The sequence below is a fragment of the Chiloscyllium plagiosum genome, unplaced genomic scaffold (genome assembly GCF_037043375.1).
Source record: "Chiloscyllium plagiosum isolate Xiang-an unplaced genomic scaffold, Cpla_swu_hap1 HiC_scaffold_20, whole genome shotgun sequence".
NCBI lineage: Eukaryota > Metazoa > Chordata > Chondrichthyes > Orectolobiformes > Hemiscylliidae > Chiloscyllium > Chiloscyllium plagiosum.
This window is the reverse complement of record NW_028270158.1, coordinates 12,586,335-13,163,050: the sequence shown is the minus strand read 5'-3', so window position 1 is coordinate 13,163,050 and position 576,716 is coordinate 12,586,335. Positions and strand designations below refer to the sequence as shown.

General features: G+C 42.0%; 1 protein-coding gene across 6 annotated transcripts; it reads right to left on the bottom strand.

Moving 5' to 3' along the window:
* Nucleotides 1-239,685: 239,685 nt before the first annotated feature.
* grin2aa (glutamate receptor, ionotropic, N-methyl D-aspartate 2A, a) lies at nt 239,686-543,636 on the bottom strand. Of its 6 annotated transcripts, none has more exons than XM_087997678.1 (14): nt 542,075-542,205; nt 540,485-540,901; nt 415,998-416,590; nt 385,722-385,836; nt 336,106-336,311; nt 321,429-321,597; nt 321,089-321,242; nt 313,448-313,573; nt 307,026-307,255; nt 302,604-302,764; nt 284,727-284,914; nt 261,793-262,031; nt 244,091-245,763; nt 239,686-243,796 (listed from the first exon to the last, which is right to left on the bottom strand). In XM_087997678.1, the coding sequence occupies exons 2-14, from the start codon at nt 540,881-540,883 to the stop codon at nt 243,793-243,795; spliced, it is 4,257 nt and encodes a 1,418-aa protein (XP_087853804.1). In that variant the 5' UTR covers nt 540,884-540,901; nt 542,075-542,205; the 3' UTR covers nt 239,686-243,792. The 6 variants fall into 6 exon arrangements, with proteins under 6 accessions (XP_087853804.1, XP_087853805.1, XP_087853806.1 ...); XM_087997679.1 differs by having other exon boundaries at nt 244,174-245,763; XM_087997680.1 differs by having other exon boundaries at nt 244,423-245,763.
* Nucleotides 543,637-576,716: the final 33,080 nt, after the last annotated feature.

Below are 576,716 nucleotides of genomic sequence, written 5' to 3'. Positions count from 1 at the left end.
GTGAAGGAGACTATAATGTTAGGTCCACGTGACATCACCATACTGGGAGATGCTTAATGCAGTCCTCAGCATTAAACCTTTCAAAGGAGGGGAGGTGATGGCCAAATGTTTTTGTTGCTAGACTGGGACTCAGGTTCGAATCCTACTACAGCAGATGGTGGACTTTGACATCAACAATAAAAATCTGGAATTAAGAATCTAATCATGACCGTGCATCCATTGTCAGAAGACTTTTTTTATTCAGTCACAGGATGAGGTTGTCACTGGCCAAGCCAGCATTTATTGCCCATTTCTAATTGCCCAGAGGGCAGTTAAAAGTCCCTGTGGGTCTGCAGTCAGATATAGGTCAGACCAGGTAAGGACAGCAGATTCCTTCCCTAAAGGACATTTGCAAAATTGTTGGGTGTTTTCACAACAATCGATGCACAGTCATTTTACCAAGTTCACATAACACCATCTGCTGTGGCAGGATTCAAACCTTGGTCCCTAGAACATTACCTGGTCACTAGATTAACAATCTACTGATAATACCACCAGGCCATTGCCTCCCTATAACCCATCTGGTTCACTGATACCCTTTAAGGAAAGTAACTGCTGTCCTTACCCGAAACATTAACTCTGATTTCTCCTCACAGATGCTTCTAGACTTGCTTAGCTTTTCCAGCACCTTCTGTTTCTGTTACTGTCCTTACTTGGTCTGGTCTACATATGACTCCAGAGCCACAGTGATGAGGTTGACTCTTAACCTAAGGTTAACCCAAGGAATTAAGGGCGACTGGGAGAGTGCAGGTAAATGGCGTGGAAATGGCCATCAGCCATGATTGAATGGTGGAGTGGACTCAATGGACCCCGAATGGCCTTACTTCCATTCCTATGTCTTATGGTCTTATGGTCTTAACCACCTTCTGGGCAATTAGGGATGGGCAATAAATGCTGGTCAAATCAGCAATGCCCACAATCCTGTGAAAAGAATAAAACAGGTGCTTGAACCATTTTACAACAGAAGATCAGCGTATCAAACATGTTTCCTGCCTGGTTTCAAAACCTCTGCACTCATAATCTGTTTGACAATCCTGGACCTCACCATCAAATTTATGTTCCAATCTGTCTAGATGTGAGTACATTTTTAAAGTAGACAATATGTGAAATCTGAGGATTTACTAAGCAAATTTACTAAGATCCTATAGTTTTGAACAAATAGCACCAAACATTACTCTGTAAAGATAGAATAGTAATCCCATCTTTAATACAGGAGCAACCCAACACCCAGAATAAACATATGGTTAATAAGCTTAATAGACAGAGATAAAGCATACCTCCGCACATACCAATAGTAAATGCAATCATTGCGTTTCTCAGCAACACCCACAGATGTTAATGACATAACAGATCAAACAATTTTATTAAACCTCACAAGGATTTACAATCCTTTATTTTTGTTAATCTGACTGTCTCTAGAACCACTTCATCACCGAGGATCTCAACAACTGCTCCCATTGGGGTCGATCACACTCCTACTCTGGGAGAACAGTTTCCTGAACTCCAAGACTGCACCCCACTGTAGTCATTCACAAACACATTGCCAGCTCCTTACTGACAGCTAGCCATATCCAACTCTGAGCTTTTCCCCAAGCTCCAATCTTGCTCCGTTGCATCAAGGAAAAGCCACTTGTGAAGTTTTCAAACCCCCTTCTTTTGGTGGTACAGGGGTATTGTGCTAACAATCCGGAGGAGAAAGTGAGGACTGCAGATGCTTGAGACCAGAGTTGAAAAATGTGATGCTGGAAAAACACAGCAGGCCTGGCAGCATCCAAGGGGCAGGAGAATCGACGTTTCGGGCATAAGCCCTTCTTCAGGAATTCCTGAAGAAGGGCTTATGCCCAAAACGTCGATGCTCCTCGGATGCTGCCTGGCCTGCTGTGTTTTTCCAACATTACATTTTTCAACTCAGCTAACAATACCAGGCAAGGCATTCAAAACGTAAAGCACTCAGAGCTGCAACTGTGTAAAGAGTTTCATGACCGTAGGATCCACTCAGAAATATTTTAACTATCTGAAACAGTCTAATGTTATATGCCCCATGGCCACCACACTTAGACATTAAGTAAAATCCAACAGAACTGTATATGTTGTAAATCAGAAACAAAGACAGAGGTTGCTTGAAAAGCTCAGCAGGTCTAGCAACAACTATGAAGAGAAATCACCGCTAATGTTTCGGGGTTCAGGTCAAGTTCTGAGGGAGGGTCACTCGACCTGAAATGTTACCTCAGATTTCTCTTCATAGATGTTGCCAGACCTGCTGAGCTTTTCCAGCAACTTCTGTTATTGTTTATGACAATTAAACATTGTTTGTCTCAATTAAATTATCCTTCATTTTGAAACCTTGATAATTGTCACTCATCATTTTAGTGACCACAGCATGGATCTTGATAGGAACAATATTATCAACAGACATTTTCCTAAAGGTCTATTACAAATTATTTCATCTTGAGATCATAAGAACCAGGAGCCAAGAGTCCCTCAAGCATGTTCCATTTAATGTGATCATTTCCATAGAATCCCTACTGTGTGGAAACAGGCCATTTGGCCCAACAAGTCCACACCGACCCTCCAAAGAGTATCCTACCCAGAACCATTCCCCTTCCATTCTACATTTACCCCTGACTAATGCACCTAACTTACACATCTCTGAACACTATGGGCAATTTAGCATGGCAATTCACCTAACTTACACATTTTTGGATTATGGGAGGAAACCAGAGCACCCGGAGGAAACCCATACAAACACAGGAAGAATGTGCAAACTTCACACAGACAGTCACCCGAGGCTGGAATTGAACCCAGGTCCCTGATGCTGTGGGGCTGCAGTGCTAACCACTGAGCCACTGTGCCACCATCTGCTGTTTTTACCTCAGCCTCAAGTCTGCCTTTCTGTTTAAGAGCATTGTTAATGCACCCATTCTACGAACTTCTCTACAAATGTCTATGGCCTAATGGCCTACTGCTGATAAGATGGACAACTGCTGTGTCACCGGCATATTTCAAGATATTTTTGTTGATTGATGACTTGTTTTTTTTCATGGAGAAGATAGCACCAGTCAAAAGTTGTGTTCTCTAAAAATATTGAAGTCTTCTAGCCTTGCAATGGGAAAACCGTATTGAAAAATTTAAATTCATTCTCATTGGGAAACAATCCTTTTACTTTCTATTATAATACGCAGTAGTTAAAACTGTCAATGCAAGTTTCATGCCTTAGCCAATCAGAGAAAGACAACTTTTGAACATTTACAGTTCAATTCCAGCTTCTTATCAAAATGGCTCTCGCTCTTGTGTTAAGCATCAGTTATTGTACAATTAGTTGCATCGTCAACCAATTTCAATCCATGAAGCACAAGTAAAACATTGCTAATGCCGGAAATCTGAAATATAAATGGAATATGTTAGGAAACTTTTGCAAGCAGAAACAAAAACAGAAATTGCTGGAGAAACTCAACAGGTCTGACAGCACTTGTGGGAAGAATGCAGAGTTAACATTTCGAGTCCAGTGAAGAGTCACAGATGCTGCCAGACCTGCTGAGTTTCTCCAGTAATTTCTGTTTTTGTTTCAGATCTCCAGTATCCACAGTCCTTTGTTTTCTTTCTGTCAGGCAGAATCTGAAGTGAGGGAAGTCAGGTTAATCTTTCAGGTTGATAACTCAGAATTCTTGGTGATATGGAGTGTCAACCTGCAGATAAAGGATTCCTTTGATGCAAAATAGTGACAAACAACATCTTCTGGAATCACTTCAAGAAAGGAATCTCTGCTGGGGTTTAGATGACAGCTATAAACAGCCTAAGCTTTGTTCCTGGGGCACAATCTAAACTCCTTAGATTACTACCATTAGATCTCTTCCAACCATCAATTACCATCTATGCCAGGGTTTCCCAAAGTGGAAATGACTGAATATTCCACATAAACACGGCAAATAACTGACTGTGTCACTTCATCTGTACTCTAGCTGTACCTCAATTTAATTTGGAATTAAAAATCTTAAAAGTGTGGATGTTGCTGCAAAAAATGCATCCAGTAGATGCAAAGATTATAATCTAAAAATCATACATTTTTTAAGTCTCAGAATAATTTAAAAGAGTAGAAATTGAATGACCAAAGAGAAGCAGAGATTTAGGATTTGTAGATCTTCTCCTTTATAAATCCCATTTGATTGTTTCGTTCTCAGGGTTATTGGGTATGTGGATAATTGGTGACTGAGCCACAACTGTCTCTTTTCCTCTCCTGCCAAAAAAAATGAATAATATCTAATCTCTTCCAGTTCACTGTGGAAACTATAAAAGCATGCATTGGACTTGCCATCTTGAAAAGTTGGTTCATTCGGTTACTAACAACATCCAAACACACTGTCCATCAATGTGAAGATCACTGTGCATTCCCAAAGTACTTCCCAAATACTTTCCTCTGTGACCCCATAGCTCAGCTTTAAAATTGTTACAACCCTTCAGTAAGAACTGAGAGACCGGTGAGAGTGGACAGTCATATTAAAGCTCAGTCAGAATTCCAGGATGGTCAATGCAGATGCAGATTTCATTCTGTAAAGGAGATTTACCGGAATTTTATCTGGGCTGGAATAAAGACTAGGGCTGTTTGACTCAGAGCAAAGATAGTTGTACAAAGCTATGAGTGGCATAGATAGAGAAGGTAGAAATAAATATTTCCCTTTAGTAAAGGAGTCAATAACCAGGAGCCATGGATTTAAATTAAGGGTCAAAAGGATTGGAGGGGGTTTAATGAAAAACTTTTTTCACTCAATACCCGATGGGAATCTGGAATTCAGTGTCTGAAAGGGGAGTAGAGGCAGAAACCATTACAACTTTTAAGAAGTATCTAGATGAGCACATGAAATACCATAGGATACAAGTGCTGGGAAATAGAACTAAGTGGATAGGTCTTGATGACTATCATGAACACAATGGGTTGAAGGGCCACTTTCCGTGCCGTATAATTGTATTACCAAAAATTTCAATTCCCAACCCCACTTGGGTTCTTGATCATCAATTTAGGAAGCTCTGACGTAGATTGTAATCAATAGCTAGAAGTGATAATGGGGTTGTAATCTAACCAAGGATTTTGGATTGTGCTCCATGGTGTTCAGGTTGGGTAATTTGTTACATGAATGCCTTCTATTCATCTTCCCCTGTTTTCTAATAAAGGATTAGTCCTCCACATATCGGCAAGTGATGGCTGGGGAGAATTGTCTGTAGTTGCCTGTCAAATAGCAATTCCGTTGGTAAGGGAATGATTGCACTGACTATTATTATTCTCCAATGCAGTAAGGGTCTGTGTGGATCATACTTTAGAGTGGCAAAGCCATAGAGGTTTACTGCACAGAAGACACATTCTGCAAATGCAAGTCAAAAGCAATTACCTGACTATATTAATCCCATTTTCTAGCTCTTGGTCCTTAGCCCTTTATGCCTGGACATCAATAGTACACATCTAAATACGTTTTCAATGCAATGAGGGTTTCTGTCTCCACCATACTCATGGGCTATAAGTTCCAGATTCCCACCACCCTTTGGGTGAAAATGATTTTCCTCACACCTCTCTAAATCTCCTGCTCCTTACCTGAAATCCATGCCACTTTGTCGTTGATCCTTCTACCAAACGAAAAAGCTTCTTCCTGTCTACACCATCTATGCCACTCGTAATTTTACCCATCTCAATCATTCCCCTCTCAATCTCTCCTGTTCTCAGGAAAACAACCCCCAGTCTGTCCAGTCTCTCACTTTGTTTGTCAGCAGTTCCTGACTAAATATTTTACAGTTCAACCATGTTTCTACTATTCAATAGAATCTGGAGTGATAAAGTCAACTGACAGAGTGAACTCCCAACTTCACACACATTGTTTTAAAGGACTTGTGTATTTGGGTCTGTTGTTAGAAAACAAATACCAACAATGCTCTAAATAGATAAAAGATTACTCTTTGTGTCCATAATGATTACATCAGATGTATCATACATTTACAAAAAATAGGTAATTTGATAAAGTGATCTGTTACAACCACAGAATCATCTCTGTGGATGCTAAAGGAGCTTCTAGTCTGGTCCATGGCTGTATAGGTATACGGAAAAAAGCAGTGGGCACTTCCTGGCTGCTGGGCATGAAACTTTGGTAGGCCTCATCTTCCCTCATAGGCAGAAGTGAGGACTGCAGATGCTGGAAATCAGAGTTTAGATTAGAGTGGTGCTGGAAAAGCACAGCAGGTCAGGCAGCATCCAGGGAGCAGGAAAATCTTGGATGCTGCCTGACCTGCTGTACTTTTCCAGCACTACTCTAATCTAAACTCTAATCTAAACTTATCTTCCCTCATAGCATTTTTGATATCTTGCCAAATCCCTAGCCAGAATACCATCTCTCTTGGCCAACTTGCTGCTTCAATCAATCCCAATGTGTGAATAGAATATCACATCACTTGAATCCTGGGACACTGCCTTGCCTTCCCCTAAAGATGACTCCTTGAGCTATCACAAGTTTAACTTAGCGAATGGCACTCTGGAACACCCTTCCATCTTCCATCTATCGTTCATTGCAGCTATAGTCCAAATTTCTTTGGATATTTCCTTCTTCAATGTTTGCCACATTGAACTTATGCATTTTGGGGTGCTATGAGCAGAATGCCTTCCATTTCAGTATCCAAAAGAACTACCCATAAATTGAGAGATGTCTGCAGTTCTTGACAGGCTAGTTAGTCAGCTTAGAGTATCAGATGTGACCATGTAAGTGCTTAGCTTATAGCCTACGTCACAATCACAGCATTGCAATTTGAACAGCAATCACTGTGAACCTAGACATACACAAGGACCCTGTGACAGATCAATCTCACAAATAGGTTGGCAAGATGTAACTGTGATGTGGAAGTGCTGGTGTTGGACCAGGGTGGACTAAGTCAGAAGTCACACGACACCAGGTTATAGACCAATAGATTTATTTGAAATCACAAGCTTGCAGAGCACTGTTCCTTCGTCAAGTGAAGTCACTCCACCTGTCAAAAGGAGCAACACTCTGAAAGTTTGTGATTTCAAATAAACCAGTTGGGTTATAACCTGGTGTCTTGTGACTTCTGAAGATGTAACAAATGGGATGCCACAGGGTTCGCTCCACAGAGTCCAACTATTTATAATCTCCATGAATGATTTGCTATAGGAAGGATGTTAACTTGAAAGGGTTCAGAACGGGTTTTCAAGGATGTTGCCAGAGTTGGAGGGTCTGAGCTATAAGAACAGGCTGAATAGGCTAGGACTGTATTCCCTGGAGTGTTGGAGGCTGAGGGGTGACCTTATAGAGGTTTATAAAATAGTGAGGGGCATGGATAGGATAAATAGACAAGGTTTTTTTTTTCCCTGGGGTAGAGGAGTCCAGAACTAGAGGGCAAAGGTTTAGGGTGAGAGAGGAAAAGTTTAAAAGAGACGTAAGGGGCAGCTTTTTCATGCAGAAGTTGGTGTGTCTTTAAAATGAACTGCCAGAGGAAGTGTTGGAGATTGGTACAAATACAAAGGCATCAGGATGGTACATGAATATGAAAGGTTTAGACAGATATTCTGGTAAATGGAAGTTTATTTATTGAGGATATCCGGTCTGCCGAAACAAGTTGGATGGAATGGGCTGTTTCCATGCTGCACATCTCTATGATTCTGTAATTCTATTTCAATGTGTGATTAGAAATTACTTTAGCTAAATTTGCAAATGTCTCTAAAATGGATGGGAAAGTAATTTGCAGTGACGAAATAACAATTTATGAATGGATATGAATTGGTTAGGTGAATTGGTCAAAATGTGGCAGATAAAGTTGAATTTGGTTAAGTGTGAGGTATCCATGTTGGTCAGAGGAATAGAAAGGCAACTTATTATTGAAACAGTAAGAAATGTCAATGCAGAGGGATCTGAGTGTTCTTGTGAATAAATTGCAGAAAACTAGGATGCAGTTAGTCAGGTAATAAGGAAGGCAAATGAATTTTGGCTAAAGGAATGGAGTACACAATTAGAGAGGTGATGCTGAGACTGTTCCTGGAAAATTGTGAACAATTTTGGCCCCCTTACTTGAAGAGAGATGTAATTGTATTAGAACATACCATAGAACAATACAGTGTAGAACAGGCTCTTCAGCCCTCAATGTTGTGCCAACCTGTGAACTAATTGAAGCCCATCCCCCTACACTATCCCATCATCATCCATGTGCTTATCCAAAGATTGTTTAAATCTCCCTAATGTGGCTGAGTTGGCTACATTGGCAGGTAGGGCATTCCACGTCCTTACCACTCTGAGTAAAGAACCTGCCTTGACATCTGTCTTAAATCTATCACCCCTCAATTTGTAACTATGCCCCCTTGTACAAGCTGACATCGTCATCCTCGGAAAAAGGCTTCCACAGCAGACCCTATCTAATCCTCTGATCATCTTGAATGTCTCTATCAAATCCCCTCTTTGCCTTCTTCTTTCCAATGGAAACAGATCCAAGTCTCTCAGCCTTTCCTCTTAAGACCTTCCCTCCAGATCAGGCAACATCCTGGTAAATCTCCTTTGTACCTTTTCCAATGCTTCCACATCCTTCCTGAAATAGGGCAACCAGAACTGTACACAATATTCCAAGTGCGGCCACACTAGTGTTTTGTATAGTTGCAGCATGACATTACGGCTCCAGAATTATTTAGTAAACCACGGTTCCCTTACCTTATCACTTCCTCTCTGCTTGACAGGGACATACCTATCAAGGACACACACAGTATTTGTTCCTTAAACTAGTTCCACATTTTGATTGTCCCCATCCTCTGCATTTTGCTATCCCATTCTATGCCTAATCACATTATAATTGCTCTTCCCCCATCAATAACTCTTGCCTTGTGGCATTTACCTATCCCGTTCTATCGCTAAACTAAACGTAACTGAATTATGGTCGCTCTCTCCAAAGTGCTCACCTACAACTAAGTCAAACACCTGGCCTGGTTCATTACCAAGTACCAGATCCAATGTGGCCTCCCCTCTTGTCGGCCCTTCAACGTACTGTGTCACGAAACCCTCCTGTACACATTGGACAAAAACTGATCCATCCAACGTACTCGAGTTATACCATTTCCAGCGAATGTTGGAGAAGTTAAAGTCCCCCATACTGACCACTTTGTTCCTTTCACTCCTACCCAGAATTGTTTTGCCAATCCCATCCTCCACATCCCTGGAACTCTGCGGAGGCCTGTAAAAACTCCAAGCAGTCTGACCTCTCTTTGCCTGTTTCTAACCGCAGCCCATACCACCTCAGTAGACAAGTCCTCATCAAAAGTTCTTTCAGCCACCGTTATACTATCCTTGACTAACAAGGCCACACCTCCCCCTCTTTTACCACCTTCCCTGTTCTGAATGAAAGATCTAAACCCTGGAATCTGCAACATCCATTCCTGACCCTGCTCTATCCATGTCTCTGAAATGGCCACAACATCAAAGTCCCAGGAACTTATCCAAGCTACAAGTTCACCTATCTTATTTCAGATACTCCTGGCATTGAAGTAGACACACTTCAAACCATTTGCTGTCTGCCAGCACATTCCTGTGACCCTGAAATCCTGTCCCTGTCCTCCCTACTCAAATCCTCCTGTGCACTGCAACTACACCTCCGGTTCCCATCCCCCTGCTGAGCTAGTTTAAACCCACCCGAATAGCACCAGCAAATTTCCCACCCAGGATATTAGCACCCCTCTGGTTCAAGTGAAGGCCATCCTGTTTGTACAAGTCCCACCTTCCCCAGAATGAGCCCCAAATATCCATGTACCTGAAACCTCCCTCCTGCACCATCCCTGCAGCCACATGTTTAGCTGATATCTCTCCCCAGTCCTTGCCTCACTATCACGTGGCACAAGTAACAATCCAGAGATAACAACTCTATTTGTTCTAGCTCTCAGCTTCCACCCTAGCTCCCTGAAATCCTGCCTTCTATCCCCTATCCCTCTTTCTACCTATGTCGTTAGTATCTATGTGGACTACAACTTGGGGCTGGTCACCCTCACCCTTCAGGACCCCAAAGATACGATCCAAGACATCATGGACCCTGGCACCTGGGAGGCAACACACCAACCGTGAGCCTCGTTTCTTTTTTCGCAAACTTTCTGTGTGACCTTCTAACCATTGAGTCCCCAGTGACTAACACTCTCCTCCTCTTCTGTGTAACAGGGACAGATTCTGTGCCAGAGACCTGCACCCACCTGCATGCCCCAGAATGAAAGGACAGTATTTAGTATCACTACAGTGTTATATGATTACTTATGATGGTCAGTTCTTTGTAGTTATTTCATTTCCACAGTAGTTCATCTGCTGAAATTGGAAGGATTGAGGCTTGTATACTTGGTAGCCAATCTTCAAAACCACGCTACACCTAATCCTCTCTTCAATATAAATGTTATCAATCATATGACAACGATTTGTAAAACAGTAATGTGGGTTCATTTGAATATAAAATTAAATATAAATAATATTAATAAGGAAGTAAAGTGTACATCCTGTGACTTCAAACACCTTCTGCTACAGATCTGTAGACTGATCACAACTCATGTGATTGTTACATTGCATCCTCTGTTGATGTGACAGTAGTTAAAGTTACACTCCTTAAAAAGGCTGCATTGCAACAAGATAGGAGTGCATCATTTCCCACAGAAGTTGGTAAAAATCTGGAATTCTGTCCCGCAATAAGCTGTGGGTGCTGGGAAATTTGGAGCTTCTAAGAGTAAGGTCAACAGACTTTATTAGTTAAGGATAATCAACAAAATTAAGAAAAAGATCAGTAAATAGATTGAAGGATTTTCTTAAATGGTACAGCAAGCTTGAGAGGCTGAATGATTTATTCAGATCCCTAAATTTCTATCTCATTTGATACCAAAATGGATTTGATGGGTCAAATGGCTGATTCTTCTTCCTATGGTCCTGTGCAATATGCTACATGTATGAACATTTGGTAGCAATGGAATAAATTCAATTCCTGAACAGTTGTAGAGTCATAGAGAATCATAGAGATGGACAACACAGAAACAGACCCTTCGGTCCAACAGAACCATACCGACCAGATTTCCTAAATTAATCTAACCTCTTTTGTCAGCATTTGGCCCACACTCCCCAACTATTCTATCCTATTGCAGTCATAAGAGCTTTATTCATAGAATCCCTACAGTGTAGAAACAGGGCATTTGGCCCATCAAGTTCCACATTGACCCTCCGAAGAGTAGCCCACCCAGACTCATTACCCTACATTTACCCCTGACTAATGCACCTAACCTACACATCCCTGAACACTATGGGCAATTTAGCATGGCCAATTCACCTAACTTGCACATCTTTAGATTGTGGGAGGAAACCCACACAGACACAATGTGCAAACTCCTCACAGACAGTCGCCCGAATCTGGAATCGAACGCAGGTCCCTAGCGCTGTGAGGCAGCTGTGCTAACCACTGATCCCCTGTTCATGGAAAGCAACACTAGCTTCTTGGTTCTAAAATTGTCTCAGCAGTATGACAATTAATGGGACAGTAGCAAGGAATACAGAAAGAGAAAGCCTACATTATTCCAGCTTTAATAGACAGGAAGTGTCTACCAATTAACATCAACATAGCTCAAGGAAACAGGAGCCCCTTAGCAATGATAACTTTACATGCTTCACTCTGTGGAATCGAAATCTGCTTAATTAATCCTAATTAATCAAGATGACTGTCCATTTTATCTGCTGCCTGATTTTACAATCTACAGATTAAAACTGTCCTCCGAGTTTAGATTACAGGTTTTAAACATACTGAACATTTGCAGAAAAGGCAACTGGGCAATATCATAACTGCTTCTACAATATTTTCTCAATATTCCATACTGAGAAGGAAACTCTTCATAGAAGTAAATATTGGTCCAGAAAGCAGGGGGAATGCTGTTGGATGTTCTTTGAAATAATATCATAAAATCTTTAATTTTGAAATGTTGGAGACAGATATTTAAGGTCACATCTGTAAAAAATCTTGACCTTCTCGAACAGTGACTGAATCTAACATTTGTTCAAGATGATGACTGCAGAACCTGTAAACTTATTGGAATGATATTTATTCTGATGGTACTACAAAAAATAAGGCAAACATGGAAAACCACCAGCTTTGTTTTCAATTCACAGCAATCTAGAATGAGCATTTTGTTTAACACAGGTCAGAATACACCAGGGTTGAGCACATGAGTAAGTTTAGTTTCTCTTCAAAAAGTAGCCTAGGACATTTAGGTCATAGAACATAGAACATAGCAAAGTACAGCACAAAACAGGCCCTTTGCCCCATGATGTTGTGCCGTGGATTATTCCTAATCTAAAATAAAATAACCCAACCTACGCACCCCTCAATTCACTGCTGTCCGATCCCAGCAGTCGCTTAAATGTCCCTAATGACTCTGCTTCCACCACCACCAGCAATGCATTCCATGCATTCACAACTCCCTGCGTAAAGAACGTACCTCTGTCGTCTCCTCTATACCTTCATCCTAATATCTTAAAATGATGACCTCTTGTGCCAGTCAATCCTGCCCTGGGGAAAGTCTCTGGATATTGACTCTATCCAAGCCTCTCATTACCTTGTATACCTTGATCAGATCACCTCTCTTCCTCCTTCTCTCCAGATAGAGAAGTCTGAGCTTAGTCAACCTCACTTCGTAAGACAAGCCCTCCAGTCCAGGCAGCATCCTGGTAAACCTTCTTTGCACCCTCTCCAAAGCCTCTGTATCTTTCCTATAATAGGGTGACCAGAACTGGACACCAGGGACTTGTAGAGCTGTAGCAAAACCTCGTGGCTCGTAAACTCGATCCCCCTGTTAATGAAGGCCAAAACACCATATGCTTTCTTTTGTGCAACTTACTTCTGATGTTAAAGAAACTTTGTAACCTTGTGTGGAAACACTTCAATGATGATCCACTGTTTTAACTAACTAAATAAAAAAGAAAACATGATCCATCAAACTAGATTTTATTATGGGATCTGACTTATTCAGTAGCACCATCAGCTGGGCCACAATACCTTGCTGGGAATAGACTATCTGTTACATTTTACACATTGTAGCTGTAATTAGACTCAAAAGGATTTTGTTGATTTCAAAGTTGTTGGGACACCCTGAAGTCACGGCTGTATATGTAAATGCAAATATTTATTTTTGTTTCTATCGCACAAGAGAAAATGTCAACATTTCCCAGTCAAAGCAAGGATCTTCCATGCAATTAACATTTCATTAGAATGACAGATCAACTCTGCTTAAAATTAATGCTACATACATGCTTTTCAACACATCAAGGAAAAATCTGAAATCTGAAAAATATCCCATTTTAAAATATGATATCCTATGGGGCTTCACAATGAATCATTTGCTCTTGAAGTGCTGTGATCATTATTATATAACCATCTGAACTTCCTGTTCATAAATAAGAAGTAAACTCAATGGAGAGTAAATCCTTTAATCACAACATTAGTTAAGGGATTAAAATTCACCTCGCCATCATAGAACTCCCAGATTTTCTTTAGTTGAATATAATAATTCTGTGGGATGCCTTAAATCATATTTCAACAATGGAATTAGTTCAAACAACACACCGCTGCAATGAATTGGCATTCTACACTACAACTCAAGAGTGGGACTTGAACCCACAACTCTCTGACTCAGAGCTCACTAACACCTCCCACTTCTGAATCAAGCAGAGGAGAATGGCAGGCAGTTAATGAATATGATGACACACCAGGAAGAGAGACAATCTGATAAGACTAACAGAGCCAATCCCATACCTGCCACATGCAGATTTACAAATGTCTGTTATCATCAATGCATGCAAGTAGGATGGATGAGGAGAATCTACTGAGATATGTAACATTGTATTACCGAGGTTTAATGAAAGTGCTATACTGAGGGATTCTGTAAATAAAACAAATGTCCTCTGAGCAATCTGTGCAATTACATTATCTCTCTCTTTGCCTATGTTGCTTCCCAATGCTGTCCACCCCCTTGTTCATTTTCATCCTACAGATAAGATAATGGAGTATTCTTCAGAGTCTGCTTGGTTTCAGGTGTGGATGAATCATCTGTATATCTCAACATGGATGTTTAATGTATGAGCACAAAACTTTAGCATCTGAAGCACTTATCATGACCAATGCAGTGTAGGATTTGTTTGCTGACAGATATCCTCTGAAGTATCAATACATTTGTAATAGAGGAATTATAAGGAAGGAAGGAGGATGGTGGAATTATTTTGTGGCAGCCATGGGGTAGCTCAGATCTCTGTACTAAAGCTCCACGGACTTTTTCGATCACTATAGTTTCCTCAGAGTGATGATTTAAATGAGAAGCGAACAGTATCATTTGGGAATTACAGATTCCACCTCCATTTTACATCCCTTTTTATTACTGCCAGTCAAAATCAAATTTGACTGATGAAAATTCTGTTGAAGCTGTGATAACCAAAATATTTTCAACTAAATTCTCCAGAACCTCTTGAGTACATCATTAAGCTACATTGAAGAGATTTGAAAGCTTCATTACATGAGTAAGCAAAATATGACATTGTCTAAGGATCTTCTATACTTTAATGAGGCACCTCACCATCACTGTGACTAGATAACTGTAGGTCACACTCACAATCCTATTTATTAACAAGGTTGTTACTGGGACTGGAGGCTTTGAGTTATAAGGGGAGGCTGGATAGGCTGGGACCTTTGTCACTGGAGCGTCGGAGGTTGAAAGGTGACCTTACAGAGGTTAGTAAAATCATGAGGGACATGGATAAGGTGAATAGCAACGCTGTTTTCACCTGGGTTGGCGAGTTCAAAGTGAAAGGGCATAGGTTTAAGATGAGAGGGGAAAGATTTAAAAGAAGCCTGAGGGTCAACGTTTTCACGCAGAGGGTGGTGCCTGTATGGAACGAGCTGCCAGAAGAAATGAAAGATGCAGGTACAGTCACAATATTTAAAAGGCATCTGGATGGGTTTGTGAATAGGAAAGTTTTAGAGGGATATGGGCCAAATGTAAAAGGGAACTATTTAGTTTGGGGAAACGTGTAAGCATGGATGGGTTAGACTGAAGGTTCTGTTTCTGTGCTGGATGACTTTATGACTCTGTAATGAAACCATCAAACAGATGTGTGTCAGATCACTGTGATAAAAATATCACAGAAGTTTAATGTCAAATATCCCCAACAGTATGAGCATGGTGTATGCTAATCAACACCAGTCAAATTAATGATGTCATTGCTTCTGAGTAATATGCAGTGGTAGTCATTTTAAGCTTAGGACTATGGTAAAAAATGAATTGGTCACCCATTTTATATGCCTCCCCATTTTCCCTCCTAGCAGAACAACGGTGATTGGCAGCTACAGTGGTTTACTGAGCAATACAGAAGAACATTGACTCGAGCCTTGAGGGAGTTATGATCAAATGTAGACTGAGGTACCAATGGAGTGCTGAGGGAGTGTGGTATTGATGGAAATGTTCAAGCAAAACCCCTCTCAGGTGAACACAGAAAATCCAGTGACAAGATTTTTGAAGGCCAGAAGAATGCTGCTTGGTATTTTTTCGCCAATACCTCCCTAGACAACTTCACATTGCTGACTGTGGAACTAAACGGTAAGACTGGAGGAGCTTTGATGGGAGCAGTGTTTACTGGGGATTAAGAAAATCTAATGAACAGAAGTTTATATGCCCCAAAGTCGCCCTCCTACAAATCACTAACATGTTACTCTCACATAATCGCGACAAAATAACAGGTTACTGTCTCTTTGTGCAAACTGATCTTTAGTCACATTTTTAAACAAAAACAATCTCCAATTCCATTGTGCCTTTCAAACTTTTGCATGCAAATCAAGATGATTTGAAAAGTATGCTACGATGATTGCAGTTTCACTCTGAGATTACAATGTTAACCAAACTCAGTGCAATGAGAGGGAAGTTTCAATCCTGTCTAACATATGGAATGTATTTGGATTGTTCCACTACGTTTTACTGGGTAGGAGTTCACAGATTATCAGTTTTACATACATCGTTCTGTTTACCATAAACTTTTATATAGAAAGGATAGGTTAGGTTTAAATTTCTACTAGTTGTTTGTATAAGGCTCATTGCATTTGGCTTCAAATAATTTTAATGGTCAGCTCTGTGTTATGGCTTCAGTTATGGTCTTGTCATTATTGTCAGTCAACAGCAGCATCCTCTTCCCAACTAACTCGAAGTGCAAATCAAAACCTAGTTCCACTGGCGGCACATGTTGCTCGTGTCAGACAGTAGACTCCCAAAGCAATGGCTCTGTACAGAAGCCGGTCACAGTAGGGGACTCCCAGGAGGCTAACAGGAGTGTTTTGGGATGTCCTCAAAGCAGTATGGAGATATCGAATATCCCCTGCTGACTGACAGGAGTTTCAGTTGGTCGCCAACCGAACTGAGAAAGCCAGTCTGAGAAGACACCAAACACGTTGGCAGACTTCATTGGGAAAGTACAAAGGTGATATTGAAGCACCTAACTATCAAACAACACATCTACTTCAATCCTTGCGATATGCCAGGGTTTGCAGCGCACAAGTTAAACTTTATCATTATTCTGTGGCCATTATTCTGTTTCAATTCTCTCCATGTCTGTGTGGGTTTCCTCCGGGTGCTCCGGTTTCATCCCACAATCCAAAAATGTGCAGGTCAGGTGAATTGGCCATGTTAAATTGTCCATAGTGTTAGGTGCATTAGTCATAGGGAGTTGGGTCCGAGTGGGTTACTCTTTGGTGGGTTGGTGTGGACTTGTTGGGCCGAAGGGCCTGGTTCCACACTATAGGAATCTAATCTAATCAGTCAGCTCAGAAACCCACCGGGCCATAGTGGAAAAAAATTGTCCTCAACTTGAAGGACAGCCCAAGTAGATGATTATTAAATGACTGCAATATATTTTCATCCATTAGAATATATATGAAAGGTCACCTCTGTAGACTTGTGAGTAGCATCTGTCTATCAAAATGACAGGGACCTTTGGATAGTTCATAAATTTAATAATCTCATCCAATGCTGATCAAATAAAATCATACACATATTTAAACCAATATTCATTTTCATCTTCTGAAGTAGTTAACCAGTTACTGCATCACCAGTAATCCAAAGAAGAACACAAATGTAGCTGAACAAGGAAGCAGTCGGGGTCCGTGGAACATGCTCGTTTGCGATGTCAGCAAGGTTGGGATTCCTGACAGAGAACCTGCTTTCCTTCTCATGACAAACATCATGACCTTTATGAACCAAAAAGGTGGTCTATTGCCAAGGTTCAATTCAAGATTGCAAACAGAGCAGGCTATGAAAAGGTGAGACAGAAACACACATTTTCAAAGTTCAACCGGTGATGCATTACACGCCCTTCCCCCATCACCAGTACCAGGTACAGGTCATGGCAGGTTCGTATTATGTCCAATTTTCCAAGGGCCAATTTTTGGGTCAGAAAGATCAGTCATGTTGCATTTACTTACAGGTCTCATTTCAATTGAATCATTCCTTAACTTGGGCTTCATGCCATTTTTTTTAGTTTAGACAATGGTGCATTCCCAATGTATGTCTCACCCTATATGGCATTTTGGGGAGTCCAGTCTCTTTGCTCAGATTGATCTCTCAGGAGAGCAGTAGACATTGCTTATTTGGACTGCAAACAGCACAATGGCTCAGTGCTTGGCACTGTTACCTCACAGTGCCAGGGACCCAGGATTGATTCCAGCCTTAGGTGAGTGGAGTGTGTGCATTCTCCCTGTGTCTGAGTGAGTATCTGCTGGGTGTTCCAGTTTCCTCCCAGTCCAAAGATATACAGGCTAGGTGGATTGGTCATGGTAACTGTAGGTGTACAGAGGGTTAAAGTGGGATGCTCTTTGGAGGACCGGTGCAGGCTTGATGGGCCAAATGGCCTCTATCTACACTGTTGGGATTCTATAACAAAACAAGTTTCAAAGCAAATGTCAACCATTGTTTAATGTCAAACATTACAGACATTTATGAGGGGTTGAGATAGGGGCAATGATGGGTGTCTTTTCCCTTGGATGGGGAATTTTATGACTAGGGGGCTTAGTTTTCAGGTGGGAGGACAGCGATTTTAAAAAGATGCAAGGCAAATTTGTTTTTAAACAGAGAGCAATTCACATGTGGAATAAACTTCCCGAGGAAGTACTGAATGTGGGCACAGTTACAATGTTTAAAAGACACTTACATAAGTATGCAAATAGAAAGGTTTGTCAGGATATGGGCCAGGAGCAGGCAGGTGGGACCAGTTTAGTTTGGGATTATGTTCAGCATGGATGGGTTGGACCAAAGTATCTGTTTCTGTGCTGTGTGACTCTATGACTCTTTGACTCTATGTGACCCAGAATTAAAAGTATGACCCCCCCTAATCCCTCAGACACTGACACAACACAAAATAGAAAGTCTCTGTAGGACAGGTGGATGGACCTCCTATCCTCTCAAAGTTATATTTTCCTAATAATCAAGTCAATAAACCCCATCTCTTAGCTCCTTGAAAGCTTTGCTTAGCTGCTTCTTTAAAGTCAGTTGATTTTCAGTAAAAACGTCAGTGAATGCCTCACAGTTTAATTTTTCAATCTTTTCAATCTGGTGTATGTCCAAACATTCGAAAATCTTTCATTTTTCTCCAGATAATCTTTAAATATAGATAAACATTCCTAAAATTGCTCCAAATCTCACGTGAGGTCTTTCTTCCAACCATTAACATTTAACCATGAACATTCAATTCTTTCCTCCCATTTCGCCCCCTGTTTGTGCAAGTGATTGTCTTTTTGCCCAATCTCCAACAGCATTTGCAATTTTCTCGGAGGTTAAGTGGGATGGCTGTTCTTTTATGCTGACCAGGAAGTTGAGTACAGGGATGGAGTGAGATGACAACTTTCCTGAAGATTAGAAGATTTCTCAAACTCCATCATAAAAGTACAAGTGCGTCGTTATGGAAACCGACTTCTGGGACTGGATTTGGAGGATGTTGCTACATAGCACAAAGGAATGCAAATCAACTTACTTTCCTGTGAATTTGTATCCTCAATTGTCAGGAAATCCTGCTGAACAAAGAGACCTTGGAGTGCAGGTTCATAGCTCCTTGAAAGTGGAGTCGCAGGTAAATAGGATAGTGAAGAAGGCGTTTGGTATGCTTTCCTTTATTGGTCAGAGTATTGAGTATAGGAGTTGGGAGGTCATGTCGCGGCTGTACAGGACATTGGTCAGGCCACTGTTGGAATATTGCGTGCAATTCTGGTCTCCTTCCTATTGGAAAGATGTTGTGAAACCTGAAAGGGTTCAGAAAAGATTTACAAGGATCTTGCCAGGGTTGGACGATCTGAGCTATAGGGAGAGGCTGAACAGGTTGGGGCTGGGGCGGAAACTGAGGGGTGACTTTATAGAAGCTTACAAAATTATGAGGGGCATGGATAGTATAAATAGACAAAGTCTTTTCCCTGGGGTCGGAGAGTCCAGAACTAGAGGGCATAGGTTTAGGGTGAGAGGGGAAAGATATAAAAGAGACCTAAGGGACAACTTTTTCATGCAGAGGGTGGTACGTGTATGGAATGAGCTGCCAGAGGATGTGGTGGAGGCTGGTACAATTGCAACATTTAAGAGGCATTTGGAAGGGTATATGAATAGGAAGGGTTTGGACGAATATGGGCCAGGTGCTGGCAGGTGGAACTAGATTGGGTTGGGATATCTGGTTGGCATGGACGGCTTGGACCAAAGGGTCTGTTTCCATGCTGTACATCTCTATGACTCTATCTCCTCTCTTGTGAAGTCCTCTTTCTGTTTCAGATCTACTGGAGTAATCCACACCCTGTGGTTAATTAATTTCTTTCCCAGTGCTTGTTGCTTATTTCATTAGGGGCATCATGTTGGGCAGCATGGTGGCTCCGTGGTTAGCATTGCTGTCTCATAGTGCCAGGGATCTGGGTTCAATTCCAACCTTGGGCGATTGTCTATGTGGTGTTTGCACATTCTCCTTGTGTCTGTGTGGCTTTCCTCCCACAATCCAAAGATATGCAGGTCAGGGTGGATTGACCATGTTAAATTACCTATAGCTTTAGATGCATTGGTCTGGGTGGGTTACTCTTCAGAGGGTTGGTGTGAACTTGTTGGGCCGAAGGGTCTGTTTCCACACTGTGGGGAATCTAATCTAATCGTCCTGTACATTGGGGAACTCTTCTTTACATCCCCGCAGTTTGATGCCAAAGTGGGGCTTAACATCTATTGCTCATTTTATCCGGTCATCACTGAGCGTCTCTCCAGATATTTGCCCCATTTCTGTGTTCAAATTGCTGGGCTTAGCACAGCCTTAGCACAGCACTGTTTCTGGGCTTCGCTTCAGGAGCTCCTTCAGTTTCACGACCTGGTCACTACCATAAAATAACTTGGACTGCCCTCTTGCAAGTAAACATTGCCAGGCTTTAATTAAAAGATAACTAAGTGCAAAGGATATTAAATAATACATTGTACTTGGGCTGTAGAGACTCAAGCTCCATAGAATCTCCTTACTGTCAAAACAGGCCATTTGATCCATCGAATTCACACTAACCCCCCCCCCCCCCCCCAAAGAGCATCCCACCAAGACCCACCCCATACTCCCCACAGCTAATGTGTCTAGCTTGCACATTCAGCATGGCCCATCTATGTAAGCTACACATATTTAGGTTGAAGGAGGAAAGCAGAAAACCCCATACAGAGATGGGGAGAACATCCAAGGCTGGAATCGAACCCAAGTCCCTAACATTTCGAGGGAGCAGGGCTAACCACTAAGCCACATACCACCAAGTGCAATTAGTTGTCACCATGATAGGCTCTTCATGCACATACTCAATAGCTATTCCTGACATAAATTAACTTGTTAACACTAGAAACAGGCTGCAATTAACGTCATATCTGCAAGAGAGAACCCCTGACAGAGCAGCCCTCCTGAAGTAGTGCATTAGGAATGTTGGTCTAGATTGTGTAATCAAAGTTCCTGATTGAAAAAAAAGCACCTGAAATGACAGTGAGCTGTTGCTGTACTGAATTTTAAAGTGTATTCATAATGTCATGTTCATAACGAACGGTTAGCAGAAAAAGGCCAAGATTTATCGCTTATCCCGATTGTGTTTCGATAAACTGGTCACTTCAGGGGAAAGGCAAGGACCAACCACTGACTGATGGATTGATGCAGCAAATCGGTCTAGAGACTGGTTCGAAACCGTTGCCTGAACAGCTCAGATAGGGCAATATCCAGCAAGAGTTTGCTCAAGCCATTTTCATATCTGCTCGCATATGAAACACTCTGTCAAATCAGTGAATTGGAAACAGCTGTGGCTGCAGCTGAATGTGACTCACTTCACAAAGATTTCCTCTTGCTTTGAAGTGAATGGTCCTGACAGGCATGGAGCCTGGAGTTGCAAACTGATTCTACAGACATCAGATTAGAAAGCTAAGTGCAAAAGGTTCCTTTTAGTTACACCAGCCCACATCCTATGGGTCAGCAATATTCAGTGTCACCTCATATTTTAATAGCTTGAATCACCAAGGCAAATCTCACCCCTGTACAGGCAAAGGACTGTTTTTACTTTCTGCTTGCAACAGATATAAAGCAGCCATTAGTTCAATTTGAATGAAATTATTGTCCATCACAATAAGTTAGTGGAAGAATCAGTCAAATTACTTTGATAGTTGTGTGTAAATGACATTGGTAATGTCGATAAATTCTGGAGTGAGTGTAAATCCATTTTGGTGGTGCTGTGTTACCATTTGCCCTAGGGTCCATGTTGCTATGGCAATATTAACTTTTACATGCATGTTGCAGTTTGGAGCTATGGAGCGTGGGTGAGGAGATGTGAAAAGACTCCTCTCATTTTTCTGGTCCGTGTTTGGATGTAGCAGAGCTTTGAATTTAAGAAGGACAGTGCATCGTCAATTCGATGCATGCACTTAATCACTGACAGCCAGATTGAATCACAGAATCCCCACAGTGAGGAAGCAGGCTATTCAGCCCATTGTGTCCACACCAACCCTCCAAAAAGAGAGTCCAACCCAGACTTATCCCAACCCTGTAACCCTGCATTTCCCATGGCAAATCCACCTAGCCTGCACATTTTTTTTTATTAGATTACTTTACAGTATGGAAACAGGCCCTTCGGCCCAACAAGTCCACACCGACCCGCCGAAGTGCAAACCACCCATACCCCTACATTTACCCCTTACCTAACACTACGGACAATTTAGCACGGACAATTCACCTGACCTGCACATCTTTGAACTGTGGGAGGAAACCGGAGCACCCGGAGGAAACCCATGCAAACACGGGGAGAATGTGCAAACTCCACACAGTCAGTCGCCTGAGGCGGGAATTGAACCCAGGTCTCTGGCACTGTGAGGCAGCAGTGCTAACCACTGTGCCACCATGCCGCCCACATCTTTGGACTGTGAGAGGAAACTGGAGCACCCAGAGAAAACCCACGCAGACACGGGGAGAATGTGCAAACTCCACACAGTCACCTGAGAGTGGAATCGAACTCAGGTCCCTGGTGTTGTGAGGCAGCAGTGCCACCCCTGTGAAAGAACTGAGTCAGACAGGGGCTTTATTGAGTTAAATGCGTTAGGTATTAGTTTTATTGTGCTTATTACTACTGGAGAAATATACCTTTTTAAAAGAATTAAATTAAAAATACATCTTGATGTCTGCAAAATACACCACACACACACACACACATACACACACAAACCAAGCAAGCAAGTTTCAGAGTAAAGAAGATGAACTTTGGCCAAGTTACGATTCAATTAAACTTAAAAACCAATAACAGGCCACTGGTGTCAATCCAAAGGCTTTGGTTCTTAGCCGAGTGTATTGTTGTGGTTGGGCTGAACTCTTTCTTCCAGAAATGCTCTTGTAGATATTGAACTCTCTCGATATACTCCTCTGTTTCCTTTCATGATGGAGGCTCAAACAAAATCAGCAAACAAGGTGCTATCTCAGATGCACAGAGAGAGCGTGAGTAGACTTTCCTTACTCCTGTTGGCACATTTTTCCAGTCCACATCTAAGTAGACCCAGAAAACTTGGATGGAGAGCTATGAATGGCAGAGCAGGCTTTTGTGCTGAATGGGTGAAAGTGAGGACTGCAGATGCTGGAGATTAGAGTCAAGATTAGAGTTGTGTTGGAAAAGCACAACAGGTCAGGCAGCATCCGAGGAGCAGGAAAATCGACGTTTTGGGCAGGAGCACTTCATCAGGAATGAGGCCTCATTCGTGATGATGGGCTTTTGCCCGAAACATCGATTTTCCTGCTCCTCAGATGCTGCCTGACCTGCTGTGTATTTCTAGCACCACTCTAATCTTGATTCGTGGGCTGAATGGCCTACTTCTGTTCAAAGGGTTGAATGGCCTACTCCTAGTTGCGATGCTGGCTTTTTCATGGTCCTATGACAGCCATCAGATGTTCAAAAATCTATTAAGTCATCCAAAAACCCTTGCTGTGATCTGCTCACATCTACACATAATACCTTTGCTTTATTTTCCTGCTCTCAGGTGTTTAGAACTGGTTCCAACTGTTGAATCTCAGCTTGTTTGGCTTCAATGTTTTGTAAATAGCACAGGATATAAAGTCTTCAACATTTCTCAAAGGTTTATTGTCTCTGTTAATGTTTCCACAAATACTTTGACTCTCTCCTAGTGAAATGGCACATAGCTATGTAGTAATGCAAATTGACAGTCTTTTATTTAGGTTTTAATCAAGATTTTTGTTTCAGTTAAAACTATGGATTAAGACGGGCCAAGGCACAAGTCAGGTATGGTATGAAAACTCCTTGGGCTGCCTGGATGAGTGTGGCTCCAACAATATCCCAAAGGTTTGACACCAGTGGTGTACCCCCATCAACATTTGCTGTCTCTACCACTGATGTACAGAGACAGCAGTGTGTACAGTCTACAAGATGGACTTTATCTTGTACCTGTACAGTGACAGCAATGTGTACTGTCTACAAGATGTATTGTATCTTAAAATTGATAAATCTGTATCTTAAAATGTACTGTGTCTTAAAATTGATAAATCTCCTGGCCCCGATGGGCTACATCCTAGAGTTCTGAGGGAGGTGGCTGAGGAAATAGCGGAGGCGTTGGTCGAGATCTTTCAAAAGTCACTGGAGTCAGGGAAAGTCACGGATGATTGGAAGACTGCTGTTGTAACCCCCTTGTTCAAGAGAGGATCAAGACAAAAGATGGAAAATTATAGGCCAATTAGCCTAACCTCGGTTGTTGGTAAAATTCTAGAATCCATCATTAAGGATGAGGTTTTTAAATTCTTGGAAAGAGCAGGGTCGGATTAGAACAAGTCAACATGGATTTAGTAAGGTGAGGTCGTGCCTGACAAACCTGTTGGAATTCTTGGAGAGGTGATAAGTAGGTTAGACCAGGGAAACCCAGTGGATGTGGTCTATCTAGACTTCCAAAAGGCCTTTGATAAGCTGCCACACGGGAAGGTGCTGAGCAAGGTGAGCGCCCGAGGTGAGCCACTGGTATGGATTGAGGATTGGCTGTCTGACAGAAGGTAGAGAGTTGGGATAAAAGGTTCTTTTTCAGAATGGCAGCCGGTGACAAGCGGTGTCCCGCAGGGTTCAGTGTTGGGGCCGCAGCTGTTCACATTATATATTAATGATCTGGATGAGGGACTGGGGGCATTCTAGCGAAGTTTGTCGATGATACAAAGTTAGGTGGACAGGCAGGTAGTACTGAGGAAGTGGTGAGGCTACAGAAGGATCTAGACAGTTTGGGAGAGTGGTCCAGGAAATGGCTGATGGAATTCAATGTGAGCAAATGCGAGGTCTTGCACTTTGGAAAAAGAATAGAAGCATGGATTACTTTCTAAACGGTGAGAAAATTCATAAAGCCAAAGTACAAAGGGATCTGGGAGTGCTAGTCGAGGATTCTCTAAAGATAAACATGCAAGTTGAGTCCGTGATTAAGAAAGCGAATGCAATGTTGTCATTTATCTCAAGAGGATTGGAATATAAAAGCACCATTGTGCTACTGAGACTTTATAAAGCTCTGGTTAGGCCCCATTTGGAGTACTGTGTCCAGTTTTGGTCCCCACACCTCAGGAGGGACATACTGGCACTGGAGCATGTCCTGCGGAGATTCACATGGATGATTCCTGGAATGGTAGGTCTAACATACGAGGAACGGCTGAGGATCCTGGGATTGTATTCATTGGAGTTTAGAAGATTAAGGGGAGATCTAATAGGAACTTACAAGATAATACATGGCTTGGAAAAGGTGGACGCTGGGAAATTGTTTCCATTAGGAGAGGAGACTAGGACCCGTGGACACAGCCTTAGAATTAGAGGGGGTAAATTCAGAACAGAAATGTGGAGACATTTCTTCAGCCAGAGAGTGGTGGGCCTGTGGAATTCATTGCCGCAGAGCGCAGTGGAAGCTGGGACGCTAAATGTCTTCAAGGCACAGATTGATAAATTCTTGATGTCACAAGGAATTAAGGGCTACGGGGAGAATGTGGGTAAGTGGAGTTGAAATGCGCATCAGCCATGATTGAATGGCGGAGTGGACTCGATGGGCCGAATGGCCTTACTTCTACTCCTATGTCTTATGGTCTTATGTTCTTATCTTGTACCTATACAGTGACAGCAGTGTGTACTGTCTACGAGATGTACTGTACCTTGTACCTGTACAGTGACAGCAATGTGTACTCGCGACAAGATGCACTGTATCTTGTATCGGTACAGTGATAGCAGTGTGGACTGTCTACAAGATGGACTTTATCTTGTACCTGTACAGTGACAGCAATATGTACTGTCTACCTCATGGACTGTAACTTGTACCTGTACAGTGACAGCAGTATGTACTGTCTACTACATGGATTGTATCTTGTATCTGTATATTGACAGCAATGTGTACTGTTTACAAGATGGACTGGCATCTCTGACACCTCCCTCTCCTTCCTTGACCTCTTCATCTCCATTAATGACGACCGACTTGACGCTGACATTTTTTACAAACCCACCGACTCCCACAGCTACCTGGATTACACCTCCTCCCACCCTACCTCCTGCAAAAATGCCATCCCGTATTCCCAATTCCTCCGCCTCCACCGTATCTGCTCCCACGAGGACCAGTTCCACCACAGAACACACCAGATGGCCTTTTTCTTTCGAGATCGCAATTTCCCTTCTCACGTGCTTGAAGATGCCTTCCAACGCATCTCATCCATATCCCACACATCCGCCCTCAAACCCCACCACTCCAACCGTAACAAGGACAGAACCCCTTTTGTCCTCACCTTCCACCCTACCAATCTTCGCATAAACCACATCATCCGCCGACATTTCCGCCACCTCCAAACAGACTCCACCACCAGGGATATATTTCCCTCCCCACCCCTTTCTGCCTTCCACAAAGACCGTTCCCTCCGTGACTACCTGGTCAGGTCCACACCCTCCCCAACAACCCACCCTCCCCTCCTGGCACCTTCCCCTGCCTCCAAAGGAATTGCAAACCCTGCGTCCACACCTCCTCCCTCACCTCCATCCAAGACCCTAAAGGAGCCTTCCACATCCATCAAGGTTTTACCTGCACATCCACCAATATAATTTATTGTATCCGTCGCCCCCGATGCGGTCTCCTCTACACTGGGGAGACTGGACGTCTCCAAGCAGAACGTTTTAGGGAACATCTTCGGGACACTCGAACCAATCAACCCCACCGCCCTGTGGCCTAACATTTCAACACCCCTTCCACTCTGTTGAGGACATGCAGGTCCTGGGCCTTCTCCACCACCGCTCCCTCACCACCCGACGCCTGGAGGAAGAACGCCACATCTTCCACCTCGGAACACTTCAACCCCAGTGCATCAATGTAGACTTCACCAGTTTCCTCATTTCACCTTCCCCCACCTCACCCCAACTCCAACCTTCCAGCTCAGCACCGTCCCCATGACCTGTCCTACCTGCCTATCTTCCTTTCCACCTATCCACTCCACTCTCCTTTCTGACCTATCACCTTCACCCCCTCCCCCATTCACCCATTGTACTCCCTGCTACCTTCCAGCCACTCTCCCCTCTGACCTATCACCTCCAACCCCACCTATTGTACTCTATGCTATTTTCTCCCCACCCCCAGTCCCCTCTCATTTATCTCTCCACTCTGCAGGCACCCTGCCTCTATTCCTGATGAAGGGCTTTTGCCCGAAACATCGATTTTCCTGCTCCTTGGATGCTGCCCGACCTGCTGTGCTTTTCCAACACCACTCTAATCTGGACTCTGGTTTCCAGCATCTGCAGTCCTTGTTTTTACCTTGTATCTTGTACCTGACAGCAGTGCGTACTGCCTAAAAGATGGACTTTATCTTGTACCTGTACAGTGACAGCAGTGTGTACTGTCTACAAGATTGTACAGGTACAAGACACTATCTTTTAGACAGTACATATTGCTGTCACTGTACAGGTACAAGATAAAGTCCATCTTGTAGACAGTACACACTGCTGTCACTGTACAGATAAAAAATACAGTCCATCTTGTAGACAGTACAGACTACTGTTACTGTACAGGTACAAGATAAAGTCCATGTTGTAGACAGTATTCACTGCTGTCACTGTACAGGTACAAGACACAGTCTATCCTGTAGACAGTACACATTGCTGTCACTGTACAGGTACAAGATACAGTGCATCTTGTATTCAGTACAGACTGCTGTCACTGTACAGGTACAAGATACACTGCATCTTGCAGACCGTACACACTACTGTCACTGTACAGGTACAAGATACAGTCCATCTTGTAGACAATATACACTACTGTCACTGTACAGGTACAAGATACAGTCCATCTTGTAGACAATATACACTGCTGTCACTGCACAGGTACAAGATACAGTCCATCTAGTAGACACTACAGACTACTGTTACTGTACAGGTACAAGATAAAGTTCATGTAGCAGACAGTATTCACTGCTGTCACTGTACAGGTACAAGACACAGTCTATCTTGTAGACAGTACACACTGCTGTCACAGACTGTATCTTGTACCTGTACAGTGACAGCAGTGTGGTTTGTGCGAAGGTTGGTAGGGTGGAAGGTGAGGACAAAAGGGGTTCTGTCCTAGTTACAGTTGGAGGGTGGTGTTTGAGGGCAGAGGGGCGGGATATGGATGAAATGCATTGGAGGGCACGTTCAACCACGTGAGAGGGGAAATCTCTGAGGACCTTTAGTTGAACTGGAGTATTGGTTCTGAAATTCCCTTCTTTGTGATAGCGGTAAACTACCCTCACCCCAGGTTTAAGGTTGCTGGTGTGATTCATTTATTAATCCGACCCATGTTACTCAAAAGTTGTGAGAATGATTCATGCGTGCTAAATCTTTTCCAATATTAATTCTTGTCAATGGTAATAGAGATTGTTGCAGTAGATTGGAAGAAATTTCACTCTGCGTTATTTAAAGATTCTTTCATGGGATGAAGCATTACTAGCCCAAATGTCCTTACCCTTGAAGGGTTGGCTGTGCCTTTTCACAAGGCAGTCTACCACTTTTCTGTGCGTCTGAAGTCACATAGAGACCAGGCCAGGACATTTTTAAACCAGATGGACTTTTATAACAATCATTGAGTCATATAGTCATAGAGATGTACAGCACTGAAACAAAACCTTTGGTCCAACACATCCATGCCAACCAGCTATCCAAAATTAATCTAATCCCATTTGCCAGCACTTTGCCCATACCCTCTAACTCTTCCTACTCATGTACCCATCCAGATGCCTTTTAAATGCCGTAATTGTACCAGCCTCCACCACTTCATCTGGCAGCTTATTCTACACACGCACCATCCTCTGCACCACCCTCTGCATGAAAAAGTTACCCCTTTTAAATCTTTCCTCTCTCACCCTAAACCTATGCCCTCTAGTTCTAGATTCCCCCAACCCAGGGAAGAGACTTTGTCTATTTACCCTATCCATGCCCCTCATGATTTTATAAACCTGTATAAGGTCGCCCCTCAGCCTCCGACACTCCAGCTTATCCAGCCTCTCCCTATAGCTCAAACCCTCCAACCCTGGCAACATCCTTGTAAATCTTTTCTGAACCCTTTCAAGTTTCACAACGATCTTCCTTAAGTAGGGAGACCAGAACAGCACACTGGGATTAATTGTCAATTCTAGATATTTAATTAATTTAAACACGACCACATCCCTGAAAAATTAATGTGAGGCACTGAATTATAAACCCAATAAAACTACTGCCATGCCAGCACCACTTTGCCCAGTACCTGACTGTGGATTCTCTGAGATTGAGACTTGAGGTGGTATTTTAAGAAGTCCTTCACCATTGGCTGTGCACCCTCAATTTTCCAACCGCTGACCTACCATCTTAATGTGAGCAAAAGACCTTGAGAAAGAATCATCCTCAGACTCCAATGTAAAACACTTCGGTTTTGCAACATCAGCATCGTCATCATAAAAACATTGTGCCGCTCAATTTGTTCTTGGAGAGCAATGAAGGACATATTATATTGAATCATAAAATGTATAGGCCTACAAAATTATTTTGCATCTTCATATGGTGTACTGGCCTCTATGTAATTAATGGGCTCTTCACACTGCTGAGTTGTTATTGAGTGAATTGATTTAGGTTGCATATATTAGCAGATAAATGAGGATCATGAATATGCTTATAACACAAATTTAAGACATTTTATCTCTTAAGCAACTGCAGGAGGATAAATCTTCCTGTGGAAATCACATCTTCACTGTTGAAAATGTGAACTATTGCACAAATGTGGGATAGCTGAATGTTCCTGGTCCAACAGGGATGGTTGAACCTACCTGTATGCAAATGATCCTACCTCTTTGCACTCCTGGGTTTGACATGGCACTGAGTGCCAACCTGCGAGACGTGTGGGTATCCAACTAAACCTATTAAGGATGTGTCAAAAGGTGTTTCTTTGAAACTCATTGGTGAGCTGTGAAGTGTGTGCGTGTGCATGCTGTTGAGATAATCAAGCATCAAGAAATGCTGAGCAGTGGAAATCTTCAGCATTTGTGAATATTGTTGAGAAGGCCGGTTTTCTTAATGCCATCAGCAAGAGACTAGGGAGCTTGCTTCAGGGATTCCTAAAGTCCATGTGGCATGGACACCTCCAAGATGCAGTTTAGGCAGGAATTTTGAAGATTTTGAATAAATAAAAATGAAAAAACAGTGATATATCCTTTTAGGTAGTAGAGGATGTGAGTGCAGGAGGTATTATTGTAGAGTCTTGGCGCATTGTTACAGTGCATCGAGTTGACAGTACCTTGTACCTGTACAGTGACAGCAATGTGTACTGTCTACAATATGCACTGTATCTTGTACCTGTACAGTGACAGCAGTCTATACTGAATACAAGATGCACTGTATCTTGTACCTGTACAGTGACAGCAATGTGTACTGTCTACAGGATAGACTACTTGGAGATGCTGGTAAGAAAGGATATCTTACCCAGTGTTGTACAGACTCAGATCCACCCACAATGTGTACAATCTACAAGTAGCAACCAAACAAAGCTCCTCTGACAGCAACTTCCAAGCCCATGGCCTCCACCACTTAGAAAGACAAGGGCGGCAAATACATGGAACACCACCACCTGCATGCTCCCCTCTAAGACACAGACCATCCTTCATTGGAAATATATTGCTGTTCCTTCGTTGCCACTGAATTAAGGATCTGGAATTTCCTGTCTAATAGATGTACCTACAACAGATAGACAGCAGCAGTTTAAGGGGGTGACTCCCAAAACCCTTCTTGAAATCTCCAGTTCCATGTGAGCAAATGTTACAATGCACTTTCTCCCTGGTTATCATAAAGGTATAATTCTCTTTACTCTACAATTATAAGGTCCAATAACGATAACCACTGAAACTGGGCTCTGGGTATGGTTACCAAAGTGATGCAGACAGCATCCAAACAGTACTCTACTTTCTCATCTTCATGACTGCAGCAGGCAGACAACTGCTGACTGCCTGAAACACTTCACCCATTTCACAAGAAACCCATGTTTATACAAAATGAGTATCATTACTTAAAGTCAGACTCCACCTTTAAAAAACAAAGGTGTATTCTGGTAGCATCAAAGTCTGTAACCAATCAACAGAATTTTGAGATTTCAAGGAAGAAACATAACTTTCATTAACAACTTCAAAGTCCCTTTTCCAAAGGAAGCTGGTACATTATGGTACATCCTGTGCTGTCACCTGACACCCTGAGTTAAACCCAGACTGGTTTGGATGAATTACATCAGCATAAAACAATGAAAAGTTAATGGGATTTTTCTAACATGCTTTGATGTGTACTTTATTGATGAGAAGATGAGCCAAATGAAGTGATATAGTTCTCGGTTTGTTGTACCACCCTTACACAAAGGGTGAGTACCCAATGGTCATCAACACTGAGCTGAAAATATCCAAAGTTGAAAGGTTTGCGGAGGCCATTTTTATAGTCTGTTTCGGTTCAAAATTCTAATGTATTGACTGAAAATTCACAATATGCCAAGACATGTCACATGATCTGCATGGGAAAAGGCATGAGCCATGAGTCAGTAGCAGTCAGGTCAGGGACATTCAGAGAATGTGATCACTCAATGCTTTAACATCAGAGATATTGATTGTTATGCTATTTGTCTCATTGCTGGACCCCAGAATAAACTATCATGTCCTTGCATCAAACAATGTGCTTTTGTCTCCTCTGACAGATTTAATATTCGTTGTGTTTAGGGACAATGTACTTCATACTGAAAGGGTGAGTTTTAACCTTTTACTTCCTCCTGGACTAGACGAAACTCAGGCTTCTTTACGGAATGTTTCTTCATGCACGATGGGAGGTGCACATATCCAAAAATGGCCAGTTTGGACTCCTTCTCCGTCACAAATCTGAATTGCTGAATCAATTTCCCACATTTGAAAAATTAACATATCCTTAAATGGTTATTTTAAACAGAAATCCAAAAATGATGCACTGCTCCAATTTTTCCTGCCAGAACAAAGGATTTATACTAATCTTACGGATAACAAACATCCAACCAACTATTCTTACAGATAATAATTTCCAATCAAAGGATTACACATTCACTCTTCCTATCTCCACCTAATCATATTCTAGTAGTTCATCTTCTAAGTTAATACACATGACTTTTTTTATTCAGCCATGAGATGTGGCTAGAGCTAGCATTTATTGTCCATCCCAGAGGGCAGTTAAGAGTCAGCCGCATTTCTGTGGGTCTGGAGTCACATGTAGGCCAGACCAGGTAAGGATGGCAGATTTCCTTCCCTGAAGGACATTAAGGAACCAGATGAGCTTTTTCTGACAATCAACAGCAGTTCCATGGTCATCATTTGACTCTTAATTTCAAATTCTTTGGATTCAAATTCACCAAAGAGGAGGAAAACACAACAAACTCCCAATCCTAGATGTCACAGTAGAGCGAACAGCCAATGGGGATATTCAAACCGGGGTCGACAGGAAAACAGCACATACAGGCCAAATACTGAACTACAGAAGCAATCATCCCAACACCCACAAAGGGAGCTGCATTAGAACGCTATTTTAATGAGTCACCACACACTGCAGCACAGAGGAACTACACAGAGCAGAGGAAACTCACCTATACAGTGTATTCAAGGAGAACAGGTACCCAATGAACGCAGTCCACTGATTTCTCAGCAACAAACCCAAACAAGCAGACAAAATGAGCCCAGAAACCCTCGCCACTCTCCCCTACATCAAAGACATCTCGGAAATGACTGCCAGAATACTCAGACCTCTTGGCATCATACTAGGCTACAAACCCACTAATACACTAAAACAGCAGCTAATGAACTTGAAAGAACCTATACAGACAGCAAGCAAAATTAATGTCATTTACAAAATACCATGCAAGAACTGTAATAAATACTACATTGGACAAACAGGCAAAAAACTAGCCACAAAAAAACATAACCCACTCTCACTTGTATCCTTACATACAGATGAGGAAGGACACCACTTCAAATGGGACAACATAACCATCCTAGGACAAGCCAAACTGAGACATGCATGAGAATTCCTAGAAACATGGCACTCTAACTGGAACTCTACCATTAAACACATTGACTGGAGCCCATTTACCACCCTAACAGGAAAATAACAGGAAATGACATTGCCACAGGAAATGACATCAACAACCCAAGGCAACCTAAACACATAAATAAAATGTGGGCCATACCACCAATGCTTCACTGGAGGCTCACTGATGATATTAACCAGTATGGTGACAAAACATCTGAAAATGAACCTTCCAGCTCAGCGAGCAAAATTACATCCAGAACCTCAACCTGAGCTACAAATCTTCTGAAAATCCAGATTCTTTATTCAATTCAAATTCCTCCATCTATCATGGCAGAATTGAATCCTAAGTCCCCAGAACATTAGCTGAGTTTCTGGATTAATAGTCCGGTGATAATACCATGAGACCATTGTCTCCCCAGTGACTATATCATCTGATCATATTCAAACTAATACATAAGATTACATTATTCCACCATTTCATTTCATGGCCACATCTCAAACTGTTAGTATGTATTTTGTGATTACAGAAAACCTATACTGTTTGTTTTCCCCCCCATCTGACCCTCCTATTGCCAATACTGTCTCATTTCCCTTTCAGCACATTTGTAACTCAATGTACATTATACATATAAAGCCTTTGATCTTCGCACTCCATCTATGTAATGTTGCAAGTAGGACAGTGAACATTCCATTCACCTGCATTTCTGGCAAAGTTAGGACACTAGAGTAGATAAGCTCTGACCGAATTCCAGGTTATAGGTTAATTGAATTAGAATGAAGACCCTTTCCTTGTTTGGGACAAAGAATGTCTCAGCTTCTGCCTTTCCAAGTTCAGTTCACAATTTCAAATATTTCCATTTTAATTTAATTGCCTGATGAGGAAATCTGAGTTGTTTGCACTTCATTGCTTTGGCCATTCATCCAGATCATCAGTACTGGAGAATACGTACGACCGTGAAACCTAAATCTGCAGCTACATTAAGCTTATTGTAAAATCCTAGTGTGTAACTTTAGTTTTAATGCCTTGACATACTACAATGCTTAAATTAATAATATTGTTTTCTCACATTCGCTTTGTTCCCATGCCCCATGAAACCTGTTGAAATACTGAATTGAAATAGCAAAAGAAGCATCTTATGGTAACAATTAAAAGCAGGAATATATGTCCCCAATATATCAAAGCAAGCGCATTTTTCTTTATTCAGATTACAAACAGAACCAAGTTGTTCGAATTTTAACAAGTCAACCTGAAATGACCTGTCACATTGGAAAAGAGAATCTGATTCCCAAATACTAGTGGGAATCTCTAATTTCTGTTACCAGCTTTTAAGAAATTTGCAATTAATTCTAATACTGAAACTGTTATGCATGCGTTGTAGAGACAGGTTTAAATTGAAAGCTTCCATTACAACATGAATATGAGAACTTATAATGTGATAAAATGACAGAGCCATGCATTCTGATCTAAGACTTTCAATGTAGCGTAATGATTGGAACAATGTCAGAATATGAGTTCCCTGATTGGGCCAGGTTAATAGCCCCAATCAGGGAGACCTGGCTGACAGATTATGAACAGGAGTGTCTTGGAAATTTGAATAAAGATTCATACACCTTGTGTCTCTCACTGTGTCTCACACCTGCACACACACAACATGGGTGCTGGGGAAAAAGTAAGCACTACCGCAGTTAGGCGGTAGTGTGGGGGTAAAAAGAAAATAAAATGAACAGGGGTGTCAGGGATTCTGCTCATTCTGGGAGCTGGCTCTGAGCTCGATGGGTTAGTGTCATGTACTACGCATGTATAAATAAAGGGTGACTGGGTGATGGGATACCAGCCTTCGTGGAGTCATTTCATGTAGCATATCTTAAAGTTCTAGAGGTGGTACAATTCTGAATTCCTCAGCTTTCACACAAAACTGCTGTGTGATTAATTCTCAGATCCAGAAACAGGCATATAATCTCAATTTTGTTTCATAAAGATCTTGCTTGTTCATAACACACCTGCATCAAAATATTAAAAATTCAGCAGTAAATATTCAATTACATTGCTCTGGGTCTGGAGTCACACATAAACTAGCAGATTCTCTTCCCTACATGATATTAGGGAACCAGGTGGATCTTTACAACAGTTGACCGGAAGTACATGTTAACCATTCATCTTCTAGCCTTTATTGGATTTGAATTTCATCATCTGCTGTGGTGCTGGCAAAGCGCAGCAGGTCAGGCAGCATCCAAGGAGCAGGAGAGTCAAACCCATGCCCTCAGAGCATTAGCTTAGGATATTGGATTACTGGTCCTGTGGCATTGCTAGCTCACCATTGTCTCCCATATTGCCAGATTTTACATGGAAAAACAGGCTCTCTCAGCAGTCAATTCCCTCAAAATTTCTCTCAAATTAGGAATGAACAATAAATGCTGGCCCAGCTAGCAATGCCCACCTCCCACGAAAGAGAAAGAAACCTGCAGACATATTTGAGCTTGCATGGCACCAAACTAGGCTTACGTGACAACCCATCAACAAAGGTTTCATGAGCTCTCTCTGAGCTTCCACTAACACACTCAGCATGATTAGGCCCACACAAGTACGACCCTTATCAACCTTTAAAACTTGACTGAAGCTTTCTGTCTTTCCACAACGAAATGAGTTAAGTTCACTCTGTACAAAAAAGCTAAATTAGCTTAATCCTGTGCTTATCTGAAGGCTCTTAATCTTTAAAACATTATTGGTCATTGAGCCTTTTGGCTTAATCGGGCTTTGGTTCAAGTTCATAAAGGTTCAGATACCTATAGCTGAAGCTCTGGAAAAAAAGAAGCAATGTATTCCTTTCTCTGAAGTATTAATAAATAGCCATCATCTTTGAACAATCATCTGCTGAATCTTTGCCCAGCTTTCATTCCGTTCTGCAAATTCTAATCGTGTTTACTAGAACCGTTTAATGTAATGCCTTGCAAATAAGGTGAGTGTTTGTATCTGCACCACATAATGAAAGCCACAAGCCAACATTTCAAATGATGAGTGCTAATTTGATTTAATGGAATGTCTGCTTCATGTCACTACCACTACCATCTACAAGCATCTCAATCATGTGAAAAATCCAATTGCAGAAAGCATGTGTCTCGGTGAGAACTTACTTTTCCCAATCGTACTGAATCAGAATTAACCACTGTGACTGATGTACAGCTGCAACTAAAGCTTTAATGCCTCACCAAAGCTTAACAGATAAAGTGTGGGTTCTCAACATTTTGTGCCTTAATGGACAAAGTACTTGGCTTTGATTTCACATGAGGTTTCTTGATTGCCTTAAATAATTTTCATATGTTGGGACGTAAAACTGAAATAAATGTAATCACATTTTGACTTATTATTGTTGCTGTAAAGGCAGTAATGTTGTTCGGTGTTAAATTGGACTTCTATAAGCATCTGTAAACAGATTTCATTGATAAATATGGTCAAGGCAAAAGGTAGAAGGAGAACAACTTCCAAAGTCAGGAAAAAAACTCACACTGATCTGGAAATTGATCCAGTTTACAATCTGAAATTGAGCTGACTACAGTTATAGGCTATGGAATAGGGTTAGAGTGAGGGTAGGGGTATTCTTTTTACTGTCCCTGTCAATCACAAACCAGCTTACAATGGGCAAGTTTATGGAAGCAATTTGCACTTTTATTGGTTGTCGCTGGCGAAGAAAATTGAGCAGTTTCTTATTATCGGTTTATTGCCTGGCAATGAAAAAAATATAGTTACTCTACAAAACATTAATAATGACTGAGGTGCATTGATAAATGTGCCCACAAAACCCCTTGTAAAGTCAGCAGAAAGCACACTTGCACAGCACTCAGTGGTTAAAGAGACAATATTTGCAACAAATCTGAAGAGAGAAATGACTTGGGAGAAACAATTGCTGGGATGGGGGCAGTGGTGCAGGTAGAGATTTAATTGATTTAATTTGGAGTGCTGTAGTCTTGCAGTCAGCTGTAAATGCTTCTGGTCACCTTGGTTTTGTGATGTCTGTTATAATGTAGAAAACATAGCAGTCAACTTCCACACAGCAAGAGGCCATAAACAGCAAGTTGACAATCTTTTTTTTTGCAGAGATTATTATTGAATAAATTCCAGACCACTGATACAATGTACCTTCAAATGAGAGATATGCACCATTTCACCATAAAGGTAACGGCCGGGCCCCATCACAAGGCTGTATGCTTTGTCCAATGCTGTCCATCCTGATGACACACAAACTGTGCTGTGATGCACATGTCGAATCACATCATCAAGTTCGCTGATGATACGACTGTCATGGGTCTCATCAGCACAAGCTATCAGTCAGCATACAGAGAGGAGGTGCAGTGGCTAATGGACTGGTGCAGAGCCAACAATTTGTTTCTGAACATGGACAAGACGAAAAAAATGGTTGTTGACATCAGGAGGGCATGGAGTGACCACTCTCCACTGGACATCGACAGCTCCCCCAAGGAGATCGTGAAGAGCACCAAATTTCTTGGCGTACACGTGGTGGAAAATCTCACCTGGACCTTCAACACCACCTCCATAGCCAAGAAAGCCCAGCAGTGTAACTACTTTCTGCCCAGGCTGAGGAAAACCCAGCTCCCACCCCCCATCCTCACCACGTTCTACAAGGGGTTCATTGAGAGTACCCTGAGCTGCTGCATCCCTGCTTGGTTCGAGAATTGCACCATCTCAGATCGTAAGACCCCTACAACAGATAGTGAGGACAGCTGAGAAGATCACCGGGGTCTCTCTTCCCTCCATTACAGACATTAACACCACACACTGCATCTGAAAGACTAAGAGCATTGTGGAAGACCCTACACACCCCTCTCTCAAACCCTTCTCCCTCCTGTCATCTGGCAGAAAATACCAGAGTATTTGGTCTCTCACAGCCAGACTATGCAACGGTTTCTTCCCCCAAGCCATCAGACTCCTTAACACAGTACAATCAGACTCTTTCCCATCTAAAATTTTTTGCATGACTTTGAATTGCTGCTAGGAAAATGTCTATTATTTTCCATTCTTCCATGACACAGTAACTTGCATGTTTTGCACTTATGTGTTTTTTACTGTGTACCTGTACGAGTGCATAGTTCGTGTTGTCCATGTAGCACCTTCGGTCCTGGAGGAACGCTGTCTCGTTTTTACCGTATCAGTTGTATTTGGTAGAAACAAGAAATAAAAAGCTACTCTGCCCTACTCTCCTCTTCATCTTTCATCTTTTAAAGTCATTGTAGTCAGTTCATTCAATCAGGCGTGTGTAATGTATTTTAAACATCAATAAATACAAAATCCAGTAACGCATAAGCCTGTGATATACAGCAATGTAAACATTAGTGTTGTTCATAATCTTCAAGTCATCCATCTCAACAAGAAGTCAGTCAGTTTGCTATGTGTTACATGAGCTAATATATTGGGGAACATATATACCGTACCCAAAAAGCCATGTCAGAGATATTTGGATGAAGGGTAACCATTGTCCACGGTATATTTTGAACAGTGATGTCTGATCTTTTATATTCAACTGACTGAGCAGGTATTAGAATGATACCAGGCATGAGAGATTTCAGTCATGTGGGGAGCGTAAAAATGCTGCAATTTTTCTCCTTCATCAGAGAAGGGGTTAATTGGCAACTTATAGAGGTGTTCAAAGTTAAAATATGTTTGATGGAGCGAAAAAAAGAAAAAAAATTGTTTGCTTTGACATCTTAGGCTAGGACCTGGAATTAATATTGTCGGCATAAAATACTTTTAAAGCTCTTTGAAAAAACTAAGGCAGGCATGCTGGGCCAAACAGTCTCCTTCTATTCCATAGGATTTGATTATTCTGCGATTCCCCGATTTGGAAGGACAGATCTTAGCACTTTACGATTGAGTGCACATTCTTATATCCAACTGCGATGTTAATCATAATGATATTTTGGAACCCCAGTGGGAAAACAGAGAGTTTGAATAAAAGCAGTGGGGTATCGTGTTATTGGATCTAGTCAACAAGCGTATCATAAATATTTATCATACTGCAGCAATAAATACACTTCCTACTTCTCCCTGTGTTCATTGTGGTAGGATCATATTATTCATTTCAGATCAGAGCAAGGCAGACTTCAATAGAAAAGCATAAACAGCTGAACTGACAAAGCTGAATATTCTTATTGAACTAGTATCAAAGTGGATTAAGGAACATTTATTTGGAACACTATACTCTTGCAAAGGCATAACCTGATTCCAAATAAAAACAGCGCTCTCGATTTTGTTTGTTTTCAGCATTACATAACCAGAAGTGCCTGTTGATTAAGGAAAGAAACAAAACTGCTTCATTGTTTAATAGGTTGTCACATGGATTTTGGCAGACAAAGGCAGACATCACAATCTCTCAGTATTGAGGAGATGAGGGCAGTTATTACAATGAACGTCTAGATCATTCACTTTCTGTAAGGCAGTACGTGCATCAATATCAAATGCAGTAAAATTCTTATCAACCTCATTGAATGTATGCCATGGATGGATAAGGATGAGTGGGTGCATGCAGACTTTGTCCATGTGTGCAGTCTTCGTGTGAGGTGATACATTTTGGAAGGACTATCAAGGCGAAGGGGGAATGTATCGAATGGTTGCTCGGAAGTGCTGAGGATCTGAGGGACCTTGGTGTGCATGTCCATAGATTGTTGAAGGTGACAGGACAGGTAGATAAGAATTTCTTAAAAATTCACTCCTGAGACATGGGCAATGTTGGTTGGGCCAGCATTTATTTCCTGTCCTTAGCTGCACTTGAGAAGGTGGGGTTGAGCTGCCTACTTGAACCGCTGCAGCCCACGTGCTGCTGGTGGACCCACAATTCCCTTCAGGAAGGAATTCCAGGATTTTGACTCAGTGACAGTGAAGTAACTGTTAAGAAGGTGTATATAATACAACCTACTTTTATGAGTTAAGGCATTGAATACAACAGCAAGGAGGTTATGATGGAAATGTGTAAAATGTTAGGTCAGCCCACAGCTAGATTACTGTGTGCAGTTTTGGTCAGCACACAATGTGATTGTACTGTACCAGAGAGGGTGCAGAGGAGGTTCACCAGGACTTTGGCTGGAATGAAGCAGTTTAGATACGAAGAGAGACTAGATAGGCTGGGAGCATTTTCCAGAGATGAGGTTCAAGAGTGTGGTTCTGAAAAAACACAGCAGGTCAGGCAGCATCCGAGGAGCAGGAAAATCGACGTTTTGGGCAAGAGCTCTTCATCAGGGATGAGGCTTGTGAGCCACGAGGGTGGAGAGATAAATGGGAGGGCGGTGGGGCTGCGGGGAATATGCAATAAGTAGATGGAGGTGGGGCTAGTGGTGACAGGTCGGAGAGGAGGGTGGAGCAGATAGATGGGAAGGAAGATGGACAGGTAGGACAGGTCATGAGAGCAGTGTCGAGTTGGGAGGTTGGAACTGGGATAAGGTGGGGGCAAGGAGAAATGGAGAAACTGGTGAAATCCACATTGATGCCGTGTGGTTGGAGGGTCTCAAGGTGGAAGATGAGGCATCGGGTGGTTAGGGTTTAGCGATGGAGGAGACCCAAGACCTGCATGTCCTTGGCGAAGTGAGAGGGGGAGTTGAAGTGTTTGGCCACAGGGCAGTGGGGGTTGGTTCCCTCAAGCAGAAAAGGGAAGGTGTAAAATGTTCTGAGGGGCATAGATAGAAAAGATAGGGACAAACTTTTCCACTCAATAGAGGGGATAATAATCAGCGGACAGAGTTTTAAAGTTGGGAGCAGGATGTTTACATAGAATTTGAGGAATTGGTTTTCACCCATAGAGTTGTGGGTTTCTGGAACTCACTAATTGAAGGATGGTAGGTGAGTACTTGAAAGGTCAAAGCACACAAGGCTACTGGCCAAATGCTCGAACATGGGATTAGAATAGACAGATGATTGAACATTGACACAATGGGCCAAAGGGCTTTTTTCCACGTTGTAAAAACTCTAAGATTCCATGATTATGAATGTGTACACTTTGATAGTAAAGGTTTAAGGGACTTCCTTGTGCTTGTGTTTGGCTGGTCAGACCAAGCAAGTTATGAAGGAACGTTCCAGCAGTAACATGAAATCAGGGTGTTTTTCTCATTTTAGAGATCGAAATAGTAACGGAGGAGGTTTCTTCTCATAACTGATCATCTCATTCAATAACTTTGTTTTGGTTCTTCCAATCCTCTCCGACATCTAAATTTTCCAATCAATCGGTCTTTTAATGTTATGAAAGTAGCTATGTAATAACATTTCACTGTTGATCAGGAGTGAACCCCCGTTTCTGCTAAAGGCAGATGTGGACACCTTTCTCCGATTGATATCTCTAACTTACAGCAAGAAGAAGGATTGGTGGCAATGAATCGACTGAAGGCATCTCAGATGGTTCTGGTGAATATGCACACAACATATGCCATGCTGACTGAGGGGTGTGTTTCACCATATGTCTCCATGTACCAGTCAGTTAGCCTAAGCAACCAGAAGTAAGATTCCACCTCTATTCCCATCCTCCACTAATGTTATAACTAGCTCTTCCACCTGTTCCAGTCATGCTTCTACACAATGGCCTGAATCCATTACCTCTATGGCCTATCAGTTCTTCACAAGCATTGACCTTCTTTGCAGATTTTGTTGTTGTTTGAGGACTGGTTCTGAAGGGGTTAATGCTACTGTTTCATCGCCTCCACCTATTCTACTGATGTCACGCACAGTCAGTAAATGGAGACAGGCAGCTTGCCTCTAACATTTCGAGGGAGCAGATGGATCTGTAACAGCTCCCTAAGGTCCTGATCATTTGTTGCACTTAGTACTATTTTTGAACAAACTTTCTTGATAGCTAAGAACAATGAGTCTTCTTGTAGACATTTTACGGCAGACATATACACTCTATAACTGCATCGACCTAAAACAAAGACAAGCAGAAGATTAGTTGCAACAAACCATCTCAACCAGCAATTTCCCCTACTCTATATAATTGTGCTGTGGAGGTGCATGTGTTGGACAGAGGTGGACAAGGTCAGAAGTCACACAACACCAGGTTATAGTCCAACAGGTTGATTTGAAACCGCAAGCTTTCAGAGCACTGCTCTTCGTCAGATGAAGACTTCACCTGATGAAGGGGCAGCGCTCCGAAAGCTTGTGATTTCAAATAAAACTATTGGACTCTAACCTGCTGTCTGTGACTTCTGACCTGTAAAATTGTGGAAGTGGTAAATACCAAAAGGTTCCAGGAGTCATCACCTGGGAAAATGTCATGGATATATCTATTAAAAACATTGTGTTATTAAATGCCAAATGCTGTTTGGTTGTGGGATGGGCTCAAAATATGACTGGAAGACCCACACCTCCTGGAAGCAGTGTTGCCCAGCTTAAGGGCCTGTACTTGGCATTGCTGCCATATGCAGTTAATAGAAAGGAGTGTTAATAGAAAGGAGTTCTCTCAAATCACTTGAGTCTGATGAGAATAAGTGTGTAGATAACATTAAAAAAAACTGCATTATTGTATCAAACAAAACAAAAATTAGCAAAAAGGTCAGTGAGAGGTGAGTTAGACATGTCATAATCAGCCTGCATTAAAGATAAGGCCACTCTTGATTTTACCTGAATCCCTCATATTGTCAGTTACAGTGACTCATCGTTTCCCCAGTCTCATCGTCTCTTTCTGCTGACATGTGGACGTATTGGTTCAAACATTACTGTCATAACTTCAGTTACTGATATTCTCTTTAAATTGAGTTCATGAATGTGAAATGCCTTCCTAAGACAAGCACCTTTTAATTATCCTCTGTAAATAGTGGTGAATCTTTCATCATCCTTGCAAACATTAAATGGCATGTCGGCACTACAAGCTGAGCCAGGGATATTCAGCACAGTGCAGGATTAAACTCTTCATCAATTTGGGTTGAAATCGGAAATGCTTCCAGTTGACTTTGCAATGTAATTGCTCATTCTGGTCATGGGCAATTTGAAATCTGGCCTTGTGCCATGAGGTGCTCATGAACTTTAAGATAAAGCTCTTAATAAACACCTGCAAAATGTCTGATTCGGTTAATCTAACCCCCGAGAATATTAATGGCCTCAGTAGTGGAGCAACCAAACTCAGCCTTGCCAGTTCTGAGGATCTTAGATGATACTCTGCCTTTGTGGAGCAGTGAAGGAATTAATTTGAAGTTTGCTGTCATTTGAAATTTGATGCTGTCTTTCACTCAAGAATGCGGTACGACAACTTTTCCACGTCATTAAATGAAAAGGATACAGTCAGGTTCAGCACTGCATTATTTCTTTAATCTGTTCTGTCTGTTAACAGAAATCTTTGCAGCATCCTTGAACATGGGTGAGGTCCCAGAAGACTGGAGAATGGTTAATGTTGCCTTCTTGTTTAAGAAGGATAGCAGGGATGGTCCAGCTAATTATAGACTGGTGAGCTTGATATCAGTGGAAGGGAAGCTGCTGGAGAGGTTACTGAGGCAAAGGATCTATTTACATTTCGAAGAAAATGGGCTTATCAGTGATAGGCAACATGGTTTTCTGCAGGAAGGTCATGCCTTACCAACTTAGCAACAACTACTTGTCTTCACAAACAGTTTTGAGACTGATTTGGAGATTTGTTCCTTTTTAACTCAAACGTTTTTGGACTCATGTCTTCTTGCTAAACAGCATGTATGTTGATTTGACATTTCTTCTTGATGTACTATCTACAAGATGCACTGGAGCAACTCAGCATAGATCCTTAGGTAGCTCTCTCCAAACCCAGGACCGCTCCAATCGAGAAGGACAAGGGCAGCAGGTACATGGAAACACCACCCCGTGCAAGTTCCCCTCCAAGCCACTCACCATCCTGAGTTGGAAATATATCGCCGTTCCTTCACTGTCGCTGGGTCAAAATCCTGGAACTCCCTCCTTTTGGCTAATGTAGCATTTTCATCACATGGACTACAGCAGTTCAAGAAGGCATCTCACAACCACCTTCTGAAGGGCAACTACAGTTGAGCTATGAATGCTGGCCCAGCCAATGAGTCCCATGTCCCACAAGTGACAAACAACATTAAAACTCAGACTTTTCTCTAATTTAATTAGCTCCGTTTTAAAACATAAGCATATTGGGGCTGGGTGAAAGGTGTCCACAACCAATGGGAACCCTTCCAAAAGTAACCATGATGCAGCCAACCAAAGATTGTAGGTGAAAAATGAAGGGGGGCCTTCTCTCCTCACCTGGGAGCTTAACAGTTCGGGGAAAACCCAACAAGTAAATAGCTGTTGATGAATCCAAAATGGAATTCCTGAAGGAAGCGCTTGGACTAAAGGATGGTTACAACATGGAGCTTCTCCCTATGGGTGACATGCTGGCTCAGTGGTAATTATTGCTGCCTCATGGCACTGGGTTCATTCTTGAGCTGTCTGGGTTTTGCTCATTTTTCCTGTGTCTGCGGGGGGTTCCGCTGGGTTCTTGGTTCCCCCCCCCCCCGCAGCTTAGGTGAATTGACTGTGTTAAATTGCCCACAGTGTCCAGGCATGTGTAGGCTGGGTGGAGTAGCCATGATAAAATGAAGGATTCTGGGGGATGGTGGGTATGGGTGAGATGATTTTTCAGAGGGTCATTGTAGACTTGATGGCCTCTATCTGCACTGTAGGGATTCTATGATTCGACTATACAGGAGTGTTGAGCAAAATGGTATTGATTAATTCAAGGCAAAGCAATGGAGGAGTTTATTGGTGAGATAAAGACGGTTTTGAGGAGATTTTTCGTGTGCACAAGCAGAGACACCCAGACTGTTGGGCCAAATGCTGTATTTCTGTTCTATAAAGTTCTCCCTATTTAGTTGATGCCTTACCTCCCACTGGGAGAAAGAGAGGACCGCAGATGCTGGAGATCAGAGCTGAAAATGTGTTGCTGGAAAAACGCAGCAGGTCAGGCAACATCCAAGGAGCAGGAGAATCGATATTTCGGGCATGAGCCCTTCTTCAGGAATGAGGAAAGTGTACCAAGCAGGCTAAGATAAAAGGTAGGGAGGAGGGACTTGGGGGAGGGGTGTGTCCCAACCCTCAAACTCAGCACCACCTTCCTAACCTGCAATCTTCTTCCTAACCTCTCCGCCCCCACCCCCACTCCGGCCTATCACCCTCACCTTAACCTTCTTCCACCTATCGCATTTCCAACGCCCTTCCCCCAAGTCCCTCCTCCCTACCTTTTATCTTAGCCTGCTTGGCACACTTTCCTCATTCCTGAAGAAGGGCTCATGCCCGAAACGTTGATTCTCCTGCTCCTTGGATGCTGCCTGATCTGCTGCGCCTTTCCAGCAACGCGTTTTCAGTCTTACCTCCCACTGAAGAAGCAGGTGAGATTTCCTCACATTGGCAATAACAGTCCAATAGATACAGTCTGGCTCCATGCTTGAAATCCTCCACCTTTTGAAACCCAAGAGGTTGCGAAACAATAGCCGTGCTACACTAAGTGTGATGTCAGATGTTAATCCAGGCTCAAGATAGACTCACAAAGAGAGTCACTGAATATGGAACCAGAATTTCTTCTCAAAAAGCTTGGACTGGAAAAAGATACTGGGTTTAGAGGTTTGTGCATCCGTCCGTTTGGATGTAAACCGGGTACTAAACTGCAGATGTAGCCGCAGAATGCATACATTCGGTATCTAGAGACCTCTCCTACAAATTGTCCACCTCAGCGATGAAGGCATTGGGCCTAGACTGCAGACTGTTCTTCCCACTCAAATAAAAATATGATTTTGGAGCTGGTTTTGTATTGGAACCAGTAGTACCACAACCGCTTCCCAAAAATCTACAATCGCCTCCCATCCCTGAGGACTGAACCCCAAGGATCACTGCTTTTAGAGCGCAATGCATTTCTAGTCTGGTGACTCTTCAAAAGAACTAATTAAAGAGGGAAAGCCTCAAGGGGATTGAAGGCTGTGCACTCAGGCAATGAAAGGCAAATAGTTGAGTGAAAAGCTCTCTGGAAAATAACACCTAAAATCCACATTTAAGCTCCAGCCAAGTATAAAAGTGCCCAGAGTATATTGTGGTCAGGCCTACAGATCAGTATTGAAGCAGAGAGCATTTCCAATAATGCTTCGCTTAAAGCAATAAATAAAATTCCTATTAGTGAAGCATTCTTTTGTAGTTTTTTTTATATAACTGGGTCACAAGGATTGATTAAAACAGAATCAGATGGCCAATAAAGTTTTTATTAGCTGAGGAATATGATAGTATGAAATCTTTATGAGGCCAGATGGAATCAATGTATTGCGGCACCTACTGTAGAAATGTCACTGAAATGGAGAAGCACACATTAGGTTGAGGTGAGTGAGGATGTGGTTGCTGGGAACTAATAGAGAAGCAGTAGATTAGATTACTTACAGTGTGGAAACAGGCCCTTCGGCCCAACAAGTCCACACCGCCCCGCCGAAGCGCAACCCACCCATACCCTTACCTAACACTACAGGCAATTTAGTATGGCCAATTCACCTGACCTGCACATCTTTGCACTTTGGGAGGAAACCGGAGCACCCAGAGGAAACCCACGCAGACACTGGGAGAACGTGCAAACTCCACACAGTCAGTCGCCTGAGGCGGGAACTGAACCCGGGTCTCTAGCGCTGTGAGGCAGCAGTGCTAACCACTGTGCCACCGTGCCGCAGTATTTTGGAGGAGGAAATAAACATTGCATTAATCCAATCACAGAGAGGGAAACAGTCTTCCATGTAAAATCAAATAAGCGCCTTGTTCGTTCAATTCTTTTTATGGGTAAATTTTGGATTTTATTTATACCTAAAGGATCATTAAATTTACAGTATCTTAGAATCACAGAATCCTTCCAGTTTGGAAGCAGGCCAGTAAACCACTCCAGTGCACACCACCCCTCTGAAGAACATCCCACCCACACACACACCCCCGCTCCAACCCCACTCACCCCCCACCCTATCCCTGTAACCCTGCATTTCCCCTGGCTAAGCCACCCAACCTCGGGTATATGGTACTGGAAAAGCACAGCAGGTCACACAGCATCCAAGGAGTAGGAGAACCGACGTTTCAGGCATTCCTGATGCTGCCTGAACTGCTGTGCTTTTCCAGCACCACACTATCAACTCTAATCTCCAGCATCTTTAGTCCTCACTTTCTCCTAGCTGATTTTAACCCACCTAACCTGCACATACCATGGGTGATTCAGCATGGCCAATTCACCTAATCTGCACATCTTTGGATTTTATTAACATCAATTCAGTCCAAAGTCCATGCACAATGATCAAAGCAATGCCTTCTTTTCTACCTATGTAATAAGCCAATATTTTATTTGCCTCCCATCCCCTCCTCCACCCCTTTCCATTCATCTGCCTCCCTGTCCCAAGAACACACTGTGTGTGTGTGTGTGTGTGTGTGTGTGTGTGTGTGTGTGTGTGTGTGTGTGTGTGTGGGGGGGGGGGGGGGGGGGCGGTGGGGGGGTGGAGGGGGATTAAACTTCCAAGATTTTGGGTCCAGTCTGCCCCACTCCCAGCTGCTGTGCTTTTAGTGATAGTGAATGAACCCGTCAACAAGGCTCCTGCTAAATGCAGGTGGGACACAGAATTACAATCAACATTACAATCAACACAATATTAACACCAAGCTAATGGACACCTGTGCCATCTAGCAGAGGTCAAAAGAAGTCTAAAGTACGTGCTTGCATCAAAACTATTTTGTGAGTCAGGAGGAACTGGAATGTGTCCCAGACCCTGCCTTCACAGGGAATCTTTAGGCTTCCCTAAGATCAGATTCTGTGCGATTCCTCAATCTTTCCTGAGCTCCAATCATCTCCCGATCCTTCTGTCCAAGAGTTTTCAGCTGAGGCTTCCCATCATCACACTTCAGTCCAAACCTAATTGTTGTAACATGCCATTTCTGCGTGGGTTAATGCAGAATTCTGCATTGAGCTTTACTCAGTTTGGTGATGTTGTAAGGAGTTGGAAAGACAGAATATCTTATGATCTCGAAGGGGATAGACCCGCTATCTTGGTTCTCCCAACAGATTTTATACCAATGTCTATCTCGCTAATGCAACTAGTACTCAATTGCTGATTGTGAAATGTCTTGTGCAGAACTTAGATGTCGGAGGCGATCTTGGAAACAAACCAAGTGTGACAAAAATCACATCTGCTGCAATAAAACCAAATCAAATGATCTATGCATCAATAGCATTTCCTGTACGCTTTTCAAATATCATTGGTCTCGGGCACCACCATTGGCTTTGAACATCAGTATCAGCTTTTAAGTCAGCTCCTCTTAACCTGTTCATTAACAGAGAGATGTCAACGTCGTCCACTTAGCTGTTAGTTTGGCAAACAGTGTCTAGTTAGAGCTTTCCGTTTCTGTGCTGATCAATTCTTATCGTGTTTGTATCAGGTGGTTGAGGAGCAGCACTCCGAAAGCTAGTGCTTCCAATTAAACCTGTTGAACTATAACCTGGTTTGTGACTTTTGACTTTGTCCACCCCAATCCAACACCAGCATCTCCAAATCATTCCTTTGTCTATCCAATTGCAGATCTCTCTCTCAGTGCTCTATCTTCACCCATCATTTACTCTTCCCTCTCCACCCCACCTTCAGCATATAAACCAACCTTTTCCACATTATAATCAGTTCTGAAGAAGGGTCGCTGGACCCAAAACATTAACTCTGCTTTCTCTCCACAGATGCTGAGCTTTTCCAGCAATTTCTGATTCAGTTTCTGATATGCAGCATCCACAGTCCTTTGGTCTTTTTTTAAGAGGGGGATTGATCAATCCTGCAGGTATTGTAATCACACAAGGTAAAAACACTAAAACATTACAGTGTGTTGACAAGTCTTTTGATACAGATTAAATCGATTTGGAAAGCATCATGAATGTATGAATAATTCTGATGCATGTAAAAGAAAAAGATTTGAACTAAAAGTTGATTATTTTTTTAAAATGACTCATTGCTTTATGCTGCTGTTTCTGGAGTACTGTTCATTGATTGCAAATTATGCTGAGCTAACAGTTCAAGTGCCAAGAATACAGAGGTCCTTTAAGTTTAAATGATTGAAGTTGTAAATGAAAAATATAAATATAAAAATAGTTTAGATACAAGAGAGAGTGAAAAAGCCTATTCTGCTGCCCAGTTCAAATTTCAAAAGGTTTTTGAGTCTAGTATTTTTTTCCCTGTCAATCTCCTGTCCAGTTCTGTTTCTGTCATGTGCTGTTAGAACCAATCGGAGAACTCTTTCATAATGAAACAAAGGACTGTGAATGTTGGTGATCAGAAACCAGCAAAAACAGACATTGCTGGAGAAACTCAACATATCTGACTGCGTCTGTGCAAAGGAAAGCAAAATTATTATGGTACATGTATGGAATGAGCTGCCAGAGGAATTGGTGGAGACTGGTATAATTGCAACATTTGAAAGGCATCTGGATGAATATATGAATAGCAAGGGTTTGGAGGAATATGGGCCAGGTGCTGGCAGGTGGGACTAGATTGGGTTGGGATATCTGGTTGGCATGGACAAATTGGACAGAAGGGTCTGTTTCCATGCTGTACATCTCTATGACTCTATGACCCTTTTTCAGAACTGATAGTGTCTCGGAAAAGGTGGTATTTATGATGGAGGTGGGGAGGGAGAAAAGGATTGAGCAGAAGGAGGGAGATAGAGTCCAGAGAGAACGAGAAAAGAAGGAAAAGTAGGCAGACAAGGGGGACTGATGATAGCAAGCTCGAGAAGAATAGAAGCAAGGTCTGGAAAAGGGCCATTGGACATGAACCATTACCTCTGTTTGCTTTGCACAGACACTGCCAGACCTGCTGGGTATCTGTTCCTGTTTAAGTGGAGTAGCTAGATAGGCGATACTGTGGGCTATGAGTGGGTGAAAATGGGTTGCCTGTGCTAAAAGCAGCCCACCCTGGCAATGTCCTTCTATAACGTCGATCATTGGGGAGAAGGTACAGAAGCCTGAACACATGCACCAGCCGGTTTTGTAACAGTTTCTACCCTACTGTTAGAATACTGAATGGACTCACAAACTCTTAACATTCGCCTGTACCTGTGTTTTTGTTTTCGCTGCTGTTTACCTATTATTTACTTATCTATGCTACTTAACTATGTGATCTGCCTGTATTGCTCGCAAGACAAAGCTTTTCACTGAGCCTTGGTACATGTGACATCCAATCCAATCCGATCCCATGACAGAATCGAAGCGTGTGGCGCTGGAAAGGCACAGTAGGTCAGGCAGCATCCAAGGAGCAGAATTGACATTTGGGGCATAAGGGCTTATGACCGAAACGTCGATTTCCTTGCTCCTTGGATACTGCGTGACCTGCTGTGCTTTTCTAGCACCACACTTTTTGACTCTGATCTCCACATCTGCAGTCTTCACTTTCTCCCATCTGATGTGAGGAGATGGGATAAGGGACTTGGAAGGAAGTGTTCAGTTTCTAAAATGATTAAACTCAATGTTGAGTCATGAAAGCTGTAAGGTCCCCACTGAGAAAATGAGATATTGTTCCTTTTTTTTTTAATTTGAAAGTTGTAGGTTCAACTCCCACACCAGCACTGTGCGCATAATCTGGATGAGAACTTTAAAACATGCATTGTGTATTGCATCATTGTTAGACCCACTTTTCAAAAATCAGGAAGTTCTCCAGGTATTCTTTCAACCATTTATTTCTTAATCAACTGAATGACAAGAACCTTTAACCTTCTCTGTAACACTATGGGTTAGCTTGCTTTCTTGTTGTTGGCACTCACAATCAAGATTAGCAATACTTAAAAATCAATCAGTTTAGACATGTTATGATAGGCCTTTGGAATGAATAGTACTTGAACTGTCTTCTAACCCAGAGCTCAGAACACTACCACTGTGCCAGAAGGGGCTAGATGGGAGAAACTAGTGTGTGATAATAGATACTTCTTAATCAACCTGTTCAGATGTGTTCTGACAGATGTCTGAGACAGGAGGGACGTAAAAATGGGCCTTCTGGTCGAGAGATAGGGACGTTAATATTGCACCGCAAGAGCCCAATCGCAAAGTTGTATAAATGAGAAATCACAACTCAATTTTAATGTGCCGTATCAATTTGTAATATGTTCAAATATCCAGGTAGTCCCTGGGTTGTGAATGGACTGTGTCTTGAGTCCATTGGCAAGTCAGAACACAATGCAGGACAATATAAAATTGGTAAGTACAGGAAAAATTCATACAGGAACAGGAATAGGCCATTCAGCCCTTCAAGCCTGTTCCACCATTCAATGAGATCATAGCTGGTCTGTGTCCTTACTCCATACACCGGTCTTTGGCCAATAGCCCTTCATATCTTTGCTTAACAGAAATCTATCTCAAATTTAAAATTAACATCATAATCCAACAGTTGACGAACATCTCAGACTCCATAGAAAATATAAGTTTAAAACTGCATTAATTGTACATTCCACACTAATGGGAATATACAGGGAGCTTAACTGATTGCGAGTGTGCAGGTCCAGTGACCCTCAGGGGTCAAATTTACACAAGGGTCCATTGTGAGGCATTAGGTCCTTCTGTGATACACTGACAGGCACCTAAGCAAATGATCCTCACAACTTTAGAAATGGTACTTACCCTTGTGCAGATAGGTCAGGCAGCACCCGAGGAACAGGAGAATCGATAAGCGGGAAGGGGTTATGCCTAAAACATCGACTCTCCTGCTCCTCAGATGCTATTTGATCTACTGTGCTTTTCCAGTGCCACACTCTCAACTCTGATATCCAGCATCTGCAGTCCTCACTTTCTCCTTGTGCAGATAGGGTGCGCCAAGTCTTACTATCAAATTGGCATCCATTGATTTATGCCCCAAAAACATGGGAGCAATGCATACCACCTTCTACCAGCTATTGCATAGACACAGACAGAATCTTGTGAAGGTAGCAGGGGATTATAGGTCACCTTCATGTCACCCCTTTGTGAAACCCCATTTCTTCTGATATCACTGAGGCCCAGCCTTAGGCCTTCCCCTAGGCTCAAGGACCTTCCTTTGATGCAGATGACCCAACAGCCAAGAGCTGCTAGCTTGCTGGAGAACTGACAACTCGCTGCACTCAACAGTAATTAGAAACAGCTGGATCTTGTTGACTATGAAGTCATTGATTGGGGTTATTAACCCGGGCCAATCAGGAAAGAGACATCATTCGAGGAGCACAAGAGTCGTTGTTCCTAATGAAAAACTTATGGTCAAGACATCAACTCCCCTGCTCCTCGGATGCTGCCTGACCGGCTGCGCTTTTCCAGCGCTATGCGTTTTGACTCTGATTTCAAGCATCTGCAGTCCTCATCTTCAGGCAGGAAAGCCCTGGCTGACCAACATAACCAGGAGACCTCAGTTCAGAAAAGAAATAACCAGAAGATTAGAACCTCTTCAGTTGAGGGTTGATTCTGAGCTGACTGGTCATAACCAGTGTAACTGTGCCCTGGTAAATAATGGATGACCTAAGACCATAAGACATAGGAGTGGAAATAAGGCCATTCAGCCCATCAAGTCTACTTCGCTATTTAATCATGGCTGATGGGCATTTCAACTCCGTTTACCCGCACTCTCCCCATTGCCCTTAACTCCTAGCGAGATCAAATTTATCAATCTCTACCCTGAAGACATTTAACGTCCGGCCTCCACTGCACTCTGTGGTGGGACTTGGTCGTGGGACTGCAGTTAATATAGTAGTGACAGGGGAAAACAGGATGGGCCTGAGAAACATTTGCTTGCAACTGTCATCTTGGAATTAGGTTAAGCATTCTGGCGGTGTGCCTCTATTTGGGAAGCTTGACAGAAAAAAAAGCATAACTAGGAGATTACAATTTCTTCAATTCAGGGGACTGACTCTGAGCAGTCTGGCCAGTGTACTGCAGGGAAAGGTCCTCTCAACTAGGAGACATTGCCTTCCATTTTTGTTAGAGAAGGCAAGCATAACCAGGAGGTTTTCATTGTATATGGCACCTGCTCGCGCGCACACAAACATGGATGCTGAGGAAAATGAGCACTACTGCTTTGATAATTCCTCATTTCTATTTATACGTTTTGGTTTCTTTGAGTTGGTGATGTCATTTCCTGTGGTGATATCATTTCCTGTGGTGAAGTCACTTCCTGTTTTTTTCACAGGGGGTGGTAGATGGCAATAGTATGGGGAAGGGAAAAAAACAAGAAAAAAAAGAAAAAGAAAAAATATAAAGCCAGTAGGTATCCTGAGCTGTTTTTTATTTGGGTTTCTGTCCCCCTCCATCCAATACTGACTGCTCTCATCACCAAGCTGTTCAAGGTGATGATTTTTTTAAGCAAATATTGCTCGGGCATCACAAATAAAACAAAAAGCCTTGGGACATGTCAGAAAAAAAAGCTATTGTTTCAAGGAATTGGAACTTGGATTTTTCTGTGTGCTGACTTTACTATTGTTTTGGTCTGGAAGAAGAAAGGTTATCCTTTTAAAGAGGCTGAAGGTATATTTTATTTTTGATACATCTCCCAAGTGGATACTGAGGTTGATCAATGTCTCAGTTTTACAAAAAAAATTGGATAAGAAACAAAAATAGTGAAGCTGGCAAGATGTGCGTTTGTTTACAGGATTCTGGACTGAATTGTAAGCTGTGTAAACCTATTTTCACAAAGAAAATGTATTAAATATAATCGGACTGCGAAAAGAAGAAATAAGCAAGATGTTTGGTATCTCCTCAGTTCAGGGAATTGACTCTGAGCTGGCAGGCCACAGCCCATAAAGGGTGACTTGGTGACAGGATACTGGACTCCGGGAAGTTATTTCATACACATAAAACAGGGTTCTACGTAAATTTTTAGACCCCTTCTTGTCGATTCCAGAAAGGACAAAACACAAACAAATTGTCAAGAGATGGCTTTCTTCTCAGAGGTGGAAGATATTCAGCTTCATGAGTTTTGAGAAGATTTGTAGCTAAGGTTGAGGATCTGGATGTAGGTTTGCTCGTTGAGCTGGAAGATTCATTTCCAGATGTTTCATCACCCTACTAGATAACATCTTCAGTAGGCCTCCAGGCGAAGCACTGTTGATAATTCCTCATTTCTATTTATATGTTTGGGTTTCTTTGGGTTGGTGATGTCATTTCCTGTAGTGATATCATTTCCTGTGGTGAAGTCACTTCCTGTTTTTTTCTCAGGGGGTGGTAGATGGGGTCTAACTCGATTTGTTTGTTGATAGAGTTCTGGTTAGAATGCCATGCTTCTAGGAATTCTCATGCGTGTCTTTGTTTGGCTTGTCCTAGGATGGATGTGTTGTCCCAGTCAAAATGGTGTCCGTCCTCATCCGTATGTGAGGATACTAGTGAGAGCGGATCATGTCTTTTTGTGGCCAGTTGGTGTTCATGTATCCTGGTGGCTAGTTTTCTGGCTGTTTATCCAATGTAGTGTTTGTTACAGTCCTCGGAGATTCAGCTCCCTTATTATCTCTTTCTGCAAGATCTTTCTCTCACTGTTTGAGGTTTCATGACACTCTACATTTAGAACATTCCAAAGTCTGCACTTTTCCAGCTAGAAATAAGAAAAAAATAACTAGGAGGTTTAGAATCTCTTCAGTTCAGGGGATTGACTCTGAGCTGGTTGGTCACAGACAGTGTGCTGTGCACAAGTCGATAAAGGGTGATATGATGACTGGCTTCTGTTCAGTTTATTCAGTAGCCAGGGATGCAGTGCTTTCTCATTTATACTTGATAATTGGCAGCTTTTAAAAAGGGCCTCAGTTGGCAGTGAGAAAGCTGGTGAACAGCCTTCCAGACCTACCCTGGACTCAAATCGAGGCAGAGGCATCAATTTAGCAGGATTGTCAACCAGATACCCTCATGCCAGGTGAAATACCCGTGTACCGCCCACCCACCCATGTTACCAAACCCACCATAGGAGAGGGCACAAGACTTCCCTCACTGGTGTCACTGTGATGGCAACAAATATACTGTTGCAATGCTGGGTGGAGCTCTGTATTTAGTAAATGTTTTGAAGCACCATTTCCAAATCAGGGCAAAATAAACCCTTCTGCAGTGATTAACCCTCCTTTTAGAGTGAATCAAGGGCACTGAAGTAATTATATTTTGGTAGATCTTCCAATTTACTCTATTCCATCCAGCCACCACTGTAAAACAGCAAAGAATAACCACCAAGTGCATTAAATATTTATAACTGAGCAATTGAAGAAAGAGAAAAAAAATGTTGCTTTCCAACAAATCGTCTCAGCCCATATTAACTAATAGTCTCTCGCTGTACTTCCGCACTGCTCCCCGGAGAACACAGTTGGCTTCGAGCACAGGAAAAAAAGTGTTCAAATTGGACATGGTGACATGATTAAGTTCATGATGAAGTCAGAGCAATGTGCAAGCTCGACATAAAACTCGAAAGTCTTGCTAGAAACAGAAATTAGAATGCAGCACGTCAGATCAGCCTGACTTGTTTTAAGACCCTGGTGGTGTGGTTCAGAGATGAGAAGGATCCAATTGCTGTTATAACTCAATGATACCCGAACAACTGCACCCACCTATGTTCCTTAAACTGATGAATCAATGCCAGGGGTTACCTTCTACTGCCATCAGACTTAGTAAACATTGCTCAGAGCCAATAAAATGCTTTATTAATGCCTTAATTTGCCTTAATTTGCCTTAATTTGCACAGAGATGGGAACTCTGAACAGAATTGTCTATCTCAAGTGCAAAGGGATTCAGGACAGCAGGGGCTTTCTTTACTCTGCCCTTGTCCTTTTCCTCAGGAGTGTGTTTCTCTGGTTCCTCTGCATTCAGCACAGCACCTCATTGCTGTTCTATTGTATAGAGCACAGCACATCAGGATGAAGCAGTACACTCCATCTACTCTATACTGGAGGGTCATCTAGACCAGCCCTAGCAGTGGAACCACATCTTCAACAGCTCCAGTCTGGTCCAGCCTGGTCCTGACTGAGGCACAGGCAGTACTGTATCTGTGCTGTGCATCACTCGGGGAGGAGGGGGGTGGGAGGGGGTGGGGAGCTGTGCAATGATGTTGGGTGCCATGGTCACAGTGAGAGGCTCTTGTTCCCTCAGTAACCAATACAGCGACTCTCAATCACACCAGGTACAAGTGCTCCCAGATCTAGGAATGGTGCCAACTGCCAGGGTAATGGGCACACACCTAAAGGAAGTGGTAACTGTGGTCATGGATTACCTCAACGTTATTGGAATGGAACCCTTTCCTGTTGATGAAGTCTGCACTGTTGTGATAGGGTCCTCTCAGGACAGTCTTTGGTGGCGTAGATAAGGGGCTGAGCCACACTGCACCATCTGGTGGGATATACTGCAGCCTGAGAATGAGAGGCATGTCTCCACCATCCACCCACATTCAAGCTCAGCACGTGTTGCAACATGGTGAATGAGTCATGCTGGGCTGAGTGAACACCCAACATCATCAAGAGGGTCTGCAAGTACTCTGACACCCTTCCTATTCCAGACCCACATCAAATGCTCAAAGGTTTACTACATTTAGAGCAGAGCATCGTTACACTGACATGACAGGTGATAAAGGAATGTTGTGTGGAAGTTCAACAAATACTGACTTCTCTTCATTCCACATTGACCATCTGTAATGTCACTGCTGCTAACTTCAACGTTGTGATGCCCGTGTTAGATTAACAATTAACCGATGGCATGTTACATATTGCCTTGGACAAATTTCTGACCCCCTCACTCTCCCTCTCTGCCTGCAAGCACAGCGTATGGGTGTATCAGTAAGCTTTACTCAGTCGGGAAGGAGAGATCACATCCAGACTGAGACACAGCCTGAATGAGAATACAGTTTGGGAAATTTGAAGCAGTGTGGGAATTCGGCGCAGAGGGGATGAGGTGCTTTTTGCTTGGTTTTTTTGGATCATAGTTTGCAAGTTTTTTATAACAGGATAACTTAAACTCCAGGATCAAGGGTGTAGTATAAAAGAAAGAGCGACATCATAAACAGTAATCTCATTGGTGCTAGCTACTAATTTGACCATTTATTATAGGTTACTTTCAGATTGAAGGCATATAGGAGAAATATTTACAGGATAGAAACTAAACAACAATATGAAAGTGTTAGAAATCAAATTAAGAACTAAGTAACTAAAATAGAGCTGAAGGGCCAGGTGATGTGGGAGCTGGTAGATCCCATTATGGTTCATCATTACTATATCTGTAACAAGTGTCGGTTGTTTAAGGATCTTTCGCTCAGAGTTGACGAGCTGGAGTCTGAACTTCGAACACTGTGACACGTCAGGGAGGAGGAGAGGTCCCTGAAGGCAGTCACACCCTGAGATTAACTTCGGGCAGCGGTCAGTGACAGGAACTTGTAATAACACAAACACAACTTCGCATTGCTCTGTTCATTTGGCACACCTTCCAAAGAAGTGAAATTGGCCATCAATCCACACTAGCTACTCTACCTCTGATAGAATATAATTTCAAAATGCAAATTGCTTCACTCTATAAACATTTTGTCCCTTTGAAATTTGAACATGTTTTACTTGTTCATGCAGTTTTTGACTTTAATTCAAAAATATGGTGAACGTCTGACAAAATGAGAATACAATAGTCGAATGTAGTTCATTCGCAAGGCTCATGCATTATTCAGTTCAGGTCCTCATCAGATTCTTAATACTTGCCCTCAATTATTCTTCCAACTTAACTCAAGATAAGTTCGCTTCAATCAGAGTACAACTGCTATTTTCCAATTAACCTTTCTTACATAATCAAGAAATGTAATTAGCATTGCAGTCAACTGTTGCAATAGGAATAACATTGGCCAGGTTTTAGAAGGAATGATGCTGACCTAAAGTAAGAGGCACAAGTAACTGTTGAAGCTGCCATTTTCTTCCTTTCCCTTCTATGGCTAAACATCAATCTCAAACATACCTGTGACCTCCTGTCACATGCCAGTTAATTGATCGACACTAGGTTCAGAGGAAAGGAAGAGTTCAAATGCACAATGTCTGAATGTCAGAAAGCCAGGCTGATCTTACCCTGTAGTCCCTACACCCACCCCCATTAAAATTAGAGTTGTGACTGTTCCATTTTAATTGATGACAATTCTTTATAACCAAGTGTAATATAATGATATCAGCAAACCTCTTGAGAATAAACTGTGACATATCAGAATAACTCTCCATGTTTTAGTAAATAATTCATAAACAGTAAAACACATTTATAACTACCTGTCACTGCTGGTGGATAGATGACTGTTCAATATTAGCAAGAGCTATCAGGTTGAGTAAGATGAACAAGGATATAGTTTGTTGCTGCTTGGCCTTAGTAATGTTATCACTCACATTTATAGCGTTAACGTAATTGCCCAATTATCACTTATTTTTCCTGCTTTTGGGTCATTGTACTGATGATAATTGTCTCCCCTCAATCTAATCTGAAGCAAAGGGTTGTCAAAGGTATTCTGAAATACAAACCATCACACAGTCACAGCATTCTCTTGAGCACCAAACTTCATCACAGAGTAGCTATCCGCTGCACAATCATAAATTATCTATTCAATATAAATCTATATTACTTATAATGAGACAACACGGTTAATTTTTCAAAGAAAGTTGTTGAATAAATTTCTACAGGATAAGACAAGAACTCCTTCCTTCAAGGTTATATAATAAACTGAATAATAGTATTTCAGGCTGCAAATTAAGCAACTAATAATAGTATCTTTGACCAATTCCTCTAGTCATTTGTCACCAGCTAGGCAGCTAGAATTTATGGTTAAAAATAACGTACAGACCGAAGAAAGGTGGACAGAACTTACGTTATTATCATTAAATAGGAGTTCTTGGTTCATAGCACACAAAATTAGTCATACCTCATTTTTCCTAAAGCATTGTTACTCACTGTGGTAGGAATTCCTAGCAAGCAGGCAAATTCTTCTTTCAGATAAGCACAAACACAGAGTCTAAAGGGAAACTCAGGAATGTGAAGGCTGTAAGTGCTCTAAATGAGGCTGAATTGCACCCTTTTATAAACCAAAACCTTAAATTCCCTCATAACAGTGTGTCCACTTCAACATGGCAGCTCTGGAAATAATCGTTACTAAGTCTGTGTCATAGCCAATTACTCTAAAGGAAATAAAGTAAGAGGCCTGTAGGAAACAATGGTGTACTCTAACTATCAATTTGTGACTGTGCCTGTTCTTTGTTCAATCAATCCCAAACCAATTACACTGCCCTACTCCTGCCCCCTAGCCAAGCATCCTTCTCTTTTTAAACGGACATCTGACTTTTCCTTAAAACATTGCAATGTTCTCCAACTCCACTATGGAACAATATTCCATGTTTCAATAAACGTCTTCCTGGGGGGAATTTCTTTTCTCTCTTAGTAATAATTTTAATTCACTTCCACTCATCACTGAGTCCGCAAGAAGAGGAAACAATAGTTTTCTTTAACCATTCAATGAAAATTTTCATTATTACATCTAAAAACTTAATTAAACCATTTCTCAAAACTGGAAATGGGAGAAGTCCCAAAGGTAGAAATTGCTCATTGTTACAACAGTTAATTTTTTGACTGGGTATCCAAGGATTAAATGAACAGTATCATGTAAATGGAAACTGATACCAAGATGCTCTGTATTACATCAGGCAGTGCATTTACTCAATAACGTTTTTGCTTTAAAATGTATTCTTCATGGCATGTGGTAATTAAGGCCAGCATTTATTGCCCATCTTTAATTGTAGAGATCTGAGGAAGGAGCACTGGATCTGAAATGTTTACTCTGATTCCTTTCCACAGACCTGCTGAGATTTTCTGGCAATTTCTGTTCTTGTTTCTAAATGTAGCCTTTGAACTGAGTGGCTTACTGGAGCATTTTAGTGACTAACATATTGCCAGTAGTCACGTGGATTTCCTTCTATTGTGAGCATCTATGAACCAGACAGGCTTTTGTGACAATCAGTGCCACTCTCGTGGTGTGGAATACATTGTTGATGTGGAGTAGCGTGGAAAATGCTGAGAAACATGGGAGAATGCAGCAAGAATGAATAAATCAGTTCCCTGATACCAAGAACGGGCCCTTTGGCCCATGATATTGCGCCGAACATGATGCCAAGTTAAACTAATCCCTTCTGCCTGCCTTTGGTCCATATCCCTCCATTCATGTGCTCATCTAAAAGTCTCTTAACCACCTCTATTGTATCTGCCTCCACCAACACCCCTGCCAGTGCATTCCACACTCTTACCACTCTGAGTAAGTAACTCGCCCCTCACACTTCCTTTGTACTTTCCCCCTCTCACCTTAAATGCATGGCCCCTGGTGTTAGACATCTCAACTCTGGGAAAAAGAGTCAACCCTATCTGTGCTTATCATAATTTTATAGATTTCTATCAAGTTTCCCCTCAGCCCCTCAGTTTCCCCTGCTCCAGAGTTTTTCTAGTTTCTCCTTATAGCTCATTCCCTCTAATCTAGACAACATCCTGATAAACGACTTCTGCACCCTCTCCAAAGACTGCACATCCTTCTTATAATGTGGTGACCAGAATTGAATGCAATATTATAAATATGGCCTACCAATATCTTATAAAGCTGCAACATGTCGTCCTGACTCTTGTACTCAATTCCCTGACCAACAAAGGCAAGTATGCCTTCCTTACCACCATTTGATCACTACTTTCAGGGAGCTATGGATTTGAACCTCAAGATCCCACTGTACATCAATGTTGTTCAAGGTTCTGCCATTAACTATGTACTTTTCCTTAACACTTGATTCCCCCAAAGTGCAAAATCTCACACTTACCCGGATTAAACTCTATCTGTCATTTCTCCGTCTATATCTGCAACTGATCTATATCCTGTTGTACTCTTTGGCAACCTCCTACACTATCCACAACTCCATCAATCTTTGTATCTGCAGACTTACCAACCTACCCACCTACATTTACATCGAAGTCATTTATATATATATTGCAAACAATACCGATCCCTGCAGAGCACCACCAGTCACAGACGTCCATTCTGAAAAGCACCCTTCCACCACTACCCTCTGTCTTCTACGGGCAAGCCAATTCTGAATTCACATGGCCAAGTCACCATGGATTTAATGCAGCTTAATCTTCTGGATGAGCCTACCATGAGGGACCTTGTTGAAAGCCTTATTTAAATTATGCACCTATTTTCTGTGGAGCTTGATTAAATGATTTGGTAGCATTACCACTATGTCCATCTCAACCAAAACAAATGGAGGATTTAAGGCATGAACTGTCTCTTTACTGAAAACAATCTTTTCAACGATTGTTGCCCCATCATCATTTGATAGAAATGGCTGTGTTCTTTCCATCTGTTCTTTCCATCTGTTCTTTCTACAATCTTCAATTTGACTGCAGGATTTTAACATTCATTGTCCAATATGCATAAGGTATGCCCCATTCATCAGAATCCCAAACATGGAGTAGCCTCAATAATACAAAAAACATGGCAAAAGATTGCATTGAAACTGGACCGCATTTACCTTTACATTTTTATTTTAAATGGGACCATGACTTACAGTATTTCTTCCCTTAGCTCCACAAGATTCTTCATGCACACACACACTGCTGGTTCGCATGCATTTTCCACTCAAGCACTCCATTGGCACAAGATCAAGCTTGGGGTGTGAATAGGTACTGATAGGTTTAAAAGCAGCCTGGGAGTTTTGAAATGGCCTGAGTTACACAAGTTCAATGTGGTGCTTTAAAATTGCAGCCACTTTGCATCAGATTATAGAATTTGCACACACATTTACAGGCGTGGAGCCACAGGTCGTAATCCAATTAAAACCATCTTCAGAAATGCTGCTTTTGAAAGATTCTGTGAGCAGAATACTCAATGATCTAAAACTCCATTATTCATGGCCAAGGTGGCTGACTCAGCAGCATTTGCTGAGAGAGTTCAGAGAGACAGGGCTAAAAGATTAATTGAGCATTTCAACCTCAGGCTGTTTTAGAAGTCAGAGTACTGAAAGCACAATAAAGGCAGATACTAAAAAGTGCCCAATGTCAGTACCATTAAGTTCAACTTGCTTTAACCATTATTGGGCAGTCAATTGGATACAGGCCATGTTTTCAGTGTTATTGAAATGCAATGCAGCTACTTACATTCCACATACAATGGTTCAGAAAGGCATGGATCAGCAGTTGGATAGTATAACAATGGAGAAATGTGGGACTGTAATGACATAGCATTGAAGAATCACTTAAAATATCATTTAGTTGCTCTCCAGTAGGTTACAATCCTAGTTCTGATCACTCAGCTATTCTGTTCCTCTTCTCGGAGATGCTGAGCAGTGAATTGAAACTGAAGGCACCTTACATAATAACTTGAGTTGTCCTGTACAGTTCAAAACGGAAGCCAGTTTATTCCTTTCACAAGTATCAGTGTCTACCGTATTTTACTTGCCCCTCTGGGTCTCCAATTTCAGTCCCATTAGAGAATACATTCACCTAAACGAAACGAGGGTTCAACAGGTTAAATTATGAGGGCAGGTCAGACAAGTGCAGCTTGCATTCAATTATATGCCTGACCTTTACAAAACACTGCAAAGCCTGAGAGAGGTGAAGGAAATATTTATAAATGTGGTTCCAGGGGTCAGTCATGTGAGCAGAGTGGAGAAATTGTTGTTCTCCTTTGAGCAGAGAAGACAAGGGAAGATATGTTCGAGCTGTTCAAAACCTCTAATGATCGGGTCAAAAAGAGAGAGGGGCATCTAGAATCAGAGGGCAGACGGTTACAACAAACTAATCAAAGGTGACTTGAGGGGAAAATGTTTTTGTTTTGTGCAGCAAATGGTTATGATTCAGAATGCACCAGTTGACAAGGTGCTGGAGATAGATTCAATCATGGCGTTCAAAAAGGTATTGAAGGGAAAATATTTGCAGTGGGATTTGCTGGATTACACCTGCAGAGAATTCATGGGCCAAATGCCCTCCCACCTACATTATGTATTGATTCCATGAACAGAATTTAAAATTCTCCAACCTGCTGAGTTTTCCAAGTCAGCGCTACCTCCTGAGAAGAAAGAGCTCATCAACATCAACTCGATGGTAGAAGTAAGTATTTTTTTAAACAATGCCACAATACCTCTCAAAGTGGATTCTCATTTTTTAAATGGTCTGTAAGGATCATGTTTAAATGTAGCCACAGTGCTCCAAAGGTGGTGTTTTTTTCTAGCTCATATGGTTTATTTTATAGCTCACTCAGGCATGCTCATTCTTTTCCCATCAGGAACCATTGGGCTGACCAAATAAACCCTTTTAAATACCATTCCTCTGCAGAAAGGTATCCACAAGGGAAGGAGTCCTTTGTTAAGTAACCTGATTGTGACTAACCGAGGGAAGGTGAGTGAACAATGAAGGGGTGCAAGTTCAAGGGTAAAACCTCAATTCTACCCCATTTCCTCTGAGATACAATTTCCAAGAAATGGTGAGGAACTTGAGGGCTGATCTTCTACCTTCTCCCCATTCCCAACTCAAGGGCTCATTAGATTCCCTACAGTGTGGAAACAGGCCCTTCAGCCCAACAAGTCCACACCGACCCTCCGAAGAGTAACCCACCCAGACCCATTTCCCTCTGACTAATGCACCTAACACTATGGGCAATTTAGCCTGGCCAATTCACCTAACCTGCACATCTTTGGAGTGTGGGAGGAAATCGGAGCACCTGGAGGAAACCAAGGCAGACACAGGGAGAATGTGCAACCTCCACACAGACAGTAGCCCGAGGCTGGAATCGAACCTGGGACCCTAGTGCTGTGAGGCAGCAGTGCTAACCACTGAGCCACTGTACTGCCCCAAAGATCCTCTTGCAAGATCCTGTCACAAGATCCTTCTGCAATTCCAAGTCTACCAGGCCTGAGAGGAAACCTTACCTACTCAGAGCAGAGAATAAAATCTTTCAAAGCCAGTCAAGTAAGAAAGGGAAGAGAGCAGATGGAAGGTGAGATATAGATCAGCCACATTCTAATTGAATGGCAAATAGGTTTGAGGAGCTGATTGGCTAATCTTGGGTCCTAGGCTATGGTTCTGATTTTCAAATTCTCAAGATACATCTGAATAAGAAAAACTAATTCCTTCAATTGTCCAGCTGAACTCCAATAACGTCTTTCTCATTGTGTTCAATCACTCACATTTCCGAGTTCTTCCTTCAACAGTCGAAAATAGAACATAGAGTATAGAACAGTACAGCACAGGAATAGACCCTTCAGTCCGCGATGTCTGTGCTGACCATGATGCCATTCTACACTAATCCCATCTGCCTGCACATGGTCTGTATCCTCTATTCCCTGCCTGTTGTACCTGCAGATCAATTCTGTATTTCATCAGGCCTGTTGGAATGAATTGGGACATTTATCTCTGTGGGTATTTCCTAATGGAGTCTCTGGGGACATTTTATCCACAAAAAAGGTTCTATATTCTTGTGTATTTAGTGGATTTTCCTGCATTCTGAAATTCACTATGTTTCAACATTGAAAGCTGATCTTTTGTTCTGGAAAGTGCATTCACTGCTTAAGGAATCATTTTCGTTGCGGTTGACGTATAAATTTTGCATCAAGTGAAGATGTTATTTAAGCTTCCTCAAACTGAAAGCTTTAGAGCTGTTCAGGCACAATAAAGCTGGACTGATACTGCAGGGTTAGTGCTAAGGGAGTGCTGCACTGGCTGAGGTGCAATCTTTTAGTTAAACATTAAACTAAGGCCATGTTTGACCTATTGTTGGATGTAAAATTTCAAGAGCATTACTTTGAGGAAGAACATAGTCATAGAATCCCCATGGTGTGGAAACAGGCCATTCAGCCCAACAAGCCCACACCAAACGACATCCACCCAGACCTATCCATGTAACTCTGCATTTCCCATGGCTAAAGTCCCCAGCCTGAACACTACGGGCAATTTGGCATGACCAATCCACCTAATGTGCACACCTGGGAGAAAACCAGAGCAACTGGCAGAAACCCACACAGACACGGGTTGAAGGTGCAAACTCCACACAGCCAATTGCCTGAGGGTGGAAATTGAACCTGGGTCCCTGGCACCATAAGGCAGCAGCTAGCCACTGAGCCACCACTGTCAACAGCACTGAAACAGATTATATTGGTATAGTGAGATTTACAGAACTTATTTTGAAGGAACTGGGGATATATCTCTGGCAAAAAGAGAATGAGCTTGTGAAGAGAAAGGTTTGTAAAATCATGTGAGGTATGGATAGGGTGAATAGTCAAGATATTTTCCCATGATAGGGGAGTCCAAAACTAGAAGGCATAAGTTTTAGGAGAGAGGAAAAAAGATATAAAAAGGACCTAAAGGGCAACATTTTCACACAGAGAGTGGTGCATGTATGGAATGAGCTGCTAGAGGAATGTGGTGGAGGATGCTACAATTGCAACATTTAAAAGGCATCTAAATGGGTATATGAACAGGAAAGGTTTCAAGGGATATGGGCCAAGGGCTGGAAAATGTGACTGGATTAGGTTAGGATATCTAGTTGGCGTGGACGAGTTGGACCAAAGGGTCTGTTTCCATGCTGTACATCTCTATGACTCTATGTCCCTGGCAGGTATTATAGAGAAACAAGAAAATCCCCCTAATTTCAGAATTCCAGCAATCCATTTTATCCCCTTCCCTCTGTTATGAGCTCAGTCAACATAAGTACAATAACGAAACCTATCATTCCAATTATTACAAAATAAGTAAGCTGAAGATTCTATGGATTAAAAAGAAAGAATTTTCATTAAATTACAGTTAGACAAAGCAAACTTAAGCTATTGTACTATCTTGGTTAATCACGGATACTCTAAAACCCATTATCACATCAACTAACTCTTCAATTAACAGGCAAATGGTGGTTGATTAGAAACTGCATGTTGTACATTAAGTGGTAGGTACAACTACAACAATTGTGAATAGACTGAGAATTCCCCCATCATATATGTCTTAAATATCAGTCTCAAAATCCTTCAAGACGGTCTTGCCCACAAAGAATGCCAGCTTCTCTTGTTCTATGACTTAGCCCTTTGCTCAGCCAAAGCTGGGTACAATGGACCTCACTCCCACCCACCCCGTGGTCTGCACCAAAAATGGCACACATCAGCGGAACCTTCTGAACTCTGTACAACAGTCTGAATAGCATCATCCCACCACTGTCATCATCAGATAATGGAAACAGATGCAGCAACTGTACATTTGCCTATTCTCAGCTTCTGGGTATGACCTCTGCCTGTCTGGATCATCACCTGCGCTCTACATCATTTCATGAGCTTCAGTCTCTCCAGAATTTTTTTCTCCAATCTTGGTTTCACTCTCAGTTTCCTTCGAAATTTGGAAGGTCGGTTTCCTTTCTCTCTTTCCCTTTGCAAGAAATGCAAACTTTGAAGCTATGGGGTCCGTCAATGGAGCTAAAGTGACTGATAACGCCCACAACTGTCTATCTGATATCAGGGTGGAAAGCCCAGTTCTCTTACACTGAGAAGAATAAACTGATCACCTGGAAAAAGGGTTCATCTGAGAATCTGGGAGCTTTCAACATGTATTCAAATCTCACAATGGCAGATGTTGAAACTTGAATTCAAAAAAGTCTTTTAAAACTGCTGTTTAATGGCGAATATAGTTATGATTATGGTTTAAAACCCATCTCCTTCCCTTTAAGGAAGGGAATTGTCCATCCTTAACCGGTCTCAGCTACATCTTACTCCACAACAATGTGGTTAAATCTTTGCTGCTGACTGAGCTGGGACAGCAAGTCTGGTCTAGCCAGCAAATCCTGCATCCCATGAATGAATAAATAAAAACCTCCTGCAATCTGCAAAGCAAATTCTAAACATAAATATGTCCAAAGTGGAACAACATGGGAAAAATTATTATTTCAGAAAATTAAAAATGAGAACATCCAAAATAACCAATATCAAAGAATGTGGCACTTTGGTGAGAATAACTTGCTGAATATTACAACATAGCATTAAGACTATTTGGGACGGGTGCTGCACTCTGGGTTAACAAGGCAGACTTTGAAAAGGGCTCAAAATCAGATCATTCAAATAGGAAAATGTAAGAATATCTCTGATCTCTTCAGGTCATGCACATTCCTGTAGCAGCCATTCTTTGTGTTACAGCCCCTACACTGCAGAAAGAGACCATTCACCCCAAACTCAGGCAACTACCCCATCATATTTATCATGGCAAATCCATCTAACACATCCCTGAACAGTATGGAAAATCTCAGCATGGTCAACCTACCAAGCCTGCTCAACTTTGATCTCTGGGAGGAAACCCACACAGACGGAGGAAGAACACACAAACTCTAAGCAGACAGTTAGCTGAGGCTAGTATCGAACCCGGGTCCCTGGTGCTATGAAGCAGCAGTGCTAGCCATTGAGCCATTGTGCCACCCAGTCTGCATTCCTCAATCTAAATTAAGTCTATCCAGCTCATGGTGTTTACAGAGGCAACGTTTGGAAAACAACCTTCTCACTTTTTCCATTGAATCAATAGTTTTTGCAAAAACATCAACAGAATGTCATTTCACAAGGCAAGAGTGAGGGCGTGCTCTATAATAAAAGCATGTTAGTCAATAACTTTGTAAAGAAAGATCATAGATCGTTCTTGTTCTGATAATATGGCTGCACAAAATGTCATCCAGCCCAACCTGACATTCTGTTTGAAACATATATTTAAAATCAATACTCCTTCATTAATGAATGGCACCCAACCACATCCTATTAAAAACCAAGACACACTGGAAACCTTAAGCTACAAAGCACAAATACAAGTTTTAAGAGGGCAGGCAAGTTTTAAACTGAGAAAAAAGTGGTCTTTTTTCTAATACAGCAAAAGAAAATCCAGCCAAAAGAACAATGGATGCTGGTAATCTGAAATGAAAACAGAAATTACTGGAAAATCTCAGCAGGTCTGACAGCATTTGTGGTGAGAAATCAGTGTTAACATTTCAGATCCAGTGACCCTTCTACTGATGGTGGCTAGGAAAAGGATGGTTTTTATATGGCAATTGGGGTAGGGGGAGTGTGAGTGTAAACAATAGGTGGAAATAGAGCCCAAAGAGAGAGACAGGCATAGTTGGACAGACAAAGGAGTGGACAGGGTCAGTATGGGGAATGAATAGCTGTTAATGGGGAGTATTAGTGGCTGACAATGGTGGGGGGGTGTGGTGGGAGGCGGTTTCCATGATGTATGACTGTGTGGGTCATTTGTTCCAACTACCCATGGAGCCAACCTTCCCACTCTCTAATCTACCCTCAGCTCTCACCTCCTTGTATAGCCCTTTATCCTCTCACCATCCTGCCAGTTGAACATCCTGCCCACTTGTCACACCAACCTCTTACCCATGCGGTAATAAAAAATGGGAATAGCACTGATCTATGAACCGAGATTGGACTTCTCTTAGGTGATTGGGTATCAGTAGAGATCAGAAGAACGAGGGGGGGAATCTCACAGAAACTTATAACATTTTAACAAGAGTCAACATTGTAAACACAGAAGGACTTTCCCAATGACCAGATAGTTGGGGAAACAGGGTAGGCATTTAGGACTGAGATGAGGATAAATTTCATCACCCAAAGAGTGGTGAATCTGTGCAATTCTCTGCCACAGACAGGCCAACATTTTGAATATTTTCAAGAAGAATATAGATATAGTTTTTAGAGCTAAAAGGATCCAAGGGAATGGGAGAAAGTGGAACAGGGTTGAGAGGTGGACAATCAGCCTGATCATATGGAATGGTGTGGCAGGCTTGAAAGGCCAAATCGCCTACTCTTGCTCTTATTTTTGAAAATAAATCCTTGTTTCATCACTTCTGTGCATGTATGTTTAAATCACTTGTTACATGAGAGCTTGCAAGTTTTCGTCATTCGTGCACTGACTGCAGGTAAGCAGCAAGGCAAATTTATTGCAAATCTAAATTTACCCAAAGTGAAACACAGCAGGACAAATTCAAATTTGACCCAATTTTGAAACCATGTATCCTATTTTAGAAAAGGAACATTGTACAGGATCATTTTGACTTCTGGCAATAGTGTAAAATAGGCAAAGGATCATCTGCTTATGATATGTTCCTCTGTATTTTCATTTCCAATGTCAAAAAGACATTGTGAAGAGCAGAAAAAGCTCAGTACAGATCCTTCCTCTGGGGGTGTGTTGAAGTTGTAGTAAACCATGTGACCTAGTTTGATTAGGGAGCAGAAATGTGATGTCAATCACATAAAGACCCAGGCAAATGTATCCTTTTATGTGTCTACATTAGCATGACTTCACCACCTTAGCGGGAGTCTGACATATGGGGCAAACTCATTAATATTACAGTTTAGTGTGTTTCTAAACTGCAGTATTAATATTCTGTCAAAGAAAGACTTAAAAATCACAAGGGATATCTTGTCGATAAACCGTGTACTTCAAAACATCACTAATTTTATTTAATATCCATCTATAATGCTTTCCTACTCATCCCCATTCAGAGCACATCACAAGATATGCTTTGTTTAGTGGAGATAGCAAATGGAAACAAGTGGAAAATATTGCGAGGAGAATCCTCATCTGCCCTCGTTTCAAGGAAGAGAGTGGCACAGTGGCTCAGTGGTTAGCACTGCTGCTTCACAGCACCAGGGACCCAGGTTTGACTCCAGCCTCGGGCAATTGTCTGTGTGGAGTTTATACATTCTCCCCATGTCTGTGCAGGTTTCCTCTGGGTGCTCCGGTTTCCTTCCGCTGTCTAAACATGTGCAGGTTTGGTGGATTGGCTGTGCTAAATTGCCCTTAATGTTTGGGTATGTGTAGGTTAGGTACATTGGTCAGGGAAAATGCAGACTGATAGGGTAGGGGAATGGGTCTGTGTGGGATACTCTTTGGAGGGTCAGTGTGGACTTGTTGGGCCAAATGGCCTGTTTCCACACTGTAGGGATTCTATGATTCTATAAACAAGCCTCCTCTCACAGGCACAATATTGTGGACAGGACATTCAAATACACAACCTGTCAGATGGGCTTCACACAGATGGGAAAGGAGAGAACGCTAACTAGACAAGTGCATGGTGGCTCAGTAGTTTGCACTGCTGCCTCAGCATCAGGATTTGATTCCAGCCTGGGGTGACTGTCTGTGTGGAGTTTGCACATTCTCCCTGTGCCTGTGTGGGTCTCATCTGGGTGCTCCGGTTTCCTCCCACAGTCCAAATATATTTAGGTTAGATGGATTGGCCATGCTAAATTGCTTCATAGTGTCCAGGGATATACAGGCTAGGTGGATTAGCCATGGGAAATGCAGGGTTATAGGGGAGGGGGATTGGCTTGAGTGGAATGCTCATTGATGGGCAGAATGGCCTGCTTCCACACTGTAAGGATTCTATGATGCCTGAGGGATCTATCCCTTGGTAATTAGTTGTTGTACCTTTCCAAATATGGGACCAAACATGCATTTTGCAGTGTTTCTATTGACACTGCCACATCAATGAACGAATTGGAAAAACTGTTCACAGTGAACAGTTTATTTTACAGTAAAGCACATTTAGTGAACAAACAGAAAAACCAACAAAGTCTATTTACAGAGTCTATTTAAACAAAACGGTTTCCACAAGCCACAACAAACAGAATTTACAAGGGAAACTGCAGCTTAAATATCCCAAATAAAGCAGAGTGACTTCTTCAACAGTACCTACAGGGGAAGATAATTACACGCAACATTTTACAATCAGGAGACCAGAAAACCATTCATTTATTTCAAAAGCAAAACTATAAGCATCAGATGTTATTCACCCATTAAATATTTCTTGCCTAAATCCCTGCTCTTACTTTGAAGCCCTTCCAAGTTTAGTAAAAATAGCCTTTGGACAAATATCTTTTGGTCACCTACTTTTTATTAATGACTTCTGAGAGTCAGATTTAACACAAATTCGAATGTTAATCAAAGATTTGTGGAAAGAAAACAGACCATTATTATTTTACTGTTTATACAGAGGCTACAGATGATCAGGAGACATTTAGCAAATCCCAAGTCAGCAATAACAGCAATGAACAGCCAAGACACTCAATAAAAACACTGGAGGAAATAAGTGTGCCCCTTGCAGTTAATTTATTTTAATAAAATTAAGGGAATTATAAATACATGGAAGCTGATGAGGTAACAATAAAAGTTGTTCTGGATTTTCACAGCATGCTTTCACAGCTGCATTGTTAAAGTCCTGTTTTGTACTACATGTACAAATGGTATTGAATAAACAACCTGCACCTTTCTCAACTTAGTGTACAATGTACTAAAAATCTCATTGGCTCACTTTTGTAGCCATTGGGAATGAATAGTATTCACAGTTCATGATGAATGCAATTTACCACAGATTTTTCACAGAAGTTAGAGTTGAGATTTGCCCTATCCTGACATGTTTGAGTGAGGGATTATGTCACACATCACTTCCATTAATCAGAACAAAGGATCCTACTGAAGCATTCCTCACCCTACAGAGTGGAATCAAGCCATTCAGCCCATCAAGTCCACACCAATTATCTGAAGAGCATCCCACCCCCCCACCCTATCACCCTGCATTTCCCATGGCTATTTGACCTCTTCTGCACATCTCTGGACACTATGGGCAATCCCATGGATGTGGGAGGAAACCGGAGCACCCAGAGGACACACACAGATGCAGGGAGTGCGCGCAAACTCCACGCAGACCGTTGCCCGAAAATAGTATTGAACCCGGATCCCCAGCATTGTGAGGCAGCAGTGCTAACCATTGAGCCACCGTGCCAACCTGGCGATGTGCAAAGTTTTAATGAGAAAGTATAAATCAGGAAATATAAATGGTATGAAGAAAGCAAAATAAAAATTGAGAAAGGCAGAAAATGATTTTTTATTCAATTAAACATTCCCATACTTTTTTATTTCTGAGGAAATGAGACTTCATATTTCAAAAATGTAGCATTCAGGCCAATGAGGCTGTTTAGTAGCAGTTACCTCTTACCACAATGCTTGACTCAGTTGCTCATCAATGCACCAGCTCTAAACTTCTCTTTCTTTGTAACTATAGAACTAGATAGCAACTTATCCAGTCACGTTTCTGTACCAAATCTATTTGCAAGGACTACAAAAGGACATCACATGAATTAAGAGGGAATCTCTAACAACAATACCTGGACTTGCACAAGTACATACATCAGAAATTTCTGTCCTCCTCCCACCCTGGTTATACTCTCTTCCACACTCTAGCATCAGGCAGAAGGTATAAGAGTTTGCATACATGTACAAACAGATTCAATTCAGCTTTTTTTCCTGCTGTTATCAGAATTTTGAATGGACCTCTTTAATGTTAATGTTGAATAGTCTCTGTACCTTCTTAGCAGCTGTAACATTGCACTCTGTTCCGCTACTCTGATGCACTTGTTTATACGTTCTGCCTGTCAAGACCACAGTTTTCACTGTACCTCGGTACATGTGACAATAATAAATCAAATCAAGTTAAAGGTTTAACCTGTTAAGACAGGAAACACTCCAAAAGGTATTGTTGTTCTGAAGTTTGAATTTTTGTGAAGACCCATTTATCTGATGTGATTTAAGAATTCAAGTTAAAAAAAGACTTCTGGAAATGTTTGAACAATAAAGGAAATGGTCACATCTAATTGCATAATTTCATCTGCCTTCCTTCATGATTGCTGTAGGATTTTATTTCACAATCATCTACAGAAAGAGGTATGGTCATGAAGTTTGCAGATGACACCAAAGTTGGTGGTTTGGTGGACACCCAAGAAGGCTACCTCAATGTTCAATGGGACGTTGATCAGATGGGCCAATGGGCCGAGGAGTGGCAGATATAGTTTAGTTTAGATAAATTTGAGATGCTGCATTTTGGCAAGGCAAATCAGGGCAGGAACACTTATACACTTAATGGTAAGGTCCTGGGGAGTGTTAAGCAGAGAGACTTTGGAGTGCAGGTTCACTGTTCTTTGAAAGTGGAGTCGTAAGTCAATAGGTTAATCAAGAAGGCATTTGGTATGCTTGCCTTTATTGGTCAGTGTATTAAGTACAGGAGTTGAGAGGTCATGTTGCAGCTGTACAGGACATTGGTTAGGCCATTTTTGGAATACTGTGTTCAATTCTGGTCTTTCTACTATAGGAAAAATGTTGTCAAACTTGTAAGGGTGCAGAAAAGATTTATAAGGATGTTGCCAGGGTTGGAGGGTTTGAGCTATGAGGAGAGGCTGAAAAGGCTGAGTCTATTTTCCCTGAAGTGTTGGAGGCTGAGGGGTGAAGTTTATAAAGTTATGAGCATCATGGATAGGGTAAAATTGGCAAGGTCTTTTCCTCAGGTTAGGAGAGTCCAAAACTAGACAGCATAGGTTGAGAGTGAGACGAGAAAGATGTAAAAGGGACCTCAAGGACAACTTTTTCATGCAGAAGGTGTGCTTGTGTGGAATGAGCTACCAGTGAAGTGGTGGACGCTGGTACAAATACAGCATCTATAAGGCATCTGGATTGGTATATGAATAAGAAGGTTTAGAGGGATATGAGCCAAGTGCTGGTAAATGGGACTATACTGGGTTGGGATAGCTGGTCAGCATGGATGGGTTGAACCAAAGAGTCTATTTCCATGCTGTGCACCTCTATGACTCTATGATCTTTCAGTATGAAGAAATAGTCAGACTGTCTAAAATCCTAATATGGAAAGAATCCAGAATGGAATCCATGTTATTGAGACATATAGACCACTGAAATAACAAATCAGTGCAACATTTTTGATCTCAAGGGGTGTTTCAAAGGCTGGACCTCTTTATCATAGAACATAGAACATAAAACAGTACAGGACAGTACAAGCCCTTCAGTCCTTGATGGTGTGTCAGCATTTTATCATATTCTAAGATCAAACTAATTTGCAGACCCTTCAGTTTACTATCATCCAAGTGCCTATCAAAGAGTTGCTCAAATGTCCCTAATGAATCTGACTCCAGTGCCACTGCTGGCAGTTCCGCACCCACCACTCTCGGTAGAAAGAACCTACCTCTGACATCTCCCCTGAACCTTCCTCCAATCATCTTAAAGTTGCCTTAAGTATCATTGTGTGGTTCAGCAGATTGCCCAACTCCATAACTCAGTGGAGAACAGTCTCTAGGGAGCCAGGCCAGATTAGTGAGTACAACTCTTCATTCCCCCTGTCAAATGATGATTCCCCATCAGAGTTCCTTTCTACTCAAGAATATAGGAGAGGCTGAATAGGCTGGGGCTATTTTCCCTGGAGCATCGGAGGCTGAGGAGTGACCTTATAGAAGTTTATAAAATCGTGAGGTACTTGGATCAGGTGAATAGCCAAAGTCTTTTTCTAAGATAAGGGAGTCAAAACTGGAGTGCACAGGTTTAAGATGAGAAGGGAAATACATAAAAAGGACCTAAGGGACAATGTTTTTATACAGAGGGTGGTCCATGTATGGAATGAGTTGCCAGAGGAGGTGGTGGAGGTGGGTACAATAAAAACATTTAAAAGGCATCTGAATGGATTCTTAAAAAGAAAGGGTTTAGAGGGATGTGGACCAAATACTGGCAAATGAGACTAAATTAATTCAGGATATCTGGTTGGCATGGACGAGTTGGACCAAATGATCTGTTTCCGTATTGTACAACTCAATGATTCTATGATATAAATGGCCCATTGAAACGCCTTCTGTGATCATAATAGCTATCATGAAAAGCAGATGCTAGATAATGCAAATCTCATTAAAAATATAAGTTGCATTCCAATAGTGGAAGTAGAATATAATTATTAAACAGAGCAAAGAATGAATTCAACTCACAAACTAAAGTCAGTCTCACTTCTGAATCCTTTTAATGTTGTGACGTTCAATATTAATTTGTGTCACACAATATTAAGTTAAGAAAATTGACATTGAATAATTACATAATATATATTTTTATTGACGAGCTGTCAAACAGTTCAAATTTCTTTCTTCTATTACAAATGGAATTAGTTGACAAAATCTAGACACTCCTGTTATATCAAATTACCTTCAGAAGCTACACAAAGACTATACATGAACTATTATATGACCAATTCCTAAATAACTATTTTTGTAATGAAGCCATTGTATTCTGCACTATAGGTTTAAGGTTCTGTATGAATTCAGGAAAGCGTCTTGCTTGGTTGCAGTTTTCTGCCCATCAGGGACAGAGAGAATATTAGAAAGTCATATTGAACAATTTGAGCAAGACACTTAGATAGGCTCAAAGTAATCAGGCAGAGTCAACATAGTTTGGTGAAAGGGAAATCACATTTCACCAAATTATGAAATTTGTGTAAGTTCTTTGTGTAAGTGCTGTGGATAAATACAGTGGAGGCAGGTTCAACTCAGGCACTCAAGAGGGCACTTGCTGGTGACTTAGATAGAAACAGTGTGCAAGTGAATGCAGAAAAGAGTGGAGGATTAGCACCAGGCATTGATGTTGAATTAAAGAGCTAGGGCAGACACAATAGGCTGAATGGCCTGCTTCTAACCCTTAACAGTTCTGTGATTCTATATGAGAGATGTATCAGTATATTGTACTTAAATTTACGGAAAGCATTTGATAAAGTGTCACATCAGAAATCATCATGGAGAGCAAAAGCTCATACTGGGAGGAGTTAATATATTAGCATAGATTAAACACTTTCCTGAAGAAGGGCTTATGCCTGAAACGTCAATTCTCCTGTTCCTTTGATGCTGCCTGACCTGCTGCGCTTTTCCAACAACACATTTTTAAGCACGGATTAAACACAGGCTAGCTAACAGACAACAGTCAGTGCACATAAATGAATCATTTTCAGTTTGGCAGGATCGAACAGGTTTGTCACTGGGATCAATGCTGACACCTCAACTGTTCACAATTTATACCAATTACCCAGATTAACAGGGAGAAGGTCCCATTGTTTACCAAATGTGCTGATGACCAAAATATGGTGCAAAATAAGTTGTGAACAGAACATGAGGAAGCTACAAAAATACATAGATAGGTTGTGACAGACAAATCTGAATTGCAAGTATGCAGCTGTTCAAATCATCAGGAAAGCTACTAAAATGTTATCTTTTATTGGGAAGGGAGTTGAATACAAAAGTAGGGAGGTTTTTTTTCTGTTATACAGGGCACTGGTGAGTCCATATCTGGAGAACTGTGTACAGTATTCATTGGCTAATTAAAGGAATGGTCATTGGAAGCAGTTCAGAGATGTTTACCAGATGAATACATTGATTAGACAGGTTATCTTAACAAGAAAGGTTGAACAAGCCAGGATTATATCTACTGGTGTTTAGAAGATTAAGACGTAACTTGATTGAACCATATAAAATCCTGAAGGGTCTCATGGGTGACTTCAACTTCCCTAATATTGATTGGAACCTCCTTAGTTCAACTATTCTAACAGATGAAAGGCTTAACAATCAATTTTTCAATGTATAATTTCAGTTACATCACACTGTAAATTTTTGCTATAAATTCTGTGTTACAATCGAGACCTCCACTACCACCTGATGAAGGAGCGTCACTCCGAAAGCTAGTGTGCTTCCAATTAAACCTGTTGGACTATAACCTGGTGTTGTGTGATTTTTAACTTTGTACACCCCAGTCCAACACCAACATCTCCAAATCATAATTGGGATGGAGTGGATTTTGTCAGGTGTCTCCAGGAAGGATTCCTGACTCAGCATGTAGATAGGCCGACTAGAGGGGATTTGAGGCATCATATTGGATTTGATGCTAGGCAGCGATCCAGGCTAGGTGTCAGATCTCTCGGTGGGAGAGCATTTCAATGATAGTGATCACAACTTCCTGACCTTTACTGTAGTCATGCAGAGGGATAGGAGCAGACAGTATGGGAAAGTATTTAATTGGGGATGGGGAATTACAATGCTATTAGACAGGAACTATGGAACATAAATTGGGAACAGATGTTCTCAGGGAAATGCATGACAGAAATTTAGAGGCTGTTTAGGGAGCACTTGCTACAAGTATTGGATAGGTTTGTCCCACTGAGGCAAGAGAGCGATGGTAGGGTGAAGGAACCTTGAGTGACAAGACATGTGGAACATCTAATCAGGAGGAAGTAGGAAGCTTACTTAAGATTGAGGAGGCAAGGATCAGATAGGGCTGGAGAGGGTTACAAGGTAGCCAGGAAGGAGCTGAAGAATGAATTCAGGAGACCAAAAAGGGGACATGAAAAAGCCTTCATAGGGAGGATTAAGAAACACCCAAAGGTGTTTTACACTTATGTGAGGAATAAGAGGATGGCCACAGTGAGGATAGAGCTGATCAGGGACAGTGGAGGGAATTTGTGCCTGGAGTCGGAGGAGACAGGGCAGGTCCTTAATGAATACGTTGCTTTAGTATTCACTACTGAGAGGAACCTTGTCGTTTGTGAGGACAGCGTGAAACAGACTGATATGCTCAAAAGTTGATGTTAAGAAGGAAGATGTGCTGAAAGTTTTGAAAAACATAAGCATAGATAAGTCCCCTGGGCTAGATGGGATATACCCTAGGTAACTACAGAAAGTGAGGGAAGAGATTGCTGTGCGTTTGGCCCTCACTGTCCACTGTACCAGATGATTACAGGGTGGCAAGTGGTATTCTCTTGTTCAAGAAAAGGAATAGGGATAAACCTGGGAATTACAGACCAGTCAGTCTTACGTCTGTGATGGGCAAATTATTGGACAGGATTCTGAGAGACAGGATTTATGATTATTTGGAAAACCATAGTTTGATTAAAGACGGCCAGCATGGCTTTGTGAGGAGTAGGTCATGCATCACAAGCCTTATTGAATTCTTTGAAGATGTGACAAAATACATTGATGAAGGTAGAGCAGTGAATGTGGTGTATATGGATTTTAGCAAGGTGTTTGATAAGATTCCTTATGGCAGGCTCATTCAGAAAGTAAGGAGGCATGGGATATAGGGAAATTTGGCAGTCTGGATACAGAATTGGCTAGCCCATGGAAGACAGAGGGTGGTAATAGATAGAAAGTATTCAGCCTGGAGCTCAGTGACCAATGATGTTCCACAGGGATCTGTTCTGGACCTCTACTTGTTGTGATTTTTATAAATGACTTGGATGAATAAATGAAAGAGTGAGTTAGTAATAATAACACATAGTTGGTAGAGTTGTGGATAATGTGAAGGGCTGTTGTAGGTTGCAATGGGACATTGACAGGATGCAGAGCTGGGCTGAGAAGTGGCAGATGGAGTTCAACCTGGAAAAGTGTGGAGTGATTCATTTTGGAAGGTTGAATTTGAATGCATACTATAGGGCTACAGGCCGGATTCCTGGCAGTGTGGAGGAACAGAGGGATCTTGGGGTCCACAGTGATAGATCCCTCAAAGTTGCCACTCAAGTTGATAGGGTTGTTAGGAAGGCATATGGCATTTTGGCTTTAATTACAGGGGGATTGAGTTTAAGAGCCGTGAGATTTTGCTGCAGCCCTATAAAACTCTGGTGAGACAACACTTGGACTGTTATGTTCAGTTCTGGTCACCTCATTATAGGAAGAATGTGGAAACTCTAGAGAGGGTGCAGAGGAGATTTACTAGGATGCTGCCTGGACTGGAGGAAGTGAGGGAGCTAGAGGTTTTCTCATCAGAGAGTGAGAGGTGACTTGATAGAGGTGTACAAGGTGATGGGGAGCATAGATAGAGTGTATAGCAGAGACTTTTTCCCAGGGCAGAAATGACTATCACGAGAGGACATACTTTTAAGGTGATTGAAGGAACGTTTAGGGGAGATATCAGAGGTTCTTTACACAGAGAGTGGTGGGTGTGTAGTATGCACTGCTAGCGGTGGTAGTAGAGTCAAATACATTAGGGGCATTTAAGAGACACTTGGATAGGCACATGGATGATAGTAAAATGAAGGGTATGTAGGTTAGTCTGATCTCAGAGGAGGATGAAATGTCAACACAACATCGAGGGCTGAAGGGCCTGTATTCTGCTGTACTGTTCTATGTTCTATGTCTCAACAGTGTAGATGTGTACAGGCTGTTTCCTCTTGCGGGAGAATCTAAAACTGAGGATTACTGTTTAAAAATTGAAGTTGTCCATTTAAAACAGAGATGAAGAAATTTTGTTTTCTCCCAAGGATTATGAGTGTTTGGGACTCTCTTCCACAAAAGATGGTAGAAGCAAACTCATTGATTAGTTTTAGTGCAGATTGGATGATTTCTTAGTAAGCATGGTGTAAAGTAGATGATGTACTTGGTATATTTTTAATATAATTTGAGGATTTTGATTTTTGAGTCAGTAAAATATGGGTCAAGTTAATAATTAAACAAATAACTGCAGATAGAATCCCTAAAGTGTGGAAACAGATCCTTCAACCCAGCAAGCCCACATTGACCCTCTGAAGAGTAATCTACCCAGACCCATTCCCCCACCCCGTTACTGTACATTTGCCTCTGACTAATGCACCTAACCTACACAGCTTTGGACCGTGGGAGGAAATTCAAACACCCGGAGAAAACCCACGCAGACACAGAGAGATTGTGCAAGCTCCACACAGACAGTCGCCTGAGGGTGGAATTGAACCTGGGTCCCTGCCGCTGTGAGGCAGCAGTACTAGCCACTGTGCTGCCTGATGGCAAAGATCTAAAACCAAAACAGAAATTATTGGAGAAACTCAACAAAGCTAGTAGCATCAGTGCAAAGAAAGCAGTTAACATTTCAAATCTGGTTCTGTTGAAGAGTCACCAAACTTAACATTCATAATTCATTTTAAGCATTTCCGTAGCCATGGTGCTTTCTTTTAAAACAGTTTTTTGATTCTTAGCTCTAATTTCCTTTTTGTGCAACACTAATAGATTTTTGTTCACTTTGGATTGTTTTGGCCAGGGAATAATGAGTTTCAAAGGTTGTTGGGGATTTCTTAAACTTTTTAAGATAATTTATATTCCACATGTTCCCATGCGCCAAGGAATTTATGACTACAGCTGTTGTTTAATCTTGCATATAATCATTCTCATCATTCCAACGGTCCCACACAAACTCCTCATCGCCATCAACCCCCAGCCCCACCCCTCCCAGTCATTTACAGGGTCTTAATCCATGGTTTCCTTAGCAAATAAGCTGATTCTTCAAAATTAACCTTCGATTTCTCTGTAAGTATCCCAAAGACCATGGTTTTATAAGTTGTTGCTGGTAACATCACTTCGAGTGGATCACATATTCCCACCACCAAAAAGACTTTGAACAGGCTGGATTCCACTTGGCATCACTGAATCAGCGAGTTTTGAGACAATTTGTAGCTCAGGTTGAGGTACTGGATGTAGGGTTGCTCGCTGAGCTGGAAGATCCATTTTCAGATGTTTCGTCACTATTTACCACCTCCTGAGAAAAAGAACAGGAAATGGCATCACCACAGGAAATGGCATCACCACAGGAAATGACATCACCAACCCAAAGTAACCCAAACACATAAATAGAATCGCAGGAATCATCGGCAGTGCTTCATCCGGAGGCTCACTGAAGATGTTACCTAGTCTGAACATGAATCTTCCAGCTCAGCGAGCAAACCTACATCCATCACTGAATCAGATTTACCCCTGTAAAATGCGGTGCAAACAATTGATTTTCTTCTCAGCCATATTGTTCCTGAGAGCACATACACCTTTGAATAATCTCCTTCCATTTAGGCCATACCTACAATTTGTTAATAGACATGAATTTTACTTATATTAGAACTATAGAAATGTACAGCATGGGGGGTGTGGGAGGGGGGGACACATTTAGCCCATCTTGTCCATGCCAACTAAGGTGGACTTTCTAATTCCATCTTCCTGCACACGACCCACAGCCCTGCAGCTTATAGTACCTTTTGAAGTACCTCTGACACTGCCTTCCCCACCAATCCATGCAGTGACTTTTATACGTCCTGTGTAAAAAATGTTTATTCCTCACATTCCTTCTGATCCTTCTACAACTTGGCTTGAATCTATGACACTTGGTTTTTGATCTTTCTGCCAATAGCTACAAGTTCCTCTGTCTAACTCTCTTTACCTCTCACAATTTTGTATACCTCAATCACGTCACTCCTCAGCCTTTTCTGTTCCAAGCAAATCAACCCTAACCTCTCCAATGTCTCCTCATAGCTACAGTTCTTTAGTTCTGGCAATATTCTGGTAAATCTTCTCCACTCTGTCTCCAGTGTGATTATGTCCTTTCTGTAATGTGCTGACCAGAACCACACACAACACTCCAGTTGTGGCCTCACCAGTGCCTTAGACTTTATATCTTTATTTTTGTACTTTATCTGCCTGCTAATGAAGGAAAGCATTCCAGATGCTTTCTTTACAACCTTATCTATTAGTACTGCTACCTTTAGGAACCTGGGCACTTGCACACCAAGATCTCTCACGTCATCATCCCCTCTCAGTATATTCCCATTTATTGTGTATTCTTTTTTACCGTTTAACATTCCTAAATGTATTACCTCACACTTATCAGAAATGAACTCCACTTGCCTCTTTCCTGCCCACTCTACTGACCTACCTACATAATCTACAGCTATCCTTTACACCATCCACTACACAGTTATCTTTTTCTGTCATCTACAAATGTCCTAAATGTGCCCCCTCCTGTGTAGAATTCCAAGTTTTTAATAAAACAAATAGCAGGGGTCTCCAAGCCCTATGGAGCACCCTTGAATCACCTTTCCATTTGCAAAGGCAGCCAATAACTATTCCCTTTTGTTCCCTGTTACCAAGCCAACCTTGGATCCAATTCGACACTTATCTTGTATTGGTGGCTTTTACTTTTTTGACCGTTCTGCCATGTGCAATCTTGTCAAATGCCTTACTCAAATCCAAGTAGGGAACAACCACTGGCACTACCCTCATGAATCCTCTTGCCTCTTCCCCAAAACATTAGATCAATCTTTTAAGGATCGACCTTCACTTAACAAAGCCATGCTGACTATCCCTGACTAGCCATGCCTTTCTAAGTGACAGCATTTCAGGTCTCTTTGGATTGATTCTAACAATTTGCTCAACACTGAAGTTAGGCTAATTGGCCTACAATTTGTATGGCATTTCCAGTGTACCATCTTTAAGCAACAGGACCACATTTGCATTCCTCTAGTCCTCCATCACCTCACCTGTGCTTAGTGCAGTTTGGAAAATAATCCTAATTTGCTATTTCCTCTTTGACCTCCTTCACCATTCAAGGGAGCAATCCATTTGGCCTATTCTCTTTCAAGGATTCTAAATCCTCTCGCACTTCATCTGTCATTATGATTATTTTGTCCTATACTTCCCACTGCTCCTCATCGATTTACTATATCCACATCATTCCTTTCCTTTGTGAATATAGAGGCCAAACAACATTGACAATTCTTCACATATCCTCTGCATCATCACAAACGTTCCCTTCTTCATCTGATGTTGTTCGTACCAATTTAAAAGGCACACTTAATTTGTATTGCTACCTTAAACCAAATTGTGAAAGCAGTAAAGCTAGAGGGCACAGTTTCAACTAACAATAGATAACTTTAGCACTGACCTCAGTTGGGTCTTCACTTATGATAGACTCAGAGGCCAAGGTGTAGTGTCAGAATATATGTATCAATGAACTGTTGCTATAGGGAAGCAGAGGGGAGACAATACACCATCGAGAGCATTCTATTCTGATGCGTCATGGTTTGCTATGGTAATTGCTCTGCCCAGGACCCGAACAGGACAAACAGTACAGACGACAGATTCAAAAACACCAGCAATAGTTCTCCTTCAAGATCCTCTGCTCCACACTTGCAACAATGCGCCGGCACCTAACCTCTCTACAGTCAGCCCAGCCTCAGCTGAGGGCCACACTCTCTCAGAATTGCAAAGGGCCCACTCTGTACTACATCCTCAGGAGAATTCATACTCTCAACAAACAGTATTTCAACTCCATCTCAAACATCAAAAACTGTAAGAACAACAAACTTTTATCTACCCACCTCCATAACCAGCGCTCCTCAAACATTCCAGAAGATTCCCCCGGCCTCTGGAACTGCTTGGACGCCATTAGCCATGCGGCTGGTGCAGCTGCCACCCCCATGCTGATTGATGATGTCAATTCTGCCCCCATCATGACCACTCCCACAGCCACTTCCATCCCTCACAATTCCTCATGCATCACACGTAACATCACTTCCGCCCATCACATCATTGCTGATGTCACACGCTCAGTGACTTCTGCCACCCCTACTGCCGTGTCTGCCACCACTTCTGCCCCCACCAACGTCACTCACCTGCATTCTGCTGACACGCCCCCCACAGATCCCACTGTCACTATCCCCACCCCCCAGAACCCTGAGGGGAACACCACCCCTGCTCATGACTCCACCCCCATTCCCCATCGCACCCATTCCAGTTACTGGCTCCGCCCCCACTCCCAGCGACACACCCACACCAGATCTCAGCTCCCAGCCCTGCCGAGTTTTCTCCATCCCTCCAGACCTTCCCCCCACTGAGTACAAATGATCAGTCCTCAGCAAAGGACTCACCTTCATCCCCCTCCGTCCACGCATCAATGAATTTAATACCCGCCGTGATGTCGAACACTTCTTCCGCCGCCTCCGCCTCTGAGCTTACTTTCACAATCAGGATTCCCACCCACCTACCGAGGACCCCTTCGCCCACCTCCAACACACTGCATCCACCTGGACACCCCGCGCTGGCCTATTACCTGCCCTCGACCTCTTAATTTCCAACTGCCGCTGGGACATTAACCGCCTCAACCTGTCGACCCCCCTCCCCCACTCCAACCTCTCACCCACACAACGCGCAGCCCTCCTATCCCTCTGCTCCAATCCCAACCTCACCATCAAGCCAGCGGATAAAGGGGGTGTGGTGGTAGTCTGGCGCACTGACTTCTACACCGCTGAAGCCAAACGCCAACTCGAGGACACCTCTTCCTACCGCCCCCTCAACCATGACCCCACCCCCCCATCACCAAACCATCATCTCCCAGACCATACAGAATCTCATCACCTCAGGAGATCTCCCACCCACAGCTTCCAACCTCATAGTCCGGGAACCCCGCACTGCCCGGTTCTACCTCCTTCCCAAGATCCACAAGCCTGACCACCCTGGCCGACCCATTGTCTCAGCATGCTCCTGCCCCACTGAACTCACCTCTACCTACCTCGACACTGTCCTATCCCCCCTAGTCCAGGAACTCCCCACATACGTTCGAGACACCACCCATACCCTCTACCTCCTCCAAGACTTCTGTTTCCCCGGCCCCAACGCCTCATCTTCACCATGGATATCCAATCCCTCTACACCTCCATCCGCCATTACCAGGGCCTCCAAGCCCTCCATTTTTTTCCTCTCCTGACGTCCCCAACAGTACCCTTCCACTGACACTCTCAGTCGTTTGGCTGAACTGGTCCTCACCCTTAACAATTTCTCCTTCGAATCCTCCTACTTCCTCCAGACCAAAGGGGTAGCCATGGGCACACGTATGGGCCCCAGCTATGCCTGTCTCTTTGTTGGCTACCTAGAACAGTCGATCTTCCGTAATTACACCGGCACCACTCCCCACCTCTTCCTCCGCTACATTGATGACTGCATTGGCGCCACCTCATGCTCCCGCGAGGAGGTTGAGCAATTCATCAACTTCACCAACATTCCACCCTGACCTTAAATTTACCTGGACCATCTCTGACACCTCCCTCCCCTTCCTGGACCTCTCCATCTCCATTAATGACGACTGACTTGACACTGACATTCTTTACAAACCCACAGCTACCTGGATTACACCTCTTCCCACCCTACCTCTTGCAAAAATGCCATCCCGTATTCCCAACTCCTCCGCCTCCGCTGTATCTGCTCCCAGGCGGACCAGTTCCACGACAGAACACACCAGATGGCCTCTTTCTTTAGAGACCGCAATTTCCCTTCTCACATGGCTAAAGATGCCCTCCAACGCATCTCGTCCACATCCCGCACCTCTGCCCTCAGACCCCATCCCTCCAACCGTAACAAGGACAGAATGCCCCTGGTGCTCACCTTCCACCCTACAAACCTCCGCATAAACCAAATCATCCGCCGATATTTCTGCCACCTCCAAAAAGACCCCACCACCAGGGTTATATTTCCCTCCCCACCCCTTTCTGCCTTCCACAAAGACCGTTTCCTCCGTGACTACCTGGTCAGGTCCACGACCCCCCCAACAACTCACCCTCCCATCCTGGCACTTTCCCCTGCCACCGCAGGAATTGCAAAACCTACACCCACACCTCCTCCCTCACCTCCATCCAAGGCCCTAAAGGAGCCTTCCACATCCATCATAGTTTTACCTGTACATCCACTAATATCATTTATTGTATCCGTTGCTCCCGATACGGTCTTCTCTACATTGGGGAGACTGGACGCCTCCTAGCAGAGCGCTTTAGGGAACATCTCCGGGACACCCGCACCAATCAACCACACCACACTGTGGCCCAATATTTCAACTCCCCCTCCCACTCTGCCGAGGACATGAAGGTCCTGGGCCTCCTTCACCGCCACTCCCTCACCACCAGACGCCTGGAGGAAGAACGCCTCATCTTCCACCTCGGAACACTTCAACCCCAGGGCATCAATGTGGACTTCAACAGTTTCCTCATTTACCTTTCCCCCACCTCACCCTAGTTCCAAACCTCCAGCTCAGCACTGTTCCCATGACTTGTCCTACCTGCCTATCTTCTTTTCCACTTATCCACTCCACCCTCCCCCCCCCACCCCGATCTATCACCTTCATCCCCTCCCCCACTCACCTATTGTACTCTATGCTACTTTCTCCCCACCCCCACCCTCTTCTAACTTATCTCTCCACGCTTCAGGCTCTCTGCCTTTATTCCTGATGAAGGGCTTTTGCCCAAAACGTCGATTTTACTGCTCCTCGGATGCTGCCTTAACTGCTGTCCTCTTCCAGCCCCACTAATCCAGACTCTGGATTCCAGCATCTGCAGTTATTGTTTTTACCTATAAGAAACTACAGAGAGTTGTGAACACAGCCCAGTACATCACACAAGCCAACCTTCCATCCACTGACTCCATCTACACTGTCCGCTGCCTCAGGAAGGCAGCCAACATCATCAAAGACCCCTCCCACCCCAGTTATCATCTCTTCCAACCTCTTCTGTTGGGCAGGAGATACAAAAGTTTAAGCACACAGACCAACAGATTCAAGAACAGCTTCTTCCCTGCTGTTATTAGACAGCTGAAAGGACCTCTCAAGTTTTAAATTTAATGTTGATCATGCTCTAACTTTGTATTCCTTGCCCTGTTCTATCTCCCTAATACACTTTGTATGGTATGAAATGTCTACACTGTATGCAAAACAGAACTTTTCACTGTACATTAGTACATGTGGCAATGATAAATCAAATCAAATCAAAAAATGGTGTTGTGGTATTATTGCTGGATTATTAACCGAAAGACTGAGAGAAAGTGAAGACTGCAGATGTGGAGTATCAGAGTCAAAAAGTCTGGCATTGGAAAAGCACAGCAAATCAGGCAGCATCCAAGGAGCAGGAAAGTCAAGGTTTCGGGCATAAACTTTTCATCAGTAATGTGCCCTTCATCGCATTCTTGATGAGGGGCTTATGCTCGAAACGTTGACTCTCCTGCTCCTCAGATGCTGCTATGCTTTTCCAGCCCCACACTTTTTGACTCTGTCAATCCAGAGACATAGGTAACATTCTAGGGACCTGTGCTTGAATACTGTAAAGGCAGATGGTGGGATTTCAATCCAATAAAAATCTACAATCAAGAGTCTAATGATGACCATGAAATGATTCTTGTGGAGAAATCCCATCTAGTTCACTAATGTCCTTTAGGGAAGGAAACTCCCATCTTACCTGGTCTGGACTGCATGTGACTCCAGATCCAGAGCAATGTAATTGACTCTTAACTGACCCCAAGGCATTTAGGGATGGGCAATAAACACTGACCTAACCAGTAATACCCACATCCTGTAAATGAATGAATAATTTTTTTAAAAAATTGAATGGGTTAAAAGGCCCTTCTGATCCACAGGAATTCTGTGATTTAAATGTTTTATCTTCCAGTAGCAGTAACATAAAACCCATTTTGAAAGTAAAATACAGCAGGTGGTGAAAATCTGAAATAAACACAGGGAATGCTAGAAAGATTCAGCAGGTCTAGCAGCACCTCTAGAGAGAGAAACAGAGCTTTCATGTACAATGTGACTCTTCTTCAAGATCATTTTTATTTGTTTAACTTACAGCTTGCATATGCATGTAAAATTTCTCAAGGTATTAACCTTCTGCAGCAAAGCCTTTGATTTTGCCTTTTCCAGTGATTTGTTTCATCTTGCAGCTACACCACATCCAAGTACAATATCTGGATCTATGCTGTTTCACACTGTTTGCTTGTAATTGTTCTCTTTCTCTCATTTAACTTCAGTTGAGAGAATGCCAGCCTGCATTTGTCTGTTCAGATTCAATACCTCAGCTACTGCCTTAGTGCTTCAATTTTTACTCACTGAATAATTTTACTGCCTGTTCTTTTCTTGCCATTTATTTCCCTGTGTTTTCAGAGTTCAAGTCTCATTCCCTTGGCAGTTCTTACACTGAGAATTAGCTTGTTTTCATTCAAATGATGATCTCCAATGTTAGAGATTCTGTGAGTTATGAATTCAATTATATTTTAACCTATACCTACTATCCACATCTGAAAATTGCCCGTCAAAAAAAAAGTCAGATCCCATTGCGGTATCTTTCTGAGGTACTCATGATTACGTCCTATTCTTGTTCAAAATTGAAAAGAAAGTATTTATTGTTCATTTGACTCCAAACATCTAGAATTTATATTTTCTTTAATTTGTCATCTCTGCTTACAACTCTGAAATAAATTCCAAATTTCCAGAAAGGGTGACTAGGTTAGGCCTGTACCTAGGAGAAAGTGAGCACTGCCTATGTCTATCAGAGTTTAAAAGAATGAAAGGTGATCATATGGGAGCACATAAGGTCCTGAGGGAATTTCACAAGGTGAATGCTCAAAGGATGTTTCTCTTTGTGGGAGAGACTGGAATTCAGGAAGACTTCGAAAATGAATGCTCTATCTTTGAAGACAGAGATCAGAGTGTTGTCTCTCAAGTGGTTGTGAGTTTGATAATTTCTCTTCCTGGAGGTCTTTGAATGCTTTGAAGATTGGCATAGACAGCTTCTTGACTAACAAGGGAGCAAAAGGGGGTTTGGAATATGGAGTTGACTCCACAACCAGAGCAGCCATAATTTTACTGAATCATGGAGTAGTTCAAGGGGCTGATTGGCCTACTCCTGCTCCTATTCTGCATGTTCATATGAACCATACCATTTCCAATCTTCTGAAATTTAGTCATTTTATTTTGTTTCATTTTTTTCTCATAGGGTTTCTAGCTGAGACTCTCCTCTTCCACCTCTCCTTCTTATTGGCATATTTCGCTGGAGTTGCTGCAATTGTTCCCCTAATCATCCATTGTATTTTATGCAGTGGATAGGCATAAATACTGGAGCCATGATGGAAAAGTTGTCTCTCTGTGGTTTCCACTGAAGCTAAGCTGGGGTGGGAGATTGGGAGAATGACAATAAAAGTTTTACATTCCCACTGAATGTCTGTGTTTTATTTTCATATTGTGGCTAGGATTCCCTATAATTTAGTGTACAATGTGTACATTGCAGGGTATGAGGATATTTGAATGAATAATTTTATTGTCGCATGTATTTTACCGTAAGCAACACATGGTAAAATACAGTGAAAAGCTTTTCCAATGTCACCATGATTGGCACCATCTTGAAAAGTTTAAGAATAAGGAAAAAAATATAGAAAAATAAAGCTTAAAGAGAGTCCATCAGTCTTGAAGGAGAAAGTGAGGACTACAAATGCTGGAGATTCAGAGTCAGAAAGCATGGTGCTTTAAGAAATGCAGCAGGTCAGGCAGCATCCGAGGAGCAGGAGAGTCGACGTTTCAGGCATTCATGATAAAGGGCTTATGCTTGAAATGTTGATTCTCCTGCTCCTCGGATGCCGCCTGACCTGCTGCGCTTTTCCAGCACCCACGTTTTTCGACTCCGTCAGACTTGACCCAACTCACCACCAACAACACCTGCATGGCCGTCACTTCTCACCACCGTTTGCACTGGACTCAACTAATGTTGAAGTTGTCCCTTTCAGGTGCCATCTTTCAACTGCTGGGCTGATTCTCCTCCCCCACCGCCTCACACCACCAGTGCCAGACCAAACCAATGTCATAGTCGGCGATCCTCAGGCACCATCTTTCGCTGCGGGGGCCCAGCTCTTCAACACCACCTCCGCCGACGTAGCAGCTACCAGTTCCAATGTCATGCTAACCCTGGTAAAGTAGGCAAGGGCTCACTCGCACATGTCTGTGTTGGGATCCCTTGCCACCGGCAATGCCATCTGAGCTCAGGACAAGATGTTAGAGAAGAAAAATGACAAGAAAAGAGGAAAGAAAGGGAAAATTGGTCAATGTAGGTAAACTAGGTTCAGGAGCCCTAACCCACCACCATCTTGATGACGTCATGTGTGGAACATAAACACTGACATGGATCAGTTGTGCCTAAAGCCTGTTCATGCACAGTAATGGCAATATAATTCTACTTTTTGGCAAAGGGATAAACCTAATGTATCTCCATGCAACTTTAAGTGAAACGAAGCAACATCCAGTCAACCCCTGCTTAGCTTCATCATATATACATAGCTGCTGATTCATCTCTGATCTAATTAGATGCTTCCAAACACAACCTCAGCCTTTGAGGTATATTCCCTAATGTCCACAGCTGGCCCAACCTGGGTATTTATCATTGTTACCACTATGTGGTACTGGGTGAGAGTCCCTTGTTACTTCCTCTTTGCCTTTGCTTTCTCTGAGCCTACCTTGTGATTAGTGGTAGAGAATATACCATCATAGAATACCTACAGAAGAGACACTTGCATGTTAGTAACAAGTACAAATATATTTGGTCCGACTGAATTACTAGGACCTTAGTGATATGCCACAGATATGTCTGCTTCCTCTGAAAGCCAGCATAGAACTCCAGTCATGGCTAGCGTGTGACATCAGTAGAGTGGATGGAGTCAATAAATTATGAACATTAACCCCTTCAGAACCAGTATGTTGTACAAGTGAATGCTCACATTCAAGGTATTTCACTGTTTTAGGTCAGAAGGCAAAAAAATAAATGCTGCTAGATATCACTCAGCTGGAAGGCAATTGATGTGGAGAGAAACCGAATTAAGAGTTTGAATTACTTCGGCCTTTTGGAAACGAGCTGAAAGGCAGGAGAGCTGTCAATATTGGAGGGTGGTGGAACTGGCATTGGGGTGGGAATCTGATATCTTCCTGTCACAATGTGCTTGCTTTGCCCTGTGCTTTAAGCCTTCCTCGAATAATCACCTCACATCACTGGAGAGTCAACCTACAGTGACACCTTCCAAGTGTGTGTAGTTTCAAATTTATCCACAAAGGCAACTAGAAACTCAGCCAATGTAAAATAAAAGTCTTGACTTGGGCAAAAAGTTGAGTAGATCTTTTGTTGCCTTTTATAAAGTCAGTGGATGATCTGGCTTGAAAGAACTGTTGTTTTGTTTCTGCCGATGTAAAGAATATGCACCTGGACAAGATATTTATACTTCAAATGGTATCCCTGAACTTTGTTAATAGAATCAATGCACACTCAATATTGATCTATGTTCTGATCCTTTGTAGAGCAGTACTCATTCAAAAACCCCTTACTGGCTAATACTGAGAACTCAAAACTGTCATTCAATCCAGACAAGAGAACTCAGAGTTGATTGGTTGAATGGAAACAGGTTTTTCAAAATTTTCCTCAGCTCAGATAAAATTTGGTTCTGATCTCATGCAATGTTGCAGTGTGATGGCTAAGGACCTGCGACTAATATACTGTGATATTTACATTAGCTCCCACAACACATGGATGAGATGTGGGTCACCTAATACTGAGGAATTCAATGGACTTTATTACAGCTGCTGATATTTATAACTGGACCCGATAGCCACAGGCACTTGCATGTCTGGACTGAAGCTCAGCAATTCAGATGTACTGCAGCATATTTCCCTCAGCATGTCATGCTGCAAGAAAACTCAGTAAGATGGAATCTAAGATCTTTATACTATTAGGACACTTGCCTTGATATAGTGTTGACAGTATGTCCCTTAAAGGTGTATTACATATCTGCTTCAAGACAGAACACAGCATTCAAAAAGCAGAAATGGTACAATGTTAACAGCTTGTTTCAATGTTGCACTCCAAGTGTCACAAAGGCAAAGTGGAACATGAATTATACATGCAGTCTTTACAGCAGAGAGAAAAAAAATCACTATTGTAACCAGGTCCAAACTGCTCTGCGTCAAAACATCTGATTTGTTTCCTACTGAAAGTAAGATCTCGTGTAATATTTACTTTATCCATTGGAGGCAGGTGGTGGACCTTATTGAGTTCAAATGGACCTACAGCACATGGACTGCAGCAGATCAAGAAGGCAGCTCATCACCATCTTCTCAAGGGCAACGAGGGACAGGCAATAAATGCTGGACATCCAGTGATGCCCATATCCCAAGAGTGAATAAAGAAAAGATCCGTTTGTTTTTTAAGGAACAGCGATATAGTTCCAAGTCAAGACAGTGTACGGTTTGAAATGGAATTTTTGGGTTAAGATATTCAGAGGTAGATTGCTTCATGCAGATATGATTGACAAGTGACATCTTCCTGTGCCGTGATTGTTTTATGTGCGGTTGCAAGAATAGATTTTTTTCTCAAGGTGTATTACGTGACTGATTCACATATAATTCTACTTTGGAACTGCAATCCAGTTCCCTGGGGTCATATTCTCAGTGGTAACATCAGGTCAGCCCACTAATCACCGCTCAATGCTGCAAGAGCTCTGTCTTCTCTCCTTCCACTGTGGGGTAGGATAGCTGCTGTGAGCCTCATGTGCTTGTATCCAGGGAGTCAGACAGTATTGCAATTCATGGCCTATGCATCCAACTTGTAGACTGTTGCTCATTGCAAACCATGAATCACTTGCTTATTGTGGAATGACTGTAGTGCTGTGTCAGCGAGATAATCCCTGCACACAGCAACCTCTTCCAGACTCAATCCCAGCCAATACTGTGTTCAGTAGGAAGCTTCTTCCCTGCATGCTTCTGTGTAAAGATTTTAATTAGCTCTAATGTGACTGTCGCTTTGATTAAAACGTCTGTAGTTAGACATTTAATCATCTTTGTAAAATGTTTAACTTCAGCTTGTTTCGTTTTAAATTTAGCTCGCTGATCAATGAACAGGGCAGAACATCAATAATGGGCACAAGGGCAGTGGGTGGGACGGTAGGGGGAATGCGCAGGCTGACAGAATAACAATCTACATCTGTATAGTACTTTTAATATTATAATATGATCACCTTTCACTGAAATGCCATCAAATAAAATGTGACACTGTGGCATGTTAAGAGATACTCCGAGGCCAAAATCTTGGCCAGACAGATAGATTTTAAGGAGTGTCATAGAATCATAGAGATGAACAGCTTGGATACAGGTCCTCAGTCCAGATATCCTTAGCTAATCTAGCGAAAGGAGAGAGAAAGGATTCGGTAGCATATTTCAGAATTCAGGCCCTGGATAGCTAAAGGCATGGAATTGTCAAGTAAAGAAAATTGGAGATCCACAACAGGCGAGAATTAGAAAAATGCCGAGATCTTGGATAAGGGCTTCAGGACCCAGAAGCAACCTTTTGATGATGTCATGAACTACACACCACTAAGCATAAATGGCACAGACGAGGTGGTGTTAGAACAGACTACACTAAACTATGCAAAACTAAACTCCACTCTATACTAGAAATCTTGAACGTGGGAAGATTGAGACAGTATGAGGACATGAACAGATGAAGAAGATCAGTTGTCTCTACTCAATGTAACTGGATGAGGTTGTAGAGCTAGCAAGATTGGAGATCCTAGAGGATGTGCAAACAAGAATGAGGAGAATTTAAAGGTCACGTTTTAGTGCTCAAGACCACAGATCACAACTATAAATGTTGCCTGGAAAATCTAAAGCTAATCTGTTTAATCTTCTTATGGAAGTCATTGATTACAAGATCCATATCAGTGTTTCAATTGTTTTGGCATCAGTCTGTTCTACCTTGTCCAACCGGTTTTGCCACCTTTCTAACACTGTCTTACTCTTCTTCGTGCATCCTCTTCAATGCACTACAGCACCATCCAAGCTCGCGACTTCGACCATCTGTATGAACAAGGCCAGCAGATGGAGGGGAATGTACAAACAAGAAACAACAGCAATCATTGGGCCCGTTGAGCCCGATCCAGAGTATAGAAAAGATACGGCCACTCAACTCGGTCAAATGCCTTCTCTGCATCGAGAGAAATCACCAATCCCTGTACTGACTGTTGTTGACATGCTCTGGATCAGTGGTGCTGGAAGAGCACAGCAATTCAGGCAGCATCCGAGGACAGGCAAAATCGATGTTTCGGGCAAAAGCCCTTCATCAGGAATAAAGGCAGAGAGCCTGAAGCGTGGAAAGATAAGCTAGAGGAGGGTGGGGGTGGGGAGAGAGTGGCATAGAGTACAATAGGTCAGTGGGGAAGGAGATGAAGGTGATAGGTCAGGGAGGAGAGGGTGGAGTGGATAGGTGGAAAAGGAGCTGGGCAGGTCGGACAAGTCCGGACAGGTCAGGGGATCGAGTTTCTGGAGGTTAGAAGCTAGGATGAGGTGGGGGAAGGGGAAATGAGGAAACTGTTGAAATCCACATTGATGCCCTGGGGTTGAAGTGTTCCGAGGCAGAAGATGAGGCGTTCTTCCTCCAGGCGTCTGGTGGTGAGGGAGCGGCGGTGGAGGAGGCCCAGCACCTCCATATCCTCGGCAGAGTGGGAGGGGGAGTTGAAATGTTGAGCCACTGGGCGATGTGGTTGATTGGTGCGGGTGTCTCGGAGATGTTCCCTAAAGCGCTCTGCTAGGAGGCGTCCAGTCTCCCCAATGTAGAGGAGACCGCATCGGGAGCAACGGATACAATAGATGATATTAGTGGATGTGCAGGTAAAACTTTGATGGATGTGGAAAGCTCCTTTGGGGCCTTGGATAGAGGTGAGGGAGGAGGTGTGGGCGCAGGTTTTACAGTTCCTGCGGTGGCAGGGGAAAGTGCCAGGATGGGAGGGTGGGTCGTAGGGGGGCGTGGACCTGACCAGGTAGTCACGGAGGGAACGGTCTTTGCGGAAGGTGGAGAGGGGTGGGGAGGGAAATATATCCCTGGTGGTGGGGTCTGTTTGGAGGTGGCGGAAATGTCGGCGGATGATTTGGTTTATGCGAAGGTTGGTAGGGTGGAAGGTGAGCACCAGGGGCGTTCTGTCCTTGTTGCGGTTGGGGGGGTTGGGTCTGAGGGCGGAGGTGCGGGATGTGGATGAGATGCGTTGGAGGGCATCTTTAACCACGTGGGAAGAGAAATTGCGGTCTCTAAAGAAGGAGGCCATCTGGTGTGTTCTATGGTGGAACCGCTCCTCCTGGGAGCAGATACGGCGGAGGCGGAGGAATTGGGAATACGGGATGGCATTTTTGCAAGAGGTAGGGTGGGAAGAGGTGTAATCCAGGTAGCTGTGGGAGTCGGTGGGTTTGTAGAAGATGTCAGTGTCAAGTCGGTCGTCACTGATGGAGATGGAGAGGTCCAGAAAGGGGAGGGAGGTGTCAGAGATGGTCCAGGTAAATTTAAGGTCAGGGTGGAATGTGTTGGTGAAGTTGATGAATTGCTCAACCTCCTCGCGGGAGCACGAGGTGGCGCCAATGCAGTCATCAATGTAGCGGAGGAAGAGGTGGGGAGTGGTGCCGGTGTAATTACGGAAGATCAACTGCTCTACGTAGCCAACAAAGAGACAGGCATAGCTGGGGCCCATACGTGTGCCCATGGCTACCCCTTTGGTCTGGAGGAAGTGGGAGGATTCAAAGGAGAAATTGTTAAGGGTGAGGACCAGTTCGGTCAAACGAATGAGAGTGTCGGTGGAGGGGTACTGTTGGGAACGTCTGGAGAGGAAAAAACGGAGGGCTTGGAGGCCCTGGTCATGGCGGATGGAGGTGTAGAGGGATTGGATATCCATGGTGAAGATGAGGTGTTGGGGGCCGGGGAAACTGAAGTCTTGGAGGAGGTGGAGGGCGTGGGTGGTGTCTCGAACATATGTGGGGAGTTCCTGGACTAGGGGGGATAGGACAGTGTCGAGGTAGGTAGAAATGAGTTCAGTGGGGCAGGAGCATGCTGAGACAATGGGTCGGCCAGGGTGGTCAGGCTTGTGGATCTTGGGAAGGAGGTAGAACCGGGCAGTGCGGGGTTCCCGGACTATGAGGTTGGAAGCTGTGGGTGGGAGATCTCCTGAGGTGATGAGGTTCTGTATGGTCTGGGAGATGATGGTTTGGTGATGGGGGGTGGGGTCATGGTCAAGGGGGCGGTAGGAAGAGGTGTCCTCGAGTTGGCGTTTGGCTTCAGCGATGTAGAGGTCAGTGCGCCAATGACCTCCTGACCTCACCATCAAGCCCCCTTTTTCCGCTGGCTTGATGGTGAGGTCAGGATTGGAGCAGAGGGATTGGAGGGCTGCGCGTTGTGAGGGTGAGAGGTTGGAGTGGGGGAGGGGGGTCGACAGGTTGAGGCGGTTAATTTCCCGGCGGCAGTTGGAAATGAATTGGTCGAGGGCAGGTAATAGGCCAGCGCGGGGTGTCCAGGTGGATGCAGTGTGTTGGAGGTGGGCGAAGGGGTCCTCGGAAGGTGGGCGGGAGTCCTGATTGTGAAAGTAAGCTCGGAGGCGGAGGCGACGGAAGAATTGTTCGATGTCACGGCGTGTATTAAATTCATTGATGCGTGGACGTACGGGGACGAAGGTGAGTCCTTTGCTGAGGACTGATCGTTCGTCCTCAGTGAGGGGGAGGTCTGGGGGGATGGTGAAAACTCGGCAGGGCTGGGAGCTGGGAGCTGGAGTGGGTGTAGAGCTGGGAATGGGGTCGGAGCCAGTACCTGGAGTGGGTGTGATGGTGGGGGGAATGGGGGTAGAGTCATGAGCAGGGGTAGTGTTCCCCTCGGGGTTCTGGGTGGTGGGGATAGTGACAGTGGGGTCTGTGGGGGGCGTGTCAGCAGAATGCAGGTGAGTGGCGCTGGTGGGGTCGGAAGTGGTGGCAGACATGGCAGTAGGGGTGGCGGAAGTCACTGTGCGTGTGGCATCGGCAATGATGTGAGGGCCGGAAGTGGCTGTGGGAGTGGCCATGATGGGGGCAGAAGTGACATCATCAATCAGCGTGGGGGTGGTAGCTGCATCAGCCACATGGCTAATGGCGTTTCCGAGGCCAGGGGAATCTTCTGGAATGTTCGAGGAGCGCTGGTTATGGAGGTGGGTAGATAAAAGTTTGTTGTACTTACAGTTTTTGATGTTTGAGATGGAATTGAAATACTGTTTGTTGAGAGTATGAATTCTCCTGAGGATGTAGTACAGAGTGGGTCCTTTGCAATTCTGAGAGAGTGTGGCCCTCAGCTGAGGCAGGGCAGACTGTAGAGAGGTTAGGTGCCGGCGCATTGCTGCAAGTGTGGAGCGGAGGATCTTGATGGAGAACCGTTGCTGGTGTTTTTGAATCTGTAGTCTGTACTGTTTGTCCTGTTCGGGTCCAAACTCTGCTGGTTTAAAGGTGGTCCGGAGTCCGTGTGGGGTGAGTTGGTTACGGAGACAGGCACTGAGGGGAGGTTGAGCAATTCATCAACTTCACCAACACATTCCACCCTGACCTTAAATTTACCTGGACCATCTCTGACACCTCCCTCCCCTTCCTGGACCTCTCCATCTCCATCAGTGACGACCGACTTGACACTGACATCTTCTACAAACCCACCGACTCCCACAGCTACCTGGATTACACCTCTTCCCACCCTACCTCTTGCAAAAATGCCATCCCGTATTCCTAATTCCTCCGCCTCCGCCGTATCTGCTCCCAGGAGGAGCGGTTCCATCATAGAACACACCAGATGGCCTCCTTCTTTAGAGACCACAATTTCCCTTCCCACGTGGTTGAAGATGCCCTCCAACGCATCTCATCCACATCCCGCACCTCCGCCCTCAGACCCAACCCCCCCAACCGCAACAAGGACAGAACGCCCTTGGTGCTCACCTTCCACCCTACCAACCTTCGCATAAACCAAATCATCCGCCGACATTTCCACCACCTCCAAACATACCCCACCACCAGGGATATATTTCCCTCCCCACCCCTCTCCGCCTTCCGCAAAGACCGTTCCCTCCGTGACTACCTGGTCAGGTCCACGCCCCCCTACGACCCACCCTCCCATCCTGGCACTTTCCCCTGCCACCGCAGGAACTGTAAAACCTGTGCCCACACCTCCTCCCTCACCTCTATCCAAGGCCCCAAAGGAGCTTTCCACATCCATCAAAGTTTTACCTGCACATCCACTAATATCATCTATTGTATCCGTTGCTCCCGATGCGGTCTCCTCTACATTGGGGATACTGGACGCCTCCTAGCAGAGCGCTTTAGGGAACATCTCCGAGACACCCGCACCAATCAACCACATCGCCCAGTGGCTCAACATTTCAACTCCCCCTCCCACTCTGCCGAGGATATGGAGGTGCTGGGCCTCCTCCACCGCCGCTCCCTCACCACCAGACGCCTGGAGGAAGAACGCCTCATCTTCCGCCTCGGAACACTTCAACCCCAGGGCATCAATGTGGATTTCAACAGTTTCCTCATTTCCCCTTCCCCCACCTCATCCTAGCTTCTAACCTCCAGAAACTCGATCCCCTGACCTGTCCGGACTTGTCCGACCTGCCCAGCTCCTTTTCCACCTATCCACTCCACCCTCTCCTCCCTGACCTATCACCTTCATCTCCTTCCCCACTGACCTATTGTACTCTATGCCACTCTCTCCCCACCCCCACCCTCCTCTAGCTTATCTCTCCACGCTTCAGGCTCTCTGCCTTTATTCCTGAGGGCTTTTGCCCGAAACGTCGATTTTGCCTGTCCTTGGATGCTGCCTGAATTGCTGTGCTCTTCCAGCACCACTGATCCAGAATCTGGTTTCCAGCATCTGCAGTCATTGTTTTTACCTTGTTGTTGACATGCTTCAATTACATTAAGCTGCCTCCTAAATGGAGGATCTGCGACCCTTTATAAAGCCCGTCTGGTCCTCTTTAACAATAGAAGGTAACACAGTCTCCAGCCTTAACTCGAGAGTTAGAGAGGATTTTAAAGTTCACATTTAAGACTGAGATGGGCCTGTATGAAGCACAGTCTTCTGGGTCCTTCACTTTTTTAAGAATAAGTGCAATATTGGCCTCTCTTAGAGATGGCGGGAGACAATCATGACTGTATGAGTCGTTGAACATATTGAGCATTGGGCCTGACAGTATGTTTATAAATTTCTTACAGAATTTGCTGGGAGGTCTATCAGGACCAGGCACCATTCCACACTGAAGCTGCTTCACAGCCTCCTGTGCCTTTTGCTCTGATAAGAGGGCACTGAGATAAGATTCTTGTTCAGGGGTCACACCCGCGAGCTCCAGATCCTTGAAAAAGGACTCCATCTTGGTCCACCCATCCTCACAACCCTCAGATTGGTACAGTTCAGAGTAAAATCTCTGGAATGCCATGTTAATCTTTTTGGAATCACATGTTAGGTTCCCAGACCCTTCCCTAATTGGCATAATGTCTTGAGGGGCGCCCCTTTTCCTGATGAGATATGCTAGATATTTGCCTGGCCTGTCACCATGCTCATATAATGTTTGTTTTGCAAATGCAAGCTCCTTCTTTACCGTCTTCATTAGCACAAATTCAATACAGACCACGGTGCCGTAATCCTCTGGAGCTTGACCAATGAGGGCCTGTCAAAGTAAGCCTTCTTGGCTGCCTTCAACTGTGCTTCAAGGAGACGTTGCTGCTCGCCCTTCTGCCACTTCTCACTGACAGAGTAGGCGATAACTAAACCCCGGCATAGGCTTTGGCAGTTTCCCAAAGGACGTAAGGGCTACTAAGGCGCTGGAAGACTGGAGGTTGGCAAGGTGGTGCCACTGTTTAAGAAAGGTGGTAAGGACAAGCCAGGGAACTATAGACCAGTGAGCCTGACCTCAGTTGTGAGCAAGTTGTTGGAGGGATTCCTGAGGGACAGGATGTACATCTATTTGGAAAGGCAAGGACTGATTAGGGATTGTCAACATGGCTTTGTGTGTGGGAAATCATGTTTCACAAACTTGATTGAGTTTTTGAAGAAGTAACAAAGAGCATTGATGAGGGCAGAGCAGTAGATGTGATCTAGATGGACTTCAGTAAGGCGTTCGACAAGGTTTCCCATGGGAGACTGATTAGCAAGGTTAGATCTCATGGAATACAGGGAGAACTAGCCATTTGGATGCAGAACTAGCTCAAAGGTAGAAAACGGGGTGGTGTGGAGGGTTGTTTTTCAGACTGGAAGCCTGTGACCAGTGGAGTGTCACAAGAATTGGTGCTGGGTCCACTACGTTTCATCATTTATATAAATGATTTTGATGTGAGCTTAAGATGTATAGTTAGTAAGTTTGCAGATGACACCAAAATTGGAGGTGTAGTGGACTGTGAAGAAGGGTACCTCAGATTACAATGGAATCTTGATCAGATGGGCTAATGGGCTGAGAAGTGGCAGATAGGGTTTAATTTAGATAAATGTGAGGTGCTGCATTTTGGAAAAGCAAATCTTAGCAGGACTTATACACTTAATGGTTCTGGATTAGTGATGCTGGAAGAGCACAGCAGTTCAGGCAGCGTCCGAGGAGCAGTAAAATCGATGTTTCGGGCAAAAGCTTAATAGTAAGTGCCTAGGGAGTGTTGCTGAATGAAGAGACCTTGGAGTGCAGGTTCATAGCTCCTTAAAAGTGGAGTCGCAGGTAGATAGGATAGTGAAGAAGGCTTTTGGTATGCTTTCCTTTATTGGTCAGAGTATTGAGTACAGGAGTTGGGAGGTCATGTTGCACTGTACAGGACATTGGTTAGGCCACTGTTGGAATATTGCATACAATTCTGATCTCCTACCTATCAGAAAGATGTTGTGAAACTTAAAAGGGTTCAGAAAAGATTTACGAGGATATTGTTAGGATTGGTAGATTTGAGCTACAAGGAGAGGTTGAATCGGCTAGGGCTGTTTTCCCTGCAGTGTCGAAGCCTGATGGGTGACCTAATAGAGGTTTCTAAAATCATGAGGGGTGTGGATAGGATAAATAGAGAAGGTTTTTTCCCTGGGGTGGAGAAGTCCAGAATGAGAGGGGAATAGATTTAGGGTGAGAGGGGAAAGATATAAAAGTGACCTAAGGGGCAACCTTTTCACACAGAGGTGGTACGTGTATGGAATGAGCTGCCAAAGGAAGTGGTGGAGGCTGGTACAATTGCAACATTTAAAAGGCATTTGGATGGGTATATGAATAGGAAGGGTTTGGAGGGATATGGGCCAGGTGCTGGGTGGCGGGACAAGATTGGTTTGGATATTTGGTCAGTCTGGACGAGTTGGACCAAAGGGTCTGTTTCCGTGCCATACATCCACACTGTTAAAGTCTAGTAACATCTGAAATTCCTTTGAGAAGTACTCCACAAACCTATTATCCTTAAGGATAAAGAGATCCATTCGCCAGTGCCTTGGGCCCTCAATAGCGTCCTTAATCTTAACCAACAGGTACAGTGGAGCATGATCAGAGACAGTAATATTAGCAATTGTACAAAATGCCACCAAGTCCGGGTTGCCACGGGGTCAGAAAAAAATCAGTCTTGATGTGACATCTGTGTGGATTGGAAAAAAACGTAAAATCCCTGTCTGTAGGGTGGAGATGTCTCCCGATACCCACCAACCCTAACTCCACATACAGATCCACTAATTGTTTAGTTTGTATAGAGGTTTTTGGGGGGGCCTTTGGGTAACCTGTCTACTGTGGGATCCATAAGGACATTAAAATCTCCCCCTATAATGATGTGCTGGGATTCAAGACTGTTCAGTTTAGAGAATCCATCTACCAGAAGTTTGAAGGGATAGGCCGGAGGGCAATGAACATTTAAAACACCATATTCTCCCCCGTTTATCAGGGCTTTGAGGATTACAAACCTCTCATGTGTGTCTTTAACACACTCTAGTTACTAAAATGAGAGATTCCCCCAAACCAATATAGCCACTCGCCTACTTCTGGTATTATAAGATGAAAAATAAACCCGATCATAACTCTTCTGCTGTAGTTTCAAATGCTCCTTATCATCCAAGTGTATCTCCTGTAACAAAGCAATATCCACTTTTTCCTTTCTTAGACATGAAAGTGCCTTCTTCCTCTTAATTGGAGAATGACTCCCCTTGATGTTCCAGATAGACCATTTAATCAAGTCATTAGCAATAACCTTCTGCAGTAACATTTAGATTCCAGAGAAGAGGAATTTGAATTACAAATCGCCAAGCCTTAGTGTCGCAAGATCCATCGAACATAAAAACTACATAAACTAAACCCAATATAGTTAACAAACATACAAAGCTATCGAAGATTATATACAACAAAAAACAAAAAGACAAACTCCACGACCGTTCCAGAGTCCTAGGATATTGCGGTGGTCTGGGTAGAGTAGGCTCAGACTTCGTCCCGCTGGCAATGTGGTGTGGAGCTCTGCAACGCGATCTTCCTGGATCGCTGCCATCTTGGATCCCCTGAAGTTAGAATAACTTAACCTCTCTGGAAACCCAATCGACTCTTTCGCAACTTAATGATGTTTTCCCAAATGTTTGTAATATCCCCATTAAACACCCCCTTTGCAAAAAAGGTCAAAACAAATATAGGTTCTTACAGGAGACATGTCAAAGAGAGGGATAGAGACAGGATCAGCATGGAGGAGTTTCTTTGGCTCCTGCAGTTTCTCTGTGTTTCCAGCTAAAACCAAACCAAATTTTGAGTTGTGAGGACTGGTCACTCCCTTTCATTGTATAAGTGTTTTCAAAAAATAAATCACTTAAAAAGCTTGTCAAGTAAGTACGTCCAGACATACTGGAATCTCTGCCTTTACAATCCCTCTCAAAACAAAAACCAAGGATAGAATAATCTTGTAAAAGGAGCAGCATCATCACAAGTTGTCTTCATTGCTCAGACCATTGATGCCATGTTGAGTTTGTACAAGACATTGGTGAGGCCATTTCTGGATTACTGTGTACAATAAATTGTAGAGCGTACCGAAAAGATTTTCCAGGATATTGCCAGGAATGGATGGTTTCAGTTATACAGAGGGGCTGGGACTTTTTTTTTCAATGAAGCACAGGATGTGGAGGGGTAACCTGATAAAAGCTTATAAAATCATATGGGGAATAGATAAGATGAATAAGGTCTTTTCTCTAAGGTGGGCAAGTTCAAAGCAAGCGGGCATATTTTTAAGATGAGGGGAAAATGATTTATTTGGACCTGAGGGGCAACCTTTTCGCAGAGAGGGTAGTTCATATATAGAATGAACTGCCAGAGGAAGTAGCAGATGCAGGTATAGTTACAACATTTAAAAGAAATATGGACAGTTAAATAAATAGGAAAGGTTTAGAAGGATATAGGCCAAATGCAGGCAATTGGGACTAGATTATTTTGGGATACTTGGACAAGTTGGACCAAAAGGTCTGTTCCTGTGCTGCATAATTGTTGCGTGTAGGGGCCTTGACTTAACTGTGGTGCTGTTGAGCGTGTGGTGCTGGAAAAACACAACAGGTCAGGCAACATCCGAGGAGCAGGAGACTCAATGTTTCAGGCATAAGCCGTTCAACAGGAATTCCTGCTGTGCTTTTCCAGCACCACACTCTCGACTCTGATCGCCAGCATCTGCAGTCCTCACTTTCTCCTTAACTGTGCTTGTTATAACAGTGACTGCACTTTAAAAACATTGTGTTGGTTTGAAAACAGTTTAGAATGTCCTGAGGTCACGAATGTTGCTCCAAGTGTAAAGGTGAGAGAGGCATGATATTCTTCAGAGAACCAATAAATGCCTGACTCACTGAATGGCCTCCTTTGGGCTGTGCCCATTCTGTAATATAAATACAAATTTTCCTCCCTTTCCACTTCTTGATGTTCAGCATTATCTTTCCTCTCCATGAGCTCTGAGACAATTCCTTGATGTGAACAGTGGTATAGAAATGGTTTTTGCTGATGTTGAAGGCTTATTACCAAAAGAGTGTTTTTAAATCAGTTCCTCATTCAACTCTGCTTCATTCCATTTATTTCAAAATGGAGAGTGAGTGCTGAAGCCCACCCTTGGACTGCTGGACAAAGTATGCCATGGATTTTTCCCTCTGTATTTCATTCTATCCTTAATATGTACATGGAACAAGTGGTTTATTGTGTGATAGGTAATTTATTAAAACAGTTGGATAAAATGCAGTCTTCTTGTCCTCTTGCATAGGTTTCTGGTATAACCGCAAAACACAGTATAGTGTGTGGTAAAGCTCCACACACTTCTTGTAATTGGGGTTGCAATTAATTCAGATGTACTTTAATAGCACTTGTTTGGTAGCCAGAACAGCAGTGGGAAATTTGTGGTTGCTTTTCTTGGTCTGACTTGCACTTTGAAAATTGTTTCTTGTGTGTGAATATATTAACTGCATAATTAATTAACTCTATTTTGATGTGTGATTTGATGCTATTAAATTCAAAATATGTTATAGCACGCTAACTATTCTTCTTTCATTTATTCATTAGATACAACCATCACAGGCAGGCTCGGTTTAATTGTCTATGGACCAGGCAAACCTTCTCAAAATATATTAAGGAGATAACCTAGACCCTAACATTTCCTAATATTAAAGTGCCAGGTATTGCATTCTGGATGTAATTCAATTGGTCAAACTGCCAGTCTTGAAGCAAAAATGCACTTTGTTAACAATAGTTAAAACACAGTTGAAACTTTATTGCTGGAACAGCACAGCAGGTCAGGCAGCATCCAGGGAACAGGAGATTCGACGTTTCGGGCACAGGCCCTTCTTCAGGAATGAGCAGAGAGTGTTCAGCAGGAGAAGATAAAAGGTAGGGAGGAGGGACTTGGAGGAGGGGAGTTGGAAATGTGATAGGTGGAAAGAGGTCAAGGTGAGGGTGATAGGTCGGAGTAGGATGGAGGCGGAGAGGTCAAGAAGAAGACTCCCCTCTTCCATTTCCAACTCCCCTCCTTCAAGTCCCTCCTCCCTACCTTTTATCTTCTCCTGCTGAACACTCTCTGCTCATTCCTGAAGAAGGGCCTGTGCCCGAAACGTCGAATCTCCTGTTCCCTGGATGCTGCCTGACCTGCTGTGCTGTTCCAGCAATAAAGTTTCAACTTTGATCTCCAGCATCTGCAGACCTCACTTTCTCCTCGAATAGTTAAAACACAACAAAACAAAGAAGGAATTGGGATAACTTAACTCTTTTGGATAACTTAACAGAATAACAGATTATTAACAACCTAACAGTAGCTCCAAGATAGTAACATCACATAAACACACCCTTGGCAATGGCAAATTCAGCAAAGCAAATTGCCTCACTTGCCAATCTCCAGGAGGAAACATGAAGAGAAAACTCAGAGAGAGAGACAGTAATGGGGAGAGATGTACTGCAACTTCCAAACCCAACTTCAAGGCCCCAACAAATGCTACTGAAAAACCTAAAACTAAAAATTCTGTTTCTATGGGAGCTTAACCCCACCCATTCAGGCTGCTTCTATTGGTCCAACTTTTTTTTTAAAACCCAAAGTCTCAAAAGCTGTTTACATTTTTGGATTGAAATAGACAGCTCACAACCTCTATCTTAAAACCTCTCTTCAAAATGAAACCAGCACAACATACACCTATTAAAGCCTTGCTATCGTCGCAATTGTTCACGCCCAGTTATGTTGTATGTTGCAGTACCAACCTCTGGTGTCTTGTGTTTTGGATAGAGTGCTACCATTAATAATCTCTTCCATGCTGTTTTAATGGTGGAGGGTATATCAGTATTGAGTCTTAATGAGAAAAAACACTTGTTGAAACAGCACAATATATTGCATGGGCACAATAGATAAAAGTTTTATTGAGTTGTGAGGCATAATTACAAAGACTGTCATGAGTCAGAGATGACATAACTGGCTCCATTGATGCCTCCAACTTGATTATTCAATTCTACACCCTAAGATAGTGCTGTTAACTGATTACATGGAGCTGAATGTGATTTCAATGTTAACTCCTTCACAACCATTATATTACACAATATCATCCCAACCCTTAAGCATTTATCCATATTATTAACAGTTATACATTCAGATATGTAAATACTTCTACATTTTCCATGATATCATCCCTGCCCGACTCTATAAATTCACAAATTCAGACAGTCTAGTGGTTTTTGCGTTTTCTTTCAAAGTGCATTCACTTTGGACTTGAAATATTGGGAGATTTTTAGCCTGAGGATTACTGACCTTGATTCTGAATCTCTGTAAATCATTTCTCTGCTGGAGGAACTTTTAACTTGTGGCTCTGAGATGGTGTCCGATTTCCCCATATCTTTTGGAAACATTCAACCGTTTGACAGATGTAGTGTTTCTGTCATAGCTGGACTTTGCCTGAGCTTGTGAAACTTTGTTGCTCCATTGCTGTTACTTGTATCTGCAGTTTGGCATCCTCTTTATGTTAGCTTGTCACGTACATTTTAAGCTATGAGTCCAATTATATCTTTCAAAAGGGGGATTGGATAATTATCTGATGATAGAATAAAATTGCAAGGGTATTAAGAAAGGGCAGGGCAGTGGAACTAGCAGAGTCACCCTTGCAATGAGTTAGCACAGACGCACAAAGCTGGAAGGCTCTTGTAGTGCAGTGGTAGTGTCCCCATCTTTAAGCTGGGAGGCCTGGATTCAAGTCCCTCTTACTTCAGCAGTGCATAATAACATTCTTGAACAGGTTAATTAGAAAATATTGGAAACAATAGGCTGAATGACTTTCTTTTTTGTTGTTGTCATTTTTTTTTAAATGATTCAATGATTCAGTAATTTTACTACATGCTTTGTTTTCACGGGTCAATACATGGGAAGGCTATGAAAATAATGGGTTCAATTTCTTTTGTTCTTTTTGATACCTCTTGCATTTACAAAGTACAATAGAGCTGCATCTGTAACATTAGACCGGTATCAAATAAATGCCTTGCAAATTCCAGGACCGCAAAATGCTGACTTTTCATTATTTGAGGAAGAAAATGCTCCGTAGCATTGGAACTGAACAAATAAAATAATATATTTCACTTTGATATAGGTTATTTGTTACACCAATTTTTCTTTACATCCTGTAGCTACCCAATTTTAAGGTGCTACATGTTGGGGGTACATTGTGTTTGGGGAAAGTATAGGCCCAGCAGTTTGGAAATACAGACTTTAAAGTGAGATGAGTATTAAACCAGCACGCTTCAAAGATCTCTGTCATTTCAATTGTGAGTCGCAATTTATCAATCTTTGCATTGTGGAGCTCAGTGATACTTCCCAGTAAGTTTTCCTGAAGAGACCATAAATGCCTATTGTATAGACAAAAATATTTGATTTTAAATGAGCTACAGAAATTTACCTTGAAACCCACTACCTGCAAGAAATGAGTTTGATCCATCTCACCTCAATCACACTTCTTAGATTATTACCCAACCCTATCCCTTATCGCCCATCATCTAATGAGGGAGATCATCCAATAAATTGATAAATGGACCAAAAGCCAAATGGAGAAGTGTGAAACTATTTGAAGTTATATTTCATTCATTAAACAAAATTACAGAATGCAGCATTAAATATATCTGCTTCTTACCTCCTGACCCAATGTCCCAGCAGTCTTTCGTTATAAATGCTCTGGGTGCTTAATTGAACAATACCATCGCCTGCATATTTTAACAACATAATTAGTCTGCGTTAATTACAGTGATTGAATATTTAACCGAACTAGTACCATAGCAATGGCCCAGCACTACCTGTCTTATGAATTGAAAGACAATGTTGACTGGTTTGTGCAATTGTTCCTCGTAAATTAACGCTCGGAGTGCATATACTTCTGGTTAAGCTCTGTTGCACTCCTTTGTAAAGTGTGGTTAGAGACCTTAAGGTCTTAAGAAATAGGAACTGGAGTTGACTGTTCAGCTCCTCATGATTGCCTGGAGATTCAATAAGATCACGACCCGATCCAGCACATTCCTCCCATCCACTTTCCTGTCCTTTCCTCATTACCCTTGATTCTCCAACTGATCAAGAATCAGTCTTGATTTCTCAGCCTTGAAGATACAAGGACTATGTCCTCACAGCTCTCTGTGGCAAGAAGTTCCAAAGACTTACAAACCCTCCTCGAGAAGGAATTCTTCCTTTCCTCAGTCTTAAATTGGCACCCCTTTCTTCTGAGACTATGTCCCCGGTTCTAGACTCTCCCAAGAGGGGAAACATCATCTCAGCATTTAAAGTTGCTTACAGTACTCTGAATATGGTTGAAACAGGGCTTTGACTAGCTGTCGCTAATTGTCACCAAGAATTAGTGACCCTCAAAGCTTTCTAATTCTTTATTGTATTCATGCCTGTGCATATTAATGACTTCTTCATGCAGATGTAGCTAAACAATCTCTTAGCCGTGTAAGACTTGCTGTGGTTGTTACTACGGCTCCATCTACTTTGTCAATTGCATTGTCATGTAGTGGAATGCTCCGCAAAACAGATCATGCAGCTAAGACAATGTGTACACATCAGTAAGAAAAAAAATCACTTGCATTTATATTGTGCTTTTCAGCACCTGAACACATCATTAGCCACTTTACTGCTAATGAAGTTCTTTAGAAGTCTAGTCACTGTTACAATGCCTGAAACACAGTAGCTAACCAACACACAAGCTTCAGCAAAGTGTAATGTGATAATAACTGGATAATCTTGTGATGTTGATTGTGGGATAAACATTGGCCAGGAGACGAGAGAGAGAGATGTCATTGTTTATTCTATTGCCATTGAATTTTTTGCATTCACATAATAGAGCAGATGGGACTTTGTTTTACTACTGGCTCTCTGTCATCTCTGAGAGAGCATTGTCAGCCTAGAGTTTAGGCTAAAGTTTCTGGAATGGGTTTCCTACAATGTGGAAACAGACCCTTTGGGCCAACAGCTCCGCACCGACCCTCTCAAGAGAAACCCACCCAGACCCATTCCCCTCTCCTACATTTACCCCTAACTAATGCACCTAACCTACATCTCTGAACACTCTGGGCAATTCATCTAATCTGCACGTCTTTGATTGTGGGAGGAAACTAGAGTACCCGGAGGAAACCTGCGCAGACACGGGAGAATGTGCAATCTCCGCACAGACAGTCACCCGAGTCCCTGATGCTGTGAGGCAGCAGTGCTAACCACTGAGCCATTTTGAATTCACAGCCTTCTGACTACCAACAAAGCCATTGTTGACACATTAGACACCTTGTACTAATTAAAACCATGATTTGGAGATGCCGGTGTTGGACTGGGGTGTACAAAGTTAAAAATCACACAACACCAGGTTATAGTCCAACAGGTTTAATTGAAAGCTAGTGTTTTTCCAATTAAACCTGTTGGACTATAACCTGGTGTTGTGTGATTTTTACTTAAAACCAAGAGTTGTTACTCTGCAACAGCTTCTAATGATACCATCATACATGCATAAAATAGTGCAGTGTGTTACTGTAAAGCCAAAATAACTAGGACAGGCGTGATACTGACATGCTGGGAGTGTACAATGTAATTGATGATGACACAAAGAGTGTGCTGATCTCCTCTGAGATCAGACACTCACACTTGCAAACTGACTTGTGTGTGCAGATTTTAATAGAATCAGTCCCCACAGTACACAAGCCATGGCTGAGAGAACAATTGATCCTTCGGGGAAAGGTGAGGGATGGAATGTATAATTTCCTTTACTGACATGGAATCAGAATTTAAACAAACATCTATAAAGATTCAAAGCATCAAGACTTGTTAACAGATCAGATCAAAAGCTATGAAAGTGGATCACCAATGTATACATTTTCCCATTAAGAGCTTGCTTTAATTGAATCCAATGCTAGTAATGTTATGGCTATATCTATAGCATATGCTGCTCCCACAGTCTTAACTCACCATTATTCCTTTATACATATTATCCTCCTTGATTTTCTTGGACATTGATTGTTTGTACTGTTTTCTCTAAGCTGGATATATCCAATTTGACTATTCTTTCTCTAAATCTACTGCACCTTATCTAACGGGTAACCCCTCTCTTATTCATTAGTTATTGCTGTTAAATCAACTTGCTTAGACATCTAATATGACCATAAGAAATAGGAGTGGAAATAGGCCATTCAGCCTATTGAGTCTGCTTCACCATTCAACCATACCTGATATGTTTTTCAACCCCATTGTCCAGCCTTTTCCTTGTAACCTTTGATCTCCTTACTTTCTGTGGCAATGATTTCCACAGATTTCCCATCCTCTGGCTGAAGAAATTCCTTCTCATCTCAGGTATAAAGAGTCTCTTTACTCTGAATCTGTGCCCTCGAGTCTTGTGGGTCTCCTATTGGCAGAAACATCTTCTTAATGTCCACTCTATCCAGGCCTTCCTGTGTGTTTCAATCAGATTCCCCCAACCCTTCTAAACTTGAACAAGTACAGACGTGGAGTCCTCAATCCCTCCTCACATGACCAGCCTTTCACCCCTGATATAATTCTTGTAAACCTCCTCTGGACCCCCACCAATTCCAGCACATCCTTCATGAGATGCAGAGTCCAAAATGCACACAATATTTCAAATGCAGTCCTCTCTTGTTCCTAGCTCTCTTGAACTGAATGTTAACATTACATTTACCTTCTTAACTGCCAAGTGAACCTGCATGTTAACATTAAGAAGCTTCCTTGACTAGGACGCCCAAAACCATTTATGCTTCAGGTTTCTGAAGCCTTTCCTCATTTAGAGAATAGTCTATGCTTCTATTCTTCTTATCAAAGTGCCTAACCTCACACTTTCCCATATTATATTCCATCTGCCATTCTTCTTTGCCCACTTTACTAGCCTGCCCAAGTCCTTCTACAGCCTCCTCAACACTGTCCCTTCACCTATCCTACAAACTTCACAACAGTGCCCTCAAATTCCTGTTTGTCCAGATCATTAATGTATAACATGAATAGTTCTGGTCCTAACACACCCCCCTGTGGAACTCCAGTAGTTACCAGCTGCCAGCCTGAAAAAGACCACTGTCTTACCAATGGTTGAGGTCTGGCCTGCAGTTTCCAGTCTTCTGCCTCCTTCTTCTCTTAAACAGCAATAAGTAAAAAGCAATTTTCCAGTCCTCTGGGACCTTTTTCTGACTCCAGTGATTCCTGAAATATCACCACCAAAACCTCCACAATGTCATCAGCTGCCTAGTTCAGACCTCTGGGGTGTAGTCTATCCGGTGTGGGTGATTTATCAACCTGTAGACTTTCCAGCTTCCTCAGCACCTTCTCCTTAGTGAAGGCGCCTTCACCCACCTCTGTTCCTTGACTCTCGTGAAGATCTAGCATGCCTCTGGTATCTTCCACTGTGAAAACTGATGCAAAGTACCTATTCAGTTCCTTCGCCAATTCTTTGTTCCTCATTACTACTTCTCCAGCATTGTTTTCCAATGGTCAAATATCTACTCTTGTCTCTCTCTTACTTATTGGATATCTTAAAACAAACCCTTGCAATGTTTCTTTATTCTATCTAGCTTACCTTCATATTTCATCTTCTCCCCCCTTATTACTTCTGTCATTATCCTTTGCTGGTTTTTAAAGTCTTCCCAATCCTCTGCCTTCCCACCAATCTTCACCACATTGCATGGTTTCTCTTTTGCTTTTATGCTGTCCCTGACTTCCTTCATCAGCCATGGTTGCCTCATCCTCCCCTTAGTATGTTGGCTTTTCCTTGGGATGAATTTCTGCTGAGCCTTCCGAATTACCCCCAGATACTCCTGCCATACTGCTGTCTTCACTGCTAGGCTCCCTTTCCAATCAACTCTGGCCAGCTCCTCCCTCAGGTCTTTGTAGTTTCCTTTACTTAGTTGTAATTCTATAGGGTGAATGCTATTTTATTGTGCTCACTGGCCCCTAGGGGTTCCTTTACTTCAAGCTCCTTAATCAAGTCTGCCTCATTACACATCACCAAATCTAGAATTGCCTGTTCCTGAGTGGGCTCTACCACAAGATGCTCCAAAGAAAATCTCTTAGACATTCCACGACCTCCTTTTTTTCCCAACATCTGCCACTAACCTGATGTTCCCAGTCCACTTGCACATTGAAGTCACCCATGCTTATTGTGATAATGCCGTTCTTACATGCCTTTTCTGTCTCCTGATTTATTTCCTTCCCCACATCTTGATGACTGAAGTGAGGCCTCTTCAAAATTCCCATTGGGGTCTCTTCCCCTTTTCAATTTCACCCACACGGATTGTCTACTTTCTGACTCAATATCACTCTTACCATTGATTTAATTTCATTTCTCACGAACAAGGTAACCCTGTTCCCCTGTCCATCTGCCTGTCCTTTCAATCGGATGCATATCTTTGGATATTTAGTTCCTACCCTGATCCCCTTGCAGCCACCTCTCTGTGATACCCGCAACATCACACCTGCCGATTTGAATCTTGTTTCGCATTCGGCGTGCATTTAAGTACAACACCCACTGTCTTGTGTTGATGACACCCCTTTTCATTGTTCTCCCTCATCTGCTGTGCCTGAGTTAGATTCCTAACTCTGTCTTAATAATTGTTCTGGAAACTTTAATCACCTCTGCTGAGCCCTATCTCCTTTAACATTGTTCATAATTTTCCATGCAACTGAACCCACTCCCTGCCCCACTAATACTATTTAGGTTAAAACATCAGGAACAGGTGGGACATGAACTCAGGCCTCCTGGTTCAGAGGTAGGGACATTACTACCACACCATGGAGACCAATGCGCCCTAAGACATAGCAACTCATATAAATGCTATGTCATATTCTAATATACATTAAACTGATGACAGCTCTCTGGTATGGTGAGTTCATTCTTTTCTCCTATGAGTCTCAATCATTCTCTGCTAATTCCAAAGTGACATCATCATTAACACATTCAGTTACCACTAGACAAGATTAATAATTTTACTGGTTACTAATGTCCGTTAGAGAAATCTATTAGCTCCAATCATCACTGCACCAACTGTTCCTCCAGCTTTCCTCCTTGACCTCATTTTTGGAAATTCAGTGGGGGGATCAGAATCAAATTTTTAAACTTTACGATTGTTCTGGGGCAACACTCATACTCTGCGTGCACCGGACAGATTTCAAATATCATCATCATCATCATACCCTTTTAGGTAAACCTCTATTTCCTCACTCTTCATGTCTCAACACAATATTTTGGCTGGAACAAATTGCTTGGGGGAAGATGGCTGGTGAGGTGGTAATTTCAGTGGACTAGAAATTCAGGAGCCTCGGCTCAAACTTTGGGAGCTAGTAGAAATAAAGTTCAATTAATCAGGAAGCCAAAGCTCATTGAAGGAAAATAGCAACTGCCTGTGCTCGCTCTCAATTTGTCTAATGTCTCCCTGAGTGGGACCTGGTGTTGAAAAGCCAAAGGCTCCTACAGTCACAGAGTCAGAGTCATACAGCACAGAAATAGACCCTTCGGTCCAACCAATCATTGCCAAACATAATCCCAAACTATACTAGTCCCACCTTCCTATGCTTAGCCCATACCACTCCAAACCTTTCATATTTGCGAACTTATCCAAATGTCATTTAAGCATTGTAACTGTACCTGCTTCTGTCACTTTCTCTGGCAGTTCATTCCACACACCAACTAGATTAGATTACCTACAGTGTGGAAACAGGCCCTTCAGCCCAATCAGTCCACACCGACCCTCTGAAGAGTAACCCACCCAGACCCATTTCCCTCTGACTAATTGACCTCACACTCTGGGGCAATTTAGCATGGCCAATTCACCTAATGTGCACATCTTTGTGACTGTGGAAGGAAACCGGAGCACCCGGAGGAAACCCACGCAGACACGGGGAGAATGTGCAAACTCCACACAGACAGTTGCCCGAGGCTGGAATCGAATCTGGGACCCTGGTGCTGTGATGCAGCAGTGCTAACCACTGAGTCACTGGGCCACCCCTACTCTTTGTGTAAAAAAGTTACCCCCATCATGTCCTTTTAAAAATATTTTCTTTTCACCTTAACAATATGTCCCCTGGTTTCAAACTCCCCCACCCTAGGGAAAAGACCCTTGTCATTCACCTTTTCTATGCCCCTCATGACTTTATAAACCTCTATAAAATCACCCTATCTATGAATCTATGGAATTCATTGCCACAGAAGGCGGTGGAGGCCAGATCACTGAGTTTATCTAAGGCAGAGATGCATAAGTTCTTGAGTGTCAAAGGGATCAAGGGTTACGGGGAGAAAGTGGAAGAATGGGATTGAGAAACTTATCAGTCCTAATTGAATGGAGGAGCAGAGTCAATGGGCCGAATGGCCTGATTTCTGCTCCTTTGTCTTATGGTCTTCTGGTCCTACCCCTCAACCTCCTGCACTCCATGGGAAAAAATCCCAGCCTATCCAGTGGAGACCCCTTAACTACATAAATCAGGAACCCATGGCCTAAAGATTGGCACAGCAGCTCAGTGGTTACCACTGCTGCCTCACAGCGCCAGGGACATGGTTTGATTCCTGCCTCAGGTGACCGTCTGTGTGGAGTTTGCACATTCTCCCTGTGTCTGTGTGGGTTTCCTCTGGGTGCTCTGGTTTCCTCCCAGAATCGAAAAGATGTGCAGGCTGGGTGATTTGGTCATTCTAAATTGCCCCTAGTGTGAGGGGGAAATGAGTCTGGGTGGGTTACTCTTGGGAGGGTCGGTGTGGACTTGTAGGACTGAAGGGCCTGTGTCCATTCTGTAGGAAATCTAATCTATATGGACTGAGCTTCTAATGGGCACGAGCAGCTGAGTCTGAATCTATCCTATGTAGTACTTGAGGAAGTATTTAAAGCTCATGAGCAGATGGGGTGAAGCGCACATTGAACCAAGCGTCACAGATTCAACCTTTCAATTAGTCTCACACAATCTTTTTGTGTAGTGCTGTTAATGTATGTAAGCACTCGGAAAGATTAATTAAACTTTTAAATTTGACTGTTGAGTTGAGTTCAAAGGCAATTGCAGCCAAGGTCATGGAGGCAAATGCTTTCACAGGAAAGAATATTGTGGATATCTGGATCAGCGAACTGACTCTCTGTTCCATTTAACAAAGGAAATGTCAAATTAATTGATGTGCTCCTAAATTCTGCTGAAGATGCTTCGAGTACATTTCCTCTCATGTTTTATTCATTAAACATTTACATGGGCAGTGAATAAAGGCCAGCTATATATCCACGCATTAATTAATTTTGCACGGTTTGCATAACAGTGTGAAATATGTATCCAACCCAAACACCAGGAAGCCCTACGGATATTGTGTTTCCTCTAAATACAAAAGATGGGTCATTTCTTAAAGTATTCATGTTCCAGTGAGTCCAACAAAAAATTCCTGTCACCCTCTCCATTTTTATGGATATTATGCATTCATGACTGCCGCTTTGTTATGCAGGTATGACAACTGTGACAGAGCTGAGTGCCTCCAGTAAGTCCTAAGGGAATATAAACCATTAATAAGACTGCTGTCCATCTGAGGCATTATTGCAACCTTGTGCACTAGATTAGAAGGTGGTAGAAATGATATACAGGAATCCAATGCCCGTTGTCAATCATGGGTCAGTCGATAGCACAATCATCACAGAGGTAATGGGTTCGAGGCCCACCCTAGACTGTTAAGCATGATATCATAGCTGGAAGATATGTGTAATACTGAGGTAGCGGCAGAATCCTGTCTTTCAATTGAAATATTCAAGCAGAAGTCCTGATGATAAAAGCTCCACATTCCGTTCTCCCTGGTATCCAAGCCAGTTTAATCCTGCAACCGACCATGAAAGTAGTTGATCAGGCCATTATTGCTTGTAATCTGCAGGGCCTTGTGATGCCCAAACTGCTGTGATGTCATCGCAGTCCAATCAATCAATCACTCACTCATCAGGTACTGCTCAACTTCCGGGGTTAGTTTAACCACATTGTGGGGAAAGTATACATGAAGAAATATTGTGTGCTTATGATCAGGGGACAGCAATAATCATTGGTGATTAAATTTATACATAAGATAAAAAAATCCAATTGGATATATTAACCTGGATGGGATATTCACAGATTGCTTTCAAGATAGCTATTTTGAGCAGCTCTTTCTGGAACAACCAGACAGCTGGTCATATTAGGCTTGGTACAGTATAACAGAGTCATAGAGTAATAGAGATATACAGCATGGAAACAGATCCTTTGGTCCCACTCGCCCATGCCAACCAGATAGCCTAACCTAATCTTGTCCCATTTGCCAGCACTTGCCCCATATCCCTCTAAACCCTTCCTATTCATATACCCATCTAGATGCCTTTTAAATGCTGTAACTGTACTAGCTTCCACCACTTCTTATGGCAGCTCATTGTGACAGGATTAATTCAAGTTGTTGAAATAAAGGTGTCAGATCCAGGGATATTGGTTTGGGGGAGGTGATGCCCCAGTGGTATTATTGTTGGACTGTTAATCCAGAGATCCAGGTAATGTTCTGGGACCCGGGCTCGAATCTGCAATGGCAGATTGTAGAATTTCAATTCAATAAAAAGTTTAGAATTAAGAGTCTAATGAGGACTATGAAACTGTTGCCGATTGTCAGAAAAAACCCATCTGGTTCATTATAATCCTTTAGGGAAGAAAATCTGCCATCCTTATCTGGGCTGGCCTATGTGTGACTCCAGACTCAGAGCAATGTGGTTGATTCTGAACTACCCTCTCTGCAGTTAGGAATGGACAATAAAATGTTGGCCTAGCCAGTGACACCCTCATCCCATAAATGAATAAAAAACATTATGGGGCTGCCCTTTTTGGACAGGCATGAGAAGAACTTTTTTTCTCCCCATGCATCGTGTAACTTTGGATCTGTCTGGCTCAGATCTCAGTGGTTAAAGGGTTGCTGAATATTGTTAGAGCAGAAGTGTGTAGATTCTTTTTAGGTAGGGGAGCCAAAGGTTACCAGGAAATGATGGGAGTGTTCTGCTGCTATTTTGTTTAGGCAGCCAGCTTTCACTTTGTGGGATATCATTGAGTGGGAGAAGGGAGCACTTTTTACTGGGTGGGCTCCCAATGCCCAAAAGAGCCCCTGGAAGATCATACCTGCCTCCATTCTATTCCTCCTTATGCCCCACAAAAGCCTGTCAAAGCAGCCCCCCTCACGGTCCACCTCACTACCTCTCACCACCTTACCAGGGACTCTCAGGTAGTCTCATCAAAATCTCAAATTTACCTTGAAGTCCAGGCTTCCTCAGGGGCTGCCTGTAGTCCCAGCAGTGGCCACTGTTGGGACCTAGCGCTGCTGAGTCTACAGGGCTGCTGCTCAATCTGATGAGATAACAGTTCCCTTTGGCAGGATCTCCTTCCAGATGGGTTTAGAGGTTTCACTCTGAAACAATTAAAGCTGCTCCCAGTGTCATCTCATCGCAGGGTGGTCAGGTTTTGGATGGAAAGGCTGACAATTGACATCAGAGCATAAGAACACAAGAACTAGAAGTAGGAGTAGGCCATCTGACCCTTCTAGCCTGCTCTACCATTCAATAAGCTCATGGATTTGGAGCAGCACGGTGGCTCAGTGGTTAGCACTGCTCCCTCACAGCACCAGGGACCTGGGTTTGATTCCAGCCTCGGCAGACTGTCTGTTTGGAGCTTGCATATTCTCTGCTTGGGTTCCCTTCAGGTGCTCTGGTTTCCTCCCACAGTCCGAAGATGTGCAGGTTAAGGTGAATTGGCCATGCTAAATTGCCCATAGTGCTCAGGGATGTGTAGGTTAGGTGCACTAGTCAGGGGAACTGTAGAGCAATAGGGTAGGGGATCGGGTCTGTGTGGGATACTCTTCGGAGGGTCGGCGTGGATGTGTTGGGCTGAAGAGCCTGTTCCCACACTGTGTGTTTTCTATGATTCTTTCATGGACTCAGTTCCACTTACCTGTGCTCTCACCGTATTCCTTAATTCCTTCACTGTTCAAAAAAAATCTATCTTAGCTTTAAAAATATTTAATGACGTAGCGAAAAACTACTTCAGTAAATGTTTTGATTGAAACAAGTGGGTCTATGACACCTTGCACAATCCAACCCACAGAGTGTTCCATTTTTAGTTTACTTAAAACAGATTCTGAAAATCTAAATTGAATTATCAGCATAAAGGATTATATTTAGGATTAGCAAACACAAGTTAATGTTGGAAGGTATAAAGTTGTTCATGCCTTTGTCAAAAGTCAGCCAATATCTGCTCTGAGCTTGTTGTCTTACATATCCGACAGTGACATTAACATATCCTCAGCCTTGTTTTCCACTGCGTCATCTGTTGTAAGAAATTGCATATAATTTAGCTTCAGTTCAAAAGTTACATGTGCGATTAACATACTCAAAGAACAAGCACAATGAATGTTTTATGCTGTGAGTTCTTAGCAAACCCAATTTATTTCCTTGCAATTTGTTTTTAATTTCTGAAGGTATGTTTGCAGTTGGAAAATCAAAGCCAGTTGCGATTAGATTGCGAGTGATTAAGTTAAATGTACTGTTAAAAGGGAATTGAATCCTTTGACATGAAGCTCTCTTCAGAAAGTCTGTCTTTACAAAGAAATAAAGGGAGAGGTGATGGGAAGTGGTGATGGCCCAGTGGTATCATTGCTCAAACATTAATCTGGAGGCCTAGGTAATGTTTGCTTGAATCCCGCCACGGCAGATGATGGAATTTGAATTCAATAAAAATCTGGAGTTAAAAATCCAATGATGGCCATCCTCAATTAATTGATTGATTGATTCTTACATGTACAGAAGATCCTTGTAAGCAAGCATATACCAAACAAAAGTTCAGGAAAAAAGACATCTGGTTCACTAATGTCCTTTAGGCAAGGAAACTACATATGATTCCTTAGGAATGGGCAATGAACGCTGACCTAGTCAGTGACACCCTCATCCTGTGAATGAATCAAAGAGTAATAAAAGCAAAATGCTGAGGATGCTTAGAATCTGAAACATAAGTGAAGATTTCTGGAGAATCTCAACAGATCTGGCAGTGTCTGCAGAGAGAGAAACACAGTTAACATTTCAAACCTGAGATGAGTTATTAAAAAGAGATATTGTAGGACAGACTCTTTGGTGATTGGCAATTGGACCTTGCTTTGTCTCTTTTGATATTTCTATTCCCTGTCTCTCCTATCCTGACAAATATTGAGTGTCACCTGTGTGAAGTATCACTTCTTCTTGAGATTTGGCAGAGTAAAAGTGACCCAGGGATATACAACTTCTACCAGAGGGTGTTTAAAAAGAATCTCAATGCATTTTGATAATCCCAGTGTAAGAATTTAGCTTCATTGAGTTAATAGATATTGGTGTATCACAGGTGATTGCGTGTCTAAGTAAGGAGTACATCATATAGAATATTTCCACAGTGTAGGCATTAACAAACAAATGGGAGATAAATCTACCTTTGTAGGAAACAAACTTTCACCATTGCATCGGATCGTCTTTAAAGTTCAAAAATTCCTTTCTGATACAATACTGTCAACTGTTTGTCTGGAAAATATTACAATTCAATGTGTACCTTAATGCAGACCTCATGTCACTGAGATAATTACAGCAGCTAATAGGGTAACAATAGAGATCTCATCTAATGGAGGAGTTGGGAACAAGGGGCATAACCTTACTGTTAGAGTTAGACATCACAGATTAACTTCCACCCATTGTCTCTGGTACTACTGTATCATAGAATCCCTACAGTGTGGAAGCAAACTATTCAGCCCACTGGGACCACACCAACCTTCCAAAGAGCATCCCACACAGATCCACTCTGTATACCCCATCTTAGCATCTCCCATGGCTAATCCACCTAGCCTAGACATCCCTGGACAATATGGGGCAATTTAGCCAGCCTGCACGTTTTTGTGCTGTTGGAGGAAACTGGGACACCTGCAGGAAACCCACACAGATTATGTGCAAACTCCACGCAGACAGTCGCGTGAGGCTGGTATCGAATGGCGCTATGAGGTGTCATCCTTCCTGATGAAGGGCTTTTGCCCAAAATATCAATTCTCCTGCTCCTTGGATGCTGCCTGACCTGCTGTGCTTTTCCAGCACCACAATCTCGACTCTAATCTCCAGCATACGCAGTCCTCACTTACACCTGTGAGGTGTCGGTGTTAACCACTGTCCCACCATGCACCCCACATGTCAGTTAACAATCAAGAGAGGAAAGCTTAAAATGGAATACTTAACACAGTGAATGCTGGAGAAGCTCAGCTGTCCTGGCAACATCTGCAGAGAGAGAAACAAGTGTTAACATTTCGAGTCCAGTATGACACTTCTCCAGAATTCCTAGCTGGGTTCGAATCACAAAGCATGGAACTTCAGTTGGAAATCGTGCAGAGTAAGGCAGAGCCAGAGATAGTCATCAAGGAAAGAAATGCCACTGCGAAACTTCTTCAAGGTGGACAAAGTTAACAATCACCCAAATCAGGTTATAGTCCAACAAGTGTATTTGGAAGCACTAGCTTTTGAAGTGCTGCTCCTTCATCAGGTAGCTGTTGTGTGATTTTTAACTTTTAACACCCCAGTCCAACACCAGCACTTCCACATCATGGCTACCTTCTTCAAGGTGGGTATACCTGGAAAAGAAGTGGCTGTGAATTAAACACTGAAATAACTACAGAGACTGATAATCTGAAACAAATGCTGAAAACGCTGAAGAAACTCTGACAGAATTTGTAAGAGAGAAAAACAGAGTTAATGCTTCAAGTCCAGTATGACTTTTCTTCAGATAAATAGAAAGTTCTGCTTCCAAGGCTCCAGAAGGTGTGAGGAGAAAGTGAGGTCTGCAGATGCTGGCGATCAGAGCTGAAAATGTGTTGCTGGAAAAGCGCAGCAGGTCAGGCAGCATCCAGGGAACAGGAGAATCGACATTTCGGGCATAAGCCCTTCTTCAGGAATGAGGAAAGTTTGTCCAGCAGGCTAAGATAAAAGGTAGGGAGGAGGGACTTGGGGGAGGGGCATCGGATATGTGATAGGTGGAAGGAGGTCAAGGTGAGGGTGATAGGTCAGACTGGGGTGGGGGCGGAGAGGTCAGGAAGAAGATTGCAGGTTAGGAAGGCGGTGCTGAATTCGATGGATTTGACTGAGACAAGGTGGGGGGAGGGGAAATGAGGAAACTGGTGAAATCCGAGTTCATCCCTTGTGGTTGGAGGGTTCCTAGGCGGAAGATGAGGCGCTCTTCCTCCAACCATCGTGTTGTTCTGGTCTGGCGATGGAGGAGTCCAAAGACCTGCATATCCTTGGTGGAGTGGGAGGGGGAGTTGAAGTGTTGAGCCACAGGGTGGTTGGGTTGGTTGGTCTGGGTGTCCCAGAGGTGTTCTCTGAAACGCTCCGCAAGTAGCCGGCCTGTCTCCCCACATCGGGTGCAGAGGATGCAATAGATGATGTGTGTGGAGGTGCAGGTGAATCTGTGGCGGATATGGAAGTTTCCTTTGGGGCCTTGGAGGGAGGTGAGGGAGGAGGTGTGGGCGCAAGTCTTGCACCTCCTGCGGTTGCAGGGGAAGGTGCCGGGAGTGGAGGTTGGGTTGGTGGAGGGTGTGGACCTGACGAGGGAGTCACGGAGGGAGTGGTCTTTAAGGAATGCTGATAGGGGAGGGAGGGAAATATATCCTTGGTGGTGGGGTCCGTTTGGAGGTGGCGGAAATGACGGCGGATGATGCGCTGTACATGGAGATTGGTGGGGTGGTAGGTGAGGACCAGTGGGGTTCTGTCCTGGTGGCGGTTGGAGGGGCGGGGCTCAAGGGCGGAGGAGTGGGAAGTGGAAGAGATGCGGTGGAGGGCATCTGGACTACACCTCCTCCCACCCTGCCCCCTGTAAAAACGCCATCCCATTCTCCCAATTCCTTTGACTCCGCCGCATCTGCTCCCAGGAGGACCAGTTCCAAAAACGTACAACCCAGATGTCCTCCTTCTTCAAGGACCGCAATTTCCCCCCCGACGTGGTCGACGATGCCCTCCACCGCATCTCTTCCACTTCCCACTCCTCCGCCCTTGAGCCCCGCCCCTCCAACCGCCACCAGGACAGAACCCCACTGGTCCTCACCTACCACCCCACCAATCTCCATGTTCAGCGCATCATCCACCATCATTTCCGCCACCTCCAAACGGACCCCACCACCAAGGATATATTTCCCTCCCTCCCCTATCAGCATTCCGTAAAGACCACTTCCTCCGTGACTCCCTCGTCAGGTCCACACCCCCCACCAACCCAACCTCCACTCCCGGCACCTTCCCCTGCAACCGCAGGAGGTGCAAGACTTGCGCCCACACCTCCCCCCTCACCTCCCTCCAAGGCCCCAAAGGAAACTTCCATATCCGCCACAGATTCACCTGCACCTCCACACACATCATCTATTGCATCCTCTGCACCCGATGTGGCCTCCTCTATATTGGGGAGCCAGGCCGGCTACTTGCAGAGCGTTTCAGAGAACACCTCTGGGACACCCGGACCAACCAACCCAACCACCCTGTGGCTCAACACTTCAACTCCCCCTCCCACTCCACCAAGGATATGCAGGTCTTTGGACTCCTCCATCGCCAGACCACAACAAAACGACGGTTGGAGGAAGAGCGCCTGATCTTCCGCCTAGGAACCCTCCAACCACAAGGGATGAACTCGGATTTCACCAGTTTCCTCATTTCCCCTCCCCCCACCTTGTCTCAGTCAAATCCACCGAATTCAGCACCACCTTCCTAACCTGCAATCTTCTTCCTGACCTCTCCGCCCCCACCCCAGTCTGACCTATCACCCTCACCTTGACCTCTTTCCACCTATCACATTTCCGATGCCCCTCCCCCAAGTCCCTCCTCCCTACCTTTTATCTTAGCCTGCTGGACAGACTCTCCTCATTCCTGAAGAAGGGCTTATGCCCGAAACGTCGATTCTCCTGTTCCCTGGATGCTGCCTGACCTGCTGAGCTTTTCCAGCAACACATTTTCAGCTCCAGAAGGTGTGTACAATGTGTTGTGTAAAAGGCCAGAAGGTGTTTTTACATGTATCATACCTTACTTTTACTCTTGTAGCTCCTGATACTTTCTCACCCCCTTGTGTTGTTGCCTCATAAAGAACTCTCCAGGATACCAGACTAACCTTTAGCAAACATCCGCAGTGTTGAAAATCTCCTTCTCCATACAATGAAATATCACTCGCGCTCATCCACAGGAGGCTGCAGTTTGGCTCATTGTTATTTGAGCTTAAAATACTCTGAAAAAATGAAATGGCAAATAGTTCAGGCAAAAAGAGACCTGATCAAAGATGCAGCTCATCTCAAGGTTTATTTCATTATTTGCCATGTGAAAATAAAGAGCAAAGATTCAGGAAGGAAGCTCAACACCACCTTCTGAAGGAAATAAATATTGACTTCGTCTGCAGAGCCTTCTGAAACAATAAGAACAACTAGAAAAGGAATTTTCTGAATGGTAGGATCCTGCCAAACAAAGAGACCTTGGGGTGCAGGTTCACAATTCACAACTGAAGGTGAAAAAGCAGGTAGACGGGGTGGTGAAGAAGGTGTTTGATACACTTGTCTTCATTAGTCACTGGATTGCGTGTAGGAGTTGGGAATCATGGTGCGGCTGTACAGGACATTGGTGAGGCTACTGATGGAAAACTGCCATTAATTCTGATCTCCCTGCTATAGCAAGGATGTTGGTTAAACTTGAAAGGGTTCAGAAAAGATTTTCAAGGATGTTGCCAGGGTTGGAGGGTTTGAGCTATAGGGAGAGGCTGGATAGGCTGGGGCTGTTTTCCCTGGAATGTCGAAGGCTGAGGGGTGACCTTATAGAGGGGTGTGGATGGGGTGAATAGGAAATGTATTTTTCCTGGGTAGGGGAGCCCAGAACTAGAGGGCATGGGTTTAGGATGAGAGAGGAAAGATAGATATAAAAGGGACCTAAGAGGCAACTTTTTCACGCAGAGGGTGGTGCATGTATGGAATGAGCTGCCAGAGGAAGTGGTAGAGGCTGGTACAATTACAGCATTTAAACTAACTCTGCAGGGGCATGGGAACCCAGATTGTAGCTTCAGGGTGCAGGGCCTGGAGTGTAGGGAGGTTAGGAACATGGCATCAATTTCCAAGGAGGGTGTCTGTAAACAGGAAAGTGGCTTGAAGTGTGTATACTTCAATGCAAGAAGTATACGAAATAAGGTAGGTGAACTTGCAGCGTGGGTTGGTACCTGGGACTTCGATGTTGTGGCTATTACGGAGACATGGCTAGAACAGGGACAGTATTGGCTGTTGCAGGTTCCTGGATTTAAATGTTTTAGTAGGATCAGAGGTGGGGGTAAAAGAGGGGGAGGTGTGGCATTGCTTGTCAAAGATAATATTACAGTGGTGGAAAGGACGATGGATGAGGACTTGCCATCTGAGGTAGTTTGGGCTGAGGTTAGGAATAGGAAAGGTGAGGTCACCCTATTAGGAGTCTTTTACAGGCCTCCTAATAGTCCTAGAATCATTGAAGAAAGGATAGGGAAGGTGATTCAGGAGATGAGTGACAGTAATAGGGTGGTTGTTATGGGGGACTTAAACTTTCCTGATATTGATTAGGAAAGCTATAGCTCGAGTTCGTTAGATGGGTCAGTGTTTGTTCAATGTGTGCAGGAGAGTTTCCTGACACAATATGTAGACAGGCCAACAAGAGGTGAGGCCATACTGGATTTGGTTCTGGGTAACGAACCAGGCCAGGTGTTAGAATTAGAGGTAGGTGAGCACTTTGGGGATAGTGACCATAATTCGGTGATTTTTACTCTCGTGATGGAGAGGGATAAGTGTGTACTACAGGGCAAGAGTTATAGCTGGGGTCAGGGAAATTATGATGCGGTGAGGCATGACTTAGGATGTGTGGCTTGGAAAAGTAGACTCCAAGGCAAGAGTGAAATGATATGTGGAGCTTGTTCAAGGAGCAACTATTGAGTGTCCTTGATAATTATGTACCTGTCAGGCAGGGAGGAAAGGGTCGTGCGAGGGAGCCGTGGTTTAATAAGGAATTGGAATCCCTTGTTAAATGGAAGAGGGCGGCCTATCTCAAGATGAGACGTGAAGGTTCAATTGGGGCGATTGAGAGTTATAGGGTAGCCAGGAAGGACCTGAAGAGAGAGCTAAGAGCAGCAAGGAGGGGACATGAAAGGTCCTTAGTCGGTAGGATTAGGGAAAACCCTAAGGCTTTCTATAGGTATGTTAGGAATAAAAGAATGACTAGAGTAGGAATAGGTCCAGTCAAGGATAGTAGTGGGAAGTTGCGTGTGGAGGCGGAAGAGATTGGGGAGACACTGAATGAATACTTTTCTTCAGTATTTACTCAGGAACAGGGCATTGTCGTCGATGTGAATACTGAGACACAAATAAGTAGAATGGATGGCTTTGAGGTATGTAGAGAAGAGGTGTTGGAAATCCTGGAAAAGGTGAAAATAGATAAGTCCCCTGGGCCTGATGGCATTTATCCTAGGATTCTCTGGGAAGCAAGGGAGGAGATTGCAGAGCCATTGGCCTTGATTTTTATGTCCTCTTTGTCTACAGGAGTAGTGCCAGAAGACTGGAGGATAGCAAATGTGGTTCCCTTGTTCAAGAAGGGGAGTAGGGATAACCCTAGTAACTATAGGCCGGTGAGTCTCACTTCTGTTGTGGGCAAAGTCTTAGAGAGAATTGTAAGGGATAGGATTTATGCACATCTGGATAGGAATAATGTGATCAAGGATAGTCAGCATGGTTTTGTGAAGGGCAGGTCGTGCCTCACAAACCTTATTGAATTCTTTGAAAAGGTGACGAAGGAGGTTGATGAGGGGAAAGCGGTAGATGTGGTATATATGGATTTTAGTAAGGCGTTTGATAAGGTTCCCCATGGTAGGCTACTGCAGAAAATACGGAGATATGACATTGAGGGTGAGTTGGAGGTTTGGATTAGGAATTGGCTGGATGGAAGAAGACAGAGGGTAGTAGTTGATGGCAAAGTTTCTTCATGGAGTGCCGTCACTAGCGGTGTTCCGCAAGGATCTGTTTTGGGACCATTGCTGTTTGTCATTTTTATAAATGACCTGGAAGAGGGGTTAGAAGGTTGGGTGAGCAAGTTTGCGGATGATACGAAAGTCGGAGGAGTTGTTGACAGTGAGGAAGGATGTGGCAGGTTACAGCAGGATATAGAGAAGCTGCAGAGCTGGGCAGAAAGGTGGCAAATGGAATTCAATGTAGCTAAGTGTGAGGTGATTCACTTTGGGAAGAATAACAAAAAGATGGGGTACTGGGCTAATGGTCGGATACTTGGTAGTGTGGATGAGCAGAGGGATCTTGGTGTCCATGTACACAGATCTCTGAAAGTTGCCACCCAGGTAAATAGTGCGGTGAGGAAGGCATATGGCGTACTGGCTTTTATTGGTAGAGGAATTGAGTTCCGGAGTCCTGAGGTCATGATGCAGTTGTATAAGACTCTGGTGCGGCCGCATCTGGAATATTGTGTGCAGTTTTGGTCGCCATACTATAGGAAGGATGTGGAGGCACTGGAACGGGTGCAGAGGAGGTTTACCAGGATGTTGCCTGGTATGGAAGGAAGATCGTATGAGGAAAGACTGAGACACTTGGGGCTGTTTTCATTAGAGAAAAGAAGGTTTAGGGGTGACTTGATTGAGGTGTACAAGATGATTAGGGGGTTAGATAGGGTTGACAGTGTGAACCTTTTCCCGCGTATGGAGTCGGGTATTACAAGGGGGCATAGCTTTAAATTAAGGGGGGGTAGATATAGGACTGAAATTAGGGGTAGGTTCTTCACTCAGCGAGTCGTAAGTTCATGGAATGCCCTGCCAGTAGCAGTGGTGGACTCTCCCTCTTTATGGGCATTTAAGCGGGCATTGGATAGGTATATGGAGGATAGTGGGTTAGTATAGGTTAGGTGGGCTTGGATCGGCGCAACATCGAGGGCCAAAGGGGCTGTACTGCGCTGTATTCTTCTATGTTCTATGTTCTATGTTCTAAAAGGCATCTGGATGGGTAAATGAATAGGAAAGGTTGAGGGAGATGGGCCAAGTGCTGGCAAAGGGGACTAGATTAATTTAGGATATCAGGTCAGTATAGATGGGTTGGACCGAAGGGTCTGTTTCCGTGCTGTACATTTCTATGGCTCTATGCACAGGAATACAGGACACAATCGAGATTGTCGCAGCTTTTAATTGTCACTACAGGAGAATAGAATTGCAAAAAACCAATTTATCCAATCCAAAAAAGTGCAATTTAACAAATGAAAAGCAATCTATGTATTACAGAGCATGCTGAATAAAATGTTTTATGTGGTGATGTGTTTTGCGGGCACTGTGATTCTGCCACTCTCTGTCTGTCATAAAGACAACCCTTTCATTTTAAAAATGCATAAATCATTGCCAACATTTAGAGTCTGCCAACTTTATTGAGTCACAGAACTAATTTGTTCATTTTGCATTTAAGGTAATGGCGCTAGGATAAATGGATTTGGATGTGCAACCTCCGACTGCCGTGGAATAGTTTAGACCAGTAATTATATCACTATTGATCTGTAACAGAAAGCTCAGAACAGTTTTTGATTTTTCTTGCTGTACATAACGTGTTCAACCTCACTTTGTGTAAATAGCAAAGCATTTCCAATAATCAACAATGAATACACTTCTGAAGTGCTTCAATGGATGTAAAATGCCCTGTAAATATCTGAGGTCATGAAAGGCACCATGTAAATGCAAGTCTTTCTTTCCTTCTGAATGATGATTGGGTGAGTCACTGAGTCATGCCATCCAGAAAAGTTAAAATTTCTGTTTCTGGCAGCAAGTCATCAACATTAACACCTACGCGATAATCACCTCTGAAGCTGATGGAGTAGAACTCATCTTTTTTTGTTTCAGTCAATGGGCTGGGAATTAGTTAGGGCCCCGAAACAGCAGACGAGCTGATTTGTCACAATGTAGGATGCTGCAACACTCCAGCGAATTACAGCGCAAACTGGAGGATCAGCATCTCTTCAGACTGGGCAATTTCCAGCCTTAGAACATAGAACACCGAACATAGAAAAGTACAGCACAGAACAGGCCCTTCGGCCCATGATGGTGTGCCGAGGATTATTCCTAATCTAAAATAAAATAACCTAACCTATTCACCCCTCAACTCACTGCTATCCATGTATATGTCCAGCAGTCGCTTAAATGTCCCCAATGACTCTGCTTCCACCATCACAGCTGGCAACGCATTCCATGCATTCACAACTCTGCATAAAGAACCTACCTCTGACCTCTCCTCTATACCTCAGACCTCCCCTAACACCTTAAAACTATGACCCCTTGTGCCAGTCAATCCTGCCCTAGGGAAAATTCTCTTGCTATCGACTTTATCCATGCCTCTCATTACCTTATATACTTCAATCAGGTCACGTCTCTCCCTCCTTTTCTCCAAAGAGAAAAGTCTGAGCTCAGTCGACCTCTCTTCATAAGGCAAGCCCTCCAGTCCAGGCAGTATCCTGGTAAACCTCCTTTCCACCCTCTCCCAAGCCTTTGTATCTTTCCTATAGTTGGGCGATCAGAACTGGACACAATATTCCAAGTGTGGTCTCACTAGGGTTTTGTAGGGCTGCAGCAAAACCTTGTGGCTCTTAAACTCTATCCCCCTGTTAACGAAAGTCAAAACACCATATGCTTTCTTAACAACTCTATCCACTTGGGTGGCAACTTTGAGGGATCTATGTACTTGCACACCCAGATCCCTCTGTTCCTCCACACTGCCAAGAATCCTGTCTTTAATCCTATATTCAGCATTCAAGTTCGACCTTCCAAAATGCATCACTTTGCATTTATCCAGGTTGAACTCCATCTGCCATTTCTCAGCCCAGCTCTTCATCCTGTCTATGTCGTGCTGCAGCCTGCAGTAGCCCTCGATACTATCGACAACACCTCCAACCTTTGTATCACCAGCAAATTTACTAACCCACCCCTCAACCTCCTCATCCAAGTCATTTAGAAAAACGACAAAGAGCAGAGGCCCAAGAACAGAGCCCTGCAGGACCCCACTCAACACTGTCCTCCAGGCAGAATACTTTCCATCTACAACCACTCTCTGCCTTCTGTCAGACAACCAATACTGAATCCAGACACCCAAATCTCCCTGTATCCCATAGCTCCTGATTTTTTGAATGAGCCTACCATGGGGAACCTTATCAAATGCTTTGCTGATGTCCATGTACACCATATCCACTGCTCGACCTTTATCAAACTGTCTCGTCACCTCCTCAAAGACTTGCGAGGCATGAGCTACCCCTCACAAAGCCAGGCTGGCTGCCGTTAATTACACTATGCTTTTCCAAATAGTCATAAATCCTAACCCTCAGAATTCTTTCCAAAACTTTGCTGATCACAGACAGAAGAATGACTGGTCTGTAATTGCCAGGGATTTCCCTATTCTCCTCCTTGAAAAGAGGAACAACATTCGCCTCCTTCCAATCCTCCGGCAGAACTCACATTGAGAGTGAGGAAGCAAAGATCTTCGCCAGCAGCTTAGCAACCTCTTTTCATGCTTCCCGGAGCAGCCCAGGATAAATCTGGTCTGGCCCTGGGAACATATCAATTATGTTTGCCAAAATTTCCAGCACATCAGCTTCACCAATCTTGATCTGTTCAAGCTCCTCAAAGTTCTCATTCACAAACAAGGTCAATTTCTTTAGTGAACACCGAAACAAAAAACTCATTTCGGGCTTCCTCTATCTGCTCAGACTCCATGCATAAGTTTCTATGCTATCCCTGACCGGCTCTACCTTCTTCCTGATCATTCTCTTATTCCTCACGTATGAGTAAAATGCCTTCAGGTTCTCCCTAACCCTTCCTGCTAAGCCTTTTCGTGACCCCTCCTAGCTCTCCTCAGTCCATTTCTGAGCTCCTTTCTAGTAAGTCTGTAATCCTCTAAAGCTGTGCTAGATCCTTGCTTCCTCCACCTTACGTAAGCTGCCTTCTTCCTTTTGATGAGAAGCTCCTCTGTTCTCATCATCCAAGGCTCGTTAATCTTAACCCCTCTTGCTTGTCTCAGAGGAACAAGTTTGTGCATCACTCGTAACAACGACTCCTTAAACAGTCTCCGCGTGTCTGTTGTGCCCTTTCTGTGGAACAATTGCTCCCAATCTGTACTTCCCAACTCCTGTCTGATAGCGTCATAATTTCCTTTTCTCCAATTAAATATCTTCCCTTGGTAACTGCTCCTTTCCCTCTCCATAGCTATGGTAAATGTGAGCCAATTGTGGTCACTGTCACCAAAGTGTTCTCCCACCGTGAGACCTGTCCTGGCTCATTGCCGAGCACCAAATCCAAAATGGCCTCTCTCCTCGTCGGTCTGTCTACACACTGAGTAAGGAAACCCTCCTGAATACACCTGACAAAAACAGCGCCATCCAAACCATCTGCACTCAGGAGGTTCCAGTCAATATTGGGAAAGTTGAAGTCACCCATGACAACAACCCTGTTACATTTGTATTTTTCCAAAATCTGCCAGCCTATGAGTTCTTCAATTTCCCTACTGCTAATAGGGGGTCTGTAGAAAACCCTCAATGAGGTGGCTGCTCCCTTTCTGTTCCTAACTTCCACCCATACTGACTCAGTCGACAAACCTTCCTCGACAACCTTCGTTTCTGTAGCTGTGATGCACTCACTGATTAGCAATGCTATACACCCTCCTCTTTTAGCTCTTTCCCTGTTATTTTTTAAATGTTTTAATCCCTGGAACATCTAGCAACGATTCTTGCCCCTGTGAAACCCATGTCTCTGTTATGGCCACTACGTCATAGTCCCAACTACTGATCCATGCTCTAAGTTCATCACTCTTATTTCTGACACTCCTTGCGTTAAAGCAGACACACTTTAACCGATCCCTTTATTCCAAACCATGAAAAACCTTCCCAGTAGATTCATTACATCCTGTCACTGCCTCATCTACAACTACCCCCTCCCCTGCCCTCAGATGCGCAGCTCTGGTTCCCACCCCCCACCAAACTAGTTCAAACCCTCCTGAACCACTCAAGCAAATCTCCCACCCAGGACATTTGTGCCCCTCTAGGTTCAGGTGCAACCGGTCCTTCATGTACAGGTCCCACCATCCCCAGAAGATATCTCAATGGTCAAGGTATCTGAAACCCTCCCCCCTACATCAGCCTCGCAGCAACGTGTTAAGTTGCATTCATTGACTGTTCCTCACCTCACCATCTCGTGGCACTGGTAGCAAACCCGAGATCACTACTCTACTCATCCTGCTCTTCAGCTTCCATCCTAACTCTCTGTCGTCACTTTTCAGATCCTCAATCCCTTTCCTGGCTATATCATTGGTGCCAATATGTACCACGATTTCTGGCTGCTCACCTCTCCCTCCCCCCCCGCCCCCTTCAAAATCTTGTAAACCCGACTGGCAACATCCTGGACCTTGGCACCTGGGAGGCACCATACCCTCTGGGAGTTCTGTTCCTGACCGCAAAATCTCCTGTCAATCCAGGCTCAGTGCCAGAGACCTGACAACTATGGCTTTCCCCACCAGCAGTATCCAAACCAATAAGCCCCTTGTGGACTTAATAGTGAGTTCAACACCTTCAGATTGTGAACCCACAGGCATTCCTTTGCTTTCTTTTCGCTTTACTTGTTACATTCTCTGTCAGCATGTCCACTCTCCTCCCCCCTCAACCCTGTAGGACTGTCTGTTCTTTCCTATCTGATAGTCAGACACACCATTGCTCTGCCATTCCCTACATTCCGATCACTTAACCTGAACTATCAATATCCTTTCTCCCCCAGCACTCCACACCCCCCTACCTCCCACTACCGCATAACTGCTGCCCCCTCCACATTTCACTTTAGTTCAGATGAAGAATCAGCTAGACTCGAAACGTTAGCTTGTTCTCTCTCCATGGATACTGTCTGACCCACTGAGATCTCCAGCATTTTTCATTGTCTTTGTCATAATGTTGTCCAGGCAGCAAAGACAACAATTTGTCTTTTGTTTAAAAGCTGGTGAATCAGCTTGAAGCCAGGGAGTGGAGGCTGGGAAGAGTGGTGCAATAAAGCTGCTGTTTGTGTCTGTAAAGAAAATCAGCTTGGAGTACGATCAAATATGTGTGTGCATCTGTGTGTCTGAGTGTGCATGAAGGACTGTATATTTTTTTTATTTCAAAAATATACTTTATTCATAAATGCTTTGATCTATACAACTGGTCATGCCATACATCTGTAAACATTCCATTTCTTTGCGTATCGTAACAGAGTAATCATTCCTATTTACAGGTCTGTGCGATTACATTTTTAGCTGAGGCGTCAGCAGAGCCCAAATGACTGTGCGGGCCCCCTGTTCTTCTTTAGGCAGGCAGATGTTACACGGTGGTCTTTCCCCACCGCGCCTTGGCAGCAGCTGCCCCAAGCTTCAGCGCGTCCCTCAACACGTAGTCCTGGACCTTGGAATGTGCCAATCTGCAACACTCAGTCGGGGTCAACTCCTTCAGCTGGAAGATCAATAGGTTTCGGACCACCCAGAGAGAGCGTCCTTCACCGAGTTGATGATCCTCCAGGCGCAGTTGATGTTCGTCTCGGTGTGCATCCTGGGGAACAGGTTGTAGAGCACGGAGTCCCGCGTCATGGCGCTGCTCGGGACGAACCTCGACAAACACCACTGCATTCCTCTCCAGACTTCTTCTGCGTAGGCGTAGGAGGTGTGTGACTGTCTCGTCCCCCCCCCCCCCCCCGCAACCGCTTCGAGGGCAGCGTGCGGTGCGGCAGAGAGTCCGGGCATACATAAAGGATCTCACAGGCAGAGCCCTTCTCACCACCAGCCAAGCCATGTCTTGGTGCTTGTTGGAAAGTTCTGGCGATGAGGCATTCTGCCAAATGGCTTTGACAGTCTGCTCAGGGAAACGCTCGACAGGATCCGCCCTCTCCTTTTCCCGAAGGGTCTCAAGGACACTATGTGCTGACCACTTCCTGATGGACTTGTGGTCAAAGGTGTTTTTCTTCATAAATTTCTCCACGAAGGACAGGTGATACGGAACGGTCCAACTACTCGGAGCGTTCCGCGGCAGCGAGGCCAGGCCCATCCTTCGCAACACCAGGGACAGGTAGAGCCTCAGCACATAGTGACACTTGGTGTTTGCGTACCGGGCAGCCACACACAAAGGTGGCCATCAGGGTGAGGGTGGCATTGGGTGTGTTTTTCCCCCATTGCACCGGTCTTTGTACATTACATCTCTTCGGACCCGGTCCATCTTTGACCTCCACATGAAGTGGAAGATGGCCCGGGTGACTGCGGCAGCACAGGTTCTGGGGATAGGCCAGACCTGTGCCATGTATAACAATACTGAGAGTACCTCACACCTGATGACCAGGTTTTTACCCGCGATGGAGAGCGACCGTTGCTCCCATCTGCCCAGTTTCTGTCTCACCTTCCTGATCCGCTCCTCCCAGGTCTTGGCGCACGCCCCAGCCCCCCCGAACCAAATACCCAGCACCTTCAGGTGGTCAGTCCTGACGGTGAAGGGGATCGAGGATTGGTCGGCCCAGTTCCTGAAGAGCATGGCCTCGCTCTTGCCTTGGTTTACCTTGGCCCCCGAGGCCCGTTCGAACTGGTCACATATGCACATGAGTCTGCACACGGACAGCGGATCTGAGCAGAAAACGGCGACGTCATCCATGTACAGGGAGGCCTTAACCTGCAGGCCCCTGCTGCCAGGAATAGTCACTCCTCTCAGGCTCGCATCCTTCCTGATGGACTCGGCAAATGGCTCTATGAAGCACACAAACAAGGCAGGAGAGAGAGGGCAGCCCTGCCTGACTCCAGATCTGACTGGGAAGCTATCTGATTCCCACCCATTGATTGAGACTGCACTGACAATGTTGGTGTAGAGCAGTCTGATCCAATTGCAGATTCCCTCCCCAAAGCCCATTTTGGAGAGAACATCTCTCATATATGTATGTGATATCCTGTCAAAGGCTTTCTCCTGGTCCAGGCTGATCAGGCAGGTGTCCACCCCCCCCCGTCCTGCACGTAGGCGATCGTATCCCTGAGGAGTGCGAGACTCTCAGCGATCTTCCTGCCCGGTACAGCACAGGTTTGGTCAGGGTGAATCACCGATCCCAGAGCAGACCTGACCCGGTTGGCAATGACCTTTGACAAGATGAAGGACTGTATATGCCTTTGGATGTGTATGTTTGTTTCTGTGTATGGATGCATGTGTGTCTATCTATAGGAGTGTGTCTGCCTCTGTGTGTCTGTCAGTGTGTTTGTATGTCAGTGTGATACAAAACTCAAGAGTCATAGAGTTGTACAGCATGGAAACAGACCCTACAGTACAACTCATCTGAATTAATCTAGTCCCATTTGTCAGCACTTGCCCCATATCCCTCGAAACCCTTCCTATTCATATACCCATTCAGACACCTTTTAAATGCTGTAATTGTACCAGCCTGCACCACTTCCTCTGGCAGCTCATTCCATACATGCACCACCCTTTGTGAGAAAAAGTTGCCCCTTAGGACCCTTTTATATCTTTCCCCTCTCACCCTAAACATCTAGTTCTGGCCTCTCTCAATCCCAGGGAAAAGACTTCTACTCCCAGCTCTGATGCAGCAGGTGAGCCCTCGGTGGACAGAGGAAGCCCATCAGGGATACCCTCAAGGCCTCACTGGCCAACAGTGGCATTCCCACAGACACCTGGGAATCACTGACCCAAAGCAATCCAAAGTTGAGGAGGAGCTTTTGGGAAGGCATTTAGCACCTCGAGACTTGCCATCAGGAAAAAACGGAAACCAGGAGAAAACAGCGTAAGGAGTGTGATGCCACACCAACATCCCAATCACCCCTTCCCATGACCACTTTCTGCTCCAAGTGTGACAGAGCCTGTGATAGCCCTATCGGTCTGTACAGACTCACCCTGAGAGTGGGAGAGAGTCATCTTCATCTGCAATGGATCACCAATGATGAACGCTTTGTGTCTATAGATGGGTGTGTATCTGTGCTTGCACGTGATTCTGTGTGCATGCATCCATGCATGTATTCCTATCTGTGCATGTGTGCTCATGTAACTTTAAATCTCTGTGCATTTGTGTGCATATACCTCAGTGTTTGACATTGGATAAGGCCATGATTGGATTGGGTGTAACTATCAATGGCAGATTCTCTTTCAAGACTCACTGCTAAGACTGCCAAAACAAGACTAGCCCCTTTGGGAAGGAACCCAAAGATTGTGGGGCCATTAGAATGCAAGGCAAATAGAGGCAATGATTAAAGGAGAAAAATACAAACGATCATTCAACTTCAATTACAAAAATACCCATTGACTGAAGTTGAACTAAATTGCAGAAACACTCGCTTCAATCATGCAATAGCTTCTTCAGTTAAAATGGTTAAATTTAAGGGTCATTTTGCTGCATATTCATGTCTATTGGACACTGTTTGAAAAGTGTCATCAGTGCAAACACTTAGAAAACAACCTACTTGAACTGGGGACAAGTGACTATTAAATGCAACGTGATGTTCTGTTCCATTTTTGTAGTGAATGCTGCAAAAAGACACGTTCAGAAGTAAATTCATTTACAAGAATATGAAATGTAAAAAGAAAATGAAGAAAGTGGATTATTGTTTTGATGTTATTAAAACAGAATGAAGATTGATTTTTTTTTGCTCCGTAAGCATTACTCTTCCCTAAGGTCCCTGTAATAGAGTAAGAATTCACCAGGAATTGGAATTGTAGTTTTTCTTGCCTGCTTGCCTCGGTAGATTTGAAATATGAGGAAAATAGAAATAATCATTTAAGTGCAATATTATTGGAGAGTAAATGGGACTATGCATGTTTACCATTAACAATGGTAAACATGCATAGTGGGCGGCACGGTGGCACAGTGGTTAGCACTGCTGCCTCATAGCGCCAGAGACTCGGGTTCAATTCCCGCCTCAGGCGACTCTCTGTGTGGAGTTTGCACATTCTCCCCGTGTCTGCGTGGGTTTCCTCCGGGTGCTCCGGTTTCCTCCCACAATCCAAAAAAAAATGTGCAGGTTAGGTGAATTGAACATGCTAAATTGTCCGTAGTTTTAGGTGAAGCGGTAAGTGTAGGAGTATGGGTCTGGGTGGTATACGCTTCGGCGGGTTGGTGTGGACTTGTTGGGCCGAAGGGCCTGTTTCCACACTGTAAGTAATCTAATCTAATCAATGCGTAGCTTTTGGTCCTCAGGGAGGTTAAGAGCTGAGAGTTAAAGGGTTGGCTCATGAAATGTGCAGAGATAGAGGGTCCCAGAATGTTAGAATTAGAATGAGCTTTATTGTCACATGTTCTCGCATGAGTGCAGTGAAAAGTTTACAAGTCGCCAATTATGGTACCATCTTAGGTACATAGGTACTGAGGAGCAAATTCTAAAGTACAAATACTTAGGGGAAAAAATAAGAAAAGAAAATATATATAAAGTCCAGCATTACAGTTCATTGGAATAAATTAAAGAAATACAAATTTCAGAATACAGTCCTTTCAACCCAGTCTAGACCAGCATCTAGCCTCCAGTCCGTGTCGGGCCTTGACTCCAGACCATGCCAGGCTTCACCTCAAGGCCAGGAGAGTCTTGCTCTGGAGTCATCTCGAGGCTGGAAGTTCTATGGCATCCAGGCACAATACCTTCAGACTACACGCATAGTCAGGACACTGCTCAGTAAAGTCAGCATAATCCTGGAGGGCTGCTCGCTCTTGAGAGAGGTGGTGAGTTTAACCTGAGGGTCGCCACCTCTAAGAAGTTGGGCAAGGTTGAGAAGGCAGGACCTTCATGATGACCTCAGCCAGTATGTGGGAATTGAAACTAGATTGTTGGCAATGCATTCTGCATTGCAACCAGCTGCCCAGGCAACTGAGCTAACCAACTCCCATGGACATGCTAAATGACACCCCACTAAATCCATCGCTTTTCAATAATGTTTTTCAACCCCGTACAAATGTTGGCAGAAACAGACAAGCAAGTTAGACTGACAGAGGTAAAGCACAGACTTTGCCATATTTCCTGCTATTTGACCCAATTGTGGGTTGGTTTTGGTCAGCTGTACGAAGGGAGGTCTTGGAGTTTCTGCTGGTGAAGGTGTATCCAAGTGTTATCAGAGTATGACCACGCAGACCTGAGCAAGGGCAAGTAAAATCCTTTGTCATCTATGCATCTCTGTGTACCTTACCGGCAGGCTCCCAAAGTATGTTCCCCATCGGTCTCTGTACCCAGCATGGATTGACATCTGTCCCAATTTCAAAAATCCTCACCTCTGCATTTCGATGATCCTAAAGTCAGAAATACAGACCGGGCAAAGACATTCCATCCTCAGTGTGTGCAAGTTCCATTGTCTCTGAGATATGAAGCCATCAAAGTAACCTATACTATTTCAATGGATTTGACCACATATTCACACTGTCCATCAGGTACCTGTTCTACACCAAAGTTCACTCCAGTGACACAGGGTTGAAGGAATGTGTTATGTCAATGTAGTGTAGTTCTGCTTAAGGATCAGCTAATAGAACTTTCAAGTTCACAACCATACAGTGTATGGATATCACTAACTCATAATCTGTCAGTCATGTCTATCCATCTCTCAATGCCCATAACGCCAAATTCTTCTGACCATCAATATTTTCTTCACTTAAGATGATTAGAAATAGCTTGAAACATTTTTGGAAAAAAGTCAACTTCAGTTAATGAAAGTTTTAATGATGAAGTTGATTCCTTGTACTCATTATAAGGGTGAAGTTAGGACATTGCATTCTACAAAAGTTGCAGATGGCATTTCAATTGTCAACTTGTGGAATACATGACTGAAGCTGTTAATTAAAGCCGACAGTTGAAGGTGGTACATGAGATAAGCTCATGTACATAAGAAAGGACTGTAGTGAGTAAACAAATCTCTGGGCTTTTGATTTGGAACTTGGAGCACTTTTATTTTCACTGCAATTTATTTCTTGTGATGCCCATCCAAATGGCCACACCAATCTTGTTTTATTCATATAGGGGATGTGTGCATTCCTGGCTTGGCCAGCATTTATTGCTCAGCTTCAATTGCCCTTGAGAAGGTGGTGAACAGTGAACTTCCTGAGGTGCCGCAGGCTATGAGGTGTAGGTAAGCCCACAGGTAAACTGCAGGCTGTGAGGTGTAGGTAAGCCCACAGGTAAACTGCATGCTGTGAGGTGTAGGTAAGCCCACAGGTAACCTGCAGGCTGTGAGGTGTAGGTGAGCCCACAGGTAAACTGCAGGCTGTGAGGTGTAGGTAAGCCCACAGGTAAACTGCAGCTGTGAGGTGTAGGTAAGCCCACAGGTAAACTGCAGGCTGTGAGGTGTAGGTAAGCCCACAGGTAACCTGCAGGCTGTGAGGTGTAAGTAAACTGCAGGCTGTGAGGTGTAGGTGAGCCCACAGGTAAACTGCAGGCTGTGAGGTGTAGGTAAGCCCACAGGTAAACTGCAGGCTGTGAGGTGTAAGTAAACTGCAGGCTGTGAGGTGTAGGTGAACCCACAGGTAACTGCAGGCTGTGAGGTGTAGGTTAGCCCACAGGTAAACTGCAGGCTGGAGGTGTAGGCAAGCCCACAGGTAAACTGCAGGCTGTGAGGTGTAGATTAGCCCACAGGTAACCTGCAGGCTGTGAGGCGTAGGTTAGCCCACAGGTAACCCACAGGCTGTGAGGTGTAGGTAAGCCGCAGGCTGTGAGGTGTAGGTGAGCCCACAAGTAACCTGCAGGCTGTGAGGTGTAGGTAAGCCACAGGCTGTGAGGTGTAGGTAAGCCCACAGGTAAGCCGCAGGCTGTGAGGTTAGGTGAGCCCACAGGTAACCCACAGCCTGTGAGGTGTAGGTAAGCCCACAGTTAACCGCAGGCTGTGAGGAGTCGGTAAACTGCAGGCTGTGAGGTGTAGGTGAGCCCACAGGTAACCCACAGGCTGTGAGGTGTAGGTAAGCCCACAGTTAACCGCAGGCTGTGAGGAGTGGGTAAACTGCAGGCTGTGAGGTTAGGTGAGCCCACAGGTAACCCACAGGCTGTGAGGTGTAGGTAAGCCCACAGGTAACTCGCAGCCTGTGAGGTGTAGGTGAGCCCACAGGTAAGCCACAGGCTGTGAGGTGTAGGTAAGACCACAGGTAAGCCACAGGCTGTGAGGAGTGGGTAAACTGCAGGCTGTGAGGTTAGGTGAGCCCACAGGTAACTCGCAGCCTGTGAGGTGTAGGTAAGCCCACAGGTAACCGCAGGCTGTGAGGTGTGGGTAAACTGCAGGCTGTGAGGTGCAGGTGAGCCCACAGGTAACCTGCAGGCTGTGAGGTGTAGGTAAGCCACAGGCTGTGAGGTGTAGGTAAGCCCACAGTAAGCCGCAGGCTGTGAGGTTAGGTGAGCCCATAGGTAACCCACAGGCTGTGAGGTCTAGGTTAGCCCACAGGTAACCGCAGGCTGTGAGGTGTGGGTAAACTGCAGGCTGTGAGGTGTAGGTGAGCCCACAGGTTACCCACAGGCTGTGAGATGTAGGTAAGCCCACAGGTAACTTGCAGCCTGTGAGGTGTAGGTAAGCCCACAGGTAACCGCAGGCTGTGAGGTGTGGGTAAACTGCAGGCTGTGAGGTGTAGGTGAGCCCACAGGTAACCGCAGGTGTGAGGTGTAGGTAAGCCCATAGGTAACCGCAGGCTGTGAGGTGTAGGTAAACTGCAGGCTATGAGGTATAGGTAAGCCCACAGGTAACCGCAGGCTGTGAGGTGTAGGTAAACTGCAGGCTGTGAGGTGTAGGTAAGCCACAGGCTGTGAGGTGTAGGTGAGCCCACAGGTAAGCTGCAGGCTTTGAGGTGTAGGTAAGCCCACAGGTAACTGCAGGCTGTGAGGTGTAGGTTAGCCCACAGGTAAGCCGCAGGCTGTGAGATGTAGGTGAGCCCACAGGTAACCTGCAGGCTGTGAGGTGTAGCTAAGCTGCAGGGTGTGAGGTGTAGCTAAGCCCACAGTGCTATGAGGGCAAGAAGGAGGGAGTTCCAGGAATTTGAGGTAGTGACACCATTGGAACGGTAACGGCTGGACGGTGAGCTGCTTTGGGAGGTTGGGGTGAGGATTTAGCAGCTGGTGGTGTTTCCCGAATACCTTACTGCCCTTGGCTTTCTCGGGGAGAGAGGTTATGGATTTGGAAGTGCTATTAGAGGAGACTTGTTGAGTTGTCGTAGTACATACTGCTCCAATGTGCATGAGTAATGGAAGGAATTTTTCAGTTTATTCTTTTTTTAAATAAGAGCAGGAGTAGGCCATTCAGCCCTTCGTACCTGCCCTGCTATTCAATATGATCATGGCTGATCATCCAACTTAGTATGCTGTCCCCATTTTCTCCCCATACTCTTTGATCCCTTTAATTAATTGCTTATTGAATGAACATTCAAGGCATTACCTGTGGTCTCAATCAAGTGGACTGCTTTGTCTTGGATGGTGTCGAGCTCCTTGAGTGTTACAGGAGCTGCACTAGACCAGGCAAGTGCACACCACACTCCTGACCTCTGCCTTGTTGATGGTGGACTGGATTTGGGGAGTCAGGAAGAGAGTTACTCACCACAGAATTGCCAGCCCTCTACCTGCTTTGTAGCTCCAATAGCTACAAGGCTAGTCCAGTTCAATTTCTTGTCAATGGTAACCCACAGGATGTGATAATGGAACATTCAGTGATGGGAGTGTTATTGAATGTCAAGAGGTAGTGGTTGGATTCTCGCTTGTTGGAGATGGTCATTGCCTGGCATTTGTATGACACAAATGTTACTTGTCGAGAGTGTGGTGCTGGAAAAGCACAGCAGGTCAGGCAGCATCCGAGGAGCAGGAGGATTGACGTTTCGGGCATAAGCCTCTCAGATGCTGCCTGACCTGCTGTACTTTTCCAGCACCACACTCTTGACTCTGATCTCCAGCATGTGCAGTTCTCATTTTTTTCACAAATGTTACCCGTCACTTTTTAGCCCAAGCCTGGACATCATCCATACAAGATAATCAGAGGGTTAGATAGGGTGGACAGGGAGAGCCTTTTTCCGAATATGGGGACGGCAAACACGAGGGGACACAACTTTAAAGTGAGGGGAGATAGGTATAAGACAGATATCAGAGGTAGTTTCTTTACTCAGAGAGTAGTAAGGTATGGAATGCTTTGCCTGCAATGGTAGTAGATTCACTAAGTTTAAGTGCATTTAAGTCGTCATTGGACAGGCATATGGACGTACATGGAATAGTGTAGGTGGGATGGGCTTCAGATTAGTATGACAGGGCAGTGCAACATCGAGGGCCGAAGAGCCTGTACTGAGCTGTAATGTTCTATGTTCTGTGTTCTATGTTCTTGCTGTATTCAGACACTAACTGCTTCAGTATCTAAGGAGTTGTGAATGGTGTTGAACATTGTGCAATCATTAGCAAACATCTCTATCTTTTACTGTATCATGAAGGGAAGGTCATTGGTGAGTGGATGATGTTGGTAAGGCCTAGCACACTACCCTGAGGAAATCCTGCAGAGATCTCTTGGAGCTGAGTTGATTGCTCTCCAGTAACCACAACCAGGAATTTTCCTGCTCCTCAGATGCTGCCTGACCTGCTGTGCTTTTCCAGCACCACTCTAATCACCTTCCTATGTGCCAAGCATGACTTCAACCGGTGGAGAATTTTCTCCTGATTTCCACTGATTCAGGTTTTTCTAGGACTCCTTGATATCACACTAAATGTCAAATACAGCCTCGATGTCAAGTACAGTGATCATCACTGTCCCCCACAAGGTCAGCTCTTTTGTCTACATTTAGAGCAAAGCTGTCATAAAGTCAGGAAAGTAGCAGACCACATAGTTTCAGTCAGTAGATTATTTCTATGCAAATGATGCTTAAAGGGACTATCAATGATACCATCCAGATGGGCAGTCATTTTGTGGTTTGCATCTGTCCTACTTTTTTTGTCAGATAATACCTGGGCAATTCTCTACCTTGCTAAGTGGATGCCACTGTGTAGTGGTACTGGAACAGCTCAGCTAGGGGAGCAGCACGTTCTTGAGCATAAGTCTTCAGTACTATTGCTGGAGTCTTGTCAGGGAGCATTGCTTTTCCAGTTTTCGGTGGCTTCAGCTGTTTCTTGACATCACACGGTCTAAACTGAATTGGCCAACGATATTGATATTGTGGACCTCATGAGGAGGCTGATGAGATCAGCCACGCGGCACCTCCAGCTGAAGATTTTTGCGAATGCTAATCTTTTGCGTTGATGTGCTGCCCCCCCCCCCAATCATTGAAAATGGAGACATTTGTGGAGCTTCCTCCTCTGGTGAGTTGTTCTGTTGTTCACCCATTATTCACAACCAGTTGTGGCAATTGCTGAGCCCCATCTACCATTTGCTGCTTCTGCTGTCTGGCATTAGATCAAATGTGTTGTTGACTCATCGTGTTGAGACTCCATTTCTCAGATTTAGCCGGAGCTGTCCCTGGCAAGCTTTTCCTGCATCCTTCATTGAACTAAGGTTGATCCTCTAGTTTGATAATCATGGTAGAGTGGAGCGTACGCTGAGCTGGAATGAAACTGAAGATAAAATCAATTTCAGCAAGCTAGAGCCTTCACAATTAAATGATTCCAGCATGGATCACCAAGTGGTATTTAATATGATGGTTCAGTTCTTGTTGAAACAGTGACACTATCAGCTGGGCAACACAACTGGCAAACTCAATTCAGTTTGATTTTAATGTCAAGAGATTTGCAGAACATCGGCTCACTAACATTTTATGTGTGGTTCAGGGTCAGTCACCTTGTGTGTTTAGTGTCAGTAATGATGCAAAGTGCACCTTGGGTCAAACAGAGTCTTTAAGAGTCTAATTAGGTAAATTGTGTTTCAGCTGAATTCCTCAGAGATAATTAAGCACTCTCTCAGTATTAATCAATACTACCAACCAAAACACTGGAGTGGGGTTTGAACCTATGAACATCTGGCTCACAGACATGAGGGCTGATCTCATGATGAGAACACAAAAACCATGTTTCCTCGTTACCTTTAAATTGCACATGACCAGGCATCTCATACTGAAAATCAAACATTGGAAACAATCTAAAGACAAGTAACAGACTGAACTTACCTGATGTGACATTTCCAAATCCTTCCTCTTCCTGTGTTGGGGTTATTGATCTTTCTCCTCCAAGTATTGCTTTACTCATTAAGTATTTTTCTTAAGAGAGAGCTCTCCCTTGGGGCAATATATTTACTTATGGCTGTACTTTATTCAAAGTGAAACTTCCATTAGTTTTATCTGAGTACAAACAGTTCTGTGTCTGGGGATGGAAGCTGATGGACCAAACAAAAGAGGAGCATCTATATATACATCACTTCTATATTTATATGGTCTAGTAATTGTACGGTCAACCTTTCAAGTAGGGCATCAGAGAAGATATTGCATCTGTGCAGTTCCTTAAAATAAATTCAGTCAATAGTGGCTACAAAATCTGGTATGAACTTGAATTTTTCTGGAAAGAGAGTCCTAGAGTTATACAGCACAGAAACAGACCCTTTGATCCAATTCATTCATGCTGGCAGATATCTTAAACTGATCTTGTCCCATTTTCCAGCATTTGGCTCATATCCCTCCAAACCCTTTCTATTCATATATCCATCCAGATACCTTTTAAATGTTTTATTTGTACCCACCTCCACCACTTCCTCTGGCAGCTCATTCCATACACTCACCACCCTCTAGGTGAAATTTTCCCCTCAGGTCCATGTTAAATCTTTCTGCTCCCATCTTAAACCTATGCCTTCTTGCTCTCGACTGCCCTACTCTGGGAAAAAGACCTTGGCTATTCACTCTATCCATGCCCCCCATGATTTTATAAACCTCTATAAGGTCACCCCTCAGCCTGCAACACTCCAGAGAAAAAAGCTCTAGTCTTTTCAGTCTCTCCCTATAGTTCAAATCCTCCAACTCTGGTGACATCCTTGTAAGCTGAAAATGTGTTGCTGGAAAAGCGCAGCAGGTCAGGCAGCATCTAAGGAGCAGGAGAATCGACGTTTCGGGCATAAGCCCTTCTTCAGGAAGGGCATCCTTGTAAATCTATATTAAATGCTTTCAAGTTTCACAACATCTTTCATATAGCAGGGAGACCAGAATTGAAATCAGAATTCTAAAAGTGGCCTCACCAAAGTCCTGTAGAGCTGTAACATGACCTTCCAGCTTCTATACTCAATGCACTGATCAATGAAGGCAGGCGTGCCAAATGCCTTCTTCACCACCCTGTCTACCTGAGATTTCACTTTCAATGAACTATGAACCTGCACTCTGAAGTCTTTATGTTCAGCAACACTCCCCAGGATCTTATCAGTAAGTGTGATTTGGAGGTGCCAGTGTTGGACTGGGGTGTACAAAGTTAAAAGTCAACACCAGGTTATAGTCCAACAGGTTTATTTGGCACAAGAGCTTTCAGAGTGCTGCTCCTTCATCAGGTGGTTGTGGAGTATAAGAGTGTAAGACAGAATTTATAGCAAAAGTTTACAGTGTGATGCAACTGAAATTATATATTGAAAATGACCTGGATTGTTTGTTAAGTCTCTCATCTTTTAGAATGTGGGTGTGTGTCTGTGAGGGTGTGTGTGAGTGTATACATGAGCATATGAGAGAAAAATTGTGTGTGAGAGAGGGTCTGCATGAGTGTATGGGTTTGTAGGAGCGTGTCTGTCTGCGTGTGCCACTCTGCATTGTTGCCAGTCCCAAAGCCCGCCTTGGAGGATGGTCACCCGAAGGTCCGAAGCAATAAACAGTCAAGGCGACAAAACTACACCATGTATAAGCACACCAAGAACAAGAAACTGGAGAGACTTGGCATCACCACCAGAAGTAGCCAAGTCCGCCCTGGCACCACATTATGACCACGGGGAAGTCGATCGTCAACTTATCGGAACACACCCTTCAACCGGAAAAGGTTGAAGTTCTTAGCAGGGTCTCAATTTCTGCCCCACCACCAAAATGGACCCCATTGGTCTTGCAGCAGACACGATGGAATTCTCTCTCTCCCTCTCTCTCCCCCCTCCCTCTCTCTCTCCCCCCGCCTCTGTGTGTGTTTCTCTCTCTCTCACATACATACACACACACAGCACCTTCTCACAGATGTATACCCCTTTACACTCACACACTCTCTGTGAGACACTCACACCCCGTCCCCTCTACACACACACACACACATAACTTTGTTGGGTGAATTTGTACTTTCAGAATTACATTTTATTTTGCTCAAAAACTGCATGAATCCCTTTTTAAGAAATAGAACCAGTCTGACATTGGGGCACAGACAGACAGACAGACTTTAACCTCATACCTTCAATGCATTATCTGAGCTGACATGGCACCTATTGTTAAAGTTCACTTGAGAATATAACCTTAAAAAAAGTTATTCCATTTACATATGAAAGAACTGAAACTAACATGGTCATTCTAAAAGGTGAGACACTTAACAAACAATCCAGGTCTTATTCAATATATCATTTCAGTTACATCACACTGTAAACATTTGCTAAAAATTCGGTGTCTTAAGGTCTTATTCGGTGTCTTAAGACCACCTGATGAAGGAGCAGTGTTCTGAAAGCTAGTGCTTCCAAGTAAACCTATTGGACTATAACCTGGTCTTGCCTGACTTTTAGCCATTAAGTGCATAAATGTTCCTGTCCTGATTTGCCTTTCCAAAATGCAGTACCTCATATTTATCTAAATTCAACTCCATCTGCCCATTCTTCCTCCATTAGCCCATTTGATCTATGTTCCATTTTATTTTGAGGTAACTTTCTTCACTGTCCACCAAACCACCAATTTTGTTGTCAGCTGCAAACCTACCAACTATACCTCTTATGTTCACATCCAAATCATTTAGATAAACGACGAAAAGCAGTAGACCCAGTACCAATTCTTGGCACACCACTCGTCACACCCTTTCAGTCTGAAAACCAACCCTCCACTACCTCCTACCTTCAAGCCTATTTTGTATCCAATTAGCTAGCTCCTCCAGATTCCATGCGATCTAACCTCACTAACCAGTCTACCATGCAGAACTTTGTCGAACGCCTTACTGAAGCCCATGTAGGCAACGTCCACCACTCTGTCTTCATTAATCCTCTTTGTCATTTCTTCAAAAAACTCAGTTAAATTAGTGAGACATGATTTCCCATGCACAAAGCTATGTCTATTACACCTAATCATACCTTGTCTTTCCAAATGCATATAAATGCATTTGGGATCAGTGATCATAATTCTATTAGGCTTTCAATTGGTGATAGAAAAGGATAATCCACGTTTCGGGAAGAAGGGCTTATGCCCGAAACGTCGATTCTCCTGTTCCCTGGATGCTGCCTGACCAGCTGCACTTTTCCAGCAACACATTTTCAGCTCTGATCTCCAGCATTCTGCAGACCTCACTTTCTCCTGATAGAAAAGGATAGACCTGGTTTAAAAGTTAAAGTTCTAAATTGGAGTAAGGCCAATTTTGATGGTATTAAGCAGGAATTTTCAAAAGTTGATTGGGAGAGGCTATTTGCAGGTAAAGGGATGGTTGGAAAGTAGGACGCCTTCAAAAATGAAAGAATGAGGGCTCAGAGACCATATGTTCCTAGTAGTGTGAAGAGCAAGGCTGGTAGGTGTAGAGAATGTTGTATGACTCAAGAAATTGAGGCTCTGGTCATGAAAAAGAGGGAAGCATATGTCAGATATAGACAGCTAGGATCGAGTGAATCCCTAGAGAAGGATAAGGACACTAGGAGTACACTTAAGAGGAAAATCAGGATGTCAAAAGAGGGATATGAGATAGCTTTGGCAAATAAAGTTAAAGAGAATATAAAGAGTTTACAAATACATTAAGGGTAAAAGAGTAACTAGGGAGAGGATAGGGTCCCATAAAGATCAACAAGGCTGTGTATGTATGGAGCCACAAGATATGTGGAGATGGGCAGAGAAGTTTAGATTAGATTAGCTCATCTCCACAGTAAACACTCGTTTAGTATCTCACCCATATCCTGTGGCTCCACACATACACAGCCTTGTTGATCTTTATGGGACCCTGTTCTCTCCCTAGTTACTCTTTTACCCTTAATGTATTTGTAAACTCTTTATATTTTCTTTAACTTTATTTGCCAAACAAGTTCACACCGACCTGCCAAAGCGCAACCCACCCAGACCCCTACATTTACCCCTTCACCTAACACTACGGGCAATTTAGCATGGCCAATTCACCTAACCTGCACATCTTTGGACTGTGGGAGGAAACTGGAGCACCTGGAGGAAACCCACGCAGACAAGGGGAGAATGTGCAAACTCCACACAGCCTGAGGCGGGAAGTGAGAAGTGAGAGAACTTAGGAAAGAAACAGTAATAAATAAATAATATTTCAAAAGTGTCCATTTACGAAAGAAGAAGTGCTGGATGTCCTAACACGCATAAAACTGGCTAAATCCCTGGGACCTAATCAGAACTTTTTGGGAAGCGAGGGAAGGGATTGCTGGGACCCTTGCTGAAATATTTGTACCATTGATAGCCATGGGTGAGGTGCTGGAAGACTGGAGGGTGGCCGATGTGGTGCCGTTACCTAAGAAAGGTGGTAACGAAAAGCCAGGGAACTATAGACCGAAAGCCTGACGTCAATGGTGGGTAAGCTGTTGGGGGGGATTCTGGGGAATGAAGCTTGTGGGCTCGGGAGCTGAGAGATAAATGGGAGGGGTTGGGGACCCACATAGGCCCCAGCTATGCCTGCCTCTTCATTGGGTACATGGACAGTCCATCTTCCGCAGTTATACTGGCACCATCCTCCACCTGTTCCTCCGCTACATCAATGACTGTATCGGCGCCATCTCATGCTCCTACAAGGAGTTTGAACAGTTCATCAACTTCACCAACACTTTTTACCCCGACCTCAATTTCACCTGGAGAATCTCTGGCACCGCTCTCCCCTTCCTGGACCTTTCCATCTTCATCTCTGGTGAGCGCCTCAATACTGACATTTTCTACAAACCCACCAACTCCTACAGCTACCTGGATTACACCTCCTCCCACCCTACCTCCTCTAAAAATACAATCCCATATTCCCAATTCCTCTGCCTCTACCGCATCTGCTCCCAGGATGACCAATTCCACCAAAGAACATCACACATGGCCTCCTTCTACAAAGACGACAATTGCCCCTCTCACGAGGTCGATGATCCCTCCAAAGCATCTCCTCCACTTCCTGCACCTTCACCCTCAAACCCCACCCCTCCAACTGCAACAAGAACAGACCACCCCCGGTCCTCACCTTCCACCCCAACCTCTGAAAACAACGCATCATCCTCTACCACTTCCGCCACCTACAACCAGACCCCACTACCAGAGATATGTTTCATTCCCCACCCCTATCAGCGTTCCAGAGAGACCATTCGCTCCATGAATCCCTCGTCAGATCCACACCCCCTACCAGCCCACACCCCACTCCCGGAACCTTTCCCTGCCACTGCAGGAATTGCAAAAGCTGCGTCCACACTTCTCCCTTCACCAAGGCCCCAAAGGAGCCTTCCACATCCATCAGAGATTTACCTGCACTTCCACATATGTCATCTATTGTATCCATTGCACCCAATGTGGAAGCCAACTTGCTGATCATTTCAGAGAACATCTCTGGGACACATGTACCAACCTCCGTGGTTGAACACTTCAACTCTCCCTCCCACTCTGCCAAGGACATGCAGGTCCTGGGCCTCCTCCATCACCAAACCCTTACCACTCAACACCTTGAGGGAGAATGCTTCATATTCCACTTTGGGACCCTGCAACCACATGGGATCAATGTGGATTTCACCAGTTTCCTCACTTCCCCTTCCTCCCACATTATCCCAGTCCCAAGCCTCCAACTCAGCAGCACCCTCTTGACCTGTCCATCATTCTACCTGCTCCAACCCCTCTCTGACCTATCACCTTCTTCCCCACCTTCATCGACCTATCACATTCTCAGCTACCTTCCCTCCTTCCCCACCCTCTCCCATTTATCTCTCAGTCCCCACGTCCACAAGCCTCAATCCTGGTGAAGAGCTTATACCCGAAACGTTGACTCTCCTGCTCCTCGGATGCTGCCTGACCTGCTGTGCTTTTCCAGCGCCACCCTTTTTGACTCTGACTCTCCAGCATCTGCAGTCCTCACTTTCTCCATAGAGCAACTGGTTCACAAATTACAATGTAGTTTAGTTCCTAATTAAAAGCTGACGCTTACAGCAACTGGGGAGGGAAAATAAGCTAGCTTTCTTTGGGCGTTAAGTATTTCTTTTACTGCATGGAGAGGTCAGAAGGCTTCTGGCCATATCATTGACACCCACAAGTTATTCAGGTACCTGAAAGCCAATCACGTCATTGTTGGCAGAAAAAAGGCCTTGATATTGACAACAATCCACAGGTTAAGCAGCTACATGCTGCCAGCCAAAACTCACTTTGTACATACACCTGCCCAACTGCAGTAACCTTCCCTCATTGCTTGAAAAGGCAACAGTGTAAGCACCACTTACAATGAGCATCAATCATTCGCCTTTATAAAGTGTAGCAAGTCCATCCACAATCCTTGGTTTTTAAAACCATTCATTTCCCATTTCAGTACACAATCAAAAATACAGAAAAATTACCAAACTTGACAAGATGCGGGCACACAAAGAGGATCCTCTTTGTGTCCTCTCATCAAGCAAATAATGTACAGCGAACCCAATGTCGAGTATTTCACCTTCAGTGAAAATAGTTACAATCAATCTGGTTAAACATAAATGATCCAACTAAAGCGCTTCTCCCTGCTTCCTCTTAGTGGAATCATCTGGCCACAACTAGACTGTTCTGTTTTTAGTAACGAAGAGATAATTTTACCTTATTCCTTGTTGAAATACAGGTGCACAGTCTGTTATCCGAAATGCTCAGGACCAGCTGATTTTCGAATTTCAGAATAAGTAGCAGTTTGATGATGACATTTTAAAAAATCTTTCCAAAGAACAGATTTACTGTGAGTAAAATGGGCCCTGAAACAAAATTGAGGCCTGCTGGTGCTGGGCCACACCCCCACACGTCGCATCGCATCTGAGTGACACGCATCGAGGGGTGTCAACTTGGGTTAACTGTTTGCATGCCAAACAACCTTGTTAATGAGAAAAAATCTTCACAAAAAACCCCTTTGGACTTTGGAGCTTTCCAGATTTCAGGTAAAGGGTTGTCTACCTGTACCTCAATTCCAGACACAAGATTCCTTACAATCATCTGTTCCACCATAGACCTCTGCAAATATCTATTTTGTTCCTTTGCAGTGATTGCCAAAATGATACTGAGAAAGGCGCCTGTACAGACACCTAGATATTTATCTCAAGTCTCACTGAGGCACTAATCTAAAAGCCTTCTCAGTTGAATTAAAAAAAACTGTGGCATTATTTCAGAGAAGTGCTAGGAACCTATCTCCAGTATCTGGGCCAACTTTTACCCTTCAACCAACAGATTAGCTTGGCATTCTCAGAATGCTGGGAGCTTGTTGTGCACATCTTGACTGCTGCACATTCCTGGAACATATTTGAGAAGAGTTTCATCGCTCGGGATGTCCTGAGATCTACAAAAATGCTCATCTTTCTTTTCGGTAATTTGTTGGATTTATCCCAGTCTGACTTAAGTGTGTCAAAACTAAGTTTGACAAGTCAAGTGCTTTGAAAGCACTGCTAAAATTAAAGTTTTCTCTTAAGTGTTTAGCATAATTCAGTTTAATAAATGCTTCCCCTGATACATGCACTCGATCTTTCTAGTTGCAGCAGAAGGCAAAGCCAGTGAAGTGGCTCATGCTGTGTTGTTCTCCCTGGGACACTGGGGAGCCTTCATTTATAATTTGGACTTTGTGCATTTCTTGCCAAACTGAGGTGCTCAAAGGCACATTTGTGACTCGCTACAAGTATCAATTTTGGAAAAAAAAGAACAATGGCTCATGTACAACAGTCTGGACACACTACTGCAACAAAAGTCCTGTTCCGTTCAGCCTTTTATACTCTGATTAATAGAGGAGCCTCCAAGAGAATTCACTGCATTCCACAACCTTGATTGACCATGCTGCTCAGCTTTCAGGGAACCCATGTGTTGTGGAGGTGCCAGTGTTGACTGGACTGAGTTAAAAATCACACAACACCAGGTTCTAGACCAACAGGTTCATTTTAAAATACAAGCTTTCAAAGTACTGCTCCTTAGTCAGGTAGCTAGTGGGGCAGGATACAGAGGACACAGAATTTTTAAGTAAAAAAATCAGGGAGAAAGTGCAACTTCCTTCTTCTGACAGTCGATTAGATGGAAACAGGCCCTTCAGCCCAACCCTCCAAAGAGTAACCCATTTCCTGCACCTTATATTTACCCCTAACTTACACAATGGGCAATTTAGCATGGCTAATTCACCTGACCTGCACATCTTTTGGATTGTAGGCGGAAACCCAGGCAGACACAGGGAGAATGTGCAAACCCAACACAGACAGTCACCCGAGGCTGGATTTGAACGCGGGTCCCTGGTGCTGTGAGGCTGCAGTGCTAACCACTGAGCCCCCATGCTGCCCCAGAGTATGTTGTACATTGACAATAGTGGCCAGCCCCACTATTGAGGCTGAGTCATGGTTGAATTGATCCTCCATTTGGCCCCTTCATTACTCTTGTCTGGAAGAGGTCAAATATGCCATGAAGAAAGTTAGATAGTCAGTAGTTTCAAACAGAGGAAAACCGCTGTCAAGAAAGTCATTTATATTGGCAAACCCATTACAGATCCATTCATTGTTTCATGTGTAACACACTGTCACTGAAGTTTTATTTTGTTAACACATTCAGTGGATGAATGTGTCAATTGTATGTCAAGTGTTTAATGCCTGTGTCAAACTACCCTTATGAAATTGAGAATTTATTGCACTCAGATCTCCCCAGTCTTGTTCTGAAGCTGTCCTTTGAAAGTGTAGAAGAAGGACAATGACTTATTTCCCATCAGATCCCTGTTCATCAAAGTGGCAATGAATTGAGCAGTAACAAGCAAGTAAAATAACATGGATGCAGAGAATCTGCTATGAGAAAGGAAAATGCTGGAGAAATTCAGCAGGTCTGGCAACTGCTGTGGAAAGAGAAAAAGCTCAACATTTTGAGGGTGAATTGAAGAAGTGCCATTGAGTCATAGAGTTGTGCAGCACAGAAACAGACCCTTCGGTCCAACCAGTCCATGCCAAACGTAATCCCAAACTAAACTAGGCCCACCTGCCTGCTCCTGGCCCACATCCCGACAAACCTTTCCTATTCACGAACTTATACAAATGTCTTTTAAATGTTGTAATTGTGTGCCACTAGACATGGAACATATTCTATGCTATTCTGACTTTTTCCAGTACTTTCTGTTTTTATTTCAGATTGCCAGCATCCACAATATTCTGTTTTGATTTTACTTGAACCAGGTTCTCCTGGTTGAGAGGGAGGGACACTACCTCTGTGCTTCAAGAGCCCCATCCTCTCCCAGATATTTTTAAGCAACTTGTTCAGAGATGTTATGAACACACCCCTAGAGCAGGTGAGACTTGATCCCAGGCCTTCTGGTTTAGAGGTAGGGACAATACCACTTTCCCCTCTACTTTCTACTCCTTTAAGCAAACACAATTCTGATAAACAGCACCTAATGGGGCACTGTAAGAAAAATGCAAATTAAGGGTTAACGAAAACTAACATAACAAAATGGAACCTGACTAAATTAGAATAATGTCATCCAGGGTAATGCAGCAGCCCAAAATCTGTGGTGTCCGCCAGTCTCCTCCCCTTCCAGTGCTTGGTCTAAGGGCCTGTTTTCTTAACAGTAGTGAGATGTGAAGCAGTGTAATGTTAATGTTACTTTAACAAGACGTGGTTGATTGCAATGATAGCGATGGGTGTAAGTCACATTGTCTTTGTTACTGTGTCTGAAGGTAAAACAGGAGACAGTGGTGACATATCTGTCTCCATCGAGATCTCAAGCTGGATTGCTCTTTTCCCCATCCCAGACTGGGCATCATCATCAGCACATTGGGTGGATTTTAGTGCAGGCTCCCACATTAACCCTTTCAGAACCAATACTCATTAACCCCATAAGTAGCAAGTTCTTTGCCCATTCTCCTCTGATTTCTCTCCCTGAACCAACTACCTGCTTTCCCTCACTGAGCTTACAGCCATAGTCAGGAAGACTTCAATGGATAAGCTACAGATAGTAATGAGTAATAGAAAGGGGTCTGGTGACTTAATGTTTGACACCTCAACATTGAAGGAATTGTGGCCTTCAGCACTTCATATCCACAGAAAAAGAAATTTTCTACATGCAATGACCAAGCAAGAAACAAAAATTTCAAACCAAATTTATTTAACAAGAGTAACAGAAAAATTCATATTCATCAACTATGTGCATTTACAACATGCAGTATTGATCCCAGCAATATTGAATTAATGCTAAGTCAAATATATTTGTTTTTTATTGATAGCTCTAGCCCAGCATGTTTTACAACCAGTCAATAGGGCAGTTCAATGTTTTAGGTTGTTTATTTGCATCCGTTGGTTAAAAGAATATTGCTCCATTGTGAGATGATATGTGCACCGATCTCTGATAGGAACGCTGTTTTCGTCGAGTTAATAGGCTGGAAACAAATGTCAAGGATTTTTGAGCAAGATTGTCAATCAGCCTAAACAAAAAAATCTTTTGGGGGAATGGAAGAGAGCAAATGGCATTAGATTTCATAAATATAATACTTATAAACATAGACAAACCACCAGGCATTCATTTAACACTATCGATGCGTCTACACATCTTGGACAGTAGCAGTCAACAGTCTCCAGAGTCAATAAAGTGAGGAGCTGGAAAAAGCACAGCGGGTCAAGCAGCATCAGAGGAGCAGGAGAATCAACGTTCATCAATCTCCAGGACAACTAGGGGTGAACAATAAGTGCTTACCCTGCTTGTGACGCTCAGATCCTATGGAAACGAACTGAACTAAAAATGCCATTGTTTTCATTCATTCATTATATGATGTGCGCATCACTGCATGAACCAATATTTATTGCCTGTTCCTAGTTGCGCTGGAGAAGGTGGTGGTGAGCTGCTTTCTTGAACCACTGCAGTCCATTTTAGTGCAGGTCCATTCAAAATGCCATTAAGGAAGGAGATCCAGGATTTGACCCAGTGACAGTGAGGGAATGGTCATACATTTCCAAGTCAGGATGGTGAGTGGCTCGGAGGGAAATTGCAGGTGGTAGTGTTCCCATGTGATGTTGCCTGTGCCCGTCGTGGGTTTAGAAGGTGCTGTCTGAGGATCTTTGGTGAATTTCTGCAGTTTGTCTTGTAAATGGCATAATATTGTTGAGATTATCCTAGCACGGGGAGTAGTTGAATAGTGAATAGTAGAAATGTATTTAAACTGAATTTGGAAAAGCACTTGAGAGAGAAAGGATGCTCTGAGCAGGTTAGGAAAAGGAGGGTGAGAATTGACTCTTGTGGAACATTAATAAGGACAAGTTCTGTAGGGCTCAAAAGGCTTGTTTCTGTGCTGTAATTGCTCTGCAGTAACATTTACAGAAACAACCAGAAGAGAATGACAGATATGCCTCAAGAGCTGACTTTTGCATCTTAATGTTTTCCATCTATTCTTCCAACAGGGAAATTAACTGGCAATGTTTCTTTTAAATGAAGATGTGTTTTTGATGAAAGCTTCATGATGTTGAATACTTGATTTTGAGAGGATTGTGGAGAAATTGTTCTAGTTCATTCAAATTCTGTGGAACCTGGATTTATTTTCTTTCAAAAAAAAATCACTTTGGGCATTATAACATTTATTGGGTGATATACAGTGTGTGATTTTTATATATTATAAAATCATTTATGTTAGGGTTTGGAGTTTGAATGCATAGGTTTGATTTGTGTCAATGAAGTGGTTTGATGTTTAACTTGTATGTATTCTGGAGGTATGGTGATTGATTAAAACACAACTGGAGAGGCAGAAATTTCCTGGAGAGTCATGTGGAATTTCCTATATTGGGTGAGTTTTACAAGGCAGCAAAGTAAACAGTTGTGCTTTCAGCTTCAGGTAGAAAAATATTTTTTTTTAGCTTTGGTAAAACAGCCAGAGCTCAGGAAACCTTTTTTTCCATTTTTTTTCTGTTCACAGAAGTCTTGGCTGAAGCTGGATGTGTCAGACATTTGCTGCTGAAAAAAGGGGTTGTTTTAGAACTGTGAAGATTTGGGTTACCTCAATATAAGGAATTTAGTTTAAAAGCAAACCTAAAGTGGTTGGTTAAAACCCTGAAGGGGTTATTCAAAGCTGAGAAAGTCTAACCTCAGTTGTATGAATACTTAAGGAAGAAATTATCAGATTCTAAAGGTGGAATATTGAAGCCACAAGTAAATTAAGCTGTATAGATATGATAGAGAGCAGAATGTCCAGTGTGAATACTATAAAGGACTAATGTTGGGCTTACTAGGATTGTATTTTACCATGTGTTTTGAAATCTTTAAACTTGTAACATATTTGGTTAGTTTTGTTAGTGTTTTTTTTCCCTTTGTTTTGCATAATAAATTTCTGTTTTATTGTTAAAACCAAATTTATGGCACTGCATGTTTATATTTCAGTAAAAGATTATATGGTTAAAATGATATAATTTATTGAAATTGGAAAAAAAAGACCTATCAAGCCAGATTTTGGCCTGGGATATGACTTGTCCTGTAATAATGTCAGCTGAAATCATCATACTTAGAAATCATGCCGTTTCAGCTAATTGCTGAACTGTTTTGGCAGGAGATTACCTGCCTGGGTTTTACAACTGTCAGAGAGCTAGTTTCTATTTGAGTCGGGTTTCAAATGCTGTTGGGAGATTTGATGTCTAGGCTGGTGAAAGGAAGAAGCTACCCAGGTGGGTGCTATTATTTTCTGTAACAGCCGTCTTTGTGCATCCAGTGTGCTAACTGGAACACTGATTGAGCTGTTCTTGCAAGACATCTCTGAGGGAAATTTTTTAATACTTCCTGAATGACTGTATTTGCAAAGATGCCAGGGATAACTTTGCATGTCTACTGTTCACATGCCAGAGCACCAGTCCATTAATCATTGAAATATTCTACACTCCATCCTTTTTCCTTCAAGAAGTAACAATTATTGGCCAAAATGTGTGTTTTTTTCTAAGTGAATTTCTGCAGAGAAATCATAAACTTTTTTTTGTTTTCATTACCTGCTATGTGTGTGTGTGTTTGGATATTTATGAGGATAGATATATGTATTTTAATGTTTCAAATATCATGTTAATTAGCTTCACATCTTTGTCAACTACTTCTCATTTTCACTATAAATCAATATTTCTGTTGTTTATTAAAGAAACCTGCTCAATAGATTTTTTTTTATTTCAAGCCCAATATAAAGTATGTATCAGTAGCTGGGTAAAGGATTTGATTTTATGTTGTATCTTGTGGAGTAATGGGATTAGAGAGAGAGATCCAGTTCTTTTCTCCAACATCACTCTGAACAGTTATTATTTGCAAAAAATGTGAAGAAAGAAAGTTGTCTTGTGTGATCAAACATAACTTGTTGAAATGGAAATAAAACAGTTTGTTTTTGACAAAACATGTGATGACAATGTTTGTGGTTTGTTCATCACTAGCGTTATAAATGGTTTAATGTAGGAAACTCCTAGCGGTGACTTTCTTGGGTAAATTGCTGCTGGCTTTGACAGCTGTAGTTGAACCCAATTTTGGAACCCATTCTTCCTTGATTAGACCTGATTTCACAGTGCTTACATTACAGTAAACACATGGGTCATCTAAACTGAGCAGTTTAATATGTTGCATTTCTACACATATTGGAGAGCATTCTTTCAGATATTCTCTCTCAAATGCAAAGCATCGCTTCCACTAATTTTCCATGAAATAAATCTATTGGACTATAACCTGGTGTTGTACTATTTTTCACTTCATCCACTCTGGCCAAACACTGGCTCCTCCTAATCATGGCTTCCACTAACGGCAGAGCGCCACCTCTCTGAGTTATAATAAAGCAGTTCATTTCAGTGTTAAACGAAGAGAGTAATAAATCTCACAGGCAATTTTACATGAGAAGCATTGTATGCATTTCAACATTCAAAAAACAGGAACTGTAACCCTTAACAATATGTGTTTGTAGGTGTGAATGTGAGACAGAGAAAGAGACAGGGAAAGGCACAAGGGGAGCATTGTATCTATAACCCTTTTAAAAACATACTATGCCTTTTGAAGAGGAAATGCACAAATACGCTTTGGTTGCAAGCAGATATTACAAAACGTTTTTCAAAAGTCCAGGTAAAAGGACTGTTGCAACAAACGCTTTGTAACCTTCCACCAACCATAGTCAATTATCAGAAGAAATTCATTTTACAGTCTTTACCAACTGTTTACATTGATCACCCCATCAGGTCTATGGCTATCTTAATATTTCTCCTCCCATCTATCCTTTCTCAAACCCACCAACCCATCCTTCTCTTCCTTTCTTTCATTTATGTTTTTTTCTTCTTGTGTTAGCAGTTTCTACATTCCTTAAGCCTTTTAGAATAAGATTCTCCTGAACTCCCAATTAGTTTTATAAGTGTCTGATATTGATGATAACATTTCTGACCTTGGCAAAGGAAATGGTCAAAGGGTAAGGCAAAATCTTCACAAAAGGTGACAGGAAGTTATAATTTAACCTGTTGGGCAGTAATAGCAGTACTGGCATAATGGATCAGCTCCACAATCATCATGGCAATAACCTGGTTGCAATGTAGGAAGAAGTTGACCTAACCAGTCTTGCTAAGGTAAGATTCCTAACTCCAATTTCCTACTACCGTCTGCATAACCCTGCACAAGCTGTAATCCCAGTGTTTTAACACTCTCTTGATCATTTCAATAACTGTAACATACATCATTCGAACGGATGATATTTGTGAAGATTTATAGCTCAGGCTGTGGATCAGGTGATAAGTTTGCTCACTGAGCTGGAAGGTTTGTTTTCAGACATTTTGTCACCATGTTAGGCAACATCATCAGTGAGCCTCTGGTGCAGTCCTGCTTTCTATTTATGTGTCTTGGTTTCTTAAGATTAGATTAGATTAGATTAGATTACTTACAGTGTGGAAACAGGCCCTTCGGCCCAACAAGTCCACACCGCCCCGCCGAAGCACAACCCACCCATACCCCTACATTTACCCCTTATCTAACACTACGGGCAATTTAGCATGGCCAATTCACCTGACCTGCACATCTTTTGGACTGTGGGAGGAAACCGGAGCACCCGGAGGAAACCCACGCAGACACGGGGAGAATGTGCAAACTCCACACAGTCAGTCGCCTGAGTCGGGAATTGAACCCGGATCTCTGGCGCTGTGAGGCAGCAGTGCTAACCACTGTGCCACCGTGCCGTTGGTTGATATCATTTCCAGTTCTTTTTCTCAGAGGGTGGTAGATGTGGTCCATATTGAAGTGTTTGTTGATGGAGTTCCGGTTAGAATGCCAGGTCTCTAGGAATTCCCGTGCATGTCATGTTTAGCCTGTCCCAGGATGGAGGTGTTGTCCCAGTCAAAGTGATCTCCTTCGTCGTCTGTATGTAAGCATACTAGTGACAGTGGATCATGTCTTTTGGTGGCTAATTGGTGTTCATGTATCCTGGTGGCTAGTTTTCTCCCTGGTTGTCCGATGTAGTGTTTGTTACAGTCCTTTCATGGTATTTTGTAAATGACATTAGTTTTACTGGTTGTTTGTATAGGGTCTTTTAGGTTCATTAGCCACTGTTTAAGCGTGTTGGTAGGTTTGTGGGCTACCATGATGCCAAGAGGTCTGAGTAGTCTGGACGCCATTTCAGAGATGTCTTTGATGTTATACTTTGGGTCTGCTATGTGGATGATACCTTCATCATCACAAAACGGAACAAATTAGAGGAAATCTACAACATCATCAACAATATCCTTACTGGGATAAAATTCACCAAAGAAGAGGAGAACGATAACAGGCTCCCATTCCTAGATGTCACAGTAGAATGATGGAGAACTTCAAACCAGCGTTTACAGCAAAACAACTCACATAGACAAAATACTTAACTACAGAAGCAATCATCCCAACACCCACAAACGGAGCTGCATCAGGATATTATTTCAATGAGCTACAGCACACTGCAGCACCCAGGAAATATGAACAGCAGAAGAAAATACCTCTGCAGCATATTCAGGGAGAGCAGGTATCCAATAAACACAGTCTGATGATTTCTCAACAACAAACCCAAACAAACAGACACAATGCACCCAGAAACCCCCACCACATTACCTTACATCAAAAAAATCTCTGAAATGACTTCCAGACTACTCAGATCCCTTGGCATCATGTTACCCACAAACCTACCAACAGACATAAACAGCAGCTAATGAACCTGAACAACCCTATAAGCATGAATATCATTTCCAAGATACCATGCAAGGACTGTAATCAACACTACATCAAAAAGCAAGCAGAAAACTAGCCACTGGAGTGCATGAACACCAACTAGCCAGCAAAAGACATGGCCCACTATCACTAGTATCCTTACATATAGACAAAGAAGGACACCACTTTGACTGGGACAACACATCCATCCTGGGACATGCTAAACAGAGACTCACATGGGAATTCCTCAAGGCCTGGCATTCTAATCAGAACTCCATCAACAAACACATTGATTTGGACCCCGTTTACCATCCTCTGAGAAAATGACATCACCCACCTTAAGAAACCAAGATATATAAATAGAAAGCAGGACATATCACCAGTGCTTCACCGGAAGCTCACTGATGATGTTACCTAGCATGTGACAAAGCTTCTGAAAACAAACCTTCCAGCTCAGCGAGCAAACTTACAACCAAAGTCATTCTACCTCCTTTTACCTTTAATCCAAGATGGTATGTCTACTATTATCTTCAATATTATCTCCTTCCCTTCCTCATTCCTTCACCACCCTCCACAAACCAATTTCACAATTTCACTTTAAATTGCACATTTGCAAGCATTAATGAAGACTATCTCCTTCCTTCCTTGCTGGAGAACAGTCAATTACAAGAAGGATACAAATACAGGAGCATGGTCATAATCTTCATTCCCATCTTTACAAACAATGAGCCACACCAGGAGCTAAGTGCTAGTGAGGCTGGAGAATATTTCCTGCAGGGACTCCTGGGTTGACGTATATTTTGTCCTTTTCAACTTAAACTTCCACTCACATATGGTTCCTGAGAAAGTGTATCGTTTACGGCAGGCTGTCAGTTGTTTCTGTTTTCCCTTAACATTGGAGGTTTTTCCTTGTTCTTCTTTGGAGTGATTTTAGTTTGTCATTGAGAGAATGAAAATTTGTTAAATCCACAAGGAAAAGGGGAGGTTTATTGTTGCGTTAAATGGGTCTCCTTGTTCCTGTGTACAATGTCATTTAGAGTCAAGAGTGCGGTGCTGGAAAAGCACAGCAGGTCAAGCAGAATCCAAGGAGTAAGAGAATCAACGTTTCAGGCATAAGCCTTTTATAGAGTCATAGAGATGTACAGACCCTTCGGTCAAACCCGTCCATGCCGACCAGATATCCCAACCCAATCTAGTCCCATCTGCCAGCACCTGGCCCATATCCCTCCGAACCCTTTCTATTCATATACCCATCCAAATGCCTCTTAAATGTTGCAATTGTAGCAGCCTCCACCACTTCCTCTGGCAGCTCATTCCATACATGTACCACCCTCTGTGTGAAAAAGTTGCCCCTTAGGTCTCTTTTATATCTTCCCCCTCTCACCCTAAACCTATGCCCCCTAGTTCTGGACTCCCCGACGCCAGGGAAAAGGCTTTGCCTATTTATCCGATCTATGCCCCTCATAATTTTGTAAACCTCTATAAGGTCACCCCTCAGCCTCCGACGCTCCAGAGAAAACAGCCCCAGTCTGTTCAGCCTCTCCCAATAGCTCAAATCCTCCAACCCTGGCAACATCCTTGTAAATCTTTTCTGAACTTTGCTAATCAGTCTCCCATGGGGAACCTTGTCGAATGCCTTATTGATGTCCATAAAGATCACATCAACCGCTCTGCCCTCATCAATCCTCTTTGTTACTTTTTCAAAAACCTCAAACAAGTTTGTGAGCCATGATTTCCCACACACAAAGCCATGTTGACTATCCCTAATCAGTCCTTGCCTTTCCAAATACATGTACATCCTGTCCCTCAGGCTTCCCTCCAACAACTTGCCCACCACCGAGGTCAGGCTCACTGGTCTATAGTTCCCTGGCTTGTCTTTACCACCCTTCTTAAACTGTGGCATCATGTTTGCCAACCTCTGGTCTTCCGGCACCTCACCCATGACTATCAATGATACAAATATCCCAGCAAGAGGCCCAGCAATCACTTCTCTAGCTTCCCACAGAGTTCTAGGGTACACCTGATCAGGTCCTGGGGATTTATCACTTCCTCCTCTGTAATATGGACATTTTGCAAGGTGTCAACATCTATTTCCCTGCAGTCTATATCTTCCATATCCTTTTCCACAGTAAATACTGATGCAAAATACTCAGTTAGTATCTCCCCCATTTTCTGTGGCTCCATACAATGGCTGCCTTGCTGATCTTTGAGGGGCCCTATTCTCTCCCTAGTTACCCTTTTGTCCTTAATATATTTCTAAAAACCCTTTGGATTCTCCTTAATTCTATTTGCCAAAGCTATCTCATGTCCCCTTTTTGCCCTCCTGATTTCCCTCTTAAGTATACTCTTACCTTCTTTATACTCTTCTAAGGATTCACACAAACTATCCAGTCTATACCTTGCACATCCTTCCTTCTTTTTCTTAACCAAACCCTCAATTTCTTTAAGGATTCCTGAAGAAGGGCTTATGCCCGAAACGTCGATTCTCCTGTTCCCTGGATGCTGCCTGACCTGCTGCGCTTTTCCAGCAACACATTTTCACCTCAATTTCTTTAGTCACCCAGCATTCCCTACACCTACCAGCCTTTCCTTTCACCCTAACAGGAATATAATTTTTCTGGATTCTCGTTAGTGAAGCCCTTCAGTCATTCCTGATGAAGGGCTTTTGCCCGAAACATCAATTTTCCTGCACCTCGGATGCTGCCTGACTTGCTGTGCTTTTCCAGCATCACACTCTCGACTCTGATCTCTAGCATCTGCAGGCCTCGCTTTCTCCTAGCAAATGCTATCTGGCCAGCAATGTCCTCATCGTGTGAATTAATATTTTAAAAAAATTCTGGCTTTTCAATTATATTTACAGTCAATGTTTCTCTGCACCTGGGAAAATCTGGGGGTGCTGGCAAACTGAAATGTTCTCTCTTCCTTGACAGGAAAGATGATGAATGGTGCTTCCTTCCAGGGAAAGCACCAGTCAGCTGCCAGAGATTCCCAAGGACAGCTCTTAGTAATAGAGCTGCAACAACCCACAGGTGATGTGTGCCACATTAACACATTCAAAGTTTGTGCGAAGATTTGTAGCTCGGGTGCTCGTTGTTGTGGTTCTGTTCGCCGAGCTGGAAGTTTTTGTTGCAAACGTTTCGTCCCCTGGCTAGGCGACATCATCAGTGCTTGGGAGCCTCCTGCGAAGCGCTTCTTTAATGTTTCCTCCGGTGTTTATAGTGGTCTGTCCCTGCCGTTTCCGGTTGTCAGTTTCAGCTGTCCGCTGTAGTGGTTGGTATATTGGGTCCAGGTCGATGTGTTTGTTGATGGAGTTTGTGGATGAATGCCATGCCTCTAGGAATTCCCTGGCTGTTCTCTGTCTGGCTTGCCCTATGATAATAGTGTTGTCCCAGTCGAATTCATGTTGCTTGTTGTCTGCGTGTGTCCACATAAATTCGACTGGGACAACACTACTATCATAGGGCAAGCCAGACAGAGAACAGCCAGGGAATTCCTAGAGGCATGGCATTCATCCACAAACTCCATCAACAAACACATCGACCTGGACCCAATATACCAACCACTACAGCGGACAGCTGAAACTGACAACCGGAAGCGGCAGGGACAGACCACTATAAACACCGGAGGAAACATCAAAGAAGCGCTTCGCAGGAGGCTCCCAAGCACTGATGATGTCGCCTAGCCAGGGGACGAAACGTTTGCAACAAAAACTTCCAGCTCGGCGAACAGAACCACAACAACATTAACACATTACATACGTTAATATTCTACAACTGGGGGGGATACTGTTTCAAAATTAAGGTTTGCCCATTCAAAACAAAAATAATAAGGAGTGTCCAGAAACTCCCTTCCTCAAAAGGCAGTGGAAGCAGAATCCTTAAACATTTTTAGGCAGCGATAGATTATTCTTGATGAGGCAAATGATGAAAGATGAACAGGAATATGGTGTGATCAAACCAGCAGTGATGTTATTAAATAGTAGAATTTTTGATGGGGCCTAGTGGTCTAATCGTGCTCCTAATGCACTATCTCAGCTTTGATTTATTTGCTGCTTATAGAATGACTGCCACAACTGTCCAGTTCACAAAGAAACTGTTGGTTGGAATGCTCCTAGAAATACCACAAGGGCACAGACAGATGCTCTACAAACATAAATTCTTTCTTGGCTCCGGTTTAATTCCGACCATCAAACATCAGAAAGGACAGAGTCCCTGGACAGAGTGAGGTCCACATTCATCAGAAGGATATTGGCTAAACCAGGTGAAATAGTAGTGGCAGATTGGACCGTACAAGCTTGTATTCTCTTGAATTTACAAGATTAAGCAGTGATATTTCAGAGGTATTCAAGATGGTTGAATGAGTTGAGGAATTTAAAAATCCCTTTCTCTTTAATTCAAGAAGAAAGAGTAGGGTTTGCATCAGATGTCTGCTCCATCAGCTCTCCTCACATCCCATGGAAGAATTTTTAAAAAGCGATCATGTAATTTCATGCAGATTTTTAAATGGATGCTAGCTTTACGTGAAGTGTTCTGCCATTTTGAATAATTTGAAAAAGTGAGGTTTTTGTACTGAGTGGTTAGATTGAGTAGCCCACCTTACCCTTGACCCTGTATGTGAGAGAGATGATGGCTGCTATCTCATTCTTTGTCTCCGTAAGACTTTTCTCACTTTAAAACAGCTCCTGTAAAACATCAATAGAAACACACTGGAATGATGCAAGCTCCACAGTAACGAAATTATATGCTTGATATAACGAAAAATGACAAAAAGCACAGTTAATCCACCCTCATCAACAAAAAAGGCTGATGTAAAAAAGGCAAGTGTTTAAGATTCCATGAGTCCTCTACAATGGAAACCATGCCAACTCCATTGTTCTCAGCTCCCTTTGCATGTCACATTTCAGCTGTATAAATTATCTGACAAATCGGTACACTTTATTACTGTTCAAACATTAAATTATGTGATAAATTCTGATGGCGCACTGGAGGAAAACAAAGAACCTGCATTACATAGCATTCTTAACATTCGCAGCATTTCACACAGTGCTTTTGGGAAGGTAATGGTGTGGTGGTAATGTCTCACAATGCAGAGGTTAAGGTCACTGCTCTGGGGTCAACAGTTTAAATCCCACTATGGCAGATGGTGGAATTTGAATTTAATAAAAGCTAGTCTCATGGCACCATGATCGTTGTAAAAACCCTTTTGGTTTACTAATAGCCTTTACGGGATGAAATGTGCCATCCCCACCTGGCCTGACTTGCAGGTGTCTCCAGGCCAACAGGTTAGCCTATAATTGGCCTCTACAGTAAATGCAAGGTTCGACAAACTGCAATGAGATACTAACCACTGATAAACACATTTCCCTTTTTCCCTGAAAACAGCAACTTGTAGCGATCTCTGTAAGATGGTTTTCCTCCATCCTCAGTCATAGTTTAACTTGGGTGCTATATTAATGCATGTCTCCATATGCAGCAACAGTAATGACAGCAAACAAGATAAGGAACAAATCACATTGAAGTAATCACAGCAAGTCAGGAAGGTTAAAATTCTGAATATCCTTCATTATTAATATATATTTTAAACAGAGCACTGTGTCAAATTCTGGTCATCAGTTATAGGAAAGATATTATCAAGGGTACAGAAAATACTTCTCAGGTTGCTGCCAGAAATGGAAGGCTTGAGTTATAGGGAGAGGCTGGGTAATGTGGGACATTTTCACTAGAGTGTAGGACATTGAGGGTTGAGCTTTATAAAATCATAAGGGGATAGATATGGTGAATAGCAAGTATATTTTCCCCAGCGTGGGGGAGTTTAAAACTAGGGGGCATACTTTTAAGGTGAGAGGAGAAAGATTTTAAAAAGGACACGAGGAGGTACATTTTTGGTCAGAGCTCCTGTGTGAAATGAACTGTTGGGGAAGCGGTGGGTGTGGGTACAGTTACACCATTTAAAACTGTTTGGATAAGTACATGAATAAGAAATGTTTGGAAAGATATGGGCCAAGCACAGGTAAGTGGGACGTGTTTAGTTTAGGAGTTTGGTCAGAATGGATGAGTTTGACTGTAGGCTCTGCTTCTATGCTGTACAGCTCTATGATTCTACATAATGATTATATAAAGACGCATAATGATTTAAGCAGCATTTTTCTGCTTTCTTTAAAATATCTGGAACCTCTACCATTAGAGAGAAAAGTGGCATCCCATAAACGCAAAATTAGCTTTTCAGAACAAGTGATGGTATTCAAAAGTAATGTTGAAGTCAGTGCATTACTGAAAACTCAGTTACACTGCATTCATTAAGAATGATGGCAAAGATTTTCAGAAAATCAACAATATAAGACTGTCTGAATTGATTTGCACTGAGTGCAGTATAGAATGAGGTTGGAAAATGGCCTCAGCAACGTTAACTCTCGAGAAATGTAGAATCATTGACAGAAACTTTTGGATTTCCATTTTATTCCATTGGGTCTCCAAATTGTATTCATTTTCAGGAAGTGGATGTCACTGGCTGGGGACCAGCTTTTCTTGCCTATCCCTAATTGCCCAGAGAGAATTTAAGAGTCAGCTTTGGAGTCTGGAGTTATGTGTAGCTCTGACTGATAAAGGTGGAAGTTACCTACCCAAAGGGAAATTAGTGGACCAGATGGGTTGTTTCTAAAGATCAACAATGACTCCATTTTCATCAGTGGAGTTTTAATGTCAGATTTCTTTTTAAATTGAATTCACATCCCACCACCCATGAGTTCAGGGCTTGAGCCCAAGTATCTAGAGTATTAGCTTGGTCTCTGGATTAGTAATCCTATGGTAGTATCTCTAGGCCAACACGTACCCTGCCATTGGTATCACCTTCAGTTGATTAATAGTAATGAATGCTTTAAGTTTTGCTGTCTTTACCATTATAAAATCCTAGTCAGCACTATTTTTATCCAATTGGTATTGATTGTTGGATAAATATTGCCCAGGGCAATAGTATCCTGGGTAATTTTACATCCCCCTGAGCCAGCACTTTGAGTTAGCATCTCATAAAGAGGACAGCACCTGTAACAATACAACACTTCCTGGCAACAGTCAAAGGGTCAATGTGGATAATGTGCTGAAAATTCTGATGTGGAGTTTGAACCTACAACGTTTGGCTTTTAACGTGAGAGTACCACCAGCACCACTCCAGAATTACCTCTCATAAACATCACTTGTGCACATCTCAAACTTTATGCATGGACTCAGTATGGCTCTGTATAATGATAATCTAGTCGCAAATATAAAACAATGGCTAGTATTTATAATGTGTGAGCCATTTTAACAATGCTGTCTCACGGAATTATATAACCATAAAACTAAATTGCAAGTTAGGCTAATATTTCTCTTTTAATGCAATTGAGAGCTTTCTCCATTACTACTTATCGTGTATTTTGCGGTTTCAAACAGAATTTCTAGTCTGGATTAAAAATATATTTGAATTACAGAAAAAATTGACACTAACGTATCAAATTCCTTGCTGTCAATTTCATGAGACTGCAATTGCTCCATCATTTTTGTATTGATGCAAAGAGGTTTCTGGTGTGGCTTACCATGGGCCTACTGGGGGATTTAGGATAAGTTTAGGTCCAGCACCCTAAATACAGTATTAAAGCGACAGCTGACCTTTTATTCCCTGAAGTTTAAGTGTCTAAGTACTGTTCAGTATTCTATAAGTAGTGAGCAGTTGGTTAGATCTTTAGGGAGTTTTGTAAACTTGCCCTTTTCAATATTTCAAAGGTTAGGAGAGAGCAACTATTTTTGTCTGACTCTCTTGGTGTTAACAAATAGCTGCTTGCGAAGCAGAAATCTACCCTTACGAGTAGCCCTGAATATATAAACCCATGTAGATTTGCAAGCCAATGGAGAATGTGACCAGTCGTAATAACTGCAAGCTAACCAATTAAATTCATACATCTAACTGTGTATTAAGCTTCAGATCAAGTTTCTTGTTGATTGATTTTTGAACAATGTTTAACAAAATGTCAGTCCAATGATTAACTTTATCTTCAAATATCTCGTGGTGTGTTTTTCAATAACATGAACAATTAAGGCTGTAAAAAGATAAGTAATGTCACTTTTCCTTGTGATAGCTTAGACATTAGAAAGAAAAAGCATCTTCCACACTACATGAGGACCTCAAAAGAGACTACACGGATTGGAGAACAGTGAAGCCCCTCTTTGAGTCTCCAGTAGACTGGTGGGCAACAGTCAAAGAGAGCATCAAGAGGTTCTTTATCCACAAGGGTGTTCAGAAGGTGAGAGAGGTGGGGGACACTGTCCAAATGTCATAAAAGGTGCAGAACCTCCTCCTGCTGCTGACAATGAGTGTTGATGTCATGGAGGATCTCCAGGAGGTGAAGAAACAGCAAGCCAGGGTCCAGGGTTCAAAGCATGGAACGGGATGAGATGTACTCATGTTTCTCCTTCAGAAGGTGCACAGAGCTCTACTCTCAGCAGCCTGAAGGACGAAGATGGCTGGGGAATGTCACTTCAGTCCAACATCCTGAGGATCAGCAAATCCTTTTATGCCAGACTGTGTGACATGAAGTCCACTGTAAGTACAGCCTCGCAGCTGTCCCTCTCCTCTATCATGGAGGTCTTCAACAACAACGTGGGGGAGAGACTGGACCAACCATTATCTCTGGATAAGCTGACCAAAGCCCTTGAGTCCTGAGAAAAGAACAAAACTCCCGGAAGCTTACTGGCTGAAGTGTACTCGGCTCTGTGGAACTTGATGATCAGGACCTGCTGGAATTGTACAACAATATGCTTCTGGTAGGTAGAATGTCCAAATCTATGAGGAAAGGTATCATCTCCCTCACCTACAAGCGAAAGGGGCAGAGGGAGGAAATAGGAAATTGGCAACCAGTTTCACAGCTGAATGCAGATTACAAACTCCTGTCTGAGGCCATTGCCAATTAGGCCAGGTCTGCTCTGGGATCAGTGATTCACCCTGACCAAACCTGTGCTGTACTGAGCAGGATGATGTCTGAGAGCCTTGGGCTCCTCAGAGTTATGACTGCTACGTGTAGGAGAGGGGAGTGGACATCTGTCTCCTTGGACAAGGAGAAGGCCTTTGACAGGATATCACACACCTACATGTGGGACATGCTCTCCAAAATGGGCCGTGGGGAGGGAATCCACAATTGGGTCAGGCTGCTGTACACAAACATTAGTGCAGTCTCAATCAATGGGTAGGAATCAGAAAGCTTCCTGATCAGATCTGGAGTCAGGTACGGCTGCGCAATCTCTCCTGCCTTGTTTGTGTGTTGGGTAGAGCCCTTTACTGAGTCCATCAGGAGGGATGCAAGCCTGAGAGGAGTGACTATTCCATGCAGTGGAGGCCTGCAGGTCAAAGTCTCCCTGTACATGGATGACATCCCCGTTTTCTGCTTGGACCTGCTCTCAGTGTGAAGACTCATGAGCATCTGAAACCAGTTCAAACTGGCCTCGGGAGCCAGGGTAAATCGAGGCAAGAGGGAGGCCATGTTCTTTGGGAACAGGGCTGACTGATCTTTTATGCCCTTCACTATCAGGACAGATTACGTGAATGTTTTGGAATATGATTCAGAGGGGCCAGGCCGTGCAAAAAAATTGGGAGGAGCACATCACCAATGTGAGGTAGAAAATAGGCTTTTGGCAGCAGCACACACTCTCCACTGTGGGTAAAAGTCTGGTCATCAGGTATAAGGCATGCTGTTTGAGATAAATCCAGAGCTGGCCTGTGGATATCCTTCAAAACGTTAGTTGATCAAATTTCAAGACCAGTGTGGTTCTGTGGAAGTGAAGGATAAGATGATGAGATTCGGGACATTGGGTGGCAAGACAAACTGAGAGCTTAGTCAAAAAGAGAAAGGAGGCATTTGTAAGGTTTCAGAAATTGAAGAGAGACAGAGCCCTTGAAGAATACAAGGATAGCAGGAAAGAATGCAAACAAAAAATTAAGAGGGCTAAAAGAGGCCATGAAATGTCCTTAGCTAACAGGATTAAGGAAAATCCAAAGGCATTTTATGCATGTATATGGAGCAAGAAGATAGATGTGGAAAGGTTAGGTCCACTCATGGATGAAGGAGCGTGGAGCCAGAGGAGGTGGGTGAGTTCCTTAATGAAATGCTTTACATTAGTATTCAGGAAAAGGACAGAGCAGATGGTGAGTCTTGGGAGGGATATTCTGGGTTTAGGAATGTGTTGCTGGAAAAGCGCAGCAAGTCAGGCAGCATCAAAGGAGAAGGAGAATCGACGTTTCGGAAATTTCCTGAAGAAGGGCTTATGCCCGAAACGTCGATTCTCCTTCTCCTTTGATGCTGCCTGACCTGCTGTGCTTTTCCAGCAACACATTTTTAAGCTCTGATCTCCAGCATCTGCAGTCCTCACTTTCTCCTAGGGATATTCTGGGGTATGTCAATGTTAGAAAAAGGGATGTTGAGTGTGTCGAGAAGCATTAAGTTAGACAAGTCTCCAGGCTCTGATGGAATCAATTAGTTTAGGTCTCACAGTAAATGGTCAGCAATGCAACAGAGAGAAGACAGCATACACGCACACATGCACACGCACACTCTCACATACACATGCATACACACACTCTCACATGCACACACTCTCACATTCACGCATACACATACACACACACACACACTCTCACACGCACATGCACACACATTCTCTCTCTCACACACACATACTCACACACGCACACGTCCGCGCGCGCGCACACACACGCACATGCACATCACTCCCCAAACACAGTCACACACGCACAGCCCACATAGACACACACGCCAGTTCCAAAAGGCTTTCAAGATTTGTGACAGCAAAAGTTGCTCAAACCATCATATTCCAAACCAGTTTTTCACGAGAGACATCATTTAATGTCATTGTAGGCTGGTCTCTTGTAAAATGTAGCCAGGCAAATGGAATACTTAGCTCAATGTTCAAGTACAAGGCATTTGTTGTGTGAATGTTGACAATCGGAATTGATACAGTGCAGGGTTTTTCTGCAATCTTTCAAATGTGCAACATCTAATCGACCAATTCTTTGGAATGAGTCCCATGTGAGAGCCGAGTGGCTGCTAGCTATGGAACCGCACTGACAGTCTATTGGGTTTGACTAATTTTCCCTGTTATGATTCAGTGCTATGGGTGATATCTGCTACTGCCTGCTTTGAGCTAATTTCTCCCATGCACTCTGGGGTAGGCATGGGATCCCTCAGCCCCTCAGCTATCTTCCTCAACCAATGCAGAGGAATGTGGTTCTCCTTCTTAATATTATTTCCAGTGCTCAATCTGGTTGTGGTTTATAATTGATTAATAACATTGACATATTTATTTTTGTTATCAACCTGTTCGGAGATGTTATTACACATCTCTAGGTCAGGTGGGAGTTGCAGTGGTGTCACCTAGTCCAGATGTAGGGACACTACCACTGTGCCTTATTAATAACATTTAGTGCTGTCCCATTCTGACCAGCTGGCTGCTCTTAATAGGGGATGGGTAGAAATCTGCAGACTGAACTTTCATGTCTAACTAGATTTTCAAACTTTTGAGGAGCCCCAAAGTTAATTTAATTTGTGTGTTTACAATAATTTCCAACACCATTAGGATAGAGAATTATTTCACCTGGAAATTTACTGTTGAAGGTTAGTCATTGGCAATAATTTAAGAAGGAATTAACGAAACACTTGCCGAGAATTATTAAAAGGCTGTGAGGAAAGACAAGTGGATTGGGATTCAAACAGATGAGAAGGTGGATATTCTTCTTGTACTAACATTTTTTATGTGCTTTATCCAGTCATTTTATGATTTGAATAAAAAAAGTATCATATCTTGTAAAAGTCTAATTAGTGTAAAATAAAGCAGAAACATAATCCTCTGGGTGTCACGGTGGCTCAGTGGTCAGCGCTGCTGCCTCACAGCAACAGGGACTTGGGCTCAATCCCACCCTCTGGTGACCGTCTGTGTGGAGTTTGTACATTCTCCCTGTGTCTGCGTGGGATTTCTTCGGGTGCTCCGGTTTCCTCCTGCAGTCCAAAGTTGTGCAGGTCAGGTGGATTAGTCGTGGGAAATGGAGAGATTGGGTGAGATGCTTTTCAGGTGGTGGGTGTGTTCTTAAAAGGCTGAATAGCTTGCCCCCACACTGTAGGGAGTCTATTCTATAAGCCTGAACTTCATAGTAAGAGGTTGAAGTTTAGGTACCATCCATTTGGCTTCCTGCACACTCATAATAAAATCTTTATATTTGTCACAAGACATGAGGACCAAAACTGGATACAGCAATGTCTCAGATAATGTCAAAATATCTCTGACTCTGATGCCAATTGTTACAATAATGCTTACAGAAAAATGGATGATTGTGTCACATGGAATTTTGTAAAGGCATGCACAAAGTGAGCAAATAAATGTATTAGCATTGGGCCAAGCCTGCCAATTGAGCAGGGTATTGTAATTAATCTATGACAAACTATAATTACTGTAGACATAAACAGCATGTAATGTGTCTTTGTAGCAGAGTGTGGAAGTTATCAAAGTGTTGATTAAGCATCTGGTTTAAGGCATGCACAACAAAACCAATTGGAAGTGCCAACCTCAGCCCGTGACAGTGCAAACTTTATATAAGAGGTAATTCATGACATCGGAGATACCCTTCATGCAGAATGATCAAAGGAAGAGCCTGTCACTGAGTAAAAGCAGAACAAACATGGCTGCCTTATTTGAAGCACACTTCTGTGAAGTGAATGTGTGTAAAATTAAGAACAGATAGACCACAGCAAGAAACTTTTAAAATCAATGATCCTAGTAGTATTATCTCTTTACTATTAATCCAGAAACCCAGGGAATGTTCTGGGGACTTGGGTTCAAATCCTGTCACAGCGGATGATAGGATTTGAATTCAAAAGAAATATGAAATTAAGAGTCCAATGATGATGAGGAATCCATTGGCAATTGTCGGGAAAATACCATTTGGTTCACAAATGTCCTTCAGGGTAGGAAATCTGCTGTCCTTACCTGGTCTGGCTTAAATGTGACTCCAGACCCACAGCAATGTGGGTGACTCTTAACTCCCCTCTTGGCAATTGGGAATGGGCAATAAATGCCCATCCAGCCAGCGAGGCCCACATCCCATGAATGAATAAAAAAGAATTTTATAAAGATCTGGGCTGTGATGAGATTTGTGAATGAATTGAGCAAGAAGTTCTATCGCTAGAACATTTTGCACCATCTTTTCTGCTTCTTATGAGAAATGTGGTGAGTTTTTTCTGAGTTCTAGTGAGTTGCCAATTAAAGGGGATTGGTGCCTGTTAAACACTTTATCAATGTGTTGCGACGGCATGGTGGCTCAGTGGCAGCCTCACAGCACTAGGCAATTCCCGCCTTGGGCAACTGCCTGTGTGGGTGTTCTCTGGTTTCCTCCCACAATCCAAAGATGTGCAGGCCAGGTGAACTGGCCATGTTAAATTGTCCCATAGCATTAGGTGCCTGGGTCTGGGTGGGTTGCTCTTTGGAAGGTCAGTGTGGGTATGTTGGGCTGAAGGGCCTGTTTCCACAGTGTAGGTAATCTAATCTAATGGCAAGCTCACTTGTCAATATTCAGCTTCCTATTTGACCAAACTGGCCAAATGAGCTTGATGTCACATGGGAACCAGAGTGGGTAAAATTGTGGACTCAGCTCGCCTCATGCTCCAAAGGACCTCCATTAAGCAAGGGAAATCAGCCATCAAACCCCCTCATCCAGCGATACTGGCAAACAGCGTCTGCCAATCCAGCACGGCCACCGATACACAAGCACAGACACACACTGCAGGGTGCTTCACTGACTAGCTTTGAAGATTTGCAGCAAGGACACTTTGCCCACTGAGATAGAGAGCTAGGTGAAGGGTTGGACCAGGCTGCAATTCAGGGCTTAAAAATGTGTTGCTGGAAAAGCGCATCAGGTCAGGCAGCATCCTTCGACGGGCTTATGCCTGAAACGTCGATTCTCCTTCTCCTTGGATGCTGCCTGACCTGCTGCACTTTTCCAGCAACACATTTTTAAGCTCTGATCTCCAGCATCTGCAGTCGTCACTTTCTCCTCTGCAATTCAGGGCTGCTCACTTAGCACTTGCTCAGTTGTCAACTACCTGCATGAGCACTGCATCACTCCCTGCTGATTGGCCTGTTGTTCTGGGAGTGATGCAGAGTGGTGCAGTGGTAAGATAGAGCTGGGACAAGAGGGGAGGGTTGCCTTGGAGACAGTGGAGGTAGCTCATGTGAAAAGTTTGGGAAGAGTCAGCGGGACAACTCGCTAGGCCTCTTGGCGAAAATTCCTTAAGAATACTCAACACCTGCTTTGAACTTAACCAAAAAAATAGGATCCAATGTTCAGTGTTTTGGCAAGCAATGATGGCAGAAGATAAAACTGAACAATGTGCCTTGAGGCTATTTTCAATTAACGTGTTTGGATATGTCCTTGAAAGCAGGTGGGGTTGTGAACCTAGGCTTGCTGGCCCAGAAATAGGAACATTACCACTACATCACAAGAGCCCTTAGTCAGGTGACCTATATTGGTGGACTTGGTCCTATTGAGAAGAACTTAATCTTTAACAACAGGCTAAGGGCATAGCACGTCAAATGAATTAGGTATAATTCAGAGACGCATCAAGTGGGGAGATGACAGATGCAACGTTTGCCCAAACTGTGCTTAAAATTCTGAAACAATGCCATCTGATAGAAGCTACAATTAAGTGAACTGTCCTTTTATATGCAGATGAAAATAGGAGACCGTATGGAATAGCCATACAAGAAAGAGTGAAGGATTGTCACATTAGGCATGCCAAGCAACCCAAAAGGCAAGGGGAAACTCAGAAATTATCTGAAAGAATAGTGATTGTGTTATTTTTCTGCAGCTCATTCTATAAATTGCCAATTTCTGTTTCTATTTAGAGAAAGACTCTGGTGTAATATTCCCACTTTCCTTAAATATAATCTGTTGTTCTTCTAGTGTTTTGATGCACGGAGCTTAAAAAAAGGATTGTGCAATTATCCTACAATTCTTTCCATGCAAACGCATGCTTTTAGTCTTAATTTGTTTGAGCCTCAAATGTATTTTAACTGTCAAGTCTGTTCCCTGATGTTCTGTGACAAAATAGGCAATTGGAGAGAAAACTCAGCTTCAAAATCAATGTTGGCCAATGAGGGAAAAATATTATTGTCGAGATTTCTTCCACTTAATAGAACATGCATACCTACTTCAGAATGCAGGTTTGGCTGATGTTATGTGGGATGTCAGTGCAGGACACCAAAACAAAATAGTCATCTATTGAATAATAAGCCTCAGGTTTCGATCAAAGCATGCTAAACCATAGCTACAGAAGACTGCTGTTTGTTGAGCTCATGTAACTATTCCATTTTCCAAATATCCATGCGATCTTTCTGATTGAGTGTGGTAACTCCATGCCAGTTTGTGACGCACCGACTTGCATCAACTCAGATGTAAGTGGCAAATACCCAAATCTGCTGTATTTTCATGCTAGTTAATATTTCAGCCAAGTTCCTGAAGCTGAAAGAAGAGTGTGTTCTAACCCACTACATCATCAGTTCTCTCAAGATTTTGCTAAATGAATACTTCAGACATAGACGCACTGAACAGATTGTGGCAGATTCACAGTGTGCTGCCAGATCATATTCTTCAAAGCTTGTCAGACTATGTACCAATGCTATTTCTGTGAGTAGCACAATGATGTGATAATACAAAGATGAAGCTATCATGTGGTGAAGTTTTCCAATTCTCCCCAAGATGGCAAACATATTTATAAGTTTGGGAGTGAAATTTATGGTGTGCACTTGGTTGTAATCTCATTTCATTGTCTGGGGACATGAAATGAGATTACAACCAAAACCTTTCCGAAAATACACTGCCGGTGTATCCTGTTGACGAGATGCTTTCATTCTTACCTTGCACTTCCAAAGCTGAGAATTACATTCGAGTCTTTTAGAGCATTAGGTTCAATGTTCTAATAGGCTGCTAGCTTAGCCATAGAGCCCAATTACTGGAAGCTAACAGACTGTCCATGGAACATGTTGGCACACTATTACAACAGCCACGAAATACAGATACAGAACCAATGCACTAGGGACTTGATCAGAGCAGACTCAACAGTGTGACTGCAAATCACATCAACACAAAACCAGACTGCCAGGAAATATTGATTGGTTACAATACTTTAATTGATACAAATTTACCACCGGCTCAGGAGAAAATCAGACATACACTGATAGAGGATACATTGTTGTCCTCCTTCGCATACATCATAATATTCCAGCAAATTATTTCTGAAAGAAAAGTCAGTTATTTAGCCCGCATGTTCCTACTCTATTGGTTATTATAGATTAAACATTGTACACAGTAAAACTAATAACAGTATTCACTGATTTAAGAATTAATTGAAAACCAAATATGATACATATGGGGCTTGGCTTTGATGTGTAACAGCTCACACAATTAATTCTTCAACCATTTCCACATCGCCTCAAACCACTTCAAAATGAAACGCTTTTAATTATTTTTGATAACCTTACCTGAATGCTTAATGTTTTAAATTGTTCTCAGTTCAATTATTTCTGCTGCAGGCACAAAATAAGGATTTTGAAACAATTTGGAAGTAGTTTGGTTTTGATTAATATCAATGAATAAAGTGGAAAAGATCACATGGAGCACAGTACATGCTTTACGCAAAAGCTATACAGTAAAATCTCGGACGGGACGGACAGGGTGTATTTTGTTTGGATAATTGATCATTCGGATAGTCAATCTGATCGTAAACAAGCAGTAATTTATGAGTGCCGGTTATCAAACATTTCTCGGTTATCCAGCAATGCATGCCATAACGCCATTTAACTAATAACTGAATGCTGTTTTCATGCAACCTTGAGTTCTTGTTCAGATAACCCAAAATTCGAATAATTAATGTTTGGATAATCGAGGTTCTGCTGTACTTTGATTCGGTTGGTGAGAAAGAATTTTTTGGATAAGTCTTATACTTTTCCTGCTTGTTTCCTGTTCTAATGATGTCATTCCATTTGTGTGACAATGTAATTTTTAGGGTGATGTGAGAAGTAATTTGTCAGTTTGCGGTATATCCTGTTTGTCTAAATTAGCTCAAAACAACATAGAAGTGCAACTGTTTTATTTACAGAAAGTTAAAACATTGAAGAATTTAATGAATTTGGATAGAAACATGTTCAAAGTTCAGAACACAAGATTATTTTCTGGAAGCTCCAAATGTGTTGTGAGGACACACACACACATGCACACAAATGGACACACACGCATGCACACATGTGTACATGCACACACATGCACACATACACACCTGTGCATGTACACACACAAGCACACAAATGCATGCACACTTGCACACACACACGCACACACATGCATATACACATGCAGAAGCAATTAAGCAAGTATATTAGTATTTATAAACAGACCCCAACTTAATCAAACAAAGGTACTTCTAACCATTGAACATTACAGTATAACTCGTGGTAAGGCCATCCAAGCCAGACTGATACAAGCTGAAGTAAAATCTTGTCCCCTAGTATTGAGAATGTTGAGAGTCAGTAAAATGATCTGACAATATCATGGCATACCTTGTCACAAGAACAACTTGCCAAGCGGAGGAGATGATTTAAACCAAACTCATGCAACATGAAACTGAAGGGATAAGTGCAATGTAAATTTCACACCCCTGCCAAATTAAATCTCTCCATGAAAATAATGGGTTGGGTCTGCTGTATCATTATGAATACAGACATCAGCTGAGGAAGGTGAAATGATATTTTGATTGCAGCCGTCTGGTCAGGACAGAAGGGACTTCACTCCTGTGCTACTAGGCACCGGAGATTGCAGTTAATAGCTGCAATAGTTGTAGTGAGCTCTAAACCCTGGCATCAAATTCAACTCCGAATAATTCAATCGACATTTCAAAAGACAGATGAGCAGCTAATGTCAGCCACAAGAAGCCTAGTAGCAAGTCAGATTCCCAAAGTACAGTGAAATTGTGCCTTTTGAATAAATTTACATTTTTTTACACAAATGTCAGCTTGGTTCTATAATAGCATTCTGGAACTCAAGCATATAATCTAGGCTGATACTTCAATGCAGTGCTGAGGGAGGTGTTTTTGTCAGGAGTTGTCATACATTGAATAAGACATTGTAGCAGGAATCCTTTCAATGTAGTTGTGAAAGATCCAATGGCAGGTTTTCTAGAGAAAGCAAGAAACTCTCCCACTGCTTTAATCAGTTTTTGTCACTTAATCTACACTAACAGAATTTGCTGGAGAGACTCACCAGGTCTGGCAGAGTCTGTGGAGAGAAAGCAGAGTTAATGTTTCAAATCCAGTGCCCCCCACCCCCTCCTTCAGTAGATTAACTGACTATTAAATATTTTTGAGACAATGATAAAGTAAATTGAGCGTCAGTTAAGACAGGCTGCCCCCACAGAAGATTTCACCCCCAATCCCTTTCCTATTGTTGGTTTGAGCTATAGGAAGAGACTGAATAGGCTTGGGATATTTTCCCTGGTACAGTGGAGGCTGAGGAGTGACCTTATAGAGGTTTATAAAATCATGAGGGGCATGTATAGGGTAAATGGCCAAGGTCTTTGTTCGAGAGTAGAGGAGTCCAAAAGTAGAGGGCATAGGTTTAAGGTGAAAGGGGAAAGATTTAAAAGGTACACAAGGGGCAACCTTTTCATGCAGATGATGATGTGTGTATGGAAGGAGCTGCCAGAGAATGTGGTGGAGGCTGGTACAGTTACAACATTTAAAAGACATCTGGATGGGTATATGAATGGGAAGGGTTTCGAGGGATGTGGGTCAAATGACTGGCAAATGGGACTAGATTAATTTAGGATATCTGGTCAGCAAGGACAAGTTGGACAAAGGGTCTATTTCCGTGCTGTACATCTCTATGACTCTATGGTCATTTACCTAGTTAGTCAATGTTTATGTACAAGTCCAGGCAATGAGTGTTGGTAAACTATTAGATTAGATTAGATTAGATTCCCTACAGTATGGAAACAGGCCCTTTAGCCCAACAAGTCCACACTGACCATCCGATGAGTAACCCACCCAGACCCAGTCCCCCACCCTATACATACCCCTGACTAATGCACCTAACACTATGGGCAATTTAGTGAGGCCAATTCACCTGACCTGCGCATCTTTGGATACCTCAAACTCCATTTTGTCCCAACTGGACACACTATGTACACACGTTTCAATGGGAATGACTAGTTATTAGACAGGAGAAGAATCTCCATGTTATTTTCTTTCTAACATCGCTTCCCAAAGAATAACAAAAGCAGTGTGCTTGCAAGTATTGTGAGTGTAAAAATAAGCTACCGTGCTGTACATGGCTCAGCTTCAGACCACAAGTTGCATTGACCCATTGTGAAAACAGAGACCTGCAAATATTTACACCTTCCCAATAAAGCAACCAGATGTCAGCGAGATATGAGAAATATTCCAGCTCTTTTTCTTTTAAATGCTCATATTATTACCGGGTATTTTAATACCTGGAAATAAACAAGAATAATGCCTGTTTAGTCAGGCATGTAGATAATTACAAGTGGATCAGTTGCTGGCAAAAGTAACTGGTTGCAGTTGTGAAATAATCACTCAATGTTCTATTTAAAAAATTACCAGAAAATCCTTCACGAAATTAAACTTAAATCTTGCAAAATCAAAGCTGTGGGAGCCAGCAAAATGTCTTCCTGACTCCCCACAATCTCTTTGGGCTCCTGCAATTGATACAGTTATTCTTCCTGCGCTTATCTGATAGTATTAGCATACCCAATCATGCTGGCTTGCTTTGCCTTTCTAACCAAATCATCATCTGCCACACCGGTTCCCTCCATCACATTTAACCCTGCACATTACAACACCATCATCTTCAGCATTACTTCATCTCCCAGTGATTTAACCAACCTATCACAAGGCACTGCCATTATCTGTTACTGGAGCCCTGTAACATGATCCCAGACATACATTGCAACGCTAAGTTAACTACATAACTGCCAGAATAACTTCGGCATTGCTCTCTTTAATCCATGTGTTTTATACAGGACACTTTCCCTGAGGGCCACACTGTGGTTGATTAGTTTGTTCTATGTGCATGTAAAATCACTCGGTTTTGCAATTTCAGTTGTTTCACTGAGGAGGCATTTTGTGGGTGGAATGGTCTAGGGGTCTGAGTGAGATGGACTACAGCGAGTTATCTGGTGGAATCAGATAAGAATTTGAATGTGGCTCCCCTCAAAATCAGGGACATCTTGCTCCATCCCTCATGCTTCCCAGAAGTGGAATTGCAAGTTGCTCACTGCTCTGCAGCATGCTGCTGATTAAGGGGGATTGGTGCTTGTCAAGTGCCTCGTCGATGGCCCGACTCACTTTGCTAACATTCTGCCTTCTATCTTACCATGACACCAGGAACTCCCGACATGGAAAACAGGTTCTGAATGATCCCCGCATTGTTTATGACCAAACTGCAGCCCAGGGCACAGTCTACAGGCACCAGCTGAAACATTCTTCCATTACAGCCCTTCCTGACCCTCATATCACCTCTCCATATCAATGGCAGTCTGGAAGCACAAAGCTGCATTGCATGGTGCCAGCACTGAAAGGCTTGAGCGAGGACATTTTGGTCCCAGGCTCTCAGATCATGGACTGAGCCAGCCTGCCTCCCAGAGCTCGATGTTTTCTCTCTGAGCACTCACTCACTTTGTGCCTAGCTGCATGCTCACACCATTCATGCCTCGGTGTGCCTTGCCCATTAGCACAGTCACATGACCAGTCAGCTTGCCTCAGTGGTCAATAAGGCTCAGTCAGGGCTCAGGCACCTTGCTGTGAGGCAGCATGCTACATCAGTCTCACACCCGCACCATGCCTCAACAGCTCACTGCATGTGTAGCAAACAGGCAGCCAGGCTGCATCTCTTCGGGGAATAGCCCTCACCCATCAGTCAGGGGATCCTAGGACAGTAAGTTAAGTGTGGCAGCCTCTGATACTGGTCAAGAGGATTGGCCATGTTTCGGCACCAGGTCAGGATGTTAGCTGTCAGGGCGAGAGGGGGAAGGTGCCTCTCTGGTCTGGGGAGTGGGTCCCAGTCACTGCTTTAGCTCCATAGTGGCCAGTACAGAGGTCAAGGCTAATGTGGTTGTGGAGATGCATTGACACCAGTCAGGAGTCTGGTCATGTCTTGTCTGGGGCTGTCCACTCAGGTTGGTCAAGGCACTGGGCTACAGTGAGTCCATTGGATCCACCCACAGCAAACATGAGGAAAGAAAGAGGGGTGTAGGGGTTAGGGGTGAAAGGGCAAATATTGCCTCAGCGGGTTACGCTCTGAGACTGGAGACTTGAGGCTCTGGGTAAGTGTGTGGTACCATTATGAAGGGGACACAAGATTTGTAAGGGGTAGGGGGATATGGTAAAACATGGCTGGGAAGAGTGTCACGTGGGAGAGGTGTTGTCCACTGTCTGGAAGACCCTGGCTTCAAGGGATAGTGATGAGGAGAGGGTAGGTGGTGGACCATGTATGAACACGGTCACCTCCTACGTCAGGGGCTGGGTGGGCAAGGTAGGCATGGGCAAGCACGGGTAGTAGGTTGGGTGGAGACTTGAGGAAAGGTGAAGCCCATGGGGGTTTAAGGATGGGCGTTATGAATATTTGAGAGCTCACTGGGACGTTCAGGCTGAGACTGGAAACAATTGGCAGAGGAGCGATCTCTGTCATCCTCCATCATGCTGGAAATGCCAAAAACGCGATGGGCAGGAAGATGGCTGTGCCCACATTTGGACTGGGCAGGGTAAGTGGCTTGAACCGCGAGGGAGAGGGCAGCAGCAACCACTAATCATGGGGCTTTTAAAGGGAAAGGAGATTTGTCACAGTCCATGCACTGTACTGTACGCAGGCTCAGTGACACAGCGGTTAGCACTGCTGCCTCACATCACCAGAAACCTGCACTTGATTCTAGCCTTGGCTGACTGTCTGTGTTCCCCTAGTGTCTGTGTGGGTTTCCCTTGGGTGCTCCAGTTCCCACCCAAAGTCCAAAGATGTGTAGGTTAGGTGGATTTACCATGCCAAATAGAGTAGGGAAGGGAGGTGCGGGGGGGTTGTGGAGAAGTGGGTCTGAGTGGGACGCTGTTCAGAAGGTCGGTGCAGACTCGATGTGCTGAATGGCCTCCCTCTGTACAGCTTCAGTCAGGCTCACAGGGCTGCCTACTCCTTTGAAACCCTACAACATCAACCCGCTCTGTAGCTGGCACCTCCTTGACACAGCCACTGGAGGACAATCTTTAAATGCTACACCCTTCCACAAGGTATATAGCCACTGGTGCTTTGCCTTGTGTCTTTAAAAGAATCCCTGTTTCCAAGGCAAGTGATCTTGAGTTCCTGTGCCACCTCTCTCAGGTCTCTTTGAATATCATTACGCCCTCGTGCTGAAAACAGAACACCTATTTCAGGGGTGGCCTGTATCTGTCATTCATACTCAATGCAGGAAACATTATGCGAATCCTTTGCAAGATGTAGGAGAAGGCATGTGAGCTGCCTGTGTCTATCCTAATAATTCTCGACAAAGGTAAAGTCTGACTTACAGCCCAAAATGCTTGCCAAATGCCACAGGGAATCATTTAAAGAGACAGCTATGCTTTGAGTGAATACTTGTGCCGCGGCAGATGGACTGCAGTGGAATGTGAAAGCAGCTTACCATAACCTTGTCCAGGTTAATCATGTCCTCACCCTGTGAACGAAGTGAAAAAAGACAGTCACCTTTACTAGTTAGATATTTCAGATTCATTTCATTTGTTGAATTTAAATTCCTTTGTTGCCATCGTGGGATTTTAACTCACACAGAGTCATAGAGACATACAGCAAGGAAACAGACTCTTCGGTCCAACTGTCCAGACCAACTGTGTTTGCAAACTAAATTAGTCCCAACTACCTGTGCTTGACCCATATCCCTCCAAACTGTTCCTATTTATGAACTTATGTCTTTTAAATGTCACTTAAACATTGTAACTGTACCTGTCTCAGGCAGTTCATTCCACACACAAACCACTCTCTGTATAAAAAAGTTGCCCATGCTTTTAAAATACTCCTCCTCTCACCTTAAAAACATGCCCCCTAATATTGAACTCCTCCATCGTAGGGTAAAGACCCTCGCCAATCACCTTATCTGTGCCCCTCATGATTCTATGATTAGATTAGATTCCCTACAGTGTGGAAACAGGCCCTTCGCCCCAACCAGTCCACACCGACCCTCCGAAGACTAACCCAACCAGACCCACTTCCCTCTGACTAATGCACCTAACACTACGGGCAATTTAGCATGGCCTATTCACCTGATCTGCACATCTTTGGACTGTGGGAGGAACCTGGAGCAAACCCACGCAGGCACAGGGAGAATGTGCAAACTCCACACAGACAGTTGCCCAAGGGTGGAATAAAACCTGGGACCCTGGTGCTGTGAGGCAGTAGTGCTAACCACTGAGCCACCGTGCCACCCACTAAACCTCAATAAGGTCACCCACCAATCTCCTACACTCCAGTGAAAAACATCCCAGTCTACTTTTATATCTTAAACCCTTCATTCCCAACAACATTGTAGGAAATCTTTTCTGAACCCTCTCCAGTTTAATAATATCCATAAGACCATAAGACATAGGAGCAGAAAGTAGGCCATTCGGCCCATCAAGTCTGCTCTACCATACCATCATGGCTGATAGATTTTACAACCCCATTTCCCTCTTTGTTCCCAGAACCTTTTATCCCCATGGCAGTCAAGAACTTATCTGTCTCTGTTTTAAATAGATACACTTCCTATAACAGGTCTCCAGATCATCAGTCTAGGCCTTTAAGTTCAATATCAAAGCTATTATGCGACCGTACCCCTCTACCACCATAATCTCCACTGTACAAGGAGCTGGTGCTGTTGTAACACTCTCTAAGATGATTGTAAAATCTCTTTGAGACTTCCAAATAGCTTTCACATGGGCACCAAATAAATTGCCAACCTAGCTAACAACAGAACATATTAAAGGTGCCATTGTCTTACAGTCCCATTAAAGAGAGCCACCTGCTGGTGGGTTTAACTTGAGGGATGCCATGCCTCAGGTGAAGAGCAAGTTGGAGAACATGCGACCTTCATGGCAGTCTCAGCTAGAGCAAGAATTGGCTGCAAGCTGCTCACTCACTCCGCCCTGCAAACCTACTATCCAACCAACTGACCACCCTTATAGCCCTGCCACACGACAGGGTTCCCCTGTCATAGAGGGGGAATGACTGGTGAAGGCACAACCTGAGAGCTACCATGCCTCAGCTGAGGGGAGAGGTTGAGAAGGAAAGTCCTTCATGGTAACCTCAGGAGTTGAAACAGTTCTATTAGCACCATGCTATATTGCAAACATGCCAACCAGCCAAGTGAGCAAACCAAGCCCTGAATGTACTTGGGGAACTCAGCAGGTCTGTCAGGATCTGGGAAAGAAATGCAGAAGCAATATTTCGAGTCCAACCTGTTTCTTCTTCTGATCTGTTCTGAAAACCTGAGAATTGAGATGAGTAGCATTGGATTTGAAATGTTAACTCGGTTTCTCTCTCAAAGGATGTTGCCAATTAGAGTCACAGAGATGTACAGCACGGAAACAGACCCTTCGGTATCCCAACCCAATCTAGTCCCACCTGCCAGCACCCAGCCCCTCTCCCTCCAAACCCTTCCCATCCAGATGTCTTTTAAATGTTGCAATTGTACCAGCCTCCACCACTTCCTCTGGCAGCTCATTCCATACATGTACCACCCTCTGTGTGAAAAAGCTACCCCTTAGATCTCTTTTACATCTTTCCCCTCTCACCCTAAACCTATGCCCTCTAGTTCTGGACTCCACTACCCCAGGGAAAAGACTTTGTCTATTTATCCTATCCATGCCCCTCATGATTTTATAAACCTCTATAAGGTCAACCCTTAGCCTCTGACACTCCAGGAAAAACAGCTCCAGCCTATTCAACCTCTCCCTTTAGCTCAAATCCTCCAACCCTGGCAACATCCTTGTAATTCTGCTGAGATTCCCCAGTATTCTCTGGCTTGATTGCAGATTTCCAGAATTTCAAGTATTTTGCTTTAAAATGACCCAGCTATTACGTTCACAAGAGCTTATTGATCTTTCTTGAAGGGAGAATAGGTGTTGCAGAATTATATTGTAAAGAAACTGCAAGATAATCTTGAATAGTAATTTGTCAAAGAAGGGAGGGCAGTTTTTCAATCAATGCAACAATATTACATTAACAATCACAGTTGCTCCAATAACTACCAAAATTATTTGATTAAAGACTAATAATAAAGTAGGAAAGTTCTTTGTTTAACCGATACAACATTTACTCTATCATTTTTGTTCTCAGCTTTGCTTGAAACTGAGATGGTTCTAAAAGGTGGGAAGGAAAAGTGTATATTTTTCAATTCTCAGGCCAGTAGACTGTATGCACACTCTGAGGAATTAAAACACTAATCATTATTGCTAATTTAAATGGGCAAATAGGGGTGTCTATGAAGTGATACATTAGTAATGAGCTACTTGTCCACCACTACTCGAGGATTCCTCCCTGGATTGAAAAATAATGTTAGAAAAACCAAAAAGCAAACTGACTAACACATCTCGGTTTTTTGGCCAGATGAATCTTGCTTTATGCCAATGAAGAGCTAATTTAGAAATCTGCAGCTGGAAAGTCAAATCCAGCATTTTATTCTGGGTCAGGAGAATTGTACAATACAGCACTGTTTTCCAACCATGCGGCTATCAATGTCGAATTTGTCACATTTCGTTTTGTGCCTATGTGTATGATATTCACTCGTCTCAACATGAACTATCTGTATCACAATATTCTCCCAAATTATTCCAATAATTTTCCCAAATGCATCTTGTCTCTTGGTTCATATTTGTATTGCACGCGTAGCTTTCATACTTGCATGTTCCCCAACCTTTAAACTGAGCCATCTATTTATAACCTTCTCCATCAGGGTCACTTTGGACTGGATAAGACAGGAACATTCTATTAATAGGTCAAACATTGTGAAATAAAATACATGAAGTCACCATTTTGTGATTTGCACTGAGTGGAACTGAAAAACAAGCTGAAACACTTTCGAAAGAGCACTAGGTTAAGAGCATGAAACTGTGAGATATAGGAGTAGAATTATGTCCATCAAGTCTGCTCCACCATTTGATCATGGCTGATATGTTTCGCAACCTCATTTTCCTTCGCTTTCCCCTTTGACCCCTTTTGTAATCAAGAACCTACCCATTTCTGTCAATGACTTGTTCTCAACAGGCTTTTGTAGCAATGAGTTCCACACATTAGAGATTCTCTTCTCATGCTTGCATAAGTTGTTGCCTCCTTCCGAACTTGTGTCCTTGTCCTGACCAGTGTAAGTCAAAAGGCTTTGCCTTCTAGGGCTGAATTTCACAATATTTTGACTGGGTGACAATTTTCTTTGAGAATCTCTCTCCATTTTCTTGTGTTATCGCCCCAGACCTGTCTCATTTATTATCAATCATGCCCCTGGACCTGTCATCCCTCTTGTCTGACGCTACCTGGTTTCTACCACATGCCATACCCAGAAGTGCTCGTCATTGACGAGATATCCTGGAACAGATCGACAGCTCTGGCAACCATGCCGTAGACCCAGCCAAACACTGCCCATATTTGGCTCCCTGCTTTGTCAGCATGCATTTGGAGGTTCTTCTGGATGGTGTGGTGTGGAGCAGGGTGGTCTACTTCCCTCAGGACCAGCAGAGGACACCATGCTATCAGACCTTGCCAGCCTAGTTCAAAGTTGCCACCCACGTCATTGCAGTGCTGGTTATCTGGAGGGATGCCCAGGATTGAAGGAAAAAGTGAGGACTGCAGATGCTGGAGATCAGAGTTGAGAGTGCGGTGCTGCAGGTCAGACAGCATCCGAGGAGCAGGAGGATCGACATTGAAGGAAGTAGGTCAATGACCTTCTCCAATGGGCCAGGATAAGAGCCACCATTATTCATTTTGTGCAAGTTGTGAATTGGCCACGCTAAATTGCCCATAGTGTTAAGTGAAGGGGTAAATGTAGGGGAATGGGTCTGGGTGGGTTGCTCTTTGGAGGATCGGTGTGGACTTGTTGGGCCGAAGGGCCTGTTTCCACACTGTAAGTAATCTAATCTAATCTAATTTTGCTACCTCACACTCAATCCCCTTCTGTACCATTCCCATTAAAGCTGGTGCTCGACCACTCTCGCTGTTCCATACAACACCTTTCTTCACTCTGTCACCTGCCCCAAACCCTGTCCCTCCTGTTCTCCATACTGCCTCCTGACTCTTTCAGAGTACTTCACCACTTTTCCCCCAGTACCACCAGCTGTGCCAACTACCTTCATACCCCCTTAGAGTCACAGAGTCACACAGCACAGAAACAGACCCTTTGGTCCAACAATTCCATGCTGACCATAATCCCAAACTAAACTAGAGCCACCTGCCTGCTCCTGGCCCATATCTCTCCAACTCCTTCTTTTTCATGTACTTATCCAAATGTCTTTTAAATGTTGCAATTGTGCCCACACCCACCACTTCTTCAGGAAGTTCATTCCACACGCGAACAACTCTCCTTATAACAAACATTTGCCACTCATGTCTTTTTTAAATCTCTCTCCTCTCGCCTTAAACATGTGCCCCCTAGTCTTGAGATCCCAGGGAAAAGACAACTACTATTAACTCTATTTGTACCCCTCATTATTTTATAATCTTCTATCAGGTCGTCTCTCAACCTCTCACGCTCCAGTGAACAAAGTCCCAGCTACTAAAGCACTACAGTCTTTCTTTCTAACACAAATCTTCCACATCCTATTCTCTCATTACAAGAGAAAGCCCACAAATTGGAAGAAGGAGCCAGGGGTTGCCTGACATTTGATTCCACACCCCAGGAAGCAAGGACCTTGGCCCTGACCACCCTGAGTGGCCAACTGTCTGTGCCCAAGCCTCTGAACCGACATTGGAGGCTGCCCTTGACTTACTATCCATCTTCCTGGACTCAACTGAGGATTAATGACAATCATGACGAAGCTTCCTGGCTTATATCTGTGCTAACCAGCAGGGCAAGTCAGCTGCAAGGTGAGCCTGGTAGCTCAAAATGGACATAAAGCAGAGAGAGAGAGACAAGGGCATGGGCAAGGCAGGGGCGATGTAGGTGTCCAGGCCAGGTCAGGGGTAAGCGACCACTAAATGACTAATTAAACAATGCAGAGATGCAGCTTAGTCTAGTCCCTGTGTGCAGCAGCAATGCAATGCCAGGTCGCTCATGCATACTGAAGTGGAGCTTTAAAAGGCAGAATCATTGAGAAAGGTGCCAGGAGGGCCCAAGAATGCAATAAATGCCATGGAGATGCCCTGAGATGTTGTTGTCAGCTGTCCAAGAGGGCAGCGTGGTAGAGAAGCGAGGGGTAAGCTGAGGTCACCACCTCCCCACTCTGATTTCCTTCATGGATTGCCAGTATCTAGTTTATTTGTAGTGGATAGTAGGATCAGAAGCTGCATTCTATTGAGGAGAGATTTGCAGATCATGAGGCCAACAACTTATAATGAACACCATGATTAGTATCGCAATGGTACCAAGCAAGAATCCCATCTCAAGGCCCAGAAGTCTCTTTGAAAGTACAATTGCTCCTGACATTGAGAAAGACCTCACTTTCCTTCTCCTGCAAATCCCTCAGATTTTTCACCATAGCCAGCATCATCCTGTCCCTGTAAGATTCTGCTCTTGCCTTTTTCTCAGTAACATTTCAGTTCTGTATTACTGAGCAACATTAATGAGTTGAGGAGAAAGTGAGGTCTGCAGATGCTGGAGATTAGAGCTGGAAATGTGTTGCTGGAAAAGCGCAGCAGGTCAGGCAACATCCAGGGAACAGGAGAATCGACGTTTCGGGCATAAGCCCTTCTTCAGGAATGAGGAAAGTTTGTCCAGCAGGCTAAGATAAAAGGTAGGGAGGAGGGACTTGGGGGAGGGGCGTCGGAAATGTGATAGGTGTAAAGAGGTCAAGGTGAGGGTGATAGGTCAGACTGGGGTGGGGGCGGAGAGGTCGGGAAGAAGATTGCAGGTTAGGAAGGCGGTGCTGAATTTGATGGATTTGACTGAGACAGGGTGGGGGGAGGGGAAATGAGGAAACTGGTGAAATCCGAGTTCATCCCTTGTGGTTGGAGGGTTCCTAGGCGGAAGATCAGGCGCTCTTCCTCCAACCATCGTGTTGTTGTGGTCTGACGATGGAGGAGTCCAAAGACCTGCATATCCTTGGTGGAGTGGGAGGGGGAATTGAAATGTTGAGCCACAGGGTAGTTGGGTTGGTTGGTCCGGGTGTCCCAGAGGTGTTCTCTGAAACGCTCCACAAGTAGCCGGCCTGTCTCCCCAATATAGAGGAGGCCACATCGGGTGCAGAGGATGCAGTAGATGATGTGTGTGGAGGTGCAGGTGAATTTGTGGCGGATATGGAAGTTTCCTTTGGGGCCTTGGAGGGAGGTGAGGGGGGAGGTGTGGGCGCAAGTCTTGCACCTCCTGCGGTTGCAGGGGAAGGTGCCGGGAGTGGAGGTTGGGTTGTTGGGGAGTGTGGATCTGACGAGGGAGTCACGGAGGGAGTGGTCTTTACGGAATGCTGATAGGGGAGGGAGGGAAATATATCCTTGGTGGTGGGGTCCGTTCCGCAACTACACTGGCCCCACCCCCCACCTTTTCCTCCGTTACATCGATGACTGTATCGGCGCCGCCTCGTGCTCCCACGAGGAGGTTGAACAGTTCATCCACTTCACCAACACCTTCCACCCCGACCTCAAATTCACCTGGACAGTCTCAGATTCCTCCCTCCCCTTCCTCGACCTTTCTATTTCTATCTCAGGCGACCGAATCAACATGGACATCTACTACAAACCGACCGACTCCCACAGCTACCTGGATTACACCTCCTCCCACCCTGCCCCCTGTAAAAACGCCATCCCATTCTCCCAATTCCTTCAACTCCACCGCATCTGCTCCCAGGAGGACCAGTTCCAAAAACGCACAACCCAGATGGCCTCCTTCATCAAGGACCGCAATTTCCCCCCCGACGTGGTCGACGATGCCCTCCACCGCATCTCTTCCAGTTCCCGCTCCTCCGCCCTTGAGCCCCGCCCCTCCAACCGCCACCAGGACAGAACCCCACTGGTCCTCACCTACCACCCCACCAATCTCCATGTACAGCGCATCATCCGCTGTCATTTCCGCCACCTCCAAACGGACCCCACCACCAAGGATATATTTCCCTCCCTCCCCTATCAGCATTCCGTAAAGACCACTCCCTCCGTGACTCCCTCATCAGATCCACACCCCCCACCAACCCAACCTCCACTCCCGGCACCTTCCCCTGCAACCGCAGGAGGTGCAAGACTTGCGCCCACACCTCCCCCCTCACCTCCCTCCAAGGCCCCAAAGGAAACTTCCATATCCGCCACAGATTCACCTGCACCTCCACACACATCATCTATTGCATCCTCTGCACCCGATGTGGCCTCCTCTATATTGGGGAGCCAGGCCGGCTACTTGCGGAGCGTTTCAGAGAACACCTCTGGGACACCCGGACCAACCAACCCAACCACCCTGTGGCTCAACATTTCAATTCCCCCTCCCACTCCACCAAGGATATGCAGGTCCTTGGACTCCTCCATCGTCAGACTACAACAAAACTACGGTTGGAGGAAGAGCACCTCATCTTCCGCCTAGGAACCTTCCAACCACAAGGGATGAACTCGGATTTCACCAGTTTCCTCATTTCCCCTCCCCCCACCCTGTCTCAGTCAAATCCATCGAATTCAGCACCGCCTTCCTAACCTGCAATCTTCTTCCCGACCTCTCCGCCCCCACCCCAGTCTGACCTATCACCCTCACCTTGACCTCTTTCCACCTATCACGTTTCCGACACCCCTCCCCCAAGTCCCTCCTCCCTACCTTTTATCTTAGCCTGCTGGACAAACTTTCCTCATTCCTGAAGAAGGGCTTATGCCCGAAACGTCGATTCTCCTGTTCCCTGGATGCTGCCTGACCTGCTGCGCTTTTCCAGCAACACATTTCCAACATTAATGAGTTACAAATCAAGCAAAGAGCAGGTTTTGGAAGCCTTTACAATGGATCTCACTAACACAACAATGTCAACGTCAATAGGCCTATAGAGAATGTTTCAGTTGCAGCAATGCTCGAGAGGGGTCCCTATATGTGTAACATTAGTGATTGCTCTGCTCTTGTTTATGCTCTGTGTAAATTAGAGAGGTTAAGTATTAAAAGAGGTTGCAAGATTATGATGTAATTGAATGACTGCTATAAATGTGACAGATATTCTAAGATGGTTTTTTTTTTAAAGAATTGATATTAACGGGATTCTGAAATGCTACAAACTCATTAGAAGCTTGAGCTAAGTTAAGAGCAAAGGTACACATTACGAATAATAATTCTTTCCTGGAATAAATGTCAAGAAACGTGTCAAAAGTTGACAGAGAGTGAAACCATTGGATTTATTTTTGGTTCGTTAAACATGGTTCCATATAAGGATGAGCTTTTTTTCTGGTTTTAGAACCTGATTACTGTTTGTGCTTTAGTTATTCTCATTAACTGCATCATCTGCACTAATAGACAATCCGTATAATTCAAAATAAAACCATTTGGCAATTCTGGGAAAATGAGGTAATGGTTCAATTCACCCTATCAGTTTATGCTTCTCCAAAACACACGCATCATTTTCACTTCTTTACAGCTGTGGTATTTAGCTCCTTTCCTGTCCGCCAACTCGGCTGACTCTTCTCCATTTTGAATGGGTCAGTTGAGCTCAGTGTTTCTCAGTTTAATCCATTATCTAGGCTGATACCCCAGTGCAGGACTGAGAGGCACTGCTGAAAGTGCTGCCTTTATAGCTAAGAAGCACTGCTACCCTCTCAGCTGGAGGTAAATGTTCTCATGGCACAATTATGAAGAGCAGAGGATTTTCACATTCAAAGAGTGAAAGTTAGAGTACCTTTATAAATGTTTGAGCTTCAATTTAGAGAGATGCATTAGGTAGGGTTTTTCCAACCAAATGTTCTGTCTGCTTCCATAAATCAGCACAAACATGTTCCCTGTTGCCCCATGAATACTATTAACCCCTAAATGTTGTATAATTCACAGGAATGTCCCAACCAATAATTATCCTTCAAATGTTCCCAAACGTATTACAGATTACTTTCAGAGACCAAGCAGCATTGCCTACATTCTAACAGTATTTGCACTTCAAGAACAGTTGCAATATGATGTCTCTCCGTGGATGCTGCCCGACCCACTGTGATTTCCAGCATTTTTTTTGTCTTCAATACATGATTCCAGCATCTGCAGTAATTTGCTCCTGCAATATGGTATGGGACCTCCTGAGATCAGGTGAAGCCCTGTGGTAATGTGTGGCTTCCTTTAGGCAACAGTTAATTCTCTTACCCATGTTACAACCTGACGCATTTGTTCAATAACTTCTTTGGAGATCTTTTTTTAGCTGATTGTCGGAATCCCTCATTCTGTTTCAAAATGAATATCAAACGCTCGACTTCTGAAATAACTGACCAAGACCAGACAGCTGATTCATTAACCCATTTGTTGATTTGTTATAAACGATGAAGCTGCTGCTGTGATTCTCTGGTTTTAGATTTGCCAACATGCATCAACATGTAAATACTAGGGTTGGCAGGTGGAACTGTAGAAAATCCTTTTGTTGTTTTGTTTCCCTTTGTTCTCTTTTCCTAGCTTTAAAGATGAAGAGTATCTCAATGACACATTATTGAGGGAGTAATTTGTGTGTGTTCCAGCTGACAGGACAATGAAAAGAAGCAATCAGCGCAAAAAGAACTGATATCAAATGCTGCAGAACATTTTGCAGAATAAATTAACCATTATGATTTTATTGCAAAAAAGCTGTAGCCCAGGGAGAAGTCTATTTTTATTGAAAGCTTACGGTGCTACCATGAACCGCGCTCATCGTTAATCAGTGGATCGGTAGTTCCTGGTGCATTTTTTACATTTTGCTCCATATCTTAATAAACTTTATTTTAATTGAGGGTGTGTGTTCATTGATTTTGTTAGGGATTGGTATTGAATAAAAGAGATGCAACAGCTTCTGATGTCACAATCCCAGCAGGGAGTTCTGTTTATCAGGAGCACACTATCAAAAAAAAATGAAGCAATATTATTTCTGAATGTAATGGCTGTTTGAATGGAAGGTTAGAAAATCACGCCGTCTGCCATGAGTTTGCAAGGTTAGACTCGCAAGCAGATGAGATTCCCTTGTATGAGATCAAACAAGGAATGGCAGCAAGCCTGAAGTCATAAAGGCATTGCATTTGTTTTCTTGATTAACCTGACGGACACTCATTTCAGAGATTATGTTTTAATAAGCGAATGGTTCTGGGCTACAATTAAAAAGAGATGAATAGCATATTGGTTCGCATTGCCAAGAGGAAGAATGCAAATAAAAAGATGATTTGTGCTGTGTAATCTTCAACACCATCACCACCAGCACCACCCCCCACCCCCCCTCACTGCTCCACAAGATTGGATGTAATTATGATCAACTAATCAGAGAGTTATTCTGTGCCAGAAATGGCTCTGATGCCAGTCAGCCTATTAAGTCCATACTGCTTCCTCACAGAACAATCCAGTCAATCTCACTAGCCTGCTTGATCCCTGCAGACCTACATGTTTATTCATTTATGTGTCTATCCAATGTCCTTTGGAAATCATGGATTGGCCACAGTTAGGCCACAGTTGTTCCCATTCACCACAAAATAAAATTATGACTCAGGTATCCCCTATCCAAAACCCTAACTCTGTTTCCGGTCAGTCCCTGTGCTGTTGGCTAATGAGGAAACTTGTCAATCCTGTCTCTATCTTTTCTCTGCTTCTATCAAACACCACACTCCCACAACATCCTCAATCTCCTTCCTTCCAAGCAGAACAATCCCATCTCCTCTAACAAAGTCCCACCTGGTAAACCACTTCAACACTTCCATTCATAAGTCTCACAGATCCTCATAGCCTTCTTAAAATGCCATGGTCTTTTTTTTATAATTCACTCGTGGGACATGGGCACATTTGGCTGGGCACAGCATTGATTTCCCGTCCCTAATTGACCTTGAGAAGGTGGCAATGAGCTGCCTTCTTGAACCGCTGCAGTCCACCAGCAGATCGACCCACAATTCCACTAGGGAGGGAATTCCACTAGGGAGGGAATTCCAGGATTTTGACTCAGTGAAGGAACAGCAACATATTTCTAAGTCAGGATGGTGAGCAGTTTGGATGTGAACGTGAAGGTGGTTATGTTCCCAAGTACCTGCTGCCCTTGTAATTCTAGATGCTGTCCAAGGATCTTTGGTGAACTTCTCAACTGGATGCAAGACTCTAGTAGGGGCTGTGAAGAAATGTCATTGTATCTTTTTCCTGGGGAGGCTGCAGTGAGTGCTTTGACATGCGTTTTGCATGGGATCTGAGAATCTGAAGTCCTGAAATGCCCTTGGAGTCAAGGTGCTTTTACAATGGTGTCATAAACTTCACCATAATACTCAGCTATTTTAAGAATACCAAATGTATCTGCATTGAAGAGAATGTCGACACAGAACTCAGTCTGCTGATTGGAGGCTTTCAAAATAGAAGGTTTCTACCTTAGTGCTGCTGGTTAATTATGTACTTAGCTGTACTCATTGGAATTCAGAAGAATGAGAAACAACCAGGATTGGAACATACAGGATTCTTAGGAGACTCGACAGGGCAGATGCAGAGAGGTTGTTTCCTCCTTATGGGAGACTCTACGAACAGTGGAAATAATCTCAGAATAAGGGGGTCACCTAGTTATGGCAGAAATGAGGAGGAATTTCTTCTCTCAGAGATTGGTGCATCTGTGGAATTCTTTACCACAGAGGGCTGTTAAGGCTGGATTGTTAAGTATATTCAATGCTTAAATGAACACAATTTTAATCTGTAAGGGAATCAAGGGTGATGGAAAAAAACAAAAAGAAGTGAAATTGAGGACTGTCGGATCACGGATGATCTCACTGAATGGAAGAGCACACTGGATGGGCTGAATAGACTACTTCTGATCCTACCTGTTACAGCCTTCCATTCTTGAGGATGGAAGAGGCTCCAGGTAATAAAGGTGCTGCAGGTAACAGTTTCCAGTCAGGGAAAACTTGGAGAATGTTCTGAGAAGGTCACTGTACGTTGGAGAGAGATACAGCTCAGAAAATAGCCCTGGGAGTAATTGTCTGTTCAATACAACTGAGACTGGAGGTGAAGGAAACCCACACTTTCTTATTGCAGCTGTGAAATATTAAAGGTCAAAGTCTCCCAGGAGCAGTACCAGCTTCATGTCTGTAAAAAAGCTGGACTTGCACCAGCATTTAGCAGCTGGAGAGTGTCATCTTAAGACATGCACAGTCTCAGGGAAGACACTGAACAACTGAGGGTTCAGCAGTCAGTCTGAGGTAAACTGGTTTTGAGAGAGTTTCAAGGCTATAACAGTCATAGTTTCATTGAATGGTGAAGCAAACCTGATGGGCTGCATGGCCTACTTCAAGGCTATATCTTCAAAAATGCAGAATTGGAATCCCTTGTCAAGATGACAATTGGCTACCTTTTATGATTATGCTTTTGACTGGATTACTCCACACCACCCCTAACTATAAAGCTGTTCAGAGACTAACTGACCTTCATCTTCAAGAGAGGAGGGTTTGCTCTTGGTCCACAAAAGGTAGCACTTCTCTCCTTCTTAGCTACCCTCTGAAAAACTCAGTCACCCGTTAGCCTGGCTCCACATGCTAATTCTATTATGCGCTGAGATGTGTATTGTTGAGGTTAATACACCCTGAATAATGTATTGACCATGGTAGGTGAGCTGCTGATTTTGGCACTCACACATCCTCCATTTTATGGGGGGGTGATCCCAGAATGGATGGGAAGGTGTTACATGGATGCTGTCTCAATTGTACATGTCTCCCCTACCCCATTGGAGTCACATAAGATGCAACCCAAGAGTTAGTGAGATTTTATGACCTACACTGTTCATAACATCAGGGATGGGGATAGTGGTGCTGCCAAGATATCCATGGCATCGTTCTTGACTTGTATCTGCTATTTAATGTTCTCAATGGGATATCCAACCACAGTTTGTCCATTAATTCATATTTACGTCTCCACATTGGAGGTGTACATTGTTTCACCTTGCTAACTTTATGTGGTAACGTTCATTGTTGCTTGTTCAAAAACTATTGAATTTTATGGTTTCATTCTCACGGTGAGTACATGAAATCTCAAATTTTAGTGACATTAACTGAAACTAAAGTTAATGGCCTTTAGCCAGATCATAAAATAATTTGAGGGTCTGGTCTTGGCCTAACCAAATCTTCATAAAGGGGACAAGCTCTCTCAACATCATCACTTCAAATTTGTACCACTTTCTGATATAAGACAATGTTTGTAGTTTAGTTTCAGGAAGCAATTACTTCCTTTTCTACAGCTTGACATGCAAAAGTAATCAAGTTGATCTTCAGTAAAATCTCACCAATAGCAGCTGAAATAAGGTTGCTGTTAAAAAGTTATTAGTAAAGAAGTCCCAAGGAATTGTTTCATTAGTTTAGAAATGCTAGCACTCAATGATTGGATGCATCTGAACAAATGTCTATGTGCCACTTACATTTGGATCAGGATTCTCAATGCCACGACGTCATAAGTGCGAGATAGGAGGTGAGTAAGTCATGATACAACCTCTTGAAAGTTGGGTCCTTCATTATGGAGGAATGAAGCATTCTCATTATGTCTTAACCAGAGTTTCCAGGTTCCGGTCTGGGATTGATCGTAATGCTCCAGGCTGTGGTAAAAATGATTTGACTGGCAGGGAATGTCGGGAGTTATGGGATTGGAAGGGTAAGATATAACATCTGCTCCAAAGGTAGACCGTAAGACGTGAGCATAAGTAGGCCATTCAGACTGTCAAATGTGCTCCGTCATTCAATGCGATCACAGCTGATCTGATTTGGAGATGCCAGTGTTTGACTGGGGTGTGCAAAGTTAAAAATCACACAACACCAGGTTACAGTACAACAGGTTTATTTGGAAGCACTGGCTTTCACAGCATTGCTCCTTCAGGTGTTGTGGAGTATAAGATTGTATGACACAGAATTTATAGCAAAAGTTTACAATGTGATGTAACTGAAATTATATATTGAAAAATACCTGGATTATTTGTTAAGTCTCTCATCTTTTAGAATGACCATGTTGGTTTCAGTTCTTTCAGATGTAAATCCCTGAACGTTTATTTTAAATTTACATTCTCAAGTGCATTTTAACAATAGGTGCCATGTCAGCTCAGATAAAGCATTGAAAGTGTGGTGCCCTGTGTGAGGTTGTCTGTGCCCCAGGTTTCAGACTGATTCTATTTCAAAAAAGGGACTGACAGAATCTTACATGGATTCATGCAGTCTTTGAGCAAAATAAAATGTAATTCTGCAAATACAAATTCATCAACAAACTTGTATGTGTGTGTGTGTACATGTGGTTGTGTGCGAGGGGGTGTGTGAGTCCCTGTAAGAGAGTTTTATGTATATGTGCGTGAGTGTGAGTGTAAAGGGGTATAAGTCTGTGAGAGGGTGTGTGTGTGTGTGGTTTAAACCACATGCCTATGGTTAAAGTTCACTTGAGAGTGTAACTTTAAAAAATGTCCAGGGATTTACATATGAAAGAACTGAAACCAACATGGTCATTCTAAAAGATGAGAGACTTAACAAACAATCCAGGTCTTCTTCAATATAAAATTTCAGTTACATCACACTGTACACTTTTGCTATAAATTCTGTGTCTTATGATCTTATACTCCACAACCACCTGATGAAGGAGCAACGCACGTTGTGAAAGCCAGTGCTTCCAAATAAACCTGTTGTACTGTAACCTGATGTTGTGAGATTTTTAACTTTGGCTGATTGGATAATCCTCAACTCTATTTTCCTGCCTTTTCCCCATAACTCTTTATTCCCTTACTGATTAAAAATATATCTATTTCAGCCTTGAATTTATTTGATACAGCGACGACAGTCCTCTGCAATCAAGAATTCCACAGATTCACTGCCTTTGGTCAGAAGAGATTCCTCCTGTCTTAAACTGGGTAATCCATTACACTGAGAATATGCCCTCTGATCCTAGACTCTTTCACAAGGGAAAGCAATCTTTCCGTATCTATCCTGTCATGCCCTCTAGGAATCTTGTATGTTACAATAATGTTGCTCCTTATTCTGCAAAACTCCCAATCTACTCAACATCTCCTTATAAGACAATCCCTACATACTTAAGGTCAATCAAGTAACCCTTCTTTTACTGTGACCAATACCAGTGTTCCATTGATAAGGGGGCCAAAACTGTTCACAATATCCTAGCTGTGGCCTAACTTGAGCTAATGTGTTGTTTTGGTAAGATTCCATTCTCTTTGAAATATAGGCCAACATTTACTCTGCCTTCCCTCTTACATACTGAACTTAGATGCTAGCTTTTTGTGATTGATGCAGAGGTCCCCCATATCCTTCAGTGTTGCAGCTTTCTGAAGCCTTTTGCCATCTAAATAATGTGCAGCACCTCTATTCTTCCTGCCATAGTGCATAACTTCACACTTCCCCACATTAAATTCTGACATTTTGTCCATTCACTTAACTTGTCCTTATCTGTCTGTACATTTTCTGTCTTATCCTCGCCAGTTGCCTTCCCACCCATGTTTGCATCATGCACAAAATTAACAATAGTACATTCACTTTCCTCATCCAAGTCATTAATAAATATTGTAAATAATCGTGGTGCCAGCATTGATTCCACTAATTACAGGCTCCCACACTGAAAATGCCCTCCTTATCCCAATTCTCTGTCTTCTGTTGGTTAGCCCATCCTCTAGCCATGTTAAAAAGCAAAGAAATGTAACTTACAATGTTTTAGGCACCAACTCACTGAAACTCTCAGGGCGTCTCAGTGTGAAACTTTCCACGCTGACTAGCGAGTAATGTAAAGTAGTCCCTGTTGGACAGATTGCCCACTTAACAATCCATTTGTTACTTCTCCCCATGAATTTGAACCAGAATGAAGATTAACAAAGAACAAAGAACAGTGTAGCACAGGAGCAGACCCTTTCACCCACCAAGCCTGCACTAACTCATGATGCCTGAACACGCGCACCAGCCGGTTTTGTAACAGTTTCTAACCTACTGTTGTTGGAATACTGAATGGACTCACAAACTCTTTACATTTGCGTGTACCTGTGTTTTTGTTTTTGCCGCTGTTTACTTATTTTTTACTATCTATGCTACTTAACTCTGTGATCTATCTGTATTGCTCGCAAGACAAAGCTTTTCACTGTGCCTCGGTACACGTGACAATGAATTCAATTCAATTCAATGCTTTTCTAAACTGAAGTCCTTTTACCTCTGTGCGGTCCATATCTCTCCATTCCCTGTCCATTAATTTATCCGATAAGATGCCTGTTAAATGTTGCTATCATATCGGGTTCTACCATCTCCTCTAGCAACACATTCTAAGCACTTACCACCCTCTACGTAAAAAAACTTGCCCGTCAGATCACCTTTCAATTTATTCCCTTTTACCTGAAACTACATCCCCTAGGCATTGACATTTCTACCCTGGGAACGACGACTGTAATTAATCATTCTATCCATGCTTCTCAATATTTTGTGAACTTCTATCCATATCTTTCAAAGTTCACATGAAAACAAACCAAGTTTATCCAATCTCACCTCATAGCTGATACCCTCCAAACCAGGCAAACATCCTTTTCAGCCATTTCTGTACTGTCTCCAAAGTCTCCATATCTTTCTGGTGGCATGGAAACTCCAAATGTGGCCTAACTAACATGACTTGCCAATTATTATACTTGATGCCCCAACTCATGAAAGCAAGTATGCCATATACCTGCTTCACCACCTGATCTATTAATGTTGCCATTTTCAGGGAACTGTGGAGGTGAATGAGTGATTGATTAGGATATTACCTGAGAGCTTAGATACCCAGTTTGATTCTGGACAGTCCTGTTTTGAGCTGCTCTGACTTAGGTCTGACACCAGATAACCTTGAGTCTAGTTTTTTCACCTATAGTCCTTTACCTTTCCCTATCCACAGTAGTCTCAGTGTGACATGGATGCAAAAGTCTAGTTTTGTGTGTATTTTATAATACTTTTTCACACTGCCTCACGCCTTTGTCTTTGTCTTTCAAACTCTGCAGAACACCATCACCATATGCATGGTGACATCACCCAATGAGAGCCTGATCTTTCTGAGCTCCGGGACTGGCCATTCTAGATATCATAAGCAGCCAATCGTTTCAACCCCACCGACATTGAGCATCTCCAGCATGAGGTTCTGCTTTACAGAACCTTGTAGAATCAGCTTACAACCTCATTATCTTTCAGTTTCATCGAGGCTTTCTCTCAGCAAGGTCACGCAAGCTTTCTTGTGTGATCATCCCAAACTCACCTCAGCAACTATGTACTACACCTCCATGGCACCTCTCTCACCCAACGCTAGCCCAATTCTGCTGCTCACCACTATACGGATATCAGCACCGGCTTTGATCCCCAGATGTGCACTTGCTCAAAATTCAGCAGATCTGAGCTGCCCTTCACTGTGCACATAGTGGCACTGCAATCACAAACTAATTTATTTCGAGAGGTCTTGAATACAAAAGCAGCAATGTTCTTCTCAGGCTCTATAAGGCTTTGGTTAGACCTCATTTGGAGCATTGTACGCATATTTCAGGAAGGATGTACTGGACTTGGAGCGTGTTCAGAGGAGGGTCACAAGAATGACTCTAGGAATGAAAAGTTTAACATACGAGGAATGTTTGAGGACTCTGAGTTTATACATAATGGAGTTTAGAAGGATGAAGGAGCATCTATTTGAAACATACAGACTACTGAATGTCCTGGATAGAGTGGATGTTGGAGAGATGTTTCCATTGGCAGGAGAGACTAGGATCTGAGGGCACAGCCTTACAGTAAAGGGAAGACCTTTTAGAATGGAGATAAGGAGAAACTTCTTCAGCCAGAAAGTGGAGAATCTGTGGAATTCACTGCCACAGAAGGCTATGAAGGCCAGATCATTGAGTATATTTAAGATGGGCATAGATAGGTTGTTGATTGTCAAGAGGATCAAGGGTTATAGGGAGAAGGCGGGAGAATGGGGATGAGAAACCTATCAGCCATGATTGAATGGTGGAGCAGACTTGATGGGCTGAATGGCCTAATGTCTGCTCCTATGTCCTAATGCCTTATGGTCTAAGTGCGCCACACTGCAATTGGGTTGGTTTAGGATTAAGGTTAGAGTTACGGTGAGGGTTAGAGTTAGGGTTAGGGTTAGGATTAGGGATAGGATTAGTGTTAGGTTTAGGGTGAACTAAATTTTCATGTCAGAAATTCTTGGCATTTCTATCTGATGGGTGAGAGCATGAGGTGAGATTAAGTAATAACGTAAATGATAATGAACGATAATTCTCGTTTAATAGGCATCTCACCAATCACTAGCGAGAATCCACAATCATCCACAAACTCCATCAACAAACACATCGACCTGGACCCAATATACCAACCACTACAGCGGACAGCTGAAACTGACAACCGGAGGCGGCAGGGACAGACCACTATAAACACTGAGGAAACATCAAAGAAGCGCTTCGCAGGAGGCTCCCAAGCACTGATGATGTCGCCTAGCCAGGGGACGAAACGTTTGCAACAAAAACTTCCAGCTCGGCGAACAGAACCACAACAACTAGCGAGAATCTCAGCTTGCTGCCCAGGATTTCATTGTAAAATGTGAGAAGGGCCTCACTCGATTTCCCTAAATTATTCACCATGGCCCACATTGTTCAGAACCTAGGAAGGTTGCACAGATAATTTTAGTGTTTGTCTTCAACACTTCAAAGACCATCCATCTCATCTCATCTAAATCCAAGGCTGCTCTGTATCTCACTCCAGTAGCTAGATCTGTATTTACGGAGAAATTATGCATCATGCCTCACTATCCCCTCAAAGAGAACTCCATGGTGCATTTAAAGATTTTCTCCTCTGTCTTCCAGCTTATATCTTCTGCTGATTACATCTCAAATTTGCACTTGCCTGCTGCTGTCTCAACCAAGCAGTGGAATCAATTTTCTAAGCCTTCATTATCTTGAACACCTATGATTCAGCTCGCTAAATATTTTTTTCAGGATTTGGAGATGCCAGTGTTGGACTGGGGTGTACAAAGTTAAAAATCACACAACACCAGGCTATCGTCCAACAGGTTTAATTGGAAGCACACTGGCTTTCGGAGCGACGCTCCTTCATCAGGTGGTTTACTTTTGTTTTCAGCTCTTTATAAAAAAAACTCACTTCATACATCTCCCTTCATCCGTTTCATAGCCAGACCCCACTTGGCCATTGCATTTATATGGTTTTCCAACTGCAGCCCAAGTGAAGTCTTGTGCAAATATTACCTCATTGCTTTTCTATTATTAAATGCCACTGGGTATAAAATCAATTAAGAATTCAGCCAAATTTACAGTGTTATTTATTTAATATATATACGCAAGTAAAAGTTGAGTTTCTAAGACCAAACCTTTAGCTAAAAATAAGGACTCAGCAAATGCACAAGCAACATTATTCAAGAGGTTAAAAGACAGGCTCTCCCATCACCTCACTATTGTAGCTGCCTCAAGGGAGATTGCTTTCACTCCCAAAATGTAGCTCAAACAAATCAAAAGTATTTTAATAAGTTTTGAGAAGGTTTGTAGCTCAGGTTGAGGTTCTGGATGTAGGTTTGCTCGCTGAGTTGGAAGGTTTACTTTCAGACGTTTCGTCACCATACCCTAGGTAACATCTTCAGTGAGCCCACGGATGAAGCACTGGTGGTGTAGCCCGCTTTCTATTGATATGTTTGGGCTTTCTTGGGTTGGGTGATGTCATTTCCAGTGGTGATCTCATTTCCTATGGTGATCTAATTTCCTATTCTTTTTCTCAGAGGGTGATAAATGGGATCCAAGTCAATCTGTTTGTTGATAGAGTTCCAGTTGGAATACCATGCTTCTAAGAATTGTCGTGCGTGTCTTTGTTTGGCTTGTCCTAGGATGGATGTGTTGTCCCAGTCGAAGTAGTGTCCTTCCTCATCCATATGTGAGGATACTAATGAGAGTACGTCATGTATTTTTGTGGCCAGTTGATGTTCATTTATTGTGGTGTCTAGCTATCTGCCTGTTTTTCCAATGTAGTGTTTGTTACAGTTTGATTAGATTAGATTAGATTAGATTAGATTATTTACAGTGTGGAAACAGGTCCTTCGGCCCAACAAGTCCACACCGACCCGCCAAAGCGCAACCTACCCATACCCCTACATTTACCCCTTACCTAACACTACGGGCAATTTATCATGGCCAATTCACCTGACCTGCACATTTTTGGAATGTGGGAGGAAATAGGAGCACCCGGAGGAAACCCACGCAGATACGGGGAGAATGTGCAAACTCCACACAGACAGTCGCCTGAGGCGGGAATTGAACCCGTGTCTCTGGCGCTGTGAGGCATTAATTTTGCTTGTTGTCTGTATAGGGTCTTTCAAGTTCATTAGCTGCTGTTTTAGCGTGTTGGGGAGTTTGTGGGCTACCATGATGCCAAGGGGTCTGAGTAGTCTGGCAGCCATTTCCGAGATGTCTTTGGTTTAGGAGAGAGTGGCTAGGGTTTCTGAATATGTTTTGTCTGCTCGTTTGGGTTTGTTGCTGAGAAATCGGCAGACTGTGTTCATTGGGTACCCGTTCCTTTTGAATACACTGTATAGGTGATTTTTCTCTGCTCTTCATAGTTCCTCTGTGCTGCAGTATGTGGTGGCTCATTGAAATAATGTTCGTTTGTGAATGTTGGGGCGATTGCTTCTGTAGTTCAATATTTGGCCCGTATGTTTTCCTGTAGATGCTGGTTTGAAGCTCCCCATTAGCTGTTTGCTCTACTATGACATCTAGGAATTGCAGTTTGTTGTTGTTTTCCTCCTCTTTAGTGAATTTTATGCCAGTAAGGGTATTATTGATGGTCTTGAAGGTTCCCTCTAATTTGTTTCGTTTAGTGATGACAAAAGTGTCATCCACGTAGCGGACCCAAAGTTTGGGTTGGATGATTAGCAGAGCTACTTGTTTGAGTCTCTGCATTACTGCCTCTGCTAAGAACCCTGATATCAGAGATCCCATAGGTGTTCCGTTGGTTTGTTTGTAGGTTTTGTTGTTGAAGGTGAAGTGGGTGGTAAGGCATAGGTCCACTAGCTTGATGATACTGTCCTTGCTGATGAAGTTTGGTGTATGTGTCTTTGGTTCGTCGAATAGTGTAGTCAGTGTTTCCTTGGCCAGGTTGATGTTGATGGATATGAATATGTAGGCAGAGAGATATGGCAAGATAATTCCTGGTAAGTAAGAGTGTCAACAGATAAGTCATGACACTGTCGTTCTTTTGGTATCTTCTCTGCTTTTTTACATGTCTTTTTTCTAATTCATTTGTGGGACTTGGGCGTCTCTGGCTGCCCAGCATTGATAGCCCATCCCTAGTTGCCCTTGAGAAGGTGGTGGTGAGCTGCCTTCTTGAATCGCTGCAGTCCACTTGCTGTGGGTTGACCCACAATGCCATAGGGAGGGAATTCCAGGTTTTTGATCCAACAACTGTGAAGGAACAGAGATATATTTCCAAGTCAGGGTGGTGAGTGGCTTGGAGGGGAACTTGCAGTTCATGGTGTTCCCAAGTACCTGCCCCCCTTGTCTTTTTAGATGGAAGTGGTTGTGGGTTTGCAATGAGCTGTCTAAGGATGCTAGATGAATTTCTGCAGTGCATCTTGTAGATAGCACACACTGCTGCTACTGAGCACCACTGGTGGAGGGATTGAATTTTTGTAGATGTGGTGCCAATCAAGTGGGTTGCATCGTCCTGGATGGTGTCAAGCTTATTGAGTGTTCTTAGAGCTGCATTCATCCAGCAAGTGGGGAGTATTCCATCACACTCATCACTTGTGTCTTGAGGATGGTGGATAGAATTAGGGGTGTCAGGAGGTGAGTTACTCGCCACAGTCTCTGACCTGCTCTTGTAGCCACTGTGTTGATATGGTGAGTCCAATGAGTTTCTGGTCAATGGTAACCCCAAGGATGTTGACAGTGGGGGCTTCAGTGATGGCAATACCATTGAATGTCAAGGGGTGGTGGTTAAAGTGTCTTATTAGTGATGATCATTATCTAGCATTTGAGTGGTGCAAATGTTACTTTGCCACTCCTCGGTCCAAGCCTGGATATTGTCCAGATCTTGTTACATTTGAGCACAGACTGCTTCAGTATCTGAGGCATCACAAATTGTGCTGAACATTGCACAATCATCAGTGAACATCCCCACTTCTGACCTTATGACAGAGGGAAGGTCATTGTTGAAGCAGCTGAAGATTGTTGGCCCTAGGACACTACCTTGAAGAACTCCTGCAAAGATGTCCTGGAGTTGAGGTGACTGATCCTCCACAAACACAACCATCTTCCTTTGTGCCAAGTATGACTCTAACCAGCAGAGTTTTTGTCCCCTGATACCCACTGATTCCAGTTTTGCCAGAGATCCTTGGTGTCAAATGCAATCTTGATTTCAAGGGTTGTCACTCTCACCTCCCCTCTTGAATTTAATTCTTTTGTCCATGTTTGAACCGAGGCTGGAATGAGGTCAGGAGCTGAGTGACCCAGGCAAAACTCAAACTGAGCATCACTGAGCGGATTGTTGCTGAGCAAATGCTGCTTAATAGCACTATTGATGACCCCTTCCATCACTTTACTGATGATGGAGAATAGATTGATTGGGTGGTAATTGGCTGGGTTGGATTTGTCCTGCTTTTTGTGTACAGGACATACCTGGGCAATTTTCCAAATTATCGGGTTGATGCCAATGGTGTAACTGTACTGGAAGAGCTTGGCTAGGGCAGCAGCAGTTCCGGAGCACACATCTTCAGTACTATTGTCGAAATGTTATCAGGGCCTATTGCCTTTGCAATATTCAGTGCCTCCAGCCATCTCTTGATATCACGTGAAGTGAATCGAATTGACTGGAGACTGGTATCTGTGATGCTCGGATCATCCACTCGGCACTTCTGACTGAAGAGTTTTGCGAATGCTTCATCCTTATCTTTTGCACTGATGTGCTGGGCTCCTACATCATTGAGGATGAGGAATTTGTGGAGTCTCCTCCTCCAGTGAGTTGATTAATTATTCACCACCATTCATGACTGGATGTGGAAGGACTGCAGAGCTTAGATCAGATCTGTTGGTTGTGGGATTGATTAGCTCTGCCTATCACTTGCTGTTTATGCTGCTTGGCACGCAGGTAGTCCTGTTTGGTAGCTTCACCAGGTTGACACCTCATCTTCACGTTTGCCTAATCTTGCTCCTGGCATGCCCTTCCTGTACTCTCCATTGAACCAGAGTTGATCCCCCTAGGTTAATGGTAATGGATGAATGGGGGATATGCCGGGCCATGAAGATGCAGATTGTGCTGGAGTATAGTTCTGCTGCTGTTAATGGCCAAGAGTGCCTCATGGATGCCCAGTCTTGAGCTGCTAGATCAGTTCGAAGTCTGCCCCATTTAGCACGGTGATAGTGCCACACAACACGATGGAGATTATTCTCAATGTGAAGAGTCAACCACATTGCTGTGGCTCTGGAGTCACATGTAGGCCAGACCAGGTAAGGATGGCAGATGTCCTTCCTCCCGAGGACATTAGTGAACCAGATGGGTTTTTTCATCAATTGACAATGGTTTCAGGTGACTCCTAATTCCAGATTTTTTTTTTATTGAGTTCAAATTCCACCAACTGCCATGGTGGGATTTGAACCCAGGTCCCCAGAACATTATTCTGGGTTTCTGGATTAATAAATTGCATCTTGCATTTTAGCAGCATAGCATGCAGGAAATATGTATCAAATCCACTGAAATCACCATCCAAGTCGAATAATTCACCCTCATCTGCTTCTTGATTGGCAATATACAGATCATCAACATTATCTTCATCTGTGCGTAAGTTAGCTCGTTGAGCTGGAGAAGGTTTGTTTTCAGATGTTTCGTCACCATGACTATGTAAGATCATCAGTGAGAGTCTCCGGTGAACCACTGGTGGTATGTCCCGCCTCTCTATTTATAGGTTTTGGCTTCTTAAGGTGGGTGATGTCATTTCTAGTTCTTTTTTTCAAAGGAAGATGGGTGGGATCTCAGTCGATGTGTTTATTGATGGGGTTCTGGTTATCTGTATCCACATCATCATCAACCCATATCGTTGATAGTAATCATCTTCTGTGCCTCAGGTGTATCAGATACCCTACATTTTGTGAATGATTTGACCGGTCTCCATTCTCATATCATTCAACCTGAGTTTTTGCATCTCATTTATAAGCATTGATAGCATTGGATTCCTGCCTCCCATGAGTGATCAACCACTCCCTCCACTTTGTCCTCATGCATTCTTTGAAGGACCTGTTTTGAGAGACATCCAATGATTGAACAAGGTTTTTTGGAACACATAGAATCAGTGCAACATCTTTGTTTCATGATGAATGTTAGCACCAACAACTCAACAAAGTGCAAAGTGAACATGTCTGAGATGAGGAGTTATTTTTCTTTCTGCAATCCGCCTGAGCAGAAACTTCCATGTACCATATCTTCAAATTGTGTTCATCTACTAATCCTTTAGTGTCAATACGGACAACTGCTCCTTTTTGGAACCACTGTTTTTGATTGGTTTTTCTCTTGAAAATTGTCATTGGTTGAAATCATATCACACAGCCATTCACACTGTGAAAGCACCATTCCTTCTTAATACCAGGTTGCCATATTAGAGGGTGGAATTTAGAACATAGTGTGCACCAGTTAGGTGGCAGCTCATTTCCAAATACAGCAAGTTTGGACTATCAAGTGGAAAATGACATTTGTGCCTCACAAGCACCACACAATGACCATCTCCAGCCAGGGAAATCTAACCCTTGCACATTGATATTTAATGGTATTAACATCACTGAAACTCACTATCAACATCCTGGGTTCACCATTGACCAGCAACAGAAATGTGAAGATTTCGCTGCTCCTTGGATGCTGCCTGAAGATTTCGCTGCTCCTTGGATGCTGCCTGAATTGCTGTGCTCTTCCAGCACCACTAATCCAGAATCTGGTTTCCAGCATCTGCAGTCATTGTTTTTACCTCAGCAACAGAAATGGATAAGCCATAAAAATACTGTGGTTGGAAGAGCAGGTCAGAGGCTAAGAGCGAGTAACTTACCTCTGTCCGTATTCCTGCAGAAATTCTCGAAGGCTCCTGAGGCAGCACCTTCCAAATCCATGCCATCTACCATCTAGAAGGACAAGGACAGCAGGCAAAGGGAATCACACCGTGTCTCCAAGCCACTCACCATCCAGACTTGGAAATATGTAGCCAATCCTTCAAAATCCTTGAACTCACTCCCTAACAGCATAGTGGGTGTACCGACAGCAAATGGACTGCAGCAGTCTAGGAAGGCAGCTCACCATCACCTTCTCAAGGGTAATTAGTAATGGGCAATAAATGTTGGCCTAGCCAGTGAAGCCCACATCTGATGAACGAAGTTAAAGATTGACACCAGGGGAATCCCATAGAAATGTGCATCAATGCAGTGCAGCGTGAAGCAGCTAGTTTAATCTAGTACAAAGAGGAAACTGAAATTAGGATTTGTATTCTAAAGCTTCCTTGCTCATTGACATTCAGCAGCAGTGTGTGACATCAAAGTCACAGCAAGGGACAACAACATAAATATCCATAAAAAAGCGAAATGGTTTTTGAATGCAGAATGTGTAATGTAAGCTCAGTCTGAGGTGATGAGATATGTGGGGGTGGACTATCAGTACTGATAGTTGTTCTAGCTGTTTAGAATCAATGAAGAGATACATGATAATAAACAGAAGAGAAGAGGTAAATCAGGAGCATAACATTACAGTACAAAGCACTGATTCATAATTGTAAGAGGCATGAAATTCGGGCTGTTATTGTGAAATTCATCAGAGAGACGGAGACATTTTGACTTTTACTTGACAGTGTAGGGCAGGTGACAGCTGCCAGTTGTATATTTCCTGTGATTTCCATCCTAATGAACTGATCCAAGATACAAGAATATCAGTGTCACTGAGGTAGGTGCAGTCCCTCAGTCACAGCCTTCATCTCGACGATTGGAGCCATCTAGCCCACAACCTTCAATGCCCGGGTGCCAGTGCGTAGGAGGCAGAGATTAGATCCATGTCTGGTAATTGTTTTCTTCTCAAGCAGTCAGTGCGCTGACAAAAATTAATAATCGGAAATTAGAGAGGCAGTGAGTACGTGTGGATATTGACAGGGTGCTATGCTTGTGACTTATTTTTATATAAGTTTTTGGATTCTTTTATGTGTTGATGAAGTGATGAATAATGAATGCTGGGTAGCACAGTGGCTCAGTGGTTAACACAGCTGCCTTGTAGCACTAGGGACCCAGGGTTTGACCCCAGCCTTAGGTGACTGTCTGTGTGGAGTATGCACGTTCTCCCTGTATCTGCGTGGGTTTCCTCCCACAATCCAAAGATGTGCCGATTGGATGGATTGGCCATGCTCACTTGCCCTTTGATGACCAGGGATGGGCAGTTTAGGTAAATAAGCCATGGTAAAAATGCCAGATTAGGGCAAGGGGGTTGGTATGGACTGAATGGTCTCTTCCTGCACTGTAGAAATTCTGTACTGCACATGAGTTTTTTTACTGAAGAAATGGCACCTCACAGAGGAATTCTGGAATCCCAAATATATTAAAACATCCTGTCTACAATCACTGCTATTGCTTCAAAGGATTCAATGAGATTGGTAAAGAATTCTGCTTTCACTTTGGGCCATGGCACACTTACACATTTGCAAATGTTGCATCTGTTTGACTTCCAGCAAGCAAGCACAACACATTCAATTTCCACCCCATTATATTCTCCAGATCCTCCAAACTGATCTGCTTTCATTTTGAGACATGCTATAACCTCGTGATTGACTGTTCCCTGTAGTTGAATTAGAATCAAAGCTTATTAAATGCCTAATTAAGAAAATCAGTCAGTGTGCCGATACAGATTAAATGCTTTGCAACTTGTTTCCACTGATGTATGAGAAATGTTCTTTTGCTCCTCGCTGAATAAAAATTGGAAAGCTAATGTTCATATATAATATTTCTGTAGGAGAGAGAGACCTAGCCTGCTGTTAAATGGATTATCAATTTGCTATTATGCCATTTATACAACCACCAAAGATCAATTTCACCTCAATTACATCTTTCACTGAAGGTATCAATGCTTTCTAGTCAGGAGAGAAATGGAGAGGAAGAGACACTGAAGCAAATGTAGGCTGTCATAGCTGTAGCACAGAAAATATTGAATTGATGCAATAACTTGATCCATTGCTCAACTTTCTTCCATATTTCCAGCCCATGCCAAAGCCACCATCTTGCCAGATTGTCCATGCTCCCTCTATCACTCTTGGTCACATCACACTTTTTTGATTTTATATTTGTCTTGTGATTATCTTGAGCATGTGTTTAAGGTTGTCCCATCATCTTTCTTTTCCGCAGCAGCGGACGTGTATTGGGAGCTTGGAGCCCCAGTGTGAGTGTAGGGTGCAACAGGGAGAAAAAAAACACATTTGCTCAGTTTGAACATTCTTCCAGAGTTGGCAAGGCATTGCATGGGACAAAAAAGTGACCACAGGATTGAGGGTTTGGTGCAAATAAAAGAGCCCAAGTGACATGGGAGTTCGGAAGTGAAAAGGTAGCAACTGAAATGTTGTTTTTGTTTCTGTGTGCAGCAGGCGGTTGGAGAAGGTGTTGGCCTAGAGGTAGTACCACTGGGCTAGTAACCCAGCATCCCTGACGATTACTCTGGTGGTATCGGTTCAAATCCCAAAGGATTTTGATCCAATTAATTAAATCTGGTGTCATTAATGAAACTATCACCATTTTTTGAAAACCCCATCTGATTCTGTTCTCCAGGCAATGGAGTTTGCCACCCTCACCCCTGTCTATCATACATGTGACTCTGGACCCATAACAGTGTGATTGACTCTTAACTGCCATCAGAAATAATCTAAGTAAACCCTTAGAAGGTGGGCAATAAGAAGCATTGCCAGAGATGCCAAGGCTCCTGAAAGAGTAAAAAAAAAGTTTGGAGGTCAGGAAGTACTCAGTCCTGGCAGTTGGAGACTCAGAGGAGCCCATAAGCATTGGCATTCTGCTCAAAGCAGCTGGGAAGCTATGTCTTATTTTAGATGCTCGACCGTAGCCTCGTGAATACAACAGGTGGAGGCTCAGTGGTAGATCAGAATAGCGAGAAAAGAAAAGCAAGAAAGCTGGTAACAGGCCTGAGAGAGATCTGGAATAGTGCACACAGTCATTTGACCCGAAACATTAACTCTGATTTCTGTCCACAGCTGCTGCCAGACCTGCTGAGTTTTTCCAGCAATTTCTGTTTTTTGGAATAGTGCACTGTTTGGGAAAGGATTGTAAAATTCAGGTGGAGTAGAGCTGCTGTCTACTAGCAATCAACACTTCCACCTTGAAGGAGAGGAGCTGAAATTCCTCATGAGGAAGTAGGTTTTAAGATTTTTGTGTGGTTCACAGTGATGGCTGATGTATTGGTGAGTTGCTCATAACTCTGGAGGACCTCTGTTGGTTTTGTCTGCCCTGATGTATACTTAATTGTGTAGTCACCATAGTTAGCCTGTTTATTTATGTTTACCTCATCCTAATTCTGAACGTTAGAGTATAAGTTAGAAAACAACTGTTTTTGTTATTGATGCTTGTATAGTAAAATTTCTTCTCCTCTGTTTGAAAGTATTGTGTCGCCTAACGTTAACCTGTAAATAAGTAATTTGGATTTCAAATTTCATCCACTTTAATCAAAAGGTACTATCCCCTAATCTGACTGTAATACCCCTTAGTCATAGTACTCTATCACTTACCTCTCCCTTAGCTCTTTCTGTATCCCTTTCTCCTTGACACAGAAACTGTTCAAAAGAATTTTCACCTGTCCTGATGAAAGGTCATCGACCTAAAATGTTAACTCTGTCGGGAAAACAAAGCAACTCTGACTGCTTCTGTCAAGCAAAAAGCAGAGTTAAATGTTCATGTCTGTGACCTCGCACCAGAATTCTGATGGAAAGTTGTTGTCCGGAAATATTAACTCTGTTTCTCTCAGCACAAATGCAGTGAGATCTGCTGAGTACTTCCATCATTCTCTGCTTTTACTTCTGATTTCCAGCATCTGCAGAATTTTCCCTTTGCACTAACATTAACTCTATTTGCCCTAGCCACAGACACTGCTAAGTGATTTATAGCATTTTCCAATAGTGCCGCACTTTTCTAAAATGTTATTTTGGTTGAATTCCAAAATTAGCATTTTATCACTATTTAATTCCCTCAAATTAAACAGAACAGTTCCCACCCCATTATAAGTGCTGGTGTTAAACATGTGCAGCTCGTGCTAATTAGCACTTATCATGCATACGCATTTACATGACAGCTTACTGAACTGTGAACTATATTCATTGCCTTTTAATAACATCCCAATAATATTCTGAACTTTCTAAGAGCGGCCAGCTCTTTTTAATAGGACTCTATGTTATCAGAAATAACTGTTAAATTGATGCGGTAAAAAGTTGTTGCTGTTTTACATGTCATTCCACTACAAAAGGCCCTGAAAAGTCAACCTCAAACCAAGGTTGAGAAAGTTGGCTTAACTGCATTTGCAACAGTTTAAGCCCCATTTACAGTCGCTTTTTCAACTGAATAAAGAGTGGGTTTTCCATATTGAAGCCAATGACAACTGTCTTGAAGATTTTGTCATTTATATAAATGATTTAGATGTGAACGTAAGAGGTACAGTTAGTAAGTTTGCAGATGACAATCAAATTGGAGGTGTAGTGGACAGTGAAGAAGGTTACCTGAGAGTACAACGGAATCTTGATCAGATGGTCAATGGGCTGAGAAATGGCATATGGAGTTTCATTTAGATAAATGTGAGTTGTTGCATTTTGGAAAGGCAAATCAAGGCAGGACTTATACACTTAATGGGAAGATCCTAGCTGAGCAAAGAGACCTTAGAGGGCAGGTTCATAATTTGTTGAAAGTGGAGTCACAGGTAGGTAGAATAGTCAAGGAGGCTTTTGGTATACTTGCCCTTATTGGTAAATGCATTGAGTAAAGAGGTTGGGAGGTCATGTTGTGGCTGTACAGTATATTGGTAAGGCCATTTTAACAGTTTTACATGCAATTCTGGTCTCCTTCCTATCGGAGGACTGTTGTGAAACGTGAAAGGATTCAGAGAAGATTTACAAGGATTTTGCCAGGGTTGGAGGGTTTGAACTGTAGGAAGACAGTGGGGCTGGGGCTGATTTCCCTGGAGCATCAGAGGCTGAGGGGTGACCTTATGGAGATTTATAATCTATTGACGGACATGGATAGGGTGAATAGGCAAGGTTTTTTCCATGGGGTGAGGGAGTCCAGAACTAGAGGGCATAGATTTAGGGTGAGAGGAGAAAGAAATAAAATGGACCTAAGGGACAGCGTTTTCATGCACAGGGTGGTGCGTGTATGGAATGAACTGCCAAAGGATTTGGTGGTGGCTGGAAGAGTTACATTTATTTGGCATCTGGATCATTATGTGAATAGGAATGGTTTAGAGGATATGTGCCAAATGCTGGCAAATGGGACTAGATTTAAATAGGATAGCTGGACAGTATGAATGAGTTTCACTGAAGGATCTGTTTCCATGCTATATATCTGTATGACTCTATGACTCTAAGTGAATATCACAGCAAGAGCCTCAAATAGGTATTAGACAATTCACTTGAACAGACACAGTTTTTAATGCCTATTTCAGGCATGGGCTGTGCAGGTCATTATGCCCTCTACGAATATGGCAAGTGCCACATTTCCAAGTTATACTTCCTTGTCTGCCATATTAAAGACAAAGGTCACCCTCCAGCCCATTGAGAGGCTGGTAACATGGTGATTTTGTTACAGAACCAACCCAGACCACCTGACTAATGCTTTATGAGATATGAGTTCAAATCAATCACAGCAACTGGAGAAATTTAAGTTCAGTTAATTGATTAACTTGGAATAAAATTCTGGTCTTAGTATTAACAAAGCGACACCATATTTCATTCTGGTATGGCCAGTATCCATATTAACAACTCCATGTAAACAGAAAAACATTCTCAAGATTATAAAATCATACCCATGTTAAATTGTGATCAGGGTCCATCATACAACTGACACTATTGTGTGTTATATCCATGTACTATGTAATCAATTCCTTTCTTTTGGTTAAAATAATGTCTTAATGTTTTGCACACATACATTGGATCAAAACACTTAGGATCTCATTCTACCAACTGCTAACCCAACTAAAGAAAATAATCATCAGACAAAGTATCTAACCCATCAAAAATAGAACTAATCCAACTCATGAACATCTAAATTTCAACTTAATGCTTTGGATTCAGAGATATATTTAACTTGTAATTTTAAAAAAAAACCGTTAAATCTACACAATATCATGTAGTTGGAACAGCTCAAACAATCTTGACTTTTTGGAATGCACTGTGTTTATCTAAGTCGATAATAATGTGCACTTTAATCAGAATCTCAACAAATCCTACATCCCCTCATTTTGCAGATGTAACCAATCGATCAATTCTTTTTATATTTCTGAAAGTACTTACGTGATTGCATTGAACTCCTCAGATCTCAGTCGTCACAAGAATGAAGAATGGAGATCAGAAGGAGTGCTTACTGGGTGGCCAGCTTGACCTAATGCCTGTGATAAAACAAGGGTGTATACTTGAGACAAACCGCATGGTTATCAAATACTCTTTGAGATTGCCAATTGCCAGTTGTGATCAGAAGATTCATTGCATGCTTTTCAAGCTTATAAATGGCTATTTTAACACTGGCCTTCTTTTTTAAAGGTAATGTTAAAGTTGTCATTGTCCTACCTGGCCACAGGCCTACTTTAGAACATAGAACAATACAGCGCAGAACATGCCCTTTGGCCCTCAAAGTTGCGCCAACCTGTTAACTATTCTCAGTTCGTCCCCCTACACTATCCCATCATCATCCATGTGCTTATCCAAGGATTGTTTAAATCTCCCTAATGTGGCTGAGTTGACTACATTGACAGGTAGGGCATTCCACGCCCTTACCACTCTCTGAGTAAAGAACTTGCCTCTGGCATCTGTCTTAAATCTATCACCCCTCAATTTGTAGTTATGCCCCCTCGTACAAGCTGACGTCATCATCCTAGGAAAAAAAACTTTCACTGTCCACTTCATTGGAGAGAATGAGAGAGATGACTGATGATGGTTTACCCTAAGGGTGACCATGCCTCAAGCGATGAGGGAGGTTAAGAAGGACAGTTCTTCTTAACCTCAATCAGTACAGGAATCAAACATGCACTATTGGCATCACAAACCAGTTGTCCAGCCAACTGAGCTAGCTGGGTACTCAAAAGTTCAAATGCTCTGAAAGTTTCTTGTCAACATTGTTTTTCCTTCCTGGAGTTTTCTTGAGCTCTTGAGGACACTGACCAGAAACCAGCAGGGTTTTTCATGATACATACAGCTTCTGTTGCTGGACCCAGCTGCTTTTGTCACTGTTGTCCTGAGGGGAAGCATTTGTGAGAAAGAACAGGTGCTGCCAGAAGCAGCCCAAATGGATCAATTTTCCTTGTGGGCTAATAGAGAGAGCGAGGGAGCAGGTCATCCAAATCCCCCGTCTTCCATTCTTCCAGCATCCCAAATACCTTTCTTCCTAATAACAAGACTGTCCCCTCAGTTCCCATTACAATTCAAACAGACTAGGCTTCATGCTATCAAAGAGCTTTGATAATCATGAGGTTTATCCCAACTTTGCACCCCTATTTTATCATGGCAATTGGGTCAAGATGGACATCCAGAATGCACTGAAATTATTCCACTTGTCCTTAATCCAATGTTTTGCATGTGGTATATCTTAGGAGGTCTCAGTAAGAGTCAAGTGCAACCGTTTAACTCAAGTATCCAGATCTTAGGCCTTCAAAATATCTCAGGCTGAATCAAATTAACTTAGCCTGACTAGGAACCAATACTTGATCGAGAGCCTTTCACCAATATGACATGTGGGAGGGCTGGGCTTTCAGCTTCAACTCTAGAGGAATAAGGAAATATAACAGCATCAGTCCTGACCAAATGATGTCTTCTTATTTTTTGAGCTAACGTAATAAACTCAAGCCATTGCATCACAAAACTGAAACAAGTAACAGTATCAAACAGCATGTGTGAAGAACACTTTGTGATAGTTGGTGTAACAGCATCAAACACAGACTACAGCTTTGCACAATGATGGCCGCAGTCATCAATTTTAACAAAGTTATAATTTATCCAGCGCTCTTCCCACTGAACAAATCTGGCTGTAAATTTTAAACCAATGAAAGTAAATTTAATCCCGTGAATTGTGCCTCAGAAACTCGTGGTAATTTTTATTTATATTTCAGTTCTGATTGCACTCTAGCATTAACAATTAATTTAGCGAGAGTGCTGATTAGATGAATCATATCTCATTAAGTGACATCCGGACTAAATACTGTTTATAAAAGATCAGTTGTAAACACAGTGTTCTCTTTTTAAAAATAGAAATGCAATGCAATTTTCACAAGAAAGGCATTTTGTGAATGTTCAGATTGTTTTCCCTAAATATACATTTCAGGTGTGTGTGTGTGTGTTCATTGTAACATTAACAGAATATATAAAAAAGTGTGAAGAACAACTTTGCTTCACTTCCCAAGTTGTACTAATGCAATGTGTGGGGATAGAAGGCGACTGAGATGATGATGGGGTTGCATCTATGTTCTGCAAAGAGATGTGAATGCAATTTCTACACAAAATCCAAACTGTCAGGAAAAGATAGCTCCTCCTATTCCCCCATCTTAACCACATTGCTCCTTCTTTTTAACTGTTCCTTAATATTTAACATACCTTTCGAGATTGAGAGGTGTCCCAAACCTCAGAACACCCCAAAAACATTTAAGAGGTCATTTAATAGTTTTTTGATGTGTAGTTGGAATTGTGGGACAGCAAACATGGCAACTGACTTGTAACACAGCAATTGATGACCAACTAACATTTTTTTCAGGATGTTAGTTTAGTTACTTTTATTAAACTTGATGAGGGATGTTATGACACACCACTGGAGCAGGGTGTGGCTTGAACCTGGGCATCCTGGAAGGAACAAACCACTGTTCCACAAGAGCCTTGTTATGTTGGCTGATTCTTTGATGTGATATGGATATGATTGACAAATCTGGAATTTGTTGGCCATTTCCCAATTTGCCTTGAACTGAGTGGCTTACAGGGGCCATTTCAGAGGACATGTAAGACTTGACCACACTGCTGTGAGTCTGGAGTCACATGGAGGTCAGGCGAGGTAAGGATGGCAGATTCCTTCCCTAAAAGACATTAATGAAGCATTTTCTTTTAAGACAATTGGCAATGATTGGTCATCATTACTGAGATTAGCTTTCTATTGCAGATCTTACTGAACACAAATTTCACTAGATGGCACAGTGAGATTTGACACATATCCACAGAGTACTAGTCTGAGTCACTGGATTACTGGCGCAGTCACCATACCACTGCATCACCAGCTTCCGTTGAGAGATCCATATTCATTAGGACATGAGGGAAAACTCTGCAGGTCTTTTATGAATAACAACTTATAATGAGAGCTAGATTCATCATAAGAAATATTCCAGCTGGAGTCAATTACTTTTCGTGATTGTTTGCTTGAAAACACGCCCTAAACTGTGATGAGACAATGAAGATCGTAGTTTCCCATTCATACTGAAGCTAGAACGAAGCAAATCTCACACAGGGTTAGAGGGTTTGAGCAATCGGGAGAGGCTGAATAGGCTGGGGCACTTTTTCCTGGGGTGTCGGAGGCTGAGGGGTGACCTTATAAAAGTTTATAAAGTCATAAGGGGCATGGATAGGGTGAATAGCCAAGGTCTTTTCCCCAGGATAGGGGAACCCAAAACTAGAGGGAATAAATTTAAGATGAGGGAGGAGAGATTTAAAAGGGACCTAAGGGATAACTTTTTCAAGCAGAACGTGGTGCATGTATGGAATGAGCTGCCAGAGGAAGTGGTGGACGCTGGTACAATTGCAACATTTAAAAGATGTCTGAATTGGTATATGAATTGGACAGGTTTAGAGAGATATGGGCCAAATGCTGGCAAATGGTATTAGATTAATTTAGGATATCTGATCAGCATGGACCAGTTGGAACAAAAGGTCTGTTTCTATGCCATACATCTCTATGACTCTGAAAGAATTGTCACTAAGCTCAAAAGATACTTGTCTCTTTAAAGTACTGATGCTTTGAGCAAAGGCTAGAACATTATGGTTCAATTGACTTGAAAGGAGAAATCTTACACCAGCAATGACAGCAAACTTAGAAAACTCTGGAACTCCTTTCACCACCTTTCCCACAGTACTTAATGTAGCTTTCTTCATTGCTTTTAACTACACTTCAGAAATGTGTGACTTTAGCTGTGAAGCAATTTGAGGCATCCAGTAGCCCTGAAAGAGCATTTTAAAAAATGTAATCACAGGATGTCAATGTCACTGGCTGGGCCAACATGTTCTGCACATCCTAAGTGGCCCTTGAGCAAGAGGCATAACCTGCTTCTTGAACCGCTGTACATCCACAATACTTGAGTAAAAGCAAAATACTGGGGATGCTGAAAATCTGAAGCAAACACAGACAATGCTGGTGAAACTCAGCAAGACTGGCAGCATCTTTGGAGAGAAAAATAGAGTTAATGTTTCTGGTCTGTTATGACCCTTCCTCAGAACATCAGCAATGCTGTTGGTGAAGGAATTCCAGGGTTTTGACACAATGACACTAAAGGAATGGTGCTACATTTCCAAGTCAAGATGGTGAATGGCTTGGAAGGGTTCAGGTCGTCTTCCTATGCATCTGTTGCCCCTGCCCTTCCAAGTGGTAGGTGTTGCAGGTTTGCATGGCTTTAATCATTCACGGAAGGTGGGTGTTGCTAGTTAGGACAACATTTAGCCCTCAGTGCCCAGAGGACAGTTCAGAAACAACCACATTGCTGCAGGTTTGGAGTTACATATAGACGAGACCAGGTAAGGTCAGCAGTTTCCTTCCCTAAAGGACATTTGTGAATCAGATGGGTCATTCTCAAAAAATCAGCAGTGGTTACATGGGTCACCATTAGACTTTTAATTCCTGATTTATATTGAATTCAAATTCATTCATGTGCCATCGGAAGATTCAAATCCAAGTCACCTAAACATTACCTTGGTCTTTGAATTAACAGTCCAGCAATACAGCTGTCTGGATAAAGAATTGGCTGGCCACAGAAGGCAGAGGGTGGTAGCAGATGGAAAGTATTCAGCCTGGAGCTCGGTGACCAGTGGTGTTCCACAGGGATCAGTTCTGGGACATCTGCTCTTTGTGATTTTTATAAATGACTTGGATGAGGAAGTGGAAGGGTAGGTTAGTAAGTTTGCAGATGACTCGAATATTGGTGGAGTTGTGGATAATATGAAGGACTGTTGTAGGTTGCCACGGGACATTGACAGGATGCAGAGTTGGGCTGAGAAGTGGCAGATGGAGTTCAACCTGGAAAAGTGTGAGTGATTCATCTTGGAAGGTGGAATTTGAATGCAGAATACAGGGCTAAAGGCAAGATTTTTGGCAGTGTGGAGGAACAGAGGGATCTTGGGGTCCACATCCATAGATCCCTCAAAATTGCCACGCAAGTTGAAAAAGTTGTTAAGAAGGCGTACAGTGTGTTGGCTTTCATTAGCAGGGGGATTCAGTTTAAGAGCCATGAGGTTATGCAGCAGCTCTATGGAGCCCTGGTTAGACCACACTTGGAATATTGTGTTCAGTTCTGGTCGCCTCATTTTAAGAAGGATGTGGAACCTTTAGACAGGGTGCAGAGGAGATTTACCAGGATGCTGCCTGGACTGGAGGGTATATCTTATGAAGAAAGGGTGAGGGAGCTAGGGCTTCTCTCACTGGACCGAAGAAGGATGAGAGGTGACTTGATAGAGGTGTACAAGATAATGAGAGACATAGATAGAATGGATAGCCAGAGACTTTTTCCCAGGGCAGAAATGTCTATCACAATGGGGCATAATTTTAAGGTGATTGGAAGAAGGTTTAGGAGAGATGTCAGAGGTATGCTCTTTACACAGAGAGTGGTGGGTGTGTGGAATGAGCTGCCAACGCTGGTAGTGGAGTCAGATACATTAGGGACATTTAAGTGACACTTGGGTAGGCACATGGACGATAGTAAAGTTAAGTGGCTGTTGGTTAGTTTGATTTTAGAGTAGGTCGGCACAACATCAAGCGCCAAAGGGCCTGTACTGTGTTGTACTGTTCTATGTTCGATGTTCTATGTTCAATATTACCACTACACTATCACCTCCCCTTGTACGGGAAGTCTTGCTGAATTGTTTGTCTTTCTCTAATGTGCTTCTGTTTTTCTTTTTCTGCATATAGGCTGAGTGATTTTTCCAATGAATTGGATGCTTTGGTCATCATATTGAGAATTAACCCTTAATCATGTTAATTTCAGGTAACTACGTCCTAGCACACAGGGTTAAGTGTTACATTACATTATAACGGTGAAGAGAATAGCTTCTTTTGTTTGTTATTTTTACAAAATACAAATAGAATGTAAAATGAGAACATCCTATCCCCATGAGGAAACAGGGATTCCTTTAAAAAGATATGACAAATGAATAATACAAAAGTAAAATGCTGTGATTTTGAAAATCTGAAAAAGAAAACATAAACATTGGAAAAGCTTGCATCTGCAAAGAAAAGCACTTCACAACATTTCAGCTCAAATTGATGCATCGCATTCAGGATAAATACTAATTATACAAGGGAAACTAAAAATAAATCAAGAGGATTTATTTAAATTCATTGGATTTAATATAGAGTGAAGAAAAATAAGTAATGTCAGAAATTGTGGGATTTAATTTGATTCTTTAAAGAAGTACGGAGGATTAATTCTGTGGGAGTTCTATTCACACAGTTAACAAGAAAAATTGTCTTCTTGTTTGATATCCCTTGACATGAGGTTATAATGCTCTTTTTTATCTGTGATCTCTTTTGTCAATGTCTCAGTGTTTATTTGCATAATATGTGTTGGTGAGAAATGGCATTGGACTATCAGGGATGAGAGCCAGAGGGCTTAAAACTGGGAAAAAGTCCCAAAGATCTAAGCTAGACCTCTTAACCTCTTTCCTGAAGAAGGGCTCATGCCCAAAACATCGATTCTCCTGCTCCTTGGATGCTGCCTGACCTGCTGCGCTTTTCCAGCAACACATTTCCTGCTCTTAACCAGCCCAGCTTTCCGATGTAGCTTCTATTTCCCTGAAACAAAGTACACCATTCAAAGCACTTTCCAATGAGGTAAGCATGGTGTTTTGGGAAGATTCCCAACATGAGCTATCCAGTTCAGTAGCTTAGATCTGGTGTCTATCACTGATCACTGGCGATTGTGACTTCAACTGACTTGTCTTTAAATTATGAAATTCCTTCACTCTCCCTCCTATGAGATGTTTGAACCTCCCTCTTTGATGAAACTTCCGGCTTTCATTCTTAATGTCTCCCACGGCATCAAATGTATTTCGTTTTTATTCATTATTTCGTTTTTATTCATTCATGGCATGTGGGTGTCATTGTGTAGGCCAGCATTTATTGACTAGGCCATAATGCTCAGGGGGGCAGTTCAAAGTCAACCACAGCGCTATGGGTTTGGAGTCACATTTAATCAGACCAGGTAAGGATGGTCGATTTCCTTCTCATGTGTGAACCAGATCGATTATTTTTTCTGACAACCAACAGCGATTACACGGCCATTTAATTCCAGATTTTTAAAATTGAAATCAAATTTCACCATCTGCTATGAGGTTGTTTAGTGAAACACCTTGAGCTCTTTCATGACATAGAGCACACCGTAGAACTGGAAATTGTTATTGTAAACTAGAGAGTTCTCCAATAGAAGGCTCAGTGCTCTGATAACTAACAAAAAGCTGTGTGGTTGATGTCGTTCTGCCTGTACCGTCCTGCATTCTTTTCTCTTAATCCCAACAGAGACGTCAGATTTACACATATATATATATATATATAAGGACCATACTGTGATCACTTATTTCAATTGGATACTATCAGGCTCCATTTGCTCCCTGCAATGCAATCAAAAGGAACAGTTCTGCCCAGGTGTCAGTATCCATCGATTTCACATTATCACGGGTTTTGAAATCAATCATTTGAATGGCTAATTTTCATTAGGATTGCATAAGCCTGTGCCTGCAATAGTTTGTTAAATTTAAGTTCAGTGGATCAGTTGATGTGATGCTTGGCATATTCAGTGGTAATAGATCACAGAGAACAAATGAATTTCTACCTCAGAGAGTGTAGCACTCCATAAAACATCAGGTTTGTCCCACGGCATGAAGCAGCTCGTAAATTGATCGTGCAGGGTACAACGTGCTAACAACATTTTCTGTTGTGGCTGTTTTTTTTATAACGCTGCATCTGAAGTTTCAAAAAGGCATTTATAGAAATGTAAATATCTTTGTGATTATTTCATCCATAGGCTGCAACTATATCAAATTCCACATGCAATTCACCTGTTACTTAATGATGAAAGGTATATTCTATATACCAGAATATATAGAATATATTCTGTATTCTATATAGGAATTGCCATATTCCTACTAAACCATAGGGCTGCTCTCTTATTAGAGTGATGTGATCAGTGGTGGTTTAACCTGAGAGTCAGCAGGCCTCAGGTGAGGGGTGACGTTGTGAAGATGAGTCCTTCATTGTAACTTCAGATGGCATTAACAAACCAGCCATGCAGCCATCTGAGCTAACTGATCCCATTATTACTTAGTGATAAACTGTCCACAAAAGAACAGAAAAGGGTGCACTTCTTCAGGACCTTCAATGATTCCAAGGTTGTCATTTTATTTATTTACTCACAGGATGTGGGCATTACTAGCCAGGCCAGCATTTATTGCCCATCCCTAATTGTCCCAGAGGGCAGTTAAGAGTCAACCACATTGCTGTGAGTCTGGAGTCACATGTAGGCTAGACCAGGTAAAGATGGCAAATTTCCACTGGATAGCCGTCAGATTGGATCCATTACTATTGAACTACAGGCACCACTGAAATGAATGACCAAGTCATTGGTTTAACGGACAAATATCAAGGTTGCTGGAAACTGAAAATTTAACATAAATACTTAATAAATCAGGCAGCATCTTGCAATTGGAAGAGAAACATAATTCCTGTTTCAGTCTGTTGAATTTTCATCTGTTCTAGTGGTGTGATTTGAGGATTAATGTTATGCGAAACACCAGGGAGAAGTCTTCATCTTTTTTACTACATAGTATCACGGGATGTTTTAAGTGCACCTCACCCTGTTCTTGGCTTCCCCTCCATTCACTTTTACCTCGAGTCATTTTCATCCCCTCGAGTAACACCACCAGAAGCAGCTGGCTTCTTTTATCATCTCAATAATGTCCTCATCTCGGGGTTTCTGGTGTCTGTCATTGGACTTAAATTTATCCCAAATGGATACTTGTGCCATCTGCCTTTCCATTGCTGTCTGAGCTCCCCACTGCTGTGGTTCTGCATTTTGTGCATCTGTCACATTTCCAAGTCAAACTGGCATTCCCTGTTCAAGTCTCTGTCATAGATTCATAGAGATGTACAGCATGGAAACAGACCCTTCGGTCCAACCCGTCCATGCCGACCAGATATCCCAACCCAATCTAGTCCCACCTGCCAGCACCCGACCCATATCCCAGATATAAATGACTGTATCTAAAAGCAGCTAGTCAGATGTTAGTTGTCAGTCAGTTCCACTGTCTACAGACATGTAGCATAGAGCTAGTTATAGAGTCATCAAGTCATACAGATGTATAGCACAGAAACAGACCCTTCAGTCAAACCCGTCCAGCCAACCAGATATCCCAACCCAATCTAGTCCCACCTGCCAGCACCCGGCCCATATCCCTCCAAACCCTTCTTTTCCATATACCCATCCAAATGTTTCTTAAATGTTGCAATTGTACCAACCTCCACCACATCCTCTAGCAGCTCATTCCACACACGCACCACCCTCTGCATGAAGAAGTTGTCTCTTAGTTCCTTTTATATCTTTCCTCTCTCACTCTGAACCTATGCCATCTAGTTCTGGACTCCCCCACCTCAGGGAAAACATCTTGTCTATTTACCCTATCCATGGCCCTCATGATTTTATAAACCTCTATAAGGTCATTCCTCAGTCTTTGACGCTCCATTGAAAACAGCCTCAGCCTATTCAGCGTCTCCCTATAGCTCAAACCCTCCAACCCTGGCAACTTTCTTGTAAATCTTTTCTGAACCCTTTCAAGGTTCACAACATCCTTCTGATAGGAAGGAGACCAGAAATGCACACAATATTCCAAAAGTGGCCTAATTAATGTCAAGAAATAATGTCCAAAAAAAATACGGGGAGAAAGCAAGAGATTGTCACCAGGTAATGATACTCATTTAACAAACCGGTGCAGACACATTGGCCTGATTGGACTCTTTCTGTGCTGTAACAATGCTATTGATTCTGAGTTGATTACCAAGCCCCGCCATCTGGGTGACAGGTGTGGTTTAGTTGTTAACCCTCCCACTTTCAAGTCAACAAAGTTCTGAGTTCAAGTCCTTTGACATGAGATTTCATGAGCAAGAAGGAAATCACTTACATGAATGATTCCAAGAATCAGAAACATCACCTCTGAGTTACAAATCACACAACAACAGGTTATAGTCCAACAGGTTTATTTGGAAACACTGGCTTTTGGAGCACTGTTCCTTCATCAGGTCGTTGTGGAGTATAAGATCATAAGACACAGAATTTATAGCAAAATCACACTGTAAACTTAGGCACAGTCCTGACACCACACCCTCCCATCCGATTAAGCTGTACCCATCTTCAAACACATCGTCATGGAGAACATTAAAATTCATCTAAATAAAAGCAAAGCACTGCAGTTACTGGGAATCTGAAACAAACACAGAGTTTGCTAGAAAAACTCTGCAAGTTTGGCAGCATCTGTGGAGAGAGAAACAGAATTAATGTTTTGAGTTTTGGGTATGAATCTCTGTTATGAAGTTGAAGGTGTGTACTGTACCTTTAAGAGAGAGTGAATGCTGTTTTGCACTGAAAGTTTACAGGCACCTGTCGTATGACTGACTAGCAGTCTCAGAGTCTACTGGAAAAATGAAAATATGTAACATTTGGCTGTAAACTAGATACCTGAGCTGTTTTGAAAACAATTCAAATTGAACCAATCAGTTTAAATTATGCCCCAGGATATTAAAACCCAATTGAGTTTGAATTTATTGTTTTTGCCAACCTTGAACCAATGAGATGATCCAATGTTTGGGGTATAAAGAAGCAGGCATTTTGAAAGTTAGACAGAGAGACCAACTGAGTAACTGCCAGCAAAACACACTCTATAAAAGGTACATTCTTCATATGAAACATCTTTGCAGTGAAAGACAGAAGATGACCCTGGGAGATCTTCAGTTGAAAGAAGGCGGACACTGGAGATGACGGCCACTGAGTGGCTTTGAAATTAAGTTGATGTAATTTTAATACGGGTTTTTATTGGAACAGTATGTTATTACAGAGTTAGAGGCAGATAGCAAGCATTTAAGAGAAAGGAGGCTTAGAGTTGTCTATAGTTGTTGTTTAATGTTCATTTTTAGAGTTAAAGAATAAATTAATATTTTTTTTAAATAGTGGAGTTTGGCAGTTCTCTGTCACTCATACTTTAACAGATTACAAGGTGAGGTGAGCTTTTCTGGGTGTTTGGTTTAATTACCAGAGGGGTTCACTGCCATGTCATAACATCTTCTTCAAAACTAAAATCCCATCTCTCGCAATCGTAACAGCCAGAGAATATGAGTTCCCTGATTGGGGCTGTCAATCTGGTCCAATCAGGGAGCCCTGGCTGACAGATATAAACAGGAGTGCCAGGGGTTCTATTCACTCTGAGAGCTGGCTCTGAGGAAGCCAGACCAGTGTCAAGTATTTTGCACATGTAAGTAAAAGATGGATTGGTGATGGGATACCATCTTCGGTGAAGTTATTTCACTTGAGGGCTGATCTTCTACCTTCTCGCCATTCCCAACTCAAGGACTCATTAGATTCCCTACAGTATGGAAACAGGCCCTTCAGTCCAACAAGTCCACACTGACCCTCCAAAGAATAACACACCCAGACCCATTTGCCTACCCTATATTAACCCCTGACTAATGCACCTAACACTATGGGAAATTTAGCATGGCCAATTCATCTGACCTGCACATCTTTGGACTGTGGGAGGATACCAGAGCATCCAGAGGAAACCCATGCAGATACAAGGAGAATGTGCAAACAGACAGTCGCCCGAGGCTGAAATCGAACCCAGGACCCTGGTGCTGTGAGGCTGCAGTGCTAACCACCATGCCACCCTAAATAGTTAAACACAATTTGCCTTTAGCAAATACATGTTGGTTTTCCTTAGTTACCGGCATTTATCAAGTGTGGGAGCATTGATGTTTCGGGCATAAGCCCTTCATCAGGGAACTTATGCCTGAAACATCGATTCTCCTGCTCCTCGGATGCTGCCTGACCTGCTGTGCTTTTCCAGCACTACACTCTAGACTCTGATCTCCAGCATCTGCAGTCCTCATTTTCTCCTGTATTTATCAAGTGACTAAATTTTACTAGAATTATTAGTTCTAAAACCCTCTAATTCAAAACTTTTTGTTGGCTCCTAATCAGTTACGTTCCTCCTTTTTCCACCATTTCAATGTTTTTATGTCTGTCAACTTTATCAGTGATCAGCAGTATGGTTTTGTGCAGGGAAGGTCACATCCACAAACCTAATAGAATTCTTTGAAGGGGTGACAAAGTTGATTGATGAGGGAAGGGATGTAGATGACATATACATGGACTTTAGTAAGGCATTTGATAACGTTTCCCCATGGTTGGCTGATGAAGAAGGTGAAGTTTAATGGGGTCCAGGGTATTCTAGTTAGATGGATAGAGAACTGGTTGGGCAACAGGAGACAGAGAGTAGTAGTGGAAGGGAGTTTCTCAAAATGGAGGCCTGTGACCAGTGGTGTCCCACAAGGATCCATGCTGGACCACTGTTTTTTGTGATATATATAAATGATTTGGAGGAAAGTGTAGGTTGCCTCATTAGCAAGTTTGAAGATGACACTAAGATTGGTGGAGTTGCAGATAATGAAGGGGACTGTCAGAGAATACAGCAGAATATAGATAGATTAGGGTTGGGTAGAGAAATGGCAGATTCTCTACCCAACCCAAATGCCAATGATTATCGTATTGGTGTCATGTTGTGATATCCTCAGTTCAGTCGCCGATCAGTTCATCTTAGGCTTTCCTTGAGTTGGTAAGTTCTTCCTTTTCAAAGTTTTTGGTGGTATTTCTTTTCTCCTCTTACAATGAGAGATAGAGAGAAAAAGAGAGAGAGAGAATAATACTTTTTTGTTTGCAGGCTTGCTGGAGATCTGAGTCAAGCTGCCCCTTCTCTCAGTTCTGTGGTAAATTGCATCCTAGCTATCATAGGGTCATACAGCATGGAAATACAGACCATTCGGTCCAACCAGTCCATACTGACCATAATCCCAAACTAAGATAATCCCACCTGCCTGTGGTAAACCCATATCCCTGCAAACCTTTATTATTCATGTACTAATCTAAATATCTTTTAAATGTTGTAACTGTATCCACATCCATCACTTCCTCTGGAAGTTCATTCCACACATGAACCAATCTATGTGTAAAAAAATTGCTCCTCACATCTTTTTTTAAATCTTTGTCCGCTAATCTTAAAAATATGCCCTCTGGTCTTGAAATTCCCCCACCCTAGGGAAAACACATTGGCCATTCACCTTATCTATACCCCACAAAATTTGATAAACCTCTATAAGGTCACCCCCTCAACCTCCTACGCTCCAGAAAAAAAAGCCACAGCTTATCCAGCCTCTGCTTGTAACCCAAATCTATGCTGATGAGGTGCTGGTGTTGGGCTGGGTTGGACAAGGTCAAAAGTCACATGACACCAGATTATAGTCCAACAGGTTTATTTGGGAACATTAATTTTTGGAGCCGAAAGCTAGTGTTTTCAAATAAACCTGCTGGACTATAATCTGGTGTTGTGTGATTCTTGATCAAAACAATATAAAAGCATTGCTGGTCAATTATTTAGCCCAAACCCATCTGCTGTCAATGTGCCTCACAAAAAAAGCACCAAATCTCGCTTCTTCAAAAATTATGATATTGAATAACCAATAAGTGAACTCCACATAGTTCTACTTTTGACCTTCAAGTTAAAAAAAAGGATCATTTTCTGGAATATGGTAACGTTTATACTTCCATTTCTTCTCTGTTTATATTTTAAATAAAGTATATGTAGTCTCTAGCTGAAAATGTGTTGCTGGAAAAGCGCAGCAGGTCAGGCAGCATCCAAGGAACAGGAGAATCGACGTTTCGGGCATAAGCCCTTCTTCAGGAAAGTAGGGCTTATGCCCGAAACGTCGATTCTCCTGTTCCTTGGATGCTGCCTGACCTGCTGCGCTTTTCCAGCAACACATTTTCAGCTCTGATCTCCAGCATCTGCAGCCCTCACTTTCTCCATATGTAGTCTCTACATGATCCATGGAGCTCTGGATATATTTTCTCCTGTGCGGTAACGCACCTTGAATATACTTGAACAATATGTACCTGAAAGGCAGCTTATTGTTCAGCTGCAGTTTTGTCTACTGATCTTTCAATTCAATTTATCTGAGTCTGATACATTCTTGGCCCACATTAAGTTGGCTTACCCCCAGTTAATTACTTTAACTCTGGGATTCTCTTTGTTCTTTTCCATATTAAACCAAAACCCCATGATATAATGATCACTGACCCCTAAGTGTATGCTGCTGCTGACACTGTATCCAACTGATCGTCTCATTCCCAAAACCTGGCTCAGCAGAGCCTCCTTTGTTGGAAAGAACATACCGCGATGTAGAAAGTTCTCCTTCATTGACTCCATGAACTCTTGCCCCTTCCTGCCTTTTGATCAACTGCTTTTCTGGTCTGTATTCAAAAGATTAAAGTGGTCTATTACACTTGCTCAAATATTCTTGCATTTTTCAGTAATTTCCTCGACAAATATGCTTCTCAATATCCCCCCACTTGTTGGTGGCCTATAGATTATATTGATCAATGTATTTGAACATCTTCTTAGCTCCAGATTATCTACAGTGTGAAAACAGGCCACTCAGCCCAACAAGTCTATACCAACCCTCTAAGGAGGAGACAACCCAGACCCATTCCCATTTGAATAATGCATCTAACACTATGGGCAATTTAGCATGGCCAATTCACCTGACCTGCACATCTTTGGATTGTGGGAGGAAACTGGAGCACCTGGAGGAAACCCATGCAGACTCAGGGAGAATGTGCAAACGCCACACAGTCAGTCATCCAAGGTGGGAATTGAACCCAGGTCCCTGGTACTGGGAGGTAGCAGTGCTGACCATTGAGCCATGCTGCCAACCGCTCTGCAGCACTGTGCTGATCTCCTTAAATAATACGGTCACCCCCACCTTTCCTACCTTTCCTGACAAACCTGAATTTTGGAATATTTAATAGAAATTAAATATTCTAGTAGAATGAGTCTCTGTTAACATGGCAACATAACCTATCAAAGTGGCTACCTTTGTCTGTGAAATTGTGAGATAACACAGGTAAATCTGACATGCAACAAAAAGATTTCAGGTAGAAGCTGTTCAGTCAATCAGTGTACCCCATTAATTTTCATCCTGTCAAGGCAACCTCATGAGAAATCAGACAATGGAGAACAGACCATCACAGTCTCCACGGAGTATACTTTCATCAAGTCACGGAAATCAGGAGGAAAGCCCATTCCTCATTAAAATAAATGACCCGTTGACAAAATTACAGGTGCAAGTGATTTATTAATTTATTAGCTGGAACAAAAGAAATTCGATTAAAATGCACTGGCAAGACGATAGTTGAAATCTTCCCAAGCAGCTAATGAGCCACTTAATTAGTAAAAATGTCAAAACATTTCCTCACCCCATCTGGGGATGCATTTTTAAAAGCATCAAATTGTCAACAAAGTAAAGCCCGCGTGAAGAATTATGGCACCTGGAATCTTAGTTTCCAAATGCAATGAAGAGTAGAAAGGACCAGATCCACAAGGGCTCGAGTCTCTATCCCTCTCCAGGATTTCAGGAGTTTACTGAAATGACACCACTGGGCCAGCATTTCTATGGTATTCCAGTAGGCCTCCCAACCTGCCATCTCAATTTACTATTCAATAATCTGTTGCGTGATTCTAGAGTAGGTTATTGGAGCTATAGGTGTCCATGAACTAAAAGTCAGGATTTGAGGGGCAGCTCAAGGGCGGAAAAGAATCATGGGGTTGTAGTAAGAAAGCTATTCCACTTTAGCCATACTATTCACCATCTCTTACCCACAAGGCAATCCTTGGGTCTTCTATCTTCCAGCTGCTATTAACCATATAATCCCTACAGTGTGGAAGCAGGCCAGTCAGTCCATCAAGTTTACACCAACCCTCTGAAGAGCATCCTGCTCAGACCCAAACCCCGATTCTATCCCCGTAACCCCATGACTATCCACCTAGCCTGCATATCTCTGGGCACTACAGGACAATTTCCCATGGCCAATCCACTTAACCTGCACATCTTCGGACTGTGGGAGGAATTCGGGGCACCCAGACGGGACCCACACAGACACATGGAGAACTTACAAACTCCACTAGACAGTCACCCGAGGCTGGAATTGAACCCTGGTCCCAAGAGGCAGCAGCGCTAACCACTGAGCCACCGTACCACCCCATGAAAAGTCAGAAGTCTTAAGCAGAGGTGACAAGGTGCATCAATCAATACCTATGAAGCTGAAATTTGTACCCTTTAGATTGGTTACTGCTAACATTTCAGCTGTACATTGAGAAACCTCTGAAGAAAATCCTTACCCATGTTTTTTTCCTATGTGCATGAAAAGGCAAATGAGCAATGAAATAACATTTTTGAAGCTTTTTCTTTGTCACCTTTTGTGGAACTAACATAGAACATAGAATACTACAGCACAGGAACAGGCCCTTTGGCCTACCACGTTAGTGTTGAGCATGATACCATTTTAAGCTAATCCCATCTGCCTACACATTATCAGTATCCCTCTATTCCCTGTTCTGAAGAAGGGTCACTGGACGCGAAATGTTAACTCTGATTGCGCCCCACAGATGCTGCCAGGCCTGCTGAATTTTTTCCAGCAATTTCTTTTTTTTTATTTCTGATTTCCAACATCTACAGTTCTTTAGTTTTCTCCCCCTTCTATTCCCTGCCTTATCATGTGTCTGCCTAAATGCCTCTTAAACGATGCTATCCTAATTGCATCTATCATGTTTCCTCACAGTATGTTCCAGGCACCTCCCATCTTCTGTGTAAAATATTTGCCTCACAAAAGTCCTTGAAATGTACCACCTGATACTTTAGACCTATGCCCTCTGGTATTTGACTTTTCTCTTCTGGGGAAAAAGATACTGACTAACCACCCTATGAATGTCTCTCATTAGGTCAGGTCGCTCCTGCCGCTCCAGTGAAATCAATCCAAGTTTGTCCAACCTCTCCTTATGGCTAACATACTGCAATCTAAGCTGACATCCTGACAAACCTCTTTTAGAACATAGAACATAGAACATAGAACAATACAGCTCAGAACTGGCCCTTCGGCCCACGATGTTGTGCCGAACATTTGTCCTAGTTTAAGCACCCATCCATGTACCTATCCAATTGCCGCTTAAAGGTCACCAAAGATTCTGACTCTACCACTCCCACAGGCAGCGCATTCCATGCCCCCACCACTCTCTGGGTAATGAACCTACCCCTGACATCCCCCCTATACCTTCCACCCTTCACCTTAAATTTATGTCCCCTTGTAACACTCTGTTGTACCCGGGGAAGAAGTCTCTGACTGTCTATCTATTCCCCTGATTATCTTATAAACCTCTATAAAGTCACCCTTCATCCTTTGCCGTTCCAATGAGAAAAGGCCTAGCACTCTCAACCTATCCTCGTACGACCTATTCTCCATTCCAGGCAACATCCTGGTAAATCTTCTCTGCACCCTCTCCAAAGCTTCCACATCTTTCCTAAAATGAAATCCAGGAATCTGCAGTAAAGAATTCCACTATCTCTGAGAAAAGAAAAATGTCCTCAACTTTATCCGTACTAGGGGATCCCTTACTCTGAGAATTTTCTCTTTGGTCCTAGACTGTCCTACAAAGAGAAAATTATATTTCTCATTTTATGGGCAGCACAGTGGCACAGTGGTTAGCACTGCTGCCTCACAGCGCCAGAGACTCGGGTTCAATTCCCGCCTCAGGCGACTCTCTGTGTGGAGTTTGCACATTCTCCCCGTGTCTGCATGGGTTTCCTCCCATAATCCAAAAATGTGCAGGTTAGGTGACTTGGCCATGCTAAATTGCCTGTAGTGTTAGGCGTAGAGGAATGTGTCTGGATGGGTTGCACTTCGACAGGTCGGTGTGGACTTGTTGGGCCGAAGGGCCTGTTTCCACACTGTAAGTAATCTAATTTATAGAGTCATATAGATGTACGCATGGAAACAGACCCTTCAGTCCAACCCATCCATGTCGACCAGATATTCCAATCCAATCTAGTCCCACCTGCCAGCACCCGGCCCATATCCCTCCAAACCCTTCCTATTCATATACCCATCCAAATGCCTCTTAAATGTTGCACTTCCTCCACCACTTCCTCTGACAGCTCATTCCATACACGTATCACCCTCTGTGTGAAAAAGTTGCCCCATAGGTCTCTCTCACCCTAAACTTATACTCTCTAGTTCTGGACTCCCTGACCCCAAGGAAAAAGACTTTGCCTATTTACCTTATCCATGCCCCTCATAAATTTCTAGAGGGTCTCCTCTTTTCTCCTTTTGTGGTAATTCCATTCTTTATCCTACCACTGATTTTAAGCTGACAAGTCTATTGCTCTTTGTCAATCTTCTGTTGTCCTTAAATATAGGAATTACATCAGCTGTCCACTAACCTTCTGACACTACACTTTTTTTCTAATGTATGTAGTTAAGCCTCTGCTACTTCTGTTCTACATTCAAAATATGTGGATGCAATCCATCTGGATTAAGTTGATTGAATTTATTGAATTTGTTCAGTGTATCTTCTTTCTTATTTTCAGTGTGCTTATCCTCATTATCCATCCCACTGTACAAAATCATGCCTACTTTTTCTACCTACCTGGTAAATACCAAAAACAAAATAATAATTGAACATTTTTGCTGTCTTCAGTGTTACTTGTGATCTGATTCAATTGTTTAATGATCCAATTCCTATCACAGTGTTTCCTTATTTTATTTTGCAAACACTGATGTAAAATATTTCATTTTTCTGTCTCCTGTACTTTAATGATTTAGTTTTATAGCTCCTGCATCACTTTGCAAATTGTTTCTCTGAAGTGTCTTCCAATGTCCTTGTATTCCCTTTTAATCTCTGCTCCTCTGCTCTAACTGTGCTCAATGCGGACTTCTTTTCCTTATGTAGTTATGGGCTAACACCATAAAATGTAGGAGTAGAAATACTGTAGTCTATTTGGCCCATTGAGTATGCACCTCCATTCAATGTGATCTTGGTTGATTTGGTGCTGCCTTTTCCACATAGCCCTGGATTTTCTTAATGATTAAGAGTCTGTCCACATAAGTCTTGAATATTCTTAATGACCCAGCCTCAACAGCCTCAACAGAATTTCACTACCTCTGAGAAAAGAAAAATGTCCTCAACTCTATCCGTGCTAGGGGATCCCTTACTCTGAGAATTTTCTCTTTGGTCCTAGACTGTCCTACAGAGAGAAACAATCTTTCAGCAACTACCCTATTAAGCCCGCTCCCCTCCAAACCCCAATGCCATCTTCCACACACATACTAATGAAATCTGTAATGGTGGTGACAGGCTGGTTGAAAATGGACCAGTCCTTTGCATAGAAACCCTTCCATTACCTCAATGCAATTCTGCACTAAATTTCTGTACGGGGGCCTCATACTTCAACTTCTGATTGTAACGCGAGAGGAAGTGCATGGTATTGTGACCCGCTTTTCAAAAATGTAGACAGCGGCTGGAGCTGTGGGCATCCTTTGCAATTTATTTGTAATTGTTTGTGAATTGTTCTTAATTTATATAAAGGATTTGGATGAGAATTTAGGAGGCATGGTTAGTAAATTTGCATATGACATCAAAATTGGTCATCATGTGAAGGTGGCAGTGTTGGACTGGGGTGTACAAAGTTAAAAATCACACAACACCAGGTTATAGTCCAACAGGTTTAATTGGAAGCACTAGCTTTTGAAGTGCTGCTCCTTCATCAGGTGGTTGTGGAGTATAAGATCATAAGACACATAATTTATAGCAAAAGTTTACAGTGTGATGTAACTGAAATTATATATTGAAAAAGACCTGGATTGTTTGTTAAGTCTCTCATCTTTGAGAATGACCATGTTGGTTTCAGTTCTTTCATATGAAAATAACAGAACATTTAAATGTTACATTCTCAAGTGAACTTTAACAATTGGTGGCATGTTGGCCCAGATAAGGTATTTAAGGTGTGGGCTGCCCTGTGTGAGACTGTCTGTGCCACAATGGTCAGACTGATTCTAATCTAAAAAGTGGATTTACAGAATCTTACATGGATATATGCAGTATTTGAGCAAAGTAAAATGTAATTTTGCAAGTACAAATTCACCCCATAAACTTATATGTGTATGTGTGCATATAGGACAGGATGCCAAATTGGTGAGGCCAATTTCAGAGTACTGTGTACATGTCTGGTCATCCTGCTATAGGAAGGACACTATTAAATTGGAGAGGGTTCAGAAAAGACTTTCCAGGATTTTGCCAGGACTGGAAAGTTTGAGGTATAAGGATAGGTTGGATTGGGGAGTGGGGGGATTATTTTCATTGGAGCATGGGAGGTTGAGGAATGACCTTATAGAAGTTTGTAAGATCATGACGGACATACGTAAGGTGAATAGCAAAGGTCTTTTCCTTAGTGTGGGTAAGTTCAAAACTAGGGGACATATTTTTAAGACAAGCGGAGAAAGATTTAAAAGTGATCTGAGGGGCAAGCATTTCACACAGGGTTTGGTTGGTATATGGAATGAGCTGCCGGAGGAAGTGGCAGATGCAGGTACAGTTACAACATTTAAAAGACATTAGGACTGATACATGATCAGGAAAGGTTTAGAGGGATGTGAGCTACATGCAGGCAAGCTGAATAGTTTAGTTTTAGGAAACTTGGTTGGCATGAATGAGTTGAACTGAAGGGTCTGTTTCTGCACTGTATGACTATGACTCTATCAAAAAGTATATCTTTCCTCATTAGATTACTCGGATGTTGAGTCCTGAACAATAGCAGGAATTTCATATGTTCTCTTTCTAATTAATATTAGGGTAGTTGAAATTACCCTCATGATTATTGTTCTATTTTTAACTCAGTTTGTCACTATGTTTCTTCCCCTATTCCCCTCTCATTGCCTTGGTACCTTGGTAAGATAAAATAATCACAGTTCTACTGATGGCATGTGCTATCTCGTTAGAAAGAGAGAGTGAGACAGAGACAGATAGACAGACTACTAATGGTGGTTTAACTTGAGTGTCACTACACCTCAGATGAGGGGAGAATTTGAGCTTTATTTTAAACTCAGCAAACATAGGAAGTGAACCCACACTGTTGGCATCACACAACATTGCAAATCACCTGCCCTACCAACTAAGTTAGCCATCTCGTCTGGATGATTACTGATCCATATAGTTTTCATTTATGCTTTGCTGATACCTGCCTCCTTTCTGGGTCCTCTTGTGGCACAGTGGTAGTGTCCATACCCTGGCCAAGGAGGCCCAAGTTAAAATCCCATCTGATCTAGAGGCACGGAGTAACATATCAGAACAGGTGGATTAGAAAAATAGGTTAAATAAGTTTTTAAAATATCTCCTTTTCCTTCTCATGCTGCTTTGTTGTCAGGAAGTACAGCTCCTCCACCTCCAATTGCCCCCTCACTATTTTCTAAATGTGTTATACACAACAATGTTTAATCCTTGGTCATGATTTTTCTGTAACCAAATCTAAGTAATTCCTTCCTCTCATTCTTCCCAATACAATTGCCTCCAGCTCATCTGTTTTATTACTGACGTTGTGTATAGCTGGAGAGATGTAACTAATTTTTAACTGGAATTTCTCTTAATCTTAGTTTAACCATCTTTTTACACTCCTGCTATGTTTCTGTTTAATGTCTTGTTTCGTCCCCTTTATTCAATCCTATATTCCCCTGCCCTGTTTAAACTTTTTTTTGTGGATCCTGCTATGTTTAAGTCCTTTTCCACCTCCCCATTACCTTTTACCATAAGCAATCGGATCCGAACCAGATTCAGGTGAAGACCGCTCCATTTCACCAATGCCTCCCTGTCTCAGAACCGGTGCCATTTACCGTGAAAATGGGTATCATTACTAAAAACCAGCCCTTTGAAGCATACACATCCTTCAGATATATTTGCAATTCTGACAATTTGCCCAACTGTGGTGTGGACAAAAGTCTTGAGATTATTATCCTCAAAGTATAGGGTAAGATTTTTAAAAATTCATTCAGGGATGAGGGTTTCCCTGGCTAGGTCGGCATTCATTGCCAATCAGACAGTTAAAAGTCAACCCCATTGCTATGGGTCTGGACTCACATGTAGGCCAGTGAAAGTAAGGATGGCAGATTCTTTCCCGAAAGGGAATTAGTGAACCAGATTGTTTTTTTCCTGACAATCAACATGGTCATTATTAGACTGTTAATTCCAGATTTGAATTCAAATTGGATTTGAACCCAGGTCTCTAGAAAATTTCCTGTGTCTCTGGATTAACAGTCCAGTGATAATATCAATAGGCTGTCACTTCCCCCAAGTTGCTTAGCAGAGTTTTGGCTTACTTAAGGAAGTGAGGAATTAAATTATAATTGTGGTTAGTTGCAAACAGTTTTCTGAACGAAGAAAGCCATGTTGCCCAAGTCCAATGTAATATCATGGATGTATGTGTTTATGGCACTTTTTTGACTCACACTGATGTATGCTTCAGCTTACAGCCTATGCAAATGCTATACAGTAAAAGGCTTTTACTCAAAGACACAGTTATGTTTTAAAACGATTCTGTTTCATAACTTAAAGTGTGTAACAAGCCTGTGGATATATATGTGCAGGCATATGTAAGTATGCATATCGAGATTACTTTGAATATAGGTTCTGTAATGAGCTCTGTAGTTTGAAGTTGCCGTTTTCTCCTACTCTCAGGTGAACTCAGTGACTCTGAGCCAGAGAGACTCAGGATGGAGACACTCCTGCAGATTTGCTTCTTTAGGAAAGTCACGACATTTGCAGCGTTATACTCTGCAACACAGAAAGACAACCTGCCCTACCATATGTTAGAGCAGCCTTTATTATTTAATTAATTGACGTCTTTATTCAATGATCATTTAACTTGTGGGGCTAAACATTTAGTACAGAACTAATACCCTTTTGTTTCTGGTTTAAACTACTGTCAGACTTCAGAGGAAAATAAACCTTAAAATTTGCCAACCAATCACGCACTTATTTAATGAGTTTCTCTGGGCTTCAGCTCACTGGGCTCACTATCTCCTGCTCTCTCTTATTCTATTCCTTGATCTGTAAAAGATTGGAATGGCATCTCTTCCCGCAACGCATTGAATTCCTTCACTCACCAAATTCTCCACATTTACATACACTCTGTCACAGATTCCCCGCATTTACGTACACTCTGCTAGGTTCTCTGCATTTACGTACACTCTGCCACAGCAGTGCTCCAACACGCCGGACTTCATGCTGATAACCTTTGGCTTGGAGCCTGAAACTGATGCACACATCCAATCCGCAAAACCTGCTGACCAAATGCTGAGTGAATCCAGCATGTTATCACTTTTCACTTAATGGCCTTCAAGGAGACAGGCCACTTAAGCACAATGTTAACTCAGCAGCAGAATAATGCATGGTGTGCCTGCAGTGCATCTTCCAATTAACCATGGACAATGCAAGAGACATCCATGAAGCATTTTGCATGTAGTGCACAGTATCCTCACTTTGGACTTCAGTGTACAGTGTCCTGCTACACACAATCTTATCAAGAAAAAGAAAATTAATCACTAAAATCTAGCTTCCCTTTTCTTGATAACACCAATTTGAAAAGTGATTGTATTACTTGTATTTGATAGTGAAAATCGCTGTCCCACAGGAGTTTTTAAATAGTAGTCTTAAAGAGATAGGCCATAGTTCCATCTCAGTGTGTGAATCCAATGGAATAGATTTCTCTTCAGTACGATTTTCCTTTATGCAGTAGTGTATTTGTCATATTGTTTCATTGGAAAGATAGGACCTCATTAATAGAAGTGTGGGCCATGGTTAGGAAACAAATGCTTCAAGGGAGTTCTTTAGTTTTGGGCCAGTTGACCTCCACATCTCAAGCATGACAGCACCTCCCAGCCCCGTGAGATGTTAAAGGCATCTTGATGCATGTGGCCTTGACTCTTTGAATGGTCTGGTCCAGCACATTCAGGGAGAGATGACATAAAGATTCAGATCTCAGAGAGATGTAGGAGAGGAAGCCACATACTCGCAACCAGGAAAGAAAGGGAATTGGGCAGTGGAATCACACTATAGCACAACTTCCAATGGCTACTTATGAGCATTATCAGAGCATTGGGATCTTTCAACCATCCATAACATCAGGGGATTCTTTATATGAGTCAGTAGATGTGAAGCTGGAAAAGTACAGCAAGTTAGACGGTACCTGAGGAGCAGGAAAGTCAACATTTCGGGCTGAAACATTCATCTGGACTTAAATGATTCAGCCCGTCGGGATCTGAATGAAATTGTTTAAGATAACCAAGACTTCACCCACAATGCAAGCCATCACACTGGGTGGCAAGATCACATCTTCCTTGAAATAACCCATAATAAACTCTACAATGCTGACAGATTCAGCCAGAATGAGATCTAGTGAATGGTGACTGTGTGTTGCTGTCACTTGCATTTGTAATCAAAATGAATATCAATGAAAATAAATACAAACTCATGAATGTGAACATCTGGTATATGCTCCACTGTGACACTCCAGTCTCTGTGCAAATATTGTCTCTATTTCACTATCTAGTTTTTTTTCCCAATGCTCAATAAGATTATCAAAAAGGTATCATGTTTGAACACTTGAATTGAGTTCTCACTCTACAGTGATTATCATCTTTGTTCTCTTTCAGATCAGAAGTGATTACTGAAAAATGAAGATTTCCCATTTATCAAGCACTATTGACAGTAGCATGCGAAAAAAAAAAACTGAGTTGTCAATGGCACTTGATTCAATGATCCTCAAACCTTTTTAACAAAGAACACAATCATTTTTCAATACTAGCAGAAAGCATTTCCATGTTTAAGTGTGGAATATAACACGAGATTGATAAACACTTTGTAGGCAAGTGTCATTAGTTTTTTACGTGTAGGCAGTCACCTGACATGATGCACATATTTGTTACTTCTTAAAGCCAGACACATGGGACTATGTGGAAATTTAAGTAAGTCATCAGTGTAAGAGTGACAAAAATGTAAAGCACCTTGGGTTCCTAACATCAGGAATTCAACAAATCAATAAAATATTAAGACTACTAAGTTGCTAAGATTCGCAGTCTTTGTGAAAAGTATTTAGGATTCCAATGTAGAGACTCAAACAAGGAGACCATCAATGCAGAGAGGTTCATGCAAAAGAAATCACACTATTAAAGAAAATTAAGTGACTGTAATTTTAATTTTGATATAAAGTGGCAGAAATAGTCTTCCTTAGAAAAGTGATACTTTTACTTATTTACATTTTTACATTAGATTTCCTGGCATGATTGACAACTTATTTACATCAAATACTGTTGTGGAAACACTTTGAACATTCTATATCCATTCCAGTTGTAATTTCTACACATCTACAACAGAAAAAAAGACACTTATTACAGTTTTGAAGACAACCTTGGCAAATATTACAATTAGAATTTATATAAAGACCAAAACAAATGTAAATACAGACTTTAATATGCAGGTATGTTTGAAATCTATATTGTCACAAAGAAATAATTAGTATTTTCTCATCTAATGAAGGAATAGGCAGGAATCAAATTACTTTAGTACCAATAGTCAAATGAAATATTTTAGGGAGTGGTAGGCAAGACGGGATGTGGATTCCAATGTTTCTACATTAGGGTTGCACACAGATATAAACTGGGTAAGCATCACACATACTTTATGGATTGAAGACAACATGCACACATCCAAAGAACATTTCAAACCCCAAAATTTGGTTATTAGCTTTTAATTCACACTGTCTTGCAAAATATATATCTTAAGTTATCTATGTTTTTCCTTTCCAGTTTCATGTTCTGTTCCTTGTTTCTGTAGTTCTCTAACTAATGCAGCCTGCCATGTCTAAACGTACATTACTATCATTCTCTTCAAACTTACTTCATTTCAAAAATTAAGTTATGACTGATAGTTCTGTTGTCTGGAGAACACAAAACAGCTCAGATTTGTTTTATAAACCAGAAAACAAAATGCATGTCGAACTAGTAATGTTAGGCTTAGGGTTGTGCAGCTTCCCAATTTTTGTTTTTGTGTCATCCAGGGATTAAAAACGACGCCAGCCACAATTTGTATCTGTTGTACCTGAATTAAACATGATGCAGCAATGAGTTTTCCACAATATCATGTTACTCCTCTAACCTTAGAAATAACTTTAAGTAAAAGGGACTAATTATATAAAGGAAATAATAAATGCAATTCATATTTTTCTAAATTTATGTAGCAGACTATTATTATAGCTTCTCTATAAAATAGAGGTAAAGGTTCAGCATTAATGGGTATGGAAAAGGGGTGAGAAACTACTAATTGCTTTGTGCAGTTGAAATGCACAATGCCTTGTAACAAAACAAAACTGCACTGATTACCAATGCCTTGGTTTATTTTTAACCAGTTCTGTAAATGATTGTTTATATTTTAACTACTTTTCACATACACTACTACAATAAAAACATCTCTTGATTACAGCTCAGATATCACTGGTGTTTTCCATTATATATTTTAAAAAGTGTTCAGAGAATGATAAAATAATCAAGCTTTTCAAAGTTATTTTCTAATTTTAGTACAGCAATTAATTTACACTCCCATTGTGGCAGAAGGCGGAACTGTTCAGTTATCTGAAAGCTGTTCAAAATACTCTTAAGTAATGTAAGCATTTGTTCTGCTCTAGATTAACTATAACAAAAAAAAATTAAAAAGCAGAGTATTTATAAAAACTAGCAGTTACAAAAGGAAAATGAATGATTTCAGTATCATTGATTTTTCTTAGAAACTGAGAAAAGAAAATGCTGACATTAGATAGTTCATATATTGAAACAGTATTCAGTAAGTAAGGAGTAAAAGCTATTTAAATAGGTTACTACTTGAACAGTTTTATGAGAATGTTAAGTAGGGATCATAAAGTTAGGCTCTACCTTAGATTACAGGTTAAAAGTGATGTAATGCCTGCAAAATTGGAAGTGGCGTACTCATGCACAACACGTTATTAAATGGCACTCTATATATGCAGTAGTTGCTGGTAGGCTGTATATTAAATAGATTGACACGCTACAGGTTTCAGTACGGGTTCAATTTGCTCAAAAGATCCCCTGTCAGGAGTGGAGAAGCTTGTTGAGATTCAGTGGAGCTCACTATTTTGATTTTCGATAGAAATTACGTTATTGCTTGAAATTGAATTATTTTCTAAGTGGGAAATAACATTGCATTGCAAACATATGGAAGCAATGCTGGAAATGTATTTTGTCAGCTAATTTTGCTGAGGCTTTACTGATCTGGAGTATTGAAGAAGCCTTGAGAATTAATTGAAATTAAGCAGGAAATTTAGCAGGGCTTCAGAATTCCTACCAAAGGATTGCTTAACAACCTTACAGCGTAGACGTTCATGTGGTACTTTTATTATTTTTCTTTCTCTGTCTTGCTCTTGAGAGTCTGTGAGGGTTTCAGTAGATGCTTGGAATGAAAGCTCTCGGAAAGGAGCATTGATTCTTTGAACTGCTGTAAATATTGCAGCTGTGGGCATGTCATAGATCAGCTGCAATGATCAGCTCACTTATATCACATGATGCGGAGGTGCCAGTGTTGGACTACCTGATAAAAGAACAATGTTCTAAAAGCTGGTATTTCCAAATAAACTTGTTGGACTATAACCTGTTGTTGTGTGATTTTTAACTTTATATCACATGTACCACGTAGCCTGGCCCTAACCACAAGCAGAAAGACACTCTGCATTCACTGAGTTTTGAAGTCCTCAAAACTAACCATTTAGTGGGATGCCATAACTTCTCCACTAAATGGCAGTGAGTAAGATTAATTGACTTTGGCACATTCCCACAGGCATTTCTGGTGGCTAAGAAGACATAGACCATTATTGCTTTATTTCTATGGGAGGTTTTCTGCTTTAATATCAACAATTATGAGCATATTTGTTAGGTTTAAGTTTGCTTTTAATTTGGGATTTCCATCCTCAAAAAATTTGACTGATCTTTTCTGCATTTGCTGGCAGATTAAAAATGGCTCCCCGATGACCAATGGTAATGGGTAAGGCTGATCATTTAGAATCCATGCAATTATCACATGCCTAAGGAACACAAAGCACAATGGGCGGCACGGTGGCACAGTGGTTAGCACTGCTGCCTCACAGCGCCTGAGACCCGGGTTCAATTCCCGCCTCAGGCGACTGACTGTGTGGAGTTTGCACGTTCTCCCCGTGTCTGCGTGGGTTTCCTCCGGGTGCTCCGGTTTCCTCCCACAGTCACAAAGATGTGCAGGGCCAGGTGAATTGGCCATACTAAATTGCCCGTAGTGTTAGGTAAGGGGTCAATGTAGGGGTATGGGTGGGTTGCGCTTCAGCGGGTCGGTGTGGACTTGTTGGGCCGAAGGGCCTGTTTCCACACTGTAATCTAATCTAATCTAATCACAATATTACTGTTGGGCATTTTAAAGGAGTGGACTTTTGGGCTAAAGTTAGATGCAACCCACAAAGTAAAACCTGTGGTCTGCACAATTAAATGAGGACTAACTGTGCAACAATATGCTGAGATGTTAGCTCATCATATATATTACTGATTACCTTTTCTTCATAATTTACATGGAGTACCTAAGCAATCTTTAAATTCACAGAATCAATCTGACAATTGTTTTTGTGATTTTATCAACATGATATTGTGAAAATAATTATCATAAAAATACAGGTACTTTTAAGCCTTAAATGGATATATTCAAGAGACAAACAATAATTTATAATTTAAGCATTTCACTGGTACATGAAGTCATAAGTTCCAGCCCTTTCAATGTACAAAATTCCCACAGAATGCTAGTAGTAATGGAGGCTCTTATTCAAAGCTGTGGGCATATTTCAATTTATCAAGCAGCAAAATTCAGCACTGGTAGAAATCTAGAGTTAACTGAAGATACTTACTTATACTAGCTTTAATAATTATATTTTTTCTACAATGGTGACATTCTAATGTTTCTTGTCAGATTACAGGCATACCCTATATCCCTGTTTCCATAGTCAAAATAATAATTTCAAGCTTACATGATAAATATATAATACAATGGGAATATACTGCAAAGAGATGGAATAGCAGACTCTTTCACAATTCATGTGTTGATGTCTATCAAATCTGGGGAGGGTTAAGCAATTCATTTGAAGTGAACCCCCAAGCTAACAGCTGAGATATTACATTTTATAACTACTGGGAGTTATAAGATCTATAATGTTCAGAAGCTCAAAATCCCTGAACTTCCATGCCGTGCATTTTGGTAGCAAAGTGTTTTTGTTTCTCCCCAGTGAGTAATCCATTAGTGTCCCCATTGGACTGCTGGTCTACATTGTCATCAGGTAAACAAACTTAACTAAGCAATAAAGGCTGGAACAAATATTAGATGTCTCAATAGAGAATGTGGGTCAAAATATTTTGACACTTTCTACTAAAGGAATAATATGCTGATATTTATGGGATGATATTAAAATTATGATTAAGTCAATACTGTAATCCTCACTGTACTCTAATCTATTGATGTTCTCACAGATCATTGCCCCAAAGATGAGTTTGAATAATGGAGCAATTGGCTCTACAATATGATTCATGCAGAGAACATTTTGGTTATTTTCTAACGGAAAAAGATCTGGCTTCTCAGGGCCCCATTCCGTTTCAGAAATTTATAAAGTTTGCCATTAGCTGCTTAGCTCAGGGTTTCACTTTAGAAAACAGTTGATTTAAAAAATATCAGCAGATACAGAATTGGAGTACACATAATAGCATAGTTGCCAACTCCCTACATTTATACAGCAATATTGAGTTTGTCATCTATTTCTTGTGTACTTTACATAACCGGAATTCTCCTAAGATTCTGTGACCTGTCTAGTGTGGTCTATTATAGATTAATGCGCTGTAAAAGGGCGACATAAATTCCACTAGGTCATTTTATGTAGTCTTCATCTGCAGCAAAGCTAACCAGTTGGTATGATCATCAACATGTATCTCTTTTCTGTTGCTCCTTTGCCATCAGATAGTAGGAAAGGCCAGTCAGCCCTATCTATCAGAAAATAGGAGAAAGAAGACAATGTTAGCAACGACTATCTGGCAAAGCTGCCCCTTAATGTCTCCTAAGTTCCTATGTCAGAATGTTGGCAACTATGTGCATCACTAACTACAGCAAATGAATGGCATTAATGTAGAATTAGACAAACAAATGATGAGTCAAACATCTGATTCAATACTAGGCATTTTTCTGTACACACGTCTATTGCTGGAAGAATTCAAAACCCTGGGAGCACAGTAAATACTATTCCTGCTTGATACATAAGGCATAATATGTTCTGAAATGTACACTTCATTAGGAACTTGTCCATCTCTGGAGCAGTATGATGCTGTCGACCTAATAGATGATCTAAAGTGATTAGCGTTGCGTGCCTTTGATGCAGCCGATTGTTTATATATGTCAGAAGAACTTCGCCCGTGGACCAAATGCTGATCTTCACGAAAGGAATGCCAGAATGGATTCTCAGAGACGTGGTCTGGATACAATGACTTACTCCGCTTGCTCTCTTCAAGATTATGGTCAAAAACAGAAACCTTGGTGCTAAAGAGTTTCTCTGGCTTAATATTGAATACATGTGCATAAGGGTCATCCTGAAATCTGTCCTTTTCTTTCAAGCTTACACTTCGGGCAGGCCTTCCAAGATCCACTTCTTTAGGGTTCTCGAGGATATTGTCAAATGAATGCTGTCTGCTAATCCTCAGCCTGTTCACTTTTTGCATGTTGGAGGCTTCAGAACCTGCCCAGTGGTGGACAAAGGATTCTTCAGGACACATGGGGCTTACTGGCTCTTGCAACATGTGATCTTCACTAATATCATACAAGTTTGCTGTGTGTACACAAGCATCACATCTGTTATACGGAGACCTGACTGAGTAGTGAGGTGTATAGTTAGGCAGCTTGGACAGGCAGCTTCTGCAGTGGGCAACGGGCTGTTTGTACCTATCATTGTAATCTACAGGGGAAAGATTTTTCTCCTTCAAGCTGTAGTGCTTATTATACAGGCTGTATTTATTTTCAGCATTGGTAAGGTTGTCCTCATTATGCTGAGGAGTCCTGTTTAGGTGCAGAACTGCTTCCTGTTTCCTGTAATTCTCATTCTGATCATGATACACCGGAGGATAGTCCAGATCCTCTGGAATTGCTACATTTTCTCGGTAATGATGCTGATCTGAATGATAACTGGACTCCCGGTCAGAATCAATGGTGTAGACTTTGTCACGATGGTGTAGCTGGCTCTCCTTTGCTCTAAGATAAGAGAGTTCTATTTCACTGCAGTCGCGAGGATACTTGGCCATCATGGATTTCTTCTTGAAGGTTTCTTTATGTTTGTGATGCTTCTGATTGTTGTCAGGATCCTTGTAGGATGTAGTGCGGCTTGAACAATCAGACATGTCTGAATGGGCAACTTCCTCTGGAAGGTACCTCTGGTTTTTAACAGGTTGCTTGGGCTCTACATTGACACTTTCTACTACTGACCCCTGATTTTGCCGCAATGTTTCCACAGATTTTTTCCACAGCTGCCTCGGCCTGGAGTTAAGTTTAGGAGTATCAGAGCTAACTGCAACCTCCACGGTGTTGGGATTTGCTTCATTTAGAGTCAGTGGATGCTGCCCTTGGAGTATATAATTGTTACGGTTATCTTTCTGCCTGTTGACGTTAAATGTCATCATTTCGCCGGTGTTATCAGTGAAGCCCATCTCCTTGGGTTGATAGGGCCTGTTGTCAGAATAGAGGAAATTTCCCTTTTGATCAACCACATCAAGCAGTAAAGACCCTCTTTGAATGAAATTGGAAGTTCTTTTAGGGGAGTTTGCTCTTGAAGCGTTCAGATTTGACATATTGGCCATTGTTTTTGACGTGTTAAAAAGCCTCAGAATATTTGTTTGAGGACTGTTCAAATCCAGGTTGGGTGATTTCTTCTTTTCCTCATAGGGAACACCGTGTATACAGCTCCAGATTCCCTACAAAAGAACAACAGAAAGGGCGAACAAATGAGCACAAGCTGCTTTGACACCTCATTGTGGAATTGTTGTGCAGTACATCAAACTACATTTTTACAAAGCTTTTGCAACCAATGAAGTTAAAACCATTCATCTAATGAGCAATAATTGATGCACGTATGTCAACTGCCTGACTATATCTTTCAGTTATAAACTGTGTAAATACATACATTTGCATTTTTCAAATAGGATTAAAATACAATGCTTCCCTGTGGGCAAACAAATATTGAACGATATTATTGAGTGGTAAAGTAATGTGTTTTAAAGTAACAATCAAAATGCTCTTTTTTTCCTTTGAGATGTGACTTGGAGGGAGAATGGATTAGTTACTGTCAGGCTGAATGTTTCTCCACTAGAGGGAGTTAAGCAATTACTTTAATCTGGTCTTTTAGCCCCATCCCCATTGTTAATGCTTCGTCCAAGCCTCAACTAAACAATTTCAATTCAAGTCTCTGGGGACTTGACTATGACTGGCTTTTGATACTTGTCTAACACAACCAAGAGACTGTTTTCTCGTTCTGTGTTGGATTGCTGCTGGAGCTGAAACAAATAAATCCCAGAGGCACAGTCACACTCGGGGAAGATAAGTGACATTGCAGGTTCTAATTTTGAAACGTAGAAAATAGGAACAGGAGTGGACCACTTTGCCCTTCGAGTGCGATCCACCATTCAATATGATCAGTGCTGATCTTCAAACACAATGCAATATCCCCACTTTCTGTCCATACTTATACATTATAGTCAATGACCTGACCTGACCTCCACAGCCTTCTATGATAATGAATTCCACAGGGTGACCACCCTCTAAATAAAGAAACGTTTCCTCATCTCAATCTTAAACGATCTACCCTGTATCATGAGAGTTTGCCCCTTGTTCTTATCTCCTCAACCAAAGGAAATGTCCTCCCTGCACATAGTCAGGTTAGAATTTGATGTATTTCAATCAGATACTCTCTCAAAACCACAAAGAATATAGGTCCAATCAAACCAATCTTTCCTCATACAACAGTCCTGACAACCTGATATTAGCCTAGTTAGCCTTCACTACATTCCCTTTATAGCATTTATATCCTCTGTTAAGTTCGGAGACCAAAGCTGCACAAGGTACATTGAGTACAGTCTCACCAAGCCCCTGTATAACAGTAGTAAGACATCCCTACTTCTGAACTCAAATCTTCTTGCAATATAACATTTATATGACATTGGCAGGGTTGAGACATGCAATCACATCAAATAGATGAAAAAGTCCAGGGCTTCATTGCTTAAGCTGGAGTTAAAAGATAAATATGGAATTTAAATCCAATGACCAGAAAAAGAGAAAAATCTTTATTTTATTTTTCCATCCTACCATTTATAATTATGAATAACTCTAACTTCTCTGGCTTGAGGGGTTCCTGCATTGCTGCATCAGAAAAAAAATTAACTTGGTTGAGGCTGCCTCGGTGAAATGGAACATGCTACCTTAAACGAAAATGTTGCGTTTGAAGACATTTTGACTTTAGAACATGGTGCTAAATGTTATATAGTAGAATTCAATATTAACATCTACCTATCATTTAACTCTGTTGTCACTATTTACAATATCATATAACCAGTAGAACAAAATATTATCTCTGAAATATTTGAAAAATATATAGGCCTTACAAAACACTGGGATAGGAATCTTTACAATAAGAACAGATAATAATAGTTATCTTGGCATTGTTAAAAGGCAGTCACTTCATCAATAGATTTAGATGACAATGTAAGTATCAAGGTGAAAACTTCAGCTGTCTATGAATATCACCTAATCCCAGATCTGACAGTACAGGCTCAACATTATCCTGCAGCATTGTTTAATTTTGAGCTGCTTCTTTTGCTGTCAATTGGAGTTGTCTTGGTAGATGCAAAACTGATATGGTTCAGGCTGCTGATGCACAAAAGGCATTCATATCACAAGATTAACAGATGTGTAATCACTGCAAATTTACAAGTGATAATCAACAGTTGAGTGAGAAATAATTAACTCAACATGAATTATAGAAAATACAGATGTAGTGCAATCCTAGAGTGGTTAGTGTGATTGGTGAGCTTGAAATCTACTCCGATTCTCCATTATCATACATATTTTTGCTTTTCCTGTCTGTTGTGAAATATACATACATTATTGCTTGAATCCAACAGGAAAGTTCCAGTACTGAATAATAAAAAAAGTCATTAAGAACATTAAATGTTTCAACTAACTTTATAATTGCAGCATAAATGATGTCCCTGTGGAATTAGGAAATAGCATAATGCAAAATAAAGATCAAATTATGCATTAGCTTTTGCGTTGGTCATATCAGAATTAGCAACTCAGGGAGATATTATTGTTATTGAGAGGATTCAGAGGCAAATAATGAAGTTTATTTGAGTACCAGGAAATTAAGTTATGAACAATTTAAAAAGTTGATTTGCTTTCGATTGAAAAGTAGAAGATTTTAGGTGGACCTAACTAAAGTTTTAAGGGTTATGAAAGAACAAAACTGATCCAAACAACTTGTTAACTATGGCAGTGCGATACCTGAGGATACACAAATGAGGGAACCATGAACAAGAAGGAACGTTAGACAAACCGTTTTCGCCCAAGGTTCCAGATGCACTGTGGTCTCCTTGAATTTTGGAAAGACAACTAAGTGGACAGCAAAATATAAATTCAACATGCCCTTCTGGTGAATAAAATGTTTGAGTGATGGGTATATTGGTTGTTCAATGGAAATGGGGCAGATGTATAGAGTCCAGTGCCTCTTCCCTGTTCTTAAGAATTTTAGGTTTTTTGTCTTTTATAAAGTATTACATTTCTGTGAAGCACTTTGGGATGTTCAAATATATTAAAAGTACGATATAAATGTAAGTAGTTTTAAAATCACAGTGGTCTGGTTATGTGGATCAGGTCTGCTAGGTTAAAGACAATAAATTAATGTTTCATTAAATATTTCTTAATGTTTAATTGGCTTGCACCCATCTGGCTGTGAGACATTTTGAAAGGCACTTTGTAAATTCATGTCTTTCATCCTTTCTCTACAATATAGAATAGCTCAACTGAACTTCAGGAAAAAAATCTGAGATCAACTATTAATCTATAATGTGCATCAGTATTTCCATTCATTCTCATCCATCTTTCCTTTGATGGTTGCTAATGAAATGCAACTTTCTTACAGAGAATTCGGCATTTAAAGACACACATAAATATCCAATATAATGACCAAGCTCATTTTTCTTAATAACCTTGCTGTCTACTCTGTCAGGATAAATGCATACTAGACGAATAATTAGTTGATTAAACCTAAGTGCAATGAGAAGATCAATGGAGGCTGATGGTTCTGTATCACTAATGCAAGACTTTCTACATTATATTTTGCCAAGTGCAATATAGTTAATTGTCTTGCTTCTTCAATGACTCACTAACTCGATCACTGGTGTTGCAGAAGAAAGACATGAGTCTTTGTTTGCACCACTGATGCGAAATTTTGGATGGTCAACCTCTATCATTCATGCAAAAGATGCATGCTGGAAAGAAATCCAACTAAAAATAAACGGTCACTGTCAAGCCAAATTGCACAATCATTTGGGTTTTCTGCTTTTTACTCAATTTATGTTCTCAATTTTCTATTATTACCTAACAGTTCTGTAGCAGCAGCACACTCTACAAATTCATATGGCAGCACTTTTTCATAAACTGCTGCATTCCCATACATTCAACCTATAAAAACTAAGTAGCTTGAGAGTGTTTAACCTTCAATGCCTACAGCCAATAAGAATGTTTTTTAATGATATTAACATTAAAAGCATAAAAATTTACTTTTAGATGTATTGCATTTTATATGAGCTGTTGACCTGAATTGCTCTGTTGAAAATATCCCAAAACAGGAAATGTTCTTTTTAGATATTTTTCAATGTAATCACAGAAGTATTACGGTGTGGAAGGAGCCATTCAGCTTATTGTGCCTGCAAAGACTCTTTTATCTATAACGCTGCTAACCTAGGAACTGTTGATGAGGTCTATGAGCTGTGAAATGACTGGTCATACGTTTGCAGGAACTGACAATAAATTTTGCTTTTGTGAAGCTACGACTATCTGACAGGTAAGAACAAAGGGAATATTAAACAGCATCATGTGAGGGCACTTTCTAGCACAAGGTTTACTATCCTAAACACGTGATGACCTTAGAATTAGAATTCCTACTGTGTGGAAATAGCTCAACAAGTCCACAACAACCCCTCCAAAGAGTAACCCACCCAGACCCATTCCCCTACCCTATATTTACCAACCTAGCCTATACATCCCTAGACACTCTGGGCAATTTAACCTGGCCAATTCACCTATCTGGCACATCTTTGGATTGTGAGAGGAAACCTATGCAGACATGGGGAGCATGTGCAAACTCCATATAGACAGTAACCCGAGGCTGGGATCGAACCCAAGTCCCTGGTGCTGTGAGGCAGTAGTGCTAACTACTGAGCCACAGTGCCACGCTCAGGATCTTAGGATCTCCAGATATAATTTCTCACATCCCAAGTTAAAGTTGGGTAATTTAGGGAATTTGTCTTTCCACATTTGCCCAGCCGAGGCTATAGTCTAATAGATGTTATGATAGAGACCTTTCTCTTCAGGAGGACTGGGAGATCCAGTGATCCAGCTGATCTGGAAGGGCCATCAGCAGCATTTTTGGGAGACATCTACATAGAGCAGCTGGCAACACTTGTGCTGTGTCTGACATTAAATGTGGAAGATTTTAATCTTAAAAGCCTGCTAACATTTCCTGTTATAATTGATATCCAGCTTTTCCCACTGCAGCACAAGATCCCTGCAAGTGCTTCATCCTGACTTGCTTGTCATAAGCTGGAACTGAGAGTAATCCTGCAGGAGGTCGCAAAATTTATCGCTACTGGGGAAGGAGGGGTGTGGTGGCTTCATAGCTAAGTTATTTGATAAGCCTACATTCTTGCTGCTCCTGCCTGTATCTGAAGGAAGGTTGACCACCTGGATCAAAACCTGCCTGAAAACCAGCACAGATGGGAACTCAGTAGTAAGTCTTCTCATGCACTATTTTGGTCAAGGTACTGTCCCATTTTCTGTGTAAATAGGGCAGTAAAACATGAAAAAAAACATTTCTTTGTATACTTCTATAAAGTCCCCTGATAGTCACGTCCTTTCAAATCTGAAGGACTCAGCTTCTTCCACCAAAGTTAATGCATTTGTAACTGTTATTTCAAGATCAAAATACCGCAGAGGATTGAAGTAATCAGCGGGTCTGCAATGGAAAGAGAAACAGATTCAATATGAAAGGTCACAGACCTGATTTTGTTTCCCTCACCACTGACGATGCCAGTCCCACTGTGTATTCCCAGAATTTTCCAGTTTTATTTATTACTTTTTTTTATCATTCTTCCCTCAGCCTTAGCTTCACAAATCCAGTAATTGAGTTCTCTGCCTTCCTTTCATGCTGACAAAAAAAAATCTACATCAAGAAGCATATTTTATTCATTTTGTGGGATGGAGATGGCAAGGACGCTGTCCAACATGTTGTCCATTTCCAATTTCCTCTCATCCCATCTCGGTTTCTGGGGTCAGAAGTCAGACAACACCAGGTTATGGTCCAACAGGTTTATTTGAAATCACAAGCTTCTTGAGCACTGCCCCTTCATCAGGTGAAATTTCAAGGCGAAGACCTTGCCCACCCCATTCCAACACCAGCACCTCCACGTCAGTTCTATTTCTGAACTACCTCAACTGGTACAATGCTGCAAAATCTCTGCAATCTTCCACGTTTGGACTCTTGTGTCACCCTAATTTTAATCGTTCCACTTTCAGCATTATGTATTCAGCTGTCTTGAACCTAAACCTTTCCTTAAACTCTCTTCCACTCTGCCACTCACACCTCCAATAAAACATTATTGAAATTGATCTTTTCACCAAGCAGTTGATCCCTCATCTTTATAATCACCTTATCAGGCTTGGTGTCAGACTTTAATAACTCTCCTCTGAACAAATTAAGCTGGGGAATGTTCAAGGTGCTGTATGAATATAACTGTTTCTTGCAGTTGATAATTAATATGTTCTGAAAGAATGTCTGTGACCTAATGAAGTGAGGCAACAGGCTATGGATATTAATTAAGGATTAAGTGGACATGAATTGGATGTGTAAATATGAGGAGCCAGCAATCAATAGGGTATGAGTTTCATGGAGGACAGTTAACTGAAGTAAACTTTTCATTAAAAGTGTGGACTTGGACTCTGTTTAAAACAACTTCCTTCCAGTGTATAGCAGTTCAGAAAAAAACAAACAAACATGATCTTGTGATTGAAAAGTACTTCATTTATATCAAGAATTGCATAAATTGACTGTCTCACTCAAGGCCATTAAAGCTATTGGAATAGATGGAATTCAACCTTTCTTATTGATTTTCTAAAGACTTTTTGTCTACCTATTTGTTATGCACTTGGGAAAATGGTGTGCAGAGAGTTAGTCAAGTTTCTGGGTCAGTACTCTGCTACACTTCTCCCAGTAGTTCCTTGCTAATATATTTATCAAATAACATTAGAGCTGCTAATTTGTCAGGAATATTACATGAAACGTGTTTTTGCATCGTGCTTAATTTCATCTACACTTGCAGCCAAAGTTACATGAATTGTTTCAAACATTCAAGTCAAATTGGAAATTTGATATGAAAATTAGGAGCTATTAGATTAACACTGATTGAAAACACTGACATGGTTAAGCATATTCTTAATATAAAAATCACAAGTGACTCATTAGAAACTAATAAATATTGTGTGATTTTTTTTCAATAATTCATTTATGGCTATCGCGGACAAGACCAGAATTTATTGCCCATCTCTAATTGTTCTTGGAATTGAATGGAGTCCCTTCAATCAACGTGCTATTCTTTCTCTCAGCTGTTTTACATAACTGGGCGGATGTGCTATTTCAGAGGGCAATTAAGAGTGAAGCCTGGACTCACCTCTGGGCCAGACTGGGGAAAGATAGCAGATTTCCTTGCCTATAAAACTTCAGTGAACTAAATGTTTCCTTCTTCTGAAATAACAATCCTGTACTTTCATGGTTAGGATTATTGATATGAGTTTTTCATTCCAAATGTATATGATTAACTGAAGTCATTTAACTGAATTGCATATTGGCCCTGTGGTTTAGTAGATTAAAATGCTTGCCTAGGAAACAGGAGACCCTGAGTCTGCCTCTCAGCAGTATCTCAATCTGTTTCATTGATAAAAGGATTTAAATCAAAACAAAGTTGTGTTTTCTGATGTCAGGAGGAAGCATTTCAAATGACATGCAATGATGAAGGAAATTGAAGCAAATGTGCAATTGTTAATGTGCAAGACATAGATTTAATTATTATAGGAAATGGTGGTGTACTTCAAGTGTCACGAGCAATCCAGAGGCTGAGGTCAAATCTAATTGGTCAGGATTCCGGTCACATGGGTTAAAACCGCACCATGGCAATTGGTGGTATTTAAATTCCAAGGAGATGCTGGTACGATAATTGTCCAATAAATTTAAGGTTGTTTTGACTTGATTGGATGCTGGGGCTACAAGATGGACGGGCAAACTAACCATGGTACCATGATGCTGGAAGCCATCCGAGAGGGATCAAGTTAACTGGAGGTAGTGAAAATTACTGGCAAAATTCAGCAGGTGTGTGGGGACAAAGCAGAGTTAACATTTCGGGACAGTTTTGATCAATAGTCACCAGATTCGAAATCTGCCAGACCTGCTGAGTTTCACCAGCAATTTCTGTTTTTGCTTTGGATACTATTGATAGCAACTCCAAATCATTGCATGCCTTTTATTTTCACTGAGGGACAAGACAGTGTTGTGTGGCAGACCTCACATTACTCAAAGCCTTTTGTTCTCCTGCAAAGGGTGATGTTAGAGGTAATCTAATGTACTGACAGACAATTAAATTATAAGATGCAGATACTTCAGTTTAAAGTAATTTCCTTCCATTGTGCCAGAACAAAAAACAAGAGAAGTGTGCAAATCTTGAATACTTTCTGCATTTCTTTCCACAATGTTTCATTTATTCTGTGATAAATGATGTATTCTATTCCAGAGCTAGCGTTTGTAACCCAACAATTCATTAAATCATTGTGACTGAGAGTTTGATCCACGGGTTGTCATGATTCCATTGAGAAGCTGCATCTACATAAATATTCATAATGAGACTACAAATCTTTCCCCATTCTTTGCACTCTCCGAGTCACTGTATGCAGAAGTACTGGCGACTGGCTAAATCTATAGCTTAGCACAAAAACCAGTTTCCACCTTTCTCTTCTGGATTTTTCCCTGTCAGGCAATCATCCACTGGGGCAGAAACCAGCACTTTACATGCACGCCACCAAGCTAACCAGTCAGCCTGTGAACACACTACAGGGGCAATGTAACAAAAACCAACACCCAAAAATGGGGGAAATAATGGGAGGGACATGATCAAAGTAGTGTCAGAGAAGGAGATTATGAACCCTGACCTCTGCAGTGGCCACAATCCCTAAAGGCTTTGAGGCTACAAATGGACATCCAGGGGTAGGCAAAGCCGCAGGACAGGGAGGTCAGTTGGGAACTATGTCCCTCTCCACAGCTCAGGACCTGGATCTGCTGATGGCTACTTTAGCCTGGTCAAGGAGAGGTCTTCTGACCTGCCAGATCCCTCCACACAGAGTGACCAAAGACCAGGGTTGTGGGACTGTAAAGTAAACAGAGGAACAATAAAAAAATGTTTTATTGTTCTACAACCTATGTCTGCAATGTCCATAGACTTCATAATACCACTGAAAAGTCCGTTGGACTGTCCATGAACCACCTAGACCTCAAACTGTGCAGGCTAATTACGTGCAACATCTTCCAGCCCCAGATCCCTGATGGAAAGTGACAGGAATCCTGCGTAGAGATCCTCCACTCAGGACTCCACAAAACCCAGTTCTTGATATTTTAATCAACCTGTTCAGTAAACAGACCTCTAGAGCAGGTAGGATCTGCTCCAGGATTTCTGCATGAAAGGCAGGGACACTACCACCACATACCAGTCTCTCAATCAACTCTGGACCTGTTCTGGTTTACCCTTTAAGAGACCAACATTTCTAACATTGATGTCAAGAGGTGGAGACCAGCTTTTCTACATATAGACCTTCATAAGATGACCCAAGCAACTAAAAGCTACCAGATGGGAACCTCTTTATTCAGGTTGTGGGTGGAGGTGGGGGACGTTGAGGAGGTTTGAGGGTCAGGAAGGTGGCATTGGGGCAGTGTGGAGGTGAGAGAATGGGAGTCAGGACACATAAATAACCTCAGGTGCAAGCTTGCCAGAGCTACCAATCGAGAAAAATGTACAGAGCACACAGCAGAATGCATTAGCTGTGCTCACTAATTGGCAACTTGATGTGTAATAGTCCAGACATACATAAGTTTAAATCCATGTGGTGTTGGAGCATGGAGACCAACATAGAGTGAGTGGTCACTTCCATCAACATGAAATTGGGACCCAACACAATGGAGCATCTAATTTCTCTGGTATAGAGCTGGAAAGGTGGACATTGGTCTCAGCTCCTTGGGAGACGAACCTGGGAGAGGCATTACGTAGGCCACTGTGGCCTGCTCTTGTGTCACGAATCTTACCAGTGACCTCCTTAGTGTGAAATCACCAACTGGCTCAGATTGCCTCAGTGTGTCGGCAAGCCCACAGAGTTCAAAGCTGCTTGGAGCCTCCCACTGTAGCCATTTGAGTGTTGTCAATGGAAAAATCAGCTTTCCACCTCCCAACCTGTAATCACTGGGGAAGCAGCTCACTGGCACTGAAGGCAAATACTCAAGCTTTATAGAAAAGACAATCCAATGGAGTTTTGACATTGGACTTTTTATTGTCTTTGAGTGTGGTGCTGGAAAAGCGCAGCAGGTCAGGCAGCATCCGAGGAGCAGGAGAATCGACGTTGCAGGCATAAGCCTTCATGAGGAATGTCTCATTCCTGATGAAGGTCTTATGACCAAAACATTGACTCTCCTGCTCCTCGGATGCTGCTGGACCTGGTGTGCTTTTTCAGCACTACACTCTCGACTCTGATTTCCAGCATCTACAGTCCTCACTTTCTCCTAGTTTTATTGTTTTTGGTGTGTGAGTTAATATTTACACTGAAGTGAAGGCAAACCCGCAAAACTGCACTGAAGGAATACATTTGGATGAAATGACGATGGTGGTAAGGATTGTGAAACTGTTGATGTCCAGTGCAACCTCGGTTATCCAAACACCAATTATCCAAATTTTGGATTCTCCAAACAAAATCTTAAGGTACCGATGCTTGGGTAAACTGTGTTATTTGAACATTCGGTTATCTGAACAAAGTACTGCCTGCCCATATCATACGGATAATCGATGTTGCCCTACACTGAGGATGGGACGGTCAGATTAATGTGAAGTGCTCTTGGCTAAACTGCACTTTAAGCAGTTCTCTGGCAGATAAAGACACTGTGGTCAATGCTGCTTCTATAGCTCTCCCTCTATGTGCTACTCTGCTACCTCCATTTACTTCAGTAGCACTTCTTACTGTTTCGCTGATAACAGTAACTGGATCAGAGAATATCACCAGGCACAAGCAGTGGATAGTAGATGATGATAAACCTGCTGTAATGCTGGACTTTACATTTCTTTATTTTTCTAACTTTTTTCCTAAGAACTTGTACTGAAGAATCTGTACCTAGGTACCTTGTACCTAAGATAGGGCCAGAGGTGGCGACTTGTAAACTTTTCATTGTACTCATTTGAGTACATGTATCAAAAAAGCTGATTCTAATTCAATTCAATTCAATTTCAGAACACCTTTAGGTATATATGAACATACAAACATGAAAGCAGGAACAGACTGACCACTCCATCAGTCTGTCTCGTACAACTGCAATGTCTTATGCATTGGCATGACAGGATTTTGGGAGCAGAACATTAATAATAGCTCCAGTCTGCCAGAAATCTAGCCACTTTTAGTCTTGATCTAGTTCAGTGAGGGAGGACAAATGGCAAAGTATACTTTGTATATGAGGAATTACTTCATTTACATATTAAGGTGTACGGTAACATGACAGTGGCTGTTTGCAGGTCTATACCACATCATGTAAATAAGCATCTATTTTTATTGGAGGAATGATTATGCAACATGGAAAGGGTACAACTAATTCAGGTAAGTAGATCTCAGCCATTTGTTTTTATTTTCTTGCTGAAACTTATGCACATAAGAATTTTGGTGCTAATTGTTTTGCCACAGAGGATGATCGCGTTTGCAACAACGTTATGCTACACTGCCTTCATTTCAGCAGTCACTAATCAGAACCTTGAGTGTTGTACTGCTCTGTCACTGGGACTTCAGACTCATGTCTACATCATGGATTTCTTTCCTCCTTTAATTCTTTCTGTGTCTTTTTAAAGCCCCAACTGTTTTGGTCATGGTTGTGGAGGCCAGGTCATTGAATATAATTAAGACAGAGATAAATAGGTTCTTGATTGTAAAGGGGATCAAGAGTTGTGGAGAGAAAGCAGGAGGATGGAGTTGAGAAATTTATCAGCCACGATTGAATGATGGAGCAGACTCGATGGGCTGAATGGCCTAATTTCTGCTTCTATGTCTTATGGTGCACTGTGTTTATCTCACATGGTACTTCAGATTTTCCTGCCCCTGAAACTATTAACTATCCCCACGCTGCTAAATTTCCCATCCATAGTCTGATTTCATTTCCATCAAAAAGCATGTTTTTTCGACTCCGACTGAAATTTGTTTTTCAAAACGTTGACCTGAAAGTCTGCCAAAATTATCGAGCAGCTTTTCACATCCAGATTACATTGTAACAGAGGAACATTCAGGGTGATATCCCCACTGGTTTGTATATAGGTAACAAGGTGACATCAGGTTCATAAAGGGGAGCTGAGGTGTGCCTGCACAGGGATGGGTGTGGTAGTTAAAAAGAATGTTTCCAGACAAAATCATTGCATGGGGCATATATTATCATGCACAGGGATTGAAGTGCGATCACAAAAACATAGAAAATAGGAGGAGGAGGCCAGAAGTTCAAACCTCCGATATGATCGTGAAAGATCATTCAACTTTGACCCCTGTTCTCACTTTTCCCCCATACACTCTGATTGCTTTTGCCCTAAGGACTATATCTGACATAACTCCATGAAGGCTGGCATCCTATCACCAAGTCACCCTTTATTTACGCATGCATAGTACTTGACACTGATCTAGTTAGCTCCTGGAGTGAGCAGAACCTCTGACACTCCTGTTTACATCTGTCAGCCAGGACTTTGTCTGTTGAATTGTTCTTGTCTCTCTTTGGGCTCTATCTCTACCTATTGTTTACTCCTTACACCCTCCCTCCTTCTGCTTAAAAAAAACACAACATTTTCCTAGTTGTCCTGAGGTAGGACCATTGAACCAGAAACATTAACTCTGATCTCTCTCTCTCTCTACAAATGCTGCCAGACCTACTGAGCTTTTCCAACAATTTGTGGTTTTGTTTCCGATTTCTAGCATCCACAGTTTTTTCATTTTTTATTTAACCCCAATCAGGGATCTCATGTTACTATGAGGTCCACCTGGCTGACCTCATTCCAATCACTAAAATACCACACCCCTTCTTAGCCTCAAACATGTTCCACGGCAGAGAATTCTACAGACTCATCACTATCCAAGTGAAGAAATTTTTCCTCATCTCAGTCCTACATGGACTAACGCATATCCTTCGACTGTGCCCCTTGGTTCTAGACTCCCTGATCATTGGGAACATCTTCCCATCTCATCCTGATGAGAATTTTAATAGGTTTCTATTTTCTAGAACTGGATTGGTTTGAATAAAATCCAAACCAATCCAGTCTCTCTTCATATGTCAGTCCTGTCATCTCAGAAATGAGCCTGGCAAACCTCAACAACTAGTCAACCCCAACAATGAAGTGACAGTCAAAATAATGCGAAGTATGAAGAAAAGCAACAAAAAATAGGATTATGCATGGTGAGTTCTAGTATGTAAACTCTACATAAATGATTAAATGACAATTTTTTAAATGGCTGAAATTTCTATATTTTGATGCAAGTTCTGTGATTCGTGTGTGTTGAGAAGGAATTATGCAACCAAACTGCTTTATCAATAACCCTCCCTCCATCATAAGGCCAGAAGTGAGGATGTTAGCTGATGATTGTACAATGTTCAGCACCATTCGTGGCTCATCGGATACTGGGCAATATTCACGTTCAGGTTGACATTTGACAGGAATAATATATGCCACACAAGTGCCAGCCAGTGATCATGTCTAACAAGAGAGAATCTAATCATCGTCCCTTAATAATCAATGCATTACGAGTACAGAATGTCTTATTATCATCATCCTGGAAGTTGTTATTGACTAGAAACTGAGCTGAAAAAGCCATATAAATACAGGTTAGAAATCCTGCAGCAAGTAACTCAACACCTATCTCTCTAAGCCTGTCCACCATCTACAAGGCACAAGTCAGGAGTGTGAGGGAATACTCCCCACTTGCCTGGATGGATGCAGCTCCAATAACATTCAAGAAGCTTGACGCCATGCAAAATAAAACAACTCACTTGATTGGCACCATATCCTCAAAACTCACTCCCTCCACCAACCACACTGAGTGGCAGCTGTGTAAGTCAGAAAATCTTTAAGGCTCCTAAGACAGCACCTTCCAAATTCATGACCACTACTAGCTAGAAAGACAAAGACAGCCAATACATGGGAACTCCACCTTCAAATTTCTCACTTGGCTTGGAAATATATCACCATTACTTTACTGTCACTGGGAACTCCCGCCCTAACAGTATTGTGATAAACCTACAGTTCAGCATGACCTTATCAAGGGCAATCAGTGATGGGTAAATAATGATGGCCCAGCCAATGAAACCCATATTCCCGGATGAATAAATAAAGCAATGACATTTATGCATCAACTCAATTGTGTCCACATGTCTTACACAGTAAAATGTTCTAATCTAGGGGGGCACTTTAAGGAGTGTGGAAATTGAATCAATAATTACTTTTAAAAGGGAATTGAATATTTACTTAAAAAGCAATCCTTTTCAAGGGAAAGAATGAGGGAATGAGATTGAGTACACAGGACTAGGCACAGCACAACAAGTTGGTATCTTGTTTCCTGTAAGTTATATGATTCTAGGTACGTTGTGGTATAGGATCCCCCATGTATGTCATTTGGTGAGATTTATGGGACTGGAAGTGGAGTAGGAAGCTTAACTTTCAGTTTTGGAAATCAGCTGACATATAAATTGTGTCACTGATTGAAATGTTTTGTACCATTGCTAGACGTTAAAATTACCCACTTTGTGTAAGAACTGTTCTTTTTAAAAGTACAATGTCACATGTTATTTCACTTTCAGTCTGTCAGCTGACTGCCTTAGCTCTGGGTGAGATTGAATATACAGCAATATTTGCAATTAAGCATCATTAATTATATTGCCTGAAAAATGATTCGATTAGGGCTCACTTCTCACCAGGACTGGAGATTGTAGCAAAAAGGAGAGATTGGAGGAGTTGGGGAAGTTTTCCTTGGAACAGAGAGGAATGAGTAATGATATAATTGCAGGATACAAAATTGTGAGGGGTAGAGATAGAAGGAATCTGTTTCCTTTGAGAGAGCATTCAAACATTAGGGGTCATAGATTCAAGACAATTAGCAGAAGGATTAGAGGACACGTGAGGAGACACCCTTTTGGGCAGCACGGTGGCACAGTGGTTAGCACTGCTGCCTCACAGCACCGGAGACCCAGGTTCAATTCCTGCCTCAGGCAACTGTCTGTGTGGAGTTTGCACATTCTCCCCATGTCTGCGTGGGTTTCCTCCGGGTGCTCTGGTTTCCTCCCACAGTCCAAAAATGTGCAGGTTAGGTGAATTGGCCATGCTAAATTGCCTGCAGTGTTAGGTGAAGGGGTAAATGTAGGGGAATGGGTCTGGGTGGGTTGCTCTTCGGAGGGTCGGTGTGGACTTGTTGGGCTGAAGGGCCTGTTTCCACACTGTAAGTAATCTAGTCTAATCTTTTTATGCAGAGGGTGGTGGGTGTCGGGAATTCACTGCCTTACTTGGTGGCGGAGGCATAGACCCTAAACTCTTTTAAAAAGAACCTCAATCTACATTTTAAGTGCCATAAGATGCAGGGCAATGGCCATGTGCAGAAACATGGGATTAGAAAGGTTTCTGGGTGTCTTTGGGTCGGCATGGATGAGATGAGCTAAAAGGCCTCCTTCTCTCTTGAATCATTTGTGTGGTTTTATGGTTCTTCTAAAGTTATTGTCAAGTAGTGGGGTGCTAAAGCACAGCCGGTCAGACAGCATCCAAGGAGCTGGAGAACCCATGTTTCAGGCACAAGCCCTTCATCAGGAATGAGGCTTGTGGACCAAGGAGGAGCTGAGAAATAAATGGGAGGGGGGTGGGGCTGGGGGGAAGGTAGCTAAGAATGCAATAGGTAGATGAAAGTGGGGGTGAAAGTGATAGGTCAGAGGGGAGGGTGGAGTAGATAGGTGGGAAAGAAGATGGACAGGTAGGACCTGTTCAAGAGGGCGGTGCTGAGTTGAAAATTTGGAACTAGCATAAGGTGGGGGGAGGGGAAAGGAGGAAACGGCAGGGGAAATGGGGAAACTGGTGAAATCCACATTGATCCCGTGTGGTTGGGGGGTCCCAAGGCAGAAGATGAGGCATTCTTCCTCCAGGTCAGGTAATTAGGGCTTGGGGATGGAGGAGGCCCAGGACCTGCCTGTCCTTGGCAGAGTGGGAGGGGGAGTTGAAGTGTTTGGCCACAGGGCGGTGTGGGTGTCTTCTAAAGCTGGGTGCTTGACAAAGTATTCTTACATCTATAAAGTTAGGATTCAAATATAGATAAAGGTTAGAGAAAAGAACCCAGGCAATCAACGGGCATAATGAAGCTCCATTTGTTTTTTCACTTACTCTGCTGATTGAGAAAAGAAGGCCTGGTTTTCCAGAACAGGTTCCCATGAAACAGTGCCTTAGGCTCCAATAGAACCAGTGCTCCCACACAAAGGTGATCAGGCTCAGTGCCATAGCGGCAGCCAGCATATAAAACACCCCCGCCATATTGTCAACATCCAACTGGCTGCTCATCACTTCATTCTTCTCATTGTGACAGATTCCAGTCAGCCACAAACTCTCCAGCTCTTCCATTTCACCTGCACATGAAACACAGATCCACGCAGATTCAGTACACGAGCATGTGACATCCACAAAGCAGTGCCAATACAGTTACAGCTCCTCATGCACTGTTTCTCAAATTGAAGGAGATGTGAAACACAATTTACCATAGATATTGATTTGAGATTAATGGAGAAAACTGAGAAGTGATTGTAGAAAAATCAAATCTCTGCTCCCCATTTTAACACAAGATGAGCATCAGGAGGATTGAGTACACCATGGGGCTGAAGATTTATAAATATATACTCTGGAACAGAAGGCTATCTTTGTTAACCTCTCCATTGCCACAATATTGCTAAGTACTTGTTTACTTGTAATGGAAAATGTCCACCTATCCAACAACACATTAATTTAATAGCAATGTGTTAACAATGGTTTTTCTTGGCAAGTATTAGCTTTTGACACACTATATGCATATAAAATTCATTTATCTACCATTTAAACCTGTCTAAAATAAATAGTAAATGTGCATTAAAATAATACAAAGGGATTCACAGAAATATGTTGAACAATTGCACATTAATATTTACAGACCATCACTTCAAGACCAACAACTCCAATGAGATAAATGGGTCATAGTTAAATCAACAAAATGTAGAGATCATACAAATTGGCAACAAATGAAGCCTTTTTAACAATGCAGCTTACAAATTATGGTATCATACAAACAGACAAAAAATGGTGAGATTGTATAGTTGTTACACTTGTAAAGTGGTTACTATCAAAATTAACTAAATTACTAAACATGCTTTCCATATCAACACAATATATAATCCAAAAATGTTTGTGTAGATTTAGCTGACAGAAAGCTCTTTTGTCCAATGTTTAAACTAGTTGTCAATTTATCCAGTTTGCTATTATAGTAAATAAAATGTAGATTCATATCTCAAATCGATTTAACTGCTTTTGCTCCCTATATTCCTTACCAGCAAAGATGTTGTCTTGAGATTTCTTTTTAAGTGCCTCAAGGTTGTAGCAAACTGGACTGATTGTGAGTTTTAAAACAGTGAGTTCTAAAATCATCAAGGTTAACTTTGACCACTTCCCATATTAGAAGGGAGCTCCAAACAATATTGGGAAATGTGAAGCAAAGACAGGCAACAATGAGCACATTCATTTTCAAAAAGCAGCCAGGAAAAATAAAACATTCAATAATTCAAAAACTTAGATCATCTGTATGAAGATATGTATGTCAGTGAAAGACAAAGTTAATGTCAGTGCAGCTTATCATTTACATTTCTGACTCCTTGTGAAATGGCAATTCCTACAGACAGCAAGGATGTATTCTCAGTTTGATTTAACCTAAACAGAGAACGTTCAGAAACATTATCCTTTTAGGTGCATCATTTCTCACTAGGAAAAAGCAGAACTCAAGAAAAAAATGTTTTCATTTCAGTCATTATTCTTAATATCAGAGTTTTGAATAATGTCATGAACATGAAATCATATCTGCATACAGTTTTGTAACCAACGATTCCCCATAGGCAGGGTTTATGAGCTCAGTGTGCCTCTGTGGGTAGCCATCAAGTAAAAGGCTGAAACTCCACAGGGGAAGGAATATCAGATAGATAAGAGTTGCTTCTGCCTGTTGTGGCATACATCCAAACTCGTAAATTGATCACCAAACTAGTTGATTAACTACAAAATGAGATTTTAATACTTTTCTTAATAACAGGTTTATTCATGGAATGCAGCACTCCACAAATCCATTGTCTACCTCCCAATAGTCTCCTTTTACACTGTTTTAGAGCCAAATCGAGCCAAAGTAAAAGTATGGCAGCACGTTAAGAGGTCATAACCTTTCTTCATACTATTTTGGTAAAAATGATAAAACAAATTAAGTCAAATGTCCCTTTAAGGGAGCACAGTATTTCAAGGTAAAAGCACAAAGAAAGCTTGGTAAATCAACTTAAAATTTGGTTTCATGGGGTGATAATACACTCCAGCTCTTACAGTGCCTACCAGTTGTGGATGGACTCCAGCATAACAATGGACTTCGCACGCAGCATCTCAAAGGCCACCCAGATGTAACCTCAGCAGACAGCTAGGAAGTTAGCTCCATGAACCATCATTGCCTGGACTTAGTAACGACCAAGAACCCGAGCAGACTCATGAGAAATGGCCTCCATACTGGGTCAGAATCTCTCTTATAAGTACTCTAAATACTTAATTAAACAATGTCCTTCATTTGTGTATCTTAGCAATATAATTAACATGCCACTAATGAAAACAACTGGTTCAATAGTATAATAAAAACCAAAAGAACAGCGGATGCAGTAAATCAGAAACAAAAACAAAAATTGCTGAAAAAGCTCAGCAGATCTGGCAGATCTGTAGAGAGAAATCAGAGTTAACTTTTCCTGTCTGGAGTTCAAAGGAAAGGTAACTGGACCCAAAATATTAATTCTGATTCCCCTCCATAGATGCTGCCAGACTTGCTGAGCTTTTCTAGCAATAGCGTTATTGCTGAAGGCTTTGTCACTAATTGGGAGATACGTTAAATAAATTTCTGCTTCACTATCATCCATTATATATTGCAAACAATCAAACTTACCCACTAGCCAACACCTCCTTAATCTATCCCCATGAGTCAAGTCTGGAACATTAGAGAATTAAAAAGTAGATTAATAATTACTGCACACTTCAGTACTGACTATTGGATGGATAGTAAGGAGTAAATTAAGCCACTATTTTAAGTCGAGGTGTTTGCAAAGAATGGCAACTGTCTAGAAGCTTCAAGATAATCATTTGCATTATTAGTAGTTAGGCATCTCACTCATTGATAAGTGTTGCCTTATCAATGTCGGACTTGGATTGGAACTTGGACAAAGTGAGGACTGCAGGTGCTGGAGATCAGAGTCGAAAAATATGGCACTGGAAAAGCACAGCAGGTCAGGCAGCATCTGAGGAGCAGGAAAACTGACATTTCGGGCATAAGGAATCATCAGGAATGAGGGCTAATGCTCAAAATGTCGATTCTCCTGCTCCTCAGAAGCTGCCTGACCTGCTGTGCTTTTCCAGTGCCACACTTTTCGACTTGGATTGGAACTGAAGAACAAATATGCAGAAGGAGGAAGAAAATCTCTTATTGAAAATTGGATTTACAAATAAATGACATGTAAAATCTTTGCCTGCAGCACACGCTTAATCAGAGTTTGACCTTCAGTGGAGTGGCCTTTACAAATCTCATTATGTTTTCATTGTCTGCATTTGTCTGGTAGACCTAAGATGTATTATGATACATTTCAGTTGTCATGTAGAATTCTGCAATGTTCACTTGACCTAATTCCATCTGCAAGATATCCATCCAATAGTCAGTACTGAAGTGTGCAGTAATTATTAATCTACTTTTTATTTCTAAGGATAGCTACCCAATGCTTTATGACCAGTGAGCCCATATTATATCCAGTTGTTAGTACCATGCATGTACTGTCCAGTTTCTGTTACCATGGAGTGAATTACAGTGCTTTTTATATACCTGACTCTCTGATTGTTTTGCAATATTTTACAAGGTCAATCATTTATAATTACCTGATTATTGATCTGGTTACCTGTGTATACTAGTTTCATGCATTTATAGCCTGAGTATGGTGCATCTTTGGGCAATCAGATTTGACTTTATGATTGCGACAACAAATATTTACCATTGCAACGTAAAGCTGGTAAAGCTCCCTGCAATGGTCTGGAATGATGAGGTCTTACTTGAGCTGTTTCAGTGCACAGGAGGGACTTTAAGCAAGGGTACTTTCAAGCTAATTAAAGCACTCTATGTAATCATCCTGGGAGATTCTCCATGAGGATGTCAAGAACTAAAGTTAAGTGGCAACATTCAAACACCTCATTGAAATTATCGCCAGGGAGCTGGATCACACACCTGCAATAATTTAGAAGGGATCTTTCTAAATGATAAATATCTTGAAATTAGAAGCTTTCCTTTTGGTTCAGTTTACAATGTTCCTCTGCAGCCGTTAGGTCCAGATCCTCTAATGCAACAGTCTTAAAAACAACAAATGAAGTATCACATGGGTTGTGACTCAATGCAGCTACTCATTGCAGGAAGCTGATTCGGCCAAGCACTCTCTTACTTAGCTCCAGTGTCCTCAATGTGGTCCCAACTTTTGGCCATTTGACACTGCACTCTAAATTCCAGGCGTACCCAGGACAGTACACTTTGCTTTAATACATGATTTGGAACAGAAAAATGCTAATGTCGTACAGGAACAGACCCTGCAAAATCTGGTGAATTCAGCTCTACAGAAATTTGAATTCAATAAAAATCTGAAGGTAGACAACCCTTTATCTGAAATCCCAAAATCCGAAAAGCTCCAAAGCCTGAAACATCTTTTGTGAAGTTGTTTTCTCATTAACAATGTTGTTTGGCGTGCAAACAGTTAACCCAAGTTGACACCCACTTGATGCGTGTCTCTCAGATGCGACGTGTGGGGATGTGGCTTAGCACCAGCAGGCCTCAATTCTGTTATAAGGCCTGTTTTACTTAGTGACTCATGCTCCTTCAGTAAGAATTTTAAAAATTTCACCATCAAACTGCCACTTATTTTGAATTCCGAAAACCATTTAGTCCTGAGCATTTCGGATAAAGGATTGTGCATCTGTTTTAGTCCTTTTATCTAAGGAAAGATATGATTAGATTAGATTCCCTACAGTGTGGAAACAGGCTCTTCAGCCTATCAAGTTCACACTGACCCTCCGAAGAGTAACCCACTCAGACCCATTTCCCTCTAACTAATGCACCTAACATTATGGGCAATTTAGAACAGTCAATTCACCTGGCCTGTGGGACGAAACCCACGCAGACATGGGGAGAATGTGCAAACTCCACACAAACAGTTGCCCAAGGCCGGAATCGAACCTGGGTTCCTGGTGCTGTGAGGCAGCAGTGCTAACCACTGAGCCACCATGCCATCCCCAGTGACATTGGAGACAATCCAGAGAAGGTTCACTAAGTTGATCCTTGGTATGGAGGAACTTTGTAGACGAGAGCTTGTGCAGATACTATTGGAGTTTAGAAGGATGAGAAGTGACATTATTGAAAGATTTAAGATTCTTAGAGGAATTTACATAGAGGGTGTTTCCCTTTTTGTTAGAGTCAAGGATCATAGGATATAATCTTGGAGGAAGAGGTCCCCAGGTAAGACAGAGATGAGGAGGAATTTTTTTCTCTCAGGGGGTAGTGAATGTTTTTACCACAGAAGGCTGTCTCGGCTGGGTTATTAAATATATTCAGGCTGACGCAGAAAGATCTTTAATCTGTAATGAAATCAAAAGTTATGGAGAAAAGGCAGAAAAGTGAAGTAGATGATTTTCAGATCAGCCATGATCTCATTGAACAATGGAGCAAACTCAATGGGTCAAATGGCTAAGTATTTGTCCTATGTCTTACAACCTTAGTAACAACAATGGAACAATTGTCAATTGTCATAAAAATCCAGCTGCTTCACAAATGCCCTTCAAAGAAGGAAATCTGCCACCATTACCTGGTCTGGCCTGCATATGACTTCAGCAACACAGCAATGTGGGTGACTCTTAATGGCCCTCTGGGCAAATTGAGATAGTAATAAACTGACAAAGGGTCAGTTAGACTCGAAACGTCAGCTCTTTTCTCTCCTTACAGATGCTGAATTGACAGATGCTGAGATTTTCCAGCATTTTCTCTTTTGGTTAGTAATAAATGCTGGCTGAGCCAGCAACATGCCTTTCCAAAAGCAGCAATATTTTCCCACTTCCATTCCTTTTTGAGTCTTTATTACCTTTTTCAAAACATATGTCATCATCTCATAAATCTTCCTGCTCCTGAGTACTCTTCACTTTTATCCAACCTGGAAGTTGATTGGTTTTTGATGCCATCACATATTAATGATCTCAGTGGTGGTCAGGGCAGGGGAAGTACTGTGATGGTGGGAGTGATTTACTGCAGTTGCTTGCCCAGGCTCAGAAACCACCATAAAACAGCATATTCCCTAAAGTCCCATCTCCCCAACCTCACCGGGTTCCCATGTACAAATGATGAGCCACAGTAGAAAGTCTCCGGCTTTGTTTCACAAATGCCACGATCCCAAATCAAATTAGACAATTTGCAAATTTTAGCAGAGAGCTGAAATGGAAGCCAGTCTGGTGGGGTGAAAAGTTTAACAGTTTGAATACCCACCCATGCCACATAAAAATGCCCTAAAATCATTCCATTTAGTAGTTTTTCTTTATCCACCTGGCGTGAGGGAATAGGATTGACTGGATTGCTATACAGATCCAGAATAAATATGATAGACTGAATAGTTTTCTTCCATGTTGATTCTGCGATTCTATATTCAATTCACTCAAGGCTCCAACCTGTTACTCTCTTTGTTTCACTCTGTCCTAGCAGCAAAAATAACCAATTGGTGTGATATTTTGCATTTTTTATTATTATTCTCCAGTTTGCTCTTACTACTCCAAATTACTTGTTTAGTGTAACCTTGTGGTCAGTTCTTTTCTCACCCTCTTAATCATCAATCATAGCTCTGCTGATATTCACTTCTCAGAAGGGAAAAAAATTAAGTAACAATAACAAAAAAAATTTATATTGAGGATAAACCAACACTTGCTTCAAAAACAGTAGAAATTTCAGAATGCATGGATGCAAAGAACTCTGGCATTCCAGAGGAATAGTTGTGATGGACAATGCTAACAATGAACACTGAAGAACCTGAACTATTTAATGGTCTTAGTATGACCAGCTTTGGCTGGTTCATCTCTAATGTTCCCTCCCTTTTCTCAAATTCTCTATCTCCATTTCTGAGGACAAACTGTTGACCAATATCTACAATAAACTCACTGATTCCCACATCTACCTTGACCATGATTCTGTTAATCACTCTTTCTTGTTAGGATTCTATTTCATTCTCCCTATTTCTCCATCTCATTATGTCTGTTCCGATGATGCTACCTTCCATACTATTTCTTTGGATATGTCTTCCTCTTCAATTGTGGCTTTTCATGTTTGTCCCATTTCCTGCATTTCTACTCCCATCCCGTCCTCACCCCCTCGGAATCATGAATCCCACAAGGGATTCTCTTTGTCCTCATCTTCTGGCCCACCAGGCTCTACATTCAATACATCAAATGTAAAAACACAGGGTGCAATACTTTATCTCCTTAACCTCGTCCTTTCCACAAGGAAGAGATGAAACTTAAGTTTCTTGAAACATTTCCATGCAGCTTGGAGGGTAACTTCCATACATCCGACCACATGGTCCTTTAATTCTCGAGTCTGATTCCACCCTAACCCCACTGTCCTTGGTCTCCTATCAAGGAAGCTCAATATAAACTTGGAGAACATGGAAACATAGAAAATAAAATCAGGAGTAGGTCATTCAGCCCTTCAAGTCTGCTTTGCCATTCAATATGATCATGGATGAACATCCAACGCAGTACTCGGTTCCCATTTGTCCCTCTACCCTTTGATCCCTTTAGCCCTAATATCTAAATCTAACTCCTTCTTGAAAACTTGCGATGTTTTGGCCTCAAATATTTTCTGTGGTAAATAATTCCACAGGGTCACCACTCTCTGGGTGAAGAAATTTCTCATCTCAGTCTCAAATGGCCTATCCTGTATTTTTAAATGTGACCTCTGGCCCTGGGCACCCTGTTCTCTTAGAAGTTTGAGGTTTCTCTGAGCTCTTGCCTCACTCATCAAATTTCAGTCAATGGATTCTGGATCAATGGTGCTGGAAGAGCACAGCAATTCAGGCAGCATCGAGGAGCTTCAGCAAAATCAATGCTGCCTGAATTGCTGTGCTTTTCCAGCACCATTGATCCAGAAATTTCAGTCAATACACAGTAGTCCTAATCAATTGAGTCTCTCTTCATACACCAATTCTGCCTCCCCAGGAATCTGTCTGTTCAACCTTTGTTGCTCCCCAGACATAGCCAGAACATTCTTCCTCAGATAGGAAGTCAAAAACTGCACACAGCGCTCCTGGTGTGGTCTCACCAGGCCCTGCACAATTGCAGCAAGACACCCCGACTCCTGTTCTGCAGTCCTCTCACTATGAAGGCCATTGTATCAGTTGCCTTCTGAATCATAGAATCCCCATAGTGTGGAAGCAGGCCATTGGGTTCATCAAGTCCACACCAATCCTCAGAAGAGCATCCCACCCAGACCCATCCATATCCTATCCTGCAAACCATATTTTCCACTGAGCCTGAACACCCCTGGCAATTTAGCATGGCCAATCCACCTAACCTCCACATCTTTGGACTGTAGGAGGAAACCAGAGCACTCAGAGGAAACCCACACAGACACAGGGAGAATGTGTAAACGCCACACAGACAGTCGCTCTAGGGTGGAATCAAACCCGGATCATTGGTGCTGTGAGGCAGCAGTACTAACCATTGAGCCACTGTGCCACCCCCTTCTCTATTTGCTGCAACTGCATGCTTACTTTCAGCGACTGGTGTACTAGGATGCCCAGGTCTCATTGCACCTACTCCTTCCCCAATCTACTTATATTCAGATATAATCTGTCTTCCTGTTTTTGCTATGAAAATGGATAACTTCACATTCATCCACATCCGAGTTCATCAGCTATATGTTTGCCCACTCAATCTACATGTCAAACAGCACTCACATTTTGATTTGGGGTCATTATAGCTTTCTGAATTCACTGAGTTTAACAGTTACACAACTATAGCAATTATTCCCATCATTTCAGGCATCAGTAGTCAGCAATGATTCTGCAATAAGTATTTACACCTCTTGTAGATCTATCTTTTGCTTTACTTGTCCAATTGCCATCTCATTTTACCTTGCACCATCATTTAGGGTACAATGTTTTTTACCTCAAGGGCTCTTCTAAAGATCTATTTCAGGGTTTTTTTGGTTTCAGGAAATTGTTTTTTCATTCTCACTAACTCCTGTATTAAGTGTTTCAATCACATAATACAATAAAGTACACAATTCTTTATCAGAAACCCTAGGGGCCAGCTAGTTTTTGGAATTCGGAACAAATGATATTTTCACGGTGAAATAAAAAAAATCTTACCAAGCAGCAGACGCACATGTGAATACCATAAGGGCTTGAGACAGAATTGGCACCTGCCAGTGCTGGGCCATGCCACCACGTCACATCTGAGTGATACAGGTCGAGTGGGTGTGGAGTTGGGTTAACTGTTTGCACGACAAACAACCTTGTTATGGAGAAAAAAACTTCACGGGAAAAACTTCGGATTTCGGAGGTTTTTGGATTTCAGAGCTTTTCGGATTTTGGAACTTTGGATAAAGGATTGTCTACCTGTATTTCATTATATATGTGTAGATGCATGAGGTTTTTGAACTCATACAGAATCACAATCAGAACAATTCATCAATGTCCTCTGTAATTACCAACCGACCAGGAACCTTAAAACCACAAGACACCAGGAATGCGTTAAGTTCCTACACACCACAGCATTTAAACTGGCACAACACAACAGGCATAGGTTAGCAACAAAAGTATTTTTCCAAAAATAACTCACACACATTTCTACACACAAAAATACCATCATTGCATCTTCTACATTCTCGCGAAGTAACAGCCATTGCATTTCTATTCCATCTGCACAAAGCTGGAGGATTTCTGATTAGGAAGTCACAAAGCTTTTTACTGCACCTCCGATTTCAAACTTAGTTTCAAATTTACAGTGTTCATTACAATAGCATCTACTTAATTTCCTCCATATAGTAGCTCCTGAACATGTGCAGTCTTCAGCTAGAGTTTACACAATCAATTGCAAGGAGTTCATTATCTCAGCAATGTTAAGTTTTCCTGGCTCCCAGTTAGCTGGGTTTTCCTGCGCAGGTGCTTTTAAAGTTGTTCTCTCTCCTTTGTAGCCTCTGTCTGCCCACTCCCAGCTTCCTTCTCCCCCAGCAGCCTGCTTCTCTCCATGCCCTTTGTGATGCCCCTCTCTCCCTCCATGTGGCCTCCCTCTCCCCCAGCAGCCTATCTCTCCTCTATTACAGCCTCCTCTGTTCCCCTTGCCATCCTACCACATATCCTCCTTGCTGCCTTTCCTTCTCCCCCAAGTCTTTGCAGCCTCTCATATTCCCCCAGTTCTCTTTTAGCCACCATCTTTAACTACTGCTCACCCCCTTGTAGACCCGTTCTTCTCCAAACCTTTGTGAACATCTTTTCCCATCATTCCACAGAACACAGTAGGTGGAATGCCATCAGACAGCTCCCAGCCTTGGCATCCTGGCCCATGCCCCCATAACCTGACTTTGGAACCATCAGCAAAACATATCCCAAAGGCTCACTCAGTTTCCTTTCTCTATTTTTTTACTTATTGTACAGTGTTCCTCCAATCACAGCTTATTTCTCTCTTAGGTTTGCTATTGACAGATACATATTGAGCCTATCAACAGTCAATGTGGATAAGAGCCAGCCTGTGATTGGAGGGACAGCTCCACAGAGATTCTGTCCAATCTCCTTACGTGGGCAACTCTTCTCTGATTGGTCACCCTGTGAATTTTCCTGAGTATTTTGGAGATTGTGATGACAAATTTCCCCTCGCCCTCGTTCCTTCTGAATGCTGCTATTGTTCTTTTTCTCATTTAATCTCTCCTGATTTCCACTCTATCAAAGACATTCTCTTATGATTTGCCTTCTACTTTCACCACCTTTGGCTCTGTTTCTATGTACATGGACACCATGATCCCTCTGTTTGGCTCTGTTTCAAAGGTGTTGGGCCTCTAATTATTGTATGGTTCTGATGAAAGGTTGTTGACCTGAAATGTTCACCTTGGTTCCCTTTCTACTTATCCCGCTGAGTTTTTGAGATTTACATTGAACATAGAACATAGAACAATCCTACGCAGAACAGGCCCTTCAGCCCTCGATGTTGCGCCGAACTGTGAACTAATCTATGCCCATCCCCCTACACTATCCCATCATCATCCATAAGCTTTTCCAAGGACTGTTTAAATGCCCCAATGTGGCTGAGTTAACTACTTGGCAGGGCATTCCACACCTTTACCACTCTCTGAGTAAAGAACCTGCCTCTGACATCTGTCTTAAATCTATCACCCCTTAATTTACAGCTATGCTCCCTCGTACAAGCTGATGTCATCATCCTAGGAAAAGGACTCTCACCGTCCACCCTATCTAATCCTGTGATCATCTTGCATGTCTCTATTAAATCCCCTCTTAGCCTTTTTTTTCTCTCCACTGAGAACAGACGCAAGTCCCTCAGCCTTTCCTCATAAGACCTTCCCTCCAGATAAATCTCCTCTGCACCTTTTCCAATGTTTCCACATCCTTCCTGTAATGGGACGACCAGAACTGTACACAGTATTCTAAGTGAGGCCGCGCTAGCATTTTGTAAAGTTGCAGCATGACATCCATCTACCAATAAAACCTAACACACCATATGCCTTTTTAACAGCACTATCAAGCTGGGTGGCAACTTTCAGGGATCTATGTACATGGACACCATGATCCCTCTGCACATCTACACTACTAAGAATCTTTCCATTTGAATAATAGAGATTATTCTTTATAAAACACTAAGACACTGTTTAAGAAGGGTGGTAAGGACAAGTCATGGAACTATAGACCAGTGAGCCTGACCTCGATGGTGGACAGGTTGTTGGAGGGAATCCTGAGGGACAGGATGTACATGTATTTGGAAAAGCAAGGACTGATTAGGGATAGTCAACATAGCTTTTGCGTGGGAAATCACATCTCACAAACTTGATTGAGTTTTTTGAAGAAGTAACAAAGAGTATTGATGAGGGCAGAGTGGTAGATGAGATCTATATAGACTTCAGTAAGGCGTTCGACAAGGTTCCCCATGGGAGACTGATTAGCAAGATTAGCTCTCATGGAATACAGGGAGAACTAGCCATTTGGATACAGAACTGGCTCAAAGGTAGAAGACAGAGGGTGGTGGTGGAGTGTTGTTTTTCAGACTGGAGGCCTGTGACCAGTGGAGTGCCACAAGGTTCGGAGCTGGGTCCTCTACTTTTTGTCATTTACATAAATGATTTGGATGTGAGCATAAGAGGTACAGTTTGTAAGTTTGCAGATGACACCAAAATTGGAGGTGTAGTGGACAACGAAGAGGGTTACCTCAGATTACAATAGGATCTTGACCAGATGGGCCAATGGGCTGAGAAGTGGCAAATGGAGTTTAATTCAGATAAATGCAAGGTGCTGCATTTTGGGAAAGCAAATCTTAGCACGACTTATAAACTTAATGGTAAAGTCCTAGGGAGTGTTGTTGAACAAAGACACTTTGGAGTGTAGGTTCATAGCTCCTTGAAAGTGGAGTCGCACGTAGATAGGATAGTGAAGAAGGCGTTTGGTATGCTTATCTTTATTGGGTAGAGTATTGAGTACAGGAGTTGGGAGGTCATGTTGTGGCTGTACAGGACATTGGTTAGGCCACTGTTGGGATATTGCGTGCAATTCTGGTCTCTTTCCTATTGGAAAGATGTTGTGAAACTTGAAAGGGTTCAGAAAAGATTTACAAGAATGTTGCCAGGGTTGGAGGATCTGAGCTACAGGGAGAGGCTGAACAGGCTGGGGCTCTTATACCTGGAGCCTCGGAGGCTGAGGGGTGACCTTATAGAGGTTTACAAAATTATGAAAGGCATGGATTGGGTAAATAGGCAATGTCTTTTCCCTGAGGTCGGGGAGTCCAGAACTAGAGGGCATAGGTTTAGGGTGAGAGGGGAAAGATATAACAGAGACCTAAGGAGCAACATTTTCACACAGAGGGTGGTACAGGTATGGAATGAGCTGCCAGAGGAAGTGGTAGAGGCTGGTACAATTGCAACATTTAAGAGGCATTTGGATGGGTATATGAATAGGAAGGGTTTGGAGGGATATGGGCCGGGTGCTGGCAGGTGGGACTAGATTGGGTTGGGATATCTGGTCAGCATGGACGGGTTGAACCGAAGGGTCTGTTTCCATGCTGTACATCTCTATGACTCTATGACTCTATTTTTTTGAAAATATAAAGCTACTTCAACTGTACTTTCACAATAATCAGAACCCATTCTTGACATCAAGTTCAATGCCTTGAAAACCTTAGTTTGTAGAGGTAACCACTACAGACACATGACTTCCTTGTTATCTGTTATTTGAATTGTATTTTGATGGAGGACTACACACACACACACACGCACATACACACATGCACATACACACATTCAGACACACACACGTATTCAGACACTCACATATTCAGATATGGACATAGGTATACGTGCAAGGGGGAGAGGAGGTGATGGTCTTGTGGTATTGTTGCTAGACTAATAATCCAGGAATTCTGCTAATGTTCTGGGGATCCCAGTTCAAATCCCGTCATGGCAGATAATGGAATTTGAATTCAATATTTTTTTTAAAATTAAGAATCTTCTGATGGCCATGAAACCATTGCCAATTGTTAGAAAAACCCATCTGACACATTAATGTCCTGCATGGAAGAAAATTTGCTATCCTCACTTAGTCTGGCCTACATGTGACTTCAGACCCACAGCAATGTGGTTGAATCTCAACTGCCCTCTGAAATGGCCTAGCAAGCCACTCAGTTCAAGAGCAGTTAGAGACAGACAATAATTACTGGCCAGCCAGAGACACCCATGTCCCACAAGTGAACAAACAAAAGTGCAACCAGCAGCTTGCCTAACTGTCTCACACTGTTATTGAATGTGAGTAATTGCTCTGCAAATCCAATCAATCCAGTCGGTCGATGTCAAATCCACCCATGAAGCAAAGTCCTCTGTTTGCATCTGAAATCAACATTCCTCCATTCCAGTTAAGCGGCGGGCTAAATGCTCCACATACCTGAAATGTGTTCTTGTGGGCTATGTCCACAATTCACTGATAGAATGAGAAGCTAGATAAATGCAGGAAGGAGAAAGGAGCAGAGAAATAGGGCTGGATGGAATGGGTTAGCAGAAGGCTCACATGAGCTCACACCAGCTCAGATTATTTGGACTGAATGGCCTGTTTCAGTGGAGGAACTTCGAAGTAATATATTCTATTTTGGCAGTTGATACATCTGTGTGAATCAGCACGACAGGATTTCAGAATTCTGTCTCTCATCACATGAATAAAATCCTCTAGCCTCACTTTCACAGTTTAACATTGTCTCAACCTTTTCCTGTGTTACAGAACCCCAGTCAGTTTTACAGAAAAAGTCAGGCTCAGCACCAAGACCACAGGGGAATGTAAATGATGGCAGGAACCATATACAGCAACCTCACTGACTGCAAGAACCATGTATAACAGAGCTCTGATTATATAGAAGAGGAAAAAAATTGTTCCCACAGTTCTTTTTGTCTGAAGAAAACAGGGAACGAGAGAGTGTCTGTTTTATTCTGTGAACCTCTATAAATTTTAATAAGTGACATTTGTGACAAATACTTTCTTAAAGAAAAGAACTGATAATCAGCATTGTCATCAAGATGCTATGTTAGGAAGCTCACAAAGCTGTGATTGTAAATGTTTCTGAACATGAGCATGAATGAAGGAACCAAGCAAGCAAGTGGATTATCACATCTCATACTTGGGAATTTTCAATTCGTTATAAAATGCAATGTTCAAAAGTTAACCAAGACAATCTAAATGTCGTCCTAGAAGTGGTGTCTGTTGATAGCATGGGCCTAACCCTATCCCAGTTTATATAGCTGCTGTACTTGTCTGTTATGCTGACCTAACATTGATAGTGCAGAGGCTGCCTTTCAATGTATGTACCCGTCAATGTGCCATTGTTGTCTGTTCACTTTGCCCAAATCCACCCCACATTCACTTCCCCCCAAATTGCTATCCCTCCAGGGTTGCTGTAAGGAAGCCGATTGCTTCCAATTAGCTGACAACCTCCCACTGGGTGGACGTTCACCCTGCCACTGCAGTTTTGCGAGAAGCAGCATAAAATGGCAACTAGTTGAGCCTTAGCTTATTAAAGTATAGCTTGGAGTGGGCAGCCTCGACTCATCTGGTGCTGGCCCTGGGAAAACACACGGATGGCAGGACCACTTTTCGGAGCCACTCTGACTCAACTCTTTGTGATTTTATTGTCCAGACCGCCTCCTGAGAGCAAATGAAACCCTGGACAAAGGAACAAGAGTTGACCATTTAGTTGACTAACCTATTTTACTAAGTTATTGTTGACCCATACCCAAACTCAGTAGACCCACCTTTGATCCAAATCCTCAATACCTTTACTGAATAACAATGAATCTTCAAGGTAAGGTTTAAATGGTAATAGATTGGGGTTCAATATGGAGACAAACAAATACAATGCATTATTGTCCACAATATTTAAAGAGGGATGCAAGTACATTGTGTGTGTAAGCTTTGCCAACTCTCCCCCACCACCCTTGTCCTAACCAAAAAAATAATTGATATCAAGAGTTACACAGTTTGGTTCCACTAGACTCCATTAGACCAGGTGATTACACACACATGCTCTTTCTAAAAAGGAGCAGTCTTTGTGACATGACCATGACTTGGGTGCTTGGATATCCCCCTTAGAACTTAAAGAAGGAATTAGGAATTGGGAAGACTAGAAGGGGCAATGAAATGGCAGTTAGGATTAAGAAGAATCTGAAGACATTTATACATACAGGAAGAGCAAGAGAGTCACTAGGGAAAGGGTAAGTCTACTCAAGGACAAAGGAGAGAATTTACCCATGGAGCCAGTGCAAATGGATGAGGTCCTTAATGAGTACTTTGCATTGGTATTCACCAAGGAGAAAGACCTGGATGATAAGATTGGGGAGGGATACGTATGTATTCTAGGGGATGTCAATGTTAAGAAGGTGGCGATGTTGTGTATCTTAACAAACATTAATGTAGATAAGTTACCAGAGCCTGATGGGATCTATCCCAGGATAATATGAAAGGCAAAGAAGGAGATTTCTGGGGCTTTGACAGAAATATTTGTCTCCTCTTTAGACACAGGCAGAATAGCCAATGTTGCTTACTTGTTTGAAAAGGCCAACAGGGATAATACAAGAATTTGTAGGCCAGTGAGCTTACATAGTGGTAGGGAAATTATTGGAGACAATTCTTATGGACTGGATTTAACTACAATTAGAAAAGAATGGACTTATTATAGATAGTCAGCATGGCTTTGTGCAGGGGAGGCTTTGTCTTATAAATTTGATTGAGTGTTTTGAAGAAGTGAGGAAAGTGATTGATAAGGGTAGGGCAGCGGAAATTATCCATGTAGACTTTCCCAAAGCATTTGACAAGGTGCCTCATGGTGGGCTGGGTCAGAAGATTAGGTCACATGGGGCTCCAAGTGAGTTGGTAATTTGGATATAAAATTGGCTTGGTCATAGAAGACATATGGTGGTTGTGGAAGGGTGTTTTTCTAACTGGAAGCCTATGACCAGTGGAGTTTCACAAGGGTCAGTGTTTGTAATATATATTTTGAGCTCGGACTTTTTTCATTGGAAAAAAGAAGGAAGAGAGGGGACCTAATTGAGATGTACAAGATAATGAGAGGCAGAGATAGAGGTGATAGCCATAGACTTTTTCACAGGGCAGAAATTGTTAACATGAGGGGTCATAGTTTTAAGCTGTTTGGCGGAAAGTATAAAGGGGATGTCAGAGGCGGGTTCTTTACGCAGAGAGTTGTGAGAACATGAAATGCGTTTCCAGCAGCAGTTGTGGCAGCGAGGTCATTGGGGATATTTAAGACACTGCTGGACATGCATATGGTCACAGAAATTTGAGGGTTCATACATTAGGTTTACCTTACATGAGGATCAATGGTCGGCACAACATTGTGGGCTGAAGGGCCTGTTCTGTGCTGTACTGTTCTATGTTCTATGTTCTATATATAAATGATTGAGATGAAAATGTAGGTGGTCTGAATAGTAAGTTTGTTAATGAGAGGAAATATTGTGGATTTGTGTATAGTGAGGAATATTGTCAAAGTTGGAAAGTTGCGTGGAAAAATGGCAGGTAGAGTTTAATGGATACAAGTGAGGTGATGAATTTTGGAAGGTTCAATGCAAGAGGAAAGTACACAGTAAGTGGCAAGAACATTGGTATACAGAGGGATCGTGTGGTGCAAGTGGTAAGGAAGGCATATGGTTTACTTGCCTTCATTTGTAAAGGTATTGAATATAAAATTTGATCTGATATGATTTGCTTTGATTTATTTATTGTCATGTGTATCTAAGTACAGTCAAAATCTTTGTTTGCAAGCAGTGCACGCAGATCATAGTAAGCAAGGAAATACAGATGATAGGGTGAATAAAAAGTTTAGACAGAGGCATACAGATTACGTTGTTTAGGGTGCACATGAGGCAAGATCAATATTTGCAAGATCAGCATTATTTGAAGTTAGAGAGTCCATTCATCAATCTAATAACAGCCAGAAAAAAGCTGTTCCTGAACTTGCTGGTGCATGTGTTCAAGCTTTTGGAGTGGCAAGTTACGTTGCAGCTGTATAAAACTTTAGTTAGGATTAGAGTGGTGCTGGAAAAGCACAGCAGATCAGGCAGCATCCGAATATGTCTGGAATATTGTGTAGTAACCACACTATAGGAAGGATGTGGAGGTTTTGGAGAGGGTGCAGTAAAGGTTTTACCAGGATGTTGCCTGGATTGGAGTGCATTAGCTATAAGAAGAAGTTAGACAAACTTGGATTATTTTCTCTACAGCATTAAAGGCTGAAGGGTGACCTGATAGAAGTATTTACAATTATGACAAGCATGGATAGGGTGGATAGTCAGAGTCCTTTTCCAAGAATGGGGATAGAGTCATAGAGATGTACAGCATAGAAACAGACCCTTCGGTCCAACTCACCCATGCTGACCAGATATCCTAAATTAATCTAGTCCCATTTGGTGGCATGTGGCCCATTTCCCTCTAAACCCTTCCTATTCATATACCCATCCAGATGCCTTTTAAATGCTGTAATTGTACCAGCCTCCACCACTTCCCTTGGCAGCTCATTCCATGCTCACACCATCAGCTGCATGAAAACATTGCCCCTTAGGTCCTTTTTATATCTTTCCCCTCTGACCCTAAACCTATGCCCTCTAGTTTTGGATTCCCTTACCCCAGGGAAAAGACCTTGTCTGTTTACCTTATGCATGACCCTCATGATTTTATAAACCTCTGTAAAGCCACTCCTCAGCCTCCGACGTTTCAGGGTAAATAGCTTTCGCCTGTTCAGCCTCTCCCTATAGATCAAACCCTCCAATCCTGGCAACATCCTTGTAAATCTTTTCTAAATCATTTCAAGTTTCACAACATCCTTCCTATAGCAGGGACAGCAGAAATGAACATAGTATTCCAAAAGTGTCCTGACCAATTGCTTGTACAGCCACAACATGACCTCCCAACTCCTGTACTCAATTCACTGACCAATAAAAGAAAGCATACCAAATGCCTTCTTCACTATCCAATCTACCTGTGACTCCACTTTCAAAGCACTATGAACGTGCACAGCAGTCTCTTTGTTCAGCAATACTCCCTAGGACATTACTATTAAGTGTTTAAGTCTTGCTAAGATTTGCTTTTCCAAAATGCAGCACCTCACATGTATTTAAACGAAACTCCATCTGCCACTCCTCAGCCCATTGGCCCATCTGATCAAGATCTCACTATCCTCTGGGGTAACCTTCTTCGCTGTCCACTACGCCTCCAACTTTGGTGTCATCTGCAAACCTACTAAATATACCTCCTATGTTCACATCCACATCATTTACATAAATGACGAAAAGCAGTGGACCCAGCACTGATCCTTGCGGCACTCCACTGGTCACAGACCTCCAGTCTGAAAAGCAACCCTCCACCATCACCCTCTGTCTACTACCTTTGAGCTAGTTCTGTGTCTAAATGGGTAGTTCTCCCTGTGATCTAACCTTGCTAACCAGTCTACCATGAGGAAATGTCAAATAGTAGGGTTCATCAATTTAAAGTGAGATATGTGAGGCAAGTTTTTGTTATGCAGAGGGTAGTAGGTCCCTGGAATGTATTTCCAGGGAAGGTAGTAGAAACAAATATGATGGCAAGAGTTCAGAAACATGAAAAGGCAAGGGGTAGAGGCATTAGGACTATGTGCGGGTCAGTGGTATTAATTTTGAATAGCATCATGGTTGGGACAAACATAGTGTGCTGAAGGGTCTGTTCCTGAACTGTGCTGTTCTACATTTCATGTTCTTGGAAAAGAGTGTCTCTGCACATTCAGCAAGGCTTGGTAGGATACCTCAGAGAAATGCTTCATCTCGATTATACACACTCATTTATTAACGCCCCCACCCATTTTAGAAAGAGCCACTTCTTTGAGAAACAAGTTCGATCTTTGTTTTTATTCATTCATGGGATGTGGGTATTGCTGGCTGAACCCATATTTGTTACCCTTTGCTGTGTGTCTGGAGTCACGTGTTGACCAGACCAGGTAAGGATGGCAGATTTTGATCCCTAAAGGACATGAGTGAGCTAGATGTGTTTTTGTAAACAATGATTACATGCTCACCATGAGACTATTTTTTTAATTCCATGATTTAGAGATGCCGGTATTAGACTGGGGTGTACAAAGTTAAAAATCACACAACACCAGGCTACGAAAGCTAGTGTGCTTCCAATTAAACCTGTTGGACTATGACTTGGTGTTGTGATTTTTAACTTTTTAATTCCAGATTTCTATTGAATTTAAATTTTACCGTCTGCCATGACGGATTTTGAGACCATGCCTCCAGCAGATTAGCCTGTGGTTCATGAATTATGAGCCACCCTGTGGCTCAATACTTCAACTCCCCCTCCCACTCCACCAAGGATATGCAGGTCTTTGGACTCCTCCATCGCCAGACCACAACAACATGACGGTTGGAGGAAGAGCGCCTCACCTTCCGCCTAGGAACCCTCCAACCACAGGGGATGAACTCGGATTTCACCAGTTTCCTCATTTCCCCTCCCCCCACCTTGTCTCAGTCAAATCCATCGAATTCAGCACCGCCTTCCTAACCTGCAATCTTCTTCCTGACCTCTCCGCCCCCGCCCCAGTCTAACCTATCACCCTCACCTTGACCTCTTTCCACCTATCACATTTCCGACGCCCCTCCCCCAAGTCCCTCCTCCCTACCTTTTATCTTAGCCTGCTGGACAAACGTCGATTCTCCTGTCCCCTGGATGCTGCCTGACCTGCTGCGCTTTTCCAGCAACACATTTTCAGCTCTGATCGCCAGCATCTGCAGTCCTCACTTTCTCCTCGTTCATGAATTATCAGTCCAGTGTGGCTCGCCACTGTGTCACCACCTCCCTGTAATCCAGCCCCTATTTGCAAAGCTTTACTCACATGAAATTGGCTGCAAAAAATTGTTGAACTAAGAGACGGTTACATTTTGATTTAAAAAAAAACCATCAGGCACTTATTTTCTTACAATTTCTTCCATCAGAATCTCATGCTACACTGAGACATATAAACCTCTATCATGCCAGCCCAGTGAAAATATTCTCCCAACTAGATGCACAACACCACTATCCTGAAAGAATTTGCCAGTCTAATCTAAATCAACTCAAATGATCATGTGTCTGATTAAAATTCAGCTCCTGGTCCCTTCAGCCCATAAATCAATGCCTATAAAAAAAGTTCAATATGGCATAAACAGTAAGTCGAGAAGAATCAATTTATCCTCCAAAATATTTCACATTCTATTTATTTAATCTTGAAAACAGCTCAGACCTTAATTGTGACACAGCTGTACAGTACCACAATGTGGAGATGATATGCATTAGAGTTGGAGGAATTGGTACATTTTGGTGGCAGGCTATGTTACTGAGAATACTAGAAATTGGTTAAAAAGAAGAACTAGAAAAAGCTGAAAACATTCAGCAAGTGAGGAAGCACGTACACAGAGGGGAATTCGGGAGGGTTTACATTTCAAGCCTTATAACCCTCAATCCGGATGCAAACTCGCAACTGTCAGAGTAAGTCAAAGAGAGGGGATAGTGAAACACAGAAAATGAGGAAACACAACCCCATTTAAAAGACAGGATATAAAAAGGAAAGAGATTCAAACTGCCACAACTGTGCACCATTTTACTAATCTATCAAATATCTTCATGTCTGAATCACAGAATCCCTAAACAGTGTGGAATCTGGCCACTTGGCTCATCAAGTCCACACCAACCCTCCTAAGAGCATCCAACCCAATCCCTGTAACCCTGCATTTCTCAAGGCAAATCCATTTAATCTGCACATAGAGTCAGAGAGATGTACAGCATGGAAACAAACCCTTCGGTCCAACCCGTCCATGTCGACCAGTTATCCCAACCCAATCTAGTCCCACCTGCCAGCACCGGGCCCATATCTCTCCAAACCCTTCCTATTCATATACCCATCCAAATGCCTCTTAAATGTTGCAATTGTACAAGCCTCCACCACTTCCTCTGGCAGCTCATTCCATACACGTACCACTCTCTGTGTGAAAAAGTTGCCCCGTAGGTCTCTTTTATATCTTTCCCCTCTCACCCTAAACCTATGCCCTCTAGTTCTGGACTTCCCGGCCCCAAGGAAAAGGCTTTGCCTACTTATCCTATCCATGCCCCTCATAATTTTGTAATCCTCTATAAGGTCACCCTTCAGCCCCCGAAGCTCCAGGGAAAAGAGCCCCAGCCTGTTCAGCATTTCCCTGTAGCTCAAATCCTCCAACCCTGGCAACATCCTTGTAAATCTTTTCTGAACCCTTTCAAGTTTCACAACATCTTTCCTATAGGAAGGAGACCAAAATTGCGCACAATATTCCAACAGTGGCCTAACTAATGTTCTGTACAGCCGCAACATGATCTCCCAATTCCTGTACTCAATACTCTGACCAATAAAGGAAAGCATACCAAAAGCCTTCTTTACTATCCTGTCTATCTGCGACTCCACTTTCAAGGAGCTATGAACCTGCACTCCAAGGTCTCTTTGTTCAGCAACACTCCCTAGGACCTTACCATTAAGTGTATAATTCCTGCTAAGATTTGCTTTCCCAAAGTGCAGCACCTCGCATTTATCTGAATTAAACTCCATCTGCCACTTCTCAGCCCATTGGCCCATCTGGTCAAGATCCTGTTGTAATCTGATGTAACCCTCTTCGCTGTCCATTACACCTCCAATTTTGGTGTCATCTGCAAACTTACTAACTGTACCTCTTATGCTCGGATCCAAATCATTTACATAAATGACAAAAAGTAGAGGACCCAGCACCAATCCTTGTGGCACTCCACTGGTCACAGGCCTCCAATCTGAAAAACAACCCTCCACCACCACCCCCTGTTTCTTTGGATTGTGGGAGAAAACCCACATAGACGTAAGGAGGGTGTGCAAACTCCACATGGACAGATGCCTGAAGGTGGAACGAAATGTGGGTCCCTGGCGCTGTGAGGCAGCAGTGCTAACCACTGAGCCACCGTGCCACCCATTTTCCTGTCGCTTCGACACACCTCTGCGCTAAATGTTTTCACCAAAAATTCTTAGTTTGGTTTACGACAGGAATGGCATTGCACTCTTGGTTTTGAATCTCACAACTTGTGCTGTAAAGAATCTTCTTATTTAAGCAACAGGAGCTGCATGCTGGGGGGGGGGGGGGCGGGGGGGTGGAGAGAGTGTGAATTTAACAAGAAGTTAAGTGTGAATATCCAACAAGAACTCGTGAGCTCATGAATAAGGTAAGGTATCCATACCATCACCAACAAACTGCAGGAGAGCCAGGTCAATCTGACGTTTCCAAGGTGAGCTTTTCTGCAAAGCTATTCCGTAACCAGTGGTCGAAAAGACATATCCACTGCCGATTGTTACGAGTTTGCAGCCTTCATCCCGTCCTGCCATGTAATTGAGCACCGCCGCGTCATATATGAATGCATCCAACTTTCTAAAATAAAACAAATAACATTACTGAAACAGCACTGCCAGATTTACAGGATTTTTCATAGGTTTCCCACGGCAAGTAAACACTGCACATTTCAGAAAAAAACCCAGCTGAACTTGCAAATGGGGCATTATTAAGCTCTGGCGGGTCACATTCTCAGAGTCACTGAACCAATACAGCATAGAAGGAGACCATTCGGCCCATCTTTTGTCAGGTGCCCATCTACTGCCTTCTCCCCGTTCTACTTGTGTTTGCAAAATTATCAAAGTGCCTATAAGATTATTGCAGTAGTTTCTTCACAATGCTGGATTATGTTGATGGAGTGATGTTCTTTATTTAATCATACATTGTGGAACTTCACACAAGGGACAGCATGCTTCAGTCAGATACCTTTTTATAAAGTTTATCCTTGGAAGCATTTGCGTAGCATTCACATTGCTTTGAAAATCTCATTACACAGTGGAGATTTGAGGGCATCCAATACTGGCATTATGGTCATTTGAAATCAGTTTCAGACACTAAGTAACCAAAATAAACAAAGTGATGATTAATGACTTATCAGGACTATGCTGTGAAATGGTTGTGATTTGCCACATGGTGATATCCAAATTTAATATTAATTGTCATTACTCTGAGGTATTCTAGTCAGTCACTGGTAACTTCATAAGAATGACTCACTGTGGCCTGTTCTTGTACCTGTCAAATAATGACTCGGATGGCACAGCAGCCACAGCATGGAAACAACCAATTTGGTCCACAGGTTCATGCCAGCATTTATGCTCCACATGATTCTCTTCTTAACCCTCTTCACCTAATTCCTCAACATATTCCTCCATAATTTACTTCCTTGTGTGCTTCTCCAGATTCTCTTTGAATGCACCTATGTTAATTGTCTTAACTCTTCTTGTGGTAGAAGTTTCCATGTTCAAAACATTTTCCACGTAAAGAAGCTTTTTTTTCTTAATTCTACACTGGATTTATTAGTGAATACCTTACGTCTGCCCTGGGTCTGGTCTTGTCCACGAATGAAAACACCTTCTCTGTCTCACATTCTTTCACAGCCTTTAGAACCTTGAGCAGATTCCACCAACCTTCATCCTATGTTGTAACAGCTGGTCATGAAAACCATCCACAGAAAAATCTGATTCACTGTTTCAATCTTTCAGCCTTTGGAACCTCCTGACTAGTGTCACATTTTTTCGTGCCAATTTTTCTAAACGCAAAATATTATATCCATCTTATCACCGCTAATTTAAATATGCACTGCTGTAAGAATTTCAACTTTGTCTCAATTTATCTCCTCATGGTTTCTTATCTTTATAGAAACACTTTTGTATCTGCCATCCCCTCAGCCTTTGCTTCAGAGAAGCTCCTTCAATCAACTCGACCTCTCTGTTGCTCCATGAAATGTTGAAAGTGTTGCACCAATGTCAATTGCGATAGGGTTGTTGTAATAATAATTAGCTTTGCTACTTAACAAATAACAACATAAGATTGGAGTGATATGTTATATTAAAGAAGTTTATTATGTAATATTAAAGTAATGTATAAAAATAAATATTGTTAATACCATTTTGAACTGGAGACTGCTTTGCATCAGTGTACTTTGGTTGAATTCTCCAGTGTTCTCTAAAACCACTGCACCTGAAAACTACACTTGCTGTGACTTCTCATGCACAGGGGACTAATGGGGAAATGAAAAGATTTAAAGTGCATCAAGAGGTTTCAAATGCAGCCTTAACTCTGAATTCCTACCATAGCTAGGGGTAGAATCCTGTGGAGACGACAGCAGTTTCTGCCTTCAGTTGGACATCAGTATGAGCACTGCATCATCTTTATTCAAAAAGGCTTGCCATATTTTGTGGCAATCAAAAACCCAGGGGTGAAAATCCCATCCATTCAGAGCTGCCAGTACAAAGAAGCCAGCAGCTTTGTTGTACTCAGCCGTGTTACTGTATGCCAATCTATCTAATGTTGAAAGATTGTTTCCTACAAAGGTAGTTTTATTTCCCATTTGTTTCTTAAATACCGACATGGGATACCTTCTATGTACTGCCCATTAGACTTACACACACACACACACTCCCACACACACTCCCCACCCAAACACATACACGCACACACATGCACACTAACATGCACACTCACACACGCACACTCCCACTCTCACACACACATGCACACTCACACACTCCCACTCCCACACACACACAGACACACCCTCCCACACACACACTCCCACACACATACACGTACACACATGCACACTCACATGCACACTCACACACACACTCCCACTCTCACACACACATGCACACTCACACACTCCCACTCCCACACACACACAGACACACCCTCCCACACACACACTCCCACACACACACAGTCCCTCCCACACACACATACATGCACACACATGCACACTCATACATGCACACTCACACATGCACACTCAGACATACACACTCCCATTCCCGCACATGCACACTCTCACATACACACTCTCACTCCCACTCTCACACACATACTCACACACGCACACGTACACACACACACACCCACACACACATATGTACACTCACACATACACACTCCCATTCACATACACACACACATACTCTCTCTCTCACACATTCCAAGCCAACAGGTTATTTACGCTTTCATTGTATTAATCATTTTGAATTATGTCACCAAATCTTTATCTCTTCCCTATTAATGAATGTAAGCCTAGTTGTGCTGAGGCCCTGTGTATTCAGTTTATCTCATACTGGTGGAAGGGGCATTGAAGAGTAATTGGTACCTGGACCAAGGAACTACATTATAGCTGTGACAATAGGATGGGAAGGTATTGGTCAAGCAATAGACTTTGGTCTGACAAAGACAGATCTTACATCAAACTCCTGAGGAGTTAACAAGGAATGGTTGAGCTAATTGTTGATTTGTTTGAAAGAAAATCCCAAGGACTTGACAAGAACTGAACTGAATGTAATTATTGGCAATTGTCTTTGTTTATCAGGTAGCATTCGGTTGAAAGCCATTGTGGTCAGGATAAAGTAATATGTTTATGTCAAGTTTATGTACTGTTATTCTATCATTTGTGGAAATAAAACAAAAATATGATTACTTCCCTGATAGATAAAAATTGAAATGAGTTCTGGAATATAAAATAAACTGATTATATTTTGGTCTTTAGAGGAAAATATTAAGCATCATATGTTATATGAATACTGAAATCTGTAATTAGGTATGTGAAACCAAAACAAATGAAAATACATTCCTTACTGATTGTACTAATGTCAGGCAATTTGTTGAACAAACCTCATTAGAGAAATTATTGATATGTAGTCACTGATGTGTTTTTTTTCCTATGTGGTACGATAGAGGCAATATTCCTTCCAGTGAAAATTGGGAGAATGACTGTTTCTCTTGGTAATTAATGGCTCACCAACAAATGAACTCGGAAATTGCATGTTTTCACCCAGGCATTCCTCTTGATTTCATTCGTGGGCTGTTAATTTAGTGGATCATTAATTTCAGAGATAAACAAGCATTCTCTGAGTTTTTTAGGAAATCAGGGTTTGCTGGGGCCTTAAAATCGTCCCTTTTCTGACTCAGTCAATTTCATTTTGCACCATTCCCTGACTTGCTATTCTTATTGCTGTGCCCTTCTCCTTTTGCGCTGTCACACCCACCTATTAAACCTACTAGGAAGAAGACTGAGGGAACAGAATGACAGTCAATGACTCCACTTAAATGACTATTACTAGCAGGGAAGTAAAGGGGAAAACTTTTTTACTCTGACATTCGGTTCTATACCATTTGGTATTGCTTTCTGATTTTGGTAGGATGAAGATGTACTCTTTGCCTTCTTTACATTAATAGTCCACCTGGTTAACAAAATTAAATACCACTTCATACACAATAAGGACGTTCAGGTCCACATTGGCAGGCTGCTTTTCACCATTAAGAACTAATCATATTTTACAATACTTGACAGAAATTACAGTTCAAAATAAAGAACAGGAGAATTATTTTAAGAAAACAGAGCCATAAGGAGACAAGCTGAGACAAAGGTAAAGTGAGATGTGGTGAAGTGTTTCCTAATAAAATGTAACCTGAGTAAGAGACAATCAGAGAGGCCTATAACTTCGGAAACATCTGTAAACCATGAAAACTTAGCAAAGTCGAAAAATGACTTGTAAGTTAGTTACATTAAGTTGAACAATTACTTGAAATTACTTGTTCTGATGTCTTTCTAGATATCAATATCATTGATTGGACAGGGTGGTGATCATCTTTATCAAGCAAACTTTCTTTTTGTTTCAAATTAAAGCAAAATACTTTAGACAGGAGGGATCTGAAATTAACACAAGAAAAGCCGAAGAACTCATCATCTGTGGGGCGAGAAACAGAGTTAACATGATCAGTGTTCTCACAAAGGGTCACTGGATTTGAAATGTTAACACTTTTTGCTCACTGCAAATGCTGCCAGACATGTTGGATTTTCCAGAATTCTCTGCTTTTGTTCATGTAAATACTGTTTCTCTGTCCTCGGAAGTTGCCAGACCTATTGACGCTTCTTCAGCACTTTTTGCTTTCACTTTTCTTGCGTTGGATCCTGCAGATTTTCTGAGTAGTTACAACATTTTCTGCCCCTGTTACTTAGCACCTATAGTGTACTATGTGCTGGTTACCAAATCAATCATGTGGGTACTTGAATGCTAAGAAATTGAGAGGAGCAAGTTTTGAAGTCCTTAGTAATTTTCAGGACAATGTCTACAATTGTTGCCTAAAACAGCTGAATTACTCTTTTACTCTTAAGTAAAGTTAAAGTAAAGTAAATCAAGATTCTCCTGCTCCTCGGATGCTGCCTGACCTGCTGTGCTTTTCCAGCACCACACTCTCAACTCTGATCTCCAGTATCTGCAGTCCTCACTTTCTCCTTAAAGTAAGCCCAGCAGTCAGATAGCTGTTGGGATTGGGTGATTTTAGTAGAATGAACATGGTTTTTTAAAATTTATCTTAATCAAGAAATGAGAAATAAATGTAACAGTTCATTGCTCAGGAGATTGCTAAGGAATTAATGATGGGAAACAAATTGGGAATAGTCCCTTTAATATTACATAGGGAAATCCTTATCCAAACTTGGGGAGATGGCAAGACTGTTTCCCTATCTCCATCCCTCAGAAAAGTCCAGACAAAGGTTAAAAAATGTCCACCTTGACAGCATCATGTTTTAAATGGGACGAGAAACATTTTGGACAAATGATTCCACTCATTGTGTATTCCAAAATCTGTCCATCTCTTCTCCTTTAAATCACTTCTTAAAGCTTGAATGTAGCATGATGCCACTTAACGTGTTTGAGTTCAAGACAGACCGGTTTAGCAGAAGGCAAGAACTATCTTCAGGCATGGACTTCCAAATCACATGATTTATTATAATATTAACACTAAATCCTGCTATTCATGGTGATCATAGATATCCCGCTGACACTTAGTTACATTAGTTAAGGTTGTTCTCTATATGTGCTTCTCTCTTCTAATTAATCTATTACGCCGCTAGACTTCAACCAACCACTAACCAACACACTCACTACCTCCTCCTCCACTGTGCTATTTATGCTCAGTGATGCACAGCGCTGTGACATAATTGCAAAGTTGTTCTAGAGCCCTGAAGCCCTTGAATAGCATTAACATTTCCTCATGAGGCTCGGTACCAAATTCTGATGCTGCTTCTGTCAAAGACTTTAGGGAATGTTAATAAGTTGGAAGCATAATATAAAGGGAAGCTGTCATTCTGTGGTTGCTGTGTTTACCGCTCCATGGCACACAAACAATCACTGGGCCCGTCGTGCCCCAATGATATTTTAAAAAATTTTCAAAACATCTACAGAATTCTGTGAAGTTGGAAAGTGACATGCACAGCAAGATTCTGTTCTTAAATGGATTAGGAAATATGATTCTGCTGGAAATGAAAAGCAAAGTCATAAAACAGTGGTCTGAAAATATTGTAACTTTTTAATGCATTGTTGTGATCGCTGTTTTAAAAGATTTCAAGGCCTCAGCACCCAGAGAACCAGAATTTGATAAATTAGATGTTGGTTTATTCAAGCCTGCAGTTAATGTAATTGCCAAATCCACCGCTGACTTTAATTAGTTTTTCCTCCAATATAGGCCAGCTACCAAACAGATGAAAGATTGCTGGTGAGAAGCATCCTTTCGCTGTTCTCAATGTTTAACAACCCATTTTCATGTTTTATTTCGCATTCAGAATTGTGATTATTATTTTCCCCTCTATACAGGTATGAATCTAAATATTATGCATATCAGTGGGACCCAGAATACAGTGGGATAACTTTAAAATTAGACTATTGAGGGTGAAATCAGGAAGGACATTATCACACAAAAAATTGGGGAAATCTGGGAATAATTTTCCATCCCAAAAAAAAAGTTTCGCAAAAGGCTGTTGAGTTTGCGGTCAATTGTAAACTTCAAAACTGAGATTGACAGATTTCTGTAAGGCAAGAATATTCATAGTTAGATCAAAGGAGTTAAGATATACATTACTGCCATCAAATTGAATGGCAGAACAGAAACAAAGGATTCAGCAACCTACTCCAGGGTCTATGTCCATCACTCTAGCATCACTGGCATCACTAAGGTGGCAGAGTGCCTCAGTGGTTCACACTGCTGCCTCAGAGTGCCAGGAACTCGGGTTCAATTCCAGCCTTGGGTGACTGTGTGGAGTTTGCACACACTTCTCGTGTGTGCAACAAGTTTTCTCTGAGTACTCTGGTTTCCTCCCACAGTCCACGGATGTAGAGCTTAGGTGGATTGGCTGTAGTGTCAAATAATGTGTGGGTTGGCTGAATTGGCCATAGGAACTACAGGGTTACAGGTATAGGGTAGGAGAATGGGTCAGGGTGGGATGCTGTTTGAAGGGTTGGTGTGGACTCAACAGGCCACATTGTAGGGATACTATAATTCTATGATGTGCCATCTAGGTGGATTAAAAGGGTAACAGGGATAGAGTTGGAGCCTAGGTCTATGTAGGATGCCGTTTGGAGGGTTGGTGCTGACCCAATGGGCCAAATGGCCTCTTTCCACATTATAGCAATACTATGATCTTATTAATGATCTTAATAAGTTTAACTTAATCTTCCAGAATGTAGAATATATGCTGAAACAAATAAGATGCCATGCTAGAGGGTCAACTTAATTTTACAACCAATATGTCCAAATTATTGCTGGTATATTAAAAAGGGCTCTCACTAAACATTTCAATGCATTCAGAACTTATCAGTCAATCTGCTGCTGCTTTACAGTAGAGGCCCATTTACTGCAGATGATTCTCATTTTTACTGTTCCTCAGATAGAAGTAAATCAAAAGCTTGGGATGTTTTTAGCAAAATGATACAAGACGAAATTGGACCAGACATAGTAGGATGAGAGCAGAGAATACTTCCACAGGACCCAGGACAGAGAAGAGACTGGGAAAGCAAAATCAAGGAGAGATGAGGTTAATTTAAGAAAAGGGCAGAAATTAATGACAAAACCAGACAGGAGCAATAAAGCAGCTGAAGTCAATGATTTGAGAAGGAGGCAAAAGTGGAGAGTAAAATATGCAAAGGAAATTCAGCACAGAGATAAATCTGAAGAAAGTGGAGCAGGACAGCAGAGACAGACTGGACGGAAGGTGATACATTGGGCATGAGAGGGCTATTAGAGAAAGGGTGAATGTGATACGATAGTAAATACATGAGAGAATCAGTGAAAAAGAAAAGCGACAGGGATTAGAAAGGGTTGGAATTGAGAAGTGGAGAAGCAGGCTTTGAAAAGAAAACAGAAACACAATTTTGAAAGAGACAAGACAGAGAAATGTAGTCACAGGAAGCATGCAGTGATTCACATCAGAACGATACAGAGACACAAACACACAAAGACAGAAGATATCTTAATTAATATTAAATACATAAGACCATAAGACTTTGGAGTAAAAGGTGAATTAGCCTACTGAGTCTGCCATTCAATGAGATCATGCTGATAACCCTGAATTCCATTTCCCTGCTTTATCCCCCTAACCTTTTATTCCATTACAGATTTAGAATTTGTCTTGAATATACTTGATGACATAGCCTCAACAGAATTTGTGGTAAAGAATTTCACAGATTCACTACTCTCTGAGGAAGAAACTCATCCCCATCTCTGATTCTGAAATTATGCCCTCTGGTCCTGGACTCTTCCACTAGAGAAACAACCTCTCTATATTTAGCCTGTCAAGTCCCCTGAGAATCTTGTATGTTTCAATAAGGTTGCCTTTCACTCTTCTACACTCCAATGATTACAAGCCCAACTTACTCAATGTATTCTCACAAGACAGTTTCTTCTTACCTGTTATCAGGAGAAAGTGAGGACTGCAGATGCTGGAGATCAGAGTCAAAAAGTGTGGCGCTGGAAAAACACAGCAGGTCAGCCCAGCAAACCTTCTTTAGATTGCCCCCAACCCCAAAATATTTTTCCTAAGTTGAGGAGCCCAAAATATTCACTGTATTCCAGCTGTGCTCTAACCGCTGCTTTGTATATTTTTTGGCAAAACTTCCCTACTTTTGTACTTCAGTCCCTTTGAAACAAAGGCCAACATTTCATTTGCCTTTCCTATTACCAATTGGATTTGGATGCCAGCTTTTTGTGATGCATGCATGAGGACTTCCAGATCCCTGTGCTGTAATGTTCTGCAGTCTTTCTCCATTTAAATAATATTCAGCTCCTCTACTCATCTTTCCAAAGTGCAAAACCACACTCATTTCTACATTATATTCCACCTGCCAAGTTTTCGCCCACTTACTTAACCTGTCTATATCCTTCTGCAAACTCTTTATGTCATCTTCACCACTTGCCTTTTCACCTTTTTTCATGTCATCTGCAAACTCGGCTACAGTATACTCACTTTCCTCATCTAAACCATCGATATAGATTGTAAATAATTGTGGACCCAGGCGCTGATCCTTGTGGCACTCCACTAGTTACAAATTTCTATCCTGAAAATGCCTGCCTTATCCCAACTCTCTGTCTTCTATTATTCATTTATTTTAATGAGCACACGTTATCAAATGAAACAGGCCCCAAGTAGAGCGGTAAATCTGTGGTAGCCTCTTACTGGATTTAGAAAAATGTGTCTTTGCTTGTCAGCAGTTGCTGCCACTTCCCAAGATTTAATGTCAGTTGAAAATGTTAATGTTGGTAAGGAAACCAGTGAGATTTCAACAGAGCCTCCTCTGTCATGTTTTTATTGAGATGTATTAATGGTATTTGATTAATTCATTACGTTGAGCAATATCATTTGGTTGGAGCAGAAATCTTTCCAGGACTGATGGTGTCTTCAGAAGGTGACATTATTTGGCTGATTAGGCAATCGAGTGCTCCCATGAAGTGCAAACAGAACAATTGTGTGCCAACAGCCTGTAGATTCTATTAAACCTAATGGACAGAAAAATCACAGGGTGCAAGCCTGTGATTACTTAACTTCCAGAAGCTGCTGGGAAGATCCTTGCTGGGAGAACCCATTCACACAATGAGCTTGACTAAATACTTGAGAATTTATTTTTATTGTGTTTTTTTTAATGCTCTCATTGTGTATTGCCATATCTACTGTCATTTTGTTACTGGGGCACTCCAGTCTCTGGTCAATAGTTTGAATTCCCATTGACAACTCGAGCACTAAACAAAATTTAAATGACTAACCAGAGCCAGACTGAGGGAGTGCTGCAGGGTAGACATGCTGTCCCTTAGATGAGCTGTTAAACCAAGGCCCTTAATTGTCATCCAAGGTAAATGTAAGGGTAGGTGCGGAGAGAATGTCTCCTCTCAAGGGAGAGTCTAGAACTATGGCTCACTGTTTAAAAGTCAGAGGTTGCCCATTACAAAGAGAATTAAAACAAAATTCTTTTTTTTCTCAGAGGGTCATGAGTCTTTGGAACCATCATCTTGAAAGAACAGTAGAAACAGAGTCCTTAAAGATTTTTAAGGTGGCTGTGAATAGATTCTGGATGAAAGAAAGGTGCTGAAAGGTTATGGGGGGGGGGGGGGCGGGGGCAGGGGGGGGTGCGGGGGCAGGCAGAGAATGTGGATTTGAGGCTACAATGAGATCAGCCATGATCTTTTGAGCAGCAGAATAGACCCAAAGTGCTGAATGGTCTCCTGCTCTGGATTCATACATTTGTATCATATAAAAGATCCCATTTAAAAAGGAGCAGGAGTTTTACCCTTGATGTCCTGGCCAAGCAACAATACAAGAAGATGAACTGGTCATTATCGCACTGCTGTGTGTTGGGTAGGCATTGATTGCTGACCCACTGTGGAGAACTACACATTCATGTTCACTTTGGAGCATGCATGCACATGGTTTCAGACACAATACAGCGTCATGTGATTTTGAACAAGGGTTCAGTGTTGGGAAGAGAGGACAGGGCATGGGGAAAGTTGTGCCGGGGTGGCATTACAACAGACTATACACTTCGAAAGTACCTCTTTGGCTGTTGGGACTGGTCATGAAAAGTGCTGTATGAATGCAGGCCGTTTTCTTTATTTCATTTCTGAAGGGTTTAACCGCCAGAGTCAGTCAGTAGCAGGCTAGCCCTGGGGTCATGTCTCATTCTAAGAAACCAGCCCAGCGATCACAGCTGACACTCTCGCGTAGTACTGGGGAAGTGCCGGACTGTCAGAAGTGCCATCCCTTGGAATTAAACAGTTTATAAGGGTTTTAAAGCTGCTGATTACTCCTTAGTACATCACTCAGATCTTGGTCAAGTGATCATGACTCATGCATCAGTCTGGACAGCAAACAGCTAACCAAATCACAGCAGAGACTGATCCAGTTCAAATCTGACATACATGTGAGTGCCCCATTGTCAGGAGCAGGGTCTCCCACTCTGGGTATTCCCAGGAGACATTCAGACCATTTGGCAGCTGGAACCTCCCTAATCAATGGGACTAGCTTCCTGAATGGGGGTGGGAGTGGGCCATTTTAATCCAGGGTTGTAATCAATATTCTATCCATCAGTTTGTTGACAACATTTTTTTAAAAAAAGATCATCGATGACAGGATTTTCATAAATGTCCTAAGTCAGTTTAACTTTAAACACCGAGAAGACATGCACTCCAGGGTCTATATAAATTCTTTCACAGATTAGATATTCTAAGTAGCTGTGTAGTTAGACTAATATCATGCTGTAATTTAAAAACCCAAGGGTTCTTTATAGAACCTGTTGGGATGACTATTGCTCACAGCACAGTGTGTGTCTCACTAGAGTATGCTAGTGCTTAAGGTTATTAATGATTTCAGTCTATCCCACTTAGCTAACAATTTATCATGCAACGCACTTGAATACTAGCCAAGAAGATGAGATAATGGCTTTGTTCTGTCGAGTGCATCTGCACCAAACACAGGATATTCCCCTTTATCAAACTGGCCCAAATACATTGAAATTCTAACGGTGGAATTTCAATCAGAAATTCCATCTTGAAAGCAGGAAATTGAAAGTGCATCTAACCATAAAATGTAGACAACAATAGTTGGCTCCAGGACTAACCTGATGCTTCTTGATATAACCAGATGGATGACTGAACACTTGCAGCCATTGAGATTTATGTGCCGCATTCTGGGCCTGCAATGCAGTACACACCGTGGGATAGGACTGCCATTTATCTCAAGTTTAAGTGTCGTTGCTTCAAAATTTATGTGGTAAGCTATCATGTGGAAAAAGACCATCGGGATTGCACATCAGCCTGTAACACCAACCTATTATTTCATCGTTATGTCGGGCAGGATAAATGCCCTGTATGGTGTGCGCCACCATATGCCAAAAACTGAGATCAAATTTTAATCAAACGATTTATAGGAAGAAGGTTTAAGATGTCATTATAAGTGGTGTGTCTGGAAAATTCCCTTCCACCATTCTCACCTGAACTCCTGAGACATGTTCAGAATTTTTGCAGAATTAATCATTAGCTTTTGAGGCAATGGGCAATTGGGTTTCTGTCTCTCCCACTTAGATCATTGACAGCCTTTACACAGTAACCTCTAAGAGAATGAGATTGCCATAAGGAGTTACAATGGAATTTTCCAGAATTTATATTTTCGTTGGACCTCAGTGGATCACATGACTGCAGCTAAGGGGCTGAAAAAGGGGGCAGGTACCATTTGATATGATGAGTTGGCAAACATAGCATAGTGCAGAGTCAATAGTCTTGCTACAAAATCAGAAATTCAGAATGAAGGGTCACTGGACCCGAAATGTTAACTCTGCTTTTTCTCCACAGATGTTGCTAGACCTGCTCCATTTTTCCAGTAATTTCTGATTCTATTTCAGATTTCCAGCATCTACAATTCTTTGGGGTTTTTTTTGGTAATTCTGCTGCTCTTTATCGGCCTTACAATTCATTACTCTAACTGTTGCCAGCAAAGTGCGCCTCTTAGTCTGATCAGTGTCTCTGGAGACCTTCACAAAGTCAGGTTTTGCACAACTTCAAACTTCAATCTCTTTTTGGGATGATTTAGGGTGTAAGAAAACCAAAATCTTCCATGTAAAAAGATGCTGAATGTGCAGTGTTTTGATTTCATGTATGTTTCATTTGTTAATGTGATCTCCTGTAGGAAGGAAGTACGGAAGCCAACTACATGAAATGGCCATAATCTTCCAATCTGCTTGAGATACAGGATGGTGCCAGAGGACTGGAGGATTATGTTTGTTACACCCTTGCTCAGTCAAGGCTGTAAGGATAAACCTAACAAGCACAAGCCAATCATTTTCACTTCAGTTTCTGGGAAGCTATCAGAAATCATAATTTGGACTAAATTCACAGTCAGTTGGACAATTAAAGAAAACGAGAATGGAATTGTTACACATTGTACAAATGGTGTTCAATGAAATAGACTGAGTTTTTGTTGAAACAAATCAGAAGATTGATGAGGCCTATGTGGTTGAAGTGATATCTACAGACTTCCGAGACGCATTTTCCGAGACATAAAAGGCTTGCCAGTAAAGCTGAACATCATTCAATAAAAAAAGATGAGATAATGGCTTTATTCTGTAACATGCATCTGCACAGATCACAGGATATTCCCGATTACCCGACTGGTCCCAATACATTGAAATTCTCACAGTGGAATTTTAATCAGAAATTCCATCTTGAAAGCAGAAAATCGAAAGTGTATCTATCTGTGGAAGGTAGACAATAACAGTTGGTTCCAGGACTAACCTGATGCTTCTTGATGGATGGCTGAACACTTTGCGGTTACGGAGACTGATGTGCTGCATTCTGGGACAGGACAGCCATAAGTAACGTGGAAACAAAAGTGGCTAAGTTACATAGAATGGAAACTAGCGGTGAAAAGCCACTTTTCAGACTGGAGGAAGATACATAGTGGAGATCCCAAGTGCCTGGACCCCTGTCTTTTGTGATCTACATTAATGACTTAAACTTGGGCATCCAGGATTTCAATTTCAAAATCTGGAGGGATTGTCAGCATCTATTCATCTTGGGAGCTGATGGTCTGTATCCAGGGTATATGTTACCTCTGGATTGAACATTTTCTAATGGAATCATGGAGTCTGACTCATCACTGGCAGTCCCTTCCACAGCAATCACAAATAAATAGCATTGCGCTGAGATTGACAAAGAGTTTTCCTTCTGCCAGGGTCTCTTTCTCTGCCATTTGATCTTTTTTTTAACCTCTCCTTGTTCCATGCTCTTCTTAACAGTTGGACTCCATGCACTCTGATGACAGCAAGAACTTCCCATGCATCCATTTCAATCCTGGTCAACTTTAGTTCACATGTGCAGACATCCTTCTATTGCAGACACAGACAACCTCATGGTTTCCGGCTGATAGCAAGCTTGCATAGAGCACTAATTTGGGAAAGTGGTCTTCGATAGATACATAGAGTCAAACAGCACAGAAACAGACCCTTCCATCCTACCCATCCTTGCTGAACATAATCCCAAACTAAGCTAGACCCACCTGCCTATTCCTGATCCTTCCAAACCTTTCCTATTCATGTACTTATCTCAATGTCTTTAAATGTTGTAACTGATTAGATTCCCTACAGTGTGGAAACAAGCCCTTCGGCCCAACAAGTCCACACCAACACTCCTAAGAGTAACCCACTCAGACCCATTCCCTATATTTATCCCTGATTAATGCACCTAACTATGGATAATTTAGCATGGCCAATTCACCTGACCTGCACATCTTTGGGCTGTGGGAGGAAACCGGAGCACCCGGAGGAAACCCACGCAGACACGGGGAGAATGTGCAAACTCCACACAGTCAGTCGCCCGAGGTAGGAACTGAACCCAGCACTGTGAGGCAACAGTGCTAACCGCTGTGTTACCATGCTGTCCCCCACATTAGCACTTCCTCAGGCAATTCATTTCACATGTGAACTGCTCTCTGTGTAAAACATTTGCCCCTCGTGTCTTTTTCAAATCTCTCTCCTCGCACCTTAAAAATATGTCTCCTGGTCTTGAAATCCCCCATCCTAGGGAAAAAACACCTACCATTAACTTTATCTATACCCCTCATGATTTTATAAACCTCTACAAGGTCATCTCTCAACCTCCTACACTCCAGTGAGAAAAGTCCCAGCCTATGCAGCCTTTCTTTATAACTCAAACCTTCCATACCCAGCGATATCCTGGCAAATCTCTTCTGAACCCTCTTCCGCTTAATATCGTTCCTACAGTAGTGTTCCAGAAGCGGCCTCACCAATGTCCTATACAACCTCAACATGACTTCCCATGATCTATTTGACACACATGACCCAGCCAGAAGAGACATCACCAACCCAAGAGGGCAAATATGCTCAGAATTCCAAAGCACTAATGTACTGAACAGTGGGATTTCAGTGATGGTAATGCTGTTGAATGTCAAGTGGCAATGTTTAGATTTTCTCTTGTTGAAGATGCCCAATGCCTGGCACTTGTGTGGCACAAATGCTCATTGGCATTTTTGGGTCTAGATAGTGCCCAAATCCAGCAAGATCTGGACATGGTCTGCTCCAGTATTTAAAGAGTCATGACTCTTTAATCATGACTCTTTCAGCAATCATCAGCAAACATCCCCAACAAACCACCAATCCTTATGTTTGGAGGAAGGTCATTGATGAAGCAGCTGAAGGTAATTGGACTTGTGGGCACTACCCTGAGAAAGGTCCCATCGCCACTAGCCAATAATTTGCCAGGAGATCTGTCCCTAATGTGGTGAAGACTTCAAACCTGAATGAACCATGCTTCATTGTAGGGTGGTGACAGATGAGGAAATATAACATGGGGTCAGTCGCATCTGCTGATTCCTGCCCCTGATAGAAAATGTGCAACCCTGGATAGGATGAACGACAGCAGCTTCGGTATGAAGGGCAATGTGTGCTGCTCCCCAATTTTCCTTGCAAACCAGTCCCAACCCCCATTAAGCCCCTAACCAGAAAGAGGACGAAAATTGGCTAATCATTCTCTTAGTCGAGAGTGTGGTGCTGGAAAAGTAGAGCGGGTCAGGCATCATCTGAGGAGCAGGAAAATCGACATTTCGGGCATAAGTCCTTCAGCCTGAAACGTTGATTCTCCTGCTCCTCAGATGCTGCCTGACCGGCTGTGCTTTTCCAGCACCACACTCTCAACTCTGATCTCCAGCATCTGCAGTCCTCACTTTCTCCAACTCATTCGCTTAGCTGACAAATGCCTGAGGAACCAAGGGATTACTGGTATCCGTGATACTGCACTCCAGCATGAGTCAATATTTTCATCCCTGTCTATGTAACTTATTCCTCCTAACTCATTCTCTGGTGAAGAAATGACAAATGCTTTCAACACAGTTGGCATTTAGCAGGACTCAAGCTTAAAAAGAGGGCTCTATTACCCTAACAATACGCAGAGGTTAGCAGAAAATTCAGGCTTTGATTCATATTGATTACCAATAAAATAAGCTCTCTTTGGAAAGCAATAGTCAGCATATATCCCAGACAAACAGGCAATTTGGATTAGTATGGGATGTGATCTCTAAACTAAATTAATTTATTTTAAATAGCACTTTTCAATTCGATGGTATGTTTCAGATCAGAATAAATCCAGTCTTAGCGAATACAGAGCATGAAATGGCTGTAAAGGAATAAGCTGTCGAACATGCCTCCCAAGGCAATTTGAAATAATTGCCACCTTTATAAGGAGAGAGAATTTTCCTTAATCATTCATCCATTTTCAGAATAAGACTGTTTTTGAAATCAACAGCTTTAAGTGTTCCAAGCTGAGGCATTATACAGACTAGATTGATAGTAGAAGTTTAATCGACTCTTACTGCAAGAGGATTTAAGTCCAAACTCCAACTTCATCCGTGAGACTTACACCCACTGGAAACCCGTCAAGACTATTTAAACACACATGACAATATCCAGCTGAAGACGCGAAGAGTCCAAGCACCAGAATCTGAAGTCCACTATTGCCTGTTTTTGTTTCTTTTTAATTGAGAGAATGAGACGGCTGATGAGGTGGAGGGAGAATATACCCTGCCCAACCTCTCTCCCCTTCACCTTACACCACCACCCGTCCATCACTCTTACTCTGAGTCTATTTCCTTCCCTCCAGGCTTCCTCCAACCCCGGTCCATTCTCCCCCAACCCTGGTCCATCCTCTTGGTCTCTTCCATATTGCCAGCTAGCACAGTGACAAAGATATGCCTGCGGACACTTTTCAAAAAATCTCAGTCTCTAGCACAATTGCAAGTGTCTTCTCGCTACAGCATACTGCACAAGCTCCTCTGTGTGAGCAAATGCAGCCAAACCTAAGTGTTGTACATGAAGCCATTTGTGGCACTAACCTTGTGCCAGGTCATTCTAGGAAATAGAAATTAATCTCACCGTGGCCTGTTCTTTCCCCGGAGCTCTCCAAGGCTGGGGTTAGATGTTTAATTTATTTTTGAATGTTGCAATTGAATTTCCTTGCACCACTCTATTAGGTCACACATTCAAGATCATTGCAACTCACCGTGTGAACAAAGCTCCAAGTTTCTCCCATAATTCTTTCATCAATTATCTTAAATTTACCTGCCTGTCAGTGGAAACAGTCACAAAGTCAAAGAGTCACGCAACACAGATGAGGCCTTTTCACCCACTGACCTATCTACACTAATCCTATTTTCCAGCACTTGGCTTATAGCTTTGAATGTTATGACATTTCAAGTGCTCATCTGTTTACTTCTTAAAGGTTATTAGTTTCAAAGTTTAAAGGAAACAGCTCCTCCTTAATTAGTTAACCAAACCTTCTCAATTTTGAATGTCTCTATTAAATCTCCACTTGGCCTTCTCTACTCTACAGCAGCTAACCCCAACTTCTCCAGTCCCTGCACACTACAATCTTTTGTCTTGATCGTCACCCTCACAAATCCTCTTTGCACTTTTTCCAAGGCTTTGTCATCTTTGCTGAAGAACTGAACTCTGTCCACTTGCTGAGGCCTTTCCAGTGATTTAGAAATGCTTATCATGGTTTCTTTGCACATTGCAAGTATAAATCAAAACTGAAGAACATTTTACAATCAGAAACCACATTAGGAAAAAGCCTATATAAAATTTAGTTTTGGACATGTTGAATTTGGGCTCCTGACCTTTGCTGTTGGATAAAGCAGTAGGTATTAGCTAATACTTACCCAGTCTTCAGGCTGACCAAGGCATCTTGTACTCCTTTCTGGTTGTACTTGGACATATAGGCATGCATATCAGGGTAATTATTTCGAATATTTCTCTCAGTGCTGCCATTCGGAACAGTGCCAAATCGAAAAGGTGGCGAATGATCATACGGCCTCTGAAACTGTAAGAGACAGAAAAGCCACTGTGAATAGCTTTAGAATGATTCTCAAAACAATGGAATGGAATAGTCTTTTTCATTCTCACAGTTTTAGCATTCCTGTAGTAAATAATAAGGGGCATAGAGATCAAAGAGCATCAGCTTGTAGTTGCGTATTGATGTGTAAAACATTGAAAGGTTTGTGTCTCCTAGACAGGCAGGTTAGACCCATGCCTTCGATATTAACTCTGTCAGAGAGAGCCAGAGTGATACATTTGTGGGCGGCACGGTGGCCCAGTGGTTAGCACTGCTGCCTCACAGCGCCAGAGACCCGGGTTCAATTCCCACCTCAGGCGACTGACTGTGTGGAGTTTGCACGTTCTCCCCGTGTCTGCGTGGGTTTCCTCTGGGTGCTCCGGTTTCCTCCCACAGTCCAAAGATGTGCAGGTCAGGTGAATTGGCCATGCTAAATTGCCCGTAGTGTTAGGTAAGGGGTAAATGTAGGGGTACGGGTGGGTTGCGCTTCGGCGGGTCGGTGTGGACTTGTTGGGCCGAAGGGCTTGTTTCCACACTGTAATCTAATCTAATCTAATCTAATTTTAATTGAACAATGTAACCAGATGATGAAGGGCGAAAGCATCCCTAAAGGATGTGTTTATAATCTCCTGCCGGCATGGAGCTTTATAGCAATTGATTTCACTTTACATTCTGTTTTAAGGTGATAGCTTAAAACATATTCTGGTACATTAAACCTTAGCCATTTTACAAATGTTGGGTTCAAAAGTATAACTTCTAAAATCAAAGGAGAAAACCAATACAAACAACATATCAGTATATTAAGTATTAATAAAGTTCCTCTTCATATGTTGTTGCATCCTCTTCATGCCTTGTAGCTGTATCATTTTTTGATGAGTTTAAATCAGATAGATTCTTATCAATGTTGTGGCTGTCTATCACAACATTGTAAAATCTGCATTCAACTTGCTTCCTTACTTTCTCTCAGCAATTCAACTTTAGGTTTCAGATGATTTATGGTCAGACATATTTGGTTCAGTTATGGGCAGAACTTCAATTCACACAGCATAGATCAGGTTAATAGCAATGATTGTTCTTTTTATTACGAGTACAGTTTCACAGGATGTGGGCATCACTGGCAAGGCCTGCAATTGTTGCCCATCCCAAACTGCCCTTGAACTAAGTGTTTTGCTGGAAAATTTCAGAGGGTGGTTAAGAGTCAGTCACATTGCTGTGGGTCCAGTCACACATTGGCTAGACCAGGTAAGGATGATAGATTTCCTTCCCTAAATGCCATTAGAGAACCAAACAGTTTTTTACAACAACTGAGACAGTTTCATGTTCATTCCTACTGGGACTAGTTTTTAATCACAAATTTATTAATTGCTTTTAAGTTTCACTCGCTGTGGTGGGGGGATTTGAACCTGTATTCCCAGAAACCTAGCCTTGGCCTGTTAGACTACTCATCCACTTATTGCAACGGTTTACATGGATATGCATTCTTTTGAACTCACTCTTGCTTTTAATTTTGGCCACTGTGTATTGTTGAAACACGCCACCCCCAGATTCAGGTGCAAAAGAATATTTTCATCAGTGTTTTAAATGTGTATTTGATTCTTTGGAATGTTATTTCTCCTCTGATTTTATTCTCTTTTAGATAATTCCACACTGCCCACTGTACTGTCTCACCAACAAGTTTAAGTCAACATCTCCAATTTGTTCAACTCAGAGCAAGAAAGCACAGCAGAGGCGTAAGGGTCCCTATTGGTCATTCTCCCATTCTCTGAATTCGCTTCCTCCACCCCCAAGTGCCGACTGTATGGTTGACACTCCCTCAACGGCACAGAACTCATGGAGCAAGAACCTGTGGCATGAAATCTATCTTTGCTCCAGTGAATTAGTATGCAAGTGTAGCAACACAACTCTCTACATGTAATAGGAAAAACGTTTTAATTTTCACTGGTTTAGAATAGATTTCAGGAAGCCTTATTGGCTCAAGTACTTTTTTTTAAAAATAAGGGAAGTGCTACCATTGAGATATACTGCCTGCTGGGCCAGAGCAATTCATCATTGTCACTACAGGAAATTGCAGGCACTGCAACATCACAGACTGCATACCACGCAGTACAATAGATAAGCTCGATCTGTTCATAACAATGCTTAAAATGGGTCAGGAATGTCAACATTGTACTGCTAAATGACTAGTTACACAAAGGTTGAAAAGAGAATTGCTGCATTCTCAGCGATCAGCTGAAAGTGCTCTTCAAAAGCTGAAGTGACAAATGTTTTGATGTTCAATTTTAGGCACACAGCGTTTGAAAATTTTTAAAAGTGGGCCAGTGGGCACAATGTCCTCATTCAGTGAATATCCAAAACCTAGCAAGGAGAATTTCAATATCATCTTTTGCATTGTTATAGGGCAAGTTTTCTGGCAGGAAAATGACCAAAAATCTTACGATTTCACTTTCCAATCCCAAATTGATTGTTCCCAATTCTATGCATTTATCATCCCTATCATAATTTTCCTGTCCTTTTTTCCATAAAATCCAACTTTAACTGGTCAAACTGTAAATTGTAACGAGGGTCAGTAAAGCTGTCTTCACACTCACCAGCACTCAGGATAACTTAGACTGGGAGCCAGGAGCCAGCATTCTGACTGGGATTGGGCAAGACAAACAGGTAAAAGATCCCTGACCTTCCAACTTCATAAAGAATTGCACATGCGATTTCTGAAACCTGCGTTCTACATCCATAGACCTGGACTTATACTTTTAAAGTGAGAGAGGAAAGATTTTAAAAAAGACATGGCTGGCAATTCTGTTTTACACAGAGAATGGTTCGTGTATGGAATGAATTTCCAGAGGAAGTGGTAGGTGCAGCTACAGTTACAACATTTAAAAGATGTTTAGATAAGTAGATGACCAGGAAACGTTTGGAGGGTTATGGGTCAAGCGCAATCAGGTGGGACTAGTTTAGTTTGGGATTATGGTCAGCATGGCTGGTTGGACTGAAGGGTCTGTTTCTATGCTGTATGACTCTGTGATTCGAATACATCTTACTGTTTCTGAAGGTGAGACCAGTGAAAGAATTTATTCCCATCCCCTGGGCATCAAAAGGCCTTTGACTCTCCCATTGGATTATCTTTTCTGCTCACTCTCTGACCCACAACTGTTACCTCTTCCACACCTATTTGCAAAGAGACTTAAGAACAGTTTCCTGGGCTGAAGATAGTGGAAGCTGTTAAAAATATTCAACTGAATGGAAACATGTAGCTGTACAGGACATTGGTTCGGCCACTATTGGAATATTGCGTGCAATTTTGGTCTCCTTCCTACTGGAAAGATGTTGTGAAACTTGAAAGGGTTCAGAAGAGATTTCCAAGGATGTTGCCAGGGTTGGAGGATTTGAGCTATAGGGAGAGGCTGTACAGGCTGGGGCTGTTTTCCCTGGAGCGTCGGAGGCTGAGAGGTGACCTTATATAGAGGTTAACAAAATTATGAGGGGCATGGAAAGGGTAAATAGGCAAAGTCTTTTCCCTGAGATTGGGGAGTCCAGAACTAGAGGGCATAGGTTTAGGGTGAGAGGGGAAAGATATAAAAGAGATCTAAGGGACAACTTTTTCACACAGAGGGTGGTACGGGTATGGAATGAGCTGCCAGAGGAAGTGGTAGAGGCTGGTACAACTGCAATATTTAAGAGGCATTTGGATGGGTATATGAATAGGAAGGGTTTGGAGGGATATGGGCCAGGTGTTGGCAGGTGGGACTAGATTGGGTTGGGATAACTGGTCGGCATGGACGGGTTGGACCGAAGGGTCTGTTTCAATGCTGTACATCTCTATGACTCTATAAGGAATTCATTGTCTCCAGGATAATTTACTTTTGTCTGGGGTCCTATTAAGTGCCTCAGTGGAACTGTCGTGAGTTCTCCACTATCAGGAATTGCCCCAGATATGCCGCCTTATTGTGTAGCTGCAAATGCAGGATTTGTCCTCCCTCACCCCTTATCCCTCTCACCATCAGAGTACCTCTCAGCTGCTGAAAGATGAAGCAATCCAATCCTAACCCAAAGTTTGCCTCATTTTTCAAGTCCCATTTGTCACTCTGCTGCACTCGCAACAAAAAAATATACTGCAGAAATGTTATCAGAATTTTATAGCCAGTAACAAATCAACTCAAAGACATTTAAGGATGTGCTTTGACACTCAGTGGTGGACTTGAGTGATTGTTAGTGGAAGACTACACCAACAAGTAATGAAAGCAACGATTACCTTTTTATCACTGAGTCCAGTCACTTGGTCCACAAACTCCTCCTGGATCATAAAAGCAGCCAGATTGGCAGTATAACTGGCCAGAAATATCACCGCAAAGAACGCCCATACTGAGACAATTATTTTACTTGTCGTTCCTCTCGGATTCTCTACAGGCACAGAATTGTTGAAGACTAAGCCCCAAAGGAGCCATATTGCTTTGCCAATTGTGAATGATGGACCATGCAGAGCTGCAAATAAAGATCAAAGTACATGAAAACATGCTTTCCACAAAGGGAGAATCTTCCAAATAAGGCTTCACAAAACACTCAGTAAGATGGTGCGCTTCAAGAGTAAAACTTTCTTTTGCCATTGCTTCAAAATCCACCCTCGTTCCAACTTATTATCTCATGCTGTTCTTTCAGAAGCCTTGACCTTTATACTTACGAAGCCTGATGAAGGGCTTATGCCCGAAACGTCGATTCTCCTGCTCCTCAGATGCTGCCTGACCTGCTGTGCTTTTCCAACACTACACTCTCGACTCTGATCTCCAGCATCTGCAGTCCTCACTTTCTCCCATTATCTTTAAAGGAGAGGGCAGCTTCACAGCTAAGTTTGGTCACAGATAAATATTGCACTGAACTTTCATTGTCTGTAGCTCCCTGCTTAAATCTATTTGAAAGAGTTATTCACTTTAAGCAAGTCCTAGGTGTCATTTTCTTGAATGGAAGTATTTCACACTGAGTTCTCACTGCAGTCTATAATAATTCCTTGATAAGTAAAAAACTTCATTTTGGAGACAACTTCTTGCTTACTAGTGTCAGTGATGAATGAATAGCATAAAGAGCTTTTATTTTCTCAGTCCCTTAATAAGAAAATATATGAAGTGCAGCTAGTGGAAAACTGCACAGGTGATTGTAAAACCCAAGATAAATCACAGGCATGGCAACAACAATGTACACAGCAGAAATGGAATCTCCCTGAGAAAGCAAATGAATGAATGAATGCTGAACAGGTTGGAAATAAAATGTTACAACATGATCTTTGAAGAATGTGGATGCAACATAGAAACATAGCAAATAACAGCTGCCGCTTATACGGTCCTTCAAGTCTGTTATATCATTAAATATGATCATGGCTAATCATCCAACTCAGTACTCTGTTCCTGATTTTGCCCAATATCCTTTAATCCCTTTAGACCTAACTCCTTTTTGAAAATATTCAATGTTTCGGCCCTAACCGCTTTCCATGGCAGAGAATTACACAGGTTCACCACTCTCTGGGTGAAGACATTTCTCCTCATTGATAGCATCAGGGGCCAGCAATTGCCTCAGTTTCTGAAATATTCTCCGCAATGTATCAAAGCTGGAAAGAAGAAACGCCAGCAGTTAGAGGAATGAAGAAAGGCAGTAGAGGTTTGGATATGTTCATGATGCCCAGTATCATAATGAAGATGAGCTTTAAACTGGAAAACAGCTATCATCATGTCATCTGCCACTTCAGAACACAGGTAGAACTTTCAAGTTCACTACCAACTATAGTTTCACTCCAAGTCGGTCTTAAATATTAGGAATTATTTTTCCACAAATGTCTGCATCCTTGACTAAATGTCTCCTTCAATGCACTGGCATCGCTGGCTGAACCAATCATTCCTCTCCCTGCTCTTTCTCAGAATTCACAGAATCACAGAACTGGTACAGCACAGAAGTCCATTCAGGTGTCTGTGTTTGGACAGGCTCTCCAAATGAACATCTCTCCTCATGACCCATTCTCCTGTTTTCTCCCCATTATCCTGCACATTCTTCCATTCAAATAACAGTCAAATTCTCTTCTGAATTACTTGATTGAACCTGTCTCCACTGTAATCTCAGACAGTGCATTCCTGACACTAACCACTTGTATGAAAATATTTTTTCTCGTGCCACATTTTCTCTGCTTAGACCTATCATGATTTTGAATACTTCTATCAGTTCACCTTGCGAGCCCTCTATTCACCAAAGAGAACAGTACCAGCCCACACCAATCTATCTTCATATTTGAAATTACTCTTCGCTGGGACAGTTATCACAAACCTGTGGTTTCTTCTTCAACCTTCTTTCTACTTACTCTATGGTCTCTTTCTCTCTGCTCTTAGAAGAACAATAGATTTAAAGTGAGGAGGAAGTGTAATAGAGAAGACCTGAAGTATTATTTTTTCACTGAGGGCAATGGAAATATAGAACGTTCTGCCTGAAAGGGTGGTGGAGGCAGATACTCTTGCATCATTTAAGAGGCATCTGGGTGAGCACTGAAAATGCCAGGGCACTGTAGGCAATGGGCCAAGTAAATGGGATTAGTGCAGTTTGGTGTTTGTTGGTCAGCATAGAGATGGTGGGCCAAAGGGCCTGTTTCTATGCAGTATGACTCTGTGAATCTATGACACAGTGACAGAGAATAAACAAAGGCGAGGGAAAAAAATAAAGAAAATCTCTTTGGATTTGAAATTCTTTGGGACTTGCTGAGGTGGAGCAAGGAACTCTTTAAATGCAAGTCCATTCTCAGAACTGCCAATTGTTAGGGCATGATCTTATCATTCAGCCATTATTTTAGTGCCTATGTATGACTTCATTAATTGTCACTGAGAGAAATGGATGCTGCAAAAGCAGTTACGAGAGGGTGAGCATGTAGTGGAGCCATCTTTGGTGTCCACTGAAGTTTTAAATATCAGAAATACCCACAGCTCATCACTGCAGAGGGGAATGGTCATCACACAGGCTGCCCCCTTTTAGATTCATGTGATTAATAGTGACTCGAGTGAGTTGACAGACCTCCAGCTTGCCAGTGGGAGACTGCCTTGTAATTATTGCTGGTCTCCCAATTCAATGCAGAGGCTGCTCTCAGTACTTAGGGTGGCTAAGAAGGCATTTTACATGTTTGCCTTCATTGGTCATACTTTTGAGTATAGGAGCTGGAATGCCATGTTGAGTTTGTAAAGGACATTAGTGAAGTCCCTCTGGAGTACTGTGTGCAGTTCTGGTTGCCCTGTTATTGGAAGGATATTATTAAACTGGAGAGGGTTAAGAACAGATTTTCCAAGATATTGCTGGGAATGCAGGGATTGAGTTATAAGGAGAGGCTGGGACATTTTTCCACTGGGGCGTAGGAGATTGAGGGGTGACCTTATAGAGGTTTATAAAATCATGAAGGGTATAGATAAGGTAAGTGGCAGGAGTCTTTTCTCTCAGGTGGAAGATTTCAAGACTAGGGGCCATATTTTTATGGTGAGAGGAGAAAGATTTTAAAAAGACGAGGGACAGTTTTTTCATACAGAGAGTAGTTCGTGTATGAAATGAACTTCCAGAGGAAGTGGTGGAAGCGGGTACAGTTACAGCATTTAAAAGGTATTTGGATAAGTACATGAATAAGAAATGTTTGGAGGGATATGGGCCGAGTGCAGGGAGGTGGAGCGACTTTAGTTTGGAAACGTGGTCGGCATGAACTGTCAGACCAAAGGGTATGTTTCTGTGCTGTATGACTCTGTGATTCTATAACAGTTGTGAGTTTTGACAAAGGGTGACAGGATTCAAAACATTAATTTGTTTTCTCTCTCTCCAGAGATGCTGCCAGACTTCCTGAGTTTCACCACCACTTTCTGTGTTTGTTCCAGATTTCCTGCATCCACAGTTTTTTTGTGTTATTTTAGTCCTTTAAAAAAACTGCATTTCCCTAAGAGTACAAATACTTTATTACCAAGCCAGATGGCTGCTTGACATACAAGGCAATTGTTGGCAGCATCGAGCTAATTTCACTTAGAACATTATCAAGAAACCATTCAGAATAATGCTCGATATTCTCTGCATAAGACATATCATCCAGGATTTGGAAATGACAGGCTGCACTATGTTTGGATAATAATTTCAGCAGTAGTTTGCAAAATAAATGTATAATTTGCAGCTCAGATTACTGGATGCTTCTTTTTAACCGGATAAAGATATGATTCTGTCCTTCTCAAGGTCTGGATATCTCAAAGCATTTTAATTAAGCATTCTTGAAATGTCGTTACCACCATGATGTAGGAAAATACCCAAGATTTCACAAGCAGCAGTGTGTTAATGACTGGCTAATCTGTGCTTTTCAATGAGGGCTAATAATTTGCCATTGCACTAGAATGAGTAGGGAAGTCTTACGGCAACTGTACAAGGTGTTGGTGAGACCACATCTGGAAAACTATGAGCAGTTTTGGTCCACTTATCTAAGGAAAGACATCAACTCATTGGAGGCAGTTCAGAGGAGGTTCACAAGGATGATCCCCGGTATGAGGGATTGTCTTGTGAATAAAGACTAAACAGGTTGGGACTCTATCCAACTGGAATTTAGAAGAATAAAAGTTAATCTCATTAAAATATATATGTCATTCTTAAGGTGCGTGACAGGTTAAATGTGGAGATGTTTCCTCCACATGAGAATCTAGGACCAGAGGGCATAGTCTCAGGAGAAAGGACACTAATTTCAGACTGAGATGTGGAGGAATTTCTTCTCTCAGTGGTTTGTGAGTCTTGGAAGTCCTTAATTCAAATACCTGTGGAGATATGTTCCTTATTTCTATTTAAGGCTGAGATAGCTGGGTTCTTGAGATCAGAGTAGGGAATCAAAGGTTATGTAGGCAAGAGAAAATGAGGAATGTCGGATTAGCCATGATCTTATTGAATGGTGGAGGAGGGTTGAGGGGCTGAATGGCCAATTGTTCTATTTTTTTAACGTCTTACACTGAATGTGAGAAGAACATGGATTAGCACTGGGAAATTGGATTGGTAGAGGTGATGCCATGGGGAAATGCATCTGGATAGTAGTAACAGGATAGGTCAGAGCCAGCATGGATTTATGAAGGGGAAATCATGCTTGACTAATCTTCTGGAATTTTTTGAGGATGTAACTCTGAAGATGGACGAGGGAGATCCAGTAGATGTAGTGTACCTGGACTTTCAGAAAGCTTTTGATAAAGTCCCACACAGGAGGTTAGTGAGCAAAATTAGGGCACATGGTATTGGGGGCAAAGTACTAACTTGGATTGAAAGTTGGTTGGCTGATAGGAAACAAAGAGTAGTGATAAACGGCTCCATTTCAGAATAGCAGGCAGTGACCAGTGGGGTACCGCAGGGATCAGTGCTGGGACCGCAGCTTTTTACAATATATGTTAATGATATAGAAGATGGTATTAGTAATAACATTAGCAAATTTCCTGATGATACTAAGCTGGGTGGCAGGGTGAAATGTGAGGAGGATGTTAGGAGATTACAGGGTGACCTAGACTGGTTAGGTGAGTGGTCAGATGCATGGCAGATGCAGTGTAATGTGGATAAATGTATGGTTATTCACTTTGGTGGCAAGAACAGGAAGGCAGATTACTACCTAAACGGAATCAATTTAGGTAAAGGGGCAGTACAAAGAGATCTGGGTGTTCTTGTACACCAGTCAATGAAGGTACAGCATGCAGGTATAGCAGGTAGTGAAGAAGGCTAATAGTATGTTGGCCTTCATAACAAGAGGGATTGAGTATAGAAGCAAAGAGGTTCTTCTGCAGCTGTACAGGACTCTGGTGAGACCACACCTGGAGTACTGCGTGCAGTTCTGGTCTCCAAATTTGAGGAAAGACATTCTGGCTATTGAGGGAGTGCAGCATAGGTTCATGAGGTCAATTCCTGGAATCAAGGGTTATGGAGATAAGGCAGGAACAGGATACTGATTAAGGATGATCAGCCATGATCATATTGAATGGTGTTGCAGGCTTGAAGGGCAGAATGGCCTGCTCCTGCACCTATTGTCTATTGTCTATTGTTAATTATGGATATTCTTGCAAATTGTAATAAACCAAAGAACTACAGATGCTGGAGATCTGAAAGAAAACAACAACAGAAATGGCTGGAGAAACTCAGCAGGCCTGCTGGCATTTGTGGAGAGCAAACAAAGTTAACATTTTAAGTTCAGTTCTGACTGGACTCGGTTTTCTCTTCACAAATGCTGCCAGACCTGCTGAGTTTCTCTAGCCATTTTTACTCTTGCAGATTGCCGTTTACTGCAAGATGAAAAGCTTCAATAAAATGCATCTTTTCTGAGCAATATTTCAATGGTATTTCACTATATTAAAAAAAAACATGCTGTGGTTGTGAATGATGCTTTATAAATTGCAAGTAATTATTTTCTTTAGTTCATGTTTTTGAACACAGAAGAACTGTGCTATGTCCCTGAAACAGAAGACAAATCTCATGTTGTGAATTATTATGAGCTTTCTTTCACCCAATCCAAGTGTTCTGCTAGGCATAGAGTTAATAATCAATGTTACCCGAAAATCTAAGGATCAGCACCTACTATGTAATTTGTAATGCACTGCAACATGAGGAAATGTGCTCATTTTCACAGTTTTACACCAAAGAAGAAAAGAAACAAGATAAAAGTATTCAGCTTACCTTTGCCTTTTGCCAAATTTCTGTTGTACCCTACTGGGCTGAAGTACTCAAATGCAAAAACTGCAATAGCAGACACAATGAGCAGTGTGACAAACATCATGACCCACACAGCAGCACTAAAGGGCTCTGGAAGAAAGCAGAGATAAAGCCTGAAGTAATTCCATAAATCATTCATTGAAAACAAATTCAAGAACACATCGTAAGGAAAACCATTGGCCACTATAGCATTGGCAAAAGTGAATAGCACAATCCTGTGGATGGCAACATACTATTTAAAAATATATTGCCGTCCAAATTGACCGTAGCTCAGTGGAAACCATTGGAAAAATGTTTACTTAAAGTAAGACTTTGTTTGCTCAAATGTAAAACGGAGAAGGCATATGGGATTGAACATGATGGTTTAACAAAAGGAAGCATCTCTAACATTACACCAGCAAGACATCCTTTGGATCAAGGAATAGGAAAAATGGGAATCACTAACAAATTTCGTATGACCAAGTTTCTTCTATTGAATGGCAGGCTTTGAACCTCCACTTTGAGACTGGTCCTTGCTAAACTGATTCAAAATGAGCCAAAGCCTTTGTTCAGCCAACCATCATCACTAGGGTCTCAGTGCAAAACCCTTATTCACGTGCGGAGAGAGATAGACTATGCTGCACATTTCCAAGGAGTGAGACTGAGTGGCAAATTAATTACTTTAACCTCAGCAAATTGGGAGGCTAACACTTTGCTTCAGGGATTTGCATCTGCTAAATAATAATAATTTCAATGCACACTGTACTACTTCACAACAATATACAGGCCTTTCTTTTAATGAACAATCTATCTTCGGGCTCTGTGTCCAACTGATTTTTTTCTGTCTCTTTGGTCTCTATTTCCACCTATTGTTTATCGTTTACAAACCATTAACTCTGATTCCTCACCATAGATGTTACCACACCTGCTGAGATTTTTCAGCAATTTCAGTTTTTGTGTCAATCTGTCTTTATAATTGCATTAAAACAACGACATCGATTGTTTGACTATTGCAAGGCAGCTCATTGTGCAATTAAAATATTAGGCCTTATGCACTAAGTTCATTTTATTGCCTCAATTAGTGGATTTTGGATAGAAAGTGCTCATCTTGGTTAGCATCATTTCCCCAAGTGACAAGGTGCCAGTATGGATTGTGGTCATTATCTCGTACTATCTCACTGAAGGAGAAAGGTAAAAAAATAAGCAAGATGTGTCCTGACTGTGCATTTCGGTGTACAAAATGCTAAGAGACACATGAGAGAAGTCTGAAAAGATGTCCACAATTTCCAGTTACTTTGTAAATTGTAAAGCCCAAATGGAAAGACAACAAAAAATACTTTCATTTACCGTTAAAGTATTTTTAACCGTTAAAGTGGCAAAATCATCTAGGTTCCTTCACAGGGGCATAAACAGACAAAAGTAAAGACTAAACTTAGAAGACTAATAGTCAGAAGGGTGGGGAAAAGTCTGTTCAGAAGGAAGATTTGATGGAGATCTTCAAAGGCTAGTAGTGAGGTGGAAAAGCCAAGACATTTAGGGAAGGAACTCCAGTATTGAGGCTGAAGTCAGCTGTAAAAGAAATGGAAGATGTATGAGCTACCAACATCGGAGCAGGGCTGAGTTCTCAAAGAGTCATAAGGCTGGAGAGAATAGGATCAATTACATGAGGTGCTAGAATCTCATGCCCTCTTCAGACCAATCACTAAACGATTGGTGGTGGGGGGAAGGGTCTGTTACGTAGCCATGGGCACACGTATGGGCCCCAGCTATGCCTGTCTCTTTGTTGGCTACATAGAGCAGTTGATCTTCCGTAATTACACCGGCACCGCTCCCCACCTCTTCCTCCGCTACATTGATGACTGCATTGGCGCCACCTCGTGCTCCCGCGAGGAGGTTGAGCAATTCATCAACTTCACCAACACATTCCACCCTGACCTTAAATTTACCTGGACCATCTCTGACACCTCCCTCCCCTTCCTGGACCTCTCCATCTCCATCAGTGACGACCGACTTGACACTGACATTTTCTACAAACCCACCGACTCCCACAGCTACCTGGATTATACCTCTTCCCACCCTACCTCTTGCAAAAATGCCATCCCGTATTCCCAATTCCTCCGCCTCCGCCGTATCTGCTCCCAGGAGGACCAGTTCCACCATAGAACACACCAGATGGCCTCCTTCTTTAGAGACCGCAATTTCCCTTCCCACGTGGTTAAAGATGCCCTCCAATGCATCTCGTCCACATCCCGCACCTCCGCCCTCAGACCCAACCCCTCCAACCGCAACAAGGACAGAACGCCCTTGGTGCTCACCTTCCACCCTACCAACCTTCGCATAAACCAAATCATCCGCCGACATTTCCGCCACCTCCAAACAGACCCCACCACCAGGGATATATTTCCCTCCCCACCCCTCTCCGCCTTCCGCAAAGACTGTTCCCTCCGTGACTACCTGGTAGGTCCACGCCCCCCTACGACCCACCCTCCCATCCTGGCACTTTCCCCTGCCACCGCAGGAACTGTAAAACCTGTGCCCACACCTCCTCCCTCACCTCCATCCAAGGCCCTAAAGGAGCCTTCCACATCCATCAAAGTTTTACCTGTACCTCCACTAATATCATTTATTGTATCCGTTGCTCCCGATGCAGTCTCCTCTACATTGGGGAGACTGGGCGCCTCCTAGCAGAGCGCTTTAGGGAACATCTCCGAGACACCCGCACCAATCAACCAAATCGCCCCGTGGCTCAACATTTCAACTCCCCCTCCCACTCTGCCGAGGACATGGAGGTGCTGGGCCTCCTCCACCGCCGCTCCCTCACCACCAGACGCATGGAAGAAGAACGCCTCATCTTCCGCCCCGGAACACTCCAACCCCAGGGCATCAATGTGGACTTCAACAGCTTCCTCATTTCCCCTTCCCCCACCTCATCCTAGTTTCTAACCTCCAGCAACACGATCCCCTGACGTGTCCGGACTTGTCCGACCTGCCTAGCTCCTTTTCCACCTATCCACTCCACCCTCTCCTCCCTGACCTATCACCTTCATCTCCTTCCCCACTGACCTATTGTACTCTATGCTACTCTATCCCCACCCCCACCCTCCTCTAGCTTATCTCTCCACGCTTCAGGCTCTCTGCCTTTATTCCTGATGAAGGGCTTTTGCCCGAAACGTCGATTTTGCCTGTCCTCGGATGCTGCCTGAATTGCTGTGCTCTTCCAGCACCACTGATCCAGAATCTTGTTTCCAGCATCTGCAGTCATTGTTTTTACCTTACTGAGAACACCAGCCATCCCACAGATAATTAGCAACCAATTGGCCATTTCTCAACTGGGTTAGTGACAACAAAACTGCAGATGCTGGAATCCAAAGTAGATAGGCAGGAGGCTGTAAGAACACAGCAAGCCAGGCAGCAGCAGGGGGTACAGAAGTTGACGTTTTGGGTGTAACCATTCCACTCCCAAGCATCCCACATGTCCACCTATTTCGAACAACGCAGTTTTTCTCCCTCTGTCATCCAGACAGCCTTTCACCATACCACCTTCATTACCGTTCCACTGCTCTAAACCCCACCTTCCCAATGCAATAAACACAGGGCCCCCTTTGTCCTCTTCTACCACCCCACCAGTCTCCACATCCAACTCATTAAACACTTCCACCAATTCCAACTAAACTCCATCACCAAAAACATTTTTCCCTCCCCACCACTCTCTGCCTTCCACAAGGACAGTTCCCTTCAACAGTCCTTGGTTTGCGCCACTCTCCCCACCGACCCAACCCCTCCCGAACCCCCATGTACCTTCCCCTGTAACTGGAAAAGATGCAAAACCTGCCAGTACACCATCTCCCTCACCTCCATCCAGGGCCCCAAACAATCCCTCCAGGTGAGATAGAGGTTCACCTACTCCTCCTCCAACCTAGTTTACTGCATCAGGTGCTCCCGATGTGGTCTTCCCTACATTCGGAGACCAAACATAGACTTAGGGAACGGTTCACCGAGCATCACAGCCAGGTCCACAGGCACCAACTGGACCTCCCCGTCACTGCCCATTTCAATTCCCCCAACCACTCCCTTTCTGATATGACCATCCTTGGCCTCCTCCATTGCCAAAACAAACCACAGCATCTATTGGAGAAACAGCACCTTATCTTCTGCCTGGCACCCTCCAGCCCAGAGGACTCAACAATGTGTTCTCCTATTTCAAATAACCTCCCTCCCCATCCGCCAACTCCCTTCCCTGACCCACCCTCTCCCTTCCACTGCTCCCTGACACCAACCGGATTCATTCCTCCCATTGACCAACCAGATCATTCCCCCTACCTATCCCCACTTCACCACCTTGCACCCTTTATCTGCAGTTCACCCCTCACCCCCCATGTCCTGAAGAAGGGTTACACCTGAAAGATCAACTTCTCTAAGTCCTGATGCTGCCTGGCTTGGGGGCACGATTTCCATATCAGTGGAATTATCCAGATAGCCAGGGTACCCTACTTGAGAATTAACGTAACCCAATAGATACGATCGTGGGGCACATTTGGGTGGGTTCATGTCTCCTTAGGGAGGGTGGGGTACCCGTAGGGATGTGTTTCAGGTATCCCTTGGGATTGTTAATGGTAAAGAAGATTGTGTCTAAAAGGTGCAATAAATCCCTTGGAACTGTAAAGCTGTCAAAATAGTGTGCAATTTATCAAGAAATGTCAAACTTGTCAGGAACTGTCAGGGACGATCAAGATGCATCAAACCTGTCACTTGCTGCAAAAATGTGTTTTTTCTCTCTCAATGCAGTATAGGTTGCAGTATAAAACTATAAACAACAGAACTTTGCTTTTCTCCTGTGTGCTTGGGAACTGGTAGATACTGGGTGAGTTGGCATGGTAGGTGAAGGCAAACAAATGGAACTGTGCGTTGGCATAAACTGGGACTAAGTTAGCTCAGGTAGTATGAAGGGCAATACAGGGATTGGTAGAGGGTTATAGGGTGGTATTGGGGGTATGAGAGCCCTTGGAACGGGTAGGGAGGATTAAGTTACAGGGGTTGGCATAGATGGGTATGGGTAACGTTTGGGCAGGGGAAACATGAGGGATAAGGGTTAAGGAAATTTTTCTTATTTGCTTCTTTGGTCACTGTACTGGGCCCTCAAGGTCAGCCTTCTACCCAGCTGAACTCAGCAATTGGCAGCCTCCTCTGCACTTCCCAGGTCTCCTGGTTTGGTTTGGATCGCGCTAATCCTCCTGATCCAAAAAAAAGGGGGTTTCAGGCAGCTGTTTTAAAGCTTGGGATCACAGAGCCAGGAATTCACCTCTTTCTTCTCATCCGGCTTACGGAGCTTCAATGATTGCAACCTCATGCCCCCAGGTGTGTGCCCCTTGGAGTGATGATGAGGACCACAACATGGAGAGAACCACAGTGGGTGAGAGTCAGCGTGTTACTGAGGGCCAGGTATCATAGGCAGAGGGAAGGAAGTGATTAAGCAGATTGACAGATTGTTCGTCCATTCGCTGTGTTACTTCACAAAGGTGAACGGTTGAAAATGGTTGTCATAAACTGTGAAGAGATTTGGGGGCTAGGGGTAAACAGAAATGGTCAGATTTGGCCTTGTCTGTACATGACAGTAAAAGTGGAAGACAGAGCAAAAACAAAACATAACAACAGGTCAGCAATTGAAGAAAAATCATAAATGTGATGAAAGGAAAATAACACTTTGCCTGTATGGCATGTTGCAGCCCTACATATGCGGGAATGGTTGGAATAAAATTACATTTTACTACATTATAAGCAAGTTTTGCATCCTATTTGAATCATTTCTCCTCCTGTCTAAAGAACTACGATTTCCAAAGTACCTGAAAGTAAAACAGTTCCATAAACTTAAGGTATGGCCTACATTTCAGAAGACATTAAATCATCGAGTGATCTGAAATCACCTGACACTTCCCTCAGGTCAGCTATGATGGATAAGATGCAGAATTGGGAATGTAATGTGCAACAAAATCACCCAGCCACGACTTAATAAAGAACAATCCAATGCTTTCTTGAACTGTGACTGCTCTGTACAGTGACAAATATGGTGCGATATCTGGGATACGTTTAACCATGAACTCTCAGCATGGATTTGTGAGAAGACCACATTCATTTGATTTATGACTCGTAACACCTTCGACTATAATCACAAACTCCTTCTTTTCAGTGTGCAAATAGTTTATCCACCCTTGTAAATTTGGTCTGGCAGTTTATCAGCTTTGATTGTTTTATATCAAGTGCAATTTAGGGAGGAACACCACAGTCCTTGCTCCCTTGGCTAAAAGAATGCCAGGGGTATGGTCAGTAATCCAGCCATGATCCAATAATTACTGTGCAGAAACGTAATACTTTAACTGCTTTAAGAAAAGACCATTGCCCTTTCTCAGGAGGATATCCTGCCTCAGAGAGCCGTCTGTCATTCAGACAGCCAGCAGCCCTGATGTCCAAGCAGTTCCAAATGGGAGCAGTAACCGCTGCTGGGATTATAGGTAATCCCATCATGCCTAGGAAGCCAGCATCAGGGGTCTGAGTGATGAGGGCGCAGGCTTATGTCTTTTTAGTGTTATGAATTTGCTGTCACCATGCAGGCTGTACTATGTTGTTTAAGCCCATGCTAGAAAGCTACAGCAACAGCATTCACATGCTAGAGATGTCCCCTACACCCCCTTCTTTCCTGTCCCAGTTGCTGGTGACGGAATCGAGCGTACCGCACAGAAACAGGTTATTAGGCCAACAGAACTGGTCAGATGTGCTGGTTTATTTTTAATTATTCAAGTGTTTCTGACACTTGAGTACTTAAAAATAAACCAGCACTCAATCACCCATGCCTTGGATTAAATTAATCAAGGGGCAGTGCAGCAATAAGAAAATAGGGGTGGGTGTGAAGAGATGGAAAGGATTAAATTAAAATGAATTGGAAGGGGGAAATCACTTGAGCATTAATAATCCAATGATATTAATTAAGGCAGATTGCTAGATTAGATTACTTACAGTGTGGAAACTGGCCCATCGGCCCAACAAGTCCACACCGACCCGCCAAAGCTCAACCCACCCAGACCCATTACCCTACATTTACCCCTTCACCTACCACTATGGGCAATTTAGCACAGCCAATTCACCTAACCTGCACATTTTTGGATTGTGGGAGGAAACCGGAGCACCCGGAGGAAACCCACGCAGACACGGGGAGAATGTGCAAACTCCACACAGAGAGTCACCAGGGGCGGGAATTGAACCCAGGTCTCTGGCGCTGTGAGGCAGCAGTGCTAACCACTGTGCCACCGTGCCACCCACTTTAGTGGTGTTCTATGTCTGAGAAAAAAAAGGGTTGGTTAGCTCAGTTGGCTGGATAGCTGGTTTGCAACATAGCGTGATACAGGTTCAATTCTTGCACTGGCTGAGGTTACCATGAAAGACTCTCTTCCTCAACCTCTCAGTTGCCTGAGGTGTGGTGACCCTCAGGTTAAACCACCACCAGCCATCTCTCTCTCTCTAATGAGTGGGCAGCCCTGTGGTTCAGTAGAACTATTGCAACTTTAGCTCTACCTATTGAGCAACCATCGATAAGGGAACTGGCAGTACCGGATAAGGCACCACAAAAGCATCTACCTAAAAATGCAGAGGGGGAAACTGTGCCGTTGCTCCGAGATACCATGACACTGATTCCTGTTTCCACAAACGGTACCGAGAAGTCAACAACTTCGGATCTCTCTTCATTAATGGTCAGCGAACCGACAGCCATAGCTGCTCTCTGATACATCACCTGGAGGTAGTGTGGGCAACAACAAAGAAAAGGAAAGGAACAGAGTTAGGGTAAAGTACACAGAGTTTTTCTTCATCTGTACCTAGGGGGTGTTGTATTGAGGGTTTTTTTTTTGTCTTTACTAATGCATTCTAACCCTTAAGTTGCAAAACTTCTTGCGACTGTTTATTACCTAAAGCGACTTACATCACCAACCATTCCATTCCATACACCATTGATTTTTTTGCCATGCTTCCCATTTGACACCAGGTACAGATCATACGTGAATTTCACAGCCTTTGCAAGTTTCTTTAATATGTCGATGCAAAATCCTTTGCAGCATTTCTTCACATAGATCCCCTTGTCGGTGGAATTGCTGACAACAGAAGTAAATAAACAATGAGACAGGAGTAACAAATAAATACCCGAATATTTGACGCCACTGTCAAAAGCTATGTAGCTAAACAGACTTCAAGCTAATTACCCTGACCAGGAAATCAGTGCAACTATAGTCATGATCTGGATGCAGCAAACATCATCAAATTCTTCTGTCTGTTACTCTAGCAGAGGCATCGATGGGTTACAGCACGTCATTTTTAAACTGGTGATAAGATGAACTTTACATAATAGTGCCAAGTGTTCAAATCGTGATATTGAACATAGGAAATTCAAGAGTTCCACATTTGACTTGCAATCATCATGAAATCCTTCTGCACTTTCCAAAATGAAGATGTCGAAAATGTGACTGCTCATGTTATGATGGTTTTTTTTGATTAGTAGTAAATTTTTAGATAAACAGTTCTTGTTTGAAATTTTTAATATTCTAAAATGTTCCAGACATCAAGGGTTCAACCTTCACTCCCAAAAGTGGATATGCTGGGACTGGCTCAGAGATTCACATTTCAACAGTCTGAGGAAGGAAGACAGTCCCAAATCTGGTTGCTTCCAGCTTTAATGGAGGTGAAAGCTGGAGCAAGTGATAAAACCCTTCATTGAAAGTGTTCCAATGGGTTCCCTTGTCTTCATTTTGGCAATTATTTTATTTGTAACCACAGGCACCCAGGTGACCCAGGCATTGGGAAACCCAACAGGCAAAAGGAGGTGAAAAGGGCTAATTGCATGACGTTGACAGCACTGTTTGTGGGTTATGGGGAGCAGCAATGTCTCTTCCACCCCAAAAGACATTTTCAAACCAACCTATTCAGAGATGTTACAACATACTTCTGGAGCAGGTGGGACTTGAACCCGGATTTCCTGGCTCAGTGTTTGGGACACTACCATGAGCACCTGCCTTCATCTGCACAAACTTTATGCTACCACCGATGGCCTCCCCACTAGCAAACCTCAGCCAACCATCACTGGACATCCTTGAACACAACCTATTCCCACCAACCATCACTGGGGACTTCATTAAGGTTCACTCACAATTGAGTTTCACTTCATCACCTGTTAAACAGGCACCCCCAAGTTGTGCTCCACTCCCTCTCCACAGCCACTAGGCCTGCTGTTCTCAGCCCTGCTGAAGTTTAGCCTGGTGCCGTGGGAATTCCTTCCTTAAGGTCTCTTCCTGGCCAATCAGGCTGGTTATTGGACAGGAAACCTGTAGAGAATAGCGAGGCATTGGAATCACCCCAGATGCTGCGCGGGTACACTGCACTGCATGTGTCTTTTCTTGCTGCAGTCTTACTTCCCAAAAGCTAATCTGATTGACAGGCCTGGCTTAGGTAGAGAAGATCGGAACAGGTAGGTCTGATCCCCAACGATGAAGGTGGGATCCCACACTGGGAGTCCCTATTAGGGAGTGATTAAATGGGGCTGGTAAGGAATACTTCAGTTCCACAATCAGTCATAGAGTCATAGAGGTATACAGCACAGAAACAAACCCTTCGGTCCAACCCGTCCATGCTGACCAGATATCCCAACCCAATCTAGTCCCACCTGCCAGCACCTGGCCCATATCCCTCCAAACTCTTCCTATTCATATACCCATCCAGATGTCTTTTAAATGTTGCAAAGGTACTAACCTCTACCAGTTTCTCTGGCAGGTCATTCCACACACACACACCACCCTCTGCATGAAAATGTTTACTCTTACGTTCTTTTAAAATTTTTCCCCTCTCACCCTAAACCTATGCCCTCCAGTTCTGGACTCCGCCACCCCAGGGAAAGGACATTGTCTATTTACCCTATCCATGGCCTTCATAATTTTGTAAACCTCTATAAGGTCACCCCTCATCCTCCGACACTCCAGGGAAAACAGCCCCAGCCTATTCAAACTCTCCCTCTACACTCAAATCCTCCAACCCTGGCAACATCCTTGTTAATCTTTTCTGAACTCTTTCAAGTTTCACAACATCTTTCTGATAGAATGGAGTCCAGAATTGCATGCAATATTCCAACAGTGGCCTAACCAATGTCCTGTACAGCCGCAACATGACCTCCCAACTCCTGTACTCAATACTCTGACCAATAAAGGAAAGCATATCAAATGCCTTCTTCATTATCATATCTGCCTGTGACTCCACTTTCAAGAAGCTAAGAGCCTGCCTCCCAGGTCTCTTTCTTCAGTCCCTAGGACATTACCATTAAGTGTATAGGTCCTGCTAAGATTTGCTTTCCCAAAATGCAGCACCTCAGGTTTATGTAAATTAAACTCCATCTACTACTTCTCAGCCCATTGGCCCATCTGATCAAGATCCCGTTGTAATCTGAGGTAGCCTTCTTTGCTGTCCACTACACCTTAAATTTTGGTGTCATCTGCAAACTTACTAACTGTGCCTCTTATGCTCACATCCAAATCATTTATATAGATCCTATAAGCACACCTATGTCTTGGATTACGCATTCATGGGATGTAGTCATTGTTGGAAAGAGGAGTATTTGTTGCCCATTCCTAATTGCCCTTGAACGCAGTAATCTAGTAGGCTATTTTAGAGGGTCTGTTATGCCTCAACCACATTGGTGTGGATCTGGAGTCATGTGTAGGCGAGACCAGGTAAGGATGGCAGATTTTCTTCCCCAAAGGACATTCAGGAATTAGATAAGCTTTTCTTCTGCCACAATCAATTATGGTCTCCACTACTAGCTTTTTATTTTACATTCATTATATCATAACTTTTAATTCCGCATTTATTAGAATTGAAATTCCACTAGCTGTCATAGTGAGATTTGCTATTTGCTATTTTATAAGGTTCCCCTTGATAGACTAATGGAGAAAATGAAGTCACATGGTGTGCAGGGTGTTTCAGCTTGGTGGATAAAGAACTAGTTCACCCTGGGAAAATAGCTTGTCTCTATCAACCTTGTCTATACCCTTCATGATTTTGTAAACCTCAATCAGGTCCCCCCTCAATCTCCTATTTTCTAATGAAAATAAACCTAACCTACTCAACCTCTCTTCATAGCTAGCACCTTCCATACCAGGCAACATCCTCGTAAACCTTCTCTGTACCCTCTTCAAAGTGTCCACATCCTTTTGATAATGTGGCGACCAAAACTGTACACAGAATTCTAAGTGCGGCCGAACCAATATCTTGTACAATTTTATCATGACTTGCCAGCTCTTATACCCAATACCCCATCCAATGAAGGCAAGCATACTATATGCCTTCTTGACCACTCTATCCACCTGTGCAGCAACCTTCAGGGTACAATGGACCTGCACTCCCAGATCTCAGTGCCCATCAACTTTTCCCAAGGCTCTTCCGTTCATTGTATAATTCGCTCGAGAATTAGTCTTGCCTAAATGCATCACCTCACATTTTCCTGGATTGAAAACCATCTGCCACTGTTCCGCCCAACTCTCCAGTCTATCTATATCCTCCTGTATTCCCTGACAGTCCCTTATGCTTTCTGCAACTCTGCCAATCAACTCTGATCATCTGCTGATCACACCAACAGTGCCCTCTTCCAGATCATTTATGTATATTACAAACAACAATGGCCCCAACACTGACCCCTGTGGAACACCACTGGTCACCTTTCTCCATCTCGAGAAACTCCCTTCAACTACTACTCTCTGTTGCTCAACTAGTTCTTTATCCACCTAGCTAGAACACCCTGCACACCATGTGACTTCATTTTCTCCATTAGTCTATCAAGGGGAACCTTATCAAACGCCTTACTAAAGTCCATGTATATGACATCAACAGCCCTACCTTCATCTATCAACTTAGTCACTTCCTTGAAGAACTCTATTAATTTGGTAAGGCACAATCTCCCCCGCACAAAACCATGTTGCCTATCACTGATAAACCCATTCTTTTCTAAATATAAATAGATCCTATCCCTCAGTACCTTCTCCAGAAACTTTCCCACCACTGACGCCTGGCTCACTGGTCTGTTGGTGCCTGGAATATCCCTACTACCCTTCTTCTACAGGAGGACAACATGAACTCTCCAGTCCTCCGGCACCTCACCTGTATTTAAGGATGCCACAAAGATATCTCTCAGGGCCCCAGCTATTTCCTCTCTCACCTGCCTCAGCAACCTGGGATAGATCCCATCCGGTCCTGGGGATTTGTCCACCTTAGTAACCTCTAGCCTACCCAACACAGCTTTTCTACTTATGTCAATGTGATCCAGAGTAATCAAACTTCTATCTCTAACCTCAACATTCATCATGTTCCTCTCCACAGTGAACACTGATGCAAAGTAATCATTCAGAATCTCACCCATTCTCTCAGGTTCGATACACAGCCTTCCTTCATTATCGTTTAGTGGACCAATCCTTTCTCTAGTTACCCCCGCTTGCTTCTTATATAAGAATAAAATGTTTTGGGATTTTGTTCCATTTGGATTACCAATCCAGTGATCTTACCACCATACTTTTATTTTCTTCCCAAAGCTGTGCACACCTCCTATCAACTGGCCAGGGTGTAACCAGAAAATCAGGTTAAAACCAGAGGTGGCATTGAGTCTGAGAGTCATAGAGTTATAAACCATGGAGACAGACCCTTTGGTCCAACCAGTCCATGTTGACTATAATCCCAAAATAAACTAATCCTACCTGCCTGCACTTGGCCCATATCCTTGCAAACATTTCTTAATCTTGTACTTATTCAAATGTATTTTAACGTTGTAACTGACATCCACCACTTTCTCTGGAAGTTCATTCCACACACAATCCACTCTCAGTGTAAAAACATTGCCCCTCGTGTCCTTTATAAACCTCTTTCCTCACACCTTAGAAATATGTCCCCTTATCTTGAAATCTTGCACCCTAAGGAAAAGACACCTGCCATTCACCTTATCTATACCCCAATTGATTTTCTAAATCTCCTATGTTCCAGTAAAGAAAGTTTCAGCCCATCCAGACTCTCTTGATAACTCAAATCCTCCATTCCCAGCAACTCTCTCCAGAATGACCAGAACTGCATACAGTGCTCCAGAAGAGGCCTCACCAACCTCTTGTACACCCTCAACATGACATACCAACTCCTATACTCAAAGGTCTGAGCAATGAAGGCAAGTGTGCTAAATGCTTTCTGCCAAGGTGATCTCATATCCCCTCTTTGCCTTCCTGATCTCCCTCTTAAGAATGACCCAACATTCTTTACAGTTTTCAGAAGATTCATTTGAACCCAGTTGTCTATATGCAATATATGATTCTTTTTTATTCTTGATTAGAATGTCAAATTCTTCCAACTTCAAAAAATTATGTACCCTGAGGTCTCTCTGTTCTACAATAATATCCAAGGTCCTACTTTTAATTGTATAAGTCCTGCCCTTGTTTGTTTTATCAAAATGTAATACCTCACATTTATCCAAATTAAACTCCATCTGTCCATTGACTCAATTGATCAAGATCTCTTTGTAATCTTAGATAACCTTCTACACTGTCCACTCTACCACCAAATTTGGTGTTGTCTGCAAACTTACGAACCATGCTTTCTATATTCTCACTAAATAATTTATATAAATAATAAACAAAAGTGGACCCAATACCAATCCTTGCGGAACACCATTGGTCACAGGCCAACAGTCTGAGAAACAGCCCTCCATCACCGCTCTCTATTTCCTGCTATTAAGCCAATTTTGTATCCAATTGGCAAGCTCAGCCCTATTCCATGTGATCAAACATTACTAATTAGTCTGCAATGCAGGTCCTTGTCAAAGGCTTTACTCAAGTCCAAGAAAACAACACCTATTGCTCTGCCCTCATCGATCTTCTTAGTTACTTCCTCAAAAAGCTCAATCAAGTTTGTGAGACATGATTTACCTTGCACAAAATCTTGCTGACTATCCCTCTTGTGGGCGGCACGGTGGCACTGTGGTTAGCACTGCTGCCTCACAGCGCCAGAGACCCGGGTTCAATTCCCGCCTCGGGCGACTGACTGTGTGGAGTTTGCACATTCTCCCCGTGTCTGCGTGGGTTTCCTCCGGGTGCTCCGGTTTCCTCCCACAGTCCAAAGATGTGCAGGTCAGGTGAATTGGCCATGCTAAATTGCCCGTAGTGTTAGGTAAGGAGTGGATGTAGGGGTATGGGTGGGTTGCGCTTCGGCGGGGCAATGTGGACTTGTTGGGCCGAAGGGCCTGTTTCCACACTGTAAGTAATCTAATCTAATCTAATCCCTAATCATTCCTTATCTATTCAAATGCATGTAAATCTTATCTTTCAGAATCAACTCCAACAACCTACCCACCATCAAAGTCATCTCTGAGTTCCCAGGCTCCTCTTTACATCCCTTCTTAAACAAAGGTACAGCATTAGCCACTCTCCAGCCATCCGGCACCTCACTCATAGTTATAGGTGATATAAATATTTCTGCTCAGGGCCCTGCAAGTTCCTCCCTAACTTCCCACAATCTCCTGGGATACATCGCATCATGTCCCAGAGATTTACCCACCTTTATATTTCCTAAGACCTTCAGCACTTCCTCTTCTGAAATGTGAACTGTTTTCAAAACATCAATATTTATTTCCTTGAGTTTTCTAACCTCCATTTCTTTCTCCACAGTATAAACTGACCTGAAATATTCACATAATATAGCTCTTATTTCCTGAAGTTTGACGCAAAGACGACCAATTTGATCTTTAAGGGGCCCTATGCTCTCTTGATCTTATTGTATTCGTAAAATCTCTTTGGATTATCTTTAACCCCCTGATCTGCCAAGGCGATCTCATATCCCCTCTTTGCCTTCCTGATCTCTTAAGAATGCTCCAACATTCTTTACATTTTTCAAGAGATTCATTCTATATCCAATGTATGATTCTTTTTTATTCTTGATTAGAATGTCAATATTTTTATTCATCCATTGTTCCCTAATCCTACCAGCCTTACCTTTCACACTAACAGGAACAAATGTTTCTGAGCTCTCTTTATCATACTTTTGAAAGCCTCCCACTTTTTAAACATCCCTTTATCTGCAACCGGTCTACGCCAAACAACTTCTGTTGTCTCACACCATTAAAATTTGTCATACTCCAAATTAAAGCTTTAACTTTTATGGAAGGCTTATCCTTTTCCATAACTATTTTAAAACTAATAGAATTATGATCACTAGACTGAAAGTGTTCCCTTAGTAAGACTTCAGTCACTTTCCCTCCCTTATTACCCAAACCTTGATACTTCTATAATAGGAATATTTGCATATTGATAAAGAAAATTTTCTTAAACACATTTAACAAATTCTTCACCATCCAAACCTTTAACACCATGGTGGTCCAATTCAATATTTGGAAAATTAAAATCACCTACTATTACAATCTTATTGTTCTTACATATATCTGGGATCTCTCTACATATTTGTTCCTCAATTTCACTGTGATTATTGGAGGCCTAGAGTACAAGCGCATCAAGATGATTACTCCTTTCTTATTTCTAATTTCAATCCATATATTTTCACTAGATAACTTTTCAGAAATATTTCCTCTGGTTACAGCAGTAATGTTTTCCTTCACCAAAAATGCCACCCCTCCTCCTCTTTTGCCTCCCTCTCTATCCTTCCTATAGCATATAAAACCCTGAACATTGAGCTGCCAGTCCCAACCCTCCCTCAACCAAGTTTCCCAATTCCATGTCCTCAATATGCCCTGACTTCATCAGCCTTGCTTGTAAGATCCCTTGCATTGAAATAAATGCAGGAAAATTCTTCAGAGTTACTCTGACTTACTCTTGTCTGTCTTTTTTTTTAATTAACTTGCTCTTTTTAAATTCAGAACCCTCCTCATCTCTCTTTCTATTTACTCTCCCACTTAAGATCCCTCCACTCTCTCCTAATCGTTGACAGTTTCCCTTAATCGAACTAGTAACTCTCCCCACAAGAATATTAGTCCCGTTGTAGTTCAGGTGAAACCCATCCTTTTCAAACAGGTCTTTTCTGCCTTGGAAGAGATCCCAATGATCCAAGAACCTGAATCCCTGAACATTACACCATCTCCTCAGCCATTGATTTATCTCCTTTATCCTTTTATTGCTTCCTTCATTCAAGCTTAGCACCAGGAGTAAACCAGAGATGACTACTTTTGAGGTTCTGTTTTTTTTAATCTTCTTTGTAACCTCTTATATTCACTCTTTAAAGCTGTAATCTTTTCCCTAACTATGTCATTTCCACCAATATGTACAATAACTTCCAGTTTCTCACTCTCTCCTTTAACAATAGGCATCAAAGGTTTTGAGACGTCCCTAATCCTGGCACCAGGAAAGCAACACGTTATCCTAGATTCATGTTCACTGCCGCAGAATCTCTGGTCTGTGCCCCGACAAAAGTATCCTTTTAAATTTGTCAAGCCCTACATAAAATAAGATTCATTCTTAGTGCCCAAGAAATGACTACCCCTTCTATTTTCCTCTGAGAGATTAATCCCTTTAAACATTACCCAAAACTGAGATGGGAAATAGCCACAGGAGACCTCTGAGTTACCTTCTTAACTTTCCAGACAGTCACCCATTTATCTCACCGATCCTGCTGAGTAATCAGTCCTCTAAATCTGCTAGCCATCTAACTCTGTCTCTTGTGTGTATCAATGACATCAAGCCTAAAACAAAGCAGCATTCAATAGCACCTTATATACAAAATAAACTACCTTTCCTTCCTGAAAGACTGAATATTAAGCATGCAAAAAATAGAAAACATCCAGCATGTAAATCTCAAATAAAATCAACCACTTAGCTAAACAATTAAGTTAAAAATGATTCCTTCTCAAGTAGTCCAGCAGACATCTTTCAATCCTCTCATAAATGTAATCTCACTCCAGAGTTGTCCCTGGGGTCGGGGAGTCAAGAACTAGAGGCCATAGGTTTAGGGTGAGAGGGGAAAGATATAAAAAAGACCTAAGGGGCAATGTTTTCACACAGAGGGTGGTACGTGTGTGGAATGAGCTGCCAGAGGAAGTGGTAGAGGCTGGTACAATTGCAACATTTAGAAGTATCTGGATGGGTATATGAATAGGAAGGGTTTGGAGGGATATGGGCTGGCAAGTGGGACTAGATTGAGTTGGGATATCTGGTCGGCATGGACAGGTTGGACTGAAGGGTCTGTTTCCATGCTGTACATCTCCATGACTCTCTATAACTGTTATGTCTAGGACTCTCTAAAAGCTCCATAAGCACAACTCCGTTTAAAAAGAAAATGCTCCTTCATGATTTTTTTAAAAAACTATTTTGCGATCTTCAAAACAATCTCTCCTACATGTATACTTTTTTAGCGTATAATGTTAGAAAAAGGAAGTTTGAGTTGTCCACATGTAGACCTCTCCAAAAGCTCTGTAAACATAACTCTGTACGAAAAGAAAAACATTTTATTTTATACAGAGTGTGTCTACAGAGCTTTTTTTGCCTTTTTGACAATAAAATAACCAAAATGAATCACAATAAAAGTTTTATACTACTGAAATGTCATAACTATAAGAAATCTACAAATAAGCTTGCAGTCTCATGTGCAGCTGCAAGATCCATGTGACTCTCAGTCTGAAATTTTAGTTTCCAGCCTCATTAAAGATAATTAAATGGTCATCCAATCTCCTTCCCACTCGATAGAACCTTCGGAGACCTCTGAGGGCTTGGAACTCATAAACTCCATAGCTGTATTCCTCAGCCGGTTTAACTACTTCACACTGGAATTCTCCAGAATCTCAGATAATCTTCTGCTCCCCCCAACACCAAAATCTAAATGTAGCTTACCTAAGATTATTTGGAAACTAAAGCCTTTTGGTCTCCTTCCTATTGGAAGGATATTGTGAAACTTGAAAGTGTTCAGATTAGATTTACAAGGAAGTTGCCAGAGTTGGAGGATAGGCTAAATAGGCTGGGGCTGTTTTCCCTGTAGCGTTGGACACTGAAGGGTGACATTATAGAGGTTTATAAAATCATGAGGGGCACGGATAGAGTAAATAGACAAGGTCTTTTCTCTGGGGTGGGGGAGTCCAGAACTAGAGGTCATAGGTTTAGGGTGAGAGGGGAAAGATATAAAAGAGAGCTGAGGAGCAATGTTTTCACGCAGAGGGTGGTGCGTGTATGGAATGAGCTGCTAGAGAAAGTGGTGGAGGCTGGTACAATTGCAACATTTAAAAGGCATCGGATGGGTATATGAATAGGAAGGGTTTGTAGGGATATGGGCCGGGTGCTGGTAGGTGGGACTAGACTGGGTTGGGATATCTGGTCAGCATGGACAGGTTGGACCAAAGGGTCTATTTCCGTGCTGTACGTCTCTGTAACTCTATGACTCTAAATGGCCCTGTTAACAACTAACAGGCCAAACCCATCATATAACTCTGCTGTAATTACATCAGATTCTGCAATCAATGCTCTCTTTCTGTACCATTAGTTATTATGTCGGGACAAGAGTTTCCCTCGGGGGCATTTCTGAGATGCACAATATTAATCACAGCCTTATAAATAGATTGTATTTCACTCTTGAGAACAATGCCTATAATAGGTTGCAACCTGGAGAGGATTTCACTGGATGGCAACTAGGAGGCCTCACCTTCTATTATGCCGAGTACTCATCCTGTAGCAAGGTTCTGATCTGCACTGTTCAGGCTTCTTTCTTCTAATTCAATCCTGAGTTACTTTCTCAGCTATTTTCAGTGGTGGGTCACTGTAATGTCCAGCTATTGTGTCAGTATAGTTACCAACAACTCCAACACTGCAGCAAGTTTAAAATCACACAACACCAGGTTATAGTCCAACAGGTTTATTTGGAAGCACTAGCTTTCGGAGTGCTGCTCCATCATCAAGTGATTGTGGAGTATATGATCATAAGACACAGAATTTATAGCAAAATAAACCTGTTGGACTATAACCTGGTATTGTGTGATTTTTAACTTTGTGCACCCCAAACTCAGGTAGTCTCAGGCCACCATAATAATAGACATCACATGATTTGGTTGACCACATTTGAGAAGAAGAGTTGGTTGCCAACCAGAAAGCTGAATGGACAACTTAAAAAGAGACCTATAAAGACAGTGGTTAGCATCAGCAGCACGGTGGCTCGATGGTTAGCACTGCTACCTCACAGTGCCAGGGACCTGGGTTCAAATCCAGCCTTGGGTGACTGTGTGGAGTTTGCACATTCTCCCATGTCTGTGTGGGTTTCATCCACAGTCCAAAGATGTGTAAGTTAAGTTGATTGGCCATGCTAAATTGCCCACAGTGTTCAGGGAGATCAAATTGAACATAATTGAAAAAAGGCAGAGAATCTGGCGTCTCCAGAAGAAAATGGACTTTTAAGAGATGTTGGAAAGGGGAATGCAGAAGACGAAGGACAAGAATATCAGTTCTGAATGGTTATTGGCAAATGGATAGAATGGTAGAGTGCAAAAAGATATGAAAATGATTTCATAAGTCATCAGAGTGCCTATGGTGATATTGATGGAAACTGGGACTGTGATGTAATTTACAGAATCAGCTAGTTATAATTCAGCTTTCATTTTTAAACAAAAGGTTTTAAATTAGCTTTTCATTTAAATCCAACTGATCAGGGCATTTGTTTTCATGAATATTTTATCTGATCTATAAAACCGTAAAATATTTCTCTCTCCTCACTTGTGCAAGTATGTCAACAGTCACAGAGTTTTGTTGAACTACATAGGATACCCAGAGTAGAAAATGGCTACAAGACACAACTAATACATGCCACATTTCTGCTGCACAGAATCTTCCACCAACATTCCATATGTCACACTATTAGCAGACTCCCCTATTCTCTTTTACATATGTTTAGCAGCTTCCTGAAAAATATGTCTAAACTATTTGCCTCAATAACCCTCTGCAGCAGCAAATTTTTATTCTTGCCAATCCCTCGGTAAGGTTTCTTCTGAATGCCTTAATTGGTTTCTTGGAGATTATTTTATATAGATGGCCTCCAGTCTTTTCTTTTCCTTAGGCTCTCTATCAAAGTCTTTCATGATTTTAATGCATCTATTGGGTCATCCCGCAGCCTTTTCTTTGTCAGAAGAAAACAGTCCCAGAACATTAATTCTTTCCTAGTTGTTGTAACCTTGCAGCACAATCCTTGCAACTCTTTTTGCACTATCCTCAATGGCCTTATAACATGGTGACCAGAACTGTGCATGTATCATCTAACCAATATGGGTTTACCATAATTTCTGTATTTTCAATTCCATTCTACAAGAAATAAACTCTGATGCTTGGTTTGCTTTTTTTTTGTTGCTTTTAGTAGTTTGTGTATTTGCACTTCAAAGTACTTGTGCACATCTCGCCCATTTAGATATGTAATGTTCAAGTAAATAATTAAAGTTAGCTCACAAATGAAAACCTATCTCACCAGCCTTACTTAGACCTAGAGGTTTTCCAAAGTTTAGCAATGCATGATGCAGGTAAAGCAAATGTTTCCATGTTTGTACCGCTTGAGTTTTCCTGGATCAGACCACTAACCTGTTGCTTCAGGAATGTCACTCTCAATCAAGTAAGGGTGACCACTCTTACAGCCTGCCACAGTGAGGCTTATAATCAACTTTTTGTCCCAGGTCACAAATGCATCTTCCACCAGTACCATCTGTAATGTGGGTCTCAAACCCCAGAGTCTCGTGCTCAGAGGTGGGGACATTACCCACAGTGCCTTAAGACCTACACCTTGCTCGAGTACATTGATCTTGTTTGCATCCTCAAAATACCACTTAACCCCAAGTTGAGATTTCAACCCCATAGAGTGCCCTTTCAAGGTCAAACTTTTTATTACCCCTTTAATATTATCTTCCTCTGACCAGACTCAGTCCATCTCTCATTCATGCCTTTATGGCTTCCAGACTCAATTATTCCAAAGTTCTTCTGACTAGTTTCTATCCCCATAACCTTGCCTCATCTAAAACTTTGTTTCCTATATCCTGTTTACCCCACTAAGTCCTGCTTACCCGTCACCCCTGCAACCATTGAATTTTATTTTTACAACATGTTATATTTAAAATTCTTGATCTTGTATTTATAACTCTCCATGACTTTGCTCCCCTTGACCTTCTCCAGGAATTGTATGTATCATTGAAGAGCAAGAGTGGTGAGAATGTGGATCTTGCTTCTACAGAGCGGAGGCAACAAGCATAACAAACTTAAGGAGAAGTTGTAGAGTCATAGAGTCATAGAGAGGTACAGCACGGAAACAGACCGTTCAGTCCAACTCATCCATGCCGACCAGATATCCTAAATTAATCTAGTCCCATTTGACAGCACTTGACCCATATCCCTCTAAACCCTTCCGATTCATATAACCATCCAGATGTTTTTAAAATGTTGTAATTGTACCGGCCTCCATCATTTCTTCTGGAAGCTCATTCCATACATTCACCACTCTCTATGTGAAAAAGTTGCTTCTTAGGTTCCTTTTAAATCTTTTTCCCTTCTCACCCTTAAACTATGCCCTCTAGTTCTGGACACCCCTCCCCCCGAGGAAAAGGCCTTGTCTATTTACTCTATCCATGCCCTTCACGATTTTATAAACCTCTATAAGGTCACGCCTTAGCCTCTGACGCTCCAGGGAAAATAACCCCAACCTATTCAGCCTCTCCCTGTAGCACAAACCCTCCAACCCTGGCAACATCTTTGTAAATCTTTTCTGAACCCTTTCAAGTTTCACAATATTCTTCCTATGGCAGGGAGACTAGAATTGACTATTTCAATGGTGGCCTAATCAACATCCTGTGCAGCCGCAGCATGACCTCCCAACTCCTATACTCAATTTACCAACTAATAAATGCAAGTATACCAAATGCCTTCTTTCACTATCCTGTCTGTTGTTTCATATGAAGGAGCAAAAGGAGCAGATGGATAAGTGAATAATGTTATAATAAAGAAGATGTGGGGAAGTTAGAGTGCACCATGTCTACCAGCATTGACCTAGGCAAAAGTGAGGACTGCAGATGCTGGAGATCAGAGTCTAGATTAGAGTGGCGCTGGCAAAGCACAGCAGGTCAGGCAGCATCGAGGAGCTAGAAAATTGACGTTTCGTGCAAAAGCCCTTCATCAGAAAACCAGCATAGACCTGTTGAGTTAAATGGCCGAATACTAGTTTTAATGCTGGTAAAACCCGATATACTATTCAGCAACTGTAATATATTATTGACAGATGACAATGAAATAATTAAAGAACAGCCCTTCAACAAAGTCGAAAGTAAAATAACCTGCAAGTTCTGCAAATCTAAAACAAATACAGATAATTGTAGACATGCACTGCAGCTTCTATGGACAAATAGTGGAATGTATATTTGGGGCTGCAACTTTTAAAACAGAAAAAATAAAATTAGTTTGATTTGATAGCTACAAACCTTTGTTTGGTTTAGCTCTGTTTCCTTAAACACTTAGGCGGTGTTGTCAAACATGCCGATTATGGAAGCTTCTGTAAAGCATACCACTCTCTAAATGACTGGGGCTCCGTTTATGACAATGAAATAACTGACAGGAGAAATGAAAATGACCTCGGACTTTACTCACACAGCTTTGATATTTTTCCTGCATGGCACGTTGCTTCTCGCACAGGTTCCAGTCAACTTATCCACGTCCTCCACAATGACAAACGGGGTTTCCTCCAAAGTGACGATAGTGAGGTGGCTGTCATCTACCTCACTGTCTGCAAAGGAATTAAATCTTGGCCACACTGGATATTTTAGTGCTAGACTTTGGTTTTCCCACTTTCCAACCTGCAACATGAAAATACAAAGTCATTTACAAGTGAATTAAAGTTTACCAGAATTTTTTTTTATTCATTCATGAGCTGTGGGCATAGGTGGCCAAGATATATGCAACTGTTAGCAACAATTAAATGCATTTGTGCAGAGCCTTGAATGCGGTAAATTATCCAAGGCTCTTTGCAGATTTGCCACCAAGCTACATAAAAAGAGAAAGGTGGTTGCCAAAGGTTGACCTGAGAGGTAAATTTTATAGGGTTTATCTTAAAAAAGGCAAAAGACGAAGCGAAGGTGGTAAGTTTTAGACATGGAACTTCTGATCGTAAGGCTTTGGTAGCTGGGATGGAAACCAGAAAATGCAGAATAGGCCAGAATGGGAGGATTGCAGAGAACCTTTGGCTTTACTGTTAGAGATCACTGAAAAACACAAGGCCATGGAGGATGCCAGCGTGGAATGCATCCTTCTTCAGTGCCGTGTAAATGTTATGATCCAATGGGAATCGCCAAAGCTAGGTTACAATTCTAAGTGAGACATTAATTTATGGATGAAGGTTTGCTCACTGAGCTGGACGGTTCATTTCCAGACATTTTGTTACCCTACTAGGTAACATCTTCAGTGAGCCTCAGGCAAAGCAATGCTAAAAATTCCTGCTTTCTATTTATATGTTTGTGTTTCTTTGGGTTGGTGATGTCATTTCCTGTGGTGCCATTTCCATTTCCACAGGAAGTGACATCACCAACCCAAATAAACCCAAACACATAAATAGGAAGCAGGAATTTTCAGCATTGCTTCGCCTGAGGCCCATTGAAGATGTTACCTCGTAGGGTAACGAAACGTCTGGAAATGAACCGTCCAGCTCAGCGAGCAAACTTACATCCAAAACCTCAACCTGAGCAACAAATCTTCTCAAAATTCACATTAATTTATGACATAATCTGATTAGAGGGTCAGCAACTTTTTTGTTTAAAGTAGATAATGTAGGCATGTGGAATTTCAAACTAAAATAATAAAGCTACAGAATTCTCCGGTTTTGAACAAACAAAATAATACAAAGTTAAGAATGTGAAATAATCTACTGTATGTGTATGGCTATATGCATGACACCAAAATTGGTAGAGTTGCAGATAGTGAGGAGGATTGTCAAAGGATACAGCGGGATTTGGGTAGAGAAGTAGCAGATGGAGTTTAATCCAGACAAATGTGAGGTGATGCATTTTGGAAGATCAAATTCAGGTACAAATTATACACTAAGTGGCAGACGCCTTAGTAGCATTGACATGCAGAGGGATCTGGGTGGACAGGGTCACAGATCCTGGAAACTGGCAACACAGGTGGATATGGTGGTCAAGAAGGCATACAGCATGCTTGCCTTCACCGGCAGGGGCACTGAATTTCAAAGTTGGCAGGTTATGTTAGAGCTGTACAAAACTTTAATTTGGCTACATTTGGAATTTTGCATGCACTTCTGGTCACCACACTACCAGAAAAACATGGATGCTTTGGAGAGGGTGCAGAGAAGGTTTCCCAGGATGTTCCCTGGTCTGGAGGATTTTGGTTTTGAGGCAAAGCTGAAAAGTTAGATAATCCTGGATTGTTTTCACTGGAAAGGTAGAGGCTGAGGGGCAACTTGATAGAGGTCTACAAAATTATAAGAGGCATAAATAGGGTGGATAATCAGAGGCTTTTTCCCAGGGTGGTAAAGTCATCGACAATAAGGTATAAGTTCAAGGTGAGAGGGGAAATTTTAGGGGAGAAGTTTTGGGAAAAGTTTTCACCCAGAGGATGGTGGGTGCCTGGAAAGCACTGTCAGTGGAGGTGGTGAAACGTTTAAAGCATATCTTGAAAGACAGATGAATGAGAGTCGAACAGAATGGGCCTGGGTGGGTTGCTCTTTGGAGGGTCGCTCTTTGGAGGGTCGGTGTGGACTTGTTGGGCCGAAGGGCCTATTTCCACACTGTAAGTAATCTAATCTAATCATAGGGATAGAAACTGCACATAGACAATCAGTAGCAGGTCTAAATATGGATTAGGAATCGGTACAGGCTTAGTGGGCTGAAGGGCCTGTTCCAGGGCTGTATTGTGTTTTTTTTATTGTATTTTATAACCTATTGATTAATTACTAGAATAAACATGAGGCAAGTATGGGTTGAAATGCAAATTGTAGTCAAATGCTCCACAGATCCCATTGAATCACAAATGTTATCAAGATAGATCCCATTGTTATATCAGCAATGCATCCATACATTACATAGAACATAGAACAGTACAGCACAGTATAGGCCATTTGGCCCTTGATGTTGTGCCAACCTTTTATCCTACTCTAAGATCAAACTAACCCATGTACCCTTCATTTTACTATAATACTTTTGCCTTAAGAGTCGCTTAAATGTCCCTAATGTATCTGACTCTACTATCACCACTAACAGTGCATTCTACACACCCACGACTCTCAGTGTAAAGAACCTACCTCTGACATCTCCTTAAACCTTCCTCCAATCACCTTAAAATTATGACCCCTCGTGATAGCCATTTCCGCCCTGGGAAAATGTCTCTGACTATCCACTCTACCTATGCCTCTCATCATCTTGTACACCACTGTCAAGTCATCTCTCACTCTTCTTCACTCCTTTGAGAAAAGCCCTAGCTCCCTCAACCCTTCTTCATAAGACATGCCCTCCAGTCCAGGCAGCATCCTGGTAAATTTCCTCTGCACCCTCTCTAAAGACTTCCACATACTTCCTATAATGAGGTGACCAGAACTGAACATAACATTTCAAATGTGGTCTAATCAGGGGTCTGTAGAACTGCAGCATAATCTCACAGCTCTTAAACTCAATTCCCTCTACTAATGAAATCAAACACACTATATGCCTTCTTAACAACCTATCACTTGGGTGGCAACTTTGAGGGATCTATGGGTGGGGCCCCCAAGATCCCTCAGTTCCTCCATACTGCCAAGAATCCTGCCTTTATCCCTGTATTTTGCATTCAAATTTGATCTTCCAAAATGAATCACTTCACACGGTTCCAGGTTGAACTCCTTCTGCCATTTCTCAGCCCAGCTCTGCATCCTGTCAGTGTATCATGGCAACCTACAACAGCCCTCCACACCATCCACAACTCCACCAACCATCGTGTCATCAGCAAACTTACTAATCCACCGTTCCACTTCCTCATCCAAGTCATTTATAAAAATCACAAAGAGCAGAGGTCCCAGAACAGATCCCTGCGGAACACCACTGGTCACCAAGCTCCAGGCTGAATACTTTCCATCTACTACACCCTCTGACTTCTATGGGCTAGCCAATTCTATATCCAGACAGCCAAATTTACCTGTACCCCATGCCTCCTTACGTTCTGAATGAGCCTACCATGGGGAACCTTATCTAACAGCTTGCTAAAATCCACGTACACCACATCCCTCTCTACCTTCGATGTGTTTTGTTACATCCTCAAAGAATTCAATAAGGCTTGTGAGGCATGACCTGCCCCAGTGATCCATACTGACTATCTCTAATCAAACTATAGTTTTCCAAGTAATCATAAATCCTGTCTCTCAGAATCCTCTCCAATAATTTGCCCATCACAGACGTAAGACTGACTACTCTGTAATTCCCAGGATTATCCCTATTCCCTTTTTGAACAAGGGAATACCATTTGCCACCCTCCAATCATCTGGCATTACTCCAGTGGATAGTGAAGACACACAGATCATCGCCAAAGGCGCAGCAATCTCTTCCCTCACTTCCTGTAGTAACCTAGGGTATATCCCGCTTGAATCAGGGGACTTATCTATCGCTATGTTTTTCAAAATGTTCAGCACATCTTCCTTCTTAATATCAATCTGTTAGATCATATCAGCCTATTATATGCTGTCCTCACAAATGACAAGGTCCCTCTCAGTAGTGAATACTGAAGCAAATTAATGACACTGTGGGTCATCAAATGTCGTTAAAAGTTTGACTCCTTCACACGGAATTCCAATTTTTCACTTTCAAAGACCAAGCCTTAGAAGGCCACTTCTCCAAGTTGGATTGCTTCACCTTCGGTTCAATCTCCTCCCCAAGACGGTGTACCACAACATTTGCAAATCTCTGCACTTGTCTCTAATTACTGGCATGATTCCAACTCTTTCTGAGGCAGCTAGATTCACTAATGAAACACAGCCTCTGAATTTCTCTGAACTTTTAGTTTTACTTACATCAAGCAAACACTACTTGTGGACTTCCTTCAACCATACTTTCAGCTGGACTGAATTGGCATCTTCTCTAACAGATTGCTTCCCTTAAATTGCACTGAGCTGATAAATGAGGTTTCCAAGCCCTAACTGTCCAACAGCACGGATGCAGCTAATAGCAGCATGTTAGTTGCGTGTGGCCTCTTCCCTTCCTTCTGACTAAATCTTACTGACTCCTAAACTGCTATTCACTGACCACTATTTTCTAGTGACCTGTTAAAATGCTTCCAGAGGGTCCTGCCTTTATTAATGCGTGGAACCAAATGTTACCAATGTTGGAGCATTCTCTTTCATGCATTTTACAATTCTCCAGCCAACTTCCTTTCCACAATTGCAAACGTCTGGACATAGACAGACACACAGGGACAGAGAAATGGGTTTCATTACATCTTTCCCTCAAAAGAAAGAAAGATTTACAATGGCTTGGAAAATACAAGAAGTTCTTAGTGTTCTAAATTTCTGACAAATAGCTTATCGTCTACTCGACTGAAAACACTTTTTCATTCATGCATTCGCATATATTGTATTAATAAAGATTTAAAAGCAAGTGCATGCAATTAAAAAAAAGACTGGCAGAGTTTAAAACTATAGCATTAACATAACTCAGCACTAGTGTTCATTTTGTATGCCTTTTATTTAATTCCGCAAAGAACATAAACAATTACAATGCTTTTTCTCAATTTTATTTGTATTTTGTGCCATGGATTTTCAATCTTTCGGCTGGAACCATAAACCAATATTCTGGCAACCTATCCCTCTGCATGTACGGATGCATCTCAGTCTTTATATGACAAAAATGACTTTCACATTGGCTTTTCAACTTTAATTCAGAACATTATGCTTTTTTTTTAACTCTTCTCTGTTAATGCAAACATGTTTTTCAATTCATCCTTTAAGGTTTCTACAGAAGAAGTGTATGTAAGATTTGAAAAGTACTTCAACATTATCTTCTTCAAAACCTCCCTCCATATATTTGCTTACTCTCTTATTTTCCAATTCCTTCCCAGGTTATTCATTCAGCTGAACAACTGCTCTGTTTGAATCAGTTCCTTATTTTCAGTATCATTTGTAAAACTCATCCACAAATTTGACCACTTCCCGTGGGTTTTCATTTCTTTGCAGACAGTTTGCTCCATGGTTACTGATTGGTCCTTAGACTCTTTCAATGTCCTCATCAATTCCTCAACCTATTCCTTCAAATTTTCTTTAGCTGCTTTCAATGTTGGAGCTGCTCTTCAATTCTGGCAAGGGCATGATGGGCTGAATGGTCTCGTTCTGTTCTGTATCATTCTAAGATTCGATTACTGAGAATGTACTTGATTAGGGAGCTTTTAGTCAGATCTAATTTACGGCAATGTTTGGGGTAGCTAATAAATTATACTAAGCCTTACATTTACTCTTTCCTCCAACTGATAATTAATGGAAATCATAATTTTTGAGCTGCAAAATGACTAATTTATTGTTGCATTTGCATCAACTGGATTGTTACCTCATTGACTTGCAATATCCTATCTTGCTGCCCTTCCTCCCGTCGCCAGCAAATAGCACAGACTGGGACATTGGATATATCATTGATCAAAAAGGGAATCAATCATTTGGAGGGTCAGGCAGCGATAGAAGTTGAAGCCACAGTCCAATTAGCCACAATGTCACTGAATAATGGTGCAGGCTTAAGGGGCCAAATGGTTTGTTCTTCCTAATAGTTCTTATATCCTCTGATTTTTGTGAAAAATCATTATTCTTCTGTTTCCAGTTTGATCTTTCAGCTCTTTATATCAATGAACAAAAACTTAGGCTGCACGTCCAAGCAGGTACCTTTTATTTGTTAAAACCTTTGGTGGTGCAAATGTTCTGCCTCAGCAGAAAGAGCTAAGGACTAATCAAGGGCAGTTCCTATGGATTTGTAGAAGTCAGTTAACGCCGAACTAAGTTAACTTGAAGAAAATGCATTTATTAAGGGGCTGTAGCAAATGTTGGATAATTGGGTTTTGAAAAGCACTTCAGAAAAGTGCTGCCTAAGAGATTCTTGAATGCCAAAGCCCAGGAAATGAAAGAAGGAAAGAGTAAAACCTTACTTCCAATGTTTTATATCAAAACCATAGCACAGAATCATAATTTCAGAATACTTGACATATAAAGAAATGACTAGGATATAAAAGGTAATGACTTCAGGTGGCTGATAAAGCTAAAAAAATCATGAAATTAAGTCTACATAGAGCAACATTTACAAGGATAGTACGCAAGAGGAGAATTATTAGGGAGAAAGTTGTGGACTGGAACCAAAGTCAGAAGTTCTAGCATGAAGCTAACCTTGGTGTAATGAAAAGTGGACTGATCCTTCTCTGTTGTCAGCTCAAACTTTTGGGATTCCCTTCCTAATAGTATTGTAGATGGACCCTACACCACGTGGACTGCAGCAGTTCAAGAAATCAGCTCTACCACCCATTCAAGGGCATGCAAGATGCACAATAAATGTTGGCCGAGCCATCACCACTCCCACATCCCAAGGAAGAATTTTAAGAAGTCCCAAATTCCAATTAGTGCCACCAAGATGAATATTCAACCCAAAATGACAATTGTAGATCTGAAGTAGTTGTCAGCTGCTTTACTACAGTCACCTTGCCAAACAGACTGAATTGTCTAAAGTTTTTAATGAAACAGAAATTGCTGAAGAGCATTCTAAGGAAGGGTCACTGGACTTGAAACATTAACTCTACTTTTATTCCACAGATGCTGCTAGAACTGCTGAATTTCTCTAGCAATTTCTGCTTTTGTTTCAGATTTCCACTATCTCTGTTCCTTCTTTTATTTTATCATCTAAAACATTTCCTGTTTTTGCTATTATGAATGAATCCAGGTAAGTGCTGTCCCAGTAAATATTATACCAAAGAGGAGTGATTTTGCATGGCCCTGTTGCTCACTAATGTCAGTTGAGGTGTTTCCCATTCACCACTGGGTTTGTGCCTGTTCAAATTGTTAGACCACCATGTTGAAGCTGTCAAAGTCGTTTCTCTTCATAAATGTCTTGTCTTGAAACTGCAAAACCGTCCATTGTGATAGCTCCACAGAGGCTGAGTACCAGCCACTATGTCATCCTTTATTTACATATGAACAGTCCTTGACTTTACTACTGCCCCATTCGGAGTCAGCTCTTATAGTGGCAGCATCTCTGACACTCCTCTACTTTTCTGTCAGCCAAGACTCCCTAATTGGACAGATTAACAGCCCCAATCAGGGAATTTATATTCTATGAGGTCCAGCTAGCCGATCTCGTTACAACTACTATAACATTGTATGTTTTCATTTCTGCTTAATTTTTCTGGATTATCTCTGCAGCTTATAAAAGGTACTTCTAAAATGCACAATGTAGAGGGGCTGGTGTTGGACTGATGTGGACAAAGTTAAAAATCACACAACACCAGGTTATAGTCCAACAGGTTATTTGTAAGCACTAGCTTTTGGAGCACCGAAAGCTGATGTTGATGATTTCTGGACATCGGAGTGTATCTAGGAAAACTTAACAGACAGCGAAATTCACAACTGATCTTGGAGGATCCTGTGTGGGAGAGCTCACAGTACAGGAACAGATACGTGCATAGTTTTTAACATGTAATCCTGCTGTAAGTCTACAGTGGTGAGTAGAGCGGGTGCTGGCAGGTTGTACTAGGTTGGGTTGGGATATCTGGTCAGCATGGACAGGTTGGACCGAAGAGTCTGTTTCCATGCTGTACTTCTCAATGACTCTACATGGATGGTGACATCTTGAAAAATGTCCATATTACAGCGGAGGAAGTACTGGATGTCTTGAAACGCATAAAAGTGGATAAATCACCAGTACCTGATCAGGTGTACCCTAGAACATGGTGGGAAGCTAGAGAAGTGATTGCTGGGCCTCTTACAGAGATATTTGATCATTGATAGTCACAGGTCAGGTACAGGAAGACTGGAGGTTGGCTAACGTGGTGCCACTGTTTAAGAAGGGTGGCAAGGACACTATAGACTGGCGAGCCTGATGTCGGTGTTGGGCAAGTTGTTGGAGGGAATCCTAAGGGACAGATTGTACATATATTTGGATAGGCAAGGACTGATTAGGGATAGTCACCATGGCTTTGTGCGTGGGAAATCATGTCTCACAAATTTGATTGAGTTTTTTGAAGAAGTAACAAAGAGGATTGATGAGGGCAGAGTGGTAGACATGATCTATATGGACTTCAGTAAGGCATTCGGCAAGTTTACCCATGGGAGACTGGTTAGCAAGGTTAGATCTCACGGAATACAGGAAGAACTAACCATTTGGATACAGAACTGGCTCAAAGGTAGAAGACAGAGCATGGTGGTGGAAGGGTTGCTTTTCAGACTGGAGGCCTGTGACCAGTGGAGTGCCACAAGGATCTGTGCTGGGTCCACTACTTTTCATCATTCATATAAATGATGTGGATATGAACATAGGAGGTGTAGTTAATAAGTTTGCAGATGACACCAAAATTAGAGGTGTAGTGGACAGTGAAGAAGTTTAAAATCTTCGAGGAGAAAGTGAGAACTGCAGATGCTGGGGATCAGAGCTGAAAATGTGTTGCTGGAAAAGTGCAGCAGGTCAGGCAGCATCCAAGGAACAGGAGAATCGACGTTTCGGGCATAAGCCCTTCTTCATTCCTGAAGAAGGGCTTATGCCCGAAACGTCAATTCTCCTGTTCCTTGGATGCTGCCTGACCTGCTGCGCTTTTCCAGCAACACATTTTCATCAGTGAAGAAGGTTACCTCAGAGTACAATGGGATCTTGACCAGATGGGCCAATGGGCTAAGAAGTGGCAGGTGGAGTTTAAATTAGATAAATGCGAGGTGCTGCATTTTGGAAAAACAAATCAGAGCAGGATTGTACAGTCAATGGTAAGATCCTGGGGAGTGTTGCTGAACAAAGAGATCTTAGAGTACAGGTTCATGGAGTCGCAGGTAGACAGGATAGTGAAGAAGGCGTTTGCTACGCTTTCCTTATTGGTCAGAGCATTGAGTACAGGAGTTGGGAGGTCATGTTGTGGCTGTACAGGACATTGGTTCGGCCACTTTTGGAATATTGCGTGCAATTCTGGTCTCCTTCCTATCGGAAGGATGTTGTGAAACTTGAAAGGGTTCAGAAAAGATTCACAAGGATGTTGCCAGGGTTGGAGGGCTTGAGCTATAGGGAGAGGTTGAATAGGCTGAGGCTGTTTTCCCTGGAGCGTCGGAGGCTGAGGGGTGACCTCATGAGGGGCATGGATAGGATAAATCGACAAATTCTTTTCCCTATTGTACTACATTAACCATTGGTTGATTCCAATCAAGGGATATAATTATGGATCAATATCCCACAACCACAAATGAGTTTCTGCTTCGGAACATGGTCAGACGAATAGAATGAAACAATGCTAAATACTCACTTGAGGTAGAGAAAACAGACCTCATGAGAGAGGTCATCAACAATTATGCAATTGAAGTTTACTTGAAGTCAATAGAAAAGTAAATGGGGCAATTTGTAGAAGAGGCTGTTGATTCTATATGACCTATTTGATGTGATCACCAAAGGCTAATCTCACTCCAATGTGTCACTCAGATCTCTGGAATCCAATTACTAACAGCAGCACAGTCAAGAGCAACAGAAACATGCTAGAGAACAATGTGACATATCAGGAGATCAAAAAATCAGCAGAAAACATACTGGTAAAGAGCAAACTTGAACAAATTTGCAAGCCAGTATTGTATTTGTACGGACTAAAAATATCATGCGTAGTAATGCATCATTACTACAATACAGAAAAAAGGAGATGTTATGAATAAGATTTACAGGCTGTAAATAAACAATTAAATACTTGATGCAGATGCAAAAACATTATGAGGTAAAGATCAAAATATGCTAAATTGTCTGCCTCTAAAGCGATGGAGTGCCACAGACCAAAATGGGAGATTCTGGAGGAAGACCAGTTCTCTAATTTAGCACATGAAATGTGTAGAGGATTTTGCATAAAATGCGTAGAATCATATTTATGTCAAAGACATATCTTTAAAAACGTGGAGCCTAACCTATTCTCTAATGAGATTATCACCACTGAGTCAACCATCAAATCCTTGGGGTCACCTGCAACACTTTACTGGACCAAGTACATAAACATTGGGACTACAAGAGGAGATGACAGCCTGGGTACTTTGAAGCAAGGTAACTCACCTCCTGTCTCCTCAAACCCCCTCCAGCACCTATCTGGAGTTTGATGGAATATTTTTTACTTATTATAGATGAGCTCAGCTCCAACAAAGGTAAGAAACACAGCACCATCGAGGACCAAAGCAGATCATTTGAGTGGCACCCCCTTAACCACCTTAAATATTTACTCACTGCAACCCTGACAAACCCTGGACTCCCACGTTCACGATTTATAAGATGCACCATGCAACCTATCTTCGACAGCACCTTCCAAACCTAACATCTAGAATTTTTAAAAGCAGCCAGCACATGAGTTCCCACCATTTACAAGTTCCATTCAAAAACACACGATATCCTGACTTACAAATATATTGCTGTTTCTTCGGTGTCATTAGGTCAAATCTAGAACTCCCTCCTTCACTATACTGTAAGTACACTTACAAGACATGGATTCTGGCTTTTTTAGAAAGGGAGCTCACTATCACCTTCTCAAGGGCAATTATGGGTGGGCAATAAATGCTGGTCTACATTCCATGAATGATTTTCTTTAAAAAGCAGAGATCCCTAGATCTGAGTAATCTACTGGCAGCAAAAGAAAATACACAAAGCACTTTGAAGCTAATTAAGTATGCTTGAATAATAAACTCGGTGGTATTGTAGGAAATACAGCAGCCAATTGTGTACAACAAAACTCCACAAATAGTAGGAAGATAGTGAGTGGATAATCTGTTATTAATGATGTTGAGGGATAGATATTAACCGGACACTGAGTGAACTATCCTACTCTTCTTTACAATCATTACATGGAGTCTTTTACATATACTCAAAAGGACTGGGGGCATCCATGTGTAACATTTCATCTCAATGACATTAATAAATGAACCCAGAGTGACAATACAGAAACTAAATAATCGTAACCAGAATTATATTTCAAAATATTTAATCTTGACTATATAAAATACAAGAGCTGAAACTCAAATTCATGAATGTAAAAAATAATATTTACCTTAAGACCATAAGATATAAGAACTAAATTAGGCCATTCAGCCCATCAAGTCTGCCATTGATCATGGCTGATATGTTTCTCAATCCCATTCTTTTGCCTTCTCCCCATAAACTTTGGTCTCCTGATCAAGAGCCTTTCTACCGTTATCTTAAGGACACTCAATGATTTGGCCTCCACTAACCTTCTGCAACAATGAGAGCCACACATTTATCACCCTTTGGCTGAAGAAATTTCTCCTCATCTCAGTTCTAAACAGTCATCCCTTTATTATGAGGCGATGCCCTTGGGTCCTCATTTCCCCGACCTGTGGAACCACCTGTCTATTCACATCCACTCTATCCAGGGACCTCAGTTTTCTCTAGGTTTCAATGACATATCCTCCCATCCTTTAAAACTCCTTTGAGTATAGACCCAGAATCCTCAACCGCACCTCCTATGACAAGCCCTCCATTCCTGAGATCATCCTCTGGACCCCATCCAAAGCCAACACACCCATCCAAAACTGCTCACAATATTCTAAATGTGGTCTTATACCCCCTCAGCAATACATTACTACTCTTAAAATACAGCCCTATAAAAACGAGTGCTAACATTGTGTTTACTTTCCTAACTCCCAACTGAAGCTGCATGTTAACCTTAAGAGAATCCTGAACTGGATTCCTAAGTCCTTCAATCCCCTCAGATTTCCAAAGTTTTCCCCGAGAAAATAGCTTACACCACTTTTCTCCTACCAAAGTGCACAACCTCACACTTTCCAACATTGTAATCCATTTGCCGCTTATTTTCCAACTGTCCTAGCCTGCCAATTCCTCAATATTTCCTGCTCCTCCACCTATCTTTGTATTGTTGTGGACAAAGATGTTAATGAAATGCTTACTTAGTTCTCTTCCCTGCCCTCTTGTCCATCATGTTGACTATTTCCATTCCTGAACAGGAATGTTGGAAAAGCACAACAGGCCAGCATCTGAGGAGCAGGAGAATCGACATTTCAGGTATAAGCCCTTCATCAGCTTCTGCCTGAAACATCGATTCTCCTGCTCCTCAGATGCTGCCTAACCAACTGTGCTTTTCCAGCACCACACTCTTGACTCTGATCTCTAGCATCTGCAGTCCTCACTTTCTTCTATTTCCATTCCTATCAATGGTTTTGCCAAAATCTATTGCTCGTGTTCAGGGTCGAGTTTGATATTTTCAAGTGGCTCCGTACACACTGATGTCAGATTGTGACAAACATTGGGAGTGGGTGTCAGACTTACACACACTGCACCAAGTGCAATTCACATCCTGAGTCACCGTCTGTCACCACACACCCACATTGATGGAGGAAATTACCGGCTGGTACCATAACCAGTCTTTAATTGCTGATTCTGCCAGATCAATTGCTACCACTAGGCAGACAGTTTCAAGCAGACACCAAGTTCGCTGTAAAATAATTAAATCTGAACTGTCCAATTATTCTCCCTGCCCTAAGTTATCCAAAGAGGTGGCAGTACAGTGGTAAAGCAATATGTTAGCAATGCAGGGAGTCAGATTCAAATCCTACCACAGCAGTTGGTGACAATTACATTAAATTCATAAATCTGGAATATAAAGCCAATCTCGATAATAAAGACCCTGGCAGTTGCCCTTTATTACCATAACAACCCACCAAGTTTACTAATGTCTTTTACGCAATGTTGTTTAGGGGAGCAAATTTGCTGTCATGATTTCATCTGGTCTACATATGTCTCCTCATCCACAGCTATGTAGTTGACTCTTAACTGTCCTGTGAAGTTACCCAGTAACCTACTCAGTGCAGGGGCCACTAGAGATGAATAATTAATGCCAGCCTTGCCACTGACACCTACATCTTGTGAAAGAATACAAAAAAGAAATGTCCTCTGTTATTATTGGAAACATGATAAATGCTATTTCAGTGTCCAAAATGTTGATCCTCTAATAGCTTTGCAACCTCAATTAAAGTTCTCTTCTCTTAACACAAAGTCCACTTCTGAAATCACTCCTTATGTCTAAGGTGTCTGTTGGGAAGTAACAGATTATAACTCTTCACTGCACCATTTTGAACCTGTTAATGTCCTTCCTTAATATAGTAACCATTGCAATGGTGTTATGAAGATATGGGTGTAATTTAAGAAAGTTAAAAGCAGCAGAACTACCGGACACATCACCAATTGTTCTCAATAAGACAACAATGTAACACTTGGTCGAACGACTCGATTAGCTCATTACCTAGAGACAAAAACAAATTTGAATTCGGCTAATCAGTTTAAATTACACCCCGAAAAATATCAAACTTCAATCCAGTTTGAATTGAGTATATTGACGATCTTAAAAGCCAATGTCACAATCCGATGCTTTGGGGGTATAAGACCGTGAAAATTGAACAGTTGAGAGGGGAAATGACAAGCCACCAGCATGTAAACAGACTGCCTGAAAAATATCTCTCTTAAAAGTAACTTTTCGATCAGAAACCTGTGACGCAGAAATTCCTAACAAGGAGAAAAGCAGACACAGGAAAATCCGAATAGAAGCTTGAATACTGCCTTATTTTGAGATAAGAAGTGTGGTTTTGTAAATCTTAATTGGGAGTTTTATCAAACTCGTATTATAGAAGGGAAGGTAAAAGATAGGTTAGAGGAAGAAATTGTAAATAATGATTAGTTAATTATTCTGTTATACTTTAAGAAATAAAGTTGTTAATTTTTACTTTAAATAGTTCTTGGCCACTTGAATTTTTAAAGATGACTGCATGGGATAAAACTTTTCTGTGTTGCTGGTTTTAAATTTAGCAGGAGGGTTTACCCCGTGTTGTAACATTTTAGGACTCGGGTCCGTGATTTCACCTAGCTTAGACAGATTTGAATAGATTTGGGGGTACAAAAAATCCCAGCAGACTAAAACACTTGCAGATTAGTGTCCTTGGTCTTAGAGTCAGAGAATCATAGAGAGAAACAGACCCTTCAGTCCAACTTATCCATGCTAAGCAGAGATTCCAGCCCAATCTAGTCCCACCTACCAGCACCCGGCCCACATTCCTCCAAAACCGTCCTATTCATATACCCATCCAGATGTCTTTTAAATGTTGCAATTGTACCAGCTTCCACCACTTCCTCTGGCAGTTCATTCCATATACGTACCACACTCTGCATCAGAAAGTTGACCCTTAGGTCTCTTTTACATCTTTCCCCTCTTACCCCAAACCTAGGCCCTCTAGTTGTGGACTCACCCACCCCAGGGAAAAGACTTTGTCTATTTATGCTATCCATGCCCCTCATGATTTTATAAACCTCTATAAGTTTACCCCTCAGCCTTTGATAATCCAGGGAAAACAGCCCTAGCCTATTCAACCTCTCCCTATAGCTCAAATCCTCCAACCCTGGCAACATCCTTGTAAATCATTTCTGAAAACTTTCAAGCTTCATAACATCTTTCCAATAGGAAGGAGCCCAGAATTGCATGCAATATTCCAACAGTGGCCTAATCCAATGTCCTGAACAGCCACAATATGACCTCCCAACTCCTATACTCAATACTCTGACCAATAAAGGAAAGCATACCAAATGCCTTCTTCACTATCCTATCTACCTGCGCCTCTACTTTCGAGGAGTTATGAAAGTGCAGTCCAAGGTCTCTTTGTTCAGCAACACTCCCTAGGACCTTACTATAAGTTCTGTTAAGATTTGCTTTCCTAAAATGCAGCACCTTGCATTTATCTAAATTAAACTCCATCTTCCACTTCTCTGCCCATTGGCCCATCTGATCAAGATCCCATTGTAATCTGTAGTAGCCCTCTTCGCTGTTCACTACACCTCCAATTTTGGTGTCATCTGCAAACTTACTAACTGTACCTCTTATGCTCACATCCAAATCATTTATATGAATGATGAAAAGTAGTGGACCCAGCACCGATCCTTGTGGCACTCTACTGGTCACAGGCCTCCAGTCTGAAAAACAACCCTCCACCACCACCCTCTGTCTTCTACCTTTGAGCCAGTTCTGTATCCAAATGGCTAGTTCTCCCTGTATTCCATGAGACCTAACCTTGCGAACCACTCTCGCATGGGCAACCTTGTTGAACCCATTACTGAAGTCCATATAGATCACATCTACCACTCTGCCCCCATCAATCCTCTTTGTTACTTCTTCAAAAAACTCAATCAAGTTTATACAACATGATTTTCCACGCATAAAGCCATGTTGACTATCCCTAATCAGTCCTTGCCTTTCCAAATACATGTACAATCTGGCCCTCGGATTCCCTCCAGCAACTTGCCCACCACCAACGTTAGGCTCACTGGTGTATAGTTCCCAGTCTTATTCTTACCACCCTTCTTAAACAGTGGCACCACGTTAGCCAACCTCCAGTCTTCCGGCTCCTCACCGGTGACTATCAATAATACAGATATCTCAGCAAGAGGCCTAGCAATCACTTCCCTAGCTTCCCACAGAGTTCTGGGGTACACCTGATCAGGTCCTGGGTTTTATCCACTTTTATGCGTTTCAAGACATCCAGCACTTCATCTTCTATAATATGGACATTTTTCAAGATGTCACCATCTATTTCCCTACATTCTATATCTTCCATGTCCTTTTCTACAGTAAATACTGATGCAAAATACTTGTTTAGTATCTGCCCCATGTCCTGTGGCTCCACACAAAGGCCGCCTTGTTGATCTTCGAGGGCCCTATTCTCTCCTTAGTTACCCTTTTGTCCTTAATGTATTTGCAAAATCCCTTTGGATTCTCCTTAACTCTATTTGCCAAAGCTATCTCATGTCCCCTTTTTGCTCTCCTATTTCCCTCTTAAGTATATTGCTACTGCCTTTATACTCTTCTAAGGATTCACTTGATCTATCCTGATATGTGCTTCCTTCTTTTTCTTAACCAAACCCTCAATTTCAATAGTCATCCAGCATTCCTTATACCTATGAGCCTTTCCTTTCACCCTAACAGAAATATATTTTCTCTGGACTCTTTTCATCTCATTTCTGAAGGCTTCCCATTTTCCAGCCGTCCCTTTACCTATGAACATCTGCATCCAATCAGCTTTTGAAAGTTCTTGCCTAACACGACCAAAATTAGTCTTTCTCCAAATTTAGAACTTCAATTTTTAGATCTGGTCTATCCTTTTCAATCACTATTTTAAAACTAATACAATTATGGTCACTGGTCCCAAAGTGCTCCCCCACTTACACCTCAGTCACCTGTCCTGCCTTATTTCATAAGAGTAGGTCACGTTTTGCACCTTCTCTAGTAGGTGCATTCACATACTGAATCAGAAAGTTTTCTTGTACACACACAGCAAATTCCTCTCCATCTAAACCCTTAACACTATGGCAGTCCCAGTCTATGTTTAAAAAGTTAAAATTCCCTACCATAACCACCCTATTACTCTTATAGATAACTGAGATCTCCATACAAATTTTGTTTCTCAATTTCTCTCTATTAGGGGGTCTATAATACAATCCCAATAAAGTGATCATCCCTTTCTTATTTCTCAGTTCCACCAAAATAACTTTCCTGGATGTATTTCCGGGAATATCTTCCCTCAGTGCAGCTGTAATGCTATCCCTTATCAAAAATGCCACTTCCCCTTCTCTCTTGCCTCCCTTTCCGTCTTCCCTGTAGCATTTATATCTTGGAACATTAAGTTGCCACTCGTGTCCATCCCTAAGGACAAAAGTAAAGCTCTATATGTAAGGCAATTCCTCAAACACTTAGGTGTGCTGGAGAAACAGACAAGTGAAGTAAAGATAGAAAACTTAATTACAATTGAGGAAAATGGAGTTAGAAGACAAACATAGGGAGAGAGAAAGAGAGAGAGGGGAAAAAGAGAGAGAAAGTTCTTGGCTGAGCAAAGAGAGAAGAAAAGTAGAGAGAAAGAGAGAGCAGAAAGGGAGGAAGAAAGAGCGAGAGAAGAAAGGGAGAGAGAAAGAGAGAATTTGAACTTGAGAAGTTGTGACTTAGTTAGCAAAGTCAAGTTAACAGGATGGAGATTAAAAGAGAAGACAGTGATATATACAAAAATGTCAAAACTCTAGCACACTTTGATGAGAAAGAAGTTGAAACCTTCTTTATTTCATTCGAAAAATTGGCTAGACAGATGGAGTGGCCCGAGGATTTATGGGTAATGCTAATTCAAACTGAACTGGTAGGCAGAGCTAGCGAGGTATTTGTAGTGCTGTCAGATAAGGGGTAAGAGATTATGAAGAGGTTAAAAAGCTATTTTAAGTGCTTTTGAATTGGTACCAGATGCATATAGACAGCAGATCAGAAACACAAAGAAGGAACCAGGTCAGACTTATGTTGAGTACAAAATAATTAAACATAGTCATTTTGATCGATGGGTGCGTGCTTTGAAAATAAATAGGACATTTGAGGCTCTAAGAGAGATTATTCTGCTGGAGGAGTTAAAGCTCACTTCCAGAGATGGTAAGAATTCACATGGAGGATCAAAAAGTTCAGGAAGTGAGAAGGGCATCAGAATTAGCAGATAAGTATTTGCTGGTGCGTAAGACCAGCTTTCGGCCAGAATTTAATCCTGTGAGGGATAGAAGTTGGGAGAAGGGGAGATCCTACACTAATAATCCAAGAGTGGAGAGCACTGGTAAGAATTTGCCACAGGATAAAAGAGAAGCCCAAGAGGGTGGACAGGAGTTGAAAGGCCTCAGGTGTTTTCACTAATGGAGTGGGATACAGAAAATTACAGCGTTGGTGGTTTCAGAAGGGCACTGGGGAAAGGTGTTTTCACTGCCAGAAGGTGGGACACATAAAGCCACAGTGCTGGTCAATAAAGGAAGGCGCTGTGGGAAAAGATTTGGTAAAAGAAGTATAGCCAGTGGCATTAGTGAAGGTAGTAAAGAAGACCCCAAGAAGAGCCGAGGAGCTGCAGGAGAGTGCACAGCCTAGGCAAGATCTGGGTATGGAATTAGTAACTGATCTCTACAAAGAATTCATCTCAGTGGGTAAAATTTACTCAGAAAGAACAGGGGGAGAAGGACAAGAAGTTACAATTTTGAGAGATACAGGATCCAACCAGTCACTGATAGTAAGGGATGAGCGAATATGCACCCTCTCTGATTTTGGATTAGAGTGGTGCTGGAAAACACCTCAGTTCAGGCAGTATCCGAGGAGCAGTAAAATCGACGTTTCGGGCAAAAGCCCTTCATCAGGACTACAGGCAGAGTGCCTGGACGGTGGAGAGATAAATGAGAGGAGGGTGGGGGTGGGGAGAAAATAGCATAGAGTACAATAGGTGAGTGGGGGTGGGGACGAAGGTGATAGGTCAGAGAGGAGGGTGGAGTGGATAGATGGAAAAGAAGCTAGGCAGGTCGGACAGGTCATGGGGACACTGCTGAGCTGGAAGTTTGGAACTGGGGTGAGGTGGGGGAAGGGAAATGAGGAAACTGTTGAAGTCCACATTGATGCCCTGGGGTAGAAGTGTTCCGAGGCAGAAGATGAGGCGTTCTTCCTCCAGGCATCGGGTGCTGAGGAAGCGGCATGAAGGAGGCCTAGGACCTCCATGTCCTCGGCAGAGTGGGAGGGGGAGTTGTAATGTTGGGCAACAGGGTGGTGTGGTTGATTGGTGCGGGAGTCCCAGAAATGTGCCTTAAAACACTGTGCTAGGAGGTGTCCAGTCTCCCCAATGTAGAGGAGACCGCATCGGGAGCAACGGATGCAATAAATGATATTGGTGGATGTGCAGGTGAAACCTTGATGGATATGGAAGGCTCCTTTAGGGCCTTGGATGGAGGTGAGGGAGGAGGTGTGGGCGCAGGTTTTGCAATTCCTGCGGTGGCAGAGGAAAGTGCCAGGATGGGAGAGTGGGTTGTTGGGGGGGACGTGGACCTGACCAGGTAGTTACGGAGGGAACAGTCTTTACGGAAGGTGAAAAGGGGTGGGGAGGGAAATATATCTCTGGTTGTGGGGTCCGTTTGGAGGTGGCGGAAATGTCGGCAGATGATTTGGTTTATGCGAAGGTTGGTAGGGTGGAAGGTGAGCACCAGGGGCGCTCTGTCCTTGTTACGGTTGGAGGGGCGGGGTCTGAGGGCGGAGGTGCGGGATGTGGACAAGGGCATCTTTAACCACGTGGGGAGGGAAATTGCAGTCTCTAAAGAAGGAGGCCATCTGGTGTGTTCTGTGGTCTCTGATTTGTTAACCAAGAATGCGGTAATTTGTGGGATAGATGGACAGAAATTTAGTGTTCCCCTATGTAAGATCAGTTTGGAGTGCCAACATAAGACTGGGGAAGGCACATTGGGAGTGATTGACAGAGTGTCAGTTACAGGAATTCAGGTTGTTTCTGGGAATAACTTGGCAGGATCCAAAGTGGAAGTGACACCCCTTGTTGTGGAGAAGTCCAAGGAAGACCAAGAAACTGAGGAGTTAAAACAGAAATATCCTGGTATTTTCCCAGGCTGTGTGGTAACAAGATCCCACTGCCATAAGTCACAGCACGAAGTGAAAAGTAAAGAGAAAGATGAAGGAGTTGAGGGTCAGTTAGCAGATACCCTGTTTGATATAATGGTGTAGGAAAAACCTGAAGGGGCTGAGGGTCAGAGAGAAGTGTTCAGTCCTGAAAGACTAAGAGACTTGCAACAGCCAAGACAAGATGATAAAAGATATCGATGTGGATGCATACTCTGAAAAGGAGGCAGAGAATATTCCGGAGGGTTTTTATCTGAAAGATAGAATCCTCAGACAGAAATGGAGACCATGGCATGTTAATGCAGAGGAGAAATGGGCCAAAGTGCACCAGGTTGTGTTGCTGGTAGCATAGAGACAGGAGAGGTTACAGGTAGCACAGGAACTACCTGTAGGTCACCTAGGGGTAGGAAAAACTCAGGCTAAGGTACAAAAACATTCTTGTTGGCCTGGAATGCACAAGGATGTGGTTAATTTTTGTCGTATGTGTCATACATGCAAATGGTAGGTAAGCCACAGGTGGGAATAAAACCAGCCCCTTTGTTGCCAATTCCCGCATTTGAAGAACCTTTCACACGGGTTATAATTGATTGTGTAGGTTCCCTCCCGAGAACAAAAAGTGGGAACCAGTACTTGTTAACCATGATGGATGTGTCTACCAGATTTCCAGAGGCAATTGCAGGTCAGGTGAATTGGCCATGCTAAATTGCCCGTAGTGTTCAGTAAGGGGTAAATGTAGGGGTATGGGTGGGTTGCACTTCGGCGGGTCGGTGTGGACTTGTTGGGCCGAAGGGCCTGTTTCCACACTGTAATGTAATCTAATCTGTAATCTAATTCCATTGTGGAGTATAAAGGCAAAAACGGCAGTAGGGAGCTAGTAGCTTTCTTCACACGGTATGAGCTACCCAGAGAGATTCAGTTGGACCAAGGGTCAAATTTTACTAATAGGCTGTTTAAGGAGGTTATGGATAGGTTAGGTACGCAGCACTTTAAATCCAGTGCATATCATCCTGAATCCCAGGGAGCTTTCAAAAGGTGGCATCAGACCCTGAAGACCACATTGAGAGCGTACTGTCACGATTACCCAAATGATTGGAATAAAGGTATCTCATTCATATGTTTGCCATTACAGATGCCCGAAACAAATCTACTCAGTTTACTCCCTTTGAGTTAATATTCGGTCATGAAGTGAAAGGCTCTTTGAAATTAATTAAAGAAAAATTGACAGGACCAAAGTCGCAGATCTCACACTTAGATTATCTCTTGGAGGTGAGGGAGAGATTAAATCAAGTTAGCTAAACAGCACCTCAAGAGGGCACAGTGTAGAATGAAGCAGGTGGCAGATAAAAGCTCTGAGACGCAGACGTTCTCCCAAGGGGATGACGTGTTAGTACTGTTACCGATGATAGGAGATCCCTTCAAAGCCAGGTTTAGTGATCCCTATCAAATTGAGAAAAAGTTGAGTCAGCTGAACTATCTAGTAAAGATGCCAAATCAAAAAAAAGGTATCCAGTAGTCATGTGAACATGTTGAAACCGTATTACGCTAGAGAGAAAGAACTGCCCCACAGAGTGAGGAATCACATCCAGATGATATGGATTTTGAGGCACCTCAAAATAGATTAAAAAATGAAGAAGTCCTTAAGGTGTGGGCTAGATTAGTAAGCTATCTGTCTCAGGAGCATAGTGCGCAGTTGAAAGATTTGTTGCTACAGTACAAGGACATATGTAAGAATCAGATGGGGAGGACTAATGCTACTGTACATTAAGTAAACATGGGAATACTGCTCCAATAAAACAACACCCCTATCGGCTTAATCCTTTCAAAGCCAGACAGGACCAGATGAAGGTGGAGGCCATGCTCGAAGAGAACATCATCAAACCAAGCCAGAGCGAGTGGAGTTCACCGATCGTCTTAATTCCCAAACCAGATGTGACTCATCGATTCTGCGCGGATTATCCAATTATCTAGGGTAATCAGAAGGTCAACGCCATTACAAAATCGGACTCATATCCAATTCCTAGATTGGAAGACTGTATCGAGAAAGTTGGACAAGCCAGTTACATCACCAATTTGGACTTAATGCCTGGTTACTGGCAAGTATCTTTATCAGAGATGGTGAAAGAAATTTCTGCATTCGTAACTCCAAATGGGCTACATCACTTTAAAGTGATGCCCTTTAGAATGAAGAACGCACCTGCCACATTCCAAAGACTCATGAACAGAGTTGTGGCTGGATTACAAACTGTGCAGTCTATTTGGACGATGTGGTGATCTTTAGTAAGTCCTGGAATGATCACATGGTATAGTTGGCAGAGCTCTTTGAACGACTACGAGAAGCAAAGCTGGTGATAAACTTAAATAAAATGGAATTCGCGAAAGCAGAGGTGACATTCTTGCGACATAACATCGATCATTGACTACATGCAATACAAAGTCAAAGCTCATCGAAGAATTTCCATGACCAACCTCGAAGAAAGCAGTGCTTCAATTCTTAGGATTCAGCAGATTCTATCAAAAGTTTGTTCCAAACTTCAGCAGTATAGTGGCACCATTAACCAATTTGCTGAAGAAGAACAGTTTTGGTGGACAGAACCATGCCCGGAGGCATTTGACCATTTGAAATCGATATTAACCAGTTTTAGGCACACCAAACTTTTCAAAACCTTTTAAAGTCACCATCGATGCTAGTGACATTGGAGTTGGAACGGTACTCCTACAGGAAGATGAGGATGGGATGGTTACTTTCTGAAGAAGATCAACATCCCCCAGAGGAAATACTCCACAATCGAAAAGGAACGATTGAGTTTGGTACCGGCCCTACAACATTTTAATGTGTATGTCACAAACAATGTGTCGGATACGGTTGTGAACACTGACCACAATCCACTTACATTCTTAGAACGTTTTAAGGATAAGAATAGGAGACTATTTTATTGGAGTCCTATGTTACAGACTGTTAATTTAAAAATCATTCATGTTGCAGGTCAGAAGAATGTAATCGCAGATGCATTATTACGGATTTAACTTATAGAGTTTCGATGAAATTTATCTTTAAAGTTATACATAAACAGGTATATGGGAAGAAGTTAAGGTGAAGTTATATTAAAGTTATCTGTATGTTAAGGTAATGTTTTTAAAAAGTAGAGAAAAGAAATAAGCCATCTTTTCATTAGGATGGTTTATTTTTTTCTTAAGGGGAGAGTGCTATGAAGATATGGGTGTTCTTTAAGGGAGTTAAAAGCAGCAGAACCGCTGGACACAGCACCAAGTATTCTCAATAGGGCATCAAGGTAACACTTGGTCGAACAACTCAATTAGCTCGGTGCCTGGAGACAAAAACAAATTCGAATTCGGCCAATCAGTTTAAATTATACCCTGAAAATTTCAAACTCCAATCCAGTTTGAATTGAGTATATTGACAATCTTAAAAGCCAATGACACAATCCGATGCCTTGGGGGTATAAGATGGGGGAAAATTGAACTGCTGAGGGGAGAATTGACAAGCCACCAGCATGTAAACAGACTGCCTGAAAATGGCTCTCTTGAAAAGGTATCTATCTGATCAGTAACCTGTGATACAGAAATTCCAAAGAAGAAGAAAAGAAGACACAGAAAGATTTGAATAGAAGAACAACAGCTGCCTGGTTTTGAGATAAAAAGTATGGTTTTGTATATCTTAATTGGGAGTTTTATTGGACTAGTATTATAGAAGGGAAGGTAAAAGATAGGTTAGAGTAAGAAATTGGAAATAGTGGTTAGTTAATTATTCTCCGTTATACTTTAAGAAATAAAGTTGTTAATTTTTACTTTAAATAGTTCTTGGCCACTCAAAATTTGACAGATTACTGCATGGGATAAATCATTGCTGGTTTTAAATTTAACAGGGGGGTTTACCCTGTGTTGTAACAATGGTCAAACTGGGCTTTGTGACTTCCTCTTCAGTCAGGCAAGCAGCTTTAAGAGATGACAAGTTACGATCATAAGAATGAGGTAGAGATAGTGAGAGATTGAGAGATGGATAGATGGAGTGATGGAGAGATGGATGGATTAATGGATGGATGGATGGATAGAGGGATGGATGGATGGAGGGATAGATGGATGGATGGATGGGGGGATGGAGAGATGGATAGACAGATGGAGAGATGGATAGACAGATGGAGGGATGGATGGGTGGATGGATGGATGAATAGATGGATGGAGAGATAGATAGATGGCTGGAGGGATGAAGGGATGGATAGATGGAGGGATGGAGGGATGGAGGAATGAATAGATGGAGGGGTGGAGGGATGGATGGATGGATGGAGGGATGGATAGATGGATGGGTGGAGGGATAGATGAATGGATGAAGGGATAATGTAGAAAGATTTTGGCATTGATCACACTGATGTGATCTACTTGATATGTCAACATTCACTCAGTATTTATGTCATAATGCCAACAGACTTGTCATTTAGCTGGGGGGAATCTATCAATTTGAAATATTTTATTCCCAGGTAGATTTACAAACTATCCATTAACAAAATGCTAATGAGAATATGGATGGCCTTTTAAAACTATTCATGTTTACATTGAGATGCAAATTCTGTTCCACACATGAACAGAGTCCAGTTGAAATACAGGGCAGAGTATTACATCTTAAATAATTGCCCTTACTAACTTATAATTTCTAGTTTCCACTGATGCTTAAACTATTGATACTGTTGATATTTGAATCACTTACCAGCTGCAAAGAAATTATTTGAATAACATTAGGAAGTTTCTGATATTATAAACAATTTTTTTTCTCATTGACATTATTTTTGTATATCCTACATGACTAAAAGAAAATCTTGCATTTACAATACCACAGGCTACATCTTTCTAAGAATTTGTTGAGACAAGAACATAAATTTATAACAATTTCAGCAGTGAATCCAATTCGTAAAAAAAATAGGTACAATTATTGTATGTTCTCTTGCCTATGTATATTATGATCTGTGTATTATGGTAGCTTTCAATACAATGGGTACCTCTCAGCATTATTTATTCCCATCACTTGTTGTCTAGGGGGCAGCCAAGAGTCAACAACATTGCTGTGGGTCTGGAGTCACACATAGGCTAGATAAAGACTAAAGGGCATTAGTGAACCAGATAGCTTTTTGCAACAATTGGCTTCATGAGGCTCTTAATTCCAGACTCTTATTGAATTTGAATTTCATCATCTGCCATGGCAGGTTTTGAACCCAGGTCCCCAGAGAATTGCCCGGATCTCTGGATTAATATTCAAACAATCATACCACTTTGTCATTATGAAGAGTTGTTGCATGAAAAAAGCAACAGCCCAGCAGTTGATTCTGGAAATTAACTACTTTTCCACTTTATTTTAAATCCAAGTTAAAGTGAGAAAAATGTTCCTCCCGTACATCGCACCTGAGAGTGGCACGGTGGCTCAGTGGTTAGCACTGCTGCCTCACAGCCAGGCACCCTGGTTCAATTCCAGCCTTGGGTGACTGTCTGTGTGGAGATTGCACGTTCTCCCCATGTCTATGTGGGTTCCCTGCGGGTGCTCTGGTTTTCTCCCACATAGCAAAGATATGCAGGTTAGGGGATTTGGCCATGCTAAATTGCTCCTAGTATCTAGGGATGTGTAGGTTAGGTGCATTAGTCAGGGGGAAATATAGGATAATAGGGTAGGGGAATGGGTCTGGATCGGTTACCCTTCAGAGGGTCAGTGTGGACTCGTTGGGCCAAAGGGCCTGTTTTCACACTGTAGGGATTCTACGATTCTATACAATTGTCATAATCACAAAATCAGAAGACCTTTATTAAATCAGTATATCTCCATGACTGATCTAGGTCAGCTTGTTGCCTTGTTTAGACAGATTAATGCCAGATTGTGCAACCAATATGGTGATATGTAGACTCACATTAACAAGGGGGAAAAAAAACTGAGACTAGATAACTAAGTTCATTATTCACCTTGATGGCCAGCACAGATGACAACTAGGACTGTGCGTCAATGTTAAGTCAGTGAATTTAATGTTGGTCATTACTACTTGGGCATTAAAGTGATAGTGCAGATCACCCGCTTGATTTAGGACCTGCCAAGTAAGGAAAACGGGCAGCACCAATGGCAGGTGGTTTATTTGCTCCACTAGTTTACTACACAAGGAGTGAGGGTGCCAATCACATAGACTGGGAATATTTCATGGCTATAGTAATTGTCCAATTGGCAAGCCAGTAATCCCACTGCAAACATTTCCATGAGTCCCAATGGAATTGCATGGTCGTCATCAATTTATTGACTGACACTGGGGCTCCCATCCTTTGAAGGGAAAAGCTTAGGCTTCCAGGTGCTGCCAGAAAATCGGAGGGGGCTCTTCAGTCTCAGTAGCACCAATGGAAGCAGTGGCCACTGCTGGATCTGCAACGGACCTGAACTAACGAAAACGGAGCAGTCCTGAGAACCCAGCTAAGTGAGTCAGACTATTGTTGCGGCAAGAGAGATTCTTTCCCAAGGGGTCAGCCAGTAACGCTGAAGGGTGGAATGAGTTTGGTTCTCGCCCTCTGTGGGGAGGGACATGGGAACCTGAGGTGTAGTTCCCGTACACAGCAGGATGAGAGTAGGGAGGGCATGGACAGGATTTCACGGTCACAGGAATGTGCTTGCAGTTAGCATGCTGGTTTGAAGTGCATCTACTTCAATGTCAGGAGTATGCGGAATAAGGTAGGTGAGCTTGCAGCATGGATAGGTACCTGGGACTTCGAGACCTGGAAAGAGCAGGGTCAGGAATGGATGTTACAAGTTCCAGGATTTAGATCTTTCATTAAGAATAGGGAAGGCGGTAAATGAGGGGGGGGGGGGGGGGGGGTGGCCTTGTTAGTCAAGGATAGTACAATAGTATAACAGTGGCTGAAAGAACTTTTGACGAAGCCTTGCCTACTGAGGTGGTACAGGCTGAGGTTGAAAACAGGAGAGGAGAGGTCAGACTGCTGGGAGTTTTTTAATAGGCCTCCACAGAGTTCCAGGGATGTGGAGGAGAGGATCAGAAAAACGATTCTGGGTAGGAGTGAAAGGAATAGGGTGGTCATTATGGGGGACTTTAACTTCCCCAACATTGACTGGAAATGCTATAACTCTAATACGTCTGATTGATCAGTTTTTGTCCAATATGTGCAGGAGGGTTTCCTGACACAGTATGTCGTAGGGCCGACAAGAGGGGAGGCCTCACTGGATCTGGTGCTTGGTAATGAACCAGGCCAGGTGTTGATTTAGTGGTATGTGAGCACTTTGGAGAGAGTGACCATAATTCGGTTACGTTTAGTTTAATGATGGAAAGGGAAAGGTACATGCCACAGGGCAACAGTTACAGATGGGGGAAGGGCAATTATAATGCGATTTGGCAAGACTTAGATTGCATAGAATGGAGTAGTAAAATGCAGGGGAAGGAGACAATCGAAATGTGGAGCTGGTTTAAGGAACAGGTATTGTGTGTCCTTGATAGGTATGTCCCTGTCAGGCAGGGAGGAAGTGATAAGGTAAGAGAACCGTGGTTTACGAAATAAATTGCATCTCTTGTTAAGCAGAAGAAAGAGGCTTATGTGACGTTGAGACGAGACGATTCAGATGAAGCGATGGGGAGTTACAGATTGGCTAGGAAGAATTTAAAGAGAGAGTTAAGAAGAGCAAGGAGAGGAGATAAACAGTCTTTAGCAGGAAGAATAAAGGAGAACCCTAAATCTTTCTATAGGTATGTGAGGAATAAAAGGATGACTAGGGTAGGAATAGGGCCAGTCAAAGACAGAAGTGGGAAGTATGTGGACCCTGTGGAGATGCTAAACAAATATTTCTCATCTGTTTTCACTCAGGAAATGGAGAATATTGTAGAGGAGAAGAATAAGAAACAGGATATTGGACTAGAAAGGATCGAGGTTAGTAAGGAAGAGGTGTTATCAATTCTAAAAGGATTGAAAGTAGACAAGTCCCCTGTGCCAGACGGGATTTATCCGAGGATTCTCTGGGAAGCTGGGGGAGGAGATGTTGGAGACTTTGGCCTTGATCTTTGAGTCATCATTGTGTACAGGTTTAGTACCAGAGGACTGGAGGATTGCAAATGTTGTGCCCTTGTTCAAGAAGGGCAGTAGAGATGACCCAGGTAATTATAAAACAGTGAGCCTTATGTCTGTTGTAGGAAAAGTTTTGGAAAGGATTATAAGAGATAGGATTTCTAATCATCGAGCCAGCAACAATTTGATTGTAGATAGTCAACATGGTTTCATCAAGGGCAGGTGGTGTCTCATAAACATCATTGAGTTTTTTTGAGAAGGTGACCAAGCATGTAGATGAGGGTAGGGCAGTTGACGTGGTATACATGCACTTCAGTAAAGCCTTTGATAAGGTTCCACATGATAGGCTGATGAAGAAAATGCAGAGGCATGGAATTGAGGGTGATTTAGCAGTTTAGATTAGAAACTGGCTTTCTGAAAGAAGGCGATGGAAAGAAGGTGGTGGTCGATGGAAAATATTCAGCCTGGAGTCCAGATACTAGTGGTGTTCCAAAAGGATTTGTTTTGGGACCACTGCTATTTGTCAGTTTTATAAATGACTTGGATGCAGGCATAGATGGATGGGTTATTAAGTTTGCAGATGACAGTAAAGTCGATGAAATAGTGGACAATGTGGAAGAATGTTGCAGGTTTCAGGGGGACTTGGATAAACTACAGAACTGGGCTGACAGGTGGTAAATGGAGTTCAATGCAGATAAATGTGAGGTGATTCACTTTGGGAAGAATAACAGGAAGGCAGAGTGCTGGGTCAATGGAAAGATTCTTGGTAGTTGGATATGCAGAGGGATCTTGGAGTCCATATACACAGATCCCTGAAAGTTGCCACCCAGGTTGATAGTACTGTTAAGAAGGCATACAGTGTATTAGGTTTCATTGGTAGAGGGATTGAGATCCGGAGCTGTAATGTCATGCTGCAACTATACAAAACACTAGTGCACTTGGAATATTGTGTACAGTTCTGGTCGCCCCATTACAGGAAGGGTGTGGAAGCATTGGAAAAGGTGCAGAGGAGATTTACCAGGGTGTTGCCAGTTCTGGAGGGAAGGTCTCACGAGGAAAGGCTGAGAGACTTGGGTCTATTCTCATTGGAGAGACGAAGACTAAGAGGGGTTTTGATAGAGACATACAAGATGATCAGAGGATTAGATAGGGTAGACAGTGAAAGTCTTTTTCCTAGGATAATGACATCAGCTTGTACGAGGGGGCATAACTATAAATTGAGGAGATGTCAAAGGCTGGTCCTTTACTCAGAGAGTGGTAAGGGTGTGGAATGCCCTGCCTGGCAATGTAGTTAATTCAGCCACACTAAGGGCATTTAAACAATCCTTGTATAAGCACATGGATGATGATGGGATAGTGTATGGGGATGGGCTTAGATTGGCTCACAGGTTGGCACAACATCGAGGGCTGAAGGGCCTGTTCTGTGCTGTATTGTTCTATGTTCTATGGTGCTCATCCATTAGCCATTCAAGGGCCTTAATTCGTCTCTGAGCATAAAGATCTCAGAGCACCTATCTTATCTCCCTTAAGTGAGTTGGGTAGGCAGCCTTCCTCCTGGTTCCAGCCATCTCCCAGCTTGTTCCAGAGCACCAGATTAACATCTGCCCAATGTGTAATTTCAATGTGACTCAAAAGACATACAAAAATTATTGAAGAATTATTCAGCCTCAAACCGGGGCTGAATCTCAATTGAGGCCTTAGACACCTATCCAGTTCGACTGTGTTCATAGCAAATGGCATCACTAGGCGGAACAGTGCACACTAATCCATAAAATTGCCAAGTTCCTTTGGATTTGCTGTACAACCAGCTACTATCCATAGTGGGGATGGGTTCGTTCAGCTGGCTGGTTTGTAATGCAGAGTTATACCAATAGTATGGATTCAATTCCAACACTGGCCAAGATTACTGTGAAGGCCTCTCCTTCTCAAATTCGCCCCTCACCTGAGGTGTGGAAATCCTCAGGTTAAACCACCACCAATCATCTCTCGCTATGGTCCAGTAGGACTTTACGACTTCACCTCTCATACCTTCCACAATGCAGGGGAACCCAGTCTACAGAAACAACTACTCATTTCTGATGATATTCATACAAAGAAATGACTGCTCAGTATCAGCCGTGGCAAATATTTACTAATAACAAAGGCCTTCAATCAATATTTAAAATGCTGGCATTTGAAATGTAGTCCCATTCAATATCATAAACAAAAACATGTATTCATCTCATTACAGAAGTCATTCTAAAATGTAAGTAAAGTTTCACATCTAATGGAGTCATAGAGTCATAGAGATGTACAGCACGGAAACAGACCCTTTGGTCTAACTGTCCATGCCGAATAGATATCCCAACCTAATCTTGTCCCATTTGCCAGCATTTGGCCCATATCCCTCTAAACCCTTCCTATTCATATACCCATCCAGATGCCTTTTAAATGTTGTAATTGTATCAGCCTCCACTGCTTCCTCTGTCAGTTCATTCCATACATGCACCAACCTCTGCATAAAAAGGTTGTCCCTTAGGGCACTTTTAAATCTTTCCCCTCTCACACTAAACCTATGCCGTTGAGCTTTGGACTTCCCTACCTTGGGGAAAAATCCATGACTATTCTCCCTATCCATGCCCCTCATGATGTTATAACTTCTATAAGGTCACCCCTCAGCCTCCGACCCTCCACAGAAAATAATCCCAATCTAATCTGCCTCTCCATTTGGCTCAAACTCTCCAACCCCGGCAACATTCTTGTAAATCTTTTCTGAACTCTTTCAAGTTTAACAACACCTTTCCTATTGGAGGGAGACCAGTGCTGAATGCAGTATTCCAAAATACGCCCATCAAAACTCTCTTGGTGTTTTTATCCTGGTAAGTGTGCTGTAGGTGTATCTGTGATCATTTGTTCATGGTGCTGCCTTAGCTTGGCATTGGTAACGCACATTCCATTGTATTTACAGCACAACTGAACCATCCATTACATTTTGAAAAAAAAATCTCCTTCACAGGAAAAGGCTGCAAGACACAAACACAGCAACAAAATGTGTAGCTGCTAATTGTATATTTTGTAATACTCCATTTACTGTTCTGATTTACTTTCAGCTGCTCACTAAAACAAGAGGTCCAGTAAAAAGGTAGCTGGTGGTGAACTTAGTCTAATTTTATTTTTACTGATGCACAAATTTTAATGTATAATATTAAATTTATGCTCATGCTTTTAAAAAAAACACTCAAAATATTTACTTTTGTTTCGTTCTTCCATCCTGATTTATCGGCACCAAAACAATACTGCAAAAGCACATTTTGGTGATCTCCATTTAATTGGTAAACATTAAGCACCATCTGGTACCAAAACCATTAAATGATGCCTACCAGAAATATAGCTCTCTGTCCTCAAGTAATTTATTTGGAGAAAAGGAAATATCACCCTAGAGGTATTTCACATGATATATTTAATCATGTCAATAGTTCTTCACAAGAATATTTCAACTGCATTCCTAATATTCAAATTAACTGTAGTGACTTAATAAGGAACATTGTTCAAGGATTTCTCCCAGTAGCAGTTCATTCAGATGCAAATCACACTCATTAGGATTATGTTTGTTATGTGTGCTATCTCACTCAACAATGACCTTCTTTTGATGATGGTTATTTTTCTCTGTGGTGTTTTCAAGAAATTGATATTTTCAAGACCAAGCACAGCAAACACGATAACAATAGTGTTGATCCCATGCCACAGAAATTTATGTTCTGCAGATAACACTTGTCCAGTTTATATGAGCACACAGGGACAATAAAATAAACTTATCATCGATTATACCCATAATCACTGAATAATCATTCCACACAATGTATTTAGCAAATGAGACAATTTGACTAAGTGAACGACTCACAGATGCTAAAGCCGAGCTTGCAGCAGGAAATGAAGACTGCCTCTGCAGTACCTGACAGCTGAGAAGCGCAGTCAAATTGCATGGCACTTAACAAGCATTTTTTCAGAAGTAGTTTTAGCTTTAGCTCAATGACTGTAACTTCATTCTAAAGCAGAAGGTTGGGAATTCAATTTCCTGGATGGAGATGTGAGCATCTAATATAGTGTGATTTCTTTCTGCAATTTTGGAGTGGTGGTGTTCTTTCAGAGGTGATGGCTTTTGATTGAGTTGTTAATCTAAGATCCACGCCATCTTCTGAAAAATAAGGGCAGGATGGGTTTTCACAGCATACTCACCAAGAACACACTCTCAACCAAGATCAGCATAAGAGACAATCCAGGCAAAAGTGAGGACTGCAGATGCTGTAGATTAGAGTCAAGACTGTGGTGCTGGAAAAGCACAGCTGGTCAACCAGCATCTGAGGAGGAGAGTCAACATTTCGGATGAAAGCCCTTCATAAGAGGCAACTTGGTTATTTCTACCTAAGGGTTCCGAGGAAGAGTCATTCAACCCGAAACGTTAACTCTGATTTCTCTCCACAGATGCTACCAGACTTGCTGAGTTTTCCAGCAATTTCTGTTTTTATTTATGATTTACAGCATCCTCAGATCTTTCCATTTTCATTTCTATCCTTGTTGCTTGTGTGATCTTGCTGTGGCTGTTTGTCATATTTCAATAAATTGCAATAGTTTATTTCTACTCAGTAAATTATTTCTGTGGCTTAAACCATTTTGAGATGTCCTGCCGTTTAATTTGCACACGCACTTCTTTAGCAATCCAGCAACAATCAAATTCATCTATCTGTGTCTTTTCTTTTTCAGAATTCAATACTTTTAATTCAGAGTTATGTTTTAGTGAGACAGAGAAAAAAAATCCTGCATTTATATGAAATATATAAGAACAAATAAACATTTTTATTTCGAGAGAGACAATATCTGGTTTGTCTCCAAACAAAAGTCTCTCTAAATCACAAGAGCAATTCAGCATAAATTGAATTGCCATCAGATTTCATATATCGCTCTTTCAGTCTTGATAGCCGTGATGATAGAGGGTGCACACCATTCTGAAAGTCGCACATTATCTGAGTGCAGTAATCAGAAGGTGAAGCCTATATAAAAGTAAGTACTGTGATCCTAGGGAAACCAAGATGGAGAATAAAGTGATAATGTACTTCATTTATCTAGAATCGCTCTGTCTTTCAACCAGACATGCACCTCCACACACACACCCAATCTTCCCAAAGTAATCTGAGGATTCCCTCTGAATACCACGACTTATGTAAGTATTGAAGGGTGAAATCAATGCCACTTCTGCAGGGACCATACAGGATAGAGACCTGCTTTGATTACCCTTGATTTTCCATCAAGCATTCCGAGCAGATTTTGCAGCAGAAAATCCATTTGTCCAAAATTGCACTTGATTGGCAAGTCTTTTTTTAATTCTAGAGCTATTGAAATTGCTTTAATCCCTGCCATTTTGCGGAATGCATCGATGGTCTTTTCAAATTAGTGAGCAGGTTTAAGACCTTTTGCAGAATAAAGGTATTTTCCCCTGGCTGGCAGGCACCAAAAGTAGAGGACATAGGTTGAGGGTGAGAGGGGAAAAGATTTAAAGGGACTTAAGAGGCAACTTTTTCACACAGAGGGTGGTGCGTGTATGGAATGAACTGTTAGAGGAAATGGTGGAGCCGGGTACAGTTACAACAGTTAAAAGGCATCTGGATAGGAATATGAATAGGAAGGGTATTAATTTAGATTAATTTAGAATACCTCTTCAGCATGGGCGAGTTGAAGCAAAAGTTTTGTTTCCATGCTGTACAGATCTATGACTCTATCATGATCAAGCAAGGGCTTTTCCACAGACACGTATGAAAAAGGAAAGGAAATGTTTGATGAGGATATTATTAATATCATAGCTTAGCACAGCAAATATACAATATTAATTCCTTTCAACCACACAAGGAGTGGCTAAGGTTAACAACTAGAGCAAAAGGATCAAATGTGTCACTACTATTCACTCCATTGACTACTGTGTGGGGGCAATGGATTAGATGTGACTGAATATTCTATAAACTATAACACTGGAGTTTCATTATTCTGCACAGTAACCTATTCATATTTCAATAGCTTTAGCACAAAAATAAAACGTTAAGAGAAGTGTGTGAACTATACGCTGTGGAAAAATTAAACAAATATATGTCCCAAATCACAGCAGGCCTCTCATTATTCAACAACTTTATTGAAAGTGAGGTTGGAAAGTCAACTCTGATTGCCTAAGATACTGCCTAGGTCTGCAAGTTCCAAGTACTTCGGAAAGGACATAGGTCTTGAACATATTCCTTTAGTTTGCAGAAATATCACATTGAGTTAAATCATGCATATTAATCAAGTTCAAGTCCGGTAGAATGTATTGCTCAATAGTTACAAGGAAGTTTTTACCCAAACCTTGAGTTACATGGAGTTATGGGAAGGGGACATTGTTAACAAGTCCAGCTTTTGTTAGCTGCTCTTAGTTGTCCTTGAGAAGTGGTGGTGAGCTGCTACCTTAAACTGTGGCAGTCAACTGTTTTGATATACCCACAGTACAGAGCAGAGTTCCACAATTTCACCTCAGCAACAATGAAGGAACTGTGATAATACTTCCAAATCAAGATGGTGTATGGCTTGGAGGAGAATTTGTAGGTGGTGGTACTTCATGCATCTGCTTGTCCCTGTCCTTACATCTCAAGACAGACTGGGGTCCAAGTCAAGGTCATGGATTTGGAAGGTTCTATTGAAGAAGGCTTGATGTAATATGCATCATATTATGATATGCACTTCTGTCTCCATTGTTGCTGGCGTCGGGAGTGAATGTGTAAGTTGATGCCACTCAAGTGGACTGCTTTCTCCTAGACGATATGAAGATAGTTGGCACTGCACTCATTCAGGCAAGTGGAGATCCATCGCAACCCTGACTTGTAGACAGTAGACAGACTTTGGAAAGCTAGGAATTGAGTTACTCAACACAGAATTTCCAGTCTCTGATCTATTCTGCCATTTCTGGTGGTAAATATGTGCCTGGTTCATGTCAATTTCTAGTCATCATTATATCTCCAGATATTGTTAGTGGGGTATTCAGCAAAAGCAATGCCATTGAATGCCGAGGGGAGATAGATTCTTTTCACAGTTGATTATTCTCTGACATGCATTTGGTGCCAATGTTACTTGCACTTATCAGCCCAAGCCTCAATGTTGCCCAGACTTTGTTGTACATGGACACAGACTGCTTCAGTAACAGTTACTGGTGAATGGCACTGAACATTATGCAACCATCTTTGGTTGTTAGAATTCTGCCTATGACAAATGCAATCTTATCCTTCTGATAGCTATTCAATCTGGAAAAATCTACTTCCTTAAAGTGAGAAATTGAACATTATAGGGAATGTGCGAAAAAAATCAAGAGTATTGTCCTTGTACAATAGAAAATGTAACTTTAAAGATACTGTCAATTGAGACTGTCTAAACTCATTACTTATATGCATTCCTCATGGCTGCAAGGAGATTACAGTCTCGTTAGCTTGTGCCAACTCTGATATTAAGTTAGTCATTTCACAACCAGATTCATTAGATAGCTTCATTCAACCTAGTCAGGAATGCAACAGTTTACTGACAATATGCTTAAAGCTGCCTTTCAAGCCTTACATTTGTATTTTGTTGAAGCAATTTTTCTGAAATTGGAATCCTCACAATCTTCTCAGAGTTGTTCAATCATTGAAGATAGCCACGTTATCACTTAAACAGCTGAGAGAGAATTGAATTCATGATAAATGTGTTGAGCATTTGAATGTTAAGATACAAAGATATCATATCAGGTCCTTAGATTAAAGCAATCCAGGATGCCATTGAAATGAATGGGGGCACCAAAAACACTTTTTAAAAGAGAATGTGCTGTCTTTTTGGGTTGAGGGTGTGCTTTGAATAAAATAGACGACCAGCATTCTTCTGTGGCCCATAAGACTGATAAAAAGTCGAGGATTGAGTTATGGTGTAGTTTTAATTTGTTCCAAGAAAAGCAGGTGTGCAACAGAATCACACAATACAGACAGAAGGCCATGTACCCATTTCCTATTGGGTTGAATTCCATAGCCAGCAGCATTTTATGAGTTACCATTGCCATGCCTTAATCTTATTAAAGTTCCAGATTGATGAAGAAATGCTTAACCCAGCTTAATAGACTCATACAGTCATAAAACATGGAAACAGACCCTTTGGTCCAACTAATCCACATCGACCATGTTCCCAAACTGAACTAGTATCATCTGCCTGTGTTTTTGGCCCAAATCCCTTCAAACATTTCCTATTCACGTAATTATCCAAGTGTCTTTTAAATGGTGTAAATGTACTACTTTCTCTGGCAGTTCATTCCACACACGAATCACACTCTGTGTAAAACAGTTGCCCCTCATGTCTTTTATAAACCTTTTTCCTCACACTTTAAAAGTAAGCCCCCTCATCTTGAAATCCCTCACCTTAGGGAAAAGAGACCTGTTATTCACCTTATCTATACCTCTCTTGATTTTCTAAACCGCTAAAAGGTTACCCTTCAACCTCCGACATTCCAGGGAAAGAAGTCCCAGTCTATCCACCCTCTCCTTGTAATTCAAACTGTCCATTCCTGGCAACATCCTGGATTCTGAACCCTCCCAAGCTTAATAACTTCCTTCCTATAACAGAACTGCACATCATATTCCAAAAAAGATCTTCCCAAGTTCTGTAGAACCACAACATTGCACGCAACTCTTAAACTCAAAGGTCTGAGCAGTGAAGGTATGCTTGCTAAATACCTTCTTAACCATCCTACCTCCCTGTGATGCAAATTTCAAAGAACTATGTACCTGAACCCCTAGTTCTCTCAGTTCAATGACACTACCCAGGACTCTATCATTAACTGTATAAGCTCTGCCCTTGTTTGTTTTACCAAAATGCAACACCTCACATTTATCCAAATTAAACTCCATTTGCCATTCCTCAGCCCATTTACCCAATTGATGAGATCTCTTTGTAATTTTAGATAATCTTCTTCACTGCCCACGATACAACCAATTTTGGTATCATGCACAAACTAACTAACCATGCCTGCTATCTTCTTGTCAAAATCTTTTATAAAAATGACAAACGAATGTGGTCTCAGTAATGATCCCTGTGGAATGCTGCTTGTCATGGCCCTCCACTCTGAAAAACAACCCTCCACCATAAAGCCAATTATGTATCCATTTGGCAACTTTACCCTAAATTCCATGTGATCTAACTTTATTACTTAGTCTACCATGTGGAACCATATCAAAGGCTTTACTAAAGTCTAAGTAACCAATTCTACTGCTCTGCCCTCATTAATCTTTTTGGTTACTTCATCAAAAATCTCAATCAAGTTTGTGAGGCACGATTTCCCTCACACAAAATCATGCTGACTATCCCTAATCAGTTCTTGCCTCTCCAAATGCATGTTAATCCTAGCGATGAGAAACCCTCCTACAACCTACCCACCACTGATGTCAGACTCACTGGTCTATAATTCCCAGGTTTCTTCTTACAGCCTTTCTTAAGTAAAGACGCAACATTAGCCACCTTCCAGCCCTCTGGCACCTCACCCCTGGTTATAGATGACTCAAATATTTCTGCGGGGAATGCTGCAACTTCTTCCCTAACTCCCCACAACTTCCTGGGAAACACTAAATCAGATCCTGGAGGTTTATCCACCTTCATATTTTCTAAAACCTTCAGTACTTCCACTTCTGTAATTCGAACTGTTTTCAAAACATCAATATTTATTTCCCTGAGTTCTCTACCCTCCATTTCCTTCTCCACAGTAAAAACTGACATGAAATATTCATTTAATATCTCTCCCATCTCCAGAGGTTCAACACAAAGACAACCTACAGCCTTCTTTTGTTTTTGCTCCATTTTGTGACTTGCGTGAATAGTTTCCTGAATTGAAGTGGAACAAGATGAAAGAAGAGAACGAGTAACATCAGCAGGTATCAGAAGATGTGGCACCGCAAATGACATAGGAAGGCCTGCCTTAGTTTGCTGTAATTCTTCAGGGAGCTCGCAGCAGAGCTTTGACTGCAATGCCCTGGAGCCTAACTACAACATAGGGACAGTGCTATCATTGGCTGTTCACAGTCCTCAACTGTAACGTATCTGGATCAATCCCCATTTGCAAAGCATCACTTAACCAGCAACTTGTCTCCCTTCCCAGTGAATAGTACAATTTAGTCACTGGTTTGTGTCACGTTTCAAGGAGCGATGCATCATTAAAAGCACCAGATGACCTAATAACAGGCCATTCTCATTGAAACAAAGTCCACAGGTTTGTGGTACAATGTGAAGTTTTTAGAAAGCTGATGGCACAGCTAAATGAAACAAGAAACAAGATCAGAAATTGCTGGGAAAACTCAGCAGGTCTGGCAGAATCTGTGGAGAGAAAGCAGAGTTAACATTTCCGATCCAGAGACTCTTCTTCAGAACAGGCTTGAAAAACATTTTTTTTTTGTTTTACTAGCATAGATAAATATTCAATTTTGCATTGAATATCAAACAACTTGATTATGTGCCTTCCTTTCCCCTGTTGGATTATGCATAGACAAATGATGAGAAACAATAGGGTTATGTAGACTTGCTCAAGCAGCAAAAGAGGAATTGGTTCACAGGCAACATGATCTAGTAAGGAATCTCAAGCCACCTATCTCATGTGTAGCCCTAACTTGTCAGGTCATACAACAGTTTCTGTTGTCTCCACATTGAACCAAGCATGATGCACTGTCACTCCTTTATCCACATGGCAATACAAATTAGTTTCAAACCATTTTCTTAAGTGACAACTTGCAGTCAAATTGTAACTCCCATCAAGCTGCAACTTAGTGACTCTTTCTATAGCCTTATAACATCATCTTTGGGGACTTGTGTGGCACAGTGGCAGTGTCTCTAGCTCTGAGTCAGCAGGTCCAGGTTTAAGTCCCAGCATTCCAGAGGTTTGTCATAACAGGTCTGAAAAGATCCATTAGAAAGTATCTACATTGCCTGCAGATGCTGGAAATCTAAAGCATGCACAGAGAATGCTGGAAAATCTCAGACCCTGCTGTACTGGTTTTCCAAAGAAGTCACGCCAGACTAGAAACATCAACTCAGTCACTGTCTCCATAGATGCAGCCAGACCTGCTGAGTTTCTCCAGCATTCTCTGTGTTTGTTTCACATATAAGCTATTTGCCACAAGAGAAAGAATCTAGGCTCAAAATGTTTGGATTCCCTCACCCTTTACTCCCCAAAATGAACGCAGAGGTGAGGGGGAGAGAAAACAACAGGAATCCTGATTTGGATGTGCCAGTGTTGGACTGGGATGGACAAAGTTAAAAATCATGCAACACCAGGTTATAGTCCAATAGGTTTATTTGGAAGCACTAGCTTTCGGAGAACTGCTACTTCATACAACCACCTGATGAAAGAGCAGCGCTCCAAAAGCTAGTGCTTCCAAATAAACCTGTTGGACTATAACCTGGTGTTGAGTAATTTTTAATTTAAACAGGAATCCTGTACTTGTGCCAATTAACATCATTTAAAAGCTTGGGAAGAGCTTGTCACAGTGCAGTTTAAACCTTTAGAAGGGTAGGTTAGACGCTAGACAGCTGAAAGACTGTGGGTAAAGAGCGGGCAGCACCCTATGGTTAACAAAGGCTGTCACCCCAGTTTCAGGACAGTCAATGGGGAGAAGGGGAACCAGGTACTTGGTAGGGGCTTCTGTTGGCTTTTCAGAGAAGGAGAATGGTCACACAGTACCTAGCCTTTGAATGGGGGCAGCAGCATCCCTTGGCATTGGCAGACAAAGCTGCCAAGGAGAACCTCCAGACGGCAATGGGCGGGGGGAGGGGGGCGGGGCAGTGAGTTAATATCAGATTTTGGGCGCAGTGGCCGTGAAGGGCAACACCTCTCCCTTGAGGCCGACATTTACAGTATTAGATCCAGATTGGCATCGATGAAGTGAAGGGCTGCCCCTGTGACATCTCACATCCCTCTGGTGAAGTGGAAGGCTTCACACAGCTCTCCTCGGTGTAGCCAGTGGCCTCAATGATGACTGTGTGGGATCTGTAATAAGTGGTCCTCACATTTCACCTTATCCTCCCCAGTTCCAATCCCACTGGTTCTGAGTGGATAGAAAACGAATCTTCATTCAAATTAAAAGCTTTGCCATGCAAACGTCTGAAATCAATTTTCAAATGGAGGCATGCTATTTCTGATTGGAAATAAAGCTAATTCCCATTTCATGCTGCTGTAGCAAAGAACTCAGCCTGTGATTGCTAAGTGGTGCATGTCTAGAATTCAGGAGAAAACCCCTGAAACAGATCCCTGAACACTAAGGGCAATTTAGCATGGCCAATCACCTAATCTGAACACCTTTGGACTGTGGGAGGAAACCAGAGCACCCAAAGGTAACCCACACAGACAGACGAGAATATACAAAGTCTGCACAAACCAGGTTGAAATCAAACCTAGGATGCTGGCACTATGAGGCAGTATGCTAACCACTGTGCCATCATGGCACCCAGATTCCTTTCAACTCATTTGCTAAGGACGTGAATATTTATTTGAGTTAACACTTGCTATTACTGTGTATATTTGTAGAAATCTATTTGTAGAAATTCTGGTCAAACAGCAGATGAATAAAATGAGAACTCAATCATAATTATTCATTATTTTTAAAGGTACATATCAATTCAGAGCTTTACACTGAGGGCTAGGTCTAACATAATAGTAATGTAATTTCCACAAACAGCAACAATGCTGTTTAACAAGTAACATTTCATCCTGTCTGCAGGAAATATGACATTAATCTTAAGACTTGCTTACATTTTAAATATCTGTTCAGAAAGGCTTTTCAAAAACATGAAGAATAGTTATTTTTTGAATCATCATTTCTATCTTTCTAATGGCCAATAATTCTGCACCGATCCACCAGAGAGCATCCCACCCAGACCCAGCTCCCCTATCCATCTAACCTGTGTGTCTTTGGACTGTGATACATTGGAAGAAAAACTGAACACACTGGAAGTATACAACAAAATCTAAAAATACTATGCAAGTGAAATGGATTTCAAATACTAATCAGCATGGAATCCTATTCAGAATAAGTTTGATTAAATGTTTTAATGGAAAATGGTAACCACACTTCACTCTTTTCAGCTGCTGATGGACTTGCAAAGAAAAGCTGCCTGACAACTTTAAACTTCAGAAGGAAAAATGAAAAGAGGCAATGTAAACTAAGTTAAAAATCACACAATACCAAGTTATAGTCCAACAGGTTTAATTGGAAGCACACTAGCTTTCGGAGCGATGCTCCTCTATCACCTGATGAAGGAGCGTCGCTCCGAAAGCTAGTGTGCTTCCAATTAAACCTGTTGGACTATAACCTTGAGTTGTGTGATTTTTAACTTTGTACACCCCAGTCCAACACCGGCATCTCCAAATAATGTAAACTAAATTATACAATTTCTAAAGTGGTTGGAAACAAATGGACCAGTGAATTCACAGATACAAATCTACACAGGCGGGTAGGTCACATAAATAAAAAGTCATTTGGGATCCTTGGCTTTATTAATTGACACACAAAGTACAAAGCAGGGAAGGTATACTAAAGTTTAAGAATCACCAATTAGGCCTTGGGAGGTAGTATTGTGTCCTGTCCAGACACCACATTTTATGAGATGACTATGGAAGTTGTGATCATTCTTTTTCAAAAAGCTTAATACATAATTGTTGCAAGATTAAGAACTGTATCGATGGAATAAACAGGCAGAAACTATCAGCAAGAGAATCAGTAATCTGAGGAAACAAAGATAATTGGCAAAACAGCCAGAAGGAAAACATTTTTTTATTTCAATAAGATATTAAGCACAGCCTGATAGGATGATGGAAGGAGATTGAATGGTAGCTTTCAAAAGAGAGCAGGATAAAAACTTGATCAAGAAAAGAACAACAAGAGAATAGAGAAAGAAAGGCAGGAAAGTGGGATTAATCAGATACTTCTTCCAGAGTCTGGAACAGTTATGATTGGTTGAATGATTTTATAAAGCTTTATGATTTAATGACTTGCTGAATATTTCCAGCACTTTCTGTTTCTCGTTCAGATATTAAGCATATGTAATTTGTTTTTGTTTTGATTTTGATTTAACTTCCAATGATTTAACTTCCATGGGATGAAATATGAATGTGTCATGAACTGCAATATAAGTAGTTAATGAAATCACAACAACTACTCTGTTTTTAGTGCTTCACAAATTTATAAAGGAAAATTAATACAAGAATAAATTATGTTTTATACTTACATTTAACTTTACTGTTAACAGTGGAATTAAAGGAAAGGATATTGACTTGGGAATGATAAAATATCTTTTATGTTCTCATGGCCATTGTAACCCATTGGGTCATCCTGACTCATGCAATACAAAGGATTCCCTTGAAGGTCATAAATTTAACAAGGCCTCACACTTGTGTTGAAGCTGCAACTCCCTTAGGCCCCTCATTAGATCCTTCTGCTTCAATGCCTCATTGGTATTGCATATTTCCCCCCAAGTTCTCATGTTCTCCCTTATTCTGCCTGTTCCACTAGAAAAGTCTGATGCTTAGGGAAAACAAAATATCTATGACTACAGACAAAGGAAGCAGCTTGACAGGTACATTATCAAATTCTAATAATTTGCCTCCAGATCTTACAATAAGATCTTTCAGCTCTGATTTGCAAAGGCAAGACCTTGATATAATCTTTCATCTTGTATAACCACGTTGCAGAGCTCCTAGCATACACAACATCAGTGGAATGCAATCCTGGATCAGGTTCAGAAAGGGGGAACAAACTTGATTTGAGCTCAACAGCAACTTACATTTCTATAATGCCTTTAAAGGAGTAATGTAGCCCAAAGCACATTACAGAACTATTATCAAACAAAATTCAATACCAAGCCACTGAATAAGGTATCAGGACAGATTACTGATTATGTCGAAGAGTCAAAGACATTTTAAGCAGCAACTTTAAGAAGGAAATAGAGATGGAAAGATGTTTGGGAGGGAGTGTCAGTGCATACAGCTTAGACATCTGATGGCATCTCCTCCACTGGTGGGGAGATTGAAGTTTGAGATGTACCAAAATTGAAGTAGTACAAGGATCTTACTAGTTTCCAGGCCTGGAGGAGGTGATGGACTGAGGAAGGACAGAGGGCATGGAGGATTCATATCAAGGATGCGAACTTGAAGTTTGAGAGTTTGCTAAAATGGAATGAATTGTTGGTAAATTAACAGAATTGTGATGAGTGAACGACTTTGGCTGTGAGCTAGGATCCAGGCAGCAGACTTCGAGATCCCATGGTTTACAGAGGGTCAAAGATGGAAGGCTGACAAGATTGTATTGAAACACACAAGTCTAAAGATGACAGAACCTTAGATGAGGGTTTGCACAGGAAATGAGCCAAGGTTTGAGTGGAGTCTGGAGATCTGGAGATGGAAGTTTGGAGATCTGGTAAGAAATAGAAAGAATGGTCTGGAGCGCATCTTGGGGTCAAATAGGATACCAAAGTTGTGAGTAGTGCAGTTAAATCCTCTCACAATGCTAGTGTGGTCTCAATAAAATATTTCATTGCTGGGTGAGGCAGTCAAGAATATAAACTAATTTCATGCATTAAGCCGAAAACACTAAACACTTTCTTGGATTTCTCTTATACTGCCTTATTAATACTACATCTGACTTCTTCAAAACCTCTCACAAGGCAGGGATAGAAAATAAAGACTATTATGTTTTTTAAAAAAGGCTCGCTTTCTCGGAATATGGGTTGAAATGAGTTGCAAATGTTTGCGATCGAAAATGACAAATTAATTCATTTTATTAATGATAAATCATCTGTGGGACACATTGTCCTTCACAGAAAACAATGCATGATTATACAGAGAGACTGCTGGGTTGTGTTGGTATTGGTTATGGTTTGTAATATATTAAAATACTGTTAAATGTACATCACACAACATTGTGAGCTTTTTAGCAAAGCACTTTGAGTTTCTTTGTAGCTCTCTTCTGAATACATTTTCACTGCTAGTGTTTGCCAGCAATAACTTCCAAGGTAATGTAACAGCAAATCACAAAAACAATGTGAAACATTTCTGATGATATCAAAAGTATTTATCTTGGTTGAAACTGTCTGCGTCCCAGCTTATAGAATCATAGAGATGTACAGCATGGAAACAGACCCTTCGGTCCAACTCGTCCATGCCAACCAGATATCCCAACCCAATCTAATCCCAACCCAATCTAGTCCCACCTGCTAGCACCCAGCCCATATCCCTCCAAACCCTTCCTATTCATTGTTGTGGTTCTGTTTGCCGAGCTGGGAATTTGTGTTGCAGACGTTTCGTCCCCTGTCTAGGTGACATCCTCAGTGCTCGGGAGCCTCCTGTGAAGTGCTTTTGTGATCTTTCCTCCGGCATTTATAGTGGTTTGAATCTGCCGCTTCCGGTTGTCAGTTCCAGCTGTCCACTGCAGTGGCCGGTATATTGGGTCCAGGTCGATGTACTTATTGATTGAATCTGTGGATGAGTTCCATGCCTCTAGGAATTCGCTGGCTGTTCTCTGTTTGGCTTGTCCTATAATAGTAGTGGGTAAAAACAATGACTGCAGATGCTGGAAATCAGATTCTGGATTGGTGGTGCTGGAAGAGCACAGCAGCTCAGGCAGCATCCGAGGAGCAGTAAAATCGACATTCTGGCAAAAGCCCTTCATCAGGAATAATAGTAGTGTCCTATAACAGGAAGACAGCTAACGATCCGCATCCATGAACACCAACTAGCCATGAAACGACATGACCAGCTATCCTTAGTAGCCACACACTCAGATGACAAGCAACATGAGTTCGACTGGGACAACACTACTATTATAGGACAAGCCAAACAGAGAACAGCCAGGGAATTCCTAGAGGCATGGCACTCATCCACAGATTCAATCAATAAGCACATCGACCTGGACCATATATAACGGCCACTGCAGCGGACAGCTGGAACTGACAACCGGAAGCGGCAGGTACAAATCATTATAAATGCCAGAGGAAAGATCACAGAAGCGCTTCACAGGAGGCTCCCAAGCACTGAGGATGTCACCTAGACAGGGGACGAAACGTCTGCAACACAAATTCCCAGCTCGGCGAACAGAACCACAACAGCAAGCACCAGAGCTACAAATCTTCACGCAAACTTTGAACCTTCCTATTCATATACCCATCCAGATGCCTTTTAAATGTTGTAATTGTACCAGCCTCCAACACTTCCTGTGGCAGCCCATTCCACACACACACCACCCTCTGCGTGAAAAAGTTACCCCTTAGATCTCTTTTATATATTTCCCTTCTCACGCTAAGCCTATGCCCTCTAGTTCTGGACTCCCCCAGGGAAAAAACTTTGTCTATTTATCCTATTCATGTCTCTCATGATATTAAAAACCTCTATAAGGTCACCCCTCAGCCTCCAACATTCCAGGGAAAACAGCCCCAGCTCATTCAGCCTCTCCCTATCGCTCAAATCCTTCAACCCTGGCAACATCCTTGTAAATCTTTTCTGAACCCTGTCAAGTTTCACAACATCCTTCCAATAGGAAGGAGACCAAAATTACATGCAATATTCCAAAAGTGGCCTAACCAATGTCCTGTACAGCCGCAACATGATCTCCCAACTCCTGTACTCAATACTCTGCCCAATAAAGGAAAGCATACCAAACGCCTTCTTCACTATATTATACACAGCAAGTTTTGGCACCAGAGTCTTAGCAGCAAAAGTCCCTATGTTTATGCTAATAATTCAGCTGGAAAATATATAACATACTTGCATACTGACACGAATACTGAGTCACAGCAATCTTTTACCTAATTTCCCTGAAAAATTAAGGGGTATCAATTCCTGAGGGTATATTGAATTTTTACTGCATCTGATTTTTACTGCTTCATAGCAATGCAACGGGAATATAGTTTCTCCAATGACTGCAGAGTAAAGTTACCCTCGTCCCAGAGGGCGACTCTCTCATTAGAGAGGGATGACTGGCAGTTTAACCCAAAAGTCACCACACCTCAGGCAAGGGAAGAGGTTGAGAAGGAGAGACCTTCACGGTAATCTCAGCCATTGAACCTCAGGAATCAAACCCTATGCTGTTGGTGTCTCTCCATATTGCAAACTAGCTCGGTTGACCAACTCCCATTGGGTAGAGACATTGGGAATGCATTAAAAATGATCACCACCAGTGCCAAATGAAGAGGAAAACACACTTTCGGTGTCAAGAAGAAATAGTGAAGCCTCTATAAATGATGAATTAATGCTGTGTTTGTGCACTTATTTGGGTTAGCTTAAGTCTAAGTCAAGTCAAGAACTATAACAACCAGTAATTATACAATACTTGTAATCGGGGAATGCCCCAGGGTGCTCATTTAGAACATTGTTAGAGAAATATTGATGCTATGGCACGTAAATAAATATCGGCTTTTGAACAAAGTTTTTCTCAAATAGATTGGTTTTAAGGTGTATCTTAAAGAATGCATAGGAAGAGATGGGAATTTTATATGTTAAAGGACCTACCATTGAACTGCATAACTTAAAATTACAGGAATTATTTTCCCATTGTATTAGTGAAGCATTAGTCTCATTATTTTTTCAACACAATCCATCTCTCTTTGGTGTACAGAGCATATGTTTACTAGAGATTCTGCATCAGTGATGGATCTGCTGGCTGGTTGAGTGATATGTTGCAGTTGTTCATCTTCCAACAAAACTAATCTCTTTCTGCCCAGAGCTTTAATTTTATGTTAAGCTCTCTGTTGTTAGAATAGTTAGACCAGTGTGACACGATGGACCAAAGAGCCTTTATCAGTGCAATAGATCTTTAAGACACTATTGTGTTTTTGCAGTCCACCTTACAATGACCAAAATCACAGCAGCTATCTCTCTCAATAGGCCCATTTTGTTCTTGAATGAAAGCACGTTAATTCCGCAACACATTGGCAATAACAATGCCATGTCACCATTCCACTTTCAGCATCGAAGGAAGCCTTCTGACCCACTCTGTCTGTGCCATGTAAGTATCTTCAAAGTAAAGTAATAAGTCTTGAAATTTCCATTGCCAGTTAAGATCTTATTCCCTTATTCAGTGGAATGCCTGCTTGGTCAATATGCTTCATCCATTTCATCTGTTTATAATGTTAGTTAGGGTAGTGAAGAAGCCATTTGGTATGATTGTCATTATTGATTAGTGCATTGAGTATAGAAGTTGGGATGTCATCCTGCGGCTGTACAGGACATTGGTTAGGATACTTTTGGAATACTGCATTCAATTTTGGTCTCCTATAGGAGAGTTGCTGTTAAAGTTGAAAGAGTTTAGAAAAGATTTACAAGGTTGTTGGCAGGGTTGGAGGGTTTGTGCTACAGGGGGAGTCTGAATATGCTGGGGCTGTTTTCCTTGGAGCATTGGAGGCTGACTTTATAGAGATTTATTAAATCATGAGGGGCATGGATAGGGGGAAGAGACAAGGCTTTTTTCACAAGGTAGGGAGTCCAAAATAAGAAGGCACAGGTTTAAAGGTGAGAGGGGAAAGATGTAAAAGGAACCTATGGGGCAACTTTTTCGCACAGAGGGTGGGTGTATGTATGGAATGAGCTGCCAGAGGAAGTGGTGGAGGCTGGTACAATTACAACATTTAAAAGGCATCTGGATGGGTATATGAATAGGAAGGATTTAGAGGGATATGGGCCAAATGCGGGCAAATGGGATTAGGTTAATTTAGTATATCTGGTCAGTATGGACGAGTTGGACCGAAGGGTCTGTTCCTGTGCTGCACAACTCTATGACTTTATGACTCTAATTCTTAAAATAACTAGACAGGTTGTTTTGATGCACTCTTGGCCAAGCTGTCAAGGAACATGAGCCTTTTTTTTAACGTAAAGTTGTTTATTCTACTGAATCTTTAAAGATGGGTTTTAACAACATAGTGCCTTTTTTTAAAAAAAAATATTTTTTCTTGATGCAAAGACATGAGTAGGTACATGTCTGAAAATTCATTCTGTTTGTTTACAATGAACTTGAATCAGCAATATAAAGGGTGCCTCATGTAGGATACAATAAAAGCTGCTTTTTTTTTTTGACAAGCAATTATCTTTACTTGAGTAATCACAATGTTTCCTGAATGTAATAACTTGTGATAGAGGATTTCCTCTGAGGCCTACATGACAACAAGGTTGTGTGAGTGGAATTTACTATGAAAGCGTGTGAAATGCTTACAAGGATCTATTTCCCAGATTACCTACGGGTGAGCTTCATGTATTCAGCGCAATGTAGTTGCAAGGAGGACTGCTTGCAAGTCTTCAGGTTGATTACAGAATTGTGCCAGCAAAGACACGAAGAACATTTATTTGTATACAACATGGCAAAGTTATATTGCCTCACTTTCCGGAGCACTTCAATCACTCACAAACATTACACAATAAGAATCCAATTGAAGAGTTGAGGACAGCAAATTGCAAGAAAACTACATTTAAGAGTGAGGAAATGTAAAATGTTGACGTCACCCGGTAATAAACCCTCACCCCTTAAAAATGAGTACAAGCATCACATAAAATTGTAACTGTACTTACCATCTGAACATTTCTTAATTTTCTATTTGAATAAAAGATTGTAGGTATGAAACCAGAATGAAGGTGACAAATGTTCTGATTAGAAATGTTAAACTGGCTAAAGCACAGCAATGGCATTGGGTTAAAATCTTGGAGTTGCCTTCCTCACAGCACCAAATGGACTGCAATGGTATAAATAGTCAACTCACCACTACCTTCTCAAAGCAGATGTGGGTACAGCAGATGCTGGATATTAGAGTTAAGATTAGAGTGGTGCTGGAAAAGCACAGCAGGTCAGGGAGCATTGGAGGAGCAGGAAAATCGACGTTTCGAGCAAAAGCCCTTCATCAGCCCTGATGAAGGGCTTTTGCCCGAAACGTCGATTTTCCTGCTCCTCCAATGCTGCCTGACCTGCTGTGCTTTTCCAGCACCACTCTAATCTTGACTCACTACCTTCTCAAGGGCAACCAAGATGGGTGATAAATGCTGGCTCAGCCAGCGACACCCATATTCTGTGAATTAGTTAAAACACATAAACATACACAGACAAAAACAGCCCATTTAAAGTGTTACTTTCTGATTAAAGACCAAAGCCTAACAACTGTTTGGATGTGTTTTTATTCACATTGTCAAGTTGAATGATTTGCAATAAGGGAAAATTACCACTCAATCAGAACAAGAGGAAAGAGGAAGAAATGGAAATGCGATTACTATCTGGTCCTGTTGTAAATCAACAATTCAGTATCATTAACAGTGGCAGTGGAGATTCCCAATTCTCATTCTTGAACTTAACAATCCAGGTAAATGTGTGGGAAAGCATATACTTCAACACAATTATATGATCATTAAAGGGATCCTGAGTCCCATGATAAAAATCGAACATTGGTAGGCTGTTTGCTCTCTGATCAGGTGACTGGCTTATCTAAACCCTGTTCCCCTGAAACAGTTCAAAACAAACCTTTTCCCAGGTGCGTTCCTTGTTTAGTACAATCACCACAAGTTTAGGGTTGGCCTGGTATCCATCGCGTGTGAAGGAGAGATCTTTGCCATTCCAGGTCACGTTCATCATAAACCTGAAAGAAATTAGTGGAAGGAATGAATAGAAAACAGCAAGTATTAGCTGGTCCAGCTTGGAATTTTGAATAATAAAACATGCTATTTTATTTTATATTTTTTTCAATTCCTGCTTTAAACACGATATTTTGTGAGTTTAAACATTAAACATTGGTGTTGTTTTGAACACTGGAGCAACATAACTACACGTAAGTTAAAAATCACACAACACCAGGTTATAGTCCAACAGGTTTAACTGGAAGCACAAGCTTTCGGAGCATTGCTCCTTCATCAGGTTGTCACCGCCTGATGAAGGAGCAATGCTCCGATAGCTAGTGCTTCCAATTAAACCTGTTGGACTATAACCTGGTGTTGCATTATTTTTAACTTTTTACACCCCAGTCCAACACCAGCATCTCCAAATCATGACTACCATCTACATGTAAGTTGTATGTGATCAATTTAAAAAATCCTCTACGTCACTTGAATTAATTTCTATTACTTCATCTAAGCTGTAGATAAAATATAATCAGTTCATGGTAGTGTCTCTCATTTATCTCTCAATCTTCATGGCTGGTAATTAAATCTTGGGTGCAAGCCTCATACAACTTCTCGGATCTTAAACCATGGATACTTGGCCAGCAAATGATGAATGTGTTAAAATACACATCTCACAAAATGTCATCAGTACTTGTTAGTGTGCAACTTGCATGCGGAGCTTTCGAATATATTAATGGTTACATTTGTTTTGACAGTTTCATCATGCATGTATTAACTATTTATGACAAAAATGTTAATATTTTTATGGAACAAGTTCATTTTTATTGCCAAAATATTGTGGGTTTGTCAAGTATTAATTATTAGCACATAACCACTTCCTCTGGCAGGTCATTCCATACACGTATCAAACTCCGCATGAAAAAGTTGTCCGTTATGGTCTCTTTTATATCTTTCCCCTCTCACGCTAAACCTATGCCCTCTAGCTCTGGACTCGCCCACTCTAGGAAAAAGACTTTGACTATTTATCCTGTCCATGCCCCTTAGGATCTTATAAACCTCTACAAAGTCACCCCTCAGCCTCCAATGTTCCAGGGAAAACAGCCCTAGACTATTCAACCTCTCCCTATAGCTCAAACCCTCCAACCCTGGAAACATCCTTGTAAATCCTTTCTGAACCCTGTCAAGTTTCACAACATCCTTCCAATAGGAAGGAGACCAGAATTGCATGCAATATTCCAAAAGTGGCCTAACCAATGTCCTGTACAGCCGCAACATGACCTCCCAACTCCTGTACTCAATACTCTGACCAATAAAGAAAAGCATACCAAACACCTTCTTCACTATCCTATCTACCTGCGACTCCACTTTCAAGGAGCTATGAACCAGCACTCCAATTGAAGGGAGAGAAAAACTGAGTTAATGCTGTGAGTGCTGTATGACTGTCAGAACTCTAAAGAAGTTCTCTGAAGAATTCTGAAGAAAAGTAATTTTGGATTTGTTTTTCATAGGTGCTATCGGACCTGTTGAGATTCTCCAGCATTCTGAGCATTTAGAACATAGAACATAGAACAATACAGCACAGAACAGGCCCTTTGGCCCTCAATGTTGCACCGACCTGTGAACTATTCTCGGCTCATCCCCCTACACTATCCCATCATTATCCATGTGCTTATCCAAAGATTGTTTAAACCTCCCTAATGTGGCTGAGTTAACTGCATTGGCAAGTAGGGCATTCCACATCCTTACCACTATCTGAGTAAAGAACCTGCCTCTGACATCTGTCTTAAATCTATCACCCCTCAGTTTGTAGTTTCGCCCCCACAACTTTCACTGTCTACCCTATCTAATCCTCTGATCATCTTGTATGTCTCTTATCAAATCCCCTCTTAGCCTTCTTCTTTCAATTTAGTCAGGTTATTCCTGAGTTTAGGACTTAACTGACTAATAACCCAGTTGCTAACGGAAGACAAGAACTTCTGCCATCTTTAGCCCAATGTTGTCCAAGCTACCGGCCTCCCTCTTAACCCAGATAGTAAGTGGTGGAAGTCAATACAGCTGAACACAATCCATATCTCATCTGTTTTCTATTCTTCCTAATATCTCATGCTGATATGAGATGGCTGAGAGTTTAAGTGCCTCTACTGCTGCCTTGGTTATGGTAATCTTACTGGATACTGACCAGGGGTGAATTTAACTAAATTCTGCTCTGACAGCTTGGATCTTTGGGACTTTTATCCAATGGACTGATTGGGTGAGTTTCAGATTTCCATCACCAGCTTATTTTGCTTTTATCTGCGTTATTTTGTCTTCAAGGTTAAATCATTTTGATCATTTGCTTTTACATTTTTACCCCTGGATTTTACAATGTACAGAGGAGCCTCGATTATCTGGCATTCGATTATCCGAATTTCGGATTATCCAGACAAAATCGCAAGGTCCTGATGCTTGGCTAAACTGTGTTATCCGGCATTCTATTATCCGAACAAAATAATCCCCGCCCATATCATTCGGATAATTGAGGTTCCTCTGTATTTGAAACACGTGATTGAAAAAGGTGGAAATACTTTAACAGGTCACACAGAATCTGTGGTGAGAGAAAGCGAGTTAATGGATGGGATTTTGCTGCTTCTCTCCTGGCGTGTTCAGAGGCAGGAAGGACGTGTTATTGAATAAGCCTTCAACTCACTGCCTCCCATCCTCCCCCACAAAGCAGTTGAGGGGTGGAAAAGCCTTGCTACGCCATTGCTCCTTAACTGAGTCTCTCAATGATTTCATCTCCTGCCACTGGAATAGGCCAATGTCAGGTGGGGCTTTTGAGTTGCACTGTACAGGACATATCAACTCCGTGGCATGCTTGGGTGGTTCCTATGTTGGCAGGGACCTTGTTCAAAGGTATTCAGGATCGCCAGCAGCCCCTTTGTCCTTGCTACTGAGTACCCTTACCACCTCTCACACTGTGACTCCCATGGACGGCCTGCCCCTGGTTACTACATATACGTTAGAAATGAGGAGGAATTTCTTCTCTCAGGAGGGTTGTGAATCCGTTCAATTCTTTACCCCAAAGGACTGTCGGGGCTGAGACCGGACAGATTTTAATCAGGAGGGGAATCAAAGGTTATGGGGAAAAGGCAGGAAAGAGGAATCAAGGATTATTAAATCAGCCATGGGCTCATTGAATAGGGTAGCAGACTTGATGGGCTGAATAGCCTATGTCGGCTCCTATGGCTGTGGTTTTGAGCATGTAAACCTGCTTCCTCCACAGAATCCATTTTAGATCAATTGAGAGACATGGCAGAAGGGAAGGTCTGTGACTGTATGTTAAACAGGAGAAATTAATGACAAAAGAGCATAATGCAGGACCAATGAGAGTGGCAACTGGCTATTAGAACAAAAGGGTTTTCCACTATCCATAGTATATGGCTTGTCTTTAGATATCAAATCTTACCGCAGAATACCAAAACAAATGAAAAAAGGAGTGATTGTGCTTTACAGTCTAATCTCATTATGATAAAGCCTCCAGAACTGGCAAGTGGTTTACATCAGAGTTTTGGCTTGTTAACATTTACAGTAACAAACAACGTGCCTTCTGACAGCAAAACTATGTTTGAGCACAAGTTAATAATAGGGACAAAATTTTATCTACAAGTATCATTGTGGTGGAAGAGCTACTTTGATCATCAGAAAGCTTTTTGTTCGTACAATGAGAATTTTGTTTACACTTGTGCGAGCAACTCCTTTGGCTCCAAGGTTTTATTGAGGAGACAAACACATCTCAGATTATTATACTGGAGAGCTTTCATCGATTGGACTGTTTGTTCTATTTGAGACTTGAGTAATAATAGAAACTTCTGTTGCATGTGCCCTTTGGCAAAATTAACAGGATATAAAACTAAGGGCAAATGAAATATTATCACATTCTCTTCTGAGTGATGTAAACAATCATCGCACAGTTCCCTCAAGGAATCCAGATGGACCCCATCCATGATAGTTTTCTTTCTCCTTGCCACAACATTACAAATATTTCAGGAAGAAAGCTGAAAGAATTTATTGAAATAAATGCAGAACATGCATTGCCCCTAAATGGTATCAAAGGGTCAAACAGAAAACTAGACAAACATCAAAACTGCAGACAGAAATATAAACAGTAAGATTATTTCACCACAAACACCCTTTAGGGAAGGAAAAGTGCCAAGTGTACTCTGAAATGGCCTAGCAAACCATACTGTCCATGCTCAATTATGGTTGGGCAATCAATGCTGGCACAGCCAGTGATGCGTACATCCTATAAATAAAACAACTATTTACATCTAGAGAAACCAGAGAATAGATGAGAATCCAAAAGGTTGCAAATGGAGCTCAAATGGAAGAAAAGTTTTTTTTTCATTGGTTTTGGACATCACTGGCAAGGGTATCTCTACTTGCCATTGAACTGAATGGCTAACTAATGCACTTCAGAAAGGACTTACGAGTCCAACATGTTGGTACTGGTCTGGAGTCACACCAGGTAAATAGGGAGAGTGGTGCTGGAAAAGCACAGCACCACACTCTCGACTCTGATCTCCAGCATCTGCACTCCTCACTTTCTCCTAGTCACACCAGGTAAGTATCATAGATTTCCTTCCCTGAAGTATATTAATGAAAGAAATAAGTTTTAAAGCAATCAATAATAGTTTCATGGTCACTATCACTAAGGCTAACTTTCAATTCTGCACTTTATTAACTTAAATTTTGCCAGCTGCCATGGTGGGATTTGAACCTGTTTCCAATGATACAATCACAACATACCCATCTCCGGTCTTAACATAACACAGCATCAAACAGTAAATGTCTTCTCTCCACTTACTCACATAAGCATGCTTCTCCGAAATTTTCATTGTGTCTTTCCCATCTCCAGGATGTTCCAACACGTTCCACAGCCAAATAAGTTAAACTTAGTCACTATTGTAACATACACAGCAAGGTCCCAGAAATGGCACTTAAATCAATGATGAGCTAATCTGTTTGAGTGATATTGCTGAGCGGCCAAAACACTTCCCAAACTCCTTTGCATTCGTTAACAAAGATATTTTACCATTCAACTTCCTTGACTTAGACCAATTTCTCAGCACTGGGGAATTCTAGAGCTCTTACCAGAGAATCCCCAGAGAAAAATGAATAAATGGAGTCCAGTGGCAGGTTAGACCATTTACCGGGCCCATCTTCCTGTGGGTTGCATTAGTCTCCTATCAAGGTTATGATCGTAGCCTGTGGTAACTCCAGAAGAATTTCATGATCAGAATGAGCAATATGAGAGGCCGATGTGATGTAATGTGATGTTTCTATTAGTTTTATACCATTTTGTGGAGATTAGGGGAACAAGGCAACTCAATAATCTGAGCGAAACCTCTTCATATCTAGTATTAACAGAGTCCACCTTCAGAGAATTGAAGAATTGTACTAGCGAAAGACATGAAGGGCTGATTTTTCAGATTTTCATGCTGACATGTTGGGTCAGTTTGATAACTCAGGAAGCCTGACTGGAAAGGAACACGGTTTATTGTTGTACACTAAAATAGAGCCACAACTCATGACATATATAGGCGAGCACCAGGCCAGGACAAGTAGTTCTACAGACCGTTCTTTTGTTGTTTTTGACCTATTTTCTAATCAGAGGTGTTAGTACATGCCTCTGGAGCAGGTGGGACTTAAACCTGGGCCTTCGGATTCGAGGTACGGACACTACCACTGCACCACAAGAGGGTGGCCAGGGGTAGGGACATAAAGAGCTCAGGTGTTGAGTTCCAGCTGGGGACACCATTGCCTGTTACCAAGGGGACTCATACGCAACAAGCTCCACAAGAACATTAATTAGTGATTCTTAATGGGACCTGTAGAGGTTATCACAGTCAGGAAGTACAGACCTGGACTATTTTCAGGTCCTGTATCTAATCCCTGTAAAGAATGGGGAATCAGAATTAACTCTTGGTTTTGTGGGAAACCCCTTAATTGGAGTTGGGCTTGGTGGCCATTTCGGAGCCACAGAGGACAAGGATGGAGACAGGACGGATGAAATGCAGACTCAATCTAAACTCCCCGTGGCAACCATTACAATTGCTGCTATGTGAGCTTACAGAAGATTTCAATAATGCCTGGCACTGTACTGGGGCATCAATGAAAAACCGAATGTCTGGCAGAGGAGTATGGCAGACCCTCAGTGCTCAGGTAAACCTGGAATGATGCCTAAGGTCATGAGGGGGAACTGCAGTAGGAGCTCACCCATTCAGGCAGAACAGGCTTAGCCTGAGATAGCAGCCCCTGAGACTGGCGAAGGGCTGTCAATGGATCAAAACTCAAAATGCAAAATGGAAAATCTGATGCCATGAGAGGTATCCCTAGCAAACCTTAATTTCTAACAACGTCCTGTCATTTGAACTTCAAAAGGAGGCAACTAAATGGTAATCTTACAGGTATATTAATTAGTAATTGTTATATTGTGAAGTAAATGATGATGAAAATTTACAGATCTGAAATATTAACTGTTTTTCTCTCCACAGTTACTGTCAGACCTGACAAATATTTACAGCATTTTCTGTTCTGATTTATGGAACAAATGTTTTTCTGGATCTGATACCTCTCATTCAACAGGGTCCTTAAATTTTCTTCTTCGAAACTGTGTCATTCCAAATTTTGGGTACCTCATTGGGATGGACACCTCTGCTGGTCTTCCATCCCAGAAGGTTTAGCTGGTGAATGAGGCACACAGGTCCATGTCATCATGTATACTTCAAATGGAGCTCCAGCACGCCAACTATTTCCATTTCCAAGTGCTACTTTTTTTTAGCTGGCTTCATCCCCTTTGATAGCCACCATCCCCAAATTTCTTGAGATTTGAAGGTGGGTGAATGCCCTGTCCCATCACATTTCCAGGGGTAAAGAACTACCCCAGCAATTTGTGGGTGCTCTTTTGATGCTTGCGTGCCCTTAAGTTGTTGTCATATGCTGCAGAGACATCAAAAATGATATATTGGATTACATCAGAGGGAGATAAACTGAATAAAATCTGCAGCTAAAATCTAATAACTATAGAAAGTCATTGGATTATGTACCTTTCAAAGCAGATTACTTCAGTGAAAACCTGAAGAATAGAGGCAGGTTCTATCGTACCCCTGTGTGCACATCATTTTTACAAGATCAGCACTCAGCTTTGACGCCCTTTGTTCAATGAGCTAACACTTCCCTGCTGTTTTGCCAGACAATATACAATGCATTGCTGCCTCATTTGAAAGCCCTCTTACCAGACTCGCAGTGTGCCAGCTCCTTCAAAATCATGCTGCAGCAGCAAATTGTGATGCCAATCTATTGCTGCCAACAAGCTTCCATCGCAAGAAATTATAAGACAGTTCCTATCTCTGTGATACAGCAATGATGTGCTTATACGAGCTTGAGAGTAATGTCAGTAGTAAGATGATGGGGCAGTCAAAGACAAACAGTTCCACATTAGGACCCTGGACCTCTCAAACTAGTTGCAGTCCATTGAGTCACTTGCTTATCACAGGATTGTACAATAAAAAGTGTGTGTATCAAAAGATTTGGTGCTGAAGGGCAGTCAGGTTGGCTGTTAAGTGTCCCCTGAGATCGATGAATAATGCAGCAGTTTGTAATTTAATTATCACTATGTTTATAGGTTCTGGCAGCTGGCAAAGAACAAAGGTCTGAGAGGAAGTGAACTGTACATCAAACTTCGAAAAATACAAACTGTTCTCTTCATAATAATTTAACTGGGACAACAGCTAAACTGCCATACAACCACACACCAACAACTATTTTATTTACGTAGCAAACTTAACTTTGTAAGGTTTTTGACAGGAAGGAGATCAGATAAAATTTGAGAGCAATCATAAGGGGTTATCGTGAGAGGTAATGAAACGTTTGGTCGAAACATTGGGTTTTAGGAATTCATTGGAGGAAGGGAGAAAGAGGCAAAGAGACAGTAGGGTTCAGAGAGAAAAGTTTAAGATATCGACTGCTAAAGACATGACTGCCTGTGGAGGAGTAATTGAAATTAGAGATGTGAAAGAGGCCAAAACTGCAGCAGAGTAGAGGTCTTGGAGGGTAACAAGACTGGAGGGAAGTGACAAAGATAGGAATGGGTGATTCCTTGGGAAAACCAGGAACTAAAGCTTCTAAAGCGACTGATTCTGTTATTTTAATACATATTCCTTCACTCGTCCCTTTTCTGGGTGATATGTGATGCATTAGCAACAGGGAATGAAATATCAGTGATTACACTCTCTGCTTCCCACATAGATTCATGCAAGATAAAGTTCCTTCTTTGGGAACCAGTTAAATATAAATTGTCATATTAATGACAATGGTCTAACAATCAGCCACTTGCTGAGATTGATTAACTCCAGGAGTTAGTTTAATAAAAGCAGTGAAACACATAAAAGTTATGAAGTAGATATTTCAGCAAACCAACTAATTTCGGTGTTTAATAAATTCAGAAAGTGCTGGAGAAACTCATTAGGTCTGGTAGCTTCCATGGAGACAGAAGGAGAGATTTTTTTTATGTCCAATATGACTCTTCTTCAGAACTGAAACGGACTGGAAAATGGAGGGGTTTTTTCAGCTGCAAACAGAGGGGGAGGCGGAGTGCGTTTAACAGATTGTGAGAGTGCCCCGAGCAAAAGACACACAGGGGGTGTTAATAGTGGTGATAAAGATGTAAAATGAATGAAATGACAGATGTGAGAAAGAGAAAATGGGTCTGTTCTGCTGAAACAAAAATCAGCAAGACACAAACAAGGCAAAGCTAAGGAGGGTAGTGTAAAAAACAATGGAGGTGAGAGATCAAGTTGTGGAACTCAGTATTGAGTCCTAGAAGTCAGATGGTGCTGAAGTGGAAAATGAAGTGCTGTTCCTCCAGCTTGTATTGAGCATCTCATTTTCTTTTGCTGAATAAATAGGTATGAAAACATTTCACTATGAAAGCCAAAGCTAATGTTTTCTGCTGACAGTTGGCCTCAGAGTTTTGGATGCCCTAGATGGGCTATGAGAAAGTAAGAGCCAAAAGGTGTCACGCTGGAAAAGCACAGCCGGTCAGGCAGCGTCCGAGGAGTAGGAGAGTCTACGTTTTGAGCATAAGCTCTACATCAGACGTGGGCTATGACTTTGGCACCTCCTCAGCTCCTCCTCCAGCCCCATATTCAATTTGTAGAAAAAAGGTACCCTTTGGGTGTAGGTTTGCTTGTTGAGCTGGAAGGTTGATTTTCAGACATTTTGTCACCATACCAGGTAACATCTTCAGTGAGCCTCTGAATGAAGCACTGGTGGTGTAGCCCGCTTTCCATTTATATGTTTGAGTTTCTGAGGGGTGGTGATGTAATTTCCGGTGGTGACATCATTTTCTGTGGTGACGTCATTTCCTGTTCTTTTTTCTCAGGGAGTGGTAAATGGGATCAAAGTCAATGTGTTTGTTGATAGAGTTCTGGTTGGATTGCTGTGCTTCGAGAAATTCTCGAGTGTGTCCTAGTTTGGCTTGCCCTAGGATGGATGTGTTGTCCCAGTTGAAGTGGTGTTCTTCCTCATACTAAATAAAGTATGTGACCCACTCTCACTAGTATCCTTACATATGGATGAGGAAGAGTGGGTCACATACTTTATTTAGTATCCTTTATTTACTTATCAAGGAAAAGTTTAATTTGGCACCCTGAGAAGGCTGATGCCCTATGCAGCTGCTTAGTTCAGCTTTTTAGTCCAGCTGGCCTTGTTCCCAGATCATATTTGAGTAGTTGGACTGCAGGTTTTGATTCAAGTACAACCTGCTTGCCTTTTTGTAGCAAGCATGTTCAGAGATCTTTCTGCGAAACATCTATTTGCAGAATCATTGTCTCTCTGGAGTAGAATAGCACAATTGCAAGATTGATGTTTTTAAAATGGACAGGTACTGCTGGTCTTTGCATCTTTGGAAAGCTACATCTCTATTCAGTAACTCCCCTTCGAATCCAAGCAAAATTGGAAATGCACAGTCTCAAGAAATTAAAGAGACCTTGACATCTTTGAAGATCATACTTGTGTTGAGGAGGCAGCAGTGATTTATATTCTCGACTTTACTTGGATCAGGATGCATGCTTATACTCAAATAAAAAGACCATACATGTTGATCACATATTGATGTGACTTTCCTGGTAGCTGAATATTAATTCTTCATTCTGTGCAGCATGAGTTGATGAGTTTTCTATTCATTTGTGGGATGTGGGTGTCACTGAGCTGGCCTGCATTGATTACCTGCCCCTAATTGCTCTTGTGAAGGTGGTGGTGAGCTGCCCTCTTGAACCGCTGTACTCCACCTACTGTGGGTTGACCCACACTGCCATTAGGGAGATAATTCCAGGATTTTGACCCAGTGGCAGTGAAGGAACAGTGATATGTTTCCAAGTCAGGGTGGTGAGTGGCTTGGAAGAGCACTTGAAGGTGGTGGTGATCTCATGTATCTGCTGCCATTGTCCTTCTAGGTGGAAGTGGTCATGCATTTGGAAGATGCTGTCTGAGGATCTTTGGTGAATTTCTGCAGTGCATCTTGTAGATAGTACACACTGCTGCTACTGAGCATTGGTGGTGGAGAGAGTGGACGCTTATGGATGTGGCGCCAATCAAATAGGCTGCTTTGTCCTGGATGGTGTCAAGCTTCTTGAGTGTCGTTGAGGCTGTACCCATACAGGCAAGTGGGAAGCATTCTAAGACACTCCTGACTTGTGCCTTGTAGAGGATGGGCAGGCTTCGGGGATCAGGAGATGAGTTACTCGCCGCAGTATTATTAGCCTCTGACCTGATTTTGCAGCCAACGTGCTTATGTGGCGAGTTCCATTGAGTTCCTGGTCAATGATAACCCCTAGGATGTGGATAGTGGGGGATTCAGTGATGGCAACATCATTGAATGTCAAGGGGCAGTGGTTAGATTGTCTCTTATTGGGGATGGTCATAGCCTTGTGTTTATGTGCTGTATATGTTACTTGTCACTTATTAGCCCAAGCCTGGATATTATCCAGATCTTCTTGCATTTGAACATGGACTGCTTTAGTACCTGAGGAGTCACAAATGATGTTGAACATTGTGCAAGCATTGGCAAACATCCCCACTTCTGGCCTTATGATGGAGGGATGGTCGTTGATGAAGCAGTGGACAGTGGTTGGCCCTAGGCTACTACCCTGAGGAACTCCTGCAGAGATGCCCTGGAGCTGAGATGACGCACCTTCAGAATGCATGACCAACTTCCAATGTGCCAGTATGACTCCAACTTATGGAGAGTTTGCCCCCGATACCCACTGATTCCAGTTTTGCTAGGGCACACTCAGTCAAACACAGCCTTGATGTCAAGGGCTGTCATTTCCACCTCCCCTCTGGAATTCAGCTCTTTTCTCCATTTTTCAACAAGGCTCTAATGAGATCAGGACCTGAGTGGCTCTGCTGGAACCCAAACTGGATATCACTGAGCAGGTTCTTGCTAAGCAGGAGCTACTTGATAGCACTATTGATGACACTTCCTAGCACTTTACTGAAAATCAAGAGTCAACTGATGGAGTGGTAATTGGCCTGGTTGGATTTGTTCTGCTTTTTATGTACTGGACATATCTGGGCAATTTTCCACATTGTCAAGTAAATGCCAGTGTGGTAACTGTACTGGAAGAGCTTGGCTAGGGGAGCGGCAAGTTCTGGAGCACATGACTTTAGTACTATTACCGGAATGTTGTTAGGGTCCGTAGCCTTTGCTGCATTCAGTGTCTCCAAGCATTTCTTCATGTTATGTGGAGTGAATCGAATTGGCTGAAGACTGGTATCTGTGATGCTGGGAACCACATTGGTACTTCTGGCTGAAGATTGCTGTAAAAGCTTCAGCCTTACATTTTGCACTGATGTGCTGGGCTCTTCCATCATTGAGGATGGGGATATCTAATGAGCGTCCTCCTTCAGTGAGTTGTTTAATTGTCCACCACCATTCATGACTAGATGTGGCAGGACTACAGAGTGGTAGTGGGTTCCCATAGCTCTGACCATCACTTGGTGCTTATGCTGTTTGGCAAGTAGTCCTATTTGGTGGCTTCACCAGGTTGGCACCTCATTTTCAGGTATATCCAGTGCAGCTCCTGACATGCTTTTGTGGTGAGTCAATAGATGGGCATGGATTCTCCTTCAAGTACAATGTCAATTTTTTGTCAAAATATTCTGCAAAGTACAATGTTAAATCATGAATTGAAGCAGTGCATGAAGTTTTTGAGTTTGATTTGTTTCTGATGGTAACTAATTCCAAGGATTGTGACTAGTATCAGGTCACAGAATGCCGGTGCGCCCACAATTGCTGAACCCGCAGTGTCTAAAACTCAAAAGCTTCTATTTGTTTGGAGGAGATCACCAAATTCTCAATTCTATTTGTTATTTCCCTATCTGAGCCCTTTTCTCTACATTTATATATAAATGGTTTGTAGGCTACTGTCTAAACTAAATGAATTCTAATCAATGAATAGAGAAGTTTCATTTGACTCTGAATTGTCTTTTAATGTGGTACAAGTATTTTGGTGATCTTTTAACATGGAAACATAGGAGCAGGAGTAGGAGATTCAGCCTCTTGAGCCTGCTCCACTGTTCAATACGATTGGGGCTGATCATTTTGCGCAACACCCTAATGCCACCCCCATATCCCTTGATCTACCTCTTTCTTGAAAACAACATAAAGCTTTGGCCTCAACCACTTTCTGTGATAGTGAATTCCACCAGATCACTACATGAAGAAATTTCTCCTCATCCCTATCCTAAACTGGTACTCTTATCTTTAAAGGGAACATCCTTCTTACATCTAACCTGTCTAGTCCTGTTAGAATTTGTAGATTTCTATGAGATTCCCTCCACATTCTTCCAAACTCCAATGTATACGATCGTAACCGACTCAATTTCATGTTCATTTGTTATTGTTGATGTGTTAAGTCTATAAAGAACTTTGTTTCCAGTAGCTAAGCACCTCTCAATGGCTCAGTTTTCTGTAATGGGCACACCCAAACCTCAAAACCATTGCTGTGAGTTGAAGAGTGTGGTGCAACCAGTCAGGCAGCATCCGAGGAGCAGGAGAATCAACGTTTTGGGCATAAGCCCTTCAACAGGAATGAGGCTTGTGAGTACAGTTTAAAATTTGAAATTTTATTAGGGCAGCTGCTGTGTCCCAAACTAAACTACAGAATGTTATGAATCTGACAATAAGTCTTTGACTTTGCTTGCTATCATGCTGACGCAGACCCTGATCATACACTAATTGTCAGGCAGAGTCCAACACTGTGCTAACACAACACATGGATTCGTTAAAAGTGGACTCTTTCAGAGGTAAGGTACATGTGCAACATAAATAATAAAAAGTATAAGACTGAAAATTGGAGTTGCCTTTAGAATAGGTTGACACTTTGCAAAGCACTTAAGACCATTTGGCACAGGAGTAGAAGTAAGCCATTTAGCCCTGTGAGTCTGCTCTGCAAGTCAGTGAGATCATACAGTAGGGTTCAAGCTAAATTGAAACATGATCATGAACATAAGGTCGTTAAAAATGGGATCTACAATAGCAACAATCAGAGATAATCAAAGCAAGGAACTAAGTGAATGCATTGAATTGCCTTCCCCCACTGTTTGCAGCATCCTTGATGCTATGCTCTGATGATTTCCTTAAAATACCTCCTAAACTTAATACTTTAACAGTCTATTTCCGCGTACTAACCTTGTATGCCTCTGAGCAAAATGACCACTTTAGTGCAACTTAAGTCCTTTGTGAGGATCTATGTCTGCAAGGAACTGGTTGAGACCGGGGATCACTCCCAGCCACGAGAGTCAGAATTATACTTAAGTGAAGGAAAAAGGAAGGAAAGCTTTTGGAATTAACATCATTAATAGTTTCACCATTAAAATTCTTTTTTTGAAGAAAAACAATCTGCAAACAGTTTAAAAATCTTTTCTGCCTTGCTGTTACTGTTGCAGAAGAGTGTGTGCCCTTAAAAGAATGATATTTCAGTGCCAATAAATGTTACTACATGAATGCCACGTAACTGAACATTAAGTGTGTAGAATTGAATGGAGTCAAATAGCATTATAATATTGAAATATTTGCAGGTACATTCCTGATACCACATGAATTATTTACTCCTACTTCTGTGCACTTCATGATTTCATATTTTCTGTCAAATTATTTGCAGATTGCAATCAGAAAATGCGCTCTTATAGAGGGTTATGCCAGCAGGTTCAGCTCCAGTTACTGCTGCATTGCAGCCACATTATCACCAGGAGACCTCACAGTGCAGCTGGTACATTATAAACCCGTACCGCAGATTTTCACGTTCAAATCTGAGATTCTAATAAGAGAAAAGTTTCAAAAAAAAGGCCACAAATAGTCCCACCACAGCAATACTTGCATTTATATAGCACCTCTAATGTCGAGTCATAGAGCATGGAAACAGATCCTTTGATCAAACAAATCCACGCCAACCATAGTTCCCAAACTAAACTAGTTCCATTTGCCTGTGCTTGGCTGATGTCCCTCCAAACCTTTCCTGTTCATGAACTTATCCAAATGTTGTTTAAATGTTGTAACTGTATCTGCATCCACCACTTTCTCTGGCTGTTCATTCCACACACGAATCACTCTTGGTGTAAAAAAGTTGCCCCCTCATGTCATTTTTAAATCTTTCTCCTCTCACCTTAAAAATATGACTCATAGTTTTGAACTCCCCCTTGTCCCCTCCCCATCTCCTCACACCAGTGAAAAGACTGTTGTCACTCACTTTACCTATGTCCATCATGATTTTACAAACCTCTGTAAGGTCACCCCTGAAACTCCTATGCTCCAGTGAAAAACGTCCCAGCCTTTCCAGTCCATTTTTATATCTCAAGATCTCCATTCCCAGCAACATCCTGGTAAGCCTTTTCTGTACACTCTCCAATCTAATAATATCCTTCCTATAACAGGGCGACCAGAACTGTATACATTGCCACAGAAGATATCCCAAGGTTCTCCAAGGAGGGTCATCAAACAAAATGTGACACCAAGCCACTAAGGAGCTATTACTGCAGATGATGAAAAGCATTGGTGAGATGGGTACTAAGGAGTGCCTTAAAAGAGGAAAAAGAGGTGAAGAGGCGGAAATGTTTAGGGAGGAAATTCCAGACCTCATAAGCTATGGACACCAATAGTGAAGTGATTAAAATCAGGAATGCATTAGAGGTCCAAGTGAAGGAAGACAGATATAGAATGTGATATGGAAAACAGCACACAAACAGGCTCTTTGGTCCATCATATCTGTGCTGACTATAATGCCATGCTAAAAGAATCCCATTTGCCTTCCTAGTAAGTTGTAGGACTGAAGATGCATACTGCGGCAAGGAGGATTGAGACTATGGAGGGTTTTGAAACAGGTACACATTTTAAAATTGAGGCCAGTGTAAGAGCGTAAACACAGTCATAACGGACAATCAGAAAGTGGGGTGAGAATTAGGATGCTTGCAGCAAGCTCTGGATGAGCCGATGTTTGTGGAGGATGGTAGAGACAGACTCAGAAAGGAATGCATTGAAGTAGTGATTAATAAATATGCAGTGGATAATTGAGCTAAGAAAAGAGGGGAGTTGGATAGTGTTACAGATGTGGCAGTTAGAGGCTCAGTTTTAGATCAAATACAACAACTTAGTCAGTTTCTAGGATAGGGGATGGAATCAGAAGATTTGGAGTTTTCAGTTTGGAGTTTGTGGTGGGGGTCTGAAGCCAAAAACTCCAATTTTCACAATATTTATTTGGATACATTTCTGTTCACCCTGTACCAGATGCAGGGTGATAATTGAGAGATAAAGAAGGGGGGTAAGAGATGTGGTGGTGAATTAAAATTAGGTGTCTTCACATCAAACCCTATCCTGTTTTATTGGATAGGTGAGAGGCAGCATGTAGATGATATCATTTATTCATAATCACTGCAAAGCAAGTTGCTAGATCACTCATTAGTGACAGTGCTATTTTAAAATGTTGAGTTTAGGTAGCTTTTTTTTATTATTGCCAAGAAAATAAAGCTTAAAGCTCTTCAGGATTCTCAATGCAGTTGAAATGCTATCAAGCAGCACAATATCAGGGTTCAGATCAAGCGTCAAGGAATGGGGATTTAGGCATAGCAACAAGCTCCTCTGTTCATCAGTATATTTACAATGCTCCACAAGGTGGACATGAGCTGTGTGCAATTCTATGAGTGACTGCCTGAAGACCAATGTCATCTGTTATGTTAAATACTTCTCAGGAATTTGCAAACCCACTCATCTGCCATCCAGCTTTCCACTTTGGATCTTTGCCCATTTCCTGTTACATAAATGATGGTATTCCAGTGAACTAAAAGGCATCGGGCACCTGATTGCCCTGGTCAGTTACTGTCACATTGAATTACTGTCACGTAAGTGCAGACTTACTTGATCCTTACATTTTTTATCTAAATATAGATTGCATGCAATACAGAGTAATAAATTTAGAGGAGACTCAGAGGGAGAGCTCTAGAATAGGAATTTCTTTTGCAGAGGGCATAACAACTGAATTATAAAGGTTTCTCTTGTAAGCAAACTGACTGAATGGGTTTATTTTTACAGCACAAACCTACAATGCTTTATCAGACATCACCAAAGGTTCAGGTAGTGTCACAAAAGCATGAGACCAAAACTCACACGATTTGTAAGCCTCATTTGAACTGTGAATGAGATTATGTCCTTGACAGATACTCTAGCTAGCAGTCATTCGCCTAACATAGGCAGAGTTCACAGGAGTAGTTCTATGCTATTTTTACGCCAGCTGCAGGTGATGAAGAGGGCTGTAACAGACAACAGAATCCTGCATCAGAATTGCACACTTTGAATATCACAGATACAAAGTAAGATTTTGCTTCATTTTGCAATTGATTCACAGATATATTACTGTTCATTGTGAACAATACATGAAATATTGAATAATTTAGCAAATAATAACAAAAGGTCTTCATACATCCTGTTAAAATCAGAAGTCACACAACACCAGGTTATAGTCCAACAGGTTTATATGAGATCACAAGCTTTTGGAGTACAGCCCCTTCATCAGGTGTAGTGGGAGAGTAGCGCAGACAGATGCAGAGTTTATAGGCAGAGAGATCAAAAGATTATACAACAGGTATGAGTGGATTGTTGAATACTACATCTCTGCAGGTGACCAAGAATGTTAGACATTGTGAGTAAAGTGTTGGATTATAACCTGGTGTTGAGTGACTTCTGACTTTGTCCACCCTTGTCCAACACTGGCACCTCCACATCATACATTCTGTCAGGGATTCTAATATTTTAAATAAAATTTGAAACACAGAAATAGGTCATTTGGTCTGACTGTATTTGTTCTGAGTAAATGCTGAACGAGGGCCTCTAACCCTTTCTACTCCTTTCTCCCTCCTGTATCTGGCTTCCCATCAATTGCATCAAAGCTATTCATCTCATATACTCCATGAGGTACAGTTTCTAGCTGGGCTAAACAGATATCGCCTAAATTCCAATGCTGGAAGCAAGCCTTTCAACCCATTGAGTCCACATTGACCCTTTAAAGAACATCCCACCCACCCAGACCCAACCCATCCTTGCAACCCTGCATTTCCCATGGCCAATCTACCTGACCCGCACATCTTTGGACTATGGGAGGAAACCAAAGCAAACTCGAGCAGACACAGGGAGAATGTGCAAACTCCACACTTACATTGATTCCACCCGAGGTCCCTGGTGCTGTGAGGAGAGCACTGCTAACCACTGAGCCACTGTGCCACCCCACTCATTCCTTATTGGAATTACTAATGACTACCTTATATTTAATCCCCCTTGTTTTGAATACCGCCTCCTCCCCAAACAGTTGAAAATATTCTCCTTGTCTACCTACCAAAACCTTCTCTAATATTAAAGACAGCCATTAGGCCTCAACAATCTTCCATAGATTATTTAGTACTATCAGGTTTTTTTTTTCGGGTTCGGGCATTTAAAACAATCTACACACATCCAGGCATGTTGGTGCCCCCCACCACATTCTACGAGAGACCCATTCCCAATTGCAGGGGTAATCAAATATTTACATCTAGATTGGAAACCATGCTAAGCTCATTTCTTTCAGAAATCCACAAGCCATATTGTAGTTCTGTGCAAGTGGATGAGCTTTCAATGAGTTAACATCCCAGATATTAGAGTTAATTTTAACTGAATATCCCAATGCAAACCGGTGGCTACGAAGAATCAGGTTACTTTCTTGTTTAGATCTTAACTGTTTGTGAAGCTAATTTGCAGGGCTTTGCAAGCAGACAAGGTGACCAACTAAAGTAGGCACCTGCCTCATGTATCTATGCATATTGGCATTGAGGACCCAGATGCTATTTTAATCAAAGTCTGATCAAGAAGCACCTCTGATTTTTGTGGCTGGCTTGAAATGGATTTGTAAAAAAGAGACGTCTCTCTGGCATGTCTCAATATGTTTTGCATGGGGCTAGATGTTTACCTAAAGTCAGTATAGCCAAGAGCTGTCCAATCTTCATTATGTTTTGCTACAAAGTAGTTGTCATGGTTAGAATTGTCAGGGATTCTTGTGGCCACTATCAGAAAGGAAATCAACTCACCAGAGCAATTTCTTGTCAAACCTCTTCTGGTTTAAAAGCTCCATTGTGTCTCAAGCTATGCGAGTTTCCCAATATTTTTAATACTATAAGATTGCACTTAGGGAAGGGCAAAATAGTTCACACCTGACCTATGACCATTGATAGGGACAGAGAATATTTTCTAGGGCTGTTTATAATTATTCTCACGATCCAACAACTATAACGAGAGAACAAGGCGAACAGTCTGCTACAATGAATGTCACCAAACTTAGCCAACTAGATAATGTATGAACAGCAAACTTAGAAGTGGGTTATAGCCTCTTGAGTGAAGATAGTTATCATCTCACTGTGGGCTATGACAGGCCATAGGTGGGAATAAATAAAACAAGGTATTACCACAGTCACCAGTCTCCTTGTATTGTGTCAACACCCCTTAAATGTTAGTCGATCCTGAATCCTGCAGCACATCTACTGTACTCGCCAACAATGATGTTCTGTCATGTTGCATTTGTGCATGCAAGCAGACATGATGCTGAATGCTGTTGAATATAGGAAACTCCTGAGGAACTGCCAAATTAACAGTCATATTTCACAATGTCATTTTTGGTATGTGACTGTCTGTAATTTGATAATTGTATTCACTGCCTGTTGTCCAGCTACTCTGTATATTGGTGTTATCTCACCTAAAAATATCAAACAGTATTTTCCATAATCAGATAGCTTGGTCCTTTCTCTGATTTTAGAGCTGCTCGTGAGTCAGAGGTAGGCAGCTCTCACATTCAGAAGAAGCACTGCATAACTGAGGATGATCAACCATGATCATAATGAATGGTGGTGCTGGTTCGAAGGGCAGAATGGCCTACTCCTGCACCTATTGTCTATTGTCTATTGTCTATAAGGACCACCATGGCTCTGCCAAAAAAGCAACCAACATCCCAAGGATGGCCTCAGGGAAGTGTTTTTTGTCAGAGAAGTGAGTTTCTGGGATTGAGGATTACAGGGAAGGAGATCAGACATAAAGACAAAGGTGGCTTCCAGTGGCTATGCCCTGACCTATGTCAATGCAGATGGAGTGCACTTTTTCTATGTGTCTGCCTGGATTTCCACCGTGTGCTCCGATCTCCTCTCACAGTCCAAAGATGTTGAGATTAGATGGATTGGCAATGCTAAATTTCCCATAGTGTCCAGGGAATGTAGGTTAGTTGAATTAGCCATAGGGAATGTTGAGTTACAGTGACTGGGTAGAGAGGTGGGACTGGGTGGGGTGCTCTTCACAGGGATAATGTGGACTCGATGAGCCGAATGGCTGTACCAATTCTATGTTTATATGACATCCATCTTTTTCATCTGGTTGAAGCTGAAATTATTGCAGCCCAGTCGTGAACAGTACTTAAATAGTAGTCATTCATTTAACAACTTCACATCTCTTAATCTTGTCCAAATAAATATTCAGGTATTGACAAAAGGCATAACAGAATGTAACACTTATTATGGCCAAATTAAGATATTAATCAAGCAAAATAAACACGATTGTTAAATCAGAAGCCTTGTTTTAGCTAAAGTATTTGTGGCATTTAGTCAAGCCATTTGGATACAGAACAGGCTCGAAGGCAGGAGACAAAGGGTCATGCTGGAAGGTTGCTTTTCAAACTAGAGGCTTGTGACCAGTAGTGTAACACAGGATCAGTGCTGGGTCCATTGCTTTTTGTCATTTATATAAATGATTTGGATGTGAACAGAGAAGGGATGATTAGTAAGTTTGCAAATGACACCAAAATTGGAGGTGTAGTGTAGGTACAGTGAAGAAGGTTACCTCAAAACACAACACAACCTTGATCAGATGGGCCAATGGGCTGAGGAGGGGCAGATGGAGTTTAGATAAATGTGAGGTGCTGCATTTTGGAAAGGCAAATCAGGGCAGGACATACACACTTAATGGTGAGGTCCTGGGTGTGTTGCTGAACAAAGCGAGTGCAGGTTCATAATTCCTTGAAAGCGAAGCCTCAAGTAGATAGGATAGTGAAGATGGCATTTGGTACTCCTGCCTTTACTGGTCAGTGCATTGAGTATAAGAGTTGGGAGGTCATGTTGCAGTTGTACAGGACATTGAGGCCGTGCCCACCGGCCTTCAGAACACGAGGTCTCACTGCAACCATGTACTGGCCTCTGTCCCGGACTTCATTCTCCATTCCTCCAGGAGGGGTAGTTTAAGAAATTAAAAGTTTGGGGGCAGTGAGTAAGAAAAACTGCAACAAAGAGAAGGGAAAGGTAAAAGGAATTGGCGAGCAGAGGAGCTCTGGCTGGAGTATTTTACTCTGCCACCATCTTGAACTATATTACAGATAGAAGTCTAGATAATCATGAGGGACAAGGATAGGGTGAATATCCAAGGCCTTTTCCCCATTGTAACGGAGTCCAAAACCAGAGGGCATAGTTTTAAGGTGAGAGGGGAAAGATGTAAAAGGGACCGAAGGGGCAACATTTTCATGCAGAGGGTGGTGCGAGTATGGAATGAGCTACCAGAGGAGGTGGTGGAAGCTGATACAATTACAGCATTTAAAAGGCATCTGGATGGATATATGCAAAGGAAGGGTTTGGAGAGATATAGGCCATGTGCTGGCAAATGGGACTAGATTAATTTAGGATATCTGGTCAGCGTGGACGAATTGGACCAGCTGTACAGCTCCACAAATCTTTAAGCACAGATGGAGAATACATATGTCCTAAAATATTTTTTATTTATTTTTCTCCTTGGGATGTTGATATTGTTAGCATTTATTCCCCATCCTTAACTGCCAAAGGGTAGTTTAGAGGCAACAACATTTCGATGTGTCCAGAGTCATGGGTAAGAATGGCAGATTGCCTTCCTTAAAAGGAAATTCATGAACCATAATGCTCAACAGTGATCACAAGGTTGCTATTAGACCAGCTTTTGATTCCAGAATTTATTGCATTAAAATTTCCCCATCAGCTATGGTGGGAATTTGAACTCATGCACCCCACACATTAGCCCAGAGCTTGGAATGACTAGTCTCGTAATATTACCACTAAACCATCACCTCTCAGAATGGTTTTAGATTAATCAGGTGACCAGACATCTGGAAGTCTGGAAATTTGACTGAAACAGTTCTTGGATAATCACTTTTAATAAAATTTAATGAATGGCAACACATTGGCACAGTGGTCAGCACGGCTGCCTCACAACACCAGGGTCTCAAGTTCAATTCCACCCTTGGGAGGTTGTCCATGTGGAGTTTGCGTATTCTCCCTCTGTCTGTGTGGGTTTCTGCTGGGTGCTCCGGTTTCCTCCCACAGACCAATGATGTGCAGGTTAGGTGGATTGGTCATGGGGAATTGCCCATAGTGTTCGGGGATATGCAGGTTAGGTGGATCGAACATGGTTAAAAAAAAATTCATGTGGGGTTACAGAGGGGTGATGGGCCTGGGTGGGATGCTCTTCGGAGGGTTGATGCTGACTCAATAAGCTGAATAGCCTCTTTCTGCACTGCCAGGTTTCTATGATTCTATAAGGCCCAGAAAACTGAAGTGGACCAGCACAGCTGAGCTGCTTACTCAGCCTTGTGGTTACCTACAATCTACTTCTGAAGTCAGCCATTCTAATACTAACCCACTGCTGCCTTTCCCAAATGAGGGTGAGGTCCATTAAACTGAAGCAGGCTTGCCAAGTCAGGAAATTTCTTGATTCGACTTCTCGCCTTGGAAGAGAAAATCTCACCCCAGCTGTCTGCTGGCATATGTTCTGCTGAGATCGTCTAAGTACACAAAGAATGGAATGCTGAAGATCACTTCCCAACCAAAGTCTGCGGTGCAGAGAAGCTGACCACAGATTCACTCACAGTGTTCCTTGCTCCTCCTCATCCTCACTAGAATGCAAAGGACCAGGTCAATTCTTTTAAAACATTCATTCACAGGATTGGCTAGGCCAACATTTATTGCTCATTCTGAGTTGCCAGAGGGCAGTGAAGAGTCAAAAACATTGCTGTGGGTCTGGAGACACATGTAGGCCAGACCAGGTAAGGATGGCAGCTTCCTTCCCTAAAGGGCATTAGTGAGCCAGATGGATTTTTCCAATAATCAACAATTGATTCATGGTCATCGTAATTCCAGACTTTTTAAATTTAATTCAAAATCTACCATCTGCCATGGCAGGATTCAAACTAGGTCCCCTGAAAAAAAGGATAAAATCCCAGCTTCAGTGCCAAATTCTTTCCACCTGGAAATAAAAATTTGTCCCCTGTCTGATCCTGTGAATACTTGGGTCTATATCTGCAATTTCTTTTTCTGAAGAGGAGTCATATTGCACTCAAAAGTTAACTGTTTCTCTCTCCACAGATGTTGCCAGACTTGTGTTTCTCCAGTACTTTCTTTGTTTGTTTCAGATTTCCAGCATCCACAGTATTTTGCTTAGTTCGACATAGTAGGCGAAAGTGAGGACTGTAGATGCTGGAGATCAGAGTCAAGACTAGAGTGGTGCTGGAAAAGCACAGCAGGTCAGGCAGCATCAGAGGAGCAGGAAAATCGATGTTTCGGGCAAAAGCCCTTCGTCAGGAATGAAGGCAACATCTTCAGTGAACCTCTGAATAAAGCACTGGTGTTGTAGCCCATTTTCTATTGAAATGTTTGAGTTTCCTAGGGTTGGTGATGTCATTTCCTGTAGTGACATAATTTCCTATGGTGGTGTCATTTCCTGTTCTTTTTCATATTCTGTTCTAATTCAAGAGTTAGAGAGTGTGGTGCAGTATCCTTTGGAAGGTCTGAAAACAAACCTTCCAGCTCAGTGAGCAAACCTACATCCAGAACCTCAACCTGAGCTACAAATTTTCTCAAAACTCGCTAAGTGTTGAATTATTTGTGAGTTATTGCCTCCACCATTCCATCAAGAAAATTATTAATCCCCCTTTGTGGACTTACATTGATCCCATTTTTGCCAATCTTTCCTGAATCAGTCCTGAACTGCTTTTCTACATTAATTGATGGGATGCCAGTGTCTCTGGTAGGGTCAGCACTTATCACCCAGCTCTAGTTGCTGTTTAGAAGGTGCAATCATTGCAGTCCATGTAGTGTCAGTGTATCCATCATACCGTTAGGATGGGAGTTCCAGGTACTTGATGCAATGATGCTGAAGGAATGGTGTAACATTTCCAAGTCACAATGGCTTGGAGGCCACCTACAGGTGCTTTTCCCATTTTCCTGCTGACCTTTTCCTCTGAGTAGTAGAGGTCATGGGTTTGGAAGATCCTGCCAAAGGAGGCTTAGTGAGTTGCTGCAGTGTATCTTGTAGATGTTTGCCACTCAGACAACAGGTTTACCATCACATTCCTAATGGTGCACAAGGGGTATCAGAAGCTGAGCTACTTTCCAATTACTTTCCAATGTGTTAATGACCTCTTTCTCTCAGTCATGTCTTAAATGGAAATATCCCTCCATTGGACACAGGCACCACTGATTAAAGCAGCATTTAATGCTCATTCCTCATTGCACATTGCAGAGTCGGGACTCACATGTAGGCCCGACCAGGTAAAGATGAAATATTCTCTTCCCTAAAGGGCATTAGTGAACCAGATGAATTTTTACAACAATTGACAATGTGACGCAATCTCCATTATGCTAGCTTTTTACTGAATTTAAGTCTCACTATCTTCCATGTTGGGATTTGAAACCATATCCTCAGAACACTAGCCTGTGTTACTTGCCCAGTGTGATTACCACTGTACCACTACCTTTCCCTATATACACACATACCATCTCATTTACCTTCTTCCAAGGCCTATCTACTATTTCTTTACTAACATCTTAAGAGGGGTTGATTGTACTTCAGGGAGGGAGGGACGAGATCATACAGGAGGGGTCTCACTGGAAAGCAGTTAAGCAATTGAAGCTCAGATGATTTCAATGGTTGAAAAGATCTATATCTTGCCCGAAACCAGTGGTAATGGTGACATCTTACTGACATCTTAAGAGGGGTTGATTGTACTTCAGGGAGGGAGGGACGAGATCATACAGGAGGGGTCTCACTGGAAAGCAGTTAAGCAATTGAAGCTCAGATGATTTCAATGGTTGAAAAGATCTATATCTTGCCCGAAACCAGTGGTAATGGTGAATTTAGGACTGGAGCAGGAACAGGGTGATACTTGGATCAAAAGAAGTGGTCCCAGCTTAAGGGAAGTGCCGGAGTTAGAGAGGGACATCTACGGGTAGGGAAGGATGCAGAGTCAAGGAGGTATCCAGGACTCCAGGCAAGGACCTGGAATAGCATTCAATTCTTCCTGGTCCATAAAGATTGCTGTAAAAGTACCTGAGGCCCAGTGCAGTCATTATCATACGCTCCATACACTGGAACAACAAAGGTTCTGTTCACAGTCAGACATTGTACTAGAAATCTACCAACGTCAGTCACAGCACTAAAGTGCACTTGGAAATTACAGGAGTAAGTTATCATGACTGCAATCCAAGTGAAATCATAGAATCATTAAAACATGGAAGCAGGCCATTCAACTCTGCACCAACTCTCCATATAGCATCCCACCCAGCCCCATGCCTCCTACTTTATCCCCTAGATCCACACAATTCCCATGGCTAATCCACCCTGGACACTATGGGTAATCCACCTAACCTGCACATCTTTGGACTGTGGGAGGCAACCCACAGACACGGGGAGAGTGCTCAAACTCCACAAGACAGTCACCCAAGGGTGGGATCGAATCCGGATCGCTAGTGCTGTGAGGCACTGTGTTACCCTATCCCCTGCTATTGTTCACTCCCATTTATCACATGCCTTCACATCAATAATCTTCAGGTTTCCTTCAATATGTCATGTCCTGCATGTTGTTTTGCTGCCTTTGAAACAAAGACGTTTGCCACAACAGCAAGCATGATGGTAATCCAAATATTTTTATTAAAAAATAAATAGCTTATGACACGAATGTGATAAGATGTTTGCACCTTGGCAGTTAAAATTTAAATAACCTAATGTTATGATTTGGTGTTAATAAATTATCATCATTAATCATCAGCCTTGCCCTCCAACCACAATTCTCCAAACATTGCTTAGTACCATCTGTCTTCTGCATCACATTAGAAGTGGGCTCTGAATAATCCAGACATAGACTGGCTGTGCTTTAGTGGTTTGCAGATTATGGCATAGTTTATAAAACTGGAGCAGAGATGAGGATTCCAGTTTTCCATCAGCAAGTTTGCTTTTATATGGGAAGATACGCTGATGGCAAAATGTTTAGTGCACTGATAAAGCAAGTTGGGACTTGTTCATTTATTTTACCAGGAGAAAGTGACGACTGCAGATCCTGAAGATCAGAGTCGAGAGTGTAGTATTGGAAAAGCACAGCAGGTCAGGCAGCATCCGGGGAGCAGGAGAATCGATGTTTCGGGCAAGAGCCCTTCATCAGGAATGAGGTTAATTCTCCCACTGATTCTCCTGCTCCTCGGCTGCTGCCTGACCTGCACCACTCTATCGACATTTATTTTATAACCTGAACAAAGCAAGCATGGCCCAAAACGGACACAGAAAATGCTGTAAGTGCTCAGTAGGTCTGGCAGCAACAGCAGACAGGAAACAAGGTCAATGTTTCAGGGCTGTGAGCAGAGAAGAGTTATAAATGATTTAGCATAAGTGAAAGAGGCAAATAGAAAAACAAAGAGACAGTCTGTATCACAGTGGAAGGTGTGGGATGTTGTATCATGTCTCTTGGTCAGTATGTCAGTTTACCTTTTAGATGCTTGATTATGCAACCATCACTGCATCACTGCAGGTGATATAAAGGTATACATCTTATTCACAATCTTACCCCAAAATCACTTGAAGCATGACACTTTACTGGAAGCAGGATGCTCAGTTTTAATTTATTAGCTTAATGTCAGTCAGTTGGACAGAGGTGAGTGTATTTGTGAGGAGAAGGTGCGAGGGAAGCTGAAAGATTTGAAAATGGATAAATCACCTGGTTTGGATGGACTATATCCCAGGGTTCTGAAGGAGACAGCTGAGGAGATTGTGGAGGTATTGGTGGTGATCTTTCAGAAAACACTGGAGTCAGGAAGAGTCTCAGAGAATTGGACAATGGCTTATGTAACACCCCTGTTTAAGGAGGGAGGGAGGCAGAAGACAAGCAACTTTAGGCCAGTTAGCCTGACCTCAGTCATTGCAAAGATTTCAGAGTTGATTATGAAGGATGAAATTGTAGGAGTACTTGGAAGTGTATGGTAAAGTAGGGTTAAGTCTACATGGCTTCATCAAAGGGGTGCCATGCCTGTTAAATATGATAGAATCCTTTGAGAATGAAATTACACAAGGACAGCCAGTGGATGTGACATATTTGGATTTTCAGAAGGCCTTTGTCAAGGTGCTGCACACGAGGGGCTGCTAAATAAGATAACTGTCCATGTTGTTAGGGGCAAGGTACTGGCATGGATAGAGGATCAGCTGACTGGCAGAAGGCAGAGAATAGGAATAAAGGGATCGTTTTCAGGATAGCAGCCAGCGACTAATGCAGTTCTGCAGGGGTCAGTGTTGGAACCACAACTATTACATTATACATTAATGATATGGATGAATGAGCTGATGGCATTATTGTGAAATTTACAGGTGACACAGAGACAGGTGAAGAGACATGTAGTGTTGGGGAGGCAGGAAGGCTGCAGAAGGGATTGGACGTGCTAGGACAGTGGGCAAAGAAGTGGCAGATGGAATACAATACGGGAAATTAAGAGATTATGCAACTTGGTAAGAAGAATAGGGCAGCACAGTGGCTCAGTGGTTAGCACTGCTGCCTCACAGCACCAGGGACCCAGATTCGAGTCCAACCTCAGGCAACTGTCTGTGTGGAGTTTGCACATTCTCCCTGTGTCTGCGTGGATTTCCTCTGGGTGCTTTGGTTTCTTCCCACAGTCCAAAGATGTGCAGGTTAGGTGAATTGACCATGCTAAATTGTCCACAGTGTTCTGGGATGTGTAGGTTAAGTGCATTAGTCAGAGGGAACGTAAAGTAATAGGGTAGGGGAATGGGTCTGGGTGAGATACTCTTCGGAGGATCGGTGCAGACTTGTTTGGCCAAATGGTCTGTTTCCCCATTGTAGGGATTCTATGATTCTATGAAGAATAGAACATAAATGATTTTCTAAATGGGGAAAGGCTTCAGAAATCTGAAATACAAAGGGACTTAGGAGTTCTAATTTAGGACACAGGTTCACTTGGCAGTTAGGGTAGCAAATGCACTGTTAGTATTCATTTCAAGAGAGCTCAAATACAAGAATAGGGATGTTCTGCTGATTCTGTCTAACAGTCTGGTTAGGCTGCATTTGGAATATTGTGAGCAGTTTTTGCCCCATATCTAAGAAAGAATGTGCTGGACTTGGAGACGGTAGAGAGGAGGTTTACGAGAATGATCCCAGAGGTGAAAGACTTGTCATTTGAGAAGCGGTTGAGGATTCTGGGTGGGTATTCAATGGAGTTTTGAAAGATAAGAGGGAATTTCACTGAAACATCCAGCATGCTGAGAGGCCTGCTTAGAGTGAACGTGGTGGAGATATTTTCACTGGTAGGACGTGATGGCACAGCCTCAGAGTGAGGGGAAGAGCCTTCAGAACTGGGATGAGGGGGATTTCTTCAGAGAGAGAGTAGTTAATCTGTGGAACTCATTGGTGCAGAAGGCTGTGTATTTAAGAGAGAGACATAGCTTCTTGATTAGTAAGGCAATCAAAGATTACAGGGAGAAGGGCAAGAGATTGGGTTTGAGAATCAGTCATGATCGAATGACGGGACAGACTTGATGGTCTATTTTTGCTCCTATATCTTATGATCTTACGACACATTTGTGGACAATACTGACACACCCTTTGGTCCCAATATTTATTTACCTTGACTGACAGGCCGCAACCCACCACCACCACACCCAGGATACTCAAACCCTTTCCATTTCACTCCTCCATGCCCCTCTGTCCCACCATGTCCATTCCTTCAAATCCAACTCCACAACACCCCTTACCACTGACCGACCCTGAGATTCCATGCAAGGGTCCATTCTCCTGCTCCACTCCCTTGTGCTGGAGAATTACACATTGAAGGCTGCTGACCTAGCACACAACTGCATGTAGCTGACTGTAGCACACCACAATTGTGGGTGGACCAGGTGCCATGAGATTACTGTGCATAGCTCACTTTTATGCATGATCTAATCTTCAAGGTAGGATATAAATTTTTAATAGGTTTCACATGAATGAATGTTCATGGGATGCAAATATCTTACTAGTCAGAACCAGTGCCCAGTATGAAGTCCAGCTCACTGCAAAAACGCCATTGACTTTATTCCTGCAGCCAACCCCAGTATCAATTGAAATTTCACAGCCTGTCTAATGACGTCACCCTGCATGTATGTTCTCTGCTCTTGTGGGATCATTTAGAATCCTCTCACCAGTTTTCATTCATTATCTTTCCATAGATGCTTTATGATCAGCAGTGTCTTGCTTTTACATAATTCATAAATCGACACAGGACAGTAGACCATTTGGCCCAGCATGCCTTTGATACCTCTTTGAAAGGGCCATCAATTATTTCCACATTCATGCCCCTACGTCACAGCGTTTACTTTTCGAGCATCCATCAAGTTCTCTTAAGATTTGCTGACATCATGGCGCCATTATATTCCATCCGTTCTCAGTGGAAAGATGATGCAGAAGCAAGTTGACAATTGTCATCCGGAACTGCAGATTTCTTTAAAAATAAAGTCAACTAATAAATTTAGAAGATATCATAACACCCACAGGAACGTAGAAACTATGTCAACACTTCTCAAGATAACTGTCTTGGCAGTGGCCTAGTCGCTTAAGCAAATTCCACAATGTTTCCAGAGCGTAAAACAGCTGCTGCTTTTAACCACAGGTGAACTTTCAGATTTTGTGGAGCCCACAGGAAATGTATCATTCAGTGATGACTTAATTAGATGTGGTCAAATGCACTGGATATTCAATGGTCTTTAATCTTTCTTTACTCAATTCTATTTTCCCCCCGAACCTTTTAGTAAATATGTTTTAAGCAGATTATTTTTATATACATACAAATTTACAATTCCCTCTCTTCTTTCTTCTGGGTATGTTGTCCCTACACCCTAGTTTCTGTGCTCAAACGAGACAATAGCTTCCTCCTAGGTTTCTTACTGTTTTACTTTGACTGTGAATAAGTGCACTAAAGTAACCTCAGGTAAAGAATCTGTGAATTTTCCCTGAAGCCATGTTCAAATTCCTTTCAGTCAGTAGTTCTCCCAACCACATCTACCTGATTAGAAACCCAGAATAAGACAGGAAACAGGTCCTGATGTTCCATCGATTGTAGTCACAGAGCTCTACTATGTGCAATAATCATTCGCTTAATTCTGATCTAAGGGAGGTCTTACATGTCCTGCAAATATTATCTGTTGTTTTCTTTGTTTTTCATTCCCAACAGTGTTTCATTAGTAGAAAAGTAAATATAGAAATGTCAGATACCGCGTGATGTGTGTTCTCAGAATTGTGCATGCACATCAGGAACTTACTTGTGCAGTGAAAGGAATGGAAGAACTTTCCTCTCCAGTTGGCCATAGCAACTTGTTTTTGCTTCCGGAATGTATCCATATTGTTCCATCATGGCAGAAGCAGCTGTTGTTATGATCCCAACGCCATCCGTCACCCTTTCTGTCAGGGGGTAGTCCCACTCATCGTACGATACGGAAATTAACCCAGCTGGAAATGCCTCTGGTATGATGTCTGTGTTACCTGTTACCAGACTGGGCACAATCCAAATGAAACCATAGCCTGTAAGGCCCAGTGAACGGGCTTCCTCCAGTATAAATATGGCTTCGTCTTTCGAACAGTACAGCAGAATGACTGACGATTGTATTTTCTTCAACTGGATTTGAGCCTTTGAATCCCCATCAACAGCATCTAACGTGATGGTGCTGAGGAGCTCCCAGCCAACAAAACTGTTTTCAACTATTGTTTTTAGTACACTGATAAACTCATGGTATCCAGGAAAGGTGCTGGTTACAATGGAAAACTCATGCCAGTCATATTCTTCCATGATATTTAGCATCACTCCAACTTGTTGTTGAATGGAAGCACCAAACTGGAAAAATGTTGATTGCTGATCCTGCAATTGGAATGAAGAGGTGTTTTAACAATTGAAAATGAAACACAGTGAATAAAATTCATCACATACGGCAGTCAATTAAAAATGCAATGGATACGGTAACTTGCTTTGGGGAAATCTGAAAAAGGTGTCACATAGTGCTTGGCAAGAGTAATTCAGACAAAATGCAACAAAGCCAGACGAGGACACAGGTGATCAAAAACACAGTCAAAGAGGTTTGTAAAACATCTTAATGGAAGAAAGAGAGCTATATAGGTCAACGTTCCATGCAGCAATCTGGTTGACAATCATTATTGTTTAAGTGAACTTGGTTGACAGGATTGCTTACCAATGGAGCCAAAGATCAATTTTTCATTAAGTAAAATGGCATTGTATTAGTAACAGTCACCGTGCTCTCCATTATGGCTATCGATTCTTCTTCAATTCATTATGTTTCTCACTACAACCTGCTGCCAGTAATTTGGTGGGAGCCCCTCAACATCCATTCAAAGCATTTTGACAGCAATCGTTAGCATCAGTTGAACGGTCAATGAGTTTAAGATTACATTAGAGCTGCAATGGAAACATATCCAACTGCTGGGCTATTTTGTCAATGAAAATAAATTGCATCCAAAGAATCCTGACTTCGTCTGGATTTAAATTCTTCCAAATTACCAAAGCTAGGACTGAACCAAGCCATTTTGGGTTCAAAATTTATCTTTGGTTAAAAAAAAGCAATGATTTGTAGTGCGCTTCTTCCCAACTTGCCCAGTAAACACCACACAAGTGGGTAGTTAAAATCGCATGTGGGACACACACTTTGCTCACATGCTGCAATTTTAACCTGGACAGGAAAGACATTTTGCAAAAACTGGTCAGATCCATTATAGAGATCCAGCCCTGACTATCTCACTGGGGCATGGCTGCTATTTAAGCTGTGTCCATAGCAAGTCAGCCGAGCGGGACAAAGGAGTTGGGGCCAATAGAGTTGCCAACTATGTTAAATGTTTGATTTTTTAACTTGTTTGTGGGAACTGAAGAATTAGGAGTAGAGTCTGCAGGCAGAATTAGGGCTTCCCTATCCAGATCTCCACCATTTAACCCAGGTTCCTGCTCCATGTGCCCAATACTGACCTATGTTAAGACCAGGGATGGCTCCTTCAATCCAAAACAGCTACCTAACATTGCACTCCTACCTACTGGTTCATCACTATTTGTTATGACAGTGGTAAAAGTGGGCTATCAAGTTTCATCTTCCATCGTTTGATGATAATATGTAGGACATTTCACGGATCAAAATTATTCTTAAAAGGGAATGTTGCAGAGAATTCTTTTCCTTGGAACTCACTGCATGATAGACTGGATGAGTCAGAAACTCTTGTAACATTTAGCAGCATTTCGATATCCACTTGTGATTTGCCAGAGCTTCCAGGGCTACAAGAGCTGGAAAATGAAATCAGTGTAATCAGATCTTTGTTGACTAGTACCAGATGTGATGGGCCGGATGGCCTCCTTCTGTGCTCTAAATGCCAATGCTCCTCAACAAAAAACACTAACTTAAGATGGTTGGGAGTGAATACCCAACCAGGGTGAGCCAAGCTTCACGGGAACATCAACAACCAAGACTCAATGTCTATAGAAAATTACATGCTGTCAAAAAGATCGAAATCAGTCAATCAGACCTGTGCCTCCTATTCGATTTATAATTTTCTGGAAGTTTCACATATTTGTGTGAAACCTACTGCAAATCATCCAGAAGGTCAGACAAAGGAAAACAGGCAATTGCTTTTGGGAAGAGCAGAGAGAGGGAAAGTAGATTTGTAACAGGAGAACAAAAGAGAGCTGTCTCCCTGTTTTCTCTCAGGCTCTAAAAAAGACTAGATGACAAAGCAAATGGGAGAAACATCAATCTACCAAGAATTCAAAGATAGCTACAAATTTTGTCATTGCGGAGGATACAAGTCACCAATTAAATAACTGGGGTCTCATTTTAAACCTGATGCCTAACGATTCTCAGGACATTTTTTTAACTGCATAAACTTTATCGTTGTGTTTGTGTGTGTATTTGTTGGCACATCTTATTATTTTTCTCAGGATTAAGCAATAAAACTCTTCTTTCTTTCATTCAAGAAGATCTTGTAATTACCGTCCATCTTTTGAACCAGCCAATGTCAACTTACTCAAAGTATGATATGGCTGGATTGTAAAAAGAATTCAAAATCTTTGTTGTGGCCAACCTAGACAAAGTCTCACACATTTTCCCATCAAACTAACAGTGACTTAGCCCACCCTGGGTGTTGAACGTGCGCTTCCAGAGAATGGGGAGTGATGGCAGGGAAGCTAGCTCACAGTGAGCACTATTAATTCTGGGTCCAATCTGGTCACCAGGTGCCCCCCAACCCCCGCCACCCCAAGCCTCAATAACCCCTTTCCATCCTGACAGCCCATTTCCACCCCTCCCTCCAATGTTCTATTCCACTATATTGAACTTTGCATCCAAGTGTCCACCATACCCTTGAACCCTGACATTACAACTTAATGATGCCACCCTGCTCCTCTATGCTCCCACAGTGGAGACTAGGGTGGTGGTCACTGCCACTAAGTTTCCTCTGTCACAGCCTACCCCGCCCTATGTGTCGCTCCGAAAGCTAGTGCGCTTCCAATTAAACCTGTTGGACTGTAACCTGGTGTTGTGTGATTTTTAACTTTGTACCGCCCTATGATGCTATTCTGTCACATCCAATGCGTAATCCCCACAGCCATCCTTGTCTCCATCTCTGCAAATGCCTCTGCTCCACATCCCCTCGAACACTTCAACCCTGTTTGGGATGACTCCGATGCTGCCCCAAAGGCCCCCACCTTGCACCCTCCTTAATATTCAACAGACAGACATCCAGAACTGCATTTGCCACAGACCTCTGACCAACTTGGAAGATCAGCCCCTGGACATGACTGACTAGACCCTAGCCACTGTCTTTACAGCTCTCTGACTAACAAGGCATGATTCCCCTGACTGCTGCTGCTGGCCCTACAGGACGGACTGCTGCCCACTCCTCAATCTGACGCTGGATAGGTCCCCTGACTGTAACTGGCCCAAGTTGATGACTGACCATGGCCAAACTCCTGGGGCTTTGCGTGGACTGAGCCCTTGACTGATGATACAAGGAACCTTGACCAACAATGGAGCCTGCCACCTCCCATCCTCCCTTTGACTGGACTGAGGACTAGACCCCACTCACTTTCCAACATAGCTATTTGAGTACACAGATGGTGTGTTTGCCACATTGGCGGCTGTATGTATTAGATAAAAACCGTGGTGTGCTATACATCAAGATGCCAGACAGATCCCTGCTGACAAGCAGCCTTCCTGTGGTGTCTACATGAAAGAGCTTGTTGATATGGCAGTACTAATACCCTTTGCCTCTGGCTGCAGCATCAGTGTGTTAACAAGGCAACGTATGGATGCTGCGAGCAAGCTGGTGGACGCTCAGTGAATGAGTGTGAAGAGAGCAAGTGAGCAGCCCTGAGATATAACCTTGTCCAGTCTATCCCTGTTGCAGCCTTTTAACACTAGTTGCTGGTGGAAAGCAACCTGCAAGTGCATGGGAGAGGCACCATGAAGATCATGAGGCAGTGGCACGGTCAGATGCGAATGTCCATGGATGAAGGGTGCATGCGAGTGGTGTTTATGGATCATGATCAGGTTGGTGCTGATCAACATGGAGATACCTCACAGCCAGCTGCAAGTTGAGTTCCCCAGGTGCCCACTCTGCCTTCCAGGTCAAGCTTTTGGTAAGTTAGGAAGCTAAACGTTAATGAGGTGTGTTGTGTTTTTAACAAGGCGTTTAATGAGCAATAATCCCATGAAATGGCAACTCATCACTGCTGAGTAAAAGAAAAAGACACAGCAAGTGGTTCCCAACATCGAGATGGACCCCACTGGATACCTTGTCCAATTCTGTTGCAGATCCTGCCATAGCCCACGTAATTCAGGCCTCAATCAGATTCCACCCATAATATTTGCTTCAGTTACTCCTTTTGGTACAGGAGGTGGCCAGAGAAGGTGCTGGAGCTGGTACAAATACATTTCAAAGGTATGTGGATGGGTACATGAATAGGAAGGGTTAAGAGGGATATGCTCCTATTTGATCCCCCCAGCCTCTCCCTCCCCCCAGCCTGTCTCAGTCAAATCCATCAAATTCAGCACCGCCTTCCTAACCTGCAATCTTCTTCCCGACCTCTCCGACCCCACCCCAGTCTGACCTATCACCCTCACCTTGACCTCTTTCCACCTATCACATTTCCGACGCCCCTCCCCCAAGTCCCTCCTCCCTATCTTTTATCTTAGCCTGCTGGACCAACTTTCCTCATTCCTGAAGAAGGGCTAATGCCCGAAACGTCGATTCTCCTGTTCCCTAGATGCTGCCTGACCTGCTGCGCTTTTCCAGCAACACATTTACAGTTAAGAGGGATATGGGCTAAATACTGGCAAATTGGGTAAGATTAATTTAGAATACCTGGTCCACATGGGCCAATTGGACTGAAGGGTCTGTTTCTGTGCAGTACAACTCTATGACTATACGGTGGCAAGTTTAATAGTCTCAACACTGAGTAAAGCAGTTTCTCCTGAATTCCCTATTGCATTTATTATTGACAAACTTATATTCATGACCACTGATTTTGCAAATCCCCACAAGTAGCAATATGTTGCGACATCTAAACTATTAAAGCCCTCCGTAATTTGAAACAAGTCAATTAGGATCTACTTAATGATAAAAGAAAAGTAATACAGATGCTGGAAATCTGCAACAAACACAGACAATGCTGGAAAAACTCAGCAGATCTGCTAGCATCTGTGGAGAGGAATAGAGTTAACATTTTGAGTCTGCTATGAATCTTCTTCAGAACTGAAGATTCGGATAAACGCTGAGCCTTCTTGCACAGAAGTTGAAACAACTTTGAATAGAAATGAGCAATACTTGGCAGCAGCTTACCCTGCAGGAAATATTAAGTGAATTACCCCGAACGTAAAATTCTGAAGCATACATTGTACTCACTATCTTCCAGGGCTTTTTGTCAACTTTCTGATGTGTGTTTCTAGCTCCTATTTGATTAATTGTTGGAAGACTAAACTGAGCATCTGCAAGTCACTCATTCCAAACCCTGTACCTTGCAGATCTTGGTTTAGTAAGGCACAGCACATTGGCAAAGAAACTGCACATAACACATTTTGCAGGATTTGACTCAATACAATCTGTATTGTAGCAAATTTGCAATGCAAATTGGATGTTATCAAACCCAATAGACTTTTTCCGTTATTGCAAATAAATATTTTCCCTTCCTAATAACCACTTCCAAGCTTTTTGCCCATTCACATCGTCCATATTCAGTTCCAAAGACATTTTACATTTTTTGCATATGTAATCTTATTCTTAAAGTACTAAGTTTTTTTGCATTAAATGAGAAATTTGCAAGTCTCAGTTCTTGGTCTTCAACCTGTTCTGTGAACTCGCATATTGTATAATCTGCACATACTGTCTTTCTTGAAATATTGAGCTCAATTTCAACATCATTTTGTTTTCTTGAACTGTCTCGATAAAGGAATGTGCAATTATGTACAACATGTGATGCAATTATATTTTAATGAAATTAAGATCAACACGACATTGTATTGGAGGTCAATGTAAGCAATATACATCTGTGCTGTAGAGACAATAAGACACTAAACACTTCCCATATGTTGAATAATTTGCAAGGTCGCCGGATGGGTCGTGTGGGAGTGTGTGGGTGAGTACCAGCATGAGTTTTTTGCCAAGCTCTCAACAGCTCTGATGAACATTACTATGACGTTGTGTGATTTTCCTCAGGAGTGTGTTTTGAACAAGCTCAAAGAACAGGAATGGCCATTCAGCCCCTTGAAATGGAGGCAAAATTTATCAGTCATAAGTACAAATGTGTGGAATGAGGACCCTTGTTGTTTGCTGGCAATATCTAATTGTTGAAATCATAAATGGAAAATTAGACATCTTTTTCTTGATGGAGAAAATATCATTTCATAGAAACCCTACAGTGTGAACACAGGCCATTTGGCCCAACAAGTCCACATTGATCCTCTAAAGAGTAATCCATCCAGACCCATCCCCCTGACTAATGCACTGAACCTACACATCTCTGAATACTATGGGCAAATTAGCATGGCCAATTTACCTAACCTGCGCATCTTTGGATTGTGTGAGGAAACCCACACAGACAACATGTAAAGTCCATGCAGACAGTCACCCGAGGCTGGAATTGAACCTGGCTCCCTGGTGCTGTGAGGCAGCAGTGCTAACCACTGAGCCACCTTTCATTCTCAGCATATTCCCCCAAATTTCTCATCGTTGGCCCTGCACCTCAAGACCAAGAAAGATTCTCCCCAGTGTGTGATGTGTTGAATGGACCGTGTTCACCTTCTCAATGGAAAGATGTGACCTGTGGGATGCTGTAATTTAGAGTTGGTTTGGTAGATGGAGGGTGACCATCTCATTGTACTTTTTCTTGTCATACAGTCGTAGAGGTCGACAGTGCAGAGAAAGGTTTTTCAGCCCATTGAGTCTGTGCCAGTCAAAAACAACCACTTAATTCTGCTAATCCCATTTTCTAGCACTTGGCCCATAGCTTTGTGTGCCTTGTCAGTATAGTCAATCTCCCCCACTAAAGTTGGCCCATCATCAGATGTCTGTATCTCTCAGTCAGTTAGTTCCATTCTTAAGGTTTCCAGCTGACACCAGCTTCATGCAATATTATGCCAAGTTCATTAAATCTCTCAAACAAAATGACAAGGGTGATGAGACAACTTTAAGCAGGCCAAATCCAATTCTATCTGACAAAGTCTGAGAAACACAAAATTATGATCAAGCTGTGGCACAAATGAGCATTGATGTCCATAAGAGGGGTCCACCATCCTTGCAAACTTTGTGGTAATGAAAGCAAAACACTGCAGATCCTGGAAATCTGAAACAAACACAGAGAATGCTGGCGAAAATCAGCAGGGCTGGCAGTATCCGTGCAGAGAGAAACAGTGTTAAAATTTCAAGTCCAGTATGACTTCTTCAGAACTGACAGGTGATGGAAAATAGGTTATTTTTTATTCTTTTTGACAGAGGCAGAGAAGGAGCTAGAGGATTGGCTGTTGTGGAGACAAAGAGATTGATAGTAGTGGAGAAAAAAAAGAGATGTAAAATTAAGGTGTGAAAGGGATCAAATTAGTCCCCTCTACTCAGTGCAAAGTAAACAAGGCATGAAAACAACAGGGGAATGAAGGGGGAAAGATGTAAGAAAAATGGCGAACAAACATAATACAGTCAGTTTCTAAAGTTATTGAATTTAATCTTGAGCCCTCTCGCTGTACAGTGCCTTTGTGGTGTTCCTGAAGCTTGCTTTGTGCTTCAGTGGAACTGTGCAGCAGGCCAGGACAGAAATATTAGCATGAATGGGATGAATTATTCTTGCTTTATGAACATTAGCAAGTTGAAGGGAACAATATATTATCTCAATAGATTTATAACTCTTATCACTTTTTTGTCCATGTTAGCTGTTGGAATTATTCATCCATTAAGAGGGACAGGGTAATCAAGGTTGGAAATGATATACATCATTATGGAGATATTATAATCTCTACCAACAGAACAATGTAAGATCTTATCTAAAAGTGATTACTGTCGTCATTAGGTGGAAAATTGAATAATTAAGGTGAGGACTTCTGATCACTATGTGAAAATTTAATAGGGTAAAATTTTCATCTTTGCCAACTGGGTAAAGCTACATAATGGTGACCATGTAAAGTAAAAAGCAAAGTTGTTATGGTTTAACCTGATGATCACCGCTCCTCAGGCAAGGGGGAAGGTCAAGAAGGAGGAACCTCAGTCAGTGCAGGACTTGAACCCACACTGTTAATGTTACTCTGTATTCCAAACCCAGCCATTCAGCCAACTTAGCTAAGTACAAAATCATTACAAAACCTTCTGAATGCTGTCCTTCTTCTTGGCCAAATCACTGCAGAGTTCTCTCCAAAGTAGATCACCCTGAAGCAATAGATCATGCTGGAGTGAACATCAGCTCCAAGATCTGCTGTAGACACCCTCACAAGACATATCAGCTCCTCATGAGTACATTGGGAATGGTCTTTTGGGACAATACTCCCTGGTAGTTAGGTAACTGTAGACAATCTAAATTTTTGGTGTTTCTTCCCTTTAAGTTTGGTCTCCTGGATGGCCTGTGGTATTCCTCCTCCAACAAATAAAAAAACACAGAGAATCCTCATGAAGAAGACTACTTAGTAGCTTTCCCTGTCAGTTTAGGGCAAATCCCAAACAAAATGGACTGTAAATGAGCCTTCAGGTTCCTCAAGGGAGACTGGTTAGCAAAGTTAGATCTCAGGGAATACAGGGAGAACTAGTCATTTGGATACAGAACTGGCTTGAAGGTAGAAGACAGAAAGTGGTGGTGGAGGGTTGCTTTTCAGACTGGAGGCCTGTGACCAACGGTGTGCCAAAAGGCTCGGTGCTGGGTCCACTACCTTTCATCATTTATATAAATGATTTGCATGTGAACATAGAAGATATAGTTAGTAAGCTTACAGATGACACCAAAATTGGAGGTGCAGTGGACAGCGAAGAAGGTTACCTCAGATTACAACGGGATCTTGATCAGATGGACCAATGGGCTAAGGAGTGGCAGATGGTGTTTAATTTAGATAAATGCAAGGTGCTGCATTTTGGAAAAGCAAATCTTAGCAGGACTTATACACTTAGTGCTAAGGTTCCTGATGAGTGTTGCTGAACAAACTGACCTTGGAGTGCAGGTTCATTGGTCCTTGAAAGTAGAGTCATAGGTAGATAAGGTAGTGAAGAAGGCATTTGGTATGCTTTCCTTTATTGGTCAAAGCATTAAATATAGGAATTGGGAGGTCATGTTGCGGCTGCACAGGACATTGGTTAGGCCACTTCCTATCGGAAAGATGTTGTGAAACTTGAAAGGATTCAGAAAAGATTTAGAAGAATGTTGCCAGGGTTGGAGGATTTGAGCTATAGCGGGAGGCTGAATAGGCTGGAGCTGTTTTCCCTGGAGCTTTGGAGGCTGAGGGGTGACCTTATAGAGGTTTATAAAATCATGAGGGGCATGACTAGGATAAATAGATAAAGTCTTTTCCCTGGGGTGGGGGAGTCCAGAGCTAGAGGGCATAGGTTTAGAAGAGAGAGGAAAGATATAAACTGGACCTAAGTGGCAACTTTTTCACACAGAGGGTGGTGCGTGTATGGACTAAGCTGCCAAAGGAAGTGGTGGAGGTTGGTATAACTACAGCATTTAAAAGATGAAAAGGAAAGATTTTGAGGGATATGGGCCAAGTGCTGGCAAATGGGACTAGATTAGTTTAGGATATCTGGTCAGCATGGATGAGTTGGACCGAAGGGGTTTGTTTCCATGCTATATATCTCTCTGACTCTGTGACTCTAAGTGAGAAACAATTTCCAGAAAAGTTCACATAAAGGAATTTTAATTCTGTCTATGAGTGCAATGAAATGTGACAATTTGTTTTTAGGGTCACAACATTAGCTTTCCTCACTTACTGTTCATAATTTCAATGTCCTCAAGATTCTAAGACCAAAAACAGTCAACTCCAGACCAGACAAAGGGTCTTTCTGACCTGACTGGCTCAGTACCATCCTGTGTGGTGATTAGTTATTAATGAACAAGTTGGCTGCATTGAGCATTCCGTCACTGCCATTTCCATTTTACTGTCTCTTGCTGTGACAAACAGCAACACGAATCAGCAAAACATTTTTTTTCAGCTGAGCAGAAATAAATTTGCATTAATTCTGCAGCTCAGAAATCCCACAGCTTCACAAACCGCAACCGAAAAAATAAAACAAAGCAGCTTATGCTATTAAATTCAAAAACATTAACTACTCAGTGCCTTTGCCAGTCTGCTATAAATACACAGTCTACTTCCAAAAGTTACCATCATGGAGGTTGATATTGAAGAACATTGCTGTCGGAAGAAAGATTTCACTGGAGCCTTGGGGAGGCAAGGTGCTGTTTTCGAAAGACAAAACAGCCTTCTGATTCAGCATTTTCAGTGAAGATCAAGTTTTTTGATTTAATTTATTATTGTCACGTGCACCTCCGTGCAATGAAAAGTTTTGTTTAGCATGCAGTACTGGCAGACCATACCATACAAAATGCATTAGGGTAATAGAACAGAACGTGGAATATAATGTTACGGCTGTGGAGAAGGGGCACAAAGAGCGAGATCAACATTAAATTTAAAATTTCAGAGATCCATTCAAAAGTCTAATGACAGTGGGGAGGGAGCTGTTCTTGAATCCATTATTATGTGTATTTAAGTGCCATTTGTGTGAGGAAAGGTGCCCTTTAAGATTGTTAAAAGCAGGCATGCTCATATGTATGAAGCGCAGAAATCCATTCGACCATCAAGATAACTGTCAAGTGTACTGGCATTACAATTGTCAAAAGAACTATCAATACAGTTATTAAAGAGAGTTGTGGTAGGGAACTGTCAAGGTGTTTGTGGCATATTAAAGCCTGCGATTTAAATATTTGAAAAAAAAGCTGTGTTTTTAAAAAAAAGTCAACGCTTATTATTATACACTGTTTATTGACGTAAGCCTGATGTCTATCATTATGCGATTAGTATTGCATGGTTAATTTCACAACCCTTCATTGGAACAGTGTGGTGCACGTCAGTTTACAGTTTGACTGACGGCTCCAACTGCTTATAAACTTTTTGAAATGGACCATTTATTTCATTGTTTGATTTTATAAAGAATTGACTGCAGTAAATAGCCTTTTTGAAAAAAATCATTGATTAAACAATGAATTCATCAGCCTGCATTTAAGAACTTTATTTGATTTCAGCATAAATTTTAAGGTAAACCTATGCTGGATACTGGTGAGTTAGCATGGTTAAGAATTATGAATTAGGATTGGGGGCAGGCAATTCAACCCTTCAAGCTTACTCTGCCATTTAACTGGATCATGGCTGATTATATATTGGTGTCAACTCCACTTTCTTGTCTATTCCCCATAGTCCATCATCTTGTGGTTCATCAGAAACATATTTTATTTCTTTCTTGAGTCTATTGCTTGATTCTGCCTCCACTGCACTGTGGGGTAATGAGTTCCACAGATTCACAACCATCTGAGAGAAGGAGTTCCTCCTCATTTCAGTTTTGAACCTATCACCTGATTGGTGTAAAGTTGAAGGGTGAAGAATGCATTAACATTAGTTGGCACTAAGTTAGCATGAGGAGGGCCCTTGGAATTGGGCAAGGCAGAAGATCAGAGACTGGCTTTCTGGTGGTGAGATGCCATGTGGGGAATGGTGGTACATTGGTATGTATTGGTACGGAGTGGGCACAGGGCCTGAGAGGTGGAGGATGTGATTGGTGAAGGTTATTTTTACTTTTATTTTCTCAAAGCTTCAATGTGGAGTCAGGGCACAGTAGCAGGCTTATGGCCCAGAAGTCCCCCGTACACATTCTGGGGTCAGCTGCACCCATTTACCTCCCAGCCCCGGACTGAAAATCTGAAATTCCCAAGCATTAGCGCCTGGGTCAGGTTTGCAAATCCAGGAATCAAACTGACAGAGAGTGAAAACTGAGGCCTTAGCTTTTCTTTGGAGGAAATCCAAACTTCCTCCGCATTCTAACCACCTGCCCGGCTTAGTTTTTGGGCTGTGAACACATGAGCCAAGATTCCCATTCCTCGATTGGATGAGAAGAAGTGGGAGAAATCCTAGCTCCACAAACTCAACTTTTAAAAATAGCTGCCTATGTTTCCTATTTTTAATCTCGGGGTACAAACTAGACTGGGAGCAGGGCCAGGTAACCTAGGAGGCTGTCAGTTCCTGGGACATGCTGGGGATGCAGACATTGTGTAAAACTAAAGGTAAAGACATAAGACATAAACCCTGCTCTCACCAGCTCACGCTGTATGCTGCATCCATGCCACCCCATGCTTGCTAATGCTCTGTGCCCATATGCATGTTTCCCAATACATTCATATCAATCTTTGCCCTCTACCCACACCCATGGCCCCAAAATCACAGTTATAACCTAGTACGAGCTATACCTCTCCCAGACCCTCACATACCATCTTAATATTTCGCTAACCAATCTCCCTTCACCCCTCATGGCCTCCCCTCTCCATGTCAATTCATCTAAAATCCACACTGTGGACATATGTCAGACAGAAAACAAAGTAATTTTCTCTTAATGATTTCACTACTGAAAATGTATACCCTGATTGCTACGAAAAGCAATCAATATATTAAAATTCTTTCAATGAATCCATTATGTAAACAAGCATTTCCGTTTACTGCTTAACCCCTCAACTGCTTAATCACTTATGCAATAAACATATGTAATCTATAAACTGTTGGAGTTACATCAGTATGCTCTCTAGATAGGTACCCATAGCGAAAATGATAATTTGGCAAATCAGTCATGCAGCACAAATCCTACAATAACTTACATTACCAGGAATGCTGCAAAACCAAACATTACACACACATCATCTACTGTATCAGTTGCACCCGATATGGTCTCCTCTACACTGGGGAGACAGGACATCAACTTGTGGATTGTTTCATCTCTGGGACACCACACTAACAAACTCCACTGTCCTGTGGCTGAACACTTTAACTCCCCCTCCCACTCTGCCAAGGAAATGCAGGCCCTGGACCTTATCCACTGCTAAACTCTGACTACCCGATTACTGGAGGAAGAACGCCTCATCTTCCAACTCGGGACCCTCCAAAAACATGGGACCAATGCGGATTTCACCAGTTTCCTCATTTCCCCTTCCCCCACCTTATCTCAGTCCCAACCATCCAACCTAACGCCACCCCCTTGACCTGCCCTATCTGTCCATCTTTCTTCCCGCCTATCTGCTCTACCCTCCTCTCCAACCCATCACTTTCACCCCACCTTCATCTACCTATCGCATTCCCAGCTCCCTTTCCCCAGCCCCACCACTGCCGCCACACACCAACCGCAACCCCCCATCCCCCCTTCCATTTATCTCTCGGCTGCCTTTGTCCACAAGCCTCATTCTTGACGAAGGGCTTATGCCCAAAACATCGACTCTCCTGCTCCTCGGATGCTGCCTGACTGGCTGTGCTTTTTCAGCACCACACTCTTTGACTCTCATCTCCAGCATCTGCAGTCCTCACTTTTTCCTAATTGATTTCTTTTAAATTCAACACCATAGGACAGGGGAACAGAAGTAGGCCATTCAGCCCATCGAGTCCACTCTGCCATTCAATGCAATCATAGCTGAATTGATAATGCTCAACTTCACTTTCTTCCCCCATAACCCTTGATTTCCTTACTGACTAAATATCTGTTTAGCCTTGAGTATACTCAACAGCCCTCATTGATAAAGAATTCCAGAGATTCACTAACCTCAGAGGGGAAATTCCTACACATCTTTGTCTTAAAACGGTGATTTAAGACAGAGATAAAGAGGAATTTTTGTAGACAGTTCCTTGAAAACTTTGGATGTTTCTCCACAATTTTCATAGATTTGGCAGTGCCATTCATCTTCACAGTCATCAAGAGAGTGGTGCAAAGTGTTATTGACAGTGCAATCAAGTGCCATACTTAGCAACAACCTGCTACTGATGCTCAGTTTATGTTCTGCCAGGGCCACTTTAAAATGCTGACCTCAATACAGCCTTGCCCAACTCTGGGCAAGAGAGCTGAATTTCAGTGAGGAGATGCAAGTGACTGCCCTTGAGGTGAAGGCAGTACTTGACTGTGTTTGACTTCAAGAACATCAGCAAAACTGGTATCAGTAGGAATCAGAGGGAAACACTCCATCAGTTGGAGTGATAGCTGGCAAAAGGGAAAATGGTTGTGATGTTGGAGTTCGATCTTCCCAATTCTATGCCATCTGTTCAGAAGTTCCTCAGGGTAAAAATGCCAAGTAATAATCATCTCCAAGAGAAGTCTACCCATCAGCCCTTGATATTCAGTGGTGTTACCATCACGAAATGCTTCACTATCTTAAAGCAATCTGAACTAGATTCACTATATAAACACAGTGGCTACAAAAGCAGGCCAGAAGCTAGGAATATTGCAGTGAGTAACTCACTTCCTGATTTTCCAAAGCCTGTCCACAATCTACAAGGCACAAGTCAGGAGTGTGATGAAAAACTGGATGACCGCAACTTCAGCAACACTCAAGAAGCTTGGCACTATCCAGGACAAAGGAGCCCACTTGATGAGTTACACAGATACCATCTTCAACATTCTCTGACTTCACCATTGGCATGCCATAGCAGCAGTGTGTACTATCTACAAAGATATACTCACCAAGGCACCTTACAAGTTTTCAATCTCTTTGACAAGGGCAACACTTGGATGGGAACACCACTGCCTGCAAGTTCCCCTCCACCATCCTGACTTTGTATTATATTTCTCGGAGAAAGTGAGGACTGCAGATACTGGAGTTGAGAAGTGTGGCGCTGGAAAAGCACAGCACTTCAGGAAGCTTCCGAGCAGCAGGACTGTTGACATTTTGGCTTTAAGCCCCTCATCAGGAATGGCTGATGAAGGGCTTATGCCCAAAACATTGACTCTCCTGCTCCTCAAATGCTGTCTGACCTGCTGTGCTTTTCCGGCATCACATTTTCCAACTCTGACTTGGTATTATATTGCTCCTTCATTGCCACTGTGTTAAAATCCTGGAACTCTCTCCCGAACAGCACAGTGGATAACCTTAAACCCCAAGGAAACAGGGGTTCAAGAAACCAGCTCAGCATTCTCTCAAGGGGCATATTGTCTGGGCAATAAATGCTGGCCTGGATAGTGACACCCACCTTCCATGAATTCATTAAAATACATTGTCTAACCTGCACATTCTGTGTCCCATACTCCAAAATCTGATTTCAGTAGAGGCAGGTATCATTTAAATGGCCAGCTGCCTCCAGGGACTGCTGAGCGTGAGCTGCAGCCTGCCCCCATACTTGCCCTGTTCAGCATGAGCAACATCAGGTTCAAGGGTCAGACTTTTCATTCCCAACTGTTTGCATTTTTGCCACAGCAGGACAGTCCCCATTGTGCCAAAAACCTGGGCCATATTTCAAAATGCACACCCAACCCTGCTGGAGTCAGTTTCCCCATATTAACTGAGGAATAAAAATGGGATTTCTCCCTTTACTCCATCTTTATCCGTTTGTGGGTTTTGGAAGCCCATTAAATCCTACCAGTATTCAGAGATTGTGAAGGAAATAGAAAGCTGCTGAGCAGCCTGAAACATTTGGACAGGTTACTATAACATGCTTTGATTTAATTATCTTTGCTATCTCTTTGCCAAAGAAATTGAAATCACAGTAGAAATTATGACAGCACAGAATGCCAGAACATTTTGTAGGGTTTTTTTAACAACATTTTCTCCATTGGAAAAGCAATGCAATGCTAAAAAATATACAAGGCTGGTGAATATAAGAGTGAACTTACTTTTAAGCAACAAATCTCTATGGTGATCACACTTAAGAAACACATCTACTTTACAACACCAAGCCTAATAATGACATTCAAAGATATCAAAACAAAGATGCAAAACTTCTTTGCCACATTCACCTGCATTCAAAGACAATGTTTATGTGAAGATATTTTGAAGAGGCACAGAATATGATAAAATCCAAACATTTACCTCTTCTTTTTTCTTCATTTCCTTTTCCAAATTAATGTAAAATCCCTTCCAGACAATGATGAACTTTGATTTTTAGGGAGCATAAAATGGTGAAATTTCAGAGCCACAAATCAATGCTCCAAGTATCAGGATATGTTGTAAAATGAAGCATTGGGCATATGATAAGGTTAAAAGCTAATTCTTCGTTTTAAAGTGCTCCTAAATTCTCATCTTATATCTTTACTTGTGTATGCTGTATAACTCTATAACTGTATTCACAACAAGCAATTTTTCAAATCTTTGAATTCTCTCTCACATGGGATTGGGATGTTCCATCACTGCATGTGCTTAAGGCTGAGATAGACAGATTTTTTGGTCCCTCAAGGAAGCAAGGGATATAGTGAGCCAGCAGGAAAGTGGTGGTGAAGCCAAATAAGATAACCATGGTCATATTGAAAGGCGGAGCAGGCTCAAGGAGCCTTATGCACTACTCCTGCTTCTATTTCTTATGTTTCTCTGTCCAAAGTTTTCATTTAATAATTCATTTTGATTCTCAATTTGATCTGAATATTTGATGTAAATTTGAGTTTTTTTTAAAAAAGCAGGTTGATACTTCTACCATTTCTAAAAGTCATTATTATTGGCTATGAGTCACAGGTAAGCTTGATTGCCTTCCATAATTCTGAAGATGATTAATACTGTACATATCATTATACACCTATCATATGATGAGATTTCCACTTCCTGTCTGTGGATCTGAGTTAAAAGTTTAGTTAATTTCTCAGATTAAGTGTTTCTGATCGATCCTCCACACAATCTGTTTATTATGTAAGGGTCTGTCTGCACTGCCAGATGTCTAACTAGTTAACAGCATCATTCAGGGGTATAAAAATGGTATCAACTTGTGACTTCAATTTAATAGTCAGGTCTATCACATGTAGCATTGTTGCCAGGTTTGCAGACAAACTAAGGAAAGCATTCCTCAAGAGGTCAACCTAGGTGCTTTATTGCAGAGTCTGTAATGGTGTAGGGCAATAGTTATGTTTAGATTCACGGAGGTTAAAGATTACAGCTCGTCATTGCAAATAATATTAAATAATGACTACTCAATGCTTCTCCACATCACTTGACATAATTCTTGTGTACAAAATTCTAGTGTATGGCCAAAGCTTGCTCCCACCACTTTGTGCTTAAAGCTAAACTGATTTTAAAGTTTTTTGTCACTGTTTGGTCTCACTTTCTATTCAGAGCCAGAAAAGAGAGTGAGTGTGCAGTGAATGTGAAATATTTACTGCAGTCAGCAGTGAGTGTGAGACCGAGAGGATGGTGCTTGAAATGCACAACAGGTCAGACAGCATCCGAGGAGAGGAAAATTGACATTTCGGACAAAAGACCTCCATCAGGAATCATATTTACTGCAGTCAGCAGTGAGTGTGAGATATTTAACAACTGCCAAAACCGAACATATCAATTATTATTTTCACTCTTTGGAGAACCATTTTATGAGTATATTAACTATTGTTGATCCAGATGTTCTTTTTGTTAGCAAAGCATGTGTATGTGCATACAATTTGCTTTATCAATTCAAAGTTTAAAAGGAATGGTGGCTCAGTGGTTAGCACTGGTGCCTCACAGCGTCAGGGGCTCAGGTTCAATTCCCACCTCAGGTAACTGTCTGTGTGGAGTTTGCATATTCTCCCCGTGTCTGCGTTGGTTTCCTCCAGGTGCTCCTGTTTCCTCTCACAGTCCAAAGATGTGCAGGTCAGGTGAATTGGCCATGCTAAATCGCCAGTAGTGATAGGTGCATTAGTCAGGGGTAAATGTAGGGGGGTAGGTTGCTCTGCGGAGGGTTGCTGTACACTTGTTGGGCTGAAGGGCCTGTTTCCACACTGTAGTGAATATAATCTAAACTGTCCAAATCTTTTCTGGGAAGAATAGTCAAAAAATCTCAAACAACCTGACATTTGTAAATGTTTGAATATTTCATCTCATTCTACTAAAACAACATGGATATAGTTAATGCTAATATAAAACACAACCCCCGTTAAAGTAGCAAATCAATGTTACAGGATAATAGAAAAAAAAATCATCAGTTTTTCACTGGCAGCAAATGATGTGAAAACTGTGTCTGCATCAATGCCCAATTTCTAGCTGGGTTACAAATAGCAAGTAACCAATTCCCTTGTCATCTTGTATCTGCAGGAGTTTGATAGCAAGCAGAGAAATATCACCATGAAAGTTGACCTTTCTTGAGGACTGACTCATGTAAAACATGTCACATGAAACTAGTCTAGTGTAAAGTTATTCATTTTGATATCAGAACTCATTTTCTAATCCTTTTTCCAACCAATATTTTAAGGTCTTCTTGCAATCCTGGACTGTGGCTTTATAAACATTTGATGTGACGAGTTAATTCTTTAATTGTAGTAATTTTGCAGGCAAGAGGAGCCATTGGCCACAAATTGATAAATTGTGTTAGCATATTACTGTATCAAAGAGCATTGATTGTATTAACTATTAAGCCAGAACACCTATCAACTGGATGATATGCAGACATATTTGATGGCAGAAATATAGTTATGACATTCTGCACTAGCATACAAGAGCAGGATTTTTTTTAGCAGAGCAAAAACATTGCATAAAATATGATTTTTTTTCTCTCACATAAATTCTTTCCACCTCACAGATGATGACCAATATGGGCAGTCAACCAAATACCCACATTTTTCCAATGCTACCCTATATGTAGATCCTTGGTTCATGTGTTGGTTCGTTCAGTTTCTAAATGTTCCTTTCTCCCTCCCTGCAGGAAATGACCTTGCTGATTCCACCCACAGATGGCCAGTTTGCAATCATAATTTCAGCATGTGGCAAAACACAGACTTAAGCCAGCATCCATCATTCCGTGGTACAGTCACTGAATGGGCAGCATACTGTTTCAGCGTGAAGGCACAGTTTAAAGAAGCCTCTCAGCTGAGAGAGACTTTTACATTTTATTCAAAAAAAAATCATTTGACTGCCAAATAAAGTGTTACTAACATTAAAACAAGGAGAGGTGACAGCCTAGTGGCATTATCGCTGGACTGTTCATCTGGAAACTGAGGTCATCTTCAGGAGCCTAGGTTTGAATCTCAACAAGGCAAATCATGCAATGTGAATTCAATAATTGTCTGGAATTAAGAGCCCAATGATGACCATTAATTCATCGCCAGTAGTCAGGAAAAACCCATCTCGTTTACCAATGTCCTTTAGGGAAGGAAACTGCCATCCTTATCTGGTCTGACCTACATGTGACTCCAGACCAGATAATGTGGTTGACTCTTAACTGCCCTCTGGGTAATTAGGGATGGACAATAAATGCTGGCCTGACCAGTGATGCCCACATCCCATGAATGAATAATAAAAATGTATTTTAATTCATTCATGGGATGTGGCTGTTCCTGGCTGGGAAAGCATTTATTATTCATTTCTAGTTACCCTTAAGAAGGTAGTGGTGAGTTGTCTTCTTGAATCACTGAAGACCATTTGGTGTAGCAACATGCGCAACGGTGTTGAGGAAGGGTATTCTGAAGCAAATTATTCCACAGGAAAATAAGAACCCTTCCAAAAAGAAACAGGGAAAATTCAAGACAGTTTATTCCCAAAGAAATTCCCACAAGGAAATAAATGCCAAATGAATAGTCACAGCCTCTTGAAACCTTCAAGGCTCATCTTTAGATTATTTCCAATAAAATACTTTCAATATCAGATCTACCCTCTCAGCAGATAATGTCTGGTTTAGCTACAGTTATATACATATTGACGGAATGTGGATATTTGTCTGTGTTGCAACAGAAGTAAAGCAGAAGCCAGAAATCAGGGGAAGTTGGGAAAGAGAGGAAAGATGATTAGATATAGAGGAAAGTGAATATAGAGGATGGTGATAAAAAGCAAAGCAAAATTGTCTTATTTCATAGTTCAGCAATAATGGGATGTCACTTAGTCTTGGCTGAGTGAGTGAATTTTCAACGTACTTTATTTTTATTTTTAGTATTTGAGAATATGGTTGGTAGACTCATCCAGAAAGCCTATTCTGTCACATAAATCAATTAAAAGATTATTCTTTTCATATGGTAACATTGGCTGTTTCAGCATTTCTTCACATGAATGCCTCATCTATTAACACAACTCAGAACTGCTTAATCTCGCCATAGATACTGGTTAACCAGCATTATGATGATAGCCTACCATTACAACTCAAACCAAACTCATATATAACAAAACAGTTGCTATAATAGCTCTGATAACAACCGACTAGTTTGTTAATTAAACCCAATAGTGTTGGGAGTGAAATAATTCTCTAATAGGTCTCAAAGCAAGGAACTGAGTTGAATATTAAGAATACAATTATTTTCAAGATGTGATTAAACAACAGTCCATGATATTATTGTTAGGTTATTCACTTACAGGATAAATGTTAATTTTGGCCCTTGAAATGGATAAATCCCCATTCTGAATTGAGAGAAAGGCAGATTAATTTAACAGCCTTTATTACGAATTAACCCTTTTCAGCTTACTATTCAAATTATTCAAATTTCTTATTCATCATTCAAAATAGCTTTGTAAAGTATTAGTCTAAACTGAACAAATAGAGATGTAAAGCAATTAAAATTCAACAGCATTATTCTCATATTGAAGTTTATTTTACTTAGTATTGAGATTGCTCTTCCAAGGAATTCCAAGGAATTGCAAATAAACGTAATTTTCAAATTCTAATTTTGTCAACTTTTGCAGTACTGTTAACATCACATCCATGAATTTATTACTGAGTCCATCCTAGTTTATATTACAATAGCCATGAGCTAGTTCAAAATAAGTTGTTTGAGGAAAAAGTCAGATTATGTGTTCAGCTTCAAGAACTGTATGGCGGAAAGACAAATGATTTAATTTAGAATTATAATATTCAACAAACAAAAGAGGTATAAATTATACCAGTCAGGTGTCTCTAGCATCACTGTCCAACTACAGACTACAACACAACAAACTCACTCTCCTCACTGTAACACATCACCATAGATATATTTATTATGCTTTTCATTGTTCCGAGACTTCAGAGAATGACAAGTTATAGAAATTAACATCATAAAGAAATAATCAGCAAACTTTCCTGTGAAAATAGTACACTTCATGAGAGCAAAACAAGAGAATTTAAACTTTATCTATTCACATATGGTTGTACATCTGTTTCAACTACGTAGAACATTGTGCTGTTGTTATTTAAGTGATAGATTAAAAATCAAGTTTAGCTAATGAGAAAATTAATGGAAGTGGATCAAGATGAATCAATTTAGGTAATTTTAGCTTCATTCAGTCAATTATTTAAATCCAGAATTCAAATCACAAAGGACTACACCATTAGTGAATGGAAATGAAACATAAAGTAACTTAGATATTTTTCTGAAGAAAAACCATTTTTAATCCTCTCAACTATATTCCTGCCTGAATGCTTCTGTAGCTTATGCCTCTGAGGTCCTCTAACTAATTCCAGTTGCATAAAAACTTATAATGGAGCTTTAGAGTAGAATGTTTACCTTTTCACCTTCAATTTCATTTGTGATGAAGACTTTTCTTTTACTTTTCTAAGTCAGAGATTGAGGGACAACAGAAACATCACACAGAATTTAGTTCTCCACTAGAGGATAGAGGAAAGACCTCATTCCAATAAGCCAATTAAATGCTGTTTAAGGGTCTCCAGGCTGGGGGCATATCGTGGAAGTAGAGGGCCAGGGTGTATCTGCAGTATATTGGTGGTGGTGGGGGGTCCTTCCTGCTCAAGGCTACTGTACTCAATCGATGGGATTGACCAGTGGGAAGCCATCTCCTGCCCTTTAGAATACTCCCCTCCCCATTCACATGCTGAATGACACCAGCATTCCCACCTCATTCACTCTCACCCTCATGCTCCAACAATGATCCTCATCCTCGAACTTACTACAGTATGTGCAGTGGCCACCTCTCCCAACGGCACTACTGAAAGGATGCTAGCCTCTGCTTGCCTGGCAGTTATCCCGGAGGTGGATAACAGCCTTACACCAGAATGCAGGGTACAGAATCACCCCAAGAGAAACCAGGAACCCCAAAGGTAGCCAGTGGGTTCTGCAATTGGGATTTTATCCCATCAAAGCTCCCAGAAATGGCTGCGATGGGATTGCCTCCAGCTCTCTACCTGGTGGAAAAGCCCACTGTTACAACAATTAAATTTTGATGATTGAGTGAACATCATAGCAAAGGACAGATTAATTGATGTCTCTCACAGTCTGAACACTGTAATGATTTTAGCCAATGCATGCTGGATTTATAGTCACTACATCATTAATAAAGTGCTATGCGATTCTTTCTAATTCCCCAGCATGGGAATGGGGAGGGGAGTATTCTGAAGGGCAGGAGATGGCTTCCCACTGGTCAATCCCATCGATTGAGTACAGTAGCCTTGAGCAGGAAGGACTCCTCCCCACCACCACCAATATACTGCAGATACACCCTGTCCCTCTACTTCCAAGATATGCCCCCAGCCTGGAGACCTTTAAACAGCATTTAACTGGCTTATTGGAATGAGGCCTTTCCTCTATCCTCTAGTGGAGAACTAAATTCTGTGTGATGTTTCTGTTGTCCCTCAATCTCTGACTTAGAAAAGTAAAAAAAAAAAGTCTCCATCACAAATGGAATTGAAGATGAAAAGGTAAACATTCTACTCTAAAGCTCCATTATAAGTTTTTATGCAACTGGAAGCTAATTCCCTAGCTTGTAAAGAAAGTGTTGTGTTTGTAAGGAACCTTTTGTGATCTCAGGGTGTTTCAATGCAGCCAGTGAAGTTCTTTGAAGAGAAGTAATGTTGTAATGAAGAAGAACTGTAATGTGGGTGTGGGTCATAGAGTCATAGAGATGTACAGCATGGAAACGTACCCTTCGGTCCAACCCGTCCATGCCAATTAGATATCCCAATCCAATCTAGTCCCACCTGCCAGCACCTGACGCATATCCCTCCAAACCCTTCCTATTCATATACCCATCCAAATGCCTTTTAAATGTTGCAATTGTACCAGCCTCTACCACTTCCTCTGGCAGCTCATTCCATACATATATCACCCTCTGCGTGAAAAAGTTGTCCCTTTGGTCTCTTTTATATCTTTCCCCTCTCAGCTGAAACCTATGCCCTCTAGTTCTGGACTCCCCCAACCCAAGGAAAAGACTTTGTCTATTTGTTTTATCCATGCCCCTCATGATTTTGTAAAACTCGATAAGGTCACCCCTCAGCCTTGGCTTTATAATTACTGGTTTCAAAACCAAAGGCATGACTTCACCTGATTTCAAGTACTTGAAACTAACAACAGATGGCAAAATCATGAGGCGATCTCAGAGAGAAGTTAAGTTTTCAATAAATAATATGATTGCACTGGCTGATCTGTGTGGCTCCTTGCACTTTGTGTTGTAAAACACAATAATCCAATAATCCTTGAATCACAGTTCAGTCACTGTTCAGTCATCAATTGATGACAGTTCAGTCATCAAAAGCCGTTAAGAGAAACTGGTTGAATTTAGTTTTAAGACAGAAATGTCAACTGAAGTGATTTCAGGAGTGTTTTCAAAAATCTGGACAGACTCAAAGACATAAAAGGCACTCTGTTCCTTCAAACCTAAGGATGAGATCTCTCAATTTGTTTTGCCTTGCAAGGTTGGAGTTTAAATACAGAACACAGCACACCAAAGTTTACAATATCACTGAGCCTCCCACAAGAGCTATATATCAATTGATTGAGAGACAGACAGGTTTGTTCTGCATGATTTTTATCAATTACATAGCTATCTCTGACCTCCATAAGAAATTAATACTCCAACAGCAATAATGTGTATTTCTGAATGGAATCCCTACCCAATAGCAGCCACACAGTCATACACCAAATCCAAAACCATGAATGGGCAGAATTTACACTCTATGATATTAGTGATGGAAAGAGACATCAACAGTACTATCAAGTAACACCTGCTCAGTGACGCCCAGTTTGGGTTCCACAGGTCCACTCAGCTCCTGACCTCTTTACAGCCTTGGTTCAAACATGGACAAAAGAGCTGAATTCCAGAGGGGAGGTGAGAGTGTCAGCCCTTGACAGTAAGGCTGTATTTGACTGACTGCAGCATCAAGGAGCTCCACAAAACTGAAACCAATAGGTATTGGTGGGTAAATTCTCCACTGGTTGGAGTCACATCTGGCACATAGGAAGATGGTTGTGATTGTTAGAGGTCAGTCAACTCAGCTCCAGGACCTATCTGCAGGAGTCCCTCAGGGTAGTGTTCTAGACCCAATCACCTTCAGCTGCTTCATAAATGACCTCCTATTGATCAAAAGGTTAGGAGTGGGGATGTTTGCCAATGATTGCACAATGTTCAGCACTATTCACGACTCCTCAGATACTGAAGCAGTTCGTGTCCAAATGCAACAACATGTGGACATTATCCAGGCTTGGGCTGACAAGCGGCAAGTAACATTCGCGCCACACAAACGCCAGGCTATGACATCACCCAATAAGAGAAAATCTAATGACCACTTCTTGATATTCAATGGTGTTACCATCACTGAATCCCTCACTATCAACATCCTGGAGGTTAGGACTGACCAGAAACACAGGTCAGACGCTAGGAATACTGTGGCGACTAGCTCACCACCTCCCCCCCCAAAGCCTGCCCACTACCTACAAGATGCACTGCAGAAATCCATCAAAGATCCTCATACAGCATCTCGCAAACCCACAATCACTTTTATCTAGAAGGGCAAGGACAGCAGATATATGCTGGTATCTGCTAGTTCCCCTCCAAGCCATTCACTACCCTGTCTTGGAAATACACCACCGTTCCTTCAATGTCACTGGGTCAAAATCCTGGAATACTCTCCCTGCTGGCATTATGGGTCAATGCACAGCAGATGGATTGCAGCAGTTCAAGAAGGCAGTTCACCACCATCTTCTCAAGGGCAATTAGGAACAGGCAATAAATGCTGGCCCAGCGAGTGATGCTCACGTCCCATGAATGAACAAACAAAAACTAACAGGACAATAGGAGAACAGCAGATAAAATTGAACTATCAGCTTTTATAACAAGTTGAATTTATATTGTAACATAGTAAAACACTTAAAACACTTCACTGCAGCATTACCTAACAAAAACGCCATCAAATAAAGCAGAATATTGGACATATTAGGTATTGGAGAGATGCCAAAAGCTTGGTAAAAGAGATATTTGTTAACATACAAGATTCTTAGACGACTTGACATGGAAACAGGGAACAAGGGAGATACTGGGACAACATGGGAACCCAGTCTTACGAGGACTAGTAGTCTCGAACGTATATGTGACTCTGAGGTAATTAATCTGTGTTACTAACTTACTGTTTGCCATATGTAAGCAGTCTTTGAAATATTTCAGCTGCCTTAAACCATTAAATCATTATCTGCTGTGATTGACTGGAGCCATATGTGAATCAAACTCAGGTCCTGGGTGAGGACTAAGACTTTTCATTTCTCCATGAAATATGGCTGTTTTCCTCAGACTGGGATCAAAGGATTGAAATGGTATAGTTAAAGAAAAGCAAAATTTCTTTATTTGCAAATTGTCGGTGGGATAGGTTACTTATTTTGTTTCATTGATCAAGATCTGACTGCAGCTCAGTGGGTAATATCTGAATACACGATAATGTGTTTGCACATCATATGGGTTTGGGTCCCACTCCAGAGACAACAGTCTAGAATTCAAAGATGACCCTCACACTGAATGCTGCACTGTCAAAGGTGCTGCCTTTTGGTGGATGATAAATCGAAGTCCCATCTGCCCTCTCGGTGGGGGAGGGGGAGTGCAAAGGATTCTGTAGCTTAATTTTTAAGAATATCACTATGTGGTTTATCCCTCAACCAACAACATTAATGCCATTCTAGTCATTACTGCATTGCTGTTTGTGGAATCTTGCTATGTACAAATTGGCTGCCAAGATTCCTGCATGACAACAGCGAATATACTTCAAAACAAGTACTTGATCGGCTGTAAAGTACTTTCTCGTGACCTAAAATGGTGAAAGATGCTATATAAATGCAAGTCCTTTGATTAACTGGAAAACGGTGCAAATACCTTGGATAACTCGTATGTAGCAATGATTTGCTCAGGAATAGATTAACCTTTTGAAACTCTTCAATTTGCTCTCCTACACTGTTTTCTTTTTGGATAGACTGGATTTGTTTTCCTCGGAGCAAAGGAGGTTGAGGACAGATCTGATTGAGTTATACAAAATTACGAGAGGCACTGACAAGTAAATGGTGAGAATCTCTTCCGTATGGCAGGCGTGTCCAAGACCCGAAGGCATAGGTTTAAGCTGAGAAGCAAGTGGTTTCGAGGAGATCTGGGAAAAGATCTTTTTGCCTGAGGTGGCAGAAATATGGGACGTGATGCCTGTGAGGGTGGTGGAAACAGGTACGCTCATAACATTTAAGGAGCATCTGGATGAGCACTTAAAATGCCAGGACATAGTTGGCTATGGGCCAAGTACAGGTAAATGGGATTAGTCTGGTATTTGTTGGTCAGCATAGACACTGAGAACTGTATGACTCTATGACATCTTAGAGAACTTACCGGAGATGCAGAAAGATTGTTTCCCCTAATGGTAAAATCTAAGAACAGAGGGCATAAACTCAGAGTAAGAAATCATATATTTAAGACAGAGATGAGGATGAATTTCTTTTCTCAGAGGGAGGCAAATCTGTGGAATCCTTTACTACAGAGGACTGTTGAGGTTGGGTCATTAAATATATTCAAGGCTAAAATAGTCAGTAAGGAAATGAAGAGTTATGGGAAAAGGCAGGAAAGTGGGATTGAGGACGATCGGATCAGCCATTATACATTGAATCATTGATTCATTGAGCAAACTTGATGGGCTGAATGGCCTACTTCAATTCCTATATCTTATGGTCTTAACGAAAAGTATTAAAGGGAGAGAAAAAGGTAAAAAGGTTTTTGGAAGAAATCCAAGAACTGTTTCTTGAAACAGTGTATGGTTAGTCCAACTAGAGGAGTGGTCATACTGGACCTTATACTGCTTAATAAGACTGGCCAGGTGACTGACCTTTCCGTGGGAGAGCATTTTGGAAACAGTGTTCACAACTCCTTAACTTTTTAAGATAAATAAGGATAAGACAGGACCTTGTGGCAAGGTACTAAATTGAGAGAAGACAAATTACACCAGTATTAGGCAGGAGCTAGAGAGTGTTCATTGGGAGGAGCTGTTATCAAGCAATTCCAAATTTCACATGTGGAAATTGTTTAAAAGCCTGTTGATGAGAGTTCAGGACCGGCACATTCCAGTAAAGAGGAAGGACAAGGTTGGCAAGGTAAAGGACCCTTGGATAATGAAGGAGGTTATGAATTTTGTCAAAAGGGAAAAAGAAGCATATATAAGGTTTAGGAAGTTAAAACTGGACAGGGCCGATAAGGAATATAAAGCAAACTGGAAAGAAGTCAAGCAGGGAATTGGGAGAGCAAGAAGGGATCGTGAAATGACCTTGTCAAGTCGGGTTAAAAAGAATTCCAAGGCATTCTATATATACATTAAAAACCAAAGGATAACTAGGGAGAAGGTAGGGCCAGTCAAGGATAAAGGAGGCAGAGGATGTGGGTGAGATTCTAAATGAGTACTTTGCATCAATATTCACCCAGGAAAATGATACTTAGGATAATGAGATTTTTGTGGAGCATGCTCATGTGCTTGGGCATTTTGAGGTCAAGAAGGAAATAGTACTGGGTCTCTTGAAGAGCATTAACGTGGATATGTCTCCAGGGCCCAATGGTGTCTACCTCAGGTTATTGACAGAGGCCAGAGAGAAGATTGCTGGGGCCTTGACCAAGAACCCTTTGCACCCTCATTAGCCACTCGAGAAGTCCCAGAGGGCTGGAAAGTAGCTAGTGCTGTTCCTCTGTTCAAGAAGGGAAATAGGGATAATCCAGGAAACTATCGATTGATGAGTCTCACATCGGTAGTTGGGAAGCTATTGGAGACAATTCTTAGGAATAGAATTTACGCACATTTGGAAAAGCATTGTCTAATTGGAAATAGTCAGCATGAAGTTGTGAAGGGCAAGTCATGTCTTACTAACTTGATTGAATTTTTCAAGGAGGTGACGAAAGTGATTGATGAGGATAGAGCAGTGGATGTTGTATACATGGATTTTAGTAAGGGTTTTGACAGAATCCCTCATGGTTTGCTCATCCAGAAGATAAAGATGCATGGGAACCATGGAGACTTGGCCACATGGATTCAGAATTGATTTGCCTATAGAAGGTAGAGGGTCGTGATGGCAAGTTGTTTTTCAGGCTGGAGGTCTGTGACTAGAGGTGTTCCACAGGGATCCAAACTGGGACCTCTGCTGTTTGTGATATGACTTGGATGAAAATGTAGATGGGTGGGTTAGTAAGTTTTCAGATGATACTAAGATCAGTGGAGTTGTGACAGTGTCGAAGGTTGTCAAAAGATATGACAGGATTTAGATCAGTTGCAGACATGGAAGGAAAAATGGCAGAAGAGGTTTAATCCATGTAATACAAGGTGCTGCACTTTGGGAGATCAAATATTAAGGAAAAGTATACAGTTAATGACAGGCCCCTGAACAGCATTGATGTACAGAGAGATCTTGGGGATTAAGCCCATTGCTCCCTGAAAGTGGCCACAATCCAAAGATGTGAAGGCCAGGTGAATTGTCCATGCTAAATTGCCCATTGCATTAGTCAGGGATAAATATGGGGAATGGATCTGGGTGGGTTACTCTTCAGAGGGTCGGTGTGGACTTTTTGGGCCAAAGGGCCTATTTCCATACTGTAGGGATTCTAATCTAAAGAATGGAAGGATATGGACCAGAAGTCATCAATTTAATTTGGTGTCATGTTCAGCATGATGTCATGGGCCGAAGGGTCCATGCCTGTGCTGGATTGTTCTATGTTCTAAGCCTTTTTGGTTACCAATGGCAGTGTAAAGGAAAGGTGTGTGACAAATAAGATGTTCAAGTTGAATGAATGCAGACCCCTTGAAGGGCTGTGGGGCTGGAAGAGGATACACAGTTAGAGAGGTGTGAGGCTGTGGAAAGATTTGAATGATAGAATTTTAAAATATTGGCTTGTAATGACTGTACGTCAACATAAATCGGTGAACAAAGGATTAAGCAACAAGGGTTAGAAATTAACAACAGAGTATTCAATGAGAATGGGTTTATGGAGAGTGAAAGATGACAGCTCAGCCAGATGAGCATTGGAATATTTAAGTCTGAACTTAACAAAGACATGGATGTTTAAGAGAGCCAGTTAAAATCAACCTAAGAAATGCAGACGGGTAAACAATGAAAAGAAGATGGAAAGCACAGATATTGTAAATAATTTTAAACTATTCATTAAAATGTTAATCTCTTCCACATAAAACTATGATTGATTTAGCTTTTTTTTTAATTTTCAAAATCATTCTAACTTCAAGAGCCCAAATTTTAAATAGGCAGTTTTCAACATTTCTTCTCAAGGGCAAGATTCCAAAGTGTCCTTCTTCTGCTGTTTCATACACGTAGTGTCTGATCCAAATATATTTGCATGCCTAAGGGTGCACTACCTCAAAGTCAGCCTGAGCTGGGGACTTCTACTGGGCAAAGAAATTAGAGCCAAATAAAATAATTACGGTTGGAAATGCTCAGAAGGTCTGGCAATATATGTGGAGAGAGAAAAATTAAGAGCCAATGTTTTAAGTGGAATACAGTTCAACACAAAGCATTCACCCTGTTTCTCTCTTCACCGATGCTACCAGAGTCCTGGAGTTCACCAGGACTTCCTGCTTTTATTTCAGATTTTCAGCATCTGCACTATTGTACTTTCCCAGCAGAGACAAAAAATAATCTTCAATAGAGGGCTGATTAAATGAATCCTTTGAAAAATGCCTCTGTCATAAAACCCATAGCTGATTTCTGGTTTTTCACCTAACTCCATAACCAGTGATACTGAGACAAGATGAGCCTGTTTGGCAGTGTGCAGCCGGGCAAGTTTAACTCTGCAGCTTTCTGTTCAGTTAAAGGGGAGTATGCCACTTGCTGTGCCACTGGTAACAATTGGAAGCCTCTCTCCACAGTGAATGAGATAACTAAAGGGAGATGGGCTCACGTAAAACCATTTTAGGTCTAGTATTGTGCAATCAAGCAGTAAAACATTCTTTGAGAAATAGCGATCATAATATAACTGAGTTCCAAGTTAAATTTAAAAGTCATAGACTGCTTTGTAAACTTAAATCTTAAATTTAAACAATACAAATTACATAGTTATTATGAGAGAGATAGTTAAGTTTGCTTGAGTAAATTGACTGAGAGGGATGACACTAATCAAACAGGGTGAAACAATCAAAGAAACAATTACAAATGTTTAGCAAAATAGCTCAAATAAAGCAAAATTATCAAGAAAGATTCATTTATTGCTTCCCGAGGAGATTAAGGACACACTAGAATAAAAGAAGAGGCTTACAGAGTTGCAAAAAACAAAGTAGTAACTCTGAGGATTAGGTATAATTTAGAAACAAGTTAAAGGGTCAACAAATAGGTGATAAGAAGGAAAATAACCAAATATGAGACTAAGCTAACCATGAAAATAAAAGTTTTAAGAGTCTTCACAGATAAATAAAAAGACAGAGAGTAGCTGAAGTAAACTTTGGTCCTTAGAGATGGGGAAAAGAGCAATTTTCATGGTGATTAAAGAAATTCTATGGACATTGAACAAATATTTTTTGCCTGACTTCACAATAGACACAAATTGCAATACGGAAATAGAGGATAACCTCAAGGCCAGTAAGAGTGAGGAAATTAAGATAATTAATATCAGTCCTGAAAAATTATTGGAAAACCCAAGAGACTAAAGTTTGACAAGCCACTGGAAATGGTTTGTATCCTAGAGAAAGAGAAAGTTGCAGAGATAGAGTGTGCATTGATGATGATTTTCAAATATTCTCTTTATTCTAGAAAGGTCCCAGTGGAAACGCAAGGAGCATATGTAAGACCGTTCCTCAAGTATTGGTGAAACTGCCTCACTTCTTTAATTTCCATAACTACCTCTTCCTCAATGTGTCACCTGTAAAAAGGGGGCTAGCTGAAGTTGAGTCATTTTGTAGAGCATCAATCTACTCAGTCTTAGCAAGCTTCCATTTCACTGGCAAGATGGGAAAAGTACAAGAAATTGGTTTTCAAAATCAGCAGAGATAGAAGATTAGATGGAGAACTACATGGTGACCATTTTTCATACTTCCTAGCAACTGGTTCTAGTTCAGCAGTAGTGCAGAAATGGAAATAAACATGTTGACTAATCCAACAAAGATACAGGGAGAAATATTTTCAGTATAAATGGTAAGCCTTACCATCATCAAAAATAGAAGATCGCAAACATACTTTTACAGCACAAAGGAAAGGCTGTACCCTTAGGTTTCTGTTGATGGAGTATTCATGGTCGATTGGTCATTGTGTGAGCTGGCCTGCAGAGCTTCCTTGCTATGATGGAAGCCTGTGTTTGGAAACATTAATACTTGGAAGTGTTGAAAGGATATCCTTTTCATTTATACTTTCCATTTTTAAGAATTTCCGATTATAGAACGTCTGTCAATTTGCCAGGACCCACGGGCCAGACTGCACTTGTGAAATGAGCTGTAAATTGCCTTGCAGCTGGAGTGCCTATCTGGTATGGACCTCCTGCTGGGAGTGGACAGCTGCCTAACATTAGATTCTAGTCAAACTGTCTATTTGTCACTACTTCTATTGCTTAAGGAAGGACAATTTTTGATGGATTACATTTTGTGTATAATCTGACTGTTATCATATCCATATTGCACCTTTCAGAGCCTCATGGTGTCGTTTTGAAGTGCAGCTACTTTGGAATGTAGGAAATACAGCAATGAGTTATACATAGCAAGGGTGGATAAACAGCGGTGTGATAGTGATCAGGTGATCTATTTCAGTGGTGTCAGTCGAGGGATAAATGTTTAGCCAGGACTCTGGGGAGAAATGCTCGGCTCAGCTTTGAGACGCGGTTGTCAGATCTTTTTCATCCATGCAAGAGAGCTTGGTTTAATATCTCATCTAAAAGACAGTACCTCCAATAGTGTAGCATTCCCTCAAAAGAGGAAAAAGAAAAGATAAAGATTAGTGAAGACACATGTTGAGTTCTCACAATCTGATATGGGAGAATGGATAATGGAGAACAAGAAAATAGAAGAGCAACTAAACAAACGCTTTTTTTCTGTCTTCACAGAAAACACACACAGGTTTTCCACAAATGCTAGGAAAACAAGAGGCTATGGAGAAGGAGAAATTGAAGGAAATGAGTATGAGTAAAAAGATAGTGCTAGACAAATTAATGTGACTGAAAGCTGATAAATGCCCAGGGTCTGATAATCTATATTCCGCAGTACTAACGGAATGGAACTAACAGCAATGGAAATAGTGTATATCTTTCTAGTCATCTTCAAATATTCTGTAATTTCTTGAATAGTCCTGATAGATTGGTGGGTTGGAGTTGAAAAGTTTTTCGCAAGAAAAGCACAGCAGGTCTGGTAGTATCCGAGGAGCAAGGAGTCAACGTTTCAGGCATTAGCCCTTCTTCAGGAATGTGGGTTTGATGGTTTGCAGATTGGTGGGTTGCCAATTTAGCACCACTCTTTTAAAAAGGAAGGCAGAAGAAAACTGGGAAAGGTTAGCTTGATAGTAGTAGTGAAAATGCTGGTGTCAGTTACAAAGGAAATGATAACAGGATACTTAAAAAATGACACTGGTATTACACAATGTCTTCATGGACTTCTGAAAAGGAAACTGGGTTTGACAAATCTTATGGAATTATTTGAGGATGCCATTAGTAGGATAGATAAGGGAGCACCAATGGATGTGGTGGATTTGGATTTTCAGAAAGCTTTTAATGAAGTCCTGCATTAGAAGTTATTGCACAACATTAAAACACATGGAATTGGGGGGAGGGTGGATATTTACTGAGATTGACTGAGAATTTGTTGGCAAACAGAAGTAGAGACTGGCAATATATAGTGCATTTTTGGCATGGAAGGTGGCAACAATGAGATACTACACGGAAAAGCGCTTGGGCCCCAGCCATTCACATTGATATATATATATATATATATATACCAATGACTTGGATGAGGGATTTGAGTATAATATCTCCAAATTTCTGATGACAGAAATCTAGGTGGGAGTGTCAGTGATATGGAGGACATAAATAGGCTATAGGATGATTTAAACAAGTTGAGTGTGTGGGGAAATACATGGCAGATATAGCATAACTTGAATAAATGTGAAGTTGTCCACTTTGGTAAGAAAAACCGAATGGTAGAGTATTATTTAAATGGCGATAACATTTGGAAAGGTTGAAGTACTTAGGGACCATAGGTGTCCGTGTACATTGATCACAGAAAGCAAGCAATGCAGTTGCAGCAAGTTGTCAGGAAGGCAAATGGTATGTTGGCCTTCATTGGGAGCAGGTTTGAGTACAAGAACAAGAAAATCTTATTGCAGTTGGACCGAATTTTGGTGAGATCACACCCGGAGTATTGCCTGCAGCTTTGGTCTCCTTACCTAAGAAAAGATATACTTGCCATGAAAGAGATAAAACCATGCTGCTCTGTCATTAGACGGAGATACCTTGTGCTGGTTTAATCTGAGGCTCACACACCTCAGGCAACAGAAGAGATTGAAAAGGAATGTTTGTTATGATAACCTCAACTAGTACAGGAATTGAAGCCACAGTGTTGGTATCATCCAACATTGCAAGCCAGCTGTCTAATAAACTGAGCTAATCAACATTCACTTACCATCAATGGAGTGCAGTGTAGATATGGTAAGTTTGTTGTTTAAGGACATATTAGGCCCTGTATTCACTGGAGTTTAGAAGAATGAGAGGTGATTTCATTGAAAATATAAAATCCTGACATAGCCAGACAGACGACAGGGATAGTCAGCAAGTCTGTTAATATTTGTAGAGAGCAAAATAGAGTTAATGTTTTGAGTCCAAAAATCAGAATGGTGTGTTGCTTCCCTGGTGCCAGGATCAAGGATGTCTCAGAGAGGGTGCGGAATGTTCTCACAGGGGAGAGGGGCTAGCAAGTGGTCATTGTCCACATTGGAACCAACGACAAAGGAAGGGAAAAGGTTGAGATTCTGAAGGGAGATTACAGAGAGTTAGGCAGGAATTTAAAAAGGAGGTCCTCGAGAGTAGTAATATCTGGAATACTCCCGGTGCTACGAGCTAGTGAGGGCAGGGATAGGAGGATAGAACAGATGAATGCATGGCTGAAGAGCTGGTGTATGAGAGAAGGATTCACATTTTTGGATCATTGGCATCTCTGTTGGGGTAGAAGTGACCTGTACAAGAAGGACAGATTCACCTAAATTGAAAGAGGACTAATATACTGGCAAGGAGACTTGCTAGAGCTGCTCGGAAGGATTTAACTAGTAAGGTGGGGGCATGGGACCCAGAGAGATAGTGAGGAAAGAGATCAATCTGAGACTGGTACAGTTCAGAACAGAAGAGAGTCAAACAGTCAGGACAGGCAGGGACAAGGTAGGACTAATAAATTAAACTGCATTTATTTCAATGCAAGGGGCCTAACGGGGAAGGCAGATGAACTCAGGGCATGGTTGGGAACATGGGAATGGGATATCATAGCAATAACAGAAACATGGCTCAGGGATGGGCAGGACTGGCAACTTAATGTTCCCGGACACAAATGCTCCAGGAAGGATAGAAAGGGAGGCAAGAGAGGAGGGTGTGTGGCATTTTTGATAGGGATAGCATTACAGTTGTGCTGAGGAAGGATATTCCTGGAAATACATCCAGGAAGTTATTTGTGTGGAACTGAGAAATAAGAAAGGGATGATCACCTTACTGGGATTGTATTATAGACCCCTAATAGTCAGAGGGAAATTGAGAAACAAACTTGGAAGGATATCTCAGTTATCTGAGTAACTAGGGAGAGAATAGGGCCCCTCAAAGATCAGCAAGGCAGCCTTTGTGTGGGGCCACAGAAAATGGGAGAGATACTAAACAAGTATTTTGCATCAGTATTTACTGTGGAAAAGGATATGAAAGATATAGAATGTAGGAAAGTAGATGGTGACACCTAACAAAATGTCCATATTACAGAGGAGGAAGTGCTGGATGTCTTGAAAGGCAAAAAGGTGGATAAATCCCTAGGACTTGATCAGGTGTACCCTAGAACTCTGTGGGAAGCTAGGGAAGTGATTGCTGGGCCTCTTGCTGAGATATTTGTATCATTGATAGTCACAGATGAAGTGCTGGAAGTCTGAAGGTTGGCTAATGTGGTGCCACTCTTTAAGAAGGGTGGTAAGGACAAGCCAGGGAACTATAGACCAGTGAGCCTGACGTTGGTGGTGGGTAAGTTGTTGGAGGGAATCCTGAGGGAAAGGATGAACATGTATTTGGAAAGGCAAGGACTGATTAGGGATCATCAACATGGCTTTGTGTGTGAGAAATCATGTCTCACAAACTTGATTGAGTTTTTTGAAGAAGTAACAAAGAGGATTGATGAGAGCAGAGCTGTAGATGTGATCTATATGGACTTCATTAAGACGTTCAACAAGATTCCCCATGGGAGACTGGTTAGCAAGGTTACATCTCACGGAATACAGGGAGAACTAGCCATTTGGATACAGAACTGGCTCAAAGGTAGAAGACAGTGGGTGGTGGTGGAGGGTTGTTTTTCAGACTGGAGGCCTGTGACCAGTGGAGTGCCACAAGGATCGGTGCTGGGCCCTCTACTTTTTGTCATTTACATAAATGATTTGGATGTGAGCATAAGAGGTACAGTTAGTAAGTTTGCAGATGACACCAAAATTGCAGGTGTAGTGGACAGCGAAGAGGGTTATCTCAGATTACAACAGAATCTTGACCAGATAGGTCAATGGGCTGAAAAGTGGCAGATGGTGTTTAATTCAGATAAATGTGAGGGGCTGCATTTTGGGAAAGTGAATCTTAGCAGGACTTATACACTTAATTGTAAAGTCCTAGGGAGTGTTGCTGAACAAAGAGACCTTGGAATGCAGGTTCATAGCTCCTTGAAAGTGGAGTCACAGATAGATGGGATAGTGAAGAAGGCGTTTGGTATGCTTTCCTTTATTGGTCAGAGTATTGAGTACAGGAGTTGGGAAGTCATGTTGCAGCTGTCCAGGATATTGGTTAGGCCACTGTTGGAATATTGCGTGCAATTCTGGTCTCCTTCTTATCAAAAAAATGTTGTGAAACTTGAAAGGGTTCAGAAAAGATTTACAAGGATGTTGCCAGGGTTGGAGGATTTGAGCTATAGGGAGAGGTTGAACAGGCTGGGGCTGTTTTCCCTGGAGCGTCGGAGGCTGAGAGGTGACCTTATAGAGGTTTACGCAATTATGAGGGGCATGGATAGGAGAAGTAGACAAAGTCTTTTCCGTGGGGTGGGGGAGTCCAGAACTAGAGGGCATAGGTTTAAGGTGAGAGGGGAAAGATATAAAAGAGACCTAAGGGGCAATTTTTTCACACAGAGGGCGGTACGTGTATGGAATGAGCTGCCAGAGGAAATGGTGGAGGCTGGTACAATTGCAACATTTAAAAGGCATTTGGATGGATATATGAAGGGTTTGGAGGGATATGAGCCAGGTGCTGGCAGGTGGGACTAGATTGGGTTAGGATATCTGGCCGGCATGGACGGGTTGGACCGAAGGGTCTGTTTCCATGCTGTACATATCTATGACACTATGCTTGGACATTCTGGAGGCAGGAAGCATGTTTCTGCTGATGGGTGAGTCCAGAACCAGAGGACACAGTTTAAAACGAAGGGGTAGGCCATTTAGAACAGAGTTGAGGAGAAACTGCATCACCCAGAGAGTGGTGGATATATCAAATGCTCTGCCCAGAATGCAGTGGAGGCCAAGTCTCTGGGTACTTTTAAGAAAGAGATGGATAAAGCTCTTAAAGATAGTGGAATCAAGGGTTATGGGCATAAGGCAGGAACAGGATATTGATTGTGGATGATCAGCCATGATCATAATGAATGGTGGTGCTGGCTCGAAGTGCTGAATGGCCTACTCCTGCACCTATTGTCTATTGTCTATTGACCTGTGGAACCAATCTGAAGCCCATCTAACCCATACTATTCCATTCTCGTCCATACGACGATTTAAATGCCCTTAATGTTGGCGCGTCTACTACTATTGCAATCAGTGCGTTCCACTCCCCCACTACTCTCTGAGTAAAGAAACTATCTCTGATATCTGTCCTATATCTATCACTCCTCAATTTAAAGCTATGCCCCTCATGCTAGTTATCACTATCTGAGGAAAAGTGCTCACTATCCAACCTGTCTAACCCTCTGATTATCTCAACTAAGTCTCGTCTCAACCTTCTGTCCAATGAAAACAGCCTCAAGTCCCTCAGCCTTTCCTCAAAAGACCTTCCCTCCTTACCATGCAACATTCTAATAAATCTCCTCTGAACCCTTTCCAAAGCTCCCACATCCTTCCTACAATTGGTGATCAGAACTGTATGCAATACTTCAAACATGGCCGTACCAGAGTTTTGTACAGCTGCAGCATGGTCTCATGGTTCCGAAACTCAATCCCTCTACCAATAAAGCTAACTCACTGTATGCCTTCTTAACAACCCTATCAACCTGGGTGGCAATTTTCAAGGATCTATGCACCTGGACACAGAGATCTCTCTGCTCATCTACACTACCAAGAATCTTACCATGAGCCCAGTACTCTACATTCCTGTTGCTCCTTCCAAAGTGAATCACCTCACATTTTTCTGCATTAAATTCCATTTGCCTCCTCTTAGCCCAGATCTGCAGCTTACCTATGTCCCTCTGTAACCTATAGTATCCTTCACTAAGGGCAGCACAGTAGGACAGGGGTTAGCACTGCTGCCTCACTGCGCCAGAGACCCAGGTTCAGTTCCTGCCTCAAGCAACTGTCTGTGTGGAGTTTGCACATTCTCCCCGTGTCTGCGTGGGTTTCCTTCGGGTACTCCGGTTTCCTCCCACAATCCAAAAATGTGCAGGTTAGGTGAATTGGCCATGCTAAATTGCCCGTAGTGTTAGGTGAAGAGGTAAATGTAGGGGAATGGGTCTGGGTGGGTTGCTCTTTGGAGGGTCAGTGTGGACTTGTTGGGCCGAAGGGCCTGTTTCCACACTGTAAGTAACCTAACTATCCACAACTCTACCGACCTTAGTGTCATCCGCAAATTTACTAACTCATCCTTCTATGCCCTCATCCAGGTCATCATAAAAATGATAAACAACAATGGACCCTAAACAGATCCTTACCCCACCTCACCCCACTAGTAAGTGAACTCCAGGATGAATATTTCCCATCAATGACAACCCTCTGTCTTCTTTCAGCTAGCCATTTCTGATCCAAACCGTTAAATCACCATCAATCCCCATATTTTGTGCAATATCCTATTATGGGGAACCTTATCAAACACCTTATTGAAATCCAAATATACCACATCAACTGCTTTACCCTCATCCACCTGTTTGGTCATCTTCTCAAAGAACTCAATAAAATTTGTGAGACATGACTACCCTTCACAAAACCGTGGTGACTATCCCTTATCAACTTATTCCTTTCTAGATGATTATAAATCTTATCTCTTTATAACCCTTTCCAACACTTTATGCAGAACGGAAGTAAGGCTCACAGGTCTATAATTTCCAGTGTTGTCTCTACTCCCCTTCTTGAACAAGGGGACAATTGCTATCCTCCAGTCCTCTAGCAATATTCCTGCCGACAATGGTGACATAATGGTCAAAGCCAAAGGCCTGGCAATTTCCTCACTGGTTTCCCAAAGAATCCTCGGATAAATCCCATCCGGCCCAGAGGACTTACCTATTTTCACACATTCCAAAATTGCTAACACCTCTTCCTCATGCACCTCTATCCTGTCTAATCCCATATATTTCCAATTCAGAATGGTATGCAGCTTGGAAGGGAAGGTGCAGGTGGTGGTGTTCCCTCATCCTTCTCAATGACAGTGTTTGTGGTTTGGGAGGTTCTGTCTAAAGAGCCTTGGAGAATTTCTTCAATGCATCTTGTAGATGGGACACGTTGTTGCTGCAGTGGCCAGTGATGCTGGGTGTGAGTATTTGTGGATGTGGTGTCAATAAAGTGGCTGCTTCATCCTGGATTGTGTCTTGAGTGTTGTTGGAGCTGCCTCCATGCAAGCAAAGTGAGGGAGTAGAATCTCTTTCAATTCTAGATCAGGACACAATGAACATGAGGAGCCTGTGCAGTCAGTGATGTTTCAGAGAAGCTTATAAACCATATTGCCGATGGTTTACCTGTCTACCTGCCTGACTCTAGCCGGAGGGAAAGAAATGAAGGCATCTCTTCCTCTTAGAGTCTCAGTGATCTCCTCTATACTATCGTGGACAGCAAATGACAGAAGGTTGCTAATATCTTCAGTAAGAGTAGTAAGAGTCCAAAGCATAAATGCTCATGGGTCAGAGCTACCTTTACAGGGCTCCTTGCCCTATTCTAAGGTTGGCATTGTGACTTGCACTTATTGGCAGACTTTAGCGAAGATGCCTTTGATGAAGCACAGAGATCTCAAATGTTACTCCACACTGAGGTTTGGTTAGTCAAATTGCTCTTCCAGTATTGTAGACAGGTGGTACCCCTCTTCTGAGAGCCACCCTCACCACCATTTCCAGTAGCTTATCCAGTGCTACATGGCCTCTGCTCATCCTCCAAGAGATGGGCTTGCTCTTGCCTCCTTGTATGGGTGTAGCCATTCAGAGCAAAAGCCTGGGAGTGAACATGAAGCACCGCTCCACTTGCCACAAGAATCTCTGTAAACCTTTGAAACATGATCCAAATCAATGTGCAATTGGCACAACGGCCAATGGAAACCAACCAACAACTAACACATAAGCCATTGATGATCCCCTAAACTTGTATCAATGCCAGCTCCTTCCCACTGCTTCATCCATGTTTAACAGTGCAAGTTTAAGGAAGCTGAGGCAAAATGGCAACACTTGCAATGTGCTCTGAATGACAACATGTTCTGCTTGCTCTGCCTATCTCTGCCAGATGTTAACTACGTGCTATCACTCTTAGCAAGATGATGTCTAGCATGTTTTACAATAGAGAGATATGCACTCAAACTATGGAGGGCACTCTCAATCACTCAGAGCACTTTGTAGCTTGAACAAAATATAGTCATTACCGAGCCTAATATCACACCTAAGAAAATTGTGGAGAGCTGCAAATATAAACCAATATTGATAAGGAACATCAAAGGGCTAGGATGGAAAGCACCAAGATCTTGATCTTTCAGGTCATATTAATGGCATGAATAAAAAAAATCCTGCAGCCAGATCTTTAACCTGTTGGGCTACATACTAGGGCTTATCTCATCTTGGGGAAAGTGAGGTCTGCAGATGCTGGAGATCAGAGTCGAGAGTGTGGTGCTGGAAAAGCACAGCAGGTCAGGCAGCATCCGAGGAGCAGGAGAATCGACAATTCGGGGTTCCAGCCCGAAACATCAATTCTCCTGCTCCTAGGATGCTGCCTGACCTGCAGTGCTTTTCCAGTAACACACTCTCGACTCTTATCTCATCTTAGTTAATAAGTTCAGATGAATGTCAGTTTCTGCTGAAACAGTCACCTTGCTGCAATCTCAAAACATAGCAAAAGTGCAACGCAATTGTGTAAGCAATCGAAGCCAATAATCAGAGTGTCAGTGTTGGTAGTCCTGACATACACAGGCGCCACCTCCTCACATTATAAAGGTATTGAAGCCTGGGGGCTGTTCAGCACCCTGCAAGCTGTAATCTGACTGGGAAATGCCTGTGACACTGAACAGCCGCTGACTTTTAATGTTCTAGGCTCATTAAAGATTTGAATAAAATGACAATAATAGCCAAGTCCACTACGCTACAAGTGCTGAGAACACATTTTAAAAATAAGGCGTGCCTGGCAAGATATCCTTCTCCTCTGTTGTGTTTCTGCTAAGCAGCACCTGCAGATATTTTCCAAAAGGATCAGTATAGTGTCCAATAAATTGTTTTGTTGCTTCTTTGCAATATTGCTCTTTAGGGACAAAATAAATTGTAAAAGATCTCCTAAAGCATGAGTCACCAGCACTCTGTTTCTGCACCTTGGGATGCAATTATTGTGTTCTGTCATTTGAAGGTATGGGTACTCTTCTGGGCATTCGTGATTGAGTAAGATGAATGAGCTTCACCCTGAGACTTCATCATTTAAGACAGATCCTACTATTCGCAAGGTGTTGTGTATTATTGAGTACAACCAGAGAGCTATAGGTTGGGAAAGCAAACTGGGTGGCAATGAAGTCAAGTAAATCCTCCCTTAATTACCATCAAGTTCACAGGACCATAAGATGTAAAAATAGAATTAGGCCATTCAGTCCATAAAAGTCTGCTCTACCATTCAATTATGGCTGATAATACTTTTCAAACCCGTTCTCCTGCCTGCGCCCTTCATCTCCTTACTAATCAAGAACTGAGCTGTCTCCATCTTCAATACACTCAATAACTTGGCCTTAACAGCATTCCTCAGCAATAAGTTTCACAGATTCATCACTCTCTGGCTCAGTAAAAGAGTCATAGAGTCATGGAGATGTACAACATGGAAACAGACCCTTCAGTCCAACCCGTCCATGCCGACCAGATATCCCAACCCAATCTAGTCCCACCTGCCAGCATCCGGACCATATCCTTCCAAACCCTTCCTATTCATATACCCATTCAAATGCCTTTTAAATGTTGCAATTGTACCAGCTTCCACCACATCCTCTGGCAGCTCATTTCATACATGTACCACCCTCTGTGTGAAAGAATTTCCCCTTAGATCTCTTTTATATCTTTCCCCTCTTACCTTAAACCTATGCCCTCTAGTTCTGAACTCCCCCACCCCAGGGAAAAGACTTTGTCTATTTATCCTATCCATGCCTCTCATGGGGCGGCACGGTGGCACAGTGGGGGGCAGCACAGTGGCACAGTGATTAGCATTGCTGCCTCACAGCGCTAGAGACCCGGGTTCAATTCCCACCTCAGGCAACTGTCTGTATGGAGTTTGCACATTCTCCCAGTGTCTACGTGGGTTGCCTCCGGTTGCTCCGGTTTCCTCCCACAGTCCAAAAATGTGCAGGTTAGGTGAATTGGCCAGGCTAAATTACCCATAGTGTTAGGTGAAGGGGTACATGTAGGGGAATGGGTCTGGGTGCGTTGCTCTTCGGAGAGTCGCGTGGACTTGTTGGGCCGAAGGGCCTGTTTCCACACTGTAACTAATCTAATCTAATCATAATTTTGTAAGTCTCTATAAGGTCACCCTTCAGCCTCTAACGCTCCAGGGAAAACAGCCCCAGCCTGTTCAGCCTCTCCCTATAGCTCAAATCCTCCAACCATGGCAACATCCTTGTAAATCTTTTCTGAACCCTTTCAAGTTTCACAACATTTTTTGGATAAGAAGGAGACCAGAATTGCATGCAATATTCCAACAGTGGCCTAACCAATATCCTGGACAGCTGCAACATGACTTCCCAACTCCTGTACTCAATACTCTGACCAATAAAGGAAAGCATACAAACGCCTTCTTCACTATCCCATCTACCTGCGACTCCACTTTCAAGGAGCTATGAACCTGCATTCCAAGGTCTCTTTGTTCAGCAACACTCTCTAGGACCTTACCATTAAGTGTATAAGTCCTGCTAAGATTTGCTTTCCCAAAATGCAGCACCTCGCATTTATCTGAATTAAACTCCAACTGCCACTTCTCAGCCCATTGGCCCATCTGGTCCAGATCCTGTTGTAATCTGAGGTAACCTTCTTCGCTGTCCACTGCACCTCCAATTTTTATGTCATCTGCAAACTTACTAAATGTACCTCTTATGTTCACATCCAAATCATTTATATATAAATGATGAAAAGTAGAGGGCCCAGCACCGATCCATGTGGCACTCCACTGGTCACAGGCCTCCAGTCTGAAAAACAACCCTCCACCACCACCTCTGTCTTCTACCTTTGAGCCAATTCTGTATCCAAATGGCTAGTTCTCCCTGTATTCGAGAGACCTAATCTTGCTAACCAGTCTCCCATGGGGAACCTTGTCAAACGCCTTACTGAGGTCCATGTAGATCACATCTACAACTCTGCCCTCATCAATCCACTTTGTTACTTCTTCAAAAAGCTCAATCAAGCTTGTGAGACATGATTTCCCACACACAAAGCCATGCTGACTACCCCAAAATCAGTCCTTGCCTTTCCAAATACATGTACATCCTGTCCATTAGGATTCCCTCCAACAACTTGCCCACCACCGACGTCAGGCTCACTGGTCTATAGTTCCCTGGCTTGTCCTTATGACCCTTGTTAAAGAGCCAACCTCCAGTCTTCCAGCACCTCACCTATGACTATCGATGGTATAAATATCTCAGCAAGAGGCCCAGCAATCACTTCCCTAGCTTCCCACAGAGTTCTAGGGTACACCTGATCAAGTCCTGGGGATTTATCCACCTTTATGTGTTTCAAGACATCCAGCACTTCCTCCTCTGTAATATGGACATTTTGCAAGGTGTCACCACCTATTTCACCATTTTCTATATCTTCCATACCCTTCTCCACAGTAAATACTGATGCACAATACTCGTTTAGTATCTCTCCCATTTTCCGCATCTCCACACAAAGGTTGTCTTGCTGATCTTTGAGGGGTCCTATTCTATCCATAGTTATCCTTTTGTCCTTAATATATTTGTAAAAACCCTTTGGATTCTCCTTAACCCTATTTGCCAAAGCTATCTCATGTCCCTTTTTGCCTTCCTGATTTCCCTCTTAAGTATACTCCTACTTCCTTTATACTCTTCTGAGGATTCACTCGATCTATCCTGTCTATACCTTACATATGCTTCCTTCTTTTTCTTAACCAAACCCTCAATTTCTTTAGTCATCCAGCATTCCCTATTCCTACCAGCTTTTCCTTTCACCCTAACAGGAATATACTTTCTCTGGACTCTCGTTATCTCATTTCTGAAGGCTTACCATTTTCCAGCCGTCCCTTTACCTGCGAACATCTGCCCTCAATCAGTTTTTGAAAGTTCTTGCCTAATACCATCAAAATTGGCATTTCTCCAATTTAGAACTTCAACTTTTAGATGTGGTCCATCCTTTTCCGTCACTATTTTAAATCTAATAGAATTATAGTCGCTGGCCCCAAAGTGCTCCTCCACTGACACCGCAGGTCAAGTTTTGCACCTTCTCTCATAGGTACATCCACATCATGAATCACAAAATTTTCTTGTACATACTTAACAAATTATTCTCCTTAACACTATGGCAGTCCCAGTCTATGTTCAGAAAGTTACAATCCCCTACCATAACCACCCTATTATTCTTACAAAAAGCTGAGATTTCCTTACAAGTTTGTTTCTCAATTTCACTCTGACTATTAGGGGGCCTGTAATACAATCCCAATCAGTGATCATCCTTTTCTTATTTCTTAGTTCCACCCAAATAACTTCCCTGGATATATTTCCAGGAATATCCTCCCTCAGCACAGCTGTAAATGCTATCCCTAATCAAAAACGCCACCCCCTCACCTCCCTCACCCTCTTTTCTCCCGTTCTAACCTTCCTGTAGCATTTGTATCCTGGAACATTAAGCTGCCAGTCCTGCCCATCTTTGAGCTATGTTTCTGTTATTGCTATGATATCCCAGTCCCACGTTCCCAACCATGCTCTAAGTTCATCTGCCTTTCCCGTTAGGCCCCTTGCATTGAAATAAATGCAGTTTAATTTATTAGTCCTACCTTGACCCTGCCCGCCCTGACTGTTTTACTCGCTTCTGTTCTCAACTGTATCTGTCTCAGATTGATCTCTTTCCTCACTATCTACCTTACTAGTTTAAATCCTCCCGAACAGCTCGACCAAGTCTCCCTGCCAGTGTTAGTCCCCTTCCAATTTAGGTGCAATCTCTCCTTCCTGTACAGGTCACTTCTACCCCAAAAGAGATTCCAATGGTCCAAAAATGTGAATCCATCTCCCATACACCAGCTCCTTAGCCATGCATTCATCTGCTCTATCCTCCTATTCCTGCCCTCACTAGTTCATAGCACCGGGAGTATTCCAGATATTACTACTCTTGAGGACCTCCTTTTTAAATTCCTGCCTAACTCTCTGTAATTGCCCTTCAGAATCTCAACCTTTTCCCTTCCTATGTCGTTGGTTCCAATGTGGACAATGACCACTTGCTGGCCCCTCTCCCCCTTGAGAACATTCTGCACCTTCTCTGAGACATCCTTGATCCTGGTACCAGGGAAGCAACACACCATTCTGATTTTTCACTGCTGGCTACAGAAGCGTCTGTCTGTACCTCGGAGTAAAGAATCCTCTAACACAATTGATCTCTTGGAACCCGACATACCCCTCGTTGCATTAGAGCCAGTTTCAATACCAGAAATTTGGCTGTTTGTGCTACATTCCCCTGAGAATCCATCACCTCCTACATTTTCCAAAACAGCATACTTGTTTCAAATGGTATAGCCACAGAAGATACCTGCATTAGCTGCCTACCTCTCTTACCTTTCCTGGAGTTAACTCATCTATGTGACTGAATCTGAGACTTTCCCCCCTTCCTATAACTGCCATCCATCACATACTGTTGTTGTTGCAAATTCCTCATTGCTTCTAACTGTCTCTCCAATCGATCAATATGATCTGCTAAGATTCATGACCAACAGCATTTATTGCAGATATAATCCGCAGTAACCCTTAAACTCTCTTTAAACTCCCACATCTGACAAGAAGCACATATCACTCTACTAAAGGCCATTTTTGCTCCTTCACAATCTACAGACCAGAAAATAACACTGTCTTATTCCTCTATGAAACACTGTCCCGGGTTAGATTAATAGTTATGGCTTATATTTTAAGTTTAATCAAGAGACATCTCAAAAAGCATATAATCAAGGAAGAACCCACTCTACTCACTACTGCAGACTTTCTGTAGGTCCCACTTAAAAACAATACACTTATCTGCTTCTGTGCTGTGAACTTCGCCCAACCATTTCCTCCAAGATCAGTTGTGAACTTCACTGTTTGTTCATTTTCCCAGATGCGCTCCGATGTCCAGTGATACATGAATTCAAACAGCAAAGGCAGTAATTGTGCAGGTTCACTACTGTAAAAATTTCTTTCTCTCTCTCTCCTGCACTGAACTCACCATGTGCTTCCTTTGTCTGTTCTTCTCCCTTTTAAAACTGTTGTTGTTTTGACTTTTTATTTCCAAAGTTCCAAAACAGTGCAACAGCATATAAAACAGTAATTGCTGCTCCTGGAATTTGAGGAAATCACCTCCAACACCTGAAATACCTCAATAAAGGAGCAGCTGTTACAGCCAGAAATTTTTCCCATCTTCCATCTTGGATTATCCAGTTCTAAAGGGTTGCCCCTTCACTCTGAGACTATGCCCTCAGGTCCTAGTCTCTCCTACTCGTTGAAACATTTTCTCCACATACTTTCTATCTAGACTTCTCAGTATTCTATAAGTTTCAATCAGATCCTACCTCATCCATCTAAACTCCATTAAGTACAAACCCAGAGTACTCAACCGCTCCTCATATGATGAACTCTTCATCCCTGGGATCATTCTTGTGAACCTCGTCTGGACTCCCTTCAATGCCAGCACATTCTAGCTTAGATATGGGGCCCAAAACTGCTCTTAATATTCCATATGTGGTCTGACCAGAACATTACACAGTCTTAGCAGTATATCTCTACTCTTGTAATCTACCCCCTTGAAATGAATGCCAACATTGCATTTGTCTTCCCAACAGCCAGCTGCATGTTAACCTCAAAATAATCCTGAATCAGAACTCCTAAGGCCCGAAGTGCTTTAGATTTCCAAAGTCTTTCCCCATTTAGAAAGTAGACTGCGCCTTTATCCTTCTCCCAAATTGCATAACCTCACATTTTCCCATGCTGTATTCTAAATGCCACTTACGTCCAAATTCTTCTGCAGCCTCCCCACTTCCTCAAAACTCACTGTCCCTCCACTTATTATGGTGCCATCTGCAAACTCACCAACAATGCCCTCAGTTCCTTCATCTAGATTGTTAACACATAACAGCAATAGTTGTGGTCCCAACACGGAACACTGCTGAACTTCATTAGTCACTGACTGCCATCCTGAAAAATATTCATTTATTCTTACTCACTGCCTTCTGCCAATCAGCCAATCCTCTATCCATGCCAGTACCTTGCCTCTAACATCATGGACTCATTCTTATTTATCAGTCTTTTGCGCGGCACTTTGTCAAATGCCTTCTGGAAATCTAAATAGATCACATCCACTAGCTCTCCTTTTTCTAACTTGCTCATCGCCTCCTCAAAGAATTCTAACAGATTTGTAAGGCATGACCTCCACATGACGAACCCATGTTTACGCTAATCTTCCAAGTACTCCACAATCTCATCGTTAATAATAAAATCTAAAATCATACCAATGACTGAGGTATCATACCAATGACCGGCCTATAATTTTCCATCTTCTGCCTCCCTCCATTTTAAGCTGGGCTATTATATTAGCCATTTTCCAGTCTCTGTGACTTTCCCTAACTCTCGTGATTCCTGAAAGATCATATCTTTGCCTCTATGATGTCCTCAGCTATCTCCTTCAGAATTCTGGGGTGTATTCCATCGGGACCTGGAGATTTATCCACCTTTGGACCTTTCAGCTTCCCCAGCACCTCTCCTTACTAATTTGACTGCAGAAGAGGCTAGCCTTTGGTCTCTGAAACCCTGATCAATAGATTTGTGATTGAAATTCTGTTCAAATTAGGTCCTCTGCCACAAAGGGCCACTACCGCATAGGGTCCTACCGTGACTGTGGTGGTTGGTCTTGCAAAAGTGTGATTATATTACAATGTTGTGGTATATATTATGTTCAGTGTGTCTTTGAGAAACATGTTCACAATATTATCTCTGTATCATGGCATGTGACCTATAGATATAAAAGTGTCACATTCCATTTTACCCCGAGATCACTTGAAGCATGACATTCTACTGGAAGCACGGGCTCATTGTAATGTAACAGCTTAATGTTAGCTAGATACAATAAACATTGGTCGGATTTTTCAATACCTTGGTATCGATGATCAGTTTCTTATTTCATGAGGGGTAACATAAATATTGAAACGTTGAGTTGAACTCTTATCAACAGGCTCTATCAATTACAAATCCCTGCTCTCAACAATGACAGAAGCTTCAAATAGCTTTCATTTTGTGGATATACTCGTGTTCCATCTGTATTTGTTCCACATGCTTTGTACTTCACTAAGTCCTGCTTTCTGTCACTCAATAGCTCAGCCTATTTAATATTAAGACCTGATGATTTTAATAATACAAATAAAAAAAACTGTTTCTCTAAAATCTAGATCAGCCTTTATTTTGTGTCAAACTACATAAATTAATTCTGGTTTTGACAGCAAGTTAATAATATTAATACACTATTATAAGATATTAATATACTAAGCATTGCAACTATTCAAGATTATTTTGAATGAAACAAAATAAGCAACACAGGGAATCATTTAGAAGAAGAGATCCTGCATTTACATTGCACCTTATTATGCCTTGAGGTTGTCTTAAAAGTTCTTCATGTTCAATAAGTTGCTTTTTTGTAGGATAATCACAGTTTTGAAGGAGTCACAGCTATAGAAACATGCTGCTGCTAACATTTCAATGATCCTATTACTGTTGGAAAGGGCAAGTTATTTTTATCTCTATTTTATTGGCCTCCTGGTTCAAATGCAACATCTTTTGGCAAACAAGTTGTGCTTCGATCAAGTTTCAGCTGTACTCTTGCATGGATAGTCTTATTCTATTCTCCTCTCCTCCTTGCAGTGTGTGAGAGAAATGTAGATTGTTTCCATTGCTTGAGAGAGATGAATTTCAATTTGACATTCTGGTATATAAATGGAAATGCTCCAGGAATACTGCCACTTCTGATTTAGTCAATTGTTTCAGTGATCATCAAGAAGACATTATAGCAAGGTCATTTGCTTGCAAAATTGCTGTATTATTCAACTTAGTTTTGGTAAATCTTCCTCCACTTCTATTACAGCTTTTAAAATTATAAGTGTACATCATTTTAATCAGTAAACTACAGACTTTTAGTGCTACTTCACTTCATAACTTTTTACATACCAGGCTGCAGGTCTTTTCAAAGTTGTATTTCATCGAAGCAAAATTGCAACTGGCTGTGACTCAAAAGCAAATCAATCTTTTAATTTGGTCTTTACATGCCCAGAGTCAGTCCATAACATAACACTGAGAATGTAAATGGCAACTTTGCCAACAAGAATCCAATCCAATTGTAAATTGAAATCTTAGATGTGACAACTATCATAAAGTTAGTCAGTTTGGGTTTGAGATCGTCTCTGTTTATACTCATGTCAATCTGCTTCATTTAGTCAACTAGTTGAGCAAACTTTAGGCACGCTCAACAGAAGGCAAGACTTTATTTGCCTTCACCATAATTTGGACATTAAATATCTCCTGAGAAAAGAGATCTGTTTAAACATTCATTTTTTTAATTGACTGCACAATTTGAGATTTAATTGATGTATATTGCAAATAGGGGAAGCAATGGGTGGTACTGTCTCTGGACTAGTAACCCAGGTAATTTTGTGGGCACCTGGGTTCCAATCCTAGCACAGCCAATTGTGGAATATGAATTCACTGCGAATCTGGAATTAAATGCCCAATGATAACCATGAGATCATTGTTGATTGCTGTAAAATCTTACCTGTTCACTGCTGTCCTTACCTGGTTAGGTTTACATGTGTTCAGGCCACAGCAGTGTGGTCGACTCTTAACTGCCCTGTGGAATAACTATCAAGTCATGCTAGAAATTCTCAGAACAGGAATGAAAATAAACAGACTAAGGCACTAGAAACAACTTCATTAAATACACTGCTGCCAACCCTGCAAAATCCTATGGGGACTCAAGCCAAACTTGGGAGAGTCCCAGACAACACTATCACTATCCCCATTTACATGTAGGACAGATCTAGCTGTGATAGCAGCATACTTGTGAACAGTCAGAAGGGAGTTGCCGAGAATCCTCAAAATTGACTTTAGAAGCCATGAAGTCTCATGGCTTCAAGTCAAACATGAGCATGCAAACCTCCTGATGGGTACCACATACCATCTTCCATCAGCTGATGAATCAGTATACTTCTTTAATCTTTATGTCATCATTATCTTCAGGAGTAGTGCCAGAAGACTAGAGGATTACAAATGTTGTCCCCTTGTTCAAGAAGGGGAGTAGAGATAACACTGGAAATTGTAGACCTGTGAGCCTTACTTTGGTTCTGTGTAAAGTGTTGGAAAGGGTTATAAGAGATAGGATTGATAATCATCTGGAAAGGAATAATTTGATTAGGGATGGTCAATGTGGCTTTGTGAACGTAGGTCATGCCTCACAACTTTATTGAGTTATTTGAGAAGGTGACCAAACAGGTGGATGAGGGTAAAGTGGTTGATGTGGTGTATACGGATTTCAGTAAAGCATTTGATAAGGTTCCACACGGTAGGCTATTGCACAAAATACAGGCGCATGGGAGTGAGGGTGATTTAGCAATTTGGATCAGAAATTGGCTAGCTGGAAGAAGACAGAGGGTGATGGTTGATCGAAAATATTCATCCTGGAGTTCAGTTACTAGTGGGGTACCACAAGGATCTGTTTTGGGGCCACTGCTGTTTGTCATTTTTATAAATAACCTGGCTGAGGGCATAAAAGGATGGGTTAGTAAATTGCGGATGATACGAAAGTCGGTGGAGTTGTGGACAGTGCGGAAGAATGTTGCAGGTTTCAGAGGACATAGATAAGCTGCAGAGCTGGGCTGAGAGATGGCAAATGGATTTTAATGCACAAAAGTGTGAGGTGATTCACTTTGAAAAGAGTAACAGGAATACAGGCTCATGGTAGTGTGGATGAGCAGAGAGATCTCAGTGTCCATGTGCATAGATCTCTGAAAGTTGCCACCCAGGTTGATAGGATAGTTAAGAAGGCATATGGTGTGTTAGCTTTTATTGGTAAAGGGACTGAATTTCAGAGCCATGGGGTCATGTGGCAGCTGTACAAAATTCTGGTGTGGCCACACTTGAGTACTGTCTACAGTTCTGGTCACCACATTATGGGAAGGATGTGGAAGATTTGGAAAGGGTTCAGAGGAGATTTACCAGGATGTTGCCTGGTATGGAGGGAAGGTCTTATGAGGAAAGGCTGAGGAACTTTAGGCTGTTTTCACTAGTGCAAAGAAGATTAAGAGGTGATTTAATGGAGGCATACAAGATGATCAGAGGATTAGATAGAGTGGACAGTAAGAGCCTTTTTCCTCGGATGGTGATGGCTAGCATGTGGGGACATAGCTTTAAACTGAGGGGTGATAGACATAGAACCGAGGTCAGGGGTAGGTTCGTTACTCAGAGAGTAGTAAAGGCATGGAATGTCCTGTCTGCAACAGTAGTAGACTCGTGAACTTTAAGGGCATTTAAATGGTCATTGAATAAACATACGGATGATAATGGAATAGTGTAGGTTAGATGGGCTTTGGATTGGTGTCACAGGTCACCACAGCAATGAGGGCCGAAGGGCCTGTACTCCACTATAATGTTCTATGTTCTATGTTGAACAACACTTGAGTGAAGCACTGAGGGTGGTAAGGTCACAGAGTGTATTCTGGTTGGGGATTTCAATGTCCATCACCATGTGTGACTTGGCAGCACTACCACTGACTGAACTGGTTGAGTCCTAAAGGACATAGCTGCTAGACTGGGCTTGTGGTAGGTGGTAAGGGAATAATTAAAAATGAAAAGCAAACTTGACCTTATCCTCATCAATCTGCCTACTGCAGATGTATTTGTTCTTGACAAAATCAATAAGAGTGACCACCGCACAGTTCTTGTGGAGACAAAGTTTGTCCTTCACATTGAGAATATCTTCCATTGTGTTACGTGGTACAATCACCATTCTAAATAGGATAGGCTTTGACCTTAGCTAACAATTTAAGAGTAGCAATCCGTGAGATACTGTGGGCCATCAGCAGCAGCAAAATTGTACACAATCTGCAGACTCATGGCCTACCATTTTCCCAATGAACCATTACTATCAAGCCTCAGAATCAACCCTGGTTCATTTGAAGAGTGCAGCAGTTTATACCAGGAGCAGCACCATGAATACCTAAAAATTAGATATCAACCTGGTGAAGAAACCAAACAGGACTACTTGTGTAACAAACAACATAAACAGCAAGTAATTGACAGAGATAAGTGATCGCACAACCAGTGGATCAGATCAAGATTCCAAAGTCTGGCCACAACCAGTCATGAATTGTGGGGGACAATTAAACAACTCACTGGAGGAGGAGGCTGCACAAACCTTCCCAGTCTCAGTGATGGAGGAGCTCCACACATCAGTGCAAAAGATAAGGCTGAAATATTTGCAACAATCTTCAGTCATAAATGCCAAGTCGATGATCCATCTTGCCCTCCTCCAGACGCCCCCAGCATCACAGATAGTAGTTCTCAGCCAATTCAATTCACTTCATGTTCAGCAAGAAATGGCTGGAGATACTAGGTACTGCAAAAACTATGAGCCATGACAACATCCTGGCAGTAATACTGAAGACTTGTGCCCCAGCACATGCTGCTCCCCTAGCCAAGCTGTTCCAAACAGGTACAACTCTGGCAATGCCTAAATAATATGCAATGAATGAAATAAAAAAGGGATTTGCTTTCCAACTCTTTTTAGGTGTGTATGTGATTTTGAATTATGGTAATCATTCAATCAGTGTTGCTCATTTACTTTAACCAAGATATATTAAATTTCTAATTCTGAACACCACACTCAGTAGTGAGTTTTTAAATCTCTCAGTTTATTTCTTTGTTTTGTTGTTCTGTTTCTTTAGGACTATCTGAGTGGAACAATAGTCAACTTTTCCCCTTTATGTCTGATACTGAACATAGACACTCTTTTATGACAAAATTGAAAGAAAATCAACAATGAAGACAATATTTATGAGAAATATTCACCACATAAAACCGATTGAGTAATTAAAAGAATATGTGACCGTCTCAACTGAAACAAAATGGTTGATAGGACTCTGACAAAATGAGTCAAACATATCCTCAAAGCAGAAACAACACTGTCATGAATTCTGTCTTCAACAGCTTCAAAGGATGACCTGATCAATTTTAAATGAGTGAAGAATGTATTGACATGCTTTATTTTATAATATGTACTTTATTTCACATTGATGGAGATTGTCATGAAAGATAGTGTATAGCATACTTTTGTTTTAGTAGTAGGTTTGTGTTCTAATCAGCTATAAATCTGGAAAAAAATGCTTTAAAATAATTCTAATTCCACAGTCACCAAACAGTGTTACTCAAATGTCATAATAGAGGGAACAATACAATCTATATCACCATAGCTGATCTATATTCAGCCTCAACTCCACTTTTCTGCCTGACATCTGCAACTCTTCAACCCATTACTAATTAAAAATCTATCTCCTCTTTAAATTTACTCAACGCTCTGGCATCCACTGCACTTGCTGTTTTTACACAAATAGTCCACCGACTCATGAACCTTTAAGAGAAGCAATTCCTCCTCATCTCTACAACTATCCAGTCATTACCACATTTCCACTTGCAGGAACTTTGGTGTGCAAATTGGCCCCTGTGTTCCCAATGCTATACATTGTTGATTGTAAAGCCCTTTAGGATAGCCTAAAGTTGTAAAAAGCATCCTTACTTTCACAGCACCTTGTAACTGACCTGATCAGGGGTTCCTAATGAGGTTATTTTTGATGGGTATTGTAGTTATTTTTGATGGGATGCCAGAGCGTTGAGTAAATTTAAAGAGGAGATAGATTTTTAATTAGTAATGGGTTGAAGATGTAGATTTATTCTTGACAGTGCCTACCCTATCATAATATGCACATTGTATGCAATGGCCTTGGAACATTGAGTGAAGTCAATTCCAACAGCACTTCATGATGGGAGCCTAGTTGTCACCACTGCCTTCAAGCCAACGAAAATACTGATCATCAAAATAGCAAGTAACTCAGGTTGTAGCATGACTCCATAGGACTAATTTCAACTTGTCATCAGGGGACAAAGCTAGTCTTAGGGCACTCATATAGAAACAATCTGTTGTGGTAACCAGTTTCTTATGTGGGCAAAAATGTAGCAATTCCATCTGCAGTAGATTTTCAGCCATGTTCTCAGAGACAGAAAGTGTGAACCCAGAGAGATCAGTAAGGCAAAAGAACATTCATTGTGGAATTAAAGAAAAATAATCAGCAACAAGGTATTTATACTGTAGTTGAATTGGCTATTACGTATAATAGTCCCCTGGAGTGCGAGTTCCAAGTTGTTCTTCATTCTTTGCCAAGCACTATATTTATTATTCCATTCATTAATTAGATTGAATTTTTTAATGGCAATCAATCATTAAGGTTCTTGACTGCTCAACATTTTGTGATCGCAGCCAAGATTCAAATCACAATGAATAAAATTAAGAGATCTCATAAAGATTTATGCCTGGAGTTTATATTAAAAAAACTAGCATCAGCATTCTTTAAGGAGTTTTTGCATCATCATTTATCTACTCCTTTAGGACATTACTTTCGTGCCATCTCAATATGTTTTGAGCTTGATGTCTTTAGTTGATTTATAATGGAAAAGCTAATGAAAAGGTTGGAAATGAAAACTGTAGGATGGAATAATTCTTTCTCAAAATTATCCATCTTAATGGAGCATGCTTTTGTATCCTCCCTGTGAACAAAATCGGTATCATAGAATCCAATCACCATGCCTGCCCTCAACCTTACCAATCAGCGCAAAACGTTGCATGATTCTCATGCATTCTTTGTTTTGATCTTCAGCAGTTCTTAAAAAAAGATCGAGTCTGGATTTATAGCACACACCTAAAGAACCTGACCCAGTTTGAAACAACTTCTGACAGGAAATACATATCTCAGGGCTTTCATGCATCTTTGTTTCTCCTGGAGGATTTCCTACTTTTCAGTCAAAATGAATGATTTCCCACCTTTGATGTGCAAATACACAATGCATGTTCTTTCCCACAGTACTGCCAAATAAAGTTGTATATCTCAGATTTCTATAGGTTCAAATTATAGATTTCCCACTTTTATTGTAACCTCACACGGATTCTATGTCCTTCTGATATCTGCTATCTGCTTTCCGAAGAAGAATAATCTTCTTTGGAACGTTGCCTCTTTTACACCAAGTCTATCACCTGGCCCCAGACTAGCTGTATAGATGTAGATTTATTCTTGAAGTGTCACATTGTTCGAAGCAGTTCATACATGTCTTTGTAGAGTTTGAACACACAAGCTTTATTCTTCACACCTTTTTGCTTTCCTTTTTCCTCAATTTTTCCTGATAATCATCCACATAGTACTCTTCAGTCTTTTGCTATTGTTCTTTGCAAAACCCAGGAAATGAATGTAAAGCATTCATTAGAATGGTTGTGTACAACCTCATTATCGAGGTACTGTTTAATATTATCCTTTTTTACTTTATTGTTACTTTCTCTAATTAAGAGATTATTAAACTACACTAGAATTTAATTGTCTGTTATATATTCATACACAGAATATGAAGTTTAGTCCTGAAATTATTAAGCTTTATGCAACCTGATACTGTTATAAAGCCTTGGGTGGGGAATCTGGGAATACCTCTGGACCTTGAAGGGGATAGATGTGTTTTCTGTTTCTCCCAGTGGTCTTAGTATCAATTCCAAACTAGCTAATTTAAGTTGAACCAATACTAACCTAAGTGCTACTCCTTGATAAGAATCATATCATAGAATCCCTACAGCAGGTCATTCAGCCCAACAAATCCCACTGACCCTCCAAAGAGCACCCCACCAAACCCACTCATCCCTGAAACCTTGCATTCTCCATGGATGATCCACCTAATCCCCACATCTTTGGACTGTGAGAGGAAAGCAGAACACGTGGAGAATACCTGCACAGACACAGGGAGAATATGCAAATTCTACACAAACAGCCATCCGAGGGCAGAATCAAACCCAAGTCCCTGGAGTTATGAGCTAACAGTGCTAACTACCGAGCCACAATGCCACTTTAGTGGTCACTAGTGGTTGTTCCTCTCCCTCTCATATTTAATACAGCCCAGACAAGGAATGAGGAATGGTGGCAGAATCCTCTTTCCCACAAATACCACATGGTGATCAGCAGGGCTCATTGCTGCTTAATGCCGCAAGGTAAAATCCATTGAACTCAGGTGAAGAAATTTCTAGAAGGTTAAGTGAGTTTACAGCTTTGAAGTCTTTACTACTCACAGCTGAAAGTGCCTGAACAAGCGAATGCTCTGCAGGAACTTATGGTAAGTCAAACAAGGGAGAAACAGCACTTGAGGCTCAAGTCTTTACTTCAGACCTAGTATGATAACAAAGAAGGAATGTGGGCTGGAAACAGCTTAAGGACAAGTCACATCTGGCAACTAAAAATTCCATCAAGAAGCAGTGATCTTCAGTATCATTTTCAGTTAAAGGTTCAGCTTGGCAGAGCTCCACGAGTAAAATTAAAAATTCCACCGGGTAAGGGGAAAATCTTTAAATTAACAGAGCAAAAACAAGTTGAGAAGTTAAAATAAAAAAACTCAGTTCACAATGACCATTGTCACTATAGTGAACAGATACTGCAAGCCTCACCGACAATGAGGAAATCAAGGGCCACAGAAATAATTTATACTGAGGTCATGGTAGCAGGAATGTAATAAAACAGATTTAAAGTGACAATAGGGACAATTTAAAAGCTAAAGCAGATGTTTATCATAAGGAGATAGACTACTTACGAGGCTACAATAAGAGTGGGAGAAAATAGAAATATCCAACAATAGCATTTTAAACATTTTTCTTTTTTACTTTATTTTTGATTGTGGACTAAATTGGGAAAAGAACTGAGAAAGGAATTGATGTGCTAATTGCTGCAATTAAGTTACTGAGACTCATTGTAACTTGTGTTTACACTGTTACTTTGCAAGCAAGGGGAGGTGTCAATGTAACAGGAGTCGGCCATTCGATCCCCTCAAACCTGTTTCACCATGGTTGATCTGTGGCCTAGTTCCATATACCTGCCTTTGGCCCTATTCCCTTAAGAGGTAAAAACAATCACTGCAGATGCTGGAAACCAGATTCTGGATCAGTGGTGCTGGAAGAGCACAGCAGTTCAGGCAGACTATTCCCTTAACACTTTCGCTTAACAAAAAAAAATCTACCTCAAGTTTAAAATTAACAACTGATCCAGCATCCATTGCCATTTGTGTAAGAGAATTCCAATATTAGTGAGTTTTGAGAAGATTTGTAGCTCAGGTTGAGGTTCTGGATGTAAGTTTGCTTGTTGAGCTGGAAGGTTCATTTTCAGACATTTCGTCACCAAACTAGGTAACATCTTCAGTGAGCTGCAGACGAAGCACTGCTGATGATTCCTGCTTTCTATTTATATGCTTGGGTTTTGTTGGGTTGGTGATGTTATTCCCTATGGTGATGTCATTTCCTGTTCTTTTTCTCAGGGGGTGGTAAATAGTGTCCAAGTCAATGTGTTTGTTGATATCAACATCAACTAGCCACAAAACAACATGAACCACTCTCACTAGTATCCTCACATACAGATAAGGAAGGATACCACTTTGACTGGGACAACACATCCATCCTAGGACAAGCCAACAGAGAAATGCACAAGAATTCCTAGAAACATGGCATTCCAACTGGAACTCTATCAACAAACACATTGACTTGGACCCCATTTACCACCCGCTAAGAAAAAGAACAGGAAATGACATCACCACAGGAAATGACATCACCAACCCAAAGAAACCCAAACATATAAACAGAAAGCAGGAATCATCAGCAGTGCTTCGTCCAGAGGCTCACTGAAGATTTTACCTAGTATGGTGACCAAATGTCTGAAAATGAACCTTCCAGCTCAGCGAGCAAACCTGCATCCAGAATTCCAATATCTACCATCCTTGTGTATAGAAGTGCTTCATAAAACTCTCTTGAACAGCCTGGTCTTAATTCTCAGAATATGCCCCGAGTTTTAAAATTCCCCGAGTGGAAGTAGTTTATCTTTATCTACCCTGTCTTTTCCTATTAATATCTTGAAGACTTCAATCATGTCACCCTTACCTTTCTTAATTCTAGAGAAAATAGGCTTCTCCTCATAATTTAAACACTGAAGTCCAGATATCATTCTTGGAAAACTACTTGGGGTCATCCTGCAAGGTCAATATATCCTTCCTAAGCTGTGGAACTCAGGCCTGCTCACAGTATTTCAAGTGATGTTTGACCAGCGTTTGGCATAACTGCAGCATGACTTCTGCATTCTCATATTCCAGACCCTATAAATAGATGGCACGGCACCAGAGCATATACATAGTGAGATTCATCGACAACAAGTAGCTGATTGGTTTGTGCAGTAATGGCCAATTATGGATACGAAAGATCATCAGACCAGAAACAACTAGTTGATTGGTTCCTGAGTAGCTGAACAGCTGGAGGATATGAACAATACAGTGAGAAGCACTCAGACCTCAGGAAGGGAAGCTGATGTGTGTCCCTGTCTCTCTCTCTCTCACCAGTAAAATAACTCAAGCTAAAGGAAACCAGTAACAGTGAAATACTTAGCAATGTTTCTTGATTCGGTCTCATGGACAATTTCATGACAGCTTTGGCAGACCTAATCATTATCCCAGTCATCAGTTTAAACGATGAAAGGAATCATTGACATTATCAGTTGGCAATTGCTCGTTGATTATCTGCTCACAGATACTTAGTTTTGGTTCTGCCAGGGCCACTCAGATGTTGACCTCATCACAGTTTTGGTCCAAACACGGACAAAAGTGCTAAACTCCAGAGGTGAGTGACTGTCTTTAACATCAAGGCAGTAGTATGGCATCAAAGAGCACCAACAGAATTGGAGTCAATGAGATTCAGAAGGAAATCTCTCCATTGGTTGGAGTTATACCCAGCACAGAACAAAGAAAAATGGTGTGATGTTGGACATCATTCATCTCAGCCCCTGAGCATCTCTGCAGGAATTCCTCAGAATGTTTTTCTAGGCCCCAATCATCTTAAACTCCATTATTTATGAACTTAGCACGATTAGAAAGTCAGAAGTAGGGGTACTTGTTGATAATTATACAATGTTTAGAATCAGTTTGAAGCAGATTATGTCCATATGCAGCAAGACTGGGACCACATCCTGGCTTGGGCTAATAAGTGACAAGTTACATTCATGCCACCCAAATACTAGGCAATGACCACCTCCAACAAGAGAGAATCTAACCACTTCCAAATGCCCAAAGACATTATCATCGCTGAATCCTCCACTATAAAAATCTTGGGGGTTACCACTGACCAGAAACTGAATGGAGCCCGCCACATAAATATTGCGGCTACAACAGCAGGTCAAAGGCTAGGAATTCTATGATTTCTTGTCACCCCAAGATCTGTCCACCATCTACAAAGCACAAATCATGAGTGTAATCGAATGCTTTAAATGGCCTTCATGGATGGATCAACAACATTTAAGAAGATTGACATCATCAAAGATAAAGCACCTTATTTGATTGACAAACCAATCTCCATCTTCAACAATCACCCACTCAGCACTAATGCAATGGAATGACTCAGGAAGCCCCCAAAATAGCACTTACCAAATCCGTGAAATCATCTGCCTGTAAAGACAAGGGCGGAGACAAAAAAAACTGCAGATGCTGGAATCCAAAGTAGACAGGTAGCAGGCTGGAGGAACACAGCAAGCCAAGCAGCATCAGAAGGTGCAAACGTCGACCTTTCAGGTGTAACCCTTCTTCAGGACTGGTGGTGGGTGTGGGAGGATCTGCAGGAAAAGGGGGAGGTGGGGCAGGGGAGGGTGAAGTGGGGATAGGTGAAGACGGGGTAGAGGGTACGACCTGGTTGGTCAATGGGAGGAATGAATCCGGTTGGTGGTAGGGAGCAGTGGAGGGGGAGGGAGGTGATTTGAAATTGGAGATCTCAAATGTTGAGTCCTCTGGGCCGTAGGGTGTCCAGGCGGAAAATAAGGTGTTGCCTCTACATCGGGGAGACCAAACGTAAACCGAACTTCTGCACCTCCTGATCATGCCTGGCTTGCTATGTTCTTCCAGCCTCGTGCCTAGCTACTGTAAAGACAAGGACTGTAGATGCATACACTGCCATTTCCAAGTTATGTTCCAAGCCTTATACTCTCCTAATTTAACACTATACCGTGGTTTCTTCATTGTTGTTGAGTCTAAATTACGAGCTCCCTTCCTAATAACACAGTGTGTTCCTACACACGAAGGACAGCAGTGGTTCAAGAAGGCAGCTCATCAACTCCCCCCCTGCAGAGCAATTAAGATACATAATAATAGACTCACCAGTGATGTCCATATCCCATGAATGAATAACAAATATCCATGTAATGGTTCTGTTCGCTGAGCTGGGAATTTGTGTTGCAGACGTTTCGTCCCCTGTCTAGGTGACATCCTCAGTGCTTGGGAGCCTCCTGTGAAGCGCTTCTGTGATCTTTCCTCCGGCATTTGTAGTGGTTTGAATCTATCACTTCCGGTTGTCAGTTCCAGCTGTCCGCTGCAGTGGCCGGTATATTGGGTCCACGTCGATGTGCTTATTGATTGAATCTGTGGATGAGTGCCATGCCTCTAAGAATTCCCTGGCTGTTCTCTGTTTGGCTTGTCCTATAATAGTAGTGTTGTCCCAGTCGAATTCATGTTGCTTGTCATCTGCGTGTGTGGCTACTAAGGAACCACTCTCAGACAACAACTCACCAGAACGAAGGACCCGATACCCAGCATGAGCAAAACCAATGTAGTGTACAAGATCCCATGCATGGACTGCATAAAATACTACTTAGGACAAACAGGAAGACAGCTAACAATCCGCATCCATGAACACCAACTAGCCACGAAACGACACAACCAGCTATCCTTAGTAGCCACACACGCAGATGACAAGCAACATGAATTCGACTGGGACAACACTACTATTATAGGACAAGCCAAACAGAGAACAGCCAGGGAATTCCTAGAGGCATGGCACTCATCCACAGATTCAATCAATAAGCACATCGACCTGGACCCAATATACCGGCCACTGCAACGGACAGCTGGAACTGACAACCGGAAGCGATAGATTCAAACCACTACAAATGCCAGAGGAAAGATCACAGAAGCGCTTCACAGGAGGCTCCCAAGCACTGAGGATGTCACCTAGACAGGGGACGAAACGTCTGCAACACAAATTCCCAGCTCGGCGAACAGAACCACAACAACAAGCACCCGAGCTACAAATCTTCTCACAAACTTTGAATATCCATGTAAGTTTAACACCAAAGTATGTCTCCTTTCCATAAAATGTGGAGAGAGTAGTGTTGTGGTCGTGCCATTAGGCTAATGTTCTGGGGTCAAATCTCATCATGGCAGATCAATGAAAATCCAGAATAAAACAATGACTATTGTCAACTTCTGTTAAAAAAAATCTTGTTCATTAATGCCAGCTAAGGGAAGAAAATCTGTTATCCTTACTTGGTCTGACCTACATGTGACTCCATAGCCATAGCAAGAGGGTTGACTCTTAACTGTCCTCTTGAAAAGACAGTCAGGAAATTAAGTGACCTCCAGATGAGGTAAATGGGCCAACAACCCAAGTTAATAGAAACAACGTCCTCTGTAAAGGATATCCAAGAGACAGTGCCCTCAAGCAGAGACACATTGTACTGATAATATATTATCAAAATCAAGGTCAGTAGTTCTTAAGTCAAGGACCTAACAATTTTCCAAGTCTGAACAGACTATGTTCCAGCAAGAATTGTTAAATATCCAGACCTCCTGAATTTTTGAAGGCAAAGATTTCGGGGGAGATGCAGTAATGGCAAATGCACTTCCATACGTGAATGTACAAATGTTAGCTATCCTAAAGAAAGGCTTGTGGGGAATTGTTATCATATATGGGGAGGCCTGACATAGCGGAAATGTTACTAGTCTAATAATCCAGAATGCTGGCAGAAGGTTCTGAGGATAGGGGTTCAAATCCCACCATAGCAGATGGTGAAGTATGAATTCAATAAAATCTGGAATTAGGAAAGCCTAATGGCAATCCTGTAACCACTGCCAATTGTTGTAAAAAGCCAATCTGGTTCAGTCTTTTAGAGAAGGGAATCTGCTGTCCTAACAAGTTCTCACCTCCATGTGGCTCCAGATCCACAACAATGTGATTGACTCTTAATTCCCTCTTGACTCTATCAAGGAAAGAGGAATGATGACAGCATCCTTCAGCACAAAAACAGTCTTGATGTTATAGCAATAACAGCCTTTATTTCCCATCCTTAACTGAGGATGAACCATATTAGGTCAGAGATCATGTGTAGGTCAGAACAGAAAAAGATAGCAGATTTCTCAACAGGTATGTGCAACTGAGATAATAACAATCAAATTTCCAACTCAGAGGAAAAAGCGAAGTGAAAATATTCGTTAATTTAACATGGAAACACTTTGGTGTTTCACCATCCAAACCTCCACAAAATCAAGCATATTAGTGGTGTAAGAAACAGGATAAAAATAGGCTTACAGTTTATTTCAATTTACTTCAGAAAATGACTGATATTTCATTTGTTGAGTTGGAATCTTAAGGTCCAGGAATTAATTCAATGCATTGTTCTTACAGCTTGATAGAATGGTCCAATTGGTCAAAGTTCCCAACTGTCCTTTTCTTCTTGATCCACAAATGAGCTAAGACTAAAGTAGTGCACACCATATCAGAACTTGCAGCAATAAAAATTTTGACTTCCCTCTGGTTCTTCTGCCTATTGTTTGAAATGCATCAACTAGTTGCTAACTCCTTTACCATTGGAAACTTTCTAATTGTTAACTTGCATTGAAACATCTCTGATCTGTATACTTGGTCTCAATTCCATGCTTCTACATGATCCTAAGCAATAGCCATAGCTCCACTAACCAAGCCTTTTGTCACAAGTCAAGGGAACAAGTGAGGAGTTCCTAATTTCCATCCCATTGCTCCAGTGTGAGGAAGGACAGGAACACTGCGCCCCGTTCGACATTCTCTATCCTCGTGAGGAATGATCACCTAGTAGGATGTCAAAGCTAAACCAAACCTAAAAGGACATGAATCCAGGAAAGTATGAAGAGCGTAAGATAAGTAGATCACATTCATGTTTTCTAATGTATGTACATCTACTGTAACACTAGATCATATTCTTCATTTCACACTGTCTACATGTCAGCACATGTGCTCATTAACAATAACTGATGTAGAGTTAAGTTGTATTTTGTTAACATATACTCAATTAGCTATTGTTGTTATCCAGCCATTTTTTTGTTGGCTAAGATATTTTTTACCTAATTATAAAATTTATAGATAAGCAGACATGCTGGTAAGCATGTGATGCAAAACCATTGTGATCTTCACTAGGTCATATTTATGTTCCAGATGAGCAGATTTTGTCTGGTTCAGGGTGAATAATCCCATCAGTTGTCAGTTTATGACAAGTTGAGTTCTAAATTAACATTCATGAAATATCCAGACAGAGGAGATTATACGATAATGTCAAAAACAAAAATCACTAATATGACTCCATAAAGCATGTTAACAAATATTGCAAAGCTCCACCTTGTAGGCTGATGATATCAATTTGAACAAATTAGCTTTAATAGTATTTGACCTAGATTTTGACAGTTATTCATTTCCCTGCACCACTCAGAAATGATTGTTAAAAGGATTTGCATGAGCTGGTGTTGGACTAGGGTAGACAAAGTTAAAAATCTCACAACACCAGGTTATAGTCCAACAGGTTTATCATGCCACCGAATAAACCTGTTGGACTATAACCTGGTATTGTGTAATTGTTAACAGTTATGACAGCCGAGGGATTGTGGTATTAAAACAGCTCCAGTAATGCACCATGCTACTTTAACAATACCTTCCAAATCCATGACTTCCACCACTCAGAACAACAAGAGCAGAAACACAAGGAAATATCTGCAAGTTCCCCTACCACCACACACTTGGGAAATATATTAGCGCTCCTTCACAGTCAAAATCCTAAAACTTCTTACCTGACAGCACTCTGGGTGTACCAACTTAAGAGACACTGCAGTAGGTCAAGCTGGTAGCTTGCCACAAGCTTCTCAAGGGCAACAGCCAGAAGGTTGCCTCATGGTAAGGTTGAAGATCATATAATGTTATTTGTGTAGTAATCCAGAAGCCTATAAAATGCTCTGGAGATATAAATTCAAAACGCACAACAGCAGCTAAGAGAAATTAAATTTGATTAATAGATCTGGAATAAAATGTTAGTTTCATCAGTTGTAATCACGAAACCGTGGAATTGTTATAAAAAGCTCATCCCTTTCCATATGGAAAATCTACTGTCCTTATTTGATTTGACCCATGTGACTTCACATCCAACATGATTCACTCTGCAGTTCAAGGGTAACTAGAGATGGTCAATAAACGTTTTCCTTGCTATATTCCATGAATGAATAAATAGTAGTCAATGAACTGTGAGCTCAAATTGCAAAATTAAGTTCAATGAACCTAACATTTTTTTGAGTTAGTTACAGAAATTAGCCATTCATATAATTGGATTGTAATAAAAACTCTAACATTTCATTAATTTCTTTCAGGAAGTCAGGCTGCCAGCACTATCCAATTTGAACTAGATGTATCTCCATCCCATTCTGTGATGGTCTTTTGAAAGCAAGTTTATAGTTTAACAGATAATTCTATCATCATACAAACTACATGGTTCAAGTTAGAAATTTTCAGGATAATTCAAAATGATCAAACGTGTACCTTTGCCAGTGAAAACATCAATATAAACTACCATGCATGTGAATCACTTGCGCTTCCCTATCTTCAAATTAAATTCCATTTTGTTATCTCTACAGGGATTCACTGATGTTTCCATTCTACAGTCTCAGTCAATAAAGATGAGCATACTCAACAGTTTGGACATGGTCTCATTGCAAATTAATTTTTATAATTAACTCGTGCTTCTCCTGTACGAATCACTTTTAAAGATGTTTGAAAAGCTCTTTTATGAGCAAATTGATCTAAAATTACACAGATATCATGATATTCTTCATGTTATTCATCTTTTCTAGTAAATCAGCAGTTGATTTAATTCCAACACTTTGCATTTGATTTTCACTTAGTCAATATTTAACAGATTTTCAAAATCAACCTCCCTTCTGGTCCTTCACCTTTCTATGGTGCTTTGCAAGAAAAGGCCAAGATTGCTTATCTGCCACCACAGGGCATTTCACTTCATTCCATTGTTTTCTTTCTATCCAGTCTACTTCATCCTACTGTCTCTGTTGCCCATTTCCTTATCTTCATGCCTCCATCTCCATACTGGTTAACACTGTTGGTTGAATTCTGTGCTAACCAGTTTTGAGAATAGAGGCAGATGTGTTTGAAGATAATGAAATGAGCAATAGGACTTAGGGACAATAATCTAGAGCATCTTTTATCATGTATGCCACTCTGGGTTTGGATTTGAGACACAGTAGTTGAAGAGAAGACGTAGTAAAGAATGGACTTCAACTTAGACTTTAATATAACACAATTTGTTATATTTTCATATTAAATATTGCCACACATGATAATCACAGATATACAAGACTATGATCATATAATTGTATTAGGTAAGGGCTAAACCATTTTCTTCATACAATTATCTCCATGTACCCTCTGTGATTCACCCAGAAGATCTGACTCTTCTGTGCTCTAACACTATCCACACTGTGCTACTTAAAACTTTGTGTTGTACAGCACCATGATATTATTGCAAAATAGCTCCAGGGTCTTACAACAGAGTCGGCTTTACATCCTTTCAACTTTTCTCTGCCATCAGGAAGATCATAGCTCGTCTGATCTTGGTCTCAAGTCCATTTTCCTACCCTAAACCCTCTGCTGGAAAAATTTGCCCCTGGGTCCCTTTTAAATCTTTCCTCTCTCAGTTTAAACCTATGTCCTCTAGTTTTGGACTCACCTAAACTAGGAAAAAGACCTTGGCTATTCACCCTATCCATGCCCCTCATGATTTTATAAACCTTTGAATGAGGTACAATCTCCAATTTAGCTAGGGCCACAGTCTGGCACAGACATCATAGAATCAATATTTCCCAATTGTGTTTTAGGAGCAAATCATAGTCCCAGAGTCATGAACAAAAACAATATTTTTAGATTTTGATGAGGAAAGAGATGTCAGTTGAAGAACCTGCTTTTCTTTGCCATATAATTCAACAATTTCTGATCTGAGTCATTAGGTCCAACTATTAGTTAACATTGTGGTCAATTTTAATTATTCTTACTGGGTAGAAAACCAACTTTGGTTGGGGTCAGGAGCAGGGGGATCCAGAAGAGAACTTTACTCACACACCTACTAGTTATACCTCCATTACATCCATTAGGAACCAAGAAGGTTTCAATATCTTTGTAAAACAGTTAACTGAGTTCATTCCAAAGTGATCTGGATTTGGTGCTGTCTAGAATTTTGTACATTTTGTTCTTTAATGCTGTAATCACTGCAGCAATGACCTAATACGACTTGTAGCTTTGATCTGACTGTATGTTCTACACAAGATTACAGAAGCAACCTGACACAGAAACAGCCCATTGGGTCCAACCAGTGCATTGCAGGTTTACTGTTCCACTCAAGACCCCATCCCAGTTTCCTTTTCTAAATCTATCATTCTAACTCACTATTCCCTTCTCTTTGAACTGCTTGACTAGGTTCCCCTTAACTGCATCTAGACTATTCTCCCCAACCATACCCAGTCAGTTCCACACTCATACCATTCTTTGGCTAAAGATGATCATTTCAATTTCCTGTTGGATCTCTTAGTGTTTATCTAATATTGATGGCCTCCAGGTATGTTCTCCCCACAAAAGGAAACATTCTCTATACCAAAATCTTTTGTTATTTTAATGACCTCTCATACTTCACCATATAGCCCTTGTGAATCAATTTCAACTAATTCTGCTTTTGTGCAACCATGGGCTCTCTTTAGTTTAGGTATGCAATGATTGTAATGAGGTCAGCCAATTGCACTTCATAGAATTTGAGTTCCCTGATTGGGGCTGTTAATTTGGTTCAATCAAGGAGCCCTGGCTGACAGATAAAACAGGACTGTCTCTCTTCGGGATCTGGGGTGGAGGGTGCTGCATGCAGCGGTCCCCTGCAACCGCAGATTGAGGAGGTTCACGGACTCCCAGCCCAACTGCTTGTTCTGCAGTGCTGTGGAGTCCGTGGACCATGTAAATATTGGGTGTGGGCGCTTGCTCTCCCTTTTTGATTTCGTCAAAAACCTCTTTCTCTACTTTTGGTTGCACTTCAGTCCCACGCTCCTAATCTTCAGACACCCGGTACAGAGGGGGGAGGGCAGGTCTGAAGACCTCCTCGTGGGCCTGCTCCTGGGCCTAGTCAAACTGGCCATAAACAGGTCCAGGCATCAGGCCATGGAGGGGGTTGTTAGGGCCATCTGCCTGCTCCTCTTCTGCGGTTACGTTAGAGCCCAGGTGTCTCTGGAGAAGGAGCACGTGGTGTCCACCAACACCCTGGAGTTGTTCAGGGAGAGGTGGGCCCTGCAGGGAATAGAGTACATTATTTCCCCGTCCAATTCTATTTTGATTTAACCTTTGCCCTCCCCTGAACTGTTTGATCACACAGCACTGCCCTTGATGTGAGGGGCATTGCTGGTCACTGGCCACTTGGGTGTTTCTTTTCTTTCTGGTGGTGGAAATTGAATAAAGATTCATGCACCTTGTGTCTTTCACTGTGTCTCGCACTAGGACACACACAACATGGGTATGGGGAAAAAATAAGCACTACTGCAGTTAGATGGTAGTGTGGGGGTAATGGGAAAAGAAAAAAAAGAATAGTAGCGTCAGACATCCTGTTCGCTCTGAGAGCTGGAAAAAAAATAGGAATGTCAGACATTCTGTTCACTCTGAGGGAGCTGGATCAGTGTCAAGGACTCTCCTCATATAAATAAAGGGTGACTTGGTGACGGGATACCAGCCTCTGTGGAGTTATTAGAAAGGGCACTTCCTTCTGTATGGAATGAGCTACCAGAGGAAGTTGTGGAGACTGGTACAATTGCAACATTTGAAAGGTGCGTGGATGGATACATGAATAGGAAGGGTTTAGAGGAATATGGGCCAAATACTGACATAAGAGACTTAATTAATTTAGGATATCTGGTCAGCATGGACAGGTTGGAACATATGGTCTGTTTCCCTGCTACACAACTCTATGAGTCTATAACTTTCCAGAGAATTTAGACACAAAGAGACAAAGAACAAAGCCACTACAAATCAATAGTTGAGTAGTTATGACTGACTGGAGTTTTCTTGTGGATTCAGGGAATGCACTCCTTCTTTCTAATAAAATTAAAAATGAGGCATTACTTCTGGTATTTTCTTGAGCAGCCTTTATTGTTCTCTTTAGGCTACTCAATGCCTCATCTACAATGCAGCCCTTATATTATGAAAAATGCCTACAGCTGGCACCTGTTGTGCTTGGATTGTCTTTGGATAGAGTTGCTCGCCCTTCTTGTAATACTAGTCTTCTGGGCTTGCTAGTGTTGGACAATCTCAGAACTATTACAGTGCAGAAGGATGTTATTCCACCCATCATGTCTGTACAGGTTAGTCTGGCTCTATTTCCTGATGCCAATCTCCTGCTTTTTCCTGTATCATTCCCTGTACCATTACTAACCAAACAAAATTTTAATGTCCTTATTAATTAGTGAACCATGAACAAGGCAGAAGAGGCACCTGAAAAGGAGTTCATTATATAATAGTAAGATAACCGATTACAATAGTTTAAGAATGCTTAACTTAATCAACATGAATTCAGGAATATTGTTATCTCCCAAGGGATTGTAACTATATTGGTCTTTATTGGTCAGAGTATTGAGTATAGGAGTTGGGAGGTCATGTTGCGGCTGTACAGCACATTGGTTAGGTCTTTTTTGGAATACTGTTTTCAATTCTGGTCTCCTTCCTATCAGAAGGATGTTGTGAAACTTGTAAACGTTCAGAAAAGATTTACAAGGATGTTGCCACAATTTGAGTTATAAGGAGAGGTTGAATAGGCTGGAATGTCAAGAGGCTGAGGGGTGACTTTATAGAGGTTTATAAAATCATAAAGGGCATGGATAGGATAAATAGACAAGGTCTTTTCCCTGGGGTGGGGGAGTCCAGAACTAGAGGCCATAGGTTTAGGGTGAGAGGGGAAAGATATAAAAGAGACCTAAGGGGCAACTTTTCCGCGCAGAGGGTGGTGTGTGCATGGAATGAGCTGCCAGAGGAAATGGTGGAGGCTGGTACAATTGCAACGTTTAGAAGGCATCTGGATGGGTATATAAGACCATAAGACCATAAGACATAGGAGCATGGCTGATGGGCACTTTAACTCCACTTACCCGCATTCTCCCCGTAGCCCTTAATTCCTTGTGACATCAAGAATTTATCAATTAGCGTCCCAGCCTCCACTGCACTCTGTGGCAATGAATTCCACAGGCCCACCACTCTCTGGCTGAAGAAATGTCTCCGCATTTCTGTTCTGAATTGACCCCCTCTAATTCTAAGGCTGTGTCCATGGGTCCTAGTCTCCTCGCCTAACGGAAACAATTTCCTAGCGTCCACCCTCTCCAAGCCATGTATTATCTTGTAAGTTTCTATTAGATCTCTCCTTAATCTTCTAAACTCCAATGAATACAATCCCAGGATCCTCAGCCATTCCTCATATGTTAGACCTACCAATCCAGGGATCATCCGTGTGAATCTCCGCTGGACACGCTCCAGTGCCAGTATGTCCTTCCTGAGGTGTGGGGACCAAAACTGTACACAGTACTCCAAATGGTGCCTAACCAGAGCTTTATAAAGTCTCAGTAGCACAACAGTGCTTTTATATTCCAAACCTCATGAGATAATTGACAACATTGCATTCGCTTTCTTAATCACGGACTCAACCTGCATGTTTACCTTTAGAGAATCCTCAACTAGCACTCCCAGATCCCTCTGTACTTTGGCTTTACAAATTTTCTCACCGTTTAGAAAGTAGTCCATGCTTCTATTCTTTTTTCCAAAGTGCAAGACCTCGCATTTGCTCACATTGAATTCCATATGAATCGGAAGGATTTATTTTAAAGGGCATGTGCTGGCAAGTGGGACTAGATGGGGTTGGGATATCTGGTTGGCATGGACAGGTTGGACCGAAGGGTCTGTTTCTGTGCTATACATCTGTATGACTCGATGACTCTATAACTAGCTCTATGCTACATGTCTGTAGACAGTGGAACTGACTGACAACTAACATCTGACTAGCTGCTTCTAGGTACAGTCATTTATATATCAGTGGGTGGAGCTATTCAAAAGACCCTTTTCAGCCATGTGTCTTATACAGTCACTTCTACAGCATTAAGTTCAGACATACGCACTTGAATTTTGCAGTCAGGATCTAACAACTATAGGACTCTGATCTGTATACCTAAGCAGCCTTACACCTATTTCAGGTAGCCATGCTCTTCGCCCCCAGTACAGGCTTGCCTGCGTATCACACCTTTCAAAGGCTGCCTGGATTATCCATGATGGTTCTGCAATGTAAATAAGGCTGGCTTAAACTGAACTTCGTCTCCTGAAGTTCTTTTTGAACGTAAATTATTCAGCAAGCGTTATCGTATAATCACATTGAGGTGTCAGCTAATGCACTCTCAGAGTGCAACTGGCACCAGCTTTAGGATTTCTTTTAAAGGGCAAAGGAACCAGCAGTTTATAAAGGCATCTCAAATCGTGTAATAATTAAACCGTCACCGCCTTGCTTTTCTCAACAAAGTAGCAGGAGGTTTTGTTTTCACAGAAGATCAGCATGACTAAGAGAAAGACAGCTGTATAAAATTGCTAGGAGAGGATATTTTAAAATATTCAATTGACAACCCCAAATAAGGCAAATGTTTTCATGAGAAGCAGAGCTCATAAGTTGTTGCTTCTTCAGTAATCGCTTTTAAAGCTAAGATAGATATTTTTTTGAAAAATAAAGGACTTAAAGGATATGGTGAAAATGCGGGTAAGTGGAGCTGAGTCGACGAAAAGACCAGCCATGATCTTACTGAATGGCGGAGCAGGCTCGAAGGGCTGGATGGCTACTCCTGCTCCTAGGTCTTATGTTCTTATGTTCTCATGCACCTCAGAATGGTTCTTAATCAAATTAGTATTTCATTTGCTATTTTCAGTGTTATCACTTTTGGTCTTTTCATTTGAAGAGCCTATAGCAATGTGTCTGACTCTTCACTGCCCTCTGAATTAGTCCAAGAGCAACTAGGGATGGGCAATAAATGACCTTACCAGCAATGCCCACATGCCAAGAAAGAGAGATAAGTCCTGTTTAAACACCCAAGTTACTCAATACTTATAGTTGCAATCTTCTATTTTGCACAGACCAGAAGAAAGCTAAGCCATTGCTTTGAAGTCATATGAAATTATTCTTTAACAGTTTACGAGCATTGCAAGTGCAGTGTAATATTGCAATTGCCAAAGCTAAAAGCTGTGGGAAGTGGTTACTTGCTACATTTCCTATATTTTAACAAAGACATCACTTAGGATCTCTCAGGGGTGTTTAACTTATTCTCACAAGAAATGTCTCGTGGGCAGGCAATTGTACCAATCCTTTGGAGTTCAGAATGTGCAATTATTGCAGTCTTTTCATTCCCTGGAGCGTCTCACATTCTTTTTGAGTACAACATACTTGCAAAGTTTGTATCTGCCTAGTGGGAGTTCATTAGCACCAGGGGAAGTAACCAGCCATTCTCAAATCATTATAATTGCCTGTGGTTCCTATTTGTATCATCAGTGCTATTTAAGGTAACTTGAGAAATCATTAGTGCATGAGCATATTAAAATATTGCATTCTGATTGGATGATCAACAGATATTACTCTATCCCAGTGGAGAAACAAATTCTAAGAATTGGTCTAATTTGGTGAAGAAGACTTCTTCGATGTTATTAAAAGAAACATCTAATCTAAAATCTATAGCTTTCTAAATGACATGCTTAATCAACATGTGCAAGGCTAGATCTCTGCTGGAAAATAAAGCCCAAACTGACCATCTTATCAAATATTTGTAGCCTGCTCCAACACTAAGTATTCATAATAGACAGTTTAATGAGTTGAATAGTAATCAGTATTTTAATGAGTACAAGGGTTGATCAGGTTGGTTGTTCAAAATCAGTTTTGGCAACATGGCCATTCTTCTTAACCATTATACACTGAAGTTAAAAATAAGATCAGAAATTGCACAGAAAATTGTGACTTATTTAGAACAAGCTGTAGATACTAACCACAATTTGAGTGATTCTTGGCATTCTTAGATTGACTTTAAAAAGTATGATTAATAAAAAGGGGATACAAAAGATGACATGAAGGTGCTGGTGGCAGACTGGGGTAGACAAAGTTAAAAATCACATGACACCAGGTTAGCGTCCAACAAGATGACAGAGAAGAGATCAATAAGAATGAATAGACTATATATTTGGCAGAAATCAATGACTACACTATGAAGGTATGCCAGGGGGCCAAGATGAAAAACATGCCTACTCTATTCTTCGGGACTGCCTGCAAGTCATTCAGATGTCCCATTCATCAGCAAAAGTGAATAGCATTGCAATTTGAGTCAAATATCATTTGTATCACTAAATACATAACTCATAATTTGTTCAGACAGGCAAGCCAAATGATAAATGCTACTGCTATTGATCCAAATATGCCAAGACCATGTCAACCCTCCATGGTCCGCCCATTCGACAGCACAAACAAGAGGTCGCAAGTATTTTCATGGTCAGGCCAAATTTGAATTTGTTTGATTTTCAAATGCTGAATAAATACTGACGAGTTAGTTCATTATCTGGAAAATCCAGGAACTCTTCCAGAGAGTTAGATTAGCAGTTAATCCTCACAACAGGGCCAGGAAAGGGTGAATGGTAAGATTTTTTAACAGATCAGATAAACTCATGATTGTTAGTCCCCACAAAAATCTACGGCATGAAAGCTTTGGACCTGGCCATTTTCAAAAAAGATTGGCATTGGTGAAGGCGCACAACAACTAGTAAAACTCGAGGGATGAAATGTGGCATTTGTTCCACCCATTGATACCTGGAAAATTTATGTTATCCTACATTTTGCATACACCCCAATACGAATTTAAACAAAGCTCTTCTTAGGCCAGATATTTTCAGGTCCCACTCACATCAAATCAGATAGCCCTTGGAAGAGTGGAAAGTGATCGGATTTTTCTGTAATTTACAGTAAAGCATTTTCCAGTGTAAGGCGAGTACTTTATCCATTTTCTTTTTCTATACTCACTCACTTCTAAATTTTAAAGAATTGAACTGCATACAATCATGAGTAATTATAGCTCTTTATTAGTATCGTTAAAGCTTAACGTCAGTATTAAACTGACTAGAGATCAAGTGTTTATTAATTATAAATTCATTTAAATTATTAATTAACTAGCACACAATATAGATGGCAGGACAGTTGATTAGCTGTGACTGCAAGATGCAGGAGCCTTTTGATGCAATCCCTTATTACGAAAAGGATTGAAAATAAAAGTAAGGATGTTGTATCTCAGCTATACGGGGCATTGATGAGACCACATCTCAAATGCCCAGTCCACAACAACTCTGTAAACGTTTGATCTCCTTCTAGTATAGATGGAAATGTAGAATTTGGAACTCAAACAAATTAGCTATGACCTTATTGAATGGTAGAGCAGGCCTGAGGGGACAATGGCTATTCACTATCTTCCCTCAACCTTTTGTCCAATTAACATGTGGGGGACCTTGAATTGCTGTGTGGCCTGATGGAACATTGCCTATTTCTGCCTCTAACTTATATGTTAAGATGTCGTGTAAGAAACTAATAGAAAAGAGGAAGCAAAACAGCAACACATTGAGACCCTGAATATATTTAGGAAACCATGAGATTAAATCTGATTCTGGAGAGGAGAACAGTACTCTCATGGGAGTCCAAAAGTTCAGGAATGCAGTTCTGGGAAGGCAGGAAGGAAAGGTGGGAGCTGCTTGATTTAGATGGGCAATCCATTTCCTTACATTGTCAACATATAATCTCCTGCACCTCCTAAAGGCTGAGAATTAAGTATCAAGTGCAGGTGCATTTGAGCTGACAATAAGTTTCATTCCCTCAGTCAAGAAAGGTGGTCACTGATAAAACGAAAAAAACAGAGCAAATATTCTACCATATGTTGTAATGCTAATATTCTGCATTACCTTATAAAACAGCAAAATATTAATAAATTAGTTAATGAAAATCGTAGGAAACTGCTAAACATTCTTTAAGAAAGCTCAAAGTCAAAGATAGTAAATTTATAACATTCCATTGAATTTATATATATGCATTTTCTTTCAATAGTACTTTCTAATATTCCCATTCAATAATTTCACTACTAAGAAACCCTCCTGATTAGTTATTTAGTAGAATTTTAAGCATCTACCATCATTATCGATTATCATAAAATCCCATCTGGTCCACTAATGTCCTTCTAGCGAAGGAAATCTGCTGTCTTTGCCTAGTCTGGCCTTCATGCAACTCCAGACCAAAAACAAAGTGCTCAAATCTTGACTGTCCTCTGAATTGGCCTCACAAGCCACTGAATTGTATCAAACTATACAGAATCTAAAGAAAGGTCTAACAGTCTTGAGTGTGTTCCTACAGTCCAAGGACTATAACAGTTCAAGAAGGCAGATCACCATCCCCTTCGGTTAGAGACTGGCAAACAGTGCTGTAGTAGTCAATGATGCCCACATTCCATGAATGAATAAATTACTATTTGACATTGGGCAGCACAGTGGCTCAGTGGTTAGCACTGCTACTTCACAGCACCAAGGACCCAGGTTTGATTTCACCCTCCGGCATCTGTCTGTGTGGAATTTGCATGTTCTCTCCCTGTCTGCGTGGGTTTCCTCCGGGTGCTCCGATTTCCTCCCACAGTCCAAAATGTGCAGGTTAGGTGGATTGGTCAAGCTAAATTGCCCGCAGTGTCCAGAGATGTACAGGCTAGGTAGATTAGCCATGGGAAATGCAGGGATAGGGTAGGGGTTGGGTCTGAGTGGGATGTTCTTCAGAGGATCAGTGTGGGATCAATGGGCCAAATGGGATTTCTATGATTTTCCAAATGCTGCGCAAATGATAGGGAAAAAATTGCCATTTGAAACAAGATACAAAAGGAATATTTTACATAGAAAATGACATATTGGAGCTTGGGTACTCAACTGTTCATTTGCCAACAGTTTGTAAAATAAAATTGAGTTCATTTAAAGTCATTATCAACATGATTTCGGGCAAGAAAAGATTAAATTATTTATAGTTGTTCGCTTTTCAATAAACCTCTACAAGCTCAGACTTTGAGATTTTGCAACACCAGAATAGACAACCTCAATATTAGCATCACAGGCCTGTAGGGTAATTTATTTTCAAAATGCATTGGATCTTCTTGCCATTTATTGCATTTTGACCAGATATTGCAGCCTGAAGATGTTATGGTTCTAAAGTTCCTCTAGTTTGATAGTTAATGGCAAATGTCTGCTTATTTTGTAGAGCAATTCATTCAATCTCATACCTCCATTCCATCCCAATAATTCTGTCAGTTTATTTCCTTTGTGTGCACATCCAATTTCCTTTTGAATCATTTATCCCTGCTCCAAGTGTTTTGTAAGCACAGAGTTTCAGTACATTATCATTTACTGCATAAAGGTATTCTTCCTCACAGCCTCCTGCATCCCATGTTTAAAACCTTACAGCTATGTCCACAAGACTTTGTACCATCATCTACGAGGAATAACTTTTCTTTGTGTTCTTTTTCTGAACCTGTCACCATCTAATACATGCATTTATATTAAATCTCACACAATCTTCTTTGCTCTATGGAGATGAATAAATAAAAAATAACTACAGATTCCCAAGATTATCTTGGTGTTAATGGAACCATCCTGGTCATTCTCTGATGTATCAAGGACCCTTAAGTTCTCCCTAAATTTTGGTGACTAGAACTAGATGCAATATTCCAATTGTGGTTAAAGCAGAGGTTCACAACTTTTACACTCAATAACTCTATTTATTAAGCTGAAGATCCAATATGATTTGTTAGCTACTCTTTCAATACACCCTGCCATCTTCAAAGACCTACGCATATGAACTACAACGTTCCTCTGTCCCTGTGTGTAGTAGTACCATTTGGTACATATTGCCACTCCCTATCCCTTTCACCAATGATTGATTAAACTAATTTTTTATGATAATGGTCTAATGATAACTGTTTATTGATTAACTCATCAAAATTGAGTGAGTGCTTCTGTGGGAATTTGTGGTTAAAATAAAACTAGAAAAGTAAATGCCTGTTCATTCTAACAAACATTTACCCTCATGTATTTAACAGACACTTGAGAGGAGATTCGTCCCCTTGTGCCACTCTAGAGCACCATCCCAGAGGTCTGAACTGCAACATGCCTACAAGGAAGTATACCCAAGCTTCAGGCCACAGATATCCATTATTGCCCCTTCACATGCTCACACTGCGTGATAAACACAGAAATAATTAGCTGTATAAAAAAAGGCTGCATTGCATTAGGCACACAATACACATTGCCATACATTCCTTTCCTCTTTAATCTGTTAATTTACTATCAATACTTCACTGTCAAGGCAATAGCGCATTTTTATAACTTTAGGCAATGACTATTTCTCTTCTGTTTAAATTGATGTGAATGTAAACACATCTCTCATGTGCACCTTTTGGGAAGATAATGTTTTATTGTACATAGATTAGTTATTCAATATTTTCTGTAAGTAGTTTCATTCGGATTAAATTTAATGGAGATGTTGAGTAGTTATACTGACAATACACAGCATTTAAACTGAGCAATTAGACCCAATTTAATTGCTTATCATGCAGTCAGTCTTTCCTAATTAACCTGATGTCTTCTCAGTATATCTTACCTATATATCCATTTTTCCACAATGGTGTTCCCGGTAGTAGACCAACCGGGAGTATTCAATCCTGCACGTAACTTTATCGCATGAACTGCAAAATTAGGATTAAGTCTTTGAAGTGCAAAGGTGTTTTAAAAATTTGATCCTACAATTTAGTTCCTTTTTGGAAATAAAAGGAACATTTATTCTCTTTTGGTTAGTGGAATCATTTAATTGGAGAGTATAGCATAGCTCTGCAGCAGATCCCACTGCTTCAGCTGCACTTCAGTTAGTTACACTCTTATTACAAGATTCCAAGTTTGACTCCGAACTTAACCACAAACAAAAATCATAAGATTCCATGAGGTGTAACAGTGAGCACACTGGACTTTGAATCCATTAATCTGTGTTCAAATCTCCATGAAACCAAGTTTTGTGTTATCACATCCATTGTTAAATTTTGTAGGCTCTTGTGGCACAGTGGAAGGTAATATCCCCACCTCAGTGGTAGAAGGCCCAGGTTTATGGCCCACCTGCTCTGGAGGTGTGTCCTAGCATCTCTGAACAGGTGATTAAAAATATTTACAGCAGTTCCCACTCAAATGAACCATAAGATATCCCAGTCATATTTCATTTCATTTAACAAGAAAAACACAGCTGAGCAGCTTCTAGCATGTGACTTGTGTGTGATTGCAGATAAACATTTGGAAATATTACAATACTTACTTTTTATACTCTAATACAAAAAATTAGCAGTATAATTAACAAAATTATGAATCATGCCTGGCACTGCTTTATCTAATTTACACGACAGATACAGTAGTCTGAAACTACTGTTTCAGTACTGCAGTTCATGACTAATATCAGGTTAATTGTGATATATATTTCTATAAAGGGCTTAATAGTCAGAACATTTCCCTGGTGTGAAAGAGACTAATCAATACTTAATCATCACTTAATCAAGTAATTTCTGTATCCTACTAGACTCGCTTTATTTTACTTTACAATACTACCTTTTAAAATGTATTTCTCAGTTTTAGAACAACATTTTCCCAGTGTGACTGCATCATAATGCCTCAGACTTTTCTTAATCCCAGGGGATGAGGTTCAGGTGGAGGCCAATTGCAGCTGGTATGTGGGAGAGAAGTTCAGTTCCTGAACAAGGTGGAAGGGGAAGTTGTTTCACTGCAGAGAAGATGAGCATGTACTTTTTTCAGATGGTTTTTGCAGCAGCATGAAGGCAGGACAGAGGTTTGTCCATTAAGCCATTCTTATCAATAATAGATTTAGAGGAGCTGTTAGAATTCAATCCACAGGGCAAATTACAACCCCTAAATCCTGTTTTGAAACCCTACTGGTGGGCATGACCTAAAATTGAAGCGTCAGTTCTGAAATTTTGAATTAAGAATTAGAGCAAGGCTCTGATGCTATGTTTTTGTGAAATCCTATCAATGGTGCACATGTAACTATAACAGTTTCTTTCCACCACTCATAATTCACAGCAATGGAGATATTTTCTCATCAACCTGCTCAGAGACGTTACACTCATCTGGAACAGATAGGGGCTTGAAGCAGGGCCTCATGGATCAGATTTACTGACACTATCTCTGCATCACAAAAGCTCTTTTTGCAGCAAAGGATGCTGAGAAATATGCTTTTTTTTCTCTCTGAATGTCAGTTTAATGCATTAGCCGGTGCACTGTAAAATTTTGATTTGATACATTCAAGTTGCATGTTACACATAACCTGCAGGGATAAAAAGAGGAAGAGACTCATAATACAATGGCAGATGGTTTATAATTTGGAAGCATAGTAAACAGTGAGGTGGATAACGATGGTTCAAAAACAAATGGACAGGCTGATGGAATGGGTACACATATGGAAGATGAAATTCAACATGTACTATGCAGGCAGAAGCATTATAAATGACTAGGTACAATTCTGATTAGATTTCCTACAGTGTGGAACAGGCACTTCGGCCCAACAAGTCCACACCAACCCTCCGAAGAGTAACCCGTTTCCCTCTGACTAATGCACCTAACACTATGGGCAATTTAGCATGACCAATTCACCTGACCTGCACATCTTTGGACTGTGGGAGGAAACCGGAGCACCCGGAGGAAACCCACGCAGACACGGGGAGAATGTGCAAACTCCACGTAAACAGTTGCCCAAGGCTGGATTCGAACCTGGATCCCTGGTGCTGTGAGGCTGCAGTGCTAACCAGGATCCAGGAACAGGGAAGCCAAGCAGTACAGAAACAACTATTGAAGGTGGCACAGTCAGTTGAGAAGGTGATTTTAAACAAAAATCATTGGGAAGCTGAGCTTAATGAACAGAAACCTGGACCGAGGTCTTCATTTTCAAAGAGGTTATCACTGGTTGGGCCATTTCCCAAAGTCATGAAACTCATCCTGTTCAGCTTCCTACACCTGCTTATGTTACTTTCATCATGGGCTGGTGAGGCCAGGATGGAGTCAGGGCTGCCATCTCCAGAAGAAGACCTGAGGCAAGACTGAAAGAGGGCAGATGCCAAGGCAGACTGGCTGAGAGGCTCAGCTCTGTTGCTCTGAGACATTGGCCCAAATCAGTTGATATGTGTGAGGCTGCCCATTGCTGAACCACTACCCACCATGTCCCATGCCTCCTTTCCCCATGCACTCATTCGCTACCCATACCTCCTCATTCCTCATGTGCGCACACCCAGTATACATTCTACATAGAGTTGGTAAGCTCTATAATAACACTGGAAAGTATTTGAGATGTGTACAAAATTGTCAAATTAAAGAATTTCATTTAAAACTCACCTCAAACGTAACTATCCTGTTAGGTGGCCATAAAATTATCATGATAAACAAACAGCTATTTAAAAACCAGCTGAAAATTATTGCTCAAAATAAAAGACCACTTCATCCATTGGATATTCTTTGACAGTTAACTGCCAGTCATCATCTACCTGGTACATTCTCCATGGCAACACCCAGTATCAAAATTGTCCTGATTTCCTGCAATATTTTCAGCAACATTCATATTCTGTAATTGCTGCAACGTCAGAATAGAGTGCATTTAGTGGTGCAGTGATGGCTGTGAGCAAAGAGGATGTGACTATTCTGAATGAGAGATGGTATTGTGATTGGCACGGAAGGTTCTAATGCAGGTTAAGGAAGCGTTCAGAGTTCTGGAGGAAGGGATGGGAAGCATTGTTACCAGTTTTAAGAGAAAAAGAGCTATCCTCATCCTTGCTGCTTGTTTCAGATTACTACATTGTTTCGTTTATCGAGTCCAGTTTTTAGGATGATATTCCTTCAAGTGTCAAGCTCAGCCATTTCTGTCCAGGCCTGCAGCATAACCTTCCTCGGAATTTTCTTTACAATACCAGGATAGTGAATGTTTGTTTCTGTCCTTACGTCTTCTATCACAATTCAGATGAAGGCATTGAGGAATCTAGGGGGTTGCCTTGCAACTTATTTGGAAAACGTTAGCTCTTTGCATCAGTGTTAATTAGGAATCTGGCAAAAATTCTTCTTTTAAGAGCTGTCGCTGGTCCTTTAATAGAAGAGTTTCATCATTCAGTTTGAAACCTAGTTATGGGTTTGCAGGTGATGTTGATCTGTTTGTGCCTTAGGCTCTTCCTGAGCGACAGCAGGTGTCAAAAGTAATGTGTTAATAACAATATTAGTCATTCAACTGTGTATGCCTATAGATGATGGAAGTCCTGATCTCCAGAGAAAGTGACTTTATCTGTTTGCCCAACATAGGAAGACAGGGCTCTACCTTTCCCATGATTACAAGTTTCTATTTTCCTCTCCCTTCCTAATTGTGTTCAGTGAATCATCCAGTGTCAGCCCCTAACATTCACTTACTGTGTAGCCCAGGAACACAGTGAACAATAGCATCTCTTCAAAGGGGTTATCGTCCACTTCATCACTCCAGATATGCGTATGATTTAGACCAAGGGAAAAAAGAGTAAATAGAGAAGAGTTGAATAGGTCACCAGCCTGAGATTCCCACCATGTCACGAGAAAGTGTTTAGTCTCAAGAGACAAGAAAAGATGTCTGGCTATCCCTTAGGAGATTTCCCTTGGTCTCTTAATCAAGCACAATTTTGAGTTCCTACTGATGTTACCTCTTTCATTAATCTGGTGGCCATCCTCTAGAGGTGGAGATGTTGTTCAGGAACAACCATGGAACCATGTTAATGTGCAGCCACTCAAAGGGATGTGATTTTGTCTTCAACAGCTCATCATTCTGAATAGGCCTCAAAGGCCCAATGGAACTCCTGCCCTGAAAGTGGGCATTGACAGGTTCCCATTGTAATCAAGTAAAAAGACCATGATTCACTTGTTTAAAAAAGACAAGGTGTCGCATTGAAAAGGGACTAGTAGTTGTGACAGCATTATTAGGTTCAGAGTGAACAAGTGGAAATAAGAGGAAGCAGACTGATGGGTGATCAGAGTTAGAAAGCAAAGGTTGCACAGCTTGTAGATTCTGGGGTTATAGAGTGGTACAGATAATAAGAAAACTATGAATGGGAATCCTACTTTTGAACAGCTTTGTTTGAGTCTTTATGCTTCTTTATACACTGCGGCCAGTCTGTGTTGGTAAATTCCTGACAGTCATGTGTTTTGCTACCACTGCTTTTGGTTGTTGGGTTACTTAGTGGGAATGGCAGCTTGTTGCTTATAGCCACTTCCACCATCAAGGACTCCACAGCACAGTCCAAGGAAAAGCACCAGACAGTTCAACTGGAGCAGCGATTCTATCAGTCATTATTCAAGAGAGAATCACACCTTAGGAGGGGCCTTTGGAAGCACCAGTTCCTGCTCCCCATATTTGACAAGCCATTCGTTAGAAGTACAACCAGGTTTAACAACTTGCCCTCATTAAGGAAATTATGCAAGTGCCTCAAAATGAGACTGTCAGTTAGTACTGGAGGGTTTTGAAAATAATATATCTCAGGAATGATACCAATAGTGGCAGTTGCTTTCCTTGTGAAGGAGACATTCAGAAATAAACAATGACATTCTTGGCTTCTCATTAAATACGTTGTACATTTTCCACCGAAGTTCAAACCTTGATGATAGTCAATATGATGAACAGCTGGTTTGTACTGACTATGCACTTCAATGTCAAGTGCAGTTACCAACTCCTTTTGGATCTATTTCTGGAGATTCAGCCACATGATTGTTGTTGCAAGTGTTCGTTTAATGATTTGTTAACTGTTCACTCAATTTCACACTACGTTTAGGGTTGAGCAGGAAGAAATTGTTAAACATGAATACTCAGACTGGTGGACAAATTGCCACTGCCCAAGTACAATCATCATTTTACTTTGTTATGTACCATGTTTAAAATGAATAGGTGGGAGATGTTCTCATTTGTGCAGTACTTAACAAAAAGCATAAAAGTCTAGAAGGAGCAGAATTAGGCCATTCAGCCCTTCAACTTGCTCTGCCATTCAAAATGATACAAATTACACAACAAAGGGTATGGCTCATTACGTGAATGACTACGGTGGGTGGCACAGTAGCACAGTGCCAGAGACCTGGATTCACTTCCCGCCTCAGGCACATTCTCCCCGTGTTTGTGTGTGTTTCCTCAGGGTGCCCCGGTTTCCTCCCACAGTCCAAAAATGTGCAGGTTAGGTGAATTGGCCATGCTAAATTGCCCATAGTGTTAGGTGAAAGGGTAAATGTAGGGGTTTGGGTCTGGATGGGTTGCTCTTTGGAGGGTCGGTGTGGACTTGTTGGGCCGAAGGGCCTGTTTCCACACTGTAAGTAATCTAATCTAATCTAATCATTACTGAAAAACACCTACAGAAGCCAAAGGTAATTCCTGTAGCAACCTATTTAAAATATAAATGTTTGCTAAGCTTGGATCAAATGATTATTACAGAGCTATTTCATTCATCCTACAAGTTAATTTATGGAAACACTATGATGAGTAATTCCCAGTTCCCAACTTGTTATGCAAAGTTAAGTTGTGCCATTGAGCTTGGTGATATGACTTAGATACAAAGGATGGTCAAAGGTTTCCCTCCCTTGTGTGGCATGGGACATGGCGAGAAAGTTGGAAAAGTTGGCAAGAATGAAAAGTCAGGATCTCAACACTGAGAAAACGTTTTACAATTTTCCGCTTGAGATTTTAATGCTGGCTTCAAAATTGCGCTATTCAGCAGCAAGTAACATCTCATTATTAGCCCGACCCATATTATTTCTACACCATTTCCAATTTTCCTCTACTTCTCTCATAAACAACATGGTACAAATTCCCAACATGGAAGTTAGAGCAGGTACCCAGTGACTACAGCTCCTCAGTTGTTTGTCCTGGCCATCATCCTCTTCGGCCCTTCATCTCACATATCAGTAGAGCCAAGCCACCAGCCTGACCACATCATCATGACTGCTCTTTGACTAACTCTCATACTACTTCAGCCCTCCAACACTTTACGTGGAGCTCAGCGACACCTCCAACTTACATACTTCTATCAGGTCACTGTCAGTACAAAGACACACACAAATCTCCTGCATCTACACAGATTACAGTTTACAGCTCTGAGCTTGCTTTCTCAGTGCTTACCCACTCTGTACTAACTGGGAAGCTTCCTCTCATAGCGGCTTGTATTGGTTTGGAGCACAGGGTAACAGGCAGACAGTTTTTCACACTGAACAATGATTTGATGGACATTTCATTGTATGGCACCGGGCTATGTCAACATCAGACATGTAGCATGAGCAACTAGTTTACGCCTTAAAAACACTGCATGTGCTTCGAGAAAATGGCTATTTCTGAGAATCAAAGAGGGTCAAAGGGCCTGCGATCAGCTAGGGAGTATTGACACATTCAGTCAAGGGACTCATCGAAATCCAGCCAGGGGACTCGCTATGGTCAGTCAGGTACTTGGTCCTACTAACAGTTTGCCACAATTGATAAAATGAGGACTGCGGTAAAATTTTGTCTAAGCCTTAGGGCTCCCAGTTTAGTGCATACCCACTATGATTAAAGTTCTTCCCTATTCTTACGTGGTTTCTACTGTGAAACTCCACTTTCAGTATGAGAGGCCATAGGTGCTAAATGCAGCCTCATTTTCTCCAGCTGTGAGTGCAAAGTGCTTTAGAAGTTTCCAATCACAAAAAAGTGTTTGCTCCTATTCTCCAGTTGTCTTTGAGCAGCCTGTTAAAAAATGTATTGCTTTTTATAAAGATATGAAAATGCCTAGAAAACATAATATGTTTTGGCATTTATTAATTACACTGTAATCATACTGGCAAATGCTTCTTCACTCTCACTGTAAGATTATAAGTTGTCGGAGCAGATTTGACCATTCAGCCTATTGAGCCTGCTCTGCCATTCAATGAGATGACAGCTGATCTGATAATCCTCAACTCCACTTTCCTGCCAATTTCCCCCATAACCCTTGATTCGCTTATTAATTAAAATCTGTCTCACTGTAAATTCCAAACACAAAATCTAATCCAGTGGGGTTACTTTCTAATTTGATTTGCAAAGCTGGAGCTGTAAATATTTCATAGAACATCTTTCTGTAATTATTTTTAATTATTATTTTGGAGATGCTGCTCTTGAAACTCAGTCTTCTTTAGCAAGAAAGCTTATTTAAACAGCTTTCTTTGTTATCTTGACTTGCTTTCCTGAATCCTCTGTGAACATCAATATTTACAATTCTGATCAATGATCTCTAAAGACTTGACATTGATCCTGTGGACTGTGCTACAGAGCATCATGCAAACTAAATGTCTAGAAGTGCTAATCAAATAATAACTGAACAAATATTTAATAAAGAGTCAAACACAAAGTTATGATATCACTCCTTTTAAGGCATAACTTCTGATTCTCTTCAGTAAAACTTGAGTTTTCTCATAGTAGTTTCTTATTCCTCTGCCAGGAGCATTGTGTACTTAATTGTCTTGATATCTGTGTTTTGCACAGAATCATAGAGTCATTCAGCACAGAAACAGATCCTTCGGCCCAACACACTCATGCCGACCAGGTTTCCCAAAATAAGCTAGTCCCATTTGCCTGCATTTTGTCCACATCCCTCTAAACATTTCCTGTTCATGTCATATAAATGTTGCAACTATACCTCCTTTCTGCTACTACTTTTTCCGGCAGTTCATTCCACATTCAAACCACGCTCTGCATAAAAAAGCTGCCCCACAGATCCCTTTTAAATCTTTCTCCTCTCACTGTAAAATTATACCCTCTAGTTTTGAACTCCACTACCCTAGGACATAGATCTTTGATATTTACCCTATCTATGCCCCTTATGATTTTATAAACCTCAACAAAGTCACCCCTCATTCTCCTGCGCTCCAGGGAAAAATGTCCAAGGCTTTACAGTGTCTCCCTATAAGTCAAACCCATCAGTCCCAGTAAAATCTTTATATATCTTTTCTGCAACCTTTCCAATTTAATAATATCCTGCCTATAGCTGAGTGACCAGAACTGAACACAGTACTCCAAATATGGTCAAACAATATCGTTAGTGACTGATGAGTTTGTGATATTAATTTCAATGCTGGAACGGACAGAAATGTTATTTTATCCTAACTCATCAAACAAGATCCAAACAAAAGTTTCTTTTACACCTTATGCCATTTTACTTTCTGCTGTTTTTAATAGGTGGATTGCAAAACAGATAACCAATCCAATCAGCTCAGTTTCCCACTGGGCATATTTGGTTAAAATCCATTGCATGTTAGAGCACAATTCTATCGTTTGACTCTGAACCCATTTCTGTAATTTGTAAGAAAAACAAAATTAACTTAACATTTTACAAATTATCTCCTTAAAAGCTATTTAACATCAAACCACAGTGGTAATAAGTGTGAAGTAGTTTGGAATTGAAAAGTAATTACAGCTGAATGCTACACAAAGTTGACCTTGAAGATTCAAATACAAACTCCGTACATTAATATTCCTGAGGTTTATAGTTAATTACAGGAATGATACCAATAGTGACAGTTACATTCCTTGTGAAGGAGACATTCAGAAGTAAACAATGACATTTTCGGTTTCCCATTAAATAAGCTGTGAATTTTTCACCTAAATTCAAACCTTTACAGTCAATATGATGAACAGCTGGTTTGTACTGGCTACATGCTTCAATGTCAAGTGCAGTTACCAAATTCTTTTGGATCTATTTCTGGAGATTCAGTCACATGACTTTTGCTGATGTCTGCAAGTGTTATTAATTATATTTGCTTAATGGCTTGTTAACTATTCACTCAATTTCACACCATATTCAGGGCTGATCAGGAGAGGTTGAATGTGAATACTCAGATTGGTTGACAAATTGTCACTGCCCAAGTACAATCCTTGCCACGTGATTGATTGTGATGTACCATGTTTAAAATGAATAGGTGGGAGATAGAGTCATAGGGTTGTACAACACGGAAACAGATCCTTTGATCCAAATCGTCCATGCTGACCAGGTATGCTAATCTAATCTAGTTCCATTTGCCAGCACTTGGCCCATATCCCTCTAAACCCTTCCTATTCATATACCCATCCAGATGTCTTTTAAATGCTGTAATTGTACCAGCCTCCACCACATCCTCTGTCTGCTCATTTCATACACGTACCATCCTCTCCGTGAAAAGGTTGCCCCTTAGGTCTCTTTTATATCTTTTGCCTCTCACCCGAAACCTATGCCCTCTAGTCCTGGACTCCCCCACCCCAGGGAAGAGACTTTGGCTATTTACCCTATCCATGGTCACCCCTCGGCCTCCGACACTCCAGGGAAAACAGCCCCAAGCTATTCAGACTCTCCCAATAGCTCAAATCCTCCAACCCTGGCAACATCCTTGTCAATCTTTTCTGAATCCTTTCAAGTTTTACAACATCTTTCCGATAGGAAGGAGACCAGAATTGCACTCAATATTCCAACAGTGGCCTAACCAATGTCCTGTACAGCCGCAAGATGACCTCCCAACTCCTGTACTCAATACTCTGGCCAATAAAGTAAAGCATACCAAATGCTTTCTTCACTATCCTATCTACCTGTGACTCCACTTTCAAGGGGCTGTGAACCTGCACTCCAAGGTCTCTTTGTTCAGCAACACTCCCTAGGACCTTACCATTAAGTGTATAAATCCTTTTAAGATTTGCTTTTCCAAAATGCAGCACCTCACATTTATCTAAATTAAACTCCATCTGCCACTCCTCAGTTCATTGACCCATCTGATCAAGATCACGTTGTACTCTGAGGTAACCTTCTTCGCTGTCCACTACACCTCCAATTTTGGTTTCATCTGGAAACTTACTGACAATACCTCCTATATTCACATCCAAGTCATTTATATAAAAGGTAGTGGACCCAGCACCAATCCTTGTGCCACTCCACAGGTCACAGGCCTCCAGTCTGAAAAGCAATCCTCCACCACCACACTCTGTCATCTACCATTGAGCCAGTTCTGTATCCAAATGGCTAGTTCTCCCTGTATTCCAAGAAATCTAACCTGCTAACCAATCTCCCATGAGAAACCTTGTCAAACGCCTTACTGAATTCCATATAGATCATGTCTACCACTCTACCCTCATCAATCCTCTTTGTTACTTTTTCAAAAAACTCAATCAAATTTGTGAGACATGATTTCCCATGCATAAAGCCATCTTGACTATCCCTAATTAGACCTTGCCTTTCCGAATACGTGTAAATCCTGTCCCTCAGGGTTCCCTCCAACAACTTGCCCACCAGCAATGCCAGACTCACCCATCTGTAGTTCCCTGGCTTTTCCTTACCACCTTCTTTAATAGTGGCACCACGTTAGCCAACCTCCGGTCTTCTTGCACCTCACCTGTGACTATCGATAATACAAATATCTCAGCAAGTGGCCCAGCAATCACTTATCTAGCTTCCCACCAAGTTGTAGGGTACACCTGATCAGGTTCTGAGAATTTATACATTTCTATGCATTTCAAAACATGCAGCACCTCCTCCTCTGTAATATGGATATTTTTCAAGATGTCACCATCTATTTTCCCACATTCAATATCTTCCATGTTCCTCTCCACAGTAAACGCTGATGCAAAATACTCATTTAGTATCTCTTCCATCTCCTGTGGCTCCACACATAGGCCGCCTTGCTGATCTTTGAGGGGCCCTATTCTCTCCCTAGTTACCCCTTTCTCCTTAATGTATATATAAAAACCCTTTGGATTCTCCCTAGCCCTATTTGCCAAAGCTATCTGATGTCCCCTTTTTGCCCTCCTGATTTCCCTCTTAAGTGTACTCTTATTGCCTATATACTCTTCTAAGGATTCACTCGATCTCTCCTGTCTACACCTAACATATGCTTCCTTCTTTTTTTTAACCAAAACCTTAATTCTCTCGTCATCCATCATTCCCTACACCTACCAGCCTTTCCTTTCAACCTACAGAAATGTACTGTCTCTGGACTCTCATTATCTCATTTCTGAAGGCTTCCCATTTCCCAGCCATCCCTTTACCTATGAACATCTACCCCCAATCAGCCTTTGAAAGTTCCTGCCTAATACTGTCAAAATTAGCCTTCCTCCAGTTTAGAACTTCAACTTTTAGATTCGGTCTATCCTTTTCATCACTATTTTAACACTAATAGAATTATGGTCGCTGGTGCCAAAGTGCTCCCCCACTGACACCTCAGTCAACCTTCCCCCACTTAATTTTCAAGAGTTTTGCACCTTCTTTAGTAGGTACATTCACATACTGAATCAGAAAACTTTCTTGTACACACATAACAAATTTCCCTCGATCTGAACCTTTAACACTATGGCAGTCCCAGTCTATGTTTGGAAAGTTAAAATCCCCTACCATAACCATTGACTCGTTCCTTTTCCCAACTGTACCAGTCTCAGATTGATCTCATTCCTCACTATCTCCCTAGGTCCCATCCCCCCCACCTTACTAGTTTAAATCATCCCGAGGAACTCTAGCAAGTCTGCCTGCCAGTATATTAGTCCCCTTCCAATTCAGGTGCAATCCGTCCTTCTTCTACAGGTCACTTCTACCCCAAAAGAGATTCCAATGATCCAAAAATGTGAACCCTTCTCCCCTGCACCAGCTCCTCAGCCTCGCATTCATCTGCCCTATTCTCCTATGTTTTCATTTACACCACATTTGGTGCAGTCCCTAACAGGGAGCATAGAAACATATAAAACAGAAGCAGAATTAGGTTATTCAGCTCTTGAAGCCTGCTCTGCCAATTCGTGGCTGATCTTCCCACTCAGTTGTCAACAGTGCGGTGCTGGAAAAGCACAGCCGGTCAGGCAGGATCCAAGGAGCAGGAGAGTCGACCTTTCAAGCATAAGCCCAGGAATGAGGCTTGTGGGCCATGAGGACTGAGAGTTAAATGTGATGGGGGTGGGGCTGGAGGGAAATTAGCTGAGAATGTGATAGGTCGATGAAGGTGGGGGTTGATGGTGATAGATCGGAGAGGAGGATGGAGCGGATAGGTGGGAAAGAAGATGGACAGGTCGGACAAGTCAAGAGGGCAGTGCTGAGTTGGAAGGTTGGATCTGGAATAAAGTGGGGGGAGGGGAAATGAGGAAAGTGGTGAAATCCACATTGATCCCATGTGGTTGGAGGGTCCCAAGGCATAAGATGAGGTGTTTTTCCTCCAGGTGGCGGGTGGTAAAGGTTTGGCAGTGGAGGAGGCCCAGGATCTGTATGCCCTTGGGGGAATGGGAGGGGGAGTTAAAGTGTTCGGTCATAGGGCAGTGGGGCTGTTTCGTGCGTGTGTCCCGAAAAAGTTCTCTGAAGCGTTCCGCTAGTAGATGTCCTGTCTCCCCATTGCAGAGGAGACTGCGTCGGGAGCAACAGATACAGTAAATGACGTGTGTGGAAGTGCAGGTAAATGTTCCTATTCAGTACCCTATTTCTGCTTTCTCCCCATAGCCTTTGATCCCTTTCCTCCTAAGAACTATGTCTGACTCATTCCAGAAAACATTCAATGTTTTAGCCTCAACAGCAGAGAATTCCACAAGCTAATCACTCTCTGGGTGAAGAAATTTTTCTTCATCTCAGTCCTGAATGGCCTAATCCATATTCTTAGATTATGATTCCTGATTCTGGATTCCCTTGTCATCAGGTACAACTTTTCAAATTTAGGACAATGACAGACGCTATGATTAAGGAAAAATAAAAGCCAAGTGAAGCTCAGAGATTTCTTCACGATGTGGTGACCAACCTGTTATGGCATTTATCCCAAAGTAAGTGCAATTAAACAGATGTTATTCCAGTGAACTAAACTAAATAATCATCCTCCATGGTGCTCATTACCATGTATTACTTCGGAATAAACTTGATTTATCTATGAAGAACTGTCTTAATAGTAATTTAGTGCAATAGAAACAAATTAAGTTCAAGCTGTTCAGCTATCTTTATGTTAAATGGAGAATGTGGTCTGGTGAGCGAAGGTGACATTGTGTCTTTTTTGTCCTGCAGTCTCTATCATAAACCATCCGCTAACAACCCACAGTCAGGAAGAAAAACCCTTTCAATCTCTCAGTAGCAGCTCCCAAAGGTAAACAAAAAGACACCGTGTGCTTTACTTTAATGGTCCAGCCTGGGCTGGACTGCTGGTGATTTCCAGCTTCTTCGACTTACATCATTCTTCTCAACCTACAACGCAACATTTAAAAGCAAAGAATTTTAACCCCATGTGCCCAGCTTTAAATCAGCACTGGAAAGATAACTTTCTGAAAATTGCTTCAACAAAGGGCAAGTTATTATGAAAAGTTTCAACAAATCCATATAAATGAATCAAGAGCCTCTAGAGAAGAGTAAGATGTAAAGTTCTAAAAGAAATCTGAGGATCTTAGCTGAAAACTAACTCAATAGTTCAGTATCAGGATGTGGTACTAACTAGTCCCATTTCTCCATTAACAATAAAAGGGCTATTGCATCTAATAATATCAATACTTTATAACTTCTGAGAAACCTGCTTCAAAATAAAGAAAGCTACTTTGTCAGAGACAGTGAGACTTGATTGGCCTTTTCTCTGTGACTGAATTATCCCCTGAACTGTGAGCCAGGTTTGCAAATGTGTCATTCGAAGCTCTTGAAGGGAACAGTTTTTGAACGTAGTTGTGTTTGTATTACGAAAACCTGAGAGTTATGTTTAGCTTTTCTCTGTACCTGTTAGTTTATCGCTGCATATTAGCAATGAGGTTTGTATTTCAAAGCAACACTTTGAAAAATGTGTGTCTATCTGAAGTGGCAGCTTTACTTCTGAACAATGAGACACACTCACAAGTAAGGTTTTGTTGTAGAAATGACAGTGTGGCTAACAACCTACATCATTATTAAAGTATGCACCAGAGTGTGGGCACGTTAGCAACAGGGAAAACAGGAGCTTACTGACCTGTTATCCTAGTGCCTCATAAAGTCTGACATCTCATCAACAGATGTAGCTTTGAAATACATGAGAGGATATGAATTTGTAATCCTTATGTGATAAAATGTGAGTGTCACTGTCAAGGCCAGTATTTGTGGCTGATCCATAATACTTTGAGTATCTTGCTAGGCCATTTGTACATCCACATTACAGTGGATTTGGACTTACATGTAGGCCAGACAAGGCTCCCCACACAAAAACATATGTGAACCAGATCAGCTTTTAATGATAGTTCTAAGGTTACCATTACTGACACTAGCTTTCATTTCCAGGTTTTGTTCACTGAATTTAAATTTCACCAGCTGCTGTTGCAAACTATTGTCCTCAGTGTATTAGCTCCAGCATCTGGATTGTCCCTTCAGCAATTTTACCACTATACCACTAATTCTCTGAACCCCCATAAGGGAAGAAGCATCCTATCAGCCAATGGAATTTTTAAAATTCTACAGTGCAGGTGTGTCTTACTGGTGTGATGCATCAAGGAGTGATGGGCCAAAGGTTTACCACCTAAAGAAGAATCGTGTGGGAAAAGAGATGATTGCTTTGCTTGTTTCTTTGTTTACCCCATAATCATTTGTCTGTATGTTGAAGCATTGTTTGACTTGGGTGTGACGGATGATTCCAGCATAAAGTGCACCTAAAATTGTAGCTGGTTTAAAAAAAACTCATTGAGGATGCACCTTGAGCTCATTTGCATATAATGCAGAAAGAGAACGAAAATGGGCTTCAAGTGTTGTCAGATCAACAAAGACCCCATTGAATGGCTCGAAAGATCGAACAGCCTACTCCTGTTTCTATTTATTATGATCTAATTATGGTCTAAATGTAAAATCTGCCATTAACTATGTAATCAGGCAGCATTTTACAACATAATTTATTTGTTAATTTTATTTTGAAGTTTGCTGAAATAACATTTCCTTGCTTTAAGAGCAATGATTTGACAAAAATCGAATAATACAGATGAAAATTGATTTATCACAGAGTCAACTCATCACCTCTGGGTAAGCAATTGTAAATTTCTGAAAATAATGTACAAAACGACTTTTAATTATATTGGGGTATGGTACTCAATCGTTCATAATTTGCTTAAAATTAATTCAAACTTTTCAAAATTGTTTGATTGGTGTCATTTACCTCATCAGATTCACCTTAGTTGAGGAAAGTACTGATAATGAGCACAATTAAATAGAAATCCCCCATCTATAACCTACAGTATCAACTGTTCATGTTACAGTTTGACATTATGCCAGCACTTTTGACTAGATGTGGTAAATGTACCTCAAGTCTTGTACAATGGAATCTTAATGACCATGACAAATTTCCTTACAAATGAACACAAACTATATCCCAATCTGTCTAAACAAAGGATCTGATCATCCAAATAGTTTACCAGCTGATGGTGAATGTGTTGTGCAATGATTGCAATTAAATCCTGGGTCCAGATACACTCAATAAGTTTACAAATTCATTTTTACAAAATCTACACACATTTATTCATGTTGAAGGAGTGATTCAAAATAAGTGAGCAAGCTGATCTCTGTTTGCTGTTTGCACAAGATAGAATTTCATAGCATTTATTAACCCAGCAACAGGACATTAGGACCTACAGGTCCATACTGGGAATTACTGCAGGTTTATTTCACTCTATCAACATATCCTTCTGCCCCTTTCTCCTCTATAGACACATTATACATTCCCAAAGGAAATTGATTGCTCAGTTCTACGCAGTGTGAACTGAATTTTTAATAAATCTAATGTAAGTGTGACCAGAATAGAAAAAAATGGGTGAAGCAAGAACAGATTCAGGGTGGCCACCAATATTTGGATACAAGTATTGTTTGATTAAACCAAACTATAACGGATTATATACAATGCAGATTCATCAGGAAATCCACTGGAGAGGGAAGCAGACTGTAGCAGGAGCTATAATGACTGAAGAGCAATCCTGTGATAAAATAAAACTGTCAGTAGTTAATTATTAAATTTCCTACTAGGTAGCATAAGTGGGTACTGAGGTGCATGTATTAGGATGTTCTGATTATCATAGAAATAACAGATTGCTGTTGTCAATCACTGGTGAAAATATAACTGGAATGTCATGCAAATGAATCCAAATGTTGGTATAACTGCTTTGTACAAAACTGAACACAAAATTAAATCACTGAAGGCAGATAACACAGAGCAGCTACATAAGTGGAAGATTATTCACCAGAAAAGTAGAAAAATAGTAGGGTGAATGACTTTTAATTGAAAATGCAAAATTTGAACATGGCTTGTCGTGAGGGTCTTGTGGTGTAATGATAACATCCCTAGCTCTGGGCAAGAAGGACTGGGTTCACATTTTACCTGCAATGAAATGTGTCTAAAAAGATTGATTGAAAATTAATTCTTATTGCATAACATTAACTCAGGAAGCTGAAGCCTATAATCCAGGTTGACGGTGACATAAGTCGACAAAGCAAGCTAAAAGAATATTATTGAATATCATTCTTCATTATATTTGGCCTCATCTAGAATATTGTGTACATGTGTGGGTGCTACATCATAGGAAATATGTGAATGCATTGCAGAGAGTGCAAAGACAGTTCACAAGAATGATTGCAGGGATGAGGAACATCAGTGGTGAGGATAGATTGAAGAAGTTGGGACTGTTCTCCTTGGAGAGAAAAAGGCTGAAAGGAGATCTGATAGAGGTTTTCAAAATCATGAATGGCACAGATAATGTACCGGGAGGAACTTCCTGATTGCAAAAGGAACAGGAACACAATAGCCTGGATTTAAAGTGATATGCAAAAGAAACAAAAGTGAAGTAAGGTAACTTTTTTTCACTCAGTGAACAGTTAAATGTATAGAATGCAATGTCTGCAAATGTGGTCAACACAGATGCAATTGAGGCATTCAAGAAGGCATAAGATGATTATTTGGGTAAAAATAGTATGTAAGAGTATCAGGCAGGAAGCAGGCATTAGACAATAACACTCATTTAATGAGCAGGTACACGCACGATGTGTCAAATGGCCTCTTTTGCACGTAACACTCCTGCGACTGTGAACCCGTACAACCACTATGGATTTCCAAGAAAGCTTATTTAACCAAAGTAAATTTAAATATCAGGGTCATATTCTGCTATCAATGGTAAAAGCTGCAAAATATGAATGTGTGGAAAAAAAGCACTGCATCATAAATAGTCCACTAATTAATGTTATCACAGATGTTGAACAATCCAAAATGGTTATTTTAAACAGTCTCTTTTAGCTTGACAGATATGCCTACACAGGAGAAAGTGAGGTCTGCAGACGCTGGAGATCAAAGCTGAAACTTTATTGCTGGAACAGCACAGCAGGTCAGGCAGCATCTAGGGAACAGAAGATTCGACGTTTCGGGTACATGCCCTACTTCAGGGCATGTGCCCGAAACGTCGAATCTTCTGTTCCCTAGATGCTGCCTGACCTGCTGTGCTGTTCCAGCAATAAAGTTTCAGATATGCCTACACAGTCTGATTGCCATGAGGTGAAACACAAACAAAAACCTACTGAAATCAGGTGGCAGTTTCATTCTTCTTGCCAGTAAGTCAGAACTGTTTTGTATGCACCCCCGGGATGCCTTTTATTTGGAGCAACTCACAACCTGCTTCACAAACTGAACTTCAGCAAGATGGATGTGTTGGTGTGTGCATGTGTTGGAGTGGGTATGTGTGTGTGTGTGTTGATGAGTGCATGTGCTGGTGTATGTGTGTGTGTGTGTGTTGGAGAATGCGTGTTTCTGTTGGAGTGTCTGTGTGTTAGAGTGTGTGTGTTGGTGTGTGTGTATGTGTGTGTTGGTGTGTGTATTGGAATGTTATGGAGTATGTGTGTGTTGGAGTATGTATGTTGGTGTGTGTTTGTCTGTCTATTGAATTAACCTCCACCACATTCCCATGACTGCCATTTATTTTCCCACACCAACAAATCCAACTTTTCTATCATTCACCTCTGACCTGGGGATCTAGCAACGATCCAAGACTCCTGGTAGATATCAAAGAGACAGTAGCCCCAACCTCCCCAGTTGCACTGCCATTCATTAGAGCTGCTGGCATCTGGTTAACCAGCAGCTCTTGGTATGTGGGTCTTCCAACCCTGCAGATCCCATGCTAATTGAAGATTATTATTATCAGACAGTAAGCAATGTAAACTTTGGTGGTTTGGCTCCAGAACTGGTCAACAATTTGCGCCCAATGTGTTAGAGGAATTTTGATCACCTATAAACTGTGAACAGTCAGGAACTAAGCCAAATCTTAGACACCTAATATGGTAACCTGGCATTTGAAAGTAGATTTAAAATCAACACAATTAGACTGTTAAATTTTTTTAAATTAAAAAGATAGCATGTTTCAGAATGGAAGACTTGTTCTTGTGGTGTAAGAAAGAAAAAAGAGATACGTTTAAGTAAGGCGACCAATCAGTCTGAATAGTGTTGTGTCTTCTTGTTTTTGCAAATAATTAAATTAAACTGAGTGTTTTGAAATTGACCTATTATTCTGTATAAGTATCCTTACTGTGTAAAAGTGGTTAATACCAAACTTCTCATTTGGTATTAGCGTGATCTGACTTTAGAGATTTGTAGTACAAGAAATCCAAAAGACATGGATATCAGTTACAGATTCCAAAGAGTATTTATGGTTACTTTCCTGGGTTAGTAGTACACTTAAGGTCAGGATAATAATTTTCTATAAAATATTATGATCTCTGACCACACGTCCTAACCTCATTATCGTCCAGTTCGGGACCAGTAACTTTTTTCCTTAGCAGATGAAATTTGAAATCCCAGTTACTTACTCAGAGAGCAAAGGCACATAATTCCACTGTTTCCAAACAAATGGTGGAAATGTTTACTATGCAAAAGTAAACAAATATCAATATCTATCTTAAACTCTTAACATCCAGAATTAATATGTGATAAATATGAATTGACAAACTGTGGTTGAATACATTGCAAACTGCACACTAAATGGCTGATACAACAAAGACAGATCCCACAAATTTCTCAGCAATTCATCCAAATAAGAATGGATGACAACATTTCTTTAAAACTCTGTCTCCCTCATAAGAGATTTCCACTTCTTGCAATGCACAAGAATTCATGGCATTTGGCTCATGATTGTTGAAGGGTGGCATGCACTGATTGCTTTTATGTAGCTGTGTGTAAGGTGTGTGGATTTACTTGTTTAGATCTACGACTCAATGGAGAGGAGAATGGACTCTTGCATGGAGGCTCAGGACAGGCAACAGTAAGGTAATGCAGCAGTCAAAGACGAAGGGCAGAAGAAAAGGTTGAGGGCATGGTAGAAAATGTTGGTGTCCCAGGGTGGGGGTCACAGTGACAACCAAAGTAAGAAAATAAGGCAACAAAGGGTGGTGTCAGTCTTGTCCACATTTATGTTCATCTCAAGATGTTGACCCACTGATGTTTTGCAAGGCTTTGAATTCACCTACAACATATTTATTATCCTCATAGAGTCATAGAGCTATACAACATGGAAACAGGCCCTTCTGCCCAACTCGTCTATGCCCACCAGACTTCCTAAACCTATTTGAGATTTTCCTCAGATGAGTCCTTGACAGTGAATAGAAGGGAAGGAAGGCTGACCACAGTGAGTACAATGCTGGACATTAAAATGAATATTCAGTAAAGAATGAATAAAAACAAAACAGTATTGTTTCTTCAGGAACTGTTTCTCACTCCCCTATAACTCTAAACATAAGGCGTTGACCATAACGTCAGCTATATCATCTTGCTCTCTAACTAAGCTCATCCCAACAAACAATAATAATGCACAGACAAATGTGAAAACATTGTAATAAAACATAGCTGCACATAATATTTAATGCAGTATCCATGCCACTATTGTGCTCTCAAATTTGATGTCAATGGTAATGGATTAGGACAGATGTGGCTTTGATGACCAGAGTTTGACCTTGTTTGACCAGAGGCACTTTAACATGCTGCTCATGAATACTGCATTGCCAACAGGTTTTAGAGATCCCCACTCAGAAGTATCCGCAGCATTAATTTGAATGTGTTTTACAGGCACACCACAAGCGTTTGGAATTCAGGTTATAATCACATGGGAAATGGCAAAAAGAATGTGGAATTGGCACACAGTTTCAACTAGAACAACTCGCAGTTGGAAATGGCTTGCTGTTGATAAAATTCCTGACCACAACCAAAAAACTAAAGGCAGTAGTGTATAAAAGCCACAAGAAAATTCATGCACGTTGCAATTTACAGTACAGACTAATGTAAATGTTGAAAGAAGGATTAAACATCGTTATGCCATTTTAAAAGAAGCCACGTTAGGAGCAAATGTATCTTACAGTAGGTTTATGATTCTATTTCATAAATCTTTCTAAATAAAATTCCATTTGCTAAAAAGAGGGGGGGGGTAGACGAACAAATGATGTGTGTCAGGTCACTTGCTCAGGTAGGAATGCCCAAGTTAGCTCTCCAAGTAACATCTTCAGCTTTTCTGCATCATAATTTTTAAGAGTGCATCACACTCCAACTCTCAATCCTTCTCCATGTTCTCACTGCGGCAGACAGCACTCTTCCTCCTTCCCTACCAAATCCTCGTTTTATGCCTACCACCAAACTCCAAGACTCTAGCAGTATGACAACAAACCTTTCAGGTTGTCAACCGCAGACCCTCTGACACACTTCCTGATTCCCTGTAAATATCAAGGCCTGGGTGTTGTCCCTCTTACATCATGATGAACATTTTTTTTCAAGAAACTGCCTATAAAGGAATTAGGCTATTTGCATGTAATAATGGTGCCTTTTTAAGAACCCTCTGAAAAATTGGGCTCCCTCTGTCCGTCAGTGGAGCAGGCCAATAAAAAAAGTTTTTTTTAGAATTGGTGATATGGATCAATGAGGATGAACAATGCCTTTCATGAATTCACACAACCATTTCCCACAGCGTTTGTATCCCTCTCCCCACGGGTTTTCTTGGAGAAATACGTCTGTGCTCAATTGCAAGCTGTGTCCGGAGGTGTGCTCAGTCACAGCTGTTTCCTCAAAATATTTAGATATGGCCCAATTTCAAGCCAGTCTTGGTCCTTCAGATTTGGGCTCATGTTGGAGACTCACCTCTCTCTCTTTCTTTGCCATCAAACTATTTCTACCTTTGTTTTCCGGCTTCTCTGATAAAGACACACAGCAACTTTTGACACATACACAGCATAACAGAATTGTCCCAATAGGCTGAGTTGATAATTTGAAATATTACGTTGTTACATAAATGCAACATTTATTTACTTTAGATGAACAAATGCAGTTCTCTTAACTGCTTGAAAAATTCATAACAATGTACATTTTAATTATTTGCTGTAATGCAGTAACGTAATGAACCAAAGTAAGAGTTAAAACGCAAAGATATGCTTGTATTTCTTTAATTCAAAACCTGGCCAAATCAAGTTTAACTAAGAAAATTTTGTGACATAATTCTTCAATAATCATAAGAGGTGGAGAGAATGGATATTTGTGAATGTGATGGCAAAGCAGCCATCTTCATTGGTACCATGTCCATTCCTTCTACCACCGCTGCTCAATAGCAGCAGTGTACCATCTATGAGATGCACTGGACAAATAACCAAAGATCATTTGACAGCATCTTCAAAGCCCACGAACACTGCCATCTAGAAGAACAAGAGTAGCAAGTACATGGGAACACCACAACATGCATGTTTCCTTCCAAGCCACTCGCAATCCTAACGTGGAAACATATCACCGCTCCTTCCCTGTCACTGGGTCAAAATCCTGAAATTCCCCTCCTAATGGTATTGTTGATCCACCTACAGCACATGGACTGCAGTGGTTCAAGAAGGTAGTTCATCCCCATCTTCTCAAAGACAACTAGGGACCAGTAATAAATGCTGCCAGTGACAGTCACATCCCACAAACCAAAAGAAACATCATTGCACAAAGTAGTGTTCACTGCTCAACTTTAAACTGAGACCCAGGCATTAAACCAAATATTGCTTTGGACTTGAAGTATTGTATTTCTTGAATCAATAACCTACTAACAATGCCTGTGATTTTCAAAGTGAAACACCAACAAATTCATTGCATGGTGTAAGGCTGGCTTCACTGTCTGTTATTGTTCTCACTACCACCATCTGTTTTACTTAGTTCTTCCATTTACAATTCAGCTAGAACAATCAGTGTTAGCCTGATGCAACACTTTGAGGAGAACTGAATCTCATTCTCTCTCACTACCCTCTTACTGTTCACTTAGTGAATTAATGCAAAAGTAACATACAGCGCTATGAAGGTCATTTTCACAAAGAACTCTAACTTCAAAGTTCTAATATGTTTTTCATTAGTCTTCACAGTAGTGAATTAGTGATCTGTGTCAGCAAAGTCCTGCACAGACGGGTGCCAATTTCTACGCAAGTTAAAACTTTCCACTGGAAAACTTCAATGCAATTCATTTTTTGAGATACAACAGGATGAGCAGTCAGTGACTTTAAGAAGGACATTTCTAGAGTTAGGTAAAAGAAACCTAATATCCGTCAATCTGTTTTCAAGTTCCTCACCTCCACTAACACAACACCAAAGCCCAATCCAATCTCTCGAACTTTGTCCACTTTTTAGTGATTGTAAATGCATTATGGGAGACAAACTGCAATGTGGCGGTCCCAAGTGTGGAGTGGGACTCGCAGCAGGGCAGGGAACTGAAAGATTTTAGTGAATTGCACTCATTCACAGTGGTCCTGCCTTCTGAGGACACTATACCATGGATTCATCTTTTATAATAGCAGGGACAAAATACTGCATCATTTTATATAACATCTTCATTTAGGCCATAAGCTGCAGATTTTCCTTTGTACTTCTCTCTCACTATTAATAAAGAAATATGGTCAGATGTGGGAGTGGGGGAGATAGCAATCATAGCTAAACTGTATAGCCTCAGTTTCAAAACAGATCTTCACAATGGCAGGGATGGTTAGTTCCATTTTTATTCTTTTTAAACTGAGCACATTAAAAAGGTAAATTAGTTTTTGGCATTTTGTGCTCATTTATTGTTGCATTATGATCAGAGATGTATTAATTTTAGTGTGTCTATTTGATTACTGGTCAGAAAATATGATCAGATGAGGTTTAGAATTGTGGTTGCTAAGTTGCAGCAAAAAGTACATCACAATGCATAGCTAGATGCATTACACTGTTGCAAAATTACATTCAATATTCAGCATTCTTTGAAATATCAAAACATTGTAGTTGATTAATTTTGTCATTACTTGATTTAAACGTAGTTGCACAATCATCCTGTTATCCAGCACAAGAAAGGAAATGCTTAGCATGACAATTTTTTTTTAAATGAGCTAAGAGAATCTGCATCAGGAATTCTAACATTTGACATTTGGAAACTCTTTGACGCTTTTGATTCGAGTGAACATTCAAAACATAACACGTAAAAGAGCAATGAGCATGGATTCAGGTGAAGGCCATTGGAATAGAATCTCTGCAGGACCTCTGCCAATGTCGCCAACCCTGACAATTACTTTGGCAGAAACTGGTTAAAGCAGAACCCAGAGGTTCGGGCCCAGATATTCAGATAATGATGAGGCCTGAGGCAGCCTTACTTTTGGGCCTCAGGCCACATTTATATTGAGCCAGTAATCAGTCTCCATAAAGTGGCAGGCATCTCATCTGTTGATGCACAATCGCAATGACGCACAGTGAAGAGAGGATCAAGGAATGAGTAACAATCGGAAGGATATGACCAACTGGGAGCTCAAATGGGGGGCAAATCAGTGGGGGGGGGAGGGCTGATCTTCGCTTATCCAGTGACACCCCGTAAACTGCAAATTACTTATCATCCTAAGAAAATTTTGTGCAAAGTATTTACAATATTCACTTTTTTCCATTAAGTGGAGAACTTTTAAACTAATCGCTATTAATCAATTTACAGGAAGCAGTTGTCATTCTGGGTCAAGTCAGATCAGAAAAAACAAATAGAAAGCATAACTGTTGTAGGGGGTGGAAGGCCTGAGGATATTTTCTCTACTTGATCTTCTGAAGACTAACTCTGCGCTTATTAATCAGAGAACAAAGCTGGCTGGTGATAATACTGTGGGTTAGACAATTCTATCTTTCTCTCCTACTGATTGGTCTGTATTGAAGAGATTTATGGAATCTAAGAAGACATAGAGAAAATTTACACTGCAGGGAATTCTTATTTCACAGCAGTCACATTTTGTTTTATATATGAGGGGAGACCAATATTTAGCTCCCGCTAGGCTTGGCTAATGGTTGGGAGACAAGTATTGATGTCAGTCGAATTCCTGCTTTTCACTCCCCTGAAAAGCCTCAATGAAACTTACACTAATGGAGTCCTGATATCAGCCCGTTTAAGGTCTTTTACACACCTATCCTTCATCAGAGTGGTCAGGAACCAATTAGATGGAAGCTGAAGAGTGCCAAAAGACCTTTACATTGAGCCCTCTGAACATAGAACAGAAGAAATATTAGAAATGGTAGTATAAGGAAACTGTCCAGCTCATCAAATCTGCTCGCTTTCAATGGTTAATCTAGTTTTCAACTCCACTTTCACACCCACTCTTCATATCCCACTATTCCCGGAGAAACCAAATATTTGTTTATTCCAATCATTTTGACGGATAATTTCATGAAGATCCCACTCTTCACCAAATTTGGCACTTTTGCTTTCAGAATCATCCCACCACAATAAATCGTCATTGGCTCCATCTACTGAATTGGGCATTCCACATCTTTTGAATTGATCTGATGACACTTTGTATAGAAACAGCATTTCAGGATTTAAGACCATAAGACCATAAGACATAGGAGTGGAAGTAAGGCCATTCGGCCCATCGAGTCCACTCCGCCATTTAATCATGGCTGATGGGCGTTTCAACTCCACTTACCCGCATTCTCCCCGTAGCCCTTAATTCCTTGTGACATCAAGAATTTATCAATCTCTGCCTTGAAGACATTTAGCGTCCCAGCCTCCACTGCACTCTGCGGCAACGAATTCCACAGGCCCACCACTCTCTGGCTGAAGAAATGTCTCCGCATTTCTGTTCTGAATTGACCCCCTCTAATTTTAAGGCTGTGCCCACGGGTCCTAGTCTCCCCGCCTAACGGAAACAATTTCTTAGCGCCCACCCTTTCCAAGCCATGTATTATCTTGTATGTTCCTATTAGATCTCCCCTTAACCTTCTAAACTCCAATGAGTACAATCCCAGGATCCTCAGCCGTTCCTCGTATGTTAGACCTACCATTCCAGGGATAATCCGTGTGAATCCAGTGCCAGTATGTCCCTCCTGAGGTGTGGGGCCCAAAACTGGACACAGTACTCCAAATGGCACCTAACCAGAGCTTTATAAAGTCTCAGTAGCACATCACTGCTTTTATATTCCAACCCTCTTGAGATAAATGACAACATTGCATTCGCTTTCTTAATCACAGATTCAACCTGCATGTTTACCTTTAGAGAATCCTCGACTAGCACTCCCAGATCCCTTTGTACTTTGGCTTTATGAATTTTCTCACCGTTTAGAAAGTAGTCCATGCTTGTATTCTTTTTTCCAAAGTGCAAGACCTCACATTTGCTCACATTGAACTTCAACAGCCATTTCCTGGACCACTTTCCCAAACTGTCTAGATCCTTCAGCAGCCTCCCCACTTCCTCAGTACTACCTGCCTGTCCACCTATCTTCGTATCATCAGCAAACTTCACTAGAATTCCCCCAGTCCCTTCATCCAGATCATTAATATATAACGTGAACAGCTGCGGCCCCAACACTGAACCCTGTGGGACACCGCTTGTCACCAGCTGCCATTCCGAAAAATAACCTCTTATCCCAACTCTCTGCCTTCTGTCAGACAGCCAATCCTCAATCCATACCAGTGGCTTACCTCAAACACCATGGGCCCTCACCTTACTCAGCAGGCTCCCATGTGGCACCTTATCAAAGGCCTTTTGGAAGTCTAGATAGACCACATCCACTGGGTTTCCCTGGTCTAACTTACTTGTCACCTCTTCAAAGAATTCTAACAGGTTTGTCAGGCACGACCTCCCCTTACTAAATCCATGTTGACTTGTTCTAATTCGACCCTGCTCTTCCAAGAATTTAGAAACCTCATCCTTAATGATGGATTCTAGAATTTTACCAACAACCAAGGTTAGGCTAATTGGCCTATAATTTTCCATCTTTTGTCTTGATCCTTTCTTGAACAATGGGGTTACAACAGTGGTTTTCCAATCATCCGGGACTTTCCCTGACTCCAGTGACTTTTGAAAGATCTCAACCAACGCCTCCACTATTTCTCCAGCCACCTCCCTCAGAACTCTAGGATGTAGCCCATCGGGGTCAGGAGATTTGTCAATTTTAAGACCTTTTAGCTTTTCTAGCACTATCTCTTTTGTAATGGCAACCATACTCAACTCAGCCCCCTGACTCCCTTTAATTGTTGGGATATTACTCATGTCTTCCACTGTGAAAACTGACGCAAAGTACTTATTAAGTTCTCCTGCTATTTCCTTATCTCCCATCACTAGCCTGCCAGCATCAATTTGAAGTGGCCCAATGCCTGTCGTTTGTTTCTTATGTATTGAAAGAAACTTTTACTATCATTTCTAATATTACTGGCTAGTCTACCTTCATATTTGATCCTCTCCTTCCTTATTTCTCTCTTTGTTATCCTCTGTTTGTTTTTGTAGCCTTCCCAATCTTCTGATTTCCCAGTGCTCTTGGCCACTTTATAGGATCTCACTTTATCTTTGATAGATTTCCTGACTTCCTTTGTCAGCCATGGCTGTCTAATCACTCCCCGGATAATCTTTCTTTTCTTGGGGATGAACCTCTGTACTGTGTCCTCAATTTTACCCACAAACTCCTGCCATTTTTGCTCTACTGTCTTCCCTGCTAGGGTCTGCTTCCAGTCAATTTTTGTCAGTTCCTCTCTCATGCCCTCATAATTACCTTTGTTTAACTGTAACACCATTACATCCGATTTTGCCTTCTCTCTTTCAAACTGCAGACTGAACTCTACCATATTATGATCGCTGCTTCCTAAGTGTTCCTTTACTTTAAGATCTTTTATAAAGTCTGGTTCATTACATAGCACTAGGTCCAAAATAGCCTGCTCCCTTGTGGGTTCCATGACAACCTGTTCCAAAAGCCCATACTGTAAGCATTCCAAGAATTCCCTTTCTTTGGATCCACTGGCAACATTATTTACCCAGTCCACCTGCATATTGAAGACCCCATGATCACCGTGACCTTGCCTTTCTGACATGCCTTTTCTATTTCTGGGTACATGTTGTGCCTCTGGTCCTGACCACTGTTAGGAAGTCTGTACATAATTCCCATTATGGTTTTTTTGCCTTTGTGGTTCCTCAATTCCACCCACACAAACTCCAAATCATCCGACCCTTTGTCATTCAGTGCCATAGATTTAATTTTGTTCTTAACTAACAAGGCCACCCCGCCTCCTCTGCCCACCTCCCTGTCTTTTCGATAGGTTGTAAATCCTTGGATGTTTAACTGCCAGTCCTGAACCCCCTGCAACCATGTCTCTGTGATGCCTACCACATCATAATCATTCACGATGATCTGTGCCGTTAGTTCATCTACTTTGTTACGAATGCTATGAGCGTTCAGGTAAAGTGCCTTAATACTAACATTCTTATCATTAGAGATATTGAAGTCATAAGATGTCCTAAGTTATCCTTCCTTTTTGTTGCATTCCTAATCTGCCTCAAGGTTAAATCCACCCACATACATGCTATTCTCCTGCTTATCTTTCCATTTAACTCCATACTCCCTGTCGCTTTCACTTTCCCTTCCCCCCAACTCAGAAGTTTAAAGTCCTACTGACCACCCTATTTATCCTCTTGGCTAGAACATTGGTACCTGATCGGTTCAGGTGGCGACCGTCCCAACGTTACAAAACTGATGCCAATGCCCCATGAAATGGAATCCCCCTTTCCCACACCAATCCCTTAGCCACGTGTTTACTTCCCTAATTTACTAATTTTCTTATCCCTATGCCACTTGGCATGTGGCTGGGCAGTAACCCGCAGATTATGACCCTTGAGGACCTGTACTTCAATTTCCTTCCTAGTGCTTGGGGCATTGGTTGGGAGAGGATACGATGGACCATTGGAAAGGAAGTGATACCCCCTGGGAACAAGGGGGAAAATCTCCATTTAAATACGTTTTATATTTTTTTTATTATTTAGAAATAGTTTTTTATTATACTGTTGTGAGTGTATTAGAGAGCCTTTATTTTTGTGAATTTTATATGCTCTATGCTCGGGATGTTATGGATAGGGTTTCCCCTCCCGAGGGGTCTCGGATTTTCCCGGATGGTTGATCAGTCGGTTAAGTGGTGCACCTGGAATGTCAAGGGGAGTAATTCACCAGTCAAAAGGAAGAAAATATTATCAAATCTTAAGAAAGAAAGAGTTGATATAGCTCTCCTACAGAAGACACATCTGTTGGATAAAGAACACTTGAAATTACGACAGGGTAGATTTGATCAGGCCTCAAAAAGTAGGGGAGTTGTTATTCTTGTTCGGAAGAATTTCCCTTTCAAAATCCTAAATCAGATAAAAGACGAATCTGGATGATATATTCTGATTAAAGCCCTTATAAATGGAGAGGAATATGGGATTTTAAATTTGTACTGCCCCCCGGCACACCCCTTTAAATTTATAACGGAAGCCTTCTCAAAATTGATGGTTCTTGGTGCCCGTCATACAATTATAGGGGGAGACTTTAATTGTATTATGGATCCGGAAATAGATAGGATTCCCAAGAGTACTGCAGGAGTATCTCCCAGATCTAGACAATTGGTGGATCTGAACAAAGAATTAGGATTAGTAGATGTATGGAGATGTCTTCATCCAAAGGGCAGAGATTTGTCTTTTTACTCCAATCCATATAAATGCCATACCAGAACTGATATGTTTTTTTGCCCCCTCGATTTTTTAAAATTCCATATCATCCTGTAAAATAGGTAGTATAGCAATTTCCAACCACGCTGCTGTATATATGGAAACTAAGGTGAGGAACAATGGGACATCCCCTCGGCATTGGCGTATGGACCCCTTCCTAATGAAAGACAGTAAATTTGTAAAGTACTTCTCTCAAGAATTTAAAACTTTTTTAGAAATTAATTTAGGTACGGCTAGCAACCTATCAATGATGTGGGAGACCATCAAAGCTTACGCGCGAGGTTTGATCATCTCCTACTCAGCGACCCAGAAAAAATTAAAGGGAGAACAACAGCATCTGCCCAAAGCACGCTTAAAAGCAGCTGAAACTGCATACACTGATAGACCTTCTATTATTAAATTGCAAAGGATTACGGCCCTTAGGACAGCTCTAAACACTCCGCTTACCCAAACGGCTATGAGGGAAATATTATTTGCAAAACAAAGGTTATATGAATTTGGCGACAAACCGGGTAGATACTTAGCATTTCTTGCAAAGAAAAAAAAAGGCCCCTCAAACTGTCATGTCTATCAAGGAAAATACGGGTATTTTGACTCATGATCATAAAAAGATTAATGCAATCTTTAGAAAATTTTATTCTGATTTATATAAATTGCAGGATTGTGAAGACAGGACTAGGAGGATGCAATCATTTTTTAAAAATTTGACCTTTCCGGGCCTAACTCCGGAACAGGTATCGGTCTTAAATGCTCCTCTCACAGTCCAAGAAATACTTGATACAATCAGGCAACTTCAGAGCGGTAAAGCACCGGGCCCAGATGGTTTTCAAGCTGAATTCCATAAAGAATTTACAGAAATATTGGCTGGGCCACTTATGGACATATATAACTATGCATATAGTCAGGGCTGTCTCCCACCTTCGCTGAAAGAGGTAAATATCTCTCTTATCCTTAAAAAAGAAAGGATCCAGAAGATTGTACATCATATAGACCAATATCCTTGCTAAATGTAGATTTTTAAATCCTTTCTAAAACGTTAGCATTGAGACTATAAAGGGTACTGCTACATATTAATCCAATAATATTAGAAGGGTTTTGAATATGATTCAAGCCTGCCATCAGGGAAAGATACCAGGAGTAGTAGTTTCATTAGATGCGGAAAAGGCATTTGATAGGGTCGAATGGTCATATTTGTTTTACACATTGGAAAGGTTTGGCATTGGAAAGGTGTTTACCAAATGGGTCTCAACATTGTATAGTGATCCCAAAGCAGTTGTGGTTACCAATGGATTAGGTTCGGATAGCTTCAGTGTGGGTAGGGGCTGCTGTCAGGGATGTCCTCTCTCGCCATTGTTATTTACGTTAATAATTGAACCACTAGCAGAAGCTATACGGACTGATCCTAATATAACAGCCCCGAGGATTGGTACAGGTAAACATAAAATTACCCTGTATGCAGATGATGTTCTTCTATTCCTCAGTAATCCTCTGATGTCCGTACCTCGCTTAATCCAAGTTATTAATACATTTAGCGCATTCTCAGGCTATAAAATTAATTTCTCAAAATTGGAGGCTATGCCAATGGGTGGCCTTGCTATGATAACCCACTTAGTGGATGGATCCCATTTTCCCTTTCGTTGGTCCCTGGAGGGTTTCTTATATTTAGGCATTTTTATTACCCCAGTATTTGGTCAGTTATACAAGGCTAACTTTGTGCATTTACTGGATAGGATAAGGCAGGACCTCCAGCGATGGGGAGACCTTCCAATTTCCTGGCTGGGTAGAATAGCACTAATTAAAATGAATGTCCTGCCCCGTCTCCTATACCCTATGAGAATGCTTCCTGTGATGATGTCGAGGCTGGCACTACGTAAATTATATGGCTGGTTGGGTTCCTTTATCTGGAATCATAGACGGCCCCTTATTAAGCTGAAGAAGCTACAGCTTCCACAGGCAAGGGGAGGATTGGACTTCCCAGATTTTAGGAAATATCAGTTAAGTTCCTTATTAAGTTACATAGCTGATTGGATCTTGTTTGATCCACAATCAATCTGGCTGGATATCGAAGCTTCTCAAGTAAAATGCGCACTTATTAACCTTTTATTTTCAGACAAGAGGAAAATCATTACGGATCACTGTAAAAACCCTATAATACTAAATACAATTAAAGCTTGGAATATAATGCAGCAAAATGAGGGCAATTCACATAAAACATCCCCCTATGCACCGATAGTGGGAACATGGGGATTCCAACCGGGGTTTACAGATTCCACTTTTAAACTCTGGAGATCCAGAGGTATCTCATGTCTAGGGGACCTATTTGAAGATGGGGTCCTGATGTCTTTTGAACAGCTGTGTCAGAAATTCAGATTACCTAATGGAGACCTCTATCGATACTTCCAAATTCGAGACTATATAAAGAAGAAGACTACGTTATTAGATAGTCTTTATAAATCAGATAGAGAATGTAGAGTACTATGACCAATGGGGGTATCCTCCATCAGTACTATTTATCATTTACTACATGATGAAGTATCGGGAGATATGGACAATCTGCTTAAAACATGGGATCAGGATTTGGGACTAGAAATCTCTATAGAAACGTGGAATGATATTTGGGAAAACGCCAGAAGAATCACCATCTGTAACAGAACTCAGGCTATCCAGCTGAAGATACTTCATTGGGCCCATATAGCACCGGATCGATTAGCAAAATTTAAGGCAGGGGCATCCCCAATGTGTCCCAAATGTAAAATAGAGGTGGGCACTCTTGTACATTGTCTATGGACCTGTCATAAGATCCGTAGATACTGGACTAAAGTAGCAAGTGCCCTGACAGAAATTTTAGGAACAGAAATTAAAGTGGACCCCGTATCTCTCCTTTTGGGCTTTTCGAACTTTCCCTCCCTGGACATGCATGGGAAGAGACTATTTTCTATTCTCTCTTTCTGTGCAAGGAAAAATATTTTGGTAAACTGGGTGGTTGAGGGCCCCCCTGGACTTTCAAATTGGCACAGATTAATTATGGAATGTATTCCCCTTGACTTCCTTACAAATATGGTGCACCAAAAGACCGAATTATTTTATAAAATATGGCAGCCCTTCTTGAATTATATGAATACAGATATTTCGGCTATCCTAACAAGGGCTTTTATTTAATTGAGATTACAAACCTGGCTGGTCCGGGGCCCCTTGGGAGAGGAATCCCGCACGAATACGGGTTTTGTTACATTTGATGTTAACACATTCCGAGCATGTATCTCACTATCCAATTTCTATGTTATCCGCTGTTTTCTTTTCTCTTTCTCTTATTTGAATAATGTAAGAGACTTTAATATACACTCTGGTTAGTTGTAGGTTAGATTAGTAGTTAGTTGAGTTTTGTTTTTTTTTCTCGGTATTTTTCTTTTGTTAAATTTTGGTTATTATATATTTAAGATTTAATTGTATATCAGTGTTTGTACTGGAGAGTTTTGTTTATATTTGTAAACTTGTAAAAATGTTAAATTTCTAATAAAAATATCTATATAAAAAAAAACTTCATCCTGTCTCCAGAGCCCTTTTCCTCATCCGTATAGGGAGCCAAAATCTCATAGCTTTTGGACAAGGTCAAGGGCTGAGGCTCCTGCACTCCTAAACTCAAGTTCCCCCTGCCTGCCTCACTTACAGTCACACTCTGATGTCCCTGATCACTAACTGAATGTGAATTACTTAATCTCCCAGGTGTGACTGCCTCCTGAAACAAAGCGTCCAGGTAACTCTCCCCCTCCCAGATGTGCCACAGTGTTTGAAGCTCATTACTTATGAAACCGGCCATGCTGTACATCTCTATGACTCTATGACTCTAAATCATCAAGTAAGACAGCATACGTATTTCTACACTTTGTGAATGTTTGTTTCTCCATCAACTATCCACCTATTTCTTTCGAACTGAGCATGACCTATGAATGAATTGTTATGGTATGGACCCAGAATGAGATCTTTACAATGATGACAAACCAAAATGACTCCAATGAACTCTTTGCATTGGAAGCTGAAAAAGATTTACTTTTTAAAATGCTTTACTTGTTAAAGATATCTTTATGCAATTAACTAATTCAATTAGTCGTGCCACATTAATATGAATTCCTGATGTTTCCTCTTTTTTCACACTTCACAATGATGACCATCAATCCTCAGTCCAGCGATTCACATTTCATTCTTACGTTAATCGAGATATTAGACCTCCTGGTGTAACTGCACTGTGAGCATTCTTCCTTCACAGGTTTTATCAGTTAGAAGAAACCTGAATATGTCTTAGTATAAACTAGTAAGTTGCATTCTTTTCATGAGGCATAGGACATCCGTATCACACATTATTGATCCACAACTTCATTCCATCCCTAAAAGACCCATCTGTTGTCTTGGATATGTGCAGGAGACCTGATGCTCAGCATGGTTTTACATTGGAACATTACCACAGGCTGTTATTTTGCTCCATCAGCCCTGCAGGGGAGCACCATTATGTATCTTCCCTTCTCATGTCTAGTTATTTGCACCAGAAGTATTTTCAAACCTTTCCACTCTGCAGTTCAGCGCTGGCATATACAAATTTATGCACACTTCACTCATTGTACTGAATTGGCTTAATGAGTACCCATGTTTCTGCCACTACCTGATAATGAATTGTGAGAAACTTAACTTTAACACAGAGGGCTTTTGGTCATCGCTGAACATTCTTGGTCATCGGGCACAAGGTTAGACTTCTTTCATTAAAAGGCTCCACCACCTAGCTGAGAAAAGTGCACTATCCACCCCCACCCACAACACCAATGTCCCAAGCCTGTGGCAAAACGTGCCCTCTGCCTCCTGTGCCATGAATAATATATTTATATCCTGCAATCTCCTGAATTCAACATGTTTTTTTTGAAAGATTAAAATTCTATCAACTGTGAAGCAAAAGTGAATTCTACAATTAGTCAAAATGCATTATTAATAATTTTGACTTGAACATTTTCGACAGCCATGTCCCCACATCATTATAGTCATGGATGGAATAATGTTTTCTGGAAGGGAGGTACCAGAGTGCTTGAGAAAGGTGGGATTGTGCAATGGCTTGTGAAATTACATCAGAAGGTCTCAAGAGCAGATCTGGATATCTTCATACTTATGCCCACATAAATCACTCATTTCCCAATTAAGGACCAAACCCAACCCCACCAGCAGCATTTCACCAATGTCTGAAGGCATTGCCCCTGCACTGGGAGACCACCAGGTAACATTGAGGAGAGGAATATAATTGGGCCAGCTATCCTTCTATGAAAGGAATTAACTAGTCTCACCATAATAGACCTGCTCATTCATTAGAGAGAGAGACAGCTGGTTCAGCCTGAGGGTCACCACAAGGTGAGGGGAGAGGTTGAGAAGGACAGTCCTTCATGGTAACCTCAGCTGGAATGGAAATTGAACCCACACAGTGGCATCACACTGCATTGCAAACCAGCTGCCATGACTACTAAGGCTATCTTATCCCTCTATGGCCACACTATGGACAATAGAGTGACAACCCCTCAGGGTAATGGCAGGCCCTGGGGCTAGATGCCACAGATACAAAGTTCATATTTTCCCTCCATGTCACCCACTCCTCACTAATCATTGAGTTTTCTTACTATTATTCATTCATGGGACGTAGGCATCACTGGCTGGGAAAGCATTTGTTGCCTGTCCCTAGCTGCCCTTGAGAAGGTAGGGATGAGTTGCCTTGTGCTGTAGGGAAAACCACAATGCCCTTAGAGAGGGAATTCCAGGATTTTGATTCAGTAACTCTGAAGGAACAGTGCTATATTTTCTTATACTCCTAAAATTTCACATATATTCCATATTCACCCTGCCTGGCTGGCCCTGACATATTATTGATGGGAACTATACCTTCTCTCCACACACTGCCAAGGTTCCCAATCTGTAGATCATCTGTTTGAGTTGGCAGCTCTGGGAGGTGTGGCACCATTTTAAATTGGATGGTAAAGATGGCAGCCCCAATGGGAGCTTCTTAATTGAGCTCATTAGTAAAAGTGGTGGCCAAGGTTCTGGCACCCACCAGCATGGAGTCAGAATCCCATACACAAGGCCACTTAGGTACTTAGAGACCTAAGCAAATGAGATTCACTATTTTAAGGCCACATCCCTTTTTTTTTCAGAATGGAGTTTCACTGGCAAACTCCTGAAAAACCTGAATAAGATGTTTAATGTGTTCTGAATTCTGGTTGAAATGCAGATTCTTATTAAATACAGCTCATTTGCTACTGATCCAAAAATACTTCAATTATTACAATGCTGTGGTAATTAGCTTTGACAGTTCAAAAGAAAGGCAATACTTCTGCAATCACTCAATTCTTCAGCCAGAAATTGCATGTCAAAGCTTTTTTTTTCCTCATCTTGGCTTAAGCCCTATGTTTCGACTCACATACTAGTGCAATACTGAATGAGTGATTGATTGTTGGAGATAATGTCCTTCGGATAAGACAGCAAACTTTCATTTAGTTCAAGGTAGACATTAAAAATCCAATGCCAATACTCCCTAAAGGGCAATGGACTTTTGCATATGTTAACAATAATCTTGAAATAGAAATTAAAAATAATTGGACAGATGTCCAATAACTTGATCAAAGAGATAGGATTTTAAAAGAGGAGAGATAAGTGAAACAGAGGAATGGAGATGTTTAGGAAAGGAACTCCGATCTTAGGGCTGAGACAAAGGTGCTGTACTTTCATATTATTTTGAGCGAGGAGTCCATGAAATGATATTCGAAGCAGGAAATAGGACTTTCAGTAAAACATAATTCAGTGAAATCAGTCATGTAATTTTGTGATTGCCACCCGATACTGGAGTGACTACTTCACAGATTAACTCCTACAATGTTTTTCAAACACTGAAGAAAAAGGTATCGTGCCTTAAAGAGTAAGTGACCAGTTAAGTGGGCTATCAATAGCATCTGAATCCGATTTTCAATACAATCTCCACTCATTTTTACCATACCAGTGAAAACTATGTCAGACAGCTCAGAGTTTTACAAAGTTGTACTTCCACTTGCACTGTTTTGTAGATGTTGAAGATTGCTGGGTGACATCCTCTGCACAAATGCTGGGGTGTTCAACATTATGACTGGAAGGAGAAAGTGAGGACTGCAGATGCTGGACATCAGAGTCAAAGAGTGTGGTGCTGGAAAAGCACAGCCGGTCAGGCAGCATCCGGAGAGCAGGAGAATCGACGTTTTGGGCATCAGCCTCAATCTTGATGAAGAGCTTACAACCAAAATGTTAATTTTCTCCTGCTCCTCGGATGCTGCCTGACTGGCTGTGCTTTTCTAGCACCACACTCTTCTATTACACCTGGACACTCAACATTGTGTGCACTTAGCAAGGGTATGTGTACTGAATATGTGATGCTGATAGTTTTCCTGGAACTTGCTACCTCTGAAGTGGACCAGAAAGAAAAACCAGTAAAAGTCCAAGAGGCACATAAGTTTTCTTTTGTACTTCAAGATGGAGGAACAATATGGCCAATAGATTTGTTTCCAAGTATTACCAGTAATTCACTGCCTTTTCCCTTTGGAAGGCTGGTGGAAGTGCAGACAATTTCATTGGACAATAAATGGCAACTTGAGTGATATAACCTTTGAGGGCTAAAGAGATAGAGTGGGAGAATGAGACTGATTGGTTTAGACAGCAGTGAATTGATGTGCCAAATGACTTCTTCCAAATTCAGCCCAAAAATCACATTATTATATAATAACTGAATTGCATCTATTTTTCCGATCTCCAGAAAATCAGCAGCATTTTTTGGTTCTGGTGTCGTATGCAATCACAATTTCATTCTCTGGCCATGATACCTAGCTGAATTTGTAGGGATTGTGCCACTTAATTTCACAACATTGCAGCAAAGGATCTAAAGGGTTTAATTTTATTTCTGTGGGGTGGGTGATAAAAATCAAAGACAGCAACTATAATTGTAACCGAAAATATTTGTATTGAAAAGAATGATGAAGTGTCAGGATTGGCTATTAATAAGTAATTTACCTCACCATGCACCTTAAGAAATGGAAAAGCCTCACATTTACACATTTTCTTGTTAAGCATTGCTTTAAAAATGGCACAGCCCCACAGAAGAAATATCCATAATGTATTTGCCCCTCGGGCACCAAGATACAACACTTTTCAACTATATGACAGAGTGGATGTAATGGACTGAGATGGGAATCATTTCACACACGAAGAGTTTAATGGATGCATTAGTAGAAATGACCTCACTGATTCTGCTGGCATATTCTGCTTTGAGTTTGGGATTGAATACTTTGTTTTTGTCTCACATGCATCTTTTCATCCAGTATAATAAAGACAAATAACTTCTGTAACATTGAAAGTTGAATTTAACTCAGTATTTTATCCTTTCATGGGATATCGGCAGAGTCATGTGTCGGAGAAAGTGAGGACTGCAAATGCTGGAGATCAGAGCTGAAAAATGTGTTGCTGGAAAAGCGCATCAGGTCAGGCAGCATCCAAGGAGGAGGAGAATCGACGTTTCAGGCATTCTCCAGCTCCTTGGATGCTGCCTGACCTGCTGCGCTTTTCCAGCAACACATTTTTCAGAGTCACATGTAGGCCAGACTGAATAAGGAAGGCAGATTTCCTTCCCTAAAGGATGTTCAGAATCACGGAATTGTTATAGTACAGAAGGAGGCCATTTGGCCCATCGTGCTCTTCTATCACCTCTGGCTTTTATTCTGCCTTTTCCCCATATCCCTATACTTCATTTCTATTCGAATTACCATTTAACCCTCTTGAATGCCTCAATTAAACCTGCCTCCTCCATATTTCCAGGTAATGCATTCCACGCCCTACCAACTCGCTGGGTAAAAAGTTTTTTTTTCACATCACCCCTACTTCATTTGCACATCACTTTAAAGCTATACCCATTCATTCCTTTTTCTTTTTCGAATGGGGAACAGCTTTTTCCTTTCTCTTTCCATTGAAAACTATCCAACTTCTTTAGTCTAACCCCATAACTGAAGTTTCTCATTCCTGGAATGATTTTTTCAAAGTGTTATCATTTGAAGTACAAATGTTAGTGAACCAGTTGGGATTTTACAACAGCAGAAGAGTGGTTTCATGGTCATCATTGCTAAAACTGGCTTTTCACTCAAGATGTTATTGATTGGATCTAAGTTCCACTAGCTGCCAGTGGGATTTAATCATAGCATTAGCCTAGCCTTCTGGATTATTAGCCTAATTATGTTACCACTGCATCAACATCTCCCCTAAGATGCTTGCCTTCCACTCTAATTTATACATTTATATCCTTTTGTCTTCAGTTTGTTTTATCTCCCTCTGATGCCTTCTGCCTTTTGCCTGTTTGGAAGTATAAGAAGTGGATTATAGTTAGGTACAGTAAAAATATTAGATGTAGAGGAATAAAACAGTGGACGAATAAGAGTAACAAAAATGTTTGAGGCTGTATGTACACAGGATTTAGAGAATATCAAACAAAAACAGAATAGTAGGGAGAAGTGAGGGTACAAAGGAATTCAATTATAAGATTTGTGAACATCTCCTTTTATGGTGTGACTGAAGCAAATAAATCTGTGATTGGTCTTCTGTGAATTAAGTTTAAGGACTTAGAGGGAAACAATCCGATCATGGTCATCCAGACAGGAATAAACAGTACAAGGAGGGCAGATTTAAATGTGGAGAAAGTAAGGACTGCAGAGGCTGGAGATCAGAGTCAAAAAATGTGGCGCTTGAAAAGCAGAAGAGTTGATGTTTAAGTCCTGATGAAGTCCTGATTGTTCTCGTACATGAATCACAGAGAACTAATAGCAGGTAATAAGGAAGGCAAATGGAATTTTGGCATTTATTACTAAAGGAACGGAGTATAAAAGTAGGGAAGTGTTACTGCAACCGCATAAGATATTATTGAGACCGCAGGATGGAGAGTGTGCTGCTGGAAAAGCACAGCAGGTCAGGCAGCATTCCTGATGAAAGGCTTTAGCCCGAAACATCAACTCTCCTGCTCCTCGGATGCTGCCTTTTCCAGCACCACACTCCCAACTCCAATCTCCAGCATCTGCAGTCCTCACTTTCACCCATTATTGAGACCACACCTGGAGTACTGCGAACAGTTTTTTTCCCCTTACTTGAGGAGAGACTTAGTTGCATTTGAGATAGCTTAGAGAAGGTTCACTAGATTGCTTCTGGAGATGAAGGACAAAGAATAAGAACAAAGAACAACACAGCACAGGATGAGGCCTTTTGGCCCTCCAAGCCTGTGCTGCCTCATTTTGCCCTTCCATACTCAAATTGTCTTCACTGACAGGATCCATATCCCTCTATTCCCATCCTATTCATGTATTCATCCAAGTGTTTCTTGAATGCTGCTATTGTGTCTGCTCCCACCATCTCCTCTGGCAGCGCCTTCCAGGCACTCACCGTGCTTTGCGTGAAAAACCTGCTTCACACACCTCTTTTAAACTTTCATCCCCACCACACCTTGAATCTGTGTCCCCTAACAATTGACCCCTCCATCCTGGGAAAATGACTCATACTCTTCATCTAATCCATGTCATTCACAATCTTACAAACTTCTATCAGGTTGCCCCTCGCCTCCTGTGTTCCAGTGAAAACAAACCTAGACTATCCAACCTTTCTTCATAAGTGAAATCCCCCATATCAGGCAACATCCTGGTAAACCTTTTCTTTACACTCTCCAAAGCATCCACATCCTTCTGTTCGTGTGGTGACCAGTAATTTACGCAATATTCTAAGAGTGGTCTAACTACAGTTCTATTAAACTACAGCATAACTTGCCTATCCTTCTATTCAATGTCCCTTCCAATGAAGGCAAGCATGCCATAGGCCTTTTCTACCACCCACCCACCTTATCTACCTATGCTGCCACCTTCAGTGATCTCTAGACCTGCACACCCAGATCCCTCCGCATATCAAGGTTTTATCTTTGAACAGAGCTTGAGCAGTTTAGGCCTATACTCTCTGGAGTTTAGAAGAATGAGAGGAGATCTAATTGAGGTGTACATGATGCTAAAGTGATTGACAAATTTAGCGTTAAAAGGCTGATTCCTAATGTGGGGCAATCTAGAATGAGAGGTCATAAGGGGTAGCAGATTTAAAACAGAGCTGAGGAGAATTACTTCTCTCAAAGAGTCATGAATCTACAGAATTCACTACCCAGAGTGCAGTGGATGCTCGTTTATTGAATAAATTTGAGGAGATACACAGACTTTAATTAGTACTGGGATGAAGGATGACAGCAACCGGGCAGGAAAGTGTAGTTGAGGCCGATATGAGATCATCCATGATCGTATCAAATGACAGAGCGGGCTTGATGGGCTGAACGGACTACTTCAGCTCCTGGTTCTTGTGTTCAGAAAGGTGCAAAATCAGATTCACAAGGATGATATGAGAACTGAGAAGATATACTTATGAGGAAAGACTGAACAGGCCAGAATTTTCTCTCAAGGAAAGAAAGCACTGATGAAGACTCTTTGGAGCTCATTAATATTCCAAAAAGATTTGTTAAGAGTTTTCAATGTTCCAACGTATAGATAAGACCAGAACTCCAGGCCATAATTATACAGCAGTCATTAACAAAAAAGTCAGGATAAAATTTCTGAAATCAGAAAGCTGTAAAAGTATGAAACTCACTACCATAAGACATGGTTGAATTGTGTACCATCTATGGGTAAATAAGATAAACATGAAAGGGACTGGAATACAGGCAGTTCTAGGTTGTGAACGGATTCCATTCTGGCATTCATTTGCAAGTTGATTTATGTACAAGTCAGAACACAATGCAGAACAATGTGAAGGGGCCATTTATAAGTACAGTATATGTTCATAGGTCAAATCTTTATCGTGTTCATAAGTACAAGTGTTTGTACATTGGACATTCATAAATCAGGGATCTCTGTGAAGGATATACTGATGGGATTAAGTGAAGAAGGGTAGGAGAACTCTCATCACAGCACAAGCATAAGTATAAAGATTTAGGACTGAGTGGCCTGTTTCTGCAATGCAGATACTATTTAGTTCCATGATCCTATAAGTCACAAAATCCAGAAGATTGAAAGCAATAGCCAAGATGAGTCACTGGCCGACACCTTTGAGAATATCTCAGGGGATACATAATTAAGAAACATTTTTGTGCCACATCTATTAGAACAATTTATTTTGTACCAAGGGAAAATATGATACCAAACTGTTTCTTGTCACATTGAATCCAAGACTCCTTATAGGACACTCACGCTATACCAGGTTTTCAATACTGCATCAATAGTATACAACAGCACTTGGATTGAGAGCAATCAATATCAAGTGACGATAATGTCAGAAGTATCAGAATATATATTGGTAAAATAATGGCAAACAAAACTAGAAAGAAAACTGAAGTATTTGAATTTGGGAAATAGTTCTAAGAAGGAAAAATTAACCATTAAGGAGATACTTCTCACTTATCCACCACAGTTCCGATTTATTCCATTCTCAAAGTTTAAACTTTTCTAATCATTCATCATCCCTTTCACACTCCAATCATTCTAATTGCTCATTCTTTCAGCTTGACAAATACACATATGTCCATTTGGAATCAGATTAGCCAATGTTACACAGAAAACATCAAGTGAATGTCACCAGTATAGTATGTGCCTCAATATAATTTCTGCTGACCTTCGAGCTGTGTAGTATGCTGCCCAAGGTTTTATTTGCTTTGTTTAATCACCTCTCCACCTTGCCCCAGACATGAACATCATAAATGTACCCAATCATTTTGAAAGATCTACCAATACTAATTCTAATTTCCTGATTATTTGTTTCTTGTTTTCCATTCCAAGTGCAAAGTTTGAGCAATTGTCTGCTCAACTTCATAACAGAGTTTACAAATCCTCATTAATCTGTTCACTAACATTCTCCATGCCTACTGCATTCCCTACTTTAGTGCTGTTAGCAGGACAAATTTACAGTTGGCTTCTCTTTTCTCTTCCCTGTACATTGTTGCAGATAAGAAACAACAGCCGTTCAAGCATGAGGTTCAGCAGTAGTCTACTTAGCAGCTCCTCAATCCAGCTTGACATTATCTTTCTCATGTACACTGTTTTCTACCTTTTTGATTCTGTTTTGTATGGTCAACATTAGAGTCCCAATAAAATCTAGTTTGATTAATTTTAATTTGTGATGTACTTGGTCAAAGGCTTTTTGGAATAATTTATATCAAAGTTGGTTCCACGATCTATGTTTTGGTAATTTTTGGAAATAAATCAAGCAGTATTGTCCCCTTCTGAATCCTTGGCGATGATTTCTCATTAAGACATGTTATGTAAAGATGCCTCCAAATTAGTGTGGTTTCTATTTTTCCCTCCCTTAGCAATGGTAGAAAACCTGGCCTCCAATTTTCCAGAACAAATGCATGTCCTTAAAGTGTCAATAGTTTGCCTCCTTGATTCTATGTTTACAGAATCTCTCCTATACCCAAAGGATCTTTTATCACTATAGACAGCAACTAACACACAATCTTCTAACCTTCAGCAATCGGAAGAATTTGTTAGTTTTCATTTGCCTTGACCAACCAAATACGGAATATTCATTGCAGTGTAATAATGATGGGAAAGCAGTGGCTGAGTGGTATTATCATTGGATTATTAATAAAGAGACACAGGTAGTAGATTATGTTCTGGGGACCCAGATTTGAATCCCACCAGGGCGAATGGTGGAGTTTGAATTTAATAAAACTCTGGAATTAAGTGATTGTGATGACCATGACACCATTGTTGGATTGTTAAGGAAGAATGCAAATGGGTCACTACTGTTCTTTACAGAAGGAAATTTGCCATCCTTACCTGGTCTGATCTACATGTGACTGGAGGCCCACAGCAATACATTTGATTCTTAACTGTCCGCTGGACAATTAGAGATGGCAATAAATGAATGACCTAACCAGTGACACCCTCATCCTATGAATGAACTGAATGATTTGTTTAACTGTTCACAATTTCTGAAAACCATTCATTTATAAATGTTTTTAACTCAGCATTCAAATACTCCCTTTTCATCCTCCAGAACTAATTTGTACTTCCACTGCTATGAATCTGTTTTTAACTCCAGAGTCTTTTTGGACATTTAATGCCTTTTTTGTTTCAATGATTTGGTATACTCCTCTTACCATTCTACAAAGGCATAAAAGAAATAGTTGTTTTAAAATACAGTTTGAATAGATTAGATTCCCCACAGCCCAACAAGTCCACACCGACCCTCCGAAAAGTAACCCACCCAGACCCATTTCCCTCTGACTAATGCACCTAACACTACGGGCAATTTAGCGTGGCCAATTCACCTAACCGGCACATACTTGTGACTGTGGGATGAAACTGGAAAACCTGGAGGAGGTTTTCTTCATTTAGCTTTTATTTTTACACCGGAGAGAGAAACAGACTTAATATTTCAAGTCCATTATGCTTCTTCTTCCAAACTTCACACTGGACTTGAAATATTAATTCTATTTCCTTCTCTACAGATGCTGCCAGCATTCCCTGTATTTGTTTCAATTTTCCAGCATTCACAGTATTTCTTCAGTTTCTCTATAATGGTCTTTGTACATATTTGCCTTATATTGTTAAATCAGTTATAAATTTGAAATTATGAAATTATGAAACAATCTACACACACTAAATACAAAACTTTCAGGAACACAGATTATACTATAATATGGGGGAATGCAAAATTAGTCACTTGGTGAGTAGAACTCAAAAAACAGAATAATTTTTTGTAAATTGAGAGAGGGAAGGAAATGTTGATGTTCCGAGCTATCCGCATGACCTTGTACATCAATCAGAGAAGGCGCACAAAGCAATTAAGACACAAATGATATGTTAGTTATGAGTAAAGAAGTCTTATTAGTGTTATATAGAGTCCTGTTGAGACCATACCTAGTGTACCATGTACAGTTTGGTCCCGATACACAAACAAAGTCTTAGAGAAAGTGTAATGAGTGCTCGCTAAATTTATTCCTGGGCTGGGAGAATTGTCCTAGGAGAGATTAAGTAAACTAGGTCTATATTCCATTAAGAACGAGAGGAGATCTAATTGAAGCAAATGTGATATTTCATGGGCGAATCATGAAAGAACATTTCAGGCACAGTGGTTAGCACTGCTGCCTTACAGCGCCAGAGACCCGGGTTCCATTCCCGCCTCAGGCGACTGACTGTGTGGAGTTTGCACATTCTCCTTGTGTCTGCGTGGGTTTCCTCCGGGTGCTCCGGTTTCCTCCCACAGTCCAAAAATGTGCAGGTTAGGTGAATTGGTCATGCTAAATTGCCCATAGTGTTAGGTGAAGGGGTAAATGTAGGGGAATGGGTCTGGGTGGGTTGCGGGTCGGTGTGGACTTGTTGGGCCGAAGGGCCTGTTTCCACACTGTAAGTAATCTAATCTAATCTAATCTGGCTGGTAAGTCTGCAAATAGAGGTTACAGACTCAGAGTGACTGATCAGCCAGTTTGGATCGAGGTGAGGTGAAATTTCTTCACTCGAAGGGTTGTGAGAGTCTGGAAATCTCTCCATAAGAGAGCTGTGGATGGTAAGTCACAGAAAGTATCAATAGGTGTCAGGCTATTAAGTGAATTACAGGAAATGGGGTCAGTGGAGGAGGTTGAAATTGAGTTACATAAGCCATCGTCTTATTGAGTGACACAGCAGGATGGAAAGATCAGTTCTGCAGCTCCTAGTTCTGATGGTCTTCTAGTACTGCTACAATGAAAGAATCAATTAAAATTGGTCCTTTCATCAGAATTTTTAATTGCAACATTACAATTTCCAAATGGACATTATCTTTATATTTGGCATGAAAGGACATTTTAATGTATATCATACTCTCAAGTCTGACAATTCCAGATTATAAATGTAAAATAATTCCTTCATTGCACCTCCCTCCATTTTATTTAGCAAGGGTATTAAGAGATATGGAAGCAAGCTGAGTAAATGGAATTACAATATGGATCAACCGTGATCAAATTGAATGGTAGAGCAAGCTTGAGGGGCTGAATAACTTACTGTTTGGTGTGACTCATCACTCTGCAGTAATGTCATAGCAACAGGCTCTCATAGACCTCATTTCATTAATTCACCTAGATGTGATCAACATTATCTTGAATTGGCTAAAGTAATGCAGTATATATTATACATATTTTTAAATCAACCTGTTCAGACAGGTTATGACACACCTCTGGTCCAGGTGGACCTTGAGCATGGACCTTCAGGGTAGGGTCACTAGCATGACACCACCAGAGCCATTACAGTATATATTATAAAACTGGAACAGTGAGTGAACAAAATGTTATCACTTAATATCTGGGTCAGACAACGTCCACAATACATTATTCAAACCTTATCCATTGGACACATATTCGGCGGGAGAATCAATCAAGAGATAGAGTTGATGAACCATGTGTTCTAGGTTGGGGGAGGTGGGTTAATTTTGGGGATAACTCAAGATGGATTTAAATAATCTTTTGTTTTGTTCCCAGTCTCATTCATTCTCACATATCTGTGGTGTATAATGTCACTTGTGGTCTTTGATTAATTTCATGTATTGCTCACTCCCAGTTATGTTTTAACACCCTTCCATTCACAGAACTGGCATATACCAAACGTTGTGTAATGAATTTCTGCTGACATGAGTCCACAGTACTAAATAAATCATTGGAAACCTGCAACTGTTAGAAGAAAAAATGTTTAATTAAACCAAACTGAGAGTAAATCCCCCCAAAACCATAAACTGTGACAAAGGTCAAAATGATGTTTTTGTTACTGCTGTTATTCATATCAAGTTTAAGAAGAGGAATCATTTGGATGGTATGCTCCAAATATGAACATTAAATTGCTGATGTAAATTATTTAATTTGGGAACAGTGCATGTATCTGGAACCATTTAAACAAATCGTCGTTGCCTTGCAAGCCAATGAGATTGCTTTGCGCTGTCCCCGTTCCCCTCCTCAATAATCTGTTTCTAATCGTTGCTGCCAGCCTATGGTTCTTGCTTTGATCAGTCCGGCTGAATTGCTTTCCTAAAATAACGCCTGGCAAGTTTGGGAGTTTGGAGTTGCGACTCTGCGGTTGACTCATTGAAGTGAGCGTATGAATGAAGTGAGTGGTGTCTAACTCCCCTAGTCCCCTCTCTCTCACACTCCCAGGACCACTGTAAACCTCACCATTTCCCTCATGTCTGAAGTGCTAAGGCCAATAAACGCCTTGCACTCTTACGCAGAGATCGGGTGGAGTGAGGAATGTGGCACTGCCTGCGGTCCGCTGCCCAATGTGCGGAGTGCTCATTGTGCTCTGGCTGAAACACTCCTACCGCCCCTTTTCTACACAGTCATACCATGCACCCCGAGAACGAGCTGGGTCCCAGCTAAAAATAGAAAAGGGAATTCTGGAGTTCCAGTTTGGACTGCAGACATCCTTCAACGTGACACACAGAGAGATGCTGCAGCTACCTCAATTTTATCTTTCTCACAGCTGGTGAGGACAGGATCCTTGCTCCTGTGAAAATAAAGACAGAAACAGTGCCCCCTCCACTTACTTTATCTGCCAGAATCATGGAAGAGCCGCCGTGTATTCCCAGGATGGGGATAAAAGTCTGGGAGGAGATAAAATCCAAAATCTGAGCAATAGCCTCCTGGTCGGTGTCATCTCCAAAGACCACGCCGTGAATCTTGGTGCCTGACATGAGATCACACACGTGGGTGATGATACTCTTCGGGTCGGTCTGGTTCACCGCCACACTCACCACGTTGACATCGATGGGGAAGGCAGGGCCGTCTTCCCGGATCCACACGTCCCGAAAGCCGGGGCTGTCGGGGCTCCTGCCCAGGATGACGGCGATGTTCAGGGTGGGGTAAGCCGGCTGGCCCCCGCTCAGCTCCAAGTGCACGATCAGCAAGTCCAAGGCCAGCACCGCCAGCAAGCCCACTCGCCCCATTTTCCGAAGCTCCTTCGCCTGCAAAAGGGGCAAGACGGAGAAACAGCTTGCAGACTGCACCAAAACACAACCCAGAAACACACTGTCTCTCCCTCTCTCTCTCTCTCTACCCCCCCCCCCCCCCCCCCCCCAACACCAAACACACATACACACTCCCCTTTAGATCTTTAATAACATCTGCAAGGTACAAACATGGAAAAGTTCACCTACTCACCAAATAAGGAGAAAGGAAACCGCAGTCTCCGCATTTTTGGAGAGGTGCCTTGCTCTCCCCCCTCGTTATGAAGACCCAATAAAGGCACCTGACCTGATCTCCATCCTACTGAGTATTCAGGGCAGGGTGCACAAGACTTGCTTCGGGTCACAAATTATTTTGGGCTTCTGCGGGTGTTCGTTTTAAATCAGCAAGGGGTCCCGTTCCCTCCCCACAACTCATATTACACACACAGGAGAAATCAGAGTCCTGTCCCCACACAGCTCCCGAAAGGTGCTGGTTAATGCATTGCACGGTGGCCTTTGGCTAACTTGTCAATTTCGGTTTGAAATCGGAAGGGGGATGTTTCCGGAGTTGGAACAATGCAGCAAAAGCGCCCAGAAACAATCACAGAAAACACGTTTGGCTTAACGTGCCGGTGGTTTGGGGGGAGCCAGTTAAAATGTACAAATCGACGCCGAGTGTCGTTGCGAAGGTAGTAAATGAATATCAACTTAACCGCCAGCATATGAGGAGCTATTTTAGTAACAGCTTGAAGTCACGAAATGTAACATTGTGCATGGAGTGGGCGTTCAGGTTTCACTGATAATCGGATGAATCATTTAGTCTCTACCATGTTGATATACAAGAGACGCGAGGCATGAATTGAATTATCAATCTCATTGAAACACTTCCCAATCCCATCTGCACACACGCAACATTCCCTGCACACCGTCAATGTTTTAATGGGCGCGAGCTATTTCAAAGGTGGCTCGACAAAGCCCGCGTTTGGGAAGGCTAGGCTGTTCAAACTGGTGAGCTAACTGAACCGGTAAGCGACGTGAAACAAATGGGTATCAAGTCCATTCCGAAGCCACAGACTCTTTCACATGAGTCGGCGGGAGGAGAGAGCGACAGCGGCCCCTGCTGGCGCCGGGCGTGAGAGCCTGATGCAGGAAGGCGGACAGCAAAGCAGCAGGATTACCTGGGTGACATACCTTCAATATCACAAAATGAATCTCCTTGTTGGCATGTTGGAAGGATTTGCATGTCTTGGCCCCCAACACCGAGGGTTACTGTGTAGGTCCCCGCATCTCCACAGAATGCCACTTTAATCTCCAGCTTATCTCCTTTGCACTCAGCAGCAGCGGCTCTTGTACCGGCAACTATCGAAGCATGAAAGTATGCAAAGTTGGTCTACATTGGGCATAAAATGCAGTGAGCCCGATTACAAGAAAAAAATAAGTTCAACACGCTTCAAATCTCTTCTCTCTTTCTTTTTTTTTTGCACTTTTGTTTTAGACGAGGCACCCCAATGCTGCGAATTGCTCGATCTCTGGGTTTGGGTGAATTTATTTGCAGCCAGCAGTGCCCCACGTTGTGAAAAAGCCGGGTTTGCACACGGGACAAATCCGGCTCAGTTTGGAACAGCGTGCGATGTTAACCCAGTGAGATGGGGTACTGTGCAAGCAAAAGCCCGCAAGGTGGAAAATTAAATCAAAGAGCGAATCTTATGTTCAGGAATAATTGTCGCAAAGGGAAACATAAAGACTACTGCAAAAAAAAAGGGTGACCGCGCACACAAGAAACAAAAGCGAATATACTTACAGCATCATTCTCGCACATCGCTGCAGCGCCTATGCTCGATAATGAGATTGCAGGATAACCCATTTGTACTGAAACCCACAACGCCAGCGAATATTTCCGCGGTGCGCTCGCCTGTTGGCGGATGCATGTAACATGCTCCTGACATGTGCCACCAAACCAGCCGGTCTCATCGTGGAAAATGCAAAGGCGCTCCCATCAGTGCCGAGGCGTTGGTCTGAGCTCCCTCGGACTTTCAGACAGCAGTAAAACCAAGCGCCAGACTCGGCGAACTCTTCTGCCCCAAATCCTCCAGTCTGCCTCTAGTCAAGACTGCAATACTCTCTGTTTGAGGGATTAAGTCAACAACACATCCTTATGGAGACAATGTGAATTACAGCAGCGGTCGGTGTGACTCGGAGAAGTGTATGGGGATGTGTGTCTTCAGTCCAGCCCTATTTACTAAAAAAAGGAATCTTAGAAACAGCTTGTTTGACGTACCATCTTTTTTCAGCGTAGCAAACCGACTCCACTTCTTAAGGGTTTCTGAACGTCAAAGACTAGAGGACGGTCTAACCCAGTGAATGAATCCATCCGAATCCAGTCGCTTGGAACGAACAGCTCGTTCTATCAATTGGCTCAAAAGCAGAAAGCAAAGGATATTGTGAAGAACCAGGGTCCGCCGTTGCTTGACCAAGGGTATGTGTCGGTCTGCCTGGGTCCACTGCAATAGCAGTATACACAGCAAACCAACTCTTAGAACGTGCACAGTGCCGGAACAGAACAGGTTGAAGCTTTTTTCACGCCTTAACCGCAATAGGACATTAGGTTGGACACATAAAGTGGACTTTACTGAGTGGGGGAAGGGAGACGGGTGGGATACTGAGTGCTCCGGGGACCGGGACAGGAATAACTGGGACCAAGATCGGAGTACAGTCTGCATTCGGAGAGCTCCGTAAAACTCTGAGCGAATGTGGTGTTGCAAGCAATAGCAAAAGTGGGCGTTAATTGGGGAGGTTGGGGTTGGGGGGGGGGGGGGGAGCAGATCAAGACAAAATCTCGCCTCAGCTCCACTGAACATGAACAGCGTTGGTTTGAATTTCAGGGGGAGTCAGCGTTCGTGCAGCGTGCCGGTGCCATAACTGCTCCAAATGACCCGGGCAGCAATCCGGCTCGGCTCTCGGGTTTAGTCCAAATCCACGCCGTGCAAAAGAGAGATCCCTCAGTGACTCCGGTTAGAAGGCAGTTTGTCACCTATGTCAGTCTGAAGGGGGTGGGAGGGGGAGGGGATCCTGGAGCAGTTTAAAACCCGTCCTTCCCTTTCCTTCACACATTACAACATTGCTCACGTAGCTCGGAATTTCTCCGCTTGAAGATTAATCTGCTCGTTCCCTTTTTTTTTGGCTGCGCCTGACGAATTCTCACATTGTAGCGCCGCTTATCTCATTCATTCGATCCCCTTCATTCCGGGGGCGTTCCATATAGTCGCTTCATTCCTCTCTCTTTCTGTACATGATATAGATTAACATAGCCGTGAGTGGAGGGGATCGATGAATGTACTATTTCCAGAACAGGCGCGAACAGTAACTCGTGTAATACAAAAGATGTTAAATCATCCTTTGCCAATGACTTTTATATACTGCGTAATATAGTTTCATCAAGAAATGCAGTCTTTTTTTTTGTAAAAAGCATAAATTGTAACCAAACGTCTCTCTAAATCTAAAATGCAACAGCATTGTAAGGCTGATGGGAAGCGAATGGGGACTGCGGAAAAAGATGGTTACAAGTAACAAATGCAGAGGAACTAAAACAAAAGGAATTCTCGCCCCACAAGTCGCTCAGGGACCCAGCATTGATGTGCCCAATGACTGTCTCCTTCTCTCCACGTGGAAGTGGCTGTTTCTGGACAGGGCTAACTGTTGGATGTTACTTGCTTCGATAAGGCGCAATGGCTCCATTCAGAATCGCAAACGGATTTCTCCCAGCGCCTCGATGTATTCGAGTGTGAAAAGTTGAAGCGGGGAAAGGCAGGACTACACACACACACACACACAAACACACACTTGCAGTGATGCACAATTGGGCAGAATCCTTGACGCCTTGTTCGGCCCTGGCTGTCATGCCGAGCTCAGGACAGGTGAGTGGGAGTCGGTAGGTGCTCCCTATTCAATTGTACTGCCCTAGAGGAGGCGCCGCATGACAGCTCACCATCATCACTGTTACAGGAACAATATGGGGAGGATTGGGTGGGGGCAGGCGAGGTTATTCTCTCCAATAAATCAGACTGGACTGCTGCTCTCCATTTCATGGAATCCAGCCACAACTTAAATTGGGGTCGTCTGAGACACATCTTTGAAAATCTGCACTCGTACGGCAAACGTCCCCACATAAACAAAGCCCCAGGTAGGGTTCTTCTGGTGCAGTGGTAATGCTCCGACCTCTGAGGCCCGGGGGTCAAATCCCATCTGCTCCAGACATGTGTGTCATGGCATCTCAGAACATGGAAAATGCCAACAAATCTTGAATATCAACGTACACAAAGTAATAGTGACCAACTAAAATAAGGCGCCAGGTAGGGTTCTTGTGACGCATGGTAGTGTCCCCACCTCTCAGCCAGGAAGCCCGGCTTCAAATTCTACCTGTTCCAGGCGTGTATGTTATGTCATATCTTAATGATGTGATTAAAATTTTATTTTTGAAAGGAGGTCCCAGGTTAAATGTCCAAAAGTCAACGTTTAATGTAGGAACCGCCAGAGTTATTCGGAGTCAAGAGACTGTAGTGAAATAATAATTTTCTATTCAAAGGTGCAAACCCTATCCACAAAGGCACAGCTTGGTGCATTGCTAATACAATCCGATATTCAGCCAAGTTTTGAACATTCATAGCATCCTAAGGTGCTAGTCAGGCGAATGCATAGATTGGACATGATCAAAAATACGGTTTGGAAATGATTTCTGAATGTTGTAGCGGTTGGGAGATCCGGGGAGAAGGTCAAAGGTATATGAGGACGTGGAATGCAAATCAGAAACAATTGCATTTATTTGGCAGTTTTCACCACAGAACACTTTATAGCGCATTACATCCATTGAAATACTTTTTTGAAGCCACGTTATTTATGTAGGGAACTGAGCAGCCAATTGACTAAAGCACATTCCCCCAGTCGTGAAAATGACCAAGTGACCAATATTAGTCCTCATTGTCACACAACGTCCTATTGTGTGACAATGACAAGGTCATAATTTTGGGACGTTGATTAATAGCTGAATATTGACTCGGACCCTGGGAAGAATCCCCTAATCTTCGCTGTAATGGCTCCTTATGATCTTTTTCCATCCACCTACACTCCGGTTCCCAAGGTTAGAATCATACCGGACTCGAAACGTTAACTCCGTGTCTCTATCCACAGATTTCGCCAGAGCTGCTGAGTTCCCCAACACTTTCCGTTTCTATACTGGGGTGCGACTTTGGTTTAAAGTTTCGTTCGAAACACAGTACGGCACTCCTTCAGTAATGCACTGGAGAATCAGCCTCTATTTCTGTGCTCCTGCCTTTCAGCAAGTGAGACTTTTAACTCGTAATATTCTGACTTAGGGATAAAATGACCACCAACAGAACCCCTGCTAACACGAACAAATAGGGGTCTGAAGGGAGAAAGGCAATGCACAGAACATCAAAGCGCCCGTAAACTGAAAGCCTGAAGAGTAGTGCAAGTGGTTGACTGCCGAATTGTGTTAACACTGCACTATGATGCTCATTTGTGAAAAGGGTTTGCACCTTTCAGTCGAAATTTGAAATGTCAAATTCATTTCCAGGTCCAAAGACTTACATACGGCCAGTTTCCGGATAAGCTAATGGCCGGAACAATTAGACCATACCATGATTCTTGCCTTTTGGTTTTCAATTGAAGGACTCTATCGCTGGTCCATTGAATATTAGATGCCGTTTTAAAATGCGTCAAGCCTAAATTTCAATGAAGCTTAAACAAGTGCCGTTCATCTCTGCACTATCACTGCACCATCCTGCATATTAGGGACAGGCTATACACAATATTCATTTTCTAATGAACTGAAGGCGTCCTGATAACCACACTGAGATGGAATATATGACCAGCTCCAGGTAGTGAACGGTACACAATATTCAAAAGGGTCTGGGAGACGGTGTATCTCGTGTTGACTGAGTTAATGTTCACTGGAGATATTGATGTCTCCCGCAAAGATGTCCGGTGCAAAAGTTACATAGTTTTCCCCACATTTAGGTTCCCCTTTATTCTCGGTCGGGTTGAAATAACAAAATTGAAGGCGACTAGCTGCAACTGCTAAGAGACAACTGGATGGTGCAACACTGGGAAGGCAGAGCGTTTTTGGAATGTTCAGACATTATTGCGAAGAATGTGATCCACTTGATGAGTCACCGTGTGTTGGATACGTCGCCAAGTTGATGTTGTCAATTCAAAGCTGTTTGCGAAAGCAGGCCGTCCCCTTCAGGCTCAAAGCGAACGGCCGCCAGCCGGGAATGTCGCTGTCCATTTCAGCACCAGCCAGGAGCCCCTGTGCTCACTGACAGCGCATTGCAAAATGTGGACTGAATCCAAAACAGTGTGTCGTGTGCTAAACACAAAGCCTCAGCGTGAGACGTGAGTTGCTGTTCTGATCCTAAAACCCTGTTAGTGTAAGCCATCTTTGTAAAACATTCTTTTTAACGCAGCCCCGGTTGAAGGTTGCAGTCACTAGGCTACACGATGGGATTAATTCAGTACCGTTGAAGAACAGGCGTTTCATTATTTTGGGACATTTCTGTTGTTTGATTAAATTGGGAAGCCAATACCCGACACAGTAAAAGACTGCTTTGTCCGGTACTGTGGGAGCAGATATTGCCTGATCTGCAACGGGTTTTGCTTTTGAGCTGCAGTTAGATCTTCGAGGCTGGAGTTGCGCCACTGAGTTGCAGACAAGTGTAGGAAACCTGCTTAGCTCTTTAAAGGTGCATTCAACCAATTCCTTTGCGATGTCTTTTTTTTTGGTTCGTCCCGGTTTGGGAAGAAGAATAGTGCTTCGCTGACCAGCTCCATCAAGAAAAGTCGGGTGTTAACAACGGGAGGGAGAAGGTGAGGACTGCAGATGCTGGAGATCAGAGTCAAAAGTGCGGTGCTGGAAAACACAGCAGGTCAGGCAGCATCCGAGGAGCAGGAGAGTCGAGGTTCCGAGCATAAGCGCTTCGGATGCTGCCTGACCGACTGCGCTTTACCAACACCACACTTTTTGACTCTGGTAACAACGTGAGAATTCCCTCAGGATTCGCCAGGTACCCGGGAGCTGGCAGAAGACTGGGAGAATTGAAAGTTCGAGATTTGTTCTGGCTGAAAGCAGGCTGCGTAAACTCGAGGACAAAGATTCCCAATCGTTCATGGCAGAAATGTTTGTCCTCTGGGCGATTTCCAACAGTACCTGCCACATACACACACACTCCGATGTATTATAGATGCCAGGGAAGGGAGAGGGACACGAGGAGGAAACGAGGTCACATAGGAAAACGTTTAGCAAGCACTGTTCAAGAATTTTCACCCAGCACACCCTAACACTTTCCGTGCGTTAGCACTTCACATTGTCAACGAGAGCCCCCTTTGCCAAATCAAAAACATGTGGAACGCCTCATTGATCAAAGGGAGCCCGATTGGAAGCTCAGCGGCTCATGGTGGTGGTGAGGAGAGGGTCATGCTGCAATTTGCACAGTTGAGGTGAGGAAGGGGACGGGAAAAATAGGCAGAAATATCCGGGTGCGTCTGAATTTGCAGCTCCACAACCTAGTTTAGGATAATAATAACTAGGCAAATATTTACATTTTTTCTAAACCAACGTTTTCAGATATGCTATGACACACCTCTGAAGGTGGGACCTCTTTGGAAACTAACACTATGCTATAAGACCTTCGGACATTTGTATTCAGGGCTTATACTTCCAACAGCTAATCTGATTCTTTTGCAAATGTAAACCGGCATGAAACACGCGTAGAAATAAAAATGATGAGTCTTTCCTGCCACAAGGGATCATGTCTGTTATTGACAGCTCACGCTCAACGTACCTTATTTATCTCCAGCGGCTGTCTATCTGAGATTCACAGGGAACAATGCACAAAAAATCATCAAATGTCTAGCTGACTCTTCAAACTTTAGTAATCAAATATTCTGAAATATTGAATATTTGTGTTGCACCTGGGTTCACGCCAATTTCAAGTATTAAAATGGGGTCCCATTGGAAAATAGATTGAGAAACACTATTTTAGGAGATTCCAAAAATTCTGTATGAACTTGGCTAATGGCACAAGTCATAATAATAATCAAAGGATGTCAGTGAATCTGAGGCTTGCAACATAAGACTATACTTAGGAAGACAGAAACATAGAATCTTTGTGCATCAGTAGGCCATTGTGACCTCTGAACTGGCTCCACCATTCAAAATGATCATGGTTAATCTCTATCTCAATGCTACATTTGCAATTTCTCTCTATACCCATTGCTGTCTTTAAAATCTAAAAAATTATTCATCACTTTTTAGAATATCTTCAATGCCACTTCTCCAGTAGAGACATCTGTGTTAGAAGACCTCTCCAAGATGGTGGTGGAGCAGGACTCCTGAGCTCAGGGCTTGGCTGGTCCATCCACTTCTCTTTTTGTTTTTTTTTCTCTTCTCACTCTCCTCCTTCTTGTACTTACTTTCTATGAAGAGCTCGGTCGCGATGATGGCATTGATGGTGGCGACTGAGCACAGCGTGGATTTGTCTAAGCCCAGTGGGTACTTGGGTGGGCCCAGCATGGATTGATGGTGGAAAATTCTGATAAGATGGTGGCAGAGAAGTTGGTGGAGACGCGAGCACAGGAGCCAGTATCGGCAATGGTGGCTGCCAGATTGGTGGGGTGGGGGGGGGGGGGGGGGGGGTTGTCAACGAGATAGGCTCAGTGGCGAAAGATGGCACCTAATGATCAGCAACTTCCACATTGGTTGGGCCCGGTGCTGGCAGCGACAAGTGATGGCAGAATGGGCATCATGGCAGCATCGGTGGAGAAGGCTGTACCTGTAGTCAGTGTCGGGATCGGGAATGTTGGGCTTCAGTCCCGCTCCCAATGTCCAGCGGAGCAAAAGAACAGAGGAACGCGACTCTGTTTTACTAACATTTAAGTCTTAAATCTTAATTTCAGTCTTATTTTGTGGATATTTTCAAGTCAAGATGGCAAAGGCAGAGTAGGCAGCGTTTGGGCTCCTGTGCCCAGGCCTGTCCTCTTTGTGTTTTTTTTGTGCTTTCCTTCTGCCCCTCTTTTTTTTCTCAAACGTACCTGGTAAAGAGTGCTCTTTGACAGGAAGTGGCTTCGACCGGCTCTGGAGCAGCGGCGGCTTCATCAGAAGCAGCGTGGCTACACAGTTGGTTGATTGGCCTGTGAAGCCTGGAGCAGGAAACTCGCTTCCATGTGGAGTGGGCCCCTGATGGTGGCATGGCATAGCCTTGTGTAGCCCTGAGCAGGACACTCTCTGCAACATGGTGTGGGCTGGGAAGCCCGGAGCGAGACACTCTGCGGTGGCATGGCATGGCATGGGCTGCTGAAGCCCAGAGTGGCAGAGAAGAAGGAAAGTTGGACTCGCTTTAAGATTTTTTTAGTTTATTCCAAGTTAATGTGAATGGCGCTTATGTATGAGCGATGGTACACACTTTTCACTGCACATTATATTGGATACATGTGAAAATAAAGGATATTCTTATCTTAAAATCTTCTATAAGTCAAAATGGCAACAGAACGTGGTAACACATTACACTTTTCATTTATTTATTTGTTCAATACAAATGAAAATAAATCATTCAATTCAGTTCTAAGGTTCATTAAACTTTGAATGAAGAAATCTTTCCTCATCTCAGTCCTAAATGGTCTGTTCTTAATCCTGAGACTGTGTCCCCAAAATCTAGACTCCCTAACCAAAATCTAGACTCCCTAACCAAAATCTAGACTCCCTAACCAGGGTAACCATCCTCCCTGCATCTAATCTGTTCAGCCCTGTTGGAATTTTATATGTTTTAATCAGATCTTTGCTCATCCTTTTAAATACTAAAAATTACAGTACCAGTCAATCTGATCTCCTTTAGGACAGTCCTCCTACCCTTAGTATCACCCTAGTGAAGATCTGCTGCAGGCCCTCTTAGGCAAGTTGCTTCTTTCTTAGGTAGGAAGATCAAAACTATATGCAATACTCCTGGTGTGGTCGCACCAAAGTTCTGTGTATCTGTAGTAAGAACTTCTCAAATCAAATCCTGTTGCAACGGTAAAGCGCGAGGCTCCTGAAAGTTTTTTTCACAATCATCTTAACATGATATATGGCCCATAATCTTGCTGCAAATGTCATCAGCAAGTAGAAGACCAATAGACTGCTACGTTTCAGGATGAAAAAGTTGTCAATGCGATGTTATTGACAAGCAGTGGTCAACTGAGATCAAGCATTGTACCATTGTAATCTCGCAAGAAAATGACTGTTCTGCTCCTTCCCTTCACTTGATTACAGCTTTTACTTTATGATAAACCTATAGTCCTTCCTGGCCGCATCAATGTTTTTGGTCAATGGCCTTGATTCCACGTTGGCCTCGTCTACACTTATTAAGGTACATAAGACTGCCATAACATAGGAAGCTCAACTGTAAAATATTGATGGTGTGCTCAGCAGATTTCCTGATGATTATATAGGCTTCTTTGGATTTGCATTTCTTTTCCTAAGCAGTTAAATGGTTCAGCAAGGACTAAAGTGTTCTTGCTTTTCTTCATTTGTAAATGAGGCTTCCCTAATGATTACTGCAAAGTAAAAACATAACTGGCACTGGGTTATGTGGTTGGTCAGACTAGCTGCACCTTCTGGGAGCAAAATGTTTTTCTTTGCATGAAGCAGTGGACTGACTGTACAAATATTGATATTGATACTGCTTTTCCCTTTTGGGAATGTTAGGTCAGAACAGAAAGGATTAACAGGCTGGTTATTAATGTCAGGGGTGGGGGGCGGGGCAGTGAGGAAGATGTGCATGTTAAGTCGGTGACTAATGATGGAGATGGAGAGGTCCAGGTAGTGGGGGGAGGGAACTGCCCGAGATAGTTCTGGTGAACTTAAGGTTGGGGTGGAATGTGTCAGTGAAGTTGATGAACTGTTCAACTTCCTCATGGGAGCACAAGGTGGCACCGATATAGTCATCAATGTAGCAGAGGAAAAGGTGGGGAACGTGCCGGTGTAGCTGCGGAGGATGGACTGTTCCACGTACCCAATGAAGAGACAGGCATAAGTGGGGCCCATACAAGAGCCCATGGCTACTCCTTTGGTCTGGAGGAAGTGGCAGGATTCAAATGAGAAATTATTGAGGGTGATTATCAATGTGGTCAATTTCATCATAAATACTCCTTCTGCAGCAAACAATTCTCCAGGATGTTGAGCCTGGAGTTCCTGGCTTAGAGTTAGCTGTGTTGCTAAGAGAGCTCCTGGAGTTTCATTTCAAAGCTGATGAAAGGTTACTGACTCAAAGCATTAATTCAACTTCTCTCCACAGGTGCTACCTGACCTGCTGAACATTTCCAAAGTTTTCTACTTTTTTGGCAGATTTCCAGTGTCCACAGTGCTTACTGCTTTTGTGTAGCTGTTAAGAAACTTGATTACTTTAACAGTAATCAGCAGTGTTAACTGAATGCTCAAGATTGTTTCTGTATCGCCTTAAAGCAAGTGGCTGAATTACAGAATTGTTTCCTTGACAAACCATAGCCTCCAGAGAGAGCACTATTCAGTTATGACAAGGTAACTATGCCAGGTTTGTAACACAATGGATTAGCCTGTTGATAAGTGCCCTTGATGCACTTCTAGCACCCACCTGATATCTCAAGTATCCTTCTCTATTCCTACTGATCCTTGCTTGGTAAACTAAATATTAGGGATTTCTGATCGTAGGTCTCTATAAATATGAGATGTCTACGTGGAAAATATTAACATTGCTATATTTAGTTTCTAACTCCTGAATACAGGAATATTTTGAGCTCCACAAGCCATTTCATATAGATTGGTTGTGTCCATTTATCACAGAATGTATGAAAGCTCCAGTTTTGCAGCTCGCCCTTTTAAGATGCCTGAAATCTCCCAACTTGCATGTTAAGTACTGCCAACAATCTATCTTATACTGAAAAACTGTGCAAAAAATTATGACCTGGACTTGGTGTGCAGAACCTCATGACCCCTGAGCTTGTTTGCCACTATTATACAATTGGCTGTGACAGATACTTACTGTCAATAATGCTCTACAGCAAAATGTACTGAAGTTTTAACAACCATAATAAATCCTTCATTCTCAGCTTGATGTGGATATCTCAATCTTGGGAAATGATAGAATTCTGCACAGTGTCGATAAAACAAAATGCTGGTCAGTACTTGTTCTCATTCAATGTCTTCAGCAGTTATACACTAATAGAGACAGCACGCAAATTCTGTTTAGTGGTGGTATGGTATCAAAACACTTTCAAATTAAGAACAGTAAGATAAAATTACAATTCATTACTTTTTAAATTGATTCTTCTGAAATTGTTCTCTTCAGGGCTTAGTTAAAGAAAGAAATACCAGATCTTGAGCCTGTTCAAAACAACCTCTGAAGGATTCTGTGAAGAGGGGGAAAATATAATTCATAATGTTGACAAAAGAAAAACACAGCCTTCAACATCAATAATAAATCAGATGCTAGAATTCATTAATCTTGCTGTTTGACTGTTAATGCTATGATAACTATGATAACTCCAAAAATGTGCAGGTTAGGTGAATTGGCCATGCTAAATTGCCCGTAGTGTTAGGTAAAGGGGTAAATGTAGGGGAATGGGTCTGGGTGGGTTGCTCTTCGGCGGGTCGGTGTGGACTTGTTGGGCCGAAGGGCCTGTTTCCACACTGTAAGTAATCTAATCTAATCTAATAATTTATGTAGTAATTGTAAACCTTCAATTAATTAATACTATCTGTAGCAGATGTTAAAAATAATGCCTTCACAATTCATTTTAATTACATGATGTATTTCTTTATGCAAAAGTTGATTAAAAGCTGGAATAGAGATATTGGGCATAGGATACAGAACTCACATAAGAAACAGCTGTCAGTATGATCAGAAGATGATATAGTTAGTGCTATACAAAAATGAATTTGACTTTATTGCAGGGCCTCTCCTCATTTAAATCTTTCATTATATATCCTGTAAATATTTTCTTTGTTCATTGAATCAATTACATTGTCACAATAAAATACTAATTGTCACTTGAATATACATAATTCTTTGCTGTACTCTGACTGAAATAAAGGATGTTCATGGTTCATAGTTTTGTTAATTAAATAAAACTAGTGATTGAAAGTGCAGTTTAGCTTCAATGAGAAGTTGTGTATTTGAAGTGGAATATTGTCAAGCTTTGTTAAATGCGTTTATGTACAATAATCTTGTCAAAGCTTCACTGGGAACTTGACATCAAATTGAAAGATGGTTACAAAATCATGTTGCATGTCAGGAAATCCATCTGTGTCTCCTCCTGAATAAGTTTTATGGAAAAGAGTTGCCAACTAACCAAGTGTTAAATAAGGAACTTCTGGTATTTGAATATCATCTTGTATGCTTAGCCACTTGAAACAAAAAAAAACATTTTTTTGTCTAATCATTGCACATATAGTCTTCTGGAATATCAATATGAATATTCCAATTGACATCTATTATCTTTTGTTATATTGTTCATGATTTATTGAATTCTACCTCTGTTTCATGTTTAGTATTTGTAAGTAAATACATCAGTAAATATCCAGATCTGAGTTTGTTATTCTGCCAATTTTGACAGATTACAGTTAATCCTATAAGAAGATTACAACAGAAAAGGGTAATCGACTCTGCATTGTGGGTTAGAAGGCCTGTCTACAGGAAAAGCTGTGAGTTGCTGAAGAGAAAAAAGGAAGTATTTGAAACCTCAGAAATGCATGTTATTTGGAACGTTGGATACCTATTAATTGTTATGGATTATTCAGAATGCTAAAGTGAACTGGCTAGTTTTATCTAATTTATTTTTCATTTTGATTTATCCCTTAACTGTGTCAATTTGTCTGTTTGCCTTTGTGTAAGAGAGGGGGCTAGAATTAAGGAAGACTGGGTTTAAATCAGTGACATTAATGACTTTGTGCTTTAACTTTGCTCTGCTAAAGCTACTGTATTATTAATAAATCGTTAATGATTTGTTGAGCTATAAACCCAGTGTCTCATACTGATTCCTTACAAAGGTTAGTACTGGCTACACAAAAAAATCTGCTTTGGAACCATTGGGGTCAAATTTGAGGGTGATTGAGTATTTTAATTCAACTGTGATGCAAGTACAGGGACATGAAGGCTGATTTTGTTTTGGCCATCTGTCTTCGTATTGTAACATAATATTGTATGGTTTAAGATATTTCTGATCATTTAATGCATTCAGCTGATTTTCTCTAATTCAATCTAATTCCTTTTCATTAACTAATAAGCTTTAGCTAATTGACCTTTCTTTATAACTTTAAGCATGAATCACTATTGATAATTTTCCTCAGTCTTTTCTAAATATAGCACATTTTTATTGTCTCTGTATAGCTATTTATTGGTTAGACAAGTTTACAAAAGAAATTTCAGGGTGTAGTTTTTTGATTATTCTCGACGAAATCTATGATTTGGCTAAAAACTGATCCCTGTTCAGAGATACACATATGCTGGGCACACTATGACAGATACCGTTTGGCTGGATACTTTCAACATATGCTTATCGTTACAACTTAACGGGGAAAGATAATCAAAGCTCACTGTTCCACAAACAATCACAAATATGGAAAAAACAATTTAAGCCACCAAGCTGATCCAACGCAAAAACAGAAATTATTCGAAAAGCTCAGTCAGTCTGGCAGCATCTGAGGAGAGAAAAGAGAGTTAACTCAACCCAAAATGTCTCTTTTCTGTCCACAGATGCTGCCTGACCTGCTCAGCTTTTCCAACACAACTTACATTACACATCTTTAAAATTCAAGCACAAAGGCATTCATTCATAAAAAAGAGAGATAGACATATTATTTGACCCAAATATGATGGGTGGAAATATATAGATAGGGAAAACAAAACTTTGGAAATCAGAAGATTACAAGTGGGTCAATGGGCTGAAAATGGCTGATGTAGTTCAGTCTGGATAAATGTGTTGTATTCATTTTGGTGCAACAAACAAGGGTAGGGCTTAGACAATTAACAACAGGGCCTTGGGTAGTGTTGTAGAACAGAGAGACCTAAGGGTACAAGCACATAATTCTTTAAAGTTTGTATCACATATAGATAGGATGGTTAAAAAGGCATTTGAAATACTATGTCCAGTTCTGGTTGCCCAGTTATAAGAAGGGTACTATTAAGCGGGAGAGGGTTCAGAAGAGATGTACTAGGATGTTGCCAGATATGGAAGGTTTGAGTTATAAAGAAAGGCTGAATAGGCTAGGACTTCTTTCATTGGAGCATAGGAGGTTGAGAGGCGACCTCATAGAAGTTGATAAAATAATGAGGGGTGCAGACAGAGTCAACGGTAGTTGTCTTTCCCCCAGGATAGAAGATTTCAAGACTAGGGGCACATTTTTAAGGTGAGATGAGAGAGATTTAAAAAAAGACATGAAAGGCAAATTCTTTACACAAAGGGCAGTTTGAGTCTGGAATGAACTTCCTGAGGAAGTGGTGGATGTGGCTATAATTACAATGTTTAAAAGACATTTGGATAGGTACATGAATAGGAAAGGTTTGGAGGGATATGGACCAGGAGCAGGCAGGTGGTACTAGTATAGGGGATTGCGTTCGGTGTGGACTGGTTAGACCAAAGGGTCTGTTTCCGTGTTGTATGGCTCTATAAATCTAAATCCAGACCATGAAGTGGAAAGTTATTCCTCCCAACTCTTTTGATTTTATGAATGATGACATGCTGTTGTCTGTAGAGCAATGATCATTCTTCAGTTTGATACTGGATCAGGTGGCTATAAGCCTTTTTTGTATTCGAGTTATTTCTTTTAAATTGATAGACTTTTTTTCTCAGTGAAAAGCAGTGGGGGAGAGAGAGAGAGGGAGAGAGATGTTTTCTGTTTGCTGACTCTGGATGGCTCTAGCTGCACTGTTCTCACAATTTCATATCAAATCACACTTCAGTCAAGCTGAGAGCTTGAATCAGACAGGTTTTTCTTAACTCAAAGATTCCTGGTACTGCTCTGTCTATTGACCTAAAATCTCCAAAATCAACATAGCCTTCACCATCTAAAAAATATTCCACTTGATTTTTTTTTGAGTTCCAAATCTCTCTGGTATTCTAGCTATATGACGCTGTACCAACAAAATAAACAGATGTGAAAAACATAAAATACTGTAAATGTTAGAAATCTGAAATAAAAACAGGAAGTGCTAGAGAAACTCAGCAGGTCTGGCAGCATCTGTAGACTCCAAATGTAGTCTCACCAATCAATGTGTTGTAAAACTGAAGCATAACATCCCTACTTTTGTGTCCTGGTCAGAAAGTTGCAGAAATCTATTATTTTTCATCCCTGATAAAGATCACAATTACAACAGAACCCAGAGTGTCTAATACTTAAGTCAAAAAGCGCAACAGGTCAGGCAGCATCTGAGGAGCAGGAGAGTCAATGTCTCAGGCATAAGCCCTTCATCAGGAGTGTGTGCATGTGTTGGTGTGCGTGTGTGTGTTTGAGTGTGTGTGTGTGTGTGCGGTGGTATGAAGGGGGCTGAGAGAAAAATAGGAGGGTGGGCGGAAGGTAGCTTCGTGGATGCAGGTGGGGGATGATAGTGATAGGTCAGAGAGAAGGGTGGAGTAAATAGGTGAGAAGGAAGATGGACAGGTAGAACAGTTCAAGAGGGCAGTGCCGAGTTGGAGGGACGGATATGGGATATGGCAGGGGGGAGGGAGATTAGAAAATTAGTGAAGCCAATGTTGATGCCTTGTAGTTGAAGCGTCCCAAGGAAGAAGATGAGGCGTTCTTCCTCCAGTCTTCAGATGGCTTGGATTTGGCAGTGGAGGAGGCCCAGGACTTGCATGTCCTTGGCGGAGTGGGAGGGAGAATTGAAGTGGTTGATCACAGGGCAGTGGGGTTGTTTGATGCGCATGTCCCACAGATACTCCCTTAAATGTTCCGCGAGTCGTCATCCATGTAGAGAAGAACACATCGAGAACAATGGACACATTTAATGAGGTGCTTGGATGTGCAGGAATATCTCTGCCAGATGTGAAGAGATCCTTTGGGGCCTTGGACAGAGGTCCTTTAGTATGGCTTTGCAGATGGAATCATATGCCTTGAAACTGGTTCAGACTTGCCAAAGTTTGAACATCATCCATGAGGCACATGGATGTAGGAGTAGAATGGAATACGTTACACTAGCCTTGATAAATACAGCTTACTTTTCACTCAAGAAAATCAACATGATCCAGAATAAAGCACTCTGATAATCAACACCTCATCCACCTTCTCAAACATTCAGTTCCCCCATCACCAGCGCACTGTGGCAGCAACTTGCCAAGACTTCTTTGACAATATTTTCTAAACCCATGAACTCTACCTTCTAGAAGGATAGGGACAGCAGATGCGTTTGAACTTCACCACTTGTGTGTTTCACCGTAAGTCACACACACCACTCTGATTTGGAAATACATCACCATTCTTCTTTTGTTGTTGGGTCAAATTCCTGGAATTTCCTCCCTAACAGCACTGGGTGCATCTAACACCATATGGACTGCTGTGTTTCAAGAAGGAAGCTCACCAACACTTTCTCCAGGTCAATAAGGGATTGGCAATAAATTTTGGTCTTGCCAGCAAGACTCACATTCCATAAATGAATGATAAACAGTGTCATTAGCTCAAGCACTGGTCCTTGAAAGCACACGCTCAAATGCAAACAGTGGAGAAAACAGTCAGGCAGTCTGAAAACTGACTCCTAGGTAGCAGCTGTTGATCCAGCTGTCAAATACTATACCTGAGAGAGCTAACATTGATTCGTAACAGACAGAGATAAGTCATGAATATATTATGTTGGAGATTGAAATTGTACCAAAATATTGAGCATCATGATCTCCAGAGAATGTTGCTTTGTCCTCAATAATAAATTAATAGAAGAATAGATTAGAGGCATCAGTATACAGAAGAGAAAAATTAGTAGAAAATCTGTACTTGATATGAGCTAGACAGGCTGCTACAGTTCTTAATGGTAAATCAGCGTGAGTAGGCAAGCTATAAAATAACAGCTGCAGTTGAAGTCAGAAGCATAGCTTCCAAAGTAGTTTAAAAATCAGATCATTGTCAGCTTTTTGCTGTCTCTTTTATTAGATTCTAGGTGCATATTTTTGAACAATAATTAGTATGTGATTTTGTTTTTCCCAAGAAATCAACCACACTTTGGCAAGAAAGGTAATATTTCTCCTTGATTGGCTGCTGTAATTTCCGAACAGACGTTCTTATTTCCAGATCTGGATCCAATCCAGTTTCCCCATTGTCCAAAGATATGACAGCAGAACAGCTGGAAAGGTTGAATGCATTAGTATGCAGGTACAGGAAGTGATTAAGATGGTTAATGGGATGCTTTAATTTACTATGAAAGGAAATGGGCATAAAAATAAGGATACAAACATATGAACAAACATCTTGAATATCTTGAATTGTGCATAAAAGTTCAGGATGTTATGCTACGCTTATACAGGGCATTGGGGAGACTACATATCCAATACTGTGGACAGTTTTGGTCTCCTTATATAAGGAAGGATATAAATGCATTGAAAGCAGTTCAGAGGAAGTTTACTAGGTATATCTGGAATGCTTGAATTGTCTTATGAAGAAACAATGGATAGACTAGGCTTGTTTTCACTGAAATTTAGAGGCATGAAGGATGATTTAATTGAAGTGTACAGGATCCTGAATGGCCCTGGCAAATTGGACATGGAAAGATTGTTTCCTGTTGCAAGTGCTGCTTTAAAATTGGAGTTTGCCTGTTTAGAACAGAGATAAGGGGATTTTTTTTATATCTCTCAGAGGATTGTGCGAGGATTTTGGATCAAAAATGTGACTGCGCTGGAATAGTTTAAGAATTTGAGATGAAAGATAAGGACTGAGTGAGGGTGAATTAATGTAATTTTACTGTGTCATTAATTACATTTATTGCATTAATTTCATTAATTACATTTACCTGGTGCTGGAATTTAAAAATGAAGTTTCATTTCTTTTTGGGTGGACACATGAAAAGGGGCATTTTTCTTTACATTGGCAAGATCAAATGCAGACCACATGATGCTTTGCAGAATAGCTCCACTCTGTTATTATGAATATCCAATCTTTGGATGCTTTCCATTTCCATGAACCACCTTGGTCCCTTGCTATTATTTCCATCTGGGCCTAAGACAGTGTTCCAACAAAGCTCAATGAAAGCTGGAGGAACAAAGTCTCAGTTTCTGCTTAGGTAATGTACAACCTCTAGGACTCAAAATTGAGAGCTACTTCAGAATATGACCTCTGCCTCCATCTTGCTCACAGTCCCCACTCTCCCCAGGCCCATCTCGTTTGAGCCTCATTGACTTTGCTGTCAACAGAGTAAACCCATTTATCAGTCTATCTCTCCTTTACCTCCACCATCACTCTCTTTGTCTTTTGCATCCCCTCACACTCTGTTCCACTTGTTCCTCCTCTCTCTCAACCAACAGCATAATACAACACAACTTTCTAACTTCTTTGAGGTCTGAAGAAGAGTCATACTGGATTCAAAATATTAACTCCATTTCTCTCTTCACAGATGCTGTACAATACCGGTCTCCTTACTTAAGGAAGAATGTAAATGTGTTGGAAACAGTTCAGGGCTGACTTGCAAAAATAATGCTGGGAATAGGTGGGTTGTTTCAGGAGGAAATGTTGACCAGGCTAGGCTTGCACCTACTGGTGTTTAAATGTGTAGGAAGTAACTTGATTGAAACATATTTGATCCTGAGGTGATCTTAACAGGGTGCACGTAGAAAAGGCTTTTCCTCTTGAGGAAAAATGTATAACCAGGGACTCGACTTAAAGTAAGTGGTCATCCGTCTGAGCCAGGAAAATTATTTTGTCATAAGGGCTGTGAGTCTTTGGCACTCTTCCTCAAAAGACAATGAAACTCATGGGCAGAATCTTTATTACGCAACATGAGCTACGACAATATTTGTGGCAAAATCAAGCAAGGCGTCTGAGAACTGTCTAGACATTGAGAGTAACTTAGCATGCCTCTTCTGAATCTGCCAGACATCAATGTGAGTTTCTGAAAAGGCAGCAAAAGGGGATTACAGCTTGTTAATCACCTTATTAACAGCACCTCTTGCCTTGTTAACATTGAGCTTCCTATCTTACCTAATACATTGAAAAACTAGATGCCGAGAATTCTCAATATGGGAATTAGAGCAGTGACTTCTGCTCACTACTTGCTCCAAAGGACCTTCAAGTTGGATTTCAGGCACCAAAACTCAGGGCACTCTCCATAAGTGCCAACCATTTCATGTTAAATCCATGGATACTGATGTCTGATACGGTAACAGCTTCTATAAACCCTCATGATACATCTCCAATTCACTTACAGGAGGCTTCTCCACCTTCCATGTTGCAAGTTGAACTGCACTGGCATCCATTATTGTATTGCTGCTGCAGGGACAATTTGTGCACAGGGACACACACCCAGTTCATGGACTGGACCAGACTTTATTAATGGCCTGTCTGATTACTGTCAAAGCAGTCACTCAGTCTGAGCCTACCTGGATGGTCACAGCATCCTTGCTTTAGCTTTTTGTTCTTTGCTCCTTCAGCCACAGCTAAGTGGCCTACTCCTTACATGTTTGAATGTTTTTTGATGTAACATAGGCTAACAGTAACAAAGCTTTACAATATAAGTTCCATGACTATCTCAACTAAGCTCCCAGTTCATACAAAATGTCCAAAGAGTAAGATTGTTAACTAACTGGATGTCAATTATCAAACTTAGAACATAGAAGACAGAACAAAAAACAGTACAGCACAGTACAAGCCCTTCGGCCCTCAATGTTGTGCCAACCTTTTATCTTACTCTAAGATATACTCTTCATTGCACTATCTTTCATGTGCCTATCCAAAAGTCATAGAGTCACAGAGATGTACAGCATGGAAACAGATCCTTCGATCCAACCCGTCCATGCTGACCAGATATCCCAACCCAATCTAGTCCTACCTGCCAGCACCCGGCCCATATCCCTCCAAACCCTTCCTATTCATATACCCATCCAAATGCCTTTTAAATGCTGCAATTGAACCAGCCTCCACCACATCCTGTGGCAGCTCATTCCATACACATACCACCGTCTGTGTGAAAATGTTGCCCCTTAGGTCTCTTTTATATCTTTCCCCTCTCACCCTAAACCTATGCCCTCTAGTTCGGGACTCCCTGATCCCAGGGAAAAGACTTTGTCTATTTATCCTATCCATGCCCCTCATAATTTTGTAAACCTCTATAAGGTCACCCCTCAGCTTCCGACACTCCAGGGAAACAGCCCCAGCCTATTCAGCGTCTCCCTATTGCTCAGATCCTCCAACCCTGGCAACATCCTTGTAAATCTTTTCTGAACCCTTTCAAGTTTCACAACATCTTTCCGAGAGGAAGGAGACCAGAACTGCATGCAATATTCCATCAGTGGCCTAACCAATGTCCTGTACAGCCGCAACATGACCTCCCAACTCCTGTACTCAATACTCTGACCAATAAAGGAAAGCATACCAAACGCCTTCTTCACTATCCCATCTATCTGTGACTCCACTTTCAAGGAGCTATGAACCTGCACTCCAAGGTCTCTTTGTTCAGCAACACTCCCGAGGACCTTACCATTAAGTGTATAAGTCTTGCCAAGATTTGCTTTCCCAAAATGCAGCACCTCGCATTTATCTGAATTAAACTCCATCTGCCACTTCTCAGCTCATTGGCCCATCTGGTCCAGATCCTGTTGTAATCTGAGGTAACCCTGTTCACTGTCCACTACACCTCCAATTTTGGTGTCATCTGCAAAACTTACTAACTGTACCTCTTATGCTCGCATCCAAATCATTTATATAAATGACAAAAAGTAGAGGGCCCAGCACCGATCCTTGTGGCACTCCACTGGTCACAGACCTCCAGTCTGAAAAACAACCCTCCACCACCACCCTCTGTCTTCTACCTTTGAGCCAATTCTGTATCCAAATGGCTAGTTCTCCCTGTATTCCATGAGATCTAACCTTGCTAATCAGTCTCCCATGGGGAACCTTGTCGAACGCCTTACTGAAGTCCATATAGATCACATCTACAGCTCTGCCCTCATCAATCTTCTTTGTTACTTCTTCAAAAAACTCAATCAAGTTTGTGAGACAAGATTTCCCACACACAAAGCTATGTTGACTATCCCGAATCAGTCCTTGCCTTTCCAAGTACATCCTGTCAGTCGCTTAAATGTCCCTAGTGTATCTGTCTCTACAGCTGACAGTGCATTCCACACACCCATCACTCTCTGTGTAAATAACCTACCTCTGACATCTCCCCTAAATCTTCCTCCAATCACCTTAAAATTATGCCCCTTTATGACAGTCATTTCCGCACTGGGAAAATGTCTCTGGCTATCCATTCTATCTATGCGTCTCATCATCTTTTACACCTCTATCAAGTCACCTCTCATCCTTCTTCGGTCCAATGAGAAAAGCTGTAGCTCCCTCAACCTTTCTTAATAAGACATGCCCTCCCATCCAGGTAGTGTCCTGGAAGATCCCCTCTGCACCTTCTCTAAAGCTTCCACATCCTTCCTAAAATGAGGCGACTAGAACTGAACACGATATGCAACGTGTGGTCTAACCAGGGCTCGAAAGAGCTGCAGCATAACCTCACGGCTCTTAAACTCAATCCCCCGCTAATGAAAACCAACACCTCATATGCTTTCTTGACAACCCTATCAACTTGGGTGGCAACTTTGAGGGATCTATGGACATGGACCCCAAGATTACTCTGTTCCTCCACACTGCCAGGAATCCTGCCTTTAACCCTGTATTCTGCATTCAAAGTCAACCGTCCAAAGTGAATCACTTCACACTTTTCAAGGTTAAACTCCATCTGCCATTTATCAGCCCAGTTTCGCATCCTGACAATATCCCATTGCAACCTACAACAGCCCTCCACAATATCTACCACTCCATCAAGCTTTGTGTCATTGGTATACTTACTAACCCACACTTCCACTTCCTCATCAAAGTCATTTATAAAAATCACAAAGAGCAGAGGTCCCAGAACCGATCCCTGCAGAACACCACTCATCACCGAGCTCTAGGCTGAATACTTTCCATCTACCACCACACTCTGTCTTTTATGGGCCAGCCAATTCTGTATCCAAGCAGCCAGATTTCCCTGTATCCCAATCCGTCTTACTTTCTGAATGAGCCTACCAGGGGGAACCTACTCAAGTACCTTGCTAAAATCCATGTACATGACGTCCACTGCTGTACCTTCATAATTGTGTTTGGTCACGTCCTCAAAAGAATTCAATAAGGTTTGTGAGGCATGATCTGTCCCTCACAAAGCTATTCTGTCACTCTCTAACAGAACACAGAACAAGGAAACGTACAGCACAGAACAGACCCTTCGGCCCACAATGTTGTGCTGAGGATTATTCCTAATCTAAAATAAAATAACCTAACCTATGCACCCCTCAATTCACTGCTGTCCAAGTGCATGTCCAGCAGTCGCTTAAATGTTCCTAATGACTCTGCTTCCATCACCACCGCTGGCAATGCATTTCATGCATTCACAACTCTCTGCGTAAAGAACCTTCCTCTGATGTTTCCTCTATACCTTCCTTCTAATATCTTAAAACGATGACCCCTCGTGCCAGTCAATCCTGCCCTAGGGAAAAGTCTCTGGCTATTGACTCTATCCATGGCTCTCATTACCTTCATGATTTGGAGGTGCCGCTGTTGGACTGGGGTGTTTGTACACCTCGATCAGGTCACCTCTCTTCCTTCTTCTCTCCAGAGAGAAAAGTCCGAGCTTAGTCAACCTCTCTTCATAAAAGAAGCCCTCCAGTCCAGGCAGCATCCTGGTAAACCTTCTTAGCACCCTCTCCAAAGCCTCTGTATCTTTCCTATATTAGGGCGACCAGAACCGAACACAATATTCCAAGTGTGGTCTCACCAGGGTCTTGTAGAGCTGCAGCAAAACCTCGCAGCTCTTAAACACGATACTCCTGTTAATGAAAGCCAAAACACCATATGCTTTTTTAACAATCCTATCCAATTGGGTGGCAACTTTGAGGGATCTATGCCCTTGAACACCAACATCCCGCTGTTCCTCCACACTGCCAAGAATCCTGTCTTTAATCCTATATTCAGCATTCAAGATCGAACTTCCAAAATGTATACCTTCACATGTATCCAGGTTGAACTCCATCTGCCATTTTTCAGCCCAGCTCTGCATCCTGTCTATGTCATATTGCAGCCTGCAACAGCCCTCAATACTATCAACAGCACCTCAAACCTTTGTGTCATCGTCAAATTTACGAACCCACCCCTCAACCTCCTCATCCAAGTCTTTTATAAAAACTACAAAGAGCAGAGGCATAAGAACAGAGCACTGCAGAACACCACTCACCACTGACCTCCAGGCAGAATAGTTTCTAACTGCAACCACTCTCTGCCTTCTGTCAGCCAACCAATTCTGAATCCTGACAACCAAATCTCCCTGTATCCCATGCCTCCTGACTTTATGAATGAACCTACCATAGAGAACTTTAACAAATGCATTGCTGAAGTCCATAAACACCACACCCACTGCTCGACCATCGTTGACCTGTCTCGTCACCTCAAAGAACTCAATAAGATTTGTGAGGCACGACCTGCTGACTGCCTTTAATCACGCTATGCTTTCCAAACAGTCTTAAATCCTATCCCTCTGAATTCTTTCCAAAACCTTGCTGACCACAGACGTAAGACTGACTGGCCTGTAATTGCCAGGGATTTCCCCATTTCCCTTCTTGAAAAGTGGATTAACATTCACCTCCCTCCAATCCTCCAGTACGACTCCCATGGAGAGTGAGGAAGCAAAGATCTTCGCCAACAGCTTAGCAACCTCCTTTCTCACTTTCCGGAGCAGCCTAAGATAAATCTTGTCTGGCCCTAGGGACTTATCAATCTTAATGTTTGCCAAAATTTCCAGCACATCAACTTCATCAATCTTGATCTGGTCAAGTCTGTATCCCAGCTCCTCAAAGTTCTCATTCACAACAAGTTCCCTTTCCTTAGTGAAAACCGAAGCAAACAACTCATTTAGGTCTTCCCCTATCTGCTCAGACTCCACAGACATGTTCCTAAGCTATCCCTGATTGGTCCTACCTTTTCCCTGATTATTCTCTTATTCCTCACGTATGAGTAAAATTCCTTTGGGTTCTCCCTAACCCTTCCTGCCAAACCTTTTCCATGCCCCCTCCTGGCTCTCCTCAGTGCATTTCTGAGCTCCTTTCTAGTAAGTCTGTAATCCTCTAAAGCTGTCCTTGCTTCCTCCACCTTACATAAGCTGCTTTCTTCCTTTTGACAAGAAGTTCCTCTGTTCCCATCATCCAAGGTTCCTTAATCTTACCCCTTCTTACCTGTCTCAGAGGAACAAATTTGTGCATTACTTGTAACAACTGCTCCTTAAACAGTCTCCACATGTCTGCTGTGCCCTTTGTGTGGAACAATTGCTCCCAATCTGTACTTCCCAACTTCTAACTGATAGCGTCATAATTTCTTTTTCCCCAATTAAATATCTTCCCTTGGTAAGTGATCCTTTCCCTCTCCATGGCTATGGTAAATGTGAGCCAATTGTGGTCATTGTCACCAAAGTATTCTCCCACCGTGAGATCTGACACCTCACGGCTCATTGCCGAAAACCAAATCCAAAATGGCCTCTCCCCTTGTTGGCCTGTCTACATACTGAGTAAGGAAACCCTTCTGAACACACCTGACAAAAATGGCTCCATTCAAACTATCTGCACGAAGGAGATTCCAGTCAATATTGGGAAAGATGAAGTCACCCATAACAACAACTCTGCTACCACTACATTTTTCCAAAATCTGCTGGCTTATGAGTTCTTCAACCTCCCTACTGCTATTAGGGGGGGGGGGGCTGTAGAAACCCCCCAATGAGGTGGCTCCTCCCTTGCTGTTCCTAACTTCCATCCATACTGACTCAGTAGACAAACCTTCCTCAACAACCTTCATTTCTGTAGCTGTGATGCACTCACTGATTAGCAATAATGCTATGGTTTTCCAAGTAATCATAACTCCTGTCTCTCAGAATCCTCTCCAATACTTTACCCAAAACAGACATGAGAAATTCCCAAGATTATGCCTATTCCCTTTATTGAACAAGAGAATAATGTTTGCCACTGTCCAATCATCTGTCAATACTCCAGTGGACAGTGAGGATGCAAAGATCATCGCCAAAGGCGCAGCAATCCCTTCCCTTACTTCCTGTAGTAACCTAGGATATGCCCGGCCTGGCCCAGGGGATTTATCTATCTTTATGATTTTCAAAATTTTTAGTATATCCTCCTTTCGAACATTAACCAGTTCAAGCATATCAGCCCATTTCACACTGTCTTCAGAAACATCAAGGACCCTCTCAGTAGTGAATACTGAAGCAAAGAATTCATTAAGGACCTCCTCTACTGCCTCCGACTCCAGGCGCAAGCTCCCTCCACTATTCCTGATTGGCCCTGCCCTCATTCTGGCCATCTTCTTGTTCCTCACATTAGTGTAGAATGCCTTTGGATTTTCCTTAATCCTACCTGCTAGAGCTTTTTCATGCCCCCTTCTAGCTCTCCTAAGTCCATTCTTCGGTTCCTTCCTGGCTACCTTGCAACCCTCTAGAGCCTTGTCTGATCCTTGCCTCCTCAACCTTAAGTGAGCTTGCTTCTTCCTCTTGACTAGATGTTCCACATCCCTTGTCACGCAAGATTTCTTCACCCTACCATCCCTTCCTTGCCTCAGTGGAACAAACCTGTCCAACACTATCAGCAAGTGCTTCCTAACCAATCTCCACATTCCTGTTGTGCATCTCCCTGAGAATATCTGTTCCCAATTTAGGTGCCCCAGTTCCTGCCTAATAGCATGGTAATTCTCCCTTCCCCAATTAAATACTTTCCCATAGCATCTGCTCCTATCCTTCTCCATGAGCATCGTAAAGGTCAGGGAGTTGTGATTACTATTACCAAAATGCTCTCTCACTGAGAGATCTGACATCTGGCATGACTCATTGCCAAGCACCAAACCAATATGGCCTCCCCTCTAGTCGGCCTATCAACATATTCAGTCAGGAACCCTTCCTGGACACACCTGACAAAAACTGCTCCATCCAAATTGTTTGAACTAAGGAGGTTCCAATCAATATTAGGGAAGTTAAAGTCACCCATCACAACAACCCTGTTATTTCAGCACCTTTCCAAAATCTGCCCACAATCTGCTTCTCTGTGTCTCTGCTGCTATTGGGATGCCTGTAGAAAACTCCCTATAAAGTGACTGCTCCTTTCCTGTTTCTGACTTCCACCCATACTGACTCCGTAGACAAACCCTCCTCAATGATCTCCCTTTGTGCAGCTGTGAAACTATCCCTGATGAGCAATGGCACTCCTTCACCTCTTTTACCTCCCCATTCCACCCTCCTCCTCCACCCACATTCCTTTTGAAACATCTAAACCTTGGAACATCCAACCACTGTTCCCACCCCTGTAATATCCAAGTATCCATAATGGGAACAATATTATTGTTCCAAGTACTGATCCATGCTCTAAGTTCATCGCCCTTATTCCTTAGACTTCTTGCATTAAAATAGACACACTTAACCCATCACACTGACTGCACCTTTCCCCTATCAAGTGCCTCCCAACCCCCGGACATTCTATCTGCATGCTGTATCTGGTTGTTCATCTGGTCCTTCATCTGGTCCATAGGTCAGGTTCCCACTCCCCTGCTAATCTAGTTCAGGAATAGGCAAGGGAATAGAAAGGGAATGGACAGACAGTGCAGGGACCCCCTGTGGACATTCCCCTCAATAATAAGTATACCATTTTGGATACTATTGAGAGGACAACCTACCAGGGGAAAGCCACAGCTGCCAGGCTTCTGGCACTGAGTCAGGCTCTTTGGCTCAGAAAGAAAGGGGAAGAATAGAAAAGCGATAGTGATAGGAGATTCAGTCATGAGAGGAACAAACAGGAGATTTTGTGGTCATGAATGAGATTCCTGGTTGGTAAGTTGCCTCCCAGGTGTCAGGGCCAGGGATGTCTCAGATCGAATCTACAGGATTCTTAAGAGAGAGGCAAAGCAGCTAGATGTTGTGGTACACATTGGTACCAATGACATATGTAGGGAAAGGGATGAGGACCGGAAAAGGAAAGAGAGGGAGTTAGGTTGGAAGCTAGAAGTTGGGATGACTAGAGTAGTAATCTCAGGATTGCTACTGGTGCCACATGCCAGTGAGGCTAGGAATAGAGAGCAAGCGCAGATGAACATGTGGATGCAGGGCTGGTGTAGGAAGGAGGGCTTTGGATGTGTGGATCATTGGGATACCTTTTGGGGAAGGTGGGATCTGTATGAGAAGGACAGGTTGCACCTGAACTGGAGGGGTACCAATATCCTGGACAAGAGCTAGAGCTCTTCGGGAGGGTTTAAACTAGATTGCTGGAGATGTGGGGAGAAGTGGGGGGTGGACCGGAGCTATGGATCAGATGATAGAGTAGGTAGTGAACAGCCACATATAGCTTGCAGATGGACTGTGAGAAGGGATAGGCACTTGATTGGGGAAAGGTTCAGTTAGTGCGATGGGTTGAAGTGTGTGTATTTCAATGCAAGAAGTCTCAGGAATAAGGGTGATGAACTCAGAGCATGGATCAACTCTTGGAACTATGATGTTGTGGCCAATACAGAGACTTGGATATCACAGCAGCAGGAATGGTTGTAGGATGTTCCAAGATTTAGATGTTTCAAAAGGAATAGGGAGGGAGGTAAAAGAGATGGAGGAATGGCATTGCTAATAAGTATCACAGCTGCACAAAGGGAGACCACAGAGGAGGATTTGTCTACAGAGTCAGTATGGGTGAAAGCCAGAAAGAGGAAAGGAGCAGTCACTTTATAGGGAGTTTTCTACACACACCCCAATAGCAGCAGAGACACAGAAGAGCAGATTGTAGGCAGATTTTGGTAAGGTGCTGAATTAACAGGGTTGTTGTCATGGGTGAATTTAACTTCCTTAATATTGATCGGAACCTACTTAGTTCAAATAGCTTGGATGGAGCAGTTTTTGTCAGGTGTGTCCAGGAAGGGTTCCTGACTGAATATGTTGATAGGCCGACTAGAGGGGAGGCCAAATTGGATTTGGTGCTTGGCAATAAACCAAGTCAGGTGTCAGGTCTCTCAGGGGAAGAGCATTTCTGTAGTAGTGATCACAACTCCCTGATCTTTACTATAGTCATGGAGAGGGATAGGAGCACATGGTTTGGGAAAGTATTTCATTGAGTGAGGGGGAATTACAATGCTATTAGGCAGGAACTGGGGCACCTAAAATGGGCGCAGATGTTCTGAGGGAAATGCACAACAAAAAGATGGAGGTTGTTTAGGAAGCACTTGCTGATAGTCCTGGACAGGTTTGTCACACTGAAAGAAGGAAGGGATGGTAGGTTGAAAGAACCTTGGGTGACAAGGGATGTGAAACATTTAGTCAAGAGGAAGAAGGAAGCTTACTTCTTGTTGAGGAGGCAAGGATCAGACAGGATTTTAGAGGGCTACAAGGTAGTCAGGAAGGAACTGAAGAATAGGCCTCAGAAAGCTAGAAGAGGGCATGAAAAAGCTCTAGCAGGTAGGTATAAGGAAATCCCTAAGGCATTCTACGCTTATATGAGGAACAACAGGATAGCCAGAATGAGGCTAGGACCAACCAGGGATAGTGAAGGGAACCTGCACCTGGAGTTGGAGGCAATAGAGGATGTCTTTAATGAATATTGTGCTTCAGTATTCACTACTGACAGGGAACTTGACGTTTCTGAAGACAGGGAGAAACAGACTGATATGCTTCAACATGTTGATGTTAGGAAGGATGATGTGTTGAAAATTTTGAAAAAATGAGTATGTTACCCTTGGTAACTACAGGAAGCAAGGGAAGAGATTGCTACGCTTTTGACAATGATCTTTGCATCCTCTCTGTCCACTGCAGTAGAACCAGCTGATTAGAAGGTGGCAAATGTTATTCTGGTGTTCAAGAAAGGGAATATGGACAATCCTGGGAATTACTGACCAGTAGTCTTACTTCAGTGGTGGGCAAACTATTGGAGATGATTCTGAGAGACAGGACTTACGATTACTTGGAAAACCATAGCTTGATTAGAGATGGTCAGCATTGCTTTGTGAGGGGCAGGTCATGCCTCACAAACCTTATTGAATTCTTTGAGGATACGACCAAACACATTGATGAAGTTAGAGTAGTGGATGTGGTGTACATGGACTTTAGCAAGGCATTTGATAAGGTTCCCTATGGTAGGGTCATTCAGAAAATAGGGAGACATGGGGTACAGGGAAATCTGGCTGTCTGGATATAGAATTGGCTGACCATAGAAGACAGAGAGTGGTAATAGATGGAACGTATTCAACCTGGAGTTTGGAAACCAGTGGTGTTCCACAGGGATCAGTTCTGGGACCTCTGCTCTTTGTGATTTTTATAAATGACTTGGATGAGGAAGTGGAAAGATGAATTAGCATGTTTGCCAATGACACCAAGTGTTTCAGTGATAAATAGTGTGGAGGGCTGTTCGAGGTTGCAACGTGATACTGACAAGATGCAGAGTTGGGCTGACAACATGTGTCCTTCCATGGACCTGTAGGCTCTTTGCAGAATGATAATCAAGGAAAAACTGTCTCCATCATCACTCACAGTACCCCAGGGAGTGTCAAGTAATCCTCTTGCACTGAACACCAGCAAGAAAAAAAAAACTAGATCCATTCTGCAACTAATAAGCAATCAGTGGGATACCCTTTAAAAATGGGAGTTTACCCCCAAGAGCTGCTGTTTAGGCCAATCAGGGAGCTGGTTAGTCTCAGTCACACCAGTAGGAATGGCGACTCTCTGCATCCAACCAAAAAACACAGCAATAGTCAGATGGAGATTGAGACTGAGTGGACTCCTTCTGAGTTGTAACAATTCTGTGAGGTGGGGGTGGGGGGTGGGGGGAGATGACATTGGGACCATCAGACAGGCCTGGGTTCAGTGCAGGTGACTCGTAGTGATTGGTGAGGGCAGGTGGGGTGGCTACTGCTGATGGAAGTCCACTCCATGGGTCACAGAATGCTGAACTAGGATGGCCACCTCCTCAAACTGCCAACCTGCTGGGATTCACCAGGCACTATTCCCAAGATTCAGAAGGTCTCCTGCTACGAGTAATATGCCAGTGGCTGCAAAAAGGGGCCCTTCAATGGCCACTTAAGTGGCACAATTGCCTTCTAGACAGGTGAGGAGTACTGTTCTCCACCTGCCCTGAAACTGTTCAAAAGATAAAGAGAATGATGGGCACACCAGCCATCATTCACCCTGAACCTTCTCTTGTCGTTTTGCAAGCTTTTTAGTGCATTTCTAATACCTCTGAAATGGTGGAGCTCTTTCAAATCTGGCATTCAGGTGATACATGCTTTGGACATACGCCAGTTTTTAATCTGTGGGCTGCTGTTGTCCTCATGTTTAAAGCCTCTGTTACACCATGGTTTTTTTTTGTGCTTCTGCCAGCACTACACTACTAATACTGAGCAAATCTTTAAATAGTTACATCAATGTTCTGCAAGCTCTGCTGTGTGCAATCTGCCTTTCATTTACATTTTTGTCCAGGCTTGGCAGCACAGTGCTCACAGTACATTGCTTACTACAGACTGAAAATAGCTAACTGCTTCATCAGCTCTTTTTTGTTACAAGAAAGTATAGCACATAGGAAAGCAGTTGGGTTTGAAGGTATCTGTATAAAACATTCCTCCATATGGGTGTTAAAGGGCAACTGAACCCTATCCAGTTTTGCATCATTGTGATGTTATTAGTATTGATAGGGAAGTATAATTGGAATACAAATACTTGACCCGTACATTTTCAAGATGTCTGGCGTTTTACTCGCGAGATCTTTAGATTTCTCAGTGCATTGTTTCCTTTCATCCTTTAACATGTGGTTAGCAAACACTGAGGAAAATGTCTTTTCAACAATCATTTTGTGCTAATACTCCCAGAAGCAGAATGAAAAAAGAACAGAGATTATTATTATTAATGGCTTCTAATATGGTATATCAATAATTTCATGTCAGAAAGGCAGAACTTTGATGAAGATCAATGCATCATAAAAAAATGAAAATGAGAATCCTAATCAACTGTTTGTCCTGAATGTCATTAAGACCATTAATATTAATGGAATATTAAATCCAATTTCTTTCAGGTCGAGATGATTACAGATTTTTGGATTCACATGCATGTCATGCATTCAATAAAGGTTCTTTCTGATGAACATATTCATGCTACCGTGAACCTAGGGAGATATACACATGAATTATACATATTACATAATATTATTAAACCTTGTTATATGCAGGGTGCACAAAAGCACATTACAATCTTATATCCTTTTCTAAAAATGCTGTTTATTAGGTTTGGACAGTGATATGTTTTTACAGTCATACTGAGCCAGAAGTTAATCCAAGATACAAAAATGTATCATTAAACATTCTTTGTCAAATGGCAATTTTGCTACTTTACAGGAGGGAGATAACATTTTAATCATAGTCTATAAGAAAAACTGTCTTGGTTCACCTCTCACCCAAGCAGTGTCAACTGTTTCCCAGAAAATTAAATGAAACTTGACATAAATTAATGTGATTCAGTTAAATGCATCATTCCTTATAATCGTAGCCTAATAACCAAGATTATTATGGTACACGATAAAGAGGTTCATGTTGACATCATATTTGTTGCTGTTGACTAAGGAAGCAATGAGGCAATGGTAGCAATAAAGTTGAATGGATTTTGACATGACTAATCCTTTCTAAATTATATGAGAACATATAAACGTTATCTGAAGCAAGACAGAGATTGATTCAGTATCATTGTTGCATACTCAGACATTGGGAATGTACATGACATTCTTCTGTGAGAATATTTTCATATTTGGGAATGCCTATATCTATCCTCATGAACAGGTGGAACTCCAGATCACAGTTTTGCTAATATAGATGCTTTGACTGCTGAATAAGGATCTGAAAGAGTTAACACTGAGGACCCTCATAAGCACCTTTTATGATGTCTTACAGACCTGGTAGGAGAACTGCATAGGATCTCAAAGAAATTAGACCAACCATTTGGATTTTCCTCACAGTAGCTATAAAGATGTCTATTCTATTAACATTACTTGTACCTGGTTGCTTTCAAGCAATAAACTACATTTTATGAAGGACAAGAGTCTCTTTGATTTACCAAGTGGTTTACCTCTACGGAAAGGTCCTATAAATAACCTCCCTGCAGGAAGATGATGGTCATTTTATTTTATTATGACCCTACCTTACCTTATTAATCAGACCCAGCCTGCCATGTACCAATAGTATACAGAGTTCACACATGATGAGCATCTGTATGCTCTACTTTTATGCCATTGACGACTGTCTTTTAGGCCTTGAAAGACATACTGTGTACAATACTGGGAATGATCTCATCGCCATTACACTCCACTCCACTACTCGCCACTACAGGAAGATCTTGTCAAGGTTAATAGACGTCTTAGCCATTAGCTAAAGAGCTGGCAAAAACCTTGCTTTTCCTTTTTTCAGGATTCTCCTGCTCTTCGAATGCTGCCTGACCTGCTGCGCTTTTCCAGCTCCACCCATCTCGACTTTTTTTCAGAAAACTCCACCACATCTTACATTGCTCTAGTGTGGAAGATGGCAATGGGCTATGGAGATATTGGGCAAAATCTTGTGCTCTCTTGTGTGGAAAGTTTGGTAGTGTAGGGGCTTTTCATCAGGCAGCAGGGGACCATGTCATTTTCCTGTCACCAGCCTTATTAAGCTTCTAACTGGAAGAACCATGGATGGCCTTCCCACCCTCTAACCCAGCGACAGCTTGCAGGGGAGGAGGCTGCAGGAAGCACAACAAATAAGCCTGGCACATTTGTTTCGGGTTCTAAAGGGGTCATCATTCAGAGATGTTTAGTATCTGATCAAAGGGACCTGGCTCAGGGATCTTATTCCTGTTGAAAGCCACCTGCTGCTCCTGCTGCCAACTCCCTCCCCTGCAACCACCAACTCACCATCATTCAACTGTTCAAAGTTTGTGTGAAGATTTGTAGCTCGGGTGCTCGTTGTTATCCTTAGTAGCCGCACACCAGCTATCCTTAGTAGCTACACACACGCAGACAACAAGCAACATGAATTCGACTGGGACAACACTACTATCATAGGGCAAGCCAGACAGAGAACAGCCAGGGAATTCCTAGAGGCATGGCATTCATCCACAAACTCCATCAACAAACACATCGACCTGGACCCAATATACCAACCACTACAGCGGACAGCTGAAACTGACAACCGGAAACGGCAGGGACAGACCACTATAAACACCGGAGGAAACATTAAAGAAGCGCTTCGCAGGAGGCTCCCAAGCACTGATGATGTTGCCTAGTCAGGGGACGAAACATTTGCAACAAAAACTTCCAGCTCGGCGAACAGAACCACAACATCATTCAACTGTGCCTGGGTTTATTCTCAAACTAAGGGATTATGTGGGTGCAGTATCAGCAGTAGCCACCTTTTCCGTTGTGAAACTGCAGAGTACATGCGTTGCCAGCCTTTGATTGGGCATCAAATTTCATCAAACAGTCATCTGACCCTAGAGTCCCAGGGCAAGACCTACCACAGATCTGTATGACTGGCACAAGATACAACAGCTGTTCCAGAAAAGGGGCAAAGCTGGAATTTCACTGATTGTCGCTTTTGAAACATTGCACTAATTCAGGGAGGTGAGAATGGGGTAGGAACCATCTTTCAGGAAACCATCTCAGAAAACTAAAAGCGTACAATAAACTGCAAGGCAGTTAGCAGCAAACAGCAAGATCTAACTGTAATAATCTTATGAAAAGGGCCTTGGCACTGCTCATGAGAACTTTTGTTGTAGGTTCCATCTGTTTGTTAGGCTGCATAATAGCAATAATTGGGTTGGATTTCTCCTTCAACTTTCCAAACTATACTGAACTACTCCTTGCCCTCTTGCAGAAGTGTGTTTCCTCTTAGTGTCACAAAATTAGGGTTCATACAGAAGACAATTTCTCCTTTGATCGATTCTGACAACAGAACATGAATATTCATAATATAAATATTAGGAGAAAGTAAGGACTGCAGCTGCTGGAGATCAGAGTCAAGAGTGTGGTGGTGGTGGTTGGGGGGGTGGGGAGGAGGGGTTGTGGTGGTTGAAGTGTTATATTCTACCAGAACATTGTAGGAGGTGTATTTGGGAAGATTAGGAATTCATTGCCAAGATCTGGGTGAAAAGATTTACAGAAGTTTTGTTTAATTTTTGAATTTAATGTAGAATATTAAAAACTGTAAAAGAAACTACAAGGCAGTTAGCACCTAACAGAAACTGCCAATCAGCAGTGTTTGGACGGCAGGGTTGCACAGTGGTTAGCACTGCTGCCTCACAGCGCCGGAGACCCGGGTTCAATTCCCGCCTCAGGCGACTGACTTTGTGGAGTTTGCACGTTCTCCCCGTGTCTGCGTGGGTTTCCTCTGGGTTCTGCGGTTTCCTCCCACAGTCCAAAGATGTGCAGGTCAGGTGAATTGACCATGCTAAATTGCCCGTAGTGTTAAGTAAGGGTTGCGCTTTGGCAGGTCGGTGTGGACTTGTTGGGCCGAAGGGCCTGTTTCCACACTGTAATGTAATCTAATCTAACAATCAGGTAGGTAAAAACA

Coding starts and splice junctions, on each gene's coding strand:
- grin2aa (XM_087997681.1), bottom strand. CDS start 542,747: ATGGGTTATCCTGCAATCTCATTATCGAGCATAGGCGCTGCAGCGATG. Junction 284,915..302,603: donor TTGGTCAGCCTGAAGACTGG/GTAAGTATTAGC, acceptor GTTTTATTTTAG/AAAGTTGGATGCATTCATAT. Junction 262,032..284,726: donor CCTGCAGTTTGTTGGTGATG/GTATGGATACCT, acceptor TTTCATGTGCAG/GTGAAATGGAAGAGCTGGAG.